A 576,716-nucleotide genomic window follows, 5' to 3' on the forward strand; every position below is an offset into this window, starting at 1 on the left:
ACCTGGTCAACATCTCTTTTCTTAACTTCCAGGCCATGCATGAGGACATTGCCAAGGTAACCACGGCAACCAAACACCACATGCCCCCTCTCTGCGATGGCTGCCAACTGTTTCTCCGTCACGCCTGTCTCTTAGTTTCTTGACCACTCTGTCAATTAATATATCTAAAGCAATAATTTCTGATTGTAGAGCAAGGCAATTACAGCTACAGCAAAACAAAGCACCAGTCTATAATGATATAAAACATGTAAATAAAAGGACCCGACCAAATGTAATCCTTTTACATCTCACTCAAACTGGTTTATTCTGTTTACGTGTGTTTGTGTGTATGTGTCTGTGTGTGTGTGTGTGTGTGTGTGTGTGTGTGTGTGTGTGTGTGTGTATGTGCGCGTTTACTCTAATCTCCAGGTGTGGACTGAAGAGCTGTTTAAACTTGCCATAAACTTACTGTCCCAAAATGCCTCACGCAACACCTTCTTACTCAAGGCGTGAGTATTGTGTTAGTGTGTATGTGACTGTGCATGTTTATTGTGTATTTGTGTATGTAGGGATGTAATGAGCTGGCAATCAAGGCAACAATTAGTCTCTCTCTCTCTCTCTCTCTCGATATGTATTTTGTACATTAATTAGCTATATATAAGCAGAAGGTCCTCGCAAAGTAATTCGGTGTGTGTGCCTGTGCATGTCCTTATCATTACCAGCTTGCAGCCCATGAGGTTTTCCAGTGTTTTACACATTGCTGTAAATGTATAACACACATCCATCTGTTCTCTCGTTCCCCTTTCTTTCTTTATTTAACCTCAGAAAGCTTCACTCAACCTCCAGGCCAATGAAAAAAGAGCTACAGTCTGATTCTGTCAAAAATAATTTGGGCTCTGATTTTAAAAAAAAAAAAAAAAAAAAAAAGAAGAAGAAGAAGCAAAACTAAAATTGTGAGCTGTGTTACAGTTGTGTACTTGTGATGCGGTCAAGCGCTCCTCAGATCCTTATCTCATGTGTCTATTGTAATTCTGTAAATGTAAAGATTTGTGTGTGTGTACTAAAAATTAAAGAATTACCTACAATGCTTGGTGAAATGTAGGTATTGTGAAGTCTCCTGGTTGATAATTAGGTGGGAAATAAATGTAAATATATTGGTTCTAATGGCACTTGAGGAGTTTTATTGTAGTGTTTTTGTGATTAACGGTTATAATTCACATTGCTCATTTTTTCTTGTGTTCTTCCCCAACAAAGATACACCAAGCTAACACTGCAGGTCACACAAGATGGGAAAATCCCACTAAAGAAGTGAGTATGATACACACACACACACACACACACACATTCACAGACACACACACAAATCTGTATTAATTTCACCACATCTTCTTTCATAAAGTCGGTTTTCCTTCTGCTCTTTACTTTTGTTCTCAGTTTAGCTAGTAGTACATGGCTGTCAAAACAAAGTATATGCAAATTGCATGAACTGATGTTCCTCGTAATGACTCAGAGTTCTACACTGTCTTTCTCAGTATTCTTAAGATGTTCTCTGACAAGAGGCGAGTGGAGACAGCGTTGGAGCAGTGCAACCTCATGGCTAACAGGGTATTCACTCATTTATCCCTCATGCAATTAGGGCTCATGTCTTTCCCCTGGTTACTTAGAAGACATGTATAGCTTCATCGTGTGTGCGTGTGTGAGTGTGTGCGTGTGCATGTGTGCGTGTGTGTGTGAGAGAGAGAGAGATTTTAGTGTACTTCTCTAAACAAACTTTTCTTTGTGAATGTACATGTCCATGTAATTTACATGGTTTAAAATTTTTTATGTGAACATAAAAAAACAACACACCTCAATGTAAGCGTCTGGTCAGCAGCCCTGATATAGATGATAAAGCTCTAGGACATTCACACAGGGAAACTAGATTTCCTCCACTTTGGAAAGTGTTTTTGTGGGAGCTCACAACAGAAAAATCTACGTTCTTAAAAACTCTTCATATAAATGTGTACATGGTTTCAGTGTCATCTGATAATCTTGTTGAATAAATATGTAAAGAAAGGAAACCCTTTAGGAATTGCTGTGATTCGGCCAATAGGCACGAGCACACTGGCACTCATGCCATTCAATAGACGGCAGTTTCATTAATAAGACTTTAACATCAAGTAACTGATACTTTGGCCAAATAATTTGTTTAGGTTTTTATTCATTTTATTTACTTGTTTTTTCCATTTATTTTTATTCATTCAACTTAGCTCAGTGAGTCATTTTTCTTCTTCTGGATAATTAGTAACACAAAAAATGGACTTTCTCATGTCTTAAAACTTAATAAATTAATTCTCACTGAAATCTCCAGCATGTCAACAGTCACACTCCCCACTAATACGTAGAGCGTCCGTCGTACTTGATGCTACAGTATCAGTATATCCATGTTATATATCCAGTATATACATATCCAAGGAGTATGTTCACTTCTATCCGAATTGCTTTTTCAGGAAGTTCGGAAATATTTGATGACCAACCAGAATTAAGTTTTCTACAGCAATAAAAAAAAAGAAGGCGAAACTCTTGGTTCAAATTCTGCACCAAGTGTTAAAAGTGTGGCATGATATCGATTTATATTAGATTCCCCACCTGTGCATGCAGAGATGTGTAGTCCAGAGGGAAAATCAACACGCATTGATGCAATATTACAGAAAATTGAGTGTTTTTTTTTTTTTGAAGCTGATAAACTGGTCACAGTATGATCCTGGACAATGAAATGAACAAACGAAGGGATTTGTGTCAGGTTGTCCAGGCAGCTGTGTGTTTTTAGTGCTGTAGCGGTGCTGCCCTCAGCTGGTGCAAAACAGAATTTCAAAGCAGAGTACAAGTGAAATGATATGGCAAGGGTGAAAAAAGATATGTTGTGAAGCATGCATTGTTCATGCTGCACTGATTCATCAATTGATTTTTGTCTGATTTTTGTCTTTAGGCTGGTTGGAATGTAAAAATGCCACCACACAGACCTGTTTATTGGCCACTCCTGATGTAGGGATTAATATCAAGCTGGCTCTTTGTATACTATAGACTGTTCACACAGGGCAACTAAGAAAGATGTGCTGTTTTATTAATACCTGGATGATGCACTAAAATTTCAAGTTGACATAATGAAGTACAACACCAATATTTGAAGTAAAAGAGCCAGAGGTGATTAAGCGAGAATGTTCTTACACAATGGTACAAAGCTACACAATGTTTCTGCCGTCTTAGTTTCCTCCGGTCAGTTAGAGAAAGTACAGCAAAATGATCTTTCACCTCAGTTTAGTGCAGCATGTTCTTCTGAAATAAAATACATTCCATTGCTAAAATACTGCATCAGATTTTCAGACAGAGCCTCAGTGTTTAAAGTCTTGACACTGGAATTAGCCAGTAATCCTTGCCTTCATGAGCATCAGGCAACCGCTGTACTTTAAAGATTCACTGTTGATCAGTTAAAACACCCATTTGGCTTTTAGATCAGATAAATCAGATCAGATTTATTAGATCAGATAAATCAGATCAGATTTATTAGATCAGATAGATCAGATCAGATAAATGTTTTTTTTTTTTTGGTTGTTTTTTTGTTTGGTATTCAAACCAAGATGAGATACTTGGCAATACTGGAGCTTATTTACTGTCACTGACGATGTACAAATACACAACCAAAGTGTTTCAAAGCCATTTGATTTGTCTCCCTTAGGCTGATGGGATCAAGATAGAGGATTTCACCTGGGAAATGTTCCAGAGCTTCCTGAACAAAATGTGCCTGAGGACTGAGATCGACCACATCTTCATGGAGCTGTGAGTGATGTACAGAGGATGAGAACGTGATTCTGTTCCACTTGTTTGTTTTAGATTTTATTTATTTAATTGATGATGTATTGAAATGAAACAGGGATTATTTAAAGTGATGTGTAGGCATTGCAGTTTTATACACTTTATACACCTGATAAAGTGTGTGTGTATGTGTGTATGTGTGTATGTGTGTATATGTGTGTGTGTGTGTGTGTGTGTGTGTGTGTGTGTGCATGCACACAGTGGCTCTAAAGCAAAGCCCTTTCTTACCCTGGATCAGATGATGGACTTTGTCAACCGTAAGCAAAGGGACTCACGGTTGAATGAGGTTCTCTACCCACCCCTCAAGCGAGAGCAGGTACGACAGCTCATGGAAAAATATGAGACTAACCCCCACCAGCTGGAAAGAGGTAAACACACACACTCACTGTAGGACATGCAGTGAATAATGAGAGGATAATGATTATAATATAATTGTGTGTGTGTGTGTGTGTGTGTAGACCAGATCTCTCTAATGACATTCAGTAAATATCTGGGGGGAGAGGAAAACGCAGTGGTTCCCTCAGAAAGGTTCGACATCATGGACGATATGAACCAGTCACTCTCTCATTATTTTATCAACTCTTCGCACAACACCTACCTCACAGGTTTGTACACTCCCTGTAAAACGTCCTACTTTTTAAATTCCATCATGCTCACAATTACTTGTAAACATCTAAATCCAAAAGAGCATTCTCTGCTCAGTAGGAAACTCAGTAGGAACTCTTTCCTAGTGTGCTCCAGGGTGGACATGAGTCCTGTGTGGTGTGGGAAAACTGGGCAAATGGAATGGAAATGTGGAAAATGGAAATATTATTTTTGCAGTTTTTCTGCAAAGGTTTTTCTGGAAAAAGAAAAAAGCTTTACAGTATAACTAAGTTTTGAAAAATAACAGGAGTGAAAACTGTGGAGAGTTTGGAGAGTATCCTTCAAAGAGTGACATCATTTATTTTGTGTGTGTGTGTGTGTGTGTGTGTGTGTGTGTGTGTGTGTGTGTGTGTAGTGGGTCAGTTAACAGGTCTGTCCTCAGTGGAGATGTACAGACAGGTTTTGCTCACCGGTTGTCGCTGTATCGAGCTGGACTGCTGGAAAGGTCGTCCACCCGATGAAGAGCCCATTATAACACACGGCTTCACCATGACAACCGAAATCCCCTTCAAGGTGAAGCTATCTATACACGAGTCATTCTGTCCATCTACTCTCACCATACTCATCTACACCTGTCATTCTGTCCATCTCTCTCACCATACTCATCTACACCTGTCATTCTGTCCATCTACTCTCACCATACTCATCTACACCTTCATTCTGTCCATCTGCTCTCACCATACTCATCTACACCTGTCATTCTGTCCATCTACTCTCACCATACTCATCTACACCTGTCATTCTGTCCATCTCTCTCACCATACTCATCTACACCCGTCATTCTGTCCATCTCTCTCACCATACTCATCTACACCTGTCATTCTGTCCAACTACTCTCACCATACTCATCTACACCTGTCATTCTGTCCAACTACTCTCACCATACTCATCTACACCTGTCATTCTGTCCATCTACTCTCACCATACTCATCTACACCTGTCATTCTGTCCAACTACTCTCACCATACTCATCTACACCTGTCATTCTGTCCATCTACTCTCACCATACTCATCTACACCTGTCATTCTGTCCATCTACTCTCACCATATTCATCTACACCTGTCATTCTGTCCATCTACTCTCACCATACTCATCTACACCTGTCATTCTGTCCATCTACTCTCACCATACTCATCTACACCTGTCATTCTGTCCATCTACTCTCACCATACTCATCTACACCTGTCATTCTGTCCATCTACTCTCACCATACTCATCTACACCTGTCATTCTGTCCATCTCTCTCACCATACTCATCTACACCTGTCATTCTGTCCATCTACTCTCACCATACTCATCTACACCTGTCATTCTGTCCATCTCTCTCACCATACTCATCTACACCTGTCATTCTGTCCATCTCTCTCACCATACTCATCTACACCTGTCATTCTGTCCATCTCTCTCACCATAATCATCTACACCTGTCATTCTGTCCATCTCTCTCACCATAATCATCTACACCTGTCATTCTGTCCATCTCTCTCACCATAATCATCTACACCTGTCATTCTGTCCATCTCTCTCACCATACTCATCTACACCTGTCATTCTGTCCATCTCTCTCACCATACTCATCTACACCTGTCATTCTGTCCATCTCTCTCACCATACTCATCTACACCTGTCATTCTGTCCATCTCTCTCACCATACTCATCTACACCTGTCATTCTGTCCATCTCTCTCACCATACTCATCTACACCTGTCATTCTGTCCATCTCTCTCACCATACTCATCTACACCTGTCATTCTGTCCATCTCTCTCACCATACTCATCTACACCTGTCATTCTGTCCATCTACTCTCACCATACTCATCTACACCTGTCATTCTGTCCATCTACTCTCACCATACTCATCTACACCTGTCATTCTGTCCATCTCTCTCACCATACTCATCTACACCTGTCATTCTGTCCATCTCTCTCACCATACTCATCTACACCTGTCATTCTGTCCATCTCTCTCACCATACTCATCTACACCTGTCATTCTGTCCATCTACTCTCACCATACTCATCTACACCTGTCATTCTGTCCATCTACTCTCACCATACTCATCTACACCTGTCATTCTGTCCATCTACTCTCACCATACTCATCTACACCTGTCATTCTGTCCATCTCTCTCACCATACTCATCTACACCTGTCATTCTGTCCATCTCTCTCACCATACTCATCTACACCTGTCATTCTGTCCATCTCTCTCACCATACTCATCTACACCTGTCATTCTGTCCATCTCTCTCACCATACTCATCTACACCTGTCATTCTGTCCATCTCTCTCACCATACTCATCTACACCTGTCATTCTGTCCATCTACTCTCACCATACTCATCTACACCTGTCATTCTGTCCATCTACTCTCACCATACTCATCTACACCTGTCATTCTGTCCATCTACTCTCACCATACTCATCTACACCTGTCATTCTGTCCATCTACTCTCACCATACTCATCTACACCTGTCATTCTGTCCATCTCTCTCACCATACTCATCTACACCTGTCATTCTGTCCATCTCTCTCACCATACTCATCTACACCTGTCATTCTGTCCATCTACTCTCACCATACTCATCTACACCTGTCATTCTGTCCATCTACTCTCACCATACTCATCTACACCTGTCATTCTGTCCATCTACTCTCACCATACTCATCTACACCTGTCATTCTGTCCATCTCTCTCACCATACTCATCTACACCTGTCATTCTGTCCATCTACTCTCACCATACTCATCTACACCTGTCATTCTGTCCATCTACTCTCACCATACTCATCTACACCTGTCATTCTGTCCATCTACTCTCACCATACTCATCTACACCTGTCATTCTGTCCATCTACTCTCACCATACTCATCTACACCTGTCATTCTGTCCATCTACTCTCACCATACTCATCTACACCTGTCATTCTGTCCATCTACTCTCACCATACTCATCTACACCTGTCATTCTGTCCATCTACTCTCACCATACTCATCTACACCTGTCATTCTGTCCATCTCTCTCACCATACTCATCTACACCTGTCATTCTGTCCATCTACTCTCACCATACTCATCTACACCTGTCATTCTGTCCATCTCTCTCACCATACTCATCTACACCTGTCATTCTGTCCATCTCTCTCACCATACTCATCTACACCTGTCATTCTGTCCATCTACTCTCACCATACTCATCTACACCTTCATTCTGTCCATCTCTCTCACCATACTCATCTACACCTGTCATTCTGTCCATCTACTCTCACCATACTCATCCATTCTCGAGTTGATCTCTAACACTGTTTCATACTTGTTTGCCCACTTGCAGGTGACATTTTCCCATTTCCACTCTGTCTCTCTCTACAGGAGGTGATTGAAGCCATTGCTGAGAGTGCTTTTAAGACCTCTCCCTACCCCCTCATCCTCTCCTTCGAGAATCATGTTGACTCGTAAGTGTAAATCTGAGAGTGTATATATATATATATATATATATATATATATATATATATATATATATATATATATACATTTTTTTTATCAACATTATTCTTTCTTATACCACAGCAACTTAGTAAAAGATGTTGCATGCCTTATTGCAACAGCTCTTTCACACAATCCTAATGTAACACTTCTGATTACAGATGCTGTACAAGTTTTCTGTAGAGACACATTTATTTAACCTTTACAAGGAGTCTCCAGTGTCAGCACTGTAACACTTTTCCTCCATGAGAAAGTGTTCAAGATGGAGGCTTTTGCGCTGTGCAGTTTCTTTCTAACATTAAAATCTTGGTTTAATTCCATCAGACTGAAAGAGAGGCTGATGAGGGGAACAATATAGCGCCATAGCTATAGGAAATAATGTCATGATTTTTTTCCACATTTCCAAGTTCCTCAGATGTTAGATGTATAAAATGTATGTGTCATTGTTTAATTCATTCAAAATTGTTATCAATGGGAAATTAAGGTGGTGGTTGATGAAATCTCTTGACCCCATTGTGTTTTATGTCACACGGTTCCACTGAAGAATTTATGTTATTGTCCTTTTAACTTCGCCGCACCTCTGTCCCTCTCATTTGTTTATTATCAGCGCACGGCAGCAGGCTAAGATGGCAGAATACTGTCGTTCCATATTCGGTGATGCCTTGCTTATCGATCCTTTAGAGAAATACCCGGTGAGTGCCAGTGCAGAGCAGCTTCCAGCTCGTCTCATGCATTTCTGCTTGCTTTAACACTCTGCCATTGCTTCATCAGGTGTGTAATTATCATATTGTCCATGATGTTGCCCTAAAGTTGTGTAAAACAGAAATGCTTGTGGACGTGTTCATTGCTGAGAGTGAATCAGTTTTTAGCATGGCTAGTGTAATAAGCATAATAAAGTTGTACGCCGTGTGGCTTGTTGCAGCTGGTCCCAGGTCAGTTGTTGCCCAGTCCTCAGGAGCTGATGGGGAAAATCTTGATAAAGAACAAGAAAAAGCATCACCACGGCACAACTAACGGTGGAAGCGTCAGACGCAAAGAGGGAGCAGACGAGCAGGCCTCGTCTCTCAACGGTGAGCACATGTGCTCGGGTGTTAACGCCAGATTAAATACATCTTAAAGTTTTCTCCCACCCACGGAAAGTTTTCCGTACACTCTCATTCAGAAAGACACATCCAAAATCATTGTGCTGTTCAGCCATCTGCCCTCCAAATTTTTTACTGATTCCACTTCCATGTTGGAGCTCAGAAGGTTCCACGAACATTTCATTTAAAGAAATCATTGTTATTCATAAATCACATTTTCTCTCTGATTGTGTCATTTATCCATTTCATACCCATGCATAAAATTTGTGTTTAGATGCTCCATTGCCTGAATTGGAGACAAGCCAGATCATGTCCAATGGGGGCGAGAAGCTTGCAGAGAGGATGAGTAAAGACAGTGACATGCGGAAGTCTATTGGTGGGTTCATGCGGGATTGACATGCAGTCTGAACCAATCACAGTGCAGACTAATGTCAGGCTGGTGTCATTATGTAGCACATGCATCGTTAATCTTGTTTGTATTTGTTGTTTTTTTATGTTGATTTACTTGTAATTTAGATCGGGGAGATGGAGATAGTGATGAAGAGGAGGAGGAAGAGCCAGTGGCAGACCCCAAAAAGCACCAATCGGATGAGGCAAGTCAGATCACCTCTCTCTCTCTCTCTCTGGTGTCACTTAATTTTTCTTTACGTTCCAAATAATTTTATGATCAATATGAATTTTTGTTTGTTATTATTTAATTATATAATGATTTTTTTAATGCTTATATTTTATATACCCTCTTCATATTTTACCACAATAATAAGAATAATATCATCTACTTATGCAGGGAACAGCATACAGTGAAGTCAATGCTACTGAAGAGATGTCCACATTGGTTAACTACATTGAACCAGTCAAATTCAAATCCTTTGAAGTGGCAGCCAGTGAGTATTGATGTGAGCGTGCGCGTGCACATGATTGTGTGAGTGCGCATGTGTGTGTGTGTGCCTTTGAACAGGCTTTCGTCAGTGTGTGTGTGCGTGTGTGTAAACATGCTTTCATCTGTGTGTGTGTAAACATGCTTTCATCTGTGTGTGTGTGTGTGTATGTGTGTGTGAACATGCTTTCATCTGTGTGTGTGAACATGCTTTCGTGTGTGTGTGTGTGAACATGCTTTCGTGTGTGTGTGTGTGTGTGTGTGAACATGATTTTGTGTGTGTGTGTGCGAGAGCGTGTGTGCACATGCTTTCATCTGTGAGTGTGTGTGTGTGAACATGCTTTCCTCTGTGTGTGTACTGAGTGTGTACCGTGTGTGTGCTTGTGTTATCAGAGCTCCTCTGTGGTGTAATGATCTCAGATGTAGTATGTGACATAATGTAATATTAATGATCATTGATTGAGCTTGATTATTCGCTTTTTTATTTTATGTTGTTAGAAAGGGACAAGTTTTTTGAAATGTCATCCTTTGTGGAGACCAAAGGCATGGACATACTGAAGAATTCCCCTATTGAATTTGTGGAGTATCCTTTCCATACGTGATCCGAGGAGATTTCTTCATATTCACCTAGTGTATTGTGTGAGATCATTATTTACGTCACTGTGAGCGTGCACGTTTGTTTTCCTGAACAGTTTGTGTTCAGATACAATAAGAAGCAGTTGAGTCGGATCTATCCCAAAGGCACTCGTGTGGATTCCAGTAACTATATGCCTCAACTCTTCTGGAATGTAGGCTGCCAGATGGTGGCGCTAAACTTCCAGACTCTTGGTGAGTCCGGCTCATTCGTGGTAATTTAAAATAATTTAAAAGCACCTTGTGGACCTGAACATCATACAGTCTGAAGCTTCTCTGTAAGAGGGAGATCTTAATAGTGTTCTTGTCTGTTAGTTAGTTAATTCTTCTGGTTGTTAAATCAATTTGTTTTTGTTTGTTTGTTTTTTATGGATTTGTTTGTTAGTTAGAATGTTTTCTAGTTTGTTACTGCATTTAGATCATAAACTCTTATACAGAATAACTTTTGTGTGGTTGATTTAGATCTACCCATGCAGCTAAACCTGGGTGTGTTCGAGTATAACAGCCGCAGTGGCTACCTGCTCAAGCCCGAGTTCATGAGGCGCACAGACAAACACTTTGACCCCTTCACTGAGAACATAGTGGATGGCATTGTGGCTAACACTGTCAAGATCAAGGTAGTGTAATGTGTGTGTCTGTGCTTGTGCGTGTGTTTGTGTGCATCTCTGTGATTGTGTGTCTGTGCATGTTTGTGTGTCTCTGTGTATGTGTGCGTCTCTGTGTTTGTGTATCCACGTGTGTGTGTTTGTGTGTGTGTATCCACACTTGTGTGTGTCTGTGTTTGTGTGTCTGTGTGTGTGTGTGTGTCTATGTGTTTGTGTATCCACGTGTGTGTGTGTCTGTGTTTGTGTGTGTGTGTGTGTGTGTGTGTGTGTGTGTCTGTGTTTGTGTATCCACGTGTGTGTGTGTCTGTGTGTGTGTGTGTCTGTGTTTGTGTATCCACGTGTGTGTGTGTCTGTGTTTGTGTGTCCGTGTGTATCCACACGTGTGTGTGTCTATGTATGTGTGTCTATGTTGTGTTTATGTAAATTCATATTAATGTTTTTGGGTTTTTTTTAGATTTTGTCTGGTCAGTTTCTGACTGATAAGAAGGTGGGAGTGTATGTTGAAGTCGACATGTTTGGGCTTCCTACTGACACCAAAAGGAAGTACCGCACCAAAACCTCTAATAACAACTCAATGGACCCCGTGTGGGAGGAGGAGCCTTTCGTCTTTCTTAAGGTCAGACGAGTGCTAATGTGTTTTTCATGTCTTATGAATTAGAGCTGTACAATATCCTAAACAATCCTAGATCATGTCATTGTAATGTTGGTCTTTACATTAATACAGATCCTAAAGGTTTACAATATAGAAGTTGATGAAGTTTACATTGTTGGTTCTGAGCATCCTAAGCACCCTTTATATATGTTGTTTAAACTCAACCTTATTTATACACAGGAATGTATGATTATTTATGTTAGAAATTAGACATCTCTCTCTCTCTCTCTCTCTCTCTCTCTCTCTCTCTCTCTGTCTGTATGTAGGTGGTGTTGCCCACACTAGCCTCATTAAGAGTAGCTCTCTTTGAAGAGAACGGGAAGTTCATAGGCCATCGGATCTTACCAGTAGTGGCTTTACGTCCAGGTCAGTACAAGGCTTGCGACAAATAAGTGGCAATACATCTTTCAAAAACTTACCAGTGGTGGTTTAATAATAGTTAAGGCTCTGTTGTGCCCCTGAGCAAGGCCGTTAAACCTGCCTGCCCCAGGACTACTATATAGTGGTTGACCCTGTGCTCTGACCTCAACCTCCTAACAAGCTGGGCTATGCAGAAGAAAAGAATTTTGCTGTAATGAATACGTGTCGGCTGTTTAAGGCTTAAGATGGACATTACACTGGACCTTGTTTGCTTTGGAAGTAGATGATGTGTATCTTAATGGCATAAAATCTGTTCCACACAAAACTCTGTGTGTGTGTGTGTTTTACAGGATACCATTACATTAATCTGAAGAATGAGCTCAATCAGCCGCTCCTGCTTGCCACTCTCTTTGTATACACCGAAGTTCAGGACTACATTCCAAACGAGCATCAAGGTGAGACCGCACGCCTTTTCTCCCTCATATTTACATTTACAGCATTTAGCAGACCCCTTTACCCAGAGTGACTTACAGTTTATTTCAACTTATACAACTGAGCAATTGAGGGTTTAGGGCCTTGCTCAGGGACCCAGCAGTGGCAGCTTGGTGGAGCTGGGATTCAAACTCCTTCTGATTCACCTTCCGATCAGTAGCCCAACACCTTAACCACTAGGCTATCACATCCCACTTCAGGACACATCAGAAACATATTCCAGGGAATTTTCGATGAGGATATATAGCTGTTTCTCTGTCTTGTATGTAGCTTGTTTCAAATGTCTTAGACAGTATAAAAAATCTAATACCACTTTTCATGTATGAGGGAATAAATGGATCACAGTCATCAGCAGTGTCTCCTTTATAAGCAGTACTGTTTATTATATTCTTTACATTTATAACATTGTAATATAACATTTTTATATAAAAATTCATTTGTTTGGCATTTCTGGTTATTTGATATAGAATTCATTTTCACTTTATTTTCTTGCAGACTGTATTCAATATATAAAATAAATATTCTTAAACCTCATATTTTTCTTTTTGTTTCATTACATTAATGTCAGCTCAAATCCAGTGCAGTATAAAAGAACACAAAAAGTTTCTCTTATTACACATGGACTGCTTCGTGTGTGTGTGTGTTTAGAGTATGCTGAGGCTCTGACCAATCCAATCAAACATGTGCTGGATCAGAGAGAGAGGCAGCTGGCTGTGTTGATGATGGACAACAATGAGGTTAGTAAGGTGTTTAACGATATTTGATTAACATTATTATTGAATTAACATTATTGAAACCAAAATCAAAACATGTCCCTCGTCTTATCTGCTGCGTTTGTGTGTTTGTCTGTGTGTGTACACGTATGTGTGTGTTCTCAAAGCGAGTCCATGACAAGCCAGATGAGAAACTAGATTTCACCCCTATGCCTACTCCTGTGTGCCAGTTCCCCTTGCCCTCGCCGCCCCTCCCACCTGTGGTGGCTGAAGTATTGACTGCCCCAGGTAAATTAAACACAAGAACAATAAAAACCCACAGCTCTCACTCACCTCTCATCGCATATTCTGAGATAAATCCATGTTGAGTAAGTTGTCTGTGTACATGCATATGTGGGCATGTCTGACATGACATCATGCTTGTGTACTGAGTGACCTGCTTCTCATTGTGTGTAATATTTTAGCTCAGAAAGAAGACCTGATCCTCAATATATTAGCAGGTAGGGCGTCATCATCATCATCATCATCATCATCAACAAGCTAACATTGCTCAAGCAGATCAGATTTCTCTTACTGTGAACACGTGTGTTTGTATTTCAGTGATCGAGCCCCAGTCTATTGAAGAGCTGAAGCAGAACAAGTCCTATGTGAAGTTGTTGAAGAAACAATGCAAAGAACTGAAGGAGCTTCGCAAGAAGCACCTTAAGAAGGTACACACACTTTTACACTTAGTGGTACTTAAAATATACACTTTTAACACAAAATACTATATTTCCAATGCAGTTTGATGATTAAGATGCATTTTGGTGTCTTAGTCATGTTTGCAGTTGGTTATGGGATTTAGTCTGCAGTCTTAAGTAGCAGTTGTCTTAACAGTCATCATTATTTGGGATGATGATGATGATGATAATTATATTGGTCTGTTTGACCTGTAGGGGGGCACGGTGGCTTAGTGGTTAGCACGTTCGCCTCACACCTCCAGGGTCGGGGTTCGATTCCCGCCTCCACCTTGTGTGTGTGGAGTTTGCATGTTCTCCCCGTGCCTCGGGGGTTTCCTCCGGGTACTCCGGTTTCCTCCCCAGTCCAAAGACATGCATGGTAGGTTGATTGGCATCTCTGGAAAATTGTCCCTAGTGTGTGATTGCGTGAGTGAATGAGAGTATGTGTGTGCCCTGCGATGGGTTGGCACTCCGTCCAGGGTGTATCCTGCCTTGATGCCCTATGACGCCTGAGATAGGCACAGGCTCCCCGTGACCCGAGGTAGTTCGGATAAGCGGTAGAAAATGAATGAATGAATGAATGTTTGACCTGTATATCCCCTCTATCCAATTTTAATGTAATTAATATTTAGGGCTGTTAAGGTTAGGTTCAGTCCTAAATAACTCCACTATATGTGCTGAATAGATGTGTATTAGAGTTTGCAGTACATAGTGTACTGTATGGTTAAGATTTATCACAGTTCAGATTTAGTTCAGCCTCCATTAAATGTTTGTTGGATATTATTGTCACCACTACACACACAACAAGTGCCCATTTTAAAATATTTAATTACATGGAGTATCGTTATAAAGTCATAAATTAAAGTACATCTTACAGCTTTCGTTTCATTTTCCTGTCATTATGAGGTTAAGTGGACATGTTCTATGTTTAATCAAACAGTGCAGTGGGTTTTTATTTTGTTTTAGTTTGTTAGGAACAGCATTCTATAGCAGTCACGTTGCATGTGTATGTGGTCTGCGTGTTAGGTGTGGGCCCTCAGCAAGGAGCAGAAGACGAGGTGTAACAAGCTGAACTCAGACATCCAGAGACGCAAGAGTCAAGCCGAGAAAAAGCTGCGGCTCAGCGTAAAGAAAAAGTACGCGGGAAATAAAGACAGTCTAAGCAGCTTCAAAGCATGAACTTCATGAAATATTTACTCTGTGTGTGTGTGTGTCTGTGTGTCTGTGTGTCTGTGTGTCTGTGTGTCTGTGTGTCTGTGTGTCTGTGTGTGTGTGTGTGTGTGTGTGTGTGTGTTGACAGTGAGCCTGAGGAACCTGTGAGGACTGAACTGAGTGCTCTGGAGGTGGAGCTGGAGAAGCGGACAGTGCAGCTGAGAGAGTGGCAGATGCAGGAGCTGCTTGACCTGCGAAAGAAACAACACCAGCTGGAAAGAGAAAAGAAGTATGCTCATCTTGAAGAGGTACTACACACACACACACACACACACACACACACACACACACACACACACACACAGACTAGTGCTTCATATTTACATTTACACCATTTCACAGTTGCCTTTCTCTAGAGCGACTCTCAGAAGTGTTTTGCAGTCTGTATCAGTAACATCCTCGCTCTCGTACACTCGATCACTGACTAAACGCAAGCAACAAACGTAAGAACACAAAATAGTCAAGGGATTGTTTTAAATAGAGTAACTATGCTAATTTAAGTGCTTGGTGAAGAGGGAGGATTTTACTCTTTATTTGAAGACAATCAGTGACTCAGTTATTCAGACATTTTAGACACAGTATAGAATGTGGGTGTGTGTGTGTGTGCGTGTTGATGGTGGGTCTGTTTATTTGTCATTTTCTCACTTTTTTGCTTTTTGACATAGACGGAATACTTTTGGTTGAGATGCATGCAAACAATAATTATATTTCAGTTTAGGAAAGCTTGTTGTTTGGTAGAAGTGAACAAGAGGTTTAATAACTTCAATAACAGGAATTTTATTATTTTTTTGTAACTACAGCGTGTTAAAGAAGCAGTAAGCTGAACTGTAAGCTGAACTGTAAGCTGATTGTAAGCTGAACTTTGTAAGCTGAACTGTTTTTGTCGTGCTCCTTCACAGTCCTTTAAGAAACTAAAAGTAGTTGCTGAGGAATGCCAGATAGATCAGATCAAGAAACTCAAGGACATATGTGACAAGTAAGCCTCCTCTCCCCTTCTCTCTCTCTCTCTCTCTTTCTCCCTCTCTCTCTCTCTTTCTCTCTCTCTCTCTCTCTCTCTCTCTCTCTCTCTCTCTCTCTCTCTCTCTCTCTCTCTCTCACTCTCTCCCTCTCTCTCTCTCTCTGTCACACACACACACAAACACACACACACACACACTCTTGTTTGCGTACTGTACCTGTGTAACTTTTACTGTAACATGTCTTTCCCTAGAGAGAAGAAGGAGTTGCAGAAGATTTTAGACAGAAAAAGGCAGAACAGCATCATAGAAGCTAAAAAGGGGGATAAAGAGAAGGCTGAGTCGTGAGTAAAACCTCTCTGTAAACAAATCTCCAGTTCTCCACCTCTCTCAGACAAGTTGTTATACTATTACGTGAATTTATTCATCCAGCTGTCTCCTAAAATACGAAGAAAGGAGAGTTTGCCTGAGCTATAGTCATCTCACGCTCCATCAATATACCGCCATAACTCTTAACTCTCTCTCACACACACGCTCTTCCTCTTTCTCTCTGTCTCAAGGGAAGTGAACGAGATAAATAAAAAACATATCCAGGACTCGGTGAACTCACTGCGCAAGGTGAGTGTTTTTCATAGATTTCAAATCAAGTCCCCTGACAAAGAAGAAACCTCTCTCTCTCTCTCTCTCTCTCTCTCTCTCTCACCTTGCTGTTACAGATATAAATGTACTGCTTAGTTGATGGCGATAGAGGTAACATTTTATTACGAGGGTTTGTTTATATCAAAATATTGTACAATAATTGTACGCATCCTGTTTTTAATAAAAAGATGAAAATGAGAATGCAAAGATTTGTAACTTACATTTAAAGCAGATCATCATCAGTTATAATTTTTGGCTTGTAAACTGCAAGGAAACAAAGCAGATGAACCAAAAAAGGGACAGCCCTGAGGAGGTGGTGACAAAATTGTTCAGTAATTCTTATGTAGTCCATAAACGGGAGAAAAAAAGTGAATTAATAATCATTTCCTAACCAGCTCTTTGTTTCAATTTGCATCCTTGTGTAGAGAAGTGTATCTTGTGTATGCAGAATCTCAGTGTGATGCTCTGATTTATATTTTTAGACAGATCCCTAGTCGCACGTCAGAATGGCATAATAACAGTCAATGTAGCAGCACTTTTCTGAAACTTAACTATGGTCCCCATACCGTCACTGTTCACATGAGCATGAAAGCTGCAAGAATAAAAATAAATAAATAAATATTAAAGCCAGCCAAACTCTCATGTGTCTCAAATTCATGGTTGTGTCAGTTTTAAAGTCATGCTTCAATGCTACTACGTCCCACTCCACAAATTCCTCCCTGTTTTTCAGCCATCAATGCTGGAATTTAATCATTAGCTTGTTTTTTTCTTCTTATTTATAGTTGGATGAAACTCAGGAGAAGCGTCAAGAGAAGCTGAAGAACCAGCAGAGAGAAATCTTACAGAAAATAGAAGAGGAGCAACCACTGGTCTGTCCTTCTGTTCTTTCATGCACACACACACACACACACACACACACACACACACACACACACACACACACACACACACACTTATTGCTCTCCTCTTTGGCTTATTGTTTGTATACTGACTGTATTTCTTGCTGCAGCACCGGCTGCGTTTGGAGCGTGACACTGACGCCGAGCTCGAGCGCTTACCCGAGGAGATCTGTCGATACCTGCAGGGTGAGCTAGAGAGCAAAGGCCTGCGCAGCGACGCCCTGTTCAGCCAAGACAGTGCCGGCTCAGGCCCACCCTCCAACTGCAGCACTCCTTCTTTCAACTCTCCCAATCACAACTCGAGCATGGACAACAGCATGGTCTCGCTGGACAACTCCTCATCCTCCAGCACCATCACGTCCGAATCGGAGCTCACGGCCATCTAAATCCTACCTGATCATCGTATCGCTTTGTCCTCTCATGCCATTCTCACTGGATCCTGGTGATAGAAGTAGTATTACAGTTTAAAAGCTTTTAAAGGATTTCGGTAACTTTATTTTTCCCATGCCTCTTTTAAAGTCTGCTTTTATTTCCTTTTCAATGATATATATATGTCTGTGTTTAGCACTTGTGGAATGGAGGGATTTTTTTAAACAAGAGACTCTTTATTTATTTCTGTGGTATGATATGAGGGAGTTAGCGGTTTAACTGTAGTGCTCTGCCTTGTCCAGCAGGTGGCAGTGTAGCTTTAGTGGTGTAAAGAGAGTTTACTGACTGGGCGATACGAACGCAAGGCGTAATCTGAATGGTACTTGTTTACATAATAATGCACAGATGGGCAATCCTATAAGCCAGACCATCATCTCTCCTCCCTATGGGGCTATAAAGTTAATTCCCACTGCATATTTCTGCAGCATTCGAAATACATCAACGTAATTGATGTGTGTGTGTGTGTGTGTGTGTGTGTGTGTGTGGCAAGAAAAAGATTAGATGTGATGAATATTGTTTTTTGTTTTCCCAGTAATGCAGAGTTCCCCCTCCCCCTGTTCCCCATCTCCCCCATCCACCTTTCCCCCCCATGTCCTCTCTCCTTCCCTACAGCCCTGAGTGTGTGGTGTGGCTTAATCTAATCCCTGCTCTAATTCTGTGTGTAATTGGTGTGCCAGTCCCATGCACTGCATATCCAAAACCACTACTGTTCAGGAAACTGGACACAGTTCTGTTGTTCATGTCGTCTATTCACACTCTGGATGTGTTAATTCTGTCGCTCTGGTTACTAGAATGTGAAACTATAAGAGTGTGTGGTATCAGGGGTCAGGTCTAGCCAAAGCGATCGCCATATATACCTGAACATACAGGATGTGCAAACTTTTGTCTTTTAGGTTGTGTGTCAAAATGTGGAAATCTGATTGTTACTTCATCTTCATTACGCTTTCTTCTTCTTGCCAGCAATTCAAGGAAGCCCCAGAGGTTGCATTTCCTCATTTGTGCCTGTAAACAAGGTCGCTGGTTCGGGCAAATGACTTATTAAAATCACACTTTTTAGATGGAGTTGGGTTGTTTGTCGTAAAGGGAAAAAAATGTACCAGTAGACTAGAAAATCCCAAATGCAGCAAGGCAAAATATAGAAGCTTTAACACACACGTTTTAGAAAACGAGGGATACATCAATCCGACATGGGGCTGATATTAGCTCGAGCCGATGGATAAGTATTGAATCGGATTTGACATGCTTCCCAGTCTGTTCCCCTTGCATTTATTTTGTGCTCCATCGTGCCCTGCTGTGTTTCGCATCACATTGCAGCAGATACTATTTTTTTCAGGATGTCAGCTTGGTTACTTAGAGCCAGCTAATGTCAGATTAGGTCTTTTACAGTAGGTTGTGTCTTTTAGGTTGTGTCTCAAAATGTGGAAATCTGATTGTTACTTCATCTTCATTACGCTTTCTTCTTCTTGCCAGCAATTCAAGGAAGCCCCAGAGGTTGCATTTCCTCATTTGTGAATGTAAACGAGGTTGCTGGTTCGGGAAAATGACTTATTAATCAATAACTTATTAATCACACTTTTTGGATGGAGTTTTTTTTGGGTTGTCGTAAAGGGAAAAAATGTACCAGTAGACCATGTCAGCTTGGTTACTTAGAGCTAATGTCAGATTGGTCCTAAATTGATGTGAAAATGAGAAATGGCAGATGTGCATCCTAAAAGAAAAACTTCAAATCCAAAAAGGCTCATGCTAGTTAATGCTTTGCATTGTCTCTCTAGATGAGCCTGTTTCAAGCCAGTCTCATTCACTCCATTCTTTCCTCTCGTCTTTGTCCTGACTCCTGGGCACATGGCTGAGCTCCAGCGAGCTCTCCAGGCTGGCAATTCCACTTGACCCACTGTACCAAAGGCAAAAACATGCTGCTCCATTGCTATTTAATCACAATCTTATGAGCTCCTGTAATACAGCGACACAATGTTATGGGCCCCTAATGGAGCGCTCACACACATCATTATGAGCAATGATTAGCATATTGCAGCATGTGTGATTGTAAGTGTGTAGTTAGCTCAGTTAGTTTTAGTAGCTTTAACCTGGTCTGTTTGATTGGGATGGCAAATTATGTGGAGTAAATAATGTGGATGAAGACTGCGGTGGAAACGCCAGAAAGGACATAAAACCTGTGCCAAAACTAACTATGCGGATCAGATGACCCCGGACAGGGAACACCCGAAGGACGACAACAACAACATCATTAAACATTGTGGCTGAAGGCAAATCAGAGATGCTGTTCTCTGATCGGAGCAGAGTTGGGACACTGCAGGCACACTGAGAGGGGAAAACTCTGAGATCTTGTCTCAACTTGTAAATTTTAAAGAATATAGAGTGTACAATGTGTGTCTGTGTGTGTGAGAGAGAGAGAATGGATGAGGATGCGGTGGAGCATTTAAGCTCTACAAACCAACTGAGATCTTTATTATATTAGCATAGAGTGTTTAAAGCTTTATGATTTTAAGCAGGAACAGTGGTACTTCTTATACAGTGCTGTCTAATGATGTACGATGAGGACCGTTGTTGTACATGTCGATAATATCGAAATGTTTGATTTGTGTGTATGATACGGTGTAGACATGGGTTATGTCATGTCAGAATTAGTGAAATATCAATGAATTATGGTGTATCTGGATCATATTAATCACACGCATGTAGTTTTATGTGTATTCTACTACTGACTAGAGTTGGAGTTAAGGCTAATGTCAGCTGTGTGTCTGTGTGTGTCCTTGTGCATGTGTTTTCACGTGATCGGGAACTTCATGGGATGTAAGAGATGTCTGACATCTATGGGTTTGTCCCTGAGCTTCCACACACACACACACACACACACACACACACACAGAGATAATTTCCTCAACTCCCCAAACTGTCGTCTGCTGCCTGTCTGTCTGTCTAAGAAAAAACACCTCGTTATGAGCACTCAAACATGCTCATTAAACTGTTTTTAATCATTTGACGCATTTTTTCTTGAGTCGTACGTGGCGCGACTGGTCTTCATCCTCTAAACTCGGTCCTCACTTCACCTCGCCTCTGTATTGAACTATGCTATTGACACTAACGTGAGCATCTTTTTCTTACAAAGTGAGGACCTTGTAAATCTTTTCCATTTTTATATACTATGACAGTTCCCTAAAATCATTCATATTCATATTTACATATTTACCCATGTCCTCATTGGTGCACTTTTTCTTTTTTTTTTTTTAGATCTTTTATGTATTAGATATTATAAGCAGATTTTTAGATTATTCTTTAGCTCCAGGTACAGTAGGTGGTACAATGTGCAAGTTCAAGTAAATAAGTTTGTCCAATGATTCCTTTGTCTTAAAGAGAGCAGGGGTTGAGTAATACTGTGGCATTATTTCTGTCGGCTGAAGTTTAGTGCCACAGCGCATTCAGCTTGTGTGGTGAATAGAAACACATTGCCAAGGGCTAATTTTATTTCGCCTCAAGTTGCAGCTTTAACCAAGTATATGTGGTATTTGTCTTTTTTTTTTTTTTTTTTTTTGCTTTTCCTTCTCTCTCTCTTTCTCTATATTTCTGTATCTTTCTTACTGAAACACTGTATTTTTTAGAGAAAGTACTGCTCTGCCTTGTGAAAGGAAAAATCATGTCTCTGGATGTAATTTTTTTTGCCTCAATAAACGATACATTTATCTGTACATTCAATAAAAAACAAATTTTGTCAAGACATTAAGTTTTCGTTGCATGTTTCACTTCTTCTTGTTATTTTTAACTTAATAGTAAGTCATGAGATCTTACAGGTTTCTCTTCAGCCAACTGGAAGGTCTGATTGTGTAGCCGAGGCTTCGGTTACCTCGGATGATAGAGCTGTAAACATTTACATTTACATTCAAGGCATTTAGCAGACACCGTTATCCAGAGCAACTTACTTAATTTATTTCAGTTTATACAGCTGAGCAATTGAGGGTTAAGGGCCTTGCTCAGGGGCCCAGCAGTGGCAGCTTGGTGAACCTGGGATTCAAACTGATGACCTTCCGATCAGTAATCAACACCTTAACTACTGAGCTACCACATCCACTAAACACATGGTAGTCTCACAAATTTTATTATTTGCTATTGATATATTTGTCCAAATTTTCATGCTACCAACACGGACATCTTACTTTGTTAAAAAAAAAAAAAAAATGGATAACTCTTCCATTTAGAAAGTGAATCTCTAGAATATTCTTTATGTTGAGTGATGATCATTAATAACAGACAGGTGTGTAGCACTTGTTATATATCAAAATAATCTGATAATCAACTTGAGATATTTATTATGTAGTTGTTACTTTATAGTTTCTAAGAAGTGGAGATAAAGAGGTACACAGTGTATAACCTGACTGGGTTTTTTTTGTTTGTTTGTTTGCTTTTGCCGCCTGCCTTTGAGAGCAGGAGCTCAGACATCATCTAGAATACCAAAGTGAACAAGGAATGTACAAAACATTATATTATATTACTACAAAAACAACTCAGCTAGAACTGAAAGTTGCTAAAGCCATCTGTGTGCTTAGCTTCTTGTTTTGACTTGCTACATTGAACTGCTACAGTGAACCACCTCAGTGTCCTTACTGAGCAACATAAGCAAAGCTAGCCAAAGAGCTAAACCCACTGTTAACAGTAAAGCAGTTAGCTTAGCAAAGGTTTGCTCTCCAGCAGCAGTCCAATAAAAAGCTAGATATTTTGAGGCTTTTATCATCCGATTAATAATAGGTATTAGCATGCTATCTAGCATTAAGTAAATGATTGTAAACCAGTAGCCAGGTTAGCTAAAAGGTGCTCGCTCTCACACACACTGTTATAACTGCTGTGACTGAGTTACACAGTGGAAATAATCAGTGATTTAATTGGGGGCAAAAAAGTACACAGTTCAATTGTTGTTGTTTTAATCAATTAATTTATTTTTTTAAACCCAGGTGCAAGAAGTCCAGTGTATAAATTATGAATCATTAGATGGTTCTTTAATTTTTCTGATTCTTACTAATTAGGGAATGAAATTTATGGGAATTTGTGTAAAGCAGGATTTGTTTGTATAGTTACTTTTTGCAAATGATGAAAAACAATTTTTTAATGTTTTCTTTTCTACAAAGGAGTCAATATTAGGGGGGATTTATACTGTACTTGATTATTTGTGAAATTGAAACTTATACTCTCAAATTTGTATTTAAAAGATTGTTTGTCATTATTACATTTACGTTTATGGCATTAGAAATGTATTTGTCATTATTGTATTTTATTTTAATTTGATTTACATTTTGGTTTAAACCATACAGTTAAATTATTCAATATAGACCAAATAAAAATGTATGCAGGTTTTAATGAGAAATCCGCATTTGTATCAACATAAATGTAAAGATTTTGAAAACGTGTCAATATATAAAAATGCTGTAACAATATCAGTAATCAGTATGAGATGGTATGAGACTGAGTGTGATATTTATATACAGTATTTATTTCTAATGTAAATGATCTTTTTTCAGTAATCCTCTTCTGAATGGGTCTCTTTATTTGAGTTGGATAAATGAGGTGTCACTGTTCTTTCACTTTAAGAGCCCACATTGAATCATCATTGTAAAGGTCATGACAGAACCTAAATGATCTTTCACAGTTATACAAGAGCACTCAGATGTCATGCGATGGCCACATTATGTTTGAGCCATTTCTAGACAAGGTACTCATTTTTGTCCCTCAGTCTTCGACCCTCAAGATTAGTACTTTGGTGAACCTTTGAAGGCATTTATATTTGAACAAATACGCCCAAGCCAGGTGACTGTTGAAACACCAAGACATGTTTAAGACCCAAATGAATTCCAGAATTGCTTAGAGTCTGTCTAAACCTGATGCAGGCTGGAATACATTTGTGAATTGAATTGATTAATCCTGCTGTGTTTATTGATTCCACATTACATAAACACTGTCTGAACAACTTCAGCTGCACCTCAAATCTTTCTGCTTTTATTTGTTTTGTTTTTCTTTTCGATCTAGAATTTTGTTCAGATCACTCAGTCCCTCATTCTTATTTGAAGCACAGGTCTCTCCTTCCAGAGGGACTATGTTTGCTGTTTTCCCTATCTTTTTTTTCCTTTCATTTTCTTGTTTCTTTGCCAGGGAATATATGAATGCCAGAGTGACAGGAGGAACCTCTGTGTTGAGACAAACACGCTTTTTTTTTCTCTCTACATGAAATTCTGGAGACTCTGACAAAATGTTTTTCAAAGACGCAACAGCTTAAAGCACTGCTCCATTTTGTGAGCTTGTGCATCTGACATCTGTAGCATACGTGTGACATTCTGTTCTTCAGTTATCTTCACAGCACATGGAAATGTGTTGAAGTTCTTTCCTTTGGTAATCACATGTACACTACAGATGTGATATATAGACGCTAAGCTGTTAAAACACGGGAGCGTTTGAACAGAATCTCATTAACAAATGACAAATCAACAGCATCAGGATGGATTTCTAGTTTAATTCTGATTTAAAAGAAAGTATGATGTCTTTGTAAACAACTTTCAGAACTCGCTTACGTTTAAAAATATCTATGAGATGACATTTTCTAAAAGCCCACTTGAGTATGAACAAGGTTAAAGATGATGAAACATGCAAATGCCGTGAGCACACAAGGTCTTTAAATGACCTACACACATCCAGACACGAACACATCGGCTCCCGCACGAACCTGGATCTCTGAGCAAGAACCAGGTAACTCAAATTACACAGGCAAACAAGAAGGCAGAAAACAAACAGATAAAATCTTAATGAGATCTACAAAGATGGAAAGCACTTGGAGACTTGGAAGGGAACATGTTGTGAATAAAAGCAAAGAGAAATGAATTAAATACACAAGAGCTTAAAAGCTAATAGAGACAGCGGGTACATCTAAAAAGACACATGATGTGATGAAATAAACATGAACACACACAGGTATGGTCACTTCATGGATAATACATACGCACATATTGTGGGACATAATAGCTCCCTTGGGAAGTTGCCATTTGCTATTTTTAATTTTTTTTTTTTTTTTTTTTTTTTTTTTTTTGGACATGCTCCACATCATTAAATGTAAATACATAATACACCCCACAAACCTGCCCACTCATACATAAATTAATGAAAAACAAATATTAATGGAATTAAATACAAGTATGAAAACAAAACCCAAAAAGGTGAACATGTATTACTCTGTCCTGCTTTTCTGTTTATTACCCGGTCTGTACCACTTACTGTGCAAAACGTATTGAAGCTTAATCACTTCTGAATTAATTGAAATCTGTGTGTGTGTGTGTGTGTGTGTATGTGTGTGTATCCATGCAAGACAGTGACAGTGAGAGAGGAATGCTAAGAAATGTGTGTCTGTGTCAAATCTGTGTCAAAATGATGTCTGCACTGTGAGACATCTCTTATGGATACCTCTGTGTGTGTGTGTGTGTGTGTGTGTGTGTGTGTCCTTTCTGCTTATTAATATACAAATTCTGTGACACTCTCCGAAACTTAGTGAAGAAGCCAGAAAGAGAGAAGCCAATAACACACACTATATAACTGTGAGTAAAACTACAACTGTTCTGAAGCTACTTTCTCATAACTGATCACTCAGTTCTCTAAATATTAAATCACAAGCAACTCAGGATTAATGCTCTCTCTCTATCTCTGTCTCTCTCTTATACACACACACTATTCCATATCCTAGCTAGATATGGAATGCAATTATAACACTTATTTCCTCATTGGGATGTTTTGGGTTGGACTCCCAATTTATTAAGAGCAACCAGACAGCCAGAAAGAAAAGTAGCAACCTTATAAGGCGATTAAAACATACACACACACACACACACACAAGTACACGAGACAATGACTCTGCAATGGTTGCCTAGCAACAAGAATAGCTAAAAATACCCCACGCACGCATTCTATCACTCAAAACAATGGATCAGGCATCAGTAGCTACTTAGAATAGCTAAAGATCCGCACAAGTACTAAATCTGTCACACTCCTTTACTTTTTCCTCTCTGTCTCTGTTTCCTCTTTGTGATGGATGACTATTCTGAGCGCAGAAATACAGAGGACTGAGATGGGAGGAGAAGAAGAGGGAGGAGGAAGTAGTCATAACTTTGCCTGTTATTTCTCCCTCTCCTATTCAATCATTATACACATAGTCACAGACACTTTATCTTCACAGCACATATTTAAAGCCAGATGTAACACATACTGAGTTTGACCACAGAGAAACAGTGACGACTGATAACGTACAGTACCAATCAATCTGGACATTAACAACATAAAGTATAAAATAATAATAATAATAATAATAATAATAATAATAATAATAATAATAATAATATTTGGACACATAAAAGTCAGTGAGTTCCAGTAGACACAAGCAGAGACAGAGCATGTGTACATGCACTGAACACACATGGCAAAGGTCATTTCCTGTTTCAATTCAGTATTTCCATAGTAACACTTCTCCCCTTGGCGTGTTGGGGGTGGTGTCCATGTTGTAAATGCCACCTCATACTGCTTATATAGTACACTGTAGCTCAGTTCTTTCTTCTTCACAACATGCTTGAAATTCAGGTACCGAGCCTTAAACCGTTCTGAAAAAAACAAAACATAAAAACTAAACACGTCCTTGGACCAAATGAGCTTCATGTGTCAGTGGGAACTCTTCACTGGAAAAGCTCTTTAGTGTACTTCTGGGTGTCAGCAGGATCCACAAAAAACAACTCATGCAGTTTGAAATAGGGATGTGGTAGCCTAGTGGTTAAGGTGTTGGACTACCAATCGGAAGGTTGTGAGTTCGATTCCTACGTCCACCAAGCTGCCACTGCTGGGCCCCTGAGCAAGGCCCTTAACCCTCAATTGCTCAGTTGTATAAAAAAAAAATGATAAAAATGTAAGTCGCTCTGGATAAGGGCGTCTGCTAAATGCTGTAAATGTAAAATGTAAATGAAATAAGCGCTCTTCGGCACCATCCAAATCGTTTTCAAACCTTTCTCATGGTCTTTTATGTTTCTTTTGTAAGTCCAGACTGAAGATTGCCTCAGTGTGTGTTTTCCTTCAAAGAATTTCTTCTTTTTTTCTTACAATGCCCTTAGGTATGGAAACATGCTTTTTTTTGCAAGCATGCTCATGAACTCTATAGCACAGACATCATTTTATCCACTAAGTCACTGACAGTCTGTCTTGGTCTAAATTTCTTTCTAAAATACCATATTGACAATTACACAATAACAGTACTGACACTGGACGCCATTCAAAAAGTGTAGAAAAGCATCGTCCTTCTATCTGACACAGGAGTTTGAATTGGCTTAAACGGGAAATAAGGGAAGGAGGCTCACTGGTTACTGGAACAGACAATTTTCCAACAAGTTCATCGAGTAAGGCAAAGGGACAAAAGAATCCACAGTAAGGTACTTCTTTAGAGAACTGAGAGGATTAAAGAGGGGAAGATTTTTTAGTGGAAAATGAACACTCACAGTTCATTTAAATACTAAATCCTTAATGAAGCTGCTTATCTAGTGTGAGACGTAAACTTAAAGTCTCTTCACATGCTTTATTTCTGTCTCAGAATCCAGGAATGTGGCAGTATGCTTCCAGTGAGGCCAGTAAAATGTAAATAAGCCAAAGACCAATGAAAAACAAGGATGTGACCAGTTTGCAAGTCCGTGGGCCACCCAGTTCTCCTCCTGACACCGAGGGGCGCCGACGATACAGCAGCACGCTCACAGACACCACACAAAGCGCAGTGAAGAGTGTGACAGAGAAGGCCAGAGAGCCTGGATTCACGTGGAAGATTTTGCCCTTGCTGCGCCAGTACACAGCGGCGATGGTCCACGCCACACCTATGCCCAGAAACACGTTCACCGCATTGCTGCCTGTCACGTTCCCAATGGACGCGTCAGCATACTGGTCCTGAATGGCAGCTACCTTACTGGCAAACGTGTCTGCGGGAAAGAGGAAGGGAATGTGGTTTAGTCAGACCATTAATGCATCCATTTATGCTACATATACCAGTTGGAAATATGCTCAAATTCTAAAAGGCTAAGTGACAAAAACAAACCCAACGTAAAAGGAGAAACTGAAGAGAATTAAAAAATAAAAGTTAGATCAACAGAAGCAACAGGTGTAGAAAGGATGGTTATGGAAATGATGTAGTACTAAAGTTAAACCTGGAAAACAAGCTGGCTGAAGTCATTAAAACATACAGCACTTCTTCTGAATTTACATTCTTACCACCTTTGAGGACGTGTGTGTTTTAAAGTAATAATAATAGAAATAACAGAATTATAATAAAATCACTGAATAATTCCTTGTTATTTCACTTGCTGTAGATGAATAAATGTAACCTAGAAAACAAAAGTGACTGACTGTGACAGAGCACGGTGTATTATAGTAACAATATTTAAAACATTTAAAACAAGTCCTGTCCTTTGTATGAGAAAGATGATATTATTTATTAATTTACTAATTATTTTGATATTTATTTGTGTGACAGAAAACATGATGGACGTCACTGTTGCTGTATTCTGACCGAACAGAACAGAGTGTTATAACACACTTTAACTGCAAATTTCACCAAAATGGATTTCAGCCCTGATGGCTGCTGCAGATTTGTCTGACAGGCAAAAACATTTTAAATAGACTCTTCTTTTACCTGAGCAATTTTTTTTAGAGTGAATTAATTCTCAGTTAATCTTTGATTCAGGTCTTTTAATATAAATTGTGACAAAAGAGTCAAAAATAGCGTTCAATTTATATTTATACAAAGCTGCAAAATTTTTCTCACTAAGATCTGTATAAAGATGAATTGTTACATTTTTATATGTTCTTATGTGATATTAATAATATTCTTGATGTTCTGTATTGGCTGGTTTAGAGTAATGTTGAGGGCTGGGGTTACGATGAAGGAATTTTATTTACAATTAAAATGTAATGATTTCCAATAAAGACCCAGTGACCGTATTTACATTTCTAGTAAACAATACAAAACACAAACCATAATGTACACTAATGTACTAATTGCGATTCATTCATTCATACATTCATTCATTTATAGACCTGGTACTGAGGTGCCGAGTGCTACAAACACCACGGCAGTAACGGAGTCCTTCAGGCCAACAGTGCAGCCGAAGTGGGAGGCCAGATCCCCCGTCACTGCCGTTAAGAGACCAATTAAAATGATCGATACGATGAAACACGCCCAGCCATTCCAGTATTCGGTGGGAGGCACGAAGGCAAACAGAACTTTCCAGAAGACTGTAAGGAAGTGCATGATGTAGTCAAAGCAGGAAGGAAGGCGCTCTTCGCCACTTTCTTCCTCATCATCATCACCTAAAAGGGCAGAAGGGCAAAGTGTAAACCATGACAAGCAGATAGATCATGAATATTTCATGATGCTTAACAGCTAAGAAAGGGCAGTACAGAATAAATATGGATCAGTTGCACAAGTCATCAATCAAGCTACTCGGGACTGACGTGAGGTCAGACTGGATTAACCCCCTATGTTTAGACATTAGATTCTTTTAATTATCCATTTTAAATAGCACAAAGAGGTCAAGGATATTTTCATAATCTCAAGATAAGCACTCAAGATATAGTCTCTGGTTGTAAGTGTTCAGTGTTGTAGCCTACCTGCGCTTACGGTTACTGCGCTGACAAACTGCTCCCTCCAGCTGCTGCTTCCAACTACCAGAGCCAGATTGGTCTTTTTAATGAGCTTATCTACTGTGTTCTACACACACACACACACACACACACACACACACACACACAAACGAATACACTTTACATTTTTAATGAAGTACTGTAGTAATTCAATGAGCTTTTACACGAATATCTAGGACACAAATGTGATATTTTCAGATGGCAGTGGAGTGGACAAGGAAGCTATATGGATGCCGTTATCATATGGGATAAACATAAAAAGCCTGTAACAATTTGATAGCTGGTTCACACTGAATTGTCAAAAAAGTTTTGTGCACTGCTGCATGCATAGGTATTGTGTCCTCTCATATTTGGAAATCTTTGCAAAACTAACTCCTGATTTATCATATGTTTTACATAAAAATCTAACTTATGCACATGTAGTGAATTTGCCTAATGGATTATTGTAACAGTGGTAATGTAAAAGCCTCTTGAGGGATGTTGTAATATTGTTGTAATTGTAAAACTGGGGAAAACCCATTCATCCAGACCCATAGTAGAGATAGGATAGTAGTTCTTTATGCTATAACTATATCAATAATTATTCCCTGCCTGAGGATGACTATATGGCTTGTTGGGGTAATACATTACAGCAGCTTGATGGATATAAACGATACTGCCAAAATCAATACTACTGCCAAAACCATAAAGTAGAGGAACGCAATGCTGTGTGACAGAACACTACAAGCTACTGCTGTATGCTGGAAATTCCTTAGTGTCTGTTATTATTACCTTAAACTCATAGGACTCTTCAATCACCACTTCCATCCTGGTGTGGTCTCCCAGACTGGGGCATCCCATTTTAGCTACCTCTTCTTCCTCTGCTCCCACTGCAGGCTTGTTTTCATTGGAGTCTCCTAAAGAGAGAGAAAGAGAGAGAGAGAGAGAGAGAGAGAGAGAGAGAGAGAGAGAGAGAGAGAGAGACTAACAGTGACTGATAAAGGAAAAACTAACAGTAAGATGTCTCCATTTAGCTCCTGAGATGCAGGAGTTAAATACATCTCAAGAGCATGGTGGTGTTAATTGAATAGCAGAATAAGGCGTGGGAATAAAGAGGCCATGCCAGGACCGGCTATTTAATTAACACAAAGGCAAAGTGGTAGCCTGCAGTCACTACATTTGCTCTAGCTGATCCTTTGACAGCCAATTATTTTCCTGAAGTAACAAGTTTCCATGCAGCTTGGTATTTGTACCTAATGTTGTTCCTTAAACATCTGCTCTGGAATTAACTAAATACTGTATGTCATTCCTTCTTTCAAAATCATACTCTTTGATTTCTATAGCTGTCATGCCTAACACACACTTTGCACACACAGCGTGGACAAGATGGTAACATTGATCCTTATGACACTGCCTGATGTAGACGTTAGCTATTGAGTGTTGTCTCATGAGTAAGGGTCTCTACAGTGCACGTGTTAAGGCTTGTGTGTGTTTCTGAGGTCTGATAGTTATTAATGGTGGAGAATATATAAGAAAGGCTAATGACTTAAGAATTCTGTACTAAGTAGGGCTGGGTGGTATGATACACTATTGTGATATAATGAATCATTGGACAGATATTTTTCTGAAAGTACTCTGAGTATTGTATGTGATTATTGTATTCTTTTGTATTACTGTTCAGTTCCACTGTGAACAGTAACACTGTAACACTTGTTTTGTTACCAGAGAGCTGTTGAATTCTCTATTCTGTTTGGTTAGAAGGACAAATTCTCTCTAACAGCAAAATAGATCCATATGCAAGACAAGTTGCAGGTTAAAATGAATACAGTATCATTTCTATTGCAAACAACTTCCATAGGTGCTGCACACTTTAACAATGGTTGTATATTTCAAACATGGAAATTGCAAATTACTGTAGTGTAAGAGGAATGAAAAACAAGTGTATGTTAAAGATGTGCTAGATAAGTAATAAACTTGAGTGGCAACAGCCATGTGAATACTATTAAACTGCATCACACCAACACATTATTCATTATTTGTTATTTTTGTATACAGTAACATCACGGCCATTTATGTTTTATCTCTTATATATTGCTCAACCCTAGTAATACTACACACACACACTGCCCACAGGCAGCCTAGACACGCTCCGTGAACGACTGCCACCTGGGTGCTGAAAGAACAGCGCCACTTCAGCACCCCTATTATTGTGGAAAGCGAGAAAGCACATGGCTGAAGGATGGGGTGGCAGAAGCAACCACAGCAGGCAGCCAATCAGAACAAAGGCAATCAGCCACGGTACAGCAGAAGCAGGGAGAGTAGAAAAAGTTGCAGCACACACGCTAAGGTAAGTAAGTCCCTCTCCTTTCCCAAAACTACTGAAGACACTGACCATATCACAGAGCGTACCACTGACAGCACTCCTCACAACCACCCCACATTCTTTCATCTCACTTCACCTCACCTTTGAGACTTTAAACAAAAGTCATCCCACCTTCATGTCACTAAAACTAATAAACACACACATTTACAGCATTTAGCAGACACCCTTATCCAGAGCGACTTAAATTTTTTCTTTCCATCTCTTTTTTATACAACTGAGGGTTAAGGGCCTTGCTCAGGGGCCCAGCAGTGGCAGCTTGGTGGACGTAGAAATCGAACTCACAACCTTCTGATTGGTAGCCCAACACCTTAGCCACTAGGCTACCACATCCCTGATCCACACACACACACACACACACACACACACACACACACACACACACACACACACACACACACACACACACACACACACACACACACACACACACACACACACACACACACACACACACACACACACACACACAACCTTTACCATGTTTCTGTCCAATCTCCAGGAGAACAGGCTCGCCCAATTCAATAGTGAAGGTTTTGTTTTTCTCATATTCCTCATCATCAATGATCTTCACTTCAATAATCTTCCTGTGAACACATAGAACAGATCATTATATTTGAGGGTTACACAAACCTCAAACCTAAGTTGATGGTATCACTCATAGTCTATATTCATGCATAACTTTCCCACCATTTTCTTCATAATAGTGCTTCAAAGATTTACACTTGAGCACACACACACACACACACACACACAAACACACACACACACAGACACACACACATAGAGAGAGAGAGAGAGAGAGAGAGAGAGAGAGAGAGAGAGAGAGAGAGAGAGAGAGAGAGAGAGAGAGAGAGAGAGGAAAACTCTCAGAGGCACATCTGCACCAGGATGCAGTCAACAGATTGAGATCTACTTAAGGAGAGTGAAAAAGAGATAATGACTTAGTGCAAGAGAGAAACAGGCTCAAGGGGAAAAGTGAGCAGCTCATTGTTCAAGATCCACAAGTGATGAGATGGAGAGGAAACAGATTAAATGAGTTAAAGAGGGAGAGAGAAACAAAATAATTGGAGTCCAGTGTGAGTGACTGGACTGATACTGAGTATAAACTCTCACTCACACATACACACACATACACACACACACACACACACACACACACAGAATATTAAACACAAGGGTACGGAAGTCTGCTACATAAACTAGGGCATATAATGCTTTGTCTGTTGTCACACACAGAGCAAGAGAGAACAAGGACAAAGTAATGAAAGTCAGTTATAAATAATAAAGTCAAATACCATGCTTTGTCTGTTTTAACAACCCCCCCTACACACACACCTTTAAAATTCACAAAAAATATCCATCAATAAACCAGATGTCTTTATCCAGAGTCAAATTTCACACAGCATTTGTTACATCTTTGCTTATTTCATTGCAACTTTGCTGATACCTCTCATCAATCCTTATTCAATTAAAATCAGGTTAGAAAACTGAACTAGAGAAGCTTTTTCAACAAAGAGGAAACAAAGTGGGAAAAAAATTAAAAAATAAGAAAATATTTATATTTATAACATTGAAAAGCAGGAAAGATTCACAATTTGGTGTGAAATATATATGATGCATAAATTTAACACAGATTATTCAGGATATCTGACGTAAACCCACATTAACATTTACAAAGCTTATTGCAACAGCTGCTTTTGTTCATTTTTGTACAAATTGCTTGATTGAAATAACACCTGAGGCACTTTTCAGGGTGTTCGAACAAAATGAAATTTGAAACGTAAGATTTTTGTGAGATTTGGTTTTGGTGTTCAACATTAAGCACCATTATGTGAGTCACAGTAAAACCCAGCCACTGAAGAGTTAACTGTTCATGCCCAGATAAAATGGGAGGGTTGCGTCAGGAAAGGCATCTGGTGTAAAACCTGTGAAAAATCTAATATGCAGACCACGTGATCCGCTGTGGCGACCTCGAACAGGGAGCAGCCGAAATAATGTGTGTGTGTGTGTGTGATTGACGGTAAAGTCAGAGTAAAAAGGATTAAAAAATGGTTCTAACACAACTCTGCAACTAAACCCAATGTCTTACTGTCTTAATGGCAAACACCATTTACATACAATGTTTCCACTTCTGGTTCATCCACAATAATAGCAATTGTGCTATTTTACCCAAGGGCCCTTATTCATAAAGATTCTAAAAATGATCTCAGAGAGCTCCTAATTTCGCTTCAAAATTTCTAGCTTGAAATCTTGAGCGTGATTCAGGACCAATCTCAGAGCAAGTCACAAACACCAATTTTTATCTTGGAAATGGGGCATGGTATGACACATTCTTTTGTAGTCTGTGGCTATTGTGGCTGTCCAATACGAAAACAAGCAGCTCTTTTAAAATCTCCTCTATTATAAGCCTTCAATTTGTCTCTATGTTAAGATATTTGAGGCTATATCATGTAGGGATTATGTTTGTGTATGTTATAAATGTAATAAATGTAATGTAATGTAAATGTAAACATCTCTGACAGCACAGAAATGCCATAATGCCAAATTATATAATTTCTGCTGCGAATGCATTTTGGCTCTGTATCAGAGATTTTAGCATATCTACAACATGTATGTATGTGTGTGTGTGTGTGTGTGTGTGTGTGTGTGTGTGTGTGTGTGTGTGTGTGTGTGTGTGTATGTATATATATATTTCTGCACTGTGTTGATGTTATCTCTAATGTGATTGGTCACAAAAATAATCCCTACACGATCTAATCTGTAGCATTTTATTAACTCACCATCATTATTAAATATTGTATACAAAACATTTCTTCTCCCTCTTTACCTTTCAACCATTTCTCCTCTGAAACTCTTATGACTCTTAAAAGTCCTCCTCACTGCTCCTAACAATTTTTGACCTTATGAGCTCTTTTAAGCCCTTTAAATAACTTATCTTTAATTTTAAGGGAAAACACAGAATTTTCTTAGAATTACGTCACTTGGAGCAACTCAATAATGTTCATCATATAGGTTAGAATGACAAAACTAACATTACTTCAGACAATTCATTGTTGTTGCTAACATTGTTATTTGTCATTATGTCTCTTAATACTTGAAATACACTGTTTTAAAACAGAAATAGGTTTTTGAGTGCAAGTAGCCCATTGATCTGTGTTTTATCTGAACGTTACCTTAACATTAATAAAATGATAAAGGAATGGACCAAACATGTAAGTATTTGTATAAAAATTGATGATGGCAGAAGGTGCTTCCCTCTTTTTGGAGTAAATTGAGAAACCCCTCCGTCTCACCCACCTTTTTTAAAAATAATATTTTATTTATTGTTTTAAGCTTATTATGTTGGGATAGGGGGGGGCACGGTGGCTTAGTGGTTAGCACGTTCGCCTCACACCTCCAGGGTCGGGGTTCGATTCCCGCCTCCGCCTTGTGTGTGTGGAGTTTGCATGTTCTCCCCGTGCCTCGGGGGTTTCCTCCGGGTGCTCCGGTTTCCTCCCCCGGTCCAAAGACATGCATGGTAGGTTGATTGGTATCTCTGGAAAATTGTCCCTAGTGTGTGAGTGTGTGAGTGAATGAGAGTGTGTGTGTGCCCTGCGATGGGTTGGCACTCTGTCCAGGGTGTATCCTGCCTTGATGCCCAATGACGCCTGAGATAGGCACAGGCTCCCCGTGACCCGAGGTAGTTCGGATAAGCGGTAGAAGATGAATGAATGAATGTTGGGATAGGAATTTACTGGGTAGAAAAAGAGTAAAAACTAATGTCTTTGAACATGTTTGTGCCACTGAACAGTTTCTATGTACATTGCATAAAAAAAAAAAAACCTCACTTCACTACAATACACTGTGAAGGATAAGCTCGGTGTCACCTTTCTACACCAAGCCTTATGTTCTTCTGCTACTATATTTCTGGCTCCTGGTTTATGTCTTTGTCTTTTGCCCAATGCTCTTGGCATATGGTTTGAAATCTGGCCGTTTCTTATTTCGTTGACTCATTCCCTCACCCCTCTAAAGGGTCCACTAACAAACCTCACTTGAATTAATAGAGTACTGGATATGGCATCTGGGATCGAAATTGAGCAAGCGGGTTGAAGAGGTTATGTTAAAAGGAGCATTAAAACAAAGTCATAAACCAAAAATGGGGCTCTATTATAAGATTAGTTTTTTCTGAAGCAAAAAAATAAAATGCTCATAAAAAATGGCATTCATTTTATTGCTTTTATTTTATTTTCTTCCTCTGTCCTGGCACACTGTCTCTCATTTTCAGATAACATACTGTATATTTGTTGTTTTTTGTTCAGTCTTTTACAGACAGTCAGGGAGACTGACATGCCATATCTTCATATTATTTATGTACGGTTATTAAAAATATGTTTTTCTCCTATTGCTCACGTTGTCTCTTTCCTTCCATTATCATTCCTCTTGTTTCACCATTTCTCACTCCCCTCTCTCCATCCCCCACTCGCTCACTTCTCTTCGGTTGTCTCTTATTCGATTTTTCTGCTCGCCTTCTTGAAAACAATCCAGCTGCACAATTAAGATCTTGTCTGCTCTGTCTTTATACACACACACACACACACACACAAGGCCACAGTGATTTCATCATAGGGTGTGGTGGCTATAAAGAGCATATGGTCTGTGATTTATTACTATGCACCGCCACCTGATCTCTAACAGCTCCTGATGGTCAGAGTGCCGTTTGTGCATCTCTCAAAGCACCAGTGACAAATGTTTCTCTCAACTCATTTCTCTGAGTGTTTTGCATCCAAAGAGAGCCATTTTCAAAAGTCATCCACTTAGAGTGGCATTAAATCTAACCAAAGGCTTTAAAGTAGCCGGGGTAACAAGCTCTCGGTTAAGGGTGCCAGTGTAGAATCAATGCCACTGCTGGAGACAGAGAGAGAGAGAGTGAAAGCTTTCTGACAGCACACACAAACAGAGAGTTTGCAACATGTACACAAACACACACTAAAACTAAAGTTAACTTTAAGCATAGTCTCTCATCTCTGTATTTGGCTTGACTGATAATGCCAAAGAAAATGTACTAGTGGCTGGTGTATTTACAGACATTTCTCTCTTTCGCTCACATAAACACTTAACATCCATAATGATTTTTGGTAGGTTTACAATGTACAAGTCTTATCATTTTGAAACACACACATACACACACACAGCAGTTTAGTATAATCGTTTCTACTGTACAAGTACATAAACTAAACTGCATAATCATCTAATCATGCAAATGTACATATAATCATGCAAATGTAAATCTTCTTATTCTCCAAGCTCCAATAATAACCACAAATCTAGGAAGAGGCATCAGCTACGTATGTGTGTGTGCGTGTGTGTGCGTGTGTGTGTGTGTGTGTGTGTGTGTATGTGTGTGGAGACAGATCACAGATTATCTGATTCTTCAGATGAAACTGAGTATTTGTTTGGCCTCTTTATGAGCATGGATGTGGAGAGAGAGATAGAAGGAAAAAAGTAAAATTAGACTGCATCCAGGCAAAGGGTCTGAGAAATCCATCATTTATGAGCTGCTCTTGTTCTCCAAAATTCACCACCTGCTCCCACCTGTATACTGTACACACACACACACACACACACACATAGTCATACTATCTCTCTCTGTGGTGGGGGGTGAGGGTAGAAGTATATGTTTATGAGGTTTTAGCCTGCTTCAGTATGACACGTTTCATGACTACATGTTGCCTAAATGCACAGGAATGTTGTCCTCCAGAGAGCCACTGTGCCAACATGTTTTATCATTGCTGTTGTTTGTAGTGTAAATTGAATTTGATGCATTATTCATTCATTTCCTTTGCTTTTCCTTTGGGGTTGTGGTGGTAATGGGCTGAGAAGGTCAGCCCAGACATCTCTATCCCTAAAGATTCCACTTGGTGGATCCACAGATGTTCCTAAATCAACAATGAGATATCAGCCATCAGGTCTGGGTTTTCTCCAGGTTCTCTGCCCAGTGGGAGGCAAACTGGGGACGTCATTCTAGAGAGCATGGACTATCTTGACTGGCTCCTCTTACCCTCACCTTATAATAGAGAGTAAATCCGGTGACCCTGCCAAGGCACATCATTACTTGCAGTCTTTTTCTTTCAGTCACTTGCCACAGCTTTTGAAACATAGGTGAGAATAGGGTCATAGATTGACTAGAGCTTTTGCTTCACCATCACAGACTGGTACAGCAACTGCTACCCTGCTGCTACTGACCTGAACTGTCTGTCAGTCTTGCACTCTTTTTTCAATCACCTGTGAATAAGATCCCAAGATACTTAAACTCTAACCGCAGAAGCATTGTCTCTCTTTCTTCCTTCATCATTTCACTTCATCCACTTTTTTCGGAGAAAGAACCTTGGCCTTGGTGCTGATTTTCTTCCTCAGCACAGCACAAAATACTAAGCAATGAAAATTTTAAGTATGCAAATAAGATCCAGACTAAATAGTGCCAAATGAACATCAACTGCAAATAACTAGCCTTTCTTCCACATACTGGATACATATCCATTTCTATCTGTGTCTTAATATCCTGTCCATCAAAGCTAAAATATGGAGCCCAATGTACCTCATACACCTGCATTCAATGCTGTGCTACATTATAACATGTAGCAAGAGAGAGAGAGAGAGAAATAAAAAAGTGAAGCCAAGAAAAACCAAAGAAAGAAGAATTGAAACATCGAAAAACACAATATAGTAATGTGTGAACGCCAAGCACACAGTCCTGGGGAGCTCGAGATGCTTAGTGAGCGCCTAAAGCAATGCAGCAGAATTTGTTTCATATGCAGTGCAGTTGTCTCAAATTTCCCTTATTCATGCCAGGAATTCTCTCCCATCTATTTTACATTTTCATTTGTAAAATGCTTATATGCAACTTGCAAGCACAAGTGACATGAGCAGTTGTATAGGACTCCAAAAAACAACAGCATGCCCTTGAATCGGTGATCTAAAATCAAAACAGAATACAACTTAAAAAGTAGCCAAGTTATAAATCTACTATTGGAAGATGATGAAGCTGAGGTCATGGTAGAGCTTCGAACAAGAAACCTGGATGAGAAACATTCCAAAAACACTAGAAACTTAAATAAATAAATAAATAAAAATAGAGCAAGAGAGAGAGAGAGAGAGAGAGAGAGAGAGAGAGAGAGAGAGAGAGAGAGAGAGAGAGAGAGAGAGAGAGAGAGAGAGAGAGAGAGAGAGAGAGAGAGAGAGAGAGAGAGAGAGAGAGAGAGAGAGAGATTGTTACACTATATTTGAGTGATGTCCATAAGGCGACATGATAGCTACATGCCAAAGCTGTACTCAACATTTAGGCAGGTTTATTTCATCATTCATCAGACAGGTGTAAAATACATGATTTGTCATGTTAAAATAACATTTAGATTGGTTTTAGATTTTTATTGCCCACTGGGTGAGTTATAGCATTGTCTAGACTGATTTGTGTGAGCTAAAATGGATATAAATGCATTCAGCTACAATGTCAGTTGATAATGTAAGTGTCACAACACAACCTTGTGTTAATATAATATCTGTTTGTTAAACTGTTTACTCAATGTATTAAAAGATCCTGACACCAAATTGAGGATTGATAAATCACTTTTACTTGGTTTACGGTTTTCTTAACTGACATTATCACATCAACAAACCCTGAACATTAGCATCGAAACAACATAATCAACATATCAACAACTTTTCTCTGTATTAATTGCTGTTAATATATTGTATAATATAATATATTGCTTTGCAAATAAAAATAAAAAAACAAGCCAAGTAGTCAACACCTGCATGAACCGATGCTCATACTGTCACTTGGCATTTGCCACCCACCAGCCAGCTCCTCCTATCATACAACTACCAACCAGGGAAAGTGAAGGCACATGCTTCACTGAGACACATGAAGCCGTCAGCCAGCCAACCGGATCTTTTTGAGCTGCTGCTCATGCTCTGTCACAGCAAAGTATAACTGTGATGAATCATCAGGAACAGGATATGTAGAATCCATATGCGGTGTTTATTGAGCAAAACACAAAACAGAAAATCCAAAACAGTAGTCAGAGTCAATACAGTGATGACAAGCAGAGAGTCAAATGTCCACACAGCAAACAAATCCGATAGACACAATCCAAAAACAGAGAGAAATCCAGAAATAATAAAAAAAAAGGTCATACACAGAGCGCACTAAACAAACGAGATGAACAATGGCTTGGAATATTGTAGTTAGACTAACAATATTTCATATATTTCAATATTCAATACTTCATTATTTGGAAGTGAACCCAGAGGCTTAGTATTCTGGCCAGGGTTCCCTTTTGGTGGCTTGGAGGGGAATTTGCTTGTGATGATATTACAATAACACACTTATTGTACAGACAGAAAGCACTATATAGACTCTATTCTACTTACATAAGCTTATACATACCAGCTATTGGCTTGTGTCACAGTGACTGACAGAGCAGAGGGTTTGACATCTTTATACCCTTTATACAGGTTATAAATGTGATTATGATTAGTGTGGATATTTTTTTTCTTTATAAAAAAATATTCAACCATTGGTTAAAAAGTCAAATTTCATATTTTTTTCTTTTTCATTAAACATTTATACCGGTTTATCCATCTTCCTTTTAGCTCCATGAGAAACTAGTTTGCTCTTCCTCACTTGCCATCTATAATATACCCAATTCTTTCTTGTGTCTTCATGTATGTTTAAACAACCACATCACTCTCTCTCTCTCTCTCTCTCTCTCACTCTCTCTCTCTCTCTCTCTCTCTCTTGCCCTTTTACTTTTTTCTGTTTCATTACCTATTCATCCCTTCTTGCTTTCTAAATGTTTTATGAGCTGAAAAATATTTTCAGGGCTGGCAGTCTGACCTAAAGCTTTCACACTACGCGTATTTCATGGAGACATCTCATCAGGAGCTGAAGGTGAACGTGTGACTGACTGAAGTCACATTAGTGTCAGCGTCTTGCAAAGTGCCAAGCTGCCAGCTGTGTCCACTGGCCATCTTCCACATCATGCCAACAATTGGCCAGGACATTAACTTTCCTCTCATAAGTCTCTCTGTATCTTTATCTGTCATCGATTTTAATCACACCACACCTCCTTTCCTGCTGTTTATTTAACCCTCTTTTCCTCTCCGACTCAGTTACACATTTAAACACATGTACACACACACAAACACACAAACACATCCACCTTTAGGACTCACTCACTTGTTGAGTTTCTGTCAACTTTATTGATTTAGTACACAATAGCAGGAACTAATCGATAAACAAAATCTACCACCTTGTCACTACATGAAATCTGTACATGTTCATATTCCACTTACTCCCTCTGAAGATTGTCATTTTTGTCATTTCCATGCATTTTAATGGGAACCAGGTCTGTACCAGGTGGCTTTTCTTCACTTCAGCTGTGACACAAATTCCTGTTTCCACACAGCATTTAAGACTGGAAACTGTCACACAAAAAATATTTAAAGACTCTGAAGCTGAAAATTAAGATAGGCTAAAATTAACATAAAGTGCAAGCAAGAACAATGTAAGTGAAGTTAAACATAGCTTAGCAGCAACCTAATGCTCGCATGCAAAGTCACAACAAAATCATAACCACATGTCCTTCCACTTGGGTGCGCACAGCAAGAAGTTAGGCTGTGCTCACACACACCAAGCTATTTTTCCAATGGGAAGCAGAAGGTGGTTAGAACGTTACTGTCACGGCTCACACTTATTCCCTCGGAGCTGAACACTTCTCAAAAACTTTTCAGAAGTGCTGTGAGTTCTCGAGTGTTCTTTTGTTTTTTATGCAACTAATCAGGTCACAGCTGAAGTGAAATGATGAAGGGGAAAAGATGCAGGTGGAAATATTCAGCTTGTTAATGAGCGACTATAGGAAGCTTTATATTATGTATTACATGTCATTGTAAATTATTAATTTGGGCCAGATGTATCAGATGTAACTGTGCTACATTAACTACAGTACCTTAGTTACCACCATTTACTAAGCTAAGCCTCTTCCTATAGACTATCTATGAAGAAATTGTTTATTATTAATTATGATAGACCCAATTATAGACATTTATCAGACCATATAACAGTAACAGTGTTGCTATACTAACAGTGTGCACACAGCGTGAGCCTTTTCTATTTCACAGCAGCACAAAAAGATATTCTGAAGAGTTGGCAGCTACACAAAGATGACACACTACCACACGAGTTTGGCTGATGTTACACTCCTCCATGAAGCCTTTATTTACACAAAAATATCTAGTGTGACTAAAAAAGCACTGATTTCAAACATGCCTTTTTATATCTATGAGAAACATACTCCCCTTTTGTCGTGCACGCTTTTAGCTAATTAGGCAGGGTAAATGATAATTATTTATTTATTTATTTATTTATTTTTATTTAGTATATTACGCAGACTCAAGTATAAAAGGTCATTTTTAATGAAGCTGCTGAAATTGCATGAGACAGTTATATTATACAATTAATATATTATACAATTATATAATAGAATTTAATATTATACATCACTGTGGAATGCTCAAATCTGATTGGTCCAAATGTGTAGCTAAAGGGACTAACAATCATATTGTTATAACAAAGACATATATTAAAGCTTTCTGTGAGAAGGCATTTATTTAATATGTATATTGTTTATTTAGCAGGTCTCCAGTGTTTACATTACAAGGCTAGAGAGTTTTGACTTTCCAGTTTATATATAACATGACAATCTGAATTTTCTTTTTCTTATCAACATGAACAGAGCAAAAAAAGAGAGCTGGGTGAGGGAATAATTGTTTATAGCTGCTATAATGTCTAACAGAACTATAGTTAACTTGCCCTGATTTTTATTAATAAAACTTCAGGGGGTATAACTTCAGTAACCTTGCTTTACACTGAAATGCATCACTCCATTCAGTAGTTGAATATTTTCCTATGATAGAATGCCTTGTCTGCCTGGGCTTTATTCCCAACCCAGTATCATATGTACAACTTATCTGCAACACCTTCTATAAATACTTTTGCATTTAATTCTATAAAATGAATCTACTTTCAAGTGCCCTTTATTCCACATTGTGCACTGACTTAATTTAATCACTCCCGTCTCTTCCACTGTGATAAATCTAAATAAGATCAATAAGAAATGCTTACTCCTTATTTGATTAACTCTACTTACAAATAAAAAAAAAAGCTGGTGATGTGGAGAGACAGAGATTCCTTTTATTAAACGGTTTCACAACCATTAATTAAACATGCAAGAGATAGAAAATTAAAACATCATTTTCACATTTAGTTTTAGGAATAAATCAAATTCTGGAGTAATTTACGCTCAACATTTAAGAAAGTCAAAACAAACAATAAAACATTTCTAACATTAGGATCAAGTAAAAAAATACAAAAAAAGGCAGCAGCCTGGGCTGCTAGGGCCTCCAAAACAGTCACAAAGCTGTGGAAAGGTACATATCTGGTGAGGGATATAAAAAGATTCCCAAAGCTTTGAAAATACCACAGAGCACTGTAAAGACTATCATTAAGAAGTGGATAGTGCATGGCACCACCCACAATCTGCCAAAATCTGGGCGTCCTTCAAAACTATGGAGAGAGGATGCAAGGGAAGTTGAAAGACTTACAGGATTTCATGGACAACATATAAAACATGACCACACTATCAAAGTGTTGCATACATTTGGCGTATAAAGTAACCTTCAAAAAGGTCCATCTGATGGTCATAAAAACAAAATAAAACCATCCTGACTATGAAGCATGGTGGTGGGAGCATAGTGTTGTGGTAATGTTTCTTATCTGCAGGGACTGGGGAACTAGTCAAGATAGAGGGGAGGATGGATGAAGCCAACTACAGGAAGATTCTGGGGAAGAACCTGATGAATGTCTTAAAATGGGTTCATTGTCCAACGGGATAGTGATCCCAAGCATAAAGCCAAAGCTACCAAGGAGTGGCTTGCTAAGAACAAGGTGGATGGTTTGGAGTGGTCTAGTCAAAGAGCACTAAATATAATTAAAAATCTATAAAAATGAAAGTTGCTGTCAATCAGCAAAAATTCTGCAAAGAGTGGACAAAACTCCTGGTGTGAAAGAATAGCAGCTGTATAGAAAGGAGAAAACTCCTGGTGTGAAAGAATAGCAGCTGTATAGAAAGGAGAAAACTCCTGGTGTGAAAGAATAGTAGCAATATTCATGTGCTATGCAAAACATGTTTAGGAAAAACAAGTCCATTTTGACATAACAAACTGTAAACATTTCAAAAGCATGCTTATAAATTTTCTATCCTCTGTACATGGACTTTCATGATTTTCAGATTAAAAACACAAAATATTTTTATGGGTTTTCAAGAATAACACAAAAATGTCTGAAATGAATTCCAGATTACCCTTAAGAGCTTTATACATAACCCCTGAAATGCACATGCTTGCTCTATTTCTGTCACTCTACTAATCTACAGTGTCACTCTCTCCTTTCTTTCTTGCTTCTGCCAGCATCCACTGTCTGCTTGTATCCAGCTCACCCCAACCCACATCTACACACACTCACAAGGTTCTCTGCCTGTCAGAGAACACGGGGATAAAAAGCAGACCCAAATGCAGGGGTAACAAAATAAAGACAGGTTTATTAACAAAACACAAAAATAAATACATGAAACAAGAACCAAAACACAGAAACCGACAAACGAATGAGGACTCTGCAAAGCTGATTGCAAAGCGGAGAAAATAAATACACATAATAATTAAACCAATAACAAACAGGTAAGTATGACAAGACACGTGACAGAAGACAGAAAATGTCCAAGCAAAAGACCTGACACTGCCATTTCAAAATATATTAAAACACTGCCTCACCTACACTTGTCTTTGTTGTGCTAATTAAGCTACTTTGAGTTTGAAAGAAGGAGTTCGGAGGCCTGAGAAAAACATGAAAGCAGATATAAGGCTTAAAGAATAACTTTACCAAACATTCAGCTCTACAGACACACTCTTATCCACAGACTACATGTTACATTTAATCCACTATAGTTCCCCACTAAGGTATCAGGTAGCAACTACTTATAGAGTACAACAGAAAAATAAGGTAATTGTCAGAAAGAATCTAATAAGTAGTAACTAGATAATTAGAAGCAACCTTCTAATTATCTAGTTACTACTTATTAGATTCTTTCTGATGGATAGTAAAGCTGCCAAGGACTGTATTTTAGCTTGGTATGGCAGCATGTTCCTGATGAATAACCACACATCATGTATTTATCTGTCTGTCATTATGGAGTTGTCCTCCAGGTGAGTTGGTTTTTCTGTTGCAATGGTGCACAATTCTGCCTGAGTACCAGAATCCCAGCAGAACTCGCTGTACACTTCAAACCTTGCCTGTCCGTCTAAGGGATGACAAGAGACCTGCTAGAAGCTGCCCTCACTTCCATGACAGCATTTCAAACCTTCGAACCTACTTCCTGCCCGCCCACTGCTCTGTGACATGGTGGCACTTACCTGATTGTGTCATTTACACACAAGTGTCATCATTCAGCTGAGTACAGTGACAGTCCTTCAGGAGTTACAGGCTTAGTTCAAGGGTACAATGGCCCTGGCTATCTATCTTGTATGCTGGACTCATAAGTTACAGTGCTAACATTTAGCTACATCTCTCTGTTCTGTTCTTGTCTGTGCACAACCGGGAGCTTGTGACCTGCTTCACGAATGGTCCCCTAAGCGATATATGACATCCGTTTAGCATACCATCACTATTGAATTACTGCCATGAATTGCATTATCTGCATTATTGATCTCATCCCAAACCTTCAGTCCTAATCAGTTATAAATAATATGCAAAGAGCTTTCTAGTTTCATTCAGAACTTTTATGCCATTTGGCAGACGCCTTTATCTAGAGTGACTTACATTTTATCTCATTTCATACAACTGAGCAATTGATGGTTAAAGGCTTTGCTCAGGGGCCCAGCAGTTATAGCTTCGTGGACCTGAGATTTGAACTCACAACCTTCCACTTGGTAGACCTTAACACCTTAAGAATTTCTCTGTCATTCAAGATTAGATCCTATTTCCACTGTGAAATATTTTACATATTTGGCAGACAATTTTGGATACACCAACTTACAACTGAGCTGAGTTAAAAGGTCGACCAGCAGAACTGAGATTCAGTAGTCCAGACCTTTAACAAATGAGCCACTGCTGTCCAAGTCACTCAAAACAGAATTACTCACACTTAGTTATATCAAATCCCTGCTAACACGTGAGCAACTTGTGTATAACACTGCAGATCCCTGCTTTAATTCATAAAAAGTGATAAGGCAGTGCCATATCACTATCCCTCATCCTGTCAATCTGCTAGCTCATATTGTGTATACTATATTTGGTAGGAATTAGAGTTGTGTTAATACCACCAACATTGTGAATAACCCTTCCTACCCCTCTTATGGACTTTTCACCTAGAAGGTACCAGGGCATCTTTACCAACTCCATAAGCAATAGTTCCTTCCCTGAGGCAGTCAGAATTTTCAACATCCTGCTGTCTGTTAACACTCAGCTGAACCAATCAAAACCAACCAACAACCACCACGGTACATCCATCACTGAGCAACTGCACTTTATAACTGCACCTTTGGACACTTTACTATTATAACTCTTACTGATGCTACTATGATCAATAGCTGCTGTCACAGTCAGTAGTTTACAGACAATGATTTGCACTACTTTTATCCACTCAACACTGTTTCTCTTGTCCTGTCTAGTTGGCTTTAAACTGTCCTGTGTATTTATTGTTCCGTGTATGTATTGTCTTGTTTATGCTTGTCTCACATTATCATGCATTTGCACTTTATTTAGATCTATGTACTGTGCCACTGCATTATGTCTTGCACCAGTGTCCGGGGGAACCAACATATCATTCTGAATTATATACAGATTATATAGTGAAATGACCATAAAAACATTTAACTTGACTCAAGTGAAGCTCTGAGCTCAATGATTAGACATGCTGCACTTTAGCAACCAGCTGCTTATAAGATAAATTCATTAGGCAGTTTTTCTCTAGAGATAGAAATGAGCATGTCTTTCTGTAATCTCTATGGCAAATCATTTTCATTGCGTTTGCACTGAATTTTGTATTGTGTTTGTTGTTGTTTGCACTGAGTTGTGGTAATTTTGTATTGTTATACCTATACAGCACCATCCTGAACACCTGCAAACAAAAATCAACATTAGTGGTATATATGTGGTATACGTGACTAACATGACTAACAAAAGTTCCTTCCCAGACCCAGTGAACAAGTTCCTTTTTTGAGTATTGGTTCCTTTCAGGGTCTCTTCCTTATTGTAATTCAAAGATGTCATTCCTTTATTCTGCAGATGCTGGACTGCACAATGAGACTGTAGTCCACAAAAGTTGCTCTGTGACAATACCATTATAAAAAGCATGCTCCAAATACTATCACTACACGATTATGAACAGGTTAAGGTGAACATTGAGAATGAATAGAGGTAGCGATGATGAGCTTCTGAGCACAGTATAACAGAGCACTGAGATCATTGTAGAGCTCACGGGATTGGCCCAGGACATGACTCTACTCCTAATTAAAGACAAAGAAAAAGAAAACGAGCAAGAAATAGAAAGGGAGAGAGAACAAGATATAATAAGATATAACAAGATATAATAAGAATAAGATGAGGAGCATAATTAATTATAACACATTTCACTTGTCTTACAAGAAGATAAGACTCTTAATCACATACCTCCCCACTCCACACTCGCAAACGAAGCAAGATAATAAGAAAGAAACAAAGAAACAGGGAGAGCGCACTCATATCCTATATACATAAACTTTGCATCATATTCTATTTCTTTTTGTACGGTAAAACCAATCGCTATTACGTTCACTTAACAAATTACCACCGGACTCATTGCTATGGCAACACACACCGTCATTCACTTGTCCTCTGTCACGCAAGAGATCAGTGTTTCAAGCTTTCTTCCCTTTACAATACATTACATTCTCTCAAAGCCATTCTAATAGCTGACTCCAATCACTCGCTTTCTTTAGGGCTGCAATTCAGTGGTTGCCTAATCAGATTTCCCATCAATTAGCCGACTGGACTATAAATCATATTTAACATTAGTCTAAAAATGACCAAATGGCACTCAGACAAACCTGGGAATTAGAGTCAAACTGCGCTTACACAGACCATGTGGATCTAAAGCCTGGGCTGATAAAGTCAAATCAATTTAATGTAATCTTCCCATATTACACAATTATATTCATGAACAATTTTTTTCTCATTGCAACAATTTCCTAACATTATTGTTACCCTCCAAACACTTTATCTATCTAGCTATGTAACCTTTTATAACTGCATACAATATAAATTATGTGATATATTTTCTGAAATTGTGAGAGAGGTTAAATTGGGATCTTAAAATGGGGAAGAGTTTCTTTCATAGGCGGTAACAGTGTGTCACAACCAAGAAGGAAGGAGACAGACCCGTACGCAGGATGGCTTCAAATGAAAGGGGTGTAATAAATAAAGAAGACAAAGACAGAAAAGACGATCACTGAAACAATACAAATGACGACACTTAACAATGACTAGACATAACGAAGGGGTAAACGTAACTAATGATTCCGTGCTGCCATCTGCAATGCGGCTCACTTAAATATAAAAGACAATGATGACACAATATGGATCAGGTGTCCGGGCTGAGTCCTGACAGTGTTGGAATAGCACTTTTTAACCTATGTTATTACATTAAGTAACATCTTTAGTACAAAAATGTGATTTAATATTCTCCTAAGGTGGTCCAACATTCCTGGGAATTTATTCAGTAATTAAATTCAATAAAATTGTGTGTTTGTACAATGTCTTTATACATTTAGCAACAAGTGTACAAGTGACACATATACCTGGCTAGGCAAAGCAAGATAACTAACTACCAATGCAACAGAATGCTTTGGAATTACTTTGATTAATGTTATAATAGGGAAAAACACAACACCATTAATTCAGCCAACTGAAAGGTTGAAGCTCATTAAAAATCATACAAACGCTGCAGTATTCGGAAGAGCTTCTTATTTTTCAAAATTAGAGAGGTTTTCTGCAGATATGGGGCAAAACACGTCATGTGACGTCATCAAAGCATGCATTCAGCCAAAGCTCTCTTCAATTCATTTCATGTCTGTTAAACATGAGTGCAGCCACCACAGGAAGTATTTACATACATGTCTTCACTGGTAGGTGTTTACAAGAAGAATCATAAAGAAACTCTGAAATCCTGGAGGGATTTACATAGCGGTTAAATAGAGTTTGTTAAAAAGCAGAAAAATTCTAACCAAACTTGCACTCTTGTGAAAATCAGCAAGCCAAGTGGAATCATCAGTAAACATACTGTGCCAAAACTGAGGGAAAAGAGAGAGAGAGAGAGAGAGAGAGAGAGAGAGAGAGAGAGAGAGAGAGAGAGAGAGAGATAACAGAGTGAGAGAGAGAGATAGCAGAGAGAGAGAGAGAGAGAGAGAGAGAGAGATAGCAGAGAGAGATGACAGAGAGAGAGAGAGAGATAGCAGAGAGAGAGAAAGAGAGAAAGAGAGAGAAAGAGAGAGATAGCAGAGCGAGAGAGAGAGAAAGAGAGAGAGATAGCAGAGAGAAAGAGGGAGAGATAGCAGAGAGAGATGACAGAGAGAGAGAGAGAGATAGCAGAGAGAGAGAAAGAGAGAAAGAGAGAGAAAGAGAGAGATAGCAGAGCGAGAGAGAGAGAAAGAGAGAGAGATAGCAGGGAGAAAGAGGGATAGATAGCAGAGAGAGAGAGAGAGAGAGCAGAGAGAGAGAGAGAGAGAGAGAGAGAGAGAGCAGAGAGAGATAACAGAGAGAGAGAGAGAGATAGCAGAGAGAGAGAAAGAGAGAAAGAGAGAGAAAGAGAGAGATAGCAGAGCGAGAGAGAGAGAAAGAGAGAGAGATAGCAGAGAGAAAGAGGGAGAGATAGCAGAGAGAGAGAGAGCAGAGAGAGAGAGAGAGAGAGAGAGAGAGAGAGAGATAGCAGAGAGAGAGAGAGAGAGAGCAGAGAGAGAGAGAGAGAGAGAGAGAGAGAGAGAGAGAGAGAGAGAGAGAGAGAGAGAGAGAGAGAGAGAGAGAGAGAGAGAGCAGAGAGACATAGAGGGTCTTGGCAGCATGATTTATCCCATGGAATAGCTAAATAGATTTCAGAAAGATTGTACTAGAAGTTTTTTTTACATTTTTATATAATTATAGCCTAAGACAAGCAGAATAAACACTGGAAGGTTGTAACATTGTTTGTTTTACAAAAGGTTTCCGTTACTATCCGACTTCCAAATGTAATAAAAGGCTCACATGCTCTTTTCCTGGCCACGCTGTGTGTTCTGAATACTGTTCTGCCAAGATTTTTACACAAAAGTTCACAAACATTAATAGTAATATTGATTAACTTTTTTTTTCTTTTTCAAATTTAACTTTGCGATACTCTCTCATACTTCTGTTCAAGTTAAATCTTTATTCATCTGGACCCTCAGTCAAGGGAAAGATATTTTGTCATATCTGTTCTGTGAACAGTGTTAGCCTTATGGAATAATGTATAATACTTTTCTACATATTGTATATTACTGTATATCTATAATAAAATCAAATGCAATCCTCTGTGTATAAGCGTATCTGTCTGGCACAGTTTGTGCTCTATGTAGCTGTACCATATAGAGTATATGATCATGGAGGAGTTCAGAAGACACTTGACTTCACTACACAATTAGTGGACACCATATGTAGACTTTACTCTCTTAATGTGGTGGGCTAACGATCCGCGTCTACGCCCTTGCAGACTGCTATACAGCACCAGAGGAGGCAGAGTGATGATAGCGAGTCCCATGTAAACGTTCTAATCATGTTAGGAACCAGGAGCTTATGACCTCCACATCCCCACAACCCTGCTCTCTAATTAGAGCTCTGCACTGGGTGTGTACAGATACACTACAATGTAGTCATGTGTGTAAAGGTATAGGTTTACCTTCAGACTAGTGGAGAAAGGAAATAATAGTCAATAATGATTTTAATGGATGTTGATGGAGGGATGACAGGAGGGAGCAAAAATACAGTGGAAGTGAGGCAGTAAATGAAAACACACAGACGAACACACACAGACTCTTGGACAAACATTAACACAGTGATTTTCCTGGGTGGCTCCTAAACGGCAAAAATTACAAGGGAAAGAAAAGTAGGTGCTCGTTTATTTCTGTCTCAATTAAACAAAAAAAATTTAACTACCATTTATTAAAGGCATTTGAATCACATCTACATAGAACTTGTCTGTCACTACATGGTAGATAATGGTTATTGTGTGTTAAGGTTCAAATTACTACCAGGAAAAACTGATACTTGATGGGGTTCTTTGTGCATTTCACAATTTTCCATTTTTCCAATTAAAATCCCCCTGTTCAGCTCACACAGTGCACAAAATGGGCTCAAGGATTAAGGCTTTCTAAATCAAGTCTGTTATGCACGTTATGGGAGAATAACATGGTAGCTGAACACATTTAGTGTCAGAATGTATGTGCTAAGCTAGCTAAAGAGCTGTCTTAATTCAAGTGTCATGGTTTATTTTGAACAACTAGGCTATTGTTTAAGTTAAGACATGCAGACCTTAAGACTAACTAGCATGCTAGTTATGTGAGATAAGAGGAAGCACTACACACTGTTTGTGATGCTTTAAAATGGCAGGTGTTGAGGTACTTATGACTGCCTGATTATTCAAAGCTGTGCTGGATAGAGAAACATTGATTAGTTTTGTCATGCTAATACTTTAATCTGAATAGTACAGTCATGCAACAGCTTCAGTTGTTACTTTTCTCTTATGCATAAAAATTACCTTACTTCATAGTGAATAATTCTTTTGCATGGTCACAGCTAATTCCCCAACTCCGATACCAAACATTTATCCTGTTGACTCATTCTAGCATGAATAGAGCATTTTGTCTCTTGAGAGCCATTACCACACTTACATGACACACTCCTCCACAAAGCATGATGGTACTTATTCACTTGTGAGAGACATACCTGCTCAGGAACATAATGTAGGTATAGACAGAGAGACAAGAAGGCTGGGTGGTTTTTTTTGCTGCTCTTTTTTTTTCAATCAAAGATACTATGATGCTGAAGTAAATCTGGTCTGGATGAAAGGCTGTTCAATCTGAGACTACATTAAAAAGTGCACCAGGTGGCATTTGACAAGATATTGTCAAAAATGTTCAAAACACAAATTTCACATAAGAAGTTTTGACTCAGACTCATACTGTCAAGAACACACACACACATACACACACACACACACACACAGAGAGAGAACAGACATGAGAGAAGAGTTTCTAACTGCAAGTGTAAGAATGTGTGTTTACTGGGTCAGGCTGTAGATGGTGAGCAGGTTGCTGAGCAGTTTGGAGCAGGAGGGGTCTCCCCATCATGAAGCATAACCTGAGGGGCCATGCTCTACTTTTGCACAAACACACACACACACACACACACACACACACACACACACACAAAACCAAACACAAAACTTCACAGAGTTATATCTCCTTGGGGTTTCTGGTGTGGATTTAGGCTTGGCTTGGGGAGTGCTTTCTGGGTCACTCTGAAGAAAGGAGAGGAAAAGATAAGCAAAGAATACAGAATAAAAGAGTGAGAGTGTGTGTGTGTGTGTGTGTGTGTGTGTGTGTGTGTGTGTGTGTGTGTGTGTGTGTGTGTTTAAATGAAGCAGGGAAAGATAGCTTGTAATCAAATACTGATCAGATAGACACTTGAATATTAAACTATTACAAGACCTTAAAATGAAAGATGCACAATCAAGCCATAACTTTATATATAATCAGGATACAATACAACAAGCAACCTCCTCACAATTAGTGGGCAGAAAGTGTATGGTCAATTAACATCCATGTAAAAAGTTTAAATACTGATAATGCAAAGTTCATAACACACCACTTCACAACACAGTTAATAACACACAACTCCACAACACAGTTCACAACACACCACTCCACAACACAGTTCACAACACAGTTCACAACACACCACTCCACAACACAGTTCACAACACAGTTCACAACACACCACTCCACAACACAGTTCACAACACAGTTCACAACACACCACTCCACAACACAGTTCACAACACAGTTCACAACACACAACTCCACAACACAGTTCACAACACAGTTCACAACACACCACTCCACAACACAGTTCACAACACAGTTCACAACACACCACTTCACAACACAGTTCACAACACAGTCCACAACACACCACTCCACAACACAATTCACAACACAGTCCACAACACACCACTTCACAACACAGTTCACAACACACCACTCCACAAAACAGTTCACAACACAGTTCACAACACACCACTCCACAACACAGTTCACAACACAGTTCACAACACACCACTCCACAACACAGTTCACAACACAGTTCACAACACACCACTTCACAACACAGTTCACAACACAGTCCACAACACACCACTCCACAACACAATTCACAACACAGTCCACAACACACCACTTCACAACACAGTTCACAACACACCACTCCACAACACAGTTCACAACACAGTTCACAACACACCACTTCACAACACAGTTCACAACACACCACTCCACAACACAGTTCACAACACAGTTCACAACACACCACTTCACAACACAGTTCACAACACAGTTCACAACACACAACTCCACAACACAGTTCACAACACACCACAACACAGTTCACAACACAGTTCACAACACACCACTTCACAACACAGTTCACAACACACCACTCCACAACACAGTTCACAACACAGTTCACAACACACCACTCCACAACACAGTTCACAACACAGTTCACAACACACCACTCCACAACACAGTTCACAACACAGTTCACAACACACCACTCCACAACACAGTTCACAACACAGTTCACAACACACCACTCCACAACACAGTTCACAACACAGTTCACAACACACCACTCCACAACACAGTTCACAACACACCACTCCACAAAACAGTTCACAACACAGTCCACAACACAGTTCACAACACAGTTCACAACACACCACTTCACAACACAGTTCACAACACACCACTCCACAACACAGTTCACAACACAGTCCACAACACACCACTCCACAACACAATTCACAACACAGTCCACAACACACCACTTCACAACACAGTTCACAACACACCACTCCACAAAACAGTTCACAACACAGTTCACAACACACAACTCCACAACACAGTTCACAACACACCACTCCACAACACAGTTCACAACACACCACTCCACAACACAGTTCACAACACAGTTCACAACACACCACTCCACAAAACAGTTCACAACACAGTCCACAACACACCACTCCACAACACAATTCACAACACAGTTCACAACACAGTTCACAACACACCACTCCACAACACAGTTCACAACACAGTTCACAACACACCACTCCACAACACAATTCACAACACAGTTCACAACACAGTTCACAACACACCACTCCACAACACAGTTCACAACACAGTTCACAACACACCACTCCACAACACAGTTCACAACACATCACTCCACACTTTCTGGGTCACTCTGAAGAAAGGAGAGGAAAAGATAAGCAAAGAATACAGAATAAAAGAGAGAGAGAGTGTGTGTGTGTGTGTGTGTGTGTGTGTGTGTGTGTGTGTGTGTGTGTTTAAATGAAGCAGGGAAAGATAGCTTGTAATCAAATACTGATCAGATAGACACTTGAATATTAAACTATTACAAGACCTTAAAATGAAAGATGCACAATCAAGCCATAACTTTATATATAATCAGGATACAATACAACAAGCAACCTCCTCACAATTAGTGGGCAGAAAGTACACAGTTCACAACACACCACAACACAGTTCACAACACAGTTCACAACACACCACTTCACAACACAGTTCATAACACACCACTCCACAACACAGTTCACAACACAGTTCACAACACACCACTCCACAACACAGTTCACAACACAGTTCACAACACACCACTTCACAACACAGTTCACAACACACCACACCACAACACAGTTCACAACACGTGCAAAACACACTTCATGAAAGACAAGATTTTCCTCTTCTGCTGTTTCTATCTGTCAGACTGAGACAACACATCACTCCACAACACAGTTCACAACACAGTTCACAACACACCACTTCACAACACAGTTCACAACACACCACTCCACAACACAGTTCACAACATAGTTCACAACACACCACTCCACAACACAGTTCACAACACAGTTCACAACACACCACTCCACAACACAGTTCACAACACACCACTCCACAAAACAGTTCACAACACAGTCCACAACACAGTTCACAACACAGTTCACAACACACCACTTCACAACACAGTTCACAGCACACCACTCCACAACACAGTTCACAACACAGTCCACAACACACCACTCCACAACACAATTCACAACACAGTCCACAACACACCACTTCACAACACAGTTCACAACACACCACTTCACAACACAGTTCACAACACACCACTTCACAACACAGTTCACAACACACCACTCCACAACACAGTTCACAACACAGTTCACAACACACCACTTCACAACACAGTTCACAACACACCACTCCACAACACAGTTCACAACACAGTTCACAACACACCACTCCACAACACAGTTCACAACACAGTTCACAACACAAAACTCCACAACACAGTTCACAACACAGTTCACAACACAGTTCACAACACACCACTCCACAACACAGTTCACAACACAGTTCACAACACACCACTCCACAACACAGTTCACAACACAGTTCACAACACACCACTTCACAACACAGTTCACAACACACCACTCCACAACACAGTTCACAACACAGTTCACAACACACCACTTCACAACACAGTTCACAACACAGTCCACAACACACCACTCCACAACACAATTCACAACACAGTCCACAACACACCACTTCACAACACAGTTCACAACACACCACTTCACAACACAGTTCACAACACACCACTTCACAACACAGTTCACAACACACCACTCCACAACACAGTTCACAACACAGTTCACAACACACCACTCCACAAAACAGTTCACAACACAGTCCACAACACACCACTCCACAACACAATTCACAACACAGTTCACAACACAGTTCACAACACACCACTCCACAACACAGTTCACAACACAGTTCACAACACACCACTCCACAACACAATTCACAACACAGTTCACAACACAGTTCACAACACACCACTCCACAACACAGTTCACAACACAGTTCACAACACACCACTCCACAACACAGTTCACAACACATCACTCCACAACACAGTTCACAACACAGTTCACAACACACCACTCCACAACACAGTTCACAACACATCACTCCACAACACAGTTCACAACACAGTTCACAACACACCACTTCACAACACAGTTCACAACACAGTTCACAACACAGTTCACAACACACCACTCCACAACACAGTTCACAACACAGTTCACAACACACCACTCCACAACACAGTTCACAACACATCACTCCACAACACAGTTCACAACACAGTTCACAACACACCACTCCACAACACAGTTCACAACACATCACTCCACAACACAGTTCACAACACAGTTCACAACACACCACTCCACAACACAGTTCACAACACATCACTCCACAACACAGTTCACAGCACACCACTCCACAACACAGTTCACAGCACAGCACATCACACCACAACACAGTTCACAACACGTGCAAAACACACTTCATGAAAGACAAGATTTTCCTCTTCTGCTGTTTCTATCTGTCAGACTGAGTGGCATACATTTTGAAGGTATTGGCACATTCTTGTCTCATGACCATGACTTCACCGTCTCAGACACTTCTTTCTTGATGTCTCGGTATTAACCTTTATCCTTGTTTTTGAGATTATCTTTGGCATAAGGCATAACTGCAGAAGTAAAAATGTCACTTTGTCTTAAACTGTTGTATGAGGTAATGGTCATGGCTGTGTCTTATACAAAACAGACTAACTGTTTCTTGCATTTCCTCTTTTATATTCTATATATACTCTGTGATTCTCAATAAACTTCAGAAGACTTTGCTCTCTGAACCTTGTGTCTGAGTCTCATTCATTAAAACTCCCCCAGCTTGTACAGAGGTAGTAGCAGCGGACTGAACACCGAATACAGACTTTTTCTTCATCAGAAACCCAAAGAAATCTGTCAGCTGAACTTATGCACATGGAAGCCCAGCATGTTCATCTCCCGTATGATGCAGCATGAGTGACAGTTCAAACAGATGCCGTGGCTGGGTTCATATATCTCAAAGGAAGCACGAGTTAGCCGTCATCATCCCAGGGGATGCAACAGAGGAGAACTAGATACTGTGCTGAAATTAGAAATTATTAAGCTACAAGCAAATGGGGCCAAATCTTTGAATTGCCCTGAAATGCTTGTTTTGATTACAAGATATGAAATCTTATTTGATGCCAATATCTGTGCTCTGTTGTATCTAATAGAGAGCATAATAGAGAAGGAGATAGATTAAAAGAAGCAGTGTGACAATGTGTTAAAACTGTAAAAAGGGAGAAGGTATAAAATAAATAAGAAGCACAAAAAGGTGTCTGTGTGTAAATTAGCCGAGAATTTTAGTGTGAAAGTGTGTGTACTTCAGTGTGTGTGTTTTCGAACCTTTTCTAAAAATTCTCCATGACGTAAGTGTGAGAAATTGTGTGGAATGAGGGATTTAGTCCTAAACCTGGTTTTAAATCTGTAACTGTTGTGAAGGACAAAGGCACTGTTCACTAGTATTCCATTCCATATTCACTCATTCCATTCTCATCCACTCCACTATTTCCCATTTCGTTCTGTCAACACTGCAGATTTCCACTGAGACTGGACAAGACACACACACAACAAGATAGACTCCTTCAGTCTTGCCACACACAATAGCAGACAAAAATACACAGACTTGCACTAGTCTATCTAAAAGTCTCGAATGTGAGCAGTGTGAGAAAGCAGAGGCTTAGGGATGCGAGTGTTAATGAAAAAAGAAAGAGGTGGGAGATTGGATGCAGACGCTGATGAAGGGAGAGATGACGCTTACTGTACATTGTCAAACCTCATTTGTTAGTGCAGAGAGAACAAACATGCAGGACAGATAGAATAAAGTGAGAATGAATGAAAGACTGGGAGTATGGCAGAGAGCTGAGGCAGGGGGCTGATGAAGACCTGCGGGAGGATAATGAAAGACAGGACTGAAAGCACCATCATCTCCATCACCAGGGGAATAGGTAAGGGAAAAGAGGAAAGAAAAGAGTGGACAGAAGCAGCCTGCATTAGACTGTAAGAAGGAAAATAAAGAAAGGGAAAGATAGAGAAAAAAGCGAGCAGAAAAAACGGAAGGTATGAAAATAGACAAACATCAACAGTGACAGATGCAAACACAAAGTAATGAGTGTAATCTTCAGAGCTGTCTCTGTACCTAATCAATCTCGAGATACTGGCTGCAAGATGCTGTTACAAAGATCTCTCTTGTTTCTTTTTCTCTCTCTCTCTCTGTCTCTTTCCTCCCCTGCAGTTGCTCACTCAATTTTTATTTATTTAATTTTTTTTGCAGCTGATTCTTCAGCAGGTCACCTTTCATTTGCTTTTCACTTTATTTACACAACATCCATATAGTTTGGGATGTCCCACTCAGGACACAGAGATCGAATTAAATTACTATGCTGCTGTTGAGTAATGTTCTAAAGAAGCATGACCCTAACAAGGACACAGATATTTATTAGCTTGCTTGCTATTTACTATTGCTGTAGTTACTAAGTTTTCATAGGGACTGATTAATGTAGCTTAACACTTCAAGACATGTATGTGCATGCATCATTCAGTCTACTTACTGATACTGGTATTTGCCAGTATTGTATAAAATACTATAAAATTATCGAACCCTAACCCTAACCCTGGGTCTTTCTTTCACTGACCTGCTCAATAAATATTTGCCTGGATGTCACAAGCAATATGGCTGACATTATATAGTTACTTTTGAGTCTCAGATACCATGATTCTGCTGTGTGACTGAAAAATGTCTACACCTTCTGATGAGAATAAACATTACTCATGAAAACTTATTCATATTCAAGATAATTCATAAAATTAATATAATTCATCTAATTTATATTTGAGAAAAAATGTAAGTCACTATAGATAAGGGTGTCTGCTAAATGCCATAAATAAAAATGTAAATGTAAATATAAATATTCACACACACTCAACACACACAGAGTCTCCAGAACACACTCTATAAATAACGCAAACCCTTGTGCCACAGTGTTTTGGCTCAAAAACAATTCTGACAGATGCTTAGAAAACTCAACTGCAGAAACAAATTAGCACACTTCTAAACAAGTACACACATACACACACAGAAACACACACACTCACATAGAGTAAACAGTCCAATCGATTGAATACACATTCAAGGATTGCCTACTTACATGGTCTCATCATTTTTAAACTCTAGTTTTCCAGATGTTTCCTCGTAGTCTTCTCCACCACAGGCTGTACCATCGATGGTGCGGTAGGGGACAACAACAAGCCCACGGGCACCAGATGTCCTCTGAACCTTCACCTGCATGATGCCCACACTCTCACTGACCCGTGTGGACTCACTCTCAAATGTGAAGATTCCAGCGTGGTCATCATCATAGATGGTCACCGTGGCAGTATGAGCCTCTCCTAGAGCCGCCCTCAAAACCGGAGCACCCCCATCCGGCAGGTGGCCATCGCTCCCGTCCACAATGCGCGGGTTGCTCAGGTGCACATAGAAGTACTCATCCTCCTCAAAGATGTCATCATCGATTATGCCCACAGTCAGTTCTTTTAGGGTCTCCCCGGGTTTGAAGAGCAAAGTGCCTTCAGCAAATTCATAATCAGAGCCGGCGTTAGCAGTGCCATCTTCTGTACGAAAGTCAACCTGAAGAGATACATAGGTCAGCGGTCAGAAAGAAAAGCAGATGTTCTAGCCAGACCTATCAGCACATCAGTAGTAAGGGGAGGACTGGACTCTATTGAGAAATCTCTGTATCTGGATTTCCTGTGCTGAAGGAGGAAATTAGGAAGATCAGCACATGGAAAAAAATGAGAAGGAAATATATAAAAATATCACAGCAAGTTATATTTTCCCTTTAAATACAATATAAATATTTTTATAAGAAGCTTAGAGGGCTATGAAGAAAAATTATAATTATATTATACCATGTAAGCAGGCAAACATTCATTCATTCATCTTCTACCGCTTATCCGAACTACCTCGGGTCACGGGGAGCCTGTGCCTATCTCAGGCGTCATAGGGCATCAAGGCAGGATACACCCTGTACGGAGTGCCAACCCATCGAAAGGGCACACACACACTCTCATTCACTCACACAATCACACACTACGGACAATTTTCCAGAGATGCCAATCAACCTACCATGCATGTCTTTGGACCGGGGGAGGAAACCGGAGTACCCGGAGGAAACCCCAGAGGCACGGGGAGAACATGCAAACTCCACACACACAAGGTGGAGGCAGGAATCGAACCCCGAGCCTGGAGGTGTGAGGCGAATGTGCTAACCACTAAGCCACCGTGCCCCCCCAGGCAAACATTAGAACTAATAATAAGAAAATCAGATGGTGATTTCTTGTTTTCTCCTTTGCTTCATAAAGTAACAACTTTCAAACTACATGACTTGAGATTTTGGATTCTTTTATTCTGGCTGAATATAGACATAATTTATATACATTCTTTGGTTTTATTGTTCGAAAGAGATTATACAAGAAATTTTATTTAAAAAATGATTGTTAATATAAGACCTCTACAAAAATTATTTAATAGGCTCTACAAGTAAAAATCATATGTTTATGATTAAGGCTGCAATAAATGCCTTACTTTGACCCACAAATGCACAGTTTGTTACATAGTACTTTCCATGAAGAAGTTTCAGAATAAAGTCACCTTTACAGTGCACCCTGGATCTCCGCCATGCCTCACCACTGTGAGTTTCAGCAGGCCACAGTTCTCAAAGCACTGATAGAGTGCAGGTTCGAACTCCATGCGTGTGGTGTAGGGGTCATCCTCCTGCTCCCGTGTCTCTCCACTGCTCACCACCTTCCTGGCCTGATCTGCTGCATGCTTCTTCAGAATGTTCCCTGCTCCAGTCATCATCCGTGTGGCCTGAATACGGTAAAATGCTCGGCTCTTTTGCTGCTGCATCAGCACCTGAGAATAAGACCATGAAATAACATACTGTTATTTCATATAAAGTCACAAAAATAGTCAGATTTTATGAAGATGCACTCAGAAAAAATATGCTACTTATTATGGGATGTCTTTTTGCACATCTTGTGTAAGAGCATTGTCTATCTTCCCAGAACCCTCCTGTAAGGACACTCGGTTAAATTCTACAAGACTCCAAACATAGTCATACCTGATAGTTGGCCATCTCTATCAGCTGCTCCATGTCTTTATCTGGATGTTTTTGCTTAAGCTCTTTCAGCGTCCTGGCCATGTCTCTCCTGGCCTCGTCCTCATGATCACGTCCTCCAAGACCATCCTCTCCCCCCAACATTCCATCCAGGTGTGCTGCCATGCCGTCCAGCTCCAATATGTCCATCTTGTTGAAGGCTGTCTCCTTCACTCCTTCTTCACCTCCTTCTGTCTCCACCACAATTCCGTGGCTCTTGTCGGCACGGTAGTGCTTGCGATTGTACTTGTAGAAGAAGAGGCGGCGGTCAGCAACCCAAGCTTGCACCACACACACAGGGAAGAAGAGGAAGGTGAGCACAGCCTCCCAGATCTCCACCTCATCAGGGGACACCACACAGAGGATGACATAAAGCCAGACATAGGCAAAGACACTCCATGCCGCAGTCACAAAAAAGACTCGAAGATGCTTGACCTTCCTGGTCTCACCATCAGGCACCACATAGACACAAAGGCCAATAATGACAAACATGTTGAAGGCAGCGCTGCCCACGATGGTGCTTGGGCCGAGATCTCCGGCCTGAAATTGGTGCCCACACACCTCGATGACTGAAAGCAGGATCTCTGGCGCTGAAGATCCAAGAGCCATAAGGGTTAAGTTGGAGACAGTCTCATTCCAGATGCGCACTGTAGCTGTGCAGGTCTCCCCATTGGGCCTCTTGATTGTGATCTCCTTTTCTTGGGAAGTGATTACCTCAATAGAAGACATAAAGCGATCTGCAATGATCGACATACCAAGAAACATATACACCAAGGCCACAAAGTAGACAATGGCACGAGCCACCTTGTCACCCACTGAGGGATTCTGGGGGTTCCAAACAGGTAGGATCACACCATCAGAGCAGGCATCACCTTGGGAACAGTTGGCACGGGAGGATCGTAGTTCATGGGAGCCAGCATTTGAAGGGGTAGAGAAAGAGATAAGAAAAAGTAAAGGGAAAAGAATGCAGAGGGTTTGAGTGGTGAGATGCATGGTGCAGGATTGTCAGTCCTCCAGAGCAGTTGCAAAGATCTTCTCTGTGAGTTTGAGCTATGAAGAGAAAAAAGAAAGAGACTCAAAGTGATACAATCCCAATACATCATAAACCAATACCATGGGTTTGGAAAGCAATCTAGTAAGAAGGTTTAAGGTAATACAGTTGGTCATATTATAGCAAATGATGACAGTGGCCATAAAAATGGCATTCATCTGGCTGCATCAGTGTTCCACCATAAGAGATGTTTTTTTTAGTATAAACGTAGTTTAAAAATTAAATGCAACCCTTTGTCTAATATATCTAATATGCCATGTTGTTTGGAATGCCACCTCAATACATCAATTTCTCCAGACCTCAGTGTAATATAAAATGTACAAAAAAGCTTCATAATCTGAAATACTGTACATAAAGAGTTTGTGAGAGGTTTCTGGCCCTTTCATTTATCTGTTGTCATTCATCCCCTAAGATTCAGAAGTCACGTGTAGTGGAAATTTCTAATCTTGTATCTTTACCTTGTATCTGTAGTGACCAGAGACTGACATTGTCATCGGTTGTTTTCTTAAGATTATGACAAGGGCAGTAGGGACTGGAGACGAGTTGTCAGGAATTAGGCATAAAAAATGTCCAGTAAATCTTCTAGTAGGCCTTTTAGCAGACCTAAGCCCGGTCCAGATTAGCTTGATCAGGAGATGAGCATGCGGTGATTTTGAGCCAATGATTGATGATGTTTTGCTTTTACATATCTTCTTCACTTGAGTTCTGTTTATAAAATCTTGATGTAATCAATGATCGGGGCCCTTCATCTCTCATGCTATATGCGGAGTGTTGGGTCCTGCTGCTCAGCTGAGCACAATAAATTGTGAAACCTTTTTACTCTTGCCCGTGCCTACCAGTGTGATACTTTATACTTTAAATCTCTCAAACCTCAGAACTTCCACAACACACGTCACCATTCATCTCACCAGCTCTTCACTCACCTCTTCAACACCCCTTGTGACAAAAGACTTGTTTCAATATTGTTTGACAGGTTTTTAAATGTGCAACATAATACACACTCCCAAATTTGTTGGTCTTGGTGAGTGTGTATGAATATTTTTTCATAGAATAAGCAAAAAGAGACCTCAAACAAAGCATTTAAATCTGAAGCACGGTTCTTCACACAGCGCACGAGATAAAGTCTCTCTCTCTCTCTCTCTCTCTCTCTCTCTCTCTCTCGTCCTTGGGGCTCAACAGTGCAGATTTGAGTGTTTCTGACAGAATGCACACTGTCTGGCCATTCATGACATTTCACGATTGTGACGTGACACACACACACACACACACACACACACACACACACACACACACGCATGCATTACACTGCCCATATATATTTATTCATTTAGATTTTGAACAATAATAGTATTTTCTAAAATTAAATCTAGCTGTAAAATGTTATATCCCTCATCTTCACACATGCACATGCTCTCTGTCTCTCTGTGACTCTGTTCTGCATGTGGTGGGCGGCTAAATGCCTGAATATGAACATATTTATGAATATGTCAACAGTTATATACATGATGCAGGTTGAGGCCCAGCAGCAGGGCATACCATTTCAGTACAATGCATGTGTGTGTGTGTGTGTGTGTGTGTGTGTGTGTGTGTGTGTGTGTGATCCCATACACAGCAGCTTAGACTGAAGGAGCAAGAAGGATTTTTTAATTTCTCAAAAAGTCACCAGTACATCTCTGAAAACTTTTGAAAACCAACAGCTTTAGAGAGCATTACTCTCTGTAATGTCAATGCTACTGTAATGTAGCATTACTGCTACACAGTGCGTTTATATAACACGGTTTCATTTTTTTGCAAAGAAAATCATGAGGTGTGTGTGTGCATGTGAGGGTTTGTGAGTATATGACAGAGCCACAAGTGTCATTTCAATGTTTTTATTAATTCTATGCAAATTATTTATGACAAAGAGCATCAAAGCAACAAAGCCATAGTGTTGGCTCTAATAAATTCCTTCATGGCACGGAAGACAATCGGAGCTGGTACAATTTCTGGATCCCTCAGGATGGGTAGAAAGAGAGAGGAATTAGCGTAGCTGCTGTTCATAATATTAGCAAGCACTAGATGATAATTATGTTTCTTAAAGATGTTTCCTAGCTTGGCAATATTTCTAACGTGGAAGAAGGCTGTTTTTGTAATATGATATGATTTTAATGTTGCTGTCTAATACAACACCCAGGTCTTTCACTGTTGAGCTAGTATAAACATATCAGTACATCAATCTAAAAGGAGAGTTTTATATTTTCACACCTCCAGTGTCACCCAAATGAGAATGGATTCCCCTTTGAGTCTGGTTCCTCTCAAGGTTTCTTCCTTTACCATCCAAGGGAGTTTTTTCCTTGCCACAGTCACCCGAGTCACCTCAGACTTGCTCATTGGGGATAAATACAAATACATTTAAATATATCTAATATTAATCTTGAATTTTGTATTCTATTAATCTTTATATTAACCTTTTGTTTTATGTTTATGTTCTGTAAAGCTGCTTTGCGACGATGTCCATTTTTAAAAGCACTATACAAATAAATTTGAATTTGATTTTAAAGATAAATCCTATGGCAAGAGGGTATGAAAAAAATGATGTAGCTTATAGTTTCATCTTTTCTTTGGTTTTATTCTAGTACTTATATGCATTTACACATGCAACAATAGGAACACAAGGACACATATTAACTATATACAAGACTTCATATACACTTCATATATACTTATGTATAATGGACAGGCACCAGTAGCAATAACTAGAGACAAACTGGGAGGGACAATTCACAAATTAGTGAATTGTCTTGAGACTGAAAATGGTCTCAGGCTAAATTATGAAAGCTAAGAAAATATAAAAATAGATAGATAGATAGATAAATAATTCTATGGTTTGTCAATCTGCAGGAACCCTGACAGAGTGGCACTAACTAGCCAGAAATGCTGAGAAAGCATTTTAAGACCTATGGGAACTACTACAAACAGAATATCTAAAGCAGAACATGTACATGTCTATGTTCTTTATGTATTATGTATGAGTGTATGATTATATTCACTACACAGGCTGGGAAGCACTCTACTCAGTGCACTCTCAGTCTGCATGTCCCCTTTTCACTCAAATGAAATCTCCAAACATTGATCTTCATCCTGATGATTCAACTACTATACCATACACATACACACAAGCAGCACATTAATGCCTATGCAGGGTGAGTATTAGATTCTGTAGCATTTACTACTAAAAATAATGACCTCAGCAAAGTGCTAGTAGTCTGCTGCTAAACATGGGTCGATCTTGCATGGTGTACATGGATCTGACTCACTAAAAATGGGTATAATTGCATTTCCATTCACAGTGTATAATGTAGTCTACTGAACCATGTAATCTATCTGGTCAGGGAAATAAATTGCACAAGGTGCTGCTAAAATGTTCAGTTTGACTGCATTAGAACATGCGCAGTGTAGTATGTGTAATATATATACAATTAACATTTATGGTAAATGTACATAATTGCATCTGGATGAAATACAGACACAATAATTTGCCCATATAATTAAGTGTGTAGTGATGCACTAAACAGCTAAAACTAGAGCGCAGGACTTGTTACAAATTTGAATATTGCATCAATTCAATACAGGTCTGCAGAAAGCAGGAGCGTAATCAAGACAAAATGACAAACAATTATTGTCACAGTGAAAAGATGTTAATAATTTGGTGGAGTTACACTTACAGTATGTTAGAAAGTGGTGTACATGCAGGATGCAAATTGGGCAGACCTCCTGTAATGACCTGAACAAAGCAACGATAGCTTCACAATAAAAAAAAAATTAAAAAAATCATAGAAAAAGAGAGATAAAAAGATGAAAATAATGGTAAGAAAGGATGTGGAGACTACATAGATTTAGAAAGTATCTTTGCTTTTTTATCTGATTCTCAAAATGAGATGAAACACAAAGGCATAAATTAGAGAAGAAATAAGAAAACAAAAAAGATTCTGACTTTTTCCAAATTTAAACATCCTTTGCATTAAGGCATGGATCATTTTCCTTAAAGAGAAGTAAACTCTGGATATTACCTTATGTAAAGAGCCTGTTCATTTATTTTTTTTTTTTACAAATCATTTTATTCCTAAAGTATGCACATAAAGAACAGGTACAGTACAATAATGATGAAACAGAGGATGTTGAGGCCAAGATACTCCAGAGCACTAGGTGTGTGTCAGAGTGGTTTCTGAATACGAGTGTCTTTTTTTCTCTCTCACACACACACATGCTCCCACACAGTGCTTGACATTTGTCCTTTGTCCACCCTGTTTTCCATTTCACCCGCGTCGCTCTGTGTGTGCATGAAAATTACTCATCACACCAGAATTTAAATCCTTAATTGGTTCAATTAATTTGAGTCAGGATCACATCCCTTTGTTTCCCAAGGACAGAGTGAGTCTCTGTGGAGACACCATGTGTGTGTCAAGATTATCTGTGGTGAGCAAGTTGATTGTGTGTGCTGTAGGTAATTTCCATTTGCAAAGTCATATTTGTGTACACGTGTGTGTGTGTGTGTGTGTGTGTGTGTGTGTGTGTGTGTGTGTGTGTGTGTGTGTGGTTATGTCCTAATTATCTTTGGTGAGACCCTTTCAGAATTCACTTTATTAACTTCATACTTATCCGGCATGAGTCCACACACACACACACACACACACACACACACACACACACACACACACACACACACAAACACACACATTGAAGCACACAGCTGCTGACAGACACATGCAGTCTCTGTCTTATTCCCTCTGTCAGAAGGCTTCTAAGTCAAATAAGTTGTTAACTCTCTGGAAACCCTTTCAACCTTTTCAAAATGCACCATCTTTCAGCTGCCCAGACATGCTGGTAAATCACAATCAGTGGTGACATATGTTCCCTGCATCCCTCCCTTTCTCCATTCCTCCACAAGGAATGTCTTACAGGATGCACTGTGCAGCTAAAATGGCCAAATATAGTACATGGCAGTTTTTCTGCAGCTTGCTGAGTGAAGGCTCCCTGCTAAACCTCCTCATGGCAAAGGGCTGCCACACTAACACCCTGCCTTGCCAATTTTGAAAGCTTCCAAAGCTGGGTTATGAGATTCCCACACCAACGGGAGAGAGTTGAGTTTAAATTGGATGCAAAGACTAGATACATAACTTAGAAATCAAGAGCAAAAGGTAAGGCTGAGTGGTTGTAGTAACTAGAGGTATTGAGGTATAGTGAATACAGCTCAGAATTACTGTGTGGAATTAGCTGCATTACATAATGTGACAAGGTCATGTCATACAGTATAAACTGCTCAATATAGTTTGTTGGAAGTTGTTACAGTACGTCCCTAAATATGTCTTAGAAATAGTAATAGAAAACTGAAAACTGTGAGATAAACGATATCTCATCGTAACAAAGCAAGGCAACTCAAGATGGGTGTGGTTATTGCTGCTCAGCCCAGTTTGCATCAATGCAGTAACGTGTTGTTGAGCCCTGAACACATCAGAAGCACACAAGCCCAGAAGCAACCTTGGAGCCTCTATCCAACATTTATACCATGTGTAAAAACAGTTGTGTTAAAACAGGCAAGAAGAATCCATATGAACAAGCCAGTTAAGTATTTATCTTCTTTTTACTACTCAGTATCGCACTAGGCAACTTGTTTTTGGTTTTTTTTTTATAAATTACTTTATTAAGACAACCTTCAGGGCTATGTACATTGAGCTTGTGTCTGGCTTGCATCAGCACAGTATCATGTGACCTTAACCCACACAGTGGGTTTCTATTTCTACTCCTACATGAACCTGTTGATATCCACCTAATTGTGATAGTTTAGCCTCTGGCACTTGTGGGTCTTTGGTTTGTAGAGAAACACACAATCTTACTACACAGAAAGGGCTTGTATAGTTAACAATTCTAGCACTGTAAAGTAGTGTTTTTTATAGTGTTTCTTGAATAAGGCGATACACAGAGGTACTGATGTGCTGGATCTAACTAGATCATTTCTTACTAATGCCATATTTAGGAAGACAATTCTGCACTCCAGACTTTAATGTTATTCATACAAAAATAATGAATTAGACTTTTTTTAAGTTGCATGCATATTATTATTTATGTTTTTGGAAGATTCTTGTAATGATGCAAGAGAATCCAGCACATCTCCAGATCTCCATATTCTTTTATGATGTCGCTTCAAACTCAGTTTGTCTCTAGAAGTATTATGCTATAATTTAAATCACAAACAACATGTCAGTAGATAAACAATCAAATCAAAGCACAAGAAATTTGATGCTTTCTTTGATACTGCCTTGCTTGAGCAAGGACAAAGATTCACTTGAGGTACACATACTTAAGAACATCGCTACTGCTGATTATGACATGATTGAAAGATCTGTTAGCAGCAGGCACAAGACTCGGAACCACAATTTTAGTTCAGGATCCATCAGAATGACTTGAGTTAAAACAAATGATTGAAAGCCCCTCTACCTCAGTAGCTCCATTTTGTAAAATGCTTTTTTATGTCACTTCCAACTAGGATTGATATTATTTATTCTCTGTCTTAGAAGGTGAAAAAACATATAAGGACAACAAAGAATTCATGTTGTTCTCCCATTCTGCCCTCCAGTTATCACACATGGAATTACGCATGGCTGGAAATAAGCAGGCAATAATCAGAAGGTAAACGCAAGCAGTCAGGTCTTGTCAGTATAAAAGCCTTAATGAAATAACTGGGAAGAAAACTGGCAATCAAAGGAGTCCTTCTGTTGACAGGAAGAGCCCCACAGGGATGAGCACATAATAAGGTTAGTCTGAGAGAGAGAATTGTATATAAAAATATCTCATCTACTGGACCACAGACAAAACAGAAAGCTAATCTAAATTCTTTTCACAGTGTTAGAGAATAAAAGGAAGGCTTTTTAGTTCATGTTTTTTTTCTATACACGGTCATGTTTTAAAAATTAACCAGGCTAAAACAAATATTGTAAAATTTACTGTCAATAAACAACAGTAAATAAGCAGAATGTATATAGTTAGGTATTTGATATGTAGAGCAATTCAGTGAATTTTATTGAACTTGAGCATGGCCTCAAAGCAACATTACTTAACAGTAGGTAGACAGTTATGCAAAGACATGCTACTTAAAAACAGTCTCAACAAGTTTATCAAGGAAAACGTCCATACTAATCAGCACTAAGGCATTGCTGCTCGTCAGTAAGAACATTTTAATCAAGCGTGCACTAAGTGGGTGGGTTTCATTTTAATTACTCCAATAAAGGCAATGGAATGGAGCACATGGGCATAATGAATGAAAATGCAGACTGCATTAAGAACAACAGAGTGGGAAACAAACAAAGGCAGAGATACTAATGGGAGAAATGCTTAGTGTCTTTAGTTTTTAGTTTATTTAATGGAAATAAGGTGCTAATTGTTGCCATCATGCCATCAGATCCTAGTGAAAAACAAGAGAGATGATGGCCTCTTGTCAAAGCTTTTCCTCACTTGATCAGCCTGCTCTCTCATCTAAATCCACACCTGTATTTTGCACTGATCTTGATTCCTAACCTGTGTACGCTGTCAGCTGAACTCTCCTCTCACCTGCTGTGCTGAGCTCTGACAGATCCAGGCAGAACACAACACCAGCGCTATTCTGGGTGTGATGTCTTGAGATGCGAGCAACACTCTCACAGTGCACATTCAGGTGTGAAAATTGTTAGTGCTGGTGTACTGAAATACTGGTTTTGTTTTGTTTATTTTTTCTAAAGATGACATTGGCTTGGGTGCTGGAAGAAGGTTCTTTCTTTACTATTGCTGTGCCATCTGTTTTTGCACATTTTATTAGCATTTTGTGTATAAACACAATACACAAAAGGGGGTCACATTTGCAATTTATAAGTATATAAAAATAGATAAAAGATCATTCAATTCAATTCAAATTTTTTTGTATAGCACTTTTAAGAATGGACATTGTCTAAGCTTTACAAAACATAAGAAACATAATATCAAAATTTTATAGTATACAAAAATTCAAGATTAATATTAGACTTATACTTAAATGTATTTGAGTATCATTTCTCCCCAATGAGCAAGCCAGAGGAGACTGAGGTGACTGTGGCAAGGAAAAACTCTTTTAGATGGAAGAGAAAGAAACCTTAAGAGGAACGAGACTCAAAGGAAAACCCATCCTCATGTGGGTGACAATGGAGGGTGTGATTATTGATATACAGTCTGGGAATTGTGTATTGATTGAGAGGTTGTTGTCCTCAAAGACCACATGTAGTTGGCAAGATAGTTACAAGCAAGGTAGTTGCAGATAATAGATTCTCAGGAGACAAGTAACACATAACATTGAAATGTAATGTGTACATTTCGCAGTAACAAGAGAAACATGGAAGTCAAGCTGCAGATGAAGTTTTACAGCCTGTATATTCATGGCATCAATCAAAATTTGCCATCCATGACAGATGTGTTATGAGGCATGATGCCATGCAAAAGTTATTGACTACGTCCATCTTCCTGCTGACTCCACAAGGCAAAACCAATGAGGCTTAACAATGGATTGTATCCATCATTGAGGCTGATGGGGACAGAGTCCATCCATATTAACGTGACTATATAAAAACATTAACAATAAAGATACTTATACTGAATGTAGACAAAAAAAGCACCTTTTGGTATGGGTCAGATTCAAATTCAAACGGAAAGCCCAGTACAAACCCAGGTACCTTTAAAAAAAAATCTTAATTCCTACCAAGCTATTCCTATCCTTTATAATTTCCCAAATTAAAAAACCCATATTAACAGCTGGTTACAGCTGCTTATCATATCTATGTTTGTTTCTCTTAAAAGAACAACCAGTCTTTGTCGAAGCATTTGGGATTCTTTTTCCGACAACTGAAAAAAAAAATACATTATCGATATATTTTCACATATAGCTGATCATGTGTATAACTGTTGCCAGAGACTTGGTACCATGAATCAATATTCCAAAGAGATGAAATCACCACACAGTGGTGTGTGTGGCACAGCTTCTGCTTAGACAAGGATGCTCTTTATGGCAGATAAACAGTTGGTCTGAGAATTAGATGGCTTCAGTCTAAATAATATTATAAGCTAAGAACATTCTGCAGGCTAAAGGTTGCAAGGGCAATCAACAGGTTCAAAAGTTTGGGTTACATAAGAATGGGCAGAAATCCCAGATTCAACCACAACATCACCCTAGTATTAGGCCTGGCTTATTTCCACTTATCAGTCATCAGTTATAAAATACACACAGATACATAATTTCTTATGGGGCTCCAGCACATAGGAAAAGTCCTAGAGGACTATGGCAGGTGGAGGTACATTGGTTCCTTTAAACATTTAGACCCTAAGGAGACCCATTGTGCTTTGATGTACTGCACTGGCTGCTACATACATCTTTAGCATTAATGGGGACTTGCTACTGGTTAGAAATTCCTAAAATCAGGATCCTCGGTGTCGGGCAATGCACTGGGTCTTGTATGCACTGGAAATTCAAGCTGTTTTGCTGTTTGCATTGGAGCATCCCCTCTTATCAACAAAATGTATTTCTCTATAAGAGGGTTGAGTCACACCTCACTCAATCTTGGTGGGAGGAGTCCTCAATGAAGCCTAGTACTAATAGTAGCTCAGTCGTCAAGGCACTGGACTACTGATCGAAAGGTTGTGAGTTCAAGTCCCATGACCATCAAACTGCCACTGCTGGGTGATTAAGAAAGGGCCTTAACTACTTAACCCTCATTTGCTTGCTTGTATAAATGTATGTTGATCTGAATAAGTAAATACAACACAGTTGAGATCTGTCTGTTCTTTTGAGACCACTGCAACACGACAGACAATATCAACTGCAGCCACATGGCCAGACCCGCCTGCAGAACCTACAGATTAATCAGATTAGGTAGAACAGAGTTGGATCTGACTCTTAGCCAGTGTTTAAGGCTGCTAGCCAAGCATGTTATACAGACCTAGACATAACTGCACTGTCAGTGCTGAGGATGTCAAAGTCAAACAGAGTGTTCTTAAGATGCCAAGGTAGTAAGCACACATCTTTGCCTTGCAAGCCCTTTCAGTCTCAACCTACTCTAACCAACCTGGAAGGAGACTATTTGGAGGAGACTAAACGACTCAACAGGTAATAATCAAAGTATAAGAAAATGATAGGAGGCTATCCCCAGCTATAAAAAAACAGTCAGTCATATCTTGCTTCATGGAAATATGCAACTTGCATAGTGTAGGTGAGAAGAAGTAAAATACTTGATACATCACAATGACATTTTTTAAAGGTCTTAGTATCGATGATTATGCACACAAGGGAGTATCCAGGTATTTCCCACTGTCCTTTTAGCAAGGGCTGGGCATATTAAGTAATGTCAGAAAATGACATTAATCTAAAAAGAATGGAAAGCTTTTGCAAGGTGTCATTTTTGTCACATTCTACTCCTAAAACACACTCTGGGCCTCTGATTTTACATTTAATTATACATGGGAACACAGTAGAATAAAAGCTTACATAAATACAAATCAATCATGCATCATTTTATCTTTATAAAATTATACTTTATTCAATTGCGTGTTCGCAATCACACTAGTGTATCTTACCACAGCTAGTGTATCTTACTAGCTGTGATTATGGGCATGAGTTCATCGGTCATGGACCCTGTACTTTATGCAGTGTGTGTGTGTGTTTTAGAGTTTGACAGGAAGTGATAATGGAAAGTCTACCTGCACAAACCATTACCAGCAAATGAGAACAGAAATGTGAGAAGGAACAACAGAAAAAAGACAAAGAGAAGATAAGACCAAACAACAAGCCCAAATGATAAATGAGAGAAAAGCCAAGGTCAAGTAAAAAAAAAAGCAGATAGGCAATAAAAAATGTTTTTATGGGAAAAGGAAATTGATCATCATTAAACCAACACTTTATTTACAGTGCTTTTCAAGTTTTAAATTTTAGTCAAACGGGCCTGAGGTCAGTGTAAGTATCAACAGGAATGACTCAGCCTTATTAATCTCGCCACCCACTGACTAGAGAACAGCTACTGAGAACAGTCAAAGTGACCTTCTTCAGTTGCATATCCTGAGTGTGTTTGGACAGGAAAAGAGAGCAACGGCCTTGACGACCCAGCACTAACAAACAAGCAGGTGGCAGCGCAGCAGGAGAGACAGAGAAAAAGTGTGTGTGTCCCCATTTTACTGTTGACAACAGGTATATGAAGGAGCCTTAGCAATGTGAAGATATTAGAAACTACAGGTACATCAACAGCCCATGATTATCAATTCTCAGTCTAGTTCTCAGGAACATTATACATTTATAGCATTTAGCAGACACCTTTATCCAGAGTGAATTACATTTCATCTCATTTTATACAACTGAGCAATTGAGGGTTAAGGACCTTGCTCAAGGGCCCAGCAGTGGCAGCCTGGTAGATGTGGGAATGGAACACACAACCTCCAAACTGATGATCCAACACCTAAACCACTAGGCTGCCACATCCACTAGTAATGAGACTAGTAATGTGAATAACTACCGAAAAAAATCTAAAGCGGTTAATCATATGCTGTACTCACTATATAAAATGCCCATGCATGTGTGTATGTGTGACTGAGATGATCTAACCATAATATGTTGGATAATTAGCATCTATTCAAATGGCTACATGATTTTGTAAGAGTGTACCTAATTCTGCATGTATATCTGTTACTGTCATATCCATAGCCTATGCATTAAAAACACAATTTTTTGTGACATTTACAAGTTATTTTACTCTTAACATGAAAAATAAATTAATTCTCTGAAGCCGGTGGCACTGACAAGATGATTTGATATATTCTGTTATTTCAGGCTTGAGCCAGATACATGCCCAGGCCATGTGGAATAGATAGGTATTGATTACTGATGTTGCAACAGCACTCTGACATGCTCTTTCACAAAGTGCTACAACCTAAAGGAAGTAGACATTATTATTGTTATTACATTGGAACTGTGAGAGAGGTAGCCGTGATAGAGATGGACAGAGAGAGAGAGGGAGAGAGAAAGAGCGGCCCACAAACATTTGACCATATATTGTAGATTGCTGTTTTAAGATAAAACTTTTTTAAGTAAAAGATGCATGTCTTCAGGCTCCATGGCATGAAACACTGAATTCCTATTTACAATTCATGTAAGTTAACCCTAAGCGTGTTCATAATCCTTACAAATGGATAGGATTGCACAGACATTTTAATATTCAAATAGATGAGAAATGTAAGGGACAGAACAGAGATCAATTGAAAGGGCAGACGGATGAGTGGAAGAAGCACAAGTCATTTTTATAACTTTAAATTTCTGTGCATTTTTAAGAGGGAAAGTAAAGGTTATGCCTGTCTTCTGTCCTTCAAGTGAATGCACATGTTATTTTGTGTCTATCTCCCTCTAGTTTTCGTTTTTTATTTTTTCAAAAAGGAAAGAGCACATTATTGGAACCTGCTGAAAATGAAATGACTCACTGCCACCACTGGCTCACCAACATCCCGCAGTAAATCCGTTCCACTACAGAACAAGGCATATAACCCAGTCATTCACTCAGTAATCATATCAGAAAAGAGCTTAACACTAAGGCATTTGCTCAGTAATCACATCTCTCCGAATTCAGAATTAGCTCTGAAAAACGCACAACCATATCCTAGTGTACAACTGAAGCTTGATGCAATATTGTGCTGCGGATAATAAAATATTAGCTGTACAACACCAATAAAACAGCTTCATGCAACAGTAAACTTTATACTTCAAAATCTAATAAAACAAATAGTTTTAAGGGGTTTCAGGCTGTCATTGCGTTTCTCATTTATAGAAAACCAATCAAAATCACTCATTCTATATCCCCCTAAAACTTCTCTTCTGTTTTTAATAACATTCAGAAGAAAAGAAGTAAGATTTCATATGTATTAATCTTGACCTCTGTATCATTCATTCATTCATTCATTCATCTTCTACCGCTTATCCGAACTACCTCGGGTCACGGGGAGCCTGTGCCTATCTCAGGCATCATCGGGCATCAAGGCAGGATACACCCTGGACGGAGTGCCAACCCATCGCAGGGCACACACACACACTCGCATTCACTCACGCACTCACACACTACGGACAATTTTCCAGAGATGCCAATCAACCTACCATGCATGTCTTTGGACCGGGGGAGGAAACCGGAGTACCCGGAGGAAACCCCCGAGGCACGGGGAGAACATGCAAACTCCACACACACAATGTGGAGGCGGGAATCGAACCCCGACCCTGGAGGTGTGAGGCGAACGTGCTAACCACTAAGCCACCATGCCTCCCACCTCTGTATCATTTCCAACTAATTGATTTGTGCTAATTGATATATATCCGTGAGTGTGAGACCTTGCTGTTACACAGTCTAAAGTATATAATTAAGCAAAAAGTAACACACTGATTAACACATGATTTAAAAAAAACTACACAGGAAATTGTTGGACCTGTCTTTAGCTGTCCAGCAAAACTGAAGTCACACTGTGTAATGTTCTTAAAATGAATATACAGTAGTGGTTACATTCCCGTGTGTAATGATAAGCAGCCTTAAGCAAACTAAACAAAATAGGCAGACATCTCCTGTACACACAAAGCATGCACATAACACAAGTACATTTTTAAAGGCTCACACATATTTCAGAAAACATTCCACCAACAGAGACACAGATACACAAAGGATAAAATGTGCTGTGTGGTTCTTTCACTTCTCCTGTCACTAACCATAAAATGATCCCTCTTGGCTACTCATAGTATCATTTCATGTGAGGTCAAATCAAGTATAATACAACTTAGAGTTATGTGTTTTCCAGATTAGTCATATCCTGTCTCCTTTATTTTTTCTGATTAATATAATGTATAAAATGCTTCAGACTGTAACCAAAGAAATGACCTACAGTCTTCTGCAAAGTGTAAGCCTACACATTATCATGGCAATTTCTACAAATGAGGAAATAAAAGCTGCAAAATAACAAAAATTATAACCATAAAAATGTGATTAAGGAAAGATGTGGGCTATTCTTGCTATGCAGAACACATAATCCATGTGTTCAGCCACTAGGCTGCAGTGGGAAAAAAACAGAGAGAGAGACACTGAAAGCAACTTCCTCTTTGAAAGCTATAATTGGAGCTCGTGATTGTGGAGCTGCCGGTGATGTGATAGCAACACACAGCGCTAAACGCTGCCTTTGATCATGCTAACCCTTGCGTTTGAAGCTGAGAAGCTCCCATCTGACAATCACACATGCACACACACACACACACACACACAGAGCAGAAGTGCGCAGACATGATTGGTTTAGGCAAATAAAATTTTGATACTTTAATAAAAAATTTTAGTATATGCTGAACAATTAATTGAAGGGGCATGGTTTACAGCTAGGTACATTTAAATAGCCTCAAACTGAATTACAGCAGAGTAGAGTGTGTCACCTGGGATGATTAAAGAAATACTCAGTACCGCATTTGAGGTGTATGTGCAATTACCATGAGCTGCAATTTTGAGGTTTTACTATAAATAGTAAACAACAGAAAGCTTATCATTGGGACCTTTTGTGCAGTTTTTGAATTCGTTGGCACTTAATTTTGCAAAATCCTATGACTATTGCTGTGAGTATGATGCAACTGTTGCAGGGTTCAAGATTCTTTCCACCCAGACACGTGAAGCCAACCTTTATTTTTTGTTTTGTTCTGATGCTTGTGCTGTGTCACATTGCAGTGAAACACACTCACTAGAAAGCACAGTCTGCCTTCTTCCACATACATGAGCACAACTGGTTAGTAGAAAGAGAATATGCCTTTCTTCTCAACCAATCGTTGCTCCTAATATTTGCTCCTAACTCGTGATCATCTGAAGATAGAATGGAGAATTTTCAGTTGCATCATTCAGGATTTTAATGTAAATGGATTTTCAGTTCTTTTCTCAGTACACGGAAACATGTGAAACTTGCTCTGTGGTCCTTACATATATAATATATATCCAAAGATTTGTGGACACCTGGTCATCACACCCATACAGTATGTGGTTCTTCCCCATACTATTGCCACTGTTGTTGGAAGCACACATTTGTACAGAATTCCCTTGTATTCTGTAGCATTACAGTTTCTCTTCACTGGAACTAAAGGGCCAAACTTGTTCCAACATGACAACGCTCCTGTGCACAAAGCAATGCCAATGAAGACAGGGTTTTGGTGTGGAAGAACTTAAATGCCCTTCACAGATCCCAGAGATCAACCCCATTGGACATCTTTAGGATGAACTGGAATGCTGACTGGGCCCCAGACTTCATCACTTATGCTCTTCTGGCTGATTGAGCACAACCAGATTCCAAAATCTATTGGAAAACCTTCCCAGAGTGGAGGATATTATAACAGAAAATGGGACCACATCTGGATTGAGATGTTCAACAAGTAAATATTGGTGTGACAATCATGGTCCACAAAGCTTTGGTCATTTAGTTTAGTGTATGCTACAGAATAGTTGGGTAGAGATTAAATTAAAAAACAATGATCTTTATTTCTTTAAGTGGCTGTTAAGATTATGATGGTGATATATGATTAGGACTCTTTAAACCAGATTCAAATGTGTAAAACCTAAATAGACAATAACATCTATGTGTAAATAGACAATAACATCTATAATCTCTTCTTTGGTTCCATAATCTATTTTTGAAAACAATTCTTTATTTATGATTTTTGTACTACAGTGTGTCATAAATTTGAGTTATATCCAGCTTATTTTAAGAAACTCGTGTGAAAGCTGCCAGCCTTGGTTGCTAATATCTACCGCTTCAAATCAATTTTTAAGACCCTGCCATGGCTTCCAATCATAACGTCATTGGCTAAAAGCCTCTCTCATGTAGCAGACAGGGTTTATAAATCTGAGATGAAGCCTACCTGGACAATCATCAAGCTCACTCGGTTGTGGTATTTTTTTATCTAGCTGATGTATTTGTGCGGAGCTTCTATACTGCTTCACACTGTCATCATGACTGAGCAAGGAGCAGGAAGACTGGGCTGTCTGTCACTTATTCACACACACACACACACACGCACAAACACACACGCACACATACATACAGGCCAAAGTGGCATTCAGCCAGGGGTACTCTGTGACTCATGGGGGCTTTATCGCTGCAATAGTGTTTACAGACTGCTACTGTCAAAAAAACATATGCTTTGGGGACTTAGAGTCTGTTCCTAATAAGATCTCTCTCATTCTCTTTCTGTGTCAACCCCATGGCTTAGAGCAGTTTAACAGGCAATGGAAATAAATTATCTCACTTTAACTACTGTGACAGTAGTTCTGGGGGGTGTAAGCGTGTGTGTGTGTGTGTGTGTGTGTGTGTGTGTGTGTGTGTGTGTGTGTGTGTGTGTGCCAGTCAGTCTCAACAATCTTGTCTCCACCACAGAGCTGTAAGTGAGCATGATCTGAAAGTAAAAGAACACTGCACTTCAGCTACACACATCCTTGGACTAGTGTGAAATTAATTAAAAGACCAGACAGCTATTCAGTGCAACCTAAATGAAGAACCCCTGGCAGAAACATCCATCCACCATCCTTCTTCTTTTACCTCACTGTATCCCTTAAAGTCTTTCCTCTTATCTCACTCAACATAGTCCCAGTTTAATTCTGGTGCTCTCCACTCTATCCGTCTCTACTCTTGCAGCTGTATACCACTATACAAATCACACCCTTCCGATTCTTGCCTCTGAAGGACTGCAGTTCCAAATTCTCTTCATCATCCGCCCTCGCTCTCACATCCATTTAATCAATTCTCCCCTACCTTTGCTCCCCTTTAACCTCCAATGGCCATCTTTGCCAGCTTTAATCATCAGCACTCCTTTCTCTATTGACCAGACATATTATTTAGGTTGCAGTCAATATTACATTTCATTGATTGCAATAGATTTTAATTGTTTTTCTAAAAATGCTTTGAAGCCACAGCAGCCCCTGATTGCTAGAATGATGGCAGGTACCAAAGTAGTTGAGCTGCAGGATTTAGATGAACAGTATAATGAACAGTGAATATTTGATTCCACTCAGCTTGTTGCCTATTCAGTGTTGTAATAAGCTGGTAATGTGTAATATGTTCAAAATACAATCGTAAAGGTTTATCTTGTCTAAATAGGACATATTAACAGAAAAAACATCAGCTGACATAAATCTAAAATTTGCTGATTTATTTTTTATTTGCTTAAAATCAGATGCATTGTCTCATTCTCTGTGTAAATAGATAGATAGATAGATAGATAGATAGATAGATAGATAGATAGATAGATAGATAGATAGATAGATAGATAGATAGATAGATAGATAGATTCTACAGGAACTACCTGTCCCTTGTTTTAAAGGAAATATCCGTCCTGAAATTAAACACTTTTACATGTCTAAGCTTGCTAATTTGTTGGTTGGTGCTGTATGTTCACTATTTCCAAGAGCTTTTATCCAGAATGCAAAGCAGTTAACAGCATTTTCACACTTGCCTGAATAATTGTGTCTACACTCAAAACCACTTCTAAGCTGTGAATGAAGCATTCCTTTCTGCAATTGAAGCTTGATTGCTTGTTTCTATACATCACTTTTGTTCACTCAGGTTTGCAAAATGGTAGGGAATAGGTTCATCCTTTTGTTGTTTTTTATTATTTTCCTGTTTGTACCAGCACTTAATTGGTGAAGAACAGCACTTTTGAGATTCAGGGCATGTGGATTGTGCAGAAACACCAGAAGTTTTTTTAGTCATGTAGGCAGCAAACAACAGATTTTTCATGATGTTCTCTGTGAAAACACACAGACCAGAAATGTGCTCCGGTGCTATGAATGTCTGGTTTTAGCTATCAATAACCATAACAACTTTTTCCCTTGGCATCACAATAGTAAAAAACTGATTTGGATACAGTAGCTTCCACACATGATGCGAACTACACTGTGGTTTGGGAGAAGCAAGACCCAGACAACTGTTGACCAGGGATCTATTCTTTAGAAAAAACATTCATACTTCACCAATTAAAAATATCTGGGCTTAAAAGTCCATGAGCCCCCCAGAAAATGTGTGAAAACCACCTAGATGATGCAGTTGATGATGCACTCCACTAGTAGAGTGGTGATGGGATTAACATGAAAGATGAAGCCCAGAAACCTTATCTGTTTAAACCGAGTGCAGAGATGAAGAGGTGAAAGAGCTAGACTAAAGGACTAAAGTGCTGCTGAACTGGTCTCTTTAAGTAGAAATTAAATCTGGGTTAAATCCCACTAGAATCACAATCAGAAAGGATCTGAACAACATTGTGGGCAATGTAGGATTCCACTAACCAAAGTGAACATAAATCCACATATTAATGAATCTAATAAAGTTATTAATCACAAGATACAAGATCACAAATCTTTTAGATTACATTTTATTTGAAATATTATAAAATTATAAAAATCTAGCATTATAAAATCTAAATGGTAAAAATCAAATTATAAATTGTGTTATTCTGGATGGATTTTCCTTTACATGACAATATCCCATTGTATATTTACTCAAATTTTAAAGTGACTCATGGGCACGGGTGCAGAAATGTCTGCTTAGTTGTTAACCTCAGAATTTCAGTGGTAGAAAGTGACTGCTACCTCACACAATGCTCTCTTAGAATGCTGGTTATAGTGATCTTTGAATGATGACATCTGCAGTCCTGACAAGTCATTCTGTAATGCAAGCCTTCCTTTGCCAGGCTCCATTTCCTTCTACCATCTATTTTAATTACTCCTTTTTTACCCTACGGGCCAAATCAGAATGTGCATACATTTCCCGGCACACTTTCCATATTAATAAAAAATTTGGCGTTTGTTCAGAAAAATTCAGCACCTATTAAATAAAGAGCTTAAGATGGAGACATTTGTGGAGTGGTCCCAGTTCATTCCAAATCTAGCATGAAACATCCATCTCCCAAAAGCAAGGCTTGTTTTGGTATACAAATTCAAAAAAAAAAGACAGAATCCCCATCTTCAATAATTTTAATACAGTTAATGCTTAATGGTTCAGTGTCATTCATTTTTATGTTGGCATTTACATTTGTATTTGTTTGTACAGATCATCATGGTATCTTCTTTTATCTGGAATTGGATTTGTGCCGATCCACAACTGTTTCTCATGTCTAAGCTGAGTTGCTTCGGTAGGGCAAAAAGATACTGTGTGCATACCAGTATGCATACTTATGTACTGTTCTCTGCCAATTTTGCAGTATAAAGAGTGTGAGTCGTGTGTTCACACTGAAAATTCAAGAAGTGCACATCAAGAACCCAAAACTAAGTATGGAACTAAATGCTTGCAGCTTTGCTTTCATAGCAGAAGAAGGGCAGGGTTACCAGGCGCTCTTTACAAATGTCTTTTAAATAAGCTCACTTTGTGTGATTTATTTTAAAAACATTATAAAATTGCACTGTATTTTGTTAAAGCATCATGTTTGCTGTTAACGTCATTTGCCAACACTTGGGGAACGGCTTATAATTCCTGTTAGTAAATAAGCTTTTTGAGATGATTCTACTTTCCTAAAATTTACACACTAGTTGGAAAAGTACATAGTGTAAGTGTATAGTGTGTAGTAGGTAATCTTTCCCTACACTCTCTTCACAAAAAGAGTACATACTTTTATTGCCTAGAATAAGTACGTGTATTGGGACACATTAACTGCATCTTAAGCTAGGCCATGCACATGTGCACAGTCCATGTACTAATTATAACAACTTGCCAATCGGTAGCTTTGAAAAGGCATTACATTAATTTCTGCAATCTTCCACATTAATGTTTAATGAAGCAGTCTGCCTGCTATATATAATTTTTAGCCCCCTGGTATTAAAGCTTAAATAAATCTATCTCTATTTTATTGTTTTTTATTACCGCTGAATTGATCTAACACAAAATGAAATGTATGAAATTTGTTTAGCTATTATATGGCCTAACTTTGCTAGTTAATTGCTAGATATTGACACTACAAACATAAACCTATTAATACTGAAACTCGTTATAATAATTTCCCTAAAAAGCAGTACTAATTGTAGTTAGCCTATTAGCTACATCGATATTAGCATGCTCCCAGCTTCTGTCTAAAGTTATGCTATGAAGAAGCAAACAGAATGTTTGGATTATTGAATATTTTAGCTGCTGTTTAAATGAGTTAACTTGTTACTCACACAAACTAGTTTTGTTAACAAATTAAGAATATTATGCGACCTATACTGTAGCAACCTGTAGCTAGTAATTCCTATTTAAATTACCTAACTAAATGAATTTAATAGCATGGCATTAGCATACACAGAAATGCAGAGTGTGTTTGTTTTTTTAATCATTGGTTTTACCAGAGTTTCTACAAACAAGTATACAGAGAATTGTGAACCTATTTATTTACATATGACATCATGAATAAAGAAATTCAGCATTTCTGCATATGCAAAGTATTAGGCTGGAACCTACGTGAAGAAATACAACATGAAGAAGCAACCAAGGGCAGCGAAATTTTTTATAGACTATCCTCTATGAAGGCTTTGAATTCTATCTTTTTCTGATCCCTTCATAATCCAGTCATTAAGAGGGGATCTACTTCAGGCACTAGAGACCCACTGGCCCCTACACACACACGCACCAGCACACACATCAGCGTGCATGGATGCATGTGTCTTCCTGATACCAGAGTCATCTGCGTAGCGTACTGAATATATTACGTAATGCAGGTCAGCCTTCAATTCCACTGTGGATTATGAAAATCTGAAGAGAGACACTGTGTAATAGAATGAACAGAAAGGAAGCAAAGTTTGATAAGGGGAGTTTGGACAAACAAGCAGAAAGGTTTGAAATGGATTTAGGTCATCAAAGATTTTAACAGCATCATGATTGAGATGTGTGAAACATGAAATAAATCCTTCAAATAAAGCTGTAGCCTATTACCAGAGCATCCAGCTGAATTATTCATATTCACCCCGAACACTCAGGCATTTTACTGGTGCAAAAAATTATGGCTAGTGGTCAGTATAAAACTCAAAATTAATTTCACACATGACAGCACTACGATTTTGGGGAAGTGAAAACATACACAGTGCAGTCCATTAATAACTGGACAGTGATCATTTGTAACCCAGCACACCGTAAATGAATGAATCCGGATATAGAGCAGAATGTCAGCTTAATTTGGGATTTGTGCACTTGATGGCCTCAGCTCTTTTATACATAGTTTGCCCATTTCAAGGGACAAAAAATTTTGTACAAAATTGTAACATAATATTAAGTGAAATGTCAAGGCTGAGTACTTGATTGCAAAATCCTTTGCAATCACTGCCTTCCTGATGTCTGTGTTATTAAACTGTCACAGACATCACCAGACTCAGAGTGGTTTGCATGCTGATGCACTTCCAGTCCTATAATACAAGGGCTTTATATTTTTTGCAATGTTTTGTATCTTTTTGTCCCTGGTACACTGTATAATTGGCCATGTTTTGGCCCCATAGTGATTTCAGTAGTACTTTTCCATTCACCATCATGATGAAGTAGAACATAATCCTTTAATATACCTCTTCTCACAGCAGAATTCACCCTACTGACAGTCACATTATTAATAAAAACTAACTGAGTTAGTTCTATCAGCTATACATGCCCATTCCACCATATTACACAAATATGGTGGTATGCATTAGATTACATCCAGTTCCCTTTTTAAACTGTTGCTCATTTGTGTGTAACTTAGATAACGACACACAATTACCTTGAAAGACATGAAGTCTATAAAAGCACTGTAATTTCTTTTCATATTCATATTATTTATCTTAACTTATTATTTAAGTGTAAAAGTCATGTATTTGTTCATGTGCCTTGTAAAGTCAGTATCGCTTACCCACTGTTGGTCTGACAGGAACCAAAGATCCTCTACAGTAATAGGTTATGGCAATGCCGTGGTCTCTTCGGTGACTCAGGAAAAGAAAGCCAGTGCTAGGCATTCATCATGGCTGGGATTTCTCCCTCACTAGGTTAGATTCCTCTTATCCTGCAGCACGCACAAATTAACAGCTTTGTTCCGTTATTTGTTCTATGAGAATAAAACCCCTTATTTTCAGCTGTCATTAGGTCCATCAGATGACCTATTTATAACTTGTGTCTCAAGTGACTTAATGATGGATATTTCCTAAATTGCACACTTGATTATTTCTAACCTTATTTAACATTTAGTTGTTTGGTGCCAACTCATGGAATCTGCAAATAGCTGTCATTGTCTTTTTAAAGATCACGTCAATGTACAAATCTACAAAGTGTCTATAGCTTTAAAGGATGATCTGAAAGTGCAGTCATGTGACAACAAACATATCCATCAGAGCATGACGCCTAATTCTGTTTAAACACTAATGACACCATAAAAATGGTCATAACACTGAATTAAGTGAGTGACTGAATTAACTGGTATAGTGTTTCATTTACACCCATAGTGCACAATAACACTAAAGAAAAAAACACTAAACTACTAAATAATGCTTTCTTTGCTGTGGTAGTAAACTTTAGTGTACATCTTTTGTTTGTATTTAATCAAGCCTTATAGTGCATATGTGTTGGGTACCTTTCCAAAATGTGCACCATTGAGGACACCACATCAGCCACATCATAACTAGTTGGTGTTGTTTATTTTATTTTTTACATGAAAGTGTAACCAAGGGGTAAAGAAGTAGAATTATTTTCAGTATATGAACACTTGTTATTGCAAAAGGAGTGACTCTCAATACTACTTCTTTTCCGTAAATACCCCAAATACTATGGTGATGGCTGTAGTCTAACGCACAGATATTACACCAGTCCAGGAGTTTAATAACCTACCGACTGAATCAGGTCAGAGATCCACAGGAGAGATCCTCGGTGGTAGATGCACCTGTCTGTCTGTCTGTCTGACGGTCCGGTTCCTGATGTCTAACAGCGAGCTGGACCTTGGGAAAAGAAAAGCGCGCTGCTGGGGTCCATGGCTGTTAGTTATGAATGATGCTTCTCTGTGCGATCCGTCGCTTCACGTAGAATGTGAGCAGCAAGGCAAGATGATTTCTTCTCCGCTGCAGGATCGATGCCCTCTCAATAACGCGCTCACCGGGTCTTCTTCATCAACAGCCGAGTGACTGAACGCCCTTTTAGAGCCGAATATAACTTATGCAAATACCTGTGTGCCTTGTGAAGAAGAGCTTGAAGCTCAGAGGAGTAGGAAGCAGGACACTGAAACTGAAGAGAGTGGGAACTGAATCTGTGTGTGTGTGTTTGTGTGTGTGTGTGTGAGAGAGAGAGAGAGAGAGAGAGAGAGAGAGAGAGTGTGTGTGTGAGAGAGAGAGAGACAGAGAGAGAGAGAGTGTGTGCGAGAGAGACAGAGAGATAGTGTGTGTGTCTGTGTTTGTATGTGTGTGTGTGAGAGAGAGAGAGAGAAAGTGTGTGTGTGTGTGTGTGTGAGAGAGAGAGAGAGAGAGTGCGTGTGTGAGAGAGAGAGATTGTGTGTGTGTGTGTGTGAGAGAGAGAGAGAGAGAGAGAGAGAGTGTGTGTGTGTGTGTGTGTGTGTGTGTGAGAGAGAGCGAGAGAGAGAGAGTGTGTGTGTGTGAGAGAGAGAGAGGCAGTGTGTGTGTGTGTGTGTGTGAGAGAGAGAGAGAGAGCGAGAGAGAGAGAGTGTGTGTGTGTGTGTGAGAGAGAGAGAGGCAGTGTGTGTGTGTGTGTAGTGAACGTGTGCTCCATAAGCACCAGTCTGCCTACCGTGAATGGGGATGGGGAGGGACCTTAACCTTTTATTTTTTTTACTCAGAACACTGCAAGCAAATGTTAATTAATAAATACGTTTATTAAAATAAACGTTAATAAATACCATACAGCGCTGTAGATCCTCACTGGTTTCACTCTGGTACTAAACATTTTGACATCAGTGGTCAACTTTGTACATTCTGGGTTTTAATCTGGTATTTAATGGTAATTATGGTTAATTAACTGCTTTATAATCAGTAACTGCTTTATCTTGGGCAGCTTCGGGGTGATTCCGGAGCCTGGGATTGATGTGGGATCACAAACTGTATGCAAGACCATACAAACACATTCACACACCTTTTCACATCTAGATAGAAGTAATAAAGTTACTAACAGACTGACCAGTTTCTAGGAGGTGGAAGGAAACCAAAGAACCTGGAAGTAACCCATCAGTGTCATTTACACCATTACATAACTTTATTTTTTTTATGATTTATTATTATTCAAAATTAAATAAATAATGAAATAAAAAGTAAGTGTATATACATGTATATGTTTACAGTGTCACTTAGTTAACGTTGTCTAGCTATTTAGCCATGTCACCTATGTTGTATTGTTTGTATTGATCTATTGTTACCACCTGAAACAGAGGCAATTAATACTATAGCTGTAGACTTTACACAAACAAAACTTTAGTCACATACAACCATACTCTATAAAAAACTGAAATAGTAAGTGTTGTAGGTGATATGCCCTTTTATTTAGTTTGCCAGTATGTGTTTTGGATGTTGCCAAAATGAATATAGCAGATCCAGGCTACAACATGGCAGCTTGACTCTGTTGGGCATGTTTCCTGACCCTCTGATTTGAGTTGGCTTTTATGGCTCCATCCAGCTGGGAAACATAATGTAGACAAGTGGAAAAAACCTCATGGGCTATTAGATCAGTGACAACCTGCTCCTGTAGACTGAATAACCAGTCAAATATTAACAATGCTATAAGATCAGTGACACTCATCCAAATGAAGTCCTTAACATTCACTTTTCACTGTTTTAGTACTGGATTATTGGACCAGTAGAATAAAGCACAGTAAATGTTGCTGAATGTGTAATTATCATGTGTTATATTTTAATTATTGAAAAATTAACCACCCACAACAACTAGCGCTCAAAATGTGACTCTATTACAGTTTCAGCACCAACACAGTTTTATGTTATAACTTTCATAATAGCTGCTGAAACATCTGTTCTGCGGCCGCACAAATTGTGCTGATCCCAAAACAGCAGTCAAGATGCACTTGTTAAGAGAATTTCATCAGGTTTGTCAAGTTGCACGTTTAATTGTAAAGCGTGACCCTCGTTGATGGGATCAATGATCTGGTTAAATCTATAACGTTCTGCCTGGAAGGTGCTTGTATCATCAAATTACTTGTAAGGTAATAGCTTCAGTGATTAATGGATAACAATTATTGGAACTTCAACACTCTTTTACTCACTTCACCACACATATACACACACAAAAACACACACAATCAAGGTGTTTCTAGTCATTCTAGATTCAAGTCTTTATACACATACACACATAAAATCTTAATACACATACACATTCACTTTATGCTCTTTATAGAAGGAGTGTAATGATTTGACAATTTAGATTGATGCATCGATTTAATAGAAAATGACAAACATAGGCAAACAAGCATAAATCAATTACTACTGAATATAATTACATAAAAAAAACAAGAGACATCTGGTGTGTAAAAAAGTATTTTTGACATGTAAATAGACTAACAAGGTGATTTGATTAATAGTCTGTAGTCTCTACATCTTCATCATTCACAAATGAACAGTAGGTTTACCACAGATTCTGAGCAAAGTTGGTCGATTACATGGTACAGTATCCCCAAAAACAAACCACTGCCTTATGACTAGAAATCATATAATATTGTGTGGATGCTTACACACCGACATCGATGTGTATATCATCATGTAATAATGATATCAAATGTACAAATGACATCTGATATCATTGTGGTAATATGACCAAATACAATAAACTGTCCATGCTTTTCCTTCCCATTTTATGTCATCTAAGTGTGACAGAAAAAAATACGCTCAAGGATTTTGCTGCCTACAAAAGTCCTGCCACCTTGCCTGTGTGTGTGTGTGTGTGTGTGTGTGTGTGTGTGTGTGTGTGTACATGCAAATCCACCTGCCCCACAGGACAGCTTGTATCACTACATTTTCTCCGGATGGCTAAAGATAGTATACCATCAGATACACATAGCATCCATGATGGTGAAATAACTCCCATCTAGTGATCCACACGCCCTTTCATTACTGCTGGATGTGATACCTAAACACACTCCATTGCACATGGGCCACATGTGAAGATATGAAACCACACTACCACATTTAAGGACACACCAAGGAAGGGGGCAATGGAAATGGAAATAGGGAAGGTAATGACATAGGCTAAGACAGAAAGACAGAGAGAGCAATAGAGATCCCCCTGTAATTTTATAAGAACAGGGATGGAGGTCCTACAGGGTGGAACCTTCAAGAACAAGAATTTGCAGCCTAGAATTTCAAACAAGTATATAGTGTGTGGGGTCTTATTATGGGTTAGCTTTAAAATGAATGAATTAGTTATATCAATTGATTAATGTTAGCCTCAAATGCATGTCTTATATAATTCCATAATAGGGATCTTTTGATGCGATCAACATCCAACTTGACACACATTGAATGCAGCTTGACAGTTGTCTGTGCTAAGTGCTTGCTTTTCACTCACAGAATGGAGCAGGTCAGATTTCTCAGCTAACGTAAGCTTGGACTCAGCAGTAGGTGGGTCGTCTGCCACTATATCCAGAAATATCTACGTTAAAGGCTACCCTCTGAAAGGGCGAGGCAGGCTGCGTATGTTTATAAATGCCTGATAATTGTATGTGTCTAAAAGCAGTGAACATTGCAAGCTTTGCACTCAACCACAGACTGTAGACACATGAGAGAGAGGAGAGTGTTCCACCTCTGCATCTCAAGCTACATTAACTAACCACAAAAACTAAAGTCTATAGTTACATAGAAGAAAATAAGCTGTCTCAGCTTAGACATGGGGCAGAGATTTGCAGAAGAATATGAAGTGTACAGCCAAGGACATGAATAGCAAGTGTTTTATGTTTTTATGAGTCAAGAAAGTAAGTTCTCTTTTCACATTGATATGATGAGTTGTAAAGCAAAACTATATTCGTTTTTTCCCAAAGGAGCAGTTGTGTTTATTCTTCTATGAGGGAAAATACAATAAAATATTATTCAAGTCAAGTCAAGAAGCTTTTATTGTCATTTCAACCATATATAGCTGTTGAAGTACATAGTGAAATAAGACAACGTTTCTCCAGGATTGTGGTGCTACATGAAACAAAGACAGGGCTAAGGGCTTAGTAAGTTAGTCCTAGCCACATAAAGTGCAACTGTGCAACCTGATGCAAACAGTGAAAGACAAGACAGACAAGACAGTGCAGGACAATACAAACAAGACAGACAAGACAGTGCAGGACAAGACAGACAAGACAGTGCAGGACAAAAGACAGTGCAGACAAAAGGATACAAGACAATACACAAAATACAAAAAAGACAGTACACAAAAGACAGTAAACAAAAAACAATGTAGTGGGGAAATAAATGAAGGATTATCAAAGGGGTTGAAAATAAAAAAAAATTAAATAAGGGGGCGGTAACGAAAAAAATTTAAGTAGTCTGTTCCATATGAGGATAAAGACATATACAGTATGAACTGAGTAGACATGATATTTGTTGCCCTTGTCAGATAGCGACACCAAGTGGACACTCTGGAAATTGGGAAAGATTTTTTTACCTTAGTCATTGAGTAAAGTTCCCTAAACTCTCAGTACAGATATTAGACCAATTTTATTCCATCCATATAAATGTGCTAGTAGTTCATCTTTGCCAGCCTGAAAGATAATCTACAACTTTCTAATTACTTAATTAATATGTTTGAACTATATACAGTATTTTTTTATTCTAAAAAGTGGAGACCCTGAACCGGGTGTCAACCCATTGCAGGGCATAATCACACACACTCACACACCCTTTCACACACTATGGACTATTCAGAGATATTAATCAGAGGAAGTCTATGGAAACCAGAGTACACAGAGAGCTCCACACACTCAGGGCATGCAAACATGCTAATCAATTAGCCATAGTGTTCGCAGCTGTGTTCTTTCTTTCTTTCTTTCTTTCTTTCTTTCTTTCTTTCTTTCTTTCTTTAGTAATTCAGAAATTATTTTCCAGCTATTAGCTGATCAGACTGATATTTGTTTTTGTTTTTTTTACTTTGTGATTAACATGTGGGATGGATCTAAAGCCAGTATGTACAAAAACAAAACAAACTCGTGTGGTCAAATATGTGGTTCACTGAAATGTTAAGCCCATATTTACAAACTATAAAAAAGCCATTTTAGAATAGTAGTTTCTATGCTATTAAATGTTGTACTATTTTAACAGAGGTTACATTTTGGTGTGTTAGTAGCCATTGTGGAAGGCCTGGCTAATACTGTGTGACTGATATCACTTTAGATGACAAATGTTGTTTTTTCAGACCATATTAAATGATATCTTCAATATCTATGAGAAGAGGGTTGTCTAGATAGATTCGCTGGTAAAAAAAGAAAAAAGAAAAAACTTGGCCTAATGGTTAGAGAGTCTGACTCATAACCCTAAGGTTGTGGGTTCGAGTCTATGGCCGGCAATACCACGACTGAGGTGCCCTTGAGCAAGGCACCAAACCCCCCAACTGCTCCCCGGGTGCTGCAGCATAAATGGCTGCCCACTGCTCCGGGTGTGTGTTCATGGTGTGTGTGTGTGTGTGCACTTTGGATGGGTTAAATGCAGAGAATGAATTCTGAGTATGGGTCACCGTACTTAGCCTTATTTCACATAACTCATATGATTTCTCATCATTTCCCCCACATTGTGTCCTGAGTCCCCTGAAAGAGGCTCCAGGTTCAACACGATTCTATGTAGGGATACAGAAAATGGATGGATGAATGGACTATGCCACTAAATCACTGGAATACGGTGAAAGAGAAAATAAGCGTGTACACTTTTGTTTTTAGGAACTAACAGCAAAACATGAATGTGTTTGTGTGATAGTGTGTGTGTGAGTGTGTGTTAAATCAGTGTTGTAACCAGGGAAATGAGGTCTAAAATGTCTAGAAACATTTTCACCTAGAAAAGTGACTGTAGGCCCAGTGTTATATTTTGTACTATATTCTGCTAGTTAGTGGGAACAAAACCGCTGAAAAGAAAACCGTTTACTGGTATTTATATTTTATTGCAGTTACAGACTTGTCCAGTAGGTGGCTAAGCTACACTAAGGTTTGCCAAACGACGACGACGACGAAGAAGAATCCGTTCTAGAGAGTTCCAAGTGCATTGTGGGAGCGTCACCCGGCACCGGTCTTCCTGTCTCTCCTGCCAAAATGATGGTAAGTGCACAATCATGTCTGTTGTATCTGTTAATCTTCCTCCATCCGCGCTGAGAACCGCCCGTAACCCGTCTGTCCGTTACTATGTAGTGAGAAGACGTTATGTTCCCGACACCGGTGTGTTTATTTCCTGCACATTGGACTGTATTTGTGTTTGATGTAGTTTAAGTGGCGCTCGCGCTGCGGCCGTTAGCTACAGCTTTACGGTTTGTCGCTTGCTGGCCCGCACGTGCGCATGTTTGGCTCAATGTTTGTTTGTGTGCGATGTTCATAATAGTCCGAGTCTGTCGCAGAAAGAAAGAATTGGAGTAACGGTGGGATAATTGTGTGTTTCTAAGCTGATGCTGTGATGAGAGAGAGAGAGAAAAGCCCCACCTCTTTATAGCTACATGCTAACAGTGAATGGGTTGCTAACGGCTAATAGAAACACTGTCAGCTTCTGGGGGTCATTGTTTTGTTGTTGTTACTGTTTACATTGTACTTTGAGTTTAGTTGTTCTGCATGTAAACAACACACACACTAGTACTTTTAAGTTATTTCTAAACTTAAAAGTTATTCCATTATCTCACATTATTATCTCACATCATTCTCACCATTATCTCTCATTATCTCACATCATTCTCACATTATTGCAGAGGAGAAAATAGGATCTCTATTGTAGTGTAATGAAAGTGTATATATAAAGATTTTGAATTGTTTTCTTGTCACATCATTGCCAAACTCACTTAACTATCATATCATGATCATATTACACATCTTTTGTACCCAACTTTCTCACACACGCCTGTTTTCATTCCTTATAGAAAAGAGTAAAGCTTTAAAAATACTCAAACATTTCATAAACATTTAAAATGGTGTGCTGTGGTCTTTCCGAAGTGTTCGTTCTTCTTACAACACAGATTGTGTGCTTTTGGTTTTTTATTTGGTGTAATGTAAAAGAGACACAATCGGTCACTTACACTAGAGAAGATATAAAGTCATCCCAGTTTCATCACTTTCCTCTTTTTATCCGCTCTATCAATCCTGAAAAAGAGAAATTATTCTTGTCATTTTACGAACAAGTTTCAAAGCATAAAGTTCTCTCTTGAAAACCTTTCTGTTTAAAGCTTTTGACAACAGAGACTCGTTCCCTAAGCTTTAACACTTCCTTACAAATTGCTTCAGCATATTAACTTTTTTCTTTGTTTACAAACCTTTCTTTATTAGTTGTACATTATGTGGCGTGTCTATCGTACAAGTTACAATTTACAAATTTGAGCGTTTTGTCTCTCTGTACCTTGCTGTTTCTATTGCTAAGTTGTTTATTTTTTCCTCTCCAAAGCCCACACCAGTAATCCTGCTGAAAGAGGGGACGGACACCTCCCAGGGTGTCCCTCAGCTTGTCAGCAACATCAACGCATGTCAGGTGATTGCCGAGGCTGTGCGCACCACACTGGGTCCCCGAGGCATGGACAAGCTCATTGTGGACAACAGAGGTGAGAATGAGATGAGGGGGGACAATTTTTTGCTTGTCGTTCACAGTAGAGTATCCAGTGTATTGTGACTTATCTTCAGTCTGTACTAAGGCAATGATGAGAGCGCTGAAGTTCTGTGTGTTTGCAGGTAAGGCCACCATCTCTAACGATGGAGCTACCATCCTGAAGCTGTTGGATGTGGTTCACCCTGCAGCCAAAACCCTGGTGGACATTGCCAGGTCTCAGGATGCTGAGGTGCAGATTAAATGGGACTAAAAACTTTAAAAAAATGTCAGGAAATGCTCAAGCTCATATATTTGGATGTGTGTCTTTAGGTTGGAGATGGCACCACATCTGTGACGCTAATTGCAGCAGAGTTTCTGAAGCAGCTGAAGCCATTTGTAGAGGAGGGGCTCCACCCGCAGACCATCATTCGATCTTTCCGCGCTGCCACGCAGCTCGCCATCAAAAAGATTAAAGAAATTGCTGTCACCATCAAAAAGGACGACAAGCAGTAAGTCTGAACCCAGAGCTTTTATTTAGCAGACAAATTGTCATGGAGCTGTAATATGGACGTGTTTGGCTGTTCGGTAGAAAACAGAGGCATCACGTTTGGACTTAAACACAGAGTGTTTTCTTTTAGTAAGCTGTTATATTGAAGATGTTTAATTGGTGTCAGAATGACTACTATTAGCAATAGGGTTGGGAACTGTTTTTTAACAGGAACCGCGCGGAATTTTTAAGTTTCGGTTCCAAACGCGGTTCCGGTGTGATGACGGGCAAAGCGCTGGGAGCGGTCACTTTAAATAGCCATCTCTTACCTCATGAATATAAATTGTTTACACTGTTTACAGTCACACAACCAAATTAACGCAGCTTACCACAGAAATCAGTCACTTGCGCTGCTCTGCTGAGGTACGCTTTGTGTTAAACATGTCTAAAGTGTGGATTCATTTCCAAAGCTACAACAATGAAGCAAAGTGTAACACGTGTGAAAAAATGCTATCCTGCAAAGGCGGCTGTACAACTAATATGACCAAACACTTGCTCCAGCATGGCATAAATCTGAAATCATGCAGTTTTTTTTGAGTGTTTGAGACTACTGTACTTCAACAGGAATAAATGATAGTGACTGAAAATATCAATTTACATCAATTTACATTTTACATGTCCATTGCTAAATGTTTTCCTAAGTTGTAATTCTGGATGTTAAATTTGATGTTGGTTTTATTTAAATTGATATGAATTGAAATGCTCTGTTTAAAAGATTTAGAGTGATTAATAAACACAAATGGAATTGTTTAAGTATTGTGCATTATTTTTCACATTTCTTTTATTATGGAATCGGAATCAGAACCGGGAATCATAAGGCAGAACTGGAACCGGAATCAAAATTTCTTGTTACCCAACCCTAATTAGCAAGATATTTCTCGCTTTCTATGTCTCTCAGTGAGCAGAGGCTTTTGTTGGAGAAGTGTGCTGCCACAGCGCTGAACTCAAAACTGATTGCCAACCAGAAGGACTTCTTCTCTAAGATGGTGGTGGATGCGGTGATGATGCTGGATGAGCTGCTGTCACTCAAGATGATTGGCATAAAGAAAGTTCAGGGTGGAGCTTTGGAGGTGAGAACTCGGGCTCTGTACGAGTTGTAAATGCCAAGCAAATGCACATCAGTTTGTTTTCTCACTACGTGGTGCTATCAGATGTGCTTTTGTTAATGTCTGTGTCCAGTAACTAGTGTAATATAAATTCAATATGTTAATACAAATGGACTTTCAGTTAAAAGTCTAGTTAAGTATGTTCAACAACCACTTGCTCTAAGATTGTTGGAACTGAATCTATATTTAATGTTCAATTTAGTTTTTCTACCTTGTTAAATTTCATGCATTTTAGTGTAGATGAATTTCTGGTTCAGTTTTAATAGTTCTATATCGAAGTTCATATCCATTTTAGGTAACCGTACTGTTTGTTTCTGCAGGACTCTCAGCTGGTGGCTGGAGTGGCCTTTAAAAAGACCTTCTCCTATGCTGGCTTCGAGATGCAACCTAAACGTTACGAGAACCCTAAGATCGCCCTCCTCAACATCGAGCTGGAGCTGAAGGCAGAGAAGGACAACGCTGAAGTTCGTGTCAGCAATGTTGAGGTCAGTGTCGGTGCTTTCTGTATAGTCTGCTACACCAAGCTACCATTGTTCTTTTTTATTTATTTATTTATTGTTTTTAATTGCAGTTTAAGTATATTTAATATAAAACACTGTCGAAATTAAATTGTCGAATAAAACACTGTCGAAATTGTGCACGCTCTGTTTTTCAGGACTATCAAGCCATTGTGGATGCTGAATGGAACATCCTATATGATAAGCTGGAGAAGATCTACAAGTCTGGAGCCAAAGTGGTGCTCTCCAAACTGCCTATCGGGGATGTTGCTACACAGTACTTTGCTGATAGGGATTTGTTCTGCGCTGGTCGTGTCCAGGAGGAGGATCTGAAGAGAACCATGATGGTAAGGAAGATTGTGTTGTTTGTGGGTGCATATGATTTTATTTATTTATTTGTTTATTAGCATTATACTTATTTAGCAAAATTAAAAATCCGGTTATAACTTTGGTCAGGATTGTCATTGTTAAAGAAATGTACTTAATAGCATCGTTATATTTATTAATGCAATAATTCGGTGCATTTGTATATTTTGGCTATTGATTGTGCATCCTGAGTAACTCAACTCTAAGTAAACTAAGTAAAGTTGAGTGACTACGGTGTTTCCTCCAGGCCTGTGGAGGCTCCATCCAGACAAGTGCTGGCGCTCTCACTGATGACGTACTGGGTCGCTGTGAGCTCTTTGAGGAGGTGCAGGTTGGAGGAGAGAGGTAAAGATGGTTCATTCACATTTTGTGATAAGCTCTTGTCCACATGAGTAAAAGTGCACATCTATAACGGTCACATTACGTAACTATAAAAATGTTTATTTCCACTTTTCTAGGTACAACATCTTCAAAGGCTGTCCCAAGGCCAAGACATGCACCATCATCCTGAGGGGTGGAGCTGAGCAATTTATGGAGGAGACCGAGCGATCGCTGCATGATGCCATTATGATCGTCCGCAGAGCCATCAAGGTGTGTTACCAGTCACTGAAAAATATTTTTAATAGATTTAAAATATGTTACTTATTGCACACAGTTTTGTCAAATTAAAACTGCCTGCTTAGCCCCAATGTTTTCATTTCTTAATTATAGAATGATTCAATTGTGGCTGGAGGTGGAGCTATAGAGATGGAGTTGTCCAAATATTTGAGGGACTATTCCAGGACCATCCCAGGCAAGCAGCAGCTACTGATAGGAGCCTACGCAAAAGCACTGGAGGTCATTCCCAGACAGCTGTGTGACAATGCTGGCTTTGATGCAACTAATATTCTTAACAAGCTCAGAGCCAAACATGCTCAGGTAAGAATACTGATAATGTTTTTGCTATTTTTATCTCACACACACACAATACCAGTCTGGCGAATTAGGTCGACTGAAACTATAAGCTACTAATTTGACACATTACTATAAATATTTGTGGTTAGTTTGGCCTGCTTTCTTCGACAGAGACCATTTATCTGACATTACCAACAGGATACAAGAATGTGTCTGGTTGGTCATCTTCAAAAACTGCAGTAAATTGGTGGCTCAAAATGAGTTAAGAGTGTCGTAACTGTACCTTGCTTACTTGATGTTGAAACATGACATTATTCTGTTGGGGACGGCGCTGAAGTGCATAAAGAAAGAAATTCAGATTTGTGCCAAAAAAGCAAATAAAAGATTACACACTGTTAGGCAATTGTAGAGCATCTGATACTGACCTGTCATTAATCACTATTTTACACTGTATTTGTTTACATCCCGGCTGTTAGTATATTATTTATTTATTTATTTTTTGGTCAGATCAATTTTCACTGCCACTGGCCAGGACAAGATGACTGGATAGATTTTTTTTTTTTAATGATTAAGTGTATTAATGCATTCACAAATTGTGTGTCTATTAGGGTGGAATGTGGTACGGTGTGGACATAAACAACGAGGACATCGCAGATAATTTCCAGGCATGTGTGTGGGAGCCAGCTGTTGTGCGCATCAACGCTCTGACTGCTGCTTCTGAAGCCGCCTGCCTCATCCTCTCTGTGGATGAGACGATCAAAAATCCACGTGCCGAATCCGGTCAAGCACCTGGTGGTAGAGGCAGAGGTCGTGGAAGGCCCCATGCCCATTAGAATGCCACACAAGCCACAACCCTGGGCACAGCATTTCTCTATATGTGTAGCCTCTGGACAGATAGTTCACAAAGATGCAGTTTTGGTCCTATTTTTACTTACTAACCTGATACTGAATGCCTGAAACGTTATTAGCTGTTTTGTGTGTTGGCTACCAGCCACGGAGTGCAAAAAAAAGCTTGCTTTGTTAAATGCCTAACTAGTGCTTATGTGTAAGGTTATGTAAGTAAAGTGGGACATTGGCTGCTGCTACATAGTGGCTGCTTGTTTTTGTTGTAGTCTAATCACACACAAAGGACATTCTGGTTTGTGAAATTGTAGAAGCACTGATCCTGGCCTTTAAGCCAGACTGCAGGATGTTCCCATGTTGTCATTCAGTGGAACTATTTATTGGACCATTAAAATCTGTACTTTCACATTTTGTCTGCTGTCTTGTTTGTATTCTTTTATTTAAATACTGGTGCTCAAAGAAGGTTTAGCAGCATTTTTGCTGCCATGTTCACCTACTTTAAATGCACTGTGTTTGTACTGATCTTTACTATAGTGTATATAGCATATATTGGTACAAAAAGATATATATAATCAAAGGAATGCATAACCAAAAAAACACTACTGTTTAGAGAAAACAATGTAAGAACATTTTGTGTACATTTGTAATGTGCGTATATGATTTCTCGTATATGAAGTCCTTGTAATGTATTAGTGTTTCAGCCACTAGGTGGCACTGTTGTAAAAAAAAAGGGAACATGTATTGGCCTGTGTAACAATTTTGATCATGAAAAAGAAACACTACTTGGACAGTAATAACTCGGCAATAGTAGATACAAAAATAAAGTTTTTAAGTGGTTTCTTATAATGAAACAGCTTGAGAAACAGAAAATGTGCCAAAATATTTCAGTATCCAGATAAATGGATTCTGAATTAGTCTTTTGAGTTGTTTATATACTTTATTATCTGGCCTTTAAAACAATGATGATTTTTGGTTAGTTAGACAGGAAGTCAATAGCAGACTTAACCTGTCTCCCTGTGGCCATGTCAATAGCAGTCACTTTAATTTCAGTGTCTCCAAACTGCATGGTGGCTTGTATCTCCCTGCGCTCAAGTGCTGCTCCATTTGTTCCTTTGCTGATGGCACCTGTGTCCCCCTCAGGCAGATCCAGTGTTATGGTGCCACACTTCCTAACTCCAGCATCTGTAATGTACACTACATCATCACTAGTGCAACAGTAAATATTTATTATAATCTTCCTTTGGCCCACTCTGGCTGGAGTGTAGCTCCGCCTGACAACCTCTCCCAAGGCCACTGACTGGTCAGTAGAAACAAAGCGATCCAGGATGTCTGTGCACCACTGCCGGCCATCTTTTATGAGAAGTTTCTCATGTGGATGACGACCCTCAATAAAGCGATTTAGGACACCAACACCATATGTTAAAGGGCAGCGGCGGACTCGTACCACTGTGGGGTCTAACCCAAAAAGCACTGCCCCCTTAAGGATGGTAAGACCCACATCTTGAGGGATAATGATGCGGCAGCGATGGCCCAGTGCATTCTGGACTGCACGCTGGAGCATTGGAGACTCAGCAAAGCCACCCACCAAGAACAGAAAGCGCACGTTCTTAACTTCTTCCTTCTCCATCAGCTCCTCTATTAAAGAAGAGGAAAAAAAAAATTTACTGAGCTGTTTTTAAGGGGTTTTATTTACCGAAGTGTGTGAGTAGAGATGTTATATCTTACCAATGTGTTTGATGAGCTTGCTGATGGTGGGCTGGAAAAGCTCATTTGTAGCATCTGCTGTAAGCCTTAGCATCCCTTGAGAAGACCATTTTACTATGTTTATACTGAAAGACATCAAAAAATGGATGATTTTACACAGGAAAGTAAAAGTGCACATTTTAATAGTCTGTGTTATCCTCGTCAGTAGAGAATCTCATGTTCGGTCTTCTGTGTTTCAAAACAATGGCAATCATTTTCCATTACCAGATCATTTCATATATATTATATTTCATATGTAATTACTCTGTAATTCTTAGTTCTTTATTGTAGAACTATATATTGTCTTTTGTAGCTCTGTCTTTATTTAGTACCATGGTCCTGGAGGAACATTTTTACTTTTACTTTTTTCTGTTTTTTCTCCTAATATAACCTTGACCAGTTTGAACAGCCATACTTGCTCTTGCGTAGTGCTGTCTCCACGCTCTGGCCACAGTGTCTCTTGTAGAAGTCGATGAAGGAAAAGGGCAGTGAGATATTGAGTGCACTTGTTCTGCTTGGGGCTGCTGTGCGTTTGCGGGCCTCAAAGGCGATGGTCAGGTCCACCCAGGCAGCCGGACGTTTGGCTTTAAATGTTTCAATAAAGTCTGTGCCGAATATCTTACACAGCATGGCCTCAAAAGCCAGGTCTACGCCTACCGCACCATAGGGACCTCCTGAAAAACAGAATGTAGTCTCTTGAGTGCTCAATGCTCTGTGTATCAGTAAAAATTGAAGTGGGGTGGGGTGGGAAGAGAAGGGAAGGGAAGGGATGGGAAAGGAAAGGAGAGGAAAGGAAAAAGGAAAGGAAGAAGGAAAGGAAAGGAAAAGTCTGTACTAAGAAAAGAACAAAAACCTGTTTAAATTAAAAGTGAGGTTGTATCGATAAACAGTCAAGCAACAAAAATATGAAAAGCTTTCAGGAATTCTTCAATCAAAGGCAAATTAAGCTCTTGTAAGGCAATGGAATATTATTTCAGTGGGGAAATATTTGTGGTTATGCTTCCGGCTATTTAATTTCTTTCTGATGGTGCATGGATACCACAAAACCTTAAGGAAGGTTTAAATAAGGAGAAAGAGTGTTTTACTGATTACTGTAGACTACCTTTTGTAAGTGCAGAGAATTTACATATTTTTACTATCGTAATAATTTTAAGAGATTAGATCAAAAAATAATAAAGAACAGCTATATCAACAAATCAGAAGTGCTGCATTTAAAACAATCAGATACTAGATTCTGTATCATTTCTTAAACTTCATGTAGTAGTATAGTATAACATCCAATCAGACACATTTAACTGGCTGCATCTTCCACTCCTGCACTCACCTGATGCTTTGTACAACTCCTTCAGTGTTCCCTGAGGCTGTTCAATCTGATGTACTGTAAGATCCACCGTCCCGCCTCCACAGTCTGCCACTATGTACTTATCACCTACAATAACACACACAAGTTTGCAAGGCAAGGGGTCATTTCTCTGTGGTAAAGCACGAAGCTTTATTGAGCATAGAAATTGCATTTAGGGCATATTTAACCATGTCTGTAAAAGGGCTTCAATGTTAGTTACACTAGAGAAAGCTCTGGTGAGAAGGGGGGGAAGTATAAAGAGTGTGAAAAGGACATAGCCTGAGGGCATAAAGCATGGAAAGAAGAGAGGGAGCATGCTTCCTCTTATTTATTTAAATGTATTTAAATCCATTTCTTTGAAGTTTCTCTGAATTTGCAATTAGCTCATGAACCTAATTCAAATTTTACGTGACATACGCAATCATACACAGTACGACATATAGTGAAATGTTTTTTTATGTCATTTTTTATAAGGTTAAGAATAAAAATAAAGTAAACTAATAAAAGTAAAACACAAATTAGATACAATAATTAAGAAATAGAACATCTAGTGCATATAGGGCAAATACGGTGGAACATATAAATGCCGCTTCACTTTTTTCATCTATTCCCAGTAGGACCACCCACACCCCTCTTACTACAGTAGAAAAAGTAGCCAGCGCCCCAGCCAAAGTCATCACTAACATCAGCAAAATATATTTTTTGGGTTTTATGTGAGGAGTTAGCACATATTCTATATTTCTCTCTGTGTGTTCTCTCTCTGTGTTCTGCTCTCTTGCTTCTTGCTCTCTTGTTCCTCCTCTCTCTTGGCAGGAAACATCTGGACCCTGAAGAACTGATTATTTTGACCTGGACCTCCTGAGCTTGCCTGGCAAGGAATAGCATGCTTTAAAATACACACACCCCCACAAAGCACCTCCATACAGTCCATGCAGCCACAGCCAGAAATAACATACGCATGATTACCGGCACATTCGAATATAGGTTTGGAATTACAGCAGAAAAATATGTAATTGTAGAGGTCCAAAACAAGACGCATTGCTTCTCTGTCCCACAGATTAAATTGTATTAAACTTTAGGTACAGGAAATGTAAAAAACACTAGTGGCTTTTTGTATAATAGACTGATATGGTGTACCACAAAGATACTGTGCCTTTCTCAGGAAATGAAAAGCCATGTGTGTTTGTGTATGGGTTTTGTTTGGCTGGTATTATATGTTGAAATAGTTATGGTTGAGAAGTCTGATTTGTGTTTGTTGTATCAATATCAAACAGTTCTGCTCATTCACTAATAAGCCAAACCATTCCATCTATAAATGCAGCTTGCCTCATTGAACTGCTGCAAATTTCTTTCACAACATATCCATCTTTAAGGCTGTGCTTGCAGATGTGGACACGTGAGTACCTCTTTCACCTAATGACATTATTATAATTATCATGTCATTGATTAATGTGTAGAAACATCACATGATAACATTACACCTGTTTGTCTGAGTTTTACTTCTCATAAAGGTGATTACAGAAAAAAAAAATAACAGTAAAAGATATATAAAGGGCTACCATTTTATTTAACACTGAATGTTCAAAAAACAGTATAACACTATTTCATCTGTATTTATGTTCAGTTACTGCTTTATCTTTATTAGTGAATACAGTTCCGATCCTGGAAACACCAGATGTGAGAAGAGAATACATCCTGTCTCAGGGCACCATACACACACACACACACACACCTAGGATTAATCGATGTTGCAATTCACTTGGAAGGTGAGACTGGAGAAAACTAGAGCACTCATAGAAAACCCACACAAACATGTGAAACTCATACACAGATAGTAACCCAAGATCAGCATCAAGCCAGACCCTGGAGCTGTGAGATAAAAAAATATCTGCTGCACCGCATCCTACAACCAATAACGTGGCTTATTCTTCATATGATTTTTTAAGAAAAAATCAACAACTTTTCATTCTCAACCTAAATATATTGTGTTATGTCTCTTACCCGTCTGCATCTCAGACCACAGTTCCCCAGTTCCACTCTCCACGAGGAACGTTCGGCTGTGTCTGGCCCTGCGAAGCTGTTCACGTGCTGTAAAACACAAACGTACATTTCACTCTGTAATCTGTGAACCGTTGTTACTAATCAGCAGCACATGGCCTTCATTAGCAAAAACCACATTACAACAAGAAGAAAGGCATGGGGGGTTGGAGTGGAGGTTCAGAACAATAACAACACCAACATTTTTCATGAACATGAGTTTTTTTCTTTAACACATACTGTTCTCAATGTTTCACAACTATGTGGTATTGTGTAGCGTATGAGCCGCAGCAAAAGTTACAGTACATCTTAAAAATAACCTACTGAAGGATTCTCTTTCTGGCTGAAGTGCCTGTATTCCAGGGAGAATGTTTTAATTGTTGTTGTAAAACACAGCGTTTCCTCACTTACCACTCATATCAACTGTGACCCTTCATTTCAGCCAGCGCATTAAAGTTGCATTTGATTCAGCTGTACCATGCAAGCACTTTTATGGCTTGCATGATCCAGTTGCCAGTCATAGAAGTAATTTGCAGGAATCACAAAAAAAGTGTACATTTACAGCTTATAGCAACTTATACACTTAACCAGAGCGAGTTGCAGAGATGCTTTGTAGTTTCTATCAAAAGATGACTTCACGTATGCATAGGTCAGCATCCAAGAATATCAAACTAAACCCAGTCAGAGAAGAGTTAGCATAATTAGGAAGAGCAACAAAAATATTATGTCAAGTATTTTCTGATAGTGCTTTTAAAGTGCTTAGTAAAGACAGACGGAACTTTATTCCATCATTTGGTGCCAGGACAGAAAACAGATTGGATAAAAGCATATAGACACCTGACTAATCACAATCATGTGCTTGATGAGCATCACATTCCATATTTAGTCACCTCCACTCTTCTAGGAAGGGTTTCCACAAAATTTTGGAGTGTGGCTCAGTGCTCATTCAGATACAAGCGCATTAATCAGGTCAGGAACTGATGTTTGGAGAGAACGCTTGGTGTGCAGTCAGCATTCAAATTCATCCCAACGTGTTACCCAGAGTGTTATTCCTCTCCAGCTTTTGTAAATCATATCATCATGGATCTCACTACATGCACAGTTGCACTGTCATGCTGGAACAGGTTTTGGGCCTCTTAGCTTCAGTGAAGCGAGATTGTAATGCTACAGTATACAGAGACATTATTTCTATCATTGTTGCAGTTTGAAGAAGAACCACATATGGGTGTGAAGGTCTTCCTTGGATACTAGGTGATATGTAGGTTTGGGCTGGTCCATTTTTAGCTTTGTAGTAAAACATCATTGTTTTAAATCTAGTGTGAGCAGTTCATGATAGCCAGTGGATGGAACACAACAATAGGGTGACGTGGTAGAAGTTGAGGAGTGTACAGTCAAGTCCACAAAAATCACACCTTTGCTCGTTATACAGCTATTTATTGGACAGTCTTCAAAACTTTAAAAATCCTTAAGGGATCATTGGTTGTGTTTCTGAAAAAAAAAAATCATTAAATATTTTATATTGAACCCTTTCACAAGAACCATAGTTATCCAACAAACCCTTAAAGAACTTTTTTTAAACATATAATTTAGCTACATATTTCAACATATATAGTAGAGCATTCAATACTGACCACTTGGATGTCTTAAGGGAAATATGTAAATGAATACAATCAAGTCCTTACAAATTCTTTGTATGTTTCAGAATTTCAGAACTGGGGCACTTTTACTTCAGCACAGAACCTTAATCATGGTCTGGAAACCATTCACAGTATGGAACAACATTAAAGAAGAAATGAAAGATGAGAAAAGAAAAGAAAACTAAAAATTACATTTAGAAAGTAATGACTTCCAATCCTGGCTGACATCATTGGAGCCAAAATTTAATTCAGATTTGTCAGTTTCCCTATACAAGGTCAGCCTGAGTACGTAATATGAGAATCTGAGTGTGTGTACGTTTGTATTACGGTAATCAATAATGAGAATCATTCTAGATCTTGGTATACATGTGTGCAATCAAACTGAGTGGCATGCTTTCATCAAGTACATGCTTCTACACAGTTGCTAAACCTTTTATGCCATTGTGCTTGGCAAAGTCAGTGATGGGCAGCTCCAAAGAAGCTCTTTTCAAACTTGAGAGAGAAAGAGATGGAAGAAAGGAGAGAAGAAGCAGTAGGGTATACACAAACCTGGAACAATTTCAATGTCAAACATGTTTTTGGGACTGAGAGACCAGGGAGTCATTATTCAAACACTGGATTTTACAGAAAAAAAAACAAAGGGGCAGGGGTTTGAAGGAAAGGGCGGGTATAGAGAGTAAATGTGAAATGTTTGACTGAACAGACTAAAAGAGGCTGAGATCATGGTCCAACAGCACCTTGTTCCAATTATGTGTGGTGTGTGTGTGTGTGTGTGTGTGTGTGTGTGTGTGTGTGTGTGTGTGTGTGTAAAGGGGGGGTTGTGGTGCTAAAAGCTTTTGCCTGTATACTATGAGTTTGTATATTTTTATGCAAGGGAGAAAGCTGAAAAAACTAATAGCTTGTTTAGAAATGGCTGCTGTAAACAATAGGGGGTCTTATTGTTTTATGATAGATGCTGGGGGTGGTTTATTTGAGGGACACCAGATTTTAAAGGGAGAATGACAGTCCTGGCCCCCAGATTGTCCCTCTTACTCTCTTAATATAAACCACATGCTGTTTTGCCATACCCCTCTGACTGAACCACCCCCAAGCGCTTTATTTGATCCTACATTTACCCTGACACACACCACAGAAGAACACAATATTTTCCCTAATAGACCACAACCCCACCAAGGGATGAAAGCCCATCTTGATTTCCCAAACCCCGAAGATGTTTTGCATCCCATGTTAATGCAGCAGCGTGATCTGCTTTGCTGTGCTGGAGCTTTGCCTGTAGTGTTCTTTGTACAATCATGTTCATCATTAAATGAAACATTTAAAAAAGGAGAAATGTTAAGAGGTACAATACCTTGCCTAAAACTAGAGTCAAAGGGGTGGGATCCATCCACATCCAAGCCATTTGTCATTGGTCTCTGGCTGAGGTCAATGACCTGGTGGAGGCGGAGCTTTCTACAATAGATTGAAGCGGCTTCAGGTTCAAGAGCAATGAGTAGCTGCTCAACGGAGTCTCTAGCCACAAGGCCGGCCTATAGAAAAAAGAACAAAAAGAGATTGAAGAATAGATGTAGAAATTGAAATACAAGCAACAGTATCTAAAGCCTTTGGTCAGTGCTGCTTTACTGATCTGTGCTAACTACACAAGCACAATGAAAAGCTATGAAGAATAAGCCACAATAATGTATTAAGTGATTTGTTTTTCTCAATTTTTCTCCATCCGTCTCTCCCTTTTCTCCCTCTCTATCTCTCTGTCTCTCTCATGTTGGCCGGGGCAGGCGTGGTTTCCTGTATTTGTGCACCCGTCTCATGTATTGTTCAAACTGAGAGCCACCACCAGGAGGAAACTACGCCCCTCTCGAACCCTCAGAACCGAGGAGAGCAGAAAGGCAGTGCGGGTCATGGAGGCTGTCTCAACACACTCCTATTCGTGCATGCATTCCTTTTTTACACACACACACTCTGAAGATACAACTAGACTAGACTCTCTGTGGGTAATGTCATCTGTATGTGTGTGCATGTGTGTGTCAGAAAGAGTAAGAAACATGCAGAAAGGCATGTCGGTGAGTTTGAGTGTTCCTGGCATTGATGAATACCCTGTGGTTATACACAGATGGTCTGAGTTCAAGTGGATTACCAGGTAAGCAGCCTCTCTCATGAACTGCTTGGCTGGTTGTCTCCACACAGCAGGAACAGTGATGACCCATCGCACTTCATCACTTTCCAGTACAGATGAACACTGGTCCTTCACCTCCTACACACACCACACACAAACACAGGCAGGTCTAGGGTTAACTTTAATATATTGTTCTGCTTTAGAGAAAGCTACAAAAACAAACAACTAAGGACACAAGGATACAAAGGTTTTCAAAAGTAATATACAGTCAGGTAAAAAAAATATTTGGCTGAAATAACTTCAATCAGACATTTCTTGTAGCCATCATCTACCAGTTTCTGACACTGACTAGAAGAAAGTTTTCCCCGCTCCTCAGTGCAGATTTTTTCAGCTGTTTGATGTTTGAGTGGTTTCTTGCATGCACAGTCAATTTCAAATCACCTGACAAAATCTCAATAGGATTTAGATCTGGGCTTTGGCTTAGCCATTTCTGAATTCTCAGTTTTTTACTTTTCAGCTATTACTTTGTGGATTTACTGGTATAGTTTTGTCATGTTGCAAGGTCTAGTTCCCCTTCAGCTTAAATTTTTTGACAGATGGTCTCTCATGTTCATAAAGCACCTTCTGATACAATGTAGAATTCATAGTGGATTCTGTGATGGTGAACTGACCAGATCCTGCTGCAGTAAAGCATCCACAAACCATAACACTTCCACCTCCATGTTTCACAATTAATATGAGGTTCTTTTGCTGAAATGCTGTTTGGTTTATGCCAAACATGCCCTCTGTTATGGTCTCCAAATAATAAAATTTAGACTCATCTGCCCAAAGCACATTATTCCAGAAGTCTTGGCCTTTGTCTCTGTGTTTTCGCAAACTTGTCTTGCCTTCATGTTTTTCTTAGACAACAAATCTTTCCTTCTTGCACACCCTCACTCACTCTCACCCATTTTCTACTGCTTATCCGAACTACCTCGGGTCACGGGGATCTCAGGCGTCATCGGGCATCAAGGCAGGATACACTCTGGACGGAGTGCCAACCCATTGCAGGGCACACACACTCTCTCATTCACTCATGCAATCACACAAAACGGACAATTTTCCAGAGATGCCAATCAACCTACTGTACCATGCATGTCTTTGGACCGGGGAAGGAAACCGGAGTACCCGGAGGAAACCCCCGAGGCACGGGGAGAACATGCAAACTCCACACACACAAGGTGGAGGCGGGAATCGAACCCCCAACCCTGGAGGTGTGAGGCGAACGAGCTAACCACTAAGCCACCGTGCCCCCTTCTTGCACACCTCCCATGATAATTAAAATTGTGCAGTCTCTTTCTTATTGTAGATTCATGCACTTTGACCTTAACTGTAGCAAGAGCTTGCTGTAGGTCCCATGATGATATATTTTTTTTGAGACTTCTTTAAGCATCTTGTGGTGAATTTGCTTGGATGTCCTGACCTGGCCATGTTGGCAGTTGTTTTAAATGTTCTCCACTTGCAAATGATTTTCGAACAGTGGAATGACTCATTACAACTTCTTTTGAGATCTTTTTATATCCCTTAACAGACTCAACATCAACAAACAATAAGTATCAACAATCTTCTTTCTGAAGACCCCTTTGGATCTCACCCTGATACTGTACCTCTCACTTCAACAATTAAGAGCAATCCAAACTAAATGTCTGGGGTTTAAATAATGCAAAACTCCTTCAAAGTGCTCTGTAACAATGTTTTAATAATTTGCACCTGATGTGATACACCTTTAGGTAATATTAACCATTTTCAAAACAACCAAATGTGGGGTGATCATTTTAAAAAGACCTGTCTTTGGTTTTATTTGTTTAGTTATATCACTTAAATCTTCCAATATTGTTAAAATGAAGATAAAATGTTTAACTATTTATCAAAAAAAATAAATAAAACACAGGTTTTCACAGGGTGTCCTAATTTTTTCACATGACTGTATAAGCATTCATAGCCTGAAAGCCTAGATTTGTAAAAATGCTAAAGAGATCTATGTCTAATTCCAAATATTGCATGAAAAGGTAAGTCTTTGGATCTTTGAGGAAGGACTAGAGAAGGAAGAGCTATATATTTGTATATATATTTCAGGGATAATATTTATTATAATCTTGATTTTGTAATTTCATATTTACCTTAAACAGTCTACACTGCCCCATATGGTAAAGAAGTCTACCTTACATTAATGGAAATCACATTAAGCAGCTCATATGCTAAATTGATAAGAAATTGATGTGGTCAGATTTGATACTTACATTTATTCATAGGATCCAGAAAGTAAGAGGAGAATGGATAAGATAAGATAAAACAACACAGTGTTTACTGATCCCACCATCTTAACTCTTACACGAAGACACACACAAACAATTTGTCATTTTAATTCTAGCCTTTGTTTAATATTCTTTTTACATGCATTAATTCCCACACTGAGCATTTTAGTGCTGGTACTGAATGAATGATAATTGTGTGAGACTGTACAGTATATGTCTGGAATGTGTGGGATGAGACAATGCCAGGTTTTGGTGTGAAAGAGATGGAAAGAAACACTGGTTTTATACTTTACCTTTAAGGCATGCTCCCGGAAGAATCTTAAAGCATGTGCAAAAACCTCAATGGCCCGAACTCTTCTTCCACTCACTGACTCCAACTCTGTCACCATGGTGAGGTCCTACAAGACAGGACAAAATTCTGCAAAATGTTTTTATCTTCACATTCCTTATTCAGTCACTCTTTTCTACAAACTAGTGAATGCTCTTCCTATTTTATTTTCATAATGCTAACCAAAGCCCAGACATACTGGAATTTTATGTAATTCCATCCACAAATATTGACCAGATATTATGTTTATTAGTTGATTGCCTGCATTCTTACACTGGTGCTATGGATCTTCATTTTGAACTTATCAAAGTAGAGCCAGTGTCTAGCTTCCTCAGGATCCAAGTCATGATAGCTGTCTCGTGCTGCAAAGCCAAAACTGTGGAAGCGCAGTTCAGGGGTCAGCAGCAAACATGTCGGGCTCTTCTGATTGGCCACACCTGGATCGCCACCCTCCCATCGCCTGTGGAGATTGGAAGGATGATGCTGTTAAGATATAGAATAAGCATTTGGTAGAGATTGTGCCTAACCAGGATGCACGATACCAGTCTTGTCTCTGGTTCTGATTTAATTCATGATTTTTTCAGTGGAGTGCTGGTTGAAACTTAGTTGTGCCAGAAATCCTGGTGTGATCAGTTACCTCATCATATGGATGACCTCTGGGTCCTCTGTGAAACTGAAGGCATAGCCACTGGAGGTGGTGCCAAAATCAATAGCCACCACTACAGAAAATGGACGTGCTACACATGGCCTCAGCTCAGTCCTCTGCAAAGAGGGATGGAGATACAGTTTAAAAAAAGTTTAGTAATGGAAGGAACGGGATAAAATATTCAACCAAAAAAATTTGGTCTATGTCCAGTGAGAAAGAGAAAACAGGAGCCTCTCCATCCTTTGCCGTAATCTTTTTTCAAGAAGTTGTGGTTATCAGATCTGCAGCTCTGCCTGGCTCTGCCTGGTACTGATATAAACTGCCTCCTTTCTATCTCACCTTTCATTCCTCTTTCTGACCCTTTTAAAAACTACATTTAGGAAAAACTGCACATTCCAGGTTTCATATTACAAGGAGTGTGTCATGGCTGAATATCTTAATGCTTTCTGAAGGTAGGCTCTGGATTAAAGTGTCTTAGAGTCTACCACAGATTGCAGTGTGTATGAGGAATGTAGGATTGAGCCTCATACAGTCCTAGAAACATATAAAAGTAATGAAACATAATTGCAAACATTGCAAATACAGCTTCTTGCTTTACTGTTCCTGGGCTTTAAAGCAGTAGTCAGCTTTGGCTTTTCTCTATTATGGTTAACAACAAAAATGTGGATGTGGCACATGATCTGAGATTAGTATGTGGCATCATACCGGAGAGGGTGAGGGAGTGAGAGGAGCGATACTGCAGTCATTCCTGGAGGGAGAGGGGGAGCTGCTTGGAGATGTAGACCTGCAACTGTCCTCATCTTTAGGAGAAGAGACAGAATGATTAATGTTCAAAACCCAGATTAATTTAATTTACCTTTTTAGCTGACAACCTTTAGGTAGGATTTTTCAAATTATACACAAAGTGTCTAGGTCCTTTGCAAGGTCCCTTTGATTCCCATTTTGTCACATACCTCAGAGTGATGGTCCGGTCTCTATTACCTTGTATTAAGACAGTTCAGCATTGGTATTTGGTAAGAAAATTGAAGCATCCGAATAGTGTAGCGAAGCAATGATAAAGAATTTCAATTAATAGCTATAAGCAGACAAAATTCAGCGTGTAATGCTTACATGTTCTTCTAGACCCTAAATAATATATAAATATTATTTATATAACATTTCAAACATACCACAGGGAAAGTTTGATGTTCAAATTAGCTATGTAAGAGATCTTGCTAGATTATTTTTCTTCTGATTACATTTATCTTGCTCATAAAGTTTGTTTCACCCTTGTTTACATTGTCATTCACCACACAAGCATGAAAGTGCCTCTGAAATTAAAGGCCTCTGCCGCTTAAAAGCTGTTTCTAGGTGTATCACAATTTATGAAAATATTTATCCAGGATTTCTCTCTCATTTCTTTCTAAACATTTTAAAAGGCTGAATCTGTTTTCAGATTAGTGCTGATGAGATTTCCTGAGGTTTCCAATGATACATAAATTAACTTGAAAGGCTGCGTCACCTTATGCCTCCATTATAATGACTTACGAATCACTCTAGCTTAAATAACTACTGTATATGTTCCCACAAATGCATACATGTCCAAACCGGCACACACAATAAATAATTCACTCATGAGAATGACTGGAATGTTATCACACGGAAACACGCGCATATCACAGAGGGGACGTTAAATAAGGATATGCCACACCTATGTGAACCATAGCACACTACTACCAGAATATGTTCTGTTTACAAATTATATTTCATTAGAATCTCTTTACAATCATCACATACTGTATACACCATACTTTAATAATATTAGTCAACTTCATAGTTAAAAATCGAGTGTTACTGAGGGATGCAAGCATTAATATTGTGTTAGGTCAGTATTAAATGAAATACATGGTCTCCAAATCTTTAAAATATGAGCCAAATGATGACAAATAAATTCTCAGCCTTACATATTATTAGTATATTTTAATAGGTATAAAATGAGTAACATTTTGTACTATAGGAGAATCAGGAATGCTGATGGTAAATGTAAACTCTGACTTGTGCAAAAACAAATAAAACGTCTACTGCCTGTGACTTCAGAATGCTTTCATAATTTCCATTAGCAAAAAATGGAATTTAAATTGTACCAATCACTTTATTAGGAACATGTCTTCCCCTGTTCATTCATACAACTATCCAATCAGCCAGTTATGTGGCAGCATCACAATGCATAAAATCATTTTACATTTACCAGACACCCTTATCCAGAGTGACTTACAACTGAGGGTTAAGGGCCTTGCTCAGGGGCCCAGCAGTGGCAGCTTGGTGGACCTGGGGTTTGAACCCATGACCTTCCGATCAGTAGCCCAACACCGTAACCACTGAGCTACCACATCCCAAAGCCCTACCACCTCCACACAGATACAGATCAAAAGCTTCAGTTAATCTTCACATTAAACAACAGAAAGAGGAAAAGTTGTGATAATTTCTGTGGTCATTTTGAACGTGGCATGGATGTTGGTGGAAGACAGGTTGGTTTAAGAATATATTTCCTGGGATATTTACTTGAAGCAGCCATGAAAGTGAAAAAAACATCCAGTGAGTAAGAGTTCTGAAGATGGAAACACTTTGTTCTTGAGAGAGGTCAGAAGAAATTGACCAGACTGTATTCAACCTTCAGGAACATTACAGTAGTAAAGCAACCAGTCTCTATACTTGTGGTGAGTAGAAAAGCATCCCAGAATGCACAACACACATTGAGGCTGATGGGCAACAAGAGCAGAAGACCATGTAATACAAATTATACCTGGAACCTGGAGACTGTTAGTGCTGGGCTGCAGTTCTGCCATCATGGAGGAGTCAGGGCTATCACAGCCTGATTAGGGCAGAAATATTATCAACAGATCAGTAGAATTAATAGTATATTGACTGTATTCAACAATTAATATATTAGTTTATATCTATTGAACAGCAAAACTAAACAAAGAACATCATATCCTACTTTTTTATTTCTTCTCCAACATGTTCTTATCTGCTTAGTTCCTGGATTCTTATGGTACCTGTCTATATCCTTTCTTTATGGTTTAGAGAGAGAGAGAGAGAGAGAGAGAGAGACCCTTTAACTTTGTTTGTATATTTTACTGTCGAGGTGAAACTCACAGCCACTTTTCTCCACCATTAACACCAGCTGTCTCTATGTCCACTCACACAGGCATGATTCTGTTTTTTTTTTTATTTCTTTTTTATTTTTACTGTTTACAAGTTTAGGTGATAGTACAAAGTTTTGTGCAGCCCTGTAACAATAGTGTTTAGCATTTTCATGTTTTAAGTACTCTATTATTTTTACTGAATTGTCCCTCCAAGTGGGGCTTTCCCAAAATCCAGACAGTTTGGAGTGGCATCACTCCAGAGCAAGGGAAAAGCTATTAACAATGTCCTCCAAAACCTTCACAAGATACTAAATTTAGCATAGCTCACAGGACATAAATAATATGAGCTATTGGTGGAAGTGCTACACCTTAGTGTCTCTCACTTCTACTGCTATCTTTTATATTCCCATTATTCTCTACAACAAACCAACAACAAGAAGAAACAAGAGACACTAAATCAAGCTTAGGATGCCCATCTTTAAGCCTCCATTAAAACATTATATGAGACATGGAAACACTAATATACAAAATCAACACACAATTCCAATTACTGTAATTGCAGTTGGCCCAGCACATTCTAGTGTTCTTCTAACACACCTGATCAACTCATACACAACTCTTGCAGGGGTTTAGTGTATTGTATAGAGAGAGTAACAGTTTCTCTTCTGGAACTCAGCACATGCTTTAGAGAATTGAGGTGCATGGTTACTATAAGACCAGTCATGCAAAACACTTTACTGCTCTATACAAAAGCCAGTTTTTGCAGGAGAATATATCAACTTACCCCTGCGATTGATGAACCAGTTCTCTGATCTTTGTGCCCAATCACTTGTGTTTAAATCCACAGCTAGAGAAAATGCTTTGTAATATTTCTGATGCTCTTTATTGATGAAATGTTCAGCTAGAGAAATCAAGAAGTCAGAAAAAATAAAGGCACAATTAGACTGTGCTCAAAGTTCGAGCTGGTGGACAATATCCAAACACTTTTTAGTCTACAGCCCAGAGAAGAGATTTCCCTTTCACTCCCTCGCAGTGTGTTGCCTCCTGTGTCTGTATCCAGGCACTCAATCCCTCAACTGCATTGGAATGTCAGAGAGGAAAGGGTGATACAGAGAGAGCCACACATACACATAAGTTTTAGTTGGCTCTGGAGGGTCTCATAGTGCAGAAGAGAGGGGAGGGGAAAGTGACTTCATAGGGGATCATATTCAATGACCATGTGCAAGCGTGTGTGTGTGTGTGTGTGTGTGTGTGTGTGTGTGTGTGGAGGGAGGAGAGTGTTTAGAGTGGCAGTACAGAGTGATTAAGTCATCTGCTCCCCCTTTTCACGTCTTCCTCTCTCCACACCCCCTGCATCAAACCCTCTGTTTTTCCTCCCGTCCCAGCTCCCCCTGTCTTGCCTCGACTTTCTTCCTGTCTTCTTCTCATTCGCTTTTATCTTTTGCCCTCTTCACTTCCTCATCCTAGCCCATCTGTTTCTTTCTCCATATCATCAAGTCTCATGTTGCAGCACTTTTACAGCCTTCACAGGCAGAATAAGAATGTAGAGTGTGACTGTACCATTTATGCTCAAAATGGTTCTAAACTCTTTTCATATTTTGGGAGACAAAATGATGCAACTTGATTAGTTGTAGTGATTGTCAGCTAAAGAGTGTCAGTATATGTGCTATGAGTTTAGTGGCAAGTCAAGAATACTGCAAATAGTAGGAATAAGCAATAATTATCATTGCTGAAATTTTACTGAATGTTACTGTATCCAATACATACAAGCCATTATCTTTATATAAAAGCTTTAGCAAAAAGCATCTGACATGAATAATGTCAAGTTAATACATGTAGTTTCAAGTTTCAGCATATGTTTGCAATGCAGCTGATAAACAAAAAATGTTTTGATGTATTTTGCCCTACTAGTAAAATGTATTTATCATCATTTAAGTGTATGTGAAATAATCATCATTTAAGTGTATGTGAAATAATGATCATTTAAGTGTGTGTGAAATAATGATCATTTAAGTGTGTGTGAAATAATCATCATTTAAGTGTATGTGAAATGACTTGTATGTGCATAAATTAATAGGAACGTAAATATATAGTTATGTTGTTTGGTATAAAGACAGAGGCAGAACAGTATAAATAAGACTGGATATTTGTCCTATTGCAAAAGACTTTTTTTAAATTTAAGGACAGTGGTCACGTGAAATCATTAATTATCACTTAATTATTTGACTCCTTTTAAAACCTAATGATATGTGAAATCATAACAACCCTTATCAAAAGTTTTCATGTCCTTGAATATTTGGCCACATTATACACACACAGGTTGACACACAGAGGTTTAAATGGCTATTAAAGGAAGTTTCCACACCTGTTACTCATTGTAATTGTAATTATTGTCTGTGTATAAACAGCCAGTGAGTTTCTCAGCTCATGAGATGATGCACTGACTTGGCTGGATACTGCACCATTGGGAAAACAAAATGAACTGCCAATGGACTGCTTAATAAGGTAGTAGGAAAAGGATAAAAAAAAAGATTTCTCAACACTTGGAAATGCCAGTCAGTACTGTTCAAACCCTGATAAAGAGGTGGAAAGTAAGAGGTTCTGTTGATAATAAGCTACCGTCAGATAGACCAAGAAAGATTTCACCCAGTACTACCAGAAGAATTGTTTGGGATGCAGGAAAAAACCCACGGACAACTTCGACAGAAATACAGGCTGCTTTGGATCTGGTGTTGTTGATCCAAGAAGCACAATAAGGAGGTACTTGAACACAAATGACCTGCAGGGTTGCCAGGAGAAACCCCATGTGCCCATGCGACAAAAAGACCCGCCTTCAGTATGCCAGACAGCACATAGACAAGCCTCACAGCCTCTGGAGCAGAGTCGTTTGGAGTGATGACACTAAAATTGAACTTTATAGTCACAAACATAAACGCTATGTTAGGAGAGGAGTCAACAAGGCCTATGGTGAAAAGTACACCATCCCCAATGTAAAGCATTTTGTTGCATCTCTTATGCTTTAGGGCTGTGTGAACTTGATGAACTAGTAGAAACTGATGGCAAGATGAATGCAGCATGTTATCAGAAAATACTGGCAGACGATTTCCTATCTACAGCACAAAAGCTGCGCATGGGATGCTTTCGGATGTTCCAACATGACAATGATCCAAAAAACAAGGAAAGGTTGACCCTTCAATGGCTACAGCAGAAAAAGGTGAAGGTTCTGAAGTTATCATCACAGTCTCCTGACCTCAATATCATTAAGCCACTTTGGGGAGATCTCCTTATTACTATTTGCAAGCAGGTCTCAGGCTGCAAAATCAATTTATTGATCTGGAGACCATTATTAATGCCACTGTGCGAAGCCCAGTTAAGGGGACTCATGCAAATCACAGTTAAACAAATCATACTTTTTTTTTAAAACCACATCCAGACTTCACACACACACAGATTATATATATATTTATACGCACGCAGATTAGCGAACATTAAAACCACATGCCTAATATTGTGTAGGTCCCCAGTATGCTGAAAAAACTGAAACAGCTCTGAACCATAAAGACTCCACACCTAGACATAAGCAGCAGATCCTTTAAGTTTTGCAAGTCCTGAATTTGGGCTTTAATAGGCCAAGTCATCACCTTGAACTATTTGTCTTGTTCCCCAAATCATTCCTGAACAATATTTGCAATATGCCAGCTGTCCATCTAAAAGGGACAACTGACATTAAGGAATTGAATTATTATGAAGGGCTGTACTTGGTATGCATCAATGTTTAGGTAGGTGGTACCCAGAGCATCACCCTACCTCTGTCTGATAGCCTTCATTACATAGTGCATCTGAGTAGGTCTGCATGTATGGTTCATTATATTGCATGCACATTTACTGCATGATCATAAAGAGCCGTGCATCTGCTGTCTGCATTTCTCATGTCTGTGAAAGAGCCATAGTCAACAATCAAAGCCATAGTCAACAGCTTAACACAGCGGCCCTCTCCCTTCTGTTTTATCAATCTACATCTATCAGCATGCAGACTTGACCTCTCCCACCTTAGACTCAGACAGGAGGTCAGTGAGTCAACTGATGGGAAGTGCACCATATAGACTTACTGCAAAATTGTTTGTGCTGCTCGAACCAGGAAGTGATTTGTCTCTAAACCCCAAACCTTTCCTGTGTTTTTTGCCACCCTTCCGCTTTCTAATGGCCAACACCCAAGGCAGAGTGAGAGTTGTCTGGGACATGATGTCCACAGTCTCCAAGAAAAAAGTGAAATAATTTGTTATTTCGAGCAGTTAACTCCACACTGACAGTGCTTTTACAGTTGCAGAAACCACAAAATCTTGTTTCTCTGATATCTCTGGGTGTGTATATGTGCATACAAATGTACTGACAGATCAAAGTCTAAATATCTTTTCCACCCTATAGTGTTCCTTCCTGACCAAACTGGCCTGTACATTATGCTGTAATCCTATAAGCATGTGAGTTATTGTATACACATGTGTAGTGTATTTTGTTCTTCCACCCTTGGCTTTCCTGTGACTTACTTCCACCTTTCATGCATGCACTCCCATAGAAACGTGCACGTACACATGCACAACACAGACTCATAATTTTCCCCTTCCCTCAAGCTGTCAAAATGAAATGGCTTGCTGAAGGATCAAATTCAGTTTCACACTGGATCACGCTTGTGTGGCAGGTTTCTTATTCATTTTGGTGGAGTGTATAATTGTGTGGATGGTGAAGTACGGTAAGGTTTTTTGTTGATGTTAAGAATATGGTATGTGAGTGTTAGATTGCGTCCCACACAATAGGAACGACTATAATAAATAGTCCCAATGAGCATGCACCTAGCTCCTCACCAGGCCTTTTCAGAATGAGGCTTTAAAGGAGTGGAAGAACAGGAGAGCAGAGAATATGAAGCTTGCCATTTTACTCTTGTGCAATCTGGGCCCCCTCAGCAGAGACAGAATAAATCAGCACAACACTGCTTTTCCTACCACACTGGGAAACACCAAGAACTCTGGTGCAATTACAGCTGAGGTTTTACAGCAGATTCCAGAAACTTCTGCATCAAATCTCTAAGACTGCTTGTGCGTTACAGCAACAAATTATATTTACATGTGGATCATGTCTGAAGCATTTTTACATTGTGGATGCCCTGGTTTGCCCCTTAAACACACTCAAAGTATCATCAGAAAACATCAGAAAAACTCTCTTGTGGATGCAAATAAGACATCTAAGGATAAACAGTGATTTTCAGTGTGTGGTGTTGTTGAGATCTGGCTGATTTCCGAGAACTTTTACTATGTATGTCCTTTCCATATTGATGAAGGTTTCTCATGATTACAGACTAATTTTTAAGAATACATAGAGAGCTCAGCTAGCTCTGAGGTGTATCAAATGAGGGACAATTATTTAATATAACTTAATAATATGTTTGATTACTTTAAAAGTAATGTCGCTTTCTGTTTTGTACATTTACTCTATGCATTGAATTGCTGTGCTCACACCAAACTATTATATTTGTAGATTTGCTGTATTTAAAGGTGTAGTCTGCTATTTTGCTGGTAGTGGCTAGACCTCTTAAAACTCAAAATCCAAACACAAAAAATAGGTGAATGCTATTACAAGATGAGGAGCTGAATTTGCTCAAAAGATCTCTAGTATCAAGAACCACTGACTATAGTGTTGCATCTGACATTGTTTGTACACTGGCCACAAGATTCAGAAACATGTTGTCTGGAACTGTAGTCTTTTTTTTTTTTTTACACCAGTTTTAAACCAGAAAACAAACATTTTGAACACTGACACTGTGTTGCACACAGTGCAAGCCCCAAAACCTATCCTTTCATTGTAACAGTTGTTGCTTGTGTTCTGTGTTTCTTAACACGGATGGGTCACACAAATGACCCTACAATTATCCAGGTGGTGGTGCAGTGGTTCAGTGAATTAAACAGCTCCAGGGTACCATTACATTTCCAGCAAATGCCCTTATCCAGAGCAACTTACATTATCTTATTTTTCAATACAACTGAGCAATTAAGGGTTAAAGGCCTTGCCCTCAGGGGCACAAGAGTGGCAGCTTGGTGGACCTGCGATCGAACCCACAACCTTCCAATTGTTAGCCCAACACCTTAACCACTAGGCTCTTAACCATCCTGAGCTCAGGTTTGTGTCTTTGTGGAGTTTCATCCCAACTCCCAAAAACATAAGATATAAGAGATAAATTCTCCCTAGGATATTTGATCAGTGAGTGAATCACGCCCAGTGTTCTCATGGCTCCATACACACCATGTCCCTGACCATGGTCACTAAAATTGAGTGAGTGAGTAATTATAAATGTATCAAAAGCATGTTTGTCCTATATTAGGGTTTATTATAGAAAATTACCAAAGTATTTTGTTTTTAATTCTACTTGATATAAAACTTATAATTTTACGTTTTAACCATTCGTTTCGACCCGAACAGAACCCTGGCGATAAAAGTAGGAGAACATTTATTTGCTCTGGAAGAGGGAGAGTGAGAGAAGGTGTTGATGAAGTATAAGACCAATGTGCGCAGTGCGCCACCTGCAGGACACGAAGAGAAACGCGCAATAAACATCATAACATTAGGAGTTGTGTATTTTAGATGTGTGTTATATATCTTTGTACTACGCTAAAATAATCCAAACTAATAAATTAAATCTGGTTTCGTTCCAGAAGCGATTTCATTGTGAATTTATGACAAATTACAATTTAAAAAAATCCCAATTGTTTCCAATAATTGTTCAGGATAAACTAACGGTTGATTCTAATATCCGTTACCATGGCATCGAAAAAGCAAATAGAATACGTCAAGTGAGAAACGGACACGATATAAAATATTTATTAGTTAATATTTAACAAATAATTAATATTGCATAAATATTTTATATTTGTTAAAAATAATTTATTTATTAGTTTTCACTGCTTCCGGTACAGACCGGAAGTCAATTATTTTTTTAGGGGAGACTCGCAGCCTGAGAGGAACTTCAACCCTAGGACCGGAATTAGAATTTAAAATTTTAGTTCCAGGCAACGTCTCCAAACCATGTTAAAAAAAATCAGTTCTGTGTTTGTTAAGTATCTAGTTAGCAAAGCAACACTTGGGCTTTCCAAAAAGCAACTATCTACTGTACACACACCACAAATGTGGCCTATTTGTCCATTTACTTTTGTTTGTTTGTTTGTTTGTTGTTTTAATCTCACATGTAATGTAGACCTCAATACATCTGTGGCCGCCGTCAGTATTTTTCCACAAGTTTTCATTTGTGAATCATTTAGCACATTTATATTTGTAGAAGCCATGACAAAGTAACTGTTTTAACCCAAAAACAATTCCTTTTGTTCCAGAAGTAAACAACTGCAAATGAGTGAATGCATGGTTAAGTGTTTAAGGCTCTAAGACTTAGAGTCTAAGTCATTCTAAATCTTTATTACTCAACTGCTCAGTTATCCTGTTTCAGCTTTAACCCCTGTCTCCATTGCAAGTCACTTTGGATAAAACCATCCGCCAATTGAGCACATGTAAATGTGTGTACATTTACATAAGCTTTTTGAGATAATTGGCACTGGTTTGAAAAATACCTCGAAACATTCAGTCTTCTGCAACAAGAAGCTATTAAAAATTGGCATTTATATGTGAAAATCAAAGCGTTTCTGGTTTTGATTTGTTTATATCGTTAACACTTATCTACAGGTGCATCTCAATAAACTAGAATGTCGTGGAAAAGTTTATTTATTTCAGTAATTCAATTCAAAGAGTGAAACTTGTGTATTATATAAATTCAGTACACACAGACTGAAGTAGTTTGTCTTTGGTACTTTTATTTGTTATTTGATTTGTTTATTTGAATACTTTATAAGTAACATTTTTATAAAAACATTTTTAGTAAATTGTTGGCCTTCTGGAAAGTATGTTCATTTACTGTCTATGGGATCCTTTTGCTTTAATTACTGCCTCAATTCGGCGTGGCATGGAGGTGATCAGTCTGTGGCACTGCTGAAGTGGTATGGAAGCCCAGGATTCTTTGACAGTGGCCTTCAGCTCATCTGCATTTTTTGGTCTCTTGTTCCTCATTTTTCTCTTCATAATACCAGATTCTCTATGGGGTTCAGGCCTGGTGAGTTTGCTGGCAGGTCATGCACACCAACACCAGTCATTTAACCAACTTTTGACAGTGTGGGCAGGTGCCAAACCTTGCTGGAAAATGAAATCAGCATCTTTAAAAAGCTGGTCAGCAGAAAGAAGCATGAAGAGCTCTAAAATTTCTTGATAAGCAGGTGCAGTGACTTTGGTTTTCAAAAAACACAGTGGACCAATGACATTGCACCTCAAATCATCACAGACTGAAAACTGAACACCGGACTTCAAGCAACTTGGGCTATGAGCTTCTCCACCCTTTCTCCAGACTCCAGGACCATGGTTTCCAAATGAAATACAAAACTTGCTCTCGTCTGAAAAGAGGACATAGGACCTTCTTCTCCTTAGCCCAGCTAAGACAGACGTTGTCTGTGGTTCAGGAGTGGCTTAACAAGAGGAAGGTCAACTGTAGCCAAATTCCTTAACGTGTCTATGTGTGGTGGCTCTTGAATGCCTTGAACCCAGCCTCAGTCCATTCCTTGTGAAGTTCACCCAAATTCTTTAATGGATTTTGCTTCACAAGCCTCTCGAGGCTGCGGTTCTCTCGGTTAGTGTGCAACTTTTTTCCACCCTTTTTCCTTCCACTCAACTTTCTGTTAACATGCTTGGATACAGCACTCTGTGAACAACCAGCTTCTTTGGCAATGAATGTTTGTGGCTTAGCCTCCTTGTGAAGGCTGTCAATGATTGTCTTCTGGACAACTGTCAGATCAGCAGTCTTCCCCATGATTGTGTAGCCTAGTGAACCAAATTGAGAGACCATTTTGATGGCTCAGGAAACCTTTGCAGGTGTTTTGATTTAATTATCTGATTTGCATGTCACCATATTCTATTTTTATAATATACGAGTTTCACTATTTGAGTTGCATTACTGAAATAAATGAACTTTTCCACGACATGCTAATTTAATGAGATGCACCTGTATATGTATATGATATATGCTTCCTGCTGCTGACCAACTTTATGGAGATGCACACAGTGCCAAAGCTATCAGTACCTGGTTTAAGGACCATGGGATCCCTGTTCTTAATTGGACAGCAAACCCGCCTGACCGTAACCCCATAGAAAATCTATGGGGTATTGTGAAGAGGAAGATGCGATATGCCAGACCCAACAATGCAGAAGAGCTGAAGGCCACTATCAGAGCAACCTGGGCTCTCATAACACCTGAGCAGTGCCACAGACTGATCGACTCCATGCAACACCGCAATGCTGCAGTAATTCAGGCAAAAGGAGCCCAAACTAAGTATTGAGTGCTGTACATGCTCATACTTTTCATGTTCATACTTTTCAGTTGGCCAAGATTTCTAAAAATTCTTTTTTTGTATTAGTCTTAAGTAATATTCTAGTTTTCTGATATACTGAATTTGGGATTTTCCTTAGTTTTCAGTTATAATCAAATTAAAAGAATATTATATATCAAAATAAAAGAAATAAACATTTGAAATATATCAGCCTGTATGTAATGAATGAATATAATATACAAGTTTCACTTTTTGAATGGAATTAGTGAAATAAATCAACTTTTTGATGATATTCTAATTAGATGACCAGCACCTGTATGTATTTGTTGATCTTTGTGGTATTTCACTGTCAAAGATAAAAATGAAAATGAATAGAAATAAACAGAAAAATCATGTCTTGTCATGAAAAAGCTCACATATGTGGACTAAAAAAATCATTTTATAGATTTATACATATACATATACACAGACATTATTCATGCAATGTTGAGTTTGTTTCTATAATAGACATATTTATATATTTTGAACGTGTTGGAAAAGTCTGTCATGATTACTGAGGTGTCATGAGGTGTAGTGCTGGTGGAAGAAGAGGGGGAACCACTTGAGCTTAAACCTCCTATTCGAGGCGCTAGTAAGCCTGCCTGTGTGTTGCGCATGCGCAGTTTGGAGAAGGAGGGGGCTGCGTGTTTGTTTAAGCACAGACCACATGACCATCGCGTCCCGAATGCTTTTAGTCAACAGCAGTTTGCTACTCAACTACACTGAGAGTGAAGGAATTACCCCTGTGCTCTTTGTGCGGAATTAAGTCTCTTTGGTGGATTTGTACAGACTATAGCGGACGCCATGCCAGGTATATTATTCTAAACCGTTTGCTTGTTAATTTGTTGTGTTGATTTTTTTTGAGTCAGTTTTAATCTTGAGCTGATTGTGTGCTTTGACTCGGACACCAGTAACTGGGTCTTTGGACACGTTTCACGCATTTTTCACACTACAAAAGCGGAGACTAGTGAACACACAGGCGTGCAAACACACACACACGCGCGCGAGCGAGCGCACGTTGTAGCGCGCTTTCACACACACATACATACACACACACACACACACACACACATACACATACAAGTGTTTATTAAACACTAACGCACGATTGTAAGCGTGTAAAGAACGTGTTCGGAGAGACACGATTTCTTGTCGTCTGTTCGTTAAATGTTATTGCGAGCGAAACTCACTGTAATTTTGCTCGGACGGCTCTTCGTGGACGTTTTTAGGCTCCGAGACGTGTTTAGTTCATTTGACTCGACCTTTTGTCGGTTCACCTTTTAGACCAACAAAATGTGCGTCGACTTTTTATTCACGGAGTTCAACGAAAGGCTCGATAATTAGCTCCATAATCCCACTATCAGCCTTAGAGAGAGAGAGAGAGTGTGTTTAATGGTGAACAGTTTTCACATAACGGCAATAACGTCCTTCAGATGTTAAACACTGTAACACAAACATTAGCCTGTTAGCATGCTCTTTGTTTTGGCCAGACATGTTCTCACCAAGCAAAACTACACACCAAACCGCCTACCGTTTATCTGTTTTTGTTTTTAAAAACACCCCTAAATGTGTGTATGTGTTATTTATTTATTTGATGGCAGAATTATCTTTTTGTTCACGCTATTTTAATATCGTGAACGTCTTGTTTTGTTCCCTTCAGTCGGCCTACACGCTCTGTGGTTCGTTAGCATTCACTGCTACATGAGCTTCATTCGTCCATATGTGAACATGTCGACATCCTGTTTCAGAGGCATATCACTAGAAGATGGACAGCAGTTTGGTGCAAATGGCTTCTTGATGACATAATGCTACACTAGCATGTAGTTTAGAAGCAAGTCTGAAGAGTATAATTTATTAGTTTAACTCTATTTTGTTTTGTTTTGCCTTCCTCTGATCCTAGCATCACTGTTTCCAAAGCTAAAACAAACTCGTATGATGTACACCGTGTCTTAAAACTAATCAAAAGGCATTTAAAACATTATTTTTCACAGTATTTCCCAGGTACAGATGCGCACACGTTAGTGAATTAAAGCTTTTTAGCAGGTTTTAGCTCTCAATGGCTCAATGGTGTCTTTGAAACCACGTTTTGTTAGCAGTCTCTAATCTAATATTATATGCCTTGCAAAATGAGAAGGGTTATTTCTGTTCCAGTCATATTAGCATATGCTGTTAGGAATGTTAAAACACATTTTCGGGTCTGTTTACAAATCATAAAAATACTGAACGTTCCTTTAATAGAGTATAAACCCAGATGCATTTCTTCAGCTATGAGAGGAACCTGGACAAAGCAAATCGTTTATATGGTGATAGAACGACTCCTGTCAGCTCCATTCAACTACTATTCGACTGTTTATTGTTTTTATTTTTAATACAATAGACCTTTCAGGTGCGTGTTAGTGTGTTGAACAAAATCATTATTACTTTTTTTTTTTTATCATGCTGATGTTAACTGTGACCGTGTAAACACGCTGAAGGACGAGTTTCATCTTGTTCACATGTTATTGATTTCTTAAAATATTGCAATTTGCTCTTACAAACTTTCGCAATCTGTCTCACAACCCAAATGCCTTGTTCCACGTAGATCTGCCATATAAGAAACCAAAACCAAGCCCACGCGTAGACTTTCTACTGTCCTTTATTCATTTTAGAGACTTATTTCTCTGTGATATTTTCCCCTTTTGATGGTCAAAATAGTTTAAAAAGCATTTTATATTTATCCCATGTGGTATGAAGCCTGTCCCATTGAGAACAGCATATTACAGATATATTTCTACACTTTGACTAAATATATTGCAAGGCATTGCAGAACGTACAGGTGATGGTTTTCTATGAATCATGCCGATGTTACACCCACAGAAACCTTATCTGGAATCTGAGGCTAGTTGTGGTTTGTTGGTCTATGTATATTTTAGGCTTGGGTACTATCAGTATTGTAAGTCTAACTTGTTACCAACAACATATTGTCCTCCATAACACTAATGAAGTCCTAATTAAATGATTAGTTTGTATTGTGTAAGTGATTTGAGGATGTATGCCCAAAGAATTTACTACGTTTCATCAATGAATCAATTGTTTTTCCACCTGAAATCAGTGACTTTAATGATATTAATGTTTTTACTGTGTTATTGTATTGTGTTACGCAAACGCCTTCATTACCCAATCAGCAATGATCTTTATTAGTCAGAGAGAATTGTTTGATGTAAACCCACTGATTATATTTGCAGTATTGAAGAATTCAGTACTACAATATCATTTGGAATTCTCCAACTATTGAGACAATACCATTTAAAATTTTATTAATTGCATCAAACACATGAACTCAACTACATGGCCATTTATATTACTGCTCTTTAGGATTGATTGTGACTTGGTGTCTGGATTGCTCCTAAGTTTTCTAGCACTTTTTAGCCTTTTAGAGCCCAAATCCTTTTTGAATTTCTTATGGCCAGAAAATTAGCTAGGTGGTCGCCTCTTTATTGACTTTTTTTGGTGAATAGGTCCAGACACCCACAGATTCTTGGCAGGAACAAGCTCATTGTTAATGACCAAGAGTTATGCCAGATAGTCTGGTACAACGGACAGATTGACATGAATAACTGTGTCCAGTGCTTCATTGGCAATGCACAAGATCCCCCCCTTAGAGAAAACTCTCCAGACTGTTTTTCTCCCTAGGTTTAATAAGTCTATAATTATAATTGTTTCTAAATGTCAGCCCACGCTTTCCCTGAGGTGTGCGCTATATAATAGCAAGTCACACTGGTAGTCATCAAAAGGTTTTCTTTTTAAGTTATTTATTTATTTTAATTTAATTTGCTTTTGTTCGCTGTCAAATACTGCACTCATGATAAACTGTACATTGTTCAGGCTTTAGTGAGACACAACTTGTAACAAAATGCATTTTTCATTCTTTAAGACATTATTTGCCTATGATGTACATGTTATCTTTGCTGTTTTGTTGGTATAAGCCAGGTGGATCTAATCACACCTACACTTTTAGCACATATTAGCTTAATAACCACCAGTGAGTGTTGGGGCTTTTTGAAGGGGATAAAAAGCTGATAATACCTGCTTTAAGTCTATCTGAAGCCAGGAAATGGCACCGGGAATGCAATTAGCACAGGCTCAAAGTGTCTTCATCCTGAATGTGGAAATGAGGTCGTGTTCACACGTCTGATCTTCTGTAAGATGACAACTAATCTTCAAGCAGTCAGGCTGGCCGTGTACTTCCTGAGGGAGCTGTCTTTAAATCAGGCGATATGACATTCGTAGCATGTGGCTTGAGGACGTTCATTATACTGTATGTTTCATGGTCTACACACTACCAACAAAACAATAGTTGAATTTAAAAAAGACAGAGAGGAAAAAATATATATATAATTGTAAATATTCAATACAGTATTTTAAGCTCAAATCATTTGCTTATTCAGAGTTTGTAAGTTAAACTTTACTAACTCAGAAAACTGTATGGTGACACACTTGATCACAATATTGATATTAAATTGTGATATTGCCCGGCCTTTTTTTTAACAACGACGTTGTTTTGTTGTTAATCCTGGATGGTTGCTGGATTAATGCCAGCTACAATGTTTTATCATCAACAGTAATTACATGGAAACAAATAATAGGCTAATATGAAGTAGGAAATTGATGTTTCCAGAGTAGGTTATTTAAGTGTCACTGCAGAAGGTAGTTCCAGTGTCATTGTTAGTCATGCTGTATGACTGGACAGTTACCTCACTGTTGACTTTTTCAAAATGCAGTTTAATATGCGTTTTTTGTGTAGTATCTTCAGTTTTTTTTTCTTAAACAAAAAACCCCCATGGATAAGTCTGATTAGGAAATATCCTGTTTTCAGTGAGTCAGCTATGTCAACTGATTACTACTAAAATGTTAACAAGAAATGTTATGGAATGTTTGCTTCACTTGGATAAGCAGGTTTGAAATTCTTACTTATTGACAACAAGGAAATGCATGTTTTTAATGTAATTCATTAGAATACATTGTAAAAAAAAAAAGTGGAATAAGCTGTACTAGGAAAAATAGACAATGTAGGAAAATATTTTTTTATCTTCACATTTTTTAATAATGCCATGATGTAAAATTATATAGTCTCTGCCTATATTATACTATACTTATACTATACAATAACTTGAGAGGGATTCCAGTGTTATTCACATAAGTGAAACCAAATATTAATGAGAAGAATATTCTTATAGCTCAAACAAATGAAATATTTCGTATCCATCACCTTTCACATAAGGATATTGTTACACTGCTTATTATACATTCAAGTTGCCCTTCTTTTAAGTGAACAATAATCTGCCTTTGATGCATAAATCCATTCTTTGCTCGGTAGCTGTGATTAATCCCTGTGATGAATTCTGCCCCGATGAGCTGATGAGTCCTGGATTGGCTTTGAGTTTCAGACTTCACATTGATTTTAGATATGCACTGTTGTCTGTTAGCACGATGATTAATTCTTCTGTATATTTAAAGAAGATATGATCCTAGGGCTAAGGCAACACTTGCTTACTTTGGAACGGTTTGTGTTTTGATTGGATGCATGTCAGGTTATGGTGAGGAGAACACTGTAAAAGCTTAGATGGGGATCGTGTAAGTATGAGTGTTTTTGTGTGTTTTTACGTGATGGATAGAAACTGTTCAGATTAGTTTAGAAAAGACAAGTATTAGGCTGTTTGTGAGTGACATTAACTTTTAATTTAAGCCCGTTAACACATTTTGTTGGTGCATGTTGTTTGCCATGGCTCTTAAGAGTGCATGGATCCCGTTGTATAATTTTTATTTTTACTTTCATCTAGCTCTCATAACTAAAGCCACAGAAATGATCCACAAGTAGAATGAATCAAATAAAGCCCTCCTTCAACTCTCACTTACTTCTGTGTCTGATTTTAATAAACTGATTTTGTATTGATCTGAAATGGTGCTGTAAAGTTTGTTCATTAGAAAATATACTTCGCCTGCAGCCATAACAGCAGATAAGCAAAACTGAATTTGCGTATCGTTAGATTCCAGACACACATCTATGTTGTTTCTTTACATCCACAATTGAGTATTTACCCAAGACAGGTTGGGCTGCAGTGGATTTGGCATCCTGTCCATGACGTATTCTTTCCTTGCATCCACTGATCCTGGGATAAGCTTCGAATCCAGCCAGACGCAGATAAAGTGGCTACTGAAGATGAATAAGTGAATGAGTTCCTGCTGTTATTCTCTGCCAATATATTCTACCCTTTCCTTATGCCAAAACAAATATACCATGCTTTTTAAAGAAATCAATTGGCGAAAGATTACAGTTGGTAAAAGAATGTTTCTTTTACTCCTCATTCTACAAGATATGTTTGCATTGAAGCTAGAGCAATATAACCAATGTGTAAGTTATGTGTATATGCACTTCATTAGTGCAGTGTTAACTGCATGTGTTAATCAGCCCAAATATAATCTGGCAAGAGACTAGACTCAGAGCCTCTATAGATGTGGCTGTTTTGATAGAAAAAGTACAAAGGACCGTGCCATCTCCGTGTGATTGAGAGACGCACACTGTGTCAAACTGAGACGTGAACAATTTAACATGGTTTGCTTTAAAAAGCAGCCAAAACAATCCCCAGAATCCATTCCCTGCAAACCATTTAGCTAATCTTTCATGTCTAGCATTACCAAATGAAAAATGCAGTTTCCCCACTGACATGTTATGAAGTCTGCTGAGCTCACAAAACTATCCTGTGTCCCTGACGGTGCAGAGGCTCTTGGAGCATTTTTTAGTGTATTGACAGCTAATTGTTTGTTTGCCAAATGTTCCTTTTCATTTAAATCAATTAAATTTATTTGTATAGTGCTTTTAACAATTTACATTTTTGCAAAGCAGCTTTAAAGAAGTATAGAAAGATATTGGGAAAAAAATGTTTAAAATTATGGTACTATATATCTCTAACATCTATCCCTGAGTAAGCCGGAGGTGATGATGGCAAGGAAAATGCTTTTTATACACACACACACACACACACACACACACACACACACGAGTTAATCTCTTAAGACATTGTCTAACAAAGTAAGGGCCTTTTTACACCTGGTCACTTCATGTGTTTTCTCTGATCCGATAGCTTAATCTGATTTGTTAAAACTGTTCCATTTACATTAGGCCACATAAATGCGTCTTGGCGAATCGGATATCAATCCGATCTTTATACTCCCTCCCAAAATGCAAATATATTTTACCTTATTTCCAGGGTAATTGAAATGGACCACACTTTGGTGTATGCGGTTTTCAGAATGCACTCACTAGCCTCTTTTAAAGGAAAATCTGTACGCTGATTTATGCAGTCATGCAATCACAGGACAGCAGTGCAATACATATACATATAATTATGCAGCTGCAGGTCATTTAGTGTTCTATTGTATTCAAATCTTCATATTAAAATAGAGAAACATGCCTTCGACAATGGCCTGGTAGATGGTGCCAGATGGGCTGGTTGAAGTATTTCAGAAACTGTTAATTCCTGATACAGAATGGTGCAAAAAACCAACACGCATCTAGTGAGCTGCTGAAATGCTTTGCTAATAAGAACGGTTTAGTGGAAGCCCCACTTTAATTTCTCTAACCGCACACGTGTAATTAATTTTATTTGAGCAAGAGCATGTGGCTGCCTACAGTACACTACAACCCACTGAAGTATTAGATTTTAATTATGCATATTATAATGGTTTCTGTTGTCAGTGAGTGTAACTTGTGCCGTGCTTTTTCCTTGCGCATGCATGTGCTCCGTCCTGTTAACTGATGAATCTCAGGCAAATATGGCTCAGAGGAAGTTGTAGATGTCGTTTCTGTGCCGTGTGTCCACCACACTAGCAGGTCACAGTGACCTGGGTCTTCAAGCAGGGCAAGAATCTAGCAAACACCAGTGTTTTTTACTGATATAAACCCAGTATGAATGATGTATCTTGGGTCACTCAGTAAAATCCAGGTGGTTATGTAGGATTTTTGACTACATAGCCTAACTTGCTTTGACTTAATTGTGCGTTGAAGAATCCTGTATGTCCTGCTTTGTGCTTATCTGTGTGTGCAGTCTGTTCTGGTTTATTTAATCTGTCTGCTAATGCAACAAGCAGTACTTAGGACTCATGAGCAGGAGGTGTGTGTGTGTGTGCGGACTACACAATTTTGACCCTCGTTTTGACTAAATTTGGCAACTAACTGCCAGGCTCTGCACTCGTGTATCTGCTGAGCTTTTTTTTTTTTTTTGGTGTTTCTCAGTCTGAATTGTTACGGAGGTGCCCTCATTCATACCATCAGAATAATGAATTCAGCATGTCCTCCATCTATATTATATGGCCAAATGTAACTGGGCACCTAAAAGGATCACCCATATCTTTCCCAAAATGTTGCCCCAAAACTGAAAGTGCACAGTTGTCTTTCATATCTTATAAACCTATTCCAGCATCACAAAGCAAACTGTGTGTACATGGATCTCACTTTGTGCACAGGAGCAAATATTAATGTAGAGGTACTAACCTATTTTTAATTTAGTCTTAGTCTTGTGCCAAATGTCCTTGTTAGTTTAGTCGTATTCTTGTTTAGTTTTAGTCATATTTAGTCATTCACGTCTCTTTTTTTGTTAGTCAAGTTTTAGTCGACTAAGTCTTTTAATTTTAGTCTAGTTTTAGTCAAAAAATTGTAGTCTTTTTTAAAATAACATTATTACTGATAAACATTTCAGTAAAAAAAGTGTTTCACATATGTTTCACTCGAACTTGACTGCACATCACATTTTTTACTTTATTGATACTGCTTTTAATCGTAATGCAAAGACCGGTCATCGGGACATAAGCTGTCATGTACAATCAAAGAGCCTGCGCAGCGACAGGAAATATAATTTAACAAAAAAGCCTGCCTAGACCAGGGGTGGACTTGCGCTCAGGATTTTTTTTTTTTTTTGAGCGGCGTGTGGACGAATTCTTTCTACGCACACACTAAACAGCGCGAAGCCGTGAACTCGTTCTGAATATTTTAAAGGCTTAACAGCTGATGAAAAAGGAGAGACAATTGTAGACAAAAATGAAGAGACATTTTATCTTAGTTTTTATTTTATACAAAACTTTTTTCGTCTCGTCTTTTTTCGTCAACAATAATGCATGTTAATTTAGTCTTAGTCAGCGTTTTTGGACAGTGGTGCAGTCTTGTCATCGTCTCGTCTTAGTCATGAAAAAAAGGTTGTTGACGAACATATTTCGTCTCGTCTCGTCTGACGAAATTAACACTATGTAGAAGAATTCTGGTTTCCTTCACAGAGCCCTGACTTTAACACCACTGAACACCTTCAGGATGAACTAACCGCACCCCAGACCTCCTCAGCCAAGATCAGCACTTTACTTCAGTAATGCTCTTCTAGCTCAATGAGCTCAAATCCCCACAGCCATACTCTGAAATCTGTGAAGGTTAGACCCAGAAAGAGGGCTAAATCTGAAATGGGATGTTCAATTAGCACAAAGGGGTTTGAGGGATTTTGGCCATATAGTATGTGTGTGATTAAAGTGAAGGTTAAATTTAAACACAGTAATAACGCTTTAATAAGAAGTTATTGAGCATGACATACCTACATGATTTTGAGGAATACCAACATAAAATCAAACATGACACGATCCTGGAGTCACAGAATATAAAAATAGCCGTGCTCTTTACACTATGCCTCCAGTCCTTGCAGAACAATCTTTACAGCCTGTGTTTCCCCAGCCAATGACTACCAGCTTTTGTAGATTTGTTAGAGAGCTGTATTTTTGGATCTTGTTCATATCTGTGAATATGGAACATTTAGTGTTTGTGTGCCTCATCTGATATTTATTACTGTTGTTTTGGACATTTTAACTGCACGACAATGCTTTGTTCAAATCCTAGGCACTACATGGCTGCAGCAAAGTCTTTTTTTTTTTATTTCTCTTTCCATTTTAATATTAGACGCCTTTTGTCTTTTTCACAGAGCCAACAGATCTTAACGGGCCCGATCTAGCAAAGACACTGGGAGGTGGCGCTCCAGGGAAAGATGGAAAAGAAGCCGTAACCAATGGACATACAGAGGGAGAGGTTAACCCATTTGCAGAGTACATGTGGATGGAGAACGAGGAGGAATATAACCGCCAGGTCTCTACAAACACACACACACACACACACACACACACACAGAAGCCCCATTGTCTGGTAGTCTGTGTTCTAATGGTAGATGTGTGATTGTTGCAGGGCTGATTTTTGCTCTAGTTCTCCTCCTTTCTGTCTTCAGCACATATTGGTTTACTTGACCAACTCTGTGCTCCATGTGTTGACAAGTAGTGGCCTGTCTCTAATATCCTATCCCTCATATGCTCATTTTTAAAAACAAACACACCCATGTGAGTGTAGAGGGTGGAGGTTTTGCCGCCAGTCCTTTTGTGAATCAGTAACGCTCTCTTGCTCTCTCTTCTTTCTTTCTTTCTTTCTTTCTTTCCCTCTTTTTTCTTTTCTCTCTTTTTCTTTTCTCTCTTTTTCTTTCTTTTTCTTTCTCTCTCTTTCTTTCTTCCTCTTTCTCTCTCTTTCTTTCTTTCTTTCTCTCTCTCTCTCTCCCTCTCTTTTTCTTTCTTTATTTTTCTTTCTCTTTCTTTCTTTCTTTCTTTCTTTCTTTCTTTCTTTCTTTCTTTCTTTATTTATTTTTCTTTCTTTCTTTCTTTCTTTCTTTCTTTCTTTCTTTCTTTCTCTCTCAGGTAGAGGAAGAGCTATTGGAACAAGAGTTTCTGGAGCGCTGCTTCCAGGAGATGTTGGATGAGGAGGATCAGGATTGGTTTATTCCAGCAAGAGACCTTCCTCCAGGAATGGGACAGATTCAGCAGCAGTTTAACGGCCTGTCAGTCAGCGACAGCAACAGCAACACAGAGGAGATTGTGGTAAGACAAGCCTGTTTTCGCCTTTTGCTCTTTGTGTCAGCATGTTCTACTGCACAAATGCTTAGCTTGACTTGAAATTCTTGTTAGTTGAGCCAGTTGGCAGAAGACTTTCAGTGTGTGTGTGTAATATATATATATATATATATATATATATATATATATATATATATATATATATATATATATATATATATATATATGATCATGAAGCCCATATTTACTATTAATGAACAGTAATTCCTATGTAAATCTCACTGGGAAATAACATGCTGTAATCTGACTTCTCTTTTCTCAGCGCAAGAGCAGCTTAAACCCTGAAGCCAAGGAGTTCGTCCCAGGAGTGAAATACTAGGGATCATCCTCACCCTCTGGAGTGGAGTCCTCTCACACGCACATAGAGACTTTTTTTGGCTGGAATTGCCCCAGCCATGTACACGCTCTCATAAATAAGTACACACACAGCTGTGAGGGGCTGGAGGAGGAGGGTGAGGGTTTTTTGAGGGGGGGTGGAGGGAGGAGGGTTTATCTATAAGCTTTTTATTTTTCCATTTGTTACATGTAAACCAAGGGAAGGGAGCATAGACGCAGCCTCTAGGAGGAGCCATGGCAACCTCACCTTGCACTCGAAAACAGAGCCGTTTTATTTCTTTCTATCGATAAGCCAAGAAGACAGATCACCCCAGCTCTCACGTAGATGACCGTGCCTGACTATATATATTTACTTTCTCCTTGCCTGATTTGTTTGTCTCTTTTGTTTTCTTTTTTGTTGTCTTTGAAAAATAAGGGAGGTTTATGTCTGGCTGGGATAGTCATGCCTCATAACTGTGGGTTCGGAGGAACAGCTTGGGGTGTGACTGGATGTTAAATGGTTCACTTCATCATGGGCCAGTTTGAGTAGAATGGCAAGAAAAATCTGTGGAGGTTTTCACATGAAAACATTATTTGATTTTGAGTAGAAATTCTTACATGCAAGAATGCAATTATTTGAAACAAAAAGAAGAAAAAAATTAAATAAAATTTAAAAATGTTGGTATTTTGCAGAGTTTCTCATGATTTTTTTTTTTTAAATCAGCTCAGACGTTTTCTGATATGTTTGTAGAATTCTGTCATTTACTGAAGTCATTGCCTTATGTTCTCCCTAACAAGTTATTTTACTGAGCAATTCCGAAACATGTTGAGCATTTAAGATTTAGGTGACTGTTTAAAATGCATAATGTATTGTATTGAATATGAGAATCTTTCAGTGAGCTGGAGTTTTCAGATTTTCTGTTTGCTTTAATTTGTTGCTGTGGCACCTGTGAAACCTGACTGGGCTTTCAATACCTCCAGGGTCATCAGAGCCTAGCAGTGGGCTGGAGTCTTTCAGCTGGACACTAGCACTGCACAGTATGGTCATTAGAGAGCATGAGCATATGGTTATGTAAAGAATCGAGATATAAAAACAGCAGGGTACAGTTTGGGTACACAAGATAATTTAGTGTATTTATTCTACACTGTACACTCAGACACTTGCTCGTTTCCATTTTCCAGTCAAAATCTGTGTAGCATACGTGCAATGCAAAAAAGCTGCTTCAAGTTACAAGGTTCAGTTCATGTTTGAATCAAACATCAGCAAAACAGTGTCTACATAGAATGGTACAAAGACAACAAGAAAGTGAGCAGCTGTTTTGTGGCAGAAATTTCTTGTTGATTAGAGAAATCGGGAGAATGGTCAGACAAGTTTGAACTGACAGGAAGGATACATTAACTCTGTATATCATACAGAAAATATAACTACACTTTAGAATTATGGTGAGCTGAAAAGCATCTCGGAATGTACAACAAACAAACCTTGAGATACACCGGATACAACGGCAGAAGACTACATTAGGCTTTATTCCGATCAGGAATCTTAAGGCTATGGACCATGCAATGTTTTTTTCCCCCTCAAATCTTCAATCATCAAGTTGTTGTCTTATCGCATAAGAACTGACAGGTGAAAGCTCTAGGAGAGATCGTAGCTAACATAACCAGTGCTGTAGCCAGACTTTGGGATAACACTGCTATTTCCCTGTGACTTTACTGAGGTGTCAGTTTTCTTCATCTACAAAAAAATGTGCTCCTTGCTGCAGGCGGCTTTAGGTCACTGTCAAAGCTTTAAAAGAGTCATAACATTTCCATTCTGCCATGTGCATGTTTTTTTTCTAAGTATTCTAAAATATTCGGCATATTTTTACTGCGAAAGGTGATTAGAAAATACATCAAATTAATTCAAGATAGACTTTGATGCTTTAGCATTTTGGACAAGAGCATCCCATTTTCTTTTTATTCATGATGTTTAAAACAAACATTTTTATTCAGGTCTTAGGTCACTTACACATGATCTTGCCATTTTTAGTTTTATGACAAGTCATATGACATGGATACTGTATAAAAAAAAAAAATCAAAATTAATTACAATAAAAATACATTATTTCACAATTAGTGCACAATAGGACAGCTTCATTTGAGTAGAGCATTTATTATATATATTTTTTAAATGATCAAAGTGGTGTAGAATTAATTAAAGGAGTATTTTTTCATTTAATGAATTAATTCCAATATAAAGAATAATAAGCTCCAGCACTCCCAGTACCTGCACCTACTCCCTTTCACTGGGTTACTGACCATATTGCTGCTGAAGTGCCACTGTAAACTTTATGATTTATACAGAGGTGTACAGCTCACTTGAAATATTATTTCACAATTGCCAGTGGAAGCTGAAGGATCTAAGACAGGGAGCAGTGTTTCCAGCTTGATTGGTCCTCATTAGTGTTGCTTACTGCTCAGTGAACGAGTGGCTGAAGAACACACTGGCACTGGTGGCGTAGTCCAGACGCAAAGTGGCACCTGCATCTTGAGCTCCCAGCTTGGCACCGCCTATAGCGGACGACTGGCGTAGGGTGAGAAGGCTATACTTCTGAAAATGGCTGTAACCAGTCTTTTTGGCCTGGGAGAGGACCTGAGTGAAACCTGCAAGAAAATCACAGAATCACTAGAGTGTATTTTGTTTAGCTGAGTGTAGTTTTCACAGATGATGCATTAGCCAATTAAAAAAGGTCACAGGGTGCAATACAAATGTCTAAAAATACAGCAGGTAGACCACACGCATAACCTTTAATATTGAAGAAAACAGTAGTTAAACATTATCCACAGGAATAAAGGAACATATTCATGATGAAGAATCAATCTCTAACCAACTATAATTTTTGTCACTGAAATTCATATCTATAATGCAATGCAATAAACCAACATTCCATATAAACAGTGTTGTAAATTGTATTAAAATATTTTATAATTTTATCCTTTGCATTACCAGGCATGCTGGTTTGAGTATTTTGGAAATTGCTGAGCACACAGGCTTCAAGTTTAAAAGAGACTAGTTTAAGCTAGCAGGAACAGTAACTCAAATAAGCAACTCTTTTCAACTTTGGTGATCAGAAAAGCATCTCAGACCACAAACATTAAGGCAAACAGGCTACAACCGCAGAAAACTACATCAGGTTTCACTCAAGAACAGGAATCTGAGGCTATTGTGTGTACAGGCTCACTGAAACGGGAGAACAGAATGTTTTATGTACATTTGAATATCAATTGGACTACATGAAACAGTAAAAACTGCTGTGTACAGGGGTTCAGAAATAATAATTATTAGACATCATACAAAAAGACACCTAAAGTGGGAAGTGGAATGAAGGCTAACAGCAAGTTGTTTCAATGAAAACTTGTAATTAGTTATTCTTTTGTTTTTTGTTGGTATTCTTTGTTAACTTGTTACGAAAATCTTAAGTAAGATATAAAAAATATATATTATAGATTGTTATAGTTATCACACCACAAAGAAACCAAATATAGAGCCAAGCTGCCTCTGATAGGTTCTTATACAAAACACTGCATCCTCATTTGCTCAGCTGTATACTGTCTCAGCTGTAAATCACTTTGAATAAAAGTGTCAACCAAATGAGAGCTACACAAAGCTATTTAAATGGCATTAAAATATGTTTTTTCTGTCTTGTATCATAGACAAGTATTTACAATCACAAAAAAACGAAGGTGGCTAATATTGTGATCTGTTTTAAACCAAACTCACCATCCTTCATCAGCTCCCAGCTTAACCATACAGATCCAACACACAGAATAGGCAAGCCAAGTTCACCCAAGAACAGTTTCTGGACAAATAATAGGACAAATGGAAAGTAAACAGACCGAATGTGAAGTGCGTGTTATATTTATGTATAGTAATGTTCATTCATTCATTGAAAAAAGCAGTGTGTCAAACCTGGTGAACGTTGGGCAACACTGCTACAATGTGCTGTGCTAGGACTTTACCAGCCTGGGTAAACACATATCGACAGAAAGCATCACCTCCATTGGCACCTAAAACACAAATATTTGTAGCATGAATACAGACAGCAGCCCATGCTCTGTAACAGAAGCTTAAAGGAGAATGATTGAGGCAATCAGCCAAATTCCTTCCTTAATTCTTCACAGTACCTTCAGCCAGTTTTCTGCAGAAACCAGCAAAATATGATTTCTGGAAGTTCCTGTACAGGTGAGGGAGCATGCCCATTAGATCTGACACCTACAGGTGGATACAAAGGAATCAATCATAAAACAAAAATAACTATTTGAGGAACTTCACTGAACAAGGACAGTGACAGCTAACCTCGAAGTAGTCCTCCATGGCTTTTTTAACATAAGTGATATCGTGTGGAGGTGTGACAAGGTTATCTTTGGCATCAAATACTGCTTTTACAGCAAGGTGAGAGATCCAAAATGCTAAAGAGAATGGGAATTAGAGATTTACAGTAAGCATACACTTATTAAGCATGGTAACGATTGTGTATATAAACAACTTAAAGTGTATAAGTACTGGTGGTTACCTGAGCCTTCATCCCCCATCATGTGACCCCATCCTCCACAGCCCACCTGACTGCCATCAGGGTTCACCAGCTTACAGTTTGAACCAGTTCCTGATATCAGTACTATACCACCTGCAAGTAAAAAGAGTCTACAATTAAATATAAGCTGATTTAACAAATTATTTAATATATACAGACATCATTATTGCTGTCATGCAAGATATAGTACCATGGTCACTTGCTGTTGCCATAGCACCAATGGCATCTGTGGTTATATAATAACTCTGGCTTAGTTTAGGAAATTTTTCCTTCATCTCATCAATCAGTTTCTGAATGGCATGTTTCTGCTCTCCACCACTCAGCGACATGCCCTATATACAAACACACATTATTTTGGTCATAACCATTTAACACTATAAAGATTCTGCTCATTGGTTTGTTTTACTGTAGGTGCATGCTGAACATCATATAGAAATACAGACTCACCAGAGAATAAATGGGTGTGTCAGGATCCAGCCCTGCACTGATCTTTGCCTTCTGGACCATATCGTTAATGCCCTCGATACACTTATCAACACCAACCAACTAAGGAACAGAGATAACTTGTTTGAAAAACACACTCTTAATAGCACACTAAACTGGGTGTCAGATTTTCAGCTTTTTGTGTTCATTTTACAGAAAAGCATAAACATGATCTGAGTGTATCACATTCCACAGTGATGTAGGGGTTTTAAACCACTTTAAACCCTTATGGTCACTTTATTGAACACATTGCTTTGCTGAGAACTAACATCTGCTCATCTAGCAGCACTAATGATTAGTACACACTTTCCTCACCCGGTGATTAGTACACGCTTTCCTCACCCGGTGATTAGTACACGCTTTCCTCACCCGGTGATTAGTACACGCTTTCCTTACCCAGTGATTAGTACAAGGTCCATCTGTCTCAGCGATGATCTCCCCTGCAGCAGAGAGCAGCACTGCTTTAGAGTGAGTTCCGCCCCTGAAAAGTAAAAGCCAATTAAAAATTAATAAATAGATAGATAGCTAGATAAATAGACAGACAGACAGACAGTCAGATAAAGACAGACAGACAGACAGACAGACAGATAAAGACAGACAGACAGACAGACAGACAGATAAAGACAGACAGACAGACAGACAGACAGACAGATAAAGACAGACAGACAGACAGACAGACAGATAAAGACAGACAGACAGACAGATAAAGACAGACAGACAGACAGACAGACAGACAGACAGACAGACAGACAGATAAAGACAGACAGACAGACAGACAGACAGACAGACAGACAGACAGATAAAGACAGACAGACAGACAGATAAAGACAGACAGACAGACAGACAGATAAAGACAGACAGACAGACAGACGGACAGACAGACAGACAGATAAAGACAGACAGACAGACAGACAGATAAAGACAGACAGACAGACAGATAGATAGATAATTATCCAGCAGTGTTAAAGGATTCGACGTAAACAAATACAAACTGAAAGGATTAACCTTACCAAACACATTACACATGAACGCACACTATGCCATAAATGTATAGTGTCATTTGCCTTAAACGAAATTAAAGCTGCATTAATAGTTTGTGTTGTTTTAAATCAGAACCTCACCCTTCTACACCTCCAAACACAGCACTCATTTCTACCGCTTCCTGTTTCCTCCTCGTGACAAGCAGATGACGTCTTAACCAATTCTCTTTTCCACCAATCAGAGTATAGCTCGAGCCCTGCCGTAAACGTAGACTTTATCACGCTGTTATCTTGTTATTATAGCTCACATCATATCTCATTTCTGTGCAGTGATGTAGATAATTGTTCCACCCATGCATGCTCTTTTCTGTATTTTTCTCGCCAGGCAGATTATCTATTATCGGCACATATACACCACAACACATTATACACCACAACACACATACACCACAGCACATATACACCACAGCACATATACACCACAACACATTATACACCACAACACACATACACCACAGCACATATACACCACAACACATTATACACCACAACACACATACACCACAGCACATATACACCACAACACATATACACCACAACACATACACCACAACACACATACACCACAGCACATATACACCACAACACATATACACCACAACACATATACACCACAACACATATACACCACAGCACATTATACACCACAGCACATTATACACCACAACACATATACACCACAACACATATACACCACAACACATATACACCACAGCACATTATACACCACAACACATATACACCACAACACATATACACCACAACACATATACACCACAACACATATACACCACAACACATATACACCACAACACATATACACCACAGCACATTATACACCACAACACATATACACCACAGCACATTATACACCACAACACATATACACCACAGCACATATACACCACAGCACATTATACACCACAACACATATACACCACAGCACATATACACCACAACACATATACACCACAGCACATTATACACCACAACACATATACACCACAGCACATTATACACCACAACACATATACACCACAGCACATATACACCACAACACATACACCACAACACACATACACCACAACACATATACACCACAACACATATACACCACAACACATTATACACCACAACACATATACACCACAACACATTATACACCACAACACATATACACCACAACACACATACACCACAACACATTATACACCACAACACATATACACCACAACACATATACACCACAACACATATACACCACAGCACATTATACACCACAACACATATACACCACAACACATATACACCACAACACATATACACCACAACACATATACACCACAACACATTATACACCACAACACATATACACCACAACACATATACACCACAACACATATACACCACAACACATATACACCACAACACATTATACACCACAACACATATACACCACAACACATATACACCACAACACATATACACCACAACACATATACACCACAACACATTATACACCACAACACACATACACCACAACACATATACACCACAACACATATACACCACAACACATTATACACCACAACACATATACACCACAACACATATACACCACAACACATATACACCACAACACATATACACCACAACACATATACACCACAACACATATACACCACAACACATATACACCACAACACATATACACCACAACACATATACACCACAACACATTATACACCACAACACACATACACCACAACACATATACACCACAACACATATACACCACAACACATTATACACCACAACACATATACACCACAACACATATACACCACAACACATATACACCACAACACATTATACACCACAACACATTATACACCACAACACACATACACCACAACACATATACACCACAACACATATACACCACAACACATTATACACCACAACACATATACACCACAACACATTATACACCACAACACATATACACCACAACACATTATACACCACAACACATATACACCACAACACACATACACCACAACACATTATACACCACAACACATATACACCACAACACATTATACACCACAACACATATACACCACAACACATATACACCACAACACATATACACCACAACACATATACACCACAACACATATACACCACAACACATATACACCACAACACATATACACCACAACACATATACACCACAACACATATACACCACAACACATATACACCACAACACATATACACCACAACACATATACACCACAACACATATACACCACAACACATATACACCACAACACATATACACCACAACACATATACACCACAACACATATACACCACAACACATATACACCACAACACATATACACCACAACACATATACACCACAACACATATACACCACAACACATATACACCACAACACATATACACCACAGCACACATACACCACAACACATATACACCACAACACATATACACCACAACACATATACACCACAGCACATATACACCACAACACATATACACCACAACACATATACACCACAACACATATACACCACAGCACATTATACACCACAACACATATACACCACAACACATATACACCACAACACACATACACCACAGCACATTATACACCACAACACATATACACCACAACACATATACACCACAGCACATTATACACCACAACACATATACACCACAACACATATACACCACAACACATATACACCACAACACATATACACCACAACACATATACACCACAACACATATACACCACAACACATATACACCACAACACATATACACCACAACACATATACACCACAACACATTATACACCACAACACATATACACCACAACACACATACACCACAACACATTATACACCACAACACATATACACCACAACACATATACACCACAACACATATACACCACAACACATTATACACCACAACACATATACACCACAACACATATACACCACAACACATATACACCACAACACATATACACCACAACACATATACACCACAACACATATACACCACAACACATATACACCACAACACATATACACCACAACACACATACACCACAACACATATACACCACAACACATATACACCACAACACATATACACCACAACACATATACACCACAACACACATACACCACAACACATATACACCACAACACATATACACCACAACACATTATACACCACAACACATATACACCACAACACATATACACCACAACACATATACACCACAACACATATACACCACAACACATATACACCACAACACATATACACCACAACACATATACACCACAACACATATACACCACAACACATATACACCACAACACATATACACCACAGCACATTATACACCACAACACATATACACCACAACACATATACACCACAACACACATACACCACAGCACATTATACACCACAACACATATACACCACAACACACATACACCACAGCACATTATACACCACAACACATATACACCACAACACATATACACCACAACACATATACACCACAGCACATATACACCACAGCCCATATACACCACAGCACATATACACCACAACACACATACACCACAACACACATACACCACAACACACATACACCACAACACATATACACCACAGCACATATACACCACAACACATTATACACCACAACACATATACACCACAGCACACATACACCACAACACACATACACCACAGCACATATACACCACAACACATATACACCACAACACACATACACCACAACACACATACACCACAGCACATATACACCACAGCACACATACACCACAACACACATACACCACAACACACATACACCACAACACATATACACCACAGCACATATACACCACAACACATATACACCACAGCACATATACACCACAGCACATATACACCACAGCACATATACACCACAACACACGTACACCACAACACACGTACACCACAACACATGTACACCACAACACATGTACACCACAGCACATATACATCACAGCACACATACACCACAACACATATACACCACAACACACATACACCACAGCACATATACACCACAACACACATACACCACAACACACATACACCACAACACATATACACCACAGCACACATACACCACAGCACACATACACCACAGCACATATACACCACAGCACATATACACCACAGCACATATACACCACAGCACACATACACCACAACACACATACACCACAACACATATACACCACAACACACATACACCACAACACATATACACCACAGCACATATACACCACAACACATATACACCACAGCACATATACACCACAGCACATATACACCACAGCACATATACACCACAACACACATACACCACAGCACATATACACCACAACACATATACACCACAACACATATACACCACAGCACATATACACCACAACACATATAAACAACCACAACACATATACACCACAGCACATATACACCACAGCACATATACACCACAACACATATACACCACAGCCCATATATACTACAGCACATATACACCACAGCACATATACACCACAGCACATATACACCACAACACATATACACCACAACACATATACACCACAACACATATACACCACAACACATATACACCACAGCACATATACACCACAGCACATATACACCACAACACATATACACCACAACACACATACACCACAGCACATATACACCACAACACATATACACCACAACACATATACACCACAACACATATACACCACAGCACATATACACCACAACACATATACACCACAACACATATACACCACAACACATATACACCACAACACATATACACCACAACACATATACACCACAACACATATACACCACAACACATATAAACAACCACAACACATATACACCACAGCACATATACACCACAGCACATATACACCACAACACATATACACCACAGCCCATATATACTACAGCACATATACACCACAGCACATATACACCACAGCACATATACACCACAACACATATACACCACAACACATATACACCACAACACATATACACCACAGCCCATATATACTACAGCACATATACACCACAGCACATATACACCACAGCACATATACACCACAACACATATACACCACAGCCCATATATACTACAGCACATATACACCACAGCACATATACACCACAACACATATACACCACAACACATATACACCATAGCACATTATACACCACAACACATATACACCAGAGCACATATACACCACAGCACATATACACCACAACACATTATACACCACAACACATATACACCACAACACATATACACCACAGCCCATATACACCACAGCACATATACACCACAGCCCATATATACTACAGCACATATACACCACAACACATTATACACCACAGCACATATACACCACAGCACATATACACCACAGCCCATATATACTACAGCACATATACACCACAGCACATATATACTACAGCCTATATATACCACAGCCCATATATATCACAGCCCATATATACTACAGCCTATAATATAGGCTGTAGTATATATGGGCTGTGACATTCTTGATGGTGATACTATATATACCACAACACATATATATCACGGCCCATATATACTACAGCCTATATATACCACAACACATATGTATCACGGCCCATATATAACACAGCACATTTATAACACAGCACACCTTCAGAGGTCTTGTGGAGTCCTTTTGCCTAGACGCACAAAGGACACAATATTAGGCAGGTGGTTTTAATGTTATAGCTGATCAGTGTATATGCGGTATACACTCAAATCAAAACATTGCTCCACATACATAAAAATGAATTCATAAATGTAAATACTACAAAAAAGATAGATATAAAAACACATGCTCAATTGTAAATGCAGCGTATCTAGTATTTAAAATGTTTTCCATTTACCAGAAGATGGCAGTATGTCTTTTCTTATTCCTCTTCATTAGGGTGATAAGGAGTGATGGCCTTTTATTGCACAGCATTTTCACATATATTGTACATTATGAAACATATAAAGTGTATTTACTTATACATACGTGTATAATTTGTAATGCAATGAATAAGCATTGATCAGTTAGATGTTTTAATACTTTGTTCTGAAGTTCAGTTGAAACAAAAGAATAACTGAAAGAGTGATGACATTGTGTGCAGTGATTATATGTGAAAAAATGTTAGTCCTGTCAAGTAAGAATTATGTCTGTAAGCTGTTACTGCATTTTATGTGTGATTGATATGATATTAATGTGGTGGTTCCTTGCCACCCACCTCTGTATATTGGCCCACCCTGTATGTGTGAACGCTATTCAGATGTGTGGCAATGAACAGAGAATCTTTTTCCATCAGCACAATGAAGAACTGCTTTCAGTATGAATGTTACAATTTACAATATTATCTTCAATCCAAATGTTATCTAGCATCTGACTGTATTTCTGTTTTGGTCTTAAAGATATAAAGAGGTGACTTCTGATCTGATAAGATATGGTTTGCATTTTCTGACATTCATGGTGATGATATGAGCTAAGGAACTATGAGCACATCAACAGTGTATGAGTCCACTGATAAACTTGTGATCGAGGTTATAGTCATAAATAACCTGCAGGCCTAAGAATCCATCACCTAAACAAGTTTTATCTTGATCTGTATAACCCAGACTAGCATGAATAATGTCAAATTTTTAATATCACTTGAAAAAAGATAATATGATTCTACATGTTTGAAAGATATATTACTGGTTTTGGGAGGAGGGACTAGTGGTTACTTTCTTCTCTTAGGCTGAGAGTTTGATTATTGCCTTTGCCTTGTGTGCATAGAGCAGGCTTCCTGCAAGCCCTATGTAAGATATGCAGTACAGAAAATTGGTGGATTTTATATCAACCCATATTCTGTGGGTTGAATTTCAGTAATAACAATCTCTTGCCTTGTCACTTGGTCTAACATGCATACAATTATAAATTAGGTTATGTTCATTAAATATATTTGTGCCTCAATCACTTGTGCTGCATTTTGTGCAAGATGAGTGGGAGTGATGGGGAGAATTTTGTTCTATCAAATGTGAAAGCTGCACTGAAAGTTATGAAGGTTTCTTTGTTAAAGAAACCGAGACGTCTTTTAATCAGGTAATGTGGTTTGCATTTGCAAACATTCTTGATGGTGATATAAATTCAGATTATAACAATAAGGGACAGGGGTGCAAAATGCAAAATGCAAAAAAAAAAAAAAAAAAAGGAACAACGAAAAAAAAAATAAACTAACACTAACAACAGTAACATTTTTTGAGTTAAGAGCAGATTTATGTTTATATTTATTTTAGCAGACAATTCAGTATGATTAGTGAAGACTGAAAGATGGTTGCGGGTCATAAACTTGCAGTCCATTTGAGTTAAAAATGTACCCACTTCATTATACACCTTCCTGTAGATAGATTGTATATTAGCTGAACAATTCACTTCACATCTCTACTTGTATGCCTGGTATTAGCACAATGTTAACATCCAGGTATGAAAGTAGGAACGATAATAATCTCAATCTGGCAACCCGGTGCCTGGTTGATGGGGAGTATGTAACATGTGTACACACTGTGAGCGGTTCTTCCTCACTTCACTGCAGACGGAGAGAGAGTACAGAGAATTGAACTTCTGTTTTTTTAATCGTCTAAGACATAAAAGTCTTCTTTTTTTCGCTGATGTGCTAAGATAAAAGTATTCGGATGAAAACAAACATTTTTATACAAAACCCCATGTGACGAATTGCTGAAGTTTGGCAAGCGGAAGTTGATGCCGTCTAAAAAAAAGTCAGAGACTGGGAAGGATTTTGTTGTTTGTCTTTAGAGAAGGACAAAAGATGGACACTCATATCAAAGAAGGACAACTTTATGTCCAGCACCAGAAGTTTGGAAAGGTAAGCTGTGCTTGTTTTTGTTTTTTTTTTTCCCCTAATCACGTATTTATAAAGTAGGATGTTGTCAATTTGTGTTGTTTCTTGGGCTTCAAGTCTACTGTTAGAAAGTCTGATGGCACTAATAGGTTGTTTTGACGTGATTGATCACATCAAAGATCATGACCTTTGTCCTACACGATTGCAACGTGTCGTGCAAATCACTCAGTTGAACACTTTGTATGCACAGATGACCAGAGAACCATTTGAAGGACTGATATGAAAACTTCTCTCTTCCTCTGCCATGAGCCAGTCACATGCATGAAGAGCCTAGTCATGATCACTGGAGAAAACTTACACACTTGCTCAAAGGATTTGTTGAACCTCGCAAGATCAGATGCTTAATTTATGTATTGTTCGTATAATGTATTCTAAAAAGTATTCTAAATAGAACCACATGTGACTGGTAACCTCTCATATGCACCCAGATACACAGTCATCATCTACTGTACACAAGCTCTTACGCTACATGGAATGGAAAATGTGTAAACTTGTTTCACCAGAAGTCCAAACCACAAGAGTGAGAAACTCAAGCAGTCCAGCGCAACCAACTATGACAATTTTATCTATACTGCTTTAGACCAGTTTTTCTATTTTTGGCTTCCAGAATGAGTTTTTGACAACCTACTCTCTGTAAGAAATGTAAAGAATACTAAGAATCTGGGCTGTTATAGTGAAAATTGACTGAAAACCTGTTTATTTAAGTTTTATTCCTCTTATACCACAGGTGTTTGACACCGCTAACAATTCTTTTTGTCTGTTAAAAAATGTAATGTTGTTTTTTTATTGTTATGTTATTATTTGTTACATGGAATATATGCAAATTAAGTTATTTCCTGTTATTAGTTATGGCCGCGTCTATAAACAGCCATGCTCTCGCCAGCCTTTAGTTTTTTTTATTTCTTGAAGTTCAAAAGACAAAAAGACAAAAATATGCTGAAGCTGTTATATGTGTGTGTAAGGTGAAATTTTAAGAGATGTTTTCCAGAAACGCTAAATAAACACAACAATATATAGATATTAGCATATCAACAATCATGCATTTATTTAACAAATCTACCCGAAGTGTCTGTTGTTACTCCAGAAATAATAATGTATTGATAGAAACCTTTGAGTTGCTTTGGAATGAGAACTTTGCCCAGAACTCTTATAACCTGTCAGATTTGTACATTCAGCAGTGCTACAGTATAAAATCAACATTGAGATCAACATCTTTTTTTATTTTAGGTCCCAGTTTAAGGTGATATATAAACATAATTAATGCTATTAAAGCAGAACCGTATCTTTAATTTGTTGACTGCGCTAATACAAAGCATGCATACAGCAACGATTCAGATAGATGCATATATTTTCACAATTGTTATTAGCTTTTAGAATTTAAATTGAACAAATATGACAAATAATTGAAGGATATAAATGTAAGAGTTTGGTGTATATGCTTAGGATTGCTTTTCACTAAACTCAGTAGAAAACAACAAATTCATCGAGCAGGTTTTTTATACACCATTCTTGCAGATTAGAATATAACCATTTAGAAATCGCATTAGTGTCATTTTTGCATGGAAACAAGGCAACATATTGATTGTTCTTACAATGCCAGTGTTGCCACCACATATTTCTCTAGTGCATGTGCTAATTAATACTGAGGTCATCCAGAAACATGTGCGTGCTCAGGAAGTTAATGTGGGTGGTATGTGTAAAAGGTCATGGAATCATGGTTTCATTCTTAAAAAAAACTACCGTCAAATTTAAGATGTTTGGGCTATTAATTTAATTGTCTTTATCTTGTGTTGGGAATCATAGTTGGAGTAGATGTAAGTATTTATTATGTGTATCTTAAAAAAAAATAATAATTTGACTTAAAGCTTCTTTTTTTCTCAAAGTAGCTCAACACCGACTAATATTCTTTAAAACATTCTGCCACTGTAGGAGGTTACCACAGACTGTATTTGACCTTTAGGATCTGTGTGTGTGTGTGTGGGTTTGTACTAGATAGCGTTTAAGGCCTTGACAATTTTTTTCTGTCTCAAGACTCACGTTTGTGTAACAAGAAGTCCAGAAGGATGTTGTTTTTGTCTCAGTACCCTGGGTCTGGGTCAGTTATGAATGTACTAAGAATAGAGCAGAGACGATACACTCTTTATGACAGTCTTTTACCAAATAAGGAAGTGTAGATTTGTGATCAAGTGATTGAGCTGTGCTTAACTGTGATTAACTGCCTTCAGTAGAAGTTCTTTACAGTGGTGGCCTTTTTTTTTTCCTCAAATTCTAGATGGAGTACAAACAGAAATGCATGCAAACACACCTACACGTCATTTAAACCTCTGAGGTGAAGAACTGATACCAACATGATCCAGAATAGAATGTGCTGTCTTTCCGCTTGAGTAACCTACTTCTCTGAGTTTTAGACACAAACCTCAGAGCAGCAGCAGCAGCACTAAGAGACAGAACTACCAGACATCAGATACACATTTTGGGGCTTTTTGAGTATATGTAAATTGCACCACAACAGTCTATAACAAACACAATATAAACCTCGTATTACTCATTATATTCGTCATGACTCATTAAGATTTCAGACAACTTCAACTTTTTTTTTTACTAAAGCCATTTTGTCATGTTTTTTGTTTCTTTATATAAGTACGTAGTAGTTCATTTTTAATTAGGATGGTGAGAGTAACATTGCCTGCCAGTGTCTAAACAGAAAGCTTCTAACAGAACAATGTTTATGGTTAATCATTAACCTTAACTACCAGCTGGGTAAAAAGTGTATGATGAAGTATATGTGTTACAAATGTCACTGTAAATATCATGTACACGTCTTTTGGTTGTGTTTTTTGAATATTTTTTTATGCTCAAGTTTTGTTACAATTTGTACTTATGGTTCTAGTTCACGTGTATAATCAATATGTGATCTTTACATTCCTAGTCTACTATTGGGCCTAAAGAGAAAGGTGTGTGTAACTACCACGCTTCTGTTACACTTCTGATAAGACATGGACGCAGATTTGAGGAAGTCACTCTCTCTCTCTCTTGCCTTATTTGCATAAGTTCCATCCGGTGTAATATATTCCATTAACCGGCTCTTACCTTATATGGTGCTGGAGTTGTAACTGTACTGAAATCACCTCTTAAAATTTGATGATTTTCGTAAGTACAGCTTCTTGGATTTGATGAGCTGGGTTTGATTTTTGTTTCACTTCTCTTTTGGTGTTTGGTTTAGTGGATTGTAGATCGGTCTTCGTGTGCTTTTGATTGAAAATACACATTACTATGACATCCAAGAAAACGAATATACTTTGTCTCAAGCGATATTTTGTGAGGTGGCAGGAAAACCTTTTTTCCACTCCATCATGTCTCTCCACCATAGGACAAACATGTGAACACTTGACCATCACACCCACATGCTTGTTGAACATCCTATTCCAGATTTAGTCCTATTTGCTGTTACAATAAGCTCCACCTGTCTGGGAAGGGTTTTCACTAGATTTTGGAGCATGGCTGTGGGGATTTGTGATTATTCAGCTACAAGAGCATTAGAGTTGTCAGACTGGGTGAGGATGTCTGGGGTGCAGTCGGTGTTCAAATTCATCTTAAGGGTGTTCAGTGGGGTTGAGTCCAGGGCTCTGTGCAGGACACTCAAGTCTTTTTACACCAAACGTGGCACATCCTGTGTTCATCGTGCTTGCTTTGTGCACAGGAGCTTTGTTATGCTGTAACATGTTTAGTCTTTCGAGTGAAGAGATTTTGTAAAGCTACATCGTACAAAGACATCCTACATCACTGTTTGCTTCCAAACCGATGGCTACAGTTTGGGGAAGAACAACACATGAGTGTGATGGTCAGATGTTTACATCCCTTTGGCCTTTTAATGTACAGATTTAGAATCTGATAGACTTAATCAAAATAATAAAAAAAAACTCTTCATATTTAGGGCTATTTCTTTAAGAAAGAAGAAAAAAAGAAATCGGTTCAAATACTTGCTTAGTTTTTTTTTTTTTTTTAAACAAATGCTGACAATGTCTCAAATGGATTCTTGCTCCATCAAAGGTAAAGCAGAAATTGTAGTATGTTATTTAAGGCCTTGTTAATGCCTTATGGAAATTTGAGTCCGAATCTGAGATGCCGTGTACGTCTCAAGAGCTGAGGAGAGACGCATTGTGGCGCCTGTCTGTAGGTTTTTGTGAATCATAGATGTGTCTCAGTGTATTATGTGCTTTTCTTACGTTAGTTACCGTGCTAGAAATCACAACAGAGCATAATACAAGTTATTATAACATTTTATTTATTATCAGCTTATTATAGTTATTTGCATGTTTGTCTGGTCTCTTGAACTGAATTGGTTTAAACCAAAACTTAATCATTCAAACAAGTTGCATGTTAACTTGGACTTCATGTGCTATGTTTGTTATTATTATTATTATTATTATTATTATTGTTGTTAATAGATTTATTCTGTTGCATCTGACCCGAAACTGTTTCACCTACACACTGCAACCATATATATATCTGATCTATATCATGTGTGAGAGAGAGATTATATAGACAGGGATTAACTGACTGTAGTATTACATCAGTTATGAACTTTATGGAGTTTATAAAACATACCTCATAATACAATAATAATGAAAGGATGTTTGTTTCTTGATATACTGTATATAAACTTATATCAAGCCAATAAACAATTCCAGTGATGAATTGCTTACATTTTCTCAGACAACACTTAGAACTGTGCAGAGGTGTGTTTATGGAAACATCAGCACAGAATTCCTCATATATATAATATTAGTAAATAACTATAAATAAAAGCTGTTTTCAGTTTCTATTTCACTCGCTTTACCCTAGAGACATAACCTACGACAATGTGATATACAAAGGCATCGTGTTACAGATGAATCTTAAACTGTGATTAATAACCAGTTTACAAAGCTAGAGGTTATTTGGTATTATTGTTATTATTATTAATATTATTATTATTATTTGTGGTTTATGTTTTACATGCATACACAGATTGTGCCTACTGTGCAAGTCCTTTTTTAAAGAAAGTGTCAGCTGTTAGCTGTGTGTTTTCTGTGGGTCACTTGATTTGATTTAAATGATTTTTTTTCCCCACATATCTACAGTACACTATATAGACAAAGTCTTATTGATTTAAAGACACACACAGCAGTTTTTATGTCTTTACATTTAGGGAGTCTTCACATCAGCTCCTGGTTTGCGCTGGATAAATCAAAATCATATTCAGAAGCCTATGTAGTATGAAATTGGTTTTCACTGTGGCGCTTTTGGAAAGGAGGTGCAGATGAGTTTTGCAGATGGAGATCTGCTGATTTTCAGTACACCTGCAGTGTGTTGGAGGAAGCAAAGCACACTGGGTAATCCCACACATTTCCTTTTTGCTGAACTGGCAGATGCACATGTACATTATAGATTTTTAAAGCAGATTTGTTGCTCCCTAATAAGTAAGTGTGTCTGTGTGTGTATGAGGTTTTAAAAGTTTTTCCTGTTCAATTCCATTGTCCTATTTAAGCAGTGTGATCCTCACATGCCACATATGTACTTGTAACAGTTATTTGTTCAGGTATTTCATATCTTTACTGTCAGAACCTTAGAACTGCACAACACTTTGTTTGCTTAGCAGCAATGAAGTCAGAGGAAGTACACAGTTGTGGAATATGACTTGTAGTAACGCAACCGGATGCCTGCTTTGACCGTGTCCTTCATAAGGTCTAGTGTGGCTTGACTGGATGTGTGATTTTGCAATAATGTAATGTACACTTTAAGGGAGAATTCCGTCTGTCTTTGAGTTCACTGTTCCTCAGCTCTAGAGTTTGATTATCACATTTAGAATAAATCTGTTGACACTTGCATTTCTGTAAAACACCAGCCTATCTATCTTCATCGTTTTCTTTGCAGTCGCAATAAGACGGCTTTGAAATGGAGACTGAATGGAGACTCTTTTTGATATTCTAGAATGCTGTAATATGTAAATAATCTTTCTAGGATGACCGTATAATTGTGTTGTATTTATTTGTCACAATACACTTTTTTGCAAATCATATCACAATATCTCAGGTTTTTATCAAGAGGTTTTTATCAAGGCAGGATACACCCTGGACGGAGTGCCAACCCATCGCAGGGCACACACACATTCTCATTCACTCACACACTACGGACAGTTTTCCAGAGATGCCAATCAACCTACCATGCATGTCTTTGGACCGGGGGAAACCCCTGAGGCACGGGGAGAACATGCAAACTCCACACACACAAAGCGGAGGCGGGAATCGAACCCCCAACCCTGGAGGTGTGAGGTGAACGTGCTAACCACTAAGCCACTGTGCCACCTGTCACAATACACTTTTTTGCAGATCATATCACAATATCTCAGGTTTTTATCAAGACACAGACACACAAACAGACAGACAGACAGACACACACACACAGACAGACACACAGACAGACAGACAGACAGACAGACACAGACAGTCAGTTCCTTTTCTATTTATTTGTTTTTCATTAGCCTTTGTGAAAGTAGAATTGCAGGGTTTTTTTTTTTTAAATGCTTTTAACAAACCAATTTATAGTGATGCACATTGTGTATTGTTTGTTCAACTGTGTTCATATTATTATCTGATTTCCATACTGCTAATCCCTATTTCATACAAACTAGTTATTCTTTTCTTTGGTCATTCTGGAAAAAAGTTTGTTTAATCACAGTATAAGACATATGTAGCTTTATAATTAGCATTGCTATTTCTGTCCACGTCATGCAGCCGGCTACTGCACTATTATTACATTGTCACCTGTGCAGCTTTAAATGCAGTTACTCGGAAATGTAACATGGCTCATTCTGACTCTGAAAATCTGTATTTGCCGTCTGATCAGATTTCTTCAGATTATTATTCCTTTTTTTTTTCTAAACTGGAAATGAAGCTTTCATTGTTAAACGCACAATTTAGAAGATTTTGCTGCTGTCTCAAAGGAACACTTTCTTTCTGTAAAAACTACTTTTATCATACTTTTTTTCCCTTTCTTTGAAACTACTTTTGAAATAGTCAGAAACAGAGTAAAGCTAGAAAGTGAATAGAGACTGTGGTGGAAAGTAAAGGGATGTGGTAGCCTAGTGGTTAAGGTGCTGGACTACCAATCAGGAGGTTGTGACTTCATTTCTCACGTTCACCAGGCTGCCACTGCTGGGCCCCTGAGAAAGGCCCTTAACCCTCAATTACTCATTTGTATAAAATGAGATAAAATATAAATCGCTAAATGCTGGTAATGGAAATGTAAGGTGAGCATATACAAAACACAATGTGTGTTGTGCGGTCTGACACAGTACCATTGATATAGGTGAATATGCAAATGCAGATTACAGTGTGTTGAGCTATATTGCTGTTTTATTTTAACTAACACACACACACACACACACACACACACACTAGTGTCCTTGGTCACTTTGTTTATTCACACAAGCTCCCAGCTTTCCTTCCCTCTTTTATATATCTGTTATGCAGACCTTCATAGTCACTGGCAGTAAATTTCCTTGTGGTAACCTCAGCATAGACACTGAATAAAGATGCCATGATGTTAGTAAGAAGGCTCTCTTATGGGTTTGATGCCAAACAGAGAGGATATTTGGGAGGCAGAAAAGATGAAATGTTGCACTATCTAGCCTCAGGTCTTGGTGAATAAAAGGCAACTCTTCAGTTCAAATGATTCGTCTTGCATGCAGCAGCAAGCTTAACATTCATGACCCTGCGTTTGATCTTCTATTCAAGAGCATTATGAACCGCTTCCTCCTCCACCCAAACAATGGCTTTATAGACTGTGTCTGTTTAAGTGGTGAAATTTTTAAAGCTTTTTGTGTGTGTACATCTCTGCCTATGCCAAAACCCATTTAAAGTACCTGGCATTCCTCCAAGGCCTGCTGCCCTTGCTTACTGACAAACTGTATCGAAGATGTTAAAGTATAACCATCTCTTCATCTCTTTTTCATGCATCGATTTTAATCTATTTTCAGAAATGGAAGAAGAACTGGTTCGTGCTATATCCTGCGAGTCAGAACGGCATTGCACGACTCGAGTTCTATGACTGTGCAGGTTCTGGCCCCGAAAAACACAGCACAAAAAAACTAGACAAAAAGATCATCCGCCTGTCAGAGTGCATCAGCATTCTTCCTGCTCTCACTGAAAACTGTCCTAAAGAGAACATGTCCGCCTTCTGTGTGGAGACCAACGACAAGTTGCATGTGTTTGCAGCTGAAAAGCAAGTCACTAGCGAGTGGGTAGAGAAGATGTGTGAGATCGCCTTTCAGGTGAGACATCATCAGCCAATATGAACTGTTATTACTAATATCATTCTCACATGGCTTGGCCTTTTATTTCACTGTCTTCCAATATGACCTTTGATAATGCCAAAGAGTTTCAGCTAAGGATAGAAAATTGTATCTTAATGGAAATGAAATAAATGTAGCCTGTTTTCACAGATCAGGTTTTAGCAACCTCATACCCAGTCGGCCTGGGATTGGCTCTGGATCCACTGCAACCCTGTCCAGCGTAAAACTGTTACTGAAGATAGACAAATGAGAGATACAGATATTTAATTAATGATTCAAGCACTCAGGCTTAAATAAGAGTAAATAATTAAGATCAAAGATCATTATAAAGAACTAAAGTGCACTAACTGCAACCTTGTCTCAGGTTGTTTGTGTTTGTGGACAGGATGAACTGGGAATGTCTAGGCATGTTCCGGATACATGCTGGGAATTTCCAAAGGCAAAAGGGAATTTGAGCGTTTATGGGAATTAGAAGGGCAACTCTGCACATTCAGCATCTGTCTTTCTTTCTCTTTCTCACTGTAACTTACTTTCTCTCACTTTGTCTTTCAGGGAGGGGGTGGACCTTCTTTCAGTAATATGGACTCAAATGGACAACAGGATCTTAAGATGTCTGAGAACTTGATCTATTACTCCAGAGAGGAAGGTAACAAAGTAAATTAGGATAAATTTCATGTTTTAATATTCTTTTTTTTTTTTTAAGCATTGTAAATAAATGACTCTGATTAAGAAGAGTCGAGGACAGCAGAATATATGTTTGTTTGAAATTCAGCGAGTGTATTTTGTTTTTCTGATGTTACATAAAGACGTTATTCAGTAGAGGTATGTTTTTTTGTGTGCGTTTTTGTTGTTGTTGTAATGTAGAAGCCATTCCATTATACTCCATTGTATTCTGCCATGGCTGTGTGTGCTTTGGGAGTGTAGTCGTCATCAAGGCAGGAGACAGAGATATGAATTCTATATGTCTCTGGTACACAAGATCCTAAACAAGGAGGCTTTGTGACATCGCTTCCTGTATGATTTTGGTGGTACTGTAGCACTGTTTCCCTTTTTTATAAAGTAAAAGCCAAGAAATCTTCACTCACGATCCTCAAAAAAAATTGTTTGGCTCAGTGGATATATTCAGAAAATTTCAGAAACAGAATATTATTGACTAAACTCAAGGGCAAGATTGTGTGTATAGTTTTAATTTAATTTAATTTAATAATTTAATTTTAATTTAATCTGATTTGTCTCTTGAACTATAATAATGGAGGTGAAAAAGCAAATCAGACTTTATACTACATCTAGAGGACACTTCCTCTGGTCACATGTTAGGCACACAGCTCTGGAAAAATGTGGCTTTTAATGTGTTTACACAAGACAGTATAGAGGAGAGCTGCTTCCTTACTGTGACAGGAATGACACACACACACACACACACACACACACACATAATGCTGTCTTTGAAAAGCCAGGCTGCCTTGGTCATCTGTAGTTAAACATGACTGAATTTAGCAAAAAATAAATAAATAAAAATAAAAGATATTAAGCATTGGAGAGACGGAGAGAGAGAAACAGAGACAGAGAGACATATTGATAGGAAATTTGGAGGTTATTATAGATGCCAATAATACTTCTGTTTTTCATAAGAGCACCTGTGACTTCCTCAAAGAGACTGTGTACATCTGTGAGTGAACACACACATTAAGAGGCTTGTGACTTTGCATTCTTGACATAGTCATATCTTCAGTGCCTGGGTGTGTAAGAGCACTGGTTGTGTTTGCCACTAGCTATTATTAAACAGCTGATTTGAATAATCAAACCTGCTCGTTTATAGTTCAATAGTAGCCTCAGGATGTGAAGAAGCACCATGGTCTGTTCTATAGCCCTAACAGTCAGTTTTACAAATGCCTACATTTTCTCCACTGGCCTACAAGAAGTTGAGTTCTGAAATGAAGGTATCTGTAAGATAGACCCTGATGAGCTTAAGTGGATGCTCAGTAGTTGGACTGATGATCAGAATGTTGTCAGTCCGAATCCCAGGACCAACAGCTCTGTTGTATAAATGAGGTAAATGTAAGTATCTGTAAGATTCGGAAGTCATATACAGTGGACCTGAAATATCTGCTATTTCAGACTAAGCTTGTAAATGACAGCACATTATTCAATACACTTCTGATTCGAATTTCTGTTCTGTTTTTATCCTCTGATTTTATATATGTACTGTATATGAACTTACTTTCTTCTCATTGTAAATAACTAACAGACAGAGCGGGTCTGAGCAAACATATTGTACCTGTTGTACTTTACAGTCAGTGAATTCTGGGTGAGTGTCCAAAGAACAGACGCATCCGATCGTTGTGGTCTCCTTGGGAATTACTGGCTTAAAGCAGATGGAGAGAGCCTGATATTGAAGGAGCCTATGATGAAGAAGAACTTGCTGGTGTGGCCATACAAACTGCTGCGTCGCTATGGCAGGGATCGAGTGAGTTCTTATTTTATTGACTTCAACAGAATACGGACCAATCCGTTGCTTAAATTTACACAAGGTCTTGACACCCACACACGTTACTAAATTAAGCATTGTAAATAGTTATACTTTTGTGGTTGTTTGCGGCATGGTGACATATTTTTGGTGACAGCTACCCTTTTACCAAATGCAGGAACTTGAGGCCACTGTTGTTTCCATCTCTGCTTCCTGTCATTACCATAGAAACCGGTTTGGTACAGGAAACTAGTCTTCCTTTCTCCCTCAAGTGTGGGAAGGGTGACAGGTCTAAGGTGACTGGAATGAAACTTATCGTCTCTATCACAGACCTAAATAGACATTTGAAATTTCTCCTAGGAAGGCCAGATTAGTTTAGTCTTATAATATCTTGTTCTCTAGAAAGGCCTGTCTACAGGTTCAGTGCTGCAGCACAAAGACATACAGCATTAAAGTGCCCCTGTTTAACACCGCCTGGATGACAGATTCCTATTGTATATATTGTTTTGTTCGAAAGATATAAACCATTAAATGAAAAATCGTTAGTTACTTGGTTAAGATAATTTAATAGTTGCCATTAACATTGGTTAGCATAAACAATGTTAATAGTTTCTGATGTTTGGTGCAGGTTATGTTCTCATTTGAGGCTGGACGCCGATGTGAGTCTGGCCCAGGCAACTTCACCTTTGACACAAAGCAGGGGAATGAGATCTTCCAGATTGTGGAGAGTGCCATTCGGGAGCAGAAAGCTCAGGCTGAGGAACAGCAATGCTCATCATTTGATGGGGACTGTCCTGCTCTCCAACAGATCCGGGTTGCCATTGCTGAGGGAATCAGCCGAGAGACAGATGGAGACTCTGGTGGAAGTAAACCTGGATCTGCTGATGGAATCATTGGCCGAAAGGATGGAGAAAGTAAATATCTTAAGGGTCGCACCTTACCAGAGCCTCCAGTTCCTGTTCCAAGCACACCACCTCGGGGGCCAAAAAGTATATTGGACGATCAAGTAAATTTGTACTCTGAACCTGCTGACTCCGTCCGTCTGCCCAATATTTTGGGGGAATGTCTTTATTCTGACCCTGTAGACAGCATTAAACCTTCAACATTGCACAACCCGAGGCATCATCCACTTGGTGATGAAGGTGGAGGTGGCAAGCACGAACCATTTTATGCAGATCTCTATGACCGAGTGACTCTTGACCTGACCCCAAGAATAGGAACACTGGGACTTGAACACCGCAACAGGCGTCCTGCTGAAGTAACTCAGGCAGAACATATCTATGATGAGCCTGAAGGAAGAGCAGGTCCTCCAGGAATCCAGCCAATCACCAGTCTATACGATGAGGCACGGCTGGAAAATCAGTCCTGGAAATCCAGGGGAGTTGAGGAACCTCAGGGCCATGAAGTAACTTACAATCCAAATACAGAAGATTATGGTGTGCCTCCTTTTGGTAAGACAACATCACCACCAGCAGTGGCCAAACCTAAAGGTCCCAAGCCCCTCACAGCACCCAAACCAGGGAAGGGAGCAAAGAAGAAAGAGCCACCTCCACTGCCCGGAGGTAAAACTGGAGCTAACCTGAACAACAACAATAGCAGCTGTATCTATTACACTGCTGGTGAAGTGTTTGGAAATGGTGGAATTGGTGGAGGAAAAGTAGAGAAACATGCTGAGATTTACAGTAAAGTGTCTAAGCATAAGCCCCCAGCCACAGCATGGCACGCTTCCATGCGCCCTCCAGACATCATCTATGACAACTTGGGTGATATCTGATTTGGATTCTACATGCCTTTTTCAGCAGTCTGAATGAACTCTTTAGATGTTGTCTTTAGAAACCTATTTCTAGAGTTTTGAAATGGTCACACACTTTCTGGGGCCACTGTAATATCTGGGATTACTACAGTAACTGGAAATACAGAAAAAGTGTGCAGGTTAGTGTCATAGACAATCCTCTGTGATCGATTATCAGTGATACAAAGTTCTTTTCTTTAGGAAGGCAATGAAACTACAACATTTGCAGAATTTAAATGTGCTGTCTAAAACACATTTCTTGTATGTGAGTTACTCACATGGTCTTATACTATGTCAATTTTGCACATATTTGCCCAGTTTCTCCTTCTTAGTGAATCTTACTGAGTCTGTGACTTGTATATTAGAGGCTTGCAAAGCCCTTAAATAACAGAAATTGAAATTGCCAGACAAGGGAATCTGCTGTTGTCTTTCAATGCCAATTCACCCTGGATGGTCAAAGATGATAGACAATATGGACAATCAATCTACATTTTTTTCTATTGAGATTTTAAATGTAGCAATTTACTAATCATCTGCTATTTGTATGTGTGGGAGTAAGTCAAAAACAGCTGTGCTGTTGATATGTGATAATAAAAGATTTTTCAGAACCTCCTAGCACTTTCTATTCCAAGAAAAATCTGTTTGTCTTAAAACTGTTTTTGTTGTTATCTCAGGAGACGGCAAAGACTGCAAATCATCCCAAAAACTCCTTTTTACGCTTTCTCATTGTCTCCTATTTACTCCCTTATTGTGTCCTCCTGAAATGACTATTGAGGAACGCCAGTAAAGATAGAACACAGCCTGATGCCTAGTGAATATTAACCATCTGTACAAAAAAAAGTGCTTGAATTTAAATGGCTAGAATGCTGGCTAAGTTAATTTGTGTCTGCTTGGCTCTGTCTGAAGGTACAGGCTGTTCCTAGTCCTGTTTTTTTCCTCTCGTTCACCCCTTCACTCTTTCCTTTTTGCTCTCCCCTTCTCTGTCTTCAGTGTTTTTCTTCAATGACCACCCTCTTGGCTTGCTAGAATCAGATCTATTCATCATGCTGTGCTGCATTTTTAGTATGCTGTTTTCTTAAGCTAAAAAGAAGGCAGTACCATGTCCTTCATAGTATTGCGTAAAAAAAAATATATATTTTAAAAACATTTGGGTTCATTCTGTAAAAGTACCAAATGACTCCAATAAAAAAAAAATAATAATAATCTGTGCTTACAGGTATACATATGCATCTTTCTACTTTAAATATTCTCAGATAAAGTCAACACTTTTTGTGAATTGATATTTTAGAGAGGTGACTGCATTCATATTCAGTAACCTGTCTGGGTCACACTGGACCCAGAGCCTATCATGGGAACTCGGTGGTGGAGTGTGGGGTGGGGGGATACAGGCGGGAGTACAAGCTGGTCCGTCACAGAGCGCCATGCACGTTCACACACTAGGGACAATTTAGCATAGCCAGTTAACCTATTGGCATGTTTGGAAGTGGGAAGAGAACTTGAAAAGCAAGTTGAAAGCACTTTCTGGCATCTTGGCAAAATCAAAGGTGTCTGGAAAAAAGATATCCTCCAACCACAAATTCTTTTAATAGTGTTCATTTAATTAGTGAGATTTTCAATAGTAACACTATTGGCATTTCCCAGCATATAAAATGGTTTGCACTGGGGATATATTTTTCATCTTGCTTGACTTCTCCTTTTCTAGAATGTACAGTTTCTGTTTTCATTTCACCCGCTTTTGTATGCCTGAATAACCATACGGGAAAAAGAAAAAACAGAAGTGTGCCCTGTTCTCTGAAGTGTACAGCAGAAGTACTTTTGGTACATAAAATGCTAATGAAAGTCAAATTATATTTTGAATAATAACCTTTCTCTAATATTTGATTTGAACTCATATATTTGACTGTTGAATGTAAAGATATGTGGAGGATTCATATTACATAAAATTTACATATAAGTCATGCTGATAGGAAATTCCATAAGTGAAAGCTGGAAAACTGAAAAATCTGTTACTGCCAAAAACTAATCATCTACTATTTATGGAAACAGAATCAGTCTTTCTAGTCCCTTCCAGACCCTGTCTCTGCTTTACACACACTGTTTCACACTGTTTGTGTGAAAATTAAACCAAACTGCTCAGAAAGAGATAAAACTCCATTAAGATGTTTAATGTCTTTGAAAAATTAGGTATTAAGCAAGTTACATTAAGATAATTTTATTATTATTTAATGACAATAAAACAATTAAACAATTGAACAATAACAATTGTCATGAAATAAACATTAATCCACTGAGCTCCTTTCCTTAATGTAGAGGCATGAGAAAGAAAGCTCTTTAGTAACAGCTCTAAAAGTAAAGCTCTAGTAACGCAACAGAATCTTAAAATAAAACACGTTGTTTATGTGGACAAATGCCCAGACATATTGTCTTAATCTCTGTTCGCTTTTGGTAACATTTGTAGGATTACTCCTATGCTGAAAAAGGTTGCTGTGGACTTTGACTTGGAGTCTAATAACACTTCATAGACATTACAAATCCACATGCAATCTGGCCCAGGAGAGAACACATGTCTACACCATTAGGGAGCCTCAAATGTAGAAGCACTCTGCGCAAAAACTTCAAATAATACAATCAGAAAATCCGTCTTTGTAAATGTTAACCACCACCACCCCCCCACCCCCTTTTTTTTTAAATAATATATGGAACAGGAAAATAAGAACCTTTTTTTACAAAAAGCTTCTCATTTGTGTTGGGTTTTGCATAATGTTTAACCCCAAAATGAAGTCATAGTGACATTGGTGTAGGCGGCATTGGGTGGGTGGAATAGCGGAAATGTTAATGAAGCAGTACTGACGGCGCTCAGTAAGGCAGAGGCATTGAGTAACACCATGGCCTTGACATCACTACAAGTTCCTGAAACTCTTTTATTCCCCTCTGCACCCTCAGAACTATAATGCTACATAGCAATACGCAAAAAATGCCGCACCCCCCAAACTAACTTTTCAGAACAGATTCTTGTGTGTTGTATTTCATCACAGACTATGTGTGAATGTCCCAGCAGTTGCAGTATATATATGTGTGTGTATGTGTGTGTGTGTGTGTGTGTGTGTGTGTGTGTGTGTATGAGAGAGAGAGCCAGACCAACCAATTTAGCAATACTAATTTTAAAGCAGTTTTAATCTCGCTTTAAAACTGCTTAATTTTGTGTGTTCATGTTCTTACCATCTAGGGCCAAAGTAGGGGCGTTAACAATGTCTATCATTTTTTCCCCAGTGTTTTAGCAAAGAATGAGGCATTTTATCTGCTCTAATGTTTAACAGCTGCAGACGCATAAACAGCTGGTGTGTGCTGCACTGTAAGGCTGCCATGTTGTCCTCTAATAGAGACCAGTGAGTGGAAAAAGCCCTGTTTAATCACTGACACGTTAAAAATTGTGGTGCTTAGGAATTGTTTTAAATTATTAATAGGCTGTCTTGTTTGGAGTACTGACTTGATACTGAAACTTATTAACACATCTGTATATTTTTTCCCATAGGACTTTGAGATGAGTGAATTAACTCAAATTTATCTAGCTATTGCTTTAAAAAGAATTTGCTTTAAATACTATTGTCAGTTAGTCTGTTTATATATGGAAACATGCAGATAACTGAAGTTTCTGGTTGGCTTTGCAGTGCACCGTGCTATGGTGTGGTGTATCCGTTTATACTAATTTAGACCAGTGTTGTGACATACACTAACCAAAAACCAAATAAGAACGGTCTGTGCAGAACTATTGTAGCACTCTCACGTCATCATAAGAAGATTGTAATCCACGTCATCGTCCACAAAGCAGAGGGAGGACCGTGAGTGGCTCAGGGTCAGAGGGGGGCGAGACATCTTGGCTGGGGGTGCAGAGGCCAGAGGAGCAACCATGGCTCTGACACGACCTTGCTGCAACTATATGCAAGAAAGAAAAGGTATTACTTCATCAATAAATTCCATTGTCCTAATAATAGGCTGGTGGTGATAATAATTGACAAAACCCAGAATGTCTGCATAATTGTGCAAGTCAGTGTGAGAATGTACTAATATAATATTAATGTAACTAACAAAATGTGTTTGTTCTCTAATTAATTTAAATGTTTACTGCAGTTTGTTTTCACTTACATCCATAGAGTATGAGCAACTGCTATGAGCAAGAAAGACATAACTTTTCCCTATACTTAAAGAAAGAAAAAAAAAAACAGAAAGAAGACACTTGAGGTAGCTCATAAACATTTATGTGAAATCGAAGGCTTTCTTGAATTCTTCATTAAAAGATGTTTGTAAATTGAGATCTGAATCATTTGTCTTTTCAGAGATTGGACTACTTTTTCAGAACTATTCAATCTGAATATTATGCATAACTAATGTGGAAATCATGAGTGGCTACGGTTTAATGTCATGTTCACACATCAGCTGAAGATGTACATGAGCTATTATGGTGATTAATCACCAGATAAGGTGTAAGAAGTGTGTTTGGCTTAGTACAGTATTTCTAATGTAATGATACCAAACTTCCAAATCTGAAAATGTGACATATTAAGCTTGTAAGGAAAAATAAATTAGTATGTACTACTACTAATAAACTACTTCTCGTGTTTTATTCTGTAGTGTATCTGACCTGCCGAGGTGTGGAGCCCTCTGCTGGTCGGTTTGTGTCTCTACGTTGGCCTCGTGTTTGGCTCTGAGAGCGAGAGCTGAAGGAGCGAGAGAGGAGGCCTCTCATCCTCAGGTATGGGTAGAGATTACAGCTCAGACACAGAGGATTAAACACAGGATCTGTCTCCAGTTGCTCCAGACACCTCTAGGACAAAATGAATAAAATCTGCATGTATTTGGCAAAATACACATTAGCTTGAGGGCTCAAAGTCTGGTAGTTACAGTACATCATCTGGAAAGAATACAAGAGAGTGAAATTTAAAAGCAAAAGTGTGTGTGTGTGTGTGTGTGTGTGTGTGTTTGTGTGTGTAAAAAGGAAGGTAAGGGCAAACAAGTATATCGGTCAAACAATAGTGAAGACTTCTTTTTAATTTCACTTGTTGAAGTGAATAAAAAATTATGCTACCATACATAAGTGACTAATGATATTCTGAAATGTAACAGTACTGTGCTTGTGTGATATACTGACAAATGTAGAAGCACATGCTCTTCATTTTTGTGTGCATGGACCTCTATAACAGAAGAGGAAATGTCACATACAGGAACAGGATGTTAGAACCCAAAATGGATAGTATTTTATGAGTCATAAACCATCACAACAACAGGAAAGAACACCAAACAATGTTATGCACTACAACCAATGATGTAGCAACATACAATACAAGCATTATGAAAGCTCATAAAGCAATCCATTGACTTTCACAGTGTTTCCTTGAAATGACAAATATTGGTCAAAATAAGTCATTTCAAGGAAACACTGTGACAGTTTTGAGATTCACTGTTAGATATCTGCAAATAAGTTGCAAATAAGTAACATACTGTCTTGCAGGCCTACAGTGTTTATTGTACGGTAGTAATCAATCTAGCCTCATTTAATGCAAGTTCAACATTATAAGTGGTGTTTTTCTTACTGAAGTTGTGATCTATGCAATTAAATGTATAAGTTGAACAGGTGTGTGTGTGTGTGTGTTATTTATAGTGTTTATGTGAATGAGTAACATTTCACTGCAATCAGCGTTTATCCAGATCTCAGACATGGAAACAAGTGAACACAACTGAGTTATAATTTAAATTAATAAAAGTCGATATATATTATCTGCTTAACATGTCTATGCTACCTGAGCTCTTTATATATTTCCCAAACTGTGAGTGTTTAGGCTGGGACAGGTTGGTCTTAACACCATTTAAACTGAAACCGCGTACTGAGCGATGTTTGTGTTTGTTTTTGTGTGAGAGATATTAGGGGAAAAAAGAGTGAGAGAGAATACCTCCACCATATTGAGTGTGCTGAGTGGTGGGTCCTCATTTACGCTAGGCAGATTACAAGGCAGCATTAATTCTCGAGTGAGGACAGGTTTTAGTAAAAGAGCGAGGGAGGCTGAAGACTGGAGCACGTAGTAGGAAAACACACTGGATGCAGAACGAAACTCAGTCTCTGTCCGCACTAAGAGAAACCAGTCACGGATCTGGAGAAACAAAGACATGCACAAACTATAAATGTTTTAAAATGCTATAAATATTCCTTAACAATCTCTTTTAAACTATTACCCCTTGAATCGCAATATCTTTATTTATAGCTAATGTAGCCTGTAAATGTCTTCAGATATCCATATACAGTAAGTGTTTTAGGTGCCATTGTTAATTGTGTCCTCATTTTAAATAATAAAATACCATGTTTATATACATAAATATATTATAAATATATAAAAATAGCATTTGTTTAGTATATAATTTTATTTTTAAGATTTCATTTCTGCAGAAGTTTAGAATGTATGTATATTCTATATATACATACACACACAGTACCGTAAAGAAAGAATGCTTCCAAGAATAGTTTTATTGTTAGAATAGTTGAATTTTATCAATTAACAAAATGGAAAGTAAATAAACAGAAGAGAAATCCAAATCAAATCAATATTTGGTCATTTTTCAGCAATATTTCTATGTATACTTGCACACAGTTTTTGAAGGAACATAGCGGGTAGGTTGTTCCAAACATTTTGAGAAAACTAACCACAGATCTTCTGTGAATGTATGCTGCCTCAAATCCTTCTGTCTCTTCATGTAATCCCAGACAGACTTGACAATGCTGAGATCAGGGCTCTCTGGAGGCCAAATCATCACTTCCAGGACTTCCTGTTCACACTGAAGATTGTTCTTAATGACATTGTCTGTATGTTGTCCTGTTGATGGTATTTCTCAGCATTGAGAACATCATTAATCTCCAGCACTCCGACTAACATCCTGCCTCCTGCTTCATCAGCCCAGAGCACCTTCTGTCATTTTTCTGCACCCCAGTTCCTATGTTTTCATGCACCGTCGAGTCTCTTAGCCTTGTTCCCACATCTGAGGTATGGCTTTTTTGGCCATAATTCTACCTGGGTCCCACTGGTTTCTGCCAGTTCTTTGCTGATGGCACTGCTGGATATGTCCTAATGTCGAACTGATAAAAGCATGACATGACTTTTATCTGCTACATTAAGATTCCATTGCCATCCACTGCATCTACGGTCCTCAAAATTGCCTGTTTCTTTCTGCTTCTTCAAAAATAGCTTAAACAGCACATTTTGAAACCCCGGTCTGCTTTGAAATCTTTGCCTGGGAGTGACTTTGCTGATGCAGTAGATCCCCCTTGTGCCATAGTGAGGACATGTGACATGAAACTGTCTACTACAACCTCAGCTCAATAGCAGAGTTTAGCTGTTACTCAGCCAGAGTTAAGCCTCCTACACAGCTGTTTCTGCTTCAGTTAATGACTGTTTTATACACCTGACTGTTAAAATCCTTGACTTGAATTCCTGTGCAAGTATAAGATTTGATGCTGGTTTAAAGCGAACAGGAAGTCACAACAAATATTGATTTGATTTAGATTTTACTTCTGTTCGCTTACTTTGCATTTTGTATATTGATTAAAAAAATCTATCTATTATTATTTATTTTTATATTAAAAATTATAATATTTTTATTTTTGTATATTATATATTTTTATTATTTTAATTATATATATATACATATATTTTAATTATGTATATATATATATATATATATATATATATATATATATATATATATATATATATATATATATATATATATATATAATATGTGATAACCTTTTCCTTTATTGAAGATATATTTTTCGCAATGAAGCAGTTTAAGGTATTTATTGATGGTTGTGATGGAAAGGTTTCGAAATGAGACAGACTTCCTGCGCTACATTTAGCCTGAACCATCCAGAACTGAAGCACAAGTCAGACGCTAAATATGTCTTTGCGGGAAAAAATAAAATTGTTTAAATAATATTTTTCTAATTTAAACTCTTACACAAATAATATATAATTTATTGCAATTGATCTGTATCTCCTTTATATTATGAATATGAACTTTTTTTTTTACACGTTACACATGCACAGACACATTCTTCACTGACTCGGAGTGTGTGGCAGAGAGCGTGGAAGGTCTGATGGTTGCTCTCCATCTCTTCCCAGTCCAGCTGCCAGCAAGTTGTTGGTCTGATGACTAGTGGAAGGCCGTACAGAACCGACTGGCACACGCCTTCTGCACGCAGAGCTCTAATACACACAAATTTACAGACTCAAAATGTATCTATAATCAAGAAACAATAACCACACACTAGTCATTTGCTAATGCTTCTTAAATATGTTAAATACTTCCAATACACACAGCTTCATGGTGAGTGCTAAATGTAAATTGTCATTGAGTAAACTGTACAGTAAAAATGGAAAAAAAAAACAAATAAACGAACATTCTGATCATTACTGAAGTGCCTGGACGCAAAACAAGACATAGATGAACAGTGAGTTTTACATTTATTGCACAACAAGAAGGTGAAAAAGCTCTCACTGTTTCTAAAATTCCCTGAAATCAATGACCTCATGGGGATGCAAAACATGCAAAATCGACAAGCGTATACAATGCACGGCAGTGTGTCTGTCTGTGTATGTGCTTATGAAAGACACAGAAGTCTCTGTTTAGATGTTCCTCACCACATTAGAGTATGACTCATGGCCATGTTCAGCGTTTTTGTTTTTGCATAATCCATTCATTTTCTCTTTCAGCTACTCCTTTAGCTTCGTCTATGTTTTTTCAGTTTCTCTCGCGATGTTTGTATATTATTTTTACCCACAGGTCACATTTATAACTGTTGAATGCCTTGTAGCTGATTGATGAGACATGTATGCTTATTGTGTCTAAAAGTGCATGTAAGTGGAAAAGAGCATACAGAATTACCATCATTGCCAAAATAAAAAACTGCATTGAGTTGAGCAATGTAGGTCCTTTAGAACTGGTAATGAAGGAACAGGCAGTTCAGATTCTGTTGTTGACTGTCGCTGACAGTACAGACATGAACATGCTGTGTGTTTGATCTGTGGAAGTGGTTGTATGAAAGACTTTGTTCATGACAGAAAACATCACTGGCTGTGCACATGCCTCAGGCTGAACCATTATCATTTACACTGACACAGTTATAGCAGCCATCTTATCTGTAGTAAAGTTATACTTGATAACTCGGAGTCTCTGCGGTCCTGAGTTGTGATTGGACTGGCTCTGGCTTGCTGGAGGGAAGTCCCGGATATTCTCAGTTTTCGCTCCAAGGTCAGGGGTGAAGGGGAGAAGAGCTGGGCTCACAAGCATTTCCTGCATGTCACACTTTATACACACTACAGACACACACATGTATACCTCATTAAATATTTAAGAAATAGTGTAAGACAGTCACATTTAGTTTTTATGTGTAATGAATGTGAATTACCAGCTTCAGGTCTGTGAGCAGGAATGGGTTTTGGACTGTTTTCTTGAACTGATTTAGGTAACAGGAGCTGAAGGTGCTCTCTGTCTCCTGTTTGGTCATGAAGCCATGCTTTCAGAATGTTCTCCACAGCGATGACACTGTTCTCCACTATCTGCAAGTCCATCTCAGCTCCTAGCATAATATCATCTACAGAGAAGGCAAGCAGAGAGAGAGAGAGAAAAGTAAAAGCATATTGTGGGTTTTCAGTTTTATTGGGAAAATTTTGAATTTGAGGTTTGTGCCCTTGCTGCATCTAATGTAACCACTAGATGGCAGTGCAGAACTGTGGTGTCTTAGCAGGAAATCAACCTTGCTCAGATTAACAGACACCTGTGTGTACTGCTGTTAAATACAGCAGAGATATTGCTTGGTGTACCTGAAATTGATTACTATCATATTATTGATGTCCATGTGGATTTTAACCATGTGGATTTCCTCCTAGGTTCTCTGGTTTAAAAACCACCTAGTCCCAAAAACGTACTGGTAGAATGATTGCCTACTCTAATTTTTCCCCTAACTGTAAACATGTGTGCATGGAACTCTTCAACAACTGGTCCTGACAATGTATTCATGACTTATACTCAGTGTTCCCAAGATAGGCTCCAGATTCACCGTGACCCTGACCAGAGTAAAGCAGTCACTACAGTTTAATAAATATATGTATATTCTGATAATCAGATATTTTACTTGTCCTGCTTCCAAATGTTTCATACATGAATTTTAAAAGATTCCTCTATGCTTAACTTGACCTACCACATTTAAGACTCTGGACTAATATTAATCTTCAATAAAGATAATATTTATATACAGTATACAGTCTGCTTCTTTGACACAGTCTAATTTTTCATGAATGTCATCCTGGACATAATCTGTGCTGAGATAAGGCTCATGGACGCCTCCTCTGAAGCCATATTCAATTATTCATGTACCTCCAAGAGGCCCAAAGAGTCTAATGGGAGCCAAGTGGTCATGTTTAAACTTTCATTAAGTAAGAGGTGGAGGACGGGTGGGTGCCAAGATTGAAGAGAAAGACTGGAGACAAAAGGAAGCGACTACAGCATTAAATCACTGTCTTGGGATTTATGTTGGGAGCGGTTAGTGTTCTTTCAAATCAAACACATGCACTAAAGTGGTTTTGTAATAAATAAATTTTTTTCTGGGTTATCAGTGAAGCAGAACTGCTAATCCTTTGTATCTCATCCACAAGGGCATGAACATAATTTGCTGTAGATTAATATTTAAGCCTCACCATCTTTATGATCAGTTAAATGTAAGTAAGTACTATACATAATTTCAAAGTGAATAAATAGAAGGGTCTGGAAAAAGTCTTTGTTCTTACCACTACTACTACAATAATAGTAATACAGCTATAACTTTCATTCATATATATGCAGCTGCATGTTTTCACAGACAACAGACAAAAAAGACAACACCAATTTCTTTGAATTATTTGCATAATTTAGGTTTAACAAAGCAATATGCGTTCATTTACATGTCAACAGTTGACTAATATTGAATCCTAAATGAAGGCTGATAAATGTCATACACTACTGCACACTGATAAGATTTAACATCTAGTAAATGTCACCCAGATGGTGTGAGTGGGCTAAAAAGGTGAGGATGGAGAAGTGGGAAACGGAGAACATGAGGAGTAACAGATGCAGAGCAACCCCCACATCACCTGTTAACACAAAGATAACATCTCATTTCCCTCTGTCTATGTTCTATACACCACCTCCTTCTGGGTGCAAGATAATCTAATCAAATTGCGTGCTTTTCCTATATCCGTTTTACATCTTACAATATACTTCCTCTAGACCCCATTTTTACATTTCCTTCTTTCCTCTCGTCCACTCTCTTTGTGTCTATGAGAAATGTTAAGTGGTTACCAGCAGTCTCCAAGCCTTTAACACAGAAGCCACATCATACTCATATCCTCATTCATGATTCTCTCACCATCTCTCACTAGCTGTCCATCTCTCTCATAGCTCTTTCCTAAGAACAGACACAGATCAGAGAGCTTGCCTTTTCTGGAAATGAGCTGTCTGTATGACCCTCTGTTCTCTGTCATACTGAAACAAATTGGAGCATAATTGATCGTTTTGCAGTCACTTAGATATTAGAAGGTTTAACTTGACTTGTGACCCTAATAGCTACTGGGTCATTGGGAGTCATTACGTTCTGCTAATAATTACAGGATTACAGCTTATCTCTTATCTTATTAGGAAATGGAGTAATGGTGATGTAAGGCTATAGATCTTTGATAGTTCAATGAGTGACTTTGTAATTTTCTTGTGAGGACAAATGTTGAAAAGATTAGAGTTATAAAGCCTTTTGAGAAGATTCTCAGGAATCCACATCGAGTTTTATGTCATTTGACAGCTTCCCATTAAACACAGGAAAACTGTAGAGAAGAAACAGCAAGAAATCTAAAACAAAAAACTGTTGTTTGATTTGAATGAAGGCTGAAGCCAAGAGTCAGTCTCACACCCTTTTTTCGTTCTCACAAAGGGACAAGAGGACAAAACTAAAAACACTAATATAAAAGCTGCATTAGCAAATAAAGACCTCTTGTACACACAACTGCCAGTGTACTGCTAACATCATTACTATAAATGCCATGATGTTTATGTGGCCTTTTCCACAGTGAGTGTTTTCTGAGCTGCTTTCAAGACAGAAGGGATTTTTTTTAATGCTGTATTAAACTGTACTATGCAGATCTGGTAGATGGTTTGTAAATGGTAACACTCTTGAGTAAAGGGAGAAGTTTAAAACAACATCATAAATGTGTAAGAAATGAAAGATTTACACATCATCCCTGGTGATGTGCCTGAGATTATCCCCATAATTTATAACAGGAAAATATCACAAAATTCCTTTTGTGTTAATGACAGAGATCTTAGCGGTCGGATGTACTAAATCAGTGTTCATCAGTCAAGCTTGGTGAAATCCAAATGTGATATTCCAAATAGGATATTCTTTTAACTAGCAATATTCTAGGAGTTAGGAGGAAAGAGTTAAATTAACCAGCTCTAACTTTTAGAGGGTGATAAATTCCCTGGCACCACTGCACACGATTAACAAAATATAAAGTGACAGAGAATTACAACAGGTGCTTTCATCTGCAAAAAATCCGAAGAGAAATCTTTAGCAAACAGGAATCTTACAAGTAGTCAGATATTTATTCATTCATTAATGGCAGAATGCAGCAAACCTTTTAGGTAAGCTCTTGCCATTAAAACCACAGTATTTTTTTTTTTTATCGTAACATTATGGCACTGAATTGAAAATGGAACAGAGATGAGTATACACAGTAGTTTTTAAAATGAAATCTGAGATAGGAGACAAGGAGACAGATCCTCTTAGCTCATTCCAAACAAAACCATTTAAAGCCAAATCTTTGATAGACCACCGTGACTGTTAAACAGAGGCACACAAATACACCCCCAAGTACATAAACACAAATTTATCCTTCATCTTACTTTGGTGAATCTCCAAGTTACAAAAGATAAGGCAACCAAATACGCCATTTATTTATGTGCTGCATTAATCAAAAATGGAGAAACTTTATCAACAGCCAAAAGATAATCTTTTTCACAGAACACCAGCTGCTTATATAATTTAAATTTGGCAGACGCCCTTATCCAGAGCGGCTTACATTATCTAATTTTTATTCCACTGAGCAATTGAGGGTTCAGAGCCTTGCTCAGGGGCCCAACAGTTGCAGGTGGGTGGACCTGGGATTGAACTCACAAACCTGCCGATTGGTAGCCCAACACCTTAACCACTAGGCTACCACACACCATTTCTGAGACATATCTACGGTAATTGCATTACATAATCCTAAAAGTAATGTTATGTAATATCAATTACATGTTACATATTCCTTAAAGAGCAAAATACATAATGGGGTCTGTGCAAACTAAAGATTTTACTCCTCTGATGTTATTTGTACGCCTGTGAGACTGGCAGTCACATTTGCAAATGAATACAAAATATGACAGGTATTAAATTTGCAGAAGTCAGTTTCCTTTGCAAATTATGCAAGGCTTTATAATGAGATGGTTTGCATAGCATATGCTTTAGTCTAATAATAATAAATAATACATTTCTCAAAATTATGATTTTTTTTATTCCCATAGTGAAGCTTTATCTATATTAAATATCCACATCCAAAAAAACAGTTAAACAGTTATAGTGACTTATGCTGATGAGTCATGTTGGTTAATCTGCCACCCTATTCTGAATAAATATAGAGTATATGAATAAATATCCAGTAATCACTCTACAATACCCTCTACAGGGCTGTGGTGGATCAGGAACATATCCTGAGAACACAAAGTGCTAAGTGAGTACACATCCTGAATGGGACACCAGTTTCCATCACAGAGCACCATGCGCACACACACATTCACAACTAAGGGCAATTTAGAGTAGCAAATCCACCCACCAGCATGTTTTTGGGAGGGGAAACAGTGATAACATCCAAAACTCAACACAGACAATAACCTGAGCTCAGGATGGAACGAGGAATCCAGGAGCTGTGAAGTGCTATACCGTCTTCAATGCTTCTCCTACAGTTTTCCTCTCATCACATTTAATATATGTATTTTTGGTTTACTCTTCTGTGAGACTTTTTCTGAGATCTGAACTCACCTCGGCTATTGTGGAAAAATTGCTGCATGCAAAATGCTCACATTAAGTGCTTCCTACAGCTATATGCCACGTGACATAATTCATTTCTTGCAAATCATCAGCAACAATCCCAATAACAAAATCACACAATTTATACAAAATTAGTACTGTGAATAGATGTGAGAACCTGTAAAGCCCTGTATGCCTTTTTTGGCTAAACTGATCCAGTCCAATGGAATAAACTCTATAGCAGATATAGACTGAAATTGGGTTGAACGTGCTGTTTCTTCATCTGCCTATAAAGGCGACTATGAAAGATGTTTACACATTTTGTGCTGAGTCATGAGTCATGCTGGTTAATCTTCCATCCTACTCTGAATAAAATACAGCAATTCATAATGCTCCTAAACTGCCTCCAGGAACAGGAACATTTTTGATTTACCACACACTGTTCCTTTTTATTGCACCTACTATTGCTTTTTGAGCAATGACTGTTGACCTGACCTGTTTTTAATATCCATGCTTGCCAGTTGAGAATACAGCAGTCTAAACATGAGCTGATAACCCCACTTAAAGAGGTCATGCTTGGTCAGACTCCCACTTGCCTCACAAGCTGGTGAAACTGCCCTTGAAATATGTTGCGGATAGAGTTCACCTTCCCCTGAAATGCCCTGAGAATGCTAAAAATCTCAAACGCACACTAGAGCTAGTCGTACCTATACACACTTCATAACATGCCATAAAATAGAAATGCCAGGATATTGAAACTTGGCACCTTGAGAGAAGATGAGATAAAAAGACAGATGCTATCCATCACTCTTTTCCCAGCAGCTCTGTGACCACTATGAGGTAATAGTGTCTGAGTTGTCTCATAGTCTGGGCAGAAAGACTAATCATGCTAAATTTAGGTACAGGGTGTCTGCAGGTATCCTCAAGTTAACTTGATTTCCTTTCTCATTAAAATCACCTTTTCCAAAACACAGCACTTTATAATCCCAATTAAATATCATTTAAAACCAACAATGTGAGAATACAGTATGTCCTCTGCTGCAGCCAGTCTTGGTCTACTGAGTGTTATCTTTTAGTTATTATTCAGTGTGATTGAAGTGATGTTAAATTTTAAATGTGACCCAATTGCATTCAAAATTATAACAAAAAAAATACAATTTCCATTACAAAAAGGCTTAAATGTATTGTGACATTACATTTAATACGTTATTAAGCCCTTGAACTCATCACATTTTCAGTAAAATTACGATTTTTAAGGACTTGCAGTCAGGGTGTGAAAGAAAAATACACTGTTTAGTATGCAGCAGCTAGTCCCTGGATTTACAATCCATAACAAATTACAGCATAGAACGCATTAGAAATATATTTGGCTTTTTATTTAACACCGTTCTGTTTCCTAAACAGTGAAACATAGCAGGATAAATTTCAGGATGAAACTGCAATGTGGAGTAAGTGTGGAATTCAGGGATCGGATTATCATGAGCATTAAGTGTTAAAAGACAGAGATAAACCACCTCACACACAAACAAGCACACACACAGGCACACACACTCTGAGCACACATTATCAGTCTGCCCAAACCAATGCACCAAGAGAGATCTATTTAAATAGTTGCCAGTTCTCTGACATCTTGTGATATATTGTGATTACCACACACACTTTATCTGTGTCATTAAAGTTTTTGCCAGTCTACACAAAAGCATGTTTCCTTAACCACACCATCCCCTCACCATGGTGATGCCAGAGTAAAAGACAGGGCACGACCTATGGGCAGGCTTGTCTTGTACCCATAGCAGTAAATTTGCCGTGTCAAATATAGTAAAGGCCAGAGTTACTGCTTCTGACAGAGACATGACAGAGAAATAGATGGAGAAGTTAAAAGTCAGTCAGACAGACTGGGTGGCTTTGTTTTGACTCGTCATGCGGAAAACTCATGATGTACTACTAACCCGCAAATGCTGTCTAATTTCTAGCATGAAAAAATCTGGAGGTAAAGCTTTAAGGAAATATCCATTGCCAGCTTTTGAATTTTCAATGTCACAGAGGGAAATGACTAAAGACTGACAGTGCTAGCTACACCACAACGAGTAAACAAATCCCCCCCCAAAAAAAACAGGCATTAGAGTACAGCCATGTTGTCAGATCACAACCCTGATCACAAGGTCATTGCATAATTTTCTGTTTTTCTGCTGTACCCCACCTGACAGGTTGTTCATAACACTGTGCCTTGATCAGTGATGTGTAACAGAGCATTATAATTAGTCTATGAGATTTAGACTGGATTTATTTAAAAAGGTCAATGCCTCAAATGATATGCATTATTTACATTTAATCATTTTATAATTTATAAAAAGGCAATTACTATTAAAATGTTGATTACCATCCAGTGACTCTCTGGTAGTCCTAGTTAATTAATTCTAATGTAAAATCCTAAAATCAGAGACAGGACTCACAGTTACAAGCCACCACTGATATTGGGATTGATATTTGGTCATTATATTGTTTACCAAAATACCAGCATGAGTGAAGATTGTATGCTGTATTTTATGTCATCTCATAACAGCAAGAAAATATCAACTGTGATTTAGCAGAGAATAAATATTAGACCAAATGTTTAATCTGTTTAATTAATATGAATTATTATTTGGTAATATATTAATCTTTTTAAATTAACTTTTATTTTAATTTTAGTTACTATACCCTCAGACATAGCATTAACATTAGTATTACAAGGCTGAATGCCAAATGTCTACTTTTTATGCATAAACAAAACATGAATTACGGGTGAATGAACTCATTCAATATGCAATATGCAGGCCAGTGAACCTTCTCTGCGTTACTTAGGAGTATTAAATTGTAGGGAGACTACATGCACAAATGTCTATTATTTATAGTGCACACATATGCACACACTTTCATGCTTCCTTCCTCTTTTACAAAACACCTACACAGCCCTGATCATGTGGCTGTCATGCTGAAGTCTGTCTGCTGAAAACTGAAAAACAGGATGTATTTGAAGGAGGGGTTCTGGCTCACTTTCCAGAAGGTCTAAACTTTTAATGGGTCTGGACTCTGGAGGTCAGCATGGATCTGTATCTGAGTGTATGGATAAGTCTGTGTGTGTGTGTGTGTGTGGGTGGGTGTGGAGCAGAAGTGATAGAATCACAGCACTCTTGAGAACACATTTAACTATAATCCATATCAGCGTCCTACAATTAGTGCACCATCTGACTGTGTCTTTTGAAACAGTGCTATGTTAAGCTAACCAGGAGCGATTCAGTCAGAATAATCATGTAGTCGAGAATGAAGGGCCATGGCGCATCCATCTTTAAAGTAATTACGCTTATGTAACTGTCCTTTTAGAAATTCTGTGTGTTTTTTATGTACTGTACTGAGTCAGTCTGTCTATTTGTCTCACAAGACATGGATAGCTTCATTGTCATTTTCACAGCAATCTTTTCACTTTTTTTTTTTTTTTTTTTTTGCTAATTTTGATTTTAAGACAATGATTTCAAAATCTATTAATTTATCTATTTTTTTAATTTATCTATCTTTTAGACCATGAGAGATATACACAAGCTGTGTATTTCAACTAGACCATGCACCACCAACTCCACATACTGTCTGTGACCTTAAATAACAATCCACAGAAGCAACACTCCTCGGCTTTGTGACTGGTGAAATACAGCCAGGTTAATAGTGTGACACACACTATAATGATGAATTTATTCCTTCAGCAGGTATCCAGGTATCAGAACTTGTTCTATCACATAGGTGAGAGTCATCATAGGTATTTTGGATGCTTTTATTTGGCTCTTTATTTGCACTTGTAAAAGCCAGGTTATGAGTCCTATATAATACAAGTATTTTGTATTGCTCTGCCTTCCGCTGCTTACTGTAAGACACCCTGAATAAAAGTGGCAGGTAGAAAGGATTAAATGTAGGTGTGTTGAGCTGTTGTTTATTAATCCATATCTCTATGAAGTCTTCCTGTTTTTTAGTCTATCCTATTGCAAGCCTTATAATGCTAACCACAAACATGTAGTACACATATACAGAGGGATTAGACCTTTGTTTAGAAATTTACTATAGAGTAATCTGGGTGATAAGAAGTTCACCTAATTCTGATTTGGCTTATGGCTTAAAAACAACCAAAAGAAACAGATCAAAAATGAAATCTAATGATTAGGTTAAATGTGCCTTGAAATGTATACTGTGTACAATGAAAACACAATGTGCACAGTGTGCTGGATGTTGATTTTTACTGAGATTGAAAGGCTTTGCTGAAAGGTTTTACTAAAAATACCCACTGCAGCTGAACTGAAAGTGCTGAACTGGATGTGCTGATGTGAACTGATGCTGACCGTCTGGGTGTTCCATGCCCTCTGCAGTGCAGGATTCTGGGCTCCAGGTTGGCTCTCTGTCTGAAAGGTTCTGTTCTACGGTAATGTGGACAACCACCAGTCGTCGCAGGCTGACCAGATCACAGTCCTTCAGGCCCCGTTCCATCTGCCTGAGTACAGCCTGACCCGGTTCACTGCTCACTACTGTCACCTTCAAACACACAAAATCGATTACAACCTAATAATTTAGTAATAATTCATTCTTTGAAAATCAACCTATTAACAAAATCCTCAACACTGAATTATAAAGTTGAGGTCTGGGCCAGGGTTGTGGGTTTGATTCTGACCTCGGCCCTTGTTTCCTCCATGTTTCCACCTCTAAATTGTCTGTATTATGTGCAGTGTGTGTGTGTGTGTGTGTGTGTGTGTGTGAAAAAGACTTTTGAAGCCAGTGTTATCCTATAAATAATAAGAAATGCAGCTGGGGTGGTTTACTAAACTTTCTTCTAGCACAGAAGGATCACTGTATGAATTGCCGTCGTCCTTGTTCTTCAACAGCTGTCTATTGTAAGCACAAATGTAACATTAATTTCATTAAGGGCAAAATAAATATCGAAACAATCTGATTAAAAGCACTTGTCCTCTGCTTTGCTTCCTGCATGGAGAACATTTAAGTGAGGGCTGTGGAGTGCAGAGAGGAAACAGCAGGCCATGTGGTTTATGTCAGATTGCTGATGGCTTCATTAACGTTTGATAACACGGGTTAAATCAGTGCCACATTCCATCAGCAGAGAATTTAAATATGAATGCTGGTGCTCAGAAAAAGTTAGTGGGATTATCTTCATGTAGGTCGGCGGGTGGTTTCCACTGACGAGTACACTGAAAGCACTTTAGACTTGAGGCTAAGGCCCTGATCTCCAACTGAAATATTTATTTGATTCTAGCAAGGCTGATAAAATTGGAAAATGCATAACCAGAAAAATGCTTACCCAGCCATCAACATATAAGAAATGTGGGTCCTTACATCTATAGACCTGCTGTAGACATTGTTCCCCGGGTTAGCATGGCAGATGTATTGTTTGTATTGCTGCAGGCTGTCCAGCACTGACTGTTTAAGAAGCTCGACATGTGGCTGTATGCAGCCCTCCGTAGGCAGAGAACGCAGCTCCTCCACACATGAGTGTAAGCGCACAAGATTCCCCTTCACCTGCTGCCGAGTGACAGAATAGAGAAAACAAAACAGGGGGATATGATGAGATGGGCAAAAAATTTGTATCATGATATTTCTAGATACATGTATTGTGTCATGATATTCAGATTTAATGTCAGCAAAACAACCAAGTTCTCTAGAAGCTGAAATAATTATGGTTTATTAATTATTATTTTCAAAAATTCTTTAAATGACATGAAATTGCAGGATACAAATAACTAAATTCATTTTAATGTCCGTATGTAAACCTTAAACTTAAAATCTGTTTTCAAGTTTACATTACAGGAAAATGTGATTATGCATAAAACATTGCATTAATATTATTAAAATACTGATAGGTGCAATGCTCAGAAAATAGCTTTTAGTGATGCAATTATTATGTGAGGATTAAAACATGAAAAGTGCATCCTGTTAGGTAAAATAATAAAAGCTGCAATGGAGCGATGCCTCCTGCTGTTACGGCGCTGGACTTCATTACCCATCTGTGTGTCACATGACTTTGTCACGTCTCAATGTGCACCTGTTGTGTTTCCTGTAAGCAACACCTTACTTAAATTCAATAACAGTGTCTCTAAGTGCTTTATTTCTCGTACACAACAGCGAAAATTACATTTGTTATTAATTAAACAAGCCATAATTTAGAGTCATAAGTGCATCTAATGCTGTGAAACATCTGTAAAATAAGTTAAGGCAGTTCTAAACAGTTCTTCCCTATTCAGTTTCTCTTTTTTTCATCTCTATTATAAACTTTAGAAGAAAGTAAAATCGTGCTTGTCATGTTACAGAGGTACCATAAAGTGCAAAGTCCTCTGACTAGAAGTCTCCGATTCCTGTCTGATACAAAGTGCTAACATCAGCATTTGGCATTTAACATCAGTTAACAAGTTTCTATTACAGCTTTATCTGCTCAGTGATATTTTACTTCAGGGTTAATAGTTTCTGTGAATTCAGTGTTCCTATAGAAATAATAACACATTAGAATGTATTTGAATTACAACAGCATTATAGTCTAAGCTGTGCTGATATAGAAAATTAATCAACACCTTTCACTCTCTCATCTCATAGTGTCAAAATTTCAACAGTTTTCTCTCACCACAAATGGCAGCAGACACTCCTGCTGCAGGTTCACTGCATAGAGACTGAGCAGAGGTACTCGACATGGTCCCTCCATACTGCTTGCCAAAGTGAGGAAGTTCTCAAGGGCCTCACACAGGACCGAACGTGTCTCTGACCACCAAGGTGGAGAGGTGTCGACTATTAGCACACGAGGCGGCTGAGCGGAAAAGGACGATGCACAGCACACCTGGCTGGCTGAAGCACCTGCCCGATTTCTACCACTCATGCTTCTGAATCTGCAGAACAACAAACATTACAGTTATTTATATCAGAAAATATCAGTAAACTATTCATTTTATAACAAATAACAGACAGTAATCAAGCTAACTGTTTATTACCAGTAACAGACTGTACCAGAAGCATTTTTCCTAAAACTATTTTCATGGCTATTTAAAACAAGGCTGTTATTGTTGCTTACATCAAACAAGTAGAATATCAGTAGAGAATGGTTAAATACGTGTATGATTCTCAGAAATCTATAGCTGTATCAGTTCTGTTCTTCACAAGAGAGCTCTTTCACCAAGCTGATGTTCTGGATCCTTCTTTGCCTCTGGCATGCACCCCCTGTTTCAACACAACATATACGACAAAGGACAGATTGTCTCATCTAAAATAGTCCAGTGCTTTGGACTGAAGGGCAGCACAGGCCCAGTGTCATTAGATGAGCAAGCAGCCTGATCAAAACAAGAGGAGACGATGGGTAGATTTTAAGAGCCATTAAATCCTCTACAGCAAAACCATGTTTTCGACTTATTATTTCGAATGTCTTCAGAAAGCGGTGCGTTACTGACAAGAACATTCTGGGGCTCACTTCAGTTTTTAGTTTAGTTTACATTTCACTTGTAAATTAATTCATATTTTGTAGCCAGGAATCACATTATTAAAGTATATACAAGAATAGAAAACAGGTCCATATGTTAAAATATGAGAACTTTACAAAGGTTTTCTGGTGTTAAACACTATTCATTATGTGTTAATACAGAACTACCTCTTTCGCAAGTGTGTGTTTACACATAATTACTATTATGATTATATGATTTAAATATGTTATTATAAACATGTACAGATTAAGACCTAGTTTAATTCCATCTATAATATATCCTGAATGCTACAGTCTGTAATTATACAAACCTATAATAATTAACTAGGTTTACAACTTACGGCTAATCCACTGCTAGTTTTTGTAGCTTTTGTAAAATCGTTATTTTCTGTCAGATCGAAGTGCGCGCGCGACACCGAAACATTCGTCCCTTTAAATTAAGACTTTTTGTTAGATTTATATCACATATAATTCTTGATATACGCGGTATTGCATCGACACTAAAAACGGCACACGTCCGCTTTCTAAAAAGGCAAAAATAAAGTGTATGTGTAACTGTACGAGGCTTGTGCCGCGTTCAACTACCTCTGTGTTTCTGACCGTTAATTTGAAAACAACGAGAAATCCTTTAACCTAGCTTGTTGCTACCAAATTCTACACTTTCTTTGAGGAAACTTTCTTTTTTTTTCTCACTTTGTAGCGTTTAATGACATAAATACGAAGGCAAGACTTTTCGCTTCCCAGGATTAAGATGATGCTACATTCAAGTACTCCTTAGAAGTTTGTGCATATGGGTTCAGGGGTGGAGATTAAAGGTATGGTCTCCGATGTTTGAAAGCCAATGTTGACATATAAAATCACCAAAACAAACACACCCTTAACCCAAATGGTCCCACCCCTGTATTGATAGCTCCGCCCACACATACATACGTAACCCAGGCAACTAATGGAAAGAAATGTGTCTTTATCATAGCTGAAGGGAAGAACAATATGATTGCAGATAAACAAACAAGCAAAAATTACACACAAGCATAATCATGCAAAGGACGGCATATATTAGTTCTGTGAAACAAAGCAAAACCAACGTTACTCACCTATCGAGAAGGAAAAAAGCAACCTCGGCATCTTGAGTAAAGTTGGTCGCATATTCACAGATTCTAGTTTCCCGAGTCAATGGGCCTTTTTACACCTGGTCACTTCATGTGTTTTCTCTGATCCGATAGCTATCTGATTTGTTAAAACTGTTCCATTTACATTAGGCCACATAAATACGTCTTGGCAAATCGGCTATCAATCCGATCTTTCTACTCCCGCCCAAAATGCAAATATATTTTACCTCATTTCCAGGATAATTGAAATGGAACACGCCTTGGTGTATGCGGTTGCTACAAAAAACAGCATTTACTGTTTGCTGCATTTTCGCTGGCGGCAGCATTGCATTTTAAGACCAAACGAGACACCTGGGTGAAAGATCGGAGCCAGCACTGATGGGAAAACATATTTATTTCTGGCGTGATGCACGACTTGTGAGTCACATGCGAGTGACATACTTCCGTTTGGGAGGAGTATAGCGCTGGTGTATGTGGCTTGAACAACCACATTCATTTACACCTGGTCATTTTCATCTGAAATGCATCCCAGACCACTGAAGTGCTTTGAACGATCGGATTTATATCCGTCTCTAAAACGTTTTGGAAGGCATTTACACCTGGTCTTTTTACGATCGGATAGCTATCCGATCACAGAAAACACATGAATTGACCAGGTGTAAAAACCCCCAATAACTCCTGAGCTAAACGCTGTTACTAGCAAAACGCAGTTTTAGCTGTCTCTACATTACTACGATAGAAAAGAGGTGTTATTTGTGCAGTAACAGCGTTTAGCTCAGGAGTTATTGACTTGGGAAACTCCAATCTGTGAATATGCACCAACTTCCTGCTCCTTCAGTTCTCTTCAGCGCTGGAAAGCTGATCCTATATTTACACGGGTCCTGCTTCTTGCCTTATTTTATATTCTTGCCTGCTTCTTGCCTGTTTTTATCCTCCATGTTAATGTTAAAACCGATTTCTGCTAATGTCACACATGCGCACTGAACACTCTCTCCGCCCAAATTGACAAGACACGCCCCTTTCTGCTCATTGGCTACACGTTTGTTTTGATTTTTGTTTAGTTTGTCGGCCCGAGTTTTCTGAAGCATTTCTCAAAAATCGGAGACCCTACCTTTAAGACATGGTATGTGTTTCAATGGGTATGGTCATGAAAAAAATGGACAGTGTGTGAGAACAGAAAGAAACAAACTGCACTTACTACTTAAATCTTACCGTCTGCTATTCATCTTCCAAATACCATCAATTTAAATGTAAAATGCTGGTTTATATTAACAAGCTAAGTCTAATAATGTTACCTTTTCTTGTAATATAGTAAGAGATTTTTAATTCCAGTGACTGCACATCATTTAAGTCTAATAATAAGCAGATAACAAAAAGCTAACATTGCAAAGGTGACTTAGTAGATATACAGGGTAATGGATCATTCCCAGCACAACAGTGATATAGCCATGATTTATCAAATTTATCAGGAAGAGCATCAATTCTGGGGTGTTTAAAATTAAAACCAAATTTCACCTGTCTGCTTTATTAGCCTTCATTGGCACAAAATAGATGCTGAAATTTTTCCTGCTGTAACTAGAGGAATCAGAGGCCTGCTTCTGTGTGATTTAGCAACATTTCAAAAGGCAGAACCTATTTCTGTGTAAATTTGCTCATTTCTTGTTTTCTGCTGGTTGCACAGTACCTGAGAAGCCCAGAGCAGTTGGACTAGATCACCATGAGCAGAATATCCTATTTGCTCAATTTTTACACTGATGACTAGCAAACCATTACCCTTAACGAACGGTTCATCCCAGCCCAGTGCATCCAGCCATTCCCAAAGTTAAGCAAAGACATTTTCACACCTACCACAACTTTCTGAGATATTATGAAATCAAAAGCTTCTCTCCCAAATAAATGCTGGCAGTTATTTAAGCACATCCACAGAGCCAGATTCATTTCTAAGCTTTAAGAGGCTTTGGCTGAAGGCTGTGCTGTGAAATCAGACCTGACGTATGACGATGCGCTGCTCGTCCTGTGCAGGCGGGAATTGGCATGAAGCTGCCACATCTGTTCTGCAGAGATAAGGGAGAACGGACTAGCTCTCCAATCTGACACGACCGTGTCTGTCAAATTTCTCTAGGTGGAAGGTCTAGTGCTGGAATTCTTGCAAATGTTTAATCGCTGTTTTCCTCTCTTATAGTGTGTTTTTTCTATTCTTCAGTTCGTAGCATTTAGAAAAATTTGCCTGGGTTTAGATTTAGGACTGATATATTCTAGCAGAATCAATGTCAGGCTCTATTTGTGAACTATATCAGTATTTTTTATGTCCTGTAGATAAGACCGCCATTTTATGCTAGGTTTACTGATAGCAGATAAACAGTGATTAGTGACTGTGTGGTAAAGTAATGGCTGTTTAACTTTTTCTCTCACTGCTAGGCATTAGCCAGAAACTCATACTTAGATAAAACAAAGGTCTTGTCCCTGCATGCCGGCTCTTCAGCTCGTCTTATGATGTAATCTCTATCTGGAACAATCGCTTACAGAAATATCCGGATTTTCACTGTCACAGCATTGCTGAATGGAGCCAAAATGTGCTTACACATCTTAAGGAGAAATTAAATGAAATCTTTTTGTTTTATTTGGCAAAAGTAGAATTGCAATTTTATGATCAAGAGGCATACTTCATAAATCTTAAACCCCAAATGATGTGTCTTTGGAATACAAGAAGACAAGACTGTTTTGTACAAGTGCACATATTTCAGATAAAACATTTGGTATCAACTTCAATAGCAGCCATCATGTTAGATAAACTGCAGAAGAAGGTGATAACATCGAAACAGTAAAATAGTCCCTGATGAGACCCACGTTTTGTTCTTTAACCATTCCTTAAAGTCCCTTTTCTTTCTTGATTAGCTCATAAATGTTCCATATATTAAGTGTATTTTATGAATCCAAAAATAATTTTTTACTTGCTTTATTTACTCCCATTCTCTGTAGAGTTTTAAATCCATGCTTCAAAATAATTGGGTAAATACTTAATGTTTTTATGATTACTTCAGGTCTTTAGGCTTGATTTCAGTCTGCGTTCACTGATTTAGCAATTCCCTGAAGATCACACTTTCAGTAGTTGTTTTTCAACAAAGCAACATACTGTAGAGGCATTATACTGTAATGAAAGCCAAAAGCTTTGGCTCTGTTTATGCTGTGCTACAGTTTGCACATTAGCATGACTTTGGTGGTGGTTTCTTAGCTTTGTATAATAAGTCCTCTACAGGATTATTGGTAAATGATTTTATAAAAAATGTCTTTTTATAAAAGTGTCTTAGCATAGTCTCTTAGAGAAATGTAACCTTTAATTGAAGTATAATTATTAAATTAGAAAAAGCTGTTTATATTTTTATAATGTGTTTTACCCATCTTTACTGTTTGTGCCAATAATTCTGGAGTTGACTATGTATGTAATGCTAACACTAACATGACTGTGACCTGACTGTGACCTTCATCGTAACTCAGTAATGCTGCTGTCATGAAGCTGTTCAAATGCTGTAAATCTGGACCAGCTCATTGTGGACTACCTTGGTATAACGACGACGGGCAATTATTTTGTGTCAGTGTAAATCTGTCTCTAACCCCGTCCCACTCCTCTTTAATCTTCTCTAGAGTTGAAGGTTTATTTGCTAGAGACTCTGCTCAGTCCAGCTTCATGGCCTGCTGAGGGATTACATCATCAGTCGGCACCACTGAAAGGCTCCAGATTGAGTCGCTTTCTGTCAAGGTCGCAACTCTTCCCAGAATGACATATCTGTCCACTTTAGAGTCAGTCTCTTAAAATGAGGATAGATGATCTCACGATTTGTGTTTTCTTTTCTAAAATATAAAAATAGTAGATGTGCTGTAGATGTACTGATTTGTAGAAATCTTAAAACACAATGTGCACAGTTATTGCTACGTGATTGGCATATTTGCAAGTTTTCTGTATGCAGAACACAGACAGCCATTTAAGTCACTGACAGCCTGGACACTGAAGCGCTCCAGATTAGGTGCCAGACATCTGGCCACTCAGTACACACGCAGCTACAAAAGAGAAGATTTAGATTTTCACTAATGCTTGTTTGAGTATGAACACTCACCAGTCACTTTATTAAGAAAACCTTATTCATGCGAACATCTAATCAGTCAATCATGTGGCAGCAGTGCAGTGCTGGTTAAAAGTTAATGTTCACATCAAACGGCATTAGAAAGAATATTGTAATGTCTTAGTTTTGCATGTTTGCATCATTTCAGCATTTCAGAAATCTTTATAGTGCAGTGAGCACTTGTTCTGTAGGCAGAAACCCTGTGCTGATGAGAAAGGTCAGAAGAGGATTGCCAGACTTGTTTGAGCCATCAGGTAGTCAACTATAACTCAAATAACTACTATTTATAACCGTGGTAAGCAGAAAAGAACAACACATTGAACCTTGAGGTGGATGGACTACAACAACAGAAGTGCCTTGTATCAACAGTTTGTGACATGTTGGCGTTATGTTGTAGAGAATGTTTACTTGGCACACAATGGGCCACTTCTTACCAAACAAGCGTTATGTGTATGCCAGAGCATTTGTTGAGCATTGTTGCTGACCACATGCACTTTTTTTATAGCCAAAAGTTACTCATCTTATAATGGCTACTTCCAACATGATAGTGCACTTTGTTGTCTCAGCTGGTGCCATGAACAAACAGTGAGTTCAGTGTACTTCACTGGCCTCGTCAGTCACCAGATCTAAACCCAGCCGTGCACCTTTGATGTGGTGAATGTGGTTGTGGTAGAACAGGAATGTCGCAGCATTAATATGCAGCTGACACATGTGCATTAATTATGTGATGCAATTATGTGAACATGAAACCTCAATGGAATTTTCACCTCTTCATGAAGAACTGATTTTTTAAGAGCAAAAAAAAAAAAAAAAAACAGAATCCAATATTTTTCCTAATAAAGTGGCCAGTTGAGGGATGCCCTTTGAAAGGGATGCCACACTGAAAGCATTGAATGGCTGCAAACAATAACAGAAAGCATAGCTAACAATGGGGCTGCAGGAGTGTGAATTCATTATCTTATTCATGAATGCCTGTCATGCTACTTGAACGTGCTTTAAAGGAATTCAGGTGAAAAGTCAGAAACAAATGGAAATTGCAAATGTTTGTTTTTGTTCACAAAGGAAAATATTGCACATATAGTACAATCATTTTTTAGATCATACGGTCAAAAAAAGAGAATAAGACTAAAAGGCTTAAAATTGAAATGCATTCACTAGTCATATCCTGAAATTTTTCCAATGAATTTCACATGCTCTGCTTTTCCCTCGGTGCTCTTTTGTTCCCCAAGCTAGCACATTTTCACAGTGAGAAGAGAAATCTTTAAGTGGTTTTCCCAATCAACGGGCCGCACAATCACTGCCTAATCTCGTTCTGTTGTCATGGAAATGGCCCTCTCACACACGGCTGTTTGAATGCTCCCGTATGAAAGATTAATTTGAGGGTTTTGGGTTTGAGTTCTAATCTCCTCATGTAGGGAAAAATGTGGGGGGGAAAGGAGGAAAATTGGAAAAGCTGACGCCTAAATCTGAAAATGCAGAATTTGTAATTACTTTGTGGAGAGCTGTCTGACTGCAGGTCCAAAAGAGTGCGTTTATCTGTTTAACATAGGCTTTGGGACATTCACTGAGCTTGCACAATGATGTGCAAATATTTCAGGTTGACCTGTTGCTTGACCTGCACTTTCTTGGAAAGCTGAAACCACCATTTTGTAAATTCAGCACTTAGCCTAAATGTAAAATGTGATTATAGATGCAATAGCTGAAACCTGGTCTCCCTTAACAAGCAGTTTCAACAAAGCACTAACATTAACATTAACAAGACATGAAATGTTCTAAATATTGATTTGTATTTAAGTAAGCCATTTCTATATATAAAGATTATTTAAAATATTTTTACCTTGCATACATGTTTAGCACCTAATTTATGTCTCTATTGCTGTTTGCTCACATCCAATACCCACTGCTTGCACCCACAGGTCTACTGCAGAACAGCTGTTTAGTTATAAATTCTTCTAAATCACTCTTTAGTGTTGCAGCTGGACTGTACCTCATCTTAAACAAATTTCAAGAGACCCAGCATTTATTGTGAATCACTGAGAGCTCCTGAACTGCGCATGTGTTCTTGATCTCTGCATCAAGCCCTCTTTCTTTCTTCTTCCTACTTACACCATGCTTTCACTGACCTCCTAACATCTCTCTGTGGTGTGGGTGTAGGCGTGGATGGGAAACTGTGTTCCTATTATGTTTTCTTTTCATTGCATCTACGTACTCCTTCCTTTTACTAGACAGGAAATATAACAGATGATGGATCTCTGACTTGACTTTCCTATATCTGTGTGAATGTGTATGTGTGTGAGTGTGTGTGTCTGTGGGTAACACTGATTGATTATAAAGAACCAAGCTTAAACTATTCAGCGTCTCCTCCTACGCAACTACAGTTCTAAATTTCTAAAATGCTGGTTCATATTCATACACGATGGTTCAAGACAGTGGAGGTCCAAAAAACACTTCAAGTTAAAGGATATCTTAGGCACTTTAGTCATTTTTTTTGTTTAGATGCAGAGATACAAGTTAAATTTCATATGTATTACAAAAACAAAGATGATTTTAATGGAAAAATTAAGTGGAGCCTGAAGATCTGGACTCCTGTTGTTCATGTTGTGGCCTTGATTGAGTAATTACAGTGCAGGAATAGAGCTGTTTTGAATGCACAGCAGGTGCCGGATAAAAAATTAGTGATAGTGAGAAATGTTGAAGTGTATTTAGTATGCATGTGACTTTCCTAGAAGAGAGAATTTTTATCCATCTCCCCACCCTATCTCTGATACAATAACGTCTTTCTGTTTGGGTGCAATGAGTGCTTGGGTGGAAGTGGTTGCCAAGTGACCTCTTTACAGGCAGTGATTTCCTCTGTTGCTGGAGGTACAGGAAACAGGTAGGAGCAATGTGTGAGGACAGAGAGCAGGAAGGGGAGGCAGGCCACCCCCCAATGGCTGATCTCTCATCAGAAACCACATGGACGGATACTGGTGTTTAGCTTAATGTGCGAAGTAAGCAGACTGTTTGTTGTTTCAGCATGTCCGTGACGTGTGCAGTTTTGGCTGCTTGTTCACTTGTGTGGCAGGTGTAACCAGTGGTGGCATCTTTCCGACATGTTCGTGAACCAGAAATGTGTTATTTTAATCTGAAAGAGTTTTCCAAAGTCCATCCATCCATCAATCAATCAATCAATCCATCTCTCCATCCATCCATCCATCCATCCATCCATTAATTTTTTTATCGATCCATTGATTGATTTTCTAAAGCACTAACAAGGAACCTGTAGCCTATATAATTGAACAAGGTGAGAGACAACCTGGACGAGGTACCAACCTATCACAGGGCACAATCACACACTACTTAGAGATGCCAGTCAGCCTACAGCTCATGTCCTTGAAATAGAGAGGAACCCGGAATACCTTGGAGGAAACCCCGGAAGCACAGGGACAATATGCTTCTGTAGTTCTAACCATAGAACGTATGCATAGCCATAACATACTGTATGCCATATCATATGGCTTACACTTGTGCTACTTCAAACTTTTCAGAGCTGTGGAGTTATGACTCAATGTTGAAGTGTCTCAGTATAGCTGAGTCCATGAAAGTTTGGTTTGCAGTTAAGCATCATTTCAATGTGATTTTAGTTTACTGTGGTTTTTTCTGAGGAAAATAAATGCAGCGTTTACTGAGAAACTAGGTGTACGGTCTCTTCTCTTTCTTAACTTATTAAAACACTTATACACTTACAAAAATAATATTCACAACAGCCGTGGATGAGAAAAGCAAAAATAGAGTTTATTGCTAAAATCAACCCGAGATCAGTTCATCAAGACGTCCCAGAATGATCTGATTTAATCCCCCAAACCCCGTAATTTATACTATATTTTTCTGAATCCCCTGCTCGAAAAATTTCCCATTAATTTCAAATTTTAGCTTTTTCATTTCCCATAGTCTTTTTTTTTTTTTTTTTCACCAAGCTTTTGCATGGTGGGTTTTATGGCAGTTACTTGTTATGATGCTCAATTTTGCTAACACATAGACTTTATATACATATTAACTTGCAACATATCTGATGTTTAGAAGAGATGAATCAGAGACAGTTAATGGAACCTCCTTGACACCCCCAAAAATATATATGGTATAGGAGTTGATATTATTTGTGTTTTAATTAGCCATGTGGTTGCAATACCACAAGGCTCCTCTAGTAATCTGGCTTCAGTCTGCAATGTACAGTAAAATCTGTTCCCCAGCATAGAACATCTGTTGGCTATTTAAGCCTGGTTTCAGATGGTAGGTGTGCATTTCACTGTAAGTTATAAGGAAATAAGCTATAAACATGTTTTAATGTTTGTGTAATTGCATGACAGATTGTAAAGACAATGCATGTTTATAAAACTTAAATGGCAAAGTATGAAAAACTGCAGCTGTAAGAAAAATAGGCTACAAGAAATGAGCATATTATTTTCTGTAGGTAAGTATTACAATGCAAAACAGGGTCAAGGTCACAGCAATGATAAATGTATCAAACAGATTTCCTTCAGTAGCTTCCTTCATGTTTGAAGTATATTTTAACGGTAGTTTTGGCATACCAATTAGTAACAAGAAGGGCTAGAGTCTTCGGCGTTGGATGCAGCTGTTGCGCTTGCTTTACTGAGTTGGTGTCTAGACATGGATTTGTGTTAATGTTGTAAAAAGCACTGTACTGAATTAAGGTGCAGATTGTAAATGTCGTTAATGTTTTTTTTTTCACACACCTTATATTTAACTTCATGTAACAAGGGTGGACAAATCACTAACCTAGGCAAGGCAAATGTCATATCCAGGCTATTTTTTTCTCCATAGCAATCGCTCATTAGAAAAATAGGTACAACAATAAATCATCCTAGGGATTTCACAAGACAAAACTTTTCGTTGGTTATTTTTAAACGTAATGTGCTTAAGAGTAATAACGCATCTCATACTGCTTTTTTCTAGGTGGATTAATTAGCATGTACATATCCCACATGATGTTTTCAGACCCAGGAATAGGCAAGAAGAGGGAAAAGGCTTATTAGGAAAATGCACAGAATGAAGTGCAGTATTAAGCTGTCATATAAATCTTCTGCTTGCACAACATGCAGTTAAAGAGCATCAAGACAAATGAATGACACCCGCCAGAATTGAATATGTTTTAGATGTCATGTGAAGACAGAATCTCTTTGATGAAAGGATTTTAAACAATTCACTTCCTGTCTAAGACTAAAACATGATTGTGTTCATTTTCCTTGGTCTATATTAATGCATTTATCAACCTTGCTGTATATTATTGTATTACATTAGCTACCACATTTTGGCCTAGTCAGTTGAGTTTCCAAGCAACCATCCCATGGGCCTGGGCAAGTGCCTTAGAGCTTTAGTGGCCCAGGGGGTTTGCTAATGGATTTATGATTTGTCCACCCCTGTAGAGACTAGAATTTTGCTTCTGCACAATATGTCTGTGTATCTTAACTTGCTTTACAATCTTAAAATCATTACATAACAGTTGTATCATAAGTTAGTTTAATTATTTTTGATTTATTGGGTGACCTGTATATCTCCTTCCTCTATGGTGTGGTCATACTGTGACCACCTCTGTGCCTTAGGTAAAACTGCCTGTAAGTGACTTCCCAGAAATCTTTGCTTGCTGGCAGATGTCTCTTCAGACTACCGGGAGATGGCCTGCCACAGTGCTCTGAAGAACTCTAGTCATGCTTGGCACACACACTCAATGATCCGAGTTACCTCAAAGCTAAGAGAAATCTCAAACTTTTAAAAAATATGCGCTTCTGTCATGGGTACAGTGAAACGTGACGGAGGGGAAAGGCTGCCAACGGGTGCTGAGCATGCTAATGCAGCATGACATCACACCATTCTGCGTTCAAGCTGCGCAGCCTTATGGCCTTTTCAAGGAGAGATGCAGGCTGTTCAGGCTCGGCTGCACAGATGGAAGGAGGAACAACTGAGGCAGTGGAAGCTGCCATTCTGTCACGTGTCAAACGCATAAAGACTGAGGCCGATATCACTCTCCAGTTGATGCACACGATTCTTGAATCTGAAAGCAAGCTCCACGCTCTCTGTAAAACGCACAGCATAAATAGCAAAAGCTATTCGTTAATACTCTTTATAGTTCTAATAGCCCATTAGGGAGCTATTTTCAAGTCACAGCCGCTTATAGCTGTTTGTCCTAATTTGCTTGAATACAAATTGCCTTTGACTTTTTTTGTGTTCTTCTCCTCATTCGTATTGTAAGGAAGTTTCTATCTGCTCAGCATCTTTGTTTATTTTCTCTAATAGTATATTAGAGTACAGTCTGTAAAAGGAAAGTGAAAATGTTTATCTTTATCTTCGTTTGCAAACATCATAACATCAGTCATCAGGCTCTTAGAAAGGAAAGGGTGTGTTACAAGTCTGGATTTGACTGCACTGCATGTTATATAATTGACCTTCAATGTCTAATCCATTGGGGTGCCCTGTCAAAAAAGAGAGAAGAAATATTCACTTCAGCTGCCACAATAACCTCACAAACTACAGTGGATTAAATACGATGTTATGTATTTACACCATTAAGTGCTGTTTCTATTACAGGATTATATATTACACACAATAGACATAAATGCTATATCATTTTAACCATCTTGTATTTCTTCCCACAAAGAGGAATATGAGTTTGAAGTATCAGTGATGAGGCTGAACTCTGTATTGACCCATTACATCATGTGTCAAGAAACAGAAGTGTTGTGTGATCACATTAGCCTGAGGGTCAATGAGTTAAGAATCAGCCCCCCCCCCACCCCCCCCAAACACACACAAGCTTAAGTTGTAGTTTCTCCAGTTCCACTTGGTGCCATATCAATTAGTCATCCTGTCTTCGAAAGTTCAAAGTGAATGTGAAATGAAGGCTTTTTTTAGGGAACCTGCCATAGTTCAATAGGTAGGGCAAATACAGAACTTCTTCTGAGAACTGCCTCACTGAGCTCAATCTGCGCAGCGTGCCGATCCATATTCAAATTGTAATTGTGGTCTTTGTGCTTGTACTTTTTAAAGATCCTGAATACACTCCAAAAGAAGACAATAATTGAAGTATGGATTAATTAAAGCAATAATGGTCAGAGACGATGAGCGAGCAGCTCTCTCTCTTTAGAATCTCTTCAACCTTTTAGCCTGACGGTGGTGGCCCGATTTGAGGAGATGACATCATTGAGCAGAGGTCTCCATTGTCTCCAGGGTGACGGGCATCTCTATGGTGTTATTGTGTTCAGAGATTGCTTCAGGTCTCCCTCTGGTTTTGCCTTCATTACCCTCTACTTTTATGCAGCAGAACCTGCTGCTTGTCTCAATACACCAGCCCAGTGTTGTTTTTTTTTTTACTACTCTTTCAGTCTCCACCCTATTGTTCCATTTTTTTCTTTATTTGTGATTGAATATTCTAGCAGGTGTGTTCTCTGACCTAGATGTTGATTGATGATTTTAATTCTTGTTCTGCATATGCTTAATCTTGTTGCCTTCATACTGTTGCATCAAAGTGCACTTGGTGAAAGAAGCTAAAAACACTAGGAAACCTCAGTCTTTGGATGTGTTTCGCATCAGTGGAGATAATTCCCTAAGTGGCTCCCTATACTTTGTATCTAATTACATGTTTCAAATGAAAAGATTAGGGCTAAAGACTCCTTCCACTTTCTGTGTCTTTCCTCCTGACTGACAGTTCAAACAGCTTTGTGTATCTTGAATGGTTATGTTCGCACTTGAAAGGAAAAAATAATATAGAAATTAATTTTTAGGAAAGAGCATTGAAAGTGAAAAGGTCTGTGAGTGCTATTGTGTCTCCATTAGATAACGAAGGTCAGCTTTTTATAAACAAAGAGGCACTTTAATCCATACCTCCACTTCAATACTACACCGCCATGTTTTAATTGATGCATTTGCTTAATTTGTGTATGATATTCTGTACTTTAAAATGCTTTTTTTGTGCTTTACATCATCCGTAACACTTTATTTAAAAGTTGCCACTTTGTCACCTTGAAGGAGACAAAGACTGATTTCTTTTACACTAGTTTTAAATAACAAAGGCACCCCTAAAACCTTACATACTGCAATAAAATGCAGTTCAAGGGCTTTGGTAGCAATACAACAATAATTTGTCTGGTTCTGTTGTATGCTCTAAAAGTGCTTATTATCTGTCAGTGTGGAGAGCAAATCTGACAGTTAATATTGTAGTCTGTCGGTTATAATCCCTCTGTTTTGATCAATGTGTACTGCAATAATATTATGTCCTGTGATTAGATAGATCACGCAAGGATGCTCTGCTTTTTAATCCTACAGGGGAACATCTTTTTATTGCATATATTTGATGTGTAGAATTTACACTGATCAGCTATAACATTAAAACCACTCACAGGTGAAGTGAACAATATTGATTATTTCGTTACAGTGGCAGCTGTCATGGGGTGGGATATATTAGGCAGAAAGTGAACAGTCAGTTATCAAAGGTGATGTGTGAAGCTGAAAAATGGGCAAGCGTAGGAAATTGAAAGACTTTGACAAGGGCCAAATTGTGATGACTAAATAAGTGGGTTAGAGCTACTCCCAGTGATTAATACCTACCAGTAGCGGTCCAAGGAAGAATAACTGGTGAACTGACATGAGGGTTATGGCCATTAATGCAAAGGAAAAGCAAGCTTGTTTGGTAGTTCAGGAATGACAAAAAGTTCAAGGTGTTGACTTGGCCTCCAAAATCCATAGATCTCTATGTCATGAAATATTTGTAGGATGTGCTGGACAAACGTGTGTGATCCATGAAGGTCCCGCCTCACACCTTACAGGATTTAAAACCTATTGATATTAATCCACTCTGATAAAAGTGATAACTCTTAAATTAACTTAAAGTATGAATAACAACAAATATTACCAAAAGAGAAAGATATCTACGTTAAGTGTTGCAGCAATTTCATTTACTTATGGTACATTTGTTGTGTGACACACACAAAAACATTAGCTAATGCTAGCTAACAGCTTTTCCCAATCTCTCAAATGTTATCTAGCATGATGCTAACTCTGACCTAGAAATAATATTAAGCAGAAAGTAGAATATATTGTGTTTGACATTAAACTTTAAGAGTTTTTCACTGTATCTCTAGAGCCTTAGTATCAACTTTGCACACATTTGAGAAAAACTGAGTAATTATCCCAAATGTTTCTTTGCTTCCTTCACCCTTAGGCTTGCTTCCAGGATTACAAACTATAATCCAACATAAGTGTTTTCTCTCTCTCTCTATCATTAGTTGCAGCTTGTGTTGTTTCGTTACTCAAGTACTTTCTCTTACAGTCCTTTGACTCACTTGTCTTAATACACTTAATGTTTGACGGGATTATCATGTTCTTGCTGAAGGTCCTCTTGCCATAGCAGGAAATGAACGCTGATATTTTATCTATATATTTCTAGTTATCTGCAAAAAATGGACCTCAAAAAAAAAACTCATTACACATAGTGATTCTATACCCAGATTATAAAATTAAATCTCTTCCAATTACCTGCACATTAATTTTTTTATATATATACTCTTCCTAATTTCAATAATTGCTTTTATACAATGTGTGCTAATGGGAGCAATTGGGAATCAAATTCCTATTGGGTGACTCTTCTTCACCTGAAGCCATTTGATATTTTGTTCAAAACCAGATGACAACATTGTGTAAACTTTCACTGGCTTGGGTAACAAACACAAAGCCCATTTGTTTACCCTCTGAAGTCTTTAACATATTCTGGATTTATAAATAAATAATATTAATAAATATAAAATAAATAATAATAATATTTATAAATAAATATATTTTTTTATTTTACATGAAATTCTTTCTTAGTTAAAAACCCACACACTTTTTGCACCATATGTGTGGTATCTTTTTTCAGCATATACTCATTAATGATAAATTGCAAATACATGGAAAAACCATGGTGGAGTTCACCATGGTAAAAATAATTCAATGCATCAAGCATCAAGTCTGGAATTTGCAACGGTTAATATTTCTGAAAAGAAATAAAACTGAAAATGTAAAAAAAATAAATAAATAAAATAAAATTCTGTTTGCCAATAGATTATATCTACAGTAACTACATGATAGCTTCAGATTTACAATAACATTTATGGCATTTGACAGAGGCTGTTATCCAGAGTGATGTACAAAAGTATCTGTAAATGAATACATCACCATTGGTTCACTAGGTTTCAGACATCAGTCGAAGACTCTGTTGGGAGCACAATTTTTGTAAAACATAAAAACATAAAACAAACAGGGAAAAATAAGCACTAGTTTAAGTGTTTCGGGAGAGGTAGGTCTTCACCCGTTGTTTGAAGATACTGAGACTGCCTAGTGTTCCACTGCAGAGGCTGCTCTTCTATTGAAATCACAATCGTATAATGATTTCCTGAACATTTGTCTCTTGTAACCCTCAGGAGCCTCCAAATCTCATTTTATGGACTTGCCTTATGGAAATTGTGTTATTTATAACATATAAAACTTAAAATGTTATTTACTACATGCTAAAATAGATCATTTATTAGCCCTCCCTCACATTGAACCACTTGCTTGCTCATTAGGGATAAAAAGTCATTTAAATGTAACATTTTTAGATTTCTGTAAAGCTGCTTTGAGACAATGTCCACTGTTAAAAGTGCTATACAAATTAAATTAAACTGAATTGAATTTGATCAAATGAAAGCATGCACTATTTAACTGCCTTCTGTCTTCTAGTTCTGTAGACATTGTTTGTCCTAGGAATTGATCAGACTGAAATGATGACACGGCACAGAAATAAGCTTTTCATTTTCGTGTACAAATAAAGCCACTGGCTGTGGTCACATTGTATTCTGAATATTTTGGCCTGAATCTATTCTACCCCTAACTCATTAGAGATCTCATTTCCCCTCTGCTTCACTTTTGCTCATTTCATCAGTAATTCATCATTAAAAGACTGGTCAGGATTTCAGCGTTTCACTTCCATATTTGTTCCTTTCATGTTAACCAGCTGAGGAAGTAAAGCTGAAATGTTATGAAGAGTCATATGGCATAGAATTCGTTGCTGATTTTGATATATTATGCACCATGTACACTCTATACTGATCTATAAGAAGTCCATACCTATAGCTTTGACACTTCTTCCCCACCACACACATGCTGAGCAGCAGCTTGCCTTCGCCTGCCCCATCTCTCAGCTGATGATGCCACACACACGCAACACCTGGTGCCCTTGTCGGCTACGTTTTAAATTCCAAACCACCATTTTGGCTCAGCAGGAGACTTTGTCACAGGCTCGGAGCCAACTTAGTGCCAGATGGGTCAGGTCCTGCAGCCTGGGGGTCTCAAAACCCTGTTAACATAAATAGTGGAGTTGAGTGACAGCATGAGTGTGGCAAGTCATGGCTCGAGCCTCACATGGATGTGTATATACTATTGCCACGGCAACCACAAGAGAGCTGTTCTGAATTGAACAAAGCGGCAAGCGAAGACACTCCATGTGTGAAAAGCTTTGTGAGGGTCTTACTCAAAGTGAGTGTTATTTTTTGTTTGAGAGGCGGGGCCAGGCTAGACAACCTTTAAAGCTCAATTATACCAATAACTAGTCTGTCTTTCATGGTGAAGACGAAGTGAAGCAGCAGTCTGATCATTGCAAGTGAATGATATTCTTTGGGAAAGTCCTATTGAAGAAGATTAACAATTAGTTAACCATTACCGCTTTAAAGAAATGTAAATAATCTGAGACTCATTTGATGCAATTAAGGGCAGGATCTTTACACCTCCTCTTTCTTTTCTCAACCTTCTTTTCTTTTATTTCTGTGTGATCTGTCCAATTCTTGTGATCTGTCCAATCCATATAATTTTGAGTGGAATATGTCAGATGAGAGAGCATAGTGTATGATCTAGTGGTGACCACCATGGTGGATTATAGCATGTGAGTAGGACAGAGCTTCTGGTTATGGACTTGTCTTTCATCATGCACACACAGTCAGCCCACAGTCACTGCTTTGTATTCTGTTTTTTTTTTTTCCATGCTTGCAAGTCAGTCTGCCCATGAAACACCAGATGTTGCCTATTTTTGCTGCATTCCTTTATTAAAATTCACTGTACATATGACACTATATATAATACTCTAAAACTGACCGCTATACTGTCTCGAGGATTTGTAATTCTCTCACTACCCTTGCAGTATTGGACAGTACAATTTGTTGAATGCAGGCTCCTCAGCTGAACTCCTGGGACTAATGAGTTTGGTGTATTATTACACAATTGTTCCCAAAGCTACTTTTAAGGGAATAAAAGCTGTGTTTTCTGGAGTGCTCCTCAAGCTCCTTGTGTAGCACTGAGAGTGTATTTAGGGATGCATAATAACGAAAGCAGCCATCTGCCCAAATCGCCTCCTTAAGGGCAAAAGACACGTTCTAAAATTCATTTTTTGAACATGATGCATAATTATATATTTAAGGCACATATGGTTTGCTTGCTTGGCTTGCTAGTTTGCTCTCACAGGATTGCGGTGGTTCTCTGCATATGTTTATAGAGTTAATCTCAGTCATACTCCCCCAATGCAGGCAGGTTTTTGTTTGTCAGGTTTTGAGGAATCAGATTTGTCATGCCAATCATTCACAGCCCTGATTCCTCCAATAGAGTTGTCCTCCTGAACACCCTCTTATTAAGTTCCTCATTATCTAGCTCTCCTCCCTCATGCATATTCATCATGCATTATGTTGATCCCTAAGGGACTTGATTTGAAATAGTGCTTCCCTTTTCAGACCAAGTCTTTCATGGTAAATTGGGGAAATAAAACATATAGGTTTACCTTGTATGAAATGATGATGCTGTGAGCAGGCAACTTATCTGCTCTTCATTTGATTGTTAACCCATTCATCTACTTTTACGTACAGTATCTGTTTCTAACTGAACATGCTCCATCTTCTGTGGGTTGCAATTCTCTTGAATGGTGACATGAGGTTTATGACAAATCCATATAGTCAAGAAGTGTGATGTTTTAATTGCTGGCATTTTCAGGAACATATAGGGTGATAACATTGAGTATTTCAATGATATTGTGTCCGTTCTTCATGAAGAAGGTTTATTTTAATTTATACAAATAATCACTCACCCTAATACACTTCTATGGATCGTTTGAGCCATGCTGCCTCATAATTACTGTATGTTATCTGATGAGAGTGTTCAGAGGAGACTGGTTCAAGCTGACAGAAAAGCTATATGGTAATGCAAATAATCAATCTTTATAACTGTGATGCACAGAAAAGCATCTCAGATTGCATGACACCAAAACTTAGGTGGTTGGGCACAATATTAAACCATATTAAGTTTCTGTCAACCAAGAACAGGAATCTGACACTGTAGTGGGCACAGATTCAAGAAAAGTAGACAGGTGAAGATTGGAAAAACATCTGTCTTTTTCCAATCTTCACCTGTCCATTGGTCAGTGTCGGTACATTTCCTTCCCATTTAAGTGGAATCAGCAGTTCAAAGGAAAGTACACAAGGATCACAATCAATTTTATTGACTTTGTACTGTACGGTTTATTCTTTTCTGAAGTTAGGTGAGTTATTTCAAGCCTCTTGTACCTCTAGTTGTCTTTATGTTGTGCAGGAAAGCCTGAAATTCTCAAATATGCTGATCATAATAAAAACATCACATGACAGAAACCCTAGGATATCTGAATGTGAGGTCATTTATTGTGGAAATGTCTGATCAGAGGAATCGTATGTTGATGCTTTTATCTATCAAATCTTTTTGCTATAAACAGATGAAAGGTTGTAATAACTGAACATTCATTATTGTATTAATTTGTCTGTGCAGCGGGTCTAACATTTTAATCAGGCATTCAAACCAAATTATTTTCAACAAAAGCTGAATCCATGATTCCAGATATTTGAAATTCATATCTTCTGCATTATGCACTTGATTTGCTCTCAAGGGACTTGTAAGGATCTGCTGTTTGCTCAGTGGTAATCAGTGATTTGTCTGTGGGAGATTTTGGCGTGAGATTAATGTCTATTTGGCATAATTTCACCTCCTATTATGAATTATCTAGCTGCAGCCTTTTTGGCTGTAATAGGATTGCACAAAAAATGTGGATCATTTTTAATCAAAAATGAAAGGTTGCTAAGTAAAGTGGATTCCTGGAATGCATTAAATTTGGATGTATTTTATAAAATGGACATTTTGCTCAGTTCACGAAGCCAGCGTTGTTCACCATATTGTAATTTTCAATCAGATTAAGCTATTTTTAGAAATTATGTGGTACTGAATATATAAAAATATGCATGAAAGCTTTAGCATTTAGCATTTTCTTCCTTTGTCCCTGAGTTTCCAATCTGTGTAGATTAAGGCTGATTCAAAACAATTTATTACAACAGATGTGTGTGTCATGTTTGCCTTTTAGTGAGCAAAACACCTGTTTGAGCAATAATCTAATCAATTTAAGTGGAAGCCCCATCTGTATAATTAAATAAATGGAGATTCCATATGGCCTTTATTTAATAGAGCTTTCTTGTGGAGTGTATCCTGAAGTTCAGAAATGCTCTGATATTAAACCAAAAAAGCCCTATAAAAGCCCCCCATTTGAGTGTGTGTGTGTGTGTGTGTGTGTGTGTGTGCGTGTGTGCGTGCATATAGCTGAAAAGTTACACATCCTCTTTACTGGGAATACTATTAGGCATTTTCCGCAATAAATAATTAGCAGAATTTAATGAGTGGAGTGAATAATTGGAATTCTTCACTGAGCATTGATTGTAGTGCCAATACTTAGGCAATTTATAGGAACAAGCAAGATGAGAGGGACAGATCAGAGAAGCGTGTGTCACAGAAAACGCTTATCTCATACACACACACACACACCTACACACAAAGCGGTCAACATACACATTTATTTGTGCACATGTCTGCATTTTTTTATTTCATACACAGCACACACACATGCCACCAAATCAGTCTGAACATTCTCACTTACTCGAATATCAATCCTTGTTCCATATTTCCTCAAGGATGGGGGGATGGAGATAGAAGTGTAAATTGCACTCACACCATCCCCCCCCAAAGTGCTGCAGCAGTGGAAGGAAAAATCCTGTGTGGCAAGTCCGTCTGCTCGGGGCTACTCACCACATAGGCAATTTACAGATAAGATTGTGATGTGGTAACTTACAGCACCCTGCAGAAAGCTTCGCAGCACCTGTATCCTGCTAACTCAATAGCCGAGAATCATCTACAGCACGGGAGGAGACTCAAAGTGCCATTAATGATATAATGACTCCGATACTGCTCCTGGTCTTACGTGTTTTTCCTGGACATGATGTGTATTGAGCCAGAGGGATGGCATGCATTGGTATGTGGGGATTGTGAAGGTTATTCTGGTGGAAGGAGGGCATAGCAGATGATTCCCTCCTTGCAGAATTTATACACATGTTCATTTGCAGGGGTTTTGGATGCTTATTAAATGAACATGGTGTTTTGGAAGCTTGCAGAAAAGGTAAAGTCAGGGTCAAAGGGATGACGAACATATCTACACACTAGATAGTTCTGTCTAACTGTTTGTGCTTCATTCATTCATACATTCATTCATTTTTAGTAACTGCTGCATTCTGGTCAGTGCCATGGTGGATTTGGAGCCAATCTTGTTAAAATTAGGCACAAGGCATGAGAATTCACCCAGAATGGGATGCCAGTCCATTGCAGAGCACCATACTCACACCCTTTAACACACTCATTCACATTTACTGCCAATTTAGCGTAACCAATCTGCCTACTCCACACAGACAGTAAACCCAAGCTCAGAATTGAACCCATGGGTCTTGGGGCTGTGAGTTTATTTTTGCCTAGCATTTAAGAAATTTTAAGTTAGGACTGCTATTAATTTGATTCGAATATTAAATAAACAATAAAGATTTTTTTACGTAGGTGCACACATTGTGAGAGAAATTTTTTTTTCTGATGGTTTTAAATAATATTGGTAAAATAAACTCATTATGAATTATGATTTATGATGAATAATTTTTAAAAATCAAGCAAAAATAATTGTGCTTATCATTACAGCCATTATTGTGCCGCTTCAATAAATACTGACTACAAGGTCACCTCGCCCAGTCGGACACTGATTAACTCTGGCATTAGTGACACACACACACTTCTAAATGATTGCACTCCAGACTAGACATTGGTCTCTCTCTGACATACACACTTTTTAAAAAATGTTTTAAATATCCAAATTTACTTTTGCACCCACATACAATCCCACTCCTCCCAGTAAGATATTAAACTGGGATCTGTGTTTGCGCTTTTCGCTATACACAGCAGATAGCAGGACCTCTCTTTTCTAAAGGTTCAGGCCTCATGTTGTGCAGTTCGCTCACATCAGGGGCAGAATAATAATGCCCTCCTCAGACAAATTGTGTGACAATCCCTTTAAGTCTCCTTTAGCCTACTGTTCCTGATTGGTCTCGCTGTAAAATGTAAGTGCAGCCAAATGAGACAGCACAGCTCATCAATGAAGGGTGCAATAGATGATCAGAGATGAGCTCCTTGTTTTTGTTTCATAAGGGCTGAGATCTTTCACTCAGCCTATAGTTCCTCTCATAGGTTCTTGAGAATCCACTGGAGCCAGCCAGCTTAATGAAGAGACTGTTTACAGTATGCAAATGTGTTTCCTTTTCTGTCATCTGAAGCTTGTTAGGAAAGGATCTTGCTTTGGCAGATTATATACAGCCACGAAATGTGGACAGGCTTAGATTATTCAAATGGCTGCTTTTGTTGCTTTTCAGACAACACTGCAATCAAGAGGATGCTTTGAAAATAATGTTTTCTCTGAGCTGGTGTTGAAAAATGGATGGAAAAGGGTATAATATCCACCCTTCCAGAAGAGGGCGCTTTTTAATAACTCTAAATGTTGTTTGACATTTATACATACACTTGAGGTTTCAGGGTCCAAATTTTTGTCACTTTATGTGTTAGACTCAACTGTGAAATTTTTTCAGTCGTCAGCTTGAGAATTTAAGAGAATTAGGCTATAAAGTTCACTGTTTATTATTTGAAGGCATATTAACTTTGTACTCTTAGAAAAAGACAAATAGATGTGCAATACACATATTTTTAACTTCAAATGTATTTTTGCTTAAGATTTCTTTTCCATAGAAGGGGTGACCCACTGTTCTTTCTTAAGTTGTCCACAAGTTGATTTTTCGTGACATCTGACCTTCTGTCTCCTGATCTGGTCACAACCCAGGCCTTTGTTCTCATGCAGATTAAAGAGAGACAGACGGAAACTGAGGCTTAAATAGCACTGTGTAGGCTACAGAAAAGAAGGTCAACTAGTACACCAATTCTCATTACTATGTGGTTGTGCAGTAAGTCAGTCTACATTGGTATGAAACCAGATGAAGCCCCACCCCCATCTCTTCTTGGTTCCATACCAAGCTAGTTTCTGACGTTGTATTAAAATGAATAATACTGTGGTGTGGGAGTGAGATACCTTCCTGTAAATCTTATGAAAATAAATGTTTGAAATTCTGACTACTAGGAAGAAATTATGATAATGCTACATGCCTATTTATATATATATATATATATGATAAAAATTGTCTATTTTGTTAGTTGATTTGAATAAAAGCATTTGCCTTTAATAATAATAATAATAATAATAATAATAATAAATAAATAAATAAATAATAATAACAATGATAATGATAATAATTATGATGGAGAATTAAGAATTAAAATAGTTTATTTTATGCTTATTTATGGATGCTTTTTGGTTAAATACAATAATACTACCATGACTGACCATGACTACTACAGTACTAATAATAATAAGAATGTGTGTAGCGCGTCTCGGTCACGTGGTGTGACTTACCTGTAGGTGATTAGTCAGTGATGTCAGTGGGGTGGGGCGCTGAGTGGAGGGAGCGCACAGGATTTGTGAGCGACTCGTCACCGGGATCTCGGGACAAATAAACGCTGCTTTTTTTCCTTTTTCGCTTCCAGGCTTCTTTTTTTTTTTTTTTTTTTACTCAGCTGTTTCTTTGTATAATCTGACAGCGAGCGTCGGATGTGGTTTGTAGTCATTATTCGCCTGGTGGATGGAGACTGAGAGGTTTATATGGGACCATTTGAATTAGTGTTTACTTCCAAGTGGAGACCTGACCGGACGCACAGAGAAAGAGGAGCGTGATCTTGCTTGATGTTGCACACATCGGGTCAGCATTACTATTGCAATCAAGTTGGAAAACTTTGACTTTTCCCCTGTTTTTTTGGGGGTTTTTTTTCCTTAACGAAATGACTCGTTTGCTTTGAACGCAGCGCTGAAACACTTCACTTTTACGCGACATTGATACCCAAACGCGGAAACGCCACCGGGACTGAGAGTTTAAATTAAGCATCATAAGATGTTGCTTATGTAATTTTTTTTCTTTTGCAATTGTGTTCATATTTATTGTTTGTCTAATAGCAGGGTCGTGCTTTTCGGAAGTTTCCAACTTGCGCGAGCTTTTTCCCCTTCTAAGGGAAACATTGCGTGTTTTGTATCCGTTTATAATAAGCGGTACAATGACCTGCAGCTGAAACTGGGCATTTGAAGACTTTTCTCCTGAACTTCAGTGGCTCTGATCTGCTTAACATGAAGCCGGCCACCTGTCTGCTCTGTGCACTTCTGTCGCTGTGTTTACCTCTCCTCTCCTGGACAGCAGCTCTTAGCAGCCATGAAGGTCAGTGCATTTCACTTTACGCCTGCTCCACTCACTCGCTCGCTCACGTGCGCACGCTTTGTTTAAAAAAACTCAAAATATTTGGTTAGGTGCAAATCATGCAAAGCTTCTGTGGTAAGCTCACGTGCGCTCAGGTTTTTTTCGACAGAGCCGCTGTCATGCCAAACTCCAATGAATCAAATAAAAATAGCTTGTCTTATGATATCGGGCTTGTTGTGCTGTTTTGCATGAATAGAGTCACCATTTTGGTTTGGTTTGGTTTAGCCGTGTTTACCTGGAGAACGCGCATCAGAACCGCTCGCGCGACAGGTGATTGGTCTCAAGTACTTTGTTTTTACGCCTCACAATTATTCGGAATGAACAGGACATGTTGCCAGCGGTTTCCTTTTCCCTCGCTATATTGATGTGCTCTACTTTGTGCCGTATTCATTGTGTTGCCAGAGTCAGGTGCTTGTCTTTAGGCAAAGCAGTTTATTCTTCCTTTGCATGATGCTAACAGGTGTTTGTTGGAGCACTGTGAGGAATTATCTCAAGAAACCTTTAATGGCTTGATTGAGTCTTTTGCTACCACCGTACAAATCTACACTTCATGGCCAAAAGTTTGTGGACACATGGTCGTCACATCCATGTGTGGTTCTACCTCAGGACGCTGCCACAAAGTTGGAAGCACAGAAGTGTAGAGAATATCTTACCTAGAATTTCTTAGAATGATGTTGCAGTAAGCACCTGAAAAAGCACAAATTCCAGCATAACAGTGCCACTGAGGACAAATCAAGGTCTATGAAAACATGGTTTGTCACTGTTCTAGTGGAAGATCTTGCACAGAGCCCTGGCTTTTAAACACCTTTGGGATGAAGTGGAACTTTCTCGTTTGACATCAGAGGCTGATCGCACTAATGCTCTTGTGGCTGAATGAATAGTCACAGCTTCCCATAGTCACGCTCCAAAATCTAGTAGAAAGCCTGTCAAAAGAGTGGAGGTTATTATATCAGTACATTTACATTTACAGCATTTGGCAGACGGCCTTATCCAGAGCGACATACGAAAGTGCTTTGAAGTCTCTATGAATACATCAGTAAAGAGGGGATGAAATCTATAAAGGGGATGTTCAACAAGCACACACGGGTATAATTGGACAAGTGTCCACATACTGGCAATATAGTCTATATTTATATATGTGAGGGTGGTGATTTTGGTGTGCACAAATTATTTCAGAGTCAAACAAACAAACAGATAATAGAAGGCTGTTTGATGGCAGGTTTGAAGTCATTAACGAAAATTCCATGGCTATGCATCAAATGTTGAATTATCAGTCATTTGACACATGCTGCCTTTTGCATTAAAAGCACATTAATATTTATTTATGTAATTTTTTTGACCAATTAGCTGTTGCACTGGTTCATAAGTTTCTCCCAAGTAATAAAGACATCTATTAAAGTTAGTGTGATAATTCCCCTTTTGTGTGGAACCTCCCCTGGGTTCTGTCCCTCATTTCCCACGTTTAATTCTCTCCTGCTTCCCACGTAGCTTTTTTAGAGCTGCTCAACATCTTCCAATTTTTAATTTTTTTTGTTAGAATGGCTTCCCAAATACCATCAGGTTGTACTTTTGTAATTATTTCTTTCATTGTGGGATGGAGAAATCACTAATCATGCCCATATGGCTAGCTTCACCATGTGACTGTTTCCATGTTCCGGTTAAACACCCTGTGGGAGATCATGTTTAGACTAGGGGGTTCTTGCTGTGTTCCACAGCTTGTTTCCTCCTCACATCAGTACTCGAGTGGCAAACAAACTTCTCCAAGCACGCAAGCTACTCTCCTCTCAGGAGAGGCTTTACCCATCAACAGCACAGTTCTCTGCACAGTACCTGTTAGGTTGCATCAAAAGCATTGGCTACCAAAACATGACTTCTTTTTGACTACCAAAACATGACTTCTATTTGAGCCTCCAATGTTTTTTTTTTTTTTGTGTTCTAAACTATACTTTAATTTGCACATTATGTTGTAAGCATTTGATGTTTGACTATCAGTGTAGTGCTCACAGTGTTCATGTGAAAAGGTTCACATGTGACCCTAGCCCTATTTCTTAACCTCTTTTCCCGTTGTCAGATTGGATTTACCGTTCACTTGACTAGCCCTGTTTCTAATACCCTTCTCATGACACTGATTAGGAGCTTCAACATCATAAGTGACCTTCTGAGGTTTTACAAACAAGGCATTTTGTGCAAGGTTAAAAAGTAAAAATATATGATGTAAGCATTATGGGAATTTTCCATCAAAAGTGCATTTTGCTGCTCACAGTGCTGGTAGAATGGGCCGTGGCTTTTTCCATACACATTATTGACTTTCCCTCATCCTTTATGCATGTCTGTTGGTCTAGTGTTTCTCTATCTCCATCTCCATCAAGCACACAATGTTGAGGAACAGGAGCTAGTTTATTCTTAATTTTTTCCCTCTCGGTGCCTGACATATTGTGTGTGTCATATCTTTTTGTTCAAGTAGACATGTATTTGTATTTATTTATCACTTTAATGTCAATTTCTGTTATGATCCTAATATACAGTGGCAGTTATGTACAGCACAATAGCAAACAATGTGTGAGGGAGTGTGTGTTTGCCTCACGTTAAGAATGTGCTCTTTCTCAGACAATGGAAAAAGACAGAGTGCCTCCTTAGCCTACTCAGGATCATGACCTCTGCGTTCTCCTCCAACGCCACTCCTACACTGTAGGCGATTAAGTCTGGTGTGTCAGCACAAAAGAAACGCAAAAGCAAATTTTAATCAGCATCTTTTTACAATGAGACCCTAGTTTGTCTGGTATGAAATGCCATAGCTAACGTAAGCAGAGTGTAGCCTGCTGTGTAAAACGAAGCACAGAACACTGCTATTCTCTGTGTGGAGTTTGTCATGAAGGTCAGGGTTTATTCATACTTCGACATTCTGCTGACTTTCCTTCCTCCTGAGATGTGCCTCTTCCCGCTGAATAAATGAATAGATTTCTTGCCTGGCAGAGTTTAGTGTTGCAGCATAAACTTTAAAACGTTCCCCTGAAAATATATATATATTTTTTTTCCTTCTGGATGTTAACATTTCCCCCTACACACACAGCTCACTCCTCTTAATTGGATTTTGGAAATTGATTTCATTATCTGTTTTCAAGGTTATATTTATATTTGCAGTACCTGCCAAAAAGAAAAATGCTCTGTACACCAATAAAAGTAGAATGCTGAAAGCACTAACCTCCACACCAAGGAGGTCAAGAGGAGGGTCTCAAATAGCTGAGGTCATACATCAGAGGTCACTCCACACTCTCATTGATTGTCTGTCATCTTTCCTTAGCTTAGTGTTATCGAACCATACAGTTATTACAGTGCCATTGAAACAATAAACCATATAAAGCTCTAGCCAGTTCTTATCTAAAGTCTTATTGGCTCCAAAGGTTACTCAGATCAGGGATCAGCATTAGCGATGTGTCAGAGGAGCAAAGAGTCATAGAAAGTCACTGTTTGCAGTCCGTCTGTCTACCCAATGGTTGTGTGATGTAGTTTGACTGAGTGCAAGTGAGTAGGCACATTTTAACGTTTTGACAGAGGTGAGCTGTATGGTCTTACTCACTCATTGCTCTTTATGACTTCTTTCTGCACGTCCAACACGTCATCTTTCACCCACTTGTGACGTACATTCTGGTTGATAAGCCACATTCTTCTAGGTTGTCAGTAAATCCATGACGGTTTACATGGCACTATGTGGGTTAAGCCTTGTAGATCAAAACTCTTATAGCTACACCATGCTTGCCTTGACCTATATTATGTATTCCATGGCATCATAACGCATAATTTGTTGATCAGTCTGGCAAACAATGTGGCATAATTGTCACCCATGTTTTTTTGTGAAGGATGTATAATGCAATATTGAGATCTCCCTCTCACTCATACACACATACACCGACATATTCATTTACATATTTGGCTCTTAAGGACTGCCAGCTGTCTTCTGAAGCTGATGAAGCAAGACACCCAGAAACAGTAGCCTCCTGACAGGCCCTAATGCATATATATCACTACCATTGTGGGAAGTTTTACACCAAAACACTGACTAAAAGAAAATAAGGTTGAAAAAGTTCTTGCTTTCTCCTTATTTAGAGTATAGTTGAAATGCAGCTTAAATAATGGGTGTCCAATATTATCCAGGAAGGTCCAGTGTGGGCTCAGGTTTTCATTCGTCAATCAGAAGCCACACCATAGTTTCATGAAAGCTAAGATTAGCTGATTAAACAGTTGGAATCAGGTGTGGCTCCTGCTTGATTGGACCAAAAAATCCTGCCCCCACACTGGGCCTTTGCAGATAAGATTGGACACCTCTGTCTTAAAACCTATATCCTATAAATTGACCGCTTAAACAGTCTTAGTATTTACTTTGGTGAAGGTTTGCTTCTGCTAAGTAAGTGCCAACAGAAAAGTGGGATGATGTTATGACAAATTGTACATTCAGAGATGATTTATTTAAATGGTACAAATTATTATAGAACAGGGCATACCTGTGTGATGGATACGCTACATGAATGGATATTTAAAAAGAAAAAACAACAACCCTGTGGTTAATAATTAATAGTTATTAATACGTCGAACATTACTGTGAGTTCCAGTGTTTCCAGTGATGGCACTTAAGGGGCAACGCTGTCCCTTTTTAAGCTTTTCAACACAGGAGAGACTTCAGGACAGATGATTTTTATAGCTGTGACATTAGAAGAACAAAATTCTGAAATCATTGATGTGAGGGTGAGGAGAGTAACTTGCTTGATTTAGAAATTTACAGCATTTAACAAACTTGATTTATGTCAAGCTATATCGCATTGCTCTTTCATCACACGCTGTTGTGTTGTGCTCCTTGTTTCATGTATTTTAATAAGGAAATAAAATAAAACTGCTGCAAAATGATATGGTAATTTGTTTCGGGCTCTGTGAGTAACATTTATTTAGTCATAAAAGCACAGACAATATCAAAGACAGGTATGAAGTTAATGTGTGTTCGATTGCATTCATATTGTAATATTAGAATTTTCCATTCCCGGTAGCTAAGGAGTGTGTGCACTTTAGTAGGTGCTCAGTGCCACACCTGGAGAGGAAATGACTGGCTTCGTGGTAGAACACTATAAACACACACATACTGAATGTGTTCCCTCTGGCAGCATGTCTAACTGTCCGACACTGAATCAGTCCCGAACTGAACCGAGTGATGACGCATTCAGTACATTTGCACATCTGTCTGGCAGACTGGTGGGTGGTAGAGGAAGGAGAATGTGTTTGTATTGCATATATATATATAATATATGCAAAAATATAAGAAATATATGCACATGCCAGTAATGTGGTTACAGTTTTTGGTGTACGTCATATGTGCTCTGTTGAGTGTTGTGTGTTACTGGATGTGGGAAAATCAATCTTATGAAGATAAAACTCTCTCACACTGACACACACATGCTGCTTTTGTGAAATGCAGTGGCTATATTTCCCAACAATCAGTCAATATGTTGTTTAAATGCTCTGATTGGTTGATCAGAGTTGAATATTACATCAGCCCATCACCAGAGATGAATGAGGTATGACATTGTGAGTCATTGGGTGAGATGAGAATTCTAGAGCTGTTGAAGCCTGCACAGTACTTGTAGCAGGTTATTGATTTCCAGCCTGTCATGGCAGGATTTTAAAAATATGTTGCAAACATATTGTTTTGATCCATCAGACTCTTTTTATGCAGGGTTCAGGATATAGTTAGTGGTTTGCTTTCACCTTGTTAAATTAGTGTTATTTGGTTTACTTTGCATTTGCCTTTTCTCAGCCTTTATTCAGTCCCTCAGACCACCCCCATCACTCTCTATCTCTTTTGCACTTGCGCTCTCTCTCTCTCCCTCTTCCCCTTTGCTATGATTTGGGGGTCGACTCAAAGCATGGTAGTGCCAGCAACCAGTGCATCGAGATCTTAATGGCAGGATGCAGCCTTGAGAGAACAAAGGAAAGCTGTGGAGTTCTTTCTCCACACACACACACACACACACACACACACACCCTGTTTAAATCAGAAAAGCCCTGACTAATGGATTTGTGTGTTGTGTGGTGTGTGTTTCGGTAGCGGAACCCAAAGGGTGTAAAATCCATCCCTTGTTAGGTCTGTCTTCTTTCTTTCATCCTACTTTTATTGGCCTCTAATTGGAGGCTAGGTTTGTAATTAGAATAAGATGGCTTATGAAATACTGGGGAGGGATATAGTAGTCAACTACAGTACAAATCTCTTTCTCTTGTTTTTTTTTCTTTCCCGCTCCAATCATTTATTTGGCTAGATACAAAGGTTGCTCCTGGTGCATCTGCTGGATGTTCTCTAAAGCAGCTTGGCACAGTACGAAAAATGGTAAACTGATATCATACTTTCACACGTATCTAGAGACTCCTCCATACACTTGCATTGATATGAGACTAAAACGGACACACATTGTGTGTGTGCGTGTGTATAATTGTTTTCAGGAGAGAGTGCAACAGATGCTATGCCCCCACGATGTCACATCAAGCTGAACTCTTTAGTTGGCACTACAGCGATAGAAAAGAAAATAAGCAAATAAATTGTTCTTCATGCATGCCCAGTTAATACCTTACAGGGTTTTTTTTTTTTTTTTTTTTAAAAATTGAGTTGAACTGATGCCAAGTAGGCCAGTGCACAAGTACAGTATGTCAGGATGCATTTTGTAGCTTATATTTCTCCTAGTGTTTAGTTCGTGTCAGTGAGGCTGCTGCTTGGTAAACATGGCCCTGTGGAAAAGCATTATTTTCCAAACTCATTATATAAATTGAAGTGTTTTGCTCTGGCAAAATGAAGAGTGGTTCTGAGTGAAGCCCAATTGAGACCACGAGAACGTGTAAGGATGCACTGGCTTTGATCTAGTGTTATGACTTTCTATTAACTAAAAGCTTTGTGACAGAAAGAAAGAAGCAGCCAGGAGGCATAGACCTGGATGGAAGAATCAGATGATTGACGCTGAGTGGCAGATCGGAGAGATACCAGCTTCGGCTTTAATTAAGTGAGATTCTGGGTTAACCATTATAACTGGCCAAACCAGTATTTTCATTGACCACATTATGTTTCTTTGATATCATCCACTTTATCTAATGAGTTACAGGAAAGGGTGGGGAGCACGGTGGCTGACATGTCAGAATTGTCTGTAGTGTGTGGAGGGGGTGAGTGTGTTCCCTTCAATGGTTAAGCATCCTCTGTGAAGGATAAACAGTACAGAAAATGGATGGAAGGGGTCATTGGTGGCATCATCAGCAGAACTACATTTACATTGCATTAACAGATGTTTGCCACAGGGCCTTATCCAGAGTGACTTTTTTCGAGACATTTTTATCTTATTTTATACAACTGAGCAATCGAGGGTGAAGAGTCTTGCTCAGGAGCCCAGAGGGGCAGCTTGGTGGACCTGGCATTCAAACTTGTTCCCATCAGAGCGGTAGGCAATCACCTTAACCAGTGAGCTACCATATCCCAGAATCTACTAAAGCAAATGGAGCATATCACACTGTAGTTGTAACTTGTGCTTGTAGTTGTAACAAATATGATTATTTGTAAAAAAAAATAAATAAATAAATAAAAATTATACCTAACAGTGTTACTGATCGGACAGCCGTAATTCTGAATCCCAGAACCACCAGACTGCCACTGCTGGGCCCTTGAGAAGGGTCATTAACCTGCAGCACTTTTTAAAACAAAGTATATGTCAAGCCTTATTTCACAAGTCCTAACTTTTTCTCACTTCAAATCTGTCTTGACAGTTCCCACTTGTAAAACACAAGTCATCCTTATCTGTCTTTAATTTAAACACACACCCACACCCAGTCCCAGAAACACTTGGAATTTGCTCACATTGATTTCTTGATCAATTGCGCAATAGTCTCAGAATAACTGTTTTGTTAGGCTCCTTCCGTCTTTGCTGGAATTGATTCCCCAAATATCAGGTATACCACCAATTTCCTCATCCTTCCAGTGAATATAGTAACTGGTGTTGTATAGTATCCTTAAAAGCTACAAGAGTTCTTTACACGCGAAAGTGTCTCGGGCTTGATTTGAAAAGATCAAATTCTTTTTTGTAACACAGTACTGACAAAAACGTATCTTTCTACAAAAATAAGAGAAAAAGGAAACCCGGTCATATGAATGATAAACATATTAAAGATATGTTTATGAGCAGAACCGAAATCTTGTTCGTGTCTGTATTTGTACAGCCTGAACAGGTTTTTCATTTGTTTGCCAATTGGTTATTTACCTATGGGTACATATTGAGCCATTGCTATTGACTCATTGACATCATTCACCAGTCGAATTTCCTGAAAGACAAACACTTACGTACACATGCTTATGTATATAGCCTACTTAATCTATGAAAATGATTATCCGTGGACCCGCACCAATGGCCAAATTGGACTGACTACAGAACACCTTTCTGTAGGTCAATGTTTGATTATTGATGGAGATCACATGACAAGATTGTGTGAAAAATGTTGTAAGCTCTTTGTCTTTCTGGTTTAACCTGCTTTTGTTTACCACACACAGTTTGCTTAACACACACATACTGTTTTGTTGATGCCATAGAAAGGTGTTTTCTATATTTTTTCCTGGTCCCCTTACTTTACATCACATCCTTGTGCCTCACATACAAACCCAAACATACTGTCATTACACTTCTCTAAAACTGGAAACCGTAAGTTAGTAGTATTTTAATCTCAGCAACACTGGAAATGTCTGACCTACTCACCCACTGCATTAATGTTAAGTAATGTATGTCTGCCTCCAAGACTATTGATTGAGGCAAATCTCACATACTACTTATGTTTGTTGATGACACAAGTTTCCATTGTTGTGTAAAATACTGTTTTCTTAATGATTTGAATGAGCATTCGGAAACCTACAGTTTCCTCGGAAAATGGGTATGTTTATGTCAATGTTTATGGAAAAAAAATATGGTGTTGATGGCTCATTTCTTTCACAGGAAGTTACACACCTTTTCTGCCTCTCTCTCTTTTTTTTTTTTTTTTTTTTTTTAAATAAAAACCTTTATTCAAAATGACGACTGCTACCCTGATGTGTTTTAGTCTAATCCTTTCCATGGAAAAGATGAGCACTTTGTGTGGGATTAGGTTCACCGTAGCTGATGAATTGAAAGCCTGTTGCTAGATTTGAATCACCTATTGCCATGTAAGCTGAATACACATACAACAGGTGCATGGCTGGAGCTGTGCGGGTCTACTGCCTGCGAGCAAGATGATCGTACCTGCTCTTGCGGTTGCAGAAATTCTTAGGAAAATAATTGTAGTAATTGATTCATTCAAATATCTGTTTTTGCATGAGTCATATGTAAAGAATGGTAGTTATGAAGCAAAGCAAAGTGTGGAGTTGTGAACAGCTGTTGCTTCACACAGTAATTTTCACATCGTAAACTGGATCCCACTTAATGAGATTAAGACATCATCTATTCTATCCTCCACCAGTTTCAGATCTTACAGTGTATAAACTCATTGTAGGGATTAGTAGATTTAAAAAGGAAAGATTTAAAAAGTTTGTTTATTACTTCTTAATTTCTCAGACTGTGGATACAAAGCTTCGTTCCTCAGTCTTAGAAGTACTTATTTGTCCTGTTAATTCGGTTATAGTCCCTTCAATATGTTGGAGCAGATATTGACGAATATTCAGTGAATAACTGAAGATCAATCTGGATGTTTAAGGGTTTAAGCACTGGATTTTAGTATTGTCCACTGGAATGTTTATAACAAATATTATCCGTGTACTTGTAAATACTGGGTATTAACATCTCTAGGGCAAGCGACAAACTCCTTGACCTACGATTTCAATAAATCAACACGGCCAAGGGCAGCATTAAACCCATTCGCCACACTTGGAAAAAGTGACTCTACAGCCAGAGCGCAGTTCAGCAGAAGTATACAACAGAGCTGTTATTGGGTCCATCACTTCTAGAGCAGCTGAAAAATTGTCTAATCACTAGCTCTTAAATATACCGTCAGTGATTTTGGAGGCAGTTAGCAAACGTTAGTTGTTTTCAGGTGTAATACGTAGCGTCTCCTTTTAAAGGTCCTCTTCAGCACCGGATTACTAGCTTTCTGAATTGATAGTCAAGAAAAGTTGTGCTTGTTTTGAGTTGTCCTTTTTATTTTTTTATTTTATTGATTTCTTTTGTCTGTTTACAAACCTGGAGTAGCCTGTAAATATATTTTTATGATTTTGCCAAACATTACTGTACCCTTTGAACCCTAGCTTTAAATTGAAGCCAGATTTAGTGACCAATAAGCAGTTCCTTAACACACAAAGCTGGTGTTCAAGAAGAAACAGTAGAACAAGAAATAACTGTCAAGTAATGCATGGTTCTTTTGGTTTTTAGTGTTGAAGTGTTCAAGTTGAACAAATGTAGTTAAAAATGTACCAGGCTTTAGAGAATGGTCACCAGAGTCACTACTAGACTACCACAGATGTTTTATAATAATCCCATTGTCATTTTGGGCTTGCTGAATTTGCGGCGTTCTTAATCCTTGGCTTTTTTCCATAGACAATTAGTGTTTTGTGTCTCTGTCACACACTCTCATTAGTCTTCTGAGGTCTTACGGTAACGCATAAACAGCTTTGTATCCAGAGGTACCAGGCGACGGTGCCTAGTGACAGTCAGCTGAGAATTGTGGATATAGTATACATTACCTTTTAAAAAATAATGAATAGTGAGTTTGTATCAACAGTTCTGGTGTTTGTATGAGCAGGCTGATATTTGTAGTCACTAAAGTAGGACAGTTTCAAACACCAGTTCTGTTTTATTACGCTTTTATACCTTCTCTATCTGATGAGCTTCTGTGACTTTTTTGCTCAAGGACATTTGCCCTGTAGTAGCTTTATATATGATGTGCGTGTGTGTGTGTGCGTGCGTGCATGCGTGTGCACTTTAAGGCAAGCCGTGTGCTGATCTGTCTTTCTCTGCTGTTCCATACAACACATAAATGCAAAGCGATCTACCCTCTGGGATTTTCTGAGGGAGAGAGAGAGAGACAGAGGGAGGAAGGGAAAGAGGCACTGAACTAATGCTCGAGTCAATTATTGACTGAGATAACCTTTACAGTGTGTTACAGGATGTTGGTCCTGGCTCTGTTGAAGGCTCGCTTGTTTTTCTAGCTGGTTTAAGATATGAAATGCATCTGCATGGTTTCAGAAATGCAGTTTCTTTTTTATGTGCTGTAAAAGTAGTACAAATTATACACATTAGCGACCTACAAGTAAGAGTGTGTGTGTGTGTGTGTGTGTGTGTGTGTGTTTGAGTGAAAGAGAGTCCATTTGACACACAGCCAGACTTGCCATTGTTTAGTGGTGGGAAAATGTCTTATCATTGCTGGTTATCATTAAGCATTAAAAGGCAAACACCAACAGGTTACTAAAGGTGTGAAAATGACTTTCAGGCAAATAAATAACACATTTTCACAGGAACATGTTTGCATCCAATTTCTCCCATGGCTAATTTAGATCAGTAATTCAAGCAAAACAATCAATGTGTGTGTTATTTGTAGAAGAAAGGAACGCCCAGGCATAATGCACAATGTGATGTTATTTCTTTTAATTGCAGATTGTACTATGAGTACTATTAAAAGAGCTGTCAGGCCTGCACACACCCTCACAAACAGTGATGAAGTCAAAACAACACACACACACACACACACACACACACACACAAACTTGCACACTGCCAGCTGAGCTCAATGTCATTAATCTTGTGTACAGAGGCATAGCCCACATTAGTGCTTGAAGAGGCACATACTTGGTCACACACTGCCCTTCTTTTTTTTTTTTTTCTGTTTCTTTTATTCCTCTGTCCTTTTGTGACTCTCCCTTCAGTGCTCCAGAGTGCAGGCTTGGATAAAATCAATTAACACTTTGGAAATAATTTAGAAAGCAAGTAGAAATAGAAATAAACTTTTTTACTATTTTGAGATAGCAGAATTTCCACTTCAGACAATAAAATAAATGTAATGATTATATTATTAGCACCTGGATTTCAAATATGCCACCCTTTTTGTTCTGAATATAACCCTGGTGTGCATGACCTTCCAGTGGATAAGCACGTCTGGGTGTAAGGGCGGACCATCAGCCTGCCTGTTACAGTATGCTCTAATAGCTGAGAGCTAGGATAGGATGAAGGGATTAGGGTTTGGGGGCTGCAGAGTTCAAGAACCGATTACAGAATGGATTTGGGAATTAGTGACTTTATAGAAGACAACAGTCAAAGAGGGGGAAAAAAAAAAAATCAAATGTTGGTGGATTTCCACCAACATAATAATAACAACAATAATAATAATTGCCAACCCCCCTCCCCCCCCCATTTGTTTGTTTCTTTATTTATTTTCTAAAGATAGAATTACCCACATCTTATTCATTCAATTTTGTTATTGTTGGCCTGCCAGTTACAGTGAACATGGGGGACATTTTTGCATTTAAAGTTATTTATATAAATGAATGATTAAATTCAGTGATCCTGATTTGTATTTTGTCTTTCTCGTGTGCACCAAAATGCTGGGGACATTTTTCCGATGTCCATTAGCAGCCCTGCTGCCCTTGGGTATAGGAACCCACCCAGTGTAGAGACGGCATGGAGCGTAAACCCAGTTTTCTCTCTTGCCTGTATAATTGGATCTATCTGGACCTAATGGACGTAACCCCCCTCCCTGCTGCTCGCATAATGGACCAGTCTGAAGGGGCAGTGAGAACGAGTGTCCGAGGAGAAGGTCATCGCTTGTGTGTGGCAGTAAGGGAACGCTTCCCTCAACCATTTAGTAGGCCACGAATGCTACTAGATTACTGTTTCCGGTTTATATTATAACTGATGTACTGAAATGTAGTGCTCAACTGTCTCTTTGCATAGTGGTGTATTTATAAATCATTTCTGTAGATTCTTCCTGCGTCAATATGCTGAGCTGGTGGGTTTATATTTGAGAACATATCTGAACAAAGCATGCTGCTCTGGATCTGAGGTTCGGAGGGGTCATGTGAGTGTGTTTACAGCAAGTCACTCCCAGCTCAAGAAACCTCTTGAAAGATTGTTGTTGTTTTTTTTTTTTTTAAAGTGCGTCTTTGAAGTCTTCAGTATATGTATAGTTTTGTGATGTTTCTTACGTTTGCAGCTGAGTGTTTTCCAAATTTATTGTTATCCATTATCGCCCACTGTTGTTTCTTACGCTGTTCTCATTTCTTTATTTTTCTCAGTGCTTATTTTCTTCTGCTCTCATTTTCTCTCTCTTGCTCATACAAAGGCTTATGGTTACATAATGCACATGCACAATTACACAAACCCACATAAATTTGCTTGAGCATGTTTCCTTGGACACGAGGGTCAGTAGCCTCCACCCTTTTTTTTTAAATGGGATACACTGAGGTAATCACTAAACAACACATGTACACTCACATATTATAGAACTGGTCCCTCAGGTTTGTCATACTCCTCTTGAAGGCTGTCAGTGCTGTCGGAGGTGCTTTGTGTTTGTTGTGTTTGTCGTCACCTTTCTAGGTAACAGGGAGATTGACTAAACAAGTGAATCGCTGAGGAAAAAAGTAACCTGTTCTGCCTGCTGGATTACTGTATATGGTTTCATTTTTCATTCGCCTATTACCAAATATTTGAACTTGATAGAATTATGAATTCATTCTGAACACCACCTTTTGTTCACTCCAAACTGCTTTTGGCATGACTGTTGGGGAAAAGAGGGACTTGAACGCTTCATTTTTTATCAGGAAATCCAGTGTCATTGCTAGGGATGTAACTGTATACGAATACATTATTCTCGATGCGTTTTAAACCGATACAGATACGGCTGCTTATAAGAGGATCAGAGAGATGAGAATCAGGACTGGAACCCCATAAGATGCAACTCAATATTCAGTCAAGCAGGAGGTTTTTAGTTTGTAGTGGACAAGCAGCAAGATATAAACTATGTGGTCAGATATACAGTAAAGATTCATTAGATTAGATTCATTACTGTAACACGAGTTATTGTGCAATGCATTTAGTGTTCATTCATTCATCCATAGTAACTGCCTGTTCGAGGTAGAGGAGATTTTAAATCAGGCTGCTTGATTGTTTTTATTTTGGAAAATTAAACCAAAATTTGTTAGAAAATATGTCAAGCAGGATCAAATAAACAAATCCCACACACATCTCTCGAGTGATGTGGCTGAGGCATTGCCATAAATCACACACCATGCTGACTGTGCAGGGATTTCATTTGAGTTTTTACCTCTCTTCCTCCAAAAACACAAGCAGGGTTGATCTTTAATTAAAAAAAGAGAAGAATAATAAGGTCAGTAATGGGTATGAGTATTTGGTGCACTCTAACAGACACCAAGCTACAGATTGAATCTCTAGTAAGTATATACAGAGGGGATTGCTGACATTGGGCCGCTGTAATTACATCAAACAACATTCTTATGTTTATTCCCGTTCGCCTTGTTAAGTTAATGAGCATCATTACAGAACAAACTGTTTGCTCTATAGGTACATACAGCAAAATGAATCCAGAAACACAATCAAATTATCGTTCACAATCGAAAACACATTTGTTGTTGTAAATTAAATAAGTTTTCAGCATATACCAAGTGAGAGCTTTATCTATTTTAATGAATAACTGTAAGACACTCAAGGGGATATAATGCTTTAGGAACGCCTTGGAGTTTGGAGTGTGTCTGTGTGTGTTTAGGTTCATACTCGCACCTTTTGAAACAATTACTATAATCTCAGCAGTTAGTTTCCTTTTCTTCGTCCTTCCTGCTCTCAGCCTGTGAGTTCCAATAACAGCATTTCATGCTGGTCTGTGTTTAGGAAGTTCACTCATTGTTTTTGAGAAATGTCCAGGAAGGAAGAAGCCCCGCCCACTCACTTCCCATCCAGCTTCCTGACACACTGATGATGCCACAGGGCTATTGCTATGGGGTAAACACTGTATGACCCTTTGACCTGGTGTGCCAGTGAACGCAGCAAAAAGGCGTAAGCGTGATGATAGTAGATGGTAGCATTAGTTCAGATCTATAATCAGCCCTCCTCCGGAAGTATAATAGAGGATATGACAATTCGTGCATGTTTTAGAGAGCCTTTGGGATGGCATATGGTGTACGGAGGGTTCCTATTAGCTAAATGGATTCCATTATTTTAAATGTGAAGTGGCTTCATAGTGAGTGTGCTTTTAGTATGAGGATGTGAAGCACTTTTCTTTTGCTTTCACTGCTATGCTGTGAGCTAATGGTGAGGTAACTTATGTTTGCTAAAAAGCACTAATGAGTGGTTGTGCATCGGAAAGGATTGGCTATAGGCCTGAGGCAGCCAGAGGATTGTCTCTGTGTATGTTTCCTTTGGGAATGCTACTCAATCAGGCTTACTGAAGCACAGTTGCTGAAAGTGTTTTTTGTTCAGTCTAGTCAGCGTGTGTGTGTGTAAGAGAGATCTGAGGCACTAGTTTGTGTCCTGGTCGATTGCAGACAGGATGGAAAAATTATTATTATTATTGTGTATGATTGACTTTAGAAGTATAAAAATGCATTTTACAATGAAAAATATACATTCATAATATTCACATTCGGAACACAATCCACATTCAAATTAGAATCAAATTGATATTACATAAGTAAATATTGTTTTTCTGGCTGATGGATGTGCTGAGGATGTTTTATTGGCCATGCAGTTCAATATATAGCTTGTTTTTCATGTGTTGGTTAATTATAAACTAACTGTTTTTATTAAATCTCTAATGGAATGCCTTAAAAAAACAGGTCAAATGAATAAAGTAGATTCCAGGTTGCCTAATACTGTATATGAAAAGATTTATTCAACCCTAACCAGAGTTGAAAAGGTGAGAAACCCCAATAGCAGAGTTCACCCCATATTTTTTTTTTCCCTTCTGTTCTTCATTAATCCTACACCTACACTACAAGTGGATCAAGGGAAATATCAATACCAAGAACACTTTAAGGGAGGTAAACTGTTAAGAAGCAATTTGAAGCATAATGTTTATGATAAAGCTGGGTTGTTTTCTTGACTTACTGTGAGATGAATTGTCATCCAGTACGACTATGATTTGTTTGAGAAATTCAAATACACAACAAATGCATGAGAAATTCGGGTCTAAAAGCGATCATATCACCATTAAGACTGTGTGGTTGGTTGGTTGTGTGGGCGACAAAAGGCCTTATGGGTAGTGTAGTCCGGGGGGGATATAAATGGCCTGTAGGAAGCTCTCCATCTGTCTTGACTGCACAAGTGTTAATCCTTTGCATTTTTACAAGAAATGTGAGGTTGATAAAGTTTCCAGAATGTTCATATCATTCCACCCACAACACACTTCCAGAGATATTTGGCTCAGCAACAGAAATACACTCACAGGTCGTGTGACATAGGGCATTAAGTTGAAGGAAAGCTGTATTGATCGATGGGAAGGATTCCAGAAAACACCATTATCTCTCGCCTCTTCTTAGAGACACACACACACACACACACACATACAGTGTATAGTGTACACTCAGACTCTGAATAACAGTTTCCTATAAATAAAAAGGATGGACGTTCTCAGTCTTGCTTAACTATTATTGTTAGTGAGGCTGTCTCCTATTTTTAGTGCTACTGCTAATCTGGCTTATTCTCTGTTAGCATTAGTGTTTCTAAATTCTACCAACATGAATAGTTAAGCCTTTACCAGCAGTTGTGCTACTTGTGTAGTTTGTTTTGTCCAGACAGCGATTCTCCAACAATGTCTCCAAACTTCTCCAGGCGTGTTAGACTGTAATTTCACACTGTGTAACCAAGCACGATGAGCCTTAAGCAGTGCACACTAAATCTTTTTCTAAGCGAGTCCTGGTCAGTCCATGGCAGATCAGTGTAGAACAAAAATGTCACACCTGACTCTTTGTTGTTGTGCTGTACTTTTGCAGCGTTGAAAAAAAGGCCTTTGTGTTGGTTAACCGTAGCTTTTTGTCATATTACAATTAATTATGAATTCCTTCTATGATCTGTATACAATAACGTTAGTGAGGCATGAAGCTGCTCAGTCACTACTATTCTCTACAACCTTCGTCATCACTGTCGTCATCATCCGAGCGTGAACATGACTCTGCAGGAAGAGTGCAGCCAACTGGAAACAGGCCATCTTTCTCTTTCTGCTCTCTCTCTCTCTTTTGTCCTTTCTCTGTGACCATTCAGAATAATATTATCATGGTCCTTTGCAGCTTTATAACATTAGGCGTTTATTGGAACTGATGTTAAATTTAATTTTCCCCAGCCGCAGTATTAACCTGTCATCCATATTGGACATGAAACTGAGAAGCATCACAGAAGTAAAACCCAGATTTAATACACAATACCGTCCCCGTTTTGTTTCTTCTGAAAAGAGAGAACACAATCTTAGGGGTTTTAAAAAAACACTTTACGTTTGCGTGCAAGTGAATCGAGTTCATTTGCAGATTTTAATCAAACTGTCAACTCTGAAAATCACCATTTACACACAACCTGCATGTAATCCTAACCAAAGTTACCATAGCAACGAGACATATGATGATCCTGTCAGACAGCAACAAGTAGCCATGTTAAATTAGTGTCTGAGAGCAAAACATCCTCCAAACATATTTATTGAACACACAGCACGAGCGATTTGTGTCTCTCACTTTGAAATGTTGGTTTACTATGAAATGTTTCATCACATGACCAGGTTTAGCAGCTAAAGTGCGAATAATCTGTAAAAATAAAATGTTGACTGGCTGTAAGAGAATAATAAGAAGATTGTCTTAGTCACACTGTTAATTAGATATTTTATTCACATGAGGCTCTATCAGTTGTGCTTTATTAAGGCAAGGCAAACATAGACATTTTGTTTAAAACCTCAATTTTCTTGTGTAACTGTTCTGTAAAAATTGGTTATTCGAGGTGAAAATGTTTTGCACTGCTTTATGAATCAGACCAGGGTATTCAAAACTCAAAGGAGCTATTTTAATGATATGCCCTGTATAATAAAAAAGAAAGGCTTTTCCTATTTTTATTAATATTATAATAACAATTCCATCCTGGCTGGAGCTGCTAAACAAAACGGCCTGCTATATACAGATGGAGAGCTAATCAACCGAAGTTTCATCAAAGGTTGGCGTTTATTTAATTTTGAAAGAGCCATGAATGACGTTTTGTAATTAGTTTAGAAAGCGAGTTCCATAAAGCTTTGATAAAAGCTTAAATCGCCACAGCCGTGGTCAAAACACTGAGTCCGTTATTTGTCTCTTTTTAATTCCTTTAACAGTTGTGGCTTTTTTTTTATTTTTATTTTTTTATTTGTGGTCGTGTAGTTAGTTCTCCATTTGCTGCCCTCAGATACATTCATGACTCTTACAACTATAATTGAAAAACATTACTTAATCTATATTTTATTTTATTTTATTTATTTATTTATTTAAAAAAAAATAAAAAAAATAAAAATAAAAAAAACAACTCCAGACTGGAGAAGAATCTATAGAGGATTAGAGCCAAATATCTGACTAAAGTGTGTTTGTGTTTTTGTGTGTGTGTGGTTCATTAGCATATTTTGTACGTAGTGTGATTGACAGAAAAGAATGTGAAAGAACAGGAAAGATGAAGGCATGTTTCACCTGGATACACTGTTTTAATACACGTGCATGCACGTATACACACACACACACACACACACACACACTGGTCTGGCTATATGGTGTGGTATGTTGAATTGCCTTACTGCTGTATCATTTGAACCGAACTCAAGGCTTTTCCCTAATCCACAATTTAATTTAACATTAAACATAACTACTGGCATGTCTGAAATTTGAACTTGAGACTTGAACAACGATACAGTATACACAGTATACATGTACTCACAGAGCATTACCACATGAGTTGCATCCTGTATGTCCTGTAATGTGACATACTTCACTCCTTGCTTATGATAACATGAATAAAGCATAGCAGTGGCTGTGGAGACAGCAGTGTTTGGCAACAAAGATGTAGTGTATGGACAATTGCAAAAAGACACGCACACATACATACATGCATACATACATATCATACACAAAAAGCCCATCTTCACCCATTTATTTTATAACCCCTATAAATTTACCGGAAATATTTCTCTACACTCCCCTTCACTGTGCAGTGTGAATTATTTATGTAAAAGTGTGTGTGTGTGCGTGTGTAGATGTCCTGGGCCAGTATCCAGTTGGCAGAGCCAGAGTACATGTCTCTGACATCGTTGTTTAATATTAGGTCATCAGTCCTGAGGGGAAATCTGCTCGGTGTCTTTGTGTGAGCACATTTGGTAACATTGAAAGGTGTGTGAGGGAGAGCGTGAGTGCATGTGCGTGTGAGGGAGTGTGTACGTCTATGTGGCTTGAGGGTTTGCTGACACTCATTGCTGTATGAATCCTGTTAAATGACATATCTGCCAATCAGGCACGGATGAAGCTGGTTACTGAGGAAGCTCATAAATTTCAGTATTTTCACTTTCACTCTGTCACTGCTCTGACATTTTCACCATTGCTTCCCACTGCACTAAGTGGCTGCTCGTGCTTTTAGACTGTGTCCGGGCCTCTGCTTTGCTGTCAGCTCCAGACTCCAGTCTCCATCTGGCTACATGACAAGAGAGCGTGAGTGTGAGAGAGCACCAAAGCACCCTGACACATTGCTGTCTTAACTTTCCACTTCATTTAGATCTAAATATTTGAATAAATGATGGCTCTCACTTGGGCTTTGCCTCTGTCTACATATCCTGTTCCTCAGTCTGTTATCTTTCATACTTTTGTCACTGCTTTGCACAAAGGATACACAGATGTCCCTTTATGAAATTCAGACACAACACTATCCTCGTTCTGTGACCGTATGTCTGTTTACTGTCTAGTGAGAGAGTGTGAAATGCGGCTTTGTTCAGAGAGCAGAAAACGTAACCAGCCATCGTCTGTTCCTCTGAGAAAACGGTACAATACTGTCGATGGCTGTCTTAAGGGTCAAAACAATGACACAAAAGACACAGTTGCAATGTTCAGTGATGAAATTTTGACAGACGGAATCTAGTCACATGATTACATTATAATCTGGACTAATAACAGTTTAACAAAAGAAAACGCATAACTGTCACTGGTGTACAAAAGAGGCTTGTATATTTGGTAGAGGCTTCAGTTTGTGGTTCTCAAACGAACATCCGGAGACTGACTAGTCTGACCTGATTTGTGTGTGTGAGAAAGATAGAGAGTGCAAGAAGGGCTAATACCTGTAAGCTGATATTGTGTAAGACCTGGCTAGTGGCTTTACCTTCCTCTATTTGTTGTTATTGTTTCGTTTTACTTGTTTTGTGGAAAATTTACTATATGTCACAAATGACTTTTGTTTGGCCATCGGGAGCAAAATGTAGAAATGAAGCTCTCTCACGCATTGTGTGTGTGTATTAGGAAATGGAGTGAAAATGGATGAAAGGTAGAAAGAAAGATTTAAGGAAGCATCTAATGACGTGTGTGTGTATGTTCGCGCATGCGCGAGTGTGTGTGTGTGTGTGTGTACCCGCTCCCATTTGCACTTTGCTTCTACAAAGAGTCCTGTGTCTTCCTGCTCCTCAGGGATGTTTTCATTCTTGGAGCCCTGTGATAACACACCTGCACTTCATGTGATGTATTTTATAAACACCCCGTGATCATCAGCATCATCGCTTTAATACTGTTTTTGGAGGAAGAGGCCAGGTTTATAGATAAAAGGTTAAATGAATTCTAAATATTCTTATAAAAAAGATTTGTGCAGAGGAAGCAGCCATGTAACACCACAGAGTTCTGTATATTTCAGCCTGTTGTTTATTTTCATATCTCTGTGCAATAGTTCTCTTTTTTTCAGTTTTTTTTTTCCCCCTTTTTTATTTCTCTCTCAGGGACAATGAGCTTATGCCTCAGGAGCTGCATTTATCTGCACTTTTACTGTCTTTCTCACAACTCCATCTGGAAACCCTGCTGACCTCCAGTTTCTCTCTCTCTCTCTCTCTCTCTCTCATTTGTTCTCTCTCCCTTGCTCTCTCTCGCTCGCTCTCTCTCTCTCTCTCTCTCTCTCTCGCTCTCTCTCTCAGATAACAGAACCCCCCTCCCCCCCAATATGTTTGTGTGGTAAAAATATTTAACTGTTTACATTTTTTTCTTTTTATTTTTCTATTTCAAACATCTACAGACCATGAGTTGGGCCTGGCATTTTCTTTCAGGTGTCTCAGTTGGAGTTCCGATGGTTCTGCTTTTTCAGCAGTCTTTTAGGGCTGTGACAAGCCAAGCCAGTGACCAGTGTTAAAGAGCTAGCTCTGCCTGCTAATCGCCTTCTGTTGCCTCAAGTCGTCTTCGAACAGTTGTACTCCAACATGCCAAAGACCACAGCTTACAGCCTTTGTTGCATTCTGTGCTTCATGAATGGAAATATCTTGCCGGTAGTCTGTATTTGCGACCCTCCAAAAAAATCTGAAAAACAGTTTTGTGGAAAAAATCCTGTGTCCAAAATTGTATACTACTGCAGTAAACTGTACATCATAATAGCATCTAATAGTCAACAATCATAGGGCTGAATTAATTAATAAATGTATTATTTAGCCCACCAGACTGCCATAAAGTTTTAATGTGCTTGTCCAGTCCCATGTCTCTGTTGCACTTGACTATAAAGTGGAAGCATATGTAATGTATTAATTATTAGCTAGTTAAATGCATTAATATATACTAAGCAGAAATGCATATGAGGTGTGCTGTTTAGTTGTGGTAGATCAGTCAAGACGAGACATTTCAGATCAGCTATATTTTTGTAGTGTTGTGTATTCAGTGCTATATGGGGACAAGATTTTACTAGGGGGTTTTGTGATTGGCTGCAAACTCTAGCAATTAATTCAACTTTTTACAGAACATGAAAGAAATCAAGTTGTTTGTTTGACCTTGGTTGCCATCAGCTCTTATGTGGTGATACTTTATGAACGTGTTTTTTAAGATGACGGCTTTTCTACTGAGCCGAACTGCGATGCAGTATGAGCAGCATTTGGAAGAGAAGCGATGCTGGATTCATGTGTGTCTGAGGAAGCATGTGATAACTTTCACCCTCGCTGTTTGGTAGATGTCTTATGGGCAAAAATTGACTATCTGAAGCTTCTATTTAATCATACAAATGAAATCATGCAAAAAAAAAATTAAAATGACAAAAAAGGTCATAACAGAAAGTATTGCATTTACCCTTCTCAAGCCCTCTTGCCTCTAAACCGGATGTTAAAAAATGCAGCCTAACGTTCTAACCAGGTGGTCAAAGGTGTTGTTATTTATGTATTCTGTGCTTATCTGAGATGTAGAGGTGTCAAACAACATGAAAGTATTTTGGGCACTGAGAACATTTTGTGTTTTTGCAGTGAGCATGGTGCAAAATCCATTACACACAGTATGGTGTGTGTGTGCGTCTGTGTGTGTGTGTGTGTGTGTGTGTGTGAGCACATCCTCTATACCAGTATGAAACTAGATTGAATGTTTCATGTTCTCACTTCTCTTCCGTTAGTCCTCTCGCTTAATTGTCTTTTTTTCTACTCTTGACTGACACTCTGCTCTTCTCTCTATTTTTCTTACCCACAACACTTCCCTCTCCAAGCTGCTAACTGCGCTGAATTACTGCCATGAAAAGATTGGCTAAGATTTTCAGACCTGTTCTTGCGGGGCCAATGCGACAAAAGTTTTCTTGACACAGCTTCGCCTTTTTACAGTCCGGAACTAATAGCTAATCCCCTACTGATCCCAGCTGGTATTCCATAGCTTTTTCTATGGAGATTCGTGAATGACTCGATGAAGGACAGCGACGAGTGTCCTAGGAGGAAAGGCTTCCTGCCAGGAGTGGAGACGGTGGGGATAATGGATCCTCTCAGTGCTGTAGGGAAAGGGAGGGAAACATGGGACAGTGAGATGAGAGGCAGTGTGGAGTGGAGTGTGGATACGGGTTACTGAGAGAAGCAGAGACGAACTAGAGAGGGTGAGAGGACCGAAGTGCTGAAAGGAATGACAATCAGTAAGACAGATGGAAGGAACTGACAGAGATTGTTTTCAGTGGTTGATGTATGGCTTTTTTTGGATCTTATTGAACAGATGATCCATGAAATCTCTGGAAAATCATATTTAATGGTTATCTTTCTCTCCTGCAAACGCACATGGGAGGTTTAGTTATTTCAACCTTCTCAAAACTTCGGTGTCATGGCCCCACACTGGGTCACTTGAGATGTAGATGGTGTTGCAAGAGACTTTTACCTATCACTACTATGGAGTTCTGTGCAGATAGAATTTACTTACTGACTATATACTTCTTTTTTTTTTTTTTTTTTTTATTTAAACCAAACTTTTACTAGAGTAAAAATCATTATCTATTTCCGAGCTCCTTGTAAGCCCATTTTGCATTCTACCATATGGCACAGCTGATGCCTTTTCTATTTCTGTCCAAATTCAATATTAATGATGTACTCAATATCCACTTTAATGAGAACACCTGCTGATTTGTGCAATTATCCAGTCAGCCAATCACCTGGAAACAGAGTGATGCAAACAGTCATGCAGTTAGAGGATACAAGCTTTAGTTTTAATGTTGACATGCTTTTCTGCTGACCACAGTTCTATAGAGTGATTATCTGAGTTACTATAGCCTTGCTGTATTATTGCAGAGTATATCATATGGACTTTTTATCCTACTCCATTATGAGTCTGTGCTGTCAGATTTATATTTGGATTATCGATACAAATTTTGATATTTCCTAAACCAGTGAAAGAAAGCACAGAAATGCAATGAGCTTTAACATGTTGTGTAATATACAGTATGCAGCTCCTCACCCAACTAAACCAGCTAACAGACAAATGATTTGACTTTTTCAAGCTCTCAAATGTAACCGCTTAGATGCTTTCAATCGTCAAACGGCACCTGACTTCGATCAGATGCAGTATGAGACACAAGCGCAGCGCTTTCGCTAGATGCACAGACAGTTGTCAGGTTTTATACACCGTGATGCACTGCATCATTAAATGTGTGCCCGTGTCTGAGCTCCGTAAAAGCTGCATATGCAAAAGTGTGTAAGAAAATTCCACACAAAAAAACCTTCATTATATAATACACATAATTATGGCAGTTTTTAGTCATCACACAATACATCGTACACTTCTGCCACTCCACTTTATTTTTTTCCCACAGTTAGTCAGATTCTGCCGGTTTACTAGAGAATGACAGACATTATACTGTGGTTTTATTTTGTTTTGTTTTTTTGTCCAACCATGGTAAGACTTCGACAAAGTCTATTGTACAGAATTGTGCAACATACAAGATGAATAAAAAAGCCAATGATAAAATGATAGACAGTATTCACATGTTAGGATCACACTCTAAACTAAATAGTGTAGTGTTAAGTGTGTTGTGCTGCTGGAAAATATAGTGTAAATGAAGCGATACTAGTGGGATTTGCAGAAGGGACAGCGCAAACAATACGTGTGAGTATAGGGTTCAGAAAACAGTAGTTACTTTCACAGATTCATAATGTTTTTTTATATGCTCATTTATCCAGCTCTAAAACTTATGTTAAGCCTTAGGACTCGGCATTCAGTATATGATGATCCACAGACCAGCTGGGGAAGCGGACATCAGGTTTTTAGAGTGTGGAAGGCAACGTTTCGCAAAACACCCAAGGCGTAAGATTAGTTATGGTTTGGGCGGGTTTTATGGCTTGGAACAAAATTAAATATGCTTTAGTGATCGCATACAAATGGAAATAAAATCTAAAGCACACAGACGTGTCTGTTTTTTGCGATTGAAGTGTGACTCTTTTATATCTTATTGCAGAGACGATCCGTGAAAACCGTGTAGTGTTGCGCTCGTTCACTTCTGTCATAAAATGTCTCCTAATATTAAGTGTAATAATGACACAACATCTAGATCATGCTCCTGTATGTGAGATTGGCTGTTGCTGTCAAGAAACATTTTAATCTTTACTTCTCCGTTTGTGTTGGTTGGTCTGTGAAAGGGTCTGTGGAAAACTAAGAAAACAAACCACATATTTTTTACCACACATACAGGAGCAAGCCACAAATGTGCTGCAGATGTGACAACTTTTTATTTGTTAATATTTTTTATTTGAACATGTGTTTGTACATGTGCGTGACATTGTTATGTCTATCTGACTCATCTTCTAGGTTATTTATAATGTGCAATCTTAAACCACAGTAATATGGTGTCCGTGTGTGTGTAAAATTTGATCTGGAGTATTCGACCCAATAAAAAATACTGATGCTATTAGTCTAACCTTTACCTGAAGATTAATCTGCACATTTAATCATTTGAAATAAACAAAGAAGACATTATCTGTTTTGGCCTAAATTGAATGTTTTATGTCAGCTTCAAGAAATTTGAAATGTACTGCATGTACTAATGCAGTGTGAATGTTTTATTCAACTGTCAATTTAGCACACTGGGTAAGAAACCAGTTTAAAAAACTTTTGGATATTTAGACCGACACAGTTAAATGTTATGTGCTAATCATCTTGTTGGATCACCGGATCCACTAGACTAAAGCCTAATAAATTCATTTTATAATCAGATAACAATTGTTTACATTCTACATCCACTTCGTGTGGGAATGTGGTAGCCTAGTGGTTAAGGTGTTGGACTACTGATCGGAAGGTCATGAGTTCAAATCCCAGGTCCACCAAGCTGCTACTGCTAGTCCCCCGAGCAAGGCCCTTAACTTTCAATTGCTCAGTTATATAAATTGAAATAAAAAAAAAAAGTAAGTCACTCTGGATAACGGTGTCTGCTAAATGCTGTAAATGTAAATACTTCTGGAAGAGATGCATGCAAAAGAAAAATATATTGGTCTTTAGTTTTCAGAACTAAATATAATACAAAATAAAGGTGTCTCTATGTGAGGCAGCATACATTTACAAAGACAAGATATCCATTTTATTGAAGCTCCAGTGTTTGATTTACTGATTACTTGATTTACTGTGTGCGCAGAGTTTATGATGTTTATGTGTCTGTGTCCACATGGGTTTCCTCTGGGTTCTAAAGTTTCCTCTCAGCTCACAAAAGCATGCCAGTCATTCTGTTGGAAAATCTGTTGCCTTGAGATTTGAATGAGTATGCAAACGTGTATCTGTGACCCTGACCTGGATAAAGTGGTTACCGATATGAGGCATGCATGGAGGAATAAACAAATGAATGAAGTTTGTAAAGCAACTTTCCTTGAGTTTTCCTTAAGTGTAATATCTTCTTTTCTCTTTCTTTCCTTCCCTGCCTGCACCTTTCTGGACTCTAGACAACATGGGTAAGTGAAGATTCCAGTTATATGTGTGTCCTTGAGGATCACTCTGCATGCACGTAGCTCATGTTTATTTTTTCTATACATTCTTTATTTGATCACTTTCAATCATGTTAATAGAAGAGTGGAAGAAAAGGCTGTCAGTCACTAGGAAAGTGGTCCTAAAAGCTCAGCATGTCAATACTCGATGGATCCATAAGGCATGTTCATAAGTACTACATGCATTAGAGGCCGGATTGAAATGGTAAAAAAAAAAAAAAAGCTTGCTGATTAGGTCAGTCTTGTATAGTATCGATCTCAGTTTTCTCACTTACATACTCAGTTGAGAAACAAGTACTTGTTCAATTGGTTTCCTGAGTTTCTGTACACACCAATAAGTATATGGACTTTTACAGACAGTTTACTATATATATTCTGTATGATTGACAATGCATCACTGATTTTTCCCGTGCATGAGTGTGTCTCTCTTACTCACTTTTCCCCAACACCATTTCCTCCTTCCTGCACCGTCAGAAGCAGATATCTTTTCTGAGAATATAATATGTACTATAGTGCTCCTAAGCCTGTAGGCTGTGAGCTGTGAGTCAGCGTTAGTGTGCTTTTCCCAGACATCTCCGCTACCTGCTTTGATATACAAGGTTGAAGGACATGGGGTGGATCATTAATGGGAATGATTTGGAGATAAAATGTTGTGTGTGTGTGATCAGAGATTGTTGGTGTTATCCGTATGCCAACCAGACCATCTGACTGCCAGTAGGCATCAGACATAAGGGAGAGGACAGAAGGAAAGAAAGGTGGGGGAAGGGACAATATGATAGGGCCCTGATCCTGAAAATGAATCATTGCCACACAAGAAGGTCCATCTGCCGCTGTGGGTGTTTGGGTGTGTGTCTTTGTGTGTGTGTGGGGTGGGGTGGGGGCTTGCGTTTTTATCAGTAACGTCATCAGCTCTGAGGAAGTGAGTGGAACAGCTGCAGGTAAATAATTTACATCGATCGACAGAATGACTAGACACCACTTAGACAAGGTGTGCATTTTGAGGTGCTTTCCATTAATGACCTCAAAAGCTGTGAGAATGTCATGAAAGTATCATGATTGGTTTACTTGAACTTTGAGAATTCATGTCCGTAGCTACAATCCCTGGCTGTGTTTCTGAAGAAGAAAATCCTACAGTGTTATTTTTGTATCATTTGATCTCTTCTCAAGTTGCTATACATAATCATTATAATATTTTTTTCACAGCAGTCATGACATGCATGCTTTGGAAGAGTCTGGTGAAATGTTATTACATCATATGACACATATTTAACTGTCATATAATTAGTACAAACAAACAAGGAAAAGATGCCCGTCAAAATAAAGAGCATGATCCCCTAGGCATATTAAAATTGGCTGCAGTCATGAAACTTACAGTTAGTCAACTCAATAATTAATGGCATCATTTATAAAATGATTGTCTGGAATAAATATTTTACACAGAATTTTTCATTTTTTTCCCCTAACAAAATTTTTTAAATGATCCTGCAATGATAAAAGTACACAATTTGGCCAAAAGTATGCGGACACCTGATTATCACACCCGTGTGTGTGTGTTTTGTTTTTTTTTTCCCTCCAAACTGTTACCACAGAGTAAACACACATTTATATAGGATGTGTTTGTATTCTCTAAAATTACAATTTTCCTTCACTGGAGGCCCAAACAGGTTCCTAAATGACAATGCTCCTTGTCCAAAGTGAGCTCCATGAAGACATATTTAATCAAGATTGGAGTGGAAGAACATGAGTGGCCTACACAGATGAACTGAAACGCTCACTTCGCCCCTGCTGACACAGCACCAGTACCTGACCTCAGTAATGCCTCTTGAAGCTTAATAAAAAAATCTTCACGGCCATGTCCTGAAATCTGTTGCAAAGAGGAACTAAATTTGGAATGGACAAAGAGTCTATACAAATCTAATGGTCAGGTAGCCGCAAACTTTTTGGTTATATTGGTATATTTAAAGTGCAAAACAATGACCATTCTTAAAAAAAATAAATAAATCATGCAGATGTAACACAGAGAAAACCAATGTGCTTTAAATATAACAAGGATGTGGGTTGCAGTGAAAAATAACCAGTTGGAACAATCAAGGCCACAATTAAAATCTAAAAGTTGAAAACTTGTCAGGTATATGATGCATGAGCATACAATTCACATTTGCAATTATTGTCTTGCACTAGAAATAAAATTATTTTGAAAGTTCTTTTGTAAAAAAAAAAAAATGTTTTATATCTTTTAGCTAAACTAGTAGTGTGACCAAAGAGTTTGTGGTTTTATGCTTGCTGTTACTGATACGGTCACATCAAATTTCTTGTTAAAATCCTCAGGCCAGCTGTCAGTTTTGTTTTTTATTTCTTTCCGTCTTTCAGAAACTTGTGGTATGAAACACTGATGGTATGTTCAAGGGAAACAAGATGCAAGCCTTTGAGGTTGAGAGATGGAGGCTTGAATCTGTGTTTATGAAGTATTTTAGTCCAAATATTGATACAATATTGAACTCTAAATCTATCATTTAGCATCTCAGATTTATTTGCTTTGACAGTCATCTGTTACAAGCCTTACAGCATCAGATAAGATCTATTGGTTGTCTGTTGCACCATTTACCCAAAGGAGAACATCAAAAAAAGAAGTATGTGCAGCAGCTTCTACGCTTCTGCGCTCTCTCTCTCTCGCTCGCGCTCTCTCTCTCTCTCTCTTTCACTTTCTTTCTTTTGGTTTGCTCACTCTTCTACATCTTCTTCCAAATAGCAAAAACATTCTCTCCATCTCAAAGCTGTCAGGTTGCATAAGTCAGGCATGATCGTAGTGCACCATTTTAGACACTTTCATCAAAACATTGTAGGACCTGTCATGTCCGATCTGCAGAGAGGAGCAATGACTGAACACTTTGGACAGCCAGTCACAAAAGCTCAGCTGTGACGGCCTACCGAATGATCCCCTACTATAACCCTTTGACCTACAAACTCTGAAGAATAATGAAGGATGGAGGATGACATCCACATCCACCTTGAATGTCTTACAAGAGTATGTGCCGATGCACCATAGCCACTTTTCTGTCACAGTAAATTGAAGCAGTACTTGCTTGTTTGTAAGTACATAATTGATACCATCTGTGTCAAAGAAGCAGCCTATGCTAAAATCATAGGCTGTGTTTATACTGCCAGTTTACACAAATGAATTAAACAAACAAGCATGTCCTAGCTTATCAAATTATTTTTGATAAAACCCTCTCTATTTACAGGACAAATTACCTACGTTCACATTCATTTATCAAGCCTTCTGGCGTTTTTAATCAGGTCACATGGAGAGATCACAAGGCCTGCTGGGGATCAGTTTTGAGCCTGGCACAATATATACTGGAAAGGAGTGATGTTTTGATTATGCAAGGGTGTTTATAGATGTGTGCTTTGTGTAAAGCAGATCTGGTGCTGTCTGAGATTAAAGAACAACAACTGGGTCAGTTTAAATCTTGCCAGGAAGATTCTGAAATTATGAGCCTTCTTTCTTCTTTCCAGTGACCTAGTTACCATTCATCCCTATAGACTACACCCTGAGGCATTATGGGTGTTATGCAAACAAGTGTTGATCCTGTATCTTTTATGGATCGTGTAGCTCATGTGTTGTAAGCTTCATACATTCTCATAAAATCTCTGCTGTCATCATTAAGAAACTCAAGCTTCACAAGTTTGAGTGAAACAGTCTGAATTGTCTGGGTAACACTCCTGCCCCACAGCTCCAGGCTTTGATCCTGAGCACAGATTACTGGCTCTGTGGAGTTCAGGGTGTTCTCCCAGTGTCCGTATGGGTTTCCACCAAGGAATCTGGTTTACCTGTTATCTCCCTTGGCTTCCACAATGTAAACGTGTACCAGTAGGTGGATTGGCTATGCTAACCTGCTCCTAGATGTAAATGAGTGTATGAATGTGTGTGTGCAAAGCATTAGACTGGTGAGCTGTTCAGGATGTATTACTGACTCATGCCAAATAGTCTGGAATGATATAAGGCTCTGGATTCAACCAGATCAAATAATGTTTAAATTATATAGGGTTTATTACTTAATAAATTTTATTACTTTTATTAAGCTATCGAGATTGTTAAGAATGTTTTGTGATGAAGTACATTTTCCTAATTCAGCTTTGAGAATATCTGCTTTTCCTGTGTTTTTAATTTTATTGGCATTCATTCAGTATCATGAAAGAACAGTAACAGAACGGTATTTGAAATTTGAGCTAGTCTGAAATTACCCATCTTTGCCCACATTATTTGGTGACTAGTAGACTCAACAGCTTGTGAATTTTGTCTGGAGGAAGCATACACGGCGATGTGAGTTGTCTTAGAAGGCTAGCTTTTCCTGCTGAGATGGGACAGATAAAAGCTGAAGGCTGAGCTCCTTGCTGTAATCCTCTTGGGCACAGGAGAATTTAGGGCAAGCGTGATTAGTGATGGGCCTCACTCTTATCACATCCACAGGCCCATCCTGAAATCAGTGGAAGGGTCAAGATGAGGGAAAAGGAAATCCAGGCATGTTGGACGGGGAGCTGAAGCAGGCCCTCCCTTCCCCCAAAAAGAGAGTCCTTAATTTGTCTGCTGTCGCGCTCTCGCTCCCTCTGCCTTCACCCATGCCCTCTCCACTACTCCCACTGAGTCTAAAGCCTGCTAATCCAGTCTCCCTGGAGGAGATGCTAACTGCCCCGACTAACAGCAAATATAAAGGGGGCTCACACAGTGTCAAAGCGCTGTGCTTTTTGAAGTCTCCAGAGTTGAGCTGTGAGCTGAGGCTACATGGTCTTGCGCAGAGTTGAGAGTGATAGGCACAGCTTTAAGTAGTTTATATATGTAGTGATTGAAGGAATGCTAATATGGTGTTTGAAATGTCTTTCTCACAGAGGGTGGCAAATAACAGTAGGGGTTTAGGAATGGGATCAAGAGAGGTCTCTGTGTGTGCGTGTGTGAGAGAAAGAGAGAGTGCAAGAGAAAGAAAGAATTGGTCATTTAATGAAGGAGTGCTTGAACCATATTGTCTGTTTCTTAAAACAGCATTGCAACCACAATATTGGTGTCTTGATCTCCAGTGAGCACCTTGAACTCTTTGTTTCCTGAACCATACCTAAACAATTTTTGCAGGGTAGCAGGGCACATTATTCTGCTGAAACAGGCCACTGCTATTAGGGAATACTATTGCCATGAAATGGTGTCCTTGACATGTAGCACCTTCCTAAGCATTGCTGCAGACCAAAGTAACATCTCGATCATAGCATTACATTTTTCAGCAATTCGTGCTACAGGACCTCATCCATGGGATCAGACAAGACGGGCTAGCTTTTGATCCTAGCACATCAGTGAGCCTTGGGTGCCTGTGAGTGGTTTTCATGTCATGTTATGGCTGATATGTGAGCGTGTGTAGGTATGCATACACATACACACATGCATGTGTGTGTGACAGAGACAGACAGTTAAGAAGCAGTGTTTGTCTGTAAGCATGCAGCTTATACAGTAATACATATAGTATTAATACAGTAGTAGAATAAGCAATTTATAATGTGCTTCTATTGTGTAGTAGCCTGTACAAATTGTTTGCATGGCACCAATGTAAAATTCTGATCCATGATGCTGAAGTAATTGTGTGTGACAGACTGACATGCTGCTTGACCAAGGCAGGCAGATGTGTCCGGTGGTGTACCCAAAACATTGTCATGAGATGTTATGACACTTCTTCCGTGGGGTTTGTCTAATGAAATATTGCCTCAAGTCCATCTCAAGTGCAGTATAAACAATTCAGTGTTCTGGCATGTTCTTCCATAAATTCTGGAAGCTGAGGATTTTTCACTATGTCTCTATTAAAGTGTAGATTAAAGCTTCTACACAGTATGACAGAAACTGATGAATAATGCTTTCTAAAATGTCACTTAGCCCTATTTATGCTGTTAGTTCCTCTTTGCTAATCCCACATTTAGACAGCTTTAATTTAATAGCAGATGTTGAATATCTGTCCATTCTCCTTTCCTGCATTTATATGTCTGGAACTTTGTGACAAAAAAAAAAATCATCTAATTATTACATCATGAATAGTTATTTGCAAATTACAATTGTGATGTGGCATATGGGCATATAAAGTGCAACGATTTATATCAGCTGTAGCTGACACTGTATGCGAAATGAAGCAGATAAATATGCAAATATCCATGAACCAGGCCCTGGTGTGCTTACAGATGCATGGTTTTTTTTATATGTTTTTTTTTAATACAACCTTGCTTCATCCTATCATCTCACCTCTAAGCCCAGATTAAACCCCTTACACTGTTAAACCAAAAGACTTTGAGAGAGTCCTTAGAGATTCCAGAAAGCAGTTTGACACCATTAAAGAATAGGTTGTGGTAGCATAGTTTACTATACAGTTTAATAATCTAATAATAAAGTTATTTGATTCTTTGCATGACCAAATATTCAAGTAAAGTAGGACTTAAATCAAACTCTAGGAATAAAGAACTACATTTCAATATCACACCTAATACACATGAAAACAAGCCTGAGTGAGTACATAAAGAGTAAGCAATAACACACAGAGACATTAAGCTACAGATGATGGTTGAAGAACATGCTTTGTGTGTGTTAGATATTCACTTAACATCTCGCTTTGTCCTACTTCACTGTATTGTGATTCTAATGATTGATTTATAGCCAGCTGCAAAGGAACATCGTGTGTGTGTGTGTGTGTGTGTGTGTGTGTGTGTGTGTGTGTGTGTGTACAGTAGCAGCAGTATCGATAGAAGGTTGGGAAACAGGCAATATATATACAGGCAAGTCTGTATATCTTTTAGTTTTGGATTTACTTTTTATGTTTATGGACAACCTCTAGTCACAGTGCATTGATGTCCATTTGAGATGGAAAAACACACATACACACACTTGGTCTTAGAGGACACAGTGTGATGAGAGATGTATATCAGTTACTCAAGTATTTTAAGACTAGAAAAGGTTTGTGTGGGTGAGGTGTTTAATGATGGCAGGTTAATTGAAGAGCATTAAAAGGTTAACACCTGCAGGAAATGCTCTCCTCTGTACAACAGAGATACAGAGCTCCCTATTGAGATGGCTATTGTTGTCCACTTTGTGGTGTTGACACAGTTGCATTGCCAAGGTAAGGTACTTATTTGCCATGTTAGCCAGCCAAAGCCACTGTTTAACCACTGTGCCACTCTGCTAAACTTATAAAGCCATCAGATGTGCTGTCATGTGTTTCTTCTCCACAGGGGTGAGTGTGTGTGCACAAAGATAGATCAGGCTTTTTCGTCAAAAGGCTTGCAGGCCAAAAGTGGCCTTTTACAATGTCAGTCTGCTGCTAATTATTATAAATAGAAATTAATTCATTAATTAACGTAAATAAAAAATGCAAAACATTCAGTAGATTACATGCAGGGCTTCAAAACACAGACACCCCTACACACACACACACACTACATTTTATTACTCAAATCCGTTTAAAGTGTCATGTATATGAGCTATCTAGGAATTTTGATCCGCTAGCCAAAATAGGCCCTGATCTTTAATTAATTACTGTACTGTTTTTTAGGAAAACACACCAAAATAGTGAAATTAGTGATATGTTTTCTGAAGAGTGAAAACTATAGTATATATAAAATAGTGCCAAAGTCAAGGAAAGGGGAAAAGAACATGGAGTACAAAGAGTAAGAAAAGTGACACTGCCCTTCCTGCCCTGTGTGCTGTTTAGCTAGGCTATCAGCCTAGGAGTCTTGTCTTTTCTTGCTCTTTGCTCCTTGACCCCAACAGATATATTTATACACACACAGGTTAATTTGTAGCCCTCGCCACACCCTGCGATCGTAGACTGACCGGCTGGCTCAATGACTGATGAGTTTCCTTGTAAGTACAGTAGCTTGTTGTTTTTATAGCCAGTGCAGGTTATATCATAGAAACAAAGAAGCATAGAAGTGTGTGTACAGGGTAAGCTGACAAGTTTAATTGTCATCACCATGTGTTAGGGTGGGATTAAAGCGATAAAAGTAGAATTGCAAGCGAAAGTTAAACAGAGTCACATGATAACAACTAATAGGTACTACATCATTTTAGACTTGCACAAAACATACAATGTGAACAGAAAAGGCTTTTCTAAGCATTGTTACGAATCTCTTAATATTCAGCCTAATGTGTTTATATCAAGCATTTAAAAGATGCATTAATATAAGTATGCAGATGTATCTATGCTGTGAATTTAGCATAAATTATTAAGTGGCTTTTGCCCACCGAGACAAATGAAACTGCAATTGTTTGCAGTTTGAACATGTTTGTGAGATTAAGTAAAGATTAGCTGTGTGCTGAGAATTTACAGGCTGTTTAATGAAGGGAATGGGAGATAATGATTTAATTAAACATGGCATTAGAAGAGATATCTATCTAACTAACCTAATCTATCTACTAAACTCACTAGTACAACATTCCATATTTATTGTGATTCATTGTGAAAGTCCACATTTGTGCTCACAATTCAAATATTAATCGCTCAGCTGTTGTTCAGCAGAAGGACACAGAAGAATCTCAAAAGTGATTCAAACTTTTACTGAGAATTGTTGTGAGGAGTGGAAAGCTGACAGCAAGATGGAAAAGTGTGTGTCAGACAGTGAAGGGAAAAGGCGGTACAGAGGCCATCACACATACTACCCATCTTGACACTCCTGCCATGGTCTGTGCCTTGAATGATGAGGTTCCTTCCATTTGACATACAAACACACATGTACTCTGTGAGCAGAGAGACAAATCACGTCTTAACACTCTTATGTATGAGCCTCAGAAAGTCAGCACAGGTTAATGACATGTTAATGGGGACTGATGGATGTAAAGGTGTTTAAATGCCTGTGCAACAGTGCATTTATACTCACTCCTCTTTATTGTTGTCAGATTTATGAGGCTTCAAAAAGCAAATGGCTGTTTTTAAATGCCTCAGATGTTGATATGCTGTAATTGAGTTCAATCTAACACTTCTGAAGTCTATCTCTTTAGAATTGTCAAAGAACTCATTTCAATCTGTTGCCTGCTGGAGAGGAATACGAATCCTCCCATGAATCCTCTACCAAAGCCTCTTGATACTTTTATCAACGAATAGAGCATGTCTGAGTGCTGTGCCCACATGAGGCGTCACATTTGATCCTGTATTCCTTTGCCAGACTTTTGATCTTGTTTTTTCTTCTCAAATACCCTTGTTGCATTTCTCCATTCTTTCTTCCCTCATGGTTCTACTCTTTTCAGGCTTAGTCAGCGGCATCCCTCGTTTCCACGGTAACCACAAGCCTATTGTGTGGAATACATTGGGTTGGTTGCATCCAGTTTCTTATATTCTAGAAGAAAAAGGATCCTATCTATTCATGTACACCACTAGAGTTGGTGCATTATTTATCTTCTAGGGTTGGGGTAAAATGACTGGCAGTAACTGATCACCTTTCCACTAAGCGTGCGTGTGTGCGTGCGCGTGTGTGTGTTCTGTTGTGGTGCTGATTAAATCAGGAAGTTCAATTGAATCATGAGCGATTAGTAGTAGCAGGTGGCTCTCAATGGTCCGTGATGAGAGCTGTATGTCTTTTAGAGACACAAGTCACTGTAGCTAAATAACTATTTGTTATATAAGTATTTGTCAGTAATTGTACTGATTATAGAATTGCTTCCATTTGTTAGATTACAGTGTTAAGTAATGCCTGGGCTGAACAGGAAACAGTTCTAAGATTTCCTCTAAGTGACTTGCACAGTGACTATTAGCATATTTATGGATGTGAGTCACTATTGCTGACACCTTGCTATAAAATACTGTGCTGATTAAACCCACTAGCTGGCTGCAGTGGTAATTATTTCTATACACTATATGATTGACAGATTTTGGGTTTGGGGTGTATTATTCATAAATGTTGAACTCTTCGTCTATCTAATATCAGCTCCCACAGTCCCTGCACAGTTGGAGTCAATCAGAAAGCATTTACACAGCACACTCAACTTGCTGGGGGCTTTATGCAGCAGCCGGCGTGTGGGGGTAGGGTGCATTTTGTAGAGGCACAGGAAAGAAGATGGCACCCGTATGAGATTCTGACATGATGTGAAGGAAGAAAAAGCGCCGTACTGAGAAGAAGTCTGGCAAAATCAGAGAGATGATTATTACTTATTATAGGTTCTAGAGATGTGTGATAGAAGATGTCAGCAGGAAACAAGCAGAACGAAAAAGCTAAAATACCACTGCTGTATTGCTCTCTCTCTCTGTCTCTCTCTCTCTCTCTCTCTCTCTCTCTCTCTCTCTCTCTCTCTCTCTCTGTCTTGCTTGTTTTTCATTCATGATTAATGGAGTGCAACTGAATAAATGATTAATGAGCAGAGTGGAGTAGGCTTTGGCTGCCTTTCCTTCCATGGCAGGCCAGCACTCAGGCTTAGCACTCCACTGTCATCTCTCTGTTCTGCTGCCATCATGGACCCCTGCTCCGGACTAAGCATGTGTGTGTTCGCAGGAAACTGTGAGAGTTTTGGCGCTATTTGTTACAGTGCACCACCTGCTAAGTAACTCCATGTTTTAATAGGGCTAGAAAAAAATGCTGTTCTTGCATTGTACATGTTCAAACCTTATTTATCTCTCTGTCACACCACAAGACTGATGGATTGACAGACGGACGAATTCATTGTCATGTGAACCGGGGGGCAGATGGTGTAGCTCTAAGAACTTAACACCGCATCGCCATATACACACATTTCTAAAGGGACAGAAAAACAACCAGCACAAGGACATTTCTTAGGACCTTCCCTCAGGGACAGGTTTTGATGTCTGTGTCTGCCTCAATTTGAAATGTCAGTCCAGGATTGAGGGGTGGGAGAGGGAAAATGGCTGAGAATGTGGGTCCATTTGGCAAGCGTTTAGGGGACAGATGGAGGGAAGGGAACAAGAAGTCAAAGAAAACAATCTGGGATTGAAATTGTAATGAAAAGTTTTTTCAAAGTCTCATTGCATTTCAATCCAGAAAAGGTTTTTATGGCCCAGTTGAAACGGATCATTACTAACCATTAGTTTTGTCTGTGAAACATCTCTCTTGCCACTCAGAATAATTTCTATCTCTGTACATTTCTCTTGTCTCAAATAGAATTTATATGAAGCCTGTGGCAAGTAAATGCGCATTCCTTGGTAAATTTCTTGCATATCTGTAAATGAGTCACACACAGTATAGGTACAACACACATGTATACAAACTTGACAATTTCTCTTGTTTTTTGGGAGAAAGAGCCTTATTTGCATGGATTGGTTAATCAGAGGGATGTCAAACACAATGTTTTACAGGTTTCTTCAGTAATAAAACACTTGTATCCAGACAGCAAGAAAATTACCACAGGTTTCTTGCTGGTTTTGTTTTTTATAAACCTTGAGGTTTTATCGGTAGACAAAGATGCAACTAGTCATTATGCATAGAAAGCTAAAAATTTATCATATTTGCTTTTGTAATATAAACATAAAGCTTTGCACCTTTAGCCAGCATTATAATGGCTTCTCTGTCCAACCTGCAGTATCCTGTTCTTTTAATGGTTTTATTTTCCTTTTCCTCCTGAAAATGCTTTCCCAAGTGGCATGTAGTAAAGCAGACCTAAATGTGGCAAGTAGCAACAATCAAGTATCTTATTTTTTTCCCCAGTCATGTGGTGACCTCTGCATAAACAAATGTGGAAACGTGTCCATGTGCATCAGAATTATCAGACGACCACCTAGAAAATTACAGTCCCAATTACCTTTTCCCCCCCACAAGAGACAGATGGAGAAAAACACCTACTGGGCTGATCTGGATGGAGATAAAATCAGACTAGCACCTGTAAAATAAATAAATAAATAAATAACCTCCATGTAAATGTAATCATATAGGACTGAAGTCATATCAAAGCTGTTTTAGTGTATTTTTTCTTAGTATTCATGTGAGCATTTTACAAAAATCTTAGAAATGTTTGTTGATGCCCCAAAAACAATCCATAGCTGTCCATCATCTAAGGAGTGAGTTTTGTATTGGCATTTTGTATTATGTACTTTCATAAAATGTGTTGTTTATTTATTATGGTAATAACAACACATGCAGTTGCTACGGGTTAAAAAAATACTAGAGCGTTCCTTTAAATCGAAGCTTCCCCTCCACCCCAGGAAAGAAAACTAATGTAACTGTGTCATGAAAAGTGAGGAGACTCATGTTGTAGGCTTAGCTTTTTCTAATATTCAGAGAGAGCTGTCTGTATAACCATTACTCATAACTGGGGGCAAATATTGACACTGTAATTTTGCCGTGTGCACGTGTGCTAGTCACTTTCTCTTACTTAGTAGGGATGTTTTTTACAGAGCAAACTGAGCATGGACTTGAACTAGTAATAACAAATTGAGGATTGTATAACTGGCATTACGTTTGTATTAATTAGATTCATTCTGTTCATTCTTTGTTTAATGGTGTGTGTGTGTGACAGGGTAAAGAAAGAAGTACAATGGCAGACCTTGTGGACTGACAGATTAATAGACACACACACAGTAATAGCGGTACACATCTGGGTCTTTTACAGTCAGCATACACACTGAGCTGTTTTCTTGCTAAGGTTAATGTTTCAGTGGGAGATGCTCATTCTGACCAGTTTTGAGAGGGAAGAATAGATGAAAAGGGTGGATTGAATAAGGTAGGGACATTGAACAGAAACAGCAATTGCCTTCGTTTATTTTAGTATGAAAGGGTGAGCTAAACTCGCTTATACAAGACTCCTAATTCCAGCAAGCCTGTGGGTTATAGGGTCAGAGCACACATGGCTGAGCCTCCATCAGCTCATCATCCTCGTGACCTCCTCATGAGCTCAAGTGGATCTAGATGCTGAAAACCCGAACAATAACCAATCTGGCAGCGTGCTTTTGTATTTACACACAGACTGCACTTTGAAAGCAAGATGTTAGGTTTCAGGTTTGCTAAACAAACGCCGACAAAAGAGGGCTTTATAGTGAAATGATTTGAATATTTAATTTCCAGACGTTTTCTTCATGCTCAACCCACTTATAAATAAATGAGCCTGAACTCACCTCATGCGCTCTTCTTCTCTTTTCTTATGTTGACAGTCTGATGAGCGCGATATTGTGTTTGATTTTTTTGGGGTCGAAAAACACCATGGGAGTAAAATGCTCAGCCTTGTGTAGCATTAGTAATTTCCCTCAAGACAGTAGTGTGTTTGCAGATATCTTAAGATATTTTCAGGCTGTGAATTGTGGTGTTGACTCTCAGGACTTTCTATAGATAACTATGTGGACCTTCAACATAATTTTAAGGTACATTTAATAGGCCATTTAATAACCATGTACAAACAATTCCACATGCCCAGTCAAACACATCGCACAAAAACCCTGTTTTTGCTGTGAGCGGCAGATTTTATACTTTAACCCGACAATATCATTGATAGACTGAATGAATAATAGTTACCCCACCCTTCTTTTTTTTTTTGAGAGAGAGAGAGAAAGTCTGCATACAATGCCAGAGAAGGTCAAGTCACTCTTGTGGATCTTTCTAGATTGATTGAAGTGCTATGCGTTTTTAATGAAAGTGCACAGATTACTAGAGTCGTTTCATTAGGTTGGCCTCGAGCAACTCCACTACACTGCGGCTCCTATTTAAACACTGTTAATTATTAAAGTTTCAACACTTTCTCTAACGTATTCATGTATAACTATTGTCATTGTGTATGTGGGTGTTTTTGTAGGTACTGTATTAGTCTGCAAGGCTGAAGATGACCATTTATAATATTCATTCATTCATTCATTCATTCATCTTCTACCGCTTATCCGAACTACCTCGGGTCATGGGGAGCCTGTGCCTATTTATAATAAACTATGTTAATTTGCAGTAGATTTTGGGCAGGTCCTTCTCAGTTGGCATGAAATATTGTATATTCATCTCTTTGCCATTGATCCATCTTTTGATGTCTGTCTTTCTTTCTTTCGTTCTTTCTTCTTTTCTTTCTCTCCCTCTCCCTCTCAGTGGCAAGCTCCGGGGTGACCCAGTGGGAATTCAACAACGTGAGCAACATCAGCACTTTCCTATTGGACCAGGAGACTGGGATACTCTACCTGGGCGCACGTGATGCTATTGTTGCTGTGGATACTGCCAACAAATTAAAGTCTCCCAAGGTAAATTTTGTTTTGCTTGTTGGATTGTATAAACATTAGAGATGGGTCTAAAAGAGCAACTAAGAAACTGTCTACCAGGCATATAACACAGCAAATTAGACAAAGGTCATTTCCAGAGTACCAAATTGCTTTTTTTTTTTTAAAGAAAAATGTTAGAAGATAATTGAACTGAACTATTTTTATTCAGAGTGGTGATGAGCAGTTGCAAAAATGATTTCATTCTCAGTAAAGAACATTACATTATACATGGTTCTGCTTCCAAATTGTCATCAGGGCAAGGATACTGTGAAAAGGAGATTACTAATCTGATGAAGGCAAATTGTTTTTCCTTAAAAAAAAGTACCTTCTTTTTACCAATGACCTCATCTCTTCTTTCTGCTCCATTTCACTAACCAAATTACCCCCCACCTCCATCAACCACTACTGATTTCTCTCATTATGAGGTGTGCGTGTATGTGTGCCCCCCTGCGTGTATGTGTGCCTGTGCCCGTGTGTGTGCGCACATGTAGAACCACATCTTTTGGTTTAGTAAAGTGTGGTATCTATATGGCTTCAGCTTGGGCTGAGCTTGTCATGCCTTGTGGCAGCATGACTCGATCTGATCTCATGTTCCATTAAACATCGTATGGCAGATTTAACAGCGTCATTATAGGGAAGTCACCACAAAGGCTGTTTCACTGTTTTATGTCTAACACACAAGCCTCTAAGAGTTTGTCTTTCAGATAAACGCTCCAGAAGAAGAGCTTAAATTTTTTAAACTTAAATTTAGCTTAAATTTTGAGTCTGGAAACTGTTGTAATGCGTCATAGCTGATTTGCAATGTAAATTTTTTTCTTCTTCTTCGCTGTTGTTTTATTTACAACATACAGTGAGTTTAAGTTCAAATGATCTAGTTTTCATGTATATACATATAATACAGACAGCTTGTTGCACTCGCTGGTTATCTGTGTAAAGTCTCTGATGAGGTTTTAAATCACAGATGATGGACAATATCATAGACTCATCATGTATTGATAAACTTGGTAATGAGCAATTTAGACATTTTAACTGTATTGAGGACTTGCCTATATGTATGTGGATAGATAAATTATAATTGTGATATTTGCAGCCTGCTCCTGTGTAATTATCTATAATGCATTTATTAGGCCATATGAGTATGTATGTTACATTGTCTTTTTGTTGCAACATGGAACAGTTCTCTGTACCAGATCATATGCTTAGGTTAAAAGCACTAAATACCCCGTTATTTTAATCTTTCTCCCATCAATAGATTGAATGGAATGTTCCAGAAGAGAAAAGCAAATCTTGTGTGACAAAAGGAAAGACTGTGGTGAGTGCATGGGGTTTTTTTTTTTTGGTTATTGTCGTTATTGGGGGTTTTTTAATGTGCCAGTACTGTGTATTGTCTCTTAGAACACTCACTAGCATGTCAGTTGAAGTGCATTTTTATGTATGAATACTCTGGTGTGTATCTACCACACAATGATTCATACAAAACTTAATTCCATTATAAATACATAAATGTATCTGCATCTCAATAAACAAGGTTTACCTGCTACTATTAAGAAAGAATAATTAATACGCTTGTGATTTATTCTCTCTCACTCAGTCTCACACACACACACACACACACACACACACACTGGGAAGTACATTTCACATGGGGCCAACATGTGTGAGAGAGTTAATTAGGCCACTTAGTGGCTGCCATTTCAGCCACCATGCTGTTGCATGGTAATGTTGGGGGGCTGCGAATGACTGACAGTCGAGAAGAGTCTCAAAGGGTGGTGATCAAAGAGTGAGGTAAAGCAAACAAAAGGCATATAAGGCACAGAAGAGAGACAGAGAAGAAGCGAGTGAGTGAGCGAGCAGTGGTAGGAGAGCCAGACTGAGCCTATATGCATGCTGTACTTTGAATTGTACGTGCGCACTTCATTCAAATCACATTAAAATCAGGAAATGCTCTGTCCTGATTGGTTACTACGTTAAAACATTAGTAGTATAGTACAAGAATGAATTACTACAATCATTCATATCCACAGTTGTTTGTTTTCTTTTCTGCTTGTTTCTTATACTTTTGCACTGAACAATAAATGAAAACCTGTCAGGTTTGTGAGAGAAAACACAGCCTCTGCCAGGGCCACCACCCTCAGGGCCAGTGAGCTGAAGAATTGTCAAAGATTTGTCGTTTACTGCTTATTCATGAGCACACACTGTGCTGTTCAAGTGATGCTGATGTGCTGCTTTGCTTCTAAGACCACAGACCTAATGTAGAGGTGAACAGTGAAATAGATACACATTGGGCTAAAAAACATGTTTTAGCCAATAAGTATCTTTACCATTGTAGAATTATTCTGCATCATAATGACCACAGTGTTCTTATGAATGTATTGTGTGATAAAATATATCTCAGCTATGTTTGTTAAATCTGGCTTTGTAATGGCATATAAAGCTTTAAATGTGCCTGGTGTCAATTCTCTTTCACTTTCTTTTATGTATTACCTGTCCTTCACGTGATATAATTATGTTTTGTTTATCTGTATGATAATTAGCTCTTTATAATATGTAATATATTTTACTTCCTGGTGTCAGACTCTGTTACTCAGTCTGTGCTCTGCTGTCCCCATCAGGCTGACTGTAATAACTACATCCGTTTACTGGAGTTTCTGGGAGATGGACGCATTTATGCCTGTGGCACATATGCCTTCGACCCCCAGTGTGCCTTTGTGGTAAGTGTGTTTATGTGCTGGTGTGTTTGCTTTCGTGTTCATCTCTCCACAACTAAACTGACTTGGCTTGCTCCCACACCCATTCAAACATCACATGACTGACATCCCGCATGACAAACACACAAAGACAAATGGCTCAAAGACGATTTGATGTGACAGTAACACAAATACGTTAACAGGCATATTCATGTGTGTTCATGATTTTCTGCCAAAGGTATTGCCAGAGGTATTAAAGTGGAATGGCAGATGGACTGACAAGTTTTATACAAGCTGATTAACATTTTTCTTGCTTGTGACTCTTTCCCTTTTTTCTTTCACATTTTCCATTGTTTATATATGGTTTTATTCAAGAATGGAGGTCAGGATTTTGGTTTGTTTGTTTGCTTATTTGAAAAAAGGACATGCTGATTCTTTTTTTTTTTCCCCATTTAGAATATCTCAACCTTTACTCTGGAAAAATCGGAGGATGGCAGAGAGAAGATGGAGATCGGAAAAGGGAAATGCCCCTTTGAGCCCAGCCAGCACTATACTGCAGTGATGGCAGGTATGAGACACACACACACACACACACACAGAATGGCACCTACAAGTGAGAGGCCATACCAGTATAAAAGCAAATGGCATATTGTGGAGAGCAACATACAAAACCATAAACTGCCCAGATCACAAGACAACTGAACAATGAAACCGACCAACTCTCATAAATCTAAACAAAAATAATGCACCACCCAAATAAAACTCACTACATACTACAGTAGAGCCAAACTACTTTACAGTATGACTGGGCCTTAATTTTGTTGCCCCTTCTAAACTCCAGTCATGTTTTATGACTCTTTTATTACTCTTTTGGTATATTGGTCGACTCATGGAAAATATTATATCCTTATTCATAGTTTTTCTTATGTTTAATTTTTTCCACTCTGATCCTTTTCTTCTTCTGTCTCAGGGGGAATCCTGTACACTGCTACTACAAGTAACTTCCTGGGCACTCTATTTGACATCTCCAGAGCAACAGGCATTGAGCAAGAGCGTATCCGGACTGAGCGGTCCATCAACTGGCTCAGCGGTGAGACACAACATGCATATATACATTTAACAGAAATATATTCTGTTTTTGCACAAGTTAGATTGGGTTATAGCTTCAGTCATGAGTCCTACAGTTTTAGTGTTCCTTATTAAACCCCCAGATGACTAAGGAAATCTTTGGTTGTTATGGCCTCGAGCAACCTGTCCACTACAACTCTTGCCTCCAGCTGTGCAAAAAAGCAGGAAAAGTGCAAAATGTGCTGAACATCCCTGTGGATAAATTAACACAGAAAAACCTTACACATCATTTAAAACACAGGCTTGTTTGTAATCTATGGAAAAAATACATTCCAAGCCCATGGTAGACTACTACAGTGCATTTCCACATACAGTAAGAAAAGTACTTCTGTAAAATAATTATGATAAATCCTAAAATGCATAACATTTTCTATCAGTTTTACATGCACAGTGACCTGGTGAGGCAGTTCTGAAAAATGCAGTGGAAAGGTTAAAAAGTAAATTCAACTTTCAACATAGCAGGATGCAATTATGTTAGTACCAGGATGGAGCAATACAACTGAGAGCATACAGTTTTAAATACATACATTTAAATGGTCTATATGTTAAACCTTCATTATTTCCTACATTCTGCACCTGATTGTGATCATCTATAGAATATACTTTTTTATGTGTAAGATAAGTTTTGTTTGTTTGTTTTATGTATAATACAAATGATTAAACTTTAACTTTAGTTTTTAGGTAGAAATTGTACCAAATCTCAGGTTTCTCTCAGTTAAGTAAATAAACCATGGCATGTTACAGAGAGTACTGTACAGCTTGCTTCACTGAGTGAAACTTCACTGGTTTCAGACAATTGTAGCACCTGTAACTATTGTAATGAGAGATATTTTCCTAAGGTGTCCCTGCATTGCACCCACTGTTACCAGCTCTGGATCCACTGACCCAGATAAAACTGAAGAAAAATGAAGTTTACTTTTGCTGTTTAACATTTTACTATGATACATCTGAAATTTTGTTGTTTTATAAATGTGCAGATCCAGAGTTTGTCAGCTCAGCCTTTATCCAGGAGGATCATAAGAGCAACCCAACAGGTGAAGATGACAAGATCTACTTCTTCTTTACTGAAGTGGCCAAAGAATATGACCTCTACACCAAGGTCAAAGTGCCCAGGGTGGCTCGAGTGTGTAAGGTAGGAGCCAGAATCTGTTCCCTTTTCTCTCATATTATTATTATTATTATTATTATTATTATTATTATTATTATTATTATTTTACTCAATGTTTTTAATTCACTGACTCCATTTCTCCTTTATTGTGGTTGGTTGTGTGTACATTCTAACATCACTCTTTCTCTCCTCTCAGTCTGATATCGGGGGCATGAAGACCTTACAGAGACGTTGGACAACATTCCTTAAAGCTCAGTTGGTGTGTGAGGATCGAGGAAGCGGCCAGCGCTTTAACATTCTAAGAGACGTCTTTACCAAACAGCATCAGCCGGGAGACCCCAGCAGCACACACTTCTATGGTATCTTCAGTTCGCAGTGGTGAGTGGGAATCGTGTCAGATCCTATTCCATTTAATTTAATCTGAACCATACATACTGGGTATCAGGTCTTACTGTATTTATGACTATCTGTAAATTAATGTGTAAATTCTTTTTTCACCTCTACTGCAATGCTGCAACTTCCCTCAGGATCAATAAAGTTTCTACCAGTCTATCAATTGTAAATCTAGCTACACTTATTACCAGCCTAATGACTGATTATATGAACTTCATCAGATGAAACCTTGTGTTTGTAGGGAGCAAGAGGAAATGTCTGCAGTTTGTGTGTACAGTCTGGAAGACATCACTAAGGTGATGGATGGACCCTTTAAAGAGCTGAAAAAGAGTTGTGAGAACTGGATGAACCCAGAGCCAGTGCCTACACCCAGACCAGGCCAGGTACATATTCACAGACATATTATGCAAATGAGTCTTTCTGTACAATCAATATAATCCTCTGGTCCTTGTTTATTTTCAGAGCATTTTACATTATCCTGAGATCTAGAGTGTACAAAATATTTACCATATTTACCTCCTCTAATATGTTTTTTTTTAAAGAATATGCATTTCTTATTCTCTCTCCTTCTCTGGTCACAGTGTCTTAACAGTGCTCTGAAAGCAGAGGGATATGATTCGTCTCTGAAGTTGCCTGATAAAGTGCTGACCTTTGTGCGAGACCACCCTCTCATGGAGAACAGTGTTGTGTCAGCACCCCTACTGGTCAGGAGTGGGGTTACATACACCAAACTGGCTGTAACGCTGACCCCTGTTTCCAATGGCAACAACAAGCTTAATGCTACTGTTCTGCATCTTGGGACAGGTGAAAAAATTCGATTTCGATTCGAAAAAAATTTGATTGACAACGCAAGAAAGTGTGTGACACTTTTTGTGTGAATGGTGCACTGCAGTGGTCTTGGTTACATTTTTATATAACACTGTGTGTATATACTTGTTTCTTCGTATAGATCATGGTGAGATTCACAGAATTGCAGTAGTTGGACCAAATGCAACTCTTCTGCAAGAAATCCCTCTTTTTCCAGCCTCAGAGCCCATCAACAATATTCTTCTATACAAGGTAAGCACACAAACACATGAAAGACAGACACAATGACAGCCTCAAAACGACATTAATCAGAGAGTACATATACATACATACATACATACCCAGAAGCTATTTACCATGCATTAGATATGACATCTAGTGAACACATGTCCTAAACAATGCGCATTTGTTTCGAAGATAACTATGTTGGTTCTGGTCATAACTAGTGAGTCTCTGCACCACCAATACCCCTTTATTTGGTTTTCATGTGAAATGTAGAAGAAATGCTTAAACAAGACACACTGTGATGTTCATTGCTCCTTCTCAGGGTGAGGCTCTGGTTGGTTCTCCTAACTCTCTGGTGAAGTTGCCTACAGAAGGCTGCTCTCTCTACCCTACTTGTGAAGTGTGTGCACGTGCACGTCCACTCGGCTGTGTGTGGAGACAGAAAGAAGCTGCCTGCAGCCTGGCCATCACAGAGTGAGACTTACACACACACACACACACACACACACACACACACACACACACACACACACACACTACTACATTCCATTAATATTCTTCAGTTAATATCTTTTAAAATTGCATTTTCAGACCTGGTGAAGTGCAAAGTCCTGACGATTTGGTCAGTCGATGTGGAAGGAGTGACAGTAAGAATCTATTATTCTTGTTAATCATGGCACCTGATTTGTTTGATTGATTTGTGAAACTTTGTATATTTTTCTATATTATCGATTATTATTAATATAGTCTATTATTTATTACTTATTATGAAATCAATATTCTCAAATATTTTAAGACCTAAATTACTCTTTATTTCAAATTATACATAGCTACTGAATTACCATTCCAGGTATTGTTTTGTGTTTAATATGCATTTACTTTTTTTTTTTTTTTTTTTAAAACCCCTTCTTGATGTAGATCGCTGCTCTACTGAGATTCAAAACCTGCATGTGGTAGAGGGGCTGCATATACTACTGCCCTGTGTGCAGGTCTCACCTCGTCCCTGCCACTGGCAGCACCCTCCCCAAAGACACATTCGACGACGCCCCACTGACTTGGAGGTTCGGGTTACTTTGGAAAGCAACGGCACTTACGAGTGTTTCTGTGAGGAAGCTGGGCGAGAGCAGCCAGCCTGTCCCAGGGCTGCATACAGACTTCTCTTACAGGAACCGAGTGCAAGTTTGAGCATCATGCAAGCATCCAGCCGTCACTTTGTGGCAGGGTACATTCTATTTTTCATCTTTGGGTTTGCAGTTTGTGGCTTACTTGTGTGTCTGTTTCACCGGCGTCGCAAGAGAAGAGGAGGCGGTCATTCTTCATCAACCTCAGAAAAGGGGCGGGACCTGCTGCCCTCTTCAGACACACCCCAATCACCCAGCAGTGGCAGTCTTTTCTCAGAGGCGGTTCCCTATACAGAGAAAAGGAATGGAACGCTGAATGGGCACGGAGGTCATATGCCTGATCTGAAGTGTGGTTATATTTATGCTAATTCAAGTGGACTCAAGCTACCGGATACTTCAGTCAACCTGAAGGAAGAATTTCCTGGCAGAGAGAGGGCAGGACAAGGAGAGGAGGAGGGACTAGGGGATGGACTCAGTGAAATAGGGGATGGACTTGTAGCACTGGAGGAAGAATTTGCAAAGTTGCATGTGCTGAGAGGAGCGCCATTAGCAAAGTGTGAAGAGAGCTCCATCTGAGGACACTTGCACCAAGAACCACAGTATAGGAACTGTGTGCGTAAACTCATGTACATCCTTGACACCACCTATAAATTTGTGTGGTAGCTTGTAGCAAATCTGAGAGAACAAAAAAATTAAGGAAATGTGTAAAGGCAAATGTGTGGGCCTATAAAGACAATCACATATACATACCCATTAAGAAGCTTTGTGTTCTCTATGAGCTCTTTTCAAGCTTGTACGGTGCACAGTGTGTGTTCATGTGTGTGTGTTTTACTGACCAGAGGGATAGAAGCAGACTAACTTCTCCAACCTAAGGTTCAACCTTCTCCAACACAATCACACAATCCATGTACTCAATGCGGCATGTGTGCATGCTTAACCTCTTTCTGAGCTGTTTTTAGCCCAGGACTCAACAATCCAAATCTGTCATGGACGATCACAAAGTGAGATGTCAGACCAAACTGCATTTGATGACTGCAGAAACACCAAAAGATCCATCAGCTTTAAGCAAAGTTTCCTTAAAGTTCTCACACTGTCGTTGTTCACTATCGACTGTTCACAGTAAGTCAGCAGAGTGGTGGGACAGACAACAGAACCACATCTGCTCGCTGCATGCATGGGGAAAATTAAGAGGAAAACCACTGTGCTGAAAGCAGGGGTACCATGCACATGATCATAGAAGAGTGACAAGTGGAATCTAACAATCTATAAAATAAAGTTTTAAGTATATCTTAATTTCTACCTAAAATATACTCTTTCCAGAGTACTGGTGACATGCAGAGAAAATAAGTACTGCAGTATATTTTAGTTTCTTTATAGAAGTGTTCATCTAGGCTGAAACTTTAATTACCAAAGGAATGGAAATATCCAGAAGAAACATTCTTGTCGGGCACGGTGACGCAAAAGGTCATGGTCCTACCAAGAAATTAGAGCTACACTTCTAAAATGACTGGTTTGTTCAATAGTCATAATGATGTCTATAACAAATATTGTACATTTAAATATTCCTTGTTTATTTTGTAGTGACATTTAAACCTTTCCACAATTGTAACTGAATTGTTGTTTTAAGTATGTCACTGCCATTTTTCTTCCTGTGCTCACTGTGTGTAGTTTTTTTGTGTGTTTAATGGAAATGTAACACTCAGGAACAACCTTTTGATCTCATACACATCTACTGTTAGCATTTGGTAGCATAGATAATCATAGATACATATTTATCATTAATAATAGTACTACTATTTCCTTACCACACTGTACTTTGTGTCAAATTTAATGTTATTGATTGACCAATTATTCCTGAGTGTTATTTTTCCTGTTTTTGCTTTTGAATAAAACCATGTTAATTAATGTACATATGTTATATTCTAAGGTTTTATTTTTATAATTTATATAATAAATGTACAGTTGTTTTGAAAAGAGATGTTTGTGTGAGCATGACCATATGAAAGAATTATGGGTTTTTTTTTTTGTTGTTTGTTTTTTTTTTTTAATAAAAAAATAACCCTGATGAAAACAGTTGTCACTTTACTAAACTATTAAAAAATTATACATAATAATGAATATATTATTATAGTAATTCTCTATTTTCTCACAAACATTTCTTCAGACATGAACATATGAAAAAATATTAAATCATCTGATGGACAATGGTGTTTAAAATTCATTGTTCAACGATTTTCTTGTCGCTGACCTTTGACCCCTTAGAAGCCGCTAAACTGATGCTTTATATTTATTTGGAGTAGCAGTTCAAACAACATTTATATATCTATTAAAGTTAAAGAACATCTTAGTGTAGTTTTATTAGGCAAAAAAAAGCAGGTCCTACATAAAGTCTGCTATTATTTGTTTAAATAAATGTCATTGTAGTAATATTTGGTATGGCATTTGTACTAATGATAAAACTCCATCAACCCCCACATTCTTTTACAGACATTGGTTAAATTATGGCTGGAAGGTCAAGACCTGACATGTGATACTAAGAAAAGGAAATTGTTTATAAGGCTCAGAGCAAAACTGTGTTTAATAAATAGTGGTGTAATTTATAGTCAAGTACTACATGATTTGCAGAAACATAACACAGGTGAAACAGCACTGGTATTTTTATTTGCAGTTTTTAACAGTTTGTGGACTTGGATGTGGTCTTCATTTTCATATTTTATAGACTATTATTTAGCGCATTATTTAATATTTTATCTACAACTACCAAAGGATCCAAGTTGTTGCATAAGTGTGTCACTGAATGCCACAGATACAAATTCTTACAGCCAACTCAAGTCAAGGGTCAAGTCAACAATATATATCGCTGTTGCAGTACACAATGAAATGAGACAACATTTCTCCAGGATCATGGTGTTACATAAAACAAAGACAGAGCTATAAGGACTTAGAAAGTAGTCCTAGATACATACTGTAAAGTGCATCTGTGCAACCTGGTGCAAACAGAGCAGGACAAAAGACAGTGCAAATAAAAAATACAAGACATTACACAAAAGACAATAAACAAAAACAGTGCTGAAATACTGGAATGAACACAGTATTATAGCAGCAGTTACATGAGATTGTAACGTATTGTGCAAAACAGGAATCAACTGAAGTGTGAGACAGCATGTGCAAAGAGCAAAAACAGTGTGCAAAACAGCATGTAAACAGTTTGATGGATATATATATTGGAAGTGTGTGTATTTGGTGTAAGTCTGTACAGTCCATACAGTTGATGTTTGTGTGTGTGTGTGGTGCTCAGTACAGTTTAGTTCAGTTATTAAGGAATTATTATTGATGGTATGTGGAAAGAAACTGTTACACAGTCTGGTTGTAAGGACCAGAATGCTTTGGTACCTTTTTCCAGAAGGCAGGAGGGTGAAGAGTGAGGGGTGTGTGGACAATGCTGTTGGCTTTGTGGATGCAGCGTGTCGTGTAAAATGTCCATGATAGAGGGAAAAGAGACTCCAATGATCTTCTCAGCTGTCCTCACTATCCGCTGCAGGGTCTTGCGTTTTAACGGACAGTAAGGGCATTGTTTCTTGTGTGCAGGACAGAGAACCAGGAAGTCCAGTTCTGGGCCTTTCTACAGAAGAGTTTGGCAGAATACTGCAGAATGCACACAAGGTCATGCGTAGATGATAGCTCATAAAATCCTCCTGACCAGGGCACTGAGATGGCACACCATGCACTAATATCGGTTGGGTTATTGACGAGTGGTACTAGGGGTGGGCCCGGGGCACCCGATGTTATCAAAAAACAAATAAACTATCTGGATCACCCTGAACACTGTGAAGGCCACTATCTGGGCCTCTCACAACCTACTGGTTGGGAAGCACGTTAAGGTACGCCTGCATGCCCTTGGAAAATTGGTAGCAGCATTTATCTCCTCTGAGCCCTGAAATGTCAGGGACAAGAGCAAGTTCTATCAAGTGAGCTGATATATATTGATGGACTCGTGCTGGTTTTGCACATGAGGCATGTTCAATATCCAAGTGACATTGTTTTTATGAATATTCTTACTTAAATTTTATCCTTAATCATTTATTTATTTATCTAGCTACTCTAACTTAGTGTGCTAATATCATGGATTTTAAACAAATGACCTGGTATTACAGTATGTCTGAAAACGGTGCACCCCTTTATACTGTTAAAAAAATTAAAATGGAATGTGTAAATGTGTATTAATTTATTGCAGTCATTTTAAAGACAGTATGGACATGTCATCATGAGGCCTTTACTTTTCGTCCCGTTGTTTTGAATTAGACCTCTAGGGGGCGCTGAGGTGGAGCTGATTGTTCAGTAGCAGCAGGTGATTACAATTTTCAGCGAACGACTTACATTCTGTCTAAAATTCGCTTATCAGGACTAATAAGTAGAGTAATTAAAGCTCTTTTCTTTATACGTGTAAACGGTAAGAGTGAGAAACAGTGAAACACTTTTGTTTTTATGATTGGAAATGTTTTTCTTACTTATAATTTTACCATCAGATGGTTTTGGATTTCTGGCGATTCGTGACATTGTGTAAGTTTCACAAAAGGTGATTTATTTATTTATTTTGGAGACATAAGTATCTTCTTAATGTGTTAAATGTTGTGAAACACTGTATGTCCAGAGTAAATGTAATGAAGGTAGTCAGAGCTGTATATAATTAAACAGGCCTCTAAAGTGCTGTGTGAAAATGGAGGCCTAGTGGCGCATTTATAAAGACCACCTTACTTTCCTTTTTACTACATTTAGGACTGCTGACAACGTTGTTCGTGTTTTAGTGGCGTTACAGTGATTTTATTGGTAAATGTTTTCATCCTTTGCACCACAAATAGTAAAGGCTTTTTATGTAATTGCTATAAATCGGTTTATGGTGAAATTCACATGCAGTTTGGTGATTCTGACTTCTTATTGTGTTTAGGTTGCCTGTGTTATATTTATTGGCCATAATTAATCTTGTTTTCACCGAGAAAGCCTCGTGTATAAAAAGTTTAACCCCGAATATAGTAGGTTATTAATTAACGCCGTTTTTTCTTCTTCTGCAATACCACATTTGACCACTGAGAGGCACTGTTATATAATTCAGGTACATTTGTAACATCTCTTTAAATTCCCCACATTTGGTTTTCCATGTTTGTTGTTACAACTGAATGATTTTAAAGCAGTTTAATGGTTTGTTTTGAAAACTACTTTCTAACCCAGTGTGATCTTGTAGTGTGGAGGAGTTTGTATTCTCGTCTCTGATTGGTCGCTTTTTGAATTCATTATCGTTTCCTTTGTGTTTAGGTGTTAATGATTACTTACATAGACATTTTCCTCTGCTGATTTTAACATGAACAAAATGTTAGCCATGTATTGAATGATGTTATTCGCGGATATGAAGAGAAAACGGTATTTACCGTCCTCGTGTTTCCACTTGTGTAGAATGACACCGTTTCTTGTGTGTAGTTGTAGGTATCGCTTCTCGGCCTTTTGGCTAAGATCAAGTGTAGTATCTGTTCTTATCAGTTTAATATCTGATACGTCCCCTACCCGGGGACCATATATTAAATTGATTTTTGGAACAGGGAGATGGAATAGGGGCTTGCTCCGTCCACTCCACGCATCGACCCGGTATTGCAGTACCTCCGGGAACGGTGCACCCCCTCTGTACTGTTAAAGAAACGTTATAACGCTACATTAGTCTAGCTCGAATACAACACTTGTGTTTCTGTGTCCGGATTATTTCTGTTTCCCTTTATTTCAGGGCTTTATGTCATCTCTCTATATTCACACTTCATCACAGAAAAGGGGGGATTTAAGGGGGTTTATTTTAAAGCCAGTGTGATTTTATACAACTTACTCTGTTCTTTAAAGTCGCGCGTTTTACACGCTTATAATCACAATTTCTCTCTGCAGCGGACATCAACTTGTGACACACGGAACTATTTATCCGGAACTGTTTATCGGAAATATGGCGTCCGGGCTCAAATTAGCGGTCGGACACAGAAACGTTTTCTCTAGTTTTGTTTAACAATCTTTGTTCAAATATTCTGATTATAGTCACCTGGAATTACAAATGCAAAGATTTCACACTTTATCCTTCATCAATGTGCAATAAATAAACGTTATCGGATGTTGATGTTGTTTACATCTTCGATCTAACTCTCCTCCTTACCCTCAAACCGAGGGGGGAGGGGGAGGTAACTGTATCGGGGCTTTAACACTATCTTAATAAAACTCACTGTTCTTGTCTCCTACTGATTACAGTACAGTGTTGTGTCAGTTGTTTTGTACCGACTCTTTTTAGTGTAAAGTGCAGATGTATTGATTTATAAACGCATTTTCCTGAACACTGTGGATCTCGTTCCATATTCAGCCGCAGTGCATCATGGGAAGTATCGTACTGTCTGCTTGCTTAGACAATATTGGTCAACATTCGGCTTTAGATGGAATAAATGTAGTGTTCTTTTTGCAGCATGTGTAGACTGTGGTGTTTTAGTGGTGCACGTTTGTGTAATGATTAAAGCTGGCTTCCTCTCCCTAATGGTAAAGGCTGTGTGTGGTGGTGCAGTCACTAGCTGATGGAGCTGCAATTCATACTTACCTGGCAGGGGAGATACCATGATCAAGAAGGTGGTTCACCCAGGGCGAGGCTCAGCCATTGCACTCCGGCTGTGCTGACCCCTGCGAATTCCCCAAATGTGGGAATCTCGACTGCATAATTTCTGGTAGTGGGGGACTGCGTTCGCGCTCTCCCCTGATATTCACTGTACTAAAGTTAGAAACGATTCTGTTGCGTTTGCAGGACTTGTGTATGTTTTGTAGCTCTCTGTACAATGTACATCTCTTGTGTATGTTCTGTAGGTGTGACCTGGGTATAGATCAAGATTCAGGAAGTACAGGCCTTCACAGATATCCGTGCAACAGGGGAAAACTTTGTTTACCAGGGGACAACAGGTTGGCTTTCCTGGACTGAATAAACTTATTAAATGCACTCTGCCTTGAATTGATTGTTTTGGCATACTTTCTCATAGGAACTGAAGAGAAGTTAGAAGTATACATGAAAGCCCCACACATCAATACCTGCTGTTTGATTCCCACCACCCATTGCAGTACCAATTAGGGAGGTGGTAGCTCAGTGGTTAAGGTGTTCGACTACTGATCGGAAGGTGACTGGTTCGAATCCCAGGTCCACCAAATTGGTAGTGTTATAATTGAAGAATGAGGTGTACAGTGTAACAAGGAATGGGGAGAGCACTTTTTGAGATACATTGCCTAGTGCCTTTACAACAAAAGCAGGGTTCCCACGCGTCCTGGAAAACCTGGAAATCCTGGAAAATTAATGACCAATGTTCCAGTCCTGGAAAACACATGGAAAATGAGAGAAAACATAAGTTGTCCTGGAAAAAATCTTGTTGTCCTGGAAAATGATTATTTTTAAATATTCTTGATCATTTAAAGAACAGTTTACAACTGGTCAAAACAATTAGTAACAGAAAGCACTCTGTACAGGGACGCTGAGTTTTGACAGGTTTTTTGTTATGCTGTTTAATCTCGCTGTGACGGATGACGCAGTCTTGTGTTGGCGATTTCAGGTGCTAGGAATGGTTTAAGTGCTCAAATGTTTTCAGCAAATGGTGACGGGAAAGCAGGTTATATTAACCTTGTTAATCTGAATATCATGTGCAAGGGGAATGCACAGCAAACTAAAGCATGAATGACGGCATTGGCCTGATAAAGGAAAGGGTATTAATATGTGCGGTCTTTTTATTTTATAAATGTTGAAATTTCATTCACATGACAAATTGTCTTTAAAAGTATAGTTAAGTAATAGCCATAAAGTGTACGTTGTTTTTAAGACTTCTGGAGAGAAGAACATATTACTTTAGGCCGCGAATCTGTGAGCCTTGTCTTTTTTTGCTAAATTTGAAATGTCCTGGAAAAGTCCTGGAAAATGTTCTCTGAAAAAGAGTGGGAACCCTGAAAAGCAATAGTGGTGAGAAAAAATCTCCACAGTATATTTACTTTACAAGGAAACCTCATGAGCTACCTGGTCTTTTGGGGCACCGGCCCATCAGCTTGCATATCAGCTTCCATAGTGAAACCAGCACTGTAACTGAGCTTGTGTGATATAATGATGTTAGTGTATTACCATAGCCATGACATTCAGTGGCAGGTGCAAGTCAGTGAGTATGTTGGTACATACAGATGTTAAATTGACCAAAGCTTTTCTGTTGCTTTAGCAATAAAGGATGGCATTCTGCAATTATAAGATCTGCCTGTATTTGCCAAGGTACTCTGCACAATGCCTTAACCCCAAAAGCAACAGTGTTGGAGAAAAACTCCACGTTATATATACTTAATTTATTCAAAAACCTGGGGAGAGACTTGGCCTTCTATTGAGCACTATAGTTAAACAAGCACATAAACTTGGCTTGTTCAATATAATAATCATGTTTTGACATAGCTACGATATCCTGTGACTTGTGAAAGTCTGTGGGTATGTTGGTACATACAGATGTTAAATTGTCCTAAGCCTTTCTGTTGGGCACCACTCAGAAGCCTACTGCCTTTCTTTTAAAAATAATCACACAAGAAGTCGAGGATTCCACAATTTTTTTCAGACATTTTATCAGCCATTGGTTGCTCTGGTGTTTGACACGTATCCTTCTCTGCAAATAGACTGGCTGTCTTGATGCAAAGAACCCAAAGTATTTGGGAACCTGCTGTGGAGAGGAGATAATAATCTAGCAGAGGTAAAAGCAGTAGTTTTTCTATGATATTCTGCTTATAAATATTTTACATCCTTACATCTGGGGGATAAGGGATAAAAAATTAACTCAAACTTTTAAAGTCACACTGAGCAATGATCAAATGGTAAATATGGTGAGATGCTATTAATTTGTCTCTATTGTGCTATGCTATGTAGCACCATGATCCTGAAGAAACGTCTCATTTCACTGTGTACTGCAACAGCTATATATGGTTGAAATGACAATAAAAGCTTCTTGACTTGAATTGACTTGTGCATAGTTATAGAGTATTAGAGAGATGCTACTAGAAAAAAGGTATTAAAGTATAAACGTAGGCCTCTTAATGTTTAAAATTGGGCTGGGATATGATTTTATAAAATGTTATGATGACAGGAATGTGTATTTATTATTCTTGTATTCAAGTTTATACTAAGTCTTGGGCTGCTGTGTTATCATTGTGTATTCTGATGAAATACCTTTTAAATTGTTCCACAGATCTAATGTAACAGATTAACATTAAAATAGGCCATGCAGATCTGTTGCAAAGAGAGTTATGAAAGAAAGTGATACAAGAATGAGAGAGAGAGAGAGAGAGAGAGAGAGATTCATAAATCCTTTATGAGTCTTAATCCTTTTTAAGTTTCCCCACGTGGTTCTTGGATAGTTTATGGACGACAGCGACACCTGCAGGACGGTCAAAGCTCGTTATTATGTCTCATTTTCTTATGTCAGGGACGTCATATAAGCATCATAATGGGATTTATTAGACGTGTATATTAACACGCTCAAGACATTTGAAATTCAAACATAAATATCGACAATGTATGTATTATTTACAGGCAAATAAAGTTACTGGATATTTATTTTACTTTTTCTCAGAAATGCTTTGACAAATCTAATATTATTCAAGTTGTATTTTGAACTGTGATATTTGCCAGTTTTCTCATATTTGCATAAATCAATGAAGTGTATGGGTTTATTCAGGATTTCTTCAATAAACCTTACACTATATAGTTTGATGTACTTTGCACTGTGACATTTTCAACACTTAAGTGACACTGTAACCGCATGGAATCCTTAAAGTTTAGTGTCTGTTTATTGATAAACAAATGTACTCCAGGTGTTGGATATATTATGTGATAGATTTATTGGAGGGGATAAAAAGCATAAAATGAGGGAGACCCGGAAAAATAACAGCAATGCAGTGTAGCAAGTATCAATAAAAAGTGTTTACATTGTATAAATAGACTGAAATGAAATAAAATAATCTTCATTTATAATTTAAAAATTCACAAACAAATATATTTGCTTTGCAAACTGAAATTTGTGTACAGAAGAATACAGGTCATTTTATTTCTCCACATCAATATAATATATAGTGGGGAATATACACACACCTTAAAAACATTAGTTTGTAGTCCTCCAGCTTTTAAAGAGGTAACGTTTTCATAACTTTCACACACTCTGTGTCTCAGTCCTTTTGTTGGAGACCATTTTTACAGGGCAGGAAGTGTTTCTTTTTTGCATTTTTTATGTCCCTGGGCTGGTTGGGCACAGAGCATACAGAGTGGGAGATTTTGCACTTCTGACACATTCAGCTTACACTTGTATTGTGTGGATCTTGTTAAGATTGCAGTTGTGAAAGTATTGTGTGATGTGCAAGTGGTCTGACTGGCAGGTAACATGGGCACTGCTGAAAAGAGTGATGTGGCTGGACCAAGTCAAGTCAAGAAGCTTTTATTGTCATTTCAACCATATATAGCTGTTGCAGTACATAGTGAAATGAGACAACGTTTCTCCAGGATCAAGGTGCTACATAAAAACAAAGACAGGGCTAAAGACTTGTAAGTAGTCTTAGCCACATAAAGTGCAACTGTGCAACCTGGTGCAAACAGTGCAGGACAAGACAAACAAGACAGACAAAAGACAGTGCAGGACAAAAGACAGTGCAGGACAATGACAGTGCAGACACAAAGTTACAAGACAATACAAAAAGTACAAAAAATGCAGTACACAAAAGACAATAAATAGTAAACAGTCACAGAAACAGCGCCGACCGACCAGTGTTAATACTGTATGTGTTAATATAGTATGTGCGAAATGGCTGAGATATTGTACAATATGTGCAAAAACGGCTGAAATGTTGGGACAGTTTGTGCAAAAAACAGCAGACAAGGTGTGCAAAACAGCATGTAAACAGTTTGCTGGATTGTAAGCAACATGTAAACAGTATGTTGTGTCAGTGTGTGTGTTTTGTGAGGGTCTATGCAGTCCATACAGATGATGTGTGTATGTTGTGCTCAGTGCAGTACATTTCAGTTGTTGAGAAGTCTGATGGCTTGTGGGAAGAAACTGTTACACAGTCTGGTCGTGAGGGCCCGAATGCTTCGGTACCTTTTTCCAGATGGCAGGAGGGTGAAGAGTGTGTGTGTGGGGTCATCCACAATGCTGTTGGCTTTGCGGATGCAGCGTGTGGTGTAAGTGTCTGTGATAGAGGGAAGAGAGACCCCAATGATCTTCTCCGCTGTCCTCACAATCCGCTGCAGGGTCTTGCGATCTGAGATGGTGCAGTTCCCGAACCAGACAGTGATGCAGCTGCTCAGGATGCTCTCAATGGTCCCTCTGTAGAACATGGTCAGGATGGGGGGAGGGAGATGTGCCTTCCTCAGCCTTCGTAGGAAGTAGAGACGCTGCTGGGCTTTCCTGGTGATGGCGCTGGTGTGGAGTGACCAGGTGAGGTTCTCCGCTAGATGAACTCCAAGAAATTTGGTGCTCTTGACGATCTCCACAGATGAGCCGTCGATGTTCAGCGGAGAGTAGTCACTCCGTGCTCTCCTGAAGTCCACAACCATCTCTTTTAGTTTTATCCACATTTAGAGAAAGGTTGTTGGCTCTACACCAGGCAGTTAGTTGTTGCACCTCCTCCCTGTATGCTGACTCGTCGTTCTTGTTGATGAGACCCACCACGGTCGTGTCATCGGCGAACTTGATAATATGATTCGATCTGTGCGTTGCTGCACAGTCGTGAGTCAGCAGAGTGAACAGCAGTGGACTGAGCACGCAGCCTTGAGGAGCTCCAGTGTTCAGTGTGGTGGTGCTGGAGATGCTGTTCCCGATCCGGACTGACTGAGGTCTCCCAGTCAGGAAGTCCAGGATCCAGTTGCAGAGGGAGGTGTTTAGTCCCAGCAGGCTCAGCTTCCCAATCAGGTGCTGAGGGATGATTGTATTGAATGCTGAACTAAAGTCTATGAACAGCATTCGTACATAAGTGTCTTTATTGTCCAGGTGGGTGAGGGCTAAGTGGAGAGCTGTGGCAATGGCATCGTCTGTGGAGCGGTCTGGACGATATGCGAACTGTAGGGGGTCCAGTGAGGGTGGTAGCTGCGTCTTGATGTGCCTCATGACGAGCTTCTCGAAGCACTTCATAACTATGGGTGTGAGTGCAACGGGACGATAGTCATTGAGGCAGAGTGATGTACCTCCTCACAACCAGTGATGTGAGGAGGTACCTGACTGGCAGGCATTATAGGATGAAAGTTACATAGCACTGACATCGAAGTCTTTTCCGCACCAATGATAAATAAACGTCGTCTTACATAAAACCTAAGAATTATAAACATGTTTTTATTCATTTAGTATATGAGAAAATCAGCTGCTCTGTGGAATACATGGCTGTATATTTTGATCAAAGATAATCAAAAAAGAGGTGCTGCTAAAAGAGGAACCATAACACTAGCATGAAGTAAACCAGCTAGAAGAAAGTTTACCTGTCTAATCTACAGAAAATTAAGTGGAGAGCGCAAACACAGTCCCCCACTATCACGCGAGGAGATTATCACATTTGGAGAATTCTACAGTTCTTCAATAGACTACATCGAGTGTAGACAGTTTACACGATATTATTGGTCACCGTAGACACACTGTATTCATTGGTTGAAAGTTTACATCCACCGCCTGACTGTAGACCCATCACACTGCACATATGCAAATCTGCCCTTAGTGAGCATGACCGTGCGGTTAGGTCTGCTCAAATCAGTGTTAGATTTCATTTGTTATACCACTGTTGCAAACTTTGATGTTATATTAGATTAAATTAAGTTGAAACACATTTTACCACTCACCATGTTAAACATTTGATTTATGAGTCTCTGTATTTTCTGTGATTTTCAAGTAACAATCTCATTATGCTAGCTTTATGTGTATATATATATATATATAACACACAACTTTACCATTTAACTGCCTCCTAAGTTTAGTTTCTTTAGGCACAAAATGCAGTACATAATGAATTCACATAAAATTACTAAAAAGCTGCTAAAAAACAGTGTCATTAAAGTGGGCTTTTCACCACCACAGCTTTTTTACTCTGGCTTAAACTGTCATTTAAATTTGGCCTTCGACATGCCTCTTAATTTCTGCATGACATTTAATAATAAAATATTCACCACTGAAGTTCTTTATTACCAGACTAACACTGTGGTTATATGGTCAGCAGACTATAACTGATGTCCCCATTAAAAGGACTGGAACAGAGTATGTGAAACGCTACCTCATTTTTAAACGTGCTGCAAAAAAGACAACTACATTTATTCAAGTCCCATGGATGACTATTTTCTACACAAATACTTCATTTTTCCAAAGTATATGGTCACTCTGCTAATTATCAGACTTGGAAAGTCTATAGTAAGATTCAACATGCTATACAAATAAATGTGACTACCAATCAAATCTGCACATAGAACAAATCAGTGCTACATTTAATTTCATATACCGCAATCTTTTGATATTTGGTTTATTTAGGAGAAATTGCATTTTACCACTTGCCATTTTAAAGGTTTGGTTTACGAGTTTCTGCACAATGTAAGATTTTCTGTTATCAATATCGTTATGTTTGCTTGAAAAACCGTTCGATTTTGCTTTATTATTATTATTTATTATGCTGTTATTGTTCTCATTATTGTTATCATTGTTAGATTATTTTAACATAATTATTATAGTATTGCCGTTATTACTATTACGTTCTGCTTCTTCTTGTTATCTTTTGTTATCATTACTATTAAAACAAACGTGACCTTGCACAAAACTTTATTGTTTGCTTGTTATATTTACTACTTTACCATTCAAATGCCTCCTAAGATTAGTTTCTTTAAGCACACTATACTAATACTAATGAATTTACACAGAATTACATAGCATTTTTTCAGTAAACAGACATTGTTCATAGAGGCCTATAAGAAAAAACAGTCAGCAAGAGTTAATTGTTAATGTATTTGTAGGGTACAACTGAGGATGGCGACTTCAGTCCATGTGGCCAACCCAGATGACCCTGAAAATCGCCAGCAGGCCATACTGGTGGATGCTTAATGGATGCTCCACTGGAGTTGCTTAACCACATGACCGCCCTAAGCATGCAGGGAAGCTCCTTGCGAAAGAGGGGATCCCCACACCGACGCATCAGCAGTATCTGGGGAAAAATGGTCGTGCCATTTGGCCAGTATGAAAATGTACCTTTTCACTGGCTTGTTTCAGTAAAGTATATTATATATATAGTAAGTATATTACATGTAATACCTTTTATAATCTATGCATTTTCACTGCATGCGTAAAAAATGTGTACCTGTTTGTGCAAAACTACAGCTATTAGTGAACATTTGCAAAGTTTGCAATACTCATGATTACAGTCGCAGTTAATGTTGATTGTACTGAATTTATGTCCTGTAAGTGATTGCAGCATACTTGACATGCACAGAGCTGAGGTGACAAACAAAAATGCAGTGATCATGAACCAGTGGGTGAAAAACTACCTCACTGAATTTGCAGAGAGCTTCCCACAAGTTTCCATTCTCCTTGAGGCCAACATAGATGTTTCTACGGCTTTAAGGAGATGTGGGAGCTCTACTATCAGTACTCCACTCTAAAGAACAGGCCAGAGCTATTTACTGATGAGCAGAGGGAGATCATTCAGAAAGCGTACACATCTGTGAGGAGATGGTTACACACACCTCTGACCCACATCATGGGTATGATTAAGAGGTTCAAGAAGTATATTAATCAAAAGGAGCAAGTAAGAGTTACCAAAAGAAAGAAGGGTGGCACAGAACAATGAAAAAAAAATGCTCAACTGCCTAGTGATATTTTACCACATCAATCAAATGTGTTTTAAATGTATTTATTAAAAACTGGGAAATCAATTTTTCATAGTTACAATACATTTATTCTTTCCCCAACAGCAGGCAAGAACTTCCATGCGTGACCCCTCATCATGGCCAGGTGATGCTGCACTGTTAGATGCAGGTCAGTCTGTGGAAGGTAAGTGAGAAAGTGTGTTAATAGAAATCAAGTCCTTTTTAGAAACATTTATTTATTTTACAACATTCCTTGTTCTGTAAATTGGTAGATATGCTCCCAAGAGCCACGGCAGTCAGAGCCAACTGTCAGATCCATGAAGTCCAAGTCCACTGTTCATCCCCGGCAGTCTGAATCACCAGCCACCACGCAGGATCATGTGACCCAAAAAGCTCAATGATGTTCAATGATACTGCAATGCTGTGATTTTTAAGCGTTGCCCCTTCCCCCCAATAAATCTATTTTAATAAATATAATCAACACCTGGAGTATATATTTTTTAAACACAGATACTGTGTAGACTGCAGGTGAAGAATGTCCCTCTGCTGAGCCAAATAAAAGGCAAACCATTATCATGAACACTGCAGCCTTTCACAAAAATGGTCTAGTTCAATGATATCAGATAATGTTGAACGTATTGCAGAAGTTATAAATTTAAAAATAACTTTTGGCACAAGTCCCTTCATAAAGAGATGTGATTAATGTAAATAAATCAGGAAGACAAAGCATTCTCACACAATATAGTGTTGATACTGTATGAAAATACTGTATGTATTTTAAGGATTCCATGCAGTTAGTGTCACTCCTTGACATATGCAAATGAGGCAGTAGCGATCAAATTTTAAACAAGCTTGTGCTGACGAATCCTGGGTAGAGATGACTGTACTTCAATCCAGCCAACTTCAACTGAAAGCAAACTGTGTCCTCTGTTGAGCTTGATGTCAATAGCACTGATATCTGTGAAGGCCTGTACTTCCTGAATCTTGATCTATACCCAGGTCACACCTACAGAACATACACAAGAGATGTACATTGTACAGAGAGCTACAAAACATACACAAGTCCTGCAAACACAACAGAATCGTTTCTAACTTTAGTACAGTGAATATCAGGGGAGAGCGCGAACGCAGTCCCCCACTACCAGAAATTATGCAGTCGAGATTCCCACATTTGGGGAATTCGCAGGGGTCAGCACAGCCGGAGTGCAATGGCTGAGCCTCGCCCTGGGTGAACCACCTTCTTGATCATGGTATCTCCCCTGCCAGGTAAGTATGAATTGCAGCTCCATCAGCTAGTGACTGCACCACCACACACAGCCTTTACCATTAGGGAGAGGAAGCCAGCTTTAATCATTACACAAACGTGCACCACTAAAACACCACAGTCTACACATGCTGCAAAAAGAACACTACATTTATTCCATCTAAAGCCGAATGTTGACCAATATTGTCTAAGCAAGCAGACAGTACGATACTTCCCATGATGCACTGCGGCTGAATATGGAACGAGATCCACAGTGTTCAGGAAAATGCGTTTATAAATCAATACATCTGCACTTTACACTAAAAAGAGTCGGTACAAAACAACTGACAACACTGTACTGTAATCAGTAGGAGACAAGAACAGTGAGTTTTATTAAGATAGTGTTAAAGCCCCGATACAGTTACCTCCCCCCTCCCCCCCGGTTTGAGGGTTAGGAGGAGAGTTAGATCGAAGATGTAAACAACATCAACATCCGATAACGTTTATTTATTGCACATTAATAAAGAATAATGTGTGAAATCTTTGCACTTGTAATTCCAGGTGACTATAATCAGAATATTTGAACAAAGATTGTTAAACAAGCACAAACAAGAGAGAACGTTTCTGTGTCCGACCGCTAATATGAACCCGGACACAATATTCCCGATAAACAGTTCCGGATAAATAGTTCCGTGTGCCACAAGTTGGATGTCCGCCTTAGAGAGAAATTGTGATTATAAGCGTGTAAAACGCGCGACTTTAAAGAACAGAGTAAGTTGTATAAAATCACACCGACTTTAAATAAACCCCCTTAAATCCCCCTTTTCTGTGGTGAAGTGTGAATATAGAGAGATGACATAAAGCCCTGAAATAAAGAGAAACAGAAATAATCCAGACACAGAAACACAAGTGTTGTATTAGCGCTAGACTAATGTAGCGTTATAACGTTTCTTTAACAGTACAGAGGGGGTGCACCGTTCCCGGAGGTACTGCAATACCGGGTCGATGCGTGGAGTGGACGGAGCAAGCCCCTATTCCATCTCCCTGTTCCAAAAATCAATTTAATATATGGTCCCCGGGTAGGGGACGTATCAGATATTAAACTGATAAGAACAGATACTACACTTGATCTTAGCCAAAAGGCCGAGAAGCGATACCTACAACTACACACAAGAAACGGTGTCATTCTACACAAGTGGAAACACGAGGACGGTAAATACCGTTTTCTCTTCATATCCGCGAATAACATCATTCAATACATGGCTAACATTTTGTTCATGTTAAAATCAGCAGAGGAAAATGTCTATGTAAGTAATCCTTAACACCTAAACACAAAGGAAACGATAATGAATTCAAAAAGCGACCAATCAGAGACGAGAATACAAACTCCTCCACACTACAAGATCACACTGGGTTAGAAAGTAGTTTTCAAAATAAAAACCAACAAACTGCTTTAAAATCATTCAGTTGTAACAACAAACATGGAAAACCAAATGTGGGGAATTTAAAGAGATGTTACAAATGTACCTGAATTATATAACAGTGCCTCTCAGTGGTCAAATGTGGTATTGCAGAAGAAGAAAAACGGCGTTAATTAATAACCTACTATATTCGGAGTTAAACTTTTTATACACGAGGCTTTCTCGGTGAAAACAAGATTAATTATGGCCAATAAATATAACACAGGCAACCTAAACACAATAAGAAGTCAGAATCACCAAACTGCATGTGAATTTCACCATAAACCGATTTATAGCAATTACATAAAAAAACTTTACTATTTGTGGTGCAAAGGATGAAAACATTTACCAATAAAATCACTGTAACGCCACTAAAACACGAACAACGTTGTCAGCAGTCCTAAATGTAGTAAAAAGGAAAGTAAGGTGGTCTTTATAAATGCGCCACTAGGCCTCCATTTTCACACAGCACTTTAGAGGCCTGTTTAATTATATACAGCTCTGACTACCTTCATTACATTTACTCTGGACATACAGTGTTTCACAACATTTAACACATTAAGAAGATACTTATGTCTCCAAAATAAATAAATAAATCACCTTTTGTGAAACTTACACAATGTCACGAATCGCCAAAAATCCAAAACCATCTGATGGTAAAATTATAAATAAGAAAAACATTTCCAATCATAAAAACAAAAGTGTTTTACGGTTTCTCACTCTTACCGTTTACACGTATAAAGAAAAGAGCTTTAATTACTCTACTTATTAGTCCTGCTAAGCGAATTTTAGACAGAATGTAAGTCGTTCGCTGAAAATTGTAATCACCTGCTGCTACTGAACAATCAGCTCCACCTCAGCGCCCCCTAGGGGTCTAATTCAAAACAACGGGACGAAAAGTAAAGGCCTCATGATGACATGTCCATACTGTCTTTAAAATGACTGCAATAAATTAATACACAGGCTCAAAACCCGGTCTTGGTGTTCACACTGTCCTACGGATTTGGTAGTGAACTGTACTTATATAATTAGGTAAATTATACACTATAATGTACAGGGCAGGCTGTAGTCCAGGGCCAAGGTTGGCAACCTGGTGGTTAATAAAGTAGTTCCTTGTTTTATTTCAGTCTCTCTGTCCCCCTCCATCATATTCTGTGCCTGTTGGTCACAATGAATGAGGCATGGCCACCCCTTAAATCTTAATTCAAATCTTAAATCTTAAATCTTAATCTCAATTAAATACGAACAATTTGCATTTGAATATTGTTAAATATACAGACTTTAGCTCTCCAGCTCTTACTCTTTCTATTGGTTTTATATTAATTGTACACCTTTCATATTAAACAATAGATTCCTAATATTTTTGTAAATCTAGTTAAGTCAGGTCTTCAAGTCAAATCTTCCACATGTACAGTACATACATACAGAGAATTGAAATTACGTTACTTTCAGACCCAATGTGCATTCAGATAACACTAATAGTAGCGCCTAAAAGTCTATATAAAATATAAAATACAACTATACAAATAAGGGCATGTAGAAGAATAATTAAAAAAATAAAAATGAAATAAGGGGGTTTCCTCCGGGTACTCCGGTTTCCTCCCCCGGTCCAAAGACATGCATGGTAGGTTGATTGGCATCTCTGGAAAATTGTCCCTAGTGTGTGATTGCGTGAGTGAATGAGAGCGTGTGTGTGTGCCCTGTGATGGGTTGGCACTCCGTCCAGGGTGTATCCTGCCTTGATGCCCGATGACGCCTGAGATAGGCACAGGCTCCCCGTGACCCGAGGTAGTTCGGATAAGCGGTAGAAGATGAATGAATGAATGAAAATGAAATAAAGCAGTGCAAGGCACATGGCAGATAAAGTGCAAACCAGTTAAGTGAACAAATAGTGCAGAAAAAAAAGACTGTAGTGCAAAAAAACATATTCAGTCTGATTTGAGTGAACAAGGGCTCAAAGAGCAGTTTTTTTATTTAACCTGACTGAAGAGGAAGCAGGATGATGTCAGTTCTATTCTGAATGAGGTAGTGAGCAGACCAATGCTGCACAGAGTGACTGGTGCATGTCATTGTATGTAAGTGGGAGTGGAAAGACCTGGGGATGTGGGATCTGGGGGGTGGGGTTGGGGGCTCATATTTCTGTGGTGCCTGGGGCAGAAAAGGGAAGGGAGGGCAAGTTCGGGAGCAAGTTCAGCTTCCTGACAGCCTGATGAATGAAGCTGTCCTTCAATCTGTTGGTTCTGGCCTGGAGACTCCACATGGCAGCAGAATGATGGCAGCAGAATGAAGAAGCTATGTGACGGGTGGGTGGGATCACCTGCAATGCAGAGGGCTTTGCGGGTGAGACGGGTTCCGTAAATGTCCTGGAGGGAGGGGAGAGAGACACCAATGATCTTCTCAGCTGCTCTCACTATGCGTTGTAGCGTCTTCCGGCAGCTCCACACAGTGATGCAGCTCGTTAGAATGCTCTTGATGGTGCCTCTGTAGAAGGTGTACATGATGGGGGCGTAGCTCTGGCTCTTCTCAGTTTGCAGAGGAAGTAGAGACGCTGCTGGGGAAGTCGTGGCCTAATGGTTAGAGAGTCTGACTCCTAACCCTAAGGTTATGGGTTCGAGTCTCGGGCCGGCCACGACTGAGGTGCCCTTGAGCCCCCCAACTGCTCCCCGGGCGCAGCAGCATAAATGGCTGCCCACTGCTCTGGGTGTGTGTTCACGGTGTGTGTGTTCACTGCTGTGTGTGTGCACTTGGGATGGGTTAAATGCAGAGAACAAATTCTGAGTATGGGTCACCGTACTTAGCTGTATGTCACGTCACTTTCACTTTCACTGCTGTGATTTCTTGGCCAGTGCTGCTGTGTTTTCAGTCCAGGAGAGGTCGTCTGTGATGTGCACACCCAGGAACTCGGTGCTGCTCACTCTCTCCACAATCGCACCGTTGATCAGAGGAGCATGGTTGGTCAAAGGAGCATGCTGAGTGTGCGCTCTCCTGAAGTCAACAACAATCTGTTTGTTTTCTCCACATTCAGAGACAGATTGTTGTCACTGCACCACCCAGCCAGGCGTCTCACCTCGCTCCTGTAGTTTGTCTCATTTTTGTTGCTAATGAGACCCACCACAGTCGTGTCATCCGCAAACTTAAAGTATAAATATCCTTTCAGTTACACACATTACTCATTATTAACAAATTAAAATAGCATCAAAGGCAGCCTCCCGCTGTACCATGTGAATCTGTAACAAAATTAAATAAAAATACTAGCTCCAGTAGTCATATAATTATAAACACAACGTGACTAGAATAGATTATTTACAGTTTTTAAATAATAAAGTAATTACAGTTAATTAGCTAGCATTTGGTTCTTGAAAATAAGGGAAGTTGCAAACATAATGTTTAAGGCCTAAACTGTGAGTTTAATGAAGATAATTTTTCTTTCCTCATTTTATAAAAATAGTAGCCATTTGAAGCTGGGGTCCAATGTTCATGCTAGCAAAGAAATGGAAAAATACAATTAGTTTTTTTACCAAGTAAAAATGAAAAATATGAACAACGTTGTGTTAATAAAGTTTTTGATACAAGCAACAATGAAGTCTTAATAATAAAAATTGCAGTGCATTTGGAATACTTTTGCTATTGACAGAGATATATTATCTGTAAATAGAACCGACATGAAAAGTCTGCTGTCATCAGGGATTTCCATTTCTCAAGTCATGTCTGTATCGTCTTCGCAAGGCTTGAGACGTTTCAATAGTTTAGCCTGGAGAGGTACAATCACGGACACGGTTGGCTGTTTTTTACACATCATAGTAGAAGCAATCTTAATGGGTGTCCTCAGTTTCAGAATGTCCTGATCATTACTGACTTGTCTTTTCATTTTTGTTTTTTATTTTTGTGAAAACAAGTATTCCAAAACCTTTGATCTCATATTGGCTGGTGCCTTGCACATCTCTCCCTCGTTGCCCTCCATAGTGCAAAAAGCATATGCGAAAGATAGCAAACGGCACGAATTGGAGAGCACTGACTGCACGTGACTACGCAGATTCAACTAATTTAAAGTTTCAATTTATTTTTAACAGGTGATAGTTATATAATTGTGATTCCTTCATTTTTATTATTTTTTATCAATTCTTAACAAAAACATAGAATTCACGATTCAAAACTCCATGTTTCAAGATCGATGCATATGCATCACCAGGATTAATAATTGATGCATCAAGAAAATAAATGAATCGTTACATCATTAGTATATTCTGTAAGTGGTACCTGGGGAAAGATCAAGATTCAAGAAGTACAGGCCTTCACAGATATCACAGACAATAAATCTCTTAGTGCTGCTAGATCTGTGTATTTCTCCAGCCTTATTAAAAATAACTTAAAAGAATCCTAAATTTTTATTTAAAACTGTAGCAAAATGGGGGGCACGGTGGCTTAGTGGTTAGCACGTTCGCCTCACACCTCCAGGGTTGGGGGTGCGATTCCCGCCTCCGCCTTGTGTGTGTGGAGTTTGCATGTTCTCCCCGTGCCTCTGGGGTTTCCTCCGGGTACTCCGGTTTCCTCCCCCGGTCCAAAGACATGCATGGTAGGTTGATTGGCATCTCTGGAAAATTGTCCGTAGTGTGTGAGTGCGTGCGTGAATGAGAGAGTGTGTGTGTGCCCTGCGATGGGTTGGCACTCCGTCCAGGGTGTATCCTGCCTTGATGCCCGATGATGCCTAAGATAGGCACAGGCTCCCCGTGACCCGAGGTAGTTTGGATAAGCGGTAGAAAATGAGTGAGTGAGTGTAGCAAAATTAACTAGGAATAAAAACACTGTCACATAGCGCACACCATCTGTTTGTTGCAGACTTCATGAATTATTTCAATGGAAAAATTGGTAACATCAGACATAAAATTCAGACCATTATACCAAACAAATTTATAGATAATGCCGTAGATAATATTACTGTTTTTGATCAGTATTTAGACCGTTTTAATCAAGAGATTAAAAAGAGACTTGAAAAATGACTTATTTTCACTGATTTCATCTTCAAAATGATCAACCTGCATACTGGATCCTTAACCCAAGTGTTTCTTTAAACATATACCACCAGTAGCTCTCCAACCATTTAAGATAATAATTTTCCTAAGCAACTGCTATGTGCAGAATCTTTTAAGCTGGCAGTTATCAACCTTTAATTTCAAAAACTGACTGACCAAACAGCTGTCCACCTATAGGCCAATATCAAACCTCCCCTTTATTGCCAAGATCCTATAAAAGGTTCAAAATGATCAACCTGCATACTGGATCCTTAACCCAAGTGTTTCTTTAAACATATACCACCAGTAGCTCTCCAACCCATTCTAAAGATAATAAATTCTTCCCTAAGCACCTGCTATGTGCAGAAATCTTTTAAGCTGGCAGTTATCAAACCTTTAATTAAAAAACCTGACCTCGACCAAACCCAGCTGTCCACCTATAGGCCAATATCAAACCTCCCCTTTATTGCCAAGATCCTATAAAAGGTTGTAGCTCAGCAGTTATGCTCATACCTACATACTGTAGGAATAATATTCAGGAAATGTATCAGTCAGGATTTAGGCCTCATCATAGCACAGAGACAGCACTGGTTACAGTTGTAAATGACGTGTTACTGGCCTCTGATCAGGGTTGTGTCTCTTTGCTAGTATTACTTGATCTTAGTGCAGCTTTTGATACCATTGACCATGCCAGGGTCTAGGGTCAGAGTTTTAGGGCCTGAGCCATGTATGGAGCCGACGCAAGGCACTAAAAGACCACTCACATGTACAGCTGCTAACTGGTATTGTCAAGGCAACCTGCATAACAGTTTTCAGTGAAGGGAACATTTCCAAATCTAGGAGTTTGTATGCTAGCATGTCCTGAACTGTACCAGCCTCACTCTTGCGCTTCAGAAAGTTTGCATGGAGACCATTTACAGATTCTAAGGATATGATCAAAAGGCACACAGAGGCACGTCATTTTAAATAGAAAAAATAGATAAGTAATTTGATACAACAACAGTTTACATTATCTGTTACTTTAGCTTGCTTAACACTTTTCAGAAGAACAAAAAAAAAAAACAAAAAAAAAAAAAAACAGGTCATTATGGACTGTCCCTTGTCTCTCACCTGAATCTGTCTTTTTTCTTTTACAGAGCTGTCCTTTGCTCACTGGCAGGCCACACACACACACACACACACACACACACACACACACACACACACACTATGGACGAGTCACCCAGGTCCTGTGCTACTCCACAGCAGCGGCGACCCGCTGGACTAAAATAGTCCGAAAATAAACACTTATTATAGGTGTACCATGGTGATTCAGGATACTGACTCCAGTACTCTCCGATATGGTTTTGGAATCGGAACCACTCTAGGTAAAAGGAAAGAAGCTTTGGAGCAACTTAGTTGATTCACAACACTACATAACGGGTTCTCACTCTGCGTGTGTTTGGCGCTGGATGACGGTCGTGCTGAGCGGTGCAGGTACAGAGGAGAAGTAGAAGAACAGAAGAGGATGACACCATTTGCTAAGGGGATGTTTTCCCCGCGTTCAGCTGAACTCAATCAGAGCGCGCGACCATGCGTGCACAGCAAAACGGCCTCTGACAGGACCGGTCATTTGGTCGTTTCTCTGAACTGAGACCCGTTTAAATTTCACAACAACTTATTTAATTTGCTTAAGAGTTATGAAAACAGCAATTAAACATACTAATTAAGGGTCACAGAATATCGTCTGATGGTAATACAATATCTACAAGGAGCTACGTGAAACAATTGAGGATGACTTCAACCAGATCTACAAGCATCATCAGGATGGCTGCTCAGGTCGATGTTGAGCCTACCAATCAACCACGTGTTGCTGGAAGGCAGACACAGAGAGAAAATGTACCTGCTGAAACTGTGAAGGACTACTATCATCACAACATGGCTATACCTTTCCTAGACCATGTCATCTTGGCAGAGGTGGGAGTAAGTCACACATGTGCAAGTCACAAGTAAGTCTCAAGTCTTAACCTTCAAGTCTCAAGCAAGTCCGAGTCATTTTTTGTGAGAGTCAAGTCAAGTCAAGTCAAGTCAAGTCAAGTCACTGCTTTATGTCAAGCAAGTCAAGTCAAGTCGTAGCTTGAGTCAAGCAAGTCACTGGCAAATCATACATATGTTTGATGATTTAACTAAATGTACAGTATATATTAAACAAAGTTAAATCTACAGTATTTATGGACTATGTTTTATTTGCACTAAAAAATGATTATATGCATTTATTTTTAAAAGGTGTCCACATACAGGTGAGTTGTAAAAACAATAAAAATCTAAAAATGAATAAAAATCAAAACTACAAAGAATAAGATGTAAATGTAGCTGAAATAAGGCCAACATAAAAGCATGAAAAGTTTCAATATGCCTCAAACATGGCAGAAGACCATGGAAAAGTAGATATAAAAAAAAGGTTTCTATGCAACCAAATGGCATTTTTTGAACAGACATTCCCTTTTAATGGGACATGAACACATCCTTACATTAGATCCTTCCTTTTTATCAACAGAATAACAACAACAATCAATCACGTCAATCAAAAAATGGAAATTATTGAATCCCACAAACCTTGAAGTGAACTATAGAGAGAGAGAGAGAGAGAGAGAGAGAGAGAGCGAGAGAGAGAGATGATTGGAGTGAGTGTAATTTATTAATTAAAGGGACAGTTCACCAAAAAATTTAAATACTGTCATCTTTTTCTAACCCTCATGATGTTACAAACTTGTATAAATTACTTTGTTTTGATGAACACACATGTAGATATTTTGAGGACTGTTTGTAACCAAACCATTCATGAGCCCCATTCACTTCCATAGTGGGATAAAAGAATACTATAGAAGTGAATGGGGCTCATGAAGGGTTTGGTTACAAACATTCTTTAAAATATCTTCCTCCGTGTTCATCAGAACAAAGAAATTTATACAGGTTTGTAACATCATGAGGGTGAGAAAATGACAGAATTTTCATTTTTAGGTGAACTGTCCCTTTAAATTGAATGTGTGTGTGTGTGTGTGTGTGTGTGCATGCGAGACAAGAATATGGCTGTGCTTGCAACTCAGTGGTTTTTTATTTTTATATTTATATTTATGTTTTTTATATATATGCATCCCCATAAATGATCCATAGGCTTTTCACTCAAAGCCTAACACTGAAGACCAATTATAAGTGCTATTGCAAAAAAGCTGACATTTCCACATAAACAGTGACCAACCATTTACACTACATTGCGCTTGCAAAAAATTTTATTTGATAGAACTTTGTCAATCAATTGTGAGCGATGTGGTCGCATACTGCTGTTCTTCTCTTCTCATCTTGCACAAAATCCCGGTACCTGAACTTAATTATTTTTGGTGTCGCGCCTTCCATGTTTCGTCACGACTGTTAAGGTTTATTAGTGCACGCGCTCCCTCTGCTTGCCTGCTGCGTCACGTGGTTAGATTACGCTCTTGTGTGCGTTTAAAAACAGATTAAAAAACAAACAAACAAAAAAAACAAGTTATTTCGAGTCATTTAACTCAAGTCCGAGTCAAGTCTCAAGTCATGAATGTCAAGTCAAAGTCAAGTCGAGTCTTTTTTTAATATTTGTCAAGCAAGTCTCAAGTCTCAAATGTGCGACTTAAGTCCGACTCGAGTCAAGTCATATGACTCGAGTCCCCCATCTCTGCATCTTGGAGTTTGAATCCAGATTCAGTCCTCTATCTGTAACCGCATCAAGGCTCCTGGGTCTAATTCCGTCTATACAGTGCAACTCAGGTGTGACAGTGGACATTTCTGAAGTAGTCCAACTTTACCAAGATGACTTACCTTCACCAGAGCTGATTGACCAGAAACTGAAATGCTGGACACTGAAGTGGCAAAACAAGCCATCAGAACAAAGGCCAACTTCATGTGCTGAGGCAATCAAACAATGTGATGCGCTGATCTACCAAAACATCTTCAAGCTTCTCAAAATAGCTTGTACTCTGCCAGTCACCTCATGTGAATGTGAACGGTCGGCCAGCACTCTCCGGAGACTGAACACATTCATGCATAGCAGCATGGGAGAGGACCGCTTGTCATCCCTGGCCCTCATCCGTACACACGATGAAATGGCAGTCAACCTGGATGAAGCTGTGAACATATTCTCCAAATTGCACCCAAGAAGATTGGAACTGACCATTGTACTAAATCCATAAGTGTCAAGACAAATACAGCAACAAGCAAAGAGGCATTGACAGAGAGTCAAGAAATGATGATGAAAATAATTATTATTAATACTTCAGTAAAGTTCATTAAATCTGTTCTGTTGTTAGTGTGGTCTTTAAATTTATGAACTGTGTATGGACTGACAAAGGTGGTAAATGAGGAAGCAATTTGACAACAATGCAGTAAATAATTTAGGTGCATCAAAAAGCGTGCTCGTTAAGATACCAGCAGACAAGCTAATCCAGCACGTCACCAAAATGAAGTATTTGAACCTCATAATTAAATACAAAAGGAGGAGAAAAACTGCAAAAAGGTCCACTTTTTATAAAAAAGAACCACCCCTTTCAATAGGCTGGCTACGGGCCTGAACTACGGGGGTTTTAGGGGTGCTGAGCTCCTTTTTAGGGGTGCTGAAGCCTCGCCCATGATTATTACAATGGCTTTCTGATGTAATATAATTTAAAATATAATGTATTTATGTGATGCAAGGAGGATTTCTCCTCAGTTTTAGAGTTGTTGTGCACCTCATAATTTATAATGTTATCATTTTTCAGGATTCTTTGCTTAATATAAGTTAAAGTTTACACAATTTTCATAATATTACTGTTTTTCTTCATCATAATCAAATAAATCAGGCTTAAATGAGCATAAGATACTTCTTTGAAAAACAAAAAAATGTGATTTGTCCAAACCTTTGACTGAACTATTGTATATAGTAGGATATAGTTTGTTTTAGCAAGCATGCTGATTGAGGAGTATTTATTCATTTAGACCAGGGGTGTCAAACTCATTTTCACCGAGGGCCACATCAGCATAATGGTTGCCCTCAAAGGGCCAGATGTAACTTTGAGGCAGTATAAATGTAGATAAATGTAACTAAATGTAATGTAAAATAAATGCAACTACTTAATGTTAAATAACTCTGGATTTTTATTATTCAACTTACAAATATTAAATATATATTTGCAAAAAGAAATGTTTGCTTGTTGCTCTATTATAACATAAATCCTTTTAATTTGTCAGCTTATGAAACTCACATTACTCCATCAATCAACAATCAAAATATAAGGATAAATAACAAGTTATGACATTAACTTTGCTTTAAATGCCAACATAGATTGTATCTTTGACAACCACCACTAATTCATAACACAAAAGACATACAGGTTTTTCTCCTTGAAGCACAAACTATATATATATATATATATATATATATATATATATATATATATATATATATATATATATATATTTGCCTTCCCATCATTCTTGAAAAAATTTTTGTATTTATGCTTTTATATGATACAGTTTATATACATTTCCCCAAATTTTCTAATGAATTCCCATAAATTTCCAGTAAGTTTCCAGTAATTTTCCAACTTGGGATATTTCAAAAATTCCCCAGGTGAAGTTATCATGGAAAGTTTTCGCCCCATTGCAACCCTAGCAGATGGTCACCCTGGTGGCCCAGGAAACCTTCTGGCTCATCAGCCTGGTCATTGAAAAGCTGAAAGGTCCCATTGGGCTGGACAAAAAATGGAGTGAGCCTCTTCAAAACACCCGGTGAGTCAAAGACCTAAAAAATGTTCCATAATGATGGTGTAGAACACAAAGTGAACATTATACACTGTATTAATGTATGGAATGTGTGTATTTACAGAGGCCATTGATGAGGTGTGGGCAAGAGCAACGACACCTGGAGTGCATCCAGGATCCGCCAAACACAATCATGTACAGAGTGGTACGCAGCAAGACCATCAACGACGTTGACGTGTCCTACTACAAATGTCTGCATGGAAGCAACAGCCTGGAGGGATTTCACAAGGCTCTGTCTAATATATTTCGAGGTACACAAATGTAGTCTGTATACTTGTAACAAAGGAAACACATAACCATGTCTTTATTCAATTACACTTAGTCGTAATGTTCAGGTCCCCACTGTGCAGCTTTCAGGTTTACCTGATAAGCGGCATTGTGCGGTGAAACACGGACAGGGGCTCAGATGCAGTGTTTGGTGGCAAAGAACGGCACCATGAGGAGCTGCTCCAGTTTTCAGCCAGAGTATGGGCGATTCTGGCCCCTTCTCTCTCCAGTACATCATCAACTACAGACCTGGTCCCGAGGAAGAGGTGATTCAGCCTGGACTCTTTTATGTGGAATGATGTGGATTTCACCCAATCCAATATAACTCTCATTGGCGATGACCCCTTCACTGTACCTCTTTGTATTACTGGTCAAGCCACTCTCTCCATGTCGCTCTCTTGGGCAGTGCACATATTGCCTGCTAAAAAAGACTTGCACATTACACAGCACCGAGAGCTGTGCAAGATCTACATTCTACCAGCATAAGTGGAAACTGTTGAGGGTGGGAAAACTCCTACTCTGTACACTCTGTGGCCAAACTGCCCAGGGACATTAAAAAAAATAAAAAAATAAATAATAGTCTGCCCTGCAAAAATGATGTCTGTTGTCGACCAGCTGAAAATTGAAGGGTCGTACAAACTTTAATGTTTTTAAATGCTTGTGTGTGTGTGTGTGTGTGTGTGTGTGTGTGTGTGTGTGTGTGTGTGTGTGTGTGTGTGTGTGTGTGTGTTTTCCACAGTTAGTGCACTATGTTTATTAAAGTGATGTGGAGACATAAAGTGAACTCTATTCTACATCACACCTATTATAATCACAAATTGTCGATTACTTAATTTCGTTTCAGCTATAAAACTAGTACATAGTTGCATTTCATTGAATAATGTTGTGCTGTGTTGTTTTTTCAAGTGTTACCGTTATTGTGCTTTGTTCCAATAAATCTATTTTACTTAATAGAATTAACACCTGGAGTATATTTCTTCATTACTAAACCGAGACTGTATAGTCTGAAGCTGAGGCCTGACACCCCTGTACTGGGCCAAGTGAATGGTCAAACATTGTTTACCATGAATTTTGAACAAAAAGTACAAATCTATTGTTTATTATGAAAGGTGTACAATTTATAGGAAACCAATAGAAAGAATAAGAGCTCAAATGCAAATTGTTCATATTTAATTGAGATGAATTAAGATTTAAGGGGTGGCCATGCCTCATTTGTTGTGGCCAACAGGCACAGAATATGATGGAGGGGGACAGAGAGACTGAAATAACCCACAAGGAGCTACTTTATTAACCACCAGGTTGCCAACCTGTCCCTGGACTACAGCCTGCCCTGTACATTATAGTGTATAATTTACCTAATTATATAAGTACAGTTCACTACCAAATCCGTAGGACAGTGTGAACACCAAGACCGGGTTTTGAGCCTGTGTATTAATTTATTGCAGTCATTTTAAAGACAGTATGGACATGTCATCATGAGGGCTTTACTTTTCGTCCCGTTGTTTTGAATTAGACCCCTAGGGGGCGCTGAGGTGGAGCTGATTGTTCAGTAGCAGCAGGTGATTACAATTTTCAGCGAACGACTTACATTCTGTCTAAAATTCGCTTATCAGGACTAATAAGTAGAGTAATTAAAGCTCTTTTCTTTATACGTGTAAACGGTAAGAGTGAGAAACAGTGAAACACTTTTGTTTTTATGATTGGAAATGTTTTTCTTACTTATAATTTTACCATCAGATGGTTTTGGATTTTTGGCGATTCGTGACATTGTGTAAGTTTCACAAAAGGTGATTTATTTATTTATTTTGGAGACATAAGTATCTTCTTAATGTGTTAAATGTTGTGAAACACTGTATGTCCAGAGTAAATGTAATGAAGGTAGTCAGAGCTGTATATAATTAAACAGGCCTCTAAAGTGCTGTGTGAAAATGGAGGCCTAGTGGCGCATTTATAAAGACCACCTTACTTTCCTTTTTACTACATTTAGGACTGCTGACAACGTTGTTCGTGTTTTAGTGGCGTTACAGTGATTTTATTGGTAAATGTTTTCATCCTTTGCACCACAAATAGTAAAGGCTTTTTATGTAATTGCTATAAATCGGTTTATTGAAATTCAGGTGAAATTCACATGCAGTTTGGTGATTCTGACTTCTTATTGTGTTTAGGTTGCCTGTGTTTATATTTATTGGCCATAATTAATCTTGTTTTCACCGAGAAAGCCTCGTGTATAAAAAGTTTAACCCCGAATATAGTAGGTTATTAATTAACGCCGTTTTTTTCTTCTGCAATACCACATTTGACCACTGAGAGGCACTGTTATATAATTCATGGACATTTGTAACATCTCTTTAAATTCCCCACATTTGGTTTTCCATGTTTGTTGTTACAACTGAATGATTTTAAAGCAGTTTAATGGTTTGTTTTGAAAACTACTTTCTAACCCAGTGTGATCTTGTAGTGTGGAGGAGTTTGTATTCTCGTCTCTGATTGGTCGCTTTTTGAATTCATTATCGTTTCCTTTGTGTTTAGGTGTTAAGGATTACTTACATAGACATTTTCCTCTGCTGATTTTAACATGAACAAAATGTTAGCCATGTATTGAATGATGTTATTCGCGGATATGAAGAGAAAACGGTATTTACCGTCCTCGTGTTTCCACTTGTGTAGAATGACACCGTTTCTTGTGTGTAGTTGTAGGTATCGCTTCTCGGCCTTTTGGCTAAGATCAAGTGTAGTATCTGTTCTTATCAGTTTAATATCTGATACGTCCCCTACCCGGGGACCATATATTAAATTGATTTTTGGAACAGGGAGATGGAATAGGGGCTTGCTCCGTCCACTCCACGCATCGACCCGGTATTGCAGTACCTCCGGGAACGGTGCACCCCCTCTGTACTGTTAAAGAAACGTTATAACGCTACATTAGTCTAGCTCGAATACAACACTTGTGTTTCTGTGTCCGGATTATTTCTGTTTCCCTTTATTTCAGGGCTTTATGTCATCTCTCTATATTCACACTTCACCACAGAAAAGGGGGATTTAAGGGGGTTTATTTAAAGCCGGTGTGATTTTATACAACTTACTCTGTTCTTTAAAGTCGCGCGTTTTACACGCTTATAATCACAATTTCTCTCTGCAGCGGACATCAACTTGTAGCACACGGAACTATTTATCCGGAACTATTTATCGGGAACATTGTGTCCGGGATCAAATTAGCGGTCGGACACAGAAACGTTCTCTCTTGTTTGTGCTTGTTTAACAATCTTTGTTCAAATATTCTGATTAAAGTCACCTGGAATTACAAATGCAAAGATTTCACACTTTATCCTTCATTAATGTGCAATAAATAAACGTTATCGGATGTTGATGTTGTTTACATCTTCGATCTAACTCTCCTCCTTACCCTCAAACGGGGGGAGGGGGAGGTAACTGTATCGGGGCTTTAACACTATCTTAATAAAACTCACTGTTCTTGTCTCCTACTGATTACAGTACAGTGTTGTGTCAGTTGTTTTGTACCGACTCTTTTTAGTGTAAAGTGCAGATGTATTGATTTATAAACGCATTTTCCTGAACACTGTGGATCTCGTTCCATATTCAGCCGCAGTGCATCATGGGAAGTATCGTACTGTCTGCTTGCTTAGACAATATTGGTCAACATTCGGCTTTAGATGGAATAAATGTAGTGTTATTTTTGCAGCATGTGTAGACTGTGGTGTTTTAGTGGTGCACGTTTGTGTAATGATTAAAGCTGGCTTCCTCTCCCTAATGGTAAAGGCTGTGTGTGGTGGTGCAGTCACTAGCTGATGGAGCTGCAATTCATACTTACCTGGCAGGGGAGATACCATGATCAAGAAGGTGGTTCACCCAGGGCGAGGCTCAGCCATTGCACTCCGGCTGTGCTGACCCCTGCGAATTCCCCAAATGTGGGAATCTCGACTGCATAATTTCTGGTAGTGGGGGACTGCGTTCGCGCTCTCCCCTGATATTCACTGTACTAAAGTTAGAAACGATTCTGTTGCGTTTGCAGGACATGTGTATGTTTTGTAGCTCTCTGTACAATGTACATCTCTTGTGTATGTTCTGTAGGTGTGAACTGGGTATAGATCAAGATTCAACAAGTACAGGCATTCACAGATATCAGTGCTATTGACATCAAGCTCAACAGAGGACACAGTTTGCTTTCAGTTGAAGTTGGCTGGATTGAAGTACAGTCATCTCTACCCAGGATTCGTCAGCACAAGCTTGTTTAAAATTTGATCGCTACTGCCTCATTTGCATATGTCAAGGAGTGACACTAACTGCATGGAATCCTTAAAATACATACAGTATTTTCATACAGTATCAAAACTATATTGTGTGAGAATGCTTTGTCTTCCTGATTTATTTACATTAATCACATCTCTTTATGAAGGGACTTGTGCCAAAAGTTATTTTTAAATTTATAACTTCTGCAATACGTTCAACATTATCTGATATCATTGAACTAGACCATTTTTGTGAAAGGCTGCAGTGTTCATGATAATGGTTTGCCTTTTATTTGGCTCAGCAGAGGGACATTCTTCACCTGCAGTCTATACAGTATCTGTGTTTAAAAAATATATACTCCAGGTGTTGATTATATTTATTAAAATAGATTTATTGGGGGGAAGGGGCAACGCTTAAAAATCACAGCATTGCAGTATCATTGAACATCATTGAGCTTTTTGGGTCACATGATCCTGCGTGGTGGCTGGTGATTCAGACTGCCGGGGATGAACAGTGGACTTGGACTTCATGGATCTGACAATTGGCTCTGACTGCCGTGGCTCTTGGGAGCATATCTACCAATTTACAGAACAAGGAATGTTGTAAAATGTTTCTAAAAAGGACTTGATTTCTGTTAACACACTTTCTCACTTACCTTCCACAGACTGACCTGCATCTAACAGTGCAGCATCACCTGGCCATGATGAGGGGTCACATGGAAGTTCTTGCCTGCTGTTGGGGAAAGAATAAATGTATTGTAACTATGAAAAATTGATTTCCCAGTTTTTAATAAATACATTTAAAACACATTTGATTGATGTGGTAAAATATCACTAGGCAGTTGAGCATTTTTTTCCATTGTTCTGCCACCCTTCTTTCTTTTGGTAACTCTTACTTGCTCCTTTTGATTAATATACTTCTTGAACCTCTTCATCATACCCATGATGTGGGTCAGAGGTGTGTGTAACCATCTCCTCACAGATGTGTACGCTTTCTGAATGATCTCCCTCTGCTCATCAGTAAATAGCTCTGGCCTGTTCTTTAGAGTGGAGTACTGATAGTAGAGCTCCCACATCTCCTTAAAGCCGTAGAAACATCTATGTTGGCCTCAAGGAGAATGGAAACTTGTGGGAAGCTCTCTGCAAATTCAGTGAGGTAGTTTTTCACCCACTGGTTCATGATCACTGCATTTTTGTTTGTCACCTCAGCTCTGTGCATGTCAAGTATGCTGCAATCACTTACAGGACATAAATTCAGTACAATCAACATTAACTGCGACTGTAATCATGAGTATTGCAAACTTTGCAAATGTTCACTAATAGCTGTAGTTTTGCACAAACAGGTACACATTTTTTACGCATGCAGTGAAAATGCATAGATTATAAAAGGTATTACATGCAATATACTTACCATATATAATATACTTTACTGAAACAAGCCAGTGAAAAGGTACATTTTCATACTGGCCAAATGGCACGACCATCTTTCCTAGATACTGCTGATGCGTCGGTGTGGGGATCCCCTCTTTCGCAAGGAGCTTCCCTGCATGCTCCAGGGCGGTCGTGTGGTTAAGCAACTCCAGTGGAGGTGTAGGGAAGACTATCCTTTTTCCCCTGTACTGGCGAGCCTCTTTGGTCGCCACCAGTATGGCCTGCTGGCGATTTTCAGGGTCATCTGGGTTGGCCACATGGACTGAAGTCGCCATCCTCAGTTGTACCCTACAAATACACTTTTAATACATTAACAACAATTAACTCTTGCTGACTGTTTTTTCTTATAGGCCTCTATGAACAATGTCTGTTTACTGAAAAAATGCTATGTAATTCTGTGTAAATTCATTAGTATAGTGTGCTTAAAGAAACTAATCTTAGGAGGCATTTGAATGGTAAAGTAGTAAATATAACAAGCAAACAAAGTTTTGTGCAAGGTCACGTTTGTTTTAATAGTAATGATAACAAAAGATAACAAGAAAAAGCAGAACGTAATAGTAATAACGGCAATACTATAATATGTTAAAATAATATAACAATGATAACAATAATGAGAACAACAGCATAATAAATAATAATAATAATAAAGCAAAATCGAACGGTTTTTCAAGCAAACATAACGATATTGATAACAGAAAATCTTACATTGTGCAGAAACTCGTAAACCAAACCTTTAAAATGGCAAGTGGTAAAATGCAATTTCTCCTAAATAAACCAAATATCAAAAGATTGCGGTATATGAAATTAAATGTAGCACTGATTTGTTCTATGTGCAGATTTGATTGGTAGTCACATTTATTTGTATAGCATGTTGAATCTTACTATAGACTTTCCAAGTCTGATAATTAGCAGAGTGACCATATACTTTGGAAAAATGAAGTATTTGTGTAGAAAATAGTCATCCATAGGACTTGAATAAATGTAGTCGTCTTTTTTGCAGCACGTTTAAAAATGAGGTAGCGTTTCACATACTCTGTTCCAGTCCTTTTAATGGGGACATCAGTTATAGTCTGCTGACCATATAACCACAGTGTTAGTCTGGTAATAAAGAACTTCAGTGGTGAATATTTTATTATTAAATGTCATGCAGAAATTAAGAGGCATGTCGAAGGCCAAATTTAAATGACAGTTTAAGCCAGAGTAAAAAAGCTGTGGTGGTGAAAAGCCCACTTTAATGACACTGTTTTTTTAGCAGCTTTTTAGTAATTTTATGTGAATTCATTATGTACTGCATTTTGTGCCTAAAGAAACTAAACTTAGGAGGCAGTTAAATGGTAAAGTTGTGTGTTTTGTTTTATTTATATATATATATATATATATACACACACACACACACACATATAGCTAGCATATATATATACACACACACACACATAAAGCTAGCATAATGAGATTGTTACTTGAAAATCACAGAAAATACAGAGACTCATAAATCAAATGTTTAACATGGTGAGTGGTAAAATGTGTTTCAACTTAATTTAATCTAATATAACATCAAAGTTTGCAACAGTGGTATAACAAATGAAATCTAACACTGATTTGAGCAGACCTAACCGCACTGTCATGCTCACTAAGGGCAGATTTGCATATGTGCAGTGTGATGGGTCTACAGTCAGGCGGTGGATGTAAACTTTCAACCAATGAATACAGCGTGTCTACGGTGACCAATAATATCGTGTAAACTGTCTACACTCGATGTAGTCTATTGAAGAACTGTAGAATTCTCCAAATGTGATAATCTCCTCGCGTGATAGTGGGGGACTGTGTTTGCGCTCTCCACTTAATTTTCTGTAGATTAGACAGGTAAACTTTCTTCTAGCTGGTTTACTTCATGCTAGTGTTATGGTTCCTCTTTTAGCAGCACCTCTTTTTTGATTATCTTTGATCAAAATATACAGCCATGTATTCCACAGAGCAGCTGATTTTCTCATATACTAAATGAATAAAAACATGTTTATAATTCTTAGGTTTTATGTAAGAAGACGTTTATTTATCATTGGTGCGGAAAAGACTTCGATGTCAGTGCTATGTAACTTTCATCCTATAATGCCTGCCAGTCAGGTACCTCCTCACATCACTGGTCCAGCCACATCACTCTTTTCAGCAGTGCCCATGTTACCTGCCAGTCAGACCACTTGCACATCACACAATACTTTCACAACTGCAATCTTAACAAGATCCACACAATACAAGTGTAAGCTGAATGTGTCAGAAGTGCAAAATCTCCCACTCTGTATGCTCTGTGCCCAACCAGCCCAGGGACATAAAAAATGCAAAAAAGAAACACTTCCTGCCCTGTAAAAATGGTCTCCAACAAAAGGACTGAGACACAGAGTGTGTGAAAGTTATGAAAACGTTACCTCTTTAAAAGCTGGAGGACTACAAACTAATGTTTTTAAGGTGTGTGTATATTCCCCACTATATATTATATTGATGTGGAGAAATAAAATGACCTGTATTCTTCTGTACACAAATTTCAGTTTGCAAAGCAAATATATTTGTTTGTGAATTTTTAAATTATAAATGAAGATTATTTTATTTCATTTCAGTCTATTTATACAATGTAAACACTTTTTATTGATACTTGCTACACTGCATTGCTGTTATTTTTCCGGGTCTCCCTCATTTTATGCTTTTTATCCCCTCCAATAAATCTATCACATAATATATCCAACACCTGGAGTACATTTGTTTATCAATAAACAGACACTAAACTTTAAGGATTCCATGCGGTTACAGTGTCACTTAAGTGTTGAAAATGTCACAGTGCAAAGTACATCAAACTATATAGTGTAAGGTTTATTGAAGAAATCCCGAATAAACCCATACACTTCATTGATTTATGCAAATATGAGAAAACTGGCAAATATCACAGTTCAAAATACAACTTGAATAATATTAGATTTGTCAAAGCATTTCTGAGCAAAAGTAAAATAAATATCCAGTAACTTTATTTGCCTGTAAATAATACATACATTGTCGATATTTATGTTTGAATTTCAAATGTCTTGAGCGTGTTAATATACACGTCTAATAAATCCCATTATGATGCTTATATGACGTCCCTGACATACAGTAAGCAAATGAGACATAATAACGAGCTTTGACCGTCCTGCAGGTGTCGCTGTCGTCCGTAAACTATCCAAGAACCACGTGGGGAAACTTAAAAAGGATTAAGACTCATAAAGGATTTATGAATCTCTCTCTCTCTCTCTCTCTCTCTCTCTCTCTCGCTCTCTCATTGTCATTCTTGTATTACTTTCTTTCATAAATCTCTTTGCAACAGATCTGCATGGCCTATTTTAATGTTATTCTGTTACATTAGATCTGTGGAACAATTTAAAAGGTATTTCATCAGAATACACAATGATAACACAGCAGCCCAAGACTTAGTATAAACTTGAATACAAGAATAATAAATACACATTCCTGTCATCATAACATTTTATAAAATCATATCCCAGCCCAATTTTAAACATTAAAAGAGGCCTACATTTATACTTTAATACCTTTTTTCTAGTAGCATCTCTCTAATACTCTATAACTACGCACAAGTCAATTCAAGTCAAGAAGCTTTTATTGTCATTTCAACCATATATAGCTGTTGCAGTACACAGTGAAATGAGACGTTTCTTCAGGATCATGGTGCTACATAGCATAGCACAATAGAGACAAATTAATAGCATCTCACCATATTTACCATTTGATCATTGCTCAGTGTGACTTTAAAAGTTTGAGTTAATTTTTTATCCCTTATCCCCCAGATGTAAGGATGTAAAATATTTATAAGCAGAATATCATAGAAAAACTACTGCTTTTACCTCTGCTAGATTATTATCTCCTCTCCACAGCAGGTTCCCAAATACTTTGGGTTCTTTGCATCAAGACAGCCAGTCTATTTGCAGAGAAGGATACGTGTCAAACACCAGAGCAACCAATGGCTGATAAAATGTCTGAAAAAATTGTGGAATCCTCGACTTCTTGTGTGATTATTTTTAAAAGAAAGGCAGTAGGCTTCTGAGTGGTGCCCAACAGAAAGGCTTAGGACAATTTAACATCTGTATGTACCAACATACCCACAGACTTTCACAAGTCACAGGATATCGTAGCTATGTCAAAACATGATTATTATATTGAACAAGCCAAGTTTATGTGCTTGTTTAACTATAGTGCTCAATAGAAGGCCAAGTCTCTCCCCAGGTTTTTGAATAAATTAAGTATATATAACGTGGGGTTTTTCTCCAACACTGTTGCTTCTGGGGTTAAGGCATTGTGCAGAGTACCTTGGCAAATACAGGCAGATCTTATAATTGCAGAATGCCATCCTTTATTGCTAAAGCAACAGAAAAGCTTTGGTCAATTTAACATCTGTATGTACCAACATACTCACTGACTTGCACCTGCCACTGAATGTCATGGCTATGGTAATACACTAACATCATTATATCACACAAGCTCAGTTACAGTGCTGGTTTCACTATGGTATTATATGCAAGCTGATGGGCCGGTGCCCCAAAAGGCCAGGTAGCTCGTGAGGTTTCCTTGTAAAGTAAATATACTGTGGAGATTTCTTCTCGCCACTATTGCTTTTGGTGTAAAGGCACTAGGCAAAGTATCTCAAAAAGTGCTCTCCCCATTCCTTGTTACACTGTACACCTCAGACTTCAATTATAACACTACCACCTGCATCAAAGATTTTGCTGGCTGGTGTGAGTGTAACCACTTGCACTTCAAGAAGATGGTCATTGACTACCGGAGAAGGAGAACACCACACCACACACCAGTGACTATACAGGGCTTGGACATTGAGTTGGTCTTTATCAGGCTTTACAACACTGCATTACAGTGATGTCAGTGTGCAGTATTTTATAATTTTATATAAAATAATTTATTTTATTATTGTTTAAGCATATATAATTACAGTACAGTTTTCTATCTATCTATCTATCTATCTATCTATCTATCTATCTATCTATCTATCTATCTATCTATCTATCTATGGTTGTGTTATAGTAAACACAAACAAATACGTAGTATAGACATGTCATTATGAGGCCTTTATTTTCGTCCCGTTGTTTTGAATTAGACCCCTAGGGGGCGCTGAGGTGGAGCTGATTGTTCAGTAGCAGCAGGTGATTACAATTTTCAGCGAACGACTTACATTCTGTCTAAAATTCGCTTAGCAGGACTAATAAGTAGAGTAATTAAAGCTCTTTTCTTTATACGTGTAAACGGTAAGAGTGAGAAACAGTGAAACACTTTTGTTTTTATGATTGGAAATGTTTTTCTTACTTATAATTTTACCATCAGATGATTTTGGATTTTTGGCGATTCGTGACATTGTGTAAGTTTCACAAAAGGTGATTTATTTATTTATTTTGGAGACATAAGTATCTTCTTAATGTGTTAAATGTTGTGAAACACTGTATGTCCAGAGTAAATGTAATGAAGGTAGTCAGAGCTGTATATAATTAAACAGGCCTCTAAAGTGCTGTGTGAAAATGGAGGCCTAGTGGCGCATTTATAAAGACCACCTTACTTTCCTTTTTACTACATTTAGGACTGCTGACAACGTTGTTCGTGTTTTAGTGGCGTTACAGTGATTTTATTGGTAAATGTTTTCATCCTTTGCACCACAAATAGTAAAGGTTTTTTATGTAATTGCTATAAATCGGTTTATGGTGAAATTCACATGCAGTTTGGTGATTCTGACTTCTTATTGTGTTTAGGTTGCCTGTGTTTATATTTATTGGCCATAATTAATCTTGTTTTCACCGAGAAAGCCTCGTGTATAAAAAGTTTAACTCCGAATATAGTAGGTTATTAATTAACGCCGTTTTTTTTCTTCTGCAATACCACATTTGACCACTGAGAGGCACTGTTATATAATTCATGGACATTTGTAACATCTCTTTAAATTCCCCACATTTGGTTTTCCATGTTTGTTGTTACAACTGAATGATTTTAAAGCAGTTTAATGGTTTGTTTTGAAAACTACTTTCTAACCCAGTGTGATCTTGTAGTGTGGAGGAGTTTGTATTCTCGTCTCTGATTGGTCACTTTTTGAATTCATTATCGTTTCCTTTGTGTTTAGGTGTTAAGGATTACTTACATAGACATTTTCCTCTGCTGATTTTAACATGAACAAAATGTTAGCCATGTATTGAATGATGTTATTCGCGGATATGAAGAGAAAACGGTATTTACCGTCCTCGTGTTTCCACTTGTGTAGAATGACACCGTTTCTTGTGTGTAGTTGTAGGTATCGCTTCTCGGCCTTTTGGCTAAGATCAAGTGTAGTATCTGTTCTTATCAGTTTAATATCTGATACGTCCCCTACCCGGGGACCATATATTAAATTGATTTTTGGAACAGGGAGATGGAATAGGGGCTTGCTCCGTCCACTCCACGCATCGACCCGGTATTGCAGTACCTCCGGGAACGGTGCACCCCCTCTGTACTGTTAAAGAAACGTTATAACGCTACATTAGTCTAGCTCGAATACAACACTTGTGTTTCTGTGTCCGGATTATTTCTGGACCTCCTTGTTTCAGGGCTTTGTCATCTCTCTATATTCACACTTCAGAAAAGGGGGTTTATTTAAAGCCAGTGTGATTTTATACAACTTACTCTGTTCTTTAAAGTCGCGCGTTTTACACGCTTATAATCACAATTTCTCTCTAAGGCGGACATCCAACTTGTGACACACGGAACTATTTATCCGGAACTATTTATCGGGAATATTGTGTCCGGGTTCATATTAGCGGTCGGACACAGAAACGTTCTCTCTTGTTTGTGCTTGTTTAACAATCTTTGTTCAAATATTCTGATTATAGTCACCTGGAATTACAAGTGCAGATTTCACACTTTATCCTTCATCAATGTGCAATAAATAAATATATCGGATGTTGTTGTTGATGTTGTTTACATCTTCGATCTAACTCTCCTCCTTACCCTCAAACCGAGGGGGGAGGGGGAGGTAACTGTATCGGGGCTTTAACACTATCTTAATAAAACTCACTGTTCTTGTCTCCTACTGATTACAGTACAGTGTTGTCAGTTGTTTTGTACTGACTCTTTTTAGTGTAAAGTGCAGATGTATTGATTTATAAACGCATTTTCCTGAACACTGGATCTCGTTCCATATTCAGCCGCAGTGCATCATGGGAAGTATCGTACTGTCTGCTTGCTTAGACAATATTGGTCAACATTCGGCTTTAGATGGAATAAATGTAGTGTTCTTTTTGCAGCATGTGTAGACTGTGGTGTTTTAGTGGTGCACGTTTGTGTAATGATTTAAAGCTGGCTTCCTCTCCCTAATGGTAAAGGCTGTGTGTGGTGGTGCAGTCACTAGCTGATGGAGCTGCAATTCATACTTACCTGGCAGAGGAGATACCATGATCAAGAAGGTGGTTCACCCAGGGCGAGGCTCAGCCATTGCACTCCGGCTGTGCTGACCCCTGCGAATTCCCCAAATGTGGGAATCTCGACTGCATAATTTCTGGTAGTGGGGGACTGCGTTCGCGCTCTCCCCTGATATTCACTGTACTAAAGTTAGAAACGATTCTGTTGTGTTTGCAGGACTTGTGTATGTTTTATAGCTCGCTGTACAATGTACATCTCTTGTGTATGTTCTATAGGTGTGACCTGGGTATAGATCAAGATTCAGGAAGTACAGGCCTTCACAGATATCAGTGCAATTGACATCAACATCAAGTTCAACAGAGGACATAAAGGACAACAGGTTTGCTTTCCTGAACTGTGCAGTTCTCAGAGACTAATGGGAATCTAGAAATGGAATTCTATGGATAGCCACACGCGCGTACCGATGCCTGCTGTTTGATTCCTACCAGCCAATGCAATTCAAATTAGGAGTCATCAGGACACTTCACCACAGGGCAGAAAGCCTCTCTCCCTCAACAGAAGCCAAGAAGAATGAAAATCTCAAGGAATGTGGATATCCGAAGCGGGTTTTTAATAAGCTGCAACTCCACTCTAAAGATCGGACCTTGTAAAAGTAAGAAGAGCAATATGATATTCGTGGTCCAGTTCAGTGAAGATTGTTCAGAGCTCTGCATTGGAGAGACAAAAGCACTATATAGGAGGATGTATTAACACAGAAGAGGCAACACCTCGGAGCCAGTAACAGTTGTGTAACTAGATCTGAGGGATAAAGGGCACGTATCTGAGTGCGATGATGTACACATCTTGGACAGAGAAGACAGATGGTTTGAGAGAGTTGTGAAGTAGGCTATCCATGTCTTTGTGTAAAATCCTCTTAACAGTTGTGGAGGTCTTGGGCACAATCAGTCCTTTTTTTTATTTTTTTTTTTTCTCATGCTGTTCTTTCATCCATTCCCAATATCAGGACATCTTAGGTCCACCAGGAAAGTCACACCAAGGCTCCCTGAACTGGACTCTATCTACCGCATGTGGTGCTGGACCTCAGCCATCCCACCAATGGACTCTTTTCTCCGTTGCTTTCAGGCAAGCGATTAAACACTTTGAAGTCAAACACGGAGAGGAGAAAGTGCTTCTTCCTGCAGGCCATACAGGCCCTCGACACTTTGTGGACTGCCACAACACCCGCTAGAGCAACTGGACTTTTACACATCTGTTTGAGTCACAAACAGTTGGAACCAAATTCCTTGTGTGTGTTGACACATTTGGCCAATAAAGCTGATTCTGATGAAAGTGGCCCATGCATTCAGAGAGAGAAGGATAATCTTTCTAAAATTGCCCAAGTCCACTAGCTCAGTTATTATCCAAACAACAACAGATAGAAAACTTTGTTGTTTTTTGTTCCATTTTTAAATTATTTTTGTTTGCCTGGGGTGAGACATTTGTGTAACTGATTTATTAGGTAATTAGTTCAGCTGTTTTAAAAAATGTAATATCAAAACTGCTTTTGCAGTTAAGGCCTAATCATTTTTAAACAGACAAGTCAAGTATTGTTAAAAAAAACAAAAAAACTCACATCTTTTACTTCTTACTCTCAAACGAAGGTTAATTACAGAAATTGAAGATTGTACAGTTACATGCAACAATATTAAAATGCACATGCATAGCTTCTTACATTACCAAACATCTTTTCATTGTTTGGTTTAATGATAAACGATCATTAGAAATGTCTAGTCCAAGATGGTCGAGTTAAGAGAGTAGCAGAGTTAGGAGGAGGCAGTATATTGGGGGTATAATTTTTCTCCTTTTTTTAGTGTCACCAGTCGGTGCTGTATATATGCTCAAACCAAATGAAAGTAAGTATCAGTTAGAGTGCTCTCTATAATATCAAGTGCTTTCACAGCTGCTGCATAAATTATTTGCTAAGAGTTTACAGTTTCATGAAATACTGTATTTGTCTCAGGTTAGCCTCATTTTAACATACTAACCCCAGAAAGGTGGAAAAAGGAGTTGAATACATATAAACAAATTCTCATGTTAGGAAATAGCAGTAGGTGTAAATCCAAGACCTCATAATATGTCCATTGTAATTCTTAAGCAAATACAGTTCCGTGTATAAAATTCAAAATAACAAATGTACAGAATACAGAAATTCCACTTAGGAAATAGACAATAAAAACAATACCAGCTGTAGGCTCTCAATCAGCCGACCTGTGCTGAAAGTAGTATGGGAATCTTGATTTAACAGTTTAATAATTTAAAATTGCCTGAGTTTATTTTGGACAAAAGAAAAGTGCATTATGGAATATTATATCACACTATAAGCTATTCTGAATTTCCACTATGCAGCAGAATCGACTCGAATAACGATACCAGCTCTTTATCATTTCCCACTTTATCCTTGACATCTCAAGTATACCTGAATAATAATAGTTAAAAAAAAAAAAGACAAGCAACAAAGCAACTATTGGTTCCAGGCCTTCTCCTAGAACGTCTTGTAAAGACTGCAGGCCTTCAGTCAGGTATGTCTATAGACAGTTTAGGAGGAGGATCAAAGTATTTCCCAGGGAATGGCATGATTTCTACTCCTTTGTGGAAGAACATAGGGGCAACTTTTAAAGGTTCTGAGACAGCACGTGTCTCCTCTAAGGTGTCAGAGTCATCATGCTGCAGGTTGTAGGAGATGTTGCCATACTCTCGCAGTAGAGGGAAGAGCTCCAGAAGGAAATGGCAGAAGTCTTTGCGGATGCCAAACCACCCTGTGAGATTGTGCACAAGTGAGAGTTAGAACAGTAAAATTCAATGTGGTGGTGTAATATTCATAGAACGGATCTTGGGCATGGAATGGTGAAAATAAAGCAGTACTCCGCCTAAGTGAACATTTTCCAGCAGACCATGATACTTTCTCACTTAACTGTGATCCCATGTATTATATCTACACTCACTGAGCACATTATTAGGAACACCTGTACACCTAATCATACAACCAGCCAATTGTGTGAATATCAGTAGCAATGCATGAAATTAGGGTGCATTAGCGTGATGGTTATATCTACTCATGAAAATGGGGAGCAGAAAAGCATCTCAAAATGCACAAGTCAGTCCTTGAGAGGCAGATGGATTACAATAGCAGAAAACCATGTTGGGTTTCCCTTCTGTCAGCCAACACAGGACAGTGACCATCCATTCATTCATTCATTCATCTTCTACCGCTTATCCGAACTACCTCGGGTCACGGGGAGCCTGTGCCTATCTCAGGCGTCATCGGGCATCAAGGCAGGATACACCCTGGACGGAGTGCCAACCCATCGCAGGGCACACACACACACACACTCATTCACTCACGCAATCACACACTAGGGACAATTTTCCAGAGATGCCAATCAACCTACCATCCAAGTCAAAGAAAACATAGCCTGGTCTGAAGAATCTCAATTTCTGCTGAGGCACACAGATGGTAGGGTCAGAATTCGGTACCAACAGCCTGAATCCATGGACCCAAGCTGCCTTGTGTCAACAGTCCAGGCTGCTGGAGGTGGTGTAATGGTGTGCAGAATGTCATCAGTACTAACCAATCATTACCTGTATACCACAGGCTACTTGAGTATTGTTGCAGACCATGTGCATCCCTTCATTCCCACAAGTTACCATCTTCTACCGTTTGGGAAAATGCACCATGTAAAAGTCGTCTCAAACTGGTTTTATGAATATGACAATGAGTTCAGTGATCTTTAATGGCCTTCCCAGTCACATGACCTGAATGTAATCTATCACCTTCAGAATGTGGTAGAACAGAATACTGCATGAAAAATCATGCATGCAGCTTGATTTCAAAATTCTTACCTCTAATCTGAGTACAACCTGAATAAAACCCACCTTAAAGTAATCACAAATGGCATTTTGTTTGGATACATTTAAAGGAGTTGTACATTCTACATTCACAGCCTTCTGAGATTCAGCTACAGACATGTGGCTCCGTGAGTCAGTCTACTGTATTGAAAAATATGTATTTTAATTAACGCTTAAAGCTTTATGGCACACTTGTCTGTATTAAGCTAACGTTGGCTTGTGTTTGGCTGCATGAACTGGCCTTAAACATAAACTCTCCATGTCTCATGTTCAATACACAATGTATAATTTAACAATGCTGCACCACAATCACTTAAGACAGTCATGTTATGTATAAATACTCACAGTGATTCCCGCCTTTCTGCCCAAAAGTACTGGCCATGAGAGTGACCAATGAGACCCATAAAGGCACAAAGACAGAGACATAACTTAACTTGTTATGTCCGTCTAGTTTATGAACCAGCAAGATCTGCAAACGTGAACAGACAACGGTTAGATTTTACAATGATGGATATTATGCTAGTTTGATTTTCAGTAGTTCACATCCAAAACCTGCCAAGCATTGTTTTAGATGTATATAGACAGCAGAATATAAGACACCTCAAAGATTAGGAGCGGAACCACAATGCTTATCCAGCTCACAGCCATTGTGACGTAAGTGCGACGCTGCTCTGCGATGATGTCCACAGAGCGCAGAAAGAGCATGGACCAAATGATATAGTAGAGCACAACCAGACACAGGAAAGACATGAGGATCCACAGAGGCACACACACCACCTACACAGAATACAACAGCAACAACAAAAATAGCTATTAGCTATTTGTATATAATATCATATATCAACATGCCAGAAAGATAACAAGAATAACGCCTCCTAAAAATTCCGGTTCATGGTTTTCATATTTACTAATTTATATTTGAACATTATCCTCCACTGTCCGTGTAGTCTGCATCAGGTATTCATGCAGTTAAGGGAATGTATTCACCAATTTAATTAGTGGTGTGTATCAATTATTAGATGGTTTCAGACAAGCACATTACTAGAGATTGACCGGTATCTGAAAATGTACAGCCATGAAATCCGCTTGCTTAAAAACCCAGTGAACTAACAGCTAATGTTTTATCAACACAGTCAAACAGGTCTCAGTCTCAATCAAAAAAAAGTCTCTTAGTATTTATTTATTTATTTATTTTTACATATTTTTCTTAATTTGAAATGTTTCAGTGCATTGCAGGTCTTACCAGCCAGTCCCAGCTGATGATTTTGTCTAGTCGTAAGGCAATAAAAATAAACTGGAGAATGTTGACCGAGCACATTATCTCCAACTAAGAGAAGAAAAACAGTGAAAAGAACCACTACAGTGAACCACAAAACCACCAACATTTAGTGCACAAAAAAATTAAGCGGCATGATGAAAAGTAGCATATATGAATATATACATTTGTGTTTACATTCATTCATGGACAGGACATTTTTTTGTTGAATTAATTAAATGATATTTAGCCAAGTCCTGTGGTATAAGAGAACTTCAGGATATTCTAGAAAATTGGAAAGCAATCAACTTTGGGAATGAACATGCATCACAACACCAGTCACTGATTATTTTCCCTCGTCATATTTGGTTTCTTCTTAATAGATAGAAGCGGTCATTTTAATCAATTGTACAAATTTGTGGCTTTAATTGTGTCTTAATTTCAGACCTCCAGTGAACGGTCATGGCGGAAGCCCCACACACATGCAGCCACTGACAGAGGAGAAGCGAAGAAGAGGGGCATGAATACGAGAAGCCAGAAGTAGGATCCCCTCTCGATTCTGTCACACACCAGTACTTCAAACATCAGCAGCAGAATGTGAATGGTCACTGCGATCAACATGGCTTTAAATTCCACATGTGTCTCACCCTCGGCTCTGTACATGCGTGCACACACACACACGCAAACACACACACACACACAAAGATAACTGATTATAACTGGTTCGTTAATATTAGGCAACTACAAACAAAAACACATCTTAAATGAAAACACCTGTAAATACTTTCTTTCAATGTTTCTGTGTGTTTTTAAAAAAAACTTCAGCTAAACTTTCCTTACATTCTAAAAGTATTCACTTAAAGAGATGTTTTAACTCAACAATTTAGCACTCAAACACTGTGCAATATTATACTTACGTATTTATATATAAATATACATAATCATTTTACAAACTGCTTAATAAAATAGATCAGGAAATCCAGAAGGAAAATGAGAGATACAGTCTGTGCCGAAACTCCTGAAAAACCTTCACATCAAGGTAGTTTATTATGCTTAGTAGGTTCTGCTGTAATTTGTGATTTTCTTAATAAAAAGTATTGTTCTCATATTGTAATGGACTTAAGTAGTCAGCCCACTAGTAACATCAGCTGCATCACTGTTCAGCAGTCAGGCTAACTAATTCCCAGTTATACTAGATACATAATTACATAATTATCTAGTAAAAAGCATTATGTGTTTGCCTGTGAGTCTTGGTTGCCCAGATATAGTTTACAATTATATAAGTGTGTGTGTGTGTGTGTGTGCGCGTGTGTAGCCTTTTGACCCAAAAATCCCTTTGCACATGTAGCTAATTCTACACATGCAATCAGTGATGTTCCTAGTTTTCCTGATTAGGAAACAAGTGTGCTAATAAAATACAATTTTTCATCACTCTTTTCTTCACATTGTTGATGTACAAGCCCATGGCTAGAATGATCGTATAGGGAGTTTTGGATGATTGGACTGAAGTTGAGAGAAGAAAAAAAAAAACATATTTTGGACAACCTGTAGCGAGGGTTACTGGCCCAAACTCCTGTCCCAACTGAGGCTCCGATGACAACCATGAGCTTCCAGAGCCAGATGGGTGTGAAAACCGCCCAATAACTCCACTGGAGAACTCCATCCAGCTTCAGAGCTAGCAGGATGGAGAACAGCAAAAGGGAGGCATATATGAGGAATTTGCTGTGAAACAAGGAGACAAATCATGATTAGATCAATATTACATAATGTTCAGTATCATTACAAACAGCTACTGCGAATATTAACATAATCACAGTGTTAGCAGTAACGACATAACCTGATAAATAACGTGTTATAGTTATATTTATGTTGTACTAAAACCACACACCTTATACAGTTCCACGTCAATTTAGGTGTTATTTATCCCCTTATTAAACGAGATCTGGATGTACATGTACTGTGTACATTTGACATTATACTCGTAGTAAACAGCTCAGCTTGCGACGTTACATCACACGACTTTTATGTAAACCAGTCAGGCAGCATTTCCACTCACCTGGGATTAAAATCCTGGAACAGTCCTCTAAGATTCATGATAAAAAAAATAATCTCCAGGCTTCACTACGACACCATGATTTAGAACGTAGCAGAACGATGCACCAATGTCTGGTTATTTTGTTTTTGGATTGTTAGCCAGGTTTGTTTTGAACGTCTACTTCCGCTTCCGTTGCAATAGCATTATGGGTAAATCACAAATTAAAGGTTCAGACTTTCATGGTAATCTTTTGGCTTGTCCTATTAATGAAAGAGTCGACTCTTTCGGTTGCTAAGCAACTCATTATCATTAAAATAACGGTTAATGTTTGCGATATTTTGTTTAATGATTATAGATTATTGTTTAATGAAATCCCACTCGACCTTCTAGTTAATAAAATTACTCTACTGTTGTTTGATGAAATCTATTAAATAATTGTTAAATCAGCAAACGCATAAGCATCAATGCCTCAGTGCGCGCGCACACGCGCACGCTTACACATGCACACACACTATACACACACACGCACACACACTATACACACACTACAAGAAATAGACAATAGAACCCCCCCTTTTTTCTTTCTTTCTTTTTTTTTTTTTTTTTTGTTTTTGCAGCAAATCAAAAGTAACAAAATCCAAACCCATATTATTTTTAATTTAATAGTTCATCATTAGGAATCATAAGCTTCCAACAGTAAATAACAATGAGTGCTGTTAAAACACATTTGAAATATTTACATAATATCCAAAGGATACGTAAACAATAAGCAACTTCCCAAACAGTAAAGATCCTTCAATTAAAAACTGATCAATTTAAACTTGGTCACCTGCTGCTGTAGCAATACAGTAAAAATAAAATAAATAATAACAACAGTATATGGAAAAGATGGCACATTTGGTTTTGGGTTCTTAAAATACTGGGGCTTGTGTAGTAGATAATCTGATGCAGCTTAAATCAGGATGGATAAAAACAAACGCAGAACAAAAATTAAACACACACAGACAAAATAGAAATGAGAGCATTTTACAAATATATGCTGCAAATTTACAACCATTTTAAAAGGAGCCACCTGCCATTTAAGCTACAAAACCAAACCCTTTTGCCCTTTTTTTAAATAGATGACCAGTGTTCCACATTTGGACAAATTTACTGAATATTGGAGAGGAAATTAGTTTACATCCTTTTTAGTTACAGTTTCAGATAACAACCACGACATACTGACATAAAACAGAAAGTGGTCAAGCCAGTAAATGCTATCAAGTCCAAGTTAATGACATGATAAAATATTACTACATTCTGATCATCTACATGTTTCAACACATTATAAAAAGTAATACAGCAAGCATGATTAGAAAGACAAACTAGAGAATTAACATATTTTTTTATGTTTGTGCAGAGGAAATAAAACAAATTGAAAATACAAAATTTACAGAATTTCTCCTGCCTCATATGGAACTTCTGCTGATTCTGGTGAGGAAAGGCTTAATCTACACTCCAGAAAGTAAAACTAGATGTACTCTCTTAAAGCTTGTCATGTATTTATAAGAATCCATATAAAGAAATCAAAATGTACATTCATTCAAAGTAGGGCTCCATTTTCTAACACTGTTCACAACATACCGTAATCAAAACAATTCCAGCTCAAAGACATTCCATGCTTTAAATACCTAATGTTTTTAAGACTTTTAAGACTGTCAAGCTGTGTGCTTTGAAATTTTAGTTCCACACAGCCTTATCCAGAGATGAGTAACTTAAGAGCTAATTTGTATGAAGAAAAGCATTAAATCGTATAAAACACAGCTTGGTTGGATCTGAGACTAAATTTGAAACCGGGTGCATTTGTTGTTTTCAGTGAACCAGCTCCAGCTGGCTGGCAGAGAAGGGCAAGACCCCACTCACATAGTAAGCAATACCCAGAGAGAGCAGGGCGATGATCACTAACAGCAGGAGAACCCTCCAGAAACCCAGATCCTCCACAAACTCCTGCCAGGTGGAGCGGAAACTGGACAGTACACCCTCACTGTTTTGCAGGTTGGGGTTCAGCAGTGAGTGGCTCTCCATTGCACTAGGAATCAACAAACAAAATACACAATATTTGTGTACACATACATATACACATACTGTACACAATACACATACATGACAAGACAATACAGAAAAATTGCATTAGACAATACAAAAAATTGCAGATCAGTTGCTAACTTTTTTTTAAGAATTCTTTTTCATTTGCTAGTCTAATACTAAAAAAATAATAATAATAAAACAAGCGTACATTCTACATTTGTGTTATTTATCCAGAGCGACAAGCTATGTGACAAAGTTTAAAAAAAGGCCTCTCAGGTTGCTTTAAAAAAAGAAGTTTATTTTGTTCTTTAGATACATATTCTTATCCGGTAATCTACCATGTATATATAAATATACCAATCATGGGGAGATTTTAATCACACAAAGGCTACTGGCTCCACAAAATGCTCCATGCCAACTAAAAGTGGTGCCAGTCTCACCTCTCACTCTCTGCCATCTGCATGGTCTCTAGTTTGGAATGAGTGCCTCTGTTGAAACCCTTCACCTCCTGCTCCTCCAGACCCTCCAGAAGCCGAATAGCATCTTTATTCACACCTCGCCGCTTGGCCAATACCAGAGGAGTCGAGCCATTATGATTACTGCTCAAACACAAACAACACACAGCCTACATTTAGGATGCATCTGTTACAAAACCAACAAATCCAAAGTGGTGTAAAAATAATAACATGGCAGGAGTTTACAGAATGTTTCAATTTGATCATCAAACAACATTTTAACATCTAAAGCCAAGACTTCAACCAGCACAAAGTTCACGAACACAGGCTTTCAGTTTTTTTTTTGTTTTTTATACTGCATATGTTGTTCAAAGCATATTTTTTTAGTATTAGAATATAACATTTTATTTAGTTAGGGATGTCAAAGGGACATCTGATGCAAAATTTCATTTTACTTTTTGTTTTTTTTTTAAATATAGTTTATAAGCTTGCTGATATGGCAATATATAAATACCCCACCCCTTGATTCCAGACCAGTAATACTTGTGCTGCTGCTGAAACTGAACTATTTCTGCTGTCAGAGAATCAAAACTTCTATTCAAGTCGAGAACCAGCAGTTCACTGGTGATGTATTAACGCATAAAGAACTCTGAACATTAAGTATATTCATAATGAATGAGAAAAGCATTAAACATCTCACCAGATGTCTATCTTAAGGCCATTGGAGACCAGAAACTGAATAGTGTCAACATGTCCACACAGATGCAGAGCCGTGTTTCCTTGATAATCGGTGGCTAAAAGATCTGCTCCAAATTTGTGAAGAAAGCGACAGATCTCCACATTGCCTCGTGCTGCTGCTAGGTGTAGGCCGGTGCGACCCCGATTGTCTCGGATGTTAGGATCACAGCCCGTCTCCAGGAGTCGTCTGGCGAATGCTAGGTCTCCATCAATGCATGCCTGCAGTAATGGCACACTCGTCTGCGACGTGTCATTGATGAAGACATAGGACATGTCCGAGAGGGTCTCTGAATATTCCAGCGTACCTGCAAAGTAAATAAAAAAAATTCAGTCATTTGTGAATATTTGGCCAGTGTTCTTTCTATCTTAAAAAACAACCAGTCTAATTTTGAAATATTTAATTTCTCTAAACTTAAAAAATCTATCAAAATGTAACTTTTTTAATGAAAAATTAATCTTATTGAGTATGAAATATCTTTACTGTCTGAATAAAAACAATGTGCAGGCAATGACAATGACAGGTCCCTGCAACCAAACACATTTAAACATCATATTACAGAAAGGAAAATAAAACCATTCAGTTCCCATTTTCTTTAGTCAGTATAAGAAACAAATACAGCATATTTCATAAATTGTTATGTAAATGATCTGTGAGATTTAAACAAAGCCTCCATGCACACCACAAGTGATATGATATGATAAGATGTGGCTTTTTAAAACATTACCAATCAAGGACAGGCAAGAGAAGGCATGTGATTCCCCAAATTCAGCAAAAACAAAGTAAGATAAAAACAAGTGGAAAATTCTGCAAAGAATACTTTCGCAGGAAAGGATGCAGCCTCCACCCTTCCTGGGCTGAAATTTTTTTTTCTTTATGCAGAAAAACAGGCTTCTTTTGAGGTTCTGATCATTACTTCTAAGTACAACATCTCAACAGAATTTTCAAATGTAAAGAAAGTATTTTCCATTTATGTGTTCAACAATAACAGCACTACCACTAATATTTCTACCTTATTCTTCATAAAACCTGACAAAAGTGTATCTTTTTTGCAAAAAATTGCAGTAGTCATATGCAATCAAATGATATTCTTTAACTTCCAAGTGAACATAAAGAAAACTTACTTGCCCTCTGTTTATGTTGCAAAACCATATGAGGCCAAAAATTTATACTGCCTGTGATCTAACTCCATTCAGGTGAAGATATAATGTTTAACATATCACATGAAATCAATTTATCAAATACAGCAGGCAGAGAATTACCTACTAATAGGTAGGCAGCGTGGTTGCCTCACAGCTCCAGAGTCAGACTGAGATTTATACAACAGGAATACAAATGCCCAGAAGCAGATATTATATTATCAGTAAGGAATGTTGTAAATAAGTTCTCAGAATCTAAAATGTATCATAAGAACCCAAGGAATATCATTGTCCTGGTTATCCAGCATCGAAATTAACTTCTGATGTGACATCATTCCCTTAAAATATAAAACGTATATATATAATATTTAAGATTTGCAACAATTACGATTAATCATACATCCATATAGCAAATGCATCATTTTAGAATTTACATTTCATAGAAATGTCATTTTCTGAATACAGAATGCTCGCCGATAAATGTGCCCTATGGTTCATTAGTATTAAGGACCCAGTGTGATGTACAACAGTCTGTCACGGTGTCAGAACCTTTTCACTCTCCATCTCACAACACCAGAAACCTCTGATAATCAAAGCTGGATACTTTATTAACCCTAACCCTAGTGTAATCATTTAGAATTGTACTAAACATGTTTAACCCAGAAGCAGACGTGTTCCCTTTTGAGTTCCTTCATCATCTTCATTCTCAGAGTCTCTTAGTTTGTCCTTGCCAATATCACCTCTAACTGGTTCACTGGGAACCTTCAATATAAATCTACATCTGGATCTTTCTAAAGCTGCTTTGGTACAATGTCTTCTTATATAAATAAAACCGGATACAGTAAAACGGTCCAAACAAAAACGCAGTCCTAATTCCACAGAACACTACAACCCTCATTTCAGATTGTTTGTCGTCATATTTACTTTCGACACTTAAACGATCAAGCTATTTATTTTTCTATTATTAAACTTTTCCGTTTATGTTTATTGTCTGTTACGTTCTGTGTAGCGACTGTACTAGTCGTAAAGGTAGAGAAACTACGACACTCCCTAAACGCCATATACAAACTGACGAGTGCGCGAGCAGGGTGTAAACAATAATAAGGACTAAATAAATAAATAAATAAATAAAAACAAACATACCAGACGTTTTTACTGCACCTGAATTGCCACATCATAACACCGTGAGCGCAATGTGACTCTCTGTAAATATTGTTTCAAATGCAGATAAAATATGATGATGATTTCTTTTTGTAAACACAGGGTATCAGGTGCCCTGCCCTTCTTACCCACAGCACTACAGCTGACATCGCTCACTAACATTACACAGTACACCAATAACACCGAGCAGACCTGCGACTGAACATCAGTGTGGAAACCTTTCAGATTACTATATCACATTTACATTAGTTCATCTGCCTGGTTACGCAGTTTAAATAACAAAGACAAAAATACTGGCTTAAACAATGTTGATGTCTAGTCACATCAAAACTGCACTTGGTGTGCAAGAAAAAAAAACGTGTTTTACCTGTTTATAGTGAGCCAAATCAGTTGAGAAAATATAATTTCGCAGCTGTTCCACAGCGAGACTGTTTGTTTGTACTGATGCTGAAGACGCTGCAATATCTGTAACGCTTTTTAGTGCAAGAATAAAGCGCCACAACACCATCTAGAGGATTGGAGAAAGCTTAGTTCGGTTCGCCTCAATATATAACATGCATTCATTCATTTATCTGCTTTAGCCTGGTAGCACTGGGCTTGAGGAAGAAATTCAATTCAGTTCAATTCAAGTTTATTTTTATAGCTCTTTTTACAATTGACATTGTCTCAAAACAGCTTTACAGAACATAGACTTAGAACAAAAGGTTATTATAAAGATTAATATAATACTAAATATTATAAAGGGTTTCCCTTTGAGTCTGGTTCCTCTCAAGGTTTCTTCCTTTACCATTCAAGGGAGTTTTTCCTTGGCACTGCTGACTGTGTCACCTCAGACTTGCTCATTAGGGATAAATACAAACACATCTAAATATATCTAATATTAATCTTGAATTTTGTATTCTATTAATCTTTATATTAATCTTTATATTAAACTTTGTTCTATGTTTATGTTCTGTAAAGCTGCTTTGAGACAATGTCAATTGTAAAAAAGCGCTATACAAATTAACTTGAATTGAATTGAAAATTCAAGATTAATATTAGATGTATTTACACGGGTTTGTATTTATCCCCATTGAGCAAGTTTGAGGTGACTCAGGTGACTGTGGGGAGGAAAAACTCCCTTGAATGGAAGGAAGAAACCTTGAGAGGAACCAAACTCAAAGGGAAACCTCATCCTTATATGGGTGACACTGGAGGGTGTGATAATAAATATACAGTCTGACAAATGTTGTATTGATGCAAAAGACCATATGGAGTTGGCAGCTCCTCTATATTATTGCAGAGTCTAACTGCAGTTGGTAGAAATCTAGATGCCTCAGGATTCTCATGTCCAAAATCTTCATGTGACGGACGACAGTCGGAGCTGGTACAATTACTGGATGCCTCGTGATGGGTAGAAATCAAGAAGCAGTAAAGAGGGATTAACGTAGCTGCTGTTCATAATATTAGCAAGTACTAGATGATAATGTGCATTTGGTCAGATGTAATAGAGCACAATATTATGGGATGTATTATTTGTACGCCTGACTAAAGAGATGAGTTTTTAATCTACATTTAATCTTTAATCTACATTTAATCTTTAATCTACAGTTGTCTGAGCCCTGAATACTATCAGGAAGACTATTCCTATAATCCTATAAGTTTGGGAGATATGAAAATGATCTACCACCTTTAATAGACTTAGATATTCTGGGAACTACCAGAAGTCCTGAGTTTTGTTATCTCAGAGAGTGCGAAGGATAGTAATGTGTTAGAAGACTAGTTAGATATATGGGAGCTAAACCATTACGAAATGGGATTCATCACAGGGCACCACAGGGCACCATACAGCTGCAGCTACGGAGCTCCATATGTAGCTAGTCCATATGCTGGCACACATTATGAGGAAAGTACACAACCTGAAGGAAACCCACACAGACAAATATGAAACCACACATACTGCAACCCATGAGCAGCATTAAACCCTATAACCCGGAGCCGTGATACTGCAATTTTACCTCCACTGCTTTTTAGAAAGTTTAGTCATGACAGACACACAAGTATCGTAATATAAAAAAGGCACAGTATAACAAATTGTAAAAATGGCATCCAGTTTCACCAAGTTACTAAATGGTTTTACAACATACAATACATACCTGCTCTTATAAATCAAGCCTAATGAGATTGAATAGGTCATAATACATCCATAGAGCAAATTGCTTCTACTTATTTTACTCTTACAGTTTACTTTCTACATATACACTATAAGCTAAGAAGTTTGTCAATCACACCTGACAATCTCACCCATTCTTTTTTATTTATTTATTTATTTATTTATTTTAACAATTGATGAGATTCTATTTTTCCCTCCAGATATTAATTTCAGTGCAATACTTTAAGGGTACATTTATGGTGGTTAGAAAGGATACACAACCCACAATCTTCCTCATTTGTGTACAACACAAAGTGCTGGTTTGCCTATTTGGCCATATTCCCTAAGTGAACAAGAAGATTTTGGTTTGTGTTACGAGTAATAAATAAAGTATAATAATAATGAGAGTAAGTAGAGCATAATAGATTCATATAGAGAATTACTTCTATATATTTACTGGTACAGTTTCATATCTACATATGCTCAAAAGCTTGTCTATAACACCTGATCATCTCACCAATCTGTGGGCCTTCCTAAAACAGCTGGGCATATACAAATGTATATACTGTTGCATTACAATTTCCCTTCACTAAAATTAAAAAAAGAACAAACCTGTTCTAGCATGACATTGCCTCTGAGCACAATGGTTGGAATGGAAGAAGTCCTGTCCTCACTAATACCCTTGGATCTGATTGGCCAAATTTCCACAGACACATTCCGAAATCTAGCATAACGACTTCCTAGAAGAGTGGAGGTTGTCCATAGATTTTTGGCCAGTTATTTTTTATAGTTTAGTAGTTATAGTATAAACTCTTTTACTTTTTATTTTATTGTTGACTCATTCTTGTTTCGCAACTGTATTATCCTGTCAAGGTTGCAATGAATGTGTAACCGATTCCTTAGACACCAAGGATGTGCTCTGACCTCTATGCATTATTCACCCGTAGGGAATTCGGCCAAAATATACCATGCACAGAAAATTTACTGAGTCCTGTAGCTGTGCAGACTGATTGCATTAATAAAAAGTCAAAAATAGGTCACAAAATTTAATCTTACAATTTAAAGAATGCCTATATTCACAATCTGCTGACTTAAAGAAATTATCTACAGTAGTGCAGGTAGTGATATTTTATGGAAAAATCTCACAGCTGGGACTGCTTTCAATTTGTGGTTGCATGTTAAAGCATGTTAATTCAAAGCATTTAACAAATGATACATGAGATAAGGAAGAAGGTATTCACATTCGATTTATGCAGGTTCTCAACTCCAATTTCTTTAGTTTATTGATTCTAATTTCCCAGAAATGGAAATAAGCAATTCATTTGTTAAACTATACATATTGTTACCTCTTTTTGATGGTTTTAGATTTGATTGATAAAGTACACACTGTAAATATTATTTTTTAATCTTATTTATGTTTGTACTATGTCTGTATATGTAATAAATATAATGTAATAAATCACAGGTCAGTGGGGTCCATTTGTACAAATTAGTTTCAACACCATTTATTAGGGAGCACAATTATATTTTGAAACATCTTTGTTAAAAAAAAAAAAATCTGCACCAAAACCAATACTGGAAAACCAGCTATGTTTATTAGGGAAAACTGTATTTAACTCATTACATGTAAATCAGTGTAAGAAAAATACAAATACTGTTATAATATACACATCAAGATATATATGCCTTTATAAACCATCCTTAATGTACAAATCATACACCAACATTTTGCATTTTACTAAATTGTTTCTTTTTTACCATGGGATGAAACTGCAATTTAACAGTTTTGACACTTTACAGATGAATCCATAATGAAGACACAAGGCTACCAAAGAGAGCTTAAGAAGCTAATGAATATAGTGGTTATATATTAGCCTGTCGCTTTTAGAGACTGTAGAAAGACTAAATAATAACAAAGACAACAGACATTCCCAGTAATATTTCTGGTATACTTTTGGATGTGGAAAGTAGTAAATATCTAATATGCAAATGTTCTGCTCAGCTGAATAGCTTCTTCTAGGTAACACTGTAGAAAAGTTAATGGAAACTAGGAGTATTAAAATAATTTAAGTTTTTAGTTTAATTTTTAATTTGAAAATTTTTACATTTTTTTTTTTATTTTTATTTTTTTTTCTGTATGTAAAGAGTGAAGTCTATTTATTAGTGTTTAATTATGTGAGACTTTTGTAGGTAAAACTGGAATTTCTACAGTTGATAAGATTCTTATCTTTTTTCCCAGATATTCATTTCAGTGCAATACTTTAAGGGTACATGTGTAGGAGATAGAAAGTATTATAATTTCAAGTGTTAACCACAAGCCATAATCTTCCTCATTTGTGTACACCACAAAGTGCTGGTATGCCAATTTGCCAACTTTCCTAATCATAAACAAAAAAAATATTATATTTTGTTCCATTTGTCATCATCGTTTCCGGCTACCGCATTTTTGACAAAGTGAACAAGATTTTGGCTTACAAGATTTCAAAATCTCACAAATCAGTCTCACATTAATGTTCCAGTGCTTTCCACCGGGGATTTGGGACACACTCTCCGAGGTAGCCATGAATATGTAATACAAAGTTTGAGTAGTTAAAATAAAAATAAAACATTGCAGTTTCTGATAGCACCAATGTTGAAAAGTGAAATAAGAGAAATCTTTACTTGGAGCTCCTAACCATGGCCTTGTAGAAGGCTCCAAAAGGCACCCTGAATAGAGTCTCTCATACAGTCACTCAACCAGTCAAACAATTTTTGCTTTCTTATTTCTTGTTTTCTATTCTTTTATTTAAAAGTCCCCTTTTCTCTCCTGGAGTGTGCACAGGTTACAAGATCTTCATGCAGACCTGGCAGCGGCTGACGCGGCCACGGTACTGATCTCCCTTCAGTGTCTCTGAATCAGGACTTTTTGTAAACTGCCTTTCTGGTTGAACAGTAGTTAGCCAGAAGCTATGTTTGTTGTTGAAGAAGAAGCAGGTGCCCCGAGCACCGTTGCATTCAATAAAAGGTGTTGCACGGAAGTCTTCTAAACAGGAACCAGGGGAAACGAGGGACTGGCCACCTCCCTCAGCCCCTGCAGCCGTGTGCTGATCAGAGGAGAGACAAACAGTAACACAGTGTTACAATATCACCAACACAAAATAAAGGCAAGGCTTCCTTGCCTGTACTATACAGAAAAATGTGGAACATATGGCACTTCAGAGCGAAGGTCACTTTTTAAAAAAGAAAGATCAGAATGTGCCCAAGGGCTCTGTGGCAACCCACCCAAAAAAGATATAAGGAATATAATATAAACTCTTAGCTTATAGATTAGGTTAATTGTAACAGTACAATACTGATTCAGCCAATTCGATATATTCTTTCTCATGTCAAATTGCAGCAGGCTTACATTTACTAGAATAAAAAAAGTAAACTTATGGCTTACCATAAGGAATGAATAACCAATCCACAGGCTCCTCCACCCCTGTGGACATGGGGGAATAGTGATGTCCTGGCTGTGTACGGCCACAGCTTGAGATGGGGCTTCGCACACTGAACAGCGGCTGATGTACGAAACAATTTGCTCATTGGCCACAGGCATCATAGGAATAGGTGCTGTTGTGGACAGCCAGTAGGACTTGTCATTGCGGCTGGCATAATAACAGAGTTCGTTGGCTGTACAGTAAAGGAAGGGAATAGTGCTGAAACGTGGTAGACAGGAGCCGGCCAATCCTGAGAGACCAGAGAGGAGGTTTCAGAGAGAAAAGGATGGACAAATGATGGAAGACCACTGAAATACTAACAAATGCTAAACTAACATTATCCTTATATTGATATTCACATGTAATACACAACAGATAATAAAATTTCTGCATGCTTGCTGATATTATTATTATTATTATTATTATTATTATTATTATTATTATTATTATACAATTATTTTACCTAGGTCTTGGTTATGCGCCTTCTCCTGTCCTTCTACATAAAGCAAGCTGTAGCCATCCCACAACTTGTTCATGCCCTGAGGGCACATTGGCACTTGACTGGACTGGCTGTGTTTTACCAGAGTGTAGCCGATCCCAATGGTACGTCCAGGCATACCTGGAGGACCTGCTTGTCCCTGCCTACCAGGTGAACCTGAGTAATGAGAAAAAGCAGTAAAAAAAAGAAAAGGGACATGATAGTGGGTGCAAAGAACAAGTACCAGTGAAATGGAACCATATATAGAAAGTGGCAAATGTTAAAAATGTTTTTGTTAATTTTTAATTTGTTAATTGTTAAACATTTGCCCAAGGTCTGTTTATCTTCTTTCCATCTCAACAGAGAACACCTGTAGGAAAAAAACTAAAAATCAAGGGTCTTCACCAAGTTTGAGAAGTGAGGCTCATAGAAATCCAAACAAATGAACACATCACTCTTAATGGCTAATGACTGTTAATGCTCCTGCCTCATTGAAAATCACCTGGAAATGTGGTGGGTCCTAAATCCCCTCTCTAAAATGCTCTCAAAAATTCAATTCTCTTTTAAGCCTCATCTCTTCACTCACTACTCTCAGATTTGGTTTACTGACCTGTGTAACCAACATGTCCTTGATATCCTGGAAGTCCAGGGTCTCCAATGTGTCCTGATTTTCCGGGTGGACCGGTGCGACCAGGTTTGCCAATTGATCCAGTCCTTCCTTTGGGTCCTACAGATATGACAAGAAAATGAAAAAAATGACAAGTATTATGTATATGCAATACAGTAAACTTTAAACAAAACTTTATAGTAAACTATAAAGCTATAAGCAAGTGTGGTTCCTCCCACATCGGCAGCATTGCACACCCTAATAACAATGTAAAGACAAACTCCCAGAACACACCGTGGCCTACAAGCATGGCCGCTCCATACTACACTTCTCAATGCACAGAACTTTCATGTTCACATTCACTGAACTTTTATTTCTGTATATCTGTTCACAATCAGACATGACACACACTCATACAGAGAAGTCCCTCTCCCAGTTGCAAGGTATTGCAAAAGTGTTTTCATATGTCTCCATACCGTTATTATTGTGTTGTTTCTCTGTTTTAGAATCCCTTTGGGTTCTGATTATTGAATTTGTTCTTCTGACTCTGTTAGCACATCGACTGGCCCTTGTGTGTTTTTGACCATGATTTTTCCTCACAAGTTGTTTTTGTTTGTCAGTACTTTGCTACAATAATCTCTCGGTATCTGAGATTCTGCCTACCATTTCTGACAGTGTTTTGCTTAAAAATAAGAATCATACTCCCAAAGTATAGAATTGTACTACTGATGCTTGACCATAAGTAATCAGTATTATTTGGACAATAAATAATTTAACTATGATAACTGTGATATGCAACTCACCTGGACGTCCAGGGAAGCCAGGTTGGCCTTGTGATCCTGTATAACCAGGAAGGCCAGGAGGTCCTTGTTGACCAGGCACCCCAGCAGGCAATTCTTTTACTTCGGGTGGAAAAACAGTTCCTGGAAGGCCTTTGCTACCAGGTTTACCTGAAAGCAAGTACTAGTTAAGAGAGAGTCTAACTTTAAAGAAGTATGTTTAAGGTAAATTTACTGGACTGTAATGCCAATGCTCACTTTTAAACATTAAAAAAATGTTGTGCTATATATTTCAACAGACATGCTGTGTGTATTTACTGACCTGCAGTTCCTTTTGCTCCTTTGTCACCATATCTTCCCTGATCTCCAGTTAAGCCTGGACGTCCTGCTAATCCACTAACTCCAGGGTCACCTCTCGGTCCTGAGGGAAGCAGTTAGAGATAGGCCATGACTACAGTTTTGAGAATGGATTAATAAAATACATAAATGTACACTTAGTCATGAACCTAAGCGCTCAGTATCTTGTTTGGTAGTGTTATATAGATACCTTTAATATAAATTTAAAGTACCTTTAAATCCTGGGTTGCCAGTTGGCCCACGTTCTCCTGCAAATCCAGGTTCGCCAGTTTTCCCAGAGATTCCAGGTGTTCCAGGAAATCCAGGATCTCCTCTGTCACCCTGTTCTGTTCCAGGGCCAGCTGGACCAGGAGGACCAGTGGGTCCAACAAGACCTATACAAGAGAAATTTTGAAAAAAGCACTCATATGACTGGCTCATTGAAAGATCAGTTAGACAGAGCTAAAACAGTGTCTTGGAAGTTTGGAAGGATTTTTAAAAACAAAGAGATAACTATTTCGAACCTTTCCGTGTCTCTTTGCTCCATGCTCATAAGTTTATTTTGGTTAACTTGGCAGTCATTAAAAAAAGAACAGACTTACCTCTTTCACCATCTAATCCAGGTAGACCAGCATCTCCTGGTGGAGCAAGGATGCCACTAGGAAGAGATGGTAAACCAGGAGGACCTGAAGGACCTGGGAAGCCGGGCTGTCCAGGGTAACCTAACAAATAATTCAATAAAAATATCTGCACAAATACTGCCACAGACAGTCCTGAACAGAACAGATATCTCTGGATCTTGCAGACCTTTAGCTGTTTACTTAATATTATTCAATAATAATATTGAGAATTCAAATTGAGAATATTAAAAAGTTAATAGTAAGGTAGCGGTAGTAGTGGGACTGGGCAAGGTTAGTAGCAATGGGGGTAGTACTAAACAAAGTACTAAATCTCATTTTCTTGTTTTAATTTGCTTTAGACATGGCTTGTTATGCATTTTAGTCTGCCTAGCTATACAGTATGACTCATTTTTATGAGCGTATTTACTGAGACTGTGTTGACAGAGCTCTTTATATTGTATATTATTTTCTCACCAGTATCTCCTTTGGCTCCCTTTACTCCAAGAAATCCTGGTGATCCAGGCAGTGATGAGCCTCTTTCTCCCTTAAGTCCATTCAATCCTGGGGCTCCAGACTGACCGCTCACTACTCCACCTGTGGGCAGATTTAACTATATTATTTTTTTAAGTGATTTTCTACTATGAGGTGGCTGCTGACTGTGAATGGACATCCGAAATGCAGGAAGTATCAATAGCTAAAGATTTTTTCACCAGGTACTCCTGGTGGTCCTTTGGCCCCTGAAAGTCCATTGAGTCCATCTAAACCAGGGGCTCCAGATAAACCTATAAGGGAATTAGGAAAGATTTGTTGTTAAACATACTTTAATAGCACAAAATTAGCATTGTGCAGCACTTGCACTTGCAATAGTTGCCATAAAATTAGAAATTCAGTTACAAGACCCAGGATTTATAAACTTCTGGAATTTAAGATATTTCTGGCTATTTGATCAGAAACCTATAATGCTTCTGCATGTTTGGCCGACAATCATAGACAAATATGATGACATTTGATATATGACATGAAAATAATCATAAGCAAAAAAAAAATGATCAAACATGACAGACTTTCTGGCTGTAACTGTAGAAGAAAAACATTCTCTTTGACTATACTCACCTCTCTCTCCTCGCCGACCTGGAGAACCAGGGAAACCTTGTTCACCGTCCTGTCCTCTTGGTCCCGGAAAGCCGGGTAGACCCCTATTGCCTTGGAGCCCAGGTGAACCTGAAGTCACATGATGTATAACAAATTGAAAAGCATCAGACAATATAATATAATAACTAACTACAATAAAATGTTTGTGCAATAAATGTTACCTCTTTGTCCAGGTGTTCCTGGACTTCCAGGTTGACCTTTCTGCCCAGGATATCCAAAACTTCCTGGAAAACCCTGAGAACCTTGATCACCAGTAAGGCCTGGGAGACCTGTGCGCATAAATAAGAGAAATATATAATTTTATGTTATAGGATTAATAGCATTAAAGGATGCCTTTTAGTGAAATTAGTGTCTTTAGTAACTAGTGTTCATTAGTCATTTTAATTTGGTAAAACTTTGGTTGTGAACATGTTTATCATAACAAAACACCAGGGTAGACATTTATTTGTACATTTTTATTAATAAAGTACAGTACATGGTCACTTTTCCTTATCCTCTGGCTTAATAAGTCTTACCAGTCAGAATACATTATATGAAAATCAGTAAAATAAAACAGTTAATAATTCTAAGCATCATTATTGTATTCTGTTGTAAATAAGAAATAAACAGAAAAAAAAATTGGAAACTCACCAGGGAATCCAAAATCTCCCACCGGTCCCTTTCGTCCAGGGGCCCCAGGTGCTCCAGTAGAGTCTCCTTTCTGACCTTTACAACAGAATGCAAGGGATGAGCATTTTGTTAAAAATATACCAGATACACAGTTATATAGTCTAGTAAAGGCTTGTTCTTATAGGAAAAATTAATCATATGCAAAGAAGAATTCACCTTTGTTTCCCGCCAATCCTAAAGCACCAGGTGATCCAAACAAACCAGGAACTCCATCATCACCCTATAGAAAAAGCGATAGAAATGTATTAGATAAAATGTGTTTAACTTTGTTTTTTTATTAAATTTTCACCTTCATAGAACATATAGGTCTATTTTACAAAGTGCATTTTACTGATATTGATATCTACAGCTGCATTGCTGTATTAGCTATTATAGCAGGCTATTCAATTCGTTTGCTATATGGAAGTTCATGAAAAGCATCCAAAATGAGGGGCTCGCTCATGTCGGTTTCTTCTCTACAACATTAGAAGGATTCGGCCATTTTTGTCCACATAGGCTGCACAGGTACTTGTTCAGTCTCTTGCCATTTCAAGACTGGATTTCTGTAACGCACTGCTGGCAGGTCTACCTATGAACACAATTTGTCCGCTGCAAATGATCCAAAATGCAGCCGCACGGCTTGTTTTCATCCTGCCTCGCATACCAAGTTCTCGCATACCACCCCGCTGCTGCGATCCCTCCACTGGCTTCCGGTAGCTGCACGCATCAGATTCAAAACACTGATGCTGGCCTACAAAGCCAGAAATGGACCAGCTCCCTCTTACCTCAAAACCCTCATCACTACTCGCACTTCACCCCGCACCCTCCGATCTACCAGCACTGCTTGTCTGGTTCCACCATCTCTCAGGGTAAGAGGCAAGTATACTACAAGACTCTTCTCTGTTCTGGTGGAATGAACTTCCCCTAGGGTTCCGGACAGCTGAGTCACTGGCTATTTTCAAGCGGGGTTGAAGACCTACTTATTCAGGAAACACTTCAACTAGCACTTCTTTTTTAATCTTTTGCATTTATAAAAAAATCTTTGAAACTTTTTCATTGTAACTTTGAACAATGTTTTAAACTCATGGTATCTTAAGTATGTAACCTAGTGAACCAGCATTAATGTATCCAGTGACAGAGATTTAAGCACTTATGTACGTCGCTCTGGATAAGGGCGTCTGCCAAATGCTGTAAATGTAAATGTAAATGTAAACAACAATACAGGAGCACATATGTTGTATTTTTGCTCAATTTTCCTACATTTAAACATGCTTTTGTCGTATTTTGAAACCGCATAACAACAATTTCAGTTTTTTCTACAAACATATTCAAATGTCGTCTTATTTTTAAACTGTGCATTGTAAGACGTCCAAGTAGACTTTTAAATTCTACATCGAAATGTGTAAATCAGAGAACCATATCGCACTCTTTTAGTTCACCAATTTAACTATTTAAAATGAACCTTAACTCACTCACTCACTCACTCATTTTCTACCGCTTATCCGAACTATCTCGGGTCATGGGGAGCCTGTGCCTATCTCAGGCGTCATTGGGCATCAAGGCAGGATACACTCTGGACGGAGTGCCAACCCATCGCAGGGCACACACACACTCTCATTCTGAACCTTAACTGAGTATGTAAAAAACATTCACAATATTGAAAATAACAATGTTTCATGGTATCTTTTGACAAAATTAATTATTTTAGTATGCCTATTTAACAGCCATCTCAATGATTGGCATTTAGGCTGCCTTCTAATGAGAGAAATGACATTTTTGCGATTTTGCAAGAGCAGTGAAATCGGGTGTATATGTTGTCAGCAGAATAAACACACACTGGTGCAGGTGCAGGCTGTGAGGGATGTGTGATTACACATTTACATTTACATTTACAGCATCTGGCAGACGTCCTTATCCAGAGCGACATACAAAAGTGCTTTTAAGACTCTTTCATTGAATACATTAACTTTGGTTCACTAGGTTACAGACTTAGTTGTTTTACTCGTTTTATTGGCATTCATCTGTGTAAATGACGATTTGCACGTTTAAGTAGAGCTGAGGTAGTAGAGACGTGTTAACGTTTCACTGAATTTCCTGGGTTTTTTTTGTGAAAAAAACTGAAGGAAGAAATGAACAGAAGAAGAAATGATACTAACAAAAATCTGTCATTGCCCTGTCACTCATCAAATCTCACTCACCAAATGTCACATACTGTAATGTAACTGTAGCTTGTGCTGAATGGAACAGACATACTTCACTTCATAACTGAAGGATCCGCTGTCCAACTGAACTAAATTTATTATAGAGATTACTTTTTCACACGAGGCACTTGAAAGTCCAGGACAAATTTCATTGGCCACCAATTAAATAGCCTGGCATTATAGTTTTATTATGGTATTATAGGTTTATTTGAATACAATCATTTAGCTGGATTGGCAGTACACATTAAATGGGCTTACCCTAGGTCCGGGCATGCCAGGGAAACCTAAAACACCAGGTGAACCTTTAGGTCCTGAAAATCCTGAAGAACCTGGGCGCCCTTGGAAACCTGGATCACCAGGTAGACCCTTTGCAAGGTCAGCCAATCCTGGCTGACCAGGAAAGCCTGGACTACCAGGTAACCCTGGGAATCCCTTATCACCTGTTTAAAGACAATGCCTGTCATATTAATCATATGGGATACTGACACATTAAAATTTTATTGCAAACATAAAACTTCTGTGTTCAATTTCATACTAAACTTTTTACAATAACAGGAAAAAACACTGCAATATACAAAATGCCTTTTATTCTGTATTCTGTTCATGTATATATAAGATTTAGTGTTCATGGTTGTGTTTCTGTACCTCGAGGTCCTGGAAATCCAGGTAGTCCGGTAGGCCCAGGAGCACCTCTGTCCCCCTTTAACCGAATAACTGGAGAGGGTGGAGCAGAAGGTCCTTGTAGGCCTGGTTCTCCAGTGTCGCCTAGAAAACACACACAAACACACACACACACACACACACACACACACACACACACACACACACACACACACAATTGAAATCTGTTTTCGCATGGTTTAAAAAAAAAATCAACTTATATCTCATATGTTAATCAACAACTCATATGTTATTTGCTAAGTTTATAGTATACCTTTAAAACCTTTGGGCCCATTTTCTCCAGGTATGCCATCCGATCCTGGAAATCCAGGTTGACCTTTACGCCCTGTCTGTCCGGTAGCTCCAAAAAGTCCAGGTGATCCAGGGAATCCCAACAATCCATGTGATCCCTTCTCCCCTGTTAAAAACACGTCAATACAGTGCATTGTATATAATGGCTGGAATAATGTTAGAGTTTTGACACTTTTACAAAGATTGAGAAGGAGTTGTAAAATTTTATGTGAGAAACATGATAAATTACCTGGCAATCTAGACACTTTATTTGCAAAAATGCTTTAGTTTTGCAAGAAAGTAAAAATAATATATCTTGGCATCCTGTCTGGAATGCCTTAAATTTTTAGTATTTGAAAATTTCACACCTTTTACCCCTGGTCTTCCTCGTTGGCCATTACGACCTGAAACAGAATCTCCAGGACGCCCCATTTGTCCTTTTGTTCCTGGAATTCCAGGTGATCCAGGAAATCCCTTTCTACCCAAGCCTTGTCGTCCTGTATTTCCTCTTTCACCCTTGAGTCCCGGGAAACCTGGGAGACCCACCAACATGAATGTCAAACACCACTCAATTCATACCATATTTGGCATGACAATAGCAAACTCTTTCAGGTTAGTAATAGCATCAGCTGAAGCAAACTGAAGATAAAGATGAGCCCATAATCAAACAATGAATTTATTAATTTACTACAGACTTTTAAGAGCAGGGGCTTTTTCTTCAACGTTTCAGAATATAATGATCATCTGCATGTTTAAGGGGGTGCGTATGTGATAATTCCTGTAAAACAGTAAGAAAATAATGTGCTATGTTATCCATGAAACCAGAATGTTCCAGTATTTTGTGGTATACAGAAACCACCTTCAAAAATCTGAATACATTTATATATATCAAACACTGTGCACAGAACAAATTAACACAAATCTTTTCTGCACAGACACATTTGCCACTGACACAGACACACAACCAAATCCCATGTCTGCAAATCGCACACCGCAAAAGATGTGTTTTCATACAAGACCTCATCAAGCTGGAAGAATGCGTTAGTAATGAGTTAACACAGCTATTCTGATAGCTAACATGAGCTAACCAGTTTGAGCAGATTTTGAGTCATATTCACGTGAGCTAACTGGACACGATTCAGAGCACACACACACTCTCTCATTCACTCACGCAATCACGCACTACGGACAATTTTCCAGAGATGCCAATCAACCTACCATGCATGTCTTTGGAGCGGGGGAGGAAACCGGAGTATCCGGAGGAAACCCCCGAGGCACGGGGAGAACATGCAAACTCCACACACACAAGGCAGAGGCGGGAATCGAACCCCCAACCCTGGAGGTGTGAGGCGAACGTGCTAACCACTAAGCCACCATGCCCCCCCTCATTTTAAGATATTAGATAATATTAGAAAAAGTAATCAGATTTTAGAAATTTCTGTAAAGGCTCTTGCAGTTGGATGAGTTTGTTAACGTCACACAAGCGGATCAGGGTTATAGCAGTGCAGCAGAAGGCTGGAGTCTAGCTACATTAGTATGGCTTGATTGCATTAGTGCAAATTGTAACATTAGAAACTGCTCGTCAAGAAGATACAGCAAATACTGTACCTACACACTCATACGCACTCTTTTAATTGAAAGATGAGAACATATACCTCACATGATTTATACCACCCCAAGCTTGAGAGATAAATGAAAATAAATGTCCAGGACTGCTTGATACAAATAAAGGATTATATTGTGTAATGGTTAATTGTTATTATCACCAAAAAAATGTTTGCTGATGAAAAACTGGAATGGTATAGAAAGTGGACAGTATCTTTCTCCAAAGCTTAATTAAGCAGCAAAGCATAATCCCTTTCACTAGCTGCTTTGATTGGGATTAAGTACATGTGCTGGAGCAGACTAAGAAACTATATCATAGAAAAGATTGGGTTGTTAGAAAAACTTAGCTCTATAAAGAAATAGTGGGTTGATAACTTTTCTCACCTTGGCAGCCTAGAGAATTGACCCAGCACCAAGAACAGAGGAGCAAGACACCACAAATGGAATGATGGGAAGATGGAGGTGATTGAGATGGTGAGAGAGAGAGGGAGAGAGAGAGAGAGAGAGAGAGAGAGAGAGAGAGAGAGAGAGAGAGAGAGAGAGAGAGAGAGAGAGAGAGAGAGACAAAGATACATGGAAGGAGATGGAGTGGACATTGACAGAATAGAGGAATAAAATGAGATGTATTTGTGAGAAAGAATACAGCGGAAAATAAACTGACAAAGAGAAGAGCAGTCAGAGAACATTAGGATAATTACATCTCCAGCTGTGCTGGAACATAAGTGATTCATAGTTCTTTCTCTCTTAATTTGTATTAGTTCAGCTTAATCTACATTTCTTTATCCTATATTGCCATACTAGTTCTTTTTCAAAAACTCTCCTCAGTCTGGCTTAAAAAAAGCATCACCCCTGTTGTGTTTAACACTACATTTTGGTAGAACCTGCGTCCTGGAGATGAGTATATAACACAGTGCCAGAAAAAGACAAGTGATGTGCAAAACAGAGATATACTACAATGCATTGTGAGAGTAGACTGAATTGTTTATATGTATAAAATAAAGCAGTCATTTTTCTCATACGAAAAGAAAAAGGTCCACAGGATCATTAAAGATAACAGATAGGCAACTTAATATTCCAGTGAATGAAAGAATATTCATATAATTGATCACTGTCTCACCTGGAGGTCCAGGGAATCCAGGATTGCCAGGAGGCCCTGAAGGTCCAGTGACATCAGAAAGGATCACACCTGGTGGACCTGGTGGCCCTGGAGTTCCTGGGAAGCCACTGTTACCACGCACACCCTTTGGACCTGTGATACCACTGGAACCATCAAAACCTACAAGAAAAAATATTATTTATAATTGCAGTACCAAGCACTAAGTAATATTAGTCCTGAGATGAGATCATTACACCTACCTTGTCTGCCTGGTAAACCAGGAGTGCCTGGTAGGCCCTTGTCTCCAAACTCTCCTGTTAGTCCTGGAGGTCCAGATATCCCTGGAGCTGCCCCTAAAACCTCACCAGGTTCTCCTTTTGTTCCTTGCAAACCAGGTCGTCCATCTTTACCTGGAGCACCTGGAAGGCCATTTGCTGAAGTACCTGGTAAACCTGGATCTCCTCTTGTCCCAGGGAAGCCTGCAAAGTTCATTGTATTAAAGCAAATCAATAATTAAGATTTGCCAAAATATAATTTCATTTTTTCATTTAAAACATTGACAAGAATTCACTCAACTGAGTTTTTTTAAGCACTTTAAAATATGTATTATATAATTTATAGTAACCTCTTGACAGCATACCTGACAGTACAGTACATACTTTAAATGTATAGTAAATAATAGTAAAACATATTTACAGTAAAGTACTGTTATATCTTAAATAATATAAAATAACATAATAAATCATAATACTGTTTAAAAAAATGCAACTTGACACACCTGAGCAAAAAAAAAGATTGTTTCTAAGAACCCAACCATGGGATTTGAACACATGTCCAGTGTAAAAAGTAACTCAAAGCCTTAACCACTGAGAGACCAAAACCAGCTCAACTAGTGTGTATTGCTTAACACTAAAAGATGAATTTCAGTGCGTTACTAAACACAGTTTATTCTAGAATATAAATTTACATAAGGTTACAATAATTTGCAGATTTGTACCATTCTACCTATGCCAAGACAGTACATATTTCACAATGCACAGAGAGGGTTAGGATGTATCATGTCTTATGTTCTAAATGTTTACTGGGATCATACCTTGTGCTCCAGGTTGACCTCCACTGCCTGGATCTCCTCGCTCACCTTTTGACCCAGCAATACCTGGCCTTCCACTTGGTCCTGGTGGACCATGCTGTCCTTTCGGGCCTAACAATATAAATATTTACTTATAATAACTGGGTATCACACCACCGATTTACAAGACAATATTTTTGTTTATTGATTTTATCAACTGCAATTCAGGAGGGAAAATTACCAGGCACTCCGGGCAGTCCAGGGAAACCTGGATTACCAGGGTCTCCTGGATTTATGCAGGGCACTGACAGTCCTGTGGAAATTCATATGATCATCAGTTACATGCTCAAGTCATCAACATGGGGAACTATCTGTTTTTAAATCACCTTTTTAAACAGCACTGTAACTGACTGAACTTGTCACCATAAGAAAAAGCAATAGAAAGGAAAATATAAAAGGAAATCATTTGTAAAAACAAATGTTCTGACAAGACATGAAAATATTAATCCAGTTGAAGTTAAGCATTTTTAAAATCGTTAACAGTTTAATGTAAATTAGCATCAACCAGAAATGCCTGAGAAACAATGAAGAACAGAAAATCCTTAAAACTTTAAAGCATCACTTACTGTATCAAAAATCAAATTCTCTGCTGTTATCTCTCTATAAATACTGGAACTGATATGTATTCAACAAATTATCAATTCAACAAATATTAATAACTCTATATAGCCATGTCAATAGGTTTAAATAAATTACAACATATAGATACCTGGAATCATATTTCATACCACTGCAGTGTACAGTGTAGCAGGGTTGATTTGGTCACATGCACCAGGCTTTGTTAGCTGATTGGCAATAAGAGCTAATGCATTGTCATTGTGTGCACATGTTGTATGCACTGGTGTAAGCTGAAGATACAAAGCAGTGAGGGTAGTGCAAATATACCGATTCAAGTGTAGCAGGCACACAAAAACCTACAGTGTCATGCCAAGCTCTGATATTCCCTGTCTTTTCCATTTCATTACCCCACCAGCTGTATTTCCTGCCCGCCAGCTGTAGCTCCAGCTTACTCCAGAATATGCAACAAGTGCCCCTGCTATTCCACTGGATACCACACCATTAAAGTGCAAGAGTTGAATGGAGCAGACACCTCAGCCATGTTTAAAAGGGAGTGATGTCAGTGAAGGCTAGGCTTGACATGTCTGATCCAGTCAACCTGAACATCTTTCTACTGGCTACAGCTCTGGGCTTCTCACCTCCCTTTGTGAAAGAGGCTTCATTAAGCCCCGTCTGCCCACAGCTGTCACCTAGTCAGACAACATGCAAGGGTAAGAGAAATAGCAAGAGATGCGGTCAGTTAATCAGTCCATCAATCACTTCACTGAGGGAGCATCATCACATAATTTTAAGGCATAAGCATGAAGAAGATTATATCATTAGCAAGGTATTAAATAAGCTTATCCAAATAAACCAGGCATGTTCTGTGAAAGCATAGCAAAGTCACATTTCTGCACAGTTTCAATTCAGAGAAAGATTGAGAGAGTAAAAAGTATTTTAGTTGCATGTTTGATGTTAATTTCTTGTTGCTAGTTCTCCCAAACTGACAATTTCTCAAAGAATGGATCATCCATCAAGTAGGAAAATATGTTAGAACAAGCAGAGTGAGAAAAGCAATCTGCAAATATGCATGACCTCAGACACACACAGACACATACATTTACATGTATGTGATGATTCAAATTTTTTACCAAACTGCATTTCGTTGCCTTGTAGTTGTACATGTGTAATGACAATAACACTGACTCTAATCTAATCTAATATAATCTAAGAAACAAATTAGGAAAAACTTCAATGCATTGCAACATATAGTTGCAAAATGCTCTTTCTTTTGATAATTTGCTTTAATTTTTGTCTTTTCTGTGAATTTTTTTATTTTTCATTTTTTTTTTGTCTTTTCTGTGAATTTTTTATTTTACTTTATTTTATTTTATTTGTTTGTCATTTATATTAGAGCTTTGATGGTTTTCTTTAACTACATTCTAAACAAATATTTCAAAGTATAAAAAAGTATATTTATATCACATTTCAATTTTTTTGCATCATTTTAGTAAGCTTCATGTTACAGGTGTACTTGAATTTGAGAGGAATCTTGTATTTTAAGGAAACAATTTATATATCACCAGCTAGTTTTTCTGTATCCGTTCTCTTTTGACTTTGAACAGCAAACAGGCCAATTCCATCCGTCTGGTTTATCTAGAACTTACCTTTTGGTCCTGGAGGGCCAGGCAGCCCGGGAAGCCCATTGAAACCAAAGTCACCTGGAGACCCTCTAACACCAGGGATGCCTGGGTAACCAATGCCAGGCTCACCAGGTGAACCTGGGCGACCCTTGTATCCAGGAGGTCCAGGATATCCTTTGTTACCAGGCACCCCAAATCCAGCATCTCCCTAAAGGAAGAGAGTAACAGAAATGAAAGGTACAAACTCTGTGGCTAAATGGCAATAAGATTTTTGTTTATTTAGAAGATGCTGATTATTTTAGAGATGAATGAATACTTGACAGAATACTACACTATCCACTTACCGGTGGTCCTGGTGCTCCAGGAAATCCAGGGGCTCCATTTCTTCCAGGTTGGCCGATATCACCTGTAGGACCAGCAGGCCCTGACTGACCAATATCACCCTTCTGTCCTTGTCTAACAGCATAATAAGAGTTTCCTTTCTCTCCTTTAATCCCAGCAAAGCCATGCTCTCCAGGACGACCCTTAAAATAAGTAAAATGTTTGCCTCAGCATTACACATGAATGGTAGCAATTCTGAAGGGCAGCTCATGTTTGCAGTATATTCTAACTTTTTTCTAACTTGAGCACTCTTCTAACTTTGTCTAACTTATGAGTAGAGTATACAGTATATCAATAGTATACAAGAAACTTTATAAGGAATTATCAGTTCATGTCACTTACACTTGGCCCCTGTGGTCCACGCAATCCTGAAGGCCCTATATCGCCAACCTCTCCTTTCCTCCCACTGAGCCCTGCAAAACCAGGGAGCCCTTGAACTCCTTGAGAGCCCATCCTGCCAGAGATGTCTTCACCAAAGCAATCACAAGTTCCAACATCACCTACAAACAAAGTGACAACAAACAATGTAAATATGTATACATGTAAATATGTATATCCTGGACAACAGACTCAATACAGGTTCTTTTCCAAGCTAATATAATATAAAAGTTTGCTTACCCTTTAGTCCTTTTGCTCCTTTATCTCCCAGTTGACCTCTGCTGCCTTTTATGCCTGGTGGTCCAGTCTGGTCCCCGGGAAACACAGCTGACAAGTGCAATGCAACATCATTTGAATTGGCAAAATAACAAAAAATCCCATGTCTTAAACTTTGTGCATTTAGAACTTGTCATGAATTTCAGAAGTCAAATGTCTACATAGAAATGAAGCAAATATTTCAAAAGTTCATTGTCTTCAGTTTAATGTTGAAAAGGTTTGTCAGCAAAACCATAGTTGAAAAGTAAATACACAAAACTAAATTTTTGAAGACCTATCCAATGTAGCATGTTTTCTGATTAAGGATATACAGTAGACTGATAGATTTATATACAGTAATGCCATACATCACATTTAATATTTAGAAAATATATTAATATGTATGGAATGTTTATTTTATAATTTCAATGAAAAAAAACATATTATAATAAATGATAGATAACAACGTATCTAACATCTCTAAAACACAGTTAAACGCATTAAAACGAAACCATTAGATTTACATCTAACATACACTTTGCTTAATGCTTCTTACAAATACTATCAGTACTAGTCAAACAAGCAATAACAATCTTACATGTCTGAGTTGTGCCTCGAGGTCCAGGTGATCCAGTAGGTCCAGGTGGCCCTCTAACTCCAGGTGAACCATCAGGACTGAAGCTTGGAAGACCTGGGTCTCCCCTCTCTCCCTTAGGTCCAGTAGATCCAGGGAAGCCAGGAAAGCCTGGACCGCCTGAAGAAAGACAGATATTTACAGAAAGTACAATAGCATGGAATAAAAGGGATTTAAAATCATGTCAACATGTAGTTTAATTGCAGTATCTCTGGACATCATTGTGGTGTTTTACAGTCACCTGTTTGGAAGGATGAAGATCCAGGGTCACCTGGAGGTCCAGGAGGTCCTGGTAAACCTGTATCTCCAGTCAAGCCTGGTAAGCCATCAAAACCAGGATCTCCTCGAGGACCTGTAGGAGAATGCAGGACAGGTGCCTTATTAATAAGTATTAGTGCATTGATGTCTATAAGAACATTGCTGCATGAATAGGTAGCAAGGAATAGCAGTTACCTTTTAAAAATAATCCTAGTTCATTAACATAGGCAGGTGGCCCTTGTGGACCTGGCTCTCCCCGGTATCCCTACAAAGAAATGATCAAAGGGTCTTTAACTTCAGCAAGCCACACATTATGTAGGGTCTCACATTATAAGTATCGTAGTGCTTTATTCATTCTTACACGTTTCATTTAAGCATTTTAATTTACACTCATTTTAAAAGAACCCTAAATATTTTTTCCCAAAGGAACGATTTTATGGCTTTGGTTGAATGTACCTGAATCTTTACCTTATCTTAAAAAAACCCTCTTTTAAAAATTGTATAGATTTTATCTTTCTCTGACCTCAATTACATTTACTTTCAAACTCACTTTAGGGCCTGAAGTGCCTGGTAATCCAAAGAGGCCAGGGCTCCCAGTATACCCCTATGGTAAATACAGCAATGATTACTTTCCAATGTTGAAATATTAATGGCACAGCTGAAGTTTAGGCATTTTTAAGTTTTACCTTTGGGCCATCTTCTCCAAGTGGTCCATTAAAGCCAGGAGGACCCTATAAAATGAGATAATAAAGCTGACAGTAAACACTCTAAATGCAAATGTGCATTTAGTTATGATTCAAGATATCAGACGTTGACTGTTATAAAAATATTTTATAACCTTGAGACTCTAGAACAAAACCTACCCTCAAACCAGGTAATCCAGGAATTCCCTTCTCTCCAACTTCCCCACCGTAGCCATATGGTCCCTGGAAATGGGGAGCGTGAACAGTTAGGGGTACAGGATAGTGCAAAACTGATAGAACAGTTAATAAATTTTATATAATATATGTATATTTTTGGCCATTTGTTGTTACACATAAGCTGTAAATCAGTATAATCTTAACTCAAAATTATAAAAAATTAAGGGATCATAGCCAGAGAACACAATGTTTGGAGAAAGAAAATACAGACTGTAATCGATCACTTACTGGAGGTCCTTGCGGTCCTGGGGGTCCTGAAACACCAGGATAGCCAACATCACCCTGATCAACAAACATCAAGACAGGTAGAGTGAGACAGGACAGGCATGTATGGGTGTGAATAAATTGATCATCCCACATGTCAAAACCAATAAATAATATAAGTTTTCTTTTTGTACTATTACACCATTTATTAAAAAGTATGTTAAATTATGATTTAGCGGAATAGGACTGAAATACCCCAAAGTGCAAATTATAAAATAAACATGATTCAAATCCCCACAAAATCTTCAGAAGAACATTAAAACTGATAAAAATGTTAACTTGCAGCTAACAGCATGTTTAACATAAACATCAGTGAGTAGTGGGTGAAGTGGGCTAGTGTTAAAGCCTCGGAAGGGTTTAGTGTGATGACTCATGGGGGAAAATAACTGCAGACGTAGGTGGGATTTTTGGATGATGATGTTCCCTGGCTCGATCACATCTTTGTCCACTTGATCCATCTGAGCAGCGCCATCACACAAACCTGAGTTCCTTTGTGTCCTTTTGGAATTCCAACAAACTCCAAAACTCCTGGGTCACCGAGCAGGCCCACGTCTCCCTGGATGCGGTAACCAAGGAAGAGAGAGTTTTTATACAGGACAGGACGGAGGGATGGCTGGACGGAGGCGGAGACGACGGGAACTAGTTGGTTTTGTGGTGAAGGCTTAAGGGGTGTGCATATGAAATAGAGTTTCAAAATCTATGACCCCACATGGGGTGGTAGGGAGGTCAGGGTGAGAAGGAGTTTCTGGGAGACAGAGAGATGCAGAGGCTTTGAATGATGAACTGTATTTCTCAAATACGTTGCATTAGAATAATGTGAATCTATAGCCAATCACTGATCAGAAGCTCAATGGAGTATTGTTCGATTGGTTGGAGACTGCCGCAGAAATACTGTTAGCTCTTATAATGTTTTTCTGAGGATTTGGTTGTCTCTCTGGTGCTCTTTTCTCCCATCATGCATCACTCTCACCGTGTCTGAGCCCCTTCCTGGGCTGGCATCACTGTCCCCTGTGTGTTACCTTCTCTCCTTTGTTGATTGTGCTTATAGCTGGTGAGCCTAACAGAGCAGCCGGAGCACCCCTGAGTCCCGGCAGACCCACATCCCCCTGAGATCCACAACACACACAGAGTACACATTAGGGCCAGAGAACGTGTGAAGGAGAGGGTGAAGGGAGAGAAACAGAAAGAATACGACAAGTTGACAAGTTGTGACTGCAAAGACAGATACACAGCAGGAGTAAATGAGGAAAAATAAAGGAAAAGTGAGAGTGAGAGAAAAAGAAAAGGGAGTGAAAAGGCAAAAGATACAGAGAGAGAGCGAGAGAGAGAGAGAGAGAGAGAGAGAGAGAGAAATAAGTAATAAAAAAGGCAGAACATAAAGAAAGAGGCATATGAAACAGCTCTAGAAGGAATGAGAAACAACAAAATTAAGAAATTAATAGAAAAATAAGCAATTATTAGAAAAAAGAGAGACATAAATAAAAGACTCTATGTAAATCTACACTCCTGATGTCAATTAGCAAGTGCCAAATCCAATTACTGAGAGTTTTGTCACTATTTTATTTTGTCATAATTTTTTAGTCCTGTTTATCCGATATCACATTTTAAGTAAACCTAGCCTTTTCCTCATACAAGGTCCATTTAGAATTTGTAAAGTTATAGGTAATGAAAGCATGCATAAAGTTTTGTCCGAAATCGATTAGTGTTCATTCTTGCATGGCAACAAAGGTGTCAAAAAACTTCAACTCACATGCTGCCACAGGGCCAAAATATTTTTCATTCAATAGATTGAAAGGAAAAAGAAGTCACACAAGATGTGGGAGCAAGTGAAACCAGCACCGGCACAGTGAGGTTTGAGGGATTTGTAAGGTGTAAAAGTGAAACATAGTGATAACCCAAGCACACACAATGTTCCTATGTATTAAGGTTATGACTGTGTTACAGTTACTCTTCGGCTTGATCCCATGACCATAAGTACAGTCCATTCAAAATATCAACCAAAATGGCAGCTCAAGGATTCCATTTAAAAATGAGAAAAATATTCTGAATAAACATTTTAAACATACAGTGTTATAACATCTTTTTTTTGCTTCTTTATGGAATCCCTGAACTGACATACAACTGGAACAAAATCACCATTCAGTGCATGCATTACAAAGAAGACAGTTAAGAGTTTCCAGTAATACTTCCTATGATTACCAATCACTTGATTTAGTTATTAATCAATAAAAATTAATATAAGGGATAAATGTCCTTATTAAAAGCTATAATACTTTATATAAACTGCCAAACAATGATGATTATCTGGGACATCCACAAATGACTATCATTACTACATAAGCTTATGATGGCATTCATAGAGTGTTACGCAAACTCTTTCTCTGTTAAGCGTAAAGCAAACAATATTGTCTAAACTTGTAGTTTTTAGAAATGATGAAATGCTTTAGAAAGAGACTAGCAAACAAAATTAGGGTGGATTAGTGTATAGTGGGAGAAGTTTAGAGAGGAAAATGGCTCCATTCCAGCATGCAAGCAATTTAATAAGTAACATAATGTCACAAGTTAGAAACATAAAGAAAAAAGGTGCATGAGGAAAGAATTCTAATGCTAATGTTGCCTCTTAGCATGACATTGCATTTATTTACTTTCACACTGATACTGGCACTAATTATCCCATAACTCTTAAATGCTTGTAACATGGGACAATATAAATTTTCTATAACATATCAATCTACAACTAAAACAATATTTGACTAAACATAAAAAAAGTGAACAATATGTGTTTTTTACATTTAGATGTTTTGTCACTAGATGCGGTCAAACACATTTAAATAATCATTACATGCTTTCTGTGTTTTTGAAATGAATTCAGTTAAATTGTCAGAAATCATTTTAGAGTATGAAGAATACCAGATAGATGGAGACCTCGATGATAAATCGATCACAAGTAACTAACAACCCAAGATATGCATTTAGGGGTTATGCCCACCAAATGGACATAAATACTAACCAGCTAAGATTTTCTTCAGGTGATAACATAAATGTGCTGACTCAGTTAATGTGCCACTTTAACATGGAGAATATTTATAAACGCTGCATGTCGTAATTAAGTCCAAGGACTAACTAATTGCCTGATTTACTCAATAAAATCAGTAAAATTGTGGCATCTGTTTATATAAAATCCTTGCATCTATATAAATATATGCTGTACATCAGATTACTGCAAAATGTCTTTTGTTTCAGAAATACAGTGGTTTTACATGGGAATGAAGAACTGTCTATTTTTGGTGTGTGAATGAATTGCCACAGGAACATCTGAAGTACCTTCTCTCCTCTCTCTCCTTCATAACCCTGTCCAGGATTTCCCTTAAAAATAAAGAAGAAATGTTGAAAATTCTATTGTTAAACTGTGTTTAAAAGCCACATCCATATCTAACATCCTTGAAAAGTCGAAAAAACTAGTTGCCTAGTTTAAAGCATCACAAAGAATCTGTTTTTATGCAAACATCATTTATTCGTTTTATTCCAAACAACTGGCAAGGCTCTGATCATTTTTTTTCTGTAATTTACGTTAGAAATCTCACCTTTCTCCACATAAATTCCACAAAAACTGCAACTTACTTTTTGCCCAGGAAGACCTGGGGGACCTGGACGTCCCTAAAGAGAAGAAAAAGAAAAGGATGTGTTGGTAAATATTTCATGGAAAGTCCTTTTTTCCTATTATGTGGTATGAACACAGGGTATGTAACAAACACACTTTGAAGTAGGATACATACAGGGAAACCAGGTAACCCGAAGGGGCCGATGGGTCCAGGGAATCCGACTGGACCAGGCAAACCCTAGGGGACAAACCATGTTAGACAGACATGAGTGGATTCCTTTGTCCCCTAAAACAAGACTTAAGTTTTGGTGTCCCTTTTCTGACTGTGCTTTATCTTCCCGCATTTCTTGTTGACGTTTAGTCTCCTAAACTAAGCACTACCATATTTCCATGTTGCATTAAAATATTGGATAAAAATAAAAGGTGAATTACACTGTCAATTCTGGGATGCCTAAGTGACTACTACCATTTAATACAGAAAAAGATCAACATTTATATGAAAAGCTGCTTCATTACTAAACTGGAAACAATGTGATGACAATTAAAAAATAGCATTTGTTTAAAATGTGTGCATTGGTAATCAAAATCTTACGGGTTCACCAACAGGACCAACGGGAACCTAAAGAGGTAGAGAGAAACACACAAACAGAGAAAGAAGGACAGGTTAAGATAGTTGTTGAATTGTAAATATTAGACAGAACCAGGATTCTACACTGCTTTACAGCAGCACAGTTTGGTCACTTGAATACATGATCACTTGGTCACAAGAATACATGATTACCACCATATTACACAACCAAATTATAGCTTGGGTCTCTGCTCTTTATAAAATTATGTTACCTTGGGCTGCAAGTACAGTATATATGCTTAATGTTTGCATGGTTGTGTGTGTGCATGTGTGTGTATGCGAGAGTGTGGTTTATGATCACATTAATTAACACAACAGCCATCACATATTAAGCTTAACAAACATTAATAGTGTCAGTAAAATTATTAGCGCACTGTAAGGTGTTAAGTTACCGTGCTTGTAGAAATTAGCCGTGGCTCTCCTTTTTGCCCTTTGACGCCAGGTAATCCCTAATACAAAGACAAAAAAGTCAAAACTATCATTTAAATAAAAACAGATTGATTAACCATAAGGCATTGATTTCTATTTCTATGTGATTCATTTTTATGTTGCAAACACATGACTGCCAGTACATAACCTCTAATAAATTTTAGAAATGTTCTTTAATAACAATCGTTACTCTTTATTGTTGATAATCAGTGTGGCCTCTGAAGGATTATAATACACTTTGTTGTATGTTTGGTCATTCGTTGCTCTGTAGTAAATAACAACAGCAAGTCCTCCCTGCTTATTTTTCCACAAACTTACTGGTGGTCCAGGGTTGCCAGGTCTTCCAGGGAAGCTGCTGGAGAAACCAGGGTCACCTTGTGTGCCATTACATCCATCTGCTCCTGGCAGTCCTGGTGGTCCGTCACTTCCTGGGTGACCCTGTTTTAAAGTTACATTAATCCTAATGTTACACTGCTGCCACTATTAAGAAATGTTATAAGTGATGGTAAGATGTGGTAGAGTCTGATTAAAAATAGATTACTCAACAGTCATCATGCCATAATTTTTTGGTCAAATGATTTACTCTAGAAGAGAATACAAAAGCTATGTTGATTAAACTTGTTACTTACAGGAATACCATCGATACCTGGAAAGCCAGGAACACCCACTGGACCCTGTTTGAAATGGAAAAAAACTCACACTGAACAGAATTCTGCCTACAACACCAGTCCGCAACTGGCTCTTATAGCACTGTGTACAATAAAGATATAAGGTGTAAGATATAAGTTATCAGGATGTGTGTTACTGTATCATGTAAAAGTAATATTACCTTGTCCCCTTTGGGTCCAGATGGTCCTGAGTGACCACCGTGCCCTCTTTCTCCTTTAGGTCCAACAGGACCTGGGGCCCCAATAAAGCCTTCAGGGCCAGGGGGTCCAGTTGGCCCTAAAGTCCCTGGCTGACCCTGAGATAAAAAAGAGAAACTCAAGAATTGAGCTCATTCATTTTTTCTAAACTGTCATTATTGTAAAATAATTAATAGACAAACAGTACAAAGCTAAGGGCATTATTGAATGTCTTTTTTACCTAACAGACATTTAATCTGTTTAAACAGATTCAAACAAATTCATTTTTTTTTTTTCAGAATAAATAAGAATATTCAGTGCGGTCTCACTTACATCTGTTAAATAGTATGTATAATTTGTTTTAAATTACAAACAACAATGTTTCTTTCTCACTTTTATACCCAGCTGCACAATCCAAGTGACCCTGAGTGTGAATGAGTACGATGGCTATTAGTAAAAGGAATGTGGGAGGTCACATGCTCTAGAGGTCACAACTGAGCACCTGGACTTAAAAGCTGTCACATGATATAATAATTATACAATACAATAAAACAATGATTATGTTGCTAGGACAGACTCAAAGATAAACCGAAGAGTTTAGTCAAATCAAAAGAATTAAAGGATAATGAGGATCTATGCATGGTGGCTTGAGAATCCTTCAGACAGTTTATGCTATATGATGTTTAGAAATCTAAAGGCTTTTTGGATCTGAAATGAAATAAAATATTGATCTTTCTTATACAAATTTCAACCTTAATTGAAAATGCTAGCATTTCTGAAAGTCTGAAAAGAGAGAAGTTGGGTTTAAAAATTCCTTTTTGACTGTGGTGCAGAGGCATTGCACTCTGGCATTTTGACATCTTGTGACATCTCATTAGAAACTAAACTGATTTAAACCTATCCCTGTTTCGCCAATGAATGTAACACTTCAACAACTTGATCAAATCCTGACTTTGACTGTGTGATATTATACTTAGCTCAGTTATTAATAAGAAAACATATTCAAAAACAAAAACAAACAAACAAACAAACAAAAAACAGACATTCATATTCCTATAAGTGACCTCAAGAAATAAGTAAGTGCTGACTTTTTAAATTTGAGAAATCACTTTCAACACTGTATATCTGCCATACGGGGGCGACAACATCCAGCATTTTAGTTTTGCATTACACGCCTCATGCTCAGTGCACCACTGGCAGGCACAAAAAGAAAGGTGATTTACTGCTGTTGTGAGTCACTATTTGAGCAGTAGGCAAATGGAAGAGTCTAACAGCTGATCGTTAGCACATGTTTTAAGGGCATGAAAAGACAGAGAGAGTGTATGAGGGGGTGGAGTGTAAGTGTAGGTGATGGTCCAGAGGATAGCCTTCACTCTTGTCTGCTTGTGTCCTGAGACACACACACACACAAACAAACACAGACTTAAAGAGTTTCAGACCCTACAATTAATGGCTGTTTGGGAGAGGCAGAGGTACGTGTAATTTGAATGGCCACCTGGTTCTAGTGAGGGCCGAGTTGAGCCTCCAGACACACAGCTCAGGAGGGAAGAGGAAGCCTGGACACAGCAATCCACTGAGACCCTCCATTGCCTACAATTACCTCTTCATGGCCTGACTCTGAAAATGAGATCCAGTGCTCAAATGTGCTATTTTTTCCACTTTGTTAGTTTCATTACATGGTGTAATAAATATGATTTCCAAAATGTGGGCCATCAGAACTAATATCACTATTCACTTATTATATCACTTATTACAAGTTATTTAAAGAAGAAAAGATTGTAAAAATATTTTATAAAATCAGCCAGACCCTAAAAGTTAAAAAAAAAAAAAAAAACAGCAGGTCAAAGTCAGAACTTTTCCATGGAATCTTATTCACTAATGATGGAAAAAGAACACAGTGCCATTAATGAGTGTGCTGCTTTGCAGGTAGTCATCACCACAATAATTCACATACTGTATACAAGGGCTGCTTTAGTGTTAAGACTAGAGAATGTTTGCCTTGCAAAGCCAAGTTTCAAAGCCTGATTCTGCTACACACTGTATACACACATACACTGTGCACATATGCATATATACATACAGTGAAAAGTATTTCATTCCAGATAGCACTATGAAATTTATTGTGTTTTATCCCAGCACTATATTTTCTCGAGCCTTCAGCACCTTTGATGCTTGCTTCTGGTAGATGTGGAAGGCTTCACTTTCTGACAGCATACTTGTGCCATTACAGGATGTATCCTGTGTCCATAAGGAACAGCTTCCTTCAATTTCTTTTCAGAAACAAGTGAGGGTAAATTAGGTACTACGTATGAATTAGTTTCCTTACAGCATTTCCTACCATATAGTTTTCTTCTGAAGTCTGATGCCATCATCATCCTAATGGCACCATAGTTTAGAGCTCGGTTGTTCATTATAAATAAAATATAATCCCAGACCAAACAGGACAAGATAAACATAGTCATACAGTCACTCTTAAGATATTTAGCTCATCAGCTATACTGCAAAGTCTGTAAATTCACATATTTCAGTCTTGTCTTTTATAAGCAAAAGACAGGGTACAGTGTGGGTAGGATGCCAGTATATTATATGGTGTATATATATGGTAACAATCACTCACACACTATGGACCTGTAGGAAACCCCACAAGGCATAGGGAGAACATGGTAACTTCACACAGAGACATGCTGGAGACGGGAATCAAACCCCTAACATTGGAGATGTGAGGCAAATGTTATATTTAATGTTAAGAGTCCAAATTCTATATTTGATATATTATTTTATTGTTAAAGTCCAATGAGCTATCTAATTAGCTAAATAATATAATGTATGTAAGAAAACCTTCTCCTTGGCAAATTAAGGTTAAGGAAAACCACTGCCCAAACAATTGGCAATTTGGTACCAACTACATTTTGCATTCAAAATGAAACAAAATGAATGTTATTCTCTGTAGTGTGTCAGATGGATGAAGCTTATGAAAAATGATCAGTAAAGAATTGGAATAGACGGACAATGTATGCTTATTTACTTTTTATATCTTAGTTTTTATGGTTTGGGAGATGAATAACTGAAGTAAATGAAGATGAGATACCAAGCAATGGGAAATAACACCATGTCACAAGATGGAGGACAAGATCATTTTACTGCTTCCTGGTGTGTGGAACTGGTAGACATACTGATGTCTTCCAAAATATACCATGAACTACAATGGCAAGCATACTATAATGCTTCACTTTATGGTTAAATTAGAAAATGTGAGAAATCTATTCTTACAGATTTAGTGTTGTGTAACTGTTGGAAACATCTACATGCAGGTTATTTGAGGTTTAGAAGATGGGGGAGACGGGGCATGGGGGAGGAATTGGTGGCTACAATTCCATCTAATTTACAGTTTTTTTCACGTACAGCAGAAATCAGACAAATACACTGAGCTCCGCCAACAATTTAACTCACAGTTATACAGTATGTTCATATCCAAATTCAGTGTACTGTGATATGTTTGCTTCTAGTATATTTGTACCCATTTAAGCAAATCCTCTTAGTGACAGTAATGAACACACTGATGAACCACTGGTTATCCAGTTTGTCCTATTTAATCATCAGGTAGAAGAAAACTGTCAGTCAAGAGTTAATGTTAAAGCTTCAGGTGGAGACATACCCCAGCATTATTTATGACCCATAAGTATATATTTCTTGTAGCATTCACTCACAGAAAAACTCAGCAGTTAAGGAAATCCATAAGTGTAGTTAATTGAGACCAATATGAGGCCAAGATGATTTATTTTTATTTTTATTTTAGGTCACGTCATGTCAGAAGAGTCTCAACCTAGGGATACTAAACACTGCAGAGAAAATCTTCAGAAAGCAACCTTCAGACTAAATTCTTTGCAAGAAAACCTAATTGTTAACGTCTGGGTATAGCTGAAACACTAGCTTACTCATTTCACACATTTAACACTAAAGTGCACTTGGGTATACTCTGAAATATTTTGTGATAACCCTTATGCGGATGCCTACCCATAAATGGTTCAAGCATTGACTCGCATTTATAAATATGTGCCAAATGCTTGCAGACAAGATAAAAAAATCCAGCCACATTATTTTGCACCAGACTGCCTCATTTGTGGGGCAAATCCTCCTCCTCACAATGCACACAATAGAATCCATTCTGTCTGCTTAAGCCACTGGCCTTACCAACCTGGTTACCTAACATGCACTTTACTTCCTGCCAGTACAGACCAAGAGAATCCATGAGCAGACAGATTCTCTCCAGATCATACAACTTAATCTGGCTGGTCCGAGGATTTGGTGAGACCCATTGTTCTTAGGCAACGAGGCCCATGGAATGATTTGAACTGTCAAGCCATGTGCTCATAGGGAGCAGAGATGGGCACGATGCAAGGAAGCATTCAGTGCCACATGACAGCACAGTTAATCAGGGTGTGATTGGCTTTGTCTTTGATAAGTCAGTTTCTGGCTGACTGAAGCACAAGTAGCAAAAAAAACATCCAGTGTCCCGTCTGATCATAATACCGTTATAATACTGCACAGGTAAATCCGAGCAACACAGCAAACATACCTTCATAGTGATACTAGCAGGATTTAGAAACATCACATCACAAATCCTATAGCTAAAGGTACAGACAGAGTGAACTTCTCATCTGTGTGACTGTACTGAATTGAGTCTTCATGCTTAGCATTTCACTCCAAGTGCCATAGCCTACTTTAGCACACATGCTCACTACAAGGATAGCTTTAAAGCAGATGAAAGTAAGTCATCTAAAATAGCAAATTGATCCAAAACAACATGTAGATAGCTATTTCACACCTGTGTGTGGGAAGAGCAGAGAGTCTAGCTGTGTTTAGGTTAGAGATCTGGATTCCTATGTGTGTTTTGTAAATAAATTCGACATCTGTGTGTTTTGTGTATATGTGTATGTATGTGTGTGTGTGTGTGTGTGTGTGTCAGCAAGCTTGTTCTTAAAATTATTCAGCTTGAATTAATGGAATAATCACATCTTTTCAAGGTTTTCCCACAGAGAGCTCATTCACTGTGCCACTGAGAATTGGTCATCTATCATGTCTTTTCTATAAACCATCACTGTCCTCTCACTGAAAAACATTTAAGTACTTAATTAATAATTACAGTTTCAACAACTGTTGAAAACAGTAAATTACGATATAAATGAGATCCAAAAATGTCAATGTTGTCCTCATCAGATTTAATTAGTATGCATTCACCGGAGTATACATAATTATGAGCGATAAATAAATCATCATACGTACACTTGTGTGGGTTAAATTTGACTAGATTTTTTCATGGAATTTGCTGACTACCTCTATGAAATACATTAGACATTCACAAGACATTAGCAATCCTTCACATCACAGTAGGTAGACAGAAGTAATATATTAAGTGAACTGACTGCAAATTATACAATTTATCCATTATGTGCATTTAGGATGAGCACACACAGTAGCTCTATTTGCAAACCGCATTAGTATCAAATGTGTAAATTATTGCTATTTAAAGCTAATGTTCTTGTCTCATACCTTCACTTTATCCTTAGGACAATTGAAAATCCGTCAGTGTCCAGTGTGTGGCAGTGTTGTGTCTCTTTCCGAAACTGAGAAACTGTGTAACCATCTGCCACAAAATGACTGCCTTCACAAGTTTGTAACTACGATGTTTATAATAAATAAACCATTCTTTTAACAGTTTGTTGCATGTTCGTAATAGATGATTAGTAGTTTGGAAGAGTAACCAGAGTAACCATAGACGACATAGTAGCTAAATGTCTATCCAACGTCTGTTCAAGAATGTGATACTAAAGCAGACTACATCTGTGTATCTGGCTTATTCATGGCTCTCAAGTGTCACGCATTGAGTGTGACAGTCACGCATTTGGGTCTTTTGTCACGCTCTCCCGCCTCACATTGTATTTCTCACGTAGAAAAACTTACTATTCATCATATATTTAATATGCCGCAGTGCCCAAAATGTATCTGTCAGCACTGCTGTCTCTATGGAACCGAGCAGGAATCAAGCGCGTCTCCCCTGGAGTTCTTAGTCGAGCCTGACACTTATCAGCCATCAAAAAAAGAGGCAACACAATAGCCAATCAGAAAATAGCACTATTGTATCTGGGTAAGATTTAACGCAACAACCAATGAAAAAAAAGCAAATCCTGGAATTGTTCAGCATCATCATCGAAAGAGAAAACCACTGGAGCTGCGAGCATCATTTTGAGCACAGAGTAAGTTATGATCTCCTGGTTTAATGTTACAACAAATTCACAACTTGTTTGACACAAACAATGACATTTTACCTGCTGTTAAAGAAGGTTTCCCAGATAATCAGCATGAGTTTTTCATGAGTGTCTGTAACTTAGCCAACAGTTTTACAGCCTGTTCACTGACAACACCTGCTCAGAACAAGTGGTCTAGGCCAGTGGTTCTCAAACCGGGGGCCCTGAGATGGTGCCAGAAAACATCTGAGTAATAGAGGCCCCTGGTTCCTTTTTTCAAAGGTGACTAGATTGAACCAATTTGGGAGGCTATCAAAGATTGCAGCCTTGGTTTTAGTGCTTCCACATTCTAATGCTGATGCCCAGAGGGTATTTTTGATGGTCGGTTTGAACAAAACCTCAACATGAAACAGCTGGACAGGACATTGTCCTCAATCATGACACTAAAAATGGCTGGGCTTGAGCCGAACTGTTTTAAATTGGAGCAACATTACAAATGATAAAGGAGTCCAAAAAAGGCAACAAACACTTACAATAAACAACACCAGACATAATCTCTCTCTCTCTCTCTCTCTCTCTCTCTCACACACACACACACAAATTAATAAATGGAAATTGAATAAATACTTTGTATTTGGTTAAATGATCTCATCTCAGTGATCCAAGCACAACACCCCCAGTGTTTTCAGGGCTGTGGGGTTGGAGATGTCACTCTTGCCTGTCTTCAAAACTTGAAAGCCCTGCTTATTTTATTACATATTCTAGGTAGTCATACTTATCTCTTAGGTTGCTAAGTTCTGCACTTGTTCTTATTGTCTCTTACAACAAATTGCACAAGCTCTATTTTTACTGTTTGCTTTTGTGTACCTCAGAAATACCTCATTTTTGGTGAACACCTTTCCTCATTTTGGAATACTATTGAAAAGGAGAATCTGAATGATGATTGAAAGCAGGACCTCACAGTACAAACGCACAGAAAAAATGATCTCTAAATGTCAGATTTCTGTAATGACTAGGACATCAATCATCAATACCAGCTTGGTTGGATTTACACAATATTAGTATGCATGTACTGTAAAGGCTTTGTAATGACCTGAAGGCTTTTCTGTGATCCCTCTCTCTATCTGCATCAACATAGTGCATTAGCCCATACATCAGACTTGTTTATGTTGTGTAGCATGCTTTTTTAGTTAAAGAGGAAAACAGGCTTCATAAAACCAAAAAAAAAGAACATGAAAGAAAAGTAGAAAAGACTTCACTGTAGACTTCATTAGTATGTGGTTAGTCTTCTGCACGCACACAGACATTTTACAATTGTTTGCTTACTCTAACTTTTTGACTATTGTCGCTGGTCATTTTCAGAAAGAAACATGACCTCAAAGCTCTCAAAGATAAAATAGGTCTATCAACTGTTGCTTGACTCTTCTGTAATCCCAGGTATGGAATAGTGTAGGTGGAAATGGTCAGTAGTGAAAATGGATAAGAATATAAGGAAATTATAAAGAAAAGTTCAGCACACTTTATATTCACAAAATCGATTTTCTATTAATCAGAAGCAAGAAGCAAGAGACAGGGGGAAACAAGAGGCACACTGAAGCCCTATCCGATCAAAATCCTCAGCTCAAAATCCAAAGACACACTCTCCTGATGATGGAGAGCATGGCCCTGTTCTGCCCATTATACAAGCTTGCAAACAACAGGGGGTTACATCTAAAAGCTTTCTACACTCTAGTGACCAATGAATTGTTCAGTAGGTCAACAAATAAAAGCTGTGCATTTCTCAGCAACCTCTTACACTCAGACCCACAAATCATTTGTCTATTACAGTATTATTCAAAGAAACGTAATAGACATCTGTTTAGCATCCCATGACTTGCCAGTTTAAGCCTGACACTCTAGTGTACTAGATTGTTCAAAAGCTTTGGCAGTGATGACAGAGGCAAGGCCTAATGCAGGCATTATTCATATATCTTTAAATCAAGGAAAAATGTTTATTGAATTCTTAGAAATGTCTCATAGTGACAGAGGACAGAGGAGACTCATGTGGTTCTGAAGCCCTCCATATGTTCTCCCAAACTTCTCTGTGACACATGAAAGATTAAGTTATTTTTTGTGTGTGCCCTAACACAAACCATGCTGTCAGCCTCCTGTCACCTTTGACCTCAGTGGAAATTGATCTTACTGGCCAAAATGAGTCCAATATGACCATTTGTTTATTTTGGAAGGCTGTTCAAGCAGTGTGCACACTTTCAAGCATGTTTGTCATGACCAGGCTTGTCTTGCGGGAGTATTAGATGAGATTAATGGACACATGTTTGTGTCCACAAAAAAAAAAGAAAGAAAAAAAAAATGCTTTAGGCAGGAGTTGCTATCATGCAATAAATGTCAGGGGTAATAGTCTGTATTTCATTTAGTCCATACATACCAACAAACCCCCCCCCCCCAATCCCAACCCCCCCAACTCTGTCTCTCTGTCATTCTTTCTCTCTCTCTTCTCTTCTCTACTCCTCACCTACTGCTGGTTTGCAGGTTGATGATTTTAACTCTATCCTGAGAAAACCTGATAAGTGTATGTCTGTGTGTAAGCCAGTGTCTGTACATGATTTATCAGTTACTGGCCAGAGAGAGGACATGTGATTGATGAGTGTACAATATATGTAAATGGCTTTACTAAAGAAGAAGCAAAAGAAGTGTATGTGTACTTATGTGTTTCTATAAATGTGTGTCTGTGTGTACCAAGACTCTACTTAAGGCTTCTTCCATGAGTGATCTGATGTTAAACAACAATTAGACATGTCTGCCCATAGCCTGTACTTACACTTCATACTGCACCAGACAGTTTAAAAGACTTTACACATCCACCACTTTACACATCCAGTTTACACTGCCCTTAACATGACTGTACATTACCTCCAAATAACATTCACCTCCTCTAAATAATGTTCTTAAACTTTAGCACTGAAGCTGAACTAAGAATGAGTTATTAGGTAGTTCAGGTTTTTGTGACATTAACACAGACATTGTTTATCATACTTTCAAATTTTACAAAATGATTTGTTTGTAGAGTTTCCCGAATTCAGATTTAATTTAACATTGGCTTAGACAGACTGGACATGGTTGATTATAATTTGAATTAGAGACAGCAACATCCTGAGAAGTTCAGACTTAAATCTAGGTGGTCCAGTCATGTCATAACAGCGACCGTATTCTTGGTTCAAAAATGTAGTTGTATAAGGTCTCCAATAGAAAACACTATACTTATCACACAGTGATGCATATTATTGGCCCTGAGAAGCTATAAACAACATCATAAATAGATGATTATAAGTGGATGGTGAGATTCGTGCATGTTCTGATTCCAATAAAATCTGTCTTTCAACTGGTAGGCGTGAATGGAACGACAGGTCTGACCTGAGAACAATGTCTGGTATGCAGATGGCACGAAGATTTGCTAATGAACTGCATGGAGCAAATCAATTTCAAAACATACAGTAAATCTGCCATGAGTCATGCATTATTCTACAAGCACTCTCTGGCTCAATAAAGAAAGGTTCAGAACAAAAGTGAGGATGAGGAAGACAGTACTCCTTCACTAGTTTCAAATTTGATGAGTTAGATACTGTATTCTCCTATGAAACATAAGCGTATACATACCATCTCATTTTTAACTGAAGCTTTAGAGTAGCATTGAACTATGCATTTATATAACACACACCAAAGAACTGTGGTGCTTTCTTTAACAATGCTTTTATTATAGTTTTTAGTTTTAGGGATTTGGAGAAAAAAAGAGGTGTGGCAGAGAGTTCATTTATGACTTTTACTCACCTGTTTAGGACCACCAGTGCTGGCAACAGCTGCCACTACTTAAACATGTCAATAATATGCGCTCATACAAACTTGCTGCAACCAACTGTATATATAGGCAAGACTCTGGCACTGAAACTGGGTTTATTGAACTGTGTGTATCCACTGATCAGCCATAACATTGAAATCACTGACAGATGTTGTGAATAACATTGATTACAGTCCTCTCTGTAATTACTGGAACCGCAAGGACAGTCCATTTGTTTTTGCTGTCTAAGGAAGACATATGGCTTTGAGATCAAAAGATGGATGAGAAGGGAGTTTCGACTGTTTTTAGCTTTTACTTCCTGGTATTTAAGTGTAGATCTGTTAAACGATATACAGCGTAGCACTTTTTGTATCAGACCACCCATTTTTGAGGCGAGAGAAAATATTGGAACGCTGGCGACTGAGAGATGTTTCTTGTTACTCAGGTGTGTCCTGTTAGATTGATTGTTTAAACAATGAAAAGTACTGAACATATACTCTTGCTTTTAGCGTTCAGTTTCACAAAAAAGGATAAGCCAACCTGAAGGCCAGTGAGCTGTCTAGCCATTTTCTAGTCATTTAAGCTGAAATCGATCAGAGGAATTACACTGAGCTTACAATAATTTGTCATATAAAGTAATGTAAAGTGTCTGTGAGTGTTTGTGTGCCACAATGCATATTTTTTATTGTTATTGTTTTTTAATGTACTTAGATCACAACAACTGATTCCAACATCCTTACTGGTAGCTGAACAGACATTCGAATATGTATTATATGTATAAGAATATGTATTAATTTGTCTCATATGATACTTTACCATATCCAAAGTGTGTACTTACCCTGCTACCTTTTATCGGAGGACAGGGACATTTTCCAGTACAGTCACGCCCTGCACATGGCTCATTTGACTCTGATCCCTGGAAAGATACACACAAAGAAGAAGAAATGAATTTCAATCCCCAACAGAGTCTTATTCAAGCACAAATGTATGTGAATAGAAAGGTAACAGAACCTGCTCTGAAATTTATATACACCTGGGTAACGTAACAACAAATAAACACACCATTTTATATGGAGAATTTATGTCATAGACCTGATGTGGGAAAAAAAAACGATTTATAATGCTAGCTAATTCTTAAGTAGCATAATAAAAAAGTCCTTTTTCAGAAGAGAAAGAACTCCTGATTACTGATGTCCTATCATAAAATCATGTCTGACCCAAAACTCCAAAGTTGGATAATTTTTTATTTATAAAATTTGAATTTGAAATATGATTTATAAAATAAACTAGCTAGCCTATGATCCTGACTGTAGAACCTGCTTGTGGTGTCAGTGGAGATAATTTACATGGCCATAACCTCAGGCTATAACCTACTATAACCATAACCTCAGTATGTTTTAAACTTTTTTACCTAAATAACTAAGAGCAACCAGCTGAATGTCCACACCATGCATTCCCTGATTCATGAGGCTTTTTGTGTGATGGGCCATGCTAAGATTCCAATAATACTAATTATCAATCACTAATTACACTCCTTGTGTACAAAAAACACATCCACTGAACAGCCCAGTTTACAGTTCCTGACATTCAGGTCTGCACAAATATTTTTAGACACCAGAAACACTTTACTCCTCAAATTCCAGATAATTAGTCATGCATTTATTTTAAAAGCATATTATTTAGTAGCTCTAGGGTAGTTAATCATTGTAGTTATACTAATAGGATACTAATAGGAACAATGTTTAGTTATAAGATTGAAGAATGGGTAAAGTCTCTACCTGTCAAACGGATAATGGGAGTTTAAGAAAATAATTAGCTTCTGTACAAGCACATGTTCAATAATTAGCCAGGTTATGCAGCAAATCAGTAACACCGGTTATACTCTAGTTAACGTCAGTCAATTACAATCAGTGTATGTGGTTAATAAGAGCAAGAGCGATTGAATCAGGGGCTAAAATCAGCGTATGTCCTTACATGTGACATCAAGAAAGAATTACAAGAACAGAAGGAATCCCTTGCACAGTAAGAGGCCTGGTACGTCCAGGCTCAGGAATGTTAACAGAGCTCACACAGTAGGTGCAGTCGTATGATGGTGCTTAGCAGGGACCTGCCCTGGGCACAAAGGTCGTAGGTTGCAAGGGAGCATTTCAATGTGATTAAGGGATGAAAGGGTGTGGGATGGGATGATATGACCAAGGGAGGGAAAGGGAAAATTGCTATTAAACCTTTGGGTGAATGGAAAAAGACAGATGAAATTCAACTCCACATTACTAAGCACAAATAAAAGCTATTATGCAAATGGATATGTGCGTTTATGTGTGTATACTTGTGTGAAAGTGAGGGAAGCTGCTCCAAAGCTTTCAAAATTTTGGCTTTTAATGTAAAGAGCATTTTTGGCTGAGACACAGATAAACAGGTACAGTGGGATAAATTAAGAAAGGGGAGAGAAAGAGAATGAATGCAAAAGTGGGTAGACAGATGGCCCAATTTATTCATACTCTCTGATCTGCTGTAAAGTGAGAATCAGCCTGACAGAAGCAGGCCAAAAAAAAGGGATGGAGGCACAGAAAGAGTCAGAGAAAAGTGAAAAGTTTACTGTCAACTGCTTAGAAAACCACTAAAACAGGAACAGTATCCTTAGAGAGCTAGAGTGCTAATGCAGTATGTGTATATATTCATCAGCATTGCCAACAATATATATAAAGGTTAGTGTGGTGAAGGAAGGGTTAAATCCAGAATGCATCGAGGAACACTTGGCTGATATTTGGCAGGTGAACTAGAATCTCATAGAATCTGAATTTTTCTTCAGTGTTCAAGAGAAAAGGCGTTCAAGTGTGTGTGTGTGTGTGTGTGTGTGTGTGTGTGTGTGTGTGCCTTTGTATGTGTGGGTGTGTGTTTGTGTGCGTGCGTTTGTGTGTACGGGGGTGGGGAGGGGGGGGGTGTCAGTGCAGGGGTCGGAAAGGACAGAGGGGTAATTCTACAATCCTGCACTCCTCCAGTTTTTCTTGAATGATCTTAACCCTTCAAGGGCCCTTTTGTCACTTTCTATTCAGTGTGTTTAACCCACCTGTTGAAGGGTGGACATCTTATATGTGCACGTGCTTTTCTTCATGTACATGAGATATAAAACACAATCATCATAATGCCACACCTTGACATTCCTTGCACTCGGCTTCCTGAGAAAGTGCTTTTGAGAAAAGAACAAAAACAGTGGAACTTAAGGAGAAATCCCGGCGCACAAAAACCCCCAAGGGACAAGATTAATTTCCACAGCCTGCCAAACACAACTAAAGGCCTATACCACCTCCTGCTTTTGCCTGTAGGTACATGTTGTGTACCGTGAGAGTGTATATGTGTGTATATGCTATTACTATAAGCCTTTACATCAATGGCCTTATCCTACTTGCCAAAGTGGCATCTGGAACATTCTCTATTCAACAGTATTGTTGTTTTTGAAAATATGTTTTGTTATATTTATTAAAGCATGTTTTCAATTATATCAGCAAATGTGGTTCCATGGTTACAGATGTCCAATACATATGTCTTAAATAATAAGCAGTAAGTTACCTGTAGCATATTGCAAATATGTGACTGAGACAAGATGAGACAGTTCCTATTTGTACAAGCATCAGGCAAAATCTGTCTATAGGGGACTGGATACAAGCTTAAGCTCACTATGGAATGAACATAAACAGTAATCTACCTCTTAGAGTGCTTTAAACACTCAGTACTTCCTTACATGTTATAAAAATGTTTACAATAATTTGATCTTGAGTGTCGATTAGTCCAAAATATTGTGAAGAAACATGGGAAATTCTGAGGATTAAGATTTTGATTCCGACAAATGCGTGACACAGATGATTTGCTAACATGGGTAGGAAACATTGGTATGTTTAAATCTAAAATATGTTTTAATTTTGGCCAAAATTGTGTGTACTGTACAATGCTACCTGCCAGGAACCTCTCTATATTCTGATATAAAATGTTATTCCATTTGTTACACATTTTTGTCATTCTACATTCTATTATCACCCAGCTTCAATATACAGTATATAAGTTATTTTACTGAACTAGTAAATGAAAAGGACTAATTTATTTTATGTGTAACACAAGATTAATCACCCAATTTTGTATTCTAAATGTGAATCTAACAGTTTTAATGATACAGCATCACATTAATACAGCATCACATGGTTAATGTATATGATTTCAGACCATAATGTATCCGAAAAAAGGGGGAACAAATTCAAATACTTTTTATATAATTATTTTTAAAGGCATTTGCAGTATGTTTTAAGGAAACTGATATTGTCAAAATTCTTTAAATTAAAGCTTTGCTTTGACACTTTTGCTCCTTTGCTTACTTATGGGACTATGTGTATAGATAATTAAATAGTAGACTTGAGAAACATTTCTACAGTACTCATTTCTAGTCCTTCTGGAAAGACTGCTGGAAAAAAATCTGTCTCTTGCAGTCACATTACAAATAGGATTGTACAGATGCTGTACCAATCTTACAAGAATGTCATTAGATCTTGCTCTGATACTTTTCCAAGAAAGACAGATCCTTCACTGTATGGTCTGGAAATTACCCCTTTTCACCCTGGTTGTGTGCGTGTGAAGAAACACAACCCAACACACGCACAGATGTTGACCTCATGTTTCTCTTTGGTCTTTGATTAATATTTATCTTGCTAAGTGCTTGCTCACATCTCTTCCCCTTCCACTCCTAACCTCTATCAATGTCATCCATCTCCACGAGGAACTGAACAGAAACCAGGCAAAGAAATGGAGGGGGATTGAGGGAAAAGTGGCAGGCAGAATGAAAAAAAAAATCCTCTATGGCAAAAGGGCTAAGCAAATGCACAATGTGGCCAGCTGCCTATTTGTCCTTGACACATAGTGTTTAAAAATGCAAAACTGAAAGTGTGAGAAATTGAAACATCTCCTATTTTAGATATCTATCAATTGCAGTCAACTGCAACAAACTGATACGATAATCTCATTATTAACTGCAATTAGAAAAAAGTAATCCAATGAACAAAAGTCCTTAATGCTCAAATTCTCAGAATACACATGTACAAGCACCTTCACAAGATGTGGAATACACTTTATATAAAACATAGCTGAAGCAGGAGACACTGATAAACATGCAGTATGTTTCTCTTCTGCATTCACATCTCCTTCTCCACCCTTTCTCTATAGCTAACAATCAAAAGGTAACATTCGGTTAGCCTTTCAACTCCACTTGTTTCCATCGACTTGCTTCCTGCATGTGGCCCTCTGTCACAGCTGTGTTTAAACACTTCATCGTCCATAGTTTACCCCAAGCTGACCCAGAGCTCTCACCCATTCCACCACCCTCCACTGGCCCTCTGTGCGTGGTATGTTGTAAACGAGACCACCCATAGGCAGAGCAACTCTGTGCATTTGTGTATTTAAAGCTCAACTAAATTATTTATTACTAAATACTCTGAAGTCATAGCACTCGTGTTGCCGGTTCCTGTATCCTGAGATAATGTAAAGATTTGTCTTTGCTGTATGGACTGTAGGTTTGAGAAAAGGAACCAAACACTGTTAAAAGATGTAACCATTTGAAGTTGTGTAAATGTAACCAATAACCAGATGTAGCTCTGCTTTCGAGGAATGCATTCAAAGGTCAAGAGTAAAAGGCTTGTGACGGCCAGCACTCAGATTTTCAGATAATCACTTCAACAATAATAAAAATCAATAAAACAGTATCAAGAAACTCTGTAAAAAATGTTTGTTAAATCCCGTTGAAATGATTATGATGAAACAGGTCAGAAAAGCAGTTCAGAATAATAGACTAACCATCTTTAACCAATTACATGTGATAGGTTAGGTTTAGGTTAGGGTTAGGTTAAGTGTATATGATTCTTAGCTAACTTATCTAATATTCATTACACAGAAAATGTGAATAAGATGTTATATTTTTTATAGGTTTGTATTTTCTTAAGTATCAATGAAAATATAGTTCTAGCTAACTTAGTTAATGTTAATTCAATTCTGTTTTATTTATATAACACTTTGAACAATGGAAATTGTCACAAAGCAACTTTACGGAAATCTATAATAAGCAAACCTGTGGTGTGGGCGGCAAGGAAAACCTCCCTGAGGCGACAAGAGGAAGAAACCTTGAGAATAATCAGACTCAAAGAATTTCTAGATGACACAGGTACAATTATAAATGGTTTCTCTTCAATCACTTTGTACTATAGCGTCAAAAAGTGCAAACTGTGTCAAGAGGAACTTGAAAATGAGCATCATTAAAGTAGTAACTGTAAGCCTACTGTATCAAATTGAAGCTATTAACTGTTCAGTGTTGGAGACATGAGAGTAAACTGTTCTTAATTACAACCTTTAAGGTTGACATTCAAGGTTCCATCTTTATTGTGCCTGTGTGATACCATCTAAAATGTATGATGAGCTTAAGGCTATCCATGTGAGGACCATCAGCAGGAGCCAGTGATCTGACTAATGGAAAAAAGCTACTTTGCAAGTGAATAGCTAACTAGCGAACATGAGCAAGTGAACATGAATGACATGGAATTTTGTTATATTTCATGGTGTGATAAAATGCCATTTTAATTATCATTTTAATGATTCATTTTTAATTCAAGACAAGTTAGATTATTTCCACCCAGTTGCAACCATTTTCTTTTTTTTTTGCAGATCATTTAGGATCAGATAATAATTGTTCGAACACGCATGAATCTTTTACTGTGACATATATACATCTGTTAAATGTTAAGAGCAGATAAATGACAAAGCCAGGGAACATTCAAAGAGGGATTTAGGTCTCTGAGACGGCTAAAACTGCATTGCATACTCGACTTTGGCAAGCCCAAGCACCTGCATACCTCAGTCTAATGCTCTGGCATGCCCAATACTCGGTGTGTGTGTGCATGTGTAGGTGCATGTGCTTGTACTGTACAGTGCATTAGGTTACTTCTGGCCAATTCTGTTTCATTGCTTTCAGTAAATCAAATAAACATGGCTTGCAGTTAATCTGTGTTTAGGAAACAACTGTTAATTCCATATCAGTAAAAGATACATAATTTATTTTTCGTAAATGTATCCATGCTGCTCCAAGAGTAGGGCATGCACAGACGTGGAGCCAGCAGCTAGGAAAGTGATCAGCAATAACTTCGTTGTAATCAAGCTAAGGATCCTGGATCATTCTGGGCTCTCGACTATGTTGATGTTCTAACTTTAGCTCTGCTACCAGGAGATCACAGACTCACAGACACTAGTGTCGGAATACAAGCTTCCTGTTCCATTTCTCTTCCTGTCTTTGCAGGAGGGCAGTCATATACACCACACTTACTCACAGCAATACTGGAGACCTATGAGTCAATCTATTATCATACAGATGCACAGAATCAAATTCTACTGATCTGGAATGACGAATAAAGTTTGGAATAAAGTTTATTATTGTAGGCTCATGCCAAAATACAGACAAACCAGAATGAAGGATATGAACTGGGATGTTATTTGATCCTGGGTACTATTTGGTGCACTCTATCACCCCACACAAATAATTACGGCTTCCCTGAGCTGTGCCAATCCACATGCCAATGGCATTTCCTCATCTGTCTTTACCTACTGGTTAAAGTAGATATACACTTCAGGCCAAATATTCAAGCACTTATAGCATGAATCGCTTTGCGCTGAACTGTCTCGGTGTAGTCTCGGAGCTAATATCTTGCTTATTTCTAGCATTCAAACGCAGTTGGAAGTCTGACACTAATTATGCCATGTTTAATGGTTTAACAGTCAGTCTCTTGAGATTTTCATATATGTGTGGTTAATGATGCAGGAACAGGAACAGGAACAACAAGCTAGCGAAGAATGAATCCTAAATGCTGCCAGATTTTGCCCATATACTGGCTGTTTACATTTATACCTCATTAGCATCTCATAGTGCAAGAGTATAGATATGCAGTCTTTACACAGATACAAGATGGTTTGATTACAAAATTGTTTGTTTGTATTTAGTGCTGAATAATGACAATATTTACAGTTGGATTTACACGTTGTGCGCTGTTTTGTACTTTGGCATATTGGATTTGAAAGTATATGGAAAAAGTTAAACATTTCAAGGTTTCTTTGAAGGTATTTACAGCTAAATTTTGAGAAGTTAGAATTAAAAGAGAATTATGAGAATTATTATGATTTTAGGATATTGAGGCATAAAGCTTAATTATAAATTAAAAAATATTTTTTATTTAAAATGTGAGCATTCACTAAATAACTTTTAAGTTATTAATAATTCACATAACTAGTGAATTTTGGTTCATTACAGTTTGCTAATTACAGAACTTTTCATTTAAAAATCTCTCCATTTTAGATTCAATATAATCTATATATCTTGGAAGATAATTGCTTAATTTTTGTAATTTTTGTACCAGTTACATGTTGACCAGGTCTAAAGTTGATTTTATATACCATTCATTCATCATTCATTCATCTTCTACCGCTTATCCGAACTACCTCGGGTCACGGGGAGCCTATCTCAGGCGTCATCGGGCATCAAGGCAGGATACACCCTGGACGGAGTGCCAACCCATCGCAGGGCACACACACACTCTCATTCACTCACGCACTCACACACTAGGGACAATTTTCCAGAGATGCCAATCAACCTACCATGCATGTCTTTGGACCGGGGGAGGAAACCGGAGTGCCCGGAGGAAACCCCCGAGGCATGGGGAGAACATGCAAACTCTACACACACAAGGTGGAGGAGGGAATCAAACCCCGACCCTGGAGGTGTGAGGCGAACGTGCTAACCGCTAAGCCACCGTGCCCCCCTTTATATATCAAACAATTTCAAATTATTTGCTCACTGCTTTGGATTCACTCCAGCATGTGTGTTCTGGGCTGAAACTGAGGAGTACTCATGATATATAAGAGCTGAGGCTGCTGCTGTGGACAGTACCTACTTAAGTTCCATCTCGTTGATGAAAGGTGAAGCGGCGTCTTCTCCTCTACAGGCTGTAATTACCCGAGCTAAGTAGGATAGTGTTAATAACGCTGTTTGAAGTGAGGCGAGGAGCCGGGGGAAGTTAAACCCCCCTCCAAATGAGACACATATCCGCAGTGTTAAGGTTGCCATGTGGCCCCTTTTGACCCTAAGATGACTTTTTAAAAACGTTAACAAACAGGGTGACCAAGTTTAATAATTACCCATTATACCCTTTTACTGACATCAAAGCACTTGGTTATTAACTTTGTATCTAGAAAACAAACTGCCTGAGATATAGAGAAAGTGTCTAGTGTTTTATTTTATTGACTTTTTTTCACTATTAAGAAAGTCTCTAAATAGTGGATCCTGGGAAGAATTCCTCACTTGCTGTGCATGTTTGTAGATCAACAGTACTTTGCAGCACATAATTGGCATCTTTTTTGAAAATCTTTGTTCCAACCAGTAGTACAATTTAATTTTGTGGTGAGGGGGAAAATTAATGACATTTCTGAGAAGCTCATGGGTTAAACAACTTGCAGGAACACGTTCGCCAGCACTCCAGTGATAAATGAATACAGCACAGACCTCAGGGGATTAAGGGTTTAATATTTTGCTTACACGTAGGTGGTACAAAGCGAGCCAATGAATGACCAAGTGAATTATATAATAGAAACTGTTTTGTGTAACACTGTACATTCATATCACATATACAGTAAACACCATCTTTTTGCCTGACAGCCTTTTTGTATTATGTTCATTTTTTCTTTTGTACTTACACAAATAAAACTCACAATAACAAATATACGCTATATTATAAGAAATTCATTTGTGTGTGTTCAGTATCGATTGCATGACAATATGACTGTAGATTTTAAGGTGCTACAAAGCCACCAAAGTTTTAAAGTTTTTCATCTAGACAAAACAACAGCTAAGCTAACACACACACAAACACACACACACACACACACACACACACACACACACACATACAGTATAAGAAGGCCGCAGGCTTTGTTTTGTGTGATAAGATATTATCAAATAGATGTTGACTTTTCGCATGAATAAAAAGCTTTCCTATCTTTAGGAAATGTTATAACTGACATGGTATAAAATGTCTAGGGATGTCTGTCAATCAGTATAGAAATTATACTATATATATGCACTGGAAGTAAAGATTAAAGTAAAGATTTTTTTATATTGAAGTGTTGAGATTTGTTCTTATATATTTGAATGGATTTGTAGTATTGATTTGAACTTTTTTTTAATGTTTTCCATAACAACACTGTTTGTCTTATAAAATGTGTAAAATAGAAACATTAGAAAGTTAAAATAGTTTAGGGTTGCAACCTAATACAAGACCTATGTAGCGGTTGAGAATTGACTAAATGCTGTTGGAGTAGTTTGTCTTCTGTGAACATTTTCAGGTCTTTTTCTTCTCACCACCAACTCTCGTGGTGTTGCCAGAGCTGCCAGATTTGCTATTAATAGAAGGAGGATGTCTCACTCTTCCGTTATTGGAAGGTAGACCATGCTAGGGGTGAGACAGGCAGAGGACTCAGACTTGACTTACTGTAAAATACTGAGTGAAAGTTTGAGAGTGAAAGACTAATTTACAGTGCATCCATTACAGTATGACTATGTGTACAAATATTATAGATACAGTATGTGTTTAGACTGTGGGTTGGTGCAAGACCAGTTTATGTGCTTGTGTGCTCACCCTGCATGGGGATAAGTCGACAAATTCCTCATCTCCTAGACTAATACAAACAGAGAGCTTGCCAAGTGGACAAAAACACACACCCTTTTACCATCTCAGCTTCAGGTGACCTATGTTAGCTGAGCTGACTCAGCTGTGGTTAGAACACACTGCTCTCAGTTGAACTCGACAATTTAGGGAGTAAGTCCAGACAACATGAGACGCTCCCACCCCAGATACTTACACACAGATTTGTATGTGTGTGTTCTAGGAAGAAAGCGTGCTGCCACTTGCCTGTGTTTCTATGGGAGGGGTGATGTGGTGGGTGGAGGTAAAATAGGAAAAAGGAATCCTTTCCTGTGTTCTCACAAATACAAGAGAAATTCCAAACCTTCACACACACACATACACACACACACACACACACACACACACACACACACACACACACACACACACTTAATGCTATGCCTAGACCTACCTTTACCTTTACCTATACCTTTACCCCAGTCACCAAAAAAGAAATAAAAAAATGCCAGATATTCTGATCCCTTTAGGTCCCTACCAAGTTATAAGAACATGCCCATCTTAACAGATTAGTAAAACACACACACACACACACACACACACACACACTCCCTGTCTGAACAGGTGCCCCTCATCTAGCTGGTCTGAATTTTATTAACCTTCCTTCCTTTACTCCCTAAAACAGAGTAAGAAAAAAAATCCTATCCATCCATCCATCTTTCTCTCCCTTCCCCCTTGTCCTTATCCCCTTGTGTCCCTCTGAACAATGTCCCCTTTCAATGAGGCCGCTGAAGGGCTGTGGTCTAGCTAAAAGATCTGCCTGTCTGACATGGCCTTTGTTCGGAAACCAACTCCTCTTCTCCTTTTTTTTTTGTCTTGGCCAGGGTGAATGCCTAACAACAGAGTTACCTACACACCATTAAGCCAGTCTGCCTTTGATGACAGCCAGTGAAATACGCCCAAGGCGCTGAATAGGGAGGCAAGGCTGGGTGGGGAGGACAGAAGGAGAAAGGAGGAGGGGTGTACAGAGGGAGAAGGAAAAGGAGAGAAGAAAAGGAAGCAATACTACAAAAGACAAAAAAAGAGCTCTCCTGAAAACCACTGGTGTGTTTGATGTTAACATTACTGGCAGCCCGTGCTTATCAAGGCCAAAGTTTGATTTTTTCCGATTAGGTGTTGTAGTTAAAAGGGCCTGGCAAGAATTATGGGGGCAGAATGGATGTAACACCGGAGCTAAATTATGAAATATGGTGGCAACCAAAGGACAGAAAGGATGAGGGAGATTTAAACATTTGCTTCTTACTGTACGTCTCCCACACAGATTTTTACAACTGATCTCTTCGAATCAAGAGGAGAATCTGTCATGAAAACAAATGAATCTACAGATGTATGAAATAAGAAGAGTTGTAGCTAGAAAAAAAATGGGAAAAACATGCTTTTTGCTTATGTCTTCATGTAAGATAAATTTTAGGTAAAAAAAAGAGTATGTAGCAAAGAATCTGTTTCATCGCAGATGAAATTCGTGGCCTTGAGCTGTGTGAAGTGAGACAGGTTTTCTGAGCCCTGGAGCTACACAGGCATAGCTTTCCTTATTACAAAATGTCAGGCTGATCCCGCCAGTCAGTTTTTCAAATATTACTGTCCCACCCCCCACTTGTCACAATTTTCCTTCTCAAAGGCAAGCTTACACAGATTACCTGAAGCAAAGACTTGTTTTGTCTCTGCCATGTGAAAAGGATCAGCTCAATGTTCCAAGACATCCTGAGGTTACATTTCATTGACAGAGAAAAGAATAAAATAAAGTCCTGTTTGATTGAATTCGTCGGTGTCATGTATACGGAGGGGAAAAAACAAAGTCTATATACTGTAAACTCGTCTGTATAACTAGATTTCTTGAGAAAAACTACACAAAAACTTTTATATGTTGGCAAATATATGAAGCAAATATTCTACAGATACAAGCTACAAGGGTTTAAGAATATATAGCAATAAAATGTGTGTAGTGTCTCACAAGGAATATCAATACAATCTGGCAAGTCAGATAGCTACACAAGTACTAAACAGCAACATGTTTAAATAAGTACTGTATGTTCATAATATTAATATTAAATGCCATTAATCTTCAAGGGAGATTTGGTTTTACCACTGAAACTCATTCATTCATTCATTCATCTTCTACCGCTTATCCGAACTACCTCGGGTCACGGGGAGCCTGTGCCTATCTCAGGCGTCATCGGGCATCAAGGCAGGATACCCCCTGGACGGAGTGCCAACCCATCACAGGGCACACACACACTCTCATTCACTCACACAATCACACACTACGGACAATTTTCCAGAGATGCCAATCACCCATGCATGTCTTTGGACCGGGGGAGGAAACCGGAGTACCCGGAGGAAACCCCCGAGGCACGGGGAGAACATGCAAACTCCACACACACAAGGTGGAGGCGGGAATCGAACCCCGACCCTGGAGGTGTGAGGCGAACGTGCTAACCACTAAGCCACCGTGCCCCCCCACCACTGAAACTGATTTTTATTATTTCTTTTCAGTGTGTTTGGTATCCCTTCTTTCTTCAGCCCTTTCTCACACACAGCTGAGCAAATCAATGCTTGAAAATCAGAAACTACCAGCTGTTGCAAAAGGTCACGACATTAAGCGAAAGAGAGATGGATCGCATCAGGAAGTAAGCCTAATGTGAACATTCACTGAAGATTTTGACCTGTATTTGCATGATTTTATAAGTTGCACTGCTGCCATGGGATTGGTTGATTGGATAACTGCATGAATGAGCATGTGTACAGGTGTTTATTTTACAGGCGTAAAGTGTATGTTTGAGTGAATGTTTATATAAACCTAAAAGATCTGCTTAAACTATCACTGAAAATATCTGTGTGATCCTCTAGCTTGGTCATTATAAACACATTTAAATGAAAATGTGTAATTTAGATTCTGAATTTGTTGTGTGTCTTTTTGGGAGATTAAAGAATAAGCAAGAGAAACTCGCGAGGTAAACATGTAGTGTGTGAAAGTAATTTTGCTGAAAAGCCTTTGATCCACATAGGATTCTTAGGGATAAAATCTCTGTCCACATACGAAGAAACATGCACACTTCACCACTTCCTGCAGAAAGAAAAGAGCAAATCATTGCTGTGAAATATCATGCTTGTTTATTGTCTTTTGTGTATTGACTTGTAATTTTTTGTTTGCACTGTCTTTTGTCACGCTCTGTCTTGTCTGTCTTGTCCTGCACTGTTTGCACCAGGTTGCACAGTTGCACTTTATGAGGCTAGGACTAACTTACTAAGTCCTTAGCCCTGTCTTTGTTTTGTGTGGCACCACGATACTGGAGAAACGTTGTATCATTTCACTATATACTGCAACAGATATATATGCTTGAAATGACAACAAAAGCTTCTTGAGCCTTCTGTTAAAATGTGGTTGTCTCAAATGTTCATATTACTTCCACTTGAGAAACTCATTTATGACATACACCAAAGTCTAATGATTATTGGCAGATATGGACACCTCTCGGGTGCCACATTAACAACCTCTCTTGATCTTCTGTGTTACAGTGTACATTTTGTTGTTTGTCTGAATGTGCTATCTTTTTCACCTGATTGTCCATTTTTGATTGTTTTTTTATTGTATACTTGAGACTGTATCGGTATGTTTATGTACATCAGAGTAACCGACCAATAAAAAATAAATAAATAAATAAAAGCTTCTTGACTTGACTTGACTTGATGCTTTGACAAAGATCTCTTTAAGTTGCATGAAGTGTAAGGAAGTATTTAATGGAAATGTACAGTAGGTACACGGAACAATAAGTGACATGGTTGGTGGGATATCAGATAAGAGCAGACATGTCTCTTCTTGGTGAGTCAAGGTTTAATGATACAGCCTGGTTGATCGGCATAGTCTACATTTACTGGTGTGGCCATGGATACAAGGTCCAGGCCTGAAGTCCCTGACAACTGAGGACTAGACTCAGGTACTCCTGTCTATAGTGTGCCATTTAGGTATAAAAACCTAAGGAGATGCCTGAGGAGAAATGAGATAGAAGGAGAGAAAGCAAAAATGAGATGGATGTGGACATAATGAATGTCTAGTTTGTCTTGTTGTCACCTTGTTTGTTTGTTTATATTTTTTCTGAGTGATATACAGTTAGCACATCCCAGTGATTCAGCACTGTATCTTTTTCCTTCTTGAGTAACAAATTATTTATCATTCCCCCAAAACCACAAGTCACAAGTACCCAGACCACAGACCCTCCAGCATATTTCTCTTCGTACAGTGGTACATCTGCTCTAGGAACTTGACTTACATGACCATGCAGTGAAGTCAGTGGATGATTCTGACTCCAACTCAACAAAGATCCGAATATCAGTACCATATTATATGTCAAAACTAGTGTTCTATACTTCTAAGCATCATAGTTGTTAGTCCCTTTCTGACATTCAGGAAATTTCTGAAGTATTTCACTCAGGAGGAGTTAAATGTGAATAGTTAAGTGTCCCTATTGCTCATGTGTGAATGGAACAGGATGACATGTTGGTGAGTATTTATTAAGGCAGCTGATTTAAAACACTGGGTCAATTCTGAAGTGACACAGAATAAAAAGTCTAGATGACCGAGCAAATCAGAGATAAAGAAGCTGATTTTCAAAAAAAATTATTTAAGTACAGGGTACCACAGAGTTTCAAGTTTTAAGCACTTATCATTCCATTTAAAATCCAATGACCTGGAGTAAATGTCACTGAGGTGTATATCAGCCTAGCTAGCATATATCAAGTCTGCAACTGTAATCTGGTTTTGCCCTCATTCTTTGGTAGACACTGGCATTTTATAATGTAAAATGATCAGCTGAGAGCTTTTTTTACTAATGGCTCAATACGGCTGATCCTGGATCAGGACAAAACTTTTTCTGAGACTTTATTCCTTATACCAGCAGGATTGCATGTTCTCAATAAGGCCATGCATTCCTGCTGTACAGGTCTTTGGGATTACAGTGTGTGTCTGTACCCATTTGTGGTTTTGTCTCCCAGAGGGTATGCAGAATAAAAGAATGGTGATCAGACATCTGAGTGAAAAGGACATGCTTTCCCTCAGCTACTGTATAACCTACAAATTTACAGAATCAGAATTGCTGATTGAATTAGCCAGAGTGTTCAAAGGTTTACTCACTGGAAGCATGTACAAATATGAGTTAATATGACAAATTATAGGAGGGAAAAAAAACATAAGGAATATTAGTAAAGTAGTGGTCAATCAGAAGCCACCAGAACAGATTGAATGCACATTGGAACAGATTCTACAAATCTCTGGAACTGTAGCAGGAGCAATGAACATAGTTCTTCCAAAATAATATTATCTCAACTGGTGTTTTGCTGATGATGGTGCATAGTACTGCCTAATACACTGATCCAAAATCTCCCGTAGGTGTTCATCCGGGTTTAGATCTGCTGACTGTGAAAGCCATAGCATTCTCATTAAACTATGTGTACAGAGAGCTAAACTGAATGTTTTGTACTGCACAGCTTTTTTTTGCAGGTTTCCAAAATCTGTATTAAAGTTATGGATGACATTCAGTAACACTACTACTTGTTTGTCCTGGTTTTTTATTCTCCTTCAGTGTTTTCTTACTTTTTTGTTAGTAAAAAGAAAGCGAAGTGTGACCCAGTACAAAAGCACCAGTTTACTGCTAGATGTTTTCTTCTGTTTATTCAGTAACGAGCCCACTTTGGCAATATAATCTCTGATTAGGAGCCACATTTTGGTAAAGGGAGGAAGTGAAAACAAGTTTACTGAAGTATTACTAGATCATTTAAAAGAGAGACCCTGAGTAGAACACAGGGAAATGTTTCCAGAGCCTGTATTTAGATATAAATGATTGAAAAAATAAGCTTAAAAGTGTGTTATTTGTGTATTTACAGTATACCTCAATTGCACATTTCATACTTGCACATCAGTACATACATACATATTGTCTATACTGTTTACTGTTTACTTCAATTGCACATTTCACAATTGCACATGTGTACATACAAATTGCCTATATTTGTATATGTATATTTCAACTGCACATTTCACACCTGTACATGTTTAGTCTATACTGTATATGTCATACTGTTACACTGTGGAGCTTCTGTCACTAAAACAAATTAATCGGTATGGTCACTGTGAATACCTGCATGACCATACGTAAAACAGAGATGAAGAGAGATGAAGAGCAGATATAAGAGAGAGGAAGTGTCAGATTGTGTGAGAGGAAGGAAAGGAAGTATATATATATATATATATATATATATATATATATATACGTATATATATATGTATATATATATATATACGTATATATATATATATATACGTATATATATATATACGTATATATATATATATATACGTATATATATATATACTGTATGCATATATATAAGGTGTGTTTATATATATGAACAAACACTAAAACTCACAACCTTTGTAAACTATTGTAGTAATTCCTAAATAGCACAACCTTCTAACTTCCACAGCTAGAGCAGTTCCGTTTATTAATAAGACATGTGGCAACCGCTATAAAGGAAGAATGTTTGGCTGTTTGAGGTTCTATAGCACCCAGATGTGTTTATAGATAATTCTAAGAAGAACAGACAACAGCCATAATCTCAGAGAGCAATTGTTCTATTTTCATTAATCTGTGAAGTTCTATAAGGCCATGTCCAAACAGTTCACAGTTCTTCAATGAAAAGGATTGTTTACAAACAGAGAGCCTTTGAGACAGTTATCAATCATTCTAGAAATGAGCAGCCCTGAATGCCCAATGTCAGAGTGTTTAATCCCAAAGTAACCCAAGAGCATGTGACCTTAAGGTACGTCAAACTCATCATTGCAGCTGTCAAACATGCTGGTGGTGAGGTGGTGATTTGGGCTTGTTTTGCAGCCACGGGACCAGGTAAACTTCGAGTCACTGAGATAAACTATACTTTCTAATCAGAATTTTCTTTAGACAATTATGGACTACCTTCTTTCCTACAGTACAGTGTTTGTTTTCTCTTTCTATACAGCTATATATGCTCTTCTCTTATTTCACATTTGTCTTAGACACACATGCTCACACCGACATTCCTAAGAGATCAGATAGACCGTTTCCATGGCAACTCTGCCACTTAGTCCTGCTCTACATATATTATTAAGTGGATTAGCTACAAAAGCATAGTTAATAATGAGCAGGATTAGAAGGAAACCTCCTTTTAAATCTCACTTTATACGCACCCATCATCACATCCCAAAATCCTAACTGCAAAAGTGATGAAGAAGGCTTATGAGACAGAAGAGAAAAGACAGAGTGGATATGGGTGAGAACAGAAGTGAGACAAAAGAATTGCTCAAAAACAGTAGCTCATGGTGAATGGCTCGTAAAATGCCTTGATTTGTGACTAGTATTCTCTGGCTATTTATTGCTGAATCTGTTCTGTTGCACTTTTTCTTAGCATATATAAAAGTTCAATCTCTGTGACATTTGGATAAGACACTTGGATAAGTATAAATCAAGTAATCTACTAAGGCTTGGCTATAAACAATATAGTCGCTGTAGTTTATGTGGTTTCTTATTTCACTGATAAAGGAGGGAAAATTAAACTATTGCTACAAAATAGTTATTGTTTACATGAATTTATGACTGCATTGCCCAACCTAACCATGTCCTCCATTCCTGTTTGTTAAATAATATTACATGATTTGGAGAGAAATCATAATGATGGAATGATCTGAGAAAACAAAAGCACAGGAAAAAACAGAAGAGGCCAAAAGACTAAGTAAGAGAAAGGCAAATTATCTGGCCATCCAGGTCAATGGGCTGACCTTTGACCTCTGGAGAAAGCCCAGTTAGGGAGCATGCAGGATGAAAGGAACAAGGCCAAAATGTGTCATGGTCCACAGCTGAGAGGAGACAGTGAAGCTCCACCGCCATCACACCACACCCACTCCCTATGAAACCTTTATGATGATAATTTGATGCTGTCCTTAGCTAAGGAAAAAAACTATACATTAGAATGAGCCCCTCAGTAACGAGGCACCATGGGAGGTCAGATAGAGAGCCACTATATACAGCCATCTGTAATCTCACACTCTGCCAACTTACATATTGACAAAGATGTTGTAGGAAGACCACACACAGACACACACGATTTCATCCCCTGCCTCCACTCACAGGCCTAATAACAGCCTAATCTTAGCTTTGCTATTGTACTGGCAAATCAGCTATGGCAAAAAACAGCCATTCCACCTAGAAGGGTAACGTTGGAAGAAGGAGTTAGACTACAGGGTCTAAATAGCGAAATCAGTGAAATGTCGTATTGACTAGTTCATATCAACAAACACATTCTCATTAAAACATAACAGGTCTACTTAAAAGAATAATCACCATGATACCACCACACAGACTTTAAAATTAAATTATAAATGAGAGGTATCAGAGTTGCATTCGACAAGAAAAACATACAGTGCACAGCAACAAAAACCCAGCTGGTTTAATCTGGCTAGGCTGCATATATGCAGTTACAGTGGCTTTAATTGGCAGCTCTGAAATCTCCTAATCCTTCTCGCAACTGCAAGGAGCAGTGATTAAAATTCCTTCAGATTTGTTTCACACACATAGAAGGAATGTAACTACCATTTTGACCATCATTAAGCACAATCTGTCCTGCTCTGTTACATATTTATAATGAATTTAAAGTTTCTAAATATTCATATTTTGTCTACACTGAATATTCATATAGATACTACACTATCATTAGACTCATCAAGAACTTTTCTTGGTATGCACATCTACTTATAGCCCAAAATATCACTTCACACACTCAACTTCTAGCTTCACACTCTCACTAGGCTTCAAATGTACCACAGTAATCAACGTAGGATTGTTGAAAACATTTCACTCTGCAAACACATACAGTAATGTGAAATATTGTGACTCAGTTGATACCCTCCCATGATCAAAGACACATTATTGTTGGAGTTCTTCATTGTGTATTTGCCACCCTTTGGTACGTAAAAGTGCTCAGGCACTGAACTAATATCCACTGATTCAAACTGCATACAAATTTACATTTTAAACTGCTTAGCAATTATATCAATAATATTGCAAGACAATGAATCCTGAAATAAAAGTATGGCGAAAAAGAACAAGAAATTAGCTGAAACTTTTATTCAAATCAAATTGTAATTGCTGTCAGTCAACAATTTTAAATGAAAAATGAATTTGTACTTTGGGTGTAACATGCTTTCCTCCTCATTTACAGGATGGTTAATTGCACCTTCTCAGATATCAGCTGATTTACGATGGGAGACAATTACCCCACCTTTTAAAAAAGAATATGTGCGTGTGGGTGAGTGGGTGTATCCATGGATAGGTCTAGGCACTATGATATAACAGCAATAAATTCCATCATTATAGCACACCCACATTTCAAATCTAGTCTTCCACAGATTAGAACCAAGGTATTGATCTGAAATATAATAATTATTTTCTCATTACACCACCACAGATCTCTAAGAAACAACATATTATTTCCCCCTACAACCAACACTGTGAGCTTTTCTTTATAGGAACAAATATATGCAAGGTGGGAATGCAGCTTTACACAGAGATACACCTTAAAGCTTGATTATTGAGTGTAGCTCCTTGCAGTTGCAAAATGAGGCCCTAATCCAGGGCCCAGGCATTATTTATAAAATGTCCTGATCCAGTTATTCTACACGTTATTCTACATGTTTATAGAATAAATAAGTGGTTAGCACGTTCGCCTCACACCTCCAGGGTCGGGGTTCGATTCCCGCCTCCGCCTTGTGTGTGTGGAGTTTGCATGTTCTCCCCGTGCCTCAGGGGTTTCCTCCGGGTACTCCGGTTTCCTCCCCCGGTCCAAAGACATGCATGGTAGGTTGTTTGGCATCTCTGGAAAATTGTACCTAGTGTGTGTGTGTGTGTGTGTGTGTGCCCTGCGATGGGTTGGCACTCCGTCCAGGGTGTATCCTGCCTTGATGCCCAATGACGCCTGTGATAGGCACAGGCTCCCGGTGACCCGAGGTAGTTCGGATAAGCGGTAGAAGATGAATGAATGAATGAATGAATGAACTTTATTATTCATTATTGTTCATTATTTCTTACATATTCATACATTTTCATAACCTCTGAACAGCTTTTGGACCCACTCAGCTGGCATATTGACCGCTGAAGCATAGACATTCTTCCTGGCATATTCGTGGGAACTGTTGTACATGTGATACACCGCCTTCTTTAATAAGATAAATGGGGAATTCATTTTTTCTCTTTTTTATGTTGACTTCCCCCTCTCACACGTACACACACATATATGTTAATAGTACAGACCGTATATATATAAATACTGGCTTAACACAAGTCTAAACAGATAAAAGTTTTATATATTATGCCTAGGCCTGTTGATAGATCTGCTCTTGCTTGACTAAAGGCACTACAATGCTCACGTTTTTAGAGTGTGAGAAGGAGCGCTGTACTTCTCTCTCTGTAGGATTATGTTTGTGGATCTTTCTTATAGAGGCTTATAGGTGGATTTGGAATAAAATGTACACAGATTTGCAATGTCCCACCAAATATACACTCCAGGTTGAAAGAGTAGGAGTACTACCAAGAGTGATGATTTGTGCATGTGAAATACAGTATGTATTCTGGGAATAGTTAGGGAATTCAAAGGGCACTGACCTGGAATTTTACCTATTTAGTGATGCAGTTTAACCATGAACTGTCACAGATGTAGTCTTTAAGGGGTACAGGGCAATATAACATTCTTTTAAAAAATGTTGCCCATTTTTTTGACAGGGACATGGCATTGACTTACAGCATGTAAACACTTTTTCAACAGAATCCCTAAAAAAGAATCCCTGAAAGTGGTTGCAATACAGAGAAGGTGCACATGCAAGTCACATAGAAACATTCCTTTCACGCTAGCTGTGCAGTGTTGATTTACCTTGACAAGTGAATAGGTCTCAACTCACACACCACAATTCTGCTGCTATAAGATATGACACACAATGGCCAATCAGCAACCTGCTTTATCTTTTCAAGATATCAGATGTGAATCAAAAAGATATCAGATTAGAATCAAAAAATTATAAATGAAATAGTAAGAGTGAAAATATTATCTTTAATCTAAAGTGAGTATTGACATAAACATTATGGTACATTAGATATAAAAAGTCTATACACCTTTGTTATAATTGTAGGTTTTTGAGAAAAATCACGTCAGAACCTTTTTCAAACTCAACATGAACTTACAATGTTTACAAATTGTGTAAACAACCTTTTGATTTTATTAGACTACTCCTTATTTTGTGTAAGCATTTTGACAATATTTTCCTCCTTTTTCTTGCAAAAACATTAAAAATCCATCAAATTTTAAGGGCTTGTCCTGTGCACAGCCTGTAACGTCATTGTAGTTGAATTCAGATCTGGACTCTCATCCTTTCTCAACTTTTTAAGCTGTTCCTTTGTTGTTTTGGATGCTTGCTTTTGGTCATTGTTATGCTGAAAGGTGAAATTCCTTTTTATCTTCAGCTTACTAAGCGGAAACCTGAAGTAATTAAACCGATTGTTATTTGTAGTTATTCATGATTCCCTCAAACTTGCTAAATGCCTCACTTCTGAAGAGATTAAATTTGACCTTTATAGTCATGAGATTCTTTTAAAAGTCTGTTCCATGAAAAAAATGAATAATGCAAGGTCTCAGCGAAGATGCTAAATTCTATGTTGGTTATATAAAGAATGAATAGATACATACTAGAGAATGAAATAAAAAGGCAGCACTCTTTCTTCCTCAAGCCTTTAATTGCACACCTTATTAATTGTTTCATTATCTACTGACAAACTACATATATGAAAATAAAAGAATAAGTCTAGACCTGAAAGTACTGTAGATCATGGGAATATAAAGGGTTAACGCCAGGGTGAGAAAGTGGCTCCCTGCTGTGATGCACAACTTCTTGCTTGCTTCCAGCATGATTGCCTTGCCAACTAAGAATGTATACACATAAGGCTCAACATAAAATGTTAAAGGTGCACTATAAATAACCAAAGCCCTTAGAAGCAATGTAGTACACTTTTAACCCTTAATGTCCTGTTAGACTTCTTATATAATATTATTCAAAAATAATTCAACTCTATTAATAGAGTTAATAAGGAAGTAATTAAACCAGTAGTTAAACCAGATTGTACAAAGTCCACACCAAGACTCAGATTCTCAGAAAAATACCTCCTAAGAAAATGTTCAGATGTTCATGAGTTCCTGTAAAAAAAGGCCTGAAAAGGTTCCTGTGGTGGTAACACTGTCTGTGGATTCGTATGCCTAAGATAGCTACATTTCTTCACACCTAAGATTATTCAGTGAATTTAGTGCATTTCTAGCACATATGTTACAAATGTTCTCACAGGAAACACTGTTATAAATGTGTTAAGATGCATAACAGACCAAGAATAATGGACAAAGCACAATGCCAAAGACACATGTGCCTCTTCTGGTCAGCCATGTGAACCTAGTCAACTTCCTCTTTTTCACCTTCTTCTTGGTGGATTGGTATTCAGGTTTATATCTAAGATGTCATGTCAACAGTAGCCAAATGCCAGTATCCTTCCTTGATATGCTAGCTTTTCTGTTAATTCCACAAATGCAATTTCCATGTGAATTAGAAAAGAACATAATGAATATAAAAGGGATTTGGAGATGTTTTCTTTTCTTGGACACACTCACATTATGACTCATAGTGGAAAATGTTGATGAAGAAGAAGAAAGCGCAATGTTCTCAGATACAGAAGAAAACTGGCTAATGATATCATACCAAATATCCATTAGGCAAAATGTGAACATAATTGGCTGTGAACAATTTTAAATTTCTCCTTTTTGCATGGTTACCAAATGACCCATTTAAAAAGGACCCAGGTCTTTTTTTATTTGCAGTTTGCAATTTACCCTGGTTATACGAAGAATAGAGTAAACGTTGAACTACTGGAACCCTGTGACAGATTTAAGGAGCTTACACAATAAACAGTGCATAGTATAAACCAATTTTCTGCAAATGAAGACACTGAAAGAGATACTGAACAGAGGGTGTAGGGAGTCAAAGGTTAGGGAACAAGCACAATTACCCCAAGGCACAGAATCCTGTTTAGAGTTATATGATCAACACACAGTGCTCTAAGCTAATTATTTATGAAACATTTGCTTTTGCTGTTATATACCCAGAAAACCTTTCTCAGTCAGAATGTATAATGGCATATAATTAATCCTTCCTTTGGAGGACATTAATGAGGTCCCACTGAAGCACGACTGTCAGTTTTAAGCAATATGGGTATGCTTGAAGTTATATAATGAAAATGTTTAGTCTTGATGTCTGTGTTGTTCTAAGGTATCTTATGTTTTTGAAATGTTAGAGGCCTGGCTATATCAAGATGCATCTCAGGCACGTAAAGAAATTTGCTGGGGCAAAACCTGAAAGCCCACAAACCTCTATTAGATAAGACATTATCACTCAGCGGCCCATCAGTTTGTGTCAGTGTGTGCACATTTAGTTGTCTGTCAGTCACTTCATACTTAGTGAAAGCATTTATGTTTCCAGTAAAATTTCCATTTTACACTTTTGGCTTCAGGATCCCTTTAAATAGCATATCAGAAATGCAAAAATCCACACATTATTTAATCTTGTCAGAGCCAGAGGTTTCACAACAGGACCAATAAACATACGAGGTTGCCACTGAGACTATATGTGTCTATAACATACATGTCTATAATAAACCTGAGTTTTTTTTATTATTCAAATAAAAGGTTATAAGCTGCTACATCGGAGAAGAAGAGAAATGTTCAGGCTATGAGTCATGCACTGGAGAGTAGAGACCTTAAAATACTGTATATTTTAAGATCAGTATATTTATCCCCTGTTATGTGTCTGCACATCCAGCATAGCTACACAATGATACACTTACTCAGTTAGGCTTGCTGGCTAGCAACAAATATTTTGTTGATAAATTGATGCGAGTAAAAGATAAAAAGATCCTTAGTAATATAATATGCAATAATTCTATAGTAAATGACCAACTAATGGAAGCACTGTATCTGCTATCAGACTCACGCTAGCTTTAGCTATGCAAATTTGTTGCTGTATCTAATTAAAATATTGACTTGGAATTGCTATACACACAGATATCAAAGCCTGGCCGTTGTATGGTATAAATAATGTTTTCTCCTGGAATGAATATATGTAAAAAGAAAAAAGAGACATATCCAGGAAGTGAGGGAAAGTGAAACAATAGCTATAACTGTCTTTAGTGAGGTTTAACCCATTGACTTCTGCAACATTAAAACAGGCTCATAACTCTGTGTAAGATTTTTGAAGGTTTTTTTTAGAAGCAGTGGAGTGCTGCATCATCTTTAAAAAGAGAGCAGGAGGTGTAGAGCAGTTCAAAAATAACTCTAATGTTTGTGTGTGTTTTTCTCTCCTTACTTGTTACAAGCACAATGATATCAAAATATTTGGTGAAATATTTGTCTCATACCTGTCTTCGGTATGAGAGGCATCATCATTATTAAATGGACTGTTGTGTAATAATGGCGCAGTTAATACTGGCGGTTCAAGCGCCACTCTAGCTGTAAAATTCCATACATATGCATGCTTGCCCTTTAGAGTTCTTTACCAGGATTATTCTGGGTTTGTGTGTGTTTAAACTGGATACTTCTACCAGCTTAAGCAACATTAGATTTTACAGCCAATTGTTCCTCGACTTATGATGGCTGTAAGGAACTGACATGCTGGAATGCTCTGAGCAAGTAAGGCATGTCAATCTTTAAGATCTTTAGGGCAAAATAAGTGGGATGAAGTAAAAGTACTAGATGAATGGTTGAGTGAGAGAAATGGATAGATCGAGAGTGTTTGGAGGAGGGTTGATGTTTGGGTCAGAGGTCTAGAAAGGCAAACATTTAAACCTTTATGAACATGTCTTGGCATTAACGCTACCAGTATACCTGAAGAACAAGAGTCCTGGCTCCTATCTACATTCCTATTCCTCACACAAGATCTCTGTTTAGTCTTCTCCCACATTCCTCCCTTGTTTCAGGGGCACACTTGTCTCATCTCTCCACAGACACCGTGCCTTCAGTCAAGATCTGATCCCCAAACATCACCCTTCAACCCCATCCCAAAAGCATCAAAAATTCAAGGCTTATTGTTCCTAACCATGTAAGTTATCTTTTTGGAGTTTACAGAATAACAACCTCTCCAGTCTTGTTCCTATGCAATTTATTCTTATAACACTCATAAAGCATTACTCAATATAAAAGGTTTGATTGGACCCACAGACTGATGATACTGTAGCAGCATGTGCATTCTTAAAAATCTAGACCCCAACAGATCGGAGTGAATCGACAACAAACGGTTTGCATTTGAGAAAGATTTCCTAGAAGCACCATATTTGAAAGGTAAAAACATGAACTTTCAAAAGAAACACTGTAAAAATGCTTTTTTTAAAGAAAATATGACTTCATTAGATAGACAAAAATTATTTATCCTTAATCTTGAGGAATCTTAAGGAGAGAATCTATATATGATGGCTATGATAGTAATTGTACACCTCTTAAAAAAATGGTCTCATTTGCCACGGCATATGTTTATTATTTTGAGATTTTACTTAACCACCATTTTATCCATCATGATCTTGTCAGTAAAAGCTGTTTAGCATATTCCAAACCAAGTCTCTATTGAATAATCAAAAGTAGATTCTCCATTAATAGCTGTACAGAAATATTTTATCATTACCTTTAACTGTCCCTGTGCTTTAAATAATTAATATTTAACGTATTATTTACAAATATATATATATATATATATATATATATATATATATATATATATATATATATATATATAGATAGATAGATAGATAGATAGATAGATAGATAGATAGATAGATAGATATTCCCCATTCACTTACTCAACTTTATAGCAGACTCTAAACTCTGTGTTTGGAGCCTGATGGGTTTTACATAGGAGCAGCGCTAATTGGAGATGGAGTCCTCTCAAAATAGATAGCATGAGGTGTTGAGCAGTTTGAAAATAACTCAAAAAGGTTCCAGTGCATATGTTTGTTGTCCCTCCTCAGCTGCTTGTAACAAGCACTTAAATCTAAAATTAGTTGCTGAAATATTTACTGCCGTTTATTTTCATTCTTTTGTTTTGAATCACATGGATAAAATAAAGCCTATGCTTAAGATCATAGTCCAGCTGCAACCACATTTTAGATTTCTGACCTCTTGAAATGCTCTTCGGTATTTCTGAATAATCCTCCTTCCTTATGGTATCATCTATTTTCTAAAGTGTCGCACATTTAACAGTCCCTTTTTTCTGAAAACATCCTTAAAACATGATGCTTTCACCCCCATGCTTCACAAATGATGTTGTTCTTTGGATGAAAAAAATGCAACAAAGTTGGTAAAATAAATCTGTCTCTAATCAATTTTTTTCAGTGACCTCAGATTCGAACAAGTAGGTACACTAACTAACTTGCCAAAAGACTGATATTATTAAATGTGTAGTTGTGGAATTGAGTTTGAAAGTCTTTAACTTACAGTAGGTTTATACAAACCTTTGGCCTGTTGACCTGCTGTAGTTTCACTTCTCATGCTATAACTCACACTGCCAGCACATGCAGTGAGGTTTTTTGTTTCAGTGTGTGAAAATGGCATAAAAAAATGCATCAAAACAAACAATCAAACAAAAAAAAGGAGATTAATCAAAATAGAAATCAGTTCATTATCAGTTCATAATCTGTTCTTCGATTGTATACACATCAGTTAGCGGAGCTGCAAGAGCACACACAGCCTTGACTGCAGTCTCTGGTGTAAAAGAGGAGGTTTCATACAGTAGCTTCAGTAATTTCTTGAAACAGTGGCTTGAAAATTCAGCGATAAATCAAAGCATTGTAACATTACAAATTCTGTAACATTATTTAACATGCAAATTATGTAACATTATTTCTGATGCTACTCAGAAATTAAAGGTAAAAACCTCACAGTATATGGAAAAGATTTTTAAAAATCCATATCAGAACAGAATTAAAGAAAAAGTGCATTATACTATATGAATCTGTGCATGAGAAATTCAATATTTTTATTACGTAAATCGTTCAATTGGGTCTAATTTTTAAAACTTCCTAAAATTAACATCATATTAACTGTTAGGGAGAAAGATGCTCATTCAGTGATTTAACAATGATTTATCACTGCAAAACTGTATTGCAGTTTGAATTTGTTACAATACAAATTTAATGTGACGAGCAACAAATGAAGACAAACACGAAACTCTTATGTCTACCTGCATGGATTACTGTGAAATGTACTGCAACTGTTTGTCATCTTGAGCTTTAGAAACCATATAAAAGAAAAAAGGATTTGGAGAAAGATACTTTTTTGGCTACTGACTCATATCTCAGATGTGTTGGGTGTATTTATTTATTTGTTAAATTTAAATTACTTATTTAAATTATGGGTGAATTTATTTACTCAGGCTTTTGCTCTCTATCTTTCTAGAGTTTCTTCTTGTGTCCCTCCCTCTCTTTTTCCTGTCCATGTTCTTATGGAAAAAGCATGAATAATACCAGATTTGGACTTCAGTCTGTTCGGTCCATGCATGACATTAAATTACCATCAAACATCTGTGTGGGCGGTTAATCTCGTTTAAGTAGAGCTGTAAAACTCATTTTGACTTCAGATACATATGTTTGGGTGTATGTCTCATTTGTATATACAGATATGACAGCGATGTGCATTGGAAACATTCTCTTCCTGGTGTTTGCTAGTGCCGAAGCCCATGTGTGGTTTCTGCTGTGTCTCACAGGGATCTCAGGAAATGAAGCTCAACACACCACAAGCTGCAACCATTCAAGTCTATAGAGTAAATGAAGCTTCAAAGTCCAACCAGGCAGCCATTAAAATACAAGAAAAAAATTATGGACTAGAGGCCAGGGGACCGTTCCGATCCAGTGCCAAAGCATGGACTTCTTTTTGATATTTGGGGGGAAAAAACCTGTATATTATGATAAGGAGTTGAGAGTTTGTTGCTGGAAGTCAGTCGGGACTTTGGTGGATTGTGTTATACTAAAGGAGCTCAGTGGACCATTTAACAGTTAACAAGTAACGTTAGATGTTTCAGATGTTTCAGTCTTTTTTAACTAAAGGCCCCCCGGTGTCTCTCATGAGAGAAATATAAATTCTGTCACATTCAGGGACACAAGATTGAAAAGTAGATGAACACACATGCAGAGTTTAGGTGGAACCTTGACAACCAAGCAGTGAACCAAAGCCATGACCCCAGTGACCAAGAGTTAGCCTTGTCCTCACAGCTGCAGTCACTAAAAGGAAAAGTACAACTGACAGCTATTATTGTCTCATATCTCTATTTTACACTAGACAGGGAATGATTTAAATCTTTTTGGCAAAACATAGTAACCATCGGCATGCTAATAATTTTTTACAAACTTTCTTGCTACAATATAAAGACAGAAATCAATTAATTGTCAAGTTCTTACATACATGACTTTACTATATACGCAGCATAGCTCTAAAGGACAGGACATTAAGTTTATAAATTTGCAAGCGTACAGTGTACATTTCCCTCTAAACAGCTGGCAAACCAAACAGTGACTTCCTGTATCCTTTATTACAGAAAGAAAAAAACTCATGTGGGATCTCCCTCACTAAGCATAAATACAGGTGATAAGGATATTTTAATGGAAAAATTCCTTTTTAGGAAATCCCAGTGGACAAACACGTGTTTTGTCTAAGCAATACTACAACGCTGATAAACTGTTTATCTCCAAAAACATCTGGTCTTAAATAGTTGGACAAGTAAGACCACTGAGATGCCGTTAAGACATTAACATGTTAATAAATGCTGCTTTATAGAAACTTTTTTCAAACATCTCTAAGAATAAGAAAGGTGAGAAGAGCCATGCCAGAGCCATGCACGATACCATCTCTGCTGAGAAAACACTTCAGAACGTCTACCTGAGGCCCACAATTCAAATTATGGAAAGATTCTGGTGATAACATGAAAGAAAGGCAAAAAAGCACAGGGGGAGCAGGATGAAGAGAATGATCGTAAAGAGAGATAGTCTAACATGTCCTCTGCTGCATGAACCAGCTGTGGATTGTTCTTTTCAGCCTACTGACCTACACTCGAACTGGAACAAAGCTTCTAATGACTCAAACCAGGCTTACATATGGCTTTTAAAAGAAAACAGACACTACATTTTAAACATCTGTAATAAACTTGGGAAAAAATAGTCTAATTGCATTTAAAGTTTATCTAAAAAGAGGAACATCTCATAATAATAATAATAATAATAATAATAATAATAATAATAATAATAAGAAGAAGAAGAAGAAGAAGAAGAAGAAGAAGAAGAAGAAAAACATGTCGGGTTGTGATGACATATTTTCTATTTCTTTTTAGTCTTTATTGAAAAGGGACCAAATAGTGGTGAGGTTAGTTTTTAATGTAATATAGGTGAGGTTAGTTTTTAATGATTTACTACCTGCTGCTCATTCTTTCTCTACATGTCTTATTTCGGTATTTTGGTATGATATTAATAACTTGATTTATGAATATTTTAACTGTTTCTTTCTTAAAGACCCAGAAGGGAATTGGGAAACAGGTGAGTGGGGCATGTAAAGTTGATGTGGTATTTATAGCTAAGAGGGGTAGCTTAAAGGTCAGAAAGGCTGTGATGTTTTCTACCTGCAGTATTTATTTAACAAAAAAAAAAAGGAAAAAAGGAAGTACAGAGAAAGAGAATGCATGAAGTATTTCTGATAATGTATGCATATTCCTACCCTATCAAGCATGAAATGCAAGAGAGTATTAGCAAAACAGAGCAACAAGGATGTGTGTGTGTGAGTGTGCGTGTGGCAGCACCCAGAATAGTATGATGAAGTCGAGTCTAAAAGCTTTTTTGCTTCTCAAGAAGCTCAAGAACTCAAGAAGCTTTTGATGAGTGTGAAAATGAAATAAATCATTTGCAATGCAATGAAATGAATCCATATCATATCCTTCACAGGCATCAAAACTCAACCAAAATGATCATCTATAGGAGATGTTAGACTGACATTTCGGACAGTGATCTCCTCATTAAAACACCATCTATAGGACTAGCTTTTAGAAGAAAGGTGGCCATCTTTCCAGTAAAGTTCCATAAATGTGTAGAATCTATGCAAATGTAAGCTGTTCTGGTGCATTCTTACTCCTTTGACCTTTGTCCTATTCCAATCTTTGTAAAATAGCACTTAAGCTGTTTTGGCCACGTGTGGTGGCCCAACACCTAATTACAACACTTGTGCTATTGTATTTTCTTCTTTTAATCTTAGTCCCAGTCCCTATCTGTACTGTATGTGCAAACTCTTGAAAGACACGTTTAAGGGTTAAGACACGGGGCGAGATGGCGTAAGGAATAAACAGGTGAGGTTCACCCACTTTGCTGAAGGATGCAGACTAAGCTGAGGCCTGCCCTATTACACATCTCTGAATGCTATCATGCAAATGCCATCACAGGAATTTGTATCTGCAGGGACTGAGCGCTGCAGGGGTAAATGCCTTACTGCCTTCATTCCCCACACCTGAACAACCCTGTTCTGTAGTGAAGAGTGCACAGACAGAACAGTGGTTAAACTTTATGGACTTCAGTGAAATTTTAACCACTGTTCTCACTTTACTTCTCTGACAGAGATCAGTATAATAATATCTTTATTATTATTAGTGTCCTGAACTGTTTATAAATTCTTTTGGGAATGCACTGTATGTATAGGGATTACTGAATAAAGGCTAGTTTGTATAAATAATTGTTATTTTTATTTTTAATGACACAATGATATAATGGGGCAGTGGTGGCTCAAGAAATTAAGGCTCAGTGTTGTTGATGAGAGGATCAGGGTTCACGCCCCAGAACGGCCAAGCTGTGACTGTTGGGCCCTTGAGCAAAGCCTATTCCTTTCTGCTCCATGAGCGCTGAATTATGACTGACCCTGTACACTGACCCCAACCTCCAATGTTTGGACATGTAAAGAAATAATTTCACTCTGTTGTAATGTACATGTGACAAAAATAAAAGGCATGCTTCATCTGATAGAAATCCATGATTGTGATAGAGTTAGAAGCATAACTAAGTGGTTATAAACACTATAATGTGATCATATATGTTTACCTCTTCTGACTAATCTTTAAATTTCATTTAAGTTGAGGTATAAGAGTTTGAGTTAATTTTATGTAAAGCACTGAAAGATGAAACATGACCGATGTCAATGACAAAAATGTCTTGGTCCTAATATAACGTACATATTGTCTCTTCACATTCACTTCCGGACAAGTGATAAACATATAAAACAAACTTGCATCATGTATGTGAAAAAAAGCCTGCATTGCCTTTCTAATAACAGTTAAACCATCACCTGACCAGGCTTGCAGAAAAGTTTCTTAAAGGTCATATATACAGTGTAGATGTTGCCATATGAAGGGGATCCTGGGTAAAGTGATGAATGAAAATGGGAGCGGTGGATGACAGAATGGACAACATTAGACACAAGAAAACAGAGCGGGGAAAGGAAGAAAAGACTGAATGAAAAGATGGAATGAAAGGCAGAAATTGCACTAATCCAGGTAAACGGTGATAGTAAAAGCCCTGTATGACAGATAACATTTTAAAAGGGGGAAACAGGCATGTACTTACAGCACATTCCGGAAAATGTCACTGTATCTTACTCACGTGGAATGTGTCTTTATAAGTAAGGTTAAAAAACCCCATGGCAATTGTTTCTATCTGCTTTCCGCCACAATCCTCTGTTTGCCCTCATATGTCAACCACGGTCATGCTCGCTTCTCAGTTTGTGGTGAAAAACCTATTTGATTAATGGACATGTGAACTGTTGGCTCACTCTGTTGCATACCTAAGCAACTCGCATTCTTTAAAATAAATAAATAAATAAATAAATAAATAAACTGGTAAAGAATGTCTGCCTTTCCTCACTGCTATTCTTTCTACCTTTATTTACCAGTCTGTCTTCTTTGCATGATTTGACCTTTGACTTTTTATTTGTCTCATCAACAAGATGGAGGAGAGACTCAGAAGCTCTCAAAAGTCTAAATCAGCAAAAGAAAACATCCTAAATATTTGGAGTTAAGTTATATCCAGTGAAAATGCCAAATTCTAGTGGAAATGGGACTGAAATGGGAAAGTGGACTGAATCAAATAAATTGGGAAAAAGTATAAATAAATGCAATAATATGAACAAGAGAATCATTACAGGCAATAAAGAAAGTGAAAGAGATAGAGATATTAACAAAAAGTGCTGACCTCCAATATGTATTATTTGTTATGTAAAAATCTGTAAATAAATCTGTCAAACAATACACTAATAAATTGGTCAATAAAAGTGTTAAATATGTCTGCTGAACATACACCACATTTGGGCCAGCTGTAGCCTTAAATGGCACCACTTCCTGCTCCTGATAATAATTGTTATTCTTTTCTTTTTCATTGTTATATTAATAATGGCAACTAAAAGTATACCAAGTTATCTTTAAGCTGGGGCACAATAAATTTGTTGGCAATTTTTAAAAATTTTTACTGCTGAAACATAGACTTTTAACAGTTAGATGCTGATAGTGCTGATAATTTTATTTGTACACAGCAGATTTAAAGATTAGAGCTTCTACAAATATAAAACACATAAATACATGATCACTTCCAGGCAGATTCTTTCTTAAAAACCAAAAAAACATTGCATAAGCTCATGATTTCTGCTCTATCTAAGCCTACTTCATTAGAATCACCAGACTCAGAGCGATTCACAAAATGAGACAGGGCCATAAAATGTTCTCTATGGCTTTATCTAGTTCTGCATGTTCACTCTGCAAGGACGTGGCCATTTATGGAGGAACCCATTCTCAAGAGGTGTCGTCTTTTCATAGGGTTAACAATCTCCGCATTTCCGTGTTAGGATTATTTCCATCTCATGACAAAAACAGGGAGGGAGAAAATGAGAAAAAGAAAGGCACATAAAAAGGGAGGGAAAAGCTTGGTAATGAAAGAGCTAGATTGAAATACATTGCTTAAAATAAAAGGGGTTCCTTGGAGTTCTGTAAAAACCATGGTGATCTGTACATAAGAACCTTTCCCCTCAATATACAGTATGGTTCTATGTAGAGCCCTTAAAGAGCAATGAAACGTTTACATTAAATAGTTAAACTGAAATGAATGTTATTATTTTTTGGAATTACCCTTTTTTTATGTAATATTTCTGCAAGATGTTTTGAAATGAATTATGAATACCATGTTTTAGAAAAAACAAAAAGGTAATTACATCGGACAATTTTTATAACCCAAAGTTGTTGTTTTTGTTTCAATAAATGTATACCATGTTTGAATGTGCTTCATTTTCTTGTCTAAATTTATACAATTAATACTACTACTACTACTACTACTGCTAATTATAATAATAATAAAGAACCCCAACGTTCAACGATTAAGAACCCCATGGGTTTCTTTTCAATAAACCCTTCAAAACTGTTCTATATAATTAAGCATATATATGTTTCATATATGTGAAAGTGATAGAACTTGTGTAGAGTGAAAATGCACCATCAGCTATCACAATGGTCGAAGTTAATCATGAAATAATACAGGTAAGATAACTGATGAGAGAGTTAAGGAAAGGTTGAGAATATAAAGATGATCTAAATATCTTTGTGTACAGGTTCAATGAGTCTGAAGATTAAGGTAAAAGTGAGAAGAGCAAGAGGAATATCATCCGAGTTGTTTTCACTGCTATATTAAAATGTTGAGAATACAGTCACTTCTACATTTACAACCTTTATCATAAAACGCAGACAATGAGCCATCTATAACCATTTAGTCGGCAAGTCATAAAAGTGTTGAAGTTCTGGCTGATGGCAGGAGTTTAGAATAACCTCAAACAGAAACCTGCACCCTCAGGGTAGAGATATATCAAGGAGGGGCACGAACAAATCACACAGGCATCCATCAGAAAACCTCAGTTTAACCTGCAGGAATGTTCTAGGAAAGTGACACCTGCAAAAAGAGAGAATATCTCAACAAGTTCTGCCAGGAAGCAATGGAATTTTTCTGCCGACTGTGGGGTGGGGTGGGGGGCGGGCATCAGGTCTGTAGAGATAAGACCTGAACACCTAAACAGTCCATACACATACTGTAAACATCAAAACAACATAGTTCTGAAGATGTGATAGCTTTGGGAAAATGTGAAGAGTGTCTGCGATAAGAGCTGGTCAGTTTGCCCTTGTTTACTGAAGATTCTCACTTATCTCTCCGCTCCTACCACAAGCATAGCTTTCTCAGCAGAGCGCTCACATGCTACACAGTCTAGATGAGTGTGTGAGTGTGTATGAGTGTCTCTGTGTGTATATGTGTGTGCCATTCAAAAGCAGTTATCAATATCAGGATTTAGGTTTCTATTGTGTAACTTGTGTTTAAATATCCATACTGTCACTAAGCATCCATAATCTTAGAAAGTGTCCATACATTTTCTGTTCCCAAACGGTCACTACATACCAACATCATGAAATAGTCTTGTAGTGGCAGACAATTATGCTAATTTTAAACATTTCTAGAAAGAAGTAAAATTAACTGTCAACAGAACATGAAAATGTAAAGCTTGAAATAAAAATATGTCTAGAAATAGGTTTAATAATCTATGGAATAAAATATTTGGTTAATTGAAATCATATAATAGGAAATACTAGATAAATATGACTAATTGACTATGTGCACTTACTAAGCTGTCATTTTTATGTGGTTCTTTGCCACATAAACTGTTGCCACATATTTTGAAGCTCAACAATTGCATATAGGATGTTTTTGTAACAATTTCTCTTTACTGGAACTAAATAGCTCAAATTTCTCCAGATATGGCAATGCTCCTGTGTACAAAGCAAGCTCCATGAGGACATGGTTTGCTAATATTGCTGGCCTGCACAGAGCCCTGACCTCAACCCTACTGAACAACGAGTCCTCCTCACCTGACATCAGTGCCTGACTTCACTGATGCTTTTGTGGCTAAATGGGCAAATCCACAAAGCCACTTAAAAAATCTAGCAGAAAGCCTTCCCTGAAGAGTGGAGGTTACTATAACAGACAAAGGGGACTACAATTATGAGTGGGATGGTCAAGTGTCCATAAGCATTTGGCCATATTGTGTATTTTGCATTCTTATTGCAAGCTCATTTCACATTGACCTGTTCTGATACTTGTAATGGATTATAATCATACCCATTCAACTGGGTGGGTAAGGGCCAAGTGTTAGCAATTTTAGTATTATAGTATTCTGTAGTAGTTTCCATTCATGGATCACCAAGAACTATTTCCTTCTGTGACTAGGATTAGATGGGATTGTGCATACGGATGAGTGTCCTATGCACTGAATTTCTAACAGGTATAATTTTCTTGCATGAGTTTTGTTTCTTACAAGCTTTTCTGACTTGCAAATGTTCTGAATATGGGTGCGTACATGGAAGCTGGGTAAAATCTCTGTGAGTTCTTTCAACACCTGGCCAAAAAAATTATTATTTTACTTCTTGGCTTGGGTCTTCATTTCTTTGACTGGTTGGGGGAAAATGGGATTGAATCCACATATCATTCAATCCACACTTGAATGAAAGAGAACTGATTTTCATTTCTATATGTAGTATTGGAGAGCCTCCAGCTTCAACTATTAAATACTTCATCATTTTCATTTCTCTTTACCTACGAAGTTACAGCTCTAATCAGTGTCTTATTCAAAGACCACAGACATCCGTATGAAACTGAGTGAATAAAAGTATAAGGATTATAGGCTATAAAATAAGTAATAGTATGTACGTTAAAAATAACCACCACCACCATCATCATCATCATTCCCCTCATTGGGAACAAGTGAATTTTTACATTTGTATCAAAATTAGCGGCCTCTGGCTTTTAGTGGCGGAACTGCAGTCAAATCCTAAAATGAATCTGTTTCTTTTTTTAGTTTTAGTTTTGGTTAAGAAGGATTTGGGAAAACATTTGTTGATTCACAAACATTCTTAAAATAAAATGAATGAGCTTAATGTCACAGATTTTTAAGATAAATATCCATGTGCAATTATTTTGGGAAACCATCAGTTATATGTTCATAGATTTAAGGGTTATAAAAGAAACAATACAAAAAACAACTAGGATTCTTGATTAAAATGTAACATTTCTTTCCTAAAACAGAATATGCCTGTATTCACAGACCCTGTTTGGAGACTTATAACATGGTTTTTATCTCACTCATCATGTCTCACAACATAATAAATAACAATTAAAAATAAAAAACAAGTAAGTGCCAACCCTTACAGTGTCTGTTTACACACATACTGTACTACCTGTCCAAGACATTATTATCTTATAGAAAGTGATGTGATCAGCTGCTATGTAAGTGCTTGTGACCCAACCTAGATAGCATTTTACATTCATGAGTAGAGGGTTTAAAATAGCAATTATTCATAGCACTCTGTGTTCTTCAGAATTCCAAAATAGCATTCAACAATTAATGAAGCAAAATTAATAATGAATGAGGCAAATCTGTCTAAAATTTGATTATATTATTTGATACAGAGCGTTTGCACTGTATTGTGAAAATGTGCAAAAGTAAAAAAGTTGCATTTGAATATTATAATTTTTTCAGTAATAAAGGTAGTTATTGATAATTTGAAAAACTTCTGATTTAAAGACCAGTGACATTAGCTTGTGACATTGAATGGTAGGCCTCTGAAATAAAGCTGTGCGATACTGACCAATACATATACACCTGTTAATGTGTCATATCATAGCACCCATCATTTGTTTGTCAAAAAACATGAATACTGTAATCTTTCAGATCACACACAGAAACGCTGATACTGAACCCCAGGGTCAGGATGCTCTGAGAATATAATAACCTGCTCAGTTCCTGCTCAGTTCAATTCAATTAATCAGTTCAATTCAATTTGAATTTGATTTGTTATTGTAGATTTATGCATGATATCTGTTCTGCAAAGACCAATTTAAAAAATGAAAATTAATAGTAGAATTATAGGAACTTAAGGCACACACACCCACACACACAGGCACACACACATAGGCACACACACACACCCACACACACACATAGGCACACACACATACACACACATACACACACACACACACAGGCACACACACATAGGCACACACACACACACACAAGCACACACATGTTTTCTTTATATAAATATATATAATTGATTCATTTCATTTTTGACGTCGTGTAAGTTTCAATATTATAAGCAAAGCGCACTTACTGCGTATGTAGAGTCCAGACACAAGACAAGTGTAAAAACCCAAAGCCTGCAAAGTGAACAAACGCGTGTAGGTGAATCCATTGATCCACTTAAGCGCATATAACAGCTGCTTTTTGTGCAAAAGACCTCCATTAACATGTCGTATTTACAAACCACAAGTTAATATGCTATTAAAAAAATTTAAAAAATCATATTACGTACCAAAGCTTCATTGTGCGCTTTGGGGAGAAAAGTTTTAGGTGTCGTGTCTCCACCGGTGAGCAGTGATTTCAGATCCGCTCAGTGCGCAGCGCCGTTCATCTGCAGCCGCAAACACACAACACCAGAAAGGTTACAAATCTATACAGAGACTAACAACCTATTCACAGCCCGAACAACTTTTACAGCTGCACTCAGTCTAAAGGTGAGTGACTCTTTGAGAAAACTGGACGAAAAGTAAACTCACGGAAACCGTGTGCTGAAATTCGCTGCGTCGCAGCCCGACTCAAAAACCGCACAACGCGCAGTGAGCGCTGCTCAGATACGGGGGCGGGGCTTACATCTGTCAATCAAACTGCCTTCACATCCAAGCACTGCTGTTATCTCTGTCTCCTTTTACTCCTAGCCTGTTATCATTATATTACAGATAATAGTGGGCAAGTTACACACACTATTCATGCACACAAGTAACAATGCAACATAGCAAAACAATTTAGACACAAAATTATTCTTTCAGTTAGAAGATCTGTTAGATACTTTATTTATTTTCAGCACAAATAATGCAATAATTGTTACAAAATGCTGAAAATCAGTAGTCAAATACGAGCATTGGGAGAGATAAATTATCTACACAATTTATATTAAGTAATGTATGCCTGCAATAACATGTATAAATAAAATATTTCTATGTATATTAATAAATATAATTACTATATTTATATTAATATTTATAATATTTATATGACTTTTTTTTAAATAAAGTCCAAGTTAAAGAGAACCACAGAGACTCTGAGTTCACTTGCTTTAATTAGATTACTGTGTTCAATATTAAGGCTATAAATCCTGCTCCATTTCACTGCATAGAATAAGAATATAACCTCAATCTGAATAAATTAGTGGATTTAAACTCCAGTTGTTCCATTATTTCAGACTTTTATAATAAAGAATGAACTTCTGTAGGCTAAAGGGATATTTAGGGACTATTTGGTTTAAAGGCGGAGTAATTGGAAAGTAGTTCCGTCCCCTGCAGGTTAAGGCGTCAGAGAAAAAGTTAAGGTCGCAGCAGACAACAGTCCTATAGCTGTAGAGTCCGGGGACTGGTGAAGAATCTGAATTTTTAGTTAAAAAAATAATAATAAAAAAAAACAACAACACTCCATATTACAGTAAAGTGATCAGGGGAATATGAGAAGTTCCATGAGAATACGAGGTCGTAATTATCGCTGTTGAAAAGGCTGGATTCTTAAAAATGAATCAAAAGTTAAAGAGTCTGCAGAAGTTCGCGGTGCTTCTCTTCATATCTCTGTCCATAGGGGTTCAGCAGTCCGAGTCGGCGGTAAGTACCTGTGTGTTGCTCTGCTGAGTTATTACCGCTTATAATCACGTTAATAACACAAGTCTGTTTAGTTGGACACAGTTTTTGCGCACAGCCCGACGCACGCGGGTCTCGGGGGCAGTTTATAAATAGAGGTGGTTAGTTTACTTTAAGAAGTGCATGCATTGTTATTTATGTATGTATGTATCTATTTATTTATTTATTTTTAACTTGTTCATTAAATTAAATAATTAAAAGCATACGTATAGTGTTGAATTGAATTGCCGCTATGTTAGTAGAGTTAACATGTTATTACACGGGGGGGAATGAGATAGACGGCTCTCTAGTTTGTCTCTCTGGAGCAAAGTAGCGCATCCTAGTTTACAAAGATCTCTGCTTCACGGGTACAACATGTGCAAACACGCAGAGACACTGTTTACTTATTGCTGCTGAAACTTATTGCTTATCGTTTCTGCGGGAGGACATTTGCACAATTAATAACTTAATGGTATTAATATAACATTAATAACATTATGTCTTTAAAAAAAATAATAAATTCATTGTGAATTTCATTGTAAAGGTTTGCTTTCAGTTTCACGCGGCAGTTTATTATAGAGAGCATTAAATCTTTAGCTGCCATTAAATAAAGCAGATGAAAGTTTTGCAACAGTTACTACATTTTTAATTGAATGTGATGCGTCGTGGCATGTATAATGCTCTGATCATAGTCTCTGAATAAACTTTCCTCATCCATCAAGCCGAGGCACCTGACTCACTGCCTCAAATTACTCAGGATATATATTTTTTTTAAACACACACACACACACACACACACACACACACACACACACACACACACACACAGAATATTGTCCTGAAAATTAAAGTTATATTAACTATTTAATATCTAGGAGAAAGTGGTAGATATTTTATTCACTCGTCTTTAATGATCAGTCAGATGTTCACAGATGGTCACCTGTGAGATGCTCATCACCAGAGGAACGGATTTGCATTGAGAGGTTCCGTGTTCGGGATTTATGTACAGTAGGAATTTGCTGTGATAGTGCACTGATCTAGATGGTGACTCTGAATGTATGTATCTTCAAATTTTTTATCACCTTTAAGCAATCCACGAGATTTTTCACTGGTTCCTGGGGTTCTGCTCTATTTCATCAGAGAGGAATCAGGTAAGGCATCAGGAGACATGTATAGATCCGTCTCCGCCCCCTTTACCAACAGGTTGGTGCAATGAAGGAACGTTACTTCCAACATGCCATACTGTGTGTGCAACCTCTTAATGTCTGCAGCCCTTTAGGCACTATACAGTAACTGTGCGGTGTGTAAGTATGAGGGATGCCAATGTGTGCTCTCAGGAATACAATGTGTGGTGCCAGGTATTCAGGCTAAGAGCTACTCAATGCTGTGTGCAGCTCTGTTCAAAAGAGGCCTGTAAGTGGATCAGGAGGTTTGAGTATGGAACTTCTTGAAGTTCCATACTCATGGAAATTCTCATATCTGGATATTATGGAAAGAGACCCATGTCTTTAAACAGAAAGGAAGACTGTAATATTAAGTTTTCTTGTCTGTCCTGTTGAGAGGACACTGCTTCTTAAATGCAAAAAATAAAAAACCTTTTATGTGTGATTTTCCACCCAGCAGTGTTTCAGACTCATGGTATCCTTAGTCTGTGTCCTAGTGAACCAGTATTGATATATTCATTGATAGAGACTTCAAAGCACTTTTGTGTGGCGCGCTGGGTGAAGGCATCTGCCAAATGACGGAAACATGAATGTAATTTCTGCGCATTGCAAGTGGTGTTTGTAAACTAGCAAATGTTTTGTTGCTAAGAATGAATTCGGTTTGTTTAGGAAAAGTGTCAAGAAAAGGCAACATATCTGCAAATGATGGTTGTCCTGTCATTAATTAAGCTGTGGACTGTTCTTAGTGGTTAGTGGAGATGATTTCAGAGTGATTCTTCACAGAAGACAATGGGCTGCATTCCCTGTATCATCTACAGAGATGAATCTCGATGTTCTCAACCAATGAGGATTATCCCGCACTGTGAGAACCTACACCCCCCATTTTTCTTTTCTTTCTTTCTTTTTTGGAATGTCAAAGCCTTTTAAATCCAGTCCCGTGTGGAATGTGTGCTTGTGATTTCAGCCCACTGTCTCTGTGAGGCAATGCCACCTAGTGGACCTTCAGCTCATCAGCATATGACCTGGAATTTCATGTGTGCTAAAGGTCAGGGGAAAAAAAGACCTCTTATTCTGGGCAAGTTTGGGCAGCAGTGAAGATTGTTTAACTCAGTCAGTTTATGTCAGTGCATTTCTATTGATCCTTAAGGCATGAGTTTTATATCATTTGTTTGATGCACATTATTCTGGAAATGAGTTTCAGCTCTTTGCTGATTGTTGCTGAACCTTTACTTGCCAAGTGAAGGTGGTTTGCTGTAATGCACTTCATGAGGGTTTCCTTTGAACCTGTCACACATGAGGAAACCTGTAACCACATTTCTTCAACAATGCTGCTGCTGTGTGTGTGTGTGTGTGTGTGTGTGTGTGTGTGTGCGACACATGCCTTAAGAAGCTCATATGTCTATTGTAAATTACACTATACATTTCATATATAACCGACTCCTTTGTTTCATAAATTCATCAACGCTTATTTGATGCAAAGCCTATTCTTTTATATGAATTTCATTTTTCTCCATTTTCTGCTAATTGTTTTGCAGACATTGAATAAAAACATCACAGCCATAAGCTTGTCAAAGTGACAAATGACATTTTGAATTCTTTTAATTATTTATGCACACTTGTGTAACACAATGTGTCTTGGCCCAAATTTGTAAAAAATATGCAGTAATTTTGAAAATCGCAAGCTTTTACAAATTTGAAATTTTGAGTTTACTTGATTTTATGTTAATTTCTGCAATCACAAAATTATGAAATCCTAGAGATACTGGCATGTATATACATGGGTGGAGTGTTCTGTTTATCTGTGTGTTTGTGTTAGAGCAGACTGTCATGTGCAGGGCTACACTAAAAAATCTCAGACCTGTTTATCTATCTATATCTAAATGAGTCCCCACCATCAGCGCTCATAGCCAAAACATCCATTCAGGCTAGAGATATGAACCCAGACAGGGGTTATTGAAAAGGCAAGGGCTGGTGCGTTTTGTCCTCTTTCATCCTTTCATTTTCTGGATAAATTCATATTCATAGTCTTGGTCAGGGTCACAGAGGATCTTGTGAACACTGGACCTGAGGTGGAGAGGGTACCTTATGTATTCCAGCAGTTCAATCTCAGTGAGCAGGGCTAGGTTCACACTGCTTTTTCACAACCATCTGTGTAGGGGATATCTTTCCATCTTTCAAAACACAATTCCTGATGTCTCTCACTGCGGCACTCCTAATGTTCGCTTGGGTTCAGCTTTATGAAAAGAAATCATACTGGCGAGGAAATTGCGGCTAATTCTTACTATGACATTAATTCTCTATATGTCACTTGTTGCACTTAAGCCTAATCTTGGTGGAATGTGTGTGTTTGTGTGTGTCTGTGTCTGTGTGTGTTAGGGGGTGAGTGTAGCTCACAACTGTGTAAACAGTATAAAGATATTCTTAAATGTGAATCAGGCCACCAGACTTCAGTGCACTTTCAAAGCTTACAGTGTTTAGACTGTTCTGCAAACACAGGGAGCAAACCAGGAATACACCCTGTATGGGACACCATTTTATCGCAGAACAAAGTGAGGAATGAGAAAAAAATTAGAAAAAGATAAAGCTGTGTGATTTTTTTTTGGTTTGTTTTAAGGTTTTCGAAAATTCAGCGTATTCTGCTGAAGCTAGTGACATTGCGTTTAATTTCATTTTAACATCAACTGAGTAATTATACTTCTGGTTAGTAAAAAACCTTTAGTGTTCAATTTTAGACAATCCAACTAGAGTACATAGCGCATAGTGTGATTGCACAGTGTGTAGTGTAGGGTTTATAGTAACACATACTTCCTCTAACATACATAAAGCCAGCTACAACTTATTGCGGCATCACAGGGCAGCATAACACACTCATCTGCCCTCTTCCACATACACAAGCTCACAGACACCAACAATTTGCTTGTGTCCCTGTGATTGACAGGAGAGGGACAGTATGTCATCCCTCCCAGAGTGAGCCTCCTTTTTATTTTACTTTGTTCTGGCGATTCCTCCAAGACATATCAAGAAAAGCAGCTAATTTTTTTTTAAATGCTGCTCAATTGGCGGAAAGTGCTACTGGCTTTCTTTAATGGCGCTCACAATTAGCTCATGTTACTGTGATTGACAGCAGAGAGAGAGTGGTCCATCTCTACCAATCAAGAGACTGCTGCTTTAATACTTTTTATACTTTGAACCTACTTTGCTGTCTTGTACTCTTGGTCATGGATTAATTATGATAAAGGATTTGAACTCACAGTGATGTAGGGAACTGTTTTCTTTTGCATCGCTCCTGTAATAATCTATATTATAACAACAAGTATTCACAAGAACATTTATAGATGCTCAAATAATATATAAAGTAATAAATAAACGAAACATGCGTAGTTCAGCATTGTTTTAACAGTTAAAACCGTGACAAATATATTAATAGAAATCCTCTGTGTATACTGATATGGAAGAACTGATTGAATATTGGGGGGGGCACGGTGGCTTAGTGGTTAGCATGTTCGCCTCACACCTCCAGGGTCGGGGTTCGATTCCCGCCTCCGCCTTGTGTGTGTGGAGTTTGCATGTTCTCCCTGTGCCTCGGGGGTTTCCTCCGGGTACTCCGGTTTCCTCCCCCGGTACAAAGACATGCATTGCGTGAGTGAATGAGTGTGTGTGTGTGCCCTGCGATGGGTTGGCACTCCAGGGTGTATCCTGCCTTGATGCCCAATGACGACTGAGACAGGCACAGGCTCCCCGTGACCCGAGGTAGTTCGGATAAGCGGTAGAAGATGAATGAATGATTGAATATTGGTATTACAAGTATTGTAGCATTCATAAAGGCTATTAAACTTTGTATTTACTTTGTTTGATCAAGAACTCAGTATTGGTTTGATAGTTTGATGAATATATTTAACAGCATTTGCACATTAACAAGTGTGTAAATAATGTGGATGTTTGTGGAGTGTTTATTGGCCACCATCTGGCACAAATGTGTATGAATTTTTTAAAAGTTTAATGGGATGTGTGTGTGTGTGTGCGTGTGTGTGTGCACTTGTGTGTGTGTGCTTGTGCGTGTGTGTTTGTGGGTGTGTGTTCTTACAGTGTGGTGTGAATGGCCTATAAATGCCACTTAAAGTTAGCAGGTGCATAGTGATTGTTTATAGCAATTGAGTGTTTGGGTAACTAATTACTTCAGTCTTCCTCTCTCACGTCACCACTTACTGTCTCTCCCTCTCCCCCAGCCTGACACATACACACACACACACACACACACACACACACACTCGTGCACTCACATTGCAGTCCATTTGTTTGGTTTAGTTGTAATCTACAATCTGGGAGTGTGAGTCTGGGAGCTTTGTTCCACCACACACACACTGTTTGATCTACGCACTAGAGACTCTCACACTAACCTTATTTAATACAGTGCTTCATTTTGTACTTTTTTTAATCAGTATTGACTTTTTTCTGTGAGACTCTTCGTCATTTACCTGACCTATCTCTTCATCTCAGTCTGAGGAATGTTCTGGACCCACTCCTGTAGCATCCGGGTACAGGAAAAAAACACACATACACAGAGAAAGAGGGAGAGGGAGAGAGAGGTCTCTCTATCTATTCTCCAAACTTTTTTTGTTATCTCCTACATTTGTTCCTCCAGCATTATCTCCTGCTTTTGATCCTACACAGAGATCATATGTTCCCCCTGACGTCTGGTGTCGTACAAAAGATCAGACAAAACTGTAAAGTCTAGCACAGGGTGAAGTGGCTTGTCATGTATAAACATTAAGCTGTTGCCTTTAAAATTCAATTTAAAAATGATAATAGAAAAAATAACTGCTATAGGTAGAGCGACTCATGACAGACACTGGATAAACAAGCCTGTCCGCTGGACTTGTGTCTATCCATGCATTTAGTTTTGTTTATTCATTTACTTTCTTGTGCATATATAACCACAGGTACAAAAAAGCCTATAGATGGAAAAAGGGGTTGTTTGACCTCTGTGTGCTAATGTCAGACATCTCTCTCTGAAGTCAGTGGACTACGATGTTTCCATCCAATTATCTTCATTCAAAATTTGAATATGCAGGTTGAAATATCAGTTGAAAATGGCAATCTATCTATCTATCTATCTATCTATCTATCTATCTATCTATCTATCTATCTATCTATCTATCTATCTATCTATCTATCTATCTATCTATCTATCTATCTATATGAAATAAATATATAATATAAATAGAAAACAAAATATTGCATCAGAGGTCTTATCCACGGATAAGGGGGAAGGGGTGGTTATAACACATTTCATAGTTAAAGGTAATGAAAGTAAATTTTGGAATAAGTCATGACAAACTACATAACCTATGGTGCGTCTCAAACCGCAAAACTTAAGCACTATTCTACGCCATTTTGCAGAAGAAATAGTGTGAGTAGCATGTTCACACTCAAAATTCTGACGAGAAGAAGCGCACTCCAGGCGCTTATTCATGCACTTATTTAACCGAACACACAAAGTCTGGAATGTTGGACACTTTGTGAACACAACGGCACCGGAGGTATGTTCACACTCAAAATTTCAAGATAGCAGACGACACTCCAGTGGACAAGACAAAAACCTTTTAAATTAGCCCACATTGTGTGATTGATTTGATTTGTGAGATGACTGTATTCTGCGAAAGCTACCGGCGTCACATTACATGCTTTTGACGTCATTGACTGGGAAACAGCTTAGTAAAAGTCTGTTAGTGTTCCGTTGAGACAATGCTACCTTTCTAAAGTTTATGCAGAGTAGGACATAGTGTATAGTGTAAGTACAAAGTGTGTAGTACATTTGGGACACAGCTCTAGTCTATACTTCAAGGCTAAATTAAATCAAAGTAACGATTTTAAACTGCATAACATCCATCTATTGTTATTTACTGTTATTTTCTCCCGTCTTTTTCCCTTTGGCCTAAGCATTTAAATAGCTTTTCACAATAGTTTCACAAGCACAGCTGCACAGCTATAGAAACTCTACCATCCATGCCTTCTGCCTCTGGGCTTCAGAAGTGGGCCTGAAATCTTTCCAAGTGCTTCAGACATGTCTGTTCAGGTGAAACATCCAGTAGACAGAGCAGCAGGTCAGAGGTGCAGCTTTTCTTTACATAAAGCTGGACAGGAAAGTTCAGAAAACTAATGTCTTGAATCAGTCAGGGAGGTAGAGAGTCAACAGTGTGAAGTGGGTCTCATTAAAGGTGAGTGGTCGTAGTGTTAATTTCGTCACCTATTTTTAATTTAGTCTTAGTCTTAGTCTTGTGCCAAATGTCCTTGTTAGTTTTAGTCATATTTAGTCATTCACATATCTTTTTTGTTAGTCTTAGTTTTAGTCGACTAAAAGTCTCGTCATTTTAGTCTAGTTTTAGTCAAAAGAAAACTCAAGGTATCTTAGTCACGTTTTAGTCGACTAAAAGTCTTTTAATTTTAGTCTAGTTTTAGTCAAAAAATTGTAGCTTGACCACATCTGGAATCTATTGTAAGAATAAATACAATGAGGCCTCATTAAATGCAATAATATCAGGAACACAAGTGTTATAGTGGAAATAAATAACTTAATGAAAAGCCTAAGATCAAAACTGTAGGTATATACATATATATATATATATATATATATATATATATATATATATATATATATATATATATATATATATACCATGTTACCAATGCAAGTTATACATGGTATTGCACACACCATTATTGATGATATTTGGAGCAATATTACATGTAATTGTTAAACTTGATTCCCTTACATATACTGTACATTTGTTTTTAAGCCTAATTATTAATTTTGATTATGATGTGATTGTGACAGAGGCGTGGGAAGAGGTTTCAGGTTGGGGGTGCTGAGTTTTTTCTGTCACCACTTTTGAATAAGAAACAATATCAAGGCTATAAAACTTGTCAAAACTCCGCGAATCACAAAAGTATCAGTGAGAAGTTGAGAACACGCGTTTAAACAGTGCATTCACTCGAACACAGGATTCTAACCGTAGAGACGGAGCGCACTATTTTCTTTAGCGGAAACAATACAATTGTTTTTAAATCAATAAACTCCTTTTTAAATCATCATTTTGTGTCAAATTATCGATTTATTTGGTAGGTAGCAATATAATAAGCGGGATCCGCTTCGCAGACCTGTAACTTGAGCAACAGCGAAGCCGCGAACTCGTTGTGAATATTTTAAAGGCGTAACAGCTGATGAAAAAGCAGAGACAATTGTAGACGAAAATGAAGAGAGATTTTATCTTAGTTTTTATTTTATACAAAACATTTTCGTCTCGTCTTTTTTCGTCAACAATAATGCATGTTAATTTAGTCTTAGTCAGCGTTTTTGGACAGTGGTGCAGTCTTGTCATCGTCTCGTCTTAGTCATGAAAAAAAGGTTGTTGACGAACGTATTTCGTCTCGTCTCGTCTGACGAAATTAACACTAGGTCAGTAGCTGCACACTGGATTTTACAGTACAAACAGACAAGAGCTTAGGCAGTTTATAAATGTGTAAGATTCTTAATATCTTATTCATGGAGCCATATGAATCACTCCAGAATGTTATGTTTAATCTTTATACCGCTCATGATGTACTGTAGAGCTGAGTGGGATACACTTGCTCTGTTGAGTGGTAGCTAAACACCAGGTCTATGAGCAGTTTTATGCCTGATAGATCTGCATTAGAGCACAGAGTCCCAGGGGCAAAATGAAGTAATTCTAATCAGATATGTGTCTGTGATCCAGGTTTACTGACAAATTTACATTTATGCCGTTTTGCAGATGCCCTCATCTAGAGCAACTTACATTTACAGTATCTCATTTATACAGCTCAGCAATTGAGGGTCTTGATTAGGGGTCCAGGAGGGCAGCTGGTGGACCTTGGATTCAGACTCACAACCTTCTGATTAGTGGTCCAAAACCTTAACCAATAAGCTACCACTTCCCCCTGCAATCATGATGTGTTCTGATTATACACTATAGAACAAGGTTTGTGAACATCATCACACCCATACACGGTTCTTGCCTAAACTGTTGCCACAAATTTGGAAGAACACAGTTGTATAGAATTTCTTTGTTTGCTGTAGCATCAACGTTTCCCAAAACTGTTCCAGTGTGATAATGCTCCTGTGTACAAAGCAAAGCTCCGACTATGACTAAACCCAACACTGAACACCTTGGAGATGAACCGGAACAGTGACCGGACCCCAGACCTCTTCACCCAACATCAGTGCCTGTCTTTCAGAAAGAGTGGTGCTTATTATAACATCTGGATTGAGACTTTCAAAAACCATATATGGGTGTGTTGTCATTTTAATTTTTAAATTGTGAAAATAGGTGAAAAATATGTGAATATGTGAAATGTTTTAAATGTATTTTAAACATTTTAAAAAATGCATAAAAAAAATGCTATATGATGTATCGATATAATATTGTCGTTTGACCCAGCACTAGCTAAAACAGTATTTAGAAACAGACAGATATCTTGTGGTGTTTTACTGTTACACCTCCCATCATTAGGTCTCTTTGATATATTCTATTCCGTGAGCTGGATGAAGACGAGGTCTGGCAACCGAACAGAAACGTGTTCCTGGGTGGTTAGTTCATTGTGGTTTACAGATGCCATCTGTATCCGTGTCTCAGAGCAGAGGCTGGAGAGAGCTGGCAGCTTGTGAGAACAGCTTGGTATGATGAGACGCTTGGTACATTCCTGATGGAGGTGATAGCGAGGCTGTTTTCTTTCGCTGATTCAGGTTTTTGAGTGGGACGTTGTGGGTCACTGGTCTAGGATCAAGCAACGCCTACATGATCTCAGTGGTCTTACAGGTGGCAGAATTTATTATGTATTTTGTAGCAAATGTTGCTTTGTCAACTACAAGTATATAGACAGAATATTTCAGAATATTTTTATTTTTAAATGATTTATTTCTCTTTTTGATTTATAGTGGATAAAGATTTGCAGTAGGAGGACAGTATGTTACTTACAGAGTTACTTACACACTTACGGCCCTAAGACCCAACCTCAGCCTAAAGACCAGACCACAGCCCATAAAACTGCTAGCGGAATGTTACCGTATGTAAAATGCATTTAGTTTTACATAGTTGGTCTCACTGATCTCTGTAAGTGTCATTAAAAGAATTGAAATTCTTTACACAATAAACTAACTGGATATTTCTCTGAATGAAAAAACACCATCCCAGAACCAGGTTCTTATTAATTGTACCTGACAGGAGAGATTGAGGGATGACAAGCTAAAAGCTGAATGAACATACGAATGAGAGAAGAAGTGTTGGCCATGATCTAGAGGTCTGTTTCTGCACATTGTTGTTCAGGCAAAATTGTTCAGGCAGATCTGCAGGAACAGACAAGACATCTCTCTTAAAGATGTGATGTCTCTTTCCTTCTCTCTCTCTCTCTCTCTCTCATTTCTGATGCTCAGTGTCTATGGGACATTACTGCTGCACAAGAGTAATACATATCACAATAGATCAAATTGCCAAGCAGTGTTTCACACACGTTATAATATCTGTTTTCTGTTGTCTGGGTGTCTAGGCCACTTTAAGGCCAGGTAGTAATTACTTATTCCAGTAGTGATGTGTGGTTTGCTGCTTTAGTTGTAACTGGATAAAACTGTAGATGGCGCAGCTACATGATATGTTCTATTATAATCATCATCACCGTCCACCGTACGTTCTTTATAATATAATCATATTAAAATGAGTATAGTGTAGTTTCTCCAAACAGATTTGTAGTGTGAGCTTTTAACATCTGGACCGACACAAGATTCACTGAATTAGAGATTCTGGGAAGCATTGGCTATCAGGTATGTGTTTTTTTTTCTGAATCATTCACTCTGTTAGTGTTTGATGAAACTCACATCTCAACTCCACACTCCACAGATTTAAAAGCCAACTCTGAATAACTGCAAAATGATTTTAATAAAATCTTGAATAAAAACATTGGTTAAACACATGTTCCACATGATCCACATGTTCCTTTCTTACTTTCTTGGCTGTTTTGTCTTACTTTCACTGGATTTTGTTGTAACCTTTTCAATTCTTATTTCAAGCATCTGCTTCTGTTATCAGAGTGGGTGGCAATGTTGATCAGTCTAGTCTTCCTGCCTCTCCTCAGCAATTCCCCTTTCCTCAGATCAGCAAACTCCTCTCTCAGCAATCCTCCCTCTCCTCAGTAATCCCTTCTCTAAGCAATCCTCTCCTCCTCTCCTCTCCTCCCCTCTCCTCTCCTCTCCTCTCCTCTCCTCTGCTCTCCTCTCCTCTCCTCTCCTCTCCTCCTCTCCTCTCCTCTCCTCTCCTCTCCTCTCCTCTCCTCCTCTCCTCTCCCCTCCTCTCCTCTCCTCTCCTCTCCTCTGCTCTCCTCTCCTCTCCTCCTCTCCTCTCCTCTCCTCTCCTCTCCTCTCCTCTCCTCTCCTCCCCTCTCCTTTTCTCTCCTATTGTCCTGATTGCTGTATCTACAGTTTGGCAAAATGTAATCTTAAATATAAATATCTATACATCCAGAAGGATAATCTAAACACCTTGCATCATTTGTTAGTTACTCGGACGTAGCTTTCGGAATCTTTCATGCTCCTTTGCAGCTTCATTGCCCAGCTGAGTGTCCTTTACGTCAAGCCTTTTTATCACAGTACTTTGGCATGTGAGGTATTCCAGTGCAGAGCCTCCTTTAGTTCTGGAACAGCAAATTAATTTCCCTACATTATTAAATTTCCCACAAATTTCCCATAAAAATCCAGAGGAAAAGAAATTGTTTCATCTTTAAGCAACAGATGTTATTGTATGTTTAAGACAAACGCTTAATTAAATAGCACAAATAAGAACCTTCAAGAAATCACTAGGTTTTTGTAAGCAGTCTCTGAGCAACTTTGTTTAATGTGAGCTTTGCCATGCGAGGCTTATTTTTAAGTGCAGTGAGTACAGGATCGGCCTACAGGTTTCAACATGCACAGGAGACAGAATCCGATCTGTAGCACACAGCACAGTCGGACCCTGTATAGACTGATCCGAAGTCAGCTTTCATTCAGCAATACCTTGTGCAACAAGAAGTTTCCAGAACATATACCACAAGAGACTAAGTGCACTGCCCTCATGTGGTTATGTGGAGTTATTGTAGTTACGTATAGTTGTCATTTCTGATGTTCACGCACCAGATGTGTCTACAAATATGTAGAATAGGTTGCTTCTTTAGGCTGAGATAAACTGCTGAATCCCAGGTCTGGGCCCTTAACCTGTCAGTTGTATAAAAATGTACATTGGTCTGGATAAATGTTTTTTTTTAAGTGTGTTAATCTCCACTTTACATGTTTAATATCCTCTCTAAATATTATTCCAATCCAGATATTTCCTTCTGACCTCAGACATGGGAAGCTTCTTCCTGAAGATTTTAAGTGTAAACTTTGTTGCTTTGTTGCTTGCGCATGTTGTAATCTCACAGTGCATTTGTCTGCATTCTATTTACAAGCAAATCACGTTTAGAGAAACTACAATTCCCAACATGGTAAAAAAAAAAAAAATTACCACTTAATAAATCTTTTCTCAGTGAAATTCTGTAACCACTATAACAAGTTCATTGACCTAACCTCGTTGCATGTTTTTTGGGGATGTGGAAGCCTAGTGGTTAAGGTGCTGAGCTACCAATCGGAAGGTTGTAAGTTTGATTCTCATTTCCACCTGGCTGCCACTGCTGGGCCCCTGAGCAAGGCTCTAAACCCTCAATTGCTCAGTTGTACAAAATGAGCTAAAATTGTAAATGTATTTATGAGGTGTTTAAAGGGTGAATGAAATATGAGGAAAAATGATTAAATAGGAATTAGAAATTGCATGGATCAATGGGTAGTAAAGTGGTTCAGGTGGTTCACATAAATTTCTTTCAGGACAAGTACAGCTGGGCTGCCCTGTGCCGACCTTTCCTCACTTGCGCAAACCTTTCATCACTTATACCACAGTTTGTAACTGGCAGTACACCTAGAAATAGTCAGGTAACCCTAGAGGAAACTGGGAATTGTGCATGGGTAAATAGTTGAAACACCCTCAGATAATTTATCTAACAACCCAAGAGCATTTCTTTTTGTTGTTATTCAACTTAAGCTGTTCTATCATCAGGAAGCTTACCTGGCTGTGGTCGTTTTTGAGTTCCAAAAGTGTCACTGTTCTTAAGGTGGGATTGGTGTCCAGGTCCAAATTATACTACACTAATGTATTGTTCAATTACACATTAAAGTGTGTTCAGTCAGTTAGTGTCTCTGTGACCATTTAATTTTATGGTTTACTACACTACTCTTATAATTTCTTGTTTGTTCACCTTCTACACATTTTCATCTTCTTCCTCTTCTTTCAGTCCATTACCCAGGAGTCAGTTGTTTTTTTATTTCTCTCACCTGCTTTTGCTATCAGAGAAATATGATCGTGGGCTTTCTTCAGAAAACCTAGTGTATGATTGTGTGTGTGTGTGTGTGTGTGTGTGTGTGTGTGTATTTGTGTGTCATGATGATCCCCCTCTTCACATAAATGAGACGGAAATGTTTATTCCATTAATGTGTAAACAGTGGACTGCTTTTCCTGCTCTGATGTAATTTGGATCATTGTGTACTTTCCTGATTTTTTTTTCATGTCATTTAATATACAGATTCATATTCATATTTAAAACTCCATGTCTTATTTGTTTCACAGAGCGGTTATGGCTTTTGCCTATAAATGACAGTATTATTTGCGGGGAATCGAGGTAGTTTCACTTTCCTGGCATGGCACCAGTGTGCATATTTCACCTTACTTTATCTCTCTGTGTTTTGCTTGTTGAGAAGGTTACCAACTGACATGGATTCCCATCATTAAAATGACACGAACGTATAGAAATTTCTCATCTCAAAGCATTTATAAGATTCATTTACAGATCAGACACATAGCACATACATAGATCCAAACCTAATACATCATTTTTTAATGTTTTTTCAAAGGTTATACTTTATTTTAAGTCTAATGATAATCTATATTGTTTCTCTAATAGTATACAATTACTGCACTCCAAGTGTAGTTTTCTGGTTTGTACATTTTATTATATTTGTGTGTATGTGTGTGTGTACTGAGTGATTCCACATGCGGGTGTTTAGAGGAAATGATTTAATAGAGACAATCTCTCCATGGAGTACAGAGCACATTGCAGCTTCTTTTACTCTACAGATCACACTGAAGGCTTCTACACTAATGCAAACTGTATAAAATGCTCCTGTGTGCGTTATAATAGAGATGCACAATGTACTGTTTTATAATCATTATATCAGTACTGGGGTGTGCCAGATTGAGCTTTACAGAATAACACATCTTATTTTATTTTTCTCTTCAAGCTTTCACAATTTTGGATAAATCAGAAAGGACATTAAAAAGCATTCAGTTTGGTTCGATGAACACAAGCCAAGTACAAGTTTTGACCACTTTAGTTGTTCTGTTGTACAGATGAAGATGTAAAGTACACCAAGAAACATTAGGATTGTATGAGTGTGGGATAGTACATAACTAGACTATCTCTCCCTCTCTTCTTTCTCTGTTTCTCACAGTCTCTGATCCTCTGTTTCTTCCTCACACTCACTCCGTCTCTTCTCCTGATTTCTCATTAAACAACACCTGTGGGAGACAGAGACAGAGTCTGATGGGAGAGTGAGTTAGATTAGAGGGAAAAACAAAAAGGAACATATATGGGAATGTGAGAGCAACTCTGAGATCAAGAGGAGTGTCACTGACCTTGGCAGTAGATCTTCTCTTTTGGTCAACAAGGCTTGAGAACTGGACTGGAATGAGAGCCGGCTGCAGTTAAATGGTCTGTCCTCTCATACCTTGAGTACAAACACATATGCAGATGGCAAGTCACTAACAAGCAGTGGTGAGAGAGTTTAGATTCTCCCTGTGATGTGTTTTTAAAGAAACACAGATGTCTGGCTTTGTTTCACCTGCAAACAAGTAATTGCCTCATATTTGCAGCATCATCAGTATGAAGTCTGTATACATTGTTTAAGTGTATATTGGTTTTGTTTGTCTTTTGGAATTGGTTTCATTTATGCTTCCTTGATTTGCTCTGTATTGCCATGCTGATCTTTTTCCATGTGCCCCCCACTTCACAGATATTTACAGTATACAAGACAGCTCAAAAGGAACACTTGCAAAAAATGCTCAGACTGTTCTGGAAACATAACAATTGTAGAAAACAAACAACTTCAAAAGTAAGGGGTGACCGAGATAAATGGTCTTTGTTGCACATTTTTTCTCTAGTGGGTTGACGTTCCAGGAACAGAAATGAAAGGGAATTCTGGGAGACAGAATATTTCATTCAAGTGGAGACGGTATTTTCAGGGTCATCACTTCTCAACAGTATAGCAAAGGGAGAACATTTAGGATGTTGTATTTCTTCTGAATTTTCACAGACCTTGAAACCATAAAATGTCAAGTAGCGATGAAAGTGCTGAGGCAGCAGTGTACAAAAACAAAGCTTGGGGTAGGAAAACACACTGTCTGAGCTGTTAGTCCTGAAGAAGAAAGTAAGCAGTGTGAGTGTTTTGATCGTGAAACTTATAGAGGAAGGTCTGCAGGCTGAAACACCTCGATGAAGAGAGAGATAAAATGAGAATGTTCAGACTGGTCTGAGCTGACAGGAAGTCTATAGTAACTTTAATAATCACTCTTTAACCTTTCAACTTTTATCTTTCATGGGCACAGACTCACCCAAACTGGACAGTTAAGAACTGTTGTGTGTGAAAGTCACAGGAAAATACTCAAACCAACCCTTCTGCTATCAATATACATTCTGCAATCAAAGTCATAGAGACCACACTTTGGTCAAAGTCATAGAGACCACATGTGAACATTTACTGAAGCTTTTGACTTGTATTTGCATGATTATTTGCATTCCACTGCTGCTGCGTGATTGGCTGATTAGGTAACTGCATGAATATAATATATATACATCGCTACAGGTAATATCCACTTGACTGACAGCAAAAAGGGTAAAAGCCATCTTGATCCACCCAGAGAACTTTTCCTCACTATTTACATTTTAAAGGCAGTCATAATTAATTTCAGTTACTTGATTTGGCAGAATATGACTCCATCTACAACAAGCCTCTGATATAACAGACTCCTTTTCGGTGCCACAACAGAAGTGATTCTGAAGCCAGTCTACAGATTTGTTGGTTTATGCCCTAGCATTGGTGGGAAAGTAGTGATTGTCTCACCTACTTATTAACTAGGACTTATTTTATACTTTGAACTTCATTCTCTCTTTGCATCACTCTAGGAGTCATTAAAGAGTATCGCAAAGCTGGAACTCCACTGTATGAGTGAAAGAATAAAGGTAAAGGTGGATCATGAGGCCTGAGGAATTTCAATCTTGCCTTTAATCGTTTACACACACACTCTCACATTCACATTCACACACACACACACACACACACACACACACACACACACACACACACACACACACACACACACACACTCACATACAGCAAAGTAGTAGTACAAGTCACAATTTAACCCACTTAACACAAGGGCCATGATTATATCAAGGTTATTTGGTATGTAGAGGATGATTATTTACTTACACCGTGTGTGTGTGTGTGTGTGTGTGTGTGTGTGTGTGTGTGTGTGCGCGTGCGTGTGTGCGTGCGTGCATGGTGCATATGTGTGTTTAAGATGCATTGTGCAGTGGTTATCAGAATGTTATCAGAGAATATCCTCTCCATGCTAAACTTATGTCTGCCTGGCTATTGTTCTTCTCACCTGCTCCACTGTCTGCTGCACTTGTTGGCTGCCTGTTTTCTCTAGGCATTTAAGCCTCTGGCCATTACACACTGAGACTGTATGTGTGTGAGGTTGTATGTGTATTTGCGGATCAGAGGATTAGCGGCCCACTGATGCAGCATAATCTGAGAGCCAAAGAATGCTGGGGAGCAGACAGAAGCCATCAGCAGCAGACCACAGCTAATGTGGATCTGAGTACACATACAGTACACACACACACACACACACACAGCTTTGAGCGACCCATCATCTGCAACATTCTGATGAACCACTAGGTGGCTCTCTATTTTTTCTTAACACTGAGTGTGTGTTGCATTTATCGGCTGTTAAACCTTTGTGTGTGTTCAGTGCAATTTGAATGCTGTATGACTGATTGGCTGATCTTATGAAGACACAGAGGATTTTAAAATTGGCAGAAATACAAAGCAGCATTTAGACAAATAGAAGGACTAAACCATGAAGTGGAGTGTTTTTCTTTGCACCGAGAATGAGAACAATAATGTCTGCAGGCATGTAGACAGAAGAGTGATTTGTAGAACACAAGAGCTGTCAAAGTTGATCATCTCTTCATCCTTCATTCCCTAGATGTATAATTACAACAGGACCTGAAGCAGGGGGTTTCTCTGTTTGTCTGTGTGCTTCTGATCCAGCTCTTCCAACAGTTCACACATACATCGAATTGCTGCGACAAAGCGACTGGAGATCATTCATTTTCAATGAGAGCTGTGCAACTTCCAGTGACATGAGTGACAGAAACCAGTGACAACTAGATGTGAGATGAGAAAAGTTTAACTTTATGTAAATATGGAGCGACTCGGTGCAGTAACTTCCAGTGAGCATAAAGACAGTAGACTGCAGATAAGAGTGCAGTTCTTAATGATGCAGATAATCACTTCTGAATTTTACACACAATGTATCTCCAGAATGTTTCATTTTACCAGCAAAAAAACTGATTTGTTGTCAAGTGGAATGCCAGCTGCTCCACCCACTGATAAACATTATTACAATGGCAATATTATGACTACTAATTACTATAACTTTATAGTACAGTGACTGGAAACTTGCAGAGATTTAATCACTGTACTGTATGTGTGAACAGAGTGTAATCCTAACCCTAACTTCAACCCCTTACCTTAATGCACACAATGATGTGTAATAGAAAACTGCTGCACATTTATGGACTATAAGATTTGTTATTTTTATCGCTCGACCCTACTGAAATAGTACGAGCTGGATCAGTATTCTGTTCAGTGGCGGTTAATTATTTGAGTTGTGTTTGGACTTTTCACCTTTTTAATTTTTTAATGGACTGTTTTTTTTTTTAAATTTTCCTCACAGTTCAAAGTTCCAAGAGAGATCCATTAGTGAAATAAAAATAAAGAAGATTTCAATGTAAATAATGTAATTTTCCTTGACCTTTGCTCTTACAAACATAGCGTCATACAGTAGAAACGGCAGACATTAAGTGCTGGTGTTAGTTTGTTATTGGAATTGGATGATTTCAATGCTTTCACTTGAACATCTTGAACAACATAAACATGAATATTGAAAATTCCAGCACCATGCTGATGTCTGTTTTTGACTTTAGAGCTGGTCATGTGTTGTCTGAACTGTCCAACTCCTACATGAACTCTCTGTTCCAGACCATTCACTGCAGAAAAACAAAAACACACCAACACACACATGCAATCCAGACAGTGCCTTAAGAGAATAAAGCGGGTGGATGTTTTTTTAAAGTACACATTATTCAGCATGCACAGTCTTGAACCAGTAGTGAGATTTCGTCACTGTTTTGACTAACTGAGAGGTCTGTCTGATCATCTGTCTAACAGCTTAGGGTGTGTGTGTGTCTGTGTTATATTCTTTATGCTTATGTACTCATACTGTACTTCTATCCAAATACTGCCATCTTTTGGTAGGAATCTTTATTTAACTACATCACTCTGACTCTCTGTACTGCAAAACCTTTTTTTTCCAAGTCACAGCTTTAACTTCATAACTACATAGTTATATACTGTCATGTTAAATATTCTTTGTGTTTGCAGTGTGTATGCTCTACTGCCACCCACATAAATGCTTCTTATCCCAATTGCACTACTTCACTGTAATTACACAGTAGTAAGACATTTAATCAAATGAATATAAAATAAAAAATAGGCTTAATGAAATAGCAAAGTAAAATAAGGGTAACAATGCTAGCCTATACACCCTTAAATTAAATAGAACATAAAATAAAGGTAAATGTCATTGGTGTTAACGTAAAGGCCAGTAGTTTTACCAATCAACCAAGATCGAATCTAACTGCAGTTTTGATTAAATTAGAAAGAGTTGCCTATTTTCTGTATCTACATTTTAATATACATAGTGGATATGGAAAGTTAAAAGAATAAAGTTCTCTAATTACACCAGTGTAAATAAATATCGTGTTCCTATTTTCCTTATTTATATAGATGGATTAGATTATTTGTGGTAGGACAGTGTTTCTTACAATACATATAAACTTAATCTCTCTCTCTCTCTCTCTCTCTCTCTCTCTCTCTCTCTCTCTCTCTCTCTCTCTCTCTCTCTCTCTCTCTCTCTCTCTCTCTCTCTCTCTCTCTCTCTCTCTCTCTCTCTCTCTCTCTCTCTCTCCCTCTCTCTCTCTCTCTCTCTCTCTCTCAGGTATGTCATGGTTGTGGGACTGGATCAAAGTGTGACTGCACTGGAGTGAAAGGAGTGAGGGTGAGTGTCTTCCTGATGAATTAGTATTCCGTTTGTTTTTATTTAATTAAATGAACATAGTCTAAGTAATTTGTCAAACCCATTGCTAGCTGACTACACAGTGAATGTTATCAATTTGTCGTTTTTGAGATAATCATCAAAGAATTTCCAAGTTTCCAAAACGGACCATGAGTGACAACTTAATAATCATCTGCAGATTAAAATGTAGTACTAGCCCACAGACACAGCCGGATACAGTAATGACAGAACTGATGTAATCGTCATGCAGTGTAGTGGTGCTGATATGACCACAATACCACAGCATCAAAATACCATTTTTACATCAGCTAAACTGTGTTCTGTGTCATTGTTAATAAACATTTACATGACTTTATATTTTTGCTTCTTTTTTTAAAGTGAGTCTGCTGAACTATCAAGTAAATTCAACGAGTGAGACATCAGGAAATGCTTTAACTGATTAACATCAGGGTTTAATTAGTCACCACTTTTTACTTCACAACTGTACCAGATGTTATGGGGGAAAAATGTGTAACTTCTTGTAATAATCTACATGTTTTTGTGTAATGACTGACAGAAATCCATTTTCTGACATTAGGAATAAATCATTAATAAAAAGAACAATGAACACATGCAAAGCAATAAAAATGTAATTAGAATTCATTTTCATTACAAGAAAACCTTTTATTAATGCTTACTTTAAAGTTCATTTCATTTTCTAAGTCATTCTCACTGTTGTATTGACTTTTTTTTAAATAATATGATTTTTTGAGATATTTATTAGAGGTGTTCGTCCGTATGATCATGTGAATTGTATTTTCAACAATTGCCTGATTGTCTCTTGTGTCACCACATAGCCAGCCTGAATGCATTTCAGATGCATCATCTTATATCCGTGAAGCATACCATATCGGCATAACTGATCCTGGAGAAACACAGCAACGTCAAGCAGATCAGAATGTTCTTTTCGTCTGAACAGGCGCAAAGTCTTGAGGTGTCTGCGCAAAGTTGACGCACTAATAACAATACCATTTATAATACTTAAAGACAGCAGTATCTCCCAATGTCTCAAACCTAAAGTAAAATAAAACCGGATTAAACTTGAAAGGCGGGACATGTTTACTTCCATGCAATCCACCTAAAATAGAGCTCCTGGCAGGATTTTGAGGGATCTCATTAATTCAGAAAAACAGAACAATTAATTTTTTTTTTTTTATGAAAAATGATCTCATAATTCTGAGATAATTAACTCATTAATTCATAAAAACAGAGTGAAAAAATGTTTTTCAAAAAAAATGTATCTCATAATTTTGAGATAATTAAGTCGTTAATTCAGAAAAACAGAGCAAAAAACTTTTTATTCATCAAAAATTATCTCATAATTCTGAGATAATTAACTCGTTAATTCAGAAAAACAGAGTAGATTTTTTTCCTCAAGTGAATGCAATACGCTTCCGTAGAGATGACATAAAAGCACTTTTTTACTTTCTTATACAGATACTAATACTCTTGTAATGCTGATATTAAAAAAACCCCAGAAAAACAGCAGAAATGCACACAAAACCACAGCTTTTACATAACATTTTTTCCAAATATAATGTAATGTAATGTAATATAGTATAAATATAATAAAAACCATTCATTACAATAAATGCTTTCATATGTAAACATTTATAATGAAAAAAATATTTTTTTCCAAATTTTTCTTACGGATATCCAGTCCACCCACCTCTTGTATTTATTTGTTGCATTATTAGCTTGATCCAGCAATTTGCACTTTTAACAGAGTAATTAAATGATTGCATTTTATTATTTTCCAAATGATTCATTGATGTATGACACTATCAAGTGCCTGCCATTTTATACTGTTTAACATGTTCCAGTCATGCCATTTTGTTTTGCATAAGCAGGCTGTGGCAGTCACCTGTGTGTAATTATTGTCATTATGGCTCTTTTCATGCGCCCTGATGGTGCTAAGCTCATATCCGTTTCCTGTACCCTACAGCTACATGGAGTGGAGCGCTTTAGTTCATCTTTGACATGCTGCCAAGACAATGTTTGCTTTTTCGAGGTGTTTTTTAGTGCCGCTATAGCGTGAGGTTTACTGTGTGTGGCTTTTCTAATGTCTCAACATGACTGCTTTCATACCTGGACTTTCCCCATGTTTTTTCACTCCCTTATAATAATAAAGTAGAAAAACAAGGCCTTTCCTGGTGTGTAGTTTATCATAGATATTTATGGCCTTTTTGATCTTGACAGTACTTTTCAGTCTTTGTGGTCTTGTGATAAATGGGTTGCTAGGTCACTGGAACAGAATAATAGATTTTTATGTATTATATAAAGTTATACAGTAAAGTTATAGTTATACAGACAGCAAGCCTGGGCAACACAGACATCTGCTATCATGATCTTTAAAATAATAATCTTTCATTTGTACTGACACTATATTACTTTCCTGTGTGTGTGTGCAGGGTGATAGAGGTTTCCCAGGTCAATCAGGTCATCCAGGTTTACCAGGATTTCCTGGACCAGAAGGGCCAATTGGACCTCGTGGAGAGAAGGTCAGGGGTCAACTAATCGGCATCATATGATTTAATCAGTCATATGTTACGTTACTATTCCATTAAGATTGACATTGCCACAAAACTAAAGATGCTGGATGACTTGCAGGCATTTTACTAAAACAGGTTTAGCTGTCTAGAGGGACATGTATGCAGTGATGTAGGTTAGAATATACAGATTATACCTAAAGCAACTGATACAGAAGATTTAGGACATCTTTGTGTTTTTATTTTTTTAATCATTTTTAAATTTACTTCCAACATGTCCACGTGAATGTACATAATTTTTTTTTTAATCCATGTATTTGTATATCACACTCGGCGCATGTGGAGTTTAAGAACTGAATAAATGTAAACATTTACTTATTATTACACTGTTATACTAGAGGTTATGTTTTTGGTGGAAACTTTAAACTGGGCTGAATTTTATTTTCTTTCATTTTGCACTTCACTGATTGATCATGGCCATAGATAAGACGCATGCTCATATGCCTGCTTAACACCACTCTCACTTATACTCTGTGCAGGAGTTTGCAAATGATTGGGCCCCCAGGGGAAAAACACTGAATTTGCATGCAATGCAAATGTACTATTATATATTTAGATAAAATATTAACATAAACATCAAATATGTAATTCTGTTTTATCCACCAGGGTGATGATGGACCTCCAGGACCATCTGGACCTAAAGGAATAAGAGTGAGACTGCTTGAGTGATTCTTCTAAAAAGGCAAAACTAGTTGTTGTAGTCTTCTGTGCATGTAAACTAACTGTGTCTTTTTATTAGGGACCTCCTGGACTTCCTGGATTTGCAGGGACACCAGGAGTTCCAGTGAGTACTCCTCATGGGAATAATAATAATGACAAGAAAGCATGAGAACAAAAACCCAAAGATTCAATTCAGAGACTTTACAAGATAGAACGTGAAAGTTAAGCTTAGAAAAAAAGGGAAATAACACAACAGATCCATAGGGGAAATACAATCAACTAAAAGGTATATATTTTCAAGCTAGTTATTGTATTGAGGAAACAGGTTTATGGGTAAACAAAGTTTGCAGAGGCGTACGTGTCAGAAATGATAATGGCTGTAAGCTCAACCATGGAGATAGATTTAACTTAAAAAACATTTAATTCATAAATAATTTGATAGGTAGAAGTGCATGACACCCGATGGCAGGGGCACAGTGAATTTGTGGTTAGCATGTTTGCCCTTAGGTGTTTGTTTACAGGTGTTCAAGCACAGTACACTGAGTGGCATCTCTAAATTTTCAGTGGTGGTTTGGCACTTTACTCCATCCTGAGTTCAACCTTGTTTAGGGTAAATAGTATAGAAAATGGATGGTTGGATAACACCTGATGGCTATGTAGGTAGTAGCTTAGTGGTTAAGGCGTTGGTCTATCATTAGGACAGTTGTGAGTTTAAATAGTAAGTCCACCAAGCTGCCACTGCTGGGCCCCTGAGCAAGGCTCTCAACCCTCAATTGCAAAGTCATATAAAATGTGAGTTGCTCTTGATAAGGGCATCTGCCAAATGCTGTAAATGTAGTTTCTGTCCTTTGTCACTAGCAGCATTTCTGAATATGTGTGTCCTTCTTTGTTTTGATTGGCAGGGTCTTCCAGGATTGGATGGGCCTCCTGGTCCAAAAGGAATCGCAGGCTGTAATGGAACAAAGGTGTGTATCAGGAATAAAAATGGAACAGTCCTGATAAAAGACTAGACAGTAGTGTCAGTGAACATTGAAAATTGATTGTCTGGCTTGGGGTTTATGTGATGTTTAAAGATGAACATCAGGTAACAATTTTATCCTCTGATTGTATAGTTAAGCAATAGTTTGGTTTATGCTTCAAAATCCAGAAAACCTTTTCAGAGAAATACATTAGATCAGCAGTTTTACAATTTTTGTTTGTCATAAACCCCCGTCTTGTGGATTGTAAGTGTCACCGCCCGAACTTTTCCAGTTCGATCGTTAGCCACTTTTTTTGTATGCTAATGTTAGCTAAAGCAAATGAAGGTGATGTGGTGTCTTCATGAATTATGTAGTGGTGTAGCATTTAAAAAATGTTAACCTGGTAGCTCATAGCTGTAGTATCATTATTTTATAAATTGCAATAGTCCATTTTCCACAGTATATCGTATACACATGGTGTGGACAGTCTGAAAGTTTAATGAACATGAGCTTTATATTCATTTGTGGTGCATTTAATGACAGGGTGACAGAGGATTACCAGGAAGTCCAGGTTTCCCTGGTATAGACGGTGCACCAGTAAGTATACTCTCCTCACTCTGTACTTGAGAATGTGAACAGTGGACATTGCTCTAATCCACTGTGTGATCTGAAACACCTGCATATTCTTATTTGTGTATTTCCCTTTTTTAGGGACTACGTGGTGAGGCTGGACTGAAGGCAAGTGCTCCTCTAAACATCCTCCTGTATTACACACAGCATAGCAACACCAGACCTTCTGCCTTTCTTAATATGACTTTATTTATTTTGTTGTTTTTGTTGGTTAAAATCAGCAATGTCATTTGGTCTGGTCTAGTCATTTATGAAGTTACTGAAATTAACATCATGTAATGCTATACATACTGTATATGGATGTGTTAAATATCCAACATTTAAATACATTTAGATTTAGGTTAACATTTAGACCTGGACTGCAATATAAAGTAAATATTTTCAAAACAAAAAAAAAAAGAACAAAATTCTATGAACCGGAATGTAATGATATATAACCTCCTGATTGCAGAAATTATGGAACAAAATATGTCCAGATAGCTGGTTTTGTGTTTATTAGCTATACGTTTTGGAAATGCTTAAAAACTATACTCTATTCTATAATCTATTCTCTCTCTCTCTCTCTCTCTCTCTCTCTCTCTCTCTCTCTCTCTCTCTCTCTCTCTTTCTTTCTTTCTCTTCACACTGGCAGGGAGAACCTGGTGAGGTGATCATTTCAGAAACACTGGGAACATCAGGAGGCACAGGAATCTTGGGTCTGCCAGGACCTAAAGTAGGTCACACTTTCCACATGTCAATCTGAATATTTTTTTCTGCTGTATTACTGTGAAGATGAACGCTCTGTTTAAATTTCATGAAATCTTATATTGATAATTGATTTATATCTAATGAACTAGAATATACATCCTGTAACAAAACCACTTGTATGTATGTCTGTATAGGGAGAGCCAGGCCGGCCCGGGTTGCAAGGTCCTAGCGGTCCTCAGGGTCCAAGAGGTTACGATGTATGTTGTCATTTTTTCTAACCATTGACTGTATCATGTTTACTCTCTGACTGTTGCATCTGTTAAACAGACACTATGTAATATATTTCTCTTTTTTTTCTACAATTCAGGGGCCTCCAGGTCCTCCTGGTCCTCAAGGGCCAAAGGTAAACTGTGTTTTTAAGACAGTGGCATGTGTTGGTAATTCAAACGTAATTCTGATCGAAATAAAAATCTGCTTCAGTAGCTTTGCCAGTTAAAATGTTTTTCTGTGTCACTGTTTTTGCATAGGGAAATATGGGTCTGAACTTCCAAGGGCCAAAAGGAGAGAAGGTATGACAACAAGAGTCACTATCAGAAAAATGTATTGTGATGTAAATCCACTACAAATGCAGATATGTTTCAATAAGTGATTTTCGAGTAATCTCACTCTGTTTGTGTGTGTGCGTGTGTGTGTTTGTGTGTCTGTGTGTGTGTGTGTAGGGTGAAACTGGCTTACAGGGGCCTCCTGGGCCTCCAGGGCAAGTCGACCAGTTAATAGGTGAAACAGATGGAGTGATTCTTCGAGGAGAGAAGGTATAGTATCCAGCACAACAGAGCAGTTACTTAAAGTATGTACAGTTACACTGTAGTATCTTCATGGATTGTATACAGAGGAACACATGTGCAGGTGAGGGTTGTATTAAGAGTAATTGAAGAAGACAAACTATTAGTGAACAAGTAGCAATTGTAAAAAGCTTTAACAGTCTTGTTGGTGTACTTTTAAAGTTCCAAATTGATGCAGTTTTTTTTCTTTGTAATGGCATCATCAACAAAGACCTGAGGTTATTTGATTTAAGACTTGCTACAAGCTTTTTCAGGCTGATTGTGACTATGTACAAGTATATTTAGTCTTAAAGCCCCATTCACTACTTTAAAAAAAATCTTATTTTTACTGGTGTCTTGTTAAAGACATGATTTCATCAGCAAAATCTAAAATATGAAATTGAAATTGCATTGTACATGAATCTCTTTTGACATAATATATATCTTCCCAAATATAGTATTTAAACTTCATGCTGAGTCTACAATACAAACAGTAACAGTTAAATATTTGATATGCTGTACATCAGCTTATATACCATCTAAAACTGCATATAATCTTATAACCATTTTACCGCTAAGAGAGAGAGAGAGAGAGAAACAGGTGTACAATGGAACCTCTTTTTTAATGCTTGTGAGCATTAATTATTTTAGAGTGTGTTGGATAGGATAGACAGGATAATCAGATGTCTTGTAATTAGGAAGAAGGAAATGTTTCAGAGGGTTGTGTGATGGGGAGTCAGCTAGGAGTTTGGAAAAGGAACATACAGGAAGGTTCTCAAACTCTAAAATCCTCGAATAGCCTGTGACACAGAAATTGATTGAGAGTCGGCCATCTTTATTTATTATTTTCCACATATTTCTCCTCTGTAACCCTTGGCTGCATACAGGGCATTGAATGTATTATTATTTTAGACCACTAGAGAGCAACACAGCAACTTTTTTTTTATTTTCCACTAGGTGGCATAAATAATGCTTCCAAATAATAATTTGGTTTTGATTGTTGCCTTTTTGTTCCCTTCAGCTTTATTACACTCTATATTATCTCTGTTCGTTTGTTTTTTAACGATAAACTAATGCTTAGTTAATAATAATCTTATTTTAATTCTGTTTCTTATTTTATTTTAGGGTGACCGTGGACCTCCTGGACCAAATGGATATCCTGGCTCTCCTGGACCACCTGTATGTATCTGAACTTCTGCTATGTTACCCAGATTGCATACATATATGTGCTGGTTGTGTTTACAGGTCTAGCATAACACTTTAACCATAAAACCAACACTTAATTGACACCTCAAGTGCTTGCTGCTTTGTTGGTCATTTTGTTCACTTAAATAGTTACATGGTTACATGGTAGATCACTGTATGGATGTGATTAACAGGGCCCATATGGTGGTCCAAAAGGAGAGAAGGGAGAGCCAGGAGAATTTGGAAAGAGGGTGAGGGTTGAACCACACTTACTGAAAGATAAAACCATCATATCAATGTCAGGTGAATGTATTGTTACTTATGCTGTCATTTTTTAGGGTAAACCTGGTAAAGATGGGGATCCTGGGCCTCCTGGACTTCAGGTGAGATTTCTGTGTTCATTCGTGAACCGTGACATGAACAGAATGTTGTAGATGATTGTTAAATATCTGTATGGTCTGCTTCTCTCTCTCTCTCTCTCTCTCTCTCTCTCTCTCTCTCTCTCTCTCTCTCTCTCTCTCTCTCTCTCTCTCTCACAGGGTGTACCAGGAGACCCTGGTGTACCTGGACTTCCAGGAGGAATTGGAGAAAGAGTAAGATTTCATAAGGCCTCACTTTTGATGAGGTCTTGTCATATTCTAATCGGTGTGATGTCTCTCAAGAAACTTGACACTGAAGAGTAATCTGTCATTCTCTTGTAGGGGGACAAAGGTGAGCGAGGATTACCTGGACCTCCAGGCGTGGTACGTCATATAACCTTAGATAAAAGGACTTTTATTTTATTTTATTTTTTTTTTAAGTTAAGAAAATTAAATGTTATTTGGCATGGGAAATCCAAGATAATCATCTCCTCATTGTTATTATCATATCACCCATATTCATTTCTTCTATAGGTGTCACCCTCAACCCTGAACCAAGTAGGACCTAAAGGAGATCCTGGGCTTTCAGGAAACCCTGGAAGGAAAGGAGAGCCGGGGATATCTGGTATGGCTTGTTTAAATGCGTTACTAATGTGCTTGTTGCTTTAAGGCTCTGCATTTACATTCAGTTTTTCAACAGTTTCCCAATCCTTCCTAAATGGGTTCTTGAAACATTTGTAAGGAAAAGAAGACTTGTCCAAACTTAGAACAAAAACGTAACAGTGAAAGAACAAAGTATCTGAAACCTCCAAAAACAATATATCTGAAGTAATACATGTTACACATATGAAAGTATGTAATATCTTTTCTGACTGACTGAAATAGGTTTAAATGCAGTATTATAAAAAGTTGTCATAATTATCAAACTACCACTGTTGGGTACAAATTAATAAATACAATAAATACATTAAGTACAATAAAGTGTACAAATTAATAAACACAAATGCAATAAAATACCTAAACTAATATTACTTAACTAAAGGCCTGTGAATTGATTTTTAAATTGGGCATGTGCAATATGAGTCCTTACCAGTTTTTTGGTCATTCCCAGGGGTCCCAGGACCACCAGGTCAGCCAGGTCGTGCAGGTGAGACCACTCAATATGCAGAAAATGCATCTCTGTCAGTTAAAAAATGGTGAAATATCTAATATAACATGACACATGAAAAAAAAATATTCTGTGAGTATGTTTGTGTTCATAAATGCTGTATAATATCCTAGGAATTGGAGTGCAAGGTCCACCTGGCCCCCCTGGTTATCCAGGAGAGAGAGGACAAAAGGGCGATCAAGGATCTCCGGGAGCTTCTCTTCCAGGTTCTCCTGGCAGACCTGGACCGCAAGGTTTTCAAGGACTTCCAGGACCTCCAGGACCTCCAGGAATATCCACTGGTGGTGAAAACTGTCTCCCAGGACCTACTGGTCTTCCAGGCCTGAATGGGGACCCTGGTTATCCAGGGGAGACAGGCCAGAAAGGCAAGACCCTATTTAATATTACTTCAGAAGAAGAAATGCTTGCTGAATACTTTATACAAACTTAAACAAGCTTTACTTCATGTGCCTTTCATTTTGCAGGTGAAAAGGGGGATACATGTGTGAATTGTTTCTCAAGTGGCAACCTCATTCCTGGACCGCAGGGCCCACCTGGACCTCCAGGACCCCCAGGCAAGGAGCTTGTCATCTGCTTTTTCTAAATACAGCATAAAGTGCAGCAAATTTACATTTTGGAGTGCCTTAAGTTTGAATATTAGCAGCATATAGAGTCACTATTACAGCTTAAACTCCCACATTAGGTAAAACAAATGTGTTGAATCTTATATAAAATATACTATTTTAATAGTTTACATTTTTTAATAGAGTAATTTTTATATATGAGCCAAATTTAAGCAGTATAGGATTCACCTTGAAGGCATGATCAGATTCAATTCTTTTCCTATATTTAATAATCTAATTGTATATTTTGATATCAAAAAATGTTTGTATAAAAACTCAATTAAACATTTTTAATAACTGAGTTTGATCTTTATCACAGGCAGTCCTGGATTCCCTGGTTATAAAGGAGACAGGGGATCCCCAGGCGGCCCTGGTTCCATGGGGCCACCAGTAAGTATCTTCTCTTCAGAAAAATTGTCCAAAAGAGCTTGTGCAGATTATAAAAAATTCTGCAATATTTTGTAGGGTTTACCAGGATTGCAAGGTTTATCTGGAGCACCAGGAGAGAAGGGTGACCCTGGTGAAGCAGTTTCATTTGATGGTATGAAGGGAGACAAGGGAGACACAGGATTCCCTGGCCCTCCAGGTCTGCCTGGGCGGGATGGAGCACCTGGTCGAGATGGATCTCCTGGATTGCCTGGTCCCAAGGGTGCACCTGTGAGTATCTGTTGTAACAGATTCAATGAACAACACTGAATCAACGCTGTCTTTCTTGCAACTGATAGCAGTGAGCTTTAAAGAACATGCATGGTTTCATAAAGCTTTTCATAAAGCATGGTTCTAAAGGTTTGTGTGTCAGTTGTGATTGTACGGTGTATAGAGAAGTGCACAGTGTGAGCTACAGTAGCCTGTCTGTTGGATCAGAACACATGGGCCAGCCTTCGCTTCCCACAGGCATCAATACGCCTTGGTCGTCCATGACCCAGTCCACTGTTCCTTTCATGGACCACTTTTGATAGATTCTGACCACTTTAGTCCGGGAACACTTCACAAGAGCTGCAGTTTTGGAGATGCTCTGACCCAGTTGTCTAGCCATCACAATTTGGTTTTTGTCAAACTCGCTCAAATTCTTACGCTTCCCACTTGCCCATTTTTCCTGCTTCTAGCAGATCAAGTTTGAGGACAAAGTGTTTACTTGCTGCCTAATATGTCCCACCCAGTAACAGGTACCATGATAAAGAACTTCACCTGTCAGTGGACATAATGTTATGATCGCTATATATAATATATTTGTTTTTCGATGTACTGGGGATCATGCGTTGTACCCAAGATATTGTTTCTATGCTTGCTTTTTGCCAGGGTTCCTTATTGCTTAAAGGTGAACGTGGCCCGGCTGGAGAGCCTGGCCCTTCAGGTTCTCCTGGAGACAGGGGGCTTCCTGGTCCCCCTGGATTTGGCCCACAGGGACCTCCTGGAGAGAAAGGTTTCCAGGGCGTGTCAGGAAGGCAAGGACCTCCTGGACCTCCAGGTGAGATCACATACCAGGCACAATTCAAAAAGATGGATTTGACCAACCAACAGTTGGATTGCCTTACTGTCACAATTACATCTTCTTAATTTTAAACTTTGATGTCATCTGATAGGTCAGAAAGGTGAATCAGGTCTGGCTCTCTCTCAGAAAGGAGAACCTGGACCCAGAGGAACTGATGGAGAACCAGGTCGACCAGGAAATCCAGGTAAAGAGGTGGAAATTATACTCTTCTTGTTCAGTTTAACCAATTAAACCAAGCATTGAATTTTAAATAGCTTTTTCTGTTATTAAATAGAAACAACTTGAAACAACTGTACTAAACTTTAACCTAGTTCATTAACATAACATTGGCTTCGTGTGAAATTGGGCTTATGTATATAAATAGTTTCAAAAAGTCATTCTGTTTAAGGACTAAATAGAAATGTAGTCACATTGTTTTAAATATATGTGTTTGCCATGGTCGGATAAGCGGTAGAAGATGAGTGAGTGAGTGAGTGTTTGCCATGGCAATATTATTTATTAGAATAGTTGAAAATCCTTGGTAGTTTAAGAAATGTTTAAGAAAAATATCACAAACAAATATACTTTTATTTATGTACCAGAGTTTGGCTATCCCTGTTAATGAGATTTAATTGTCTATCTGTACAGGTGACCCTGGCCAACCTGGTTCCCCTGGTTTTCCAGGATTATCTGGCCAAAAAGGAGAACCTGGTATCCCAGGCATAGGTTTGCCAGGCCCACCAGGTCCTAAAGGTAAACCCTAATCACCCATAAACTGCTGCTGTAAAGTCAGTTAGGATGCATCTTACCTAGAAAGTTGCAAACACCTAACAGATTATATAAGAAAAACATTAAACATCTGTGTTAATGCTGCTGAACACATTTTCCAGGATTCCCAGGTATTGCTGGAAGTCCAGGCAGCCCTGGCAGACCTGGACCTCCAGGTGTGGATGGACTACCTGGTGTATCAGGACCGCGTGGTCCTAAGGTGAAACAGATAGAAAACAATTTAAATAGTAAAGCAAAATATTTTCATTTAAGGTTGTAGATTTTAAAAGCACCTCCAGTTGCTAAGAGGACTGTACTAATGAATTAGGTCATAACAATGCTGTAATGTAGTTTTAAGACTGGCCATATTGGCTTTGCAATTCATATTTTTGAACCTCTGTGCATTTGCATTCATATTACGGCATCACAAACAAGCATCTTGAGCATAACATGACTCACAACTTTTTTTAACGCATCTCACGTCTTTTGCTTCCCACAGTGTTCTCTTGTGTCCCCTCATGCTTCTCATGCTGCTCTGTTTCGGACTAAACTGACTGCCCCAAAGTTGATCCAGAACCCCTACATTTTAGACAGAACTAATACAGACAGAACATTCTAAAAAAAAAAATACTGAGGGCATATGTACGTGTGTATCCGCAGGGCGAACCTGGTTTTGGTATTCCTGGACCCCCTGGGCCCCCAGGTTTGCCTGGCAGTAAGGGTTTTCAAGGGCCTAAAGGTGATGCCGGATTCCCTGGAAATCCAGGTGCACCTGGCCGACCTGGTATAGACGGTCGTCCAGGCCCTAAAGGTATGGTCCTAAAAAGGCTATAGGTTATTCCATAAGCAGTAGCATAAGTTTTATGCTTTTCAAATACAATGTAATGTTTTAAATACAGGAAGATACAGCTCACTTTTTTCACAGGTGATTTTGGTCCTCCTGGTTCTTTGGGTGCACCTGGCCCTCAAGGCCCCCCTGGTTTTGGACTACCTGGACTGCCTGGACCAGCAGGACCCCCTGGACCTATGGGCAATCCTGGTAAGTGTCCTGAGGTTGGAGACTTGGACAGTGTTTACATAGAGAGTGTGATATCTTTTAATTAATGCATGGGCTGCTGTTGGTATCAGTGTCTGTGTTTGTGAGAATGATGCATTGCTTGTACAGGTTCTCCTGGTTTGAATGGTGAGAAAGGAGACCCTGGTTCCCCAGGACTTGATATTCCAGGCTTGCCTGGTGACCAGGGTAGACCCGGATTAACTGGACCTCCTGGTCCTCCTGGCCCTTCTGGGATCCCTGGAAACCCTGGCCAAGATGGACTACCTGGATTACCAGGTAATGTAAAACTATGACATATGGACTGCATCTAAAACATGTGAGAATTTGTCTAATGCAGCATAACATTAAACACTGTAATACTTTTCTATCACCTACAAGGACAAAAGGGAGAAATGGGTGTGATGGGTACTCCAGGACCTTCTGGTAATCCTGGCAGCCCAGGTGTTCCAGGATTTCCTGGACCAAAAGGTATGCCTTTTTTGAATTTGATTCAAATGACAGTCATTAAAAGCCATTCTTTGTTTGTTGGTTCAGTTCTTATCTGTTCTTGTCTGCTCTATAGGTGATAATGGTCAGTCAGGATTGCCAGGAACCCAAGGAAGTCAAGGATTAAAGGGAAATAAAGGTGACCAAGGTCCAAGAGGCCCGGCTGGTTTAAGCCATCCTGGTAGCTCAGAAAAAGGAACGAAAGGAGACCCAGGATCTCAAGGCAAGTGTACCTTGATAATAAAATTGAGGAATAGCCTAAAGCCAACATGCTAAAACTGAACTATAATTAGGTCCATGTTCATCATATATGTGTACAGATTTACTCCTTTCACATTCAAATAATTTAACTAATTTATTATTTCGTATATGTAATTTTCTCTTAGTCGATTATCCTGACATCTAAAATTTCATGATCATGTTATTATTTTTAAACTGACTGTAGAAATCTGTGTCTTATGCAGGATTTAGTGGCACTCCAGGAGCAAAAGGTATTCCTGGCCTTCCAGGAGACCCAGGTATTCCTGGACAGGATGGGCGTCCTGGGCCACCTGGACCCCCAGGTAATTCAAGAACTTTATTACTTGTGCAGTGTTTTGAGTCCAGATTAGTGTATAGATGTTTAAAGAAATAACTGCCTTGTAGGTCCCAAGGGAGATCCCGGATTTCCAGGAACATCAGGTCTCCCCGGTTCTCTAGGGCCAAAGGGTAGCATGGGCGAGATGGGATTGCCTGGTAATGTTTGAAGGATCACAATTGAAAGATTTGTCTTTCAATGTTACTGACAAGGTGAATCCAGACTAATTTAGAACTGTATATTTTGGTATAGGCCCTTCTGGAATTAAAGGAATTCCAGGTCAACCTGGGCGCCCTGGACAGCCTGGCTCTCCAGGAACACCAGGATTTCCAGGACAGAAAGGAGACCCTGGAACACCAGGATTTGGGCAACCAGGAGCTCCAGGAGCCAAGGTATTAACATTATATTAATGAGGGTTCAAACAAATAAACATTTTCAAATTGGCTGGATAGTTTGCATATGATACCCATAAGTAGTGATTGAGATTAGTAGAGGGGCATTAACTGGCTATTGTTGAACAGGGTGAACCTGGGTCTTCTGGTGCTCCTGGAGCTACAGGGCCAAAAGGTCAACAAGGGCCCTCAGGAAGTCCAGGATTGCCTGGGAATCCTGGTCCAAAGGGTGATCCTGGCCTCCCAGGATTCCAAGGTACAGTATTGTCAACTTATATTCAATCTAGCCCTGTTAAGAGCTAAACATTCAAAAGTTTTGTCTAATAAATTATTTCTTATTATAATTTTTTTCTCTAAATCAAGGAAGGTTCCAAACTGTCAGTGCTTGTCTTATTTGGCTATATTTTCAAAAACTGGAGCACTGGGTATCTTCATGAAAAATTGGAATGTTCTTGATGGCTTTAGGTGCACCTGGTGCCATTGGCCCTAAGGGTCTGGATGGAGTCCCAGGCCCCCCTGGTCTAGCAGGATCACCTGGAAGGCCCGGAACCCCTGGTCCATCTGGTCTGCCAGGTGTACCCGGAGACAAGGGTCAAGCTGGTCGTGATGGTATTCCTGGATCAGCAGGATTGAAAGGAGAGCCAGGTAAGTGTGACTGAATTTTAATGCATGTGTTCTGTTGATCACATGTTTGGTTAAATAACCAATACACAGACACTTTAGATATTTGGGTTATATAACAGCAGATAAATAGTTTAATGTAGTGTTTGGTGTTTTATTTGTTTAGGTGTACCAGGTTATGGGATCCCAGGTCCTTCAGGTATTCCTGGGATGCCAGGTAAAGTGTTTCACATCAAAAATACAATTTATTTTTCAAATTTATTTTTCAAATAAATAAATTATTTATTTTTCAAAATAAATTATTTATTTTTTAATTTATTTCTCTCTCTCTCATGAGATTTAATGTAACCAACAAGATATAATCTATACCAAATTTAAACTTCTATACCATAAAATATAGGTCAAAAAGGTGACCCTGGTCTCCCTGGTCAGCCTGGCAGCCCTGGCTACCCTGGAACAAAGGGCGATATAGGATCCCCTGGTGCAACAGGTAGCCCTGGTCTCCAAGGGCCCCCTGGTCCTCGGGGTCTGTCGATTCCCGGGCCTAAAGGCATCCAGGGTCCTCCTGGCCCACCAGGAAGAGTAGGTATGTTGAACTTTTTTTATCTCAGATACATCGTGGTGGCTAATTCTGTTCCTTGAGATTAGGTATTTTGCACAGTTTAAGTTCAACCCTCCTTTAATAAAACTGGTTTTAATATAAATTTATTTCTACCTTAAATTAGAACGTTTTCACAGTTATCTATGACCCGAGTTCACGAGAACAAAATTTGGCTGTGTTCTCAGGAGAGGCATTAATCGCTCCTCCAAAACAAAATTCAAAAGTCAATCAGAAACTTTCACAAATACTGGGAATCTGTGAACTTACGTAGTTGGAAGCAACTGTAAGCTTTTTTCTTTGTGTCTTCATTTGCTCTGTGATACATCATTAGCAGCAATTTGAAAATATGTGCTGGCTGGCTTCCCAGATTTGAGAGGAAGCACCCCACCCACCCCACCCCCCGCCCCATTCCTCTTGATGTGATGTGAAGAGGGAAGAGGATAAAAGTCCAATAATGGTCTTTTAGTTTAGATATATTATAGATTACCTGATCTCCAGGAACAGGGTTATGCTTCTCATTGGTCAGATCTACTGTTTGGCTCTACTAGTGATATACCCGAAGTCATTTAAATAAATAAAATCTGTTTAAACTCTTGACTAGAAAGAACCATACAGTAGAGAGGCCATTATAAATATGCTTAGTCATGTGACTGATTTGCATGGATATTTCATAAGTCTCAATGATCAAATTGCACAGAACTAATAGTGAGCACAAAGTTAGTGAGCACCACACACATACACACCGTGCTTGACTCTCTTCAATGCATGCCTTCATGCACTTGTTTTTTTTTTTTATTAATTTTTGTGCATCACTTTTGTAAGAGGTAGTCGTTTGCACGCACCAATCAATGTGATTCACTCAAACAGGGCAAGACCAGCATGGATTGATCCACACTGTGTCCAAGTTCTTCATCTGTGTATCTGTTTACCTTATGTGTCTTCACTCCCTTATCCCTCTTTTTTTCCTGAGGAACGAAAGTTCTTTTTCTCTCCACAGCGTGCTGTCTGTATGGTATAATGCTGAATCCAGTGAATCAAATAGAGGATAATCAGTGTTTAATGCTGAGTGTCTTCACCTGCATGGGAAAATGTTTAATGTTCATGACATGTAAAGCCATTACAGAACTTTCCAACATGGGCTTCCTCAGTCAGGTTGAACAAATATGAAGTTTTTTCAAAAATGAGACAAAAAGTTGTGTTTATGGATTACAGATTAAAAATATGCAAAAATATTAAAATGTTAGCTCAAATTTCTAGAACACTGGTAAATTTCTATAACCTTCGGGTTTCGTCTTCTAATCTGTTTAAAGAATAAAATCTGAATAAAAAACTGTTATTTATTAGACTGTCTGTAAATAAAATGTAATTAATAAGGACATTTTTACATATTAAACAACAAGCCCAGTTTTGGCAGGTACCTGTTTGGTTAATCTATACCTCGATGCATTGTGGGTTTAACCTTTATTTCCTGTTTCCTGTGGTGTGGCTCCACCTTCTCCTGATGACACTTGCTGACAGGCCCTGAAGGTCAGGTTCTCCTCATTCCAGAAATGGCAGATGCCAGAAATGAAGGAAATTAAAAGGAAAACGAAAGAAAAAAATATTAATGTTCACATTAAGATTTGATTTATTTGAATAAACCTTAATATTTGATTTATTTGTTTATTTTTAAATAAGCGCTTTACCATTCTAGTCATTGATAGTATGCCATAAAAGTCCTGGGGTCTGATTTATAAAAAAAAAAAGTTCATATTTCAATTCAGTTTAATTATAGCACTTTTAACAATGGACAGTGTCTCAAAGCAGCTTTACAGAAGTATTGAAGCATAAAATAAAAAGAAAAAATTCTTTACAACAGTTTATAGTCGATTAAAATTGTGCAATCAAGAGCTGAGAACTAGGGCAGCATAATTTCTGAGTTCATTATAGACTTAACATTAATTTCTTCCTGATGAAGTCTTTAAATGTTCATTGATGAAGACCTGAGCTCTGCAATGGCAGTTCACAGACAGTGGGACAATATCTAAGTGGTTCTAGCCACAGCAATCCCATGGGTCACGGGCTGAGCATGCGGATTTATCCCCTGCAGAGAGAGAGACAGAGAGTAATAAGAAAAAAGAAAGAGAGAAATATTAGGTATGTACCTTATGTGCAAAGTGCAGGCAGGGACTCCATGGTTTGTTCCTGTCTTAAACATCATGCAGATGTCAGGGTCTATAAAACCTCAGTGAAACAGTGAAACAGTCAGTTATGGTACACAACGCATTAAAAGTATTGTGTATAAACCTAATGCTATTGCATATTCATGCTCTTGTGGGGGAATTTTGATCTGGTGTTGCATAATTATCAGACTGAATAAAGATTAGATGAGATCAGAAAGATTAATGAATTAACAGAAAAGATAAATGGGGACATTATCTGTAAGATGGATTAGGCTTCTTTTATGGCCTACATATAAGCTTTAACGTTTTTAACTTTATGTTTTATTTCCAAAAACATGTATTTATGTGTGCTTGAGTTTAAGATGATTTGGGGTTGTGAAGCAGACTTCAGGCATTGGGGAAATATCTCTGAATCTTTTATCTTAAGTAGCTAAAAGTGTATGATTCTTTGGCATACATTTTTATAAATCAGACTCCTGACTTATTACTCCGTTATTTATCTAGAACATACATTGAAACTGATAGTAAAGAGTTTATTTTTAAAAGATTGAGGAACGAAATGAACACGTTAAAGCTTTTCTGTAATATGTGAAAATATGAATCTCTGCTATCACTACTGGGTGCTATGTATATAAAATAATTTTGTTAAAATACCTTTCTTTTTCAGTTTGTGAAAAATCAGATAAAATGTTGCTGTTTCTACCATAATTGTGCTGCTTTTATAACTTTTGCTCTTGTTTTTAATCCACATTTTTCCATCACCTCTCTCTCCCTCTGGGATTTTGGGAACCTGTTGACCTTTGACTCCTCAATATAGGTCCTCCAGGTTAGCCTCGTCGGTTTGATGCCCACCTGAACAGTTTTCTGCACTTTTTTTTCTTTAATAAGTCTTTTAGCATGTTATAGAGTGGGTTGGGTTGAGGGATGGGTACATGCATTGTTTTTGTTTTGATGTACTGACTTCTTTTCACTCAAAGATAAAAAAAAATAGAAACACATTCAGTATAGCCAGTTATATTATTTTTAATTAAAAATTATGTATGGGGAATATTCAGATGTGTAAGACAGCTGAAATGCAAACATCAGTGACATCTTATCTTATTGGTATTGTAAAGGTCCTCCTGGCCCAGAGGGTAGCCGAGGACCACCAGGTTCTGGAGGAGTGAAGGGTGAGAAAGGCTACCCTGGAAACCCCGGATCGCCTGGTATACCTGGACAGAAAGGAAATACCGGACCACCAGGTTCGATGGTAAGTCAGGACAGAATACTAAAATAATCCTGTAGCAATTGTTGAAAAAATGCATGCTTTAGAGAGGATGTGAAGAAACTCTCAGGGAAAAAAACTAGATTTTACAATGTTAAATATTTTAGTACTTTTAATATATTTTTGAAACAAAACACTATTATTTTCTGACATGTTAACAAATCATAGTTTGTCACCTCACATTCGGATAAGCTTGGTTTATTTCTTTAATTGAAACTGAATTGAAAGTGACTTGTGTTTCTGGGAAAGGGCCCTCCTGGAGCTCCTGGAAGTGTCGGGCTTAAAGGAGATGTCGGTCTTCCGGGCGTTACAGGATATTCAGGTCAGTAGACCCGAATTGTTCTGCCACGTTGAGTACTCCAGATAAAAACGTTAAACCACTGTCATTTTGTTTATGAGGTTAAATAATCTGATATGTCTGCTCACTTAAGGACCTAAGGGACATCCTGGTAGTCCTGGGGGTCCTGGCCTACCCGGGGATCCTGGTGAACCTGGTCATCCAGGTGAGTGTATATATCTTTCTGAATTCATGAATTAGTTTTTTTTTTTTAACAAACTGTCTTTGATGTTACTGCTACTCATACTTCCTTTTAGGTATTCCTGGTAATCCAGGTCAAGCGCCGGCCCCTATTGTGGTAAAAGGTGCACAGGGTCTCCCTGGTCCTCCAGGACCTCCAGGATCCCGAGGGCTCCCAGGAGAGGCAGGACTGGAGGGGCGTCCAGGTAAGAGTTTCAAACAGCACCAGGGTGATATCTATAATAGTAATCCTATCACATTTCGAACATTACTCAGTCCTTAGTTTTATGACAAATAACAACAGATGGATTTTTAGTGTGATAGACTTTTAATTTTTTGTATTTATCTGCTATTTAAAGTGTGAGACTGATCTGTGTGATACATTTTTTGTAGGTCAGCCTGGTAGTCCTGGTGATCCAGGCCCTGATGGACCTCCAGGATTCAGTGGTCCACCTGGAGGAAAAGGAGATTCGGGACCATCTGGACAGCCGGGTAAGTGTTTTCACCAATCATAACACTTGAATTATGACCTAGTAATCTGACTCATTACATTCATTGGTAAAGATGCACAGCTGTTCCTATGGCCTCACATTTGTATCCTTATCTCAAACATCACATCGTAAATTGCTGATATAGTTACAAAAAGTGTGTTTTGTGTTTTGTTTCCTGTCTGGAATGCTGTCGAATTATATTTTTTATATTTGTTGTGCATTAATTTTATAATGTATACTCCTATAAAATAAGCTTTAGAATACTTCTTATCTATTGTGCTGGAAAGTTTAACCCTATAGCTAATTATACATTGACCATATATACATTTACACTCATCCTTCTCTGAATGTCTCAGGTCAACGGGGTTCACCTGGCTCACCTGGTCCAGATGGGATTCCAGGTCCTCCAGGACCTCCAGGTCTGTCATCAGCAGCTCATGGCTTCCTGATTACGCGTCACAGTCAGACGACAGATGTGCCTCAATGCCCACCTGGCACCTCTGTCATCTACGATGGCTATTCTCTGCTTTACGTACAAGGCAATGAGAGGGCGCATGGCCAGGACCTGGGTGAGAACACTGAATAAATAATCAGCACTCATGTCCTACTCACATAAACATACATTTCTATTTTTTTTTTATTCCTTTACAATCCTTCATGTATTTTCCTCTTCTTTATTAACATACAGTGTTATGCTCAAATATGAACTCCCATCTTCCTTGCTATGCCCTTCTCTGATGCAGGTACGGCTGGAAGTTGTCTACGTCGTTTCAGCACCATGCCTTTCATGTTCTGCAACATCAACAACGTGTGCAACTTCGCTTCCCGTAATGACTACTCCTATTGGTTGTCTACTCCTGAACCCATGCCCATGAGCATGGCTCCTATCCAAGGAGAAAACATTAAACCCTACATCAGCAGGTCAGACTCAGATACATCATTCATTCCGTACATCATCATTATCATCATTATCATGAAGTTAGCGTCAGATACATCATTCCCTACATCATCATCATCATCAAGTTAGAGTCAGATGCATCATTTCCTACATCATCATCAGGTCAGAGCAGACACATCATTCCCTACATCATCATCATCATCATCATCATCATATCAGAATCAGATACATCATTCCCTACGTCATCATCATTAACATCATTATCAGGTCAGAGCAGACACATCATTCCCTACATCATCGTCATCATCAGGTCAGAGTCAGATGCATCATTCTCTACATCATCATCCTCAGGTCAGAGTCAGACACATCATTCCCTATTTCATCATCATCATCATCATGTTAGAGTCAGATACATCATTCCGTACATCATCATCATCATCATCATCAACATCATTAGGTCAGAGTCATAATCAGTGGATGAAATATTTTTGCACCTATCAGAGCTTTTTCATTATAATCCAACTTGCTTTGCTACTTTAATCTTTCTCCATGCTTTTTCCAAATTACTGAAACTCCTATAGAGTAAACTTAATATGTTCCATATTGTGTGCAGATGTACTGTATGTGAAGCCCCAGCTATGGTGATAGCAGTGCACAGTCAGACCATCCAACTGCCATTATGTCCACAGTTCTGGGAGACACTGTGGATCGGCTATTCCTTCATGATGGTAATTAATTAAAATCCTTTTTTTGTAAAATTAAGTTGGTAACGTTGACCTGTTAGCGTGGCTAAAATTGTTTTTGCACTTTAATGCAAAGATGCAGTCATGCACCGTTTATTGAACGTAATTTGATTTTGCTTTAAGATTTACTATTTAGGGATTTAATGTTTGAAATTGTCACCTGGCTAATACAACCAACTTTATATATAGAGAAACTCTATTTTCTCGTAAATTTGTGGATGATCACCAGAACTGCATTTACAGTATATTTAGTCATCACAACTGCACTGTTTATTCTTATGTTACAGATGTAGTAGTTATTTTGAGCTGGTGGTAATGCAAGATCAATTCTGAACCAAAGTGGGTTTAAAAATAGCACCTGTTCCTCTGCTCCACTTATGTCAGCAAGACATATTTCATTTTTGAACATGTAGCATGGAAAAGCAGAACATTCTAAATACATTTTTTATTACCTTTTACCAGTAAATTATAAAGTAATTAAAGTTATCATTATATGCAGCTTATGTACACACACATACTGTACACACGCACACAAAACAAATCACAAGCTGACATTGTTCTCTCTTTATTCCAGCACACTAGTGCAGGTGCTGAGGGCTCCGGTCAGGCTTTGGCCTCGCCTGGCTCCTGTCTGGAGGAGTTTCGCTCATCTCCTTTCATCGAGTGCCATGGCCGTGGAACCTGCAACTACTATGGCAACTCTTACAGCTTCTGGCTGGCCACAGTCGAACAGTCTGAAATGTTCAGGTGAAAAAAAGCTTTCAGCGTTTTCTATCAAACTGAAGGAAGATTGACGGATAGTGCAGCCTAGTAATGATCAGGGGTCTGTAACAACAGTCTCACATCTGCCCCATTCAACACAAGGAATGACCCGTAGTCTTCTTCTTTTCTGCATGTGAATAGAACTTCATGTTTCTGTATGCAGAAATGATACTGGGAAAAATTAGGAAAAAAAAAGATCAAACGTGATGTCATGTCTGATGTCCACAGTATAGGCCTACAGTAATCTGAACCAAATTCACTACAATTTGTTAAGTGGGAAATACAGACCAACTTGCTCTTCAAAGCTCTTTGGTTAAAGGCTCCGGGTTAATGATTTGAAGGCCAATTTACAGCAAGGCACTTAACCCTATATGCTTCGCAGGGTGCTGTTTTGTGACTGACCCTGAACCCTGACCCCTACTTTCTAACAGGCAGGGATTTATGAAGAAAGATATTCACTGTGTTATAACTACTTCTCTGTTTTTAATTAGCTACTTTATTGTAGTGAACCCTCTCCTGCAGTTGTCAGAAATGCACATTGCTGTCAACATCAGGGATAATTATCTCAGCTGATGTCATTTTTTTACTTTTGCTACAACACTGACAACAACGTCCCCTGTCTCCCCGCATCCCCTGTCCTCCTCTCAGTGTTTTTCTTATCAAGTTGTTTCAGTATTGAGAAATTTGGAGAGCACTCTTGACTTCTCTTTCTTTTCTTCTCTCAGGAAGCCACAGTCTGAGACGCTGAAAGCAGGCAATCTCCAGACCCGCGTGAGCCGCTGTGTTGTGTGTATGAAGAGAACGTTAACATAGCAAAGCAGCAACGACCCAGCATGTCCCCGTATCAGAGGCGATCACCACGGCGACTGCAACAGTTACATCAAGAACAAGTGGAATTCTAGTGGTGCATTATCTTCAAGTTCAGCTCTATGGTGCTACTGTGCAACACAGCAAAAAACTGAAAAAAATATTAGTCATTACGTTTCTTTTTTTTTTTTTTTTTTTTTAAAGAAGTACCTCATACAGAGACAAATCCAACAAAAGTGCCATGATGGATCAATGTCATAAAAGTGCATTTTCTCCCTGCTTTTTTTTCCCCCCGCATTCTTTAAAATATTTTTTCTTCATAGAGTTTTGGTTGGTAAGCAAGCAACACAGTTTCAGAGAGACGTGTTACCAAATCGGCACTTTGAACATCGATGAAAAAAAAATGCACTGAATATTTACATTAGTAAGACTGCATTTTTTATGCTTTTTTTTCTCTTCTCTCACTTTTTTCTATTCTAGCTTTTCTATCGCTCTTTCTTTTCTCCCACTTCTTGGTGGTATTAACACTGCTGTATCCAAGAATCTATTACTACAAGCCTTTTCTTTTTTTTGTAAGTAATAAAATGTGTATATTGTGTAAAACACCTTTATAGTCTAAAACCTTTAAATGGTACATAATAATGATTTTTTTTTTCTGACCTGATAATTTAACTCTTTGGCACATGTTCATTCACTCAGTCCATCGCTTACTCGTTCATATGCTCTCACTTTTCACTTACGATATTTGTACAAAGTAAACATTTTGAAACAGTATTTTATATAAATTTCATATAAAGAGATATATAGACAACTAAGCTTGAATTGGCTGTGTATTTTATAATACAGTTTCATTTCCTCATCATCAGTTACAAACTACTGACAAAGAGTGAATTTTTTTGTGATTTTTGGGATCATCCTTCATCCCCCACACTAGGCATCTATTGACGTACATATCAGATGGATCTGGCCATTCATTCACTTACCTTCTCTAGCTGCTATATGATAGCCAGTGTCAAAGTCTTGGGAAACACTACTCGTGAGGCTGGAATAAGTCCTGGATGGGTCTTTATATTTTTGCATTTCCTGTGGTCAGTAGATTTATTTTTTAATTATATTTTAATCATAATATCGGAATATTAGTATTTGTTCTCCACTTATACTACACACTAGTTTATAGTTCATTATACATGCACCAGCATTCAAGAGCCATTTATTTCTTTTCTTTTAAACTGAATTTCTCCTGAGGTGCAAGTATGTGTATTTTTTTCTATCCCGAAATAAATAAGACTGAAACAAAAGAAAAAAAAAAACACGTTCACAGGTACATTCAACAAATCTATTCCAGCAGGTTTATGCAGTATTCAGTGTGTCTTTATTTTTTTATTAAACAAATCTGAAGTATGCAACGAGCATGGCCAATAAAGTTTTTATGTATTGTAAGTGTTCGTTGCCAGTGTTGCTTGTTGACTTGAAACTTTCTTTTACATGTACTGTATATTGTTGACAGAAATGTATTTACAATCATGAGCCACTAGACGGAGCAGCGCAGTAAAGTGACGGCTTTAGTCTGCCGTGGCGCGCTTCACTTTTGACCTTTATTCTGACTTTAAGGCTATGCAAATACACTTTTGTGACTAACACAGCTTGCTGATCTTGTTTGTGGAAATCTGTTTTTCTCAAAATTACAGCAGTGTGAACACCAGTAGGCGGGTCACCGCACAACTGAGTGTATCTGATAGCTTTGCACACAATACACATTTCACACAGTGTAGATGGTTAAGAGTTCAGGTTTATTTGGAGGTTTCTCTGACTGGACAGTGGTTCTAGCTCAATAAAGTCATTCTTAGCAGACGCCCTTATCCAGGGAGACTGAAACTACTCCTGATTAATCAACGGAGAGAACTGTTAAGCCCAACACTATAGGATCAACAACGCTATACAATATAACAAAAGCAGATTGTTCACAATAGTCGGAATCCTACATTACCAGAAGAGGATAAATTAAAGATGAGGCATCTCAGAGAGTAGAAACAGGATTGATACCACCATTGACTTTGAAAATATAAACATTTTTGTGGAGAAAAAGTCATTAAATTTTTTTTTTTTTTTTAATTCCTTTTTGGAAAATTACTATAAATATATTGCCCACTGTAGGTACAGTAAGTACTACAATTTCAAGTACTACAATTTCTTAAAGCCCTGAATGTCTACTTTCATATGAGCCATTAATCACCACTGTGGTGTGTGGCATGGGGAAGGAACAGGCCCAAATTTCATTTGTTGCCTCTGGTAAAAAGAGTTAACTCATCGTCTGGCTAACAAACTTGAGCTAGGATAAAGTGGATGTGCTGAAAACAAACAAAAAAAAAACACTGATACAGAGAATGCACTGCATGGCTTTAGCTTGTGATACTGGTCTTCATCCATACAAATAAATGCTGAAGGAAAAGCTGGCTGAGGATCTGCAGGATGTTTTGGATGTGAGCCATTTTAATGATTTATTCCTCAAGAGAGGTTTCCTGACCTCAGGACTTAATGAAAGGCCAAATGAAGCTGGATATCCAATAACCTCGGTTGTAACCATGTTACACACGTTGATATGAACAAATCTCACAGAGGATCAGATAAAAAATTATCCGAACTCTACGCAAGACTCATCCTTACACAATTATTTAATTATTAATGATTTGAATTAGATCATAATTTATATCTAGCACAGATTAAAATAACACATGCAACACGTCCAGGCCCACGTCGCCTCTCTGTGATAATGAATCATTCCAACTAAAAGAGAAGGTAAAAATCTCACATTAGAGTAAGTTTCTTTTCAAACATCATTACTGAGTGCCGAAGCTGCCTAGTGAACGTTGATCAGGTTTCGGTTTTAAGTTCAGATTTGCATTCGGAGCAAGCTGAATGCCTTGGCTTTCTTAGATGATCCTGTTTGGCCAAGCGACAGCTTCTGCAGCCATGGGTCAAGCGTAATAGTAGTTGCTGTTTTTGACTACGCACATGCAGAGATCGCATCTCCTCGACTTGAGTGACATGGACAGTTGTAGGGGACGCCGGAGAGGTATAGCAGGTGTACTGGGAGTTAGGCAGAGGGCATAATAAAGATGAAGATTACTATACATTCAAGACATGGTTGGATGTGTAGGAAAAACTGTATTACTGATAACTGACAATAAATCACTAAACTGACAATTAGTCATAGTTAAAGCTGGTAAGACCGGGACTTACCGAAATAATCCATTCTAAAACCTCTGTGTTATACCAGGCCACTCAGGACCTGTCGGTGACACTGCTGACAGAGGCACTCATGATTAAACCTTAGCTTTAGGTCAAGCGTGTTTGGGAATCAACAAATTGAGGATGGAATGGTGTGTCTAGGTTTTTTTACATCTTGACCTCTTCAATCGACAGCTGTGCTTCCAGGGATCGGGCTATACAGGAGGATATCAATTCATAACCTTTTCCATAATGAGTTCCTTAAGAGAACACAGCCTGCAGGCAAATGCCCAATCGGACTGTTTTGAAACTCAAGTCCACTACGGGAAATACTACATTCCTCGAGAGGAGCCAGACTAATTACCCCGCAGCCCTTATATAAAATGAAAGCCAGCAATCACATGCTAACACTGACCTAAAGGCCTATGCAGGGGCTTGCGCGCACATGCATGCTCTTTCCCGTTATCTAAAGTGGACTCTTAATGACGCAGAAGGTCTGTCAACAAGTCGAGGTTCACCCTATTCGCTGTCCTGTGACAGATCTGAGGAGCTTCCAGTGTAATCTGATGAGGTCTTGCAATTTTACAGTTTTGTAAGCATTCATGCTCAGCAGGTCACACCATGCTGCTGACATGGCTTTAATTAGGTTATGATTATAGATAGAGGAAAGAGGATATTCAGTCCCACTTGTTCTTCAGCGGCTTCATTTCAGTCATAGTGATGAAAAAGTTCAAAAGGAGATTTGCAACTGACCAAATGTCCGGGACAAAAAAACACCCATTGCTACTATATTTATACATAATTCTATCTATACAAAATAGAAATGCTGAACGATTGTGTCAATAACAGGCTATGTAGAACATACCTTTGCCCCAGAACCACATTTTAGCACCTCTGTTTTGGGAAACATGATTGTAGGAGAGGTTTGAGGGAAGATCTCTCTTACTGAAACCCGGTCAGCTGGATGATGGCGTCTGCCATCATTGACGTCTGCAGCATATTATGGAAATAATTACTGCTGTCATGAGGCATCTTGCTTAACACTCACATGCACACACACACTCGTGACAAATATGCACAGAGCTTCTGAGGCAGGTGTTGACTTCAGTACATCATCATCACGACCCAGTCTGCTTACTGGCCAGGAAATTGAGTGGTCACACACAGGTGGTGAAATTACACTCAGTGTTACCTCTTGGTGGTCTATAAGGAAGTAGAATTTGAGCAGAACTACACCATGAGGTACACAGATTGAGCCTGCTGTGCACCTGCCTAATAGGCAGGCAGGCAGTACAAAACACAACAAAACAAAACAAAACAAATCTAAACTAAACTAAACAAAGCACAAAAAACTAAACAAAAAACACAAAACACAAAGCAAAGCAAAGCAAAACAAAACAAAACAAAACAAAACAAAACAAAACAAAACAAAACAAAACAAAACAAAACAAATAATTATAGTCAGTTTTGAGGCAAGTAAATAATAAATTATGAAGGCATGCTCTTTTATATGGACATAATCCATGACAGGGAGGTGATCGGCATGATGGGAAGCCAAAGTTTAATATTTTCCATTAAATGGCACATCCCAAATTAATTAATTCATCTTATGCCAAATAAATTAAAAAACAATTACAATGTGAATCTGTCGTTGAGTATTATACTGTTTCACCTGTCTAAATAATGTCTGCAAGTCAAGTGAGTCTGTTATCATTTATCTTATAGCAGCTAAAACACAATCACTTCACCGTCATCTTTTTTTTTCTGTCTTGATTTTAAGAACCAAAAGGTGTGAAGTCCTCTGTCCTGAGAGACACTGAAGAAATCTTCCATAATATTAAACATCTCCTCACAGAAAACGTTGAATACTACATTAACAATTAAATGTTGTTTTGTGTTACATTTCAGTTCATTGTGTCATACAGGTTGCCCTGAATGAGCTGTTACTATAGAAATAGGTAATGTATTAGAACAAGCGACTTCATTTAAACCTCAGTTTGGTGAGAGAAAATAAATGGTCTAGAAAATAAATCAACCCTTTTTAACTTTTTTCAGACTGAGATTTCAGCAGTGATTTAAGTTGATTAAGTTGAGCAAGTGAGCAATAGTTTCAAGTTGATTTCAGTTGCAGTAAAGTTTGTCTACATGTACAGTTTAAATATCCAGCTTTCTGGTGTTGAATGTTTTTGACCATTTCTTTTAAAGCTTTCATTATATTACTGTTTAAAGTGCATGCAGCTTTCTTCCTAAACGTTTTAATATGTCCTCTGACCTTTTTTGGCTGCTGCAAAATGTTAATTTATCTGCAGTCTGAAACGTCTCTGAGCAGTAGGTCAAGCAAAGGAAAATGTGCTGATTGGTTGCTCCGCTAGTAGACTTCACTCTCTTGCGTAGGTTATTTACTCCTAAAATGGACCTTGGCCTTGTGGCTTTGAGGTGCATGCCCACACACACACACACAAAAACACACAGACACACACACACACACACACACACTAGGTGGCGCCAAAATAATTGTAGGTCATGAGATATATTTAAATGGAAGAGCATGAATTATTTGTGGCACTTTATTTTACCGACATTTCAAACAGATAACTGATTTCCATCAGTCAGATCCTCCTCATAGCTCTTCATCATTACCCATAATAAAGTACACTGAGTACAGTGACAAGCGCATGAGCACATTTGTGAAGTGATCAAACATGGTGAATAATCTGGGTTTAATTTCGGTTTTTCACTAGAGCTAATATACATTCAAGAAGTTCAAGAAATATGTGGCACTAAAATCCGCACCACAAATAAAGTCACAGAGATCAGATATTCTCGTCATTCTGCTGTTTGACGTGATCTCTAGCTGTAGCTCTTCACTTGCATCTGCGCATTATACGTTCTGCTGCTGCCTCATAATTAGCTGATTGGAGAACATCAGGTATGGGCAAGTGTCAAGTCAAGTCAAGAAGCTTTTATTGTGTAGATGTGTTCGGTTCAGAAATGAATCACTTTATCTGACCCCTAAGCACACACGTGCGCACACACACACACAGCCCTGTTTGTCTTAAGATCTCTAATGATATTGAACGGCTAATGATATTAATCTCTAGGTTCCTATGGAAACTCAGTGCTCTAAGTAATGTTTGTTAATAAGAGTTGTTCTCTTTGGCAATACTGTACATGATCATGCCAATAAAGCTTGCTGAAACTGAAACTGAACGGAGTAAGACCCCAAAATAAAGTGTGCAGAGACACATGTTACATTGCCACATTTTTATTGCAATAGCTCTATTCAAAGCAAAAGATCTGATAAATATAAACACTATGTAACGCTCCAAAATCTGCGACCACTCTCCTTTTTCCAGCCACAGGAAAAAGATGGGGAAAAAAAGTCAACATGTAATGAAACAACAGTATGTACAGTGGACGCAGCCATGAATGGTTGTTAATATATTTTTTTCTCCTCTTGTTTTTCCCTTTCAGACTCGATGAGCAAAAAAAAAATAAGGAGTAAAATGAAAGCAGGTTTAAATCTCTGTATCTGAACGCAACTCTGCCAGCAAAAGCATTCAAATTTCATTAAACAAAAGCAGATCCCATGACAGCTCATCATCACAGTAATCACTAAGATCACGATTGACCAAATTCTTTCATCTTTTTTTTCCTTTTCTTTATTATTTTAAACACAGCAGCAAAATAAAAATACAACTGTAACAAAATACATTTTACAAAACTGCCTCACCAAAATGCCTCACCACTCTGGGGAAAAACACGACTTCCCCAAACTCTGAGATTCAGAAAAATATCCAATTTTATAGAGATCAAATCTTTACACTAAATAAAAGAAAACTAAACTTAACTTGCATAATAATTCTGTATCACTGTGCATTTGTGTATATTGTCACACGTCATTTAAAAAAGACTTGCTTTTTGAATTGGAATTTCTCAAAAAAATATTCAGTCAAAACACAAACAAACAAACAGCAGCTTTTGTTGGATCTTTTAAAATGTAATGTTTTGAGGCAGGTTTTTAAAAATAGTGCCAAAGGAGCTTTCAGTCATGAAAGTCTCTGTAACACAGATTAGTGTCAAACTGTACCTAAAAACAGGACCAAAGAAACTGAAAGCAAGGTTCATGCCACAGCATTTGTGTTGCACTTCTTTTTAATTGTACAAAAATTAAGAGCTAGTTTAAACATGCCCTGTTTTCATTGAATGACAGTCTGTCGCTGTGGCCTGTGCTTTTTGTAAGAGAGAGCAAGTGAGAGAGGGAGAGAGAGAGAGAGAGAGAGAGAGAAAGAGAGAGAGAGAGAGAGAGAGAAAGAGAGAGCGCAAGAGAGAGAGAGAGAGAGAGAGAGAGAGAGAGAGAGAGAGAGAGAGAGAGAGAGAGAGAGAGAGAAAGAGAAAGAGAGAGCGAAAGAGAAAGAGAAAGAGAAAGAGAGAGCGCAAGAGAGCGAGAAAGAGAGAGAGAGAGAGAGAGAGAGAGAGAGAGAGAGAGAGCTCCCTTAACCAGAAGGGACTGAAATATTGAAGGACTTGAGTTTAAAGACATTACATTCACATTTTAGTACCAACAATTTCACAACCATGAAAATATCTTTTTGTCCTTTTAATTTTCAGTACAAGCATCAAATGAAGAGGTTGCACGTGTGGTTAGTTATATCACATTACTGAAATAAGGAGAGGGACCAAAGAGAGATTTCTGTACCAAAAAAAATCCAAAAAACTAGTTTCTCAAACTGGAGATAAAGTACCATATACTCCTCCATCCTGCTCTCTATAGTTTTCTTTCATTAAAAAAAAGCCTACAATAAATTACAACAGTAAGGCAAAGATTGAGCTTTAATGCTGTGCCATGATGTTTCACTGGGGCACTCACTCAAAGCACGTGTACAATACTGAGAAGACAAAAAGGAAAAACGGCTGGCAAGAAAGATCAAAACCAAACAAAAACCAAGAAACCCTTGCTCTTCTGTCAGAAGGCTTAATGTTTCTAATCAGTCTTAGTGTGTTATTGTTGTATTCATAACATTGTAGAACTCAGAACTTTGCTTACTAATGAGACGCTGAGACGTTTTCATTTTAACGTGACGCTGCCTAGTTGTTGTTCGTATCAGAACTAGCGTGAGCCTCTGTGGGGAGCTTCCTTGAACATGGAAGCCTCACGAGCTGCTTTCAGTCGTGTCAGTTATAGTAACGCTATCTGTGACCCTACGCTGGCCCTGCGAGCGCACTGAGAGTGTAGCACATCTCATCTGGCATTTTGTTTAGTCCCAGAATAGATGCTTCCTCTTTTCCTCCGCCAGCTCCTCCCCTTCTGTCAATCCTGCATATTTGGTAGTGAGAAGAAGAGGCAGTGTGCTCCCTACCAAGGAAGAGAGAAAAGGGGGAGTGGAGGAGTGCGAGAGTACAGTTGGTCTCTGTAACACACGAAAAATCTACGTCACATCACAGCTGGGGCCCTGAATAGGGACCACACAGCTCAACAGCGCGTCACGGAGTGTGTGACAGCCACCGGGATTATGGGATAGCACAGATTGTCTGTGTGTTTGTGTGTGTGACTTCTTTTCAAACAAAACACACACAAGCTGTGGGGAATAACACTTGTAAACTTGTCTCTCAACCCCTGAAAAATCTGTGCATACAATGTGTCCTGCCCAGCAACAACAACAACAACAACAAAAAGAAAAGAAAAAAAAAAAAAAATGCACCTGAAACCTAAGTTACAATAACTGCATTTTAATCAGAGATCTTTCATCATTAAACTCTGTACCTGTGTAGATGAGACTGCTGACAAATATCGGGATCTCTGCATGTCAGTGAGCAAAACCTTTTTTTATGCACAATTACAAAGTAAAACGTTAAAATAACGATCAAAATATTAAAGCGGCGACTTCAAACAACACCAAACCCAGAAGATAATGCGCTCTCAAAGGAGAGGCGAAATTTAAAGCAAGGACGTGACGAGGAAACAAAGTGGAGGTCCCTGGGCTCGTTGCTGCACGGTGTGTGACGGGCAGGAGGTGACTCGGGTCCTCCACTCTCCAGGAAAGCCACAACGCTCATCTTTACTCTGGATAAAAAGATAAAAAGAAAAAGGGAGACAAAAAAAACAGGGGTTAGAGACTGAATCTAAAACATTACACATGAGCTGCACTTCCTTTTAGTACAGCGTCATGCTGGTGTGTGTGTGTGTGTGTGTGTGTGTGTGTGTGTGTGTGTGTGTGTGTGTTAGGGTTTATCAGAGTATAACTTTAATAATACTGTTTTTAATACACCACATGGCCAAAAGCATCTTGGAGTGGAATCTGGGTTGAGGCCATGTGTAATTTCTTACAGTGGACACCTGAAGGCAACACTCACGCTCATCAGTCTAAAGCCTCCGCTGTTATAAGAACCTCCACACTTCTAGAAAGCCTTTCCTTTAGATTCATCCTACAAGTGCTCAGTGGGGTTGAGGTCAGGGATCTGTGCTGGACACTCCAGTTCTTCCACGACAACATTCGCATGCTTTGCGCACCGGGGCATTGTCATGCTGGAACAGGTTTGAGCTGGACACTTAGATCCAATAGAAAGCCCAATCAATACACGATGTAGTCTGTATATTTATAATCACACCCTCCAGTGTCACCCAAATGAGGATGAGGTTCTCTTTTGAGTCTGGTTCCTCTCAAGATTTCTTCCTCTTCCATCTAAAGTTTTTTTTCCTAACTACAGTCGCCTCAGTCACCTCAGGCTTGTTCATTGGGGATAAATACAAACCCATTTAAATGTAAGTCTAATATTAATTAACTTTTGCATTATGTTAATCTTCCTATAATATTAAAACGTTTGTATTATGTTCTGTAAAGCTGCTTTGAGACAATGTCCATTAATAAAAGCTCTATACAAATAAATTTGAATTGAATTGAATGCTACAGCGCTGAGTTCACAGTAACGAATCGGGGTGGGAAGATATATGGGTGTGATGGATATACCGGGTGATGAACCTTAAATAAGGGACTGATGATCTAAGCAAGCTACCATACAATATATACGCATTTGACATCCACTGAAATAAATATGGCTGACAGGTTGTAGACAGACATGTTACATTTGGGAAGTTTGATTGAACTCAATTTAACATGAATGCAAAGATTTACCCAAAGGAATAAACAAACTCATTTATAGCACAGAAAACATTCATATAGGTGTGAAGTAGCCTGAATTCTGCTCTGTGTACACTGACAGTTTGTACCTAGTTTTTACCTAGTGTAATATATATATAAAAGAACAAATTACAGTCGATAGAATTACAGTAAGTGTGACGCGCTGAAGCATTCCAGACAAAAAGAAAACAGGAAAGCGTTGCAGTGTGTTGAAGCTTGAGGCTGACTGACTACACCAGCAGACCCACACTGGGCTCGTCTCCTGTCAGCTATGAACAGGAATCTGCGGCCTCGGTGTGCTCTGAACCTGGAGAGCTGGAGAGTGGAAAAAGACCAGGGGACATTTTTTTCCAATCTTAAACCGAACTGTGAACCAATGCGTTCCTTTGCTTGCTTTTTTTCTTACTTATGCGTTTCCATCGGCTGAAATGCTGCACACTCTGTTTTTTTGTTATCGACTCTGAAAAACCCCATTAGATCAGCACTTTCTGAAATACTCAAAGCAGCCTGTCTAACATCAACAAACACGCCACGGTCAAAGTCACTGAGATCCACCATTCTGATGTCTTATATAAACATTAACTAAAGCTCCTGGCCTGTATGATTTTACACACTGCTCTGCTGCCACATGATTGGCTAATTAGAGTGGTGCAGGTGTTCCTATTAAAGTGACCAGTGTGTGTGTAGATTTTATAAATGCCACATGTTAATAAAGCCTATCGGTTTTACAGTTAGAAAATGTTTACGTTTCTTGTAGCCCTGTGTCACAGTGGTTTACACGATCAGATTGAGTGCATTTGTCAGTGGACTTTCAGCTGAAAGACGTCAGAAACCGACTGACCAAACAGTTCAGCCTCAGTGAGTGAGTTAAGTGATGATATCCGAGTTAGCGAGTTCATCGATAACCTTTGCGCCGGATAATGGAATCGGCACATTCACTGGTCGCTTTGCAGTTTGCTCTTCATTCAGCTGAAGGTGGCTGACAACGACGACGCTCGGTTCACTGATCAATCGTGTCATTTATGGGTTCCATCAGTCCTGGGTGTGTTTTCAGCTTAGTTTCAGGTCACCGGAAAAAACCCAAAAAGACGATTGTTTGGCTCCTAAACAGCACGATGACAATTTTTTCGAGACAAGACAAATATTTTAAGTAGTTAGCCTTCTTCTGTCTCTAATTATAGCTGTCTGAAGAAACCTTCCTCTACGATCTGATGAACAGAATAGTGTTACTTTCCCTAGCATTTTATACAATCAGTCTAAATACAATTCAAAACATTTCAATACAAACAGTAACCTAAATTTTAAGCAAGCAGAGAAAGGGAGAGTGTAGTGTGTGTGTGTGAGAGAAAGAGAGAGTGTGTGAGAGAGTGAGTGTGTGTGTGTGTGTGTGTGAGAGAGAGAGAGGGAGAGAGTGTGAGAGTGTGTGTGTGTGTGTGTGAGAGAGTGTGTGTGTGTGTGTGTGTGTGTGTGTGTGTGTGTGTGTGTGTGTGTGTGTGAGAGAGAGAGAGAGAGAGAGAGAGAGAGTGTCGTGTGTGTGAGACAGAGAGTGTATCTGTGTAAGAGTGGGAGAGTGTAATTATGTGTGTGTGTGTGTGTGTGTGTGTGTGTGTGTGTGTGAGAGAGAGAGAGTGTCGTGTGTGTCTCTGTGTGTGTGAGAGACAGAGAGTGTATCTGTGTAAGAGTGGGAGAGTGTAATTATGTGTTTGTGTTTGTGTGTGTGTGTGTGTGTGTGTGTGTGTGTGTGTGTGTGTGTGAGAGAGAGAGATAAAGTGCTGAGAGTTAAACACACATACTCACAGTTCACATTAATGCACAGATCAGATGTTGAAAAGAGGTTTCTATTGAAGCATTTGGATGAAATTACGCTGTAAGGGTAGCTGCATTGGCAGCAGCTCGTATAACAGAGTCGGTTTTGGTGTTTGTCTGCGAGTCGACTCAAACCACACATGACTAACAGAGCTCAGCACACTGAGCCAGAAAGTGAAGCATGCACACGGCGTCAAAACAAAACTGAGCCAATTCCACTACCGATGTTGGCTTGTTAAATAATCTTAAACCGGTCTCACAAAATGCTGTTCAGAAGCCACACAGCAGAATAGATTCAGATGAACTAGCTGATTGATTCATTAAAACGAATCAGTTCTCACACAGGATTCATTCAATAGACCAGACATGTTGGCAGCGTGCCAACGAAGCAGAGAAAATAGCGAGGAGCAGAAGGAGATATTAGCATCATGTTCATTACGTGCACGTTTTCAGACGAGCGAACGAGAGAGAGGGAAAAAAAGTATGTAAAAAGAATATCAATTGTGACAGCTCATGAAAACGCTGTTAACAGCGGCATGTCACTACACGGGAGATTCAGTTCTGCATATCTGTACAGTACAAACTCTCAACAATTGAACCTCACTGTTGTATTGAAAAGACAACACTTTTGTTTTTTTTTTAATAATGACACAGAACTGCTGATCTCATTCCATCCAGTTTCATCCCACTCTACCTCTCCCTCGGTTCTGCAGCTAGGCAGTGGGGTCATGTGCTAGCCTGGCTTGACCCTAGTGTGAACAATCGATGCTTTTGATAAAAGGTTTTATCTGACCAACAAAAGCATCAAGGACACAATGGCAGCATTTTTTTTTCCGGCATGGAGCATTAGAAACGCTGCAAGTGCGCAGTGCGAGTGACGATCGTCCTCTCTAACGCTGCAGGTCCAGGAGTTGTTCCTGGCACACGTCCCTAACATGCAACAGCAATCAGCAAAACAGGACCGAAGGTTATTTAAGGAGTGGCTATCATGACAGGCATGGCCCAGTGAACTAGACCGACTGAGAGTTTTGCAGTTTATGCCAGTAACACAGTGTTACTGAGGATGCGCTTCGGTGCCAGCGGGCTATAACTGGAAGGATAGAGGTGCCAGAAAAGGTTATGCAATGTACTGCGAAAACATCCAGCACTCAATAATGCTATTATGGATACTTCTAAACATATCACCATGTTAAATTTGAGAGGTCATATGAATAGACAGCATATCAGTACCAATACAAGAACGAGCCAGATTTAGAGGCGAGCTTCTGCACACTAGAAGCCATGATGCATGAGGACACTATGCATCATGTCCAGCTGTGAAGCTGCCGCTGGTCCACGTTTTATACAGCATTCGGAAAACACTTGACGTGCACAATACAAGCGATAATTCTGAAAAGTGTAACACGAGTCCACGGCTAATGGGAAGAAACTCTGGGGATCTCTGTGGGCCTTTCATTCTCTTTATGCTATGATGCAAGCACTGCAGCAGAGAAACCAAAACCCAATCCCATATCCTCTTAAACTGTTTTAAAAGTGGATGATGGGGAAAGAAGGGAGGGGTGTTTGCTGGGGCACGTTTAAAATCCCGGCCAAAGTCCTACGTAACCATTCAGCGCTGATCCTGTCTCCCAGCGTGTCACTGCCGAGCTCCAGCAATCCTGATGAGTATATTGTAGTGCAATGTCCACAATTGCCTGGTGCTATAAGTAGAACACAATGACCACACTCAATGCCATGCTCTCATGCCAGGCTCCACTTCAGAACCTATTTTAAGGTGTACCGTTCCACCCAAAGGTACTGGGGTTATCCCTGTCTACGTTGGCAATGTCCACGTACCTTGTTCCAAGATGAAGGTCAGACACACCCTCTTAACATCACTGAACCCATTTTTCCTGTATGCTGGCGTCTCATCCTGCCAGCACATTTAGGACGTTTTCAATCAGTAAAAATGAATTCATGATTTTCGCCATGCAGGTCTGATATAAAACGAGGCAGGACACATTTGGTTTTCAGCACATAACATTTTTATCTGTTTTGCATAAACCTATGCATAATTTTAGCAGATAACTTCAGATATAAGCTGAAAAACATGTGTGAACTTTTCTATGAAGGTTTTCTCCCTAGTAGACAAGGTAAAAACAGAAATTCTTAGGCAAAACTACAAATTCTTAATGCTCCGAGTTTAATAGGAGCCATTAACCACTGTAGAGTGTGACGTGACAAAGAACTTCAATGCTCAACTGGACACAAGAAGACAAGCCATTGGTAAAGGGAGTTAAAGTGTGGTGTGTCAATTACTTCTAAAAAGCAAAACATGCATCAGGACAGAAAATAGTTGTTCAAATAACTAGGTCAGAATTCATGTTCACACAAAAATATCCGAGTGTCCAATTCATCTTTTCTAAATCCTAGGCCATCCTTAAAAATATTCTTGTTTGCCGTGCTTTCTCTCGGAGCTCGTCCAGGTTTTTTTTTTTATTTTTATAACGCGTCACACAGCAACTGCAGCTTCGGACACACACGCATAACAGCAAATATTACTTCTGCACAATGTTTCTCTTTTTACAACAGAAATGTGAATGGTGTGTTCGACCGAAGGCACGGGTTGAAGACCCAGTCAGTGACGTCAGGATATGCTAATTTGTTTAAATTAAATTTACATTGAAACTTGCAAAAAAAAAAAATATAGACCTACCTACCGACCCTTTTTTTTTTTTTACTGTTACTGCAAACTGTTACTGCATATTTTTAAGGATGGCCCTATAGCAGGATGATGGGTGTAGCCCACTAAAGCTCTAATAACTGAGATCACACCAGGTCAAGAGAGCAAGCTCGGTGCTTTAGCACAACACGATTAACTCCGGTTACACACTCAACCGTCTGAACTGAAGGTCTCTCGTACTGATCCGTCGTCTTCTCCTCGGCTCTTACCACCTTCACTAATGCCTCTCCATTTCCGGTATTCGCAATCTCACTGGAGTATAAATACGCAATCTAATATCTCCGATAAGCCTGGGGTGGAACCACACATTTAATAACGCTCGCGTTCTAATAACGATCAAATTTTAAGTCAATTAACTGCAATATCGAGCTCGGCTGAAGTTCTCTGGACGGATCTAATAGTAATATTCTAATAGATTACAACTTAATTGTATCTATTCTATCCTGTGTAGAAGTTCATAAGCTCTTAGTTCATATGTTTTAAGTTTATTAGGTGGTATCTGATTCATTTATGTAGTTCAAACATTAAAAAGGTTAAACAGGAAAAGGACCACAGGTGTATGATCAAGTCACTGAGGTGGACTAATAAACAGTAGGCAGCTGTTCAGACTGGACTTTGTAGTGTCAGAGCAGGCAAAGCTGCTGGGATTTAACACCTTTACTCGAAAAAACCAGACATTCCTTGAAGTCTTGAAATGACTGCGCAGCTCACTACTAGCCCAAGTTGACCGTGCAAATGCGCTCCTGGAACATGAGCCCGGCCAGGTGTGCCACAGACAGGTGAGCACTGTGTGTCCCACTTGACTCTGCGTGCCCGCTTGCAAATGTTCGGTACAAGCGGGCACACAGGAGAGGGATTTATAACGTTTACATGAATTTGGTTATGACGAATTTTGCGGAGCGCTCACAGCACAACAGACACGCTTATTTGCATAGCTAAGCTTCGCCGCATGTTGCGTGTTGAGACAGATTTTGTTGCACTGTGTGAACGCAGCAAAGCACTCGAATGTAATGACTCGGATGTGGCGAAGCGAATTTCAAACAACACACGGGCCTGAGAATGTTTTTACATTTTTTTTTAAACTTTAAATCCTACATAAAATTAGTCCATTGTTTAATCTCCCAGCCAATCAAATTACAGCTTTAGGCATCATTTTAAATAAATAAATATATACATATACTGTATATATATATTTTTTTTTTTACAAAAAAGGATGAATGTGGTCTTAATACTTGTTTAGCTCTGTGAATGAATAAAAGAAAAGAATTCGGGACATGACTAAGCTCAACACAAAAGGCAGAGAAGAATCTAATCTTTGTTCTTAATGAAGCCAAACTAGTTAATCAGCCAGTAGCATCGTTAAAGCAGAAGCTCCAACAGCGATGATCTGGTTACATCAACAGCAAAGACGTGATTAAAATCAGTCCAATTATTTGAACACATTTCCCTCTTGTGTTGTGAAAAGAACAGAAATCTTATTTAATCAAAGCTTGCTTAAAGTCTGCAGGAAGTTGTTGGGGCATCATGCAAAACACGTATCTGTGTAGAACGCTTCATAGCCACAGATCCTGTGAAAGGATTGAGAGCAGGATACTGAAAGTGAGTGAACTACTTCAGTCAAACATGTGTTTGTGTTAAACTCTGTACAGTAAAGTTCTCCTCTGAACGATATGATGCGTTCACACTTAGCTACACTGTACCGTCGCAACGCATTTGTAAGCGCTGCATAAAAATATATTACATGAGTGAATTTAAAGCCATTTGTCAAAACACACACGATGATAAGCAACTTTGTGTTGGAGAAGGAGAATGAGAAGGAGAAGGAGAAGGAGAAGAAGGAGAAGAAGAAGGAGAAGAAGGAGAAGAAGAAGGAGAAGAAGAAGAAGAAGAAGAATCATCATCATCGGTTATCGTTATGAGCCGCTGCACTACTGCTGTTTTTTTAACCAAAAATTGTAAGTTAGTACCTTGATTTTTCTAATTCGAAGATGAAAGTTCTTCTGTTTGTGTCTCACTACAGGAAAACGTATAAAAATATCTGCTCGTGTTAAACACACATTCTGCTGTGGAAATAGATTAGTTTAGTACGATTGTGCTAGAATTTTAACTTCAACACAGAACAAACTGTTCCTGAATCTATCATATTAAGAATGGTGTAATATAATGCAGAGATGGGGGACTTGAGTCATATGACTTGACTCGAGTCAGACTTACTGTAAGTCGCAAATTTGAGACTTGAGACTTGCTTGACAAATATTAAAAAAAGTCTCGACTTGACTTTGACTTGACATTCATGACTTGAGACTTACTTGTGACTTGCACATGAGTGACTTACTCCCACCTCTGATGTAATGTATATGGCTGCATCAGGTAGCCTTTAACTGAGTCCTAATGACTTGCTACCACCAACACATTCCCTGACACTACAACAAGTGTGTGTGTGTGTGTGTGTGTGTGTGTGTGTGTGTGTGTGTGTGTGTGTGTGTGTGTGCGCGCGTGTGTGTGCGCGTGTGTGTGAGACACATAGGCATATTTCTAATGCACTTCTATTTCAGGTAAACAAAACTGTATACTGACACTGAATATTAGCTTGAACGATTTTAAATAAATAAAAAAGGTTTAGTTAAAACGTTTTTGAAAGTGTGTGTGCATGCACAGATGCATATGCATAACACCCACAGGCACAGCATGCAGTGTTCTAGACCAAGGTGTTCCTGTCATTTCTTAAAACTAATTTGGAGCTTTACGAGGGCAACATACACACACACAATCTCACACACACACACACACAATCTCACACACACACACACACACACAATCTCACTCACACACATACAATCTCACTCACACACATACAATCTCACTCACACACACACACACACACACACACACACACAATCTCACACACACACACACACACACACACACACACACACACACACACACACACACACACACAATCTCACTCACACACATACAATCTCACTCACACACACACACACACACACACACACACAATCTCACACACACACACACACAAAATCTCACTCACACACACACACACACACACACACACAATCTCACTCACACACACACACACACACACACACACACAATCTCACTCACACACACACAATCTCACTCACACACACACAATCTCACTCACACACATACACACAATCTCACTCACACACACACACAATCTCACACAATCTCACTCACACACACACACAATCTCACACAATCTCACACACACAATCTCACACAATCTCACACACACACACACAATCTTACACACTCTCACTCACACACACAATCTTACACACTCTCACTCACACTCACACACACTCACTCTCACTCACACACTCACTCACACACTCACTCACACACTCACTCACACACTCACTCACACACTCACTCACACACTCACTCACACACTCACTCACACACTCACTCACACACTCACTCACACACTCACACACTCACACACTCACTCACTCACACACTCACTCACTCACACACTCACACACTCACACACTCACACACTCACTCACTCACACTCACTCACACTCACACACACTCACACACACTCACACACACTCACACACACTCACACACACTCACACACACTCACACACACTCACACTCACACACACCAGCCTTGTTTACCCTGCTAATTTAAGTGTGCTCTTCGTTACAGGCTGACTGCATGTCTTTTTGTTACCCACTTTAAATGACACATCTGTGTGGTGTGGATCGCACTTTCATGTGTGTGCATAATGAGTCGACATAAACGGTCACTGATTCACTAAAATCACTGCACACAAACATGGGGTCAAGGTTTCTTTAAGGAGGAGTGTGCAGCATGCATGTAAAGGGAGTAGAGGTCAAAGTTTCAGTGTGGAGCTGAGGAGAGCATTAAACTTGTGCAATGGCAAACAGCAAAAGTCTATAACTGATTACAAACCCTGAGATGAAGCACGTCTCATGGAATGTAAGAACATTTAAAGTAGCTGTAAATTCCAGGTTAGCATAAATTTCAGACTTCATAGACTTCAAAAAAAAGCACACCCACAAGAAATCTCCACATTACACTCCACATCTATTGGTCAGCCAACCAAAGTGTGGCTGCGTAGGTGGACGACTGACTGGAAATGCAGTTAGAGAAGCATCTGTCACATGAGACTTTTATGTTTTCAGCCTGAAAGTGCTGACATGAGCGTCGTGAAGAGGAGCAAGTCGCTGAGTAAATCAGTGTGAAGGGTGAGAAGTAAAATCCTTGCTAGCTGCTACATCAATTGTGTCTTAAGCAGTAAATAAGTGTGTGAAGTCCCAAAGAAGCATGAGGCTCTGGCAAACCTGCTGCAAGTTACCTAAATGAACAGAAATACTTGGTTTTACCTGTTTATTACTCTGGAATTGCGAAAAACAAATGTGCAACCTGTCGTGCCACTTGCCAACTCAAACCCTGGCTGCCGTTCAGGCACAGATCATGATCCTGGCAGAGGTGTGGGGCATGATTATAGCATCAGACTTTTTTGGTTGCTGTGGACAATTTCAGTGCAATGTAACAGACAAACTGCTTGCAATAGTTTTAATATGCTCCTTAAACATGCCTTTTAGAACACAACACAAATGCTATTGTCAATACAACTTCCTCCTTGATCCTCCTGATAACTCATCCGTGCCCCTTGCCCTCTTGGTGCCCTGTTGTGGTGCCTCAAACAAACACATAAGCTCACTGTCAGAAAACTCAGAGCAGCTCGATAAATCTGTCTTGGGTAGATCACCAGAGACAAAAATAGCTTGTTTCTATCCTTTTCCCCCCTCAGTTAAAAAGAAGTCTCCACTCCAGTGTGAATACACTGACCTATCCTGTTTACCTCAGGCTGTTTGAAAAGCCATGCCAGATAGCCAGTGGTGTAAAGCATGGTGTGGTGAATAAGGCACATTCCTGTGTAGCTATGCGCTTGCTAATTTACATTCCAACACAACAAAGAGGGCACATCTCCCAAAACCCAGATGGGCTGTCACACTGCCATTGCCAAAAACACTGCAGCACTGGCTAAACACAACAGTAACTTTACTAAGTAAGACCAAAATCAGAAAACAAGGCATGACCTGATAATGCAGTGGGTTTTAATATTAGAGGGTTACAAACCCTATGCTGTAATGTGCCATGAGGAGCTGTGTTATCCAGGTATAAGCACAACATGACGGGAAGAGTAACTGTAACATTTATCAGCTCTATAAAGGTGTTTCCTGTAAAACGTGTGCCACAAAACCCTGGGCCAATTAGACTTCAAAGCAATCGTAGTGAAAACATGCATCAGCAAAACATGCACATGCATGCTCTACAAACAGACCCCACACACACCTGGTGAAGCGGCGCGTCAGGGGGGCAGAGAACAGCTGAACTTCAGCACATCACACAGAGTTCAAAGTTTAGGTGCTTATTCACAGTTCATGAATTTCTTAATAAGAAATGAAAGAATTAAGCAACATAAGACCTAATACACACAAAACAACACACAAACACCTTTCCATGGTTACACTCACACAGGTGGTGCCTCTCCCTGTCTTTTCCTCTTTCCCTCATTCTCTCATCTCTACCTCAACTACATGATAAACAAATGAGTCAGCCAGGGCTTGCTGAGAACACTGACTCATTCTCCCTTTATTTTCACTCTCTCTCTTTCTCTCTCTCTCACACACACACACACACACAATATTTTTCTGCCAAGCACCAAACAACCAAAAGATCTTGACATAGACACTGAGATAGAACAACAAACAAAACTATCAATAAGAATGACCAGGGCTACTACAGGAGGACGCAGGTTGTCACAGTCTTTGTGACCAAAATACGAACATTTTAGAAAAAAATTCTTTCTTCACTATAATTCAATAGAGTTCAATAACAATACCGATGTCGATTTATGTCCATGCAACAAATAACTGGAGCTCAAAGAAGGGTTCACACAGCTACTGAAACAGACCCTGCTGTGTCATTTCCAGTGAGTGGAAAAAGGTCTCCATAATTAATACAAACACTGTCCCTAGACAACATCACAAACTACAATAACAAACAGGGTCTTTGATCCTTCAGTAACGTTATCTATATTCAGTATCTTAACAAGCCTTCAAGATTGACTTGAGTGTGGTTATGCTTACACAGTAGATACACTCTAATGGATAAACTGCAGTAAGAGTAAGAGGCCCTACCTAAACACAAACATCTCCCTAGCGAACAGGTTTCAAATGAGGTTAAATGACTAGAGCAGAACTTAGGGAATATTAATAAAATACTCTGTGGTACATTGTGGTTTATAAAGCATGCAACCGGTGGAAAAAGGTGGGGTAAACAAGCCAAGATAAATATTTGACTAAGTGTATGTGTGTTTACAATGCCGAATGAAGTCTACAAAGTTAAATGCTCACCTTTAGAAGATGCAGTTATCCGCTCAGATTTTGCAAAATCTATGCTGGCGTATTCCCCATTTTCTGGAAGAAGCACACCAGAAGCTGGCATCTGGGGTTCAGCACTGGCACTCTCTGTGCCTTGGTCCTCTCTCAGATCCAGGGCAATGTAATTGAGGCCATTTTGGTGTTCCACAGATACAGTCCTTCTAGTTCTCACAGAAGAACCACTTGCTTCAGCAAGGTCTGAAGCCAGGCACGGTGCGTCCTCTTTGTCACCTGCTACTTTGTTCTCCACACACATCCATGTGCTGTCGAAGGACGATGAGCTCTGGCACTTGTTATCTGCCACCTGAGGAACTGTGCTAGTCACCGAGGTGCCATTGTCCATGCCATTCGCTCCAGTCACTTCCGTAGATGTGAAAGTCTCAGAGCAGTGTCTCCGTCTGCCCTGGGGGTCTGCACGGATAACCTTTGGCTCAACAGGTGTGCTAGAGCTTGGATACCTCTGCTCACAAACACTAAGGTGTTGCAGCATAGTCGTGGGGCTTTTACACTCCTCACGCCAACCACAGCTCATCTCTGTGTAGTCATCTGGCTGTCCCAAAGCAATTCCACCACTGGTACGAATGTAAGTAGGGGGGTTCCAAGGGGCCACCAGTGATGAACGTGAAGACTGGCTTTTGGGTGGACGCCCATCTACCTCCACACTCATGTAGTCCTGGGGAAGGGGAGAGTGCCGGTCCTGCCGGTGGGTGCTTTGGCTGGTGAGAGTGTCCTCTGCAGTAAGGGAGTTTGTGGCCTGGTCACCAAACTCAATGTTAATGTACTCTCCAGGACTGGAGGGACATTCCACCATCTCACTGGCTTGTAAAGACCCATGGAAACTGCGTCGGCTTAGGGAAAGGCGGTTTGGACGTGATTGGCTATTCATATCGTTACAGCCATTGTGCTCAGGTGTGGTACTTGGCGAGATGTAGACAGGTTTTGCAGGTGAACTCATGGGAACGTATTCATCATGCTCATGACGATGTTTTGCTGGGGTTTTATATGAACGTGGTAGGGAGAAATATGAGCTGTATGAATTGGGTTTCTCAGGTGCGTTAAGTGTGTAGTAATTCTCATTAGAAATTTTTCTTCTGCCTGTCATGGGCCTGCTCGGAGTCATATCCATGTATTCTCCATTTTCAGGATGCTCATTAGCTCTTTGTCTTAGGCCCCTGCCGCTAATGTGAGGGCTGGCAGGCATGGGAGGCTCATTAACACCTGGGAGCATCATCATGTAGCCTTGTGAGTCAATGGGTTGAGAGGGAGGTGAGGACATGTTCTGGATTTGTGGGGAGGCACAGACTAGAGGACTGGGTTGCATAGGCATGTAATCTGTATCTCGAGCAGAGGGCACCACACCAGCCATCATGGGCATGTATCCATCATCTTTAAAAGAGTCAGCAGCCCGTAACGCAGGGGGGTGGTCCTGGCTGTGTTCAGAGCTGGAGCTGTAATCAGAACGAAGTGATGAAGAGATGCTGGCAAGCTGACCATTGCTGCCCAGAAAGCTTCCCTCAGCTACAGCCTCGTCCAGCGAGAAGTTGGTCTGAGTCATCTTCTGGTAAACAGCTACTCCACCGGCACTGCTTGCTCCAACCTGTCTGGAAAAGGAAGGAGTGCGCCTCCTAAACAATCGTGAATCTTCATCTGCAGTTTCATCACGGGAAGCATCCACAGCACTCCCACTAAACATGTCTCGGCTCCAGCCCATGGCCATGTAGTCACTGAGGCAGTGCTCCTCCCGTATGGGTGGCGTGTTGCTCAATGAGTCAGGTGTGTTGCTTCGTACTCTGAAGTAGCGGAAGTCTCCAGGGCTGGAGCCATATTCATCAGACGAGTTAAAGCCTCCGTCACTGGGCGAACCGCAGATGGAAGCGCTGGAAGGCCGTGTGTTGGTATCGGTGACAGAGCCATGGCCACTGCTACTGGACATACTGACAGGACTAGTGGTGGAGGGGAAGTGAGACACCGGAAGTGAAGCAGAACGAGCATGACAGGTTGCACTCGGTGGTGCTCGTACATATCGGCTTCCCGTTCCACCACAGCTCTCCTGTCTACCTAAATTAGCACGAGCTGTATTGAGATGGATCAGGCTGCCCGTAACTGACCGAAACGGGCGGTTCATGGTGCCCTCGCCTTCACTGGAGGTGCGAAACCTGTATCCACTCGCACCACTGCTTTTACTGCTAGGTGGCGTGCCAACCACAGACTCAGCCCTAGAGCGCCTTTGCAGTCCTGTCTGACTGGGTGGGAGGTTTCCGAGGTGGCGCCGTGTGGTCATGAAAGCCATTGGGTTAGAGCCCGATGACTGACTTTTACTCCTGGGCCTAAACTCGGCGTAGGCCTTTAGAGCCTTCATTGTATCTAAAATGGTCTCGTGCATGCTCTGAGCCACCACAGAATCATCAACCTGCATCCATAACTCACCAGGACCAATAGAAGAGGAGCGTCCAACCTCTATAAAGAAGAAACTCTCTGAGTGGCCACAGCGCCTTATGTTCATAAGCTGCAGGTTTACGCATGGGGTCTCAGAGTTCAATTTGACTAAGTGGATAGTTTTAGAGGAGAGACAAAGTCTATACACACCCGTGAGATTCTTAGTTTGCCCTAGCCCCTTAGGTTTAACGTTTACCTGCCAGACTTCTTTGAAGACGGTGCCTGGCGTTACTGTACCGTAGCCGTCGTCGAGCTCGTCAGCCTCCGAGTGGCCTTTTTTACCTTCACACATCAGGTCGCTAAGCGCCAAGTACCAGTCCTCTTGCTCTTGCTCATTTTCGGCAACAATCGCAAAGTATTCGTCCTTAGTATAGAGAGCTATGAGGTGTTTGTTCTTTGAATCCGCCCTTTTGTTTACAGTGAAACACTGATAGAGATAAATCACGCGTTTGGGAGGAGACGCGCTCGCTGCAGCAGCAGTAGCTCCGGTAGAGGAGGCGGCGGAGGCGGCGGAAGCGGCGACAGAGCGAAGGCAACTCCGGAACTTCTTCTCACTATCATAGTACTCTAATCGACTCGGCCCTGAACGGCTCGCCGAGCGTAAGACGAAAAACCTCTTATGTCCGTGTTTCTGCTTTCTCAGGTAGCCGCACTTCCTGATGTCGTCCAGTCCGTCTGTAGCCGCGGCGCCGGTGTTTACAGATGAGGTCGTCTGTGTGTGGCTCGGAGCAGCACAATCCTCATGTGCTGCTTTCAGAGAAGACAGGAGACTTTTACGCGCCGGAGACTGTTGATAGTTTTCGTGATCAAAATGCTGCTGTTTGTGGTGGTGGTGATGGTGGTGATTGTGGTGGTCCTGCGGTTGATGCTGAGTGTTCGGCGCCGCCGCCGCCTGCTGCTGCTGCTGCTGCTGCTGGTGGTGTTGATGATGGTACGGCGGGGCAGAAGGGGGATCCCCGCCGGAGGGACCGCCGTTTGTAGCAGCTTTAGCTCCGACACTCCGCTGCTGCGCTTCCAGGATCAGCATGGTGGCGTTGCCCTCTGGATAATTCACAAGATGTGCCATTTAGAGTAAGTAAACGTTAGGACAAGTTTATCTTCGCGTCAGTGCTGCGCGATGAGACCCCATTCTTGTTTGGGGAGAGAGGGAGGGAGGGAGGGATGGAGGGGGTCGTGTTCTCCGGCAGCGGCGCAATTTATTAACCCCGATGATGATGATGATGATGATGATGATGATGATGCGCTCCTGTGAGCCGCGTCAGAGAAACCAAGCCAAGCCTCTGCAACATGACCACATTACCCGTTTCTATTATCGGTAGATCCTAGCGGCGCTGCCAATCTGCCTTCTCACTCCCTATGTACACACATCTCTACGGACCGCGACACAAACAACACGTGACCGCTGCGTCATCAGGCTAAGGCGGGAGCAAGCTGCGAATGCCGTGATATAATTGGTCGAGTTGCTGGACCCTGCAGCGACACCGAGCCATTCATAACGCAGGATTCGCGTGGCTCGTCAATACATCCGGCCAATCACGGTGCTGCGAGTTTCCTTCCAGAAGAGAAAAATGTGCACTCGAGAATTGATTGACAGCGCTATTGTCCAATAGAACGAGAGTCTTAGTGAAAAGTTCCTCTTGACTGTTAGTGACACGGGCATTTAAATTCGCAGGCGAGCTGCAACAAGTCGTCTGTTTTCTTGCTGTGTTCTTTCACTTTGAGTGGCATTTCACCACAAAGCTGCATACTGTCTGAGCGCATCGGTGAAAAAAATAATAGCTTTTTGTATTTTAGTAGCATCATCTAATTGTTGTGTTGTGTTTCCGACTCTGACGTCACTGGGTGACAGTTTATATAGTCACTCTTGAAACGAAGCTTACTTTAGTCAGTTCCACCTTTAAACCTGGAGCCATCAGTATATTCATATATTCAGAGATTGCTTTACTGAAGAAAATCATATGCAATGTACAAAGATTTATAAACATGGCAAAACATGAGATTTCTGCGTTGTTTTTTACTTTCATATTAAACTTTAAAACTTAATGAACACCTCATTTCATTTTGCATAAGAGTTTATATTTCAGTGTGTCTAGTATTTGAGCGGTAAGTGGTTAGTGATCTACAAACTGATCGAGCAGAATGCACAACATTACAGGAGTGCAAGTGTTTGCAGGCCAAAAAGGTTTACTGCATGTCTCCAGAGATTAAAAATGCAGCTCCTTTATGTTTGAGGAATGTACAGGAACCCTGTGGATGTTATTACTGAGACGTGACTGCATTCAACGTTTTATACGTTACTGAGTGATAGCATCAAGTTGTAAGACCCGGGTTCAAGATATCATTCAGTCTATAATTACTTTAAGATCTATACAGCTTTACATTACAGCAGTAATATACCTTTCAGTCATTTCAGTTGTAATAAGAAAGGAATTTGATGAACACGTTTGTGCAGCAGGAAACTTTGCAGCTTCACAGCTTCAGGGCCAAAGATTTGAACCTGAACGTGCATTAGTGTCTGTTTGGAGTTTCTCTGCAGGTTCTTACTGTGTCTTATGGGTTCTTTGTGTGAATTGTTGGAAAAACAAACAGTGAGGCAAATGGCAAGGTAAATCAGTCTGACATCAGAGTCAGCAGGCTGAATGTACTTTGTGAGTGTGATCCAGTTGTTGGATGAAATGAAACTCTGACTGCAACCCAGGCCTCCTCACTTAACCTCAGTGCCTGATCTCACTGATGATTTTGTAGCCGAATAAGCACAAATCTCCATAGCCATGCTCTGAAATCTAATGAAAAGCTTTCCCAGAAGAGTAGAGCTTATTATAACAGCAAAAGGAGACTAAATCTGGAATGTTTGGCAAGCACATACAGATGTGATGGTCATGTGTTCAAAAACCTTTGGCCATATAGTGTCTTTTCAGCTTGATAAAGCCAATTCGAAACAAGTGAGAAAATTTTGGAATTTGCTGTTGAATGTGTCAGAAAAACATCCCAGATGCTGTAGATCCCCTCCTCATGTCCAGTGTTGCCATCGTGCATCTCTGCCCTGACAAAGATAAAGTGTTTAGTAGACACTGGAAGTACAGGACAAACTGTGCTCAAGCCAGGTATTCACACAATGGAAACGCGTTGCATGCTTGTACTGTACTCTGTGTACTGCCCACTATTCCTAGGGTCAGTAAGCAGTGCCAGACAGTCCATAATTTACTATGACACTTTTCCCAGACTGACAGCGGAAATGTGTTTGATGGCCATGTCTTGTCTCATTGCCCAGTGGAAAGTTCTGTAATGGTATTTGTGTTTTTATAAGAGGCCATATGTTGTCTGATGACAGCGTACTTAATGGGTACATAATATATTGAGCTTGTAAAGAAAGCTACTTAATTTTTAGAACTGGTTTAAATATTTCTCCACACACGTGTTGTCTGCTACAAATATATAGAGGGAATTTAACATATACATGCATCATTTATTTATTTTTATATTTATTTTGTTCATTTCTGAGCATCCGGTGCAGTCAGACATGAGCCACAGGCAGGGGAGGAAATATCTTAGTTGTTGCAATTCAATATTTAAATATTTCTTTTGGCATATTAGCAGCAGCAGGAGCGAGCAGCAGCAGGAAGCATGAAGTGCACAGACAGCGTCAGAACCGTCTCGCCTGGGCTAAAGACAAAAAGGACTGGACTGGAGTGGTCCAAAGTTATGTTCTCCGATGAAAGTAAATTTCCTTTGGAAATCAGGGTCCCAGAGTCTGGAGGAAGAGAGGAGAGGCACACAATCCACGTTGCTTGAGGTCCAGTGTAAAGTTTCCACAGTCAGTGATGGTTTGGGGTGCCATGTCATCTGCTGGTGTTGGTCCACTGTGTTTTCTGAGGTCCAAGGTCGATGCAGCCGTATACCAGGAAGTTTTAGAGCACTTTATGCTTCCTGCTGCTCACCAACTATGGAGATGCAGATTTCAGATGCAGATATTGTGAAGAGGAAGATGCGATATGCCAGACCCAACAATGCAGAAGAGCTGAAGGCCACTATCAGAGCAACCTGGGCTCTCATAACACCTGAGCAGTGCCACAGACTGATCGACTCCATGCCATGCCGCAATGCTGCAGTAATTCAGGCAAAAGGAGCCCCAACTAAGTATTGAGTGCTGTATGTGCTCATACTTTTCATGTTCATACTTTTCAGTTGGCCAAGATTTCTAAAAATCCTTTTTTTGTATTAGTCTTAAGTAATATTCTAATTTTCTGAGATACTGAATAGTTGTCAGTTTTAATAATCAAAATTAAAAGAAATAAACATTTGAAATATATCAGTCTGTGTGTAATGAATGAATGTAATATACAAGTTTCACTTTTTGAATGGAATTAGTGAAGTAAATCAAATATTTTTGATGATATTCTAATTATATGATCAGCACATGTACATGCACACATCCAGTAAACTTACAGAAATAGGAATAAACTTTTCAGGCATATATATATATAATTAAATGATTTCTAGTGAGTAATTTATACTTTCCCATAATTTCTTAGTACTTTTTACACACATTTTCACAAGAAAAGGGATATAAAGTAGTGTTACATGAATCTAATGAATTCATTGAATAAATTTAGTAGTAAATGAATTTGTGATTAGGAAGATCTACACTAAAAGCCAGTTTGTGGACCTCACCCGTTAGTGATGACTCAGTTGCACCTTCAAGTGGTAGATGACATGAATTACCTCAATTTCACTAATAAAAAATAGAACCTCTTTAATGTATTTTTTTTTAATTTTGTAGACACACATAGCTCTGACACATAACAATAAAAAACATAAAATGAAATTACAACAAAAACAACAACAACAACAATACTACTACTACTACTACTACTACTACTACTAATAATAATAATAATAATAATAATAATAACAATAACAATAATAAAATAAAAGCTTCTTGATGTCTTCTAGTCTTTTCTCTTCAAGAGTTTCTTTTTATTCCTTGTATTATGCTGTGAAAAAAATTATAGGACCTTTTAAATACTATAAAAGTCATCCATTTCATGCTTGGACAATTTTAGATTTTAGAACAGTGTGCTATTATAAAATAAACATTGGCTGGTTATAGGGAATAGAGAAAAGGGATTCTTTTAATTACCATCAGCCTGGAAACCATGTTGTAGCCTGTAAATTGTATAGAACAGGAGTAAGTTTCACAAGCTTTTGATTAGTGTAAGAAATAATTGGCTCATTTCTTCATGCTGAGAAAAAGCATGAAGTCTCTCTTCAGTCTTCACCCTGAAATTGTAGTACTGCTGGTAAAGGAAAAGAAAAAAAAAGAAAAGAAAATGATTTGGTAACACATCCCCTAATAGGGTGAAAAACTGCTCTTGAGAAGTGAACATGAACATGATATTGCTCACATTTTCGCTTTGTAGTTTTGATGTATTAATACTGTCTATTAATAACAACTGCCTCATTTGTCATACTTGATACACAGATACACAGATAATCACAGATAATCATTTCCAGAAACATCTTCAGGAGTATGTAATAATCTGCATGCGGGATAACAGGGAGGCTTTAGAATTGTTAAATCCAGTCCAGGGTGACCTTGTCACTCTGTGTACTTCTTATATAGAGCCACTTTGCCTAATCCACACAACATCTAGGTCACCATCTGCTGCGTTTACACCACTGACCACAAAATGGCGTTGTTTCATAGGAAGTCAGTGATTTACAGTGAGGATTATTGCCTGCTCACAAAACTAATAAACACACCTCTGTTGAAATAAAAGACAGATTTTATTCTTAATTGTCAATTTTATTAAGTTGACATCAATTCTTTTTTTTCACCTTTGAATAAAAGTGTGTTGTGGCTAAAACAACTCCAGTTTTGAACTTTTTGAATTGCTGACACACCTGATTCAACTAACTAACCAAACACTTCGGATGGTGGGACTGCACTCGTAAAGACCAGTAAACTGAGAGCCACTTGCTTAAATTATGGCCTTAATCAATGTTTAGCAATTCTGACAGAGATCATTCCGAACCTGTAATCTCATGCTCCTGATCATCTTCTTAGCTGGATCAGGTGTAGCAGATTATAAACACTGCAGGATGGCAGGTTGTCCAGAGGAGCCGATAAGTGCCCTTAATACACAAGTTCAACTTTAATATCTGAATTTCATTTTAAAGTCATTTGAAATTGTTCACTGATGTCATCATAGTACAGAGATTTTGTTTTGTCTTCAGTTCTCATACTTGTGATTGTCATATTTTTTAAAGATACATCACAGCAATAAAAAAAACAAAAGCGAAGTAGATACTGTACATTTGACATGTTTGACAAGTCCATAAATTGCTAAAAGGTTTGTTAATTTAAATAATGACATCCATGGGAGTCCATGCTAAGCATACCCCTTATTAAGATATGTCTGTCTGAACAACATTTTCAGTAATAGTTCTATTCTAAAACCATGTCAGTTGATCAGTCTACTAGATATGGGCACTATATGCAGTTACATTCAGCTCTAATTATACCATAAATGTTTTAACATGTAAGTACTGTATAGTTTCTTTTTTATGCACCAAGTTTCTGCTTATTATTTCCTGGCCAGGACAAAGATGACCCGGGTTTGGAAGATTTCTCCTCAGGCGAGAAGGACATTTCTTTCCTATAGATGATAGGAACCAGAGTTTGAAATTTGTATGCAAATGGAAAGCACTCAGGTCTTTTATCCCTTCATCCAATCTCTTATCCTCACTTCTCTGGCTCTCTGTCGATGTCTCTGTCTATCACTCTGTTGCTGATCCAATCCTCCTCCTGCTGAGCAATGGATTCTCAGTGGGTAATTTTAGTTCCTCATATGCGACTTTGGCTTGTGTCACAAAGGTGCTTCATAATATTCAGAATAGACCTGTAATCTCTCAGGATGGAGTTCAGCATGGAGAGACAGTGCTTCCACAGTGCTGGAATATTCCACAAGACCAGTAGTTGTGAGTGTGTGTGTGTTACTTGTAGCAGTTTAATTCATTTATAGCACATTCAGTCCCACAATGAGAAGTTACAGCAAAAGTCTCTGAAATACACACAAGACGACATGCTGTATTAAAGTCGAAACGTGAACAGAAGCCGTTAATATAAAGCTGAAGTCCTGATTTTTGCGACACACCAACCCAACTACAGGATGTAGTAAATATCCAGAGATCAAGCCACCTTGACCAGAGCAAGAGAGAAAAAGAAGAAGGCTGATATATACTGTAGGACTTCCTCGTTGCATTTGTTAACTGCATGAAGTTCCTGTCTCAAGTGTACTGGTGAAGGGTAGTCAGTGATGGTGCATCATGATGTTATCTTCATCAGCCAGAGTAATCTGGGCCACCTGACGCACAGCAGAGATCTTCTTCACCGCCTTCTGAAGCATCAACTTAAAGTCCTTGTTCTCAGGCCTGAAAAACAGCATACAATAAAGAGCGTACATCAACCTAATCATTTAAATACTTTATTAAACACATTCATTAGCTGTAGATGCAGAATAAATGTATTGATTATTTATGCCAGGAACGTCCAAACCTATATTCAGGGTGCAGGTTTTCATTCCGATCAAGTAATTTCACCTGTTTAAAGAGCTAATCTTAGCTTTCCAAAGTTTTTTTTTGGAGTGGTTTCTGCTTGGTTGGAATAAAACCCTGAACCCACACTGACCCTGCCTGTTTATTAATGAACACCCCTGATTTAGGCCTACATTAAGACATTTATATTTGGAACCCTAGGAGGACATATAGAACAGAACAGACAACACAAATAGACACATCTGCATGCCAAACATAGCTGGCATCCGGTTTTCAAAAGCCGGCAACATTCACAGCTATCCATACCAGAAGAGTGCAATGCCATCTGAAAAGAGAGAGCATGTAGAACTGCTATATTTAACTATACAAGTCATGCATCTTCCAAGGCCAAAAACAAAGTAGTTATATAGTTATATATATATATCAGTTTTATAAAGATTTATTTCATTTTGGTTACAGTCTTTCTTTATACTGAAGTGGGGAAGATCTTCATTAATATCCTTGAAGGAGTTTCAGCGCCAGCTTCTGAAACTGAACAGCTTTGTAAGCTATTCAGTTCACACACACAGAGACACACACAGTGATGGCTGGTATGAAAAAAGTTAAAAAAAAAATAAATAATGATAACTGGCAAAATATAGCTTGAGAAACATAACTTGAAAGTAGAAGAACTGAGTTAATTCATAGTTGGAGAATGTAGTTCAAATATAATGGCACAGATGTGCTAATTGTGTCCTATGTCTCCTATCTCAGACACCACATTCAGTAATGTTATACATTCTCCATGCATAACATTACCTCAGTTATTCTTCTTTGCAAGCTCTTTCTCCGCTTTCCGCCTCTTGTATGCAGCTATTTCCTCCATCTGCAAGCCATGTGCCATTTGCCTGCAAAATATATTAGAAAGGATGAACAAGAAAGACACACACAGACACACTGCCAGGTCACAGGCCATGGGATGACCCACTCTTACCCTGACTTTAGTTCAGGTGGGACAGGGAGTGGTTTGGTGAAACTGTCTCTTCCAATGAGCCAGTAGGTCTCTTCTGCACCTTTGCCCTGAGGAAGAAAGCAGTTGAGAATGTCAGCGTGGACGTAATGCATCATGTGTAAAGAAACAAAAGCAAAATGCCTTCAATTCCACAACATAATATTTAAGATGTAGCTTTTTTCAGCATGTAGAAAATGAATTACATTGATTTGGGAACTAATACTAATAATCAATCAAATAAATACATCAATCACTCAATCATTCAATCAATCAATCAATCAATCAATCAATCAATCAAATCAAAGTTCACAGTTAAACCAGTTGATGTGCACAGTAGCTACTGCTGCTGGACCCATCCACCTTAAAATTTGCATGTGCCTATGTGTTCTTATGAGAGATGCTTCCCACAGTTGTAATGAGTGGTAGTTATCTTCCTGTCAGTTCAGCGATAGACCATTTTAACGGCTATTCATGGGTTTAAAATCATTTTCTACACACAACCATTTCAGTAAATATACACCAGCTACTATGTATATTTACTGAAATAGTTGGTAGAAAATGATTTACGTGCTTCATTTAATCATTTTAAGTGACCTCTTAATCCTTTATCTTGGGAAAACTGGGTGTGATAAAGAGATAAACCGCATGCACACATTCAGAAAACTATTCACTAGGGGCTTTTTAGATTTTTTGTGAGGTGGGAGGCACCTTGAGGAAACCAACACAGACACAATCCAACACAAACACTGTTCAGTAATTCTGATCTCACAAGCAAATTGGGGACCATGAAGTTGGCATGAGGTAAATTTACATTTATGGCACAGACACCAATATCCAGATTGATTACATTTATTTAATTTATACAACTGAGCAGCTGAAGGTCAGGGGGCTTGCTCAAGAGTAGTGGGATTTGAACGCACAACCCGAGTAAATATTTCTATTGCTGAATCTCTGAGCAAAGAGTCTTACCTTGAGCTCTATTCTTCCTCTCAGCTGGACTTTATATCCTGCATTCAGTGCCATCAGGATTTTAACTGTGCTGGAATGAACATGAATCCGATATGCTGTAGGAATCCAAGAGAACAACTCAGTTATGGAACAGGATCAAATCCTTTAGAGAAAACCTTGAAAATATTCAGATATGAGTTTGATGTCTTATTAACTCACGCATCCCTGTGGACTCCATTCGAGAAGCTGTGTTTACAGTGTCTCCAAACAGACAGTACCTGGGCATAGTCAAGCCCACAACACCAGCTACACAAGGACCTACACAAGGACATACATGTATAAATCAACAGCTATGTACTTTTTAAAATGTTCTGAATTACTCTGAAATATTCATGTTCATCTCACAAGTGATTATGTGCAGGTAGGAACAAAACCCAAATATTTTCTTGCTGCCGCACATTCTACACACAAACATTTGTCTGACCTGTGTGAAGTCCTATTCGGATTCGGACCGGTACATCAGGCATGTGTCTCATTTTAAATGTCCCCACAGCACTGAGGATATCTAGAGCCATGTTGGAAATCTCAGCTGCATGGCGGTTCCCGTTGGGCACAGGCAAACCTGATGCCACCATGTAGGCATCCCCTATTGTCTCAACCTATACATGAGAGAGAGAGAGAGAGAGAGAGAGAGAGAGAGAGAGCAGAAGAAGAAGAAGAAGAAGAAGAAGAAGAAGAAGAAGAAGAAGAAGCAGTAAGTTAGTAAGCTTTATACTATTTCTAGTAAGTTTTATACTATTGGTTTGAGTTCTATCCTGATCCAGTCTCAGAAGAAGAAGAAGCTTTTATTTGTCATATACATACTACAGCACAGTAAGATTTTTTCCTTTGCATATAACCAGCTTGCTAGGGTTGCGGTAGTCTCGGCCTCTGACCATTGGCTGAATGCCTGATGCATATGGTACATAAAACTGGAAAAACTTCAGAAGTTTTGAAGTCGTCATCTGATTGGTTGGATCCTACAGGATTTTCAGGAGGCACAATGGTCCACCTGGAAACCAAGCCATACCGATGCTCTGCTTCCCTCATGGAAGAAAAAAGTCATCATATTTACAACTGTGAAAATGAGCGCTTATGAGGATCAGCTAAATGCTAGATTTCCAGATTATGTGAAGTTCATGGTATGGACTCATTAATTTGCATGAATTCTAAAATAACTCATTTGTGCATGCACGCTGACTTATTTTTGTATGGACTTTTCGTTTCCATGCCCCAAAACCTGACACTGAACAAATTGAACTGTGAACTATACATGTCAGTCAGACACCCTCTTGGCCAGTTCTTAGCCAATAATAGCTGCTATAGAGTCCCAGACCCAGTCTGAAGGTCTACCTGTGTGAGACTAGGGTTGAAGTCAGATCACAGGGTCAGACAAAATGCAGCGAGAGAGAATTCTGGAGCAGAGAGAGTTAAAAGCTTTGCTCACAGGCACAAGAAGTGACAGCTTGGTGGTGCTGGAGCTTGAACCCCCAACCTTCTGATCCTTGAGCCACCACAGTCTCAATTAAAGTAGTCAAATAATTAAAAATGGAACACGATTTAAACATAAACGCATAGTTATTGTGTGAAACATCGGTGATATTCCTGCAATACTGCATCACATGAGACAGAAACAGACAATGCATTAGCCTTTTATTGCTAGTATTCAATAGTAACAATGCTTAAAATCTGCAAACATTGTTCAAACTGATTGACACCATCTTCACCTTGTACTGGCTAAGCCCCTAGACCAGGATATGAGGAGTCCTGGCTTATGCTCTGTACCTCTAATCAAGCTATGGTACTGTACCATGGTCATTTCTGAGCCTGTGCCCCACCAGCATTAAACCATCTTTAAAGACCCTAGAAGTCTGTTCTGTCTTGTGACAAATGATGACAAGGATTCTGTACTTAACATACATCAATTTCAGAAGAAAGACACGTTCTTAGTCTTTGACCAAATGAACCAGTATCGACCTATTCATTGATAAAAGTACTTCTGTAAGTCCCTCTGGATAGAGGTGTCTGCCAAATGCAATAAATGTAAATGTTGTCAGAAGTAATTCAGGCTGTTTATCCACAGGACTGGTTACTGCATGTGGATTTACTGTATGTTCCCATCACCCAGAGCACAGATGCTAACCTAGAGAAACCTTTCAAGAAGATATTATTGTAACACAGAATTATTTCTTGCAAATATAAAGTGATATGTTACTTTGTGACTGTGCTGGAAGGTTCTGGCATGTGATTCTCATCTGTCCTTGCGTTTATTCAGTTTCAGAGGATCATAGTTACATGCATAACTTGTATTCACTGACACAGAATGCACCAATTTATGTATATTGTCGTATAGAACCAACGATCCAAAAGCAATTAGCCTTAAAAAACTCACTCTCATATTCTTAGTGATGTACAAATACATTAAATAAAAGATCTGACTCAAGCAGATGTTCTCACTCCATAGCCAAATAACAGTCACCTTGTACACATCATGGTTGCCGATGATTGCGTCAAAGAGTGTGTAGAGGTCGTTAAGAAGGTCCACCACCTCGATGGGCTCACTGTTGGCTGAGATTGTAGTGAAGCCAACAATATCACTGAAGTAAACAGTGACACTGTCAAAATACTCTGGTTTCACCGTGGTTCCCAACTTCAGAGCCTCGGCTACTGACCTACAGTAGAGCAGACGGAATCATGAAAACAACAAACAATTAGAGCTTGAGACCGTGTTTTTGTGCGTATGTGTGTGTGAATCAAGTGGTACATACCCTTAAATACAAAAAAATAGTTTACTACCACAAACATAGAGCTCACAGAAATCAGATCATCAGATGATTACCTATGAACTATTTCATCAGATGTCAAAAACAAATAATTTTTTGGACACTATTCTAAATATTTTTTAACTTATTTTAGCTCTTTAAGAAAGCATCCTATTAAATTACTATATAGACAAATATCCTGTATTACAAAATGTGAATATATTTCCATATATTCCAATATATTCTACTCACGGTGGCAGCATCTGTGTAAGCAATTTCTCTGTCTTCTGTTTCTCAATTTCCAGCTCCTCTGTCCTTTCCCTGATCAGTTCCTCCAGGTTAGAGGAGTACTGCTCCAGCATCCTCAGCATGGAGTCTATGATGTTTGTCTTCTTCCCTTTATTTATGTTCTTGAACTGAAGAAAGGAAAGGGAGAGATAACGGTGAGGCTCAAACAGATGGATAGAAGTTTGTTCTGGTAAATTAAAAAAATAAATAATCTGCAATCCAAGATATCTGAAATGAATTCTTTGTCTTTTTTAATCTATGAAAAGTTACTCTAGTAAAGGTTTTCCAAATGTTGTATTGTAACATGTTATCAAGATGTTTTTATAGTCTTATAATCTCATATAATTACCAATGCTCCTGCTATACTAAAATAAAAAACCCTGTCTATATGAAGACCGATATTATTTAAAATGTCTTTTTTCATCTGTGTTTTGGGTCAAAGTCATTTTTAAAACACCCCTCACACTGTTTTTGTGTGGATGAGAAAAATGATATTGCAGGGTTGACCTTCTCATACCTTTTACAGTTTTTTGAGATTTATTTACTAGAAATGTACTAGAAATTATTCATTAATATGTTTTTTGCTAGGGGGCACGGTGGCTTAGTGGTTAGCACGTTCGCCTCACACCTCCAGGGTTGGGGGTTCGATTCCCGCCTCCGCCTTGTGTGTGTGGAGTTTGCATGTTCTCCCCGTGCCTCGGGGGTTTCCTCCGGGAACTACGGTTTCCTCCCCCGGTCCAAAGACATGCATGGTAGGTTGATTAGCATCTCTGGAAAATTGTCCCTAGTGTGTGATTGTGTGAGTGAATTTAGTGTGTGTGTGCCCTGCGATTGGGTTGGCACTCCGTCCAGGGTGTATCCTGCCTTGATGCCCAATGATGCCTGAGATAGGCACAGGCTCCCCGTGACCCGAGATAGTTCGGATAAGCGGTAGAAGATGAATGAATGAATGAATGTTTTTTGCTTCCTACTTCCTACTTTGTTTTAGAACTTTTACAGAGTTTTCACAGTTATCCTTCTCTACACATGCTCTTAACATTATTCTCGAGGTTTTTAACATTTTTTAAATGGCAGGTTCAAATTAGTTTCATGTGGATAGTTTTAAAATCCAGTGCTTGTTAAAGGGGAGTAGAGGTAAAGAGGGATTTTTTTTTTACTTTGTCAAAAGATGGGACTTAAAGTTATTCAAGTAATTAAAAAAAGGTATTTTTTTTATAGAGATTTTATTCCCAGGAAATTGGAAAAGTGAAAAGGAGGGCCACCTGATCAAATATGTCATCAAATGTTGGTCTCCTCTCAGGCTGCTCATTCCAGCATTGCTTCATTAGCTGGATGCACTCCATAGGAGCATTGTCTGGAGATACAGTGGGTCTGCACAATGGTGGAGGCTTCCTCACCTTCTGAACAATTTCTGTTGTGATCAAAACAAATTTAAATCTTCAAGATTACACACCCAAGGAAGAGGCAATCAAGGACACTTGAGTATATTACAGTATATCTTTTAAAATATGCCAGACAGATTGTCCTACCCTGAGCAGATTGCTCTAACATACAAAAAGGTGGCCCTCGCACCACAACTTCCTGCATGACAATGGAGAAGCTGTAAACATCCCCTGCCAGACTGCCTTTCAGCCCTGGATAGGAAGTTCGCAAGATCTCAGGGGCTGTCCACAGCAGCTCTGTATAGAGTCCAGAAAAGAGAATAAGTGTAAGTAGAGTTGTATATAGAGAAGCATGAACAAGTTCAGGCATGAGACCAAAACCTCAACAATTCTAAATAGGCTGGCAAAAAAAAATAAAAAACACAAGCCACCAGGGGTCATATGGATAGTACAGAAACCTGGTATCTGCATGACTAAGATGAACAGATAAAAGCTCACAAAGTACACATACTCACCCTCAGGCAGTGGCTCTATGTATAAAAACCTCTGAGACTCCAAAACTTCATTGTAGCCATAGTCAGTCACTTTGAGCACAAAACGCCCATCAACCACACAGTTTCTGGACTTCAGCCTTCCATGACATACATTCCTGTGGTGGAGGTATTTCATTCCCTACATGCCAGGAACATTCACACACAAACAGTCATATTATAATCTGCATCATTTATTTGCTTAAAGCAAATACACCTTTGTCTAAACTACATATTTCACATCAATCAGTTTCCTCTTGTGGACTCCTACATTACATATATTGCATTTAGCAAACACCCTTACATTGAATCTCATTTATACAATTAAGCAGTGGAGGTTTAAGGGCCTTGCAGTGGCAGGTTGGTGGTCTCGTGATTTGAACAACCTTCTGACTAGAGGACCGATGCCACTGGTCCTAAATGTCAGTCATTTTTGACTGATAGAGAGTACTACCTTAATGAGGTCTAGCAGGAGAGAAGATTTAAACATCCAGTCCAGTTTGACATCGTCATTATGCAGCAGATCTTCCAGGCTGCCACGGGAACAGTACTCCGTCACTATGGCAAACACTCCACAGTCGTGAAAGAAGCCCATGAATGGGTTAACATTCTCATGCCTCATGTCTTTCATCTGCAGAAAAATATTTAAATGCTGTATGAATCACTTTACATACAAAGAGGATGGAAATTAGAGAAAGCACTTTAAAGGAGGGTCTAAAAGATTTATACTTGCTAACAAGCATTAGACCTTACCAAGGTTACATTTTCAAATTATTTGCATAACAGAGCTCTAAGTTGATCAAACTGTAAACACATTTTTATTGTTTTGAATGAAATGCATTTATCTTCCACCACTAAACTACACTATAAGACTTGTGGACTAAATGCTTGTGGACACCTGATCATCTCATCCATATGTGGTTCTTCTCCCAAAGTGTTGGCACACAGTTGGAAGCACACAATTGTAAAAAAAAATGTATTTGTCTGCTTTAATATTGATTTTTACATTAATGGGTTCCAGGATGACAATGCCCTTGTGCACAAAGAGTGATCAATAAAGACACGGTTTCCTGAGTTTGGTGTTGAGGAACTTAAATGGCCTACACAGAGCCCTGGGCTCAAACTCAAATATTTTTGAGATTAATTGTAACACTGAGTGCCAAGATTATTTGTTTGACATGACTGCCTAACCTCAGTAAAGCACTTACGCCTTAATGGGCTTATATCTCCATAGACATGTTCCAGAATCTTGTGAAAAACCTTTTCTGAAGAGCAAAGGCTCTCAGCAAAGAGCAGCTAAAGAGGTGGCCAACTCCATGCCAATGCCCATGGATTTGAAATTGGATATTTAAGAACTACTTATTTGGTGTGATAATCTGGTGTCCACACAATTTTGGCTGTATAAGGTATGTATCTCTGGCAAGTGTTTACCTACTTGAAAATTACACCAATCATGTTCAGAACAAAATGCTAGGATTTGATTGTCAAATTCATAGCAGTTAGCAAAGTAGCAAATAGTATATGGAACTAAAGCAAAAGCAAAAGGCCCACAGGGAATGTCTTGAGTCGGAGCGATAGCAACAGCACAGCATGTCTAGGAATCACATACTGAATCCTGAAACTTTCCACCCAAAGTGGAATTTAATTTAATTCTGAGATATCCTTTAGAGAACGCTTAAGCAAAATAGGTATGTAAATATGCAGTTGTTTGTATTTGAGAAAAAGGCATTTCACTGTTCTCATGCAGTCACAGATGATTTACAGTCTATTCACAGATGGAGTCACTGTCCTCCCACATTACTTAGCTGAAAAGATATAATCAATTTAATTTATTACTATGATTTGTATGTAATAGTGTTTATGTGTGTACATAGAGAGGTCTTGAAAAAGTGCATTCTGTAATAATCACACACACACACACTCAAAAAAAAGGTTTGACCTTTGAGTGTTTAGAAATTAAACTATCTAGCGATGACTCACTAGTTCAAACACATCAGTGGTACTAGGGTTGATACTCCGAAAGTTTCCATGGGGAAGTCGTTTTAGCCAAGCCCAATCTCCCTGCAAAACAAGAGGTGGGATTGAAAAAATGAACTCTTCTGTCTTTCACTCTCATGTTAAATTTCTGAAATATTCACTGAATATGCTCATATACCTCAAAGATGGCGACATTTGAATTCTCATAGGTGGCCGGAGATTGACTAGAGAATGGAGAGGTGTGGCTGCGCTCTGAGATGCTTTTTCTAGTATCACTGGTCTTGCTTTCTTCCAAACTCATCTTCTGGATTTGGAAAGGTGTGTTAGTCAGTAGTGTGTATCTTTATTGTTTGTGTTTGTATAAAATCCTGGAAAAATTACCTTGTTACTTAGTGATGGGTTGATAAAGGTGACATCAGCCAAGGTCAGCAGGATTTTATTTGGGCCTCGGACTAATTGAATCTGACTGAGTCGTCGCCTAGGAGACATGATAGTAAGAAAGATGTCAGTGCTGATGAAGAAATAATCTGCATTGTGTGTTAAACTCATGATAATTATTCTTAATATGCTATTTTAGATTGCACTATAAATATAAAGAGATAAGTATATAGCAACATGATTTTACCTTATAAAGTAAACAGAAGCAACAAAAGAGAAGATTAGTAGAAAGACACATATTAAGAAAATAATCAGTTGGAAAGGATCCACACCTGTTGAAAGATGGAAAGAATTTATAGACCAAGTCATACTTATGGATTTTAACCAGTCTATCTAGTAAAGCCTGTGTGTTTGTTTAGCATGTGTATATATGTGTGTGTGTGGGTGGGTGTACCCTCCTACCTCTACCACAGATAATTCCTTGCGTGAACCAGCACCTGGAGTCAGTCTTAGGTGGCCCATATCGGGGGAAGTGAATGGACCGACCAAGGAAGTGTACCATATCCGTCTCCATTTCTATTCTATAGCAGGGCCTCATTTCCCATGATAAGCCATCTGTATCCAGCACAACGTAATCCAGTAGACCCAAGCCTGAATGACTTGTGTGGATGGGGTGACTGAATCCCTTGAATGTCAGGTTATGTGCATGCTGGGCCAGATTATCTCCAGACATCCACTGTCTTGATGCTTTTAAACTCTGCATGGCATGGGCAATGAACAGGATAGACGAATAGATGGTACCGAACAGAGGGGACACCTATAGGATTAAAAAATTTTTTTAATATCTCTTAATATGACAAGCACAGAAAGCAATCATCTGTATTCTTCCACAGAGACTACCAGCCTGTTGCATTCACACCAATCAGTGTGGGACAAAAAACAAATGTTAATGTTGAAGAGATTATTGTTGGCTTTAGGACCTAGGTGATCAATCTACACTGCACATCAAGGCCACAACAGTTTGTGTTGCTATATGATTAGGAGGGTCAATAAAATAATAGACCACTCGACTTTAATCTGTACCACTTTCTACAGGTGAATAATATAGTGACCAGATCAAACTGTATGGAATTACAGAATGTTTGGTCTGCATTGTGCTCTTATAGGCTGTGCTAATTGGTACTACTGGAGGCTTTGAGAAATGACATATTGTTCCAGTGTACATAAGGTATATGTAAGAATAAGAAGATGAGATAAGGTCAGATAAGATGATAAGATAAGATAAGATACTATATAAGGCGCTTGACTTTATTTTTATGATGAATGCCAGACAGAAGAAACCGACCAGATGTTAAACCAATTAATTTAACTAAATATCAATATAAACACAAATACTTTAAGCACCTCCCCAGTTTGAGTGAATTTTCCACCCAGTCTGACTGCCCTCTCACCTGATGGGGTTTAATGTTCTTGGGAAGCTTTCCACCAGTCTGTGCCTCAGTGTAAGCTTGATAAAATGAATGCCGTTCTGGAGACTCCACAGTGATGGTAAGCACAGCATCATAAGCATGCAGCAGCTTGCTATTGTTGGGAAGGATATATTGTGAAAGGTTTTGGTAGGGTAAGCTGTACAGGAGAGTGTCGTAGGGCACAAATACCATAGACCCTTCTGTCATCCTCATATCATGAGCCATCTCAAGAAGCATCTGCTGATCTTTACCCCCTATTAAGATGGAGTGCATACATAGGATGACCACTAGAATGGAACAGAAACAGAGATAAAAATGAATGACAGAGACCTGAAAAGAAAAGCCAATGACATGCATTATTACTGTACATTTCAACAAGTGGAACTTTTAACTCACAGCGTAGGTTTTCTACTTTCTTGACCTTGGCTAGTGTCTTGCGCATGCTGACCATGTCCTTCCCGATAGTTGCCACTATGCCAACAGGCATACCATGGCTGCGCAAAGTATTAGCTACCTTGCTTGCAGTCTCTATCCAGATGTCATCACCCGAGGAAACGATACCCACGTGAGCCCAGCGGAAGTGCCGCATAAGATGCAACAACACAAGAGTGGGCAATGGCATAGTGCGGACAAAGGTGGGGTGGTTGTGTCTGGTATCGAGCTCATCACCACTACATGACCAGGAAAACACAGCTTTGTTCCAGCTTTTCGCCAGAAGGGATGCTGTGTCACAGTAACCTGGGTTGACAGGACCAACAAATGCAGACGCCCGCACATAGTAGCCAAGGAAGTGGGATAGAGCCTGTGATGTCTCACAATCTTCCTCCAGGATGACATAATCAAAAGTGATCCCAGGATAGAGGAATGGGTCCTGGTTGATACGACTTACAGCTAGTTGTGCTGCTGCACTGGGATAAGCTTTGGCAAAGAGGAGGTCACAGGTCCATGGGCCGACCACCCCTACTCGAAAGATAGCAGCAGCAGAGGATACAGGATAAAGGAGGCACAACAGGATTGCAGAGGCCCAGAAGTGCCAACTGGAACAGGAGGGGAGATGGCCATACTGATGAGGGTAAGATGAACATTGATCACTGGTTTGGCTGGCCCATTCTGGTGGTAAATTATAGAAGGCACAGGGCCGCCGTCGCATCTCAGGGCTACGGCTCTGGAAGGTTGGTGTGCTCTGGAGCCCACCAAGTGTCACATCAGAGGTGTCATTGTTGAAGCCTACCCATAGTTCTGTGACGAGAGAAAATGAAAGAGTTGGTATTCTGCAGAAGAGAATAGCTCTACAATAAGTGGTTGATTTCCTTGAGATTATAACTGTAATCTATAAATGTGCTGTAAAAAATGTGCAGATCTGTGTTGTGGTAAGTAATAGAGGGATTAACGGTAAGAATCGGATCAGCACAATCCTTTTAAGTGTACACTATATCCTATAACTACATACGCTTGTGAGAATTTCAATCATCCGTTCACAAATTACATTGCAGTATGAAGCTCTGTGAGAATTTAGGTGACTGAAAATTGTTAAAGCATATCATAGAAGTGCTCGGGTGACTTAACACAGCCAACAGTGAATGCACTTTAAGATGTTGATCTTTAAGCATCCCCATTATTACATACAATGAAAACCACCTGTCTCCTTAAAAGGACATTCATCATTGGTTTGAAGATAGTATCTGACTACTAAAGAATTAATTACAAGACTGCTGAAAAACTACAGTAGGATTATCTAATGATGTCTGTGAAGTTTAATCTAATCCCTCTTCAGCATAGGCCTCCAAGATACTAAAATATGTACATGTTAAACCTGTTAATTATAATTAATGAATCAAATATTAAAATTCGACAGCTACTGCTATAAGCTGTTTCCTACTAGATATTGGTATACATCTGTGCACCAATCACTATTTTCAAAATCTAACGTTGCTAACCAAAATGTACTGTCTTGCGTCGCTCAGTAAGACCAGTAAAGTGATATGACCAATTCATTCACTAGCATAGATGTAAAAATCGTGTTAACTTACCAGTTCTATTTGATAAAGTAAATTTGGATGATCATTTGCATAGCACCTTATCCTCATCCGTAAAGCATAAATCTGCAGACCACCAACATTTCATATGCATTAAAATCCAGGAGAAACTATTTTGGTCTAGTTTTACATTCATCATGAGTCTAGCTATGAACTACAGGAACAGAAATGTATCCAGAAGAAAGCCATTGGTGCTGCAGAGGCCCTAACGGGGCTCCAGCCAGCATTAGGTTACATTTCTAATCCTCTCCAAGTATCCTCTTCCTGAAGTGACGGCATAGCCGACCTCAAGTGAATGACCTGAAGATTATATCAATCCAATTTTAAACCAACTGATTTCTTTCTTTTGATTATTTATCTTCGAGTACTCTCTAACCCACTCATAATATAGTTTGAAGTAAAGTTTGAAAAAGCATTATCCTCTAACTCGTCATGTTGAAAATTGAATGATTATACAAAGAGCATTTAATGAGACAATGCTTATATGTAGCAGGCGTGAAAACAATTTCATAAGAAATAGAATGGGTTATACATGACATTATATCGGTTATGTGGCTCATTAATGGGGTAAATAGTAGGTGGTATTGTACTTGAATGGTCATGCAGTTGAGTTAATCCTCCAGATCAACAAAATGATCCTATTAGTAATTATTATTGCACTTGTTTTGGAAACATGTTCCCTGAGGAGCATGTGAAATCACCAACTTAAGGGAGAACCAGATGCCCTACTGGCATGAGTGCCTGAAACCTCAATGTCCTTATATAGCTAAAGGAGACAGACATGGCACACAGAACTATTAGTTGTGGGAAATGGATTGACTTGGATCTGGTGCAAAAACAATATTTGGCAGATCGCTGGGTGAATGGCTGTGAGTTATAACAACCTGGTCAAACACAACTCATGATTATCTGTGAATGTACAAGAGACAGGCAATATCAACAATAACCTGTCAAAGGAACATAAGCATTTCCTAAAAAAAAGTGCAAATGTCTGGACAATAATTTCGAATTAATATTTAAACTTTACAATTACAAATGTTCAAGGCCTTTGTGTATTATATAACAGTATATATAGTATTGTAATATTGACGTCTATTGTTTTGCCTGTAAATTCCTGTCTAACTTGAACACGGTGTTCTGGAATTGAAATGTTGTTTCTTTTGTTTCTTTCAGGTGATTTATGTAGCATTTGATGGCCGAAGGCAAAGATCAGATAAAAGTTTTATTACAGCCAGAATGAATAATATTCCATGTTTGGAACCAATGTATGTTTTCAGTTTCTACATGTAGTTCCTTGTTACACAGAATGGAGGCAGTAGAATACAGATTTGCATTGCATGAATGCTGATGGTGTTCAAATGTACAATAATGCTATTTACAATAAAATTCCTCCTGAGGGTCAGGATTTTAGAAGATAAAAATAACCGGAGCAAGATCATCACTGATCTGGATTCTCCACCCTGCAACTTTAGCCTGGATATCTGCTTTTTCTTTATCACACCAAGCCAAAAACCTGAACAAATGCATTCCCTCACTAAATATTTCATTATATTTTTAGTGACCGGTGAGATTTATTGAAATATTACATTGCTTGTATAACATTGTTTTCTATATTGTAAATATTACAAAAATATTAAGCAATGCTTCAGTATTTCCATGTTTCCATTGGGATTAAGATATACAGAGAAAATAATAGCACTGATACATGACACAAGTGAAGTAATGTCTTTATCTCTTGAACGTTCTCCTTTTCTCTGTCTTAATTCCACTACAAATTCACTGTGATGTTGAAGGAGAAACTTGACTCTTTCCTGTAGTAAATCTCCATCAGCACAACACCCAATGACCATATTGGGTAAGAATCTTTAAAAATATCTGATTCAGGTTTGTTTTAAAGTGTGAATGTTTCCCTAGAGGACAAGAGAACCATTTTAGGGAACTAAGAACTCTTAAGGGTCATTTGGTTACTTGTAGGATTTGTGTAGTATCTGTTATTGGAGGAGGGACCAGAAATACTTATTTATACACACCAACAAATGAAAGAAAAATATTGTTTGAGCTAAACGTAATTCTTAGACATACTGTAATTCATTCAGAGTCATTCATGTACTTTGGTATAATATCATACTATTAAGCTAAATGACAGAAGGCAATTATTTTGTCTCTAAACAGCATGAGTATTTTATTAAATATAGAAGCACCATCATACTGTTAATCATTCAGTGGGAATTTTTCACAGTAGCTATAAACTGGACTCTGAGTAAAAGTGGGTTCTTTTCATGTTGCAAGTCCATTGGCAGTGTTATGAAATGCTGTGTGTGGAAATGCTGATAAAGACTGACAGTCTGCTTGAAAAATCAACCAGGTAGATAGATAGATAGATAGATAGATAGATAGATAAATAGATAGATAGATAGATAGATAGATAGATAGATAGATAGATAGGAGTTAATATCAAAGCAAATAAAGAGAAAAGAAAAGGGAAAATTGATAAAAGATTGAATGGATGGATGGATGGATCGATGATGAATGGTTGGATGGATGGAAACAAACAAAAAAACAGTAAATAAATGTGGAAGAAAGGTGTAAAGGAGAAAGGATATAGAAAACAAATAAATAAATACATAAATATACAAATGCAGAAGTAGTAAGTTTGGGGCTTTGCCTAATTGTTTCTGCAGAACTAGGATTAAATGTCCATTCACAGTTAATGCACAGAGTTAAATGCACAGAGTGAAAATGCTGAAATGCAGAATTCCATGCACTTTTTCAGAATTTCATGCACTTCCAAAATCACAAATATCATTCACTTATTTCTGAGTGGTCAGTGAAATGAAAACAGCTATTACTCACATTAGGACTTTAGTGTCATTCCACAAAACTGGTGCCTTTTCAGACCATTTCAAAACTCATTTTTATAAAATTAATGACAGCAACAGGACTGACATAATGGTTACAGGACTGAACAGATTAATAGGGATGTCAGAACACATTCTTTACACGGCACATATGTGTTACCTAATATTGTTTTTTAAATTGCATTATTTAGTTTTAAACTTACTTGGAATAGCTGTATTCGTGAAGCACATTAACTTTCTAACTGATCTAATGTTTTAAGGCTATTATTATTAGACACGTCCATGCATTGTTTTTTGTCTGCGTGAGTGAGTCCTGTCTGTCTACTGTTATCTGAAAATATTAAATAAAATATAATATCTACACAGTAATGTGAAAACTATCTAAATACTTAATACTTATACTTTAATTACAATATGCATGTATGAACAATACTAACTACTTACAGCATTTAGCAGATGCCCTTATCCATAGTGACATGCACTTTTAATTCTTTTTATACTTATCTGAGTAATTGAAGGTTAAGGGCCTTGCAAAGGGATACAGCAGCGGCAGATTGGTGGCCCTGGGATTTGAGCTCTCCATCTTCTGATCAGTAGCCCAACACCTTAATCACTAGGCTACCAAATGCCCTACATATACATATAGACATTAGCTCAATAATACCAATAATAAGGGAAACCTTATTATAATAATACATTAAAAATAATGTGGCTAACCTGACACACGGGAAAACTAAAAGGGCTGACGATTTCAAGCTAATTTGTTCATTTCTATCTAATATGTCAAGGTCACAGAAGCTCATGTACACTTTGAAATGTCAATATTATTATATATTAAGTTAAAACAAACTTTAAATTTGACTTTTAAAAAAAATGGTAACTCCTTTCTGTTAAACCCAAAATAAATCCAAAATAGAACATTACAGAAGAGAGAGAGAGAGAGAGAGAGAGAGAGAGAGAGAGAGAGAGAGAGAGAGAGAGATTTTTGTACTATTTTGCCTTCAATTTGCAAATTGAATGTCCCACTGAAAAAGAACAATAATATTGTGGGACAGGCCAAAATCCTTACCTTTATCAGCATAAAAGCTATTTTAATTATGTAAAATAATATTTAATTGACTTTAATTTGATGTACTTTTGATGAAAGTATAGCTATGTTTTTAAATCACAGAATAATTTGTTGTTTATAGTAATTCTATATCTGAAATATTTCCAGGGCACCAATTTTCTGAAATGACCCTTCATGTGAACCAAGTCTACCGTTAACATCAATATCTCGCCATTCATCCTTCATTAAAATAAGAGGTAAAACATGCCAAAATTAATAAGGACCGGAGTTTTCTCCAACTAGGTGTCTAAAGAATTAAAGTGTTATCCAAAGGTTTTCCTTCAAAAGTTCAAAAGTTTCCACAAATAAATCTCATTATCAGTTTAATCAAATGAATCAAATGATTTTTAAAGTAATCTACATTGTCACACAGAGGCCCATTATCAGCAACTGTCAGTCCTTTATTTCCATCTCATCTTATAGCTGCTAATCGATGTTAAGCAATTTATAAGGCCAACTGATTATTAGAAAATCTGTCTCTTTTGTAATTGTGCTCGAACAGCTGAGAACTGTTGTACTGATTAAAATAAAACTACAGCAATAAGGCCTTTAGGATAGTTTAGTATCTGGAGCATCAGGAGTTATGGGTTTGTTTGTTTCTTTCTTTTCATGGTAAGAACTTATCTTAGCATGCTGTGAACTACTCCCCTTATAGAACAGTACAAACTGTACTGTGAGTGTGAAAAACAACTGGAAAACAAACAGATTTTCAAGTGTTTTCAAAATTTTGAACGATAGTGTAGGTGTAGGTGTAACCTTGTTTAGATACATTAATAACTGTTCTGGTGAAAATGTGTGTGTGTGTGTGTGTGTGTGTGTGTGTGTGTGTGTGTGTGTGTGTGTGTGTGCGTGTGCGTGTGTGTGTGTGCGTGTGCGTGTGTGTGTGTGTGTATACGTCTTCCACTGTTTGTACTTTAATGTCCTGCATATTGGTGTCCATCATGTTTCAGAGACATTTAGTGCTGCTCTTGGAACAAATGCAAAGATCTGGAATACATCAAAAAGAAAGAAAGCAAACTTTCAGAGAACCTGAAACAGAAACAGTATAGTCCACAGATTATTAACATGAAATAAACTCAGGCAGGCTAAAAGATGCCATTCGAGCATAGACATCAGTCAGCTTTGCCAGCTCTGGAGACCTCATGCGTCATAAATCCAGTTTAGTTCTGTCCACATTCCTGATGCCTGATCGTAAAGCACTCTGAGCCTAGGACAAGCACAATATAAATGATTTCCTTTACAAACAATGAGCTACAACTGCTGAAGAAAGATGATCATTAGCCATGGACTTATGTCTTCACTTAATGCCTCAGACTTCATTTCTTCAGCTTTTGTGGAAAATGGCCTTTCCTGACATTCCAGTCAATATCATGACCTTCCACATTCACTCTTTTTTCCCTGCTTTTCTTAATTTTCTCCTTCTCTTTTTCACTTTCCTCCTCCATTTAGTTTCTCCTTGTCCCACTTCCTCTCTCGCTCTGCCCTCTCCACTGGGAGGTGTTTCCTGACTTGGTGATAACACAGAGGGAGAGAATATGTCCTGTAACTGTTCCTCCCCCACAGATGTTTCTTCACAAGTTGAGTGCATTTCCACATAAAATATCTCCCAGATGAGCATTTCCACATAAAACATGATTTCACAAACGACGCCCCGGACCCATATGACCCACCCGGTCTGCGTGGTAATAAACACAACTTTTGTACAACTTGTGTATGAACTTTTCTGCCTGTCTATGCAGCTGCTGTTAGCAAACCATATCTGAGCACAGGAAGTCATTAGCATGATGTCCAGAGACATCCATCTTGTTGGAAGAGAACATGGTGTAGTAATTAGCTCTCTTAATTTGTGACCAACTTTTTGTTTTGAGTATGAAACATTTTAAAATATTGTTGTTTTGTAAATGAACTGAATTTTATAAATTCAATTCAATTTTGTTTGTATATTGCTTTTAACAATCAACATTGATTCAAAGAGCAAGCCAGCAACAAGGGAAAAACTCTCTGGGACCATATTTGCAAGAAACCTTGAGAGGAGCCAGACTAAAAAAGGGAGACACTGGATAGTGCGATTAAATCATTTCCTTTCTACAAATTTATGTATTCAGTGGAATTGTGTATTAAGGAGCATTTGTGCAACTTAGTTTTCTGTATTCCTTATAGATTTAATATTTAATTCTATAATAAATAATATTAACATCATTTAATAATTTAAAAACATCAATCAAATAATTTAACATCAGTTGTTCAACGAGGGGGCCACGGTGGCTTAGTGGTTAGCACGTTCGCCTCACACCTCCAGGGTTGGGGGTTCGATTCAAAGACATGCATGGTAGGTTGATTGGCATCTCTGGAAAATTGTCCATAGTGTGTGATTGTGTGAGTGAATGAGTGTGTGTGTGTGCCCTGCGATGGGTTGGCACTCCGTCCAGGGTGTATCCTGCCTTGATGCCCGATGAAGCCTGAGTGTGCTAGGATGACGCGGTTTCTCTGCCTGATAGCTGTTTACCTTCTTGTGCTGTTAGCTGAACCCAAACACCGGCTACACGCAGTGGAGGGACACACACACACACACACACACACACACAGTCTCCCCGTGACCCGAGGTAGTTCGGATAAGCGGTAGAAAATGAGTGAGTGAGAGTGTTCAACGACAAAGACCAAGACTGACTGCGGCAACAGCAGTTCAAAGCCATCACCATGGTCTCCAAGAGGTACTATCAATTATTATTCTCATATGAAGATTAATGTGTAATGTAATTGAGCCATTTACTTCAGTCCTGTATATAATGATGAGATGAAGATGATGTCTGCATCATAGCTCCATAAATCTAAATAAAGGTATGCAGTTAATCTCTGACTGTGTGATGAATTACACTCTGATGTGACCCATAAGTGATTATTTTACTACAATTACACATAGTACTACACAACATTTGGTCTATTAATTAAAGAGCAACAGGATATATTCATATTTAATTTTGCTGAATGACTGTGAATGTCCAGTTTGACTTTTTGCAGAGATGTCAGTGTAGAGTCATGCCAGTGTAGAAATCTTACTGTGTGTTGCAAAGGCCTACGACACAAAAATTATGTGTTTTTCTATTTTAAATAACAACTTAATATTAAACAACAGAGGGTGGTGAAAACCGACTCTCACATTATTGGGACCTCACGTCCTGCCACTGAGGACGTCCAGAGGAAGAAGTGTATGCGTAAAGCTTGCAGCATCGTCAAGGACACCTCTAACCCATCCCACAAACTATTTACCCTCCTACCCTGGGAGGATGGGAAGAGGTACAGGTACCAGCAGTCAAAGGCCAGCAGGTAAAGGAAGAGAATTAAGAGTAATATAAACTAGTAAATTTAACATTTGAACTACTTTCAAGAGCTACACATATAGAAAATTATTCAAGTGCTTCTGACAAATCAGAAATGAATATTCAACACAGGCATAATATGAGGGGAGGAAATTCAATCTCATTTAAGACAATAAAAAAATTGAACAGTTGTAAAATGTCAATTAGGCATATTTTTAAAAATATGCAGATGCCCTGAACAACTGTGCAAATCTGAATTTCATAAATATTTATTTTAAAGCCAACAGTCAGGCGAAGGTGAACATGTGAATATCGGAGATTGCAGAGTAGACTGTAGTGCACGAGTTTTAACTGTTCATTATCAAGCTCAATCATGTCAGCCTGTGCACACAAGAAACTGAACATTGTTGAAGATCATGAATACATTTTTTTGTAATTTGAGGCTCATGATTATGTATGTTTCATATAATACAAACAGCATAAACCAGAATCGGCCAAACCATTGAAAAATATATGCCTTTCCTTTTTAGCTAAGTGCCAGTACACAACCCAAAGAGGAAAAAAAGCACTAGAGGCAGGGGCATGAATGGTCTTATAGTATCTTGGAAATGGAATTGAAATGATATGATTACAGAAATGATTGCAGAAAAATGGAAATGGAAATGATTACAGAATCCTCTATACCTTTGTTCTGTTTATATACAGAGCTACATATAATGAGCAGGAACAATATCTATAATTAGTAAAGGATGCTTTTGTGTTTCTGCAAGGAATTCAGCAATAAGGAAAAAACATTAAAACACAAAACATATCAAAATGTCACTTTTACTTACACAACATTTTCCTTGTTTACAATAAAATAGACAGAAAAACAAGACACTCTGCAGTAAAATCTGCTTCTGATCAGGACAGGAAAATCAAAGGTCGAATGTCAAAGGAACACGATTAAGGGTCAAAGGCTGTTTGCAATGAGTGAGCATCACATTCCAGAATATCTGTTACAAGGAAGCAGCTTCGAGCTGTAAAATCCCCCCTTACAAGCGGGGAAGGATAAATAAAAGAATAAGTGAATGAAATATAAAACATTCGCCCAACCCCTGTTTTGGCTTCACATAGCCTATGTGAGTCAGAGTTCATGAGAACCACCAGTTGCTTGTCCTCCTTTCTATATATGGAAATCAGCCATACAGGGAATCTTAGAAATAACTTTATAACTAAAAATAATTGCTCTAATTCATGGGCAGTTATACCAAATAGAAGAAAAATCTTTTTTCCATCTAAGGGTGTTTAAGAGCTTTACTTGTCTAAAAGTTTACTTTCGCACACAGCAATAATGAAAAAGCCTGGAAAAGCCCTGGCCATGTTCTTAGCCAATCATTTCATCACACATCATCTCTGTATTTTTAATTGAATGATAAAACATCTGTAACGATATTATGAGCTAAAATCACAAATTGTCAAAAATACATATCTTTAACATAACGTATCTTTATTTATCATTAATATATTATAAATGGTACATCAGTAATGATAAATCATTATATCATTCTACATATTAGTGTTCTTCCAGGCAAAGATTGTCTTTGTTTAAAATCAGATAAAAGTTTATCCCCCCCTCAGTATTTACTAGAGGTACAAGGATACTGCAGTGAAAAATCTAGTTAGAGTACATATTATGTTGTTTGTCTCCTCAGACTGTAAATCAATCACTGGCATTACGTTATCATCACACTGCAGTTGTTGATTTTCCTCTAGAAGAGAGCACTTGCCGGAATCTTCTTTTCAGCTCCTGCATGTTGGGACTCTTTGGCCGGACAAGGTGCAATCCTCCCCTCCTCTTCTCTCCGTTCACCCCTCCTAGTGCCCGGCTCACCTCCTGACACAAGTGCAGGAATGCTGCCTGCACACCCTCATGATTCTCCCTGGCTGAAGCCTCAAAATAATGTCCTCCAAGCTCAGCTGCCAGTGCCTGGCCCTCATCTGTAGGTACCTGGCGAGCCCTCAGAAGGTCACTCTTGTTGCCCACGAGGATTATGGGGATGTTGCCACTCGGGTGGATGCGGCGCACATGCTCATAGAGCGGCTGAATGGTCCGGTAGCTATGCATGTCCGTGATGGAAAAGACCAGCACATAGCCGTCTGCCCAGTAGATGGAGCGGTTAATCTGTTCCTGGCAGTACAGACCCTCTGCATCGTCCTGTAAAAGAAATACAGAAAGGACAATAAAAATAAGTGAAAATAAAAGTATGAGAGCGACTAATGCTAGGCTGCAGCAGGCGAGAAAAAAGATTGCATTTTGGAGGAACATTCTGTTTTAATGATTGCACAAGTTTGCTTATCCATGACTGTTTTTCTTTCAACATCGCATTTGTGCTTCAACACAGCAAGTTGAAAAAAGCCTAAAGTGTGCCAAGAAAAGCAAACCAAGCTGAGTGTATTGCTAGAAACTGCTGTCCAAGATCAGGGGTGACACATCCTGCAGCACTGGGCCTGTTTGTGGCCTTGTACTGATAAATATTGAAAAATGAGCCGCTTTAACTGAGGAATAACCATTAAAACGGGAGTCTGGACAAGGAAACTGTGATTGGAGCTGAAAAACACTCTCTCCCCTTTTCACTATAATGACCCTCTGACTCAGAACACCCTCTTTAGCTCCACTCCCGCATTCTTTGCCTGCAGGCAAAAATGTTTGAACTAAAATTACCCTCAGGGTTTGTCAGAAGCCTGCCGAGGTCCCGGAGGTAAAGACTGCCTGACCTACATGACACCAGATAAGATACAGAGCGAGACAGGAAACAAACATTGAGGATGCACTGAATTACCTGCAGCGAGACACAAGGAGTGTCCTGCACTTGTAGTGAAACCTGCTCTCCTTCAAGATTGATTTTTCTTGAATACAAGGCCCCTAGAGAAAGGAATAACCAGGTTTTCGTCGTTATGGTTACTTGGTTTATGATTCACAAGTTAGAAAATGTTTGAATGTTGTAGGGGTATTACCTGTGTTGGCTTCATAATCACCGATAAACCTCTTGGTCAGAAATCGTACTATTAAGGCTGCAAAGTTTAATAAAACAAACAAATTTTTTTGGATTTACAAGAAAAAAAAAATTATATATACACTGAATATATTTGTTCCCATATGCATGAAACTAAACATTTGTGTGTCGCCCTCTGGAGGACAGCTTCTCCTCAAACCTGCCTGATATTCCCAAACTTTCACATTCAGCTTTTTTGTTGATACTTTGTGCTGTCTTGTATAGACGGATTTTCTCCTACACTATACACAAGTGATAAGAGATGATGATGTATTTTAAATCCTTCACGTGCTGCACACTGATACTGGATTGCAGCACAAACAGTTGTAGCTTCTTTTAAATGTGTCACATTTAAAAAAAAAAAAAAACAACAACAAAAAAAACAGAATATTATTTACTTTATTATTACCTGTTTTCCCGACGTTGCTAGCTCCAAGAACGACTATTTTCACATTTTTATTAGGCACACAGTCCAGGCCTGGGTACTCCGGTATTGGGACTAGCAGAAAGTTGCCAGAACCGGTGCTCATTGTTCTCGGCTGCTCGGGGAGACGCATTTAGAAACTTGGCGACTTCATCCGAGTGCCTGCGAATTGATGTCAGAACTTTGACTTATCCAAACAACCCTCTCCCAATACTCCAGTCTTGTTCTCATAATGCGAGGCAGTGAATGATTGAGCCCACACCAAGCAATGATCTTGACAAACCCTCTGAATGAGAAACAGTCCAGGCGTAAATCCGCACACTCGCTCGCGCTTCCTCGCCGTTTCTCATGCACTCTTCATGTCAGTAATCCGTATAGCAAAGAAACTGGATAATGTGATCATACGCAAAAAGTGTGTATCCTTAGTGTAGCTGTGTGTGTGTGGATTCCGCTGCCTATAAAGCCGCTCCAAGAGAGAACAGAGCAGAAAGAGCCAAGGGGCGGATGACACCATGACAAAGCGCACCGCGCTGAAACACTGCGCTCTGACGCATCCGGAACTCACCAACATCCGGACTGGACTCAAGTGAAAGGAAAAGAAAAAGCTCTTTTTTTTTTCTTTTTTTTTTCATTTGGCATGTTAATATGTTGCTCAGATCTTATAATATACATCTATGCGTTAGAAATAACATACAAAAAAAACAACAACTAATAAACATCATAAAAACACCTTCAAATTGATGAGTTTACATTTTATTGACTTTTTCTTGACGAAGCAGAAATTGTACTGTGCAAACACCCTGAGAAAAATGAGCACTTACATAAAGCTTGTAACATTTAAAGAGTAATAAAAAAGGAGGAGCGTAAAGGAGAAAAACAGTGAAAACAAGGAAGAGGAAAGTGGGTGATACCTTATGAACAGTATCACCAAAACAGCTCTCATAGGGTTACAGGAATCTAACATATAGTTTTATTATTAGGTATTTTAGCAAGGCCATGATTAAACTTCTGTTTATGGATTAAAAATCTGCAAAGTAAAAATTAAGTTAAAAAGTTATTAAATAGATATTCCTGTAACTTAAAGGATTGGGCTAAATGACACTAGAAATTAGAACAACATTTCTGTTACTATTACATCATCATTATTATTATTATTATTATTATTATTATTATTATTTATTTTATTTTTTTATTTCATTTTTTGCATATACGTTTTATTTCTGTTTGTTTCCATTAATTAATTGTCTGATTTTTAACGTAATGATATTGATTTTTTTAAAAATTGTGTTTATTTTCCTGTTCCCTGTACAGTACAGCTCCTGTATCTAGAGCCTCTGTATGAGAATCGGTCACTCGCTTCCTTCTCACAGCAGACGCTCTCCCTGAGCGAGTGCGCACGCGTCAAGATGTTGCGCATGCGCCCTGCACACCGGACAGGGACGCAGGTCTTGCAGTGACAGACGGTGCTCCTCATTCCGTGTCCAGCTGCTGGACAGACTAAAGCTTTTACCGAAAATCCAGCCTTTTGTGGCTGTCACGGATTTACAGCTGGATTTGGTCCAGTATGGCGGCAGACGGATGGAAATACTGATGACAGTCCGAAAGATCGCCTCGATATGTACGATGGTGGGTTGTTGTTTTTTTTTTCTGAGCTTTGCTCTGTAGCCGTTAGCCTGCTGCTGCTGTGTGTGTGTGTGTGTGTGTGTGTGTGTGTGTGTGTGTGTGTGTGTGTGTGTGTGTGTGTGTGTGTGTGTGAGAGAGAGAGAGCGAGAGTGAGTGTAGAGTGTGGTGTGGTGTGGTGTGGTGTGGTGTGGTGTGTGTGTGTGTGTGTGTGTGTGTGTGTGTGTGTGTGTGTGAGAGAGAGAGAGTGTAGAGTGTGTGTGTGTGTGTGTGTGTGTGTGTGTGTGAGAGAGAGAGAGTGTAGAGTGTGTGTGTGTGTGTGTGTGTGTGTGTGTGTGAGAGAGAGAGAGAGAGAGAGAGAGAGAGAGAGAGAGAGAGAGAGTGTAGAGTGTGGTGTGTGTGTGTGTGTGTGTGTGTGTGTGTGTGTGTGTGTGTGTGTGTGTCCCTCCACTGCGTGTAGCCGGTGTTTGGGTTCAGCTAACAGCACAAGAAGGTAAACAGCTAGCAGGCAGAGAAACCGTGTCATCCTAGCACACGATATATCCTCAAAGTTTGCCCAGCAGTCGAGGTCTCGTCATTCAGCGCTCTTGAGATGCAATTCAGCTGAAGAGAATTTATGTTGATTTAATCATTCCGCTATTTGGAGCCTTAAATCAGTATAAAAAAATAGCGAGTTGGTTTCTCAAGCTAAAAAACTAAGCTAGTTAGCTTAGTACAGCTAGCATCTGCGCCGCGCAGGGCGTCTCCATGGCAATATTTAATCTGTCCTAACCTAAAAAAAAACAAACACAAACATATGCTTTATGAGTAAACACTTTTCGGTATATATGAGTGTTTCATTTGTTATGTTTTAAAGCTTAATTGACTTTTGCTGTGTCTCTGAGTGTTGTCCTAACTTCACGTCGACACACGGACAATCTGCACTGTAACACAAAGCAGTCAGTTTCTACGCTGTGGTGGGATTTAATTTAATTGAAGTTAAACGGCTTAACGTTAATCGTCACTGCTAGCATCAGTTCTCATGGCAGAAGTGCTAATTCAGTGTGAGTCATCTTCCTCCATCCCTCTTGTTGTTGTTGTGTTTGTGAACAGAGACAGCAGTGTCCTGCTTGTCCCTTCACTTAAACGGTTCTTTTCACTTTTCACTCTGTATGTTTAGTTACATATAACGTGATCTTTGTGTCTGTGTTTGTGTGTGTGTGTGCTGTCTGTCCTAACAGCCAAGGTCATACATTCTTAGAAATAAAACTACCAAGTCATCATTTTCCCAGTGTCACTGGGGTGGAGGAGTGTAAGTAATTTAAAAGGCTTTTTGAATCTAAAAGCTAATTTAACATACAGCTCATGCTCCTTCCCAGGACAAATGATAAATACTGAAGGTAGACAAGACGTACGTTAGATGGTAATACCTACTAAACAAGTAAAAGTACAATTTGGTACCTTTAATTCTGTGAGTGTATTGACATCTCTGATTTGTGGGATTCATTTACTCTCATAATTAGGGATGAACTGATTAGACAGTGAATCTTGCCACTTGTCTGAACCTGAAACACTGCTCTGGTTTAAGATCTTTTCTGTTTGGGTAACTAACGTGTTTAGTGCCTTAAATGTATATTAAGTTCAATAAGTTGTACAATTTGGCACAAATTCACTTTGCTGTAGAAGATTTACACAGACGTCTGCTTGTCAGTAGCGATTCAGGATCAGCTATTAGCTGATACTCACAGCTCTTATTACTGGTATAAAGTGACAATAGTAAGAATAAAAATGGTCCATTATTATAACAAACTAATCTGTTTTACCATCTGCACAAACCGTGTTCCTGACCTCAGGGTGAGACTCCACACAGTGTCACACAGGCACTTTTAATTTTTTAACACACTCAGGCTATACTTTAGATGGCCAGAGCCATTACTTCCTTTTAGACATAAAGAGCAGTGCTGGGCTGCCTGCAGGTGCTTTGTTAGTACAAAACACGCGTTTCCGAGTGCTTGGGCATCCTGTTAATGTCGAAGCTTCCTCCAACAGGATGTTTCTGTTCGTTTTAAAAGGACAGATTTTTTTGGTAGTAACTTATGACAGTGAGCGTAAGAGCCTGAGATAATAACCCTTGTGGATTTATTTTTCAGGGCGCCAATGCCTCAGCTTTGGAGAAGGAGATTGGACCAGAACAGTTCCCCGTAAATGAACACTACTTTGGTCTGGTTAATGTAAGTTACCTCTGTTTTTTTGTCACTGAGTAAGTTAACCATAAAGCTTTGCTAAGTATATCACTGACATCTGCAAATCTGGTGTGTGTCTGTGGTCCATATTAGTCACTTCTCCTTAAAAAACCACCTGTTCTTATCAGAAAACCTAGCAGTTTATCTGGTTGTTAAAGCCTCCTGCTTTAAAATTAACAACAGAGTATACATAAGATTGACTTTACAAGCTTTTATCGGACTCTGTATTTTTAATTCATCTTCTTTGGCTTTTCTTCTCTCTTCCCATGGGTCTTTTTTTGCAGTTTGGCAACACCTGCTACTGTAACTCAGTGCTGCAGGCTCTGTATTTCTGCCGTCCATTCCGGGAGAAAGTGCTGGCCTACAAGGTGCAACCACGGCGTAAAGAGAGCCTGCTCACCTGCCTGGCTGATCTTTTCAACAGCATCGCTACTCAGAAGAAAAAAGTGGGAGTCATCCCTCCTAAGAAGTTCATCTCACGCCTGAGGAAGGAAAACGGTACCACAAAAATGTTTTTAAGAGTGATATTTCTGACCAGACCATGTGTTCAGCCCTCAGCACGAAGCTGCTGCAGTGCAAGGGTGAAGCCACTAAGAACAAACCAATTGATTTAAAGTTAATCCGATCTGCTTTTTCACTGAGGAGTCTGTTTGAGGTTGTCTTTCATTGTCTTGAGCATGGCTTCAGCAGGGACTGGATTAATCACAGTGACGTCTTTATTTTATTGAGCCATGATGCAAGCATTAGGTTCATTATGGAATGGTTTCTTCTTCCTGTCTTATCAGCTGTTTGGTTAATTATATTGTTTATTCTGCTATTATTTATGTATCTGACAGAAAGGCTCAGTGGTGGCTCATCGTTAATGACAGGAGGAAAAATCCACACCGTGATTAAATTAAACTGAGTCACTAGATAGCAGTGCAAATAACATTGTGGACGTTACATATGTACTGACATGACTCAGTACTCAGTTTGTATGGATATTATTAGCCATGCTCTGAAATTATGGCTTGTGCTCTTCATCTCTGTTGAGTTTTAACAAATTAAGCTGCAGTCTGAGAGATCAAACAATGCGAAGTCATCTTTAGTGACATAAAAAGAAATCAACTAAACACTAATCACTAAAGTGATATTTTACCTGATTAACTTAAACCTTGAGCACAATTACAGTAATGTGGATAATGGAGAAAAAATATATATTGTTTTATTTTTTTTAACCTGGATACCTGATTAAACGTTTCATTATAGGGGTTTGTTGGCAAATCATATAATTGTCACATCACATTTCTCTCACACATTACTGCGTTAAAATTAACATGTCACTCTTCTATATGTATCTTTCCTGTGTCAGAGTTGTTTGACAACTACATGCAACAAGATGCTCACGAGTTCCTCAACTACCTGCTCAACACCATCGCCGACCTGCTGCAGGAGGAGAAGAGCCAAGAGCGGCAGCAGAACGGCAAGGTGGTTCAAAATGGAGGAGGAGGAGGAGGAGGTGGAAGTGGGAGCAACACTGGAGAGGCAGAATCGGCCGAGAAGAACCAGCAGACATGGGTGCATGAGATCTTCCAGGGCACACTGACCAACGAGACGCGCTGCCTCAACTGTGAAGCGGTGAGCTGAAGAGAACGAGCTGTCTAACAGACATCTGTCTACTTCCTGCTCCTGGGCTAGTTTACATTTTGGGAGTGTAATTGTTTCCTTGACAATTCTATATATATTTTTTATATATTAGCCATTGTTTGACCTTTTATAATGCACCTAGGGCAGCCCTCACTTTCTGTGGAAGTCCTAAAGAGGATGGAATAGATGAGGCTTATAGGACACGAGTCATCCATGCTTATAAACATTTCAATCCATATTTGTATTTCATCTTACACCTAGATCCTAACGATGACTAAAGTCATTGTTTGATGACTATTCAGACAAATCTGTTCATGAATGGAAATCTGAAATGTTAAGAATGGTTCCTTTCCTTGTCACCCCCCAGGTTAGCAGTAAAGACGAGGATTTCTTGGATCTCTCTGTGGATGTGGAGCAGAACACATCCATCACACACTGTCTCAGGTAAATCCATACCTAGGGACTGGGTTAAAGATATATCTGCTCATGAGTAACATGTCCAGACTTTCATTTCTTAATTCACAAAGCACTTTAATGCTATTTACAGCATACTCTGGTAGCTAGCTAATGGTAGCTAGCTACTACTAACAAATGTAGTGGGTAAAAAATAGCCACACGTCTTTACAAATTTCCTTGCATGGGAATAAATTGTACAGCAATATGATAATTCTTATAGTTTATTTATAGGATGACACAAACTCTGAATCTGGCGCATGAGCTCATACCTCAGGTATGCATAGCCTTCTCAAGTGATATGGCAAGAAGAATAATATTTGAATATATATATATATATTTGACTGTATGTTGTATATTGTCATTGCTTTTATTATAAATGATGTAAAAATGAAATCAAAATGTTTTGGTTCTAATGTTGACTTTGTTAGCAAAGTCTTTGCACTTGTCCACATTGTGTTTCCAGAAGTTAAGATGACATTATTGCAGTATTAATTTTGCCACATCATCCTTGATGTGCCTTGGCTCATGACTGTCACTGCATTGCCATGAGAATAAAGAGCCGTCATTGTTCAGTGGGTGTAAAGCAGTGGTCATTATTAATCTAACAGGTGTGAAATGTCTCCCTTTTGCAGGGGCTTCAGTAACACAGAGACATTATGCAGCGAATACAAGTACTACTGTGAGCAGTGTCGGAGTAAGCAGGAGGCACAGAAACGGTACTTTTTGATGTGTATACAGATACAGGCTTTAATAGGCTTCATAACTCAGCAGTAGCAGTGTAGCAGCTGGACACAGTGACTTGTGGCTTGTGTGTGTTGTGTCTCAGCATTCAGATAAAAGCAACCTTAGATTGGAAGAAGAGCTCACTTTTCTGTTTTGTCACCTTTCCTTTTCACTTCAGGATGCGTGTGAAGAAATTACCCATGATCCTCGCCCTGCACCTAAAGCGCTTTAAGTATATGGACCAGCTGCATCGCTATACCAAACTGTCCTACCGTGTGGTCTTCCCTCTGGAGCTGAGGCTCTTCAATACCTCCGGTGATGCCACCAACCCCGACCGTCTCTATGACCTTGTGGCTGTGGTGGTGCACTGTGGGAGGTAGGTGTTTATTTAAGACCAATAGAACACCCATCACCGCCATTAAAAACTGCCTGAAATCAGTGTGCTTGGTAGAATTATGGCTTTGCTCGTACTAGCTAACTGCTTTTTATTTCCTTGTTCTGTTTCAGTGGGCCAAATCGTGGTCATTACATCACTATAGTGAAAAGTCATGGTTTCTGGTTGCTGTTTGATGATGATATTGTAGAGGTAAGACTGAATACATGCTGATCTGTTTATAGTAGTCTATTTTCTACTTGTAAGTTTTTTTTATTAAAATAAATAAATAAGAATAATACCATGTCATGCCTAGCACTGGTCGGGACTACTGTGTCTTTCAGTCAACTTTCAGTCTGGTCCCGAGTTGTTTGTAATTTATAAATGATTGATTTATAAGTCAGGGTGCTGAAATGTCTCTTTTCTTTTTGTTCTTATTGGCACAAAAGTGTGTACCTCTTGCAGTGAAAAGCAATCATTATGCAGGTGAAGGGATTTAGAGACACACCATCTGTTATTTGTATTCTTGTGATTACTCTGCAATTGTTTAGTCTCATGATTTAGCAAAACCACATCATTACCGTAGACCAAAGTGTAGACGTAGACAGGATTTCCTACGGAACACGATGCTGCATGTGCATCTTGGAAGGAATGTCAGGGCTAGACTGCAGGTTGAGCCTGAAGGACAGCTCTATGAAGTCTTGGTATCAAACACAAGCAGAAGTACAAGAGTGGTGTGTTGTGTACGCAGGAGGTAAAAATATTGAGGGTGACGAGTCATACGGCTGCTCAGCGCTCATAACGGATTAGTGAGGCTCCAGAGTGCATTAGAAGAAGAAGACAGATTAGCATTTTTTTCTCCCCACTGTGGGGCATCTTTCCAACAGACTGAGAGCTGGATGTGAATTTTCCACAGTGTACACTGCCGCCAGTCTGCTGGGATTCCTTTCAGATCTTCTTTATTTCCCTGAAGCTCATACTGCTGGTAGACTTCAGTCTGCCAGTTTCCGCTCTTTTACTTCTTTTCATTCCTGCTTGTTTGTGCTTTTATTTTGTTGTGAAACTTTTATTTTTTGAAACTGTTTATCTCTTGACATAAAACGGTTTGAAAGGCTGTTCACAGCAACGTTTGTGTCTTTCTTGTTGTGTGTAGAAAATAGATGCCCAGGCGATAGAAGAGTTCTACGGGCTGACGTCTGACATTTCCAAAAACTCTGAGTCAGGCTACATTCTCTTTTACCAGTCCAGAGACTGAGCCTTTGGCAGCGTGCGAATGGGACCGCTTTGGCTTTATGAAAGTCAGGCTGAGGCAGAAGGCGGGGCTTGGGCAACGGAAGTCCCCACTTCAGACCCTCTCAGACGAGCCCCGAGTCATCCAGGTGAGCCTTTGCTCTGGAGCAGCCAGCAATCAGAAGGCAGGAGCAGTTGATTCCAGAGCGATGTGAGTGGCACAGTCATCTCCATACAGGCATAATGGAAGTCTGGAGGTTTTCAGTCATCAGTCATCCCACAGACACACACACTCCTTCAGTCAGCACAGAAAATAAATAACTCTTGATGGCATATGGAAAAGGTTACGGTTTATGTAAAACCAGTGATATCGGATTCTGACGTTTTGGCATTCATTTTTCTGCATGACACTTTGCTTTATGCTTTGTCACGGAGGTGTGTACTGTAAAAGCTAACGCTGTTTTGGCGCAGAAAAGTTTATGATAAAAGTAATCACCTGTAAACATTTTGGTCGGAGACCCTCTGTCTTTCACTAGACCTTCATCCGCTGTGAAAACACACCTCACTCTGTGCCCACTAGGTATCCGGCTATGTAGAGTCAAGAGATCATATTATATGTTGCAATAATATGATGCACCTCAGCTGTAGCTCGGTGACCTGGTTTGGCTGGTTTAGAATTGTATTATTTAAAAAATTTTTTATTCTCTTTGAAATGACATAAGCAATCATTTACTAGATGCTATTTGGGGGAAAAAAGCCTGCGGGTTGCCAGCACTGTTTAGCTGAGAGGATGTTGGGTACGGGCGCAGTGCCGCTTCTATGGTTTAGTAATAAGATTGTTTGGAGTTTAGTGTTTGGGATGGAGCCATTTACTTTCAGACCAGCGAATGCAGTGTTTTGAATGTCACACAGTGCACACTTGGTGGAACACACACACTACGGCAGTGTGCACTTTGTAGAATAGAACAGAAAACCTGGATTTAATAACAGCACACTTGGGTACAAAGGCATCACTTGATTATTTTTTGCTATTGCAGAAAGTTCCGTGTTGACGATTCAGTTGAGCGAGAGACTTTTTGTTTCACAAGAGATCCAGCCCTCACATTTAAAGACCTGGATAATTCATGACTTTAAATGAGTAGCTAGAATCTCATACTCATTATCTCCAAGCGCTTTTGTTTCCTTCTCTTTGTACTCTGTAAATGTTTAACTGGATATATGTGGAGAAAGGAAGTGGAGCAAAGAACTGCAGGGTTTTGTTTTTTTTTTTTCGGTTTTTTTTTTTGGTTGGTCGTTGGTGTGACCACACAAGTTTCCCAGACCAGCCCAACTAAATTTGCTGAAAATGCAAAAGTGAAGAGTTATGGGTTGCCAGAAGAGCTAAATTCCCCGCAACCATCCCTGTCTGGATTTCACAAACTCACTGAAGTGCAAACAGCATAGGCATGTGACAGTATGAGCTGTTTTTAAATGCTCCTGTGCATTTGCAGTAATCCCAGTCTGAGATCACTGGAGCAGAGATACGATTGGTAAATATAACCCCTGATTGTTGTGGAGGTTCATTTTCCCTTTTCTTTCCAGCTTTGCTAGTAAACATGTCCAATCACTGACATTAAGTGGGTGTGAGAAGTGAGTGTTATCTCATTCTGCTGGTTCCCAGCTGATTAATAGGCTCTGTGAGCTGACCTGTGGCTTACTGTACAAACACGTCTACAGGAACATGCACATGCCAGATATTTTATTTTAAATGTTGGTAATCTTCCACTGAATGAGACACAAATGCCCTCATTGCAACCTTATAGCTTAACAGCATGTTTTCATTTACTTCAGCAGCCCATCGTTTTGTTCATCCAGACCCCTCACCAACACGCTAGTATCAGCTCAGTGTGTGTTTGCACTGAGATATGGCCAACAGGAGAATTTTAATCAACACACGTGTTTCTCAAATGCTTCTCATTTCTTCTTATCTGTAAAGGTTTTAAACTGCTGCTGACAAATTTCCACAAATCATATAGAAATCTGTATTCCAGCTCTTATAATGCTCGTATAACATGTTATAAATGGGTAATAAGTACAGGAATGTTGATGCCACACTTTAAAGGAATATCTTAGTGTTTTTCAAAGCCGGTTTCTATCACGTGTGTGCGATTGCCGTGGAAATAAATAAAAACCAGACCTGTTTAATGAAACTTATTTCTACTGGAAGTCCAAGGGAAAAAGTTCTTAGTTCTTATCTGTAGTAAATACACACGTGCTCCATATCGTGGAAGACTGGGCTGAAAAACACTGCGATTGACACGATGTAAGGTGAAATGTCGTCTTTATAACATTTTATACTTCTTTTATAGCAGCCTTAATTGAGCTATTAACATTAAACCCACAATAAACAGATACAATACTTAAAGTAAACAGAGTAACGGAAAGATGTCTGAAAGTTGTTTTTTTTTTGTGAATTTCATAATTTCTATCAAATTCTAGGTTTATATTTTCTTCTATATGTTTTGTTAATTATTCTTTCATACAAAATGCAACTGGTGATGATTGATTAAAAAGGTCAGTTAATTTTTAGCTGCATCCCAGTGATCATTTTGTTTAAAGACACATCTGCACTGATCAAAGTAAATGAATGTTGATTATTTTGCATTTAAAGCCAGTTTGCAGATGTCAGTGTAACGCAGCACTGAAGTCCGCTGAGTCATGTGATCACCCACCTCTCCAAACCACTGCCTGTCAATGTTGCACTTTTGACAATATACAGATTGTAAAAGAAGGAGCTGTGAAGTGTATGGAGTAAATAAAAAAAGATGGTGTTGGTTCTCAATAAAAGCAACATAAAAAAAATCTACTGCCCTGAAGTGCGAGTGTTGTATTGGAGATTAATGAACAGTTTGAGTTTTTCTCAAAAAATGTTGGTTAACCATGTTTACACCACTGATAAATAATTATTTTTATTGATATATTGTCAGTACAGTATGTTGTGCCTTCAGATGATTTAACAGCATGATACTTTTATTGATGTGTAGATAAAGACGTAACAGAAGTTTTATTGGGTTATGCACCTTGTACATTCTCTTTACATTGTAGAGAGAGAGAGCGAGTAAGAGAGAGCTAGAGATTGAGAGGGAGAGTGAGTGAGAGATGGTGAGAGAGGGAGGGAGAGCGAGCGGGAGGTAGTGAGGGAGAGAGAGAGAGAGAGAGAGAGAGGAAGATAAAGAGAGGGGGCGAGGAAGAGCATGAGAGAGGGGGATCAAGCGAGAGAGGGGGAGTGAGAGGGCAAGAGAGTATTTTTAAGTAACGTCTGCCTCCTTGTGGTTTAGTGTGTTAACTTTTGGTTGTCATCTCTGCTGATCGTCACTCCACTCTTACTCAAAAATTCTCCCAAAGTCAAAAAACAAAAACAAAATTGAATTGTGGAAAAATGCTTATATGATCTCTAAAAAAAGTTCACCTTGCCACTGTTTCCCGCTCAACTTTTTGCACATTGATTCTGGTCTCTGAAGAAGTTTAGGAGAGAAGGCCTTCTGGATCATCTGTAAGGAAACAGTGCAACAGCATCCATTTGGTCATCCGGTTCATATACAAAAAAAAAAAACATTCACTGGCCAGAAATTCTGATTATACTTTTATTTGTAAGCATTGTTCATAGTGGTACACAAGTCTATAAAGGAGATTAAGCAGCTGCCTTGGCCAGAAGACCACAGAGATTCTGAAAGGAGGAGGAGGAGGAGGAAAGTGGAATGTAGGCATGGGATAGGAAAAACCTTACTTTCAAAAGGTAGAGCAGAAAAATTAAACTGCAATGTTGTACTGATGTTAATTCCATTGACAAGCATAATTAGCAAAATCCAAATGCGGCCCACTTTCGATTAAACCTGTGAATAATCTACATGTAAATATTTGCACTGAGTTCATAACTTTACAACATCATACCTCATTTGATTTCTAGTATGATTACAGCATGATTAGAATATAAGTATATTGTTAACAAGGAAATTAACGCTTGTATTCACTGACAGTATTTTAACGGACTGACTTAATATTTGTGTAAAAACCTATGAGATGTTTGTGCCTGAATTCTGGCACAAAAAAGGTTTATAATCAGGTTAAAATCATGTTTTTCTGTGTCTAGAATATTTCGACAACTTAAAAATACTATGACTGTAATTCACCAATATCTTACATTAGCTATCTTAACATAATTAAATAACAGAGATCATGTGTAAAATGAGCACGGCACTAAAAAGTCTGGATAATGACGTGAACGTTTAAAACCTCACAGAATGAAAGCCACAGTTTGACACATTGTTCTGTAGTAAAATGGACATGAGCCTAAACAATTCAAATCAAAATGTCGGTGATGTTTCCGTGTCCTTAATCGGAATAAGATCTTTCACAAGCTCTTAATACACTGAATCAGACACCTTAATTCAGAAGTGTTGAGTCTGTGACTAAATAATAAAAGGGTAAAATTCATCTTGGCACTTGATGTTCTTTGGAGAACTCAGCTCTGTGGAACTTATTTCCTTCTGGATCTGTTCAATATATTTTGAACTAAAAAAAAAAACAATTCTGCACAGAATGAATGCATGAAGTCTTGTACGTATATATCCTTGTTTAAGGCCAATGAACATTTTGATATATACGCTTACACTATACGGTCTCCATGGTAACGGCCCTCCGTGGTATAGCCAACATTGCAGTGGAATTCCTCGTTTCAGAGCTCTGTGGTCATCCAATTTTGATCAAAAACTGATCCCACATTTATACTTTCTACACGTTTCCTTTTAGAGTTTCAATATTTCTGGTAAACTGCCTTCATTTCTCTCCTGGAGTTTGTAATATCGCTTTATATGAACATGCACTGCATGGAACCCTCAAAACAAAGGGAGCAGGAAGATTAGTAAAGATATAAAAATATATCATAGCTACAAGGTGTTTTATTATAAGGTGTGTTTCTGTGGAAGGGGAGTATTTAAGTCTCTAGGAAGCAGGTAAAGAAGTTCACACACACTATGCGCACTACACTAGGACACAAGGGGTCATACTACAGTCTCTGAGCCCGACACCTTGCCAGTGAAAAAGTCCCAGAAGTTGCTTGGCTGCTTGCTGTCTTCTGAAGTGGAGGATGCGTTGGAGCCATGTCGCACCCACACACTCCTTTCTTTCGAGCTCTGAGGGTGAGAGGTGTCTTTCTGCGGCTGGTGACTGAAGTGTACACCCTCGACTGGACTGGACAGACCCGTGCCCCCCTGCAGCTCTCGCTCTTCAGGCTGCAGCAGGGTAGAGGGCTGGACGAGGCTCAGCAGGTTGTGATGGGAATGGAACTGTCGCATCTTGCCTATGGATTTGGAAGGAGTGTCTGATGTGCCTAAAGCAATACACACAAAACACAAGCACTATCTTTTTCATTCATTATCATTTTGGGTAAAAAAAAAAAAAAAGCAACCTTTTTAACATTGAACTATATATGTACTCGACTCACTCTAACGAACATAATAAAACTATAAAAATTGTTCATGCGCCTGACTCCAGATCCACCAGGACCCTGACCAGGAGAGAGTGGTTAATGAAGATAACGAAAATGGTAAGTTTGATAACTATGTGGACAGACAATCGAGAGTATACAGTAGAAATGGGATTGCAGATGGCTTTTCACACTTGAAATAGTTAACCCTGGGTTATAGAAAACTCTGGGTAAACAGAACCATGGATTATATAGTTTCACATTTCACACTTCTCATACTTTACCTGGAGTTAACAATTAATCACTACGTCCAGGTTTTCATGTGATATGAAGCACAGGCTGCTAAGCATTTAGTAATAAGGTTGTAACACACTATCATTTAACCACATGTAAAATTCATGCTAAAATTCATGCAAACTCTGCTTCGGAGGAGAGATTTATAACCCCTTGTAAAAAGATGTGCTAACTCTGCCTCTGAATTATCACTGTGAAATGTTAAAGGTGATGTTAAGCACAGAGACAAAAGCTTTCAATTTAATTGTAGAACCAGCAGTGACCGAGACTCACATTTGCTGTTGGTGGTGACACGTAGTGCGTTGAAAAAAATCTCGCTGTTCAGACTACTTCCAGCAGCCGTGTCTTTGAACAAAGGGGACACAGGCTCGATAGGTGACATGTCATCACTGGACTGACCAACTGAGTCCAGAGACGTCTGAGTGTCCCTGCGTAGTCCCAAGTCTGACTCCATCGCCACACTGCTCCCACTGTCACACGGTGAGACAGGTGTATTCAGAAACTATTACCTAAACATTATTCATTTTCAAGATTCAATACATCAACTGAACTGTTGAGATTTTTCACAGGAAATTCAGCAATGGCTATAAAGAATTTTCGGAAAACAGCTTTTGAAGGTAAAAATATGAATTTCAGAGAATCGTTGAAGTGTTTCTTTGATCCAGTTCCATCACCTGAGTTTCCTGCGTAGCAGGTAGTCGATGACATCTGGATCAGTCTGAATGAGACTCATAAGCACCTCCTGCTGGAGCTCTGCTGAAACCTGCAGCCAGCCATCATGTTAGAATACTGACTCAGAATCACATCATATAACTTCATATGATTGTTATGCTGTGCATATGATTATTGAGACAGGATGCAGATTCTATAACACTCATCTCTCTTCATGAGTCTCAAGCTCTCTCTCTCTCTCTCTCTCTCTCTCTCTCTCTCTCTCTCTCTCAAGTCGTCAAGTCAAGTCAAGACAAGAAGCTTATATTGTCATTTCAACCATATACAGTATAGCTGTTGCAGTACACAGTGAAATTAGACATTTCTCCAGGACCCTGGTCCTACATAAAACAAAGACTAAGGACTAAGGACTACCCCCCCCCCCCCTCTCTCTCACTCACCATGAAGAGATATTTGTAGTGTTGGATTAAGAGCAGGGTAACTGAGATAATGGCAGCACTGTCCTCGATGCCCATTGCCTCAGGCTTCAGATCTTTTTCTGATCCCTTTTCCTTCTGCAGCAGGTTTGGCCCAAAAATAACAGCCAAGTTACCTGCTGTCATCTTATTACCTGGGATCTGAAAAGTAAAGTAAAGAGAAGAGAACGTGAAATGTACAGCAAGGACATGTAAACCTGCACTGTTAAATGTATACTTCCTACTGTCTGGGTTTTATAGACATGGAAACAATGTGGTGCGATTCTGAAACCTTCATAAGAAAATAATGGAAACAAACAAAAAAAATTAGTTTGTTGAAAATCTGATCTAAAACATACTTTTCATATGATGCCACATGTATAACATTAATAAACTGCCACATTTTTGGAACTTGGAAATTTTACTGAAACATCACATTCAGTAAAAATGTTCAAACGTCATAACTATAATGCTGGAATTGCCCAAGGGTTATTTTAATGATAGTTGCAGTACTACAGAGATCAAGTTGTTGAAGAGCATTCAGAGCCAGAACGAGGGAGAGGGAGAGAGAGGGAGAGAGAGAGAGAGAGAGAGAGAGAGAGAGAGAGAGAGAGAGAGAGAGAGAGAGAGAGAGAGAGAGCTACCTCCTGCTGGTCAGGGCTGACAGAGTCATGAGCGTGATCCTGAACTGTGTGTAATAAACTCAGCAGCCTCAGCAGAGTGTCACAGTTACATGGAGGCAACAGATACAACAGCTGCTGCAGGTACATCAGCTGATCAGCACCCCACAAATCTGTAACATGCATGAATAGGCCATTTTTATATATATATTCAAGCTCACTTAACTGAGTGTAGATCTGTGAGTGTGTGTGTGTGTGTGTGTGTGTGTGTGTGTGTATTTGCATGCTTACTGTTAGCATGCAGAAATGCACAGTACAGCTCTCTGGGCAGCAAAGGGTCAGGCATGTCCCTCAGGAACTCCTTCAATAGTGCTGCCACATCATGAACACTGTGTTCATCATCCAGTGTAACATCTGTTCCACTGTCAAAGCCCTCACGCAGCTGAGACCAACACACACACGGTACAAATGAACACAAAGGCACAAATGAACAGTAAACCACACAAACCTTCATATATAAATTTAGAGTTATTATTCTACGCCCTCTTGAGACTCTTTTCCTGTCTTCTACTAGATGAAGACTACAAAGCACTTCTATATGTAAGAGAATGATTTATTATGTGCTTTATAATGTACACACACACATTTACTACAGAGAGCCTTTAAGAAATAACACGAGGAAAATATTTAATGGGCTGCACAGACTGAATATATAAATACAACGGGAAATAGAACATATACTGCATAGCAAAATGTATCTGATGGATAAAGCATAAATCTTGGTTGAAAAGGAGACTGCATGCTTTAGCCTAAACTGACACTAGATGGTAGTGTGAGCTGAGACTCACTTGGCGAACTCTCTTTTTGGAGCTTCCAACTCGGAAAATCCCCACCGTCTGCAACCCTGATGGGGAAAGAAGGCGGCGACATAAAAAGCACACACTCTGTTTACTCAGATTCAGTGTAACTCTTCTTGAAACATTTATTACAATCACACATTTATTGCTACTCACTCACAACAAGCCTTAAAATTCCTCAGTGTCCTCTAAAAATACAGCAGTGACATTTAGCAAGGTACATAACAGATATGAAGTGCTTAGTAATATATTACTAGTTAAAGATTTCAAGCTGTAAAAATATGATTATTAAAAATGACATTAAATAAATACAAATATTGTATTTGATTGATTAATTGATTTTGTTATTCAATTTTGTTATTTGAGACACTGAGCAGTTAAGAGATAAGGGCCTCAGTCAAGGACCTTCAGTGGCAGGTAAAGAAATTTGTAGTCCAAAGCCTTAACTAATAAGCCATTACTGCTCGAGTTACAAATAACTTTGATTGGATTGTATGGTTCTCCTTTTTAATTTGGTTTAAAACCAGTTACTTATAAAAACAGCAGATAATGATTTTCTATTGTGCAGTCTGATGGCAGCTGATACAGGCTCAGTGTACTGTAAAACATTGATTTCAGCATGTTGTAGGTGTTTGTGGGTTTAGTCCTGATGATTAAGAGCCTGTTCGTGTCCTGCAGTCCTCACCGTATGTGTGTATGTGCTGGCAGCAGCGTTCCATGACACGTGGCACCTGTCTGTAAATGGGATTCAGGCTCAGTTTGGTCTGAGTGCGGCCCGCTGGTGTCTTCTTGATATCCAATTCATTAGGATGAGAGAGCTGCAGTGCCTCAAGCAGCCTGGACTGACTTTCCACCAAGTCTGATATAGAGTCCACTGACAATCCTCCCTAGGAAAAGATGTGGGAGAAATAAAAAAAAAAGAGAAGAGTTCATTTTGTGCGGACTTTTTATCCCAAAAGTTAAAGAGATGCAGAGAAAAAAGAGAGAGAGAGAGAGAGAGAGAGAGAGAAAGGCATGCACATGTGACATTTCAGCTGATTTCATCCAACTGTTTCTCATTTGTGTAGTAAGAATGATAAATGATACACAGATTAACAAAAACAGAGTGAAATTCTCTCCTCTGTTTAATAGTTCACATTAATCCAAGATGTTGAGTCCTGAGCAACTTAATGAGATCCTTCATTCCTCTTGCTTTTGTGGCCCTTGTCTATTATAAGAATTTGACTCGGTTGTATTTGACTCAGGTAAATTTGACTCGGTTGTATTTGACTCATCTCAATTTGACTTGTTTGAAAATTTACTCAGCTCAATTTGAATCGCTTGAATTCGACTCAGCTCAATTTGACTCAGTTGCATTTGACTCAGATAAATCTGAACAAAGACAAGAACACATATAACTCAGGAAACATTTACTAACACAGAAAGCACACGTATAGAAATGGTTACTCTTACACTGTACGTAGAAAAGGATATTGCAGAGGGTGGAAAGAGCTGCACAGATATATACTGCACAGAATAGTTTTTGCAAAAACACAGTTTTGACAGTGACACAATCAGCATGTTTATGATTTTGTGTTAAAGAATTTTCTGTATTGTAAATTATTACAGCTGCTTCATGGTCAAAAGACTGTCACTCTATTTTGGCTGTACATAACAAAGCTTTCACTCCACAAGTGGCTGTCTGAGTGAAAAGGCAATGGAAAATACATTAGCATGCAATTACTGCAGATCCTTTTTTAGTCATGAAAAAGTTCAAATGCTGGAATGTAAACACATTTTCAGTGGGGCAATTTAGTTACTCATCCAGTAGATCAGCCATTCAGTAACTCATCACTGGTGCAGCAGTTTCTCTTTTACACCACTAGTCCACAGAGGTGGGCTTTTGTAATTTGGCTCAGTGGAAAGACAGATACAGATCTTTCATGCTGTGCAGCAGCCACCCAGAGAGAGGCAGTCTCCATTCCCACTGAGCCACAGGCAATGCACAGGAACTGGTGCTATTTTCACTCCACAGCAGTGCAGTGATATACACGATTATCAAATTAATAGAGTGAATTCATGTGAATTCATTTTATGTTTTATGCTATAGCACTGTTCTGAATCTGATTGGCCAACAGCATTCAAATCATTTTTTGTAACAGAAACTCTGACAGGAGTTATGGCTACAAGGCAAATTGAAAAGTTTACAAATGCACTTGTTCTGATAAATTTACAGGGAACTTTTACAGCAGATTCTGGACAGACAGTCTGACAGGAAAAGCTGTGAACTTTAGGTTTTCATAAATATGAGCGGGCTCTAGAGTTTGTCTGTAACATGGCAAGCTGCATTTCCTTGTCTTTGGTACTTGGAAGAAAAAAAGAAAGCCTGGTGAGGGAACTTATTTCATAGACACCATTAAGTGTAACTATAACTGGAAACCACATGATTACTACGTTATAAAAAAGGAATTGTTTCCAATGCCATAAGTCATCAGGTACCATTGCCATAGTCAGATCTGCAAACTACCTCAATACGTTTCAGCAACCCAAAAGTTCAGCTGCGGTCTGAATATCTTTAGTTATGGTATGTGATTTATAAATAATACAAATCAAATAGTCAGTAGTGATTATATTATCTTTATCCGCTTCATATTACCTTTCTTCTATCACATTATTCAGCTGTGTTTCACCTGCTCCCCCAAGTGTTATTCCTTAAAATATAATTCAGCACTCAAAGCATTTCTGAAGTTCCCATGTATATCTACACAAGAGATTACAATGTAGATCAGCTTTCTTCTTCATCTGATAAAAAGGAGAAGGCTCTCTGCCACTTGAAATAATCAAGTCTAAAGCTTAATAAAGCAAATGCTGATAAGGAAAACTTAAACAGCTTTAGCAGTTTAACCTCTGCACCAAACCAAATCCTCCAGCACTATGCAGTACATTATTCCACAAAGCAGCCATTACAAAGCAAACAAGCACATGCTGGCACACAGACATGTTTTTGGTTACACTCACTCACTCACTCATATTCTACCGCTTATCCGAACTACCTCGGGTCACGGGGAGCCTGTGCCTATCTCAGGCGTCATCGGGCACCAAGGCAGGATACACCCTGGATGGAGTGCCAACCCATCGCAGGGCACACACACACTCTCATTCACTCACACACTCGCACACTACGGACAATTTTCCAGAGATGCCAATCAACCTACTATGCATGTCTTTGGACCGGGGGAGGAAACCGGAGTACCCGGAGGAAACCCCTGAGGCACGGGGAGAACGTGCACATGCACTTGTGTGTGTGGAGAACTCCACACACACAAGGCGGAGGTGGGAATCAAACCCCCAACCCTGGAGGTGTGAGGCAAACGTGCTAACCACTAAGCCACGTGCCCCCGTTTTTGGTTACAGATATGTAAAAATAATCTTAATCCCAGTCACACAGTGTGTATGCTGTAAATTTATTTTGTCTATAGTCTCTTGCTTGTCTTTTAGTTTCCAGTCATCTAAAATTGTTTTGAAACATATTTAGGCTTCAGAGAGAGAGAAGTATTGTGACATTTACTCAGTGGTCCACTATGGACTGAATTTCACAAACATTTCATTTTTAAATGAAAGCAGTTGCCTGAGCTAATCAGCAAATCAATGAGATCAGTTTTCAGAATCCAAATCAGACTCAGAACCAGAATTACAGTTAGACTCAGACCTGTGCTTTTGTGGCCCTGTACACTTGTCTAAAGTAAGGATTTGTCTTGGTTGAATTTGACTCAGTTGAATTTGTCTCGGTTGAATTTGACTCAGTTGAATATGACTCAGTTGAATATGACTCAGCTGTGTCTTTGATTATACTGTATAGAATGACATAGGGCTCATTACATAGAAATGGGTACGTACATTAAAAGGTTTCTTCATTCAAACAAGAATCGTTCTTTTCTTAAGAAAGATACTATTTAAGCAATTCTTTAAACAAGAAGTTACTACTGAATAAGTGTTGAGTACTGAATAAGTACTGAATGATATATGGACAGAATAAGGCAAAATATTTTGTTTATTTTTGCTTCTCCAGCAGAAATAGATCCTAAAGAAGCAAGGCTCATTTAAGAGCTTTATAAAAAGGTTTTAGGTGAAATTGGTGTCTTTATTTCCTGTGCTTTTACGTCTGAGAAGCTTTCATATTTTAAGGCAAAAGTAATATTCATGAAAATAGTATTGTTCACCTTGTATGCTGATGATTTCCCTAACTTTAATGCAGTAAATGATTCGAACAAGAAAGTGGAATTTTATGTGATGGACACAGATGAGTCGAGTGATACACACACACTGAAATGTCTCAGTGAGGTTATAGGACATACTGTATATGCACCGTTGCATTATTGCACAGCCAATCAAATTAGTAGACCAGAACCAATTGTTGTACAAAAATGTGCATTATGCCAACAGTGTTTTGATGCACTACATACAGTATATTTTATAAAAAATGTATTTATAAAATAAATATTATTTTATATTTATTTTATAATATTTTATATTAGCACACATTCAGTTTACAATTACAATTTTTAAAATTGAGTGATGCAAAAAATAAAACTTTTTTAGGACAAGCTACAAATTGTTCATCAATCTACAGTTGTTTTATTTGACCAATATACTACGTGAACTTGTGAATTCATGGTTGGAACATAAAGTTGTGAGAATCTTTTATAATTGCTGCACCTTCTAAAACTCTGTAACCCAAAAAAGTCTACGTTCTAAATTCTAAATAAGATTATAGTAGTATTTGTTTTATTTCAATCAGCACATTTTCATTTATTTGTATTGCATTTATTTGTATTGTATTTATACCATTGACCAGACATTTTGCTGTTTGGTCATGGAATTAGATAATTAAAACATTAAAGATGACTTTTTTAGCTGGTTTTAGCTTTTGTCTCCACATGATAACTTAAAAACACAGAACATATGTTTAAGCTCTACCTTGGAAGTTAAGAGTTAAATCGAATGCTATATAATAAAATTCTCGGCTAATGTTTTAGATTTATGCAAAAAAAATACTTTTATACAGTTGTCTCAATGGACATGATCCCTTGTGGTAATTTGCTAAGAAAAAAATACAGTGCTAATAAAATTAACTCATGTTCACATTTACTATTGACCACAAGCTCTAATTTAATGAATGCTGATGTGTTGAATACCACAAGAGAAGAGAAGGCCTTTCATATGGAAAGTCAGTGAATGCAACCCCAGTGGACAAATAAATGTGTTCCTGTTTCTCAGTCTAAGCTCAAAAGTCATCTAGAAAAGTAAATATATGTATGTGAAAACGCTCTAGACATGATGACTTTGAGGAATATAAGGGACCGTGGTTACAATGGTCAAATAAAAATTGCTTACTAAAATGAAAGTTTGGGTTCACTGAGAATCTTCAAATTCAAGAGCAAGATGTCATAGCACTGTTCTATCCTCTTACCCTTCTGTGGCTGCGAGAGCTGTTGTCCAAGAACGTTGGTGAAAGCGGCTTGTTGTGGAGCTCCAGCAGTGATGAGGATGCATCGCTGGAGGTTGAGGCTCTGCTGACCAGGGGCCGGTTTCCATTCTGATGCCGTTTTTCAGCACGGAAGTGCATGACGCTAGCCTCCAACTCCAGACAATCCCGACGGCTCTCCTTCAGAGCGTCCTGTCGCTGTTTATAGGCCCGATCGTTAGCGATCACCTGAGATAGAGGAATCCCAAACGCCTTGGGGGCTGTTTCTGAGGGCAGGGAATGTTGAGGACCAAAATAAATATTAGATTTCTGTTTTACAAAGCTTGTAACATTACACAACCCTCTGGTCAGATTTCAGCTGGACTAATTGTACTGTATTATCATTGTTAGTATACTTTAATAATCGCATAATTTTGTTGGAGAAATTCAATCTATGGCTAATAAACTGATATATGGAGTTTGATTGATCCTTGAATATCAGTATTATAAAACCATTTATTTGCATTTTGTTCTTGGCACCAGCAGTAATTTGATTAAATATTGTTTTTTAATTTGAGTCTTATGCTACTATAAGAATTCAAACTGTAGCTGGATCACCTCCTAAATAAGAACATCTTATGAAATTCAAGTCCATTAATAAACATTTTTTAATCTGAAAACAAGGTTACTGGCAGCACAGTACTGTATCTCGTGTATAATGCAAAGTGATAGGAAGGGAGTTTATAAAAGTTATTAATTAAGCACAATTTAGCCCAGAATACAGCTTTGAAAAGTTTAAAAAGAATTCTCAAAATGCTGATCACACAATAATGTTCACACAAGGCTGTGTGTTACAGTGCTTCAATAAGGAAATGCATAGACTTCCAGAGTGAGGTGGAGGGTCACAGGAAGTCGATATGATGCCTGATACAACAGCAAAGAAATGCTGGCTGACTCAGTGGCGTGTCATACTGTTGAAATGCATCTCAAACAGGAAAAAGTTTCATCTGGTTCAGTCTCTGGGCACAGAGATACCGCTCTGCTAGTCTTCAGTCCATCCCATCAAGCCCACAATGCCCTTACTGAGAACAACGGATATGCTGCCCACTCTCTCTGCTTCCTTATTAAGCCACCACAGTTACACCACATACTTAATACTGAACTCTGAATTGAGTCAAATGCACAAAAATACACTGAATTTATGTGAAGCTATAAATCTACACTAAAGAAAACGTCTTTAATCATTTAGCCTTTTGTAGCTTTAATACCACAAATGCAGATATAATATTCGTAACTCTAGTATTCTGATATTATTACACTAAGTAGTTGACAGACACATCTTAATTGTATTACTACAAATAGAAACTCAACACACACACTGAGAACTCTGCTTCCAAATCTGACAATCCTCTAATGACGGCACGAGGCACTTTTAGCCCGAGGCACACGTCATGGAAACAGCAGATTTTGATGCAATCCAGCGTCAGTGTTTACCTGGGTGTCCCTACTAGCCATCTGTAGGTAAGCCTATTAAAGAAATTTTGGTTTGTTCTGTTTACACCAATAGGAACTTGGCAGTGATTCTAATGAAATGTGTAATCTATTACACATTTTTTGTGTCTGGTCTTAATTTGTGTATTTATTATTAAAACCTTCAAATCAATTTATGTGTCTTGTATTGGTTCTGCACAAATGTTCCCATTGTAATAAAATCAATATAATATGATATTGAATCCATCTTATTAAATAGTTTTTATAAATGTTCTTTTTTCACATTTAAGCCTCAGAAAGATCAGCAGCACAACATGGTAGTAGGATTAAGTCACCGGTTGTGTTTGGCACACCGATTGTCTCACATGCCTGCAGTACAGCCTCAACTCTCTCTCTCTCTTTCTCTCTCCCTCTCTCTCTCTCTCTCTCTCTCTCTCTCTCTCTCTCTCTCTCTCTCTTTCTCTCTCACACACCTCTATCTCTTTTGCTCTCTGACCATCTAAAGTCATGAGAGCAGTGTGAAGGTGCTCTGGCAGGTCAGCCTACACCAACCCACTTCTGAAGACTTGCCAGTAATCTGAAAGGACAGGGGGATTAAGTCTTCTTTTAAACACACTCTGTCCATCCTCCTCAATCGCTGTGTTCCAGGGGAACTGAGGATTGTAGTACACACCCTGTGGTCAAAGAAGAAGTAGCAGGTTGTCTGAGACAACAGTAGACGGATGCTGTCGTACTCAGGCAAGAATATTAGCGACTCTCATGCAGGTCAGTAGCTGCTTCATCCTGGTCAGGGTTTTGGTGATCTGGAGCCAATCTTGAGAAGACTAGGCATGACCATGAGGCAGGAATACAGTCTGGGTGGTATGCCAGTCCATCACAGAGCACATACACATGTACACAGAAACTGAGGAACCCAGAAGATACTGTACCAGACACAAACACATTGAGAATAAGCAAAATTCCACACAGAGAGGAACACAAGCTCAGGATCAAACCCTGGAGCAACACTACCTGCTGCACCACTGTGCCATTTATGAGACCAGCAAAACTAAATTAGAAATGAAGAAAGATAACAGTGTACACAAGTTTCTTTGCCCAAAATTATTGGACAAAAACACATTTAGGAGGCTTTTATTTCTCACGCCTTTAATGATATATACCATGTATGAAGATTTTACCTCATCTTTCCAAGTATGCTTTGTTTATTACCTCAACTTCTCTTGCTCCTGGATAATGTTCTAAACAATGAGTGCATGATATTTTATTTGTATTTATTAATGAATTTATGTTGAAACTAGCTACAGTATGAGTAGCTGTTGTCAAAAATGGCAGTGTATACAGTAGTTACAAAGTAAACGTGTTTCCCATAGCACATGGCTGCACAGATTGTAGGTGATAAACCCTCAGTGGCATAGAAAACCATGCCAAATCTCAATGTACTGCTGGCACTAAAGCTGGATAAGTGTGTCTCAAAGGCCTTGCAGGAGATTTCCCTAGGGTAAGGCGCATGTACAAATGCACATTGTGGTCACAATAGGAATGTTTCTTTACCATCATGACCTAGGTTAAGAGAGGAAAAGAGAGAAGAATCAGTGCTTTTAGTGAGAAAAGTTAATGAAATTATGAAATCTTTAGCCTGGCAGTTTTTTGATAGATTATTTTGAAGAGAGAATGCATGGGAGTGACAAGATTAAGATGGAATGTGTGGCGTGCTAGAAGCCTGTTAGAGCCTGTGTGTGTACCTAAAGTTTGATTCAACCGACTTCAAATATTTCTCATTCCCATTTATTTTAGATAAAAAAGACAAAGCGTGAAATGTAAAAGAAACCGATACTGATACAAACGGAGTCAAAAGTGTTTTGGTAAGTGCCAAATAAGTCAGATAAAACAGAAACAAGTTTACATAACTCAAGAAAAAAAACAGAAATATTACGATACCTCGTTCTTTCTTTTCCTTGGAAAAAGAATCAAACTTCCTTCTTAGTGATTTCCTCATCTTGCGAATCTCTGAATAGAAAACAAAAGAGACAGTATCACAGAATGGTATACAGTACATTACTACTAAACACAAAACACTTTATTACTACTGACTTTCTACATACACAGTAAGTGCATCTAACTGACCATATGATCATTGCATAGCATGCAATTTAATGAAAAAACACATGAAGTGATCATACTGTACATCTGATACATATTCTATGTCTGGTATATCAGAAAGCCACAAAAAAATATTACATTTAAGAGAGAAAGTTTGGTTAAACTATGGATAAAGGACAAGAAGAAAACTTTACAAAGAGATTGCCAAGAGAACTACAGCAACATTATTGGAGCTCCTAGAATATCTAACTTGTATTGGTCACCCAGTGCACATGATAAGAATCTCACAGAATGACACATGTCTGAGCTACAGTATGTGGTCAGGCAGCTCTTTTGTGATGGCAGCTCTTTCTCACAAAAAAATGTAAAAAAAAATAAATCTCCAAGCTCATCTAAATCAGCCCAAACTGTGTTTTGTGAGAAACCATTGGGGATTTTTTTGGCACAAAACAAGAAAGCTTATCAACCCAAGAGCACCATACACAGGGTGACCATACACCACATGGTGGTGGCAGCATTGTGTTATGGGCTATTTCTTGGCACTTGGCACAAAACCTGTAGAGCTCTGTTAAACAGCTGAAAAGGAGGAAAAATCCATGACAAGGTCCCATAGAGTCAACATAGAATTGGCTGAAAAAGAAAAAGAAGAAGCAGCAGGAGATCATTTTGGAAATTCCCAGATGTAAATTCTTCAAGAATGACTTAAAGAGGAGATACCCTCAGAGTTTGAAAGATCTGGAGCAGTTTTGCCAAGAAAAGTGGAATAAAAGTTAGTGGTCAAGTTAAACTAAGTACTCTATTACAAGTAAATGATGCTTTACCAAAGTTTTAGTTAAAGGGCATACACACTTCTAGAACCAGGGTACAATTTCCTTTAGAAATGTCTATTCTTTGGTCACTATACTACATTGAACATGGAAAAAGACATTTTTCAAGGATTTTTTTTTGTTATAATTTTTTTATGAAGACTTTTTTATATCCACTGTAAATTGTCCTTGAAATGTGTTTGATCATCTATTGCCTCTGAATATTTTTAATTAGGGTCTGCACCCAGGCTAATATAGTGGACTGATATAGCAACCAACCTAGGCTGCTATTACAAACTGTGTTACTGGAGGATTGAAAGAGGAAAAAAAAATATATCAAAGTATGCTTAAGTCCATTTTAATCAAATCAAAACATTTCCTTGCGGGATGCTGTTGTGATGATTAGACTTATCTATTGCTTGAGAAAGTGCAATTCATCCTCAACTGGAAAGCACTTAACATAAGTAACTACAACACAAAACACATTTCCTACTTAGTGCTTAGAATTTGGAGTTAGCCATTTATCCAACTTGTTCGGGGAAAAAAGGAAGCAAATATATTATCTGTATTTATTTCAGCTTTCATGAAAATTGTGAATTTTGTTATATCTTTTCATGTGACAACACTGAAGAACTAACACTTTGGTACAATGAAAAGTAGTGAGTGTACAGCTTGTACAACTGTGTAAACTTACTGTCCTCATAAAATAACTCAACATATCGCCATTATTGTCTAAACCACTGGCCACAAAAGTGAGTACACCCCTAAGTGAAAATGTCCAAATTGGGCCCAATTAGCCATTTTTTCTCCCCAGTGTCATGTGACTTGTTAGTGTTACAAGGTCTCAGGTGGGAATGGGGAGCAAGTGTGTTAAATTTGGTGTTAACGCTCTCACTCTCTTATACTGGTCACTGGAAGTTCAACATGGCACCTCATGGCAAAGAACTGTTGCTCTACATAAAGATGGCCAGGCTATAAGAAGATTGCCAAGACCCTGGAACTGAGCTGCAGCATGGTGGCCAAGACCATACAGCGATTTAACAGGACAAGTTCCACTCAGAACAAGCCTCGCCGTGGTCGACCAAAGAAGTTGAGTGCATGTGGTCAGCATCATATCCAGAGGTTGTGTTTGGGAAGTAGATGCATGAATGCTGCCAGCATTGTTGCAGAGGTTGAAGGGGTGGGGATTCAGCCTGTCAGTGCTCAGACCATACACCGCACACTGCATCAAATTGGTCTGCACGGCTGTCGTTCCAGAACGAAGCCTCTTCTAAATATGATGCAAAAGAAAGCCCGCAAACAGTTTGCTGAAGATAAGCAGACTAAGGACATGGATTACTGGAACTATGGTCTGTGGTCTGATGAAACTAAGATAAACTTACAGTATTTGGTTCAGATGGTGCCAAGCGTGTGTGGCGGCAACCAGGTGAGGAGTACAAAGACAAGTGTGTTTTGCCTACAGTCAAGCATGTTGGAGAGAGTGTCATGGTCTGGGGCTGCATGACTGCTGCTGGCACTGGGGAGATACAGTTCATTGAGGGAACCATAAATGCCAACATGTACTGTAACATACTGAAGCAGAGCAGGAACCCCTCCCTTCTGAAACTGGGCCGCAGGGCAGTATTCCAACATGATAACAAACTCAAACACAACTCCAAGTTGAACACTGCCTTGCTAAAGAAGCTGAGGGTAAAGGTGATGGACTGGCCAAGCGTGTCTCCAGACCTAAACCCTATCGAGTATCTGCGGGGCATCCTCAAACAGAAGGTGGAGGAGTGCAAGGTCTCTAACATCCACCAGCTCCGTGATGTGTTCAAGAGCATTACAGTGGCAACCTGTGATGTTTTGGTGAATTTCATGCCAAAGAGGGTTAAGGCAGAGCTGGAAAATAATGATGGCCACACAAAATATTGATTCACTTTTGTGGCCAGCGGTTTAGACATGTTTGTTGAGTTATTTTGAGGAGACAGCAAATTTACACAGTTATACAAGCTGTACACTCTCTACATTATATTGTAGCAAAGTGTCATTTCTTCACTGTTGTCACATGAAAAGATATAATAAAATATTTACAAAAATGTGAGGGGTGTAATCACTTCTGTGAGATACTGTATATATATATATATATATATATATATAAATCTTATCATTATAACTATTCATCTTTGAATATATAAGAGTCTCAGTTTTCTTTTTTTTAGTGGAAAGGACATCCATGTCCCTGCAGCCTGCAAAAATAGCTGTTGTCGTGTGTGGATATGATTCCGGATACTAAGACATTTCCAGTTTTCCAAAAACTATGTTCATGCACATGTGAAAGCTACTGCTGTGATGTGTCCAGTGGGAGAGAGAGAGAGAGAGAGAGAGAGAGAGAGAGAGAGAGAGAGAGAGAGAGAGAGAGAGAGAGAGAGAGAAACAGAAGAGAAAGGCTATGACACCACATTGGGGTTTCAAGCATCATGTGAAGAAGCTTTAGGTGGGGTCAAATTCCCATGACTACAGGAAATGAGCATTTATTTCCACAGCAATTCTCCCTACCCCTCCTCTCCACACCCCAAGGCACCATAGGCTAATCTCCCATCAACGCTCTAGCAAGAGAATGTAGAGAACTGGTGTGTGTGTGTGTGTGTGTGTGTGTGTGTGTGTGTGTGTGTGTGTGTGTGTGTGTGTGTGTGTGTGTTTGTGTTTTTTTGGGGGGGAGTAGGGGTGGGGGAGGTTGCTCTTAGGTATGTTAGAGAGTGAAAGCAAAGTATGGAAGCAATTCAGGCAGCAGGAGTGCGAAAGACCAAAACAAAGTCATATAAGGTATGACTTCAAAATAACCTGTACAACCTCCAAATAACCCACAAAAATCGTCCAGTAACAGTTTCATACTAGTGGGAAGCCTGGTGGCTTTCTCCTTGGGGAAGAGCACATTCTGTAAATATTCTCACAAAGCCCACTGGGCTTTTTCCTTGGAGGCACCAACTAGAGAGAATGATTAGAGCTGCTCACTGTGGAGGAGTTAAAATGCAGCTCCATGGAAGAATGGTTATATTCCACTGATCTATACATTGTGGATGAGCTCACATTGGCATGGCTGCTTCATTCTTATGTGGGACTGGCAGCAAAAAAACAACCTCACACTATTCCCCAAAACCAGACACTAAACACCCACTCATTATACGTGAGGCTTTCAATTTTAGGAAATTTGAAGAACTGCAACAGACTTGAAGTGTAAGTCTGTTTTTTACAGGAAACCCATAACGCATCTTCTCGTGTGACAAACAGATTCAAGAAGCAGGCATGATGTTTTAATACAATGACCCTGTAACATCCACATTCCTTATTAAGTAATATACTCTGTGAAATCCACTTCTTCCTGAACTCGTTTTTGTTTTTCATCTTTCTCTCTTCATCTCTCAACCCACAGACAGCCTCTTTTCTCCCTCCAACATTGAACCCAGTAGATTTACAGTCCCTCTGGATTCTGATGAATCCAATGTAGGGTGGTGTTTATGGAGCTCTTTGCAAATTCCAGTCTAATATTATCTTGAATTTACAATAATATTTGAGGCTCAGTTCAAATACTTCTTGAAATATTCAGCTCCAAAATCCATGTCAGATCTGTGTACAATAGAGTGAGAGTGTTCTGGTGTGTACACACCTTTGGGAATACTGATCTTGAAGTCCAGGTCTCTCTCCTCCAGGTGATAAAGGGCCACCTCCTGTAACCGGGCTCGCTCAAGTTCTGACAGGCTCTGAATGGCCACCGGTTGTAGCTTCACACTCTGCCCCAACATAGTAGCCCACGTGTGGTCACCCTGAAAGACAAACAGAAAGAGAAATGGTAAGTGTAGGTGAATAAATTATGAGTTTTAATGAAAGAAAAGCCTCAATGGCAAAAACCATTGGATGGATACAAAGCCCACCAATATAACTCTCAAACAGACCATCAAGTCAATAAAAACAGTAAAACGACAAATTTTTTAAGCACAAAACATATTTTACATTTATTTATTCACATTTATTTTAGTAAAATTCCACACTCAAGAGAGATTCAAAAAATAGGTCTTTTGCTGTTCAGTCTAGACAATTTGCTACAGTCAGAGAGATTGACATACAGCCAGAAAGTTCCTGCTTATCCAGAAAGTTCCTCGGCCCTCCTGCAGCATTGCAAAAACATCTATAAATATCTATGACACTAAAATGAATGTTAGTCTTCCCACATTTGCTATTTAATTTAATGCCTATCACGCTACTACTTTTAAACAAAAAGTATGTGTCGCCCACACATAGACCCGAGAACTGTATACATCCTGTGTGGAGTCATGCGAAGGCTGTTAAAGGTGAAGTGCGTTTATACTGCTTTGTGTATGTTTGAGACGTACTGAAACAAAAGAACACAGTCACTGACTTCTTTTGCTGCTGACAGCTCAATATGGTTCCCATCGTTTTTTGTTTTTTTAATAGAAAACCCAGACCTATGTCGAGTGATGTAAGAATGGTATTTGGAATAGATTAGCTGATAGATCCTGATGAGCGTAAGCTTTTAAATAACAAATGAAAGAAAGGGATGATGCAGGCCAAGCAGAGTACATAGGGACCGTCGTAGCTGAATTAACCTGACTTAGGTTCAAAGATAAAGTGAGAGGCTACAAGGCAGTAAACAGAGGCACAGAGGAAAAGAGTAGCCTCAAATCCACTGGGATGAATGTGATGACGAACATGGTGGTAATGACCCTAACATGAGCATCCTGCAGTCATGCTCGGTGAGCTTCATGGTGAAAGGGATCTTTTGTCAAGCCAATGTAAGAAATATGTTCTGGAATAATCATTTAATGATTAATAATAATAATAAAAAAATATTTTTCCATAGTATGTCTTAATATCTCTTGAGGTTGTATTGCTTTTTCATTAGTTTTTGGTTTCCAACTAAGAGAGAACTTAGCTTTTGTTTTTTTGTTTGTGAATCATAAAATCCCCATTGCCAGTAAAGGAATTTGGGATAATAGAAAACTAACTAAACTTTCCTCTCTGAAGAAGATAAAAGAAGCAGAACATGTAAAAGTTTCGGAAGAAGATGAAACAACAATGAATTAGTGAATAATGTGAGCTAGTTTCACTATATAATAAGAAAGGTTTTAATTCATAAATTACATTTTTATTATATTTGAATGATGATAACCTCACCTGGCTTATATAAAACAATGAACAAGCCTCAGATTAATTTTGATGCCATCTATGATCTGATCTACTAACACAAGCTTTATGGAGACAAATAGGATGTCCATTTGATCAGAAACTGCTGAGTATTACGCCACTCTATTTTGGAGTATCGGCACATCCGTTTGCCGGTGCCCACATGGGGGTCACTTTCCGCTACAGTCATCATCACACCACCTGCTAAGCTGTACAGGTTAAAGGTCAGAGTTCAAAAGTTGTGTCCTTGTTGTTTTCTTTGATTTCATATAGAAGCAGTGAATATGCTGTGTCATTTTTTATTCTATTATTAATTATTCTACGGTTAAAATCTGTGGCAAAACTGTCCTTTTAGTATAAAGCTACTGTTATCTGTTAATCATGACTATGGGAGAATATGGAAATGGGCACTAATTCTATGTGAAAATATTTTTTTTTATAAGGCTTCAGATGATTTGTCTATACTTGTTCTGTACATTCAGCCGCTTGGCAACATCATTCGTCGACATGGTTTTAGTTATCATTGTTATGCTGACGATATTCAGTTATACAGTATACTGTCTGTCAACCAGATTCTGTTAATGTAAAATCCTCACTCTCCTCTTGTGTTAGCGAGTTAAAACTATGGCTTCACTCAAATTTTCTTAGCCTGAATCTGGGTAAAACCGACATTCTGATAACTGGTCCTCCATCTCTAATAAAAAAAACAACTCTGTGGACTTTAGTCTTGATCTAGATGCTACTACGATTTTCCCCTCAGCTACTGTTAGAAATTTAGGTATCATATTCGACCCCTCACTATCCTTTGATGCCCATATTCGCAGCCTCTCCAAAACGTCTTTTTTCATTTACAACGCATTGTCAAACTGCGACCTTTTATCTGCAGAAATGATGCCGAAACATTAGTACATGCTCTGATTACGTCTTGTCTCGATTACTGCAATTCACTCTTCTCTGGTCTGTCAGCTCACTCAATCTCACGTTTACAGTACATACAAAACTCGGCTGCCAGAATGTTAACCTCCAATAAAAAAATCTGCCCACATCACCACTATATTATTTGATCTTCACTGGCTGCCAGTCTCATCTCGCATAAAATATAAAATCATACTGCTCACTTATAAGGCTCTAAATGCTCTTTCACCCCATCTTTCTGATCTTCTCTCATCCTATGTACCTTCACAATCACTCCGGTCTTCAAATTCTGAACTTCTTTGTATTCCTAGATACCATTTATCCTCTGTGGGTGGCAGATCCTTTTCTGTCACTGCTCCAACACTATGGAACTCCCTACCCATTGCACTCAGAACCATCACCACTCTGTCTGAATTTAAATCAAGGCTTAAGACCCACCTTTTCAACCTTCACTATCAGTAAATGCATATGTATTAGAAGTTCTTAATTTTTCTGAAATGTGGTTTATGTATCGTGTACTATGTAGAGTCCTATCTCTTGTACTGTATGTTTTTGTGTATAGTCCTGTCTTCTGTTATTACAGTATCTCATGCAGCTGCATGTGATCCTTTGTCCTGGGCAAATGTCCGACGAATATGTATATGTATGTTACACTATATTTCATCTGTCTTGAAATACTGTACTGTACCTTGTAAAGCGTCCTTGAGATTGGGAAAGGCGCTATATAAATCAAACATATTATTATTATTATTATTATTATTATTATTATTATTATTATTATTATTATTATTAAACTATGCGATAATTGTGTACTAGAGAATTATTGTGTATCTTGGCTCTGTAATCAAGACTGCAATTAACTAAATTGGCCCTTGTTAGTGTGGTGAGAAAAAAACAGAGTACACACAGACTGCATTGAAATAATATACAACCAGTATGTTCATTCTGTTTTTTTCTGCCTCTAAATGTAATATTGCTTAGCATATGAAGCTTAGAATGACATAAAAAGACCACTAACACTGATGTATATTGTTTTCATATGCTTGAGGATATGCGGACAAATAATGAAAGCATGGACCCAAAAAGCATGTTCCCTACATAGCAATATTTCTCTGGAATCACTTCTAGTATTCCCTGCATTAAGTCTTGAATACTTGATTAAGTGTAGTTTATTGACTATACTTCGATATTCCATTTAAAATAACTACAGACTTTTAGATCATTCAGAAAGCTCAGGTTATTGTTTTGAATGTCAGACTCTCCAAGATCAGTAAACACCCTCCAGCATAGTGCTTTTTGAGGAACTGGATAGGTTCATGCTGGCCGTGTGCTTTCAATGCAAGTGAAACAATAGTGCATTTCAGACAAACCAAATAGCCTGAAGCAGTGTATGATGTTCTTTTCGATATCAGATCATTAGTAAGAGCCTGTTTGTCATGCACAAAGGTGAGTAAGTGATTCCAGAGCTCAAGAAGCAAAGTATACAGCTTTTAGTCCTGGGTCTGGGTCATGAACTCTTAACATGGCTAAACCGTTTAAGATCTCTAATGCTGCTAGCAACAGACAGGCTGTTATAACACCACACCAATCTGTACAGCGATCTAGCATTTTAACATCATGTTCCTTCTAAAAGTTCATTCCAATCATCAGCTTAATTTTGGCACACAGTAAAATTAGCAGGTTATATGAATAGCTTGTACAAGCCCACTATAAATTTTTCAAAGCAGCCAAAAAAGAAAAATATAATTTTATCTAAAGTATTATATTATAAATACATTCTAATAAACTTTTCAGCAAGGGTTGTGTTAGTTAAGGAGCAAAATTTTCAACAAAAATTGTCAAGTTTTATAATGTGTGAGGATTTTCCAATGCTGCTCCAGAAATACTTTATGAACCTGAATTGAACAATTCAGTCTAAATACAAACATTTACTCAAATGCTGAAAGCTCCAATATGACCTGAACAAGTATTTATCAAACATTTTGGATAATATTTTGGGATGGGATTCCTTTGTGGTATGCTTGATTAACCAAAACCAAAAAAGGCAATTTGAGAAAAGGCAACTTGAATCTGTCCCGAAACACTTAAAACCCTATATTTAGACATTGCTTTGATTTGTATTGCTTTGATAAGGAAACATTGATGTCTGAAAAACATCAAAATGCAACAAGTAGGTTTCATGTTCTCTGTTATATCTGTTAATTCCCAGCTGGTCAGGATTAATGAAGATGGAGATAGAAACCCCTAAACACACAACACATCTGATGATTGTGTCTACTTGATGTTTCACCTCAGATCTGTTTAAAAAAATCAACACTAATTTGGACATGATGGGTCTCTTACATCAGAACTGTAGCATCCTGAGGTTAACCACCATAAACTGGGATAAACTCAGCTTCACCCAAGCTTCAGACCTGGCACAAGGGCTCTATTGAGATCTCTTGCTGAATCCAGCAGCATCTCCTTCATTCACTCGTCCTGTTTGATATTCACTATAGCGGATACACCACCACCGGATCTACAAAGACCTTGTTGAGAAGTGGCAGAGAGCACACACATAATTTTTGAGGGATGTGGTTAAAATACCTAATCAGAGAAAGAATTCAAATGGACTGGAAGTCAAATATCTGGATTCTTTTTTTTTTTTTTGGAGATGAATGAAGCTGGTTTGAAGGCTTCGTGGAAGAAGCAGAAGCTTTTTTAGGTAGGAAAAAGTTTCAGTTGCAAATCAACAATGAATCATATTAAAAAAACATGCTTTAGAAAAAAAACATGGTACAGTTACTATGAAATGAAATGTGTCAAGAAAATAACAACCATAAAGCAGTTAAATAACAAAGCGTAATGAAATGATTGGTCTACGATCCAAAAGTTAAATATGTAGTAAGTAATACAAGGGCTATAGTAAATATTGTTACCATTAATTACTGTAGTAAAATCATAATGGCATCAATAGTTAGCCTAAGTATCAAAGTAAAACAAAACAGGAAATAGTAAATATTCAATTATTAGTAGTGCTAAACACTTCTATATATTAAAATGAGAAAACAATCAAATTTATCCATCAACTCAGCTAAATCAGTGTTGGTTGTAGGTTAATAATAAAAAACAGTTAATATAAAACAGCAGGAAAAGAAAGTTAAACTAAATGAAATACTCAAATTAAATGAGACGCTATATTTTTTTTTTATAAACAATCTCTCTTCTCCTCTCTCTTTCTCACACACAAAGAGATGTGATACATGTGTATATAACTCATATAACACTAAAGAGGTATTTCCACCACACACATAGAAAAGAATGCCTAAATCTAAATGTTCAATGAAGTGACTCACATGGATAAACTCATAGTACACACAGTAGTAAAAAATACCTTTACCCAGCTAAACACTCTTTAAACACACAATCTGACAACACAGAAACAACCATCAATCCATACAGTCATGCCACAAACTTATATTTGCTCCATTTCACTCTACCTGTAGTTTATGAGCCAGATAATGTGTGTTAGTGGAGCAGAAATTCTTCAGTCGCTGCTCAGTGCACAATCAGGTATTACCAGTCCAAATGGTGCACAAGACCAAAATCCACAGAGGAGACAGAAACAATGAGAACGAGATAGATAGAGAGAGAGAGAATGTGTGACTGAAAGGCAGTGGTCTGCTCTCTCCATCTGCTGCCTGCTCAAGTAAATCGGTGTGGGCCACGAGGGCAGTGCAAGCTCAAAGTAAACACGGAGAGCGAACTGGAGGGAAAGAGGAGGAGAGATGTGGAGTAGAGGGGAGGAGATGAGAGGCGATGAGGGGTTGGAGGAAAAAGAGATGAACGGAGGGGAAGTGCAGCTTGAATAAGAATGTCTCAGGAGATCTGCTTTGTTTGTGCTCTAAATGTAGTCCAACAACAAACATGAGAGATACAATGTTTTATCCACTTGACTGTACTGACCTAAAAGTGTGGCAAGCTTGCATAGCATCAACTGTGACATCACATGATACTTTAAGTGCTAAAAATTCCTTTGGTGCATCCATCAAAACAACAATACTCTGTATAGTAAAAAGTTTGTGGACACCAGACCATAACACTTATGTGCTTATTGAACACCACATTCCAGATTTAGTCTCATTTGTTGTTATAATATCCTCCACTCTTTCCAATAGATGATGGAGTGTGGCTGTGGAGATTTGCTCATCTGATGTCTTCGTGGATCTTGCATTGTACACTGAAGCATTGCAATGCTGGTGATGGCCCTCTTAAGTTCCAGTGAAGAGAAACTGTGATTCTACAGCACACACCAACATTTTGTCCAATTGCAACTTTGTGGACTTTTAGTGGACAAGTTTGGTGAAGAACCACATGTGGGTGTGATGGTTAAGCGTCCGCATAATTTTGGTCACATAGTGCAGTTACCACAGTATGGAAGACGTGTAGTTCTTTCTGGAACATGACAGATGTTTGAAGGGAAATCTAAAACTAAACCCTAGATGAATATTTTGCAAAAAAGGAGAATAAACAGGCTCTAGATAACTGCACACTGCACATACTCAGACTTATTGTACAGTACACACAGCGTTTTTGTTTGAATAGGAATGAAGGAGTCAGAAGTCTGAGACATACAGTATTTTGCCCAAGATGCAATGCATTACTGCTACCTATATGGATTTAGCAAAATATTGCGAAAAGGGAAGTCTGATTATTTATTTTACACCAATTCAGCAGCCAATGTGTGGATGCTTGATTTAGAGAAAACTTTTAAGTAGGATAATATGCAGGTTCATAAACTTTACTGATGATAATATCTTTAATATCAAACAGAATATATGAGATGTTTAAAATATTATTCATGAGTCATTTTCATTAGAGAATCTAACCAACTAGAACTGATTTTCATCTCCTCTTCATAACTGTGTGTAATCCTCACTTCCAATGCCAGCTAGATGGCTAACATAAGCATAAAACCTAAACCTACTCTACATTTGATTTGCGTATGTTTGAGTCCATAGATTAACACCAGGATGCATCCATCTGTACTTGTCTGTCTCTCAGTACTCCTTATTCTCAAAGTAACACCTGCAATATGAAACAAATGTAATCTCCATGTCCACTGCATTGTAGGTGTTGATGTAATCTTACAAAACACGACCTTGTTCATTTATAACACAAAGTTTCCAGAGTGCAGAAGTGTGCAAAAGGAAATGATAGCAACAACTTCAATTAATACTGGGATAGAAAATAAGCCATAGTGAGCGAGAAACAATTGCTGCTTAAAAATTCAAGCGCAGGCTTCCTGTAGATATGAGGATGGAAGCATGCTGTCAACATGCACACCCTAGACACGCACAATAACACAACAAACAAAAGCACCTTACGTGCTCCTTCCTCAGTCTTTTTTACTGACAATAAGAGCTGGTTCTTTCACAGAGCAGAAGCCCTCAGGGGTTTAATCACAATAGAGTTCTTCTCTGTGTGTGTGTGTGTGTGTGTGTGTGTGTGTGTGTGTGTGTGTGTGTGTGTGTGTTTTATAGCTTGGTGGACCCAAATGTCCCCACAACCACAGTCAAAACTGATGGTTTTGACCTTGTGGTCTGAATGAAGAAAACTGCTTAATTATATATGTTTGTTTAAAAAAAAAAGTTAAGGTTTTAACCTATTAAAAGTTAAGGTTAGATTACTATACAAAAAAACATTAGAGAACCACTTTTTAAAAAAATGATAGATACTGAGTAAACATCAGTGCTACTGTCATAGGAATCCTACAGTAATACAACAGTGCTACAGAAAACACACAGACACAAGGCAGGAAACACTAACTTTACAGGAAGCTGTCCAACAAAATGTATGACTTAGAAATAATGTATTGTACAAGATTACTGAAAGGCTGATTACAGAAATAAGTTTCCTGCAACGGTTACTCCACACAGCTACACAGTGACTTGAAAGAATAGCCTTATTAAAACGTATATATGAAGGTACAGTATGATGCAATCAAAATACTGCATGAAGAAATACTTAGGAATTTTACCTGAGGTCTCAGAAGCTCCAAAAATCTTCACAGATTTTATGTTCTAGGACAAAAAAGTTTCGTACTGTTAGCTTGAGTGTGTTGTGTGGAGTGCAAGATTTGAAATGTGATGTGTGTAGCACTTGCACAACCAAGATTTCTAAAGGCTTTCTTATCTTCGTCAGACACCTGAACTTCAGACTCAAATAAGCCCTATCATTCTGTCAGAAAATCCTTTATTGCTGGATCAAATTGATATCTCATTCAGAAAGAGAATGTGGACCTGGTACAATGATTACCCCGGTGAAATCCTTGTTATGGCCTTCAGAGGCTTTGCTGCAATTTCACAAAAGGGTTTTAAAGGAAAAGAACTCCATAATAAGTAGATCCATGTGATCACAGAAAACATAGGTGACCACAGCCCCAGTGGATGGATATGTTTTCTATAAATGTGTGAATGTTTGAATCCTGATCACACAAAGGAAGATATGCTACTTGGGTGTTTGACCCTTGACCCTACCTCTTATCCTGTTTTGACCAAAATAGACTAGCATCAGGTGAATAGGTTACTCATACACACTAAATGTTGTCTAAATATTCCAAAATAATGGAATGTAACCAAAAATTCAGACACATTAAAATGTTCTTTTTAATTCATGTTTTTAGACTCACAGCCAGAGTTCAGGTTGATAAATGTCTAACTTTAAAATCAAACAGTATGTGTGAAGCTGTTCATGCTCAATCCATTTAAAGGATATAAACAACAATATGCAACAGCTGGTGTCTATTAGAGACTTGTGTCTAACAGATAGACCTCTGTGTCTAGAATATGGGTCGCCACTGCCTTTGATCTGACCACATCACTCTAAAGCTAAAGAAATGGGAGCAAGAAGCGTCCCACATGGACTCGAGCCAAACCTGGAGTGTCATAACTTTCAGACAACAATAAGACTTATGGTATGTTCCAGAGACTAAAAGGATCTTCATGTCTAGGGATTTCTCGCCATACATCATTAAGTCATGAGGAGCTTATGATGGGTTGGAGTAAGACACAAGGCCTGGATTATATTAGAGGAAATAAATCGATATGTCATCTCCAACTGTGACTTCATACTGCAGTTCCATCAAACTACAAATCTTGTCCAAGCTTCCTTCTGACTTATAAACAATATTACTCACTCACTCTCACTCATTTTCTACTGCTTATCCGAACTACCTCGGGTCACGGGGAGCCTGTGCCTATCTCAGGCGTCATCTGTCACACTCGACAGATACACCCTGGACCCATACACCCTGGACGGAGTGCCACCCATTGCAGGGCAACAATATTACTGTGTTTTGCAATAAATGCTGAAATAAAAGAGTAAGAGGAAACTTTCACCATAGCTCCAGACCAAAGACTGTACTGCCCTCTTTGGGGTAGTATGATAAGTATGAAGCACAGACTGCTTTACAGAACACATTTCTCATATAAATAATTCAACCAGACATGCAGATTGCTGTTGTTCATATGAAAACCTGTGAAGAAACTATGTTCCTTCACTTGTTAAAGGAATCTTCAGCAGGTCCACATTGCAACAGGTCACATTCCTTCCTTTTATGTCCACACATTTCTATTAGTTTTGATGTAGTTACGGAATAATTCATAGTAAGTACAGAATAACATCCTTTAACGAATAAAATGAGAGTTAAAAGGTTTAACGGATATACGAGTCAAGGGACATGTGTAACAAGATACCATTCAACACCACAATTAAGCCGAACCAGTTAAATAACACCACAATACACAACACAAACCAGTGACTCAAGCGCATTAATAAAACCCTCTAATCATAAACACACACAACATCCAAATAAACATTGGCTGTTGCGTAAGCAGCACAGCGTCTAAACATGCTCATGTGAAAAGGAAGTGGTGACCAATAACATTTGGGTGATTCAGTGATTGTGTGCCATTTGAGTGCCAGTGAAGTTACATTTACAAATATATATATAAAACAAGTACTTTAACACAACAGATATCCTTCGTTGGGAATCACAATTTATGTGAATCTAGTACAGGATGTAAAAAATGTCAAATTATAACATTTTAGCCTTACAACATTCACTCAATCCTGAACCAAAACTTGACCATTTTCACTTAATATTTGGAATTTTGCACAAGTCATGAGTTAAATAAAATATAATATACAAATTGCACAAAAATGTGCTTTTTCTTTATTTCTATTATTGTGATATAGACTGATTCACTTTGAAGGTATAAATCTATACCTAATTAATTATAGAATGAAAAAATATTTATAAAGAGCGAGAAAATAATCAGAAGGTCATTGTCACAATGTCATCATGTTTTAGCATGGATGTGAATTATTAATATTTTGCATCTTTGCTAATTCTATGCTGAAAAATCAACCCTGGTCATTATTTAACAGCAAAACCTAACCAACATCAGCAAAGAATTCTTGCAAAACCTACAGAGCTGTTTTATCAGTAGTGAAATGCAGGTTTTCCTAGATTAAAAATAAAATTATTAAAAATAATAATAATTAAAAAAACACTTATTAGAGCTAAATACACTGCAATTATGGAATCACCTTCTAAATTTAGAATACTTCTAAATATTTGTCTTCAAATTATGTGGGTTATGCAGTGAGTGAAAGAAGCTACTAACTTCTGTTTTTCTCACTTGAAACACACAATGTAAACACAGAACATCTATATATAGACAAAGTTCAGTCAGTCTCGATTGAAAGGAACGCTAATTTTTTTATTTTTTTATTTTTCAAAAATGAACATCTGTTCTGCAAATCAAAACACAGATTGCTTTAACACATCCTTTTGCCAATAAGTTGTACCGCATGTAGGGAAATTGGAAAACAGCAGGCACTGTGAAATAAACAAAGCAACTGTTAGATAACTAAAGAAACAGCAAAAAAAATATATATTCTTAATTTTCAAGGAAGAAATGAAAAGCTATACATTTGCGTTTAAATTTATAGCATTAGGCAGATGCCCTTATGCAGAGAGACATACAAAATTGCGTTTAAGCCTCCATCAATGAATACATCAATACTGGTTCGCTAGGACTCAGACTAAGGATACCATCAGTCTAAATAATCTGTTGGGAGGAAACATATCTCTTTTTTTAAATATACGTATATAAACAAACAGGAAAAAATAAATATTTCAGGAAGGGGTAGGGCTTCACCTGGCGATTAAAGACTTAGTGACTCAGCTCTTTGGACATTTAGGGGAAATACATTATACCACCTATGTGTCAAAGCAGAGGAGAGTCTTAATACCTACTGTACATTGTACCATGAGAGATGGTGGGACCAGTCGAGCAGTGCAAATAGATCAAGGGAGTGAGTTGCAGTGCGAGGAGTGATAAGGGCTTTAAGGTAAGAGGGAGCAGGTCCATTTTTGGCTTTGTAGGCAAGCATCAGTGTTTTGAATGTGCTACCAGAAGCTAGTAAAGGGAGAACAGCAACAGGGTGGTGTGTGAAAACCTAGGCCAGTTTTAAACAAGCAGTAGTCCAGTCTTGATATGACAAGAGAATGAAGAAGTACCTGAGCAGCTTGTGTTGATAAAAATGGCACAATCTTTCTGATGATTGTAAAGAATAAACTGAAATGAGTGTGTGAAATTACCAATATTCAAGAAAAGGACGGTTGATTGTCTATAGATTGCAAGCAGTTGCTGAAATGAAGATCAGAGACAATTGAGCATAAATGAATGTCTAGCTCATGGACACAGCTTGGAATATATAACACGGCCTTAATTTAATGCTAGATGTCTACTGATTGCTTCTAATTCATATCGAGACCTGACTGTCTCTGCCAATAAATATACCCCCTTTTTGACAAGTGCCAGTATAACAAGATAATCAGTTAATCACATTTCACTGGTTTTTATGTTATGGCTGTTGAGTTTATTATATATATATATATATATGTATATATATATATATATATATATATATATATATATATATATATATAAAAACTCATATCAATTTATTCTAAACACAGTTTATATGTCTGTCTTTGAAATAAAGTCCGTTATGAACTTTAAAATGTGCTCTTATCTCAGATCATGTCTAGACAGGCAAATGTCTACACAGGGGAAAGTCTACACAGGTGAATATCTAAGCAGTCAAATATCTACACAGGTGAATATATATGCAGGTGAATATCTACACAGCTGAATATTTGTACAGGTAAATATTTACACAGTTGAATATCTACACAGCTCAATAACTATATAGGTACATTTTTTATGCAGTTAAATATCTGCACAGGTGAATAGCTGCTCAGTTAAATATCTAAACAGCTGAATATCTGTCTAGCTGGATATTTACACAGTTAAATATCTATATAGTTTAATATCTACACAGCTGAATATCTACACAGGTGAATATCTACACAGCTAAATATCTGCACAGGTGAATATCTACACAGCTGAATATCTACAAACATGAATATCCAAGCAGCTGAATATATGCAAAGGCAAATAATTACGCAGTTGAACATGGTTGAATACCTGCATGGGTGAATGTCTACATTTACATTTACGGCATTTGACACACGCCTTTATCCAGAGCGACTTACAAATGTCTGAAATGGTTAATATCTGCACAGCTGAATAATCTACACAGGTTAATATCTGAGCAGGTAAATATCTACTCAGGTAAATATATACACAGCTAAATATCTGCACAGGTGAATATCTACACAGCTAGATATCTGCACTGGTGAATATCTACACAGTTAAATATCTGCACAGGTGAATATCTACACAGCTAAATATCTGCACAGGTGAATATCTACACAGCTAAATATCTGCACAGGTGAATATCTACACAGCTAAATATCTGCACAGGTGAATATCTACACAGCTAAATATCTGCACAGGTGAATATCTGCACAGGTGAATATCTACACAGGTGAATATCTACACAGCTAAATATCTGCACAGGTGAATATCTACACAGGTGAATATCTACACAGCTAAATATCTGCACAGGTGAATATCTACACAGCTAAATATCTGCACAGGTGAATATCTGCACAGGTGAATATCTACACAGCTAAATATCTGCACAGGTGAATATCTGCACAGCTGAATATCTACACAGGTTAATATCTGAGCAGGTAAATATCTACTCAGGTAAATATATACACAGCTAAATATCTGCACAGGTGAATATCTACACAGCTAAATATCTGCACAGGTGAATATCTACACAGGTGAATATCTACACAGCTAAATATCTGCACAGGTGAATATCTACATAGCTGAATATCTACACAGTTGAATATCTGCACAGGTGACTATCTACACAGATGAATATCTACATAGATGAATATGTATGCAGCTGAATATCTACACAGGTGAATATCTACTGTACACAGCTGAATATCTACACAGGTGAATATCTACTGTACACAGCTGAATATCTACACAGGTGAATATTTATGCAGCTGAATATCTACAAACGTGAATATCTACACAGCTGAATATATCCAAAGGTAAATATTTACCAGTTGAACTGCATTGGTGAACGTCTGCATTTACATTTACGGCATTTGACACATGCCTTTATCCAGAGCAACGTACAAATGTCTGCACAGGTAAATATTTGCACACAAGTTCTTTCTTCTCTAAACCCCACCCCATAAAGCCATACCTTGTTTTCATTTTTCTTTTCTTTCATCATACAGTATCATCAGTCTGTTCCTTCAAACTTCCCTAGAGGTTGTGGAAAGGAAATACTATTTACCAAAAACTTGCAGAGGGATGCTATGATTCTCTAAACAGGACATTCCCCACCCTTGTTTGTGGAATTTTTATTTTTTTTTGCTTCCTTTTTTTTGGCTTGCCATTCATACGTGATCTCTCACAGGTCTCATGACAACACCGCAAATAAATTCTTGTCTTGTTTTGATTTACTGTTTCTTCCTTTTGCTGTGATTTAGCCCTATCCACCAAACATCAGCTTTCTACTCTAGACAGTTCAATTTAAAAGACTTGCTGGGTGTTGATGTCGCTTGCTCCCTGCACCCTTGGTAAAATTGCTTCACATCTAAACTCTTGCAAAAACGTCACCCTCTGATATTCCAATATACAGTGAAAATGAATCCGTTCACTCAATATTTTCTTCATTTGGAAAAGTTTGAAATCTTACAGAACAGCAAAGAACACTGAGTTTTGTACCAATATTGGTATATGCATGTGATCCAAACAACTGCAAATCCTCCATTAAGACACATCGCAGTGTCAGGCAAACTACGTTAAAGAGTTAATGGAAAACATTCCTCCAGTCATAAGCTTCCCTTTAATAATTCCCCAAATCATGGAAGGAATCTAAGCTGATTCTCTGACTGAAGTTAGACTGCAACTGCTTCAGGTCTGATAATTCAAGTTCTTTAATGTGGATTTTAATATAAAAGCAGGACCTGAGAAAAACACACAAATCCTTTCTTACTACACACTTGCATTAGTTCTAATTAAAATCATAGTTAAAGCTGTTAGCTCAAGAACTTTAATGTGCTCAAAAAAACTCAAGCTTGACTCAGGTCTTGATCTAGTGAAGGACAAAAAGAGAGACAATTAGCATCATAAATCTGCTGGTATTTTAATATGAATTTATATTGAATAAAGTTTTAAAGCTGAGAGCTGTCAGACTTGTCCTTGTGGGATTTCCGATGCAGAGCATTGCCTTGATGAAGCTTCTTATGAAGCTGAATTGTTTAATTCATAATCTAATTTGTTAAGAAAGTATTTTCTATACAAGCAACTCTTTACATACAACAGTATGTTTGTTGTTAAGTTTATATTGTATAAAAGATGAGGCACATAATCTGAGCCTGATAACAAACAGATTAAAAAAAACGTAAAAAAAAATGTGTAATCACTACGGCGAAGCTTTCTGACCAGAGATGTTTATTTAATATTTTTGGAAGGAGTCTCCAGTGTCAGCAGTTTGTTCTGTAACTCAAATAAGTCAATAATCAATTTTGATGTCAATAGAGAGAACAAAGAGCCTGTTTATGACAGGAACATGTCTTAAAAATGGTCCACAGGATTAACTGTAACTAAACATGGATTAAACGTATAAGATAAACAATGTCTTTTTCAAACAATGATAAACTTAATCACTGGCAAAGTGATGTGGTATAAGAATAATAAAACACGTTGTAGCATACAGTTATTATGGAAAAAATTCCTTGGTGGTAATACCACATCACAGCATGGCTGAATACTTTCCCATAAAAGTATGATATAAATAGGTGTGTATATATATATATATATATATATATATATATATATATATATATATATATATATATATATATATATATATATATATGTATATATATATATATATATATACATATATATATATATATATATATATATATATATATATATATATATATATATATATATGTATATATATAGATTATATATGTGTGTGTGTATGTATCAGTCATTTCATACAAATGAAACAGAGCATAGTCCATTTCCGTGTTTTAATTTCCATTATGTTGGCATATAATTAAGGGATGAGAGCAATACCTTGTACTTGTTCTTAGCTTTTAACAAGCACATCGGGGAAAGTTTGAAAGTTCCCACAAATAAGGACTCAGAGAGAGAGACAAATCTTTTACAGCAGAAATCCTTTGTGAAAACCTGGAATATATGCCGAATTTTATTTATTTAGTGTGTGAACAGATTTATGTTCCACACATGTCTGAATTTTACCAGTTCAGTTTTCCAGATGTAATCCTGTCATGGCTGTGCAATTCCAGTGCCATAAAGCACTCAGTGAAAAGAGTAAGAATACAGCATATTTCCACCCACCCATCTATGTTGTGCATTAATCATACAATAAATTGAATATACTGTATATAATGCTGATTTAAACAGAGTGTCATGTGTTGTGTAATCACCAAATAGGCACTGAAGTTTAAACCTGAAACTCTCCTTACAATATTTGTATCTATTTAGATTTTGTTTCTTACATAAACTGTTTGTGCTCATTTGAAAGTTCAGAGGAAACACCATGATCTTGAATTCTTGTGGAAGCAACAGCATGATGAGCAAAAAGAGCACAAATAATACAAACTTTACACATGCAAATGCAAAATGCTGTTTTTGGTGTTAAAAATGGTGTTATATGAAGCTAATATCAGTGAATAAGAGAACAGTCTCACTTTCCCGTGTCATGTGGTACTAATTATTTTGTGTTTCATCTGAAATGTTGCGCAATACTGTCCTGAACCAGATGTTTGAACAGCTTCCACTTCTCACAATCACAGTCCTGGTAAACTGCTTATTCTTATTGTTTTATCTTTATCTTTAGAGTCTGAGGGGAATCTTAGGAGTCTGTTTTTGAACTATTAGCGTGGACTATAGGTGACTGTATAAATAAAATACTGAATATAGTGGGACTGGAGCAGACATGCCAGGCCACTGCATGTAGATGTTTTAAAGATATTTTACGTGTCTGTTCTTGTTCCTTTCTCATAGATTTTCATCAAACAAGATTTAACAATCTAATAACTCTGCAAAACACAGAACTGGTGACTCAAATGAATCCCATCACCAATACTGCACTTTTAAAAACAAATAAACTGCATGTGTTATAGCATACTCTTGACTTACTCAGCTACAGACAACAGGTTGACTTATCTCTGGTCTATTAACTGCATGCACTGTTCATACTGACGTTAAAGCCTAGAGTTCATTATGAACATGACTCAGGAACAGCTACTACATGATGAGTCAAGTATCACTGTTATAAACTTACAGCCTTTGCAGTCACTGAACACGTCACAGTTTCTTATCAAGTGCTCATATAATTATAAATTACTTTATTAAACCAGCAAATCTTTTTTTTTTTGTGTTCCTTCTCATGTCAGAAATCGGTATCTCATCCACGTTTCTAAACAGGAATGTGTAATTAATGATCAAATGAGAAACGTGAAACAGTTTGAAATCAGAGTAAAGTAGGTATAATTCTGTATGGTCCTGTTAAATCTAAGACTTTCCCAGACAGGACTGATAAAGACATGATAAAAAGATTGATCATGTCTGTCTGTTATGAGAATGAAATGGCATTAACCCACTGTGAAGTGCATCATAACTTACCACATAATAAAACTGCAGTTCCTGACGCACAGGCTCCTCAGGTTGCATCACTGTAGATGAGGCTCCATGAGATCACAAAAAATAAAACCATACCACCTCAGAAGCTCATTTTCATTAAGTATTTAAACCATAATTATTTAAAAGAAAAAAAAAAATCAAATTTCCTTTCTTCTGTGCCGACCACCTGGAAGGGTCATATTCAGATATCCTGTGTGATAAAGGACCCCATGACTACAGCCATGACTGACTTAGGGACATCGAAGACTAGGAGTCTATCAGAACATCCTCTGTGTGGTTGTGTATCTGTAAAGTGATAACAGGCTTTCCTCTTCAGGGCGCTCTGTGCATGTGTGTGTGTGTGTGTGTGTGTGTGTGTCTGTTCCACTTTGATAAAATATGGGCCTCTAACGTGCAGCAATGCACTGTGCTTGTCAGAAACAGGAAATGCTCGACTGATGGCACAGGGCTTAAGCACATGGACCAACCAGGGATTCTCTCTTCATTCCCTCCCCTTTCCAAAGCATAACACAGACTGCTCTAAGGTTACAAGGGAAGCTGAAAACACAGATTTGAGTGCTGGTAACTTCTAAATGCTGTTTTGGATTTGTTTTATTTGCCATTTCTTTGCAGTATTGCACAGGAGCTATGATCGCTTTTTGGGAAATTACTCATCAACAAAATGTGCTCTGTGCTCTACAGTGGGAGGCAGGATGACAAAAACAACACATGGCATGCAATAGAGAGTCATGCATATCTAATAGAATCGCACAATTATAAAATGCAGTGGTGTTTGCTAAACATTTGATATATCAAAATAAACAAAAGCAGCATGACTGCATGCTGTGTTATCAATATGGAACTTAATATGAAGACGATCTGCTTTAATCCCTAAACTTCTTACATATTCACTTATTCAATAACTACTATAAATATATAAAGGTGTGTAGTAATGACAGTGATGACGTCTGGCCCCACTGACATGTCCTGGGAGTTTTGAAGGGTTAATCATTCTTACTGACACTTTTCTGAATGTGGACATACATCTGGGCTTAATTCAGTAGAGCAGAGATTCTTCACATTGTTTGAGGCCATAGTGATGTTCTAATGTAGATTCAGCCCACATGTATGCAATCCTATCCACCATAGACCCAAATTTACACACACACACGAGAGAGAGAGAGAGAGAGAGAGAGAGAGAGAGAGAGAGAGAGAGAGAGAGAGAGAGAGCCTTGTGAACACCTTTCACACAAAATTACTTCACAAAAAAATCTAACCATAACTTTAATATATATATATATATATATATATATATATATACACACACACACATTTTTGTATATTTTTCTGCGATTTTTGATGCTACTTTGATGCATTTGGTTCACAAGATGTCCACAAGGGGGCAATGCAATCCTAACTTTTCTGTTCAGGAGCAATTACATAAACTGTGGGATAAACAATTTTCCACTCCTTAGTGTTTCGAAAGAAGAAAAGTCAGTGTACCGAATACACTTTTAATCTTGTACTCATGTCCAACTCTGTAATATAGAGCATGAAAAACAAATCCAATTTTTAAACGAACCTAAATTGAATAAAACATTTCAGAACATTATTTTACAATAATTAATAAATAAACTGCTTCATACTCTCTCGACCTCTAGATCCCATAACCTAAAAATAAAGACTCACAAACATTTAAGCAAGAAAAATAATTTATTTATGTAACTTTTTATCACATAGCCAAGACATAGCTGCTTGAGCTCACAGCTACATATCCTTACTGCTGGAGAGGGAGGCTCATAATATTCAGAATTTTTATAGACGTCTTTCCAATGATAAAATAACAAAAATATAATTCCCAGTACTTTCTTTCTTTCCCACCCAACTGTTTTTGTCCCATGGACAAGGGGCAATTAAAGCTTTTTGTTAAGAGAGTCAGCAAACTCTAAGCTGATCTTCAATAGCCTTAATAATCCTCTGTTATAGTTATCTCTGTGATAAAATTTGACAAAGTTTTAATTATAATTATATGTATATATACAAAATTTGACATTGGCTGAAAGTTATCTGTGGTGCTGAAACTTTAAGACATAGAGGAAGGGGAGGACATTTGATTAAAATTGATTATCAGATATGTTTTAAGATAGAACACAAGAGCATGAATGTCACTTTAAACACTATGAACAATTGATGCTGATCCTAAGCACAATGCTTTTGGGAAACTAGACCCTGGACACACTGAATAGTTCCTGATGTTTACTAGAGTAATGATGTTTACTACTCTGTGTACAAACATGAGCTCCTGTGGTGGGTGTCATTGGGCGAATGGGAAAGAGGCTAAGATGGAGGGAGTAAGGAGGATGAATACAGAAGCAAGAATGTTTTCACTGTAGGTTGTCACATAAAGAAATCTACTATTCTGTAGGGAGGTGTAGGTCACTGGTCTGTGTGGCAGAATGTACAGATTAAATTGTCTTTAGATTTATGCGAAAACTCTCAGTAACTCAAATCATGGCTTCTAACAGTCTGTTTTCCCCCCGAAATACTTCACTCTTTGTATATCTAGGTATTTTGGCTTTCTTGCTCCCTCTCCACCTTCCTCTGGGAATTTTGATAATATTACTGACTAAAAAGGGATGCAGCACAGAGTACACAAGAGTAATGATGACCGTTCGAGTAGTATTCATAAAAAGACTAAAAGAAACTCTGGATATTTCTATAGAAGTGCATTACCAAGGCATTTAAAAACACAGGCTTGACGCCAGAGTACAAGGCAAACAAACACATGTTGTCTTTTTTTCATTCACTAAATACTGAAAACAAGCGTCACTCACTATTTTAATGTAATACTTTATGTTCTTTGTTATATTTAGATGCTATCAGAATACCTGAAGGAGTCAGAACAGATTTTTGCCAGGTGTGCTTTCCCTCCTGGACTGCAGGGGGTGCTCTGGCTCAATAGCACCAGGTTTCTTGATTCTGATTGTGAGTCAGAGAAGCACAGTCACATGAGGGAGAAAATATTTTAAAGGAACGAGAAGGAACAAGTAGTCTTTGTGGGAAAATACTTAGCAAATGATTCTCTCTTTTTGTCTCCAAACATCTCAGTTTCATGTGGCAGTCTCTGTCTATGCATTATAACATAGACATTATAACATTTCCTATTCTGCAGTGACATGGGCGGTGACTAAAAAAATAAAACAACAAAAAAAAACAACAACCAATAAACAGAAAACTAAAGTATACTGTTGAGCTTTGTTTCCTCTTCCTGACATTCATAGGCATTCACTGCTAATTTGCCACAGAACTGGCACAGAAGCAGCACATCCAGCCTTGATGCATAGTATGAAATGATCATATAATGAGTGACAAATACAATGTGGACATATATAAAATGTTCAGAAACACATTGTAGCTGCAGCTTTAAATTTGGGTACAGTATGTGGTGATTATAGCAGTCTGCAGGACCACATCTCACACAAGTCTGGCCAAAAGGATAGGGAGGTGACAATAACAAGTTCTTCTTTACCATTCACGATCCTTGGCAAATCCCTTCTGTGGTTCCTTGAGTGTTAAACAGTGCAGATTCTGAATTCGGTAGCCAGAACAAGAAACCCCTGACAGGTTCTCCATACTAGACAGCCAGGATTAAACACCCCATTAGGAGGATTTGAAACCGTCTGTCTATAGCCATTGATCATTTCTCTTTTTTCTGTTTTGTTTTGTTTCTAGCTCTGATTTCCTTTCATACGGTACTGTTCACATAATCTGCTCTGCGGTGGTTTTGGTTTTTCACTATAACACTACAACCCACTGAGTACCACAGCTGGCAGTGAGGGAAGATCTATAATTTAGATTCAGATTAAGAATATTGCATGGAGGTTGTCCATTTTGTGACTTTAGTCCGTTTGTTGTAAACATGCCGAAAATAGGCAGTTTAAAGGAAAGGCATAAAAATTCTAAATGTACACTTAAATATTGTATATTTAGTTTTATTCTGGGTTAAATAAAAAGGAGGCTAAATAAGGCCTTATATATATATATATATATATATATATATATATATATATATATATATATATATATATATATATATATATAAACAAACAAAAACAACAAATAGTTTATCTGTAAACTACTTTTGTAATAGAAAGTGCTTTTTAAGGGAACTTGATTTACATTTTCTATATGGAATGTTTCTCTTTGTGTATAGGATATCATGCTTGTAGTGTGTACACATTTGTTTTGGCCTGCCTACACTTGCAATAATTCTGCATTTAAAGGTGGGCACTGGCAAATTTGACAACATACAAAGGTTGGTGATCCTTTGTACCAATTGTATATTTCCACAGAGGAGTTAATATAACACATTCTCAGTGGTAAAATGCAATGCTGACCCAACTACTTTAGAACCTCACATCAACACTGGGTTCCTTTTCTTTGATATGGACAGTACTCCACAGCAACATGACAAAAAGGTAAGACCCATGGTATAAAACAACCTCACTTGAGACTGCATGGTGCATGATCCTGGGAAGTAAAACCATATAGATGTGCAGTGGAGCACTAACTGAAAATCAGCCATTACATGTGGCTCTCTGCATGTGGAATCACTGGTCTGGTAGAACCATTTTAGATGGGTCAGTTCCAGCAGCATCCAGATCTGATTGAGAAAACTCAGTGACACGCCGAGCCAAAGGGTTTGTGCTCTTCAGCAGTTCCATGGCAGAGACCCGTGTTCCACTGCTTGTTTTGCTGCCTTTCTTCTGTAGAAGAGCCATGAAGTTCTCATTCCGCGAGGTTGATCTTGGAGTGCTGCCCAGTGTCAGTGTTCGAATGTCACTGCTGCTGCTTTTCACAGGTGACACAAGGCTCTGGCGACTACCAAATGCTGGCTCCTTACGGCCAAGGACTTTCCGCTTAGATCTGCGAATAAGAAAAATCCATTGTTATAATGTGATTATATAAAGAAACATGTAAAGAACTGTTTGTTGAAATAACACAGCATTGCAGTTTTGCAGTTGGTCAATGAAGTTAATTAAAAATAATTAACCAGTCTATGAAAGACCTGTGTATGATAGTGAAAAGGTCTTCAGTCCTATGAGTCGTAGGTGTGTGCACAGGCACATCATCATCTGTTTCTTCAGTGATGTGCAGTTCTTGCTTATCTGTGACAGAGCTGTTTTCCTCCAGTGAAGCTTCTGTAAACACATTTTTAATAGACTAATTTACTTGGGTAACCTAGTGTATGCATATTAAAACACATGAGTTTGATCAATTAAAAAACTGTAGATAACTAGCATTATATAATATGCATTATATTAATATGTATTAATACCTGGATCACAATATATGTTTTAAAAAGATGACATACCTGTCATTATTTCTGCAGTGAATGCCTTTATGTCCACATCATGAATAGATACAATATCCTTAGGGGTTCCATCTGGTGTATCATTTTCTTCATTTCCAAGGTCCTCCAGTTTACCTTGATTTTCATGCTGTGCCTCATTCTCACAAGTTCCTGGAACCTCTTTGTTAGAAGATATTTCTTGGTCATCATTGTTATAAGAAGCCTCATCAGCTTCAGATGGAGGTGGGCCTAGAGGTGACTGAGAACCACTTTCATATAGAAGGCTTTGCTTTTCTGTAGTAGCACTGCTCGGTGTCTGGACAGTAGGAGAAGGCAAGAGAAGAACATTTGGCTTTTTGGGTACTGGTGGTGGTACTTTAGATTTCTTCTTGTCCAATTCAGCTATGCAGGAAATTGGACTTTGACTACAAAAGGTCTTGCTTGTATCCTCTTTCTCTGGACTGCTAGGAAAGGAAAGATCCTCTTCAATTGGTATCCCATGTTCTAGGTCAAGCTCAGGTAGGGGGAGTGGATGTCTTGGCGCATGCTCTTGAGGTGTAACTGATGTTTGGGATGGCCTCTTAGGTTTAGGCTTCCTGACCACCATATAGATGTTGGCTAGAGGCATTGGTCGGTCTATTGGGGAGGCTGGCGGTGATTCCTGAGCATGGGGTGATGATGATGGCGACTTCAGCATCAAGTTCATTGGTCGTTTGGGGAGTGGTGGCTTTACCGCAACTGGTGGCTTGGGTGGCTTCGAGCTGCATGGGGTGGTAGGTGGGCTAATATCTCGTCCTTGTTCCTCCTCTATGATGTCAGACGAGCCATCAGGACTATCTTCAAGTTCTGAGCGGCTTACTGAACGGAGTCTGATGTTTCTCAGATCTGTTGTGGTAACCATGGGCTGTGCAGACTGACTCGTTTTGCCTGGTTTGCTGGTGGTAGACGTGTCTGAGTGCCTCCGGCTAGCTTTAGTTTTCAGCTTGACAGAAGACAAGTCTATTTGGGAATTTACAGGTAACTCAAAAGAGAGACGAGCCTGAGATTTGTCTTTTGGTGAAGGGGCTGGAAGTGAGGACTTCCTCTCTGGGATCTTTGGGCGCATCTTGCACCCTGTTGTTGGTGTGAGTCCAATGACGGCAGAGTTTGTAATAGTTGGGGTTGGTGTCTCAGACTGACTAGAGTATCCACTTGAAGGGGACATGAGACATGGAGGCTTGAATGGAGAGATCTTAGTCTCTGCTTCAATGGAAAGTGGAGAAGGGGAAGTAGCACGAGAGTTTGGTGGTGAATTCAGGGATTCTGAGCTTCCACGAACTTTTATGCATTCAATTACTGTCGTACCTGTAGCAGTGCTTGAGCCTGATAATGAACGATAAGGGTCATTATTGGACTTCCACTCACTAAGCTGCCAATGAGAAGGGAAGGCTAGGTCTGATTCTTTTTCAGGGGGCTGAGATGTATCAGAGGCTGTCTCCAAACTGCTGTGTGCTTCCTCATCTGATTTAGATGCCATAAGAAACTCAGGCCGGAATGAATCCTGGAAATTATGATCTCGTGGTATAAAAAGGCTCTTAGGCCTACCTTCTCTGATAAATCCTTCACTATGGTGTGGGCCCATCCCACCAATGGCTGACAAGTTCTTTACTAGGGACACACTGCGTACTGGCGGTGGTGGCTTCTTTTTGGGCTTCTTTAGTGAGATGCTACGTGAACGTGACCTCAGTCTACCCACTGGGAAGTAGTCAGAGCTTGTTGCTACAGACACATTGTCAGTGCTGGTGTTGTCTTCAGAGCTGTTGCTAGGGTACAGCAAGGCATAGCTCTCACCTTCTCTGACTACAGGCACTGTCTCTCCTGGACAGCACGTATTGTCTGCTGAGCAGAGAGATCCAGAGTCTGTTGGTGTTGAAAGGGAGCGTTCACGGAATTTGAAAGCATTGGCTCGCGATGATCTCTTCTCTCGCTCACATTTGTTGAGGCCATTACCGGAAGCTGGACTGGATGCTGCACCCTCAGTCTCGTTTCTTTTTCCTTTAATTGCATTTTCATGTGTGACTATATTTGTTCTATGGCCTGAGATGAAAGTGAAGGAGCTAGAGTGTGATACAGAGCTCACAGACATGGCAGAGCTGGTTTGGGAAGGGCACATGAGGCCACCCCCACCAGAGTCTAATGTTCCAGATTTGGACAAAGGCTGCTTGGCAACAGGGTTTGGGGTCAGGGCATAGTTGTAGGAGTCATTCCAGGAGGGAGAGAAGGTGGAACCCTTTGGGCCATTCCAGGAAGAGCTGGGGCACATAAGAGTGGCATGGTCCATCATGCCTGATGGAGCTTTAGGGGATGGGGGTACACTGTGCTCTCTGTCACTTTGAGTTTTCCGTAAGGGTATGTGCTGCTCGCCTGTATTCTCTGTGGTGGGTTCCAGAGATCTTGGCTGGGAAGAGTCAGGAGAACAGGCACCTTGTATCAGATCAACAGCAAGAATCTTGCCATCACCTAAGGGGAAAGATATAAACAGGCTGAACTTAGAAATCAAGAGCACAAACATATTTATCATAATTCTAGAAGCATGCAATTTTTTTAAACTGAATAATATGTGAAAGCCTAAACATTCTTCCACTGAGGCCAAAAAGGTATACATATTAGCAAGAAAGTAGCACACATTGTGGCCCATTGCCCTGACATTCCTCTTGCTCTCAATCCCTATCAGAACTTTCTAACTTCCTACTGGTCACCTTGGCAGTGTAGCGTGACATCAGGGCCTGCGATCACACTCCTTGGGCGGCGGATGGTCTTTGGGTTAACCGCCTTTTCAGTTCTAAAAGGGGCCTGGAGTTCGCTGGCGTGCTTATCAAAGCTCTGGCCTGAGGCAAGACATGAGATACCACTTCTCAATCTGAGTGACAGACCTTGGTCAAAATGTGTGTGTAAAATATATATATGATCGAATAGTTTGTTTCTGAGACACATTATGCCTTTAAATATAAATGAGTACTTGACCCAACAGATTAGTGTTTAATCCTTTTAGAAGATTTTAGACAAATACTATGCTGAATCTAAAAACGAAAAGTTTTTGTTTATTTTACAAAACTGATATATTCTAGACATGTACCTTCTAAAAAAATATCTGGTGTTATGCAACAGATTTAATTGGTTAGGTCACAACATTAAGTATTATATCCAGAAAGCAGAATGGTCAGCGTGAGATGAAGAATTACTTGTGACTCGGTGGTGCCTAGTTGATATTTAGAAAATGGAATAAGACACTAGACATGTAGACTGTTCACAGTGAATGGTTCTGATATTCATGGACTGGTAAAACAAATCAAAAGAACAATGTACAACTACTTTTTAAACCTTCACCTGCCCTACTCAAAAAGATCTTTTTCAACTCCTGTACATTCCAAAACATTCAATTCTCTGATAACTTTTACTACTGCAGAGTTACCAGTAGTGCATTATGACTATATTGCAAAAAAAACCTAATGTGACAAGATTCGTTTGCTTCCCATGATTCATGCTGTAGGAAAATAATATTGCTATGTATATATTGATGAATATTACCGGTGATTGAACTTGCATTTACTCATCTCTCTGATGTTTTTATCCATTCAACCTACAACTGTGACAGATTCAACTGCACAGTTAAAGGATAAGGTTTTTTTATCAAGCACACAACAGCAGCAGCTTAGTGGGGCTGGCACTTGAACCCACCAGCTTCCAGTTAATAGCCCAAGCCTTAACCACTGATCCACCATAGCTACATTGCACAAATCCACTCTGTCTTTTCTCTCACAAAATGTCCAATGAAGCTGCATACTCTCCTAACAAGTGTGTTTGCACCATTCATGAAAATAAAAAAAAAAAGGAGGGGGGCTCCCCCACCTTCTCTTTTACACTCAAACACCCTCTCTGTCACTGTCTCCATCCCTTTTTTCCACTCTGAGCAGCTTTCCATTCCTCACCAAGCTAAGAGGGAAGAGCTGGGCGTTGCCATGGCAACAGCTACCTGTTCATTTTCTTAGGCGGATGGGGATTGGAATGGCACCTCTTTGCGAATTAGACCCCAGGCTGCCTGAACAAGGCATTACCAGAGTTTACAGACCTAGCCTACTCTACTCAAAGTCCAGAGAATAGAAATTGACAGCTCAAAAAGGGTACAAAAAGAGAAGAGGAATAGAGGGGAAGAGGAGTGAAAGAGAGACAGAGTAGAACTGAGGGAAAGGAAAACCCAGAGACCGGAGAGCTTGTGTTATACTGAATGAAAAGCCAGTATTTGACTAAAACAGGGTGACAGCTTGAGAGACGTGGGAGGTACTCATGGATAAAAAATGTCACAGCACCCATGAGTGGAAATGAGGGGATGATTTGGTATGTGGAACAATTTATATCACTCAGGCTGGGCAATTTAAGGTTGAACATGCAAATACAAGTAGGAAATGTGGCAAGGAAACAATATGAGGAAAATGATGTCATGTAGGAAATCCTAAAATGCCTGACCCAGGCTGAACCTCAGTTATGATATCAATGTAACTACAAAAGCAAGCTAAGAGCCTAGAAATACTTTAAAATGTTCAATGTTTTTATGTCTCCTTTCATTTATCTAAGGAGCAAAGACCAACTGATAATCAGATTTTATTAATGGAAAATTCAAATAGCTATTACCTATTGCTAATAAACAAAAGCAAACTGTGACTCAGATGTTAAAATAAATTGGATTGCAGGATATGTTAAGTGTTTGTTACCTGTGACATTGATAGGGACGAGGTGTGCAGAAGAGTGTCGACTCAGGTGCCAGCGAGGTTTTTCAGCAACTGGGGGCCCTACTGAAGAATTCCAGCCCAGGAGAGAGCGGTCTAAGCCACAAGCACCCGGGTCCTGAGCCCGGATCCCTAATGATGTTGTCTCATCCTCACACACCTGTTTATTCGCAGGCTAGGAAGAAAGACATAAACATGCATTAGCTGAATTTGATTACTCATGAAGGAAGTAACAGCTCATTACTTCCAAGCACTTTCATGAAATTAAGTGTGCCTTACTTTTTAATCACCCTCACTGAAGAGGGGACCCTCTGTTTAGGAGACATTACAGGAAACCTTCTTGATTTATTCTTTGTAACCTTTTAAGTGATCATCAAGGGATATAAACACATGTACCAAGGAACTCTTAATAAGACTTTAAAAGGCTTTCTTAATATGACTTTTTCTTATTAATGATTACACTTGATTGTTCAAGCTCAAAAGAAAACTCATAGACAAAAGGGGTATCACATAATCATGCCTGAATTTGGAGAAACCTCTCACTCAACATCCATGTTTGGAATAGAGAAATGAGACATGGATAAAAAAACTAGCCATGTTTACTGTTAACTTTCCCACAAATTATACAAGCAGATAATTACCAGGAAGACAAATTCTGTTTTCTTGTTGATTGATGAAGGCGAGCGGCTGAGCGTAGTAGAGGTGTCCTCTGAGCTCTGAGAGGAAGGGTGCCGGAATGTCTGCCCAGTTACCCTGTTATCATACAGCTGCTCCTCAAAGTCTGCACACAAACAGACTAGCATTAGCCTTAGCACATGCACACTCTTCCTTTATGAAGCAGCAGTTAGGCTTCTGTATATTTTTCTCCCTTTTAAGCCCATCCTGATAAATAAATAAATAAATAAATAAATAAATAAATAAATAAAATAAGAAACTTGTTAATATTTTAGCTAAAATTCCCATTATCCCTGTGATTATTTGAATCCCCTAAAACAGTCACTACCCCCGGCCACAGCACACACACAAACACTTAAATCTAACTTCCCCTTCCTCCCACTCTTTTTCTCCTAAACCTCTCTCTCTCTCTCTCTCTCTCTCTCTCTCTCTCTCTCTGTGTGTGTGTGTGTGTGTGTGTGTGTGTGTGTGTATCTGTGTGTGTGTGTTAGGGCAGTGAACTTGATCCCTTAAAGCAGAAAAGGGATGCCACAATCTCAGAGTTAGGTTGCCTAGCAATGATGGGTACTTTGAGACAATGGAATACCTTTTGAGTCAACAAAAGCCCCCGGACACACACACACACACACACACACACACACACACACACACACACACACACACACACACACACACACACACACACACACACACAGCTAGGGCTGCAAACATGCATGTGCTACACCACTACAAAGACAAAAAGTATCTTCCAACCACATTTCCCATAGTGTGCTGCATACAGCTGGCCATGTTCCAAAGCTAAAAACATTTATAAAAAGTATTAACAGAGCTATTCATTTCTATAACAAGATTAGTCTTCCTGGAGGGTGTAGCTTTTATCTCAGGATCTCAGTTCACAGTTCTGGAGCTGTAGGCTCAGCCACCTTCAGGACTTGATCAGCTTGTTGCTGCATGCATTCAAACAGGGGATAAGGAATACCAGAGGTGCAGAGGAAAGCTGATATGACTTACACATGGTTTTTAAAAAGTACATCACTGATTTCCTTGATTGCTGCTGATCACTATAATAAAGGCCTAACATTTTACAAATGCCTAAAATGTTGTTTCTGTCATAAAGAAGACAAGATCCCTCCAAAACACTGTTACAGCAGGAGTGGTATTAATAAGTGTCCATGTGCATGAGACCTAAGATTTTACAACTGCACAAACAGCTGCCTAACAAGACCAAGTCTGCACCAGCAACCGCTTTACATTCCATCTCAAATAGACACCAAACACCCTAATCACTCTAAACTTTTTTCACAATAGTTAAGACAAATAATAAAACTGACACAAACTGGTAAACCTACTGATACATGTTCACAATCTAAACACATGGTCCGAACAGCAGCAACTCACCAATTCATACAGGCCACTTTGTGAAAGCGAGGATTTAGCTTTGAAGACCTTGCATGCCACTTCAAAAGGAGATGGGAAAGAGAATCTAACAGAGAAGACACTGAACTGTGTGTCTTCATCTGTGCACCTGTGTGTCTTTCCATGTGTGTATGTAAAGATAATGTGGACACACCCACCCCTCCAAGGCTGACCTGACTTCGGCCACTCAGCCGCTGAACGCTGCTAGGACACAAATGTCTCTGTTCCTCTCAGCCAATCAGACGACTAGTGCAGAAATGCAGCCAGCCACTCATGCATGCTGAAAGCCACAGCAGCCACGAATAACCTCAAAGCAACTCGCCTAACAAGATGCACCCCGGAAAGCAGCCATTTATTAAATATGGGTCAGTCCTTTTCTTGTGGATCCACAGAAGGCATGGGAGCAGAAGAGAGAAACAATGCCTCTTTTCTTGTCTATGGCCATTTCGTTGGGCCTGTTTTGTTTTGATTTTTTTTTTTCTCCAGTCACTATTCAGGATAAAACATTCACAGTTGATCAGTGTTATGCAAGAAAATGAAGTGACTTGGATGGAAAGGAAAAATTTTTCCTAAAATGATGAAATGAAATGAAACTAAATAATCTATGTAAGCATTTTCTCATAATGCCAGTCACTAATAGGAACTGATTCGGTCTCTTAATTTATCATCATACTTCACTGATGATATATGAAAATGTTTATTATTTACTGAAAGCAGTGGACAAAAAATGAGCATAAGGAAGCTGTTAAAATCTTTTCTAGACAATAAAAACCATATTTTAAACAACCCTACCAATAAACGTTCCAATGAAAACACCTGAAGTTCCTAAATAAGGCTTTATTCACTAAACCGTTAAGAACATTTATTACAAGGAGTTGATCCCACTATTACAGACAATGTCATGTTTGACTGTGATTGGCTGATACATTGCTGGTCAAGATGATAAACCCATGAATGAAATGTAATATTAGTCTAAAACATGAAAATAAAATGCATACAAAGGTTCCATCATCTGACGAGCTAATCTGTCAGTGTGTGTATGTGTGTGGGAGACTCATGCTAATTTAATTAGTGGGTGATTTTAATTTAGATTTAGCTACAGTTTAACTAACCATGACAAGATAGCTAGTAAACAACAGATACTGTATAACACTTGGATAATGTGCAGTGTAGAGAGAGCATTTAGCTTGATTCATAACCCAAACACTCAGTATTTCCACTTCATGTGTGTTGCTGAATTACATATTTACTGTTGCTGAGCAGTGAAAACTGTAAAAACTTCAATCTTGTCTTGCATTGCTTTTTCAACTAGGCAAACCTCTTATCCTCACAACCGAGAAAACACCTTGTAAGAGCTTGCTGCCAGGTAAAAGAGTACATGATTGTGCCACTTTAGAAAAAAAGTAATATGTAAAAATTTAAAACTAACTACGCAGTATTCCTAAATCACAGTACAGCAAAAGGTATCCTTAACAACTTACAGTATGCAGAGGGTACAATGTTATAACGTCTTCGGGCTGGATATACAACCAATCTGAACATTAAGAGAACTCCAGTTTGTTAGAAAAGAGTTCCAGGCTATGTGTGAATTAATTAGAGAACGGTATTTAATGTTATTTTCATTCAACCAGATTGAATACACTTAACATAATTCTTAATTAGCAGATTAATCACTATAGTAACAATGACCTGTCAGACAAAATGTAGTCTGGAGACATAATTCACTGTTTCATTTATAAAACAGAAATTCAAAACTACTGACAGTTTCCAAATATCCATCTTTGCAAGTTGCCACTTCATGTAATATCACATTTCTTCTCTTAGATTATTTTAAGAGAACCGTAACATACACACGGCTCCTGAATTCTTGAATCTGATTGGTCAAAAAGGGTTGACTAATTTTTTTTTCTAACAGCAGACTCTTCCAGGCCACATGCCAAATCAACAACTTAAACAGTGACTTGTATAACAGATGCGCCCCATAATCTAAGATTAATAATATACAGTTTCAAATGGTTCTGAAAGACAAAGTCAAAAATGTACAAATATGGTTATGTAAATTTCTCTGTAAAGATGTCAATACTTAGTAATAGGCAGAAGTGGGAAACAGAACAAGCAATGTTTTTTGTTTGGTCAGGCCGTTGAAGAAATAACTGTTTATAGCTGTTTAATAATAAGTTTATATTGAACTGTTACAAAATTGCTGTGATTTAAGAGGAATGAATAACTTTGGGACATGCTGTTACTAGAAAATAATGAACCTTGGGTCAATTTCACATCAAGCCACATCACACATCCCATCATTGATTATTTTCCTATAACAGCATTCCTGTCATGTAATGGCTAAATTTGTGAGTTTGCTTTTATTACCCAAATTATTATTACTTAAAATGATCATAAATTATTAAAAGGTTTTGAATTTTCTGAATTACTCTCAGGCTCAAAAGACTTGAGCGATACTGGGCACAAGCATGCCCAATTTATTCTAAATGTTCTAAATTTCTATTGTAGTAATGTCTACTGTTTATTTTTAGTCCTTGCTCATTTTAACCAATAGCAAGTCAAACAACTGTAAATCATTTAAATGTCAAAGATTTGGATGTAGAATCAGCACAAACATCATGTTAAGAGCTTGAGAGCATCTTTGTGGCCACATCTGACAAACAGGCGCTTAAACACTAAGTTCAAAGAGGCTTTGATCTCTTGTCAGTTCAGGTTCATCAGGGAGCTACAGTAAGTGCATTCACTTTTCATTCAAACAAAAGCAAACATAGACAAACCTTTCCATCACTATTATTTAGCTGCTCACTGGAAGGTAGCTGGAAGAGGACAGAACTGAAGGAACATGCACGATAATTTCGAATGACATCAATTTCGAGAGACAGAATTAGTTGCTAAGATTAAAAAAACCTTAGCAACATCCTTTTCATGTATTTTTAACTCCTCAAATGAACTGTCACTACTCCTAATGGAATAGTACAACCACTGAGTCACAACTAAAGACGTGCCTTATGTATTTTTAGGACTTCTCAATTATATGAATTTCTTTTCTCAATATTTCACTATTTACTTTTTGTTCTTACACTGATATGTGATATAATATGTGATATTAACATGAACTGCAAATGTATATCGGATTTTAATGTCTAAAATTTTTTTTAAAGATTTTATTAGACTACTTTTGGGTAGTTGTCTATTGAATATACAAAACATCTTAATTCATGCACTGATGTGTCATGCAGTGATGTTCTAATACTCTGGAACTGAAGAAGCACACTAGACATCAAACATCCCTTAAACTGTCATTCATAGAAAACTGTAATCATTAATGACTCACCAACAGTTAAAGATAGAGCTTTTATACCATATGTGTCTAGATATAAAAATATGAGACACACACACACACACACTGACCACCCACTCTACACTGTTTAAACAGAATCTGTGCTTTCAGTGTAACACAGTGTTCAGTAAGTACTGTACCGCACACACACACACACACACATACACACACACAAACACACACAACAGACACACAATACACAAGCTTACAAAGCATGAGCATCTGCTCATCCTTAACCATCAATCCATTAATATGTGAGGAGCAAAACTGACAGAGAGCAGAGGAAGGAGAGACCCTGAGAAGGAAATGCAAGCTGCATACAAACACATACACACTCTGAGAAGCGCCAGGAAGCATCTTCATCTATATATTCAATTCAGTCAATTATAAGAATGAAACGAAAAGACAGAAGGCAACTGTAGATACAGATGTATGAATCCTATAGAAGGAAAAGGAGAAAAAATGGTAGACATGGGCAGGACATAAAGACGACGCATCGATAACATGGAGCAATACAAACACTGTATTGCTCACACACACATAGTCATTTGGAATAGAATTAAACACACAGGCACAGAAGACACAGCCACACACACTTCAAATGACAATATTCACTGAACATTAAGTAACATTTAGCGTCTCAGTAATCTGAACATAAGTCACTGACCATCAAAACCAGCTCCTCCTGAATCCCTCCCTTAAACCAGCACACGAAACACACAGATGCACATAACTTAGACACACGCCCTGCGGATGGAGGTTCCTACCTTGCAGCAGGCTCTGGAGGTTGAGCTGAGCCTCTTGGTGCAGCTCCTGCACACACTCCGGCCTACTCCACGAGCCAAACACATTCACATGCTGTTGCCATGACGATTGGAAGTGGGCCGTTCGCTTGCTCTCCGAGTCCAAGTTGGTGGTGGCTGGCAGAGAGAGAGAGAGAGAGAGAGAGAGAGAGAGAGAGAGAGAGAGAGAGAGGGAGTGAATAAGGGAGAGATCAGAGAGAGGGAGGGATAGCGAGAGAGAGAGAGAGAGAGAGAGAGAGAGAGAGAGAGAGACACACACAAATAATAGTTGATGATATTTGCATAGGTAATATCAGGAAGCAAGGGTGAGGTATTGTGGCGTTTGTGCCTAGATACAGGAAAAGCCGCTACAGCTGGGCGCATTGTTGTAATAACAATAACAGTCCATTTGTCATTTATTTACATCTGCAGAACCACTGTTTAAAATGGCAAAGAACTGTACATGCAATTCATTATATCTGTATTCATTACAATAGTAGATCAGAGGTTAAGGTTCAGTAATTATAACTGGAAGGTTGTCAGTTGAAATCCCAGAACAGTTGGAGGGACGGGCAGGCCACTGAGCAAGAGCTTAACCCTTTATCTCAGCCAGGTTGTTAACCTACATTATGACTTTCCCAATTTTCTGTGGGAACATGACGGAGTCACGTCTGGGTCAGCATTAAACCTCTTTCCCTTGCTCAGTTTCCTGAAACCTTTAAATTGTATGTGATATCTAAATATGTGTTGAATCTTTAAAACGAGAGGTTTCTGCTTTCTTTTGGGTTTTGGTCACTCGAATTTATCATCATATTCGTTCATTCATCCTCAGCAACCTTCATTCGTCCTCAGCAACTGCTCCTATGCCAGTTCGCTGCACATCACACAATCACAATCACACTTAATTTAGATTTATGAATCCATCTACCAGCATGTTGTTGGTAGGTGGGAACCCGAAGAACCCAGCAGAAACGCACAAAGATATTGGAACAAACATTCCAGAACGGCAATAACCTGAACTTAGGAACGCCACCATGCCACCCGTCACTCAAATCCTGATGCTATTATCAGCGAAGAATAAAACAACATCATAACTATCTCTACATGTAAAATTTCAGCTGTGAATATGGTTTAATGTTTTTTTTTTATTTTACCAAACTTTGTCATTTTTATTTAGAATTTTTAGATTTCTGAGACAATGTTCTTTGTTAAATGCACACACAAACAAATGAAATTTCACCACTCTGGGATTAACAGTGTTCTATAGTGCGCACAGTTTGGTGTTAAGGTTGACTGGTTAAAGTGATGGTTGGTTATGCAATGCATCTTATATTATATCAGCACACTAAAGTATGATTCCTGTAGTATGAGACAGTAATGAAAGAGAAAAAGAAACGGAGTGAGGGAAACTTATTCCCCAGGAGGTAAGCTGTGTATAGTTAATTACATGTTCAGCACGTCTTCTCCAAAAAGGAATTTCTACATGATTCCTCTCATTATGTAACACTGCCTGATAAGACACCCAAAAGAGGAGTTAAAAAAATCGAGCTGTGAGTAGAGACAGATGGGGTACTAGAAGGGTTGAAAGGAAGGGTGGGTTGTGGAACAGTAATGATGTTAAGAGGCAAGGTCATATGCACAGCGCAGTTTATCTAACTGATATAATACCTGAATGCAAATTAATGGCATAAAAGAATCCTCTAAGACCCACTGATGAAAAACTCACTGTTAATGAGACCAGAAATACTGAGAGTATCAGGAAATCTTTGGAATATCTGCATCATCTAGTTTGGAATGAAAGGGTTTTGGGATCTAGATTTTTTTTTCCAGCATTTAAACTATATAAATGGAATAAACATGTGAATTAAGAGCTTTGATTTGAATTGAGTTTTTGTTCAAACTGAATACTCTTTTCAGCCACAGTGACTTCACCTCGGCTCCCAGACAGACAGCGTGATGGTAGAAACAGACCCAGGGTCATTGCAGTAAAGTATGCTTGCTCCTCAGCTTTTTGAAGGTGGTCACCTTCATATGTTTTTAACAGTCAAGACATTCATTTTCTCTGCAGGCTGTTGAGCTGGGATTAAAACTCATTGCTGTAGGAAACACTGAAATTGTTTGATATTTAAACTTAAATTTTGATCTACTCCCAAAATCACTGACTAAACATTTACATGTGTGTATGTTTACATTTTCTAACTTTTAAACTGCACACATCTTTATCTGGCATTGTGATGGAGACAGATCTGTATTTGTCGTTGACAGGCTAAGCATAAATAATTAAAACAAAAGAAATGAATAAATTACCAAAACAGTGAGTACTGTACAGAAAGAGTTAAAAGGAATTTCTGGATTTTATATGACCAGAAATGAGAAAGAAGGAGCAGAGACGAGGTGAATAACAAAAGTACTGAGTGATGCTTTTCTTTACTTGTAATTTTTCAGAAGTAACTTATTTTGGACAATTTTGAAGGCTCTTAATAATTCAATGGACCGTGGTTGAGAGAGAGAGAGAGAGAGAGAGAGAGAGAGAGAGAGAGAGAGAGAGTGTCTGTGTATTTTCAGTGTTATTACACTATGCTTGTGGATGCCGTTGCTGTGCTGGAATCCAGTGGTGAAATGGGAGAAATTGTGTGTGTGTGTGTGTGTGTGTGTGTGTGTGTGTGTGTGTGTGTGTGTGTGTGTGTGTGTGTGTGTGCTTGTCAATATGCTGCATAACCTCAGGTCACTTTCATACACTTGTGATAATATTCCATGACTCAAGGCTCCATGAGAGAGAGAATTGAGAGAGAAAGCAAAAAATAAAATTGATAAAATTAAATAAACATTGATAATAGTATTGTAGTACTTATATAGATACCATATATTTACTGTTATATCTGCATATTATGTTTTTAGATTTAGTCTTCGGTTAAATTGCTAAGCAAAAAAACAACTGCCAAAATAATACACACCATGTACACAAATCTAATCTAAGGTCTAAGGAGATCAAGTCCTTCTTATGGCATATGACCCCCCACATGCACAGTGACATACACACTATGATCAATTAGCTAAATATATTTAGTCTCATTAGCATGAACAGAGTCAGAGCTCCAGGACACTAAGTAAGGCCCAGTGCGGCCCAGTGGCTAAAGTAAAGTTCTTCTCAGTGTGACTCTAATCGCTGTGAAGGAGAGGGCATTCAAAAGGGCTTGGGCCAAATCCACTAACTCTACAGCCCAAAAAAACAAGAAGAAAATAAGCTGCCATCTTTCACAAACAATCCTTCAACCCAGTGGTGTAGCCAGGATAAGGATAAGGAAATGTTACATTTATCTCTTCAGAAATTCACATGAAAGAGAAACTGCTTAAATCATACCAATGTCATCAACTCTACAATGTGCATATCTTCATTGTTATATATTTATCAATTTTCCTAGGGAAAAAAAAAGGGACCTGAAGACAGACACATTCACAGCACTTTTTTTGAGGCTACATAAGCACAGCGGAAGTTTGTGGGTGGCTGCTGTCAACAAAAGATAGAAAGAGAGAAGCTGAATCATTTATTCATTTTTATCTCTTGTTTGTTTGTTCGTTGGATTCGTGGCCATTGAAGCACAATGGCTTTAACAAGCATGAGGAGTGACTGGCAGAGTAAAACAGCTACCCTGTGGAACAATCAAGTGTGTGTTTGTGTGTGTGTGTGTGTGTGTGTGTGTGTGCGCGTGTGCATGCATGCATGTGCGTGTGCATGTGTGTGTGTGTGTGTGTGTGTGTGTGTGTGTGTGTGTGGTGTGTGAGTGTGTGTGCATGTGTGTGTCTGTGTTTGGTCAAAAAGACCAAACCTTTACATCACTTGCTTTATATTTTTTGTAGCTTTGTCTTATCTGTATCTCAGTCCACAGCACATACTGTATGGTCAACTCATTATGAGCAGCACAGCACAACACACAGGGACACACAGGGGACTGGAATGTGCAGCTGTATTCCCTGATGAGAGGCGAATACACACAGTGCACAGGACAAAAAGGTGATGTGACTACAGAGAACTGGGACTTGAGTCACCCTTGCAATGATACCCTTTCTCTTATTTACTATGTTGTTTCAGGACAGGATTGTTCATCATCGGGCCTTCATCGTTACCCCAGCTAACTTTTCACTTTGTACTGTAACTGTAAGTGTTTTATTAACAAGCTCTTGGAAGAAAAACTTGTGAAGATCTCACACAGTATGAGCAAAAATATGCTTGAAAGGTTAAATCGCCGTCTGTCAAGCTCTTGGAGAGAATTCGGCTGAATGACGATTTCACACACGTTCATGAGGAGGCATTAAAGTGTGTGTGTGCGTGTGTGTGTGTGTGTGTATTTGTGCTGTGATCACAAGCCGAAAGCTGCCAAAAGCAATTACTCCCAGAAAGTAATTGTAGTGACAAGAATCCCAATTCGGATTCTCTTTATGGGCCCCAGTTTTCTGACACCTCTCTCATTCTCTCTTTCTCTCTTTCTTCTTCCACTGATGTGTAAGATTGCAGCCTTTCCAGTCAGCGAAGCAGATGCAGCACCTGATGAGATTGTTACGTGGTGCAGAGAGACCAGCACCAATGATAGAGAGTTTTTATCTATTCAACTAAAGAGGACAGGAAGATGTGCATAACATTAGCATAAAAATCTGTTCAGAATTTCTTTAACTGTCTAAATGGGAATTAGAGGAATTCTCCAATCCACTGCATCTGTAGTGTACATGTGATTGTCAGAAAAAAAAATGTTTCCGAGAAAAGAACATGTGCTGTTTATTTAAAACTTGGACATGCTAAATTCTGTTCATAATTTGAATAAAACTGTTACGGTTAAAAATGTAAAATAAAGACACACTTTTAAAATAACAGTAATGAGAATTGACAGGCGTGAGAAGAATGTCTTACTAAAGCTGCTCTTACTGTATGTAGCGGGATCCAACTTTACTTTATCTGAATAACACTGTAGAAAGATTGACATTAGAAATAAATAAGCACAAATTATTCCTCTAAGAAATACACATTAACAGCTTAATCAACAGATACAGACAGTGTTGTGTTTCAGATAGATTTTTGGACAAGATTAAATATCTGCCCTGGAATTGTATTCACACATACACTGTAGATGAGTTAAGATGTAGTAGATGACTTTGAGAAGTACTGAAATATTCCTCTGATATGCCGTTCCTCTGCATGTTGTAGTCCTGGAGACATATGGAGGATCAGAAGGAAAAGTGACCTGAGGACTTGAGTACAGACAGAAAGGGCATTGAAGGGTGCATCGCTCATGGTTTTGTATCACTGAAGGTTAATTGTTTTTAAGATCGGGTTAAAAAGGTAAATCTCCTGAGCAAGATGACAGAGGCAGATAAGGGTAATTGATTCACCTGGTTAGTTAAAGGGATAACACGTTTACACACTTGCAAATGGAAGCAGATCCAAGACGTTGTTATAAATCCTTGGTCTCAATCCAGGTTTAAATGAAACGAAGACAGAATTTATTTATACTGTGATACATTATGTTACAACACTACTTTTAGTGACTATTTTGAAAACTGTGAATTTTCTAACACTGATCATGCTACAAAACTATCATAGCAAGTGCAAAGGTCTTGAATACAGGCAAAGTTATCTAATATTTCTTATAATGAGATGATTAGAAATCATGCAGAATGGTAAAAAAACAAATCTGATCTCAATGCCAGAAGAGCTAGTATGACTATTTCAGATGCTGCTGATCTACAGAGATTTCTACCTACAACAGTCTCACATGAAAGGGAGTTCTGTAGCTGGGTCCTATAAAAGCTGTACTAATTTATAGTCTCACAGAGAGAGAGAGAGAGAGAGAGAGAGAGAGAGAGAGAGAGAGAGGGAGAGTGAGAGAGCTTGTACCAGGATACCGGCAGTAATATTTGGAGAAACAAATGGCATATTGAGTGTTAGTGATGCTGTGGTGTGTTTGCATGCTCTGCAGTGTCCACAACTCCCAGCAGTGCTGACTAGAGGGACTGACGCTTCCTTGCTTCCTGCTCTGCAACACATCAACCCCTCCTGCCGCAATTTCCTGCATGTGTATTCTCCTGCATGACACAGAGTGACAGGAAACGCAGACTATGAGAGAAAGTGTGTCTGTGTGTCAGTATGTCTGATAAGCAAGCACACACACATGACATACACAGTTCCCTCTGAGAGGAAGTGCCTGGGAGGTACAGGGAGGAAACTGAGGCAGTGGCCTTTGAGGGGTAAATCAGCATCCACCCTGGTCTTCTCCACTTCTCACATTCATTCTGACCACCAAAGCCATCCGTCCATCCTGCCTTGTACAGGCCAAGATTTTCACATTGAACATAGAAACAATCTACACTAGTCTAGTCTCAATAAACAAGTAGGGTTAGATACTTATTTTTAATTACCTTTAGTTGAAAAAATTTAGTTGATGTTATTTATCAATGACCGATTTACAGAGAACTGTACTGAAGACATCCAATCTGGCAACCCTGCTGGGTTCATGTGTGCATACTCAGTTTTATTAAATATAATAAATATACTAAATACTCCCCATGTGCCTTGCAGTGCTAGGTGTTAAAAGAGCTTTTTAAGAGCTTTTCCCCAGATTACACCACTGTTTGGGAATGAGTCAGGAGCACTGGGAGACATCTCACTGTTGAAAGCCCAGTGTTGCTGCTGTGAGATCAGTAAAGACTAACACATATCCAACATGTTCACTACACAGGGGACTTTTTTTTTTCTCTAACAGGAGATGAGATGCTTTCTTCCACTTAATGGCTGGTAGGATATCTACAAAAAAATACACAACTAATGTTACAAGGCTGCTGTACTGTAAGTTTCGCTGGCCAGTGGTGGGCTTAAGTATTATAGTGGATCATGACTATTTATACTATGGCGCTGTTGAATTCTCAAATCTGATTGGTCAGAAGGTCTTGATTCGTTTCCTTTAACACTGTAGTGTCGACTGTTATTCCAACCGTAGTTTTATATTAATGCACTCCTTCTTATATATTATCTTTTCTTTAGTACCAATGTAAACAGATCAAATATTTCCTAGAATTGTTATTGTAAGATTCCTACTGATTCTTATCATTTTTAAGAATCAGAGGGTAAAATGCAGCTTTGTTTTCTGACCCAGAAAAGTATTTAGGATGGAATAATTCTGACATTTAATTTGCTCATTGGATTAAATGATGATTCACTTCATTTTAAATCAGGATGCCATTCGTGAAAATCATTTTCTAAGCTTCCGAGCTAAATTTATCGTTTGACAATATATAGCAGATCAGGGTCACATAGCAACCAAAAGAAAAGAAGAACATTTCTAAATTTTACAATGCAGCTTAAAGTAAACACCGTCACAGACGTACACTATCGGGTACAGTCTCTAAACACAGAGCAGTCAAACAGAACTGGAGCACGAGTTGGCTACGATCAGAAAGAGGGGAAGTTTAATTCTGCCAAAGAAAGCAGAAAGAGTCCATGCTACAAATGCAGAGAACAATCGTGTGATTTCCCTTTTCCTATGTGTTCATGGTGCTGGCTGTGTTATTGCTCACCATATTAGGGTGTCGCTGCTATATGAATCTGTATTTCAGTGCATTCTGTACATGTTTCTACACAGAATGGAAATATGTTTAGATGAATATGTGCTTTTAAGCTTTTCTAATTGGATGGCGTTGAATGCATTTCTACAGGCAGACAAACTAATTGTGATAATTGCAACATTAAAAATGACCTGGCTGTGAACTGCTGAATTTCTATAAAATGGTGAAACTAAAAAACTAAACTAAAAACTAATGACTATCTGCCCAGCAACATTTCCTTTCAGATTAAACTGTTTTTCTGGCTTGAAGCTAATTATGATTTTAAGGAAACTAGGACCTAGTCTGCAAAAACAGAAACAAAATATACATTTTTAACATCGTGATAATAAAAAAGATAACATTTTTATTATTGTTATTTTTAGTAATTCATTCACAGTTCAGAATGTCGGACTCAGTGTTGTCAGGGATCAGCCAGGACTTTCGGCCATGTGCTGTTGTTTTTATTGTTGTTGTCACGTGTCTGCCCCGCCTTCGTCTGCTCCTCCCTGTCTCCACACCTGATCCTAATTGTGTTTCATTGTCTTTCGTATAAATGTGATTCATTGGTTACGTCTAGTCAAGGTTAGGTCTCAGCATTTATATTGTCATTTGTCAATTTACTGTCTTTGTCTTTATCATTTATTAAACCCCATTCCTTTGAAGCTATCCTGTGTACAGGTCCGTCTCCTTCCTTCCCTGGTTGTGACAAGTGTCCTTTCTTGGTGCAATTGCTTTTGACACTAAGTCTTCATGACGTTCTCTCAGGGAAGCATTGATATGATTCTGATATGACAGGTTCTCATTTTATTCCATATATTTAAACTGACCTGCAAAAGAATTGCTACAGTCAAAGGTTTGGTTCATATGTAGTGTGTGTGTGTGCCTTATTCACACTTCCTTGCATTCTTATAACAGATGCATACAGATATGTACTGATATTGATTTCTCATTATACATTTTATCACATTGCAATTTGTATAATGTTTGTGTGTATGCTTGTACGTACGACAGTTAGTTGTTAAATCTGCACAAAACTGTTCTGCTACCTATCTTTGCCACTCTTGCAAAAGAGATTTTTAATCTCGTTGTGCTTTTCCTGGCAAAAAATAAAGGCAAAATAAATGTGTGTGTGTCTGTACATGAACACTCTACATGCCACACTTGTATTCTATATAGCTGTGTCAACACACACTCAGTGACTAATACTAAGATGTTTATACCGAGGGGTTTGTCCCTCACATCACCTCTACAGCAACCCAGGGATAAGTGAGCATGATGCATATATTATAATCATGTGTAACAGTACCTTGTTTATGTGCTTTGGCATTTAATTATACCAAACAGACTCACAGGCCAGTGTCAGAATCAGTAAAAAATCGGACTCAGGGACATACCCACCTATTTTTAGGTGCTCACTTCTCATCTCATGAACATGTTAATTTTATTTGCCCAGGCACCTTAAGGGCTCTCTTCACCTAGGGGACTAGGCTAGGCATTAAACACTTTGTTAGAACTTTATGGCATGGTGGTAAAGACACATGCAATATTTCATAACACCCCGGGAAACCAGGAGGGCTATAAATCCAGTGACTAACAAGGTAATCAACCAGCATCAACCATATAAGAAAAGTGAAGGTCAAAAAGGGACAAAAACAAAACAGACAGCATGTTGTGTGGTGAGCAAATAAGGGCAGAAAACTGTGGTTACAGAATGTACACGCCGTCATGTAAGCAATAATTATGTAAGCCAAATGGTATAAAATCTACACTTTCATAGAGCTCTTGCTGTGTTGATGAATCACATCAATCAGCACAAATTCTCATAACAGTATGCAACAGGCAGAAAGGTGCAGGTCCTCATGCATGTATACATGCCACATGCACAGAAATAAGCAATGTGAATGTTAACACGACCAGAACAACATTAATAAGAATATGAAGAAGTGTGAAAGTACATCTGATCAAATGCACATACGTTTTTTGGACCTTCAGTGTGAAGAGGCCAACCCTGTGAAGATCCTGAGGCATCTAGAGATCTACCAGCTCCAGCTGGATTCTGCTTCATGAAGATTTCAGACATTTAAAGAGGAGATGCCAACTCCATGTGGCCTTTGAGGACAACAACCTCCTTATCAATACACAATTGTCAGATTGTATATGACTGTAGAAAGGACATTATTCATAATAACATTCTCCAGTGCCACTCAAATGAGAATGAGGTTTCTTTCTCTTCCATCTAAGGAAGTTTTTCCTTGCCACAGCCACCTCAGACACCTCAGACTTGCTCATTAGGGATAAATACAAACACATTTAAATGTAAATCTAATATTGTTCATGATCTTTTGTATAATATTAATATTTGTATAATAAATTTTTGTACTATATTTCTTATGTTCTGTAAAGCTGCAATGAGACAATGTCCATTGTTAAAAGCGCTATACAAATAAAATTGAAATTTAAAATTGAACACCTTTATTTCATTTAAACCTGCTACCACACTTCCACTTACATGCATAAGCCAGGAACAGACCACAAGTGATAGAGATCACAGCTCGAATACTACAAGGTTAAATTAGTTCAAAGATTCAATATTGGGAGGTAAAGTATTACGACATATACTGTAGATTTCCATCAAAGTACAAAAAATGCTTTTTAATGGGCAAATACATATCCAAACATCCGCACAGTCTATAAACGCACACAGTGGGAACAGAGACCAATCCCTCTAATAACCTCCACAGCCTATTGTACAACAGCCTTCAGAGGAAACAACGCTACATCAACTTCCTGTCATGCCATACATGCTACAGTATATGATGCCTGTGAAAACGCTAGATGTGGATGAATGAGTGGCGCTGAAGTGGAGGACAGCAGAGACAGATGCTGAATGGTGGACAGAAGAATTTGAGGAAACCCTGCTGCTTTAAGAGCAGCATAATGAGGCCAACGGTATAAAGAAGTTTCTCTTATGAAACCAGTTGTGATGTTCCTTCAATAGTACAAAAGTACCCTCAGTATTTAAAGCAGATTCATTTCACCATCAGTAAGTTAATGCATCAGCAAGTTAATGTCTAACCCTAATTCCCAGGCATGAATTACCACTGAATAACAATTAAATAAGGACTATTAAATATTGTGTTTTGGAGCGTTCATGACTAGAAACTACTATCATTCCTCTAACAGCAAAGAAACATACAGGAAGAAATACACTTATTGTATCTAGTTACAGAGCTGATGGTATAAAAATCCACACTGATTAAAATAAGCGCAAAATGCAAGTGGCAGTAAGCCGTACTACAGCAGCATGGATATCATGTCTCATGTACAATAGCAAAAGAGCTTAGGATTCGGTTTGGAAGAACATCACTGAATGGCCAGAATTAAGAACATGTGAAAGGTGTAAAGATCAGGCGTTTATATATAACCTCTGGTGAACAGCTAACCTTTCTTATTGGTTTCTTTAAATAATAAGGCCAGAGATGGGGGAAAAAGGAGAGTGGGATTAGCTTGAAAAGACATCCTGTAATCAAAAGATACAAATCTATCAACAGTTGGATCAAAAGATGACTGAGATAAACATGCAGGTTTGGCAGCAGCCTCAAAGACACATTCACACACTTGCATATTCAACACATATGTCTCTTTGGGTTATTTATCTATTTACCCAATATTGGCATGACACTGATACTGGAACAGTCTGTCACAGCCAATACACACAACAAACACATAATACACACTAAGGTTTCAACCCTGAGAAACCCTGCAGTATACATCTCTCTCTCTCTCTCTCTCTCTCTCTCTCTCTGTCATAAGGCCTGTCAGGCTGCCAGAAATGGAAGGCTTCATTTAGAAACTCATTTACATAAAAATTCTATGAAGCTTAATTTTCTCTTCCATTCATTTTTACCTCCATAATTAGCCAACAGGGTTCTCAAAAAAGTATGTGTGTAGACATAGCTGTGAGTGTGAGAGGGGTCACAGGGACAGTTTTTTCAAAGTGTGAGTGTGAGTCTGTGTATTTTCTGTGTTATTACACTATGCTTGTGGATGCCGTTGCTGTGCTGCAATCCAGTAGTGAAATGGGAACAGAGTGAAAACCAGAGCAAGAAATGGGCCCATCTGTGTGTGTGTGTGTGTGTGTGTGTGTGTGTGTGTGTGTGTGTGTGTGTGTGTGTGTGTGTGTGTGTGTGTGTGTGTGTGTGTGTGTGTGTGTGTGTGTGTGTGTGAGTGTGTGAGTGTGTGTGCCTGTCAAGATGCTGCATAACCTCAGGTCACTTTCACGCACATGTGATAAGATTCCATGACTCAAGGCTCTATGACTGAAGCTTAGCTCTCAGGCTCACAGTCTCACTCTCATACACACAGAACGATCAAGTGACACTGTATAATTTATCAACCAAAAATTACATGTTTTAAATAAACCAGCATTACAGTGGCTTGAGCTAATCCCACATTCACCCACAATGCCCAGAAATCTAATACTGCCTGGAGGCTCCAGCATGTTTATAGCATTCACATGTCATATGACTCAGTATAAGTTTGGAAAAAAAATTATAAAACTGTCCAGTAATTGCACATTATTAAAATCCTGAAGTCCCAGAATTGTTCGAAAATCAATGTAGCATGGGCTGACATAATGAATTTCTATCAGGCTATTTATTATTTTAAAGAATAACATTCACCAACAACAAATGCATGCATAGTCTTAGACATGACAGACATAAATAAGGACCATGTCAAGAACATCCCTAAAGGGAGTTAAAAAAAAAAAACACAGACTAAACACAGACCCCATATATATAAATAACGTCCACTTTTATTTCTACAGCTGTAGATTTGAGATGAACCACCACTTCTGCTGCTCATTGTGGACCTACACACACAGTCTGGTGCCATAAGCACTCCTCATAACACTCAGTGGAATCCAGACTACCTCACAATTTCTGTTTGAAGGTCTGAATATAGTGGCAAATAATAGAAGAGTTCATCCTACCTGCTCTGTTCTTCAAGATGTCTAGCTTTTCCATGACAATTTTCTCAGTGGAATTGAGAGAAAAGCAGAGAGTGAGACAGAGAGAGACAGAGAGGAAGGGACTGGAAACCAAGCTAACGCCATGAAATTGCTCCAGCTAGTTGAACATGGAGCAGGAGAGCAAACAGTAGATGAGTGAAGGAAGTATGGAGGTAAGAAAGGTGGATAAATTAGAAACCAAGAGTCTAGAGAAGGGAGAGACACAGACAGACTAAGAAAAGAGTCAGACTACCTAGAGAAAAAAGGACAAACAGCAGAGGGAGAGAGAGAGAGAGAGAGACTGTGTGTCGGAGAGAGAGAGAGAGAGAGAGAGAGAGAGAGAGAGAGAGAGAGAGAGGTGGGGGTCTGGTTTGCTTCCTCCACTATGGCATAGTGAAAGGCAGGATACATGAGCTCTGCATGTTTGGGGCTCCCCCCCGCTCCATTGTGACCACGTTTCTCTTTCCACACTCACACATGCCTTCCTAACCAACTAAGAGTGACATACAGCCTTACACACACACACACACACACACACACACACACACACACACTCCTTCAGCTGTGGAGTCTTTACAGGTTTTCTACCAAAGAGCCACCAGGAACTACAGCTGATGTCCACCTTGAGCTGCAAAACAATACACCTAGCCACACTATCACAAATCATCTTCAGAAAGGAGAGTGGGCAAAATGCCAGCGTGACTCAGCAGCTTTATCAAATCTCCGTGCCGTGTGAAACAGCACACCATCACGGTGCTCACACAGCCTGCAGATATACAGAACAAAATATCAATGCATCACTGCATGCATAGCAATGAGAAGCCTGGATCATACACATTCAAACACACACTCATGAGTTAACACACACTGTTAGGAAATTAATCAAAGATTTTCAAGGTCAAAGACACACACACACACACACACACACACACAAACACACACACACACACACACACACACACACACACACGCACAAACACACACACAGAAAGATAAGTAGGCTTATCTATTGCTGAAAACATCCAGCCAAATATCTGACACAAACAAACCCTCTTCCATGCAAATCTGTCAACCTGCAAACTAGAATTTTATAACAAACCTGAAGCTTCACATAATCAAATCATTGTCTCTTTGTCTCTGGGGTCTCACACCACCTGAGTAGCATTCAGGGTCCTCACAAAAAACTCAAGCAAGTTGTGTCATCCGAACACATCATGAGTAGAGGTGGGTAGCTTTCAAAATGTCTCGATTGTGACGATTATAAATAATTGACAAGCTGTATAAACAGATGCCATTAAAAGTCAGTAATACTACTAATTTTTTTGTGAAAGAAACTTGATTGTAATAGCAAAGCAGATACTAACATTGAATTTTGAATGAACCTTTTAGCTGTTTTTTTTAATAGTACAATGGAGCTGACAAATGGTTAATGGTAATGTGTTCCAGATCTTTGGGATACAAGAAGAAACAAAAGGCTGCTTCTGCAGTTTTTAATTTACACACACAGAAAGTGGAGTAGGCTAGCATCTAGGATAGACGAACTCCAAACCCGATCTGGAACATAGTGTAGACTAGTTCATCCAAAATTCCCAGTTGTAAAAAGGTGCATGCTGTACCATTAAGAAATTTAAAAACCACTGATAATGTTTTATAGTCACTTGGAAAGGAAAAGGCAGATAGTAAAGTGAAGCAAAATGGGCAGAATGTGATCTCTGTCTCTAGTACATGTTTAGTAATCCTACTGCTCCTTTTTGTTGTTTGGGTGTTGTGGTATTGGGAACTGAGCGATGGATTTTATAAAAGTCAAAGAGGCTTATCTTCTTGGCATTTTATAACTAAACATAGGGACTTAAACATGCTATGTTTCTTACATGATAAGGCTGTTATATAATGTTTTTTTTTCTTCTCTACCAATTACAATTTCTGTCACCTCTATTTAGTTGAAAATGCCATTCATCCAGTAAATAATGAAAAGACAAGATAGAAGCTAATCAAGAGTTGTGACATCATCTGGTGCTACAGGTCTGTATAACTGTGATCCAGTAACTGTAAGCTTACACAGTGGTAACATATACAAAGAAAACAAAGACAGACCGAGTACTGAGCCTTGTGGATTACACAGCCAGTAACAAGTTTATCTGAGATATAATAAAATACTGCCTGCCATTTAAACAGGTGAACTAGAGTGTGGTAATATAGTTAAACATCACCATAGAAAGAATATCAAAGTTCACACACTGCCTGCATTAAATCATTGTACCATTTCAACTAATGCTGTTTCAGTGCTAACCTTGAGGGAAAAAAGTTTTTTTACACGCTATTTACTTGAAATGTTGATATCTATTGTCACTGGTTTGCATGAAAAGCATGATATTAGCTTACTAAATTATTAGCTTCTGTTATACATGTTCTGTTATTCTGTGTTTCCAAGTTGAAAAGGAGCAGATTTCTTCTATTTGTGAAGTTTTCTTCACAAACGAGCAAAATGTTACACAGATTTACCCTCAGACATTGACCTTCTGCACACAAGGGCTAGTTCTGATGATGATGTGTATTATATACTAGACTACATTATACACTGCAGCCATATTTAAAGATTTTACAAAATTGTGTGAAAACTGGCACAAACTGTGCTCTTCCTCATCACTGCCACAATGAGTGCCAGATCAGTCCATAGTCATAGCTGGTCCTGTGGTGGTCTACGGTCCACCTACTATGGACATATATATATATATATAATTTTTTTATTTATTGTTTTTTTTTTCAATTCAGTGCAAAATCCATTTTAAAAGCCATTTGTAAATATTGTAATTAATTTAATTGTAGGATTTAAATATGATGACTGTAGTACCAGGGCCATGGGAAGACCACCATCACAGTGTAAAGACACATACACACACACACACACACACACAGACTGACAAGCAATGAACAAGCTTTCGATTGAGTAGCTTTACCACCTATCTGTCTCCATGACAACTGCTGCCCAGTCTCTCTCTCTCTCTCTCTCTCTCTCTCTCTCTCGCTCTCTCTCTCTTTTAGAATGATGTCATAGTTGAGAGAAAAACATGAATGAAATAGCAGCATGCGCATGAGAAGAAAAGTGTGTGCACAGCAGTCTCTTGCTTTAATTCTCATCAAACCAATCACTCCACCAACAACACACACACACACACACACACACACACACACACACACACACACACACAGAGAGTACTCTACTCAAGGTTGCCACCATCATTTTTCCACCATGCATAGGGTTCAGCAGAGGGTGAAATTCAGATGTGATCTGATGCACATGGCCCAGCACAGAGACACTGAGCTGAGAGGCACACACAACTGCACACAAGACAATACACACTCTGTGCTAAAACAAGCTGCACACTGACACACTGAGGCACAAGAACACAACATATACAGACATCAGGTACAGGAGCACGTCATTGACATGAACAAGGTATTCACACAGTGGCAGAATAGCTAAGCTGTGTATAGGTGTGTGAACTATATATAGTTAGAGAGAGAGAGAGAGAGAGAGAGAGAACTATGTATAGAACTATATATCCTGTATGTGCTAGATACATAATGTGGTACTGTACAGTGTGTGCGTGTGATGAAATCAGAGGTTAGTGTCAGTGCCAGGTTGTGCATGGCCACATAATCCTGTGCTTGTTCAGCTGTGTATGGACTCATAGCATACACACACACACACACACACACACACACACACATACACTGACATCACTGACACTAACCTCTGATATCATCACAAAAAGTCTCTCACACTCTCACATTTACACACTTGCACACATGCACACACACACTTCTGACACATGCACATTTTCACAAGATTGTCAGCAATGACAAAATTATAAAAAAAACAGACATGAGATGAAACATAATGAGATATACATAAACATATCAATGTACGCATGTATGGATGTAAAGGACATTTTTGTTATTTTACTTGTGCGAAACGTGTGTGTGTGTTTGTGTGTGTGTGTGTGTGTGTGTGTGTGTGTGTGTGTGTGTGTACTGTACCTGTTGCCCCTTTAGTTTTGTGCCTCCCTTTGGCCCGGCGTTGGGAATTGCCCATGGTCCCGTGTTTCCTGTCCCAAAACATCACCTCATCCCAAGCTCACGTCCCAGCAAACTGACAGAGTCTGACAGACAGCGTTGTGTTTGTGTGTGTGTTTATGTGAAAGAGAGCTTGCGGCTCCGTGTGTGCACGTTCAGAACAGAATGGTCTGCAATCTGGAGTGTATTTGTTTGTGTGAACGCGAGTGCATGCAAGTGTGTGTGTAAGAGAGAGAGAGATAGAGAGACAGCATGCGTTCACATCTCTCATAGATTCCAGCCAGTAAGAGAGCTGTGCATTCACTTCATTGATAGCCAAGGAGGGCTTGACATATGGAACAGGTCTATATGGAAAAGAGAGAGAGAGAGAGAGAGAGAGAGAGAGAGAGAGAGAGATGGAGGGAAGGAAAAAGGGAGAGAGGGAGGGAAGGATGGGGAGGAAAGAGAGGTGAGCCGAATACCGAGAAGGGTATAAGGGGTGTGTGAAACACAGACAGAGTGTGAGAGGAAAAAGAAGGAGGGGGCTGCTTTATCACTACTGAGTGCTTCTCAAGGAGAGGAGGAGCTACTGCAGCTGGATAGAGAGAGAGAGAGAGAGAGAGAGAGAGAGAGAGAGAGAGAGAGAGAGAGAGAGAGAGATGGAAGGAAGGGATGGTAGACTTCGGGAGTAAACAGATGCAGCAGAGGAGAGGTAGAGAGAGCTGACAAGAAAGGAGAGTTGTAAAGGGAGAATTTAAAAGGAAAATGAGAGAAGCTGAAGAGCAGAATACTGGGAGTGCTGAGAAAAAGGGGCACGGATGAACAGGATAGGCAAAAGGTAACAGACAGGCAGGGACTGGAACGGAAGACAGGAGGAAGGGAGGGGCTGCCACAGAGAGGAGTGCTGAAAGGCATTGGCAGTGATGGTGTTCTGCAATCAGTGACTACACACACTGACACATGCACACAATCATTAACACACTTATCAACCTAGTTGAACATATGAGGTGGCATTTTCTGACAAAACGTCAGTGCTTAGGACAGGAAAAAGAAAAGCCTGACAAGGAATGAGGGATAATAAATGTGATACCCGTTATGACTCAAGGGTAAGGGTTATGGTTAAGGCTACCCACACACACACACACACACACACACACACACACACACACACACACACACACATATACACACACACACACACACACTGCAGTGGAGAAAGGGCAGGTCCCTCCCTTTACTGCAGCCTGAAGCTTAGCATTCTGAACCACAGCACCACTCTGCATTATCAATTCATCACATACAGCTGTCTGGTAAACATGACACACACACACACACACACACACACACACACACACACACGCACACACACACACGCACACACACACGGTATACTAAGCCAAAATCTACAAATTAAGAGTGACTTACATGCAGCATCGACGCTATACATTAGTAATTCACAGAAAATGTATCAATTTTATTTCAGTGTACATACAACGAAGTCATCAGCCAATACAAGCTAACAATTCAACACTCTTAGTAAACCAGTCAGCAATCGTTTGTTTCTGAGTTCTACAAAATGCTGTGAGTTTAATAACAGCATGCTTTGATACAGTGAATCTGGTGTTTATATCAGGACTTGTGTTGTGTCTGTCAACATCACAAAAAGAATATCAGACTATAAAATGTGTCATTTAGAATATATTAAAGTCCATATCAGATTTTTAGAGTTTAGATGTAGTCTAGAGTCAATACATTTTCTAATTAATCTTATCCAATTAAGGTCATTGTGTTTCTCACACACTCACAGGTCATAATCAGAGATGCCCCTGAGCTGCACACAGCATCAACTGCGCCATGCCTTGTTATCAATCAGCTCTGAACACACTGCACTGACCACAGCCTCTCTGAGAGTGTCCATCAATCTCTCTCTCTCTCTCTCGCTCTCTCTCTCTCTCACACACACACACAGACACACACACTCAAAAGTATTTTAATCTGAAAGGGATACTTGCACAGAATGGTGTCACAAACTGGATCTCAGGGTCACTGTACAGATTTTCTATGTATGATCTCTGTCTGTCCACATGGGTTTCCTCCCTGCCATTAGGTGGATTAGCTATGCCATTGCCCCAAAGTAAGAAAAATCCTGAATGTGTCCTATTGAAGGTTTCCAGGATAAGCCTCTAGATCCACTGCAACCTTGACCACGATAATGCATTTACTGAAGGTAAATAAATCAATAAATGACCATAAAAGACTGAGATGGGAACAGAGAACTCAATACATACTAACAAGTCAATCTTGTTTAAGAGCTAATTAAAGAGAGACATTCATTTTTACAAGTTCATGACCATTAAAAAAAACATTTTGTTGGGATAATTAAAAAGCCAGTATGTACGGGGGGAAAACAAACAAATTCAGAGAGTCAAATCATCATTTGCTATGGTGATGACTTTATAAAAATATGAATATAAATATTAAATATCCGATAATATATGTCCCTTTATCCAACCCAGCAACACTTCACCTATTTATATAGAGTCGTGTATAAAAGACTGTGTGTGTGTGTGTGTGTGTGTGTGTGTGTGTGTGTGTGTGTGTGTGTGTGTGTGTGTGTATATACGGGTAGAGTGAAGCTCTAGAGTAGCAGCCATCTGGCCTGTAGAGATTATGGATAATTAGTCCCAAATTAATAATCCCACAATCACACATTGTATCTGTTGTTTGGAAAGTAGGATTATTAATAGTTTGACCTTAAATTAACTGAGCAAAACATGACATTCCACTTCGACTACAAACAGAACACATATGCTTAGAGTGAATACAAATATGGGAAAATAACCTTAAATGTCTGTCTTAAATATACAAACAGACACTTTTTATGTGTGGCATGGGACTAATTTGGGTTCATAAATTATTCTCAATTGTGCCAATGTCTGAGTTTCCATTATGGCAGCAATCAGTCATCCTCTAGAGACAGGAGAAGGAAGGAGCAGAGGATACGGGACAGAACTGCTCCCTGTATACACCACAGAGCAGGGGCGATGTCAGGCTTCACTAACATATAGAGTATAGTTATTTTACACACATCCACAAGCATACAAATGGTAGAAGAGAATGACAGAATGCTTATTCTCTCATATCCTGTTTAACATGCCTAACCACACACAGAGAGAGAGACTGGCAGCAGTAGATACTCTTTAAGCTAACAGTATCAATGTACAGGTTTCTTAAGATCTGTAACTAAAAAAAGCCTCTGTCATATCACACCCATAGGGGAAAAGCACTATTAGAAACTGTAATTAGCTTCATTGTGGAATTATAGCATATGCAACTTTGCAACAGAAAATAAAGAACAGTTAGAGACATTTATCGGATATTTTCCATATAATATTCATGAGCGACCGAACAACAGCATGTGGGAAAATATGTGAAACTAATCAACATCAGAGATTTTTTTAAAGCCTGCAAATATTGTATGTTGTTTCATCCAAATAACTCTTTAATTTGAATCAGACAAACATTAAAATTCTGTCTTTGCTGTATGTGATTTCATGCAGCTTGTATTTGTACATCAAATGTAAATTTTGAAAATTTCTATGATCTAGGAGTTAACCCAGCTTGGGGAAGTCGTGGCCTAATGGTTAGAGAGTTTGACTCCTAACCCTAAGGAACCCCACCACCACCACCACCCCCCACTGCTCCCTGGGCGCCACAGCATAAATGGCTGCCCACTGCTCCGGGTGTGTGTGCATGGTGTGTGTGTGTGTTCAATGCTGTGTGTGTGCACTTTGGATGGGTTAAATGCAGAGAACGAATTCTGAGTATGGGTCACCGTACTTAGCTGTATGTCACGTCGCTTTCACTTTCACTTTCAGGGGCAAAGCACCAAAGGTGTGTAGTTATCTGTTACTGTATTTCACATGTAAATTTACAGCATTCTATACAACTGAGCAAATAAGGATAAAGGGCCTCGTTCAGGGGGCCCAGCAGTGGCAGATTCAAGGGGAACCCATCCTCATATGGGTGACACTAGATGTTGTGGTTACTTGTATATTTGTAACCACACCATCTAGTGTCACCCATATGAGGATGGGTTCCCCTTGAGTCTGGTTCCTCTCAAGGTTTCTTCCTTTACCAATCTAAGGGAGTTTTTCCTTGCCACTGTTGCCTGAGCCCTCAGACTTGCTCATTGGGGACAAATACACATACACACATACATACACACTGTGAACTGTATATATCTTGAATTTTTATTATATTAATTCTTTATACTTCTCCTTATGTTTATCTTTTGTTTTATGTTTATGTTCTGTAAAGCTGCTTTGTGACAATGTCCATTGTAAAAAGCGCTATACAAATAAACTTGAATTGAATTGAATTGAAAATTGGCAGATTGGTGGCCCTGGGATTCAAACTCTCAACCTTCTGATCAGTAATCCAACCACATACCCACTAGGCTACCACCGGCCCTCTTCAGTGACTGACAATAATGAGTTAGGGAAGTGTCAGCAAAGTGGGATAAAATAAATTAGCCCAGTATGTGTGAAATTGTGCAGCATTTCACCAAGAATGATAGGATGTGTGAATCTACAATCTGGGTTATCAGATATCGGTCCTGGCCTCTGGTTCATACCATTCATCTAGACGTATTTATGATGGTGGTGCTGTTATTCCTGGTTCAAATTAAAGTAAAATCTCCTTTTATAATCTGATAACAGAAAATAAGATAGTGTGTAGATAGATTTTCTTCTCTTCTAGCACATTTATATCAGCTGCCTCTGCTCAGTACTCCTGGTCTTCAAGATGAAATTAAACAGTCACTTACATGTGGAGGTAGAAATCTCTGAGAAATCTTTGATTTGTGTCTGTGTGTTTCTGCAGTTGTGTTGTCAATATGACAAAAAGTCTGGAAAATGCACAGATAATTGATAGCAAAGCTGACATTCAGCTGTTATCTTGAGACAAGCAGGGTATTGCTGAGGAACTGCAAGTGAAAGAACAAGAACAGGACAAATACACACATTAGTGTTAGGTATGTGTGGCACACACACACGCCCATGCACGCACACACACACTTGTGCACACACACACTTGCAAGCCTCTTTTGAGTTCCAGAAGGAACAGCTGTGTGTTGTGGGTCGCAATGCAAACTACAAGAGAGCTATCCTACTCTCTGTCCCTGTTTCTCATACTCACAAACTGAATACCTCATGGTGTGTAGCAGCTGCTCTCACAGCTGCACTCACACGCTTGCTTCCAATCAAGCAATACAGTGTGGGAAAGAAAAGCAAGACCCAAAGTCATGTATCTTTTCTCACAGAATAATAACCATAATAACAATGATAATGTGCTGAGAGGAGGGCACGGTGGCTTAGTGGTTAGCACGTTCGCCTCACACCTCCAGGGTTGGGGGTTCGATTCCCGCCTCCGCCTTGTGTGTGTGGAGTTTGCATGTTCTGCCCGTGCCTTGGGGGTTTCCTCCGGGTACTCCGGTTTCCTCCCCCGGTCCAAAGACATGCATGGTAGGTTGACTGGCATCTCTGGGAAATTGTCCGTAGTGTGTGACTGCGTGAGTGAATGAGAGTGTGTGTGCCCTGCGCTGGGTTGGCGCTCCGTCCAGGGTGTATCCTGCCTTGATGCCCGATGACGCCTGAGATAGGCACAGGCTCCCCGTGACCCGAGGTAGTTCGGATAAGTGGTAGAAAATGAATGAATGAATGAATGTGCTGAGATAGACCATAAGATTTCTCATGGAAGTTGATCTGCTTAGATTGCACAACTGCTTTTCCTTCACCATCATCAAACTCTTGTGAACTGACGTAACAGCACGACTATTCATTTAGCCTGAATAATGAGCTGGATGCTGGAGCTGTGGATGCATTAGAGGCACAGACCTGCTCTTCTAAACACTGCCAAACTCCACACAGTAGCAGATCAATCACAGTTACTGTCAGCGCCTTTAACCCAATCTGTTAAATAGGCTTCTTTTTACAGGATGGACCATCAAATCGAAGGTGTTTACAGCACATACCACTCAGCCATTTAGTCAGAATCATAATGTATGGTCTTAAATTATTGACAAAAATGTGGAATCTTTGACAAGCTGAGAAGAAACAATTGATAAAGGTCCATCAATTTCAAAAGCCCATAAGATCATGAGTTACTGTACAGCTGCTCAATTATAGTCCAGATATCCATCTCAAACATCATCACATTACCCAGAGATTGTGTGTGTGTGTGTGTGTGTGTGTGTGTGTGTGTGTGTGTGTGTGTGTGTGTGTGTGTGCGTGTGGGTGGGTGGTTGTGTTTAGTGCACAGAAGCTGGAAAAACAGCCATCTGGTATATGGATTAGGATTACGGATAATTAGTCTCAGAATAATAATCCCACACCAGGAAGGACTGCACAGAGCCTAGCAATCACAGCATGTACATATCTCACAGACGGCTGGATTACACAGCAAAGCAGCTCCAATGCTTTTCCATCCATCAAACCATTCTCTCCTTCTGTTAGCCCACTTTAGACTGACATTCACTTTTTTATTTCATTCTCTTCTCTTTTCTTATGCCGTCTTATTCTGGACTTCCAGTCCATCTCTCTCGTATTAAAGTCAGCCATGCAGTACAGGATTAGGGGATCGTTATTCCAGCAAAAAGGTGAGCTTTATTGGAATTAAATGCTATCCTGAACCTGAAGTTTTGAGTAGATCATCAAATTATGGGATTTCAAAGAATCCAACAGTTCAGCAAAAGCTTTGAAGCTACATTTCTTAACTAGTTCACTGACTGATATATTGATTATCCCATATGTTTAGGCCACTGATCCCTGACCCAAAGCTGTACACGTCATACAGACGTGTGAAAAATGGTATGACAAACTCATAACAGCTGCTTTGGAAAAGGCAAGATTTCTCCTAAAATCAAGAAGCCACACATTCCACTGAGATCAGTTCATCTGTGCTTTTCTCCCAAGTCTCAAGTGAGCAGCATATGGAAGAAAGTGGTCTATGGATATTGTCCCCTTTTCCTTGCACACACACACACACACACACACACACACACACACACACACACACACACACAATGACAATGACAGACTGCCTTATTTGCATGTCTCAGGTCTTCAATGTCCCAGCTTCTTCTCTTTATTTCTCACTTTCAGCAAACACACAAAATGTCTTATTCACCTATTCCACACTTCTAATCATATGATGTTCTTGAAAGAACTTTCAGTAACATTAGAAGTGTAAATTCATGTACACTTTGATGCTTGCTTCAACTTTTTTTGTATGAGTGTGTTTTTTTTGTTCTTTTTGTTATATGAGTGTCTGCTTAATGACGTGAAAATACCTAATGTGTGTGTCCTGGAATATTCTGCCTAAGCTCTATAATACTATGTGGTTCAGTGGTATAATTAGGTCTCCATCTTGAAACTGGACCCCCAGTCAGGTCATTAGTCTAGCACTAGACACACACACACACACACACACATACATTTTCCCCAATTATTTTAAATCAAATATTCACCAGGTTAAGCACAACTCAATCAGCCTGTAAGATTACAGTACATTCTGGGGTGTGTTTACATGGGTAAGGAGCTAAAAATTTGTAAGGAAGCTAATCTATTTTTATGAACTTTACTCACAATGTGACCTTGATGAGCCACAGACTTGAATATTCTGTTAATAATACTCAGCGCCATATGCCATGTACCCGAATATTACCACCATCTGAAAATGAAAGGACCTATCATTCTGTACAAAGCTTATATTATTATTCAAATGTAGTCATCTACAAATTATATATATATATATGTATATAAATACAGAATGATAGGTCCTTTCATTTTCAGATGGTGGTAATGTGTGTGTGTGTGTATATATAAATACACTAAAGCAACCTCAGAGCAGTGGAAATACATTGACAAGCAAAACTGATCAGTATCAGTATCAGTTACTATCATATCTGAAATGTGGCACATCAAATACAATTCACCTTCAGAATTAAGCTTCTAAATTTATGAAGTCATGAACTCTGACTTATGAATTAAAGACATATTACTCATTGTTAAATGTTGACTGTCACTGACAAACAAACACATTGTGATTCAAGTGGCAAACAATGGAATGTGTGTAATAATCATTTATGGTCCAGTTCTGTACCTTAACACTTAGTCCCAGAGGCCAAAATGGAATTTTGAAGTGTCCATGTTCAGCACTGAATTTCTTTGTCATGTCACACTTCACAACAGCGGTGGCTCAAATTAAAGTAGACGCTTACAGTATGTATTCAAGAATTTGTAGCTGTTCATAATTAGCTCTGTTTTTATCAGGTCTATTAGGGCCAATAAATTCATAGAAAAGCTTTTTTCACACAAATGTTCATCTCCAAAGTAAATGGTGATATCAAACCCATTCTGCTCTCTCAGTGCTTGATCATAAGCATCTAAAATTTTGAATTTAGGAATTTTGTTAACTAAAATTCTCTGTAATGTTATCCAACCTCTCTGAACGTCAACTGAAATGAAAGCCAACAATGTTATGACTAATTCAATATCAGATTAAAATGATTAATTTCTTTATTCTGATAAAAGATGATTTCACTTCATTTCAAATGCTACTTTACATCCTCTAGGTCTTCTGTATACTGTACTGTAGATAGACAAACCAAAGAATGGTTATGGGATTGTAATAAGAGTGGATGCTCCAGGATTTACCACAAATACCTAAATTAAATAAGTAGTAATACAAAAATTAAACATTACAATTAAAAATAAAATCTAAAACAATCTAAAAATCAGTTTATCAAAAATCTTTAATCAAGTACAAATGTTTTAGGAAGTAAAAACAAACACTAACTATTATGCTTAAAGAACATTCCCGGACTATTTTTTCCAGGGGCTCATACATTAAGCAAGGGATTTCAACAGGTCACAGCACATTAGTCCAGTGTGATCACCTGATTTCTCGCATATCTGATTTTCACATTTCCCCAGCTGTCAATCAAACAATCATCGTTCTGGTATACAAACTCATAACATTTGTGAGTTATCAGCTTCGGTAAAAGAGACGTAACAGAAACTCTTCCAAACTTTCAACTCAGAAATAACTGCATGATCATGTAACTGTAAATGTCTGAGTGCTAGAAAATGATGGCTTCCTTCAGAGAGCTGATTCTAGGTGTTGACACTCACCTGCAGCTGAAAGTTGAATCCACCATTGGCATTTAAGTGAGAGAGGAGAAAAGTCACGATCTGTCCGCTCACTGATACGGAATAGTGGGAGTGGGGTGCAGACAGGGGGAATGTATTTGGGGGCTTAGAGGGAAAAGAAGGAGGGGAGTGATGGGCAAGAAGGAGGGGAGAACAAAAAAAAAGTGAGGGAAGAAGGAAAAGAAAGCATGCTTTTTCTTTTTCCCCCCTGACATACTTAAAATTAAATCCCTTAAAATTAAATCCCTGTGGGAGTTTGTTAGAAAGACACTGGCTCAATGTTTATCCCTCCTCTTTCCATCTCTTCCACTTTCTTATTACATTCATCCTTTTTTAGCCACTTTTGAAGAGTACTGAGAACAGCGATTGTGTGCAGGCAAGGGGTTCAATCCTCTTACATTCAGAATGAAGAACTTATTGAATGTTGAAGACAGAGAGAGCAGAGTACAAAAAAAAAAACTTTATCAGACACTAAAGGGCATCCAGTGTTGAGCTTTACATTTTACATTTTACATTTCTTCCTCTAGTGAAAGTGAAAATTACTTCTGCCTCCCAAAGTTAAAATGATTTGCAACCCTCTGCCTTTAACACACAAGGGTACTACTTTGTTGCTCTGAGACTTGTATAATATTATTTCACTGTATTCAGGGTTTAAAAAAAAACAACAACTACAAAACCAGCGGAGGAAGAAAAGAAAGACGGGATGTGTTTAAGCAGAAACAGATGAGTTAATGGATGGATAGAGGGGTAAAAACATGATTTATAGCCCAAACATTCTACAGTAGCATTGGGTGGGTGGGGGGCTGGGAGGCCTGGGTAGTGAGTGAAACCAATCAGAAGTAGCCGTCACGGTAAAGAAGATATTAGCTAGTAAGAAAGGCTCAGCGGTGTGGACCTCATCACCCCCACATACCACCCCCACATACACCCACATATCCCCACATACCCATTATGGCTGAATACGGAGAAGAGCAAGAAACAGAGCAAGAGATGGAAGAAGAGCACATTAAAAAGAGGTGGAATAGGTTCTAAGAGTCTGATAATGCATGCTAATATGAGAGAGAGAGAGAGAGAGAGAGAGAGAGAAAAGAGAGAGCACATTCAGAGAAAATTGAGACCAGCAGAGAAGCAGGCTGTTCTCCTGGAAAACAAAGGGTGTCTCTGATATAGCAGGGTTCTAGCAGATACATGAGAAACGTCATGGGTGGGCGAATGGAACCCAAGATTGTGGGCAGAGAGTGAGTCAGGACCATGTTGCGATGCTCACTTCTCCACCGCAACAACACCTGGCTCTTTACTCAGCCGCAGAAAGCCTCAGCTGGCAGTAAAACGAGGGAAATGTGAGAGAGGGTTAGTTGAGGAGAGGGGGCTGAATAACCCACTGAAAGACTGCCCTCTACACGGCCATTTGAGAGGATTAGCATTAGCAAGGAGATTCCCGCCAAATCTGTTTTCTCTCTGTCTCTCTTTCCATCTCGTCCTCTTCCTTTGAAGAAGCATTTTGGAGGAAGTTAGCTAATGCTGCCTTTGTGTCAAATGGGAGTATCCGTAATTACCAAAGTTTATATTAACATCTAAGTGGGAACGGAATGAGAAAATGAACATGCCGTGCATGCAAACAGATGAAGTCTTAAAATTCTTAGAATGATACTGAGTTTTAGTTGCTGTTTATTTTAATGCTTGCTAATTTCAGATGAAAACAACAATCAGCATGTAACCTAGTGAGCATATTGAAGGAACATTATATGAGGGAATAATATGAAGCTTCTTCGCCTTCCTTGCTTTACTATAACAGAACCTTCCTGTGTTCTTCAAAGCAAGCCCATTAAACATACACTAATCAAACATTACATTAAAACCACCAGCCTAATATTGTGTAGGACACACCAAAACTGTTTGTGCCACCAAAACAGCTCTGAAACCTCTTCCCACAGTGCATCCTGGAGAAACACACGCGTGTCTGGTTCTTCACATGATTTAAAAGAAATCGGATCAGACGGGCTGTAGTCTTTGCTCCCCACATACAACAGTGACCCTCGGGTGCCCATGACTGTATCACAGTTTTACCATTTTCATTTTGGTAGATACTTACAAATGCATACCTAGAACACCTCACAAGTCCTGATGTTTTGGAGATGCTCTGAGTCAGTCATCTAGACATCACAATTTGACCTTTGTCTAAGTGGCTCAGATCCTTACGCTTGGCCTTTTTTTCCTGCTTCCAGCACATCACCACATCACAGACGTGACTGTTTACTTGCTGTCAGTGTACTGAGAAATCAATAATCTCAATTAATAAT

The 576,716-nt window shown here is 38.6% G+C and overlaps 19 protein-coding genes, 3 long non-coding RNA genes and 8 other non-coding genes across 42 annotated transcripts in view; 15 read left to right on the plus strand and 15 right to left on the minus strand.

Annotated features, from left to right (window-relative positions):
* The window catches only part of plcb3 (phospholipase C, beta 3 (phosphatidylinositol-specific)), a 66,018-nt gene extending 44,054 nt beyond the window's left edge, over positions 1 to 21,964 (plus strand). Inside the window, exons 4-34 of one of the 2 annotated variants that reach the window (XM_060874669.1) lie at positions 1 to 56; positions 409 to 488; positions 1,234 to 1,287; positions 1,512 to 1,584; positions 3,695 to 3,795; positions 4,033 to 4,199; positions 4,290 to 4,436; positions 4,832 to 4,989; positions 7,848 to 7,930; positions 8,569 to 8,653; positions 8,884 to 9,031; positions 9,318 to 9,419; positions 9,560 to 9,636; positions 9,831 to 9,927; positions 10,419 to 10,503; positions 10,624 to 10,748; positions 11,016 to 11,170; positions 11,613 to 11,774; positions 12,077 to 12,176; positions 12,521 to 12,625; positions 13,311 to 13,408; positions 13,543 to 13,663; positions 13,840 to 13,875; positions 13,976 to 14,085; positions 15,121 to 15,230; positions 15,395 to 15,554; positions 16,206 to 16,282; positions 16,517 to 16,606; positions 16,823 to 16,880; positions 17,684 to 17,770; positions 17,911 to 21,964. The exon at positions 1 to 56 is cut by the window's left edge and continues 94 nt beyond it. In XM_060874669.1, coding sequence (XP_060730652.1) covers positions 1 to 56; positions 409 to 488; positions 1,234 to 1,287; positions 1,512 to 1,584; positions 3,695 to 3,795; positions 4,033 to 4,199; positions 4,290 to 4,436; positions 4,832 to 4,989; positions 7,848 to 7,930; positions 8,569 to 8,653; positions 8,884 to 9,031; positions 9,318 to 9,419; positions 9,560 to 9,636; positions 9,831 to 9,927; positions 10,419 to 10,503; positions 10,624 to 10,748; positions 11,016 to 11,170; positions 11,613 to 11,774; positions 12,077 to 12,176; positions 12,521 to 12,625; positions 13,311 to 13,408; positions 13,543 to 13,663; positions 13,840 to 13,875; positions 13,976 to 14,085; positions 15,121 to 15,230; positions 15,395 to 15,554; positions 16,206 to 16,282; positions 16,517 to 16,606; positions 16,823 to 16,880; positions 17,684 to 17,770; positions 17,911 to 18,186 — 3,383 coding nt within the window. In that variant the 3' untranslated portion in view covers positions 18,187 to 21,964. The remainder of the gene's footprint in view (positions 57 to 408; positions 489 to 1,233; positions 1,288 to 1,511; positions 1,585 to 3,694; positions 3,796 to 4,032; positions 4,200 to 4,289; positions 4,437 to 4,831; positions 4,990 to 7,847; positions 7,931 to 8,568; positions 8,654 to 8,883; positions 9,032 to 9,317; positions 9,420 to 9,559; positions 9,637 to 9,830; positions 9,928 to 10,418; positions 10,504 to 10,623; positions 10,749 to 11,015; positions 11,171 to 11,612; positions 11,775 to 12,076; positions 12,177 to 12,520; positions 12,626 to 13,310; positions 13,409 to 13,542; positions 13,664 to 13,839; positions 13,876 to 13,975; positions 14,086 to 15,120; positions 15,231 to 15,394; positions 15,555 to 16,205; positions 16,283 to 16,516; positions 16,607 to 16,822; positions 16,881 to 17,683; positions 17,771 to 17,910) is intronic. The other variant, XM_060874670.1, reaches the window with a different exon arrangement.
* A 2,756-nt stretch (positions 21,965 to 24,720) lies between these two features.
* Positions 24,721 to 86,222, minus strand: slc8a4b (solute carrier family 8 member 4b). Its single transcript, XM_060874671.1, has 10 exons — positions 85,829 to 86,222; positions 84,861 to 85,010; positions 61,876 to 62,961; positions 61,404 to 61,667; positions 59,902 to 60,380; positions 32,775 to 32,881; positions 30,707 to 30,831; positions 29,903 to 30,002; positions 29,330 to 29,602; positions 24,721 to 28,215 (listed from the first exon to the last, which is right to left on the minus strand). Exons 3-10 carry the CDS (start codon positions 62,902 to 62,904, stop codon positions 27,836 to 27,838), a joined length of 2,757 nt encoding a protein of 918 aa, XP_060730654.1. The 5' UTR covers positions 62,905 to 62,961; positions 84,861 to 85,010; positions 85,829 to 86,222; the 3' UTR covers positions 24,721 to 27,835.
* A 5,858-nt stretch (positions 86,223 to 92,080) lies between these two features.
* cct7 (chaperonin containing TCP1, subunit 7 (eta)) lies at positions 92,081 to 98,351 on the plus strand. Its single transcript, XM_060874675.1, has 11 exons — positions 92,081 to 92,228; positions 93,550 to 93,703; positions 93,831 to 93,937; positions 94,018 to 94,196; positions 95,133 to 95,304; positions 95,661 to 95,825; positions 95,996 to 96,184; positions 96,451 to 96,548; positions 96,662 to 96,794; positions 96,915 to 97,121; positions 97,706 to 98,351. The coding sequence occupies exons 1-11, from the start codon at positions 92,223 to 92,225 to the stop codon at positions 97,928 to 97,930; spliced, it is 1,635 nt and encodes a 544-aa protein (XP_060730658.1). The 5' UTR covers positions 92,081 to 92,222; the 3' UTR covers positions 97,931 to 98,351.
* A 397-nt stretch (positions 98,352 to 98,748) lies between these two features.
* hspa12b (heat shock protein 12B) lies at positions 98,749 to 114,354 on the minus strand. Of its 2 annotated transcripts, XM_060874673.1 has the most exons (14): positions 113,987 to 114,354; positions 113,055 to 113,127; positions 112,860 to 112,928; positions 110,783 to 110,877; positions 110,069 to 110,193; positions 109,705 to 109,891; positions 109,397 to 109,501; positions 106,831 to 106,947; positions 106,048 to 106,225; positions 103,027 to 103,113; positions 101,008 to 101,112; positions 100,099 to 100,357; positions 99,666 to 99,769; positions 98,749 to 99,575 (listed from the first exon to the last, which is right to left on the minus strand). In XM_060874673.1, the coding sequence occupies exons 3-14, from the start codon at positions 112,903 to 112,905 to the stop codon at positions 98,914 to 98,916; spliced, it is 2,070 nt and encodes a 689-aa protein (XP_060730656.1). In that variant the 5' UTR covers positions 112,906 to 112,928; positions 113,055 to 113,127; positions 113,987 to 114,354; the 3' UTR covers positions 98,749 to 98,913. The 2 variants fall into 2 exon arrangements, with proteins under 2 accessions (XP_060730656.1, XP_060730655.1); XM_060874672.1 differs by lacking the exon at positions 113,055 to 113,127 and having other exon boundaries at positions 113,987 to 114,353.
* Positions 114,355 to 123,300: 8,946 nt separating this feature from the next.
* LOC132848722 (polyadenylate-binding protein-interacting protein 2B-like) lies at positions 123,301 to 134,607 on the plus strand. The gene is made up of 4 exons (XM_060874680.1): positions 123,301 to 123,459; positions 132,641 to 132,801; positions 133,395 to 133,574; positions 133,870 to 134,607. The coding sequence occupies exons 1-4, from the start codon at positions 123,453 to 123,455 to the stop codon at positions 133,924 to 133,926; spliced, it is 405 nt and encodes a 134-aa protein (XP_060730663.1). The 5' UTR covers positions 123,301 to 123,452; the 3' UTR covers positions 133,927 to 134,607.
* A 1,228-nt stretch (positions 134,608 to 135,835) lies between these two features.
* Positions 135,836 to 140,205, minus strand: nagk (N-acetylglucosamine kinase). Of its 2 annotated transcripts, none has more exons than XM_060874678.1 (10): positions 140,098 to 140,205; positions 139,373 to 139,457; positions 138,941 to 139,039; positions 138,684 to 138,825; positions 138,476 to 138,586; positions 138,259 to 138,371; positions 138,087 to 138,174; positions 137,872 to 137,969; positions 137,683 to 137,761; positions 135,836 to 136,565 (listed from the first exon to the last, which is right to left on the minus strand). In XM_060874678.1, exons 1-10 carry the CDS (start codon positions 140,124 to 140,126, stop codon positions 136,372 to 136,374), a joined length of 1,038 nt encoding a protein of 345 aa, XP_060730661.1. In that variant the 5' UTR covers positions 140,127 to 140,205; the 3' UTR covers positions 135,836 to 136,371. The 2 variants fall into 2 exon arrangements, with proteins under 2 accessions (XP_060730661.1, XP_060730662.1); XM_060874679.1 differs by lacking the exon at positions 140,098 to 140,205 and adding an exon at positions 139,987 to 140,040.
* Positions 140,206 to 147,765: 7,560 nt separating this feature from the next.
* On the plus strand, positions 147,766 to 161,333 carry dok1b (docking protein 1b). Its single transcript, XM_060874676.1, has 5 exons — positions 147,766 to 148,095; positions 156,152 to 156,445; positions 157,019 to 157,112; positions 158,761 to 158,933; positions 159,562 to 161,333. Exons 1-5 carry the CDS (start codon positions 148,039 to 148,041, stop codon positions 160,705 to 160,707), a joined length of 1,764 nt encoding a protein of 587 aa, XP_060730659.1. The 5' UTR covers positions 147,766 to 148,038; the 3' UTR covers positions 160,708 to 161,333.
* A 1,512-nt stretch (positions 161,334 to 162,845) lies between these two features.
* m1ap (meiosis 1 associated protein) lies at positions 162,846 to 181,754 on the minus strand. Its single transcript, XM_060874677.1, has 9 exons — positions 181,506 to 181,754; positions 180,227 to 180,412; positions 179,224 to 179,413; positions 170,177 to 170,362; positions 169,925 to 170,084; positions 168,833 to 168,974; positions 166,671 to 166,868; positions 165,365 to 165,547; positions 162,846 to 164,658 (listed from the first exon to the last, which is right to left on the minus strand). Exons 1-9 carry the CDS (start codon positions 181,752 to 181,754, stop codon positions 164,506 to 164,508), a joined length of 1,647 nt encoding a protein of 548 aa, XP_060730660.1. The 3' UTR covers positions 162,846 to 164,505.
* A 23,793-nt stretch (positions 181,755 to 205,547) lies between these two features.
* sema4f (sema domain, immunoglobulin domain (Ig), transmembrane domain (TM) and short cytoplasmic domain, (semaphorin) 4F) lies at positions 205,548 to 255,428 on the plus strand. Its single transcript, XM_060874681.1, has 14 exons — positions 205,548 to 206,312; positions 246,759 to 246,907; positions 248,178 to 248,237; positions 249,538 to 249,636; positions 250,069 to 250,180; positions 250,583 to 250,702; positions 251,718 to 251,872; positions 252,045 to 252,226; positions 252,483 to 252,624; positions 252,823 to 253,045; positions 253,191 to 253,300; positions 253,596 to 253,747; positions 253,865 to 253,920; positions 254,192 to 255,428. Exons 1-14 carry the CDS (start codon positions 206,225 to 206,227, stop codon positions 254,968 to 254,970), a joined length of 2,427 nt encoding a protein of 808 aa, XP_060730664.1. The 5' UTR covers positions 205,548 to 206,224; the 3' UTR covers positions 254,971 to 255,428.
* Positions 255,429 to 258,700: 3,272 nt separating this feature from the next.
* On the plus strand, positions 258,701 to 261,518 carry LOC132848724 (uncharacterized). The gene is made up of 3 exons (XR_009648758.1): positions 258,701 to 258,742; positions 258,921 to 258,954; positions 261,265 to 261,518. It is a non-coding gene; the product is annotated as an uncharacterized LOC132848724 (long non-coding RNA).
* LOC132849335 (U2 spliceosomal RNA) lies at positions 259,875 to 260,065 on the plus strand. Its single transcript, XR_009648878.1, has one exon. It is a non-coding gene; the product is annotated as a U2 spliceosomal RNA (small nuclear RNA).
* Positions 260,997 to 261,160, plus strand: LOC132849290 (U1 spliceosomal RNA). Its single transcript, XR_009648836.1, has one exon. It is a non-coding gene; the product is annotated as a U1 spliceosomal RNA (small nuclear RNA).
* Positions 261,519 to 263,120: 1,602 nt separating the features above from the next.
* Positions 263,121 to 269,993, plus strand: LOC132848725 (uncharacterized). The gene is made up of 4 exons (XR_009648759.1): positions 263,121 to 263,156; positions 268,430 to 268,702; positions 269,384 to 269,462; positions 269,551 to 269,993. It is a non-coding gene; the product is annotated as an uncharacterized LOC132848725 (long non-coding RNA).
* Positions 269,994 to 270,388: 395 nt separating this feature from the next.
* LOC132849339 (U1 spliceosomal RNA) lies at positions 270,389 to 270,552 on the minus strand. Its single transcript, XR_009648882.1, has one exon. It is a non-coding gene; the product is annotated as a U1 spliceosomal RNA (small nuclear RNA).
* Positions 270,553 to 271,485: 933 nt separating this feature from the next.
* On the minus strand, positions 271,486 to 271,676 carry LOC132849336 (U2 spliceosomal RNA). Its single transcript, XR_009648879.1, has one exon. It is a non-coding gene; the product is annotated as a U2 spliceosomal RNA (small nuclear RNA).
* Positions 271,677 to 285,764: 14,088 nt separating this feature from the next.
* Positions 285,765 to 285,955, plus strand: LOC132849337 (U2 spliceosomal RNA). The gene has a single exon (XR_009648880.1). It is a non-coding gene; the product is annotated as a U2 spliceosomal RNA (small nuclear RNA).
* Positions 285,956 to 286,886: 931 nt separating this feature from the next.
* On the plus strand, positions 286,887 to 287,050 carry LOC132849351 (U1 spliceosomal RNA). The gene has a single exon (XR_009648894.1). It is a non-coding gene; the product is annotated as a U1 spliceosomal RNA (small nuclear RNA).
* An 8,017-nt stretch (positions 287,051 to 295,067) lies between these two features.
* Positions 295,068 to 295,258, plus strand: LOC132849338 (U2 spliceosomal RNA). The gene has a single exon (XR_009648881.1). It is a non-coding gene; the product is annotated as a U2 spliceosomal RNA (small nuclear RNA).
* Positions 295,259 to 296,175: 917 nt separating this feature from the next.
* On the plus strand, positions 296,176 to 296,339 carry LOC132849329 (U1 spliceosomal RNA). The gene has a single exon (XR_009648872.1). It is a non-coding gene; the product is annotated as a U1 spliceosomal RNA (small nuclear RNA).
* Positions 296,340 to 297,786: 1,447 nt separating this feature from the next.
* LOC132848726 (transmembrane protein 185A-like) lies at positions 297,787 to 303,526 on the minus strand. Its single transcript, XM_060874683.1, has 7 exons — positions 303,365 to 303,526; positions 302,854 to 303,030; positions 301,756 to 301,963; positions 301,297 to 301,380; positions 300,654 to 300,830; positions 300,399 to 300,522; positions 297,787 to 298,963 (listed from the first exon to the last, which is right to left on the minus strand). Exons 1-7 carry the CDS (start codon positions 303,400 to 303,402, stop codon positions 298,719 to 298,721), a joined length of 1,053 nt encoding a protein of 350 aa, XP_060730666.1. The 5' UTR covers positions 303,403 to 303,526; the 3' UTR covers positions 297,787 to 298,718.
* Positions 303,527 to 303,987: 461 nt separating this feature from the next.
* On the minus strand, positions 303,988 to 309,401 carry ankrd46b (ankyrin repeat domain 46b). Of its 2 annotated transcripts, none has more exons than XM_060874684.1 (4): positions 309,269 to 309,401; positions 306,566 to 306,908; positions 305,851 to 306,009; positions 303,988 to 305,411 (listed from the first exon to the last, which is right to left on the minus strand). In XM_060874684.1, the coding sequence occupies exons 2-4, from the start codon at positions 306,874 to 306,876 to the stop codon at positions 305,195 to 305,197; spliced, it is 687 nt and encodes a 228-aa protein (XP_060730667.1). In that variant the 5' UTR covers positions 306,877 to 306,908; positions 309,269 to 309,401; the 3' UTR covers positions 303,988 to 305,194. The 2 variants fall into 2 exon arrangements, with proteins under 2 accessions (XP_060730667.1, XP_060730668.1); XM_060874685.1 differs by lacking the exon at positions 309,269 to 309,401 and adding an exon at positions 307,329 to 307,348.
* A 3,207-nt stretch (positions 309,402 to 312,608) lies between these two features.
* On the minus strand, positions 312,609 to 385,617 carry col4a6 (collagen, type IV, alpha 6). The gene is made up of 46 exons (XM_060874686.1): positions 385,524 to 385,617; positions 385,280 to 385,378; positions 385,079 to 385,124; positions 347,781 to 347,858; positions 336,850 to 336,984; positions 336,650 to 336,694; positions 336,339 to 336,458; positions 335,984 to 336,040; positions 335,556 to 335,582; positions 335,139 to 335,201; positions 334,984 to 335,019; positions 334,687 to 334,728; positions 332,382 to 332,468; positions 331,327 to 331,380; positions 331,042 to 331,104; positions 330,865 to 330,909; positions 330,729 to 330,782; positions 330,374 to 330,443; positions 330,162 to 330,272; positions 329,885 to 330,040; positions 329,272 to 329,358; positions 328,996 to 329,153; positions 328,617 to 328,796; positions 328,297 to 328,480; positions 326,274 to 326,345; positions 326,057 to 326,164; positions 325,224 to 325,442; positions 324,985 to 325,143; positions 322,631 to 322,795; positions 322,246 to 322,389; positions 321,957 to 322,076; positions 321,570 to 321,751; positions 319,288 to 319,351; positions 319,093 to 319,167; positions 318,624 to 318,731; positions 318,424 to 318,531; positions 318,021 to 318,092; positions 317,785 to 317,904; positions 317,293 to 317,412; positions 316,924 to 317,085; positions 316,677 to 316,775; positions 316,379 to 316,525; positions 315,579 to 315,695; positions 314,954 to 315,145; positions 314,454 to 314,740; positions 312,609 to 314,115 (listed from the first exon to the last, which is right to left on the minus strand). The coding sequence occupies exons 2-46, from the start codon at positions 385,288 to 385,290 to the stop codon at positions 313,855 to 313,857; spliced, it is 5,010 nt and encodes a 1,669-aa protein (XP_060730669.1). The 5' UTR covers positions 385,291 to 385,378; positions 385,524 to 385,617; the 3' UTR covers positions 312,609 to 313,854.
* Positions 385,618 to 386,326: 709 nt separating this feature from the next.
* On the plus strand, positions 386,327 to 431,255 carry col4a5 (collagen, type IV, alpha 5 (Alport syndrome)). Its single transcript, XM_060874687.1, has 50 exons — positions 386,327 to 386,612; positions 406,264 to 406,323; positions 408,792 to 408,881; positions 409,536 to 409,580; positions 409,669 to 409,713; positions 410,492 to 410,554; positions 411,092 to 411,145; positions 411,260 to 411,290; positions 411,814 to 411,890; positions 412,060 to 412,122; positions 412,233 to 412,268; positions 412,393 to 412,434; positions 412,585 to 412,677; positions 413,812 to 413,865; positions 414,066 to 414,122; positions 414,210 to 414,254; positions 414,411 to 414,464; positions 414,573 to 414,614; positions 414,765 to 414,855; positions 415,342 to 415,377; positions 415,512 to 415,763; positions 415,863 to 415,952; positions 416,320 to 416,390; positions 416,466 to 416,657; positions 417,300 to 417,468; positions 417,584 to 417,676; positions 418,120 to 418,224; positions 418,362 to 418,459; positions 418,900 to 419,050; positions 419,165 to 419,278; positions 419,405 to 419,572; positions 419,675 to 419,764; positions 419,859 to 420,005; positions 420,247 to 420,345; positions 420,428 to 420,517; positions 420,612 to 420,751; positions 420,881 to 421,007; positions 421,217 to 421,396; positions 421,539 to 421,589; positions 421,773 to 421,958; positions 425,251 to 425,384; positions 425,649 to 425,721; positions 425,831 to 425,902; positions 425,994 to 426,122; positions 426,310 to 426,408; positions 426,764 to 426,976; positions 427,151 to 427,328; positions 427,919 to 428,033; positions 428,623 to 428,795; positions 429,536 to 431,255. Exons 1-50 carry the CDS (start codon positions 386,526 to 386,528, stop codon positions 429,621 to 429,623), a joined length of 5,052 nt encoding a protein of 1,683 aa, XP_060730670.1. The 5' UTR covers positions 386,327 to 386,525; the 3' UTR covers positions 429,624 to 431,255.
* On the minus strand, positions 415,302 to 416,816 carry LOC132848730 (uncharacterized). The gene is made up of 3 exons (XR_009648760.1): positions 416,473 to 416,816; positions 415,840 to 415,977; positions 415,302 to 415,733 (listed from the first exon to the last, which is right to left on the minus strand). It is a non-coding gene; the product is annotated as an uncharacterized LOC132848730 (long non-coding RNA).
* A 4,839-nt stretch (positions 431,256 to 436,094) lies between the features above and the next one.
* LOC132848733 (insulin receptor substrate 2-B) lies at positions 436,095 to 454,883 on the minus strand. The gene is made up of 2 exons (XM_060874690.1): positions 450,954 to 454,883; positions 436,095 to 438,909 (listed from the first exon to the last, which is right to left on the minus strand). Exons 1-2 carry the CDS (start codon positions 454,480 to 454,482, stop codon positions 438,905 to 438,907), a joined length of 3,534 nt encoding a protein of 1,177 aa, XP_060730673.1. The 5' UTR covers positions 454,483 to 454,883; the 3' UTR covers positions 436,095 to 438,904.
* Positions 454,884 to 458,973: 4,090 nt separating this feature from the next.
* On the minus strand, positions 458,974 to 473,946 carry gc2 (guanylyl cyclase 2). 3 transcript variants are annotated; one of them, XM_060874693.1, is made up of 20 exons: positions 473,768 to 473,946; positions 472,134 to 472,976; positions 471,720 to 472,024; positions 470,731 to 471,085; positions 470,516 to 470,600; positions 470,272 to 470,368; positions 470,069 to 470,194; positions 469,894 to 469,974; positions 468,368 to 468,544; positions 467,899 to 468,055; positions 467,531 to 467,680; positions 467,264 to 467,412; positions 465,966 to 466,129; positions 465,431 to 465,623; positions 463,397 to 463,571; positions 463,132 to 463,230; positions 462,934 to 463,028; positions 461,947 to 462,032; positions 461,772 to 461,860; positions 460,719 to 460,850 (listed from the first exon to the last, which is right to left on the minus strand). In XM_060874693.1, exons 2-19 carry the CDS (start codon positions 472,885 to 472,887, stop codon positions 461,773 to 461,775), a joined length of 3,336 nt encoding a protein of 1,111 aa, XP_060730676.1. In that variant the 5' UTR covers positions 472,888 to 472,976; positions 473,768 to 473,946; the 3' UTR covers positions 460,719 to 460,850; position 461,772. The 3 variants fall into 3 exon arrangements, with proteins under 3 accessions (XP_060730674.1, XP_060730675.1, XP_060730676.1); XM_060874691.1 differs by lacking the exon at positions 461,772 to 461,860 and having other exon boundaries at positions 458,974 to 460,850; XM_060874692.1 differs by lacking the exons at positions 461,772 to 461,860; positions 473,768 to 473,946 and having other exon boundaries at positions 458,974 to 460,850; positions 472,134 to 473,177.
* An 8,582-nt stretch (positions 473,947 to 482,528) lies between these two features.
* On the minus strand, positions 482,529 to 485,110 carry rasl11a (RAS-like, family 11, member A). The gene is made up of 4 exons (XM_060874695.1): positions 484,501 to 485,110; positions 484,054 to 484,110; positions 483,879 to 483,961; positions 482,529 to 483,253 (listed from the first exon to the last, which is right to left on the minus strand). The coding sequence occupies exons 1-4, from the start codon at positions 484,646 to 484,648 to the stop codon at positions 482,783 to 482,785; spliced, it is 759 nt and encodes a 252-aa protein (XP_060730678.1). The 5' UTR covers positions 484,649 to 485,110; the 3' UTR covers positions 482,529 to 482,782.
* A 793-nt stretch (positions 485,111 to 485,903) lies between these two features.
* On the plus strand, positions 485,904 to 495,610 carry usp12b (ubiquitin specific peptidase 12b). The gene is made up of 9 exons (XM_060874696.1): positions 485,904 to 486,141; positions 488,265 to 488,345; positions 488,642 to 488,855; positions 489,709 to 489,974; positions 490,351 to 490,427; positions 491,072 to 491,155; positions 491,341 to 491,538; positions 491,670 to 491,748; positions 492,689 to 495,610. The coding sequence occupies exons 1-9, from the start codon at positions 486,094 to 486,096 to the stop codon at positions 492,788 to 492,790; spliced, it is 1,149 nt and encodes a 382-aa protein (XP_060730679.1). The 5' UTR covers positions 485,904 to 486,093; the 3' UTR covers positions 492,791 to 495,610.
* Positions 495,611 to 495,687: 77 nt separating this feature from the next.
* arhgap36 (Rho GTPase activating protein 36) lies at positions 495,688 to 532,583 on the minus strand. Of its 3 annotated transcripts, none has more exons than XM_060874697.1 (13): positions 532,219 to 532,583; positions 514,614 to 514,770; positions 510,000 to 510,068; positions 506,577 to 506,857; positions 501,813 to 502,014; positions 501,119 to 501,174; positions 500,562 to 500,712; positions 500,295 to 500,443; positions 499,636 to 499,812; positions 499,198 to 499,286; positions 498,797 to 498,993; positions 497,832 to 498,133; positions 495,688 to 496,295 (listed from the first exon to the last, which is right to left on the minus strand). In XM_060874697.1, exons 1-13 carry the CDS (start codon positions 532,264 to 532,266, stop codon positions 496,188 to 496,190), a joined length of 1,986 nt encoding a protein of 661 aa, XP_060730680.1. In that variant the 5' UTR covers positions 532,267 to 532,583; the 3' UTR covers positions 495,688 to 496,187. The 3 variants fall into 3 exon arrangements, with proteins under 3 accessions (XP_060730680.1, XP_060730682.1, XP_060730681.1); XM_060874699.1 differs by lacking the exon at positions 532,219 to 532,583 and adding an exon at positions 523,083 to 523,217; XM_060874698.1 differs by lacking the exon at positions 532,219 to 532,583 and adding an exon at positions 520,543 to 520,754.
* Positions 532,584 to 533,909: 1,326 nt separating this feature from the next.
* nhsl2 (NHS-like 2) overlaps positions 533,910 to 576,716 on the minus strand; it is a 68,522-nt gene continuing 25,715 nt past the window's right edge. For 2 of the 5 annotated variants that reach the window (XM_060874700.1, XM_060874702.1), the window contains exons 2-8: positions 548,533 to 548,685; positions 542,973 to 543,112; positions 542,317 to 542,506; positions 540,307 to 540,435; positions 537,590 to 540,067; positions 537,284 to 537,416; positions 533,910 to 537,141 (exon numbers count right to left, since the gene is read on the minus strand). In XM_060874700.1, coding sequence (XP_060730683.1) covers positions 536,826 to 537,141; positions 537,284 to 537,416; positions 537,590 to 540,067; positions 540,307 to 540,435; positions 542,317 to 542,506; positions 542,973 to 543,112; positions 548,533 to 548,685 — 3,539 coding nt within the window. In that variant the 3' untranslated portion in view covers positions 533,910 to 536,825. Of the gene's footprint in view, positions 537,142 to 537,283; positions 537,417 to 537,589; positions 540,068 to 540,306; positions 540,436 to 542,316; positions 542,507 to 542,972; positions 543,113 to 548,532; positions 548,686 to 561,130; positions 561,444 to 565,189; positions 565,260 to 576,716 lie in introns of those variants that run through there. The other 3 variants (XM_060874703.1, XM_060874704.1, XM_060874701.1) reach the window with 3 other exon arrangements.

The sequence above is a fragment of the Tachysurus vachellii genome, chromosome 7, assembly GCF_030014155.1.
Source record: "Tachysurus vachellii isolate PV-2020 chromosome 7, HZAU_Pvac_v1, whole genome shotgun sequence".
Lineage (NCBI taxonomy): Eukaryota > Metazoa > Chordata > Actinopteri > Siluriformes > Bagridae > Tachysurus > Tachysurus vachellii.

What these genes read in the sequence shown, in the direction of transcription:
- slc8a4b (XM_060874671.1), bottom strand. Translation starts at nt 62,904, where the DNA reads ATGCATCTCACCACTCAAACCCTCTGCATTCTTTTCCCTTTACTTTTT. An exon ending in TTTAAAAATGATGAGACCAT is followed by an intron (nt 32,882 to 59,901) that starts GTAAGTAGGCAA and finishes ATGTGTTCACAG; the next exon opens with GAAGATTATTGAAGTGAAGA. An exon ending in GGAGATTGGACAGAAACATG is followed by an intron (nt 30,832 to 32,774) that starts GTAAAGGTTGTG and finishes CTCTCTCTTTAG; the next exon opens with GAGACTCCAATGAAAACAAG.
- cct7 (XM_060874675.1), top strand. An exon ending in ATCAAAAAGGACGACAAGCA is followed by an intron (nt 94,197 to 95,132) that starts GTAAGTCTGAAC and finishes TATGTCTCTCAG; the next exon opens with TGAGCAGAGGCTTTTGTTGG. An exon ending in ATCTGAAGAGAACCATGATG is followed by an intron (nt 96,185 to 96,450) that starts GTAAGGAAGATT and finishes TGTTTCCTCCAG; the next exon opens with GCCTGTGGAGGCTCCATCCA.
- hspa12b (XM_060874673.1), bottom strand. Translation starts at nt 112,905, where the DNA reads ATGATGGCAGAACTGCAGCCCAGCACTAACAGTCTCCAGGTTCCAG. An exon ending in TGACTCTAGTTTTAGGCAAG is followed by an intron (nt 103,114 to 106,047) that starts GTATTGTACCTC and finishes TGTGTTTTACAG; the next exon opens with CACGTGAACAGCTTCGCAGG. An exon ending in CAAGCTCATCAAACACATTG is followed by an intron (nt 99,576 to 99,665) that starts GTAAGATATAAC and finishes CTTCTTTAATAG; the next exon opens with AGGAGCTGATGGAGAAGGAA.
- LOC132848722 (XM_060874680.1), top strand. An exon ending in AGGAGGAATATAACCGCCAG is followed by an intron (nt 132,802 to 133,394) that starts GTCTCTACAAAC and finishes TTTCTCTCTCAG; the next exon opens with GTAGAGGAAGAGCTATTGGA. An exon ending in GCAACACAGAGGAGATTGTG is followed by an intron (nt 133,575 to 133,869) that starts GTAAGACAAGCC and finishes CTCTTTTCTCAG; the next exon opens with CGCAAGAGCAGCTTAAACCC.
- nagk (XM_060874678.1), bottom strand. Translation starts at nt 140,126, where the DNA reads ATGAGTGCTGTGTTTGGAGGTGTAGAAGG. An exon ending in ACACACCCATTTATTCTCTG is followed by an intron (nt 138,826 to 138,940) that starts GTGAGTCTGTAT and finishes GTTTGTATATAG; the next exon opens with GGCATGTCGCTGAGTGGTGG. An exon ending in CTGGGAGCTGATGAAGGATG is followed by an intron (nt 136,566 to 137,682) that starts GTGAGTTTGGTT and finishes ATTTTCTTGCAG; the next exon opens with GTTTCACTCAGGTCCTCTCC.
- dok1b (XM_060874676.1), top strand. Translation starts at nt 148,039, where the DNA reads ATGGACACTCATATCAAAGAAGGACAACTTTATGTCCAGCACCAGAAG. An exon ending in AGCACCAGAAGTTTGGAAAG is followed by an intron (nt 148,096 to 156,151) that starts GTAAGCTGTGCT and finishes ATCTATTTTCAG; the next exon opens with AAATGGAAGAAGAACTGGTT. An exon ending in GTCGCTATGGCAGGGATCGA is followed by an intron (nt 158,934 to 159,561) that starts GTGAGTTCTTAT and finishes TGTTTGGTGCAG; the next exon opens with GTTATGTTCTCATTTGAGGC.
- m1ap (XM_060874677.1), bottom strand. Translation starts at nt 181,754, where the DNA reads ATGAGTGGTAGAAATCGGGCAGGTGCTTCAGCCAGCCAGGTGTGCTGT. An exon ending in GGGCATGGAACACCCAGACG is followed by an intron (nt 170,363 to 179,223) that starts GTCAGCATCAGT and finishes CCTTCTCTGTAG; the next exon opens with ATGATATTATGCTAGGAGCT. An exon ending in CAGAGACTCCGAGTTATCAA is followed by an intron (nt 168,975 to 169,924) that starts GTATAACTTTAC and finishes TGTGTGTATTAG; the next exon opens with AGCTCTGCGTGCAGAAGGCG.
- sema4f (XM_060874681.1), top strand. Translation starts at nt 206,225, where the DNA reads ATGAAGCCGGCCACCTGTCTGCTCTGTGCACTTCTGTCGCTGTGTTTA. An exon ending in TGACAAAAGGAAAGACTGTG is followed by an intron (nt 248,238 to 249,537) that starts GTGAGTGCATGG and finishes TGTCCCCATCAG; the next exon opens with GCTGACTGTAATAACTACAT. An exon ending in TGCAGCCTGGCCATCACAGA is followed by an intron (nt 253,748 to 253,864) that starts GTGAGACTTACA and finishes TTGCATTTTCAG; the next exon opens with ACCTGGTGAAGTGCAAAGTC.
- LOC132848726 (XM_060874683.1), bottom strand. Translation starts at nt 303,402, where the DNA reads ATGAATCTTAGAGGACTGTTCCAGGATTTTAATCCCAG. An exon ending in GCCAGTAACCCTCGCTACAG is followed by an intron (nt 301,964 to 302,853) that starts GTTGTCCAAAAT and finishes ACGCATGTACAG; the next exon opens with AGCCGAGGGTGAGACACATG. An exon ending in GCCATGACCGTTCACTGGAG is followed by an intron (nt 301,381 to 301,755) that starts GTCTGAAATTAA and finishes TTCTTCTCTTAG; the next exon opens with TTGGAGATAATGTGCTCGGT.
- ankrd46b (XM_060874684.1), bottom strand. Translation starts at nt 306,876, where the DNA reads ATGTCCTATGTCTTCATCAATGACACGTCGCAGACGAGTGTGCCATTA. An exon ending in GGCCTTAAGATAGACATCTG is followed by an intron (nt 306,010 to 306,565) that starts GTGAGATGTTTA and finishes GTGTTTGAGCAG; the next exon opens with TAATCATAATGGCTCGACTC. An exon ending in CAGATGGCAGAGAGTGAGAG is followed by an intron (nt 305,412 to 305,850) that starts GTGAGACTGGCA and finishes GTTGATTCCTAG; the next exon opens with TGCAATGGAGAGCCACTCAC.
- col4a6 (XM_060874686.1), bottom strand. An exon ending in CAGGTATCGATGGTATTCCT is followed by an intron (nt 336,459 to 336,649) that starts GTAAGTAACAAG and finishes ACTTTAAAACAG; the next exon opens with GGTCACCCAGGAAGTGACGG. An exon ending in TCGAGGCACAACTCAGACAT is followed by an intron (nt 329,359 to 329,884) that starts GTAAGATTGTTA and finishes TGCACTTGTCAG; the next exon opens with CTGTGTTTCCCGGGGACCAG.
- col4a5 (XM_060874687.1), top strand. Translation starts at nt 386,526, where the DNA reads ATGAATCAAAAGTTAAAGAGTCTGCAGAAGTTCGCGGTGCTTCTCTTC. An exon ending in AGGAGAGCCGGGGATATCTG is followed by an intron (nt 414,856 to 415,341) that starts GTATGGCTTGTT and finishes GGTCATTCCCAG; the next exon opens with GGGTCCCAGGACCACCAGGT. An exon ending in AGGTCGACCAGGAAATCCAG is followed by an intron (nt 417,677 to 418,119) that starts GTAAAGAGGTGG and finishes CTATCTGTACAG; the next exon opens with GTGACCCTGGCCAACCTGGT.
- LOC132848733 (XM_060874690.1), bottom strand. Translation starts at nt 454,482, where the DNA reads ATGGCACATCTTGTGAATTATCCAGAGGGCAACGCCACCATGCTGATC.
- gc2 (XM_060874691.1), bottom strand. Translation starts at nt 472,887, where the DNA reads ATGCGACGGCGGCCCTGTGCCTTCTATAATTTACCACCAGAATGGGCC. An exon ending in GAAAGTAGAAAACCTACGCT is followed by an intron (nt 472,025 to 472,133) that starts GTGAGTTAAAAG and finishes GTTCCATTCTAG; the next exon opens with TGGTCATCCTATGTATGCAC. An exon ending in CTTACACAGATGCTGCCACC is followed by an intron (nt 465,624 to 465,965) that starts GTGAGTAGAATA and finishes GCTCTACTGTAG; the next exon opens with GTCAGTAGCCGAGGCTCTGA.
- rasl11a (XM_060874695.1), bottom strand. Translation starts at nt 484,648, where the DNA reads ATGCGTCTCCCCGAGCAGCCGAGAACAATGAGCACCGGTTCTGGCAAC. An exon ending in TAGCAACGTCGGGAAAACAG is followed by an intron (nt 484,111 to 484,500) that starts GTAATAATAAAG and finishes TAAACTTTGCAG; the next exon opens with CCTTAATAGTACGATTTCTG. An exon ending in CTCCTTGTGTCTCGCTGCAG is followed by an intron (nt 483,254 to 483,878) that starts GTAATTCAGTGC and finishes TTTCTTTTACAG; the next exon opens with GACGATGCAGAGGGTCTGTA.
- usp12b (XM_060874696.1), top strand. Translation starts at nt 486,094, where the DNA reads ATGGAAATACTGATGACAGTCCGAAAGATCGCCTCGATATGTACGATG. An exon ending in ACTACTTTGGTCTGGTTAAT is followed by an intron (nt 488,346 to 488,641) that starts GTAAGTTACCTC and finishes CTTTTTTTGCAG; the next exon opens with TTTGGCAACACCTGCTACTG. An exon ending in TCCATCACACACTGTCTCAG is followed by an intron (nt 490,428 to 491,071) that starts GTAAATCCATAC and finishes TCCCTTTTGCAG; the next exon opens with GGGCTTCAGTAACACAGAGA.
- arhgap36 (XM_060874697.1), bottom strand. Translation starts at nt 532,266, where the DNA reads ATGCAACCTGAGGAGCCTGTGCGTCAGGAACTGCAGTTTTATTATGTG. An exon ending in AACTGCAGTTTTATTATGTG is followed by an intron (nt 514,771 to 532,218) that starts GTAAGTTATGAT and finishes TTTGTCTTTCAG; the next exon opens with GGTGACCACACGTGGGCTAC. An exon ending in GGGACTTTTTCACTGGCAAG is followed by an intron (nt 496,296 to 497,831) that starts GTGTCGGGCTCA and finishes GTTTCCTTACAG; the next exon opens with ATGATCCAGAAGGCCTTCTC.